At 45.0% G+C, this 526,610-nt stretch overlaps 44 protein-coding genes and 1 non-coding gene across 57 annotated transcripts; 26 read left to right on the top strand and 19 right to left on the bottom strand.

Annotated features, from left to right (window-relative positions):
• The first annotated feature begins 14,628 nt into the window (after positions 1 to 14,628).
• On the top strand, positions 14,629 to 17,711 carry LOC128304854 (potassium/sodium hyperpolarization-activated cyclic nucleotide-gated channel 1-like). Its single transcript, XM_053042094.1, has 10 exons — positions 14,629 to 14,767; positions 14,996 to 15,145; positions 15,252 to 15,385; positions 15,491 to 15,657; positions 15,736 to 16,069; positions 16,146 to 16,339; positions 16,421 to 16,570; positions 16,665 to 16,970; positions 17,032 to 17,080; positions 17,533 to 17,711. The coding sequence occupies exons 1-10, from the start codon at positions 14,652 to 14,654 to the stop codon at positions 17,709 to 17,711; spliced, it is 1,779 nt and encodes a 592-aa protein (XP_052898054.1). The 5' UTR covers positions 14,629 to 14,651.
• A 1,254-nt stretch (positions 17,712 to 18,965) lies between these two features.
• Positions 18,966 to 20,273, bottom strand: LOC128302260 (thioredoxin-like protein 1). The gene is made up of 3 exons (XM_053039042.1): positions 19,873 to 20,273; positions 19,692 to 19,802; positions 18,966 to 19,627 (listed from the first exon to the last, which is right to left on the bottom strand). Exons 1-3 carry the CDS (start codon positions 20,122 to 20,124, stop codon positions 19,130 to 19,132), a joined length of 861 nt encoding a protein of 286 aa, XP_052895002.1. The 5' UTR covers positions 20,125 to 20,273; the 3' UTR covers positions 18,966 to 19,129.
• A 148-nt stretch (positions 20,274 to 20,421) lies between these two features.
• Positions 20,422 to 21,462, top strand: LOC128302364 (non-structural maintenance of chromosomes element 1 homolog). The gene is made up of 3 exons (XM_053039175.1): positions 20,422 to 20,584; positions 20,646 to 21,133; positions 21,206 to 21,462. Exons 1-3 carry the CDS (start codon positions 20,479 to 20,481, stop codon positions 21,317 to 21,319), a joined length of 708 nt encoding a protein of 235 aa, XP_052895135.1. The 5' UTR covers positions 20,422 to 20,478; the 3' UTR covers positions 21,320 to 21,462.
• LOC128302363 (bifunctional coenzyme A synthase) lies at positions 21,326 to 23,164 on the bottom strand. The gene is made up of 2 exons (XM_053039174.1): positions 22,404 to 23,164; positions 21,326 to 22,323 (listed from the first exon to the last, which is right to left on the bottom strand). The coding sequence occupies exons 1-2, from the start codon at positions 23,124 to 23,126 to the stop codon at positions 21,481 to 21,483; spliced, it is 1,566 nt and encodes a 521-aa protein (XP_052895134.1). The 5' UTR covers positions 23,127 to 23,164; the 3' UTR covers positions 21,326 to 21,480.
• A 5,200-nt stretch (positions 23,165 to 28,364) lies between these two features.
• LOC128305977 (pupal cuticle protein Edg-78E-like) lies at positions 28,365 to 32,856 on the bottom strand. Its single transcript, XM_053043630.1, has 2 exons — positions 32,702 to 32,856; positions 28,365 to 29,810 (listed from the first exon to the last, which is right to left on the bottom strand). The coding sequence occupies exons 1-2, from the start codon at positions 32,711 to 32,713 to the stop codon at positions 29,412 to 29,414; spliced, it is 411 nt and encodes a 136-aa protein (XP_052899590.1). The 5' UTR covers positions 32,714 to 32,856; the 3' UTR covers positions 28,365 to 29,411.
• A 34,139-nt stretch (positions 32,857 to 66,995) lies between these two features.
• LOC128305085 (apyrase-like) lies at positions 66,996 to 68,686 on the top strand. The gene is made up of 2 exons (XM_053042375.1): positions 66,996 to 67,331; positions 67,403 to 68,686. Exons 1-2 carry the CDS (start codon positions 66,996 to 66,998, stop codon positions 68,684 to 68,686), a joined length of 1,620 nt encoding a protein of 539 aa, XP_052898335.1.
• Positions 68,687 to 74,341: 5,655 nt separating this feature from the next.
• LOC128305801 (cuticle protein CP14.6-like) lies at positions 74,342 to 75,908 on the bottom strand. The gene is made up of 2 exons (XM_053043412.1): positions 75,850 to 75,908; positions 74,342 to 75,114 (listed from the first exon to the last, which is right to left on the bottom strand). The coding sequence occupies exons 1-2, from the start codon at positions 75,859 to 75,861 to the stop codon at positions 74,713 to 74,715; spliced, it is 414 nt and encodes a 137-aa protein (XP_052899372.1). The 5' UTR covers positions 75,862 to 75,908; the 3' UTR covers positions 74,342 to 74,712.
• Positions 75,909 to 90,051: 14,143 nt separating this feature from the next.
• Positions 90,052 to 91,248, bottom strand: LOC128302159 (endocuticle structural glycoprotein SgAbd-8-like). Its single transcript, XM_053038910.1, has 2 exons — positions 91,237 to 91,248; positions 90,052 to 90,414 (listed from the first exon to the last, which is right to left on the bottom strand). The coding sequence occupies exons 1-2, from the start codon at positions 91,246 to 91,248 to the stop codon at positions 90,052 to 90,054; spliced, it is 375 nt and encodes a 124-aa protein (XP_052894870.1).
• A 10,486-nt stretch (positions 91,249 to 101,734) lies between these two features.
• LOC128303706 (cuticle protein CP14.6-like) lies at positions 101,735 to 102,175 on the bottom strand. The gene has a single exon (XM_053040754.1). The coding sequence runs from the start codon at positions 102,173 to 102,175 to the stop codon at positions 101,735 to 101,737; it is 441 nt and encodes a 146-aa protein (XP_052896714.1).
• Positions 102,176 to 104,964: 2,789 nt separating this feature from the next.
• LOC128302252 (cuticle protein CP14.6-like) lies at positions 104,965 to 105,405 on the top strand. Its single transcript, XM_053039034.1, has one exon. The coding sequence runs from the start codon at positions 104,965 to 104,967 to the stop codon at positions 105,403 to 105,405; it is 441 nt and encodes a 146-aa protein (XP_052894994.1).
• A 598-nt stretch (positions 105,406 to 106,003) lies between these two features.
• On the top strand, positions 106,004 to 106,075 carry Trnap-cgg (transfer RNA proline (anticodon CGG)). The gene has a single exon. It is a non-coding gene; the product is annotated as a tRNA-Pro (tRNA).
• A 270-nt stretch (positions 106,076 to 106,345) lies between these two features.
• LOC128304220 (cuticle protein AMP1A-like) lies at positions 106,346 to 107,378 on the bottom strand. The gene is made up of 2 exons (XM_053041381.1): positions 107,364 to 107,378; positions 106,346 to 106,777 (listed from the first exon to the last, which is right to left on the bottom strand). The coding sequence occupies exons 1-2, from the start codon at positions 107,376 to 107,378 to the stop codon at positions 106,346 to 106,348; spliced, it is 447 nt and encodes a 148-aa protein (XP_052897341.1).
• A 27,282-nt stretch (positions 107,379 to 134,660) lies between these two features.
• On the top strand, positions 134,661 to 179,809 carry LOC128304115 (agrin). The gene is made up of 6 exons (XM_053041250.1): positions 134,661 to 134,721; positions 177,311 to 177,746; positions 178,452 to 178,542; positions 178,616 to 178,938; positions 179,011 to 179,202; positions 179,263 to 179,809. Exons 1-6 carry the CDS (start codon positions 134,661 to 134,663, stop codon positions 179,807 to 179,809), a joined length of 1,650 nt encoding a protein of 549 aa, XP_052897210.1.
• Positions 179,810 to 181,946: 2,137 nt separating this feature from the next.
• Positions 181,947 to 254,801, top strand: LOC128302285 (E3 ubiquitin-protein ligase CBL). 3 transcript variants are annotated; one of them, XM_053039075.1, is made up of 9 exons: positions 181,947 to 182,044; positions 183,624 to 185,652; positions 243,673 to 243,819; positions 243,899 to 244,042; positions 244,186 to 244,302; positions 244,397 to 244,521; positions 244,598 to 244,719; positions 244,944 to 245,084; positions 251,269 to 254,801. In XM_053039075.1, the coding sequence occupies exons 2-9, from the start codon at positions 185,108 to 185,110 to the stop codon at positions 253,639 to 253,641; spliced, it is 3,714 nt and encodes a 1,237-aa protein (XP_052895035.1). In that variant the 5' UTR covers positions 181,947 to 182,044; positions 183,624 to 185,107; the 3' UTR covers positions 253,642 to 254,801. The 3 variants fall into 3 exon arrangements, with proteins under 3 accessions (XP_052895035.1, XP_052895034.1, XP_052895036.1); XM_053039074.1 differs by having other exon boundaries at positions 181,977 to 182,325; XM_053039076.1 differs by lacking the exon at positions 251,269 to 254,801 and adding an exon at positions 245,257 to 247,388 and having other exon boundaries at positions 181,977 to 182,325.
• A 5,126-nt stretch (positions 254,802 to 259,927) lies between these two features.
• On the top strand, positions 259,928 to 261,117 carry LOC128305565 (farnesol dehydrogenase-like). The gene is made up of 2 exons (XM_053043074.1): positions 259,928 to 260,567; positions 260,644 to 261,117. The coding sequence occupies exons 1-2, from the start codon at positions 260,004 to 260,006 to the stop codon at positions 260,815 to 260,817; spliced, it is 738 nt and encodes a 245-aa protein (XP_052899034.1). The 5' UTR covers positions 259,928 to 260,003; the 3' UTR covers positions 260,818 to 261,117.
• On the top strand, positions 261,110 to 262,412 carry LOC128305566 (ADP-ribosylation factor-like protein 2). Its single transcript, XM_053043075.1, has 2 exons — positions 261,110 to 261,236; positions 261,316 to 262,412. Exons 1-2 carry the CDS (start codon positions 261,172 to 261,174, stop codon positions 261,803 to 261,805), a joined length of 555 nt encoding a protein of 184 aa, XP_052899035.1. The 5' UTR covers positions 261,110 to 261,171; the 3' UTR covers positions 261,806 to 262,412.
• Positions 261,875 to 262,267, bottom strand: LOC128305568 (uncharacterized). Its single transcript, XM_053043076.1, has 2 exons — positions 262,051 to 262,267; positions 261,875 to 261,974 (listed from the first exon to the last, which is right to left on the bottom strand). The coding sequence occupies exons 1-2, from the start codon at positions 262,212 to 262,214 to the stop codon at positions 261,875 to 261,877; spliced, it is 264 nt and encodes an 87-aa protein (XP_052899036.1). The 5' UTR covers positions 262,215 to 262,267.
• Positions 262,336 to 267,090, bottom strand: LOC128305564 (uncharacterized). Its single transcript, XM_053043073.1, has 4 exons — positions 266,798 to 267,090; positions 266,569 to 266,721; positions 266,065 to 266,492; positions 262,336 to 265,974 (listed from the first exon to the last, which is right to left on the bottom strand). Exons 1-4 carry the CDS (start codon positions 266,966 to 266,968, stop codon positions 262,800 to 262,802), a joined length of 3,927 nt encoding a protein of 1,308 aa, XP_052899033.1. The 5' UTR covers positions 266,969 to 267,090; the 3' UTR covers positions 262,336 to 262,799.
• Positions 267,091 to 269,499: 2,409 nt separating this feature from the next.
• On the bottom strand, positions 269,500 to 270,823 carry LOC128303967 (ubiquitin-like domain-containing CTD phosphatase 1). The gene is made up of 4 exons (XM_053041076.1): positions 270,598 to 270,823; positions 270,471 to 270,538; positions 270,141 to 270,393; positions 269,500 to 270,073 (listed from the first exon to the last, which is right to left on the bottom strand). Exons 1-4 carry the CDS (start codon positions 270,758 to 270,760, stop codon positions 269,586 to 269,588), a joined length of 972 nt encoding a protein of 323 aa, XP_052897036.1. The 5' UTR covers positions 270,761 to 270,823; the 3' UTR covers positions 269,500 to 269,585.
• A 103-nt stretch (positions 270,824 to 270,926) lies between these two features.
• LOC128304347 (E3 ubiquitin-protein ligase FANCL) lies at positions 270,927 to 272,218 on the top strand. 2 transcript variants are annotated; one of them, XM_053041526.1, is made up of 3 exons: positions 270,927 to 271,029; positions 271,087 to 272,004; positions 272,079 to 272,218. In XM_053041526.1, the coding sequence occupies exons 1-3, from the start codon at positions 270,955 to 270,957 to the stop codon at positions 272,193 to 272,195; spliced, it is 1,110 nt and encodes a 369-aa protein (XP_052897486.1). In that variant the 5' UTR covers positions 270,927 to 270,954; the 3' UTR covers positions 272,196 to 272,218. The 2 variants fall into 2 exon arrangements, with proteins under 2 accessions (XP_052897486.1, XP_052897485.1); XM_053041525.1 differs by having other exon boundaries at positions 271,087 to 272,218.
• Positions 272,219 to 272,382: 164 nt separating this feature from the next.
• On the top strand, positions 272,383 to 274,249 carry LOC128303723 (uncharacterized protein CG4449). Its single transcript, XM_053040776.1, has 6 exons — positions 272,383 to 272,453; positions 272,519 to 272,821; positions 272,889 to 272,969; positions 273,042 to 273,286; positions 273,409 to 273,706; positions 273,770 to 274,249. Exons 1-6 carry the CDS (start codon positions 272,414 to 272,416, stop codon positions 274,066 to 274,068), a joined length of 1,266 nt encoding a protein of 421 aa, XP_052896736.1. The 5' UTR covers positions 272,383 to 272,413; the 3' UTR covers positions 274,069 to 274,249.
• Positions 274,250 to 278,538: 4,289 nt separating this feature from the next.
• On the top strand, positions 278,539 to 283,281 carry LOC128303304 (chaoptin-like). Its single transcript, XM_053040218.1, is given in 6 exon segments — positions 278,539 to 278,568; positions 278,571 to 278,592; positions 278,595 to 278,733; positions 279,002 to 279,146; positions 279,263 to 280,066; positions 280,147 to 283,281. Coding segments are annotated over 6 exon segments (4,275 nt in total).
• A 770-nt stretch (positions 283,282 to 284,051) lies between these two features.
• LOC128302247 (uncharacterized) lies at positions 284,052 to 284,827 on the bottom strand. The gene is made up of 2 exons (XM_053039027.1): positions 284,566 to 284,827; positions 284,052 to 284,494 (listed from the first exon to the last, which is right to left on the bottom strand). The coding sequence occupies exons 1-2, from the start codon at positions 284,825 to 284,827 to the stop codon at positions 284,103 to 284,105; spliced, it is 654 nt and encodes a 217-aa protein (XP_052894987.1). The 3' UTR covers positions 284,052 to 284,102.
• Positions 284,828 to 284,901: 74 nt separating this feature from the next.
• Positions 284,902 to 286,420, bottom strand: LOC128302246 (histone-lysine N-methyltransferase PRDM16-like). 2 transcript variants are annotated; one of them, XM_053039025.1, is made up of 2 exons: positions 286,290 to 286,420; positions 284,902 to 286,193 (listed from the first exon to the last, which is right to left on the bottom strand). In XM_053039025.1, exon 2 carries the CDS (start codon positions 286,174 to 286,176, stop codon positions 284,902 to 284,904), a length of 1,275 nt encoding a protein of 424 aa, XP_052894985.1. In that variant the 5' UTR covers positions 286,177 to 286,193; positions 286,290 to 286,420. The 2 variants fall into 2 exon arrangements, with proteins under 2 accessions (XP_052894985.1, XP_052894986.1); XM_053039026.1 differs by having other exon boundaries at positions 286,294 to 286,418.
• A 3,639-nt stretch (positions 286,421 to 290,059) lies between these two features.
• On the top strand, positions 290,060 to 301,673 carry LOC128301421 (uncharacterized). Of its 2 annotated transcripts, none has more exons than XM_053037884.1 (15): positions 290,060 to 290,236; positions 291,770 to 293,073; positions 293,159 to 293,315; positions 293,479 to 293,705; positions 297,115 to 297,231; positions 297,302 to 297,439; positions 297,588 to 297,722; positions 297,803 to 297,864; positions 297,934 to 298,061; positions 298,143 to 298,262; positions 298,422 to 298,567; positions 298,656 to 298,970; positions 299,058 to 299,198; positions 299,293 to 299,493; positions 299,581 to 301,673. In XM_053037884.1, exons 2-15 carry the CDS (start codon positions 292,515 to 292,517, stop codon positions 299,682 to 299,684), a joined length of 2,550 nt encoding a protein of 849 aa, XP_052893844.1. In that variant the 5' UTR covers positions 290,060 to 290,236; positions 291,770 to 292,514; the 3' UTR covers positions 299,685 to 301,673. The 2 variants fall into 2 exon arrangements, with proteins under 2 accessions (XP_052893844.1, XP_052893845.1); XM_053037885.1 differs by having other exon boundaries at positions 290,061 to 290,236; positions 293,479 to 293,543.
• Positions 301,674 to 307,635: 5,962 nt separating this feature from the next.
• LOC128302355 (uncharacterized) lies at positions 307,636 to 331,706 on the top strand. 2 transcript variants are annotated; one of them, XM_053039164.1, is made up of 12 exons: positions 307,636 to 308,450; positions 317,330 to 317,437; positions 317,628 to 318,575; positions 318,658 to 318,703; positions 326,546 to 326,617; positions 326,692 to 326,843; positions 326,917 to 329,050; positions 329,137 to 329,323; positions 329,404 to 329,694; positions 329,767 to 330,033; positions 330,108 to 330,287; positions 330,372 to 331,706. In XM_053039164.1, the coding sequence occupies exons 1-12, from the start codon at positions 307,866 to 307,868 to the stop codon at positions 330,484 to 330,486; spliced, it is 5,085 nt and encodes a 1,694-aa protein (XP_052895124.1). In that variant the 5' UTR covers positions 307,636 to 307,865; the 3' UTR covers positions 330,487 to 331,706. The 2 variants fall into 2 exon arrangements, with proteins under 2 accessions (XP_052895124.1, XP_052895123.1); XM_053039163.1 differs by having other exon boundaries at positions 329,128 to 329,323.
• Positions 312,884 to 315,118, bottom strand: LOC128302357 (uncharacterized). The gene is made up of 2 exons (XM_053039166.1): positions 314,847 to 315,118; positions 312,884 to 313,628 (listed from the first exon to the last, which is right to left on the bottom strand). Exons 1-2 carry the CDS (start codon positions 315,116 to 315,118, stop codon positions 312,884 to 312,886), a joined length of 1,017 nt encoding a protein of 338 aa, XP_052895126.1.
• Positions 323,817 to 325,740, top strand: LOC128302356 (uncharacterized). Its single transcript, XM_053039165.1, has 2 exons — positions 323,817 to 325,626; positions 325,688 to 325,740. The coding sequence occupies exons 1-2, from the start codon at positions 323,817 to 323,819 to the stop codon at positions 325,738 to 325,740; spliced, it is 1,863 nt and encodes a 620-aa protein (XP_052895125.1).
• A 2,878-nt stretch (positions 331,707 to 334,584) lies between the features above and the next one.
• On the bottom strand, positions 334,585 to 348,752 carry LOC128301574 (homeobox protein B-H2). Its single transcript, XM_053038128.1, has 4 exons — positions 347,981 to 348,752; positions 338,706 to 339,635; positions 338,146 to 338,633; positions 334,585 to 335,700 (listed from the first exon to the last, which is right to left on the bottom strand). Exons 2-4 carry the CDS (start codon positions 339,499 to 339,501, stop codon positions 335,182 to 335,184), a joined length of 1,803 nt encoding a protein of 600 aa, XP_052894088.1. The 5' UTR covers positions 339,502 to 339,635; positions 347,981 to 348,752; the 3' UTR covers positions 334,585 to 335,181.
• A 5,018-nt stretch (positions 348,753 to 353,770) lies between these two features.
• On the top strand, positions 353,771 to 355,720 carry LOC128303969 (guanine deaminase). The gene is made up of 5 exons (XM_053041078.1): positions 353,771 to 354,152; positions 354,231 to 354,479; positions 354,560 to 354,714; positions 354,778 to 355,427; positions 355,491 to 355,720. Exons 1-5 carry the CDS (start codon positions 354,057 to 354,059, stop codon positions 355,718 to 355,720), a joined length of 1,380 nt encoding a protein of 459 aa, XP_052897038.1. The 5' UTR covers positions 353,771 to 354,056.
• A 628-nt stretch (positions 355,721 to 356,348) lies between these two features.
• Positions 356,349 to 358,156, top strand: LOC128302982 (adenosine deaminase 2-like). The gene is made up of 5 exons (XM_053039833.1): positions 356,349 to 356,785; positions 356,855 to 357,337; positions 357,420 to 357,565; positions 357,625 to 357,982; positions 358,048 to 358,156. Exons 1-5 carry the CDS (start codon positions 356,349 to 356,351, stop codon positions 358,154 to 358,156), a joined length of 1,533 nt encoding a protein of 510 aa, XP_052895793.1.
• Positions 358,157 to 364,270: 6,114 nt separating this feature from the next.
• Positions 364,271 to 375,790, top strand: LOC128300918 (uncharacterized). Its single transcript, XM_053037167.1, has 5 exons — positions 364,271 to 364,580; positions 364,766 to 367,517; positions 368,100 to 368,445; positions 368,522 to 369,193; positions 370,771 to 375,790. Exons 1-5 carry the CDS (start codon positions 364,549 to 364,551, stop codon positions 375,663 to 375,665), a joined length of 8,697 nt encoding a protein of 2,898 aa, XP_052893127.1. The 5' UTR covers positions 364,271 to 364,548; the 3' UTR covers positions 375,666 to 375,790.
• Positions 375,791 to 376,129: 339 nt separating this feature from the next.
• LOC128302981 (uncharacterized) lies at positions 376,130 to 381,844 on the top strand. Its single transcript, XM_053039832.1, has 8 exons — positions 376,130 to 376,134; positions 376,331 to 376,718; positions 378,000 to 378,308; positions 378,387 to 378,623; positions 378,709 to 380,184; positions 380,257 to 380,544; positions 380,617 to 380,728; positions 381,650 to 381,844. The coding sequence occupies exons 1-8, from the start codon at positions 376,130 to 376,132 to the stop codon at positions 381,688 to 381,690; spliced, it is 2,856 nt and encodes a 951-aa protein (XP_052895792.1). The 3' UTR covers positions 381,691 to 381,844.
• Positions 381,845 to 390,438: 8,594 nt separating this feature from the next.
• Positions 390,439 to 394,587, bottom strand: LOC128301377 (uncharacterized). The gene is made up of 6 exons (XM_053037822.1): positions 394,268 to 394,587; positions 394,037 to 394,155; positions 392,939 to 393,928; positions 392,703 to 392,840; positions 391,070 to 392,365; positions 390,439 to 390,856 (listed from the first exon to the last, which is right to left on the bottom strand). The coding sequence occupies exons 1-5, from the start codon at positions 394,353 to 394,355 to the stop codon at positions 391,133 to 391,135; spliced, it is 2,568 nt and encodes an 855-aa protein (XP_052893782.1). The 5' UTR covers positions 394,356 to 394,587; the 3' UTR covers positions 390,439 to 390,856; positions 391,070 to 391,132.
• Positions 394,588 to 400,027: 5,440 nt separating this feature from the next.
• On the top strand, positions 400,028 to 423,314 carry LOC128305515 (uncharacterized). Its single transcript, XM_053042996.1, has 12 exons — positions 400,028 to 400,419; positions 404,038 to 404,207; positions 404,690 to 406,350; positions 406,468 to 407,031; positions 407,823 to 408,452; positions 408,573 to 408,699; positions 409,156 to 417,264; positions 419,754 to 420,226; positions 420,314 to 420,568; positions 420,655 to 420,962; positions 421,031 to 421,239; positions 421,403 to 423,314. Exons 1-12 carry the CDS (start codon positions 400,028 to 400,030, stop codon positions 421,549 to 421,551), a joined length of 13,047 nt encoding a protein of 4,348 aa, XP_052898956.1. The 3' UTR covers positions 421,552 to 423,314.
• A 6,353-nt stretch (positions 423,315 to 429,667) lies between these two features.
• Positions 429,668 to 431,672, top strand: LOC128301314 (growth/differentiation factor 11-like). Its single transcript, XM_053037721.1, has one exon. It carries the CDS (start codon positions 430,240 to 430,242, stop codon positions 430,594 to 430,596), a length of 357 nt encoding a protein of 118 aa, XP_052893681.1. The 5' UTR covers positions 429,668 to 430,239; the 3' UTR covers positions 430,597 to 431,672.
• A 35-nt stretch (positions 431,673 to 431,707) lies between these two features.
• On the bottom strand, positions 431,708 to 439,499 carry LOC128301619 (zinc finger FYVE domain-containing protein 26 homolog). Its single transcript, XM_053038193.1, has 5 exons — positions 439,440 to 439,499; positions 433,395 to 439,340; positions 433,051 to 433,245; positions 432,694 to 432,815; positions 431,708 to 432,604 (listed from the first exon to the last, which is right to left on the bottom strand). The coding sequence occupies exons 1-5, from the start codon at positions 439,497 to 439,499 to the stop codon at positions 432,157 to 432,159; spliced, it is 6,771 nt and encodes a 2,256-aa protein (XP_052894153.1). The 3' UTR covers positions 431,708 to 432,156.
• Positions 439,500 to 440,428: 929 nt separating this feature from the next.
• LOC128305983 (la-related protein 1) lies at positions 440,429 to 451,876 on the top strand. 2 transcript variants are annotated; one of them, XM_053043638.1, is made up of 8 exons: positions 440,429 to 440,585; positions 442,014 to 443,360; positions 443,465 to 443,714; positions 443,899 to 443,993; positions 444,094 to 445,409; positions 445,551 to 447,964; positions 448,034 to 448,409; positions 449,548 to 451,876. In XM_053043638.1, the coding sequence occupies exons 2-8, from the start codon at positions 442,416 to 442,418 to the stop codon at positions 449,963 to 449,965; spliced, it is 5,814 nt and encodes a 1,937-aa protein (XP_052899598.1). In that variant the 5' UTR covers positions 440,429 to 440,585; positions 442,014 to 442,415; the 3' UTR covers positions 449,966 to 451,876. The 2 variants fall into 2 exon arrangements, with proteins under 2 accessions (XP_052899598.1, XP_052899599.1); XM_053043639.1 differs by lacking the exon at positions 440,429 to 440,585 and adding an exon at positions 440,917 to 441,002.
• Positions 451,877 to 452,968: 1,092 nt separating this feature from the next.
• LOC128303227 (nucleolysin TIAR) lies at positions 452,969 to 478,103 on the bottom strand. Of its 3 annotated transcripts, none has more exons than XM_053040106.1 (9): positions 478,065 to 478,103; positions 475,030 to 475,874; positions 473,304 to 473,391; positions 470,785 to 470,860; positions 470,209 to 470,311; positions 464,566 to 464,758; positions 464,183 to 464,506; positions 463,955 to 464,102; positions 452,969 to 462,371 (listed from the first exon to the last, which is right to left on the bottom strand). In XM_053040106.1, the coding sequence occupies exons 2-9, from the start codon at positions 475,277 to 475,279 to the stop codon at positions 462,330 to 462,332; spliced, it is 1,224 nt and encodes a 407-aa protein (XP_052896066.1). In that variant the 5' UTR covers positions 475,280 to 475,874; positions 478,065 to 478,103; the 3' UTR covers positions 452,969 to 462,329. The 3 variants fall into 3 exon arrangements, with proteins under 3 accessions (XP_052896066.1, XP_052896065.1, XP_052896067.1); XM_053040105.1 differs by having other exon boundaries at positions 478,009 to 478,072; XM_053040107.1 differs by lacking the exon at positions 478,065 to 478,103 and adding an exon at positions 475,978 to 476,370.
• A 7,175-nt stretch (positions 478,104 to 485,278) lies between these two features.
• LOC128305470 (tubulin beta chain-like) lies at positions 485,279 to 489,247 on the top strand. 2 transcript variants are annotated; one of them, XM_053042931.1, is made up of 6 exons: positions 485,279 to 485,608; positions 486,973 to 487,207; positions 487,291 to 487,520; positions 488,108 to 488,275; positions 488,438 to 488,702; positions 488,767 to 489,247. In XM_053042931.1, exons 1-6 carry the CDS (start codon positions 485,552 to 485,554, stop codon positions 489,159 to 489,161), a joined length of 1,350 nt encoding a protein of 449 aa, XP_052898891.1. In that variant the 5' UTR covers positions 485,279 to 485,551; the 3' UTR covers positions 489,162 to 489,247. The 2 variants fall into 2 exon arrangements, with proteins under 2 accessions (XP_052898891.1, XP_052898890.1); XM_053042930.1 differs by lacking the exon at positions 488,108 to 488,275 and adding an exon at positions 487,807 to 487,974.
• Positions 489,248 to 490,604: 1,357 nt separating this feature from the next.
• Positions 490,605 to 494,615, bottom strand: LOC128301704 (TATA element modulatory factor). The gene is made up of 3 exons (XM_053038297.1): positions 494,163 to 494,615; positions 491,194 to 494,099; positions 490,605 to 491,108 (listed from the first exon to the last, which is right to left on the bottom strand). The coding sequence occupies exons 1-3, from the start codon at positions 494,416 to 494,418 to the stop codon at positions 490,860 to 490,862; spliced, it is 3,411 nt and encodes a 1,136-aa protein (XP_052894257.1). The 5' UTR covers positions 494,419 to 494,615; the 3' UTR covers positions 490,605 to 490,859.
• Positions 494,616 to 497,424: 2,809 nt separating this feature from the next.
• LOC128300820 (GTP-binding protein 2) lies at positions 497,425 to 500,248 on the top strand. Of its 3 annotated transcripts, none has more exons than XM_053037021.1 (3): positions 497,425 to 497,480; positions 498,230 to 499,746; positions 499,820 to 500,248. In XM_053037021.1, the coding sequence occupies exons 2-3, from the start codon at positions 498,238 to 498,240 to the stop codon at positions 500,105 to 500,107; spliced, it is 1,797 nt and encodes a 598-aa protein (XP_052892981.1). In that variant the 5' UTR covers positions 497,425 to 497,480; positions 498,230 to 498,237; the 3' UTR covers positions 500,108 to 500,248. The 3 variants fall into 3 exon arrangements, with proteins under 3 accessions (XP_052892981.1, XP_052892980.1, XP_052892979.1); XM_053037020.1 differs by lacking the exon at positions 497,425 to 497,480 and adding an exon at positions 497,882 to 498,000; XM_053037019.1 differs by lacking the exon at positions 497,425 to 497,480 and adding an exon at positions 497,911 to 497,944.
• On the bottom strand, positions 500,207 to 501,600 carry LOC128300821 (evolutionarily conserved signaling intermediate in Toll pathway, mitochondrial). Its single transcript, XM_053037023.1, has 2 exons — positions 500,718 to 501,600; positions 500,207 to 500,649 (listed from the first exon to the last, which is right to left on the bottom strand). Exons 1-2 carry the CDS (start codon positions 501,598 to 501,600, stop codon positions 500,351 to 500,353), a joined length of 1,182 nt encoding a protein of 393 aa, XP_052892983.1. The 3' UTR covers positions 500,207 to 500,350.
• Positions 501,601 to 501,835: 235 nt separating this feature from the next.
• LOC128304279 (RNA-binding region-containing protein 3) lies at positions 501,836 to 503,054 on the top strand. The gene has a single exon (XM_053041440.1). It carries the CDS (start codon positions 501,836 to 501,838, stop codon positions 503,033 to 503,035), a length of 1,200 nt encoding a protein of 399 aa, XP_052897400.1. The 3' UTR covers positions 503,036 to 503,054.
• A 330-nt stretch (positions 503,055 to 503,384) lies between these two features.
• LOC128304073 (S-phase kinase-associated protein 2-like) lies at positions 503,385 to 504,979 on the top strand. Its single transcript, XM_053041204.1, has 4 exons — positions 503,385 to 503,719; positions 503,786 to 504,412; positions 504,484 to 504,643; positions 504,702 to 504,979. Exons 1-4 carry the CDS (start codon positions 503,524 to 503,526, stop codon positions 504,886 to 504,888), a joined length of 1,170 nt encoding a protein of 389 aa, XP_052897164.1. The 5' UTR covers positions 503,385 to 503,523; the 3' UTR covers positions 504,889 to 504,979.
• The last annotated feature ends 21,631 nt before the right edge of the window (positions 504,980 to 526,610 follow it).

The following is a 526,610-nucleotide window of genomic DNA, read 5'->3' as shown; positions in this document are numbered from 1 at the left end:
TGCTTGTGCTATGGCGTTGAAGCTAAAAAGGGCAAGGATTTTCTGATTTTTTGTTGCTGTTGTTGTGGAAATCGGTTTGAATCAGTTGCTGAAAATCGTTGCTTAATGAAGCTTCTATTTTCTGGTGAATTGAATTATGCGGACAGAACGATGGACTATGCTGATGACTCTTTTAGTGTTGAGCGATTGACTGTAACGGCAACAACACACAATACTGTGGAATTAAATCTGCTTCTTATGTAAGTTTTCCGAACCAGATTTTATAAGAAATAATCTAAAAATTCATGCAAAATAAAAATCTTCTTTAAATATCGAGGAACACAGTAAACCTTTCAAAGCAATGTAATCATTTTCTAACCCTGAATTGAAGTTTTTTGTAAGGACAAACCCTTTATATAGCCTGCTAAGATAATAAATAGCATCACAAATATGATATTTTAGAGACAATTTAAATAATTCCAATACCTGAAGGCTTTCTAAATGGAGAACCACATAAAAAATAAAAGCTTGCCCAGATGATGCGTCAGCCATACTTAATTTCTGCTGGTCTTGCTTCAAAAACCCCACCATCTTCTTTAAAACCAACATTCATTTCGAGAAAACAAGAGGATAAATGTCTAACCGACCTTCGTATGCATTTGGTTTTATATTTTGCTGCCTCCGGCATTCTTTCCCCGATGCTAAGAAACCGCACAAAAGTAGACGGCAGCAGACAAAAAAATAATATTGGTGGAAAACAAAAAAAAGCGCTAACAGCCAAACGGCAGATGGACATGGGCCGAGGGTTCTAACTAGGAAGACTAGAGGATGATACGCACCGCATAAAACAAACTTATGACAATTTCCATTCTCTGGGGAGCGGGAAAAAAAACAGAAGCGACGGTGTGGGAAATTGTTGCTAGCGTTAGCATTGGCCCGGGTAGTCATAAAAATATCTCTAATGAACGTGGACAAACAATAACAACCGAGGTTCGGCAAACTGCGCACAACACGGTTCACCGATCGGTGTGCGAGGGTTGAAAAATTATGCCTCAGAACGTGCAGTGAACAACATGGAAAAGCGCTTTGGGTAGCCTCCGGTGGACAGGTTGGCCGTAATGTTTTTGAGGCGATGTATTTTTTTTCCGCGTCAGTTTCCATTCCAGACGTGGTCCGGACCGGTTTGGGGGTGATTTAGGGAGGAGTGTTTGTCCTTGCTATCCCGAAGGCCAGTTTTGGACCGTTTCTATTGCCTTTTTGTGATTTTTCATGTTTCCTTCTCGATGGTCCAATTATCAGGAGGAAGGAAACATGCAACACGGTAATGCGGAAAGCGGTCGGTCGGATGAGAGAATTTGTTTTCCCATTGACCCAATGGGGCCCCCATTCCCGGCCTTCTGAATGGGTGGGACAAATTCTTCTCGGCTTCCAAAACTATTTCAGTGGGCGTAATGCAGACAGAATTGAATTCATCTGTTTTTTTTAGTAATAAAAGATAGTTAAACTGCAAAAATCTAATAACAAATGACAAATAAATGATAAAAGTTATCATAAAGATACAAAACAAAAAAGAAATACAGGAAAGCCTAAATTGCAGGATAATTTATTTGCAACTTTTTTTTAAGAAGTGTATTTTTCTAATATATTCTCTATTTAACACTAGTTTCAAGCGTTTAATTTATATTTATTTATGTTTGTTTTCTTGTAGCGTCGGGTAATTTTAGGTGAAACTTGTACTTTATTGAATAAATATAAACATTAAAATAGATAAGTGCAACAGAAACAATCAGAAATATTGATTGAAACTCCTAACATAAACCATTATTACGCTTTAGGCGATAGATTGTGTTACTCTTGATTAGCACGGCCATTTGCAATCGACAACAAAAAACGTTTATTTTCAATTCACCGTGTAATTGATGCAAAATGCTCTCTATCACAAAAAGGATAAATAATTTTCCCATTTTTTCTCTCACCAATCAGATGTTTTTTTTGTTGTTGTTGCAAATGAATATTCATGCCCAACTCCGCCAGTTCATTTGCTAACGAGCGATATAAACACACCCATTTAGTGCTGCTGCTTTGCCGAGCTCAGAACAAAACATCTTAAAGAGTATTTCTTGCAATGAGCCAAACAAAAATGCTGTTCGAGACAAGATTTCTTACAAATGTATCCTTCACCTTCTGCTCTCCAACTTCCTACCACAGTATAACGCCACGAACGCGCGAAGAGGGAACTGCCTCCACGCTTTTCACTTTGTTTGCCGGTTTGAGGAAAACATGAATGCATAATTAATATGCTGCTTAGCACAAATACGCCAGCGCGAGGTCTATTCGAGCATGAGTAAAAATATGACCGCTGTATGTACGAATCGATGCACAACAAATGTGATAAAACGGACGGAAAAGTCACAGTACAGGGTTTGGGCTTGTGGAGGTGGAATGTCTGTGTGGGAGGGGGAAAACAATACACAACTACCATCGGTCCCGTGTATGCCATCAGCAAACATCTCCATGCCGAGTTCGAGTTCAACTTGTCCGCACTGTTCCTTATCACAACGTTCTACCAAAAGGTAAACAACGATACGAAGATAGCTTTGGTGTGTAAAGAATAAAGAAGCCAAGCAAAAACACACACACAAGAAACACTTCACTTTGTCACAAAGCCCCAGACCAGAAGGTCCAATTTTTTGTCTTGTTTCGACCTTATCCCTGAGATGCTGTGTGTGCAGAATTTGCGCCCGAATGCGTCGCCCTGCTGCGGGACCGAAACCGTCGGCGGCAAATATGGCCGAGGTCACGATAAGACAGGGCTGGGTAAACATGACGGCCCAGAAGTATTTGCAAACAGGCCTCGGTTTCGGCCAAGAGTTGGCTGGAATAATACGACGCGGGTAATTAAAACGTTTAGCCAAAGATTAGATAACTGTTCGGTACGCGTGATGATGATGCCGTTTAAAGCGCAAGTTCGTACTACCCACTGCAAGCTATTGTTGTCGGCGTTTTGTACAAGTTTTCGATCGTCCCTCTACTCCAGAATCGCCTACAGGTAGCTCGCCCACTATCGTTTCTCCCGAGGGGGCGCTAAGACTACGGCTTAATTTCTTGATCACTTTTCAACTTCAAGATTCGGCTGGTAAAGTTACATCGGGTTTTTCCACGAAAGCAACAGGTGGTGGAGCACGAGCAAACTCATCCAAAATTCGTGCTTGCTTAGAATTTTCGCAAAATCCAAAGTGATCCGAGGCAAAGATGGATGGTTCGAGGTACTTTACGGATACCGTACATGAATACCAAATACACCGGGACACGTTGACGTAGTGTTCGTTTCTGTCTTTCCTTTTCATGACAACTAAGCATGACGCACAGTGACAATGTAACGTAATGCAAAGATCGGCACGTTGTGCTGTATGTCGGATTTCCTAGAAAGTCTGATTTTTGAAGTGATTTATTGCACTGGGAGTCGTTAACAGTTGATTCATCGAACACGCTCTGCTCCAATTGATCGAGTGATGTAAATTAACATTTCCTTCAGCAATTGAGACGATGTCAGCTGGTAACAGAAACCCAACAGATAGCTTCGCTTCCAACTTATAACAATGGATATTATTACTTTTTGCTTTCCGTTATGTCTGTTTTACTTTAAACAATTCTCCAACATGCCGAATGCACCTTCAAGTCTTCACCAAGAAAAGTTCAAACAAAACGAAACAGCACGTTACTAAACCCGATTGGGCTACGGTTTTGTAAAGGCACAAATTAATTATGTTACAACCGGTGCCCATCCTGTGCCAACACGCCCCACGGCGTCCCCCGGCGCCCGAAGGAATTTCCTTCGCCCGGCGACCGAGTCCGAGAAATGGTTGCGAGATTTCCCACTTGCACAACATGGCTTTGCGGCATCCGGTGGGATAAGAGCGTACAAAAGGTTCGAAACCAAATGCTTGTCACTCGGAGGGATTCAAAATTTCGGCGCCTTCGGTTTGGCTTCACACAACCTGGTGACCTTTCTGTGATGTGCGGTACGAACCGTTTTAGGTGACAAGCGTGCGCCGGTTTGTAGTGCCCGGTACCGTATTTGGTAGCTTAAAATTAATTGCAATTTTTGGAGCTATCAACAGCCCTGAAACTGTGCACAAAAAGAAAAACATGCAGCACATTGATGTTGGTTAATTAAGCTATCCGATTATGGTGACATTTACGCCGAATTCCCGGCACCCTTTTCTAGGGAAGTGAGACCGGGGAAAGACTTCTCAGATACATTCAATTTCACCAGAAAAGAAACGGGCGTTTGTGCGTATTATTTTTAATTGTTTAAGTTTCGATCGATGTATTATAAACGTACTGACGTTTTAACGTAAACTTTAAATAATAATATACATACTTAAATAAGAGTAATTAAAAAAAATAATCAAAAGTTTGTATTTCTATCCAATTAAGTTGCTTTTGTCATTTGACTTGTATGACCTTGAGTGTTTTGTTGTGCGAATAGCATACTTTTCGGGGTATAAACACAGTATAACCTTCTTGACACCTTAGCCTAGAACGCCTTTGACATCTCTTTATTCCTATTGGGCAACGATGGGAACATTGTGGACTAGGTACAGTTGGTATGATGAGAATCACTAATGAGTGAATAGAGATGAAAAGCTCTAGTGTGTTTCATCAATCTTGCAATGGGAAGATTACCTATTAAATTCCCTTTTAGTGTGTAGGAGAAACATCAGGTGAATAATACCCGTCGTTAGAATATTCCATGAGCAGAATTACTTTATAGACGAAAGTGTCCGAAAGCTATCAATGATCCTAAAATCATATTGGACAAGAAACTAGCAAAAACCCATCCTGGTTCGTTTGAAATATCAAAATGCCTGGGTGATATTCCGAGCATTTCATCTGTTATGCCGTTTGGTTTGTCAGCACGTACTTTAAAGATGCTCTAGCAGCAGCAGAAATTGATAGTGCGAAAGCAAAATAGAGAAGTAAAGATATTTTAAAGACTCCTTCTCTCTCTCTCTCTCTCTCTCTCTCTCTCTCTCTCTCTCTCTCTCTCTCTCTCTCTCTCTCTTTGTACACATTTTCAAGATGTTTCATGAAACAATTTCAATACATTCAATGCATTGGGGTAATTTGGTGATCGAGACTTTAATGTGAAAATATGCCAGGAGTTCATCCTTCCCCGAACTGCTCAGAACAGTTTGGTAAACAACCATCCTGTTTTCCTCGTCTTTGAAACGTGATTGCCATCATACAGAACGCGAAACAACAAAAAAAAAACACAACAAAACCGCCACACTTTCCATGGCGCTGGCACGGATTTGCACCCCGACGTAAAGTCCATCGACTTTGAGCATCTATCAACAGGCGCTGTAAATTCCCGCCCCGGGGTGCATTAAATGTTGGCCCGCGCGGTCAAAGGAAAGATTGAGTGCGCGCTGGATGAAAGTGCAGGCCAAGGCCAATCGAGTAGCGGGTAACTATGGCCACGTTGTTTACGAGTTACGATGGGCGTCGGTCGCTGCAATTATTGCAACATGTCGGAACCGTTTGTGCCTGTCGGGTCGGACGTGATCGAGATGCACATTGGCGTCAGTATGTGTGCGTGTGTGTGTATGTTCATATTTGTTTACGTGTTGTTCGATTGCGACCGATTTTCCGAAAAGTGATCCTGGAGTGTGCGTTTGTGTATTGTGTGCGATGGCGAGTGGTTGAGCAAATGATGAGTGGCACTAGGAACGTCGAAAGTGGCGAGGGATTCTTGTTTTTGCCACTCAAGCATGGATGCGCCAAAAGGGGCAGAGAGGGTCGAAGATGGTACGTTTATTTACAGTATAGATTTATTACAAATGTCCCAGCGAGGTTGATGGCTGATGGGTCGTAGAATGTGTCACGGCAATTAACCGACACAGCGCTGCATTGATTGAAACGCTCCATCGATCATAATCATATCCTGCCAGGGGACGAGCTCATTCAATCAAACATTGATCATTTCTCTCGGCCCACGCTATCGTGCACTTGGGTACGATTGCAATTTTACCCAGTTTGACGTTGTGGGATAAAAATTTGCAACATTTCCACGCAACCACTTCAAGGCTTAATGGGGAGCATTAATTTTACAGCGCCTCACCTCGACCCACATTGTATTGACGCAGCCATCCGTACGGTGACGCATCCATTTACGCCGGTTAACGTTCGAAAAGATGGCAATGTACGGAGCTAAATACCTACGCAAACTCATAAATGGCGAACCATAAAGCTATTGTCAACAAGGTGAATCCATATATAATACATTGGGAAATAAAACTAAAAGCTTTCATAATGCAGTGTGAAAGTGTGGAATGAATTTTTCAGTATGGAAAAGATAGCTATAATTAGCATGCTTCAAGTACATCATTACTCTGGATTTAAACAATGTATCGTTGTACGGTTTTATTAGATATTTCTATGTAAAATAGATATATATGTACATGATATATTTAATTCAGAGGTTAATTAAAACGTATCATTAGTTAGTGATATTGATAATACTTCGTAATTGCGTACAAAAATTTGCATATTTCCAAAATATGGAATAGTTTTACAATAGAATTCCAGAATTCAAACACTCAATATTGTGTGCATCATCAAATAATTATTACTCCAAATAATTATTAGTGATATAACAATTATAATTGTAAAGTAATCGCATTATTAATATTAAGAGACAATATATTATGTTCATGGACAGGTATACCGTTTAGATAAAAAAGGAAGCAACAAATAAAAAGAAATTAGAGTACCTAAATTAATATACAAAAAAGACACTTCCAGGCGAAACTTTCTAATTGGACCCTCATTTACAGTCAAGTTATCGTTTTAGCACAAATAAAAATGCTTGTTTACTCGTAATTTTTTTTTCTAAACAAACAGGAGCATAAATTATGCTATATATATATATACAGCCAAAAACAAAAACACAAAATCATCCCCCCGCATGTTGTCAAGTTGTTTGACCTAAACAAACACTAACGGACACACCCAATTTCGTAACATCTTTCGCAGAGTATGTTCCCGGCGGCCGGTATCAACTTCAGGCCATAATTGGTGCCTTCGTAGCGTCACACCAGAATGGTCAATATTTACGATACGGTTGTGTGAAGAGGGAAAAATTTGGTGGGTGGGAACCATCGACGCCAAGGTATTCAGGTGATGCTAATTTTAGCAAAACTTTGATCCGGGTATCTATGGTAATTTATTCAAGTTTCTTGGCATGGCTGACATCTTAAGAAAATGTCCATTGCATAACAAAAGGTAGCAAAAAAGTTTCAAAATAATGTTAATCAAAGTTGTTGGTATACTTTTGATGGAATCTTCTCCCCTGTTTGCTAGAAACTTTCTTCCGATTCATGCATATCATTGCTTCTGCACGTATCAAACACGATAGTGGCTAAACTACTGACAATCTGAAGGGTTTCATATTTCCCCGCAAAACTCCCTTTACCAAAGGAAGTAAAAGTAAATGGCGCCTGTCAGCTGGAAAGGAAAAGAGATACACAAGTCACAGGGCAACTTTGCCCCAACTGCGCTATCACGGCAAGACACTTCATTGGAGAACGGAGTGGGTAAACTCTTACTTTCTCCGGTGTGCAAGTTAACCTGCACTTTTCTCGTGTTTTATTTACGTCAGCGCGAAACATAGGAAGTTGGGAAATAGACCGAACTGTGCTGGATGCAGGTCGGTTCGAGAGGTTCCCCCTGGTGACATAATTGAGCATCGTTCGAAGGCATCCCCTATTAGGTACACACCGTTTGCTTTGTGCACGAGGAATCACCTCGCTAAACTAAGCGTGAAAATCGATAGTAAACCTTCAACGATGTTCGATGGTTGCTTTTGTTCGGAAACTTCCGACATGTGTGGCACGATGTCACACGGTACCGGTGCAGAACTTTCGCGAAAACGGTGGCTTCAAGTCTCGAGCTAGAAATGTGCGCTTTTCGTCATATTGTCGCACACTTCAGGACAGTCCATCGAGAAATGTTTCATACAATTTCTCTGCGAATGTGCGTCATTTGTGATGCTATGTCGCGGGAATGGTTGGCACTTTGCATCGCCTCTGTGATGACTGTTCTCATCCCCATGATTGACGACTTTTAACCTTCCTACCCACTCGCCTTCGAACTGATGGCAAAAAAAACGATGATAAATGAGCTCGCGTGGTTAAACTTCGTCCCACTGTTTGCCTTACATGCGCCCTCTTGGTTGTCTACCACCCTACCAACAAACGGTGGGAAAATTGGCCCATTCACCCTTGAAGGAACAACTCCTTTCCTTGAAGACGAAAAGAAAAAGGGGGGAAAACACACACACACACAGCGCGCTACGCGTTTGGTGTGACATTTACGAGACGTTTTGATTAATTTGCGAAATTAGGAAGCCGTTTTATCGGCAACGCGGAAGACAATCAGGCATATGACCGCAACAGCAGCAAACAAAACCAAAAAAGAAATACCGTTAAATGAATCATGAAGTGATGTTCCATGTCACACGATCAATTTACGATCGGTTCGTTTTATGTTTGTTTGTTTTTTTGTTACCGCAAGCAGGGAAGGTATGCCATAAAGTTGCAAACGAGCCATAATGATGGGTCCGTTTATGGAGTTTTTATTAGCTTAATGACGCGCGTAAGCAGAAGGTGACGTTCGGCGATGGTTGCGAAACATTTGTTGCTTTCTTTTTGGGGGCGGAAATGAGAAAAGCGTATGTGTACGGGGAAGCTTCATCTGAACAGCACGCCAAACAACATGCAGCATAGGCTTTGCCATGATAGCTTTATCACACCACCAATATTCCTCTTCTCCAAGGTTTGAGAGCATTTACAAACACGGCTGTGTTCTCTCTCTCTCTCCCGGCGGGACTGCACGTGAGCTGACTTGTGTCGAAAATCCAATCAAAATATCTTCCAAACACCCCCGCATTCAGCATGGTTGCTTCTTCATATTTGATCACTATCAGTGTGTGTGTGTGAGTGTGGGGGCTTTTTTTCAATCCGCTTACCTCGCAAAACGTCGAAACTGATGCTGCGGACGATAGATAGCGATCTGTTTGTGTATCGGGCCGACGACGAGCCAACATGCACCGGATGGGTTACGTGATTTTGGGGTGTACATCGGGATAGTGCGAAGTAGCGATGTACGAAAAACGGTACGGTTCGTTGTTTGGAGAACGTGTTTAAGCGCATGTTATAAGCGGAAAGGTGACACCGAAACGACGCGGTGCCGTCAATGTTTCGCTTGTTTTTTTTTTTTTTTGTTGCTGTTGATATGTAAAATGGATCGTTTTGATGTTAGGTTTAAACTGACGGAAAATATTTGCTATCTATTCAACAGCCTTCTTTTTTTCTGGCCCGTATTTGTACATGTGAAGTGCTACATGATGATTTGATCCCCGTTTCCAATAGTTTAAGTAAGTTGCATCTGAGGAGGCCGCGCTCGTTCGGTTCAGCATACACACACCGCTCGTTGCTGTTGTTGTTTTGCTGCCTTCTATCTTCCCTCTTTCCCGATTCCAGCTCAGCACACAATCATTCCGTAATCGAAACCTGACAGCGCTCCATATCAACATTGCCATCGCAGCACAGTTTACAGTTTTTGTAGCACAACACAAACGCCGTACGATCGGCATGATTACTGTCCACAGTGGCGCATTGTTGTGTGTGTTTAGTTAATCTTATCTAAAGTTTCGCAAAATGTTATATGCTTCCCGCAAGTATGATGAGACGATTGCGTTCAACTATTTCTTACTTTCAAATTTTTTCACTACTTTTCCCAAGCATCCCCCAACTGGCAGCGGCTATTCAAACAGCAATGTAAATGGTCCGTACGCAACCGTTCGCAGCGCACGTACGCAGCCACCTCACAGATAAACAAACCGAAATCAACTTCATCCGCCACCAGCGCCATTATCGTTACACAACGCGTGGCGTTGCTGATCAGCTGGCGTGGATCACCACGCGATGTCAACTGGCGTAACGCCCACGCCAAATTAGCAACGAAGGGAAGATCATCACAACCGCGGTAGAACACACAGACAACCGAATGCACAAACCACACACGCGGGTCGCAGGTTTTCGTTGTTTGCAGTCCGGCACTGGATGGTATCGGAAAAAAGTGAAACCCATGTACGGTACAGATCAAGATCAAGGACGCCGCGCCGTCGAGTGTTGTTCGTGGCGGTTTCGACACTTGCACAGCACGCGCCACACGCGCACTCCAGCCGTCACTGACATCGACGGTAGATGTACGGAAGGCTGTAAGGCCTCCGTTTTGCCCAGTAGTAGCATCCGGAGGGCTGATAACACAGATCGGCTCTCGTCCCGCTCTCGGTTGCGCTGCAGCTTATGCTCAGCATCCAACCCCGTACGGGATGGACGACTCTCAAGGCTAACAATCGTCATCTGCGTTTCTCACGGTGTGAAACGATCTGTACCAGAAGCAGGTGTTGGTCGAGAATAGAGAGAAAAGTTGGATGCAGATAAGAAGCATCATCATTGGGGTTTTGAGGATAGTTCCGTACCGAGCAAGGGCGAGGGCTAGCAGGGATCTGGGCGGCATGGTATGAATTACTATCATAATGTTTCATCTAGCTACCAAACGATGAGTGCGATGATACCATATTCAGCTGATAACAATCGACAGAGTGGGTGGCTGCTGGTGTTTCGTGCTGGGAAAGATCAACATTTAACACCCACCCGTTCAACGTTCTAGGGTGTACGTTGGGTATAAAATGAATTCAATCATTGACCATTTTGTGTGTTTGTGTGTCGGTTTCGGTTTTGCGCAACGTCGGTTAAGAAATTTTCCAATGCAGTATCTATTGCTTCCATCAACCGTTAACGACAATGGCGCCCGGGCTTTCGGGCTCGTCTGCTCGTCTACCAACCTGATGGTGCTTGATGATTATGATCTTACCGGCATGATGGTTGATATTAGCCGTGGGAGTTCCAACCAACCCCCAGAAGAAATGAGTGGTATATAATAAACGGTATGGCCAGTGTTTCTCCAATAAAATAAGTTAAAATATATATTTTTTTTTAATGAATATGTTACAAATGTTTTTATATGAATACTTTAATGAAAATATTTTTCTTCACTTTTTGTTATTTTTATCATTACGGAACCGTGCCGAACAGATGTATTATGTTTTGAGTTATATTTTAAACACCTGGGCTATTTTGTCAACCGTTGTCTACGAACAAGCCAACTTCAACTGCAAGCCTTGTTTCGAGCATCATAATATCCTGTTGGCGTGGCATCACATTTATCAATCTCTTCTACAACATTCACAAATTTCATTCACTTATTGTAGCTTTTTCTTACCGGCACAAAAGCCTCAAGATGCTAGGCATTTCTGACATTCTTTGACTTAATTTTCTGTATCTGGATAGTTAATCCTGCGTACGAGGGATTGGTCCTGATAGGATTTTGTCCCGGTCCTGCCGTTTGAAGATCGACGCTGCAACCAACTACACTATCGAGCCACCCTACTTCAGCTTCAGGATGACTTTAATGAACTCTATTAGGTTGAGCTAGTCCTAGTGACCTAATCAGTTCTGACGTACAGTTCAATGTTTCGGATGGAATTTTAGGCCAGCTAGCACTAAATCAGTAGGACTACCCGTATTCGACCATAATGTCTCAATTCCCTACAAATAATTCCCGTGAAAAGTGCAGAAACACTGACCCTGAGCATCCTCCCTCACTTTTGATGACGATACTGAACTAAATGAAATATATGTGATGGTCTACCGATAGACTCCTTGGCATAATAAAACATAAGCTTATTTTTAAAACTCCTCGCTCGCTCCCGTCATCCTCCCATCATGCATCAACCAGCATGCGCTACCGTCCCGAAAAGCACACACACACTTACCAGTGCTGAAGTCCCTTGCCATGGTAAGCTAGACTTTATGGTTCGACCACTTCAGAGGCTTCACAGGCCTGTCCAATGACGATGCGTGGGTAATGCGGTTCTCCCGTGCACTACAAGCCAACTACGGGATGGATTTTCCATCGCCCGGCCATCGACGTGTCTCGCCCGCACCCGGCACACTCTACCACCACTGGTAATACGCTCCAAACGCACTCACCTTTACATGGAAACGGAAATGAGACTCGGTTGATTCGGTCGGTTTCAACAGACACAACAAACGGGGGTTTGTGCCATCGTTTTTGCCGACGCACCGATGATCGGGCAACCGGATCGGGTGCGCGCGGTGTTAATGGCATCTCGTCGGCGATACGGTACTGTGGCCGAAAAGGCAAGGTTAGAGCGTATATTCGAGGGGAAAATTGTTTTTCCACCGTGCTAATAGATTGATGCTGGCTGTGCAACGGGTGAACGAGCTTCGGTGAACTTGCCGAAACGATAATGATTCCGATGTTTTTGCAACTGTTGAACTTTGCTGGGGTACAATGCTGGCTCTGTGTTTTTTGTTTCGTGCTGCTTAAAAATACAACTTAGACGGAACAATAATTCTAGTTCCCGTAACGGCTCGCAAAAGAATTTAAATAATTGAAATTAAATTAATAATTCTAATTGAATTAAATTATGCAACAGTACACGAATCAAATATTCGAGCAAAGTTATTGAAACATGTTTGCAAAAAATGTAAAATACTTCCTCGAGTATTGTTAGCAATTGGGTTAAATTTTGAGTTCTTTTTTGAATATTGGTTCACTACTTCATTTAAAATTCGCTTCGTAAGCCGAGCATCTTCTATTTACTGTTGGAAAATGTCTCCCAAAAAAAAAAATCACTCACTACAGATATACATTGCAATATTGCCAACAGATGGCACAATTCCGCATCAACATAAAACATGAAAACAACCACAGCCATTCCATCAACACATATCCATCTTTTGCCGTGTACACTTCGCCGCTTGTCGGCTTTATAAATATTGGAAAACGCTTACATAAAGGTAAAATCTTCTCATGGGCCTTCTTTTCGACGCGTCACCCGTTATGAAACCACCCCCCAGCGAGTTCGGTACCGTCCCGGCAAAGACCCAACGTCTTCCAAACGGTGGCTGCGCGAAAAGACGCAGGCACAGAGTTGCTTTCAACCCAGTTTCATTAAAATTTCACCACGCCATAAAAGAAGCGTAACGCGAGGCAATGTATCCTCGGGCACATCGAGCGTTTCTCGGTCCCCGTAAACCGAAAGGCAGGAAATTCGCTGCTTTAAAAGTGAGTACGACCCCTTTCGACTGTTCATTTCCTGCCACTTTGCACGAGACTTGGCTGTGCAAAACCTGTGCCGTAGGTGCAAACACCAAAGGATCAAAGGATCGTTGATATGCTTGCAAAAATTGGCTAATGAAAATCACAACCTCCAGAGGCTAATTAACCTCGCCCGAGGATTTTGGGGCACGGTGCAGCGCAGCGGGAGTGGTTTTCTTCGGTTTGGTTTAATTTTTCCTTGCTGCCGGTTTTGGAGTTCCTATGGGGAAAAGCTGCTCCAACGGTGGGTAGAAGTCAGTGCAGGTGTAGCATCGTAGCCGTGGCCTTCCGAGAAAACCGATTGCGATTCCAATCTCTTCACTTTCTGTTGCTGGAAGTTTTGAAGCCTAATTGAATTAGGGTCGTGATTCGGGCTCAACTCTCAAGATGGTGTTAACGATACAGGTGTAATCGCGGTCACGAGCATGCGTTAAGGAATGGCAAAAGTTTTCCATGAATTAATCGATTTAACACTGACTACAGTGACATACAATATGTAGCAAGTACAATATAGCATTAGAAGCTGTTTGGTAGCTTCTTATTCTTTATTGGTACAACAACCTGAAGAAGTCTAGGCCATTTCCGGGTTTGGTTGACTTTATTTACCCGAATGATAGTCAGTGCTGCGTACGGAGGTTTGGACCTATTCATGTATTCTAATTCTTGAACGGGATTTTCGACCTCAAGATTTTCATATTTTTACATCTGTTTGAAAATTATCCTACCGTTAGATGCTAGAATAGAAACTATGATTGTTTTCACTTCCGTAATATTCGCCAACTATTGCCATTGCGCCACTCGTGCTGTGGTATTGTTTTCTCTCATCGATTGTACCATGAAAATGTCCTGCCTGCGTCTTTCGGAACTTTATTGTGGTGGAGTATTGGGTTTAGTATTGCGATTGTCACTACGACACAGCCAGCATTGCCATAGAAGATGAATAAAATCATATCGTAATCATTGGAACTCTTCCTTCTATTTGATATTAGAACCTCAAGGTTCTTGGAACTCCATTCCTATTCTTGATTATTACTGGATTGTAGGACCAGCTTATAGACCTAATTTCTTCGAAAAACTGGAGCGAAATACGTTCAAATCCATGAGAAACTGTCCAAATACTTTATGGTTGTCCTTAGCGCATACAAACGATATAGATTACTCGCCAGCTTCACTAAACTCCCAGAAGTAGGCTTTGGAAAAAAAATACTTCCATCTCAACTTGCTTGCATTGGGGTTTTAGTTTAAAAGCCCTGTCGTTTTTAATAGACTCAATGCCTCATGGGAGTGGTTTTTTTTCCTGATTGGAGGCGTTGAATTTTAAATAAGCAAAACCTGGAGCCCCACCCATTACCAGCGGACAGCGGTTTCATCAGAAAGAGTCAAACCCACGCACCCGAAACACCCGAAAAGAAATGATGACCGGTGGTCGGGAAAAAAATAATCAAAATTTTCCATCCCACAACTGTGCAGTGCGCCATGATGTCGACCTGATGAAGCTGCTAATGCCCGCCGACTCCTTCCCACGCAGGTAAGCGTCAACGTAGAGAGAACACTGTTTTTGCTTCGCGTTAATGGCATCTGTCCGGGGGGGTGGGAATAATAGAACGAAGTTTTCACCCATGGTATGTTAAAACCCGGTTACAATGCACATGTCGCGACAAAGAATTCCCCACACGAGAGCACGGTCCAGCAACAGCAACATAATTTGCCGCCTGCTGCATCTTTACAGTACCTTTTCGTTTCTTTTTTTTTGCAGAATCGCACGATGGTGGCGCCGCATTTGCCTGATCGATCACCACAGCCCTGTAACGAGATTCGTTTTTCGCAGCGATACGGCGATAAAGCGCGAAATGTCACGTCAGCTCACGTACTTCCCGGGCACAATACATCCGCTAAGCTATTTCCGGTGAGTCCGTGTGTTTGCCGACCAAGCGGCTGCTAATTAACTGACACGAACGATGATGCGCCTCATCGTCCGTATATTCTCATGCCAAACACGCTCACGTTTGCAGGTTCGTCTGGGAGTGCCTGATGATAGTTACGTTCGCGACCGCTTTCCAGCTGATCCCGTACGATGTAACATTTCTGTACCGGATAGGTGATTACTATCCCTTCACGGCCTTTCACGTGGTGCTTTTAGGCACGGGTATGTTCTGAAATTTCTTTTTGCTCATACCGTCAGCATTAAGCGCCAAGCCGTGCTGTGTCCAACGCGACCGTGTTTACTCATCCCGGATGTGTCGTTTGGTAGATTTCATTTGCCTGCTTGATGTGGTAATGTCCATGTACACCGGCACATACCAGCGGAGAAACCAACAGGTCGATCTCAACCTGAAACGGGTCCGGACGCAATATCTGCGCATGTGGTTCTGGATCGACGTCATCAGCTCTGCACCGGATCCACTGTTGACCAAACTCGTACGTCTCGACATGCTTTAAATCATATCTTTCTGCCATGCTTGCGATAACGAATTTCCTGCGCTGTTTTTGTCACAGATTCCTCCATCGACACTCGAAAACTCGTTGGTTTACTGTCTGCACAGGCTGGACTATCATCCCGGCTGCCTGTGGGATCTTTGGAGCTTGGCGTCGGTGATTAAAATCTTCCGCTTTCGAACGTTTTTACGCTACATTCGCAGCCTTTGTCAGCGGTTCGGGTTGCGGCGCAACGTCATCAAGTTCATCGCCATTCTCGCCACGGTACTGTTCGTGTTCCACTGGAGCACCTGTCTGATGTTTATGGTTTTGCGGCTAGTGCAGGGAACCGATCCGACGCTGGTAGACGAACGTTCCTGGTCCCGGAAGATACCGTTTTGGAATCAAACGTCTTGTAAGGAACGTTTCGTTGCGTTCGTCACGTGATCGTCCAATAGTCTTACCGCTTCTTCATGTTTTTTTTCTGCCAGTTGTTCGCTACATGGAATGCTCCTATCGGACGCTGTACACCGTGACGCACATCACGCATGACTTCAACGAATCCATGACCTACGACGATATGGTGATGTCCCTTATCTACACCATCAGTGGCTACATACTGAAGATTTACCTACTGGCCGAGTTGCTTATTTTTATACGCATTCTGTTCTCCAGCAAAAGCAAAGTAAGAGCTCCCGGGGACACTTCGCGTTGACCGGCTTTGGTTCGTTGTTTATGCTATGCAAATTCGTGCTTTTGATTCCAGTACCACGGGTATCGCTACGAGCTGAGCAACTACATGCGCCACGAACAATTGCCGGCCGCACTGCAAAGCCAAATCTTGAGCTACTACGACTTTCGCCATCCGAAGATTTACAGCCGCTGGACACTGATCCGGTCGGTGCTTGGGGAGCAGGTGAGGTTACGCTTTTGGGTGTGCGAGAATGTTTACCGGCGCTTGTGAACAGTGCGTCATCACATGCTTTCTCCGGATTGGTTCTCACCGACAGCTTTACGGTGAAATGCGGATGGAAATTCTTGGACCGCTGCTCCGGGCCTGCCCGTTGTTTCGTGCCACATTCACCGACCAACAGTTGACAGCGCTGGCACTCGGCATGGACTTTCAGCTATTCATGAAGAATGATATTATTGCCCGGTGGAAGGGTGCCGGGACCGGCGATGAGAGTCGCTGGAATATGGTGTTTATAGTGACGGGCACGGTGGCCATATACACGAGCGGTTGGAAGGAAGTGTTGCATCTGGAGAATGGGGAACATTTCGGTGAATTTCAGCTGCTCTTTGATGCAGACACGGTGGTAAGTTGGAATTCGTTGCGGTGATGTTAACGCAGCTTGTAAGCCTATTTATCACCAACAGAAATTTCCCAACCTGGTCGCTGTGGAAAACACGGAGCTGTATACGTTGTGTAAGTAGCGTTACTATTTTTCTTGTGGTAAATTCCATTGAGACAATTTCCAAGAATTGTTTCCTTTTTTTTAAAAAAAAGGATGCTATAAGCATCGTGCATGACAAGCTGATGCCACTTCTTTTCCCTACATTTCCGTCGGAAAAACATGCACCTGATTGCATTTTCCAATGTGGCAGTAGTTTATTAACCTTTAAGCCCGTATCCGGCAAACATACCAACTGCAAAACAGACGCTACGCTTCACCTTTCGTACGCATCCGCATGCCAAACGAATTTCCTGTTTGGTGGCAAAATCCAATTCCATGCACATCGGCACTAAGCGCCACACCACCTGGGAAATAAAACATGCTTTCCTCGCCTGGGGCGGGGTGTACGACTCGGCAATGGCAATTGCAATTGAAATACTTTTCGTGTCAGTCCACGCTCACGCCCAAGTGTTCCTTCAAACAGCTCGGGAATGGCTTGATCGATTCCTGCAACCGTACCCGACCGTGCGCCAGAATCTGCTCGACCTAGCGAACGCACATCTCCGTCAGATGGGAGAGATGCAGCGTGGGACCGTGCTAGACACGCTGGACAATGTCGAGACGGTACGAATGCAGCGCAGCCGGCCGCACGGTACCGAGTGAGTGGGACCCGTGTGGCAAACTTCACCCGCCGAGACAAATAAAACCCAAACGAAGTTGGAAGCTTTCCTGGCTAGAGGACAATCAATCATTTCCGGAACTGAACCGAGGTCGCATTAGCAGGTCGGTGTTATACTATTTTCGCTCGCTAACACTATTTCTCTATTTGAATCTATGCTGCTGTGTGGCTAGAATTTTACCATCTCTGCCGGTATTGTATTCTTTTCCTTTCCTTCTGTTGTTTCATTTCCCCTTATTTTGCCGGTTTATTAATATTAAATGGCAATCCTATTTGGTTGCCGGTAGCGCTCCAGCTGAAGCAGGAAAAGCCTTTCAAACGGTGGCGCGAATCGTGCACGAATTTAATTAAACATTTTACTTTGAACGCGTGCGAAGTCGTCGGAGACTAATAAATCAGTTAACACAGGTTGGGTTGAATTATGTTTCAAGCGGCCGGCGCGAAGATGAGAATCATTCTTAGCAGCACACAAACCCGGAAAATTGCCTAGTGGTGATAGCGAACGAGCATTAAACCGTGATGTGAATGCAAGGAACAAGGCAGAAACCAAGTAAAGTGGTGATGGTTGTTAATTGAAAGCTTGGCGCTTGCTGTACGGTTTCGATTTCGTGTGCGTTGCCGCTCAACGAAGGCTTCTAAGTGTGCACGAAATGAAATTACGCGTGCTTGATGTGAAACGTAATGCACACAATGGATTGAATAAAAACCAGCGATAAGGCCAATAAGGAAATCGAACGGTTTCAATAGACACATGAGCCGCGGCATGGGTGTTAAATTTGAGTTCATGTAATAGGTTCCAATTTAACGAAATCCTTTTTAAGGCTGAAACAACATTTTCACTACTGTGCCTTTGGAAATGGTTTCGTTGGGTCGTTGGAATTGTGTGGAATCGTATCAGATAGGACGAAAACCCTTCCCTCATTCAGTAATGATTGACAATAGGGGTCGTTTTCAGGTCCTCGTTTTATTCTCTTTGTCATCTCTACTGAAATGTTCATACTCGGTTAGTCAGGATAATTAATTCTCATGCTCCTGACAGCAGTGAGATAATAGTCGAGTAAAACAATTGCCCTTTGACCGATAATCATCCGGAAAGATGAGGGGTATTTACGATTTGGGGAGAGAATATACTTTATATTCTGCATATGGATATTAACCCTTAACAACGGCCAAATACCGGATGTTACAAATCAAAAATGATCAATTCACTAAAAGAGTAATAAGTATGTGTTATTTTTTTATTAAATCATATTTCGATTCACGAGAAAAAGAATTGCAAACAGGTCAATCGTCTTTGCTTACCGACGATCGATATCATCATAACACTCGCGTACTTCGGGGCAGGAATTGTTGCATCTCCGAAACCGATCATACACACACAACCGCGGTTTGCTACAGCGGCTCAGTGACTTTCGCCCTTCTTTCCGGCCACCCGCTGAAAATCGTCCATCTTCGTCGTCGCTATCGGTTGCCCGATGAAGGCCAGATGGTCAATGATTGTCGTCTCTCCACCGGACTGATTGTCCTTTACGAACAGCTGAATGTTCTGCACGTTCTGGAACTTGACAAACCGCAGCTTGATTGGATTTCCCGTTTCCAGATCCTTCGGGTCGACCTCCAGATCCTGCACCGATACGTACGAGTCGGCCATATCGAAGTCGAGCGTGCGCGGCTGATTAATGAACAGCTTGATGTTCTTAGGCCCGTGTGTCGGAGGTGCTTTGATTTTCAACGAGTGCAACTTTATCACCTGGTTAAAGGTAATCGAAATGATGAGCTGCTCATCACAGTCGGATGCTAAATGGCCTCCGGTTGCGGTGAGCGCATTCGTCCACGGATGGTCATCCGCTTCGTTTAAGCACTCGCACTGATTCTTCTGGATAAAGGTGTTGAGATCAAGCTGCAAGGTAAATGGAACACGATGATAAAGTGAAGTGGGTTCGTTTCTATAGTGCGTTACCTACCATTCCCTGACCATAGTCTTCTCCGGATTCATCTGCACTAGCCGCATAATGTTTCTGTATCTTTGCTTCCAGCCCATTTATGTCTGCTCCCTGTAGTCGATCGATTTTGGTCTGCAATGAGGAAAAGATTTGCGCATTAGTTCATATCTGCTGGATGGTCCGCTTAGCTATGATGCTTTACCCTGGCACGGTAGAAGATGAAAGTTGGCATCGCGGAAACCCCCTGAGTCGCTGCCGTATCGGAACATTTGTCTACGTCTACCTTAAGGAACACAGCTTTCGGATATTTGCCCGGCAGTTGCTCAAACAGTGGAGCAATATTGCGGCACGGACCGCACCAGGTCGCTGTGAAATCGACAACGACAAGCTTACCACCAGCGGCCGATAATTCCGCTTGGAAATGTCCCTCGTCGTTAATGGACTTTACTGCCATGCTGTGGCAAATGCACGGGAACACCCGGAATTAGTCGGAGTAAAGTAAAGTGCGGAGGATTTCCACCAAATCTTGATCGGAATTGCTGAACGCCCGGCGAAGTGATTTTTTCGGCAACAAAGCGCGACGACGATGACGATGATTTTTTGATATTTTGCTACCTTTTGCTTTGACAGATTCCGTGGTGTGCCGATTGACAGTTGTTGCTGGCATTTGGAAATACTGTCAGTTGCTGCCAGATGATGCCAGACACTGTCAGTCGTTTGTTGTTTTCTGCAGTATTCAAAAGAGCGGCAAAACAGTGTTGTGTTGTTTCGCAACAAAGTGATAATAGGACACGGTCAAATCTTCGCTATGGTATATACTAATGTGCACCGAGCATTTCTGCAAGCATGCTCCAACCACGGGACAGTAAGCAAGCAAAATGCACTCGACATTCTCATTGGCATCTACGCCCGATGTAAGTACCGGCTCGTGTAGGGTCTGCGGAACGCTTCTAATGAAGGTTTGTTTTCTTTTAGACGGCAACGATGATACTATTCCAAATGAAACGGACGTCGTCGATGTGGTGGCTAAAATAAACGAACATATCCATCAATTTGATCAGAAGATTGTTTACACACACTTCGAGCTACTCGATAGTGATTTTTACGTGTTTGTCAACCTGCAAGAATCACCGATCGATCTGCATCAGAATGTGTACACTGCACCGGAACTCCATTTCTTTCGTGTAGTGCTACGTGAACTAACGTTGAGCGAAGACCACACGCTGACCATGATAAACTGTCTCAATCTTACCAATGACACCGAGAGTGAGACGATAAAACCCCTTCCAAAGACACGGGCAGAACAGTTGCTGAACGAATGGGAAGAATCGGGTTACTTTCTAGTGCTGAATGATAAGTTCCACTTTGGACCGAAGTCGGTCGTAGAGTTTGAAAAGTATCTCAGCAAAAATTACGCCGATATTATAACACGCTGCTGTCTTTGTAATGTCACTATATTCTATGTAAGTTGTGGGAGCATTTGTGGTCTTTACGTTAAAATTTCTGTAATAAATGTTGTTCTTTTCCTATTACAGGGTGTTCGTTGTGCTTCCTGCCCGCAGATTCTGCACAAAGATTGTTTGAAAAAGTATCTTCGTCGGCTTACGAACTGTCCCGCGTGCAAAGAATTGTGGAGTGTGCCAATATAGTGGTTATTCACTAAACTTTGATTTATTTCCCCCATATCCTTAACTCCCTTAAACGAGTAACATATAAGTTTTACCACTTTTATATAAAATGTAAGGTAGCAACCAAGGCGCTCGTGTGTACTGCAAATATACAATTTACAGCAATATTATTTCGTGTGTATTTAAAGCTTCAGTTTTAGGTCCTGCGTAACGATAGCCCACGCTTTCTCCGCTTGTTGCTGCGAATATTCGTAACTCCATAAGGTACAGAACACAATGTCCGAATTTTGCACCATCTCTTCATTACTCGTCGGCTGCATGTCTACGCGCCGTATTGCATCCTGTTCCTCGAGCTGATTACGTTCCATCAATCTTCGAATGGCTTCTTCTCGCGGAACGATACACGACCACATTTCGTGACAGTTGTTCTGCCATCCGGCACGGAGCATTACTGCTGCCTCCATCACAATTACCTCCTTTCCGTGTTGCTCGTGAAGTGTACGGATTTTCTCATTCGCTCGTTTCGCAATCGCCTTCCACATAATCTCATTCAACTGGTCGAGCTTGCTCTGGTCGGCAAACACAATTGCGCCAAGTGCCTTTCGATTTATTGTACCATCCGGGTGCAGAATTTCTTGACCAAATGTTGTCACCACCTGTTGGTAGCATTCTTCGCCCGGTTCGTACAGTTCATGGCCAATTTTATCACAGTCAATAATTCCTGCGCCGAAGGCTTGAAAGCGTTCAAGCATTTTGCTTTTCCCAGCAGCGATTCCACCAATCATACCGATGATGTAAGGTTTCGCCGGGATATGTGTCGGTGCGGGTTTTCGGGGTCGTAAACGCGTTCCAAGCAGATCCATCCGCTGGTTACTAGAACTGATTTTATCTTCTTTGTCTTCGATTGTGCTTTCATCGTCCAGTAGTTCGATCGTGTACACTTCTAGCTGATTCAATCCGTTGGTTTCGCGCAGTTCATTCACTTTTGCACCACCACGAGCCGTTTCGGTACTGACCACAATTAACTAAAAGAAATGAAAATTGTTTAATGAAATTCAAACCCTTTTTTCTTCTCGCAGCAGATTGAAAAGCAATATGGACTTACATCCAAGTTTGGGTCGGTAGCGGTGGGCCCAAAGGGATCCAAAATGGGGACGACTTCATAGCTTAGAAATGGGTCGATGTCTTCCAAAAATTCCTTTACATACTTTATCCGTTGTGCGGCCGGCAGTATAAGTTCATGCAGCTTTTTGCTCTTTATCATAGCACCGTCTGTTACCCCGACGACGACTCGTTCCGTGGCCAGCAGAACCGATTGCGTGAGCAGCACCTTATGACCGGCGTGAATCCGATCGAACGTACCGCCCAACACCACATTGCGATACGTTTGCAAGGAATTATCCAACCCGGGTGGTAGTGATAGCTGCTCCGCACTTAGCGTATCCAGTTCAACTACCTTCACGCCCGGATACCGTTCGGCAAGTCGTTTTTCACATCCGGAACTAGACGAACTTAATGCGTAGTCGTAGAACAGATAATCTACCGCTGCGGGTCGCGTTCGTTTAGTAAATGATTCGAAGCTGGCACCGCTTGATCGCAGCGATCCAGTCACAATGCGAAGGTCTACCTCGGAACCAAGCCAAGTGACGGAAGATTGGTACACGCTAGCCACAAATCGACCAAACGCCAGGGGACAACTTACGTTGGCGGCCACTTGCGGATGAAACTGCAGGTACAGTGTGCTCAACGCGTAAGGACGTGTAGCGGATAGTGTTTTGGCAATGTTGGCCAAATGGACTGCCGTCAGTAAACCGGTTCTGGAGGGCATATTTACCCGTTGGCCTGTTGGAAGTATTGCGATGTCGACCGATGGATTTCTTTATCAATTTTCGCAAAGATAAGACTAATTTGCCAAAAAAACAAATCGGTAATTTTGGTGCTTTGTTGTGGCAAGTGTCGATGACAGATGTAGTACTAGCGCAGTGCTTCCATCTTTGGTCGCCTGGAAGACAGTTGAAGAGTGCAAAATTTGAAATTTAAATTGATACTTTTAGTTTTTTTATTCGATATCGATACATTTAAACACTGTGGAGGAGGCCCAGGGCGGAATTTTGAAAGGGGGCCTATAATTTTGCTACGGCATTATCGGTGTTAGGGAGGTGTACTTCAAACATGATTCAACAACACCAGCAAAGTCTCGGAAAGAAAGCTCCCTTACGTGCACCCCAGAGTTCTGTTGCGTAGCCCTGTAAACGGGCCGTTCAGCTAGTCTATTTATATTCTGTATATGTAATCGTTTGTATGCGCTATGCAGAACCATAACGCCACTAGTTGGATCACATTTTCTACGATTTACGTACATTTACGATTCCTGATCAGTCCAACGCGATCGCTTCTACGATTTTTCGCCCGAGGTACAGTTTCCAATCAGTTTAATTCTTCAGTAACAATCAGCGAAATTTCGTAGAACCCTTTTTCTTTTCATGTTGATGTTTGAGACCATTAACAACACAATTGTTTTCAGATTTCCGATACCAGGAGAGCATGTTTTTCCAGAGGTGACACCTGCAGTGAGGAATAAATTTGCCCATCACTATTGCATTGCATACTATCAAACTCGTGAGAGCGATCGCTAGTGTAAGGAAGATGGATGAAACGGAAAGCATCCTTAATTTCGCTCAAACTTTCTATTAGCTGGTACGGAATTCCATACAAACCAGCTAATTTCAGATTGCCGATACAAGGAAACCATCCACGGAAGAGGTAGCACCTTGTACAGCAATTTTGCTCGAAAACCGCCGAAAGGTATGCAATGTTTAAACACTAACTTTCCCGTTGGTCGTGAAACATTTCTTCGAAAACCGCCGAAAGGTATGCAATTTTTAAACACTAACTTTCCCGTTGGTCGTGAAAAATTTCTTCGAAAACTACCAGTTTTCGAATTGATTGTACCAGGAGAGCATGCACGGAAGAGGTAGCACCTGGTAATTTTGTCCGCCGTAAGGTATGCAATGTTTAAACACTAACTTTCTATACAAACCAGCTGTTTTCAGATTTCCGATACCAGGAGAGCATGTTTTTCAAGAGGTAACACCTGGTACCAGCAGAGCAAGAAGGCGCCCAACAATTCATGAAAAGTTTCATGAAATTATTTCATGAAATATTTCATGAAACTTTTCATGAAAATTTCATGAAAATTTCATGAAAATTTCATGAAATATTTCATGAAATATTTCGTGAAATATTTCATGAAATATTTCATAAAACATTTCATGAATGAAATTTCTATGAATGAAATTTTTATGAATGAAATTTTTAAGAATGAAATTTTTATGAATGAAAATTTTATGAATGAAATTTTCATGAATGAAATTTTATGAATGAAATTTTCATGAATGAAATTTTTATGAATGAAATTTTTATGAATGAAATTTTTACGAATGAAATTTTTATGAATGAAATTTTCATGAATGAAATTTTCATGAATGAAATTTTCATGAATGAAATTTTCATGAATGAAATTTTTATGAATGAAATTTTTACGAATGAAATTTTTATGAATGAAATTTTTATGAATGAAATTTTTATGAATGAAATTTTTATGAATGAAATTTTTATGAATGAAACTTTTATGAATGAAATTTTCATGAATGAAATTTTTATGAATGAAATTTTTATGAATGGAAATTTTATGAATGAATTTTTTATGAATGAAATTTTTATGAATGAAATTTTTATGAATGAAATTTTTTTGAATGAAATTTTCATGAATGAAATTTTTATGAATGAAATTTTCATGAATGAAAATTTAATGAATGAAATTTTTATGAATGAAATTTTTACGAATGAGATTTTCATGATTGAAATTTTTATGAATGAAATTTTTATGAATGAAATTTTTTTGAATGAAATTTTTATGAATGAAATTTTCATGAATGAAAATTTAATGAATGAAATTTTTATGAATGAAATTTTTACGAATGAGATTTTCATGATTGAAATTTTTATGAATGAAATTTTCATTCATGAAAATTTCATTCATGAAATGTTTCATGAAATATTTCATGAAATTTTCATGAAATTTTCATGAAATTTTCATGAAATGTTTCATGAAAGGTTTCATGAAATATTTCATGAAATAATTTCATGAAACTTTTCATGAATTGTTGGGCGCCATCTTGCTCTGCTGGTACCAGGTGTTACCTCTTGAAAAACATGCTCTCCTGGTATCGGAAATCTGAAAACAGCTGGTTTGTATGGAAAGTTAGTGTTTAAACATTGCATACCTTTAGGCGGACAAAATTACCAGGTGCTACCTCTTCCGTGCATGCTCTCCTGGTACAATACATTCGAAAAATGGTAGTTTTCGAAGAAATTTTTCACGACCAACGGGAAAGTTAGTGTTTAAAAATTGCATACCTTTCGGCGGTTTTCGAAGAAATGTTTCACGACCAACGGGAAAGTTAGTGTTTAAACATTGCATAAGTTTCGGCGGTTTTTGAGCAAAATTGCTGCAAAATTTTACTCGACCAACGGGAAAGTTAGTGTTTAAATATTGCATACCTTTCGGCGGTTTTCGAGCAAAATTGCTGTACAAGGTGCTACCTCTTCCGTGGATGGTTTCCTTGTATCGGCAATCTGAAAATAGCTGGTTTTGTATGGAATTTCATACCAGAAGACGGAAAGTTTGAGCGAGATGAAGGATGCTCTCCGTTTCATCCATCTTCCTTAAACTGGTGAACGCTCTCACGGGTTTGATAGTACGCAATGCAATAGTGATGGTCAAATTTATTCCACACTGCAGGTTATTTCACCTGCAGCGCAAATTTATTCCACCTCTCGAAAAACATGCTCTCCTGGTATCGGAAATCTGAAAACAATTGTGTGCGCGGCAACGCTATAGTGGATTTCACAGTTGACCAGCTGATTTAATCATTGGACAAATTTGTCAGCATTTTGGCAACTCTCGTGGCCCTACACTTAATGGATCAAAGAATGCTATAAAACATGATCAATTGTTGAAAAAGTTCAGTAAGTAGGAGCTCACCACAGAAATCAACCGTTAATTTTTGTTCATCGCCTAAAACATCTACATGAGCGGAACAGGTTGCTAAGAAATTTTTCTGATTGTTACCGTAAAGTAAACCGATTGAAAACTGTACCTTGGGCGAAAAAATCATAGAAGGCGTTGGACTAATCAGGAATCATAAATTGTACGTAAAGAAAATGTGATCCAAGTAATGGCGTTATGGTTTTCCTTAGCTCATACAAACGTTTATATATAGACTAGCTTAACGGCCCGGTTTCAGGGCTACGCAATAGAACTCTGAGTAAGGGGAACTTTGTTTTCGATATTTTGCTGATGTTTGTTTGATCATGGAGGTAGTCTTTCAAAACAAAAACTTGACCTAGCATTCTTTGTTTTCAAATGATAAAAGCTATGCAAATCTAACCAACTGTGCATAACACAAATTATTATTTTTTTATTTTTTTTTATTTAATTTATATTATGACGGCAATGCCGTATTTTCAACACCGCTTGTGTTGAGCGATAATAACAAGTGTCACAAGGCATTTCCTCCTTGCGATTTACCTTATCCCGGGCATACTCGGTTTATAACACAAATTATTATTACATATATAAAATTTGCGTTGTTTGTTTAATGGGATACACAATGTTAAACAATCCACTAAATAAAAAATAAACAAAAAAAAATCGAAATTCACAACTTAGTAACTCGCTCATTCTGTATTGCAAAATGTATGATGGGTGACTACCCCTCACAATGCATCAGAGAATGAGCGATCTCCCGCCAGGATATGCAATATGCGGCATATTCACGTGGAGTATTTTGATTGAATGATTATTTCTCTGCATTCGGCATCTTCTCCATCTGGGGATCATCCTCATTGATGACGGCACCACTATCTGTGTTTGTCCCCGTGCTCGATGGTCTCGGCTGTCTTCCTCGGCGACGTATCTTAAACATACCATGAGTCCAACCGGTTTCACCCCGTGGAAACAGGATCGGGTACTGAAGTGGACGCATCATCTGGTTGGTCTCATACACTGGCCTTAAGGATCCTGTAGCACGATGTTGCAGCACAATCTCCCGTGTATATTCCGTGCTACCGGCGATGTAGTCACAAACACACATGACCCATTTCACCTGCAGTCGGTGTGTTGTTCCGGAACTGGTCAATATCTGGTATACGTGAAAGGAGGCAAAGGCGCAGTTCATCGCGAACAGACATGAGTTCATACGTATGACTGATTAGGGGCAGCCCAGCGGCGGATCAAACGGCAATAGGCCCCGTTTTACTGCGCTTTTCGCCTTGTCTCATTTCAAGTCCCCTCAATGTCCCCCTTCCCTTCTGCATCGTTTTAAAAATTAGAGGCCCCAACTATATTTCCGCCCTGGGCCTCCAAGGGGATTGATCCTCCACTGGGTAGTTAATTTCGTTGTTGATAGGTACCACTGTTCATCAATCTATGGTCAGCCCAGTATTAAGTCTGGACCGCGTCCTGTCAACCAAAAACTTCAACAGGCACCAGTATTGCTATAACTACTTCAAACGGATGCAACATCAGTTGCATCGCTTCTTGTCATGAATGCAATGAAGATGACTAATGCATCTTACACATAAAACTCTTCTTTATAGCTTACCCTCCCAAGGCCCCTCTGAACTACTGCTGAATAAACGATCGTCTGTACTACAAGCATCGTACAGGTTATGTCATCACGATACTATCTTTCGCGAACTGTGATCGCTTTACCAGCTGAATTTCCCTTTCGTTTGATTTTCTTCCTTGATCTGTTGGTTTGATCTTTGCTCCATTCCGTCTTTTCTTCCCATGTTGCAAAGCACTAATCAAACGACCGCAAACGTACGGCAGACACGTCGGTAACATGCAAAATTCTCCCCATCTTGGCCATCCAATCCCATCTTCATTTCGCATTCCCGTTTTTTTTCGTTCCATTTTCTTTCACTCTTTCGGTTCGGCGATTCGCTTTTTCAATGATGCTGCCTGGCAAGATACCGCAAAGACAGAGTTTGATCATTGCGCTCACGTCTCGTGGCTGGACGGTACGATTATATTTCTCGCTGGTTTGTTTCCTCCCTCGCTTGGGGTGGGTTTCACTATGCTTGGCATTGGCTGCGGGATGCGTTTAACGCATCGCTTTCATGGTTTTGCTAGAGATGCCGCTTCTACTGTGGTGCCTCAGACGAACAGACGACCTCTAACCTTAGGCGGGGTGTGTTGGGCAACACACAATGATCACGATCGTCAGATCTGTGGCATTTGCAGCGGACAGCACGTCCAGTGTTGTGCACTACATTATGGACACATTGAATTGACTTTCTTCGCTCGCCCAATATTACACTCAACGGAAGATGATAAATTTTATCGCAAAAATAAAGTTTTAGAAACAGAAAAATCAGATCCAACAGGAAGAGAAAAATAGTACAGCAAAAGTTTAGCAAAAAGCGCAAAAAAGGTAATGAAACACTGCACATTCGATTGTTTGTTTTTTACAGACGTTTGTAAATGAACTAGTCAAAATTATGTACAAAAGTGTTACAGCTTCGCAGTAAGTAGTGATGTAAGAGAATTATAAAGGGATGCCGTGGTTCTGCTCCCTTACGTCTGATGGTTCGTTTGTGGCTTTCCCTTCCGGTTGGATGTTGCCTTTCCCTTTCGTTGCTGCTTTAGTTTGTGTAATGTGTTTGTGTGTGTGTGTGTGTAGGGTGGGTATTTCTTGGAGTGTGTTCCCTATGCCCCCGTTCTCACCTCGTTTTCGCTTTCCACTCGCAACTCTTTCTGCTGCTGGTAAGCTGCTGATCTTGACCGCTTGGTCGTGTGCTTCTGTTCTAGTGTTGCTGCATGAGTATGTGCACAGGTCACAGCGAAAACGCCTTCACAAAATCTCGTTCTATTGCTAATCCGCACGCGTTAGTGCGTTCCTCCACACACCCTATCCTCTCTCTCTATCCCTCTCTCGCTCTATTACTGTTTACTTGTCCGCTTTATCTCCTTGTCCCTCGAACTATCTCTCCGCTTCCCGATGACTGATGAAGAATAGTGTCTCTTCCGCGCTATTTGTCCACCTTACTGGATGGCCTGCAGTCTGGCAATTTCAGCCTCCAGAGCCTGAATGTTGAAGTTCGGATCATCCTTCGGCGGGTTGGCACGGATGAACTCGAGCGTCTTCAGGACATGGGCCGGCACTGGGCTTTCGCGGGGCAGATGATCACCGCGCGGTTGGAATCCGTTCTCGTCCGCGACGTACGTCAGCTGGATGGGCGTACCGTCACGGTCCGTCCACGAGGCCGAACCCTGCGCCGACTGGCCACCGACACCTTCCTCCTGCGCACGGATACCATTGCTCGTCTCGTAGTTCCAGGAGTACGAACCGTCCGGGTTGACGGCACTGTCGGAGCTCAGGATCTGTGCATCGGCGTCCGGATTCTGTGCGACAGCAACGGCGGCTAGCGCAGCAATAACAAACTGCAAACGAACAACACGACATGTTATGAATGACACGCTGGTAAAAGATGTGCAGCACACCCTGAACAAAATCACGCGTTGCCTTAACCCGCTTCTTCGATGCACGGGGGTGCGGGTTTTGGATGATCGTTTGTTTGCTTGATAGCACACCTTCATTGGCGAGATTAGCGTGGCAAGCCCTAGACGAACAGAACACACCCCATCCTTGACGAGCTCGAGCTTCACCGTCGTGGAAAACATGCACACGGCTATCGTGCGAGAAGCGTCCGATCGAGGATCTTCCTTCCTGTTTCGCGAAGATAACGTTCCAAGGACGTCACGATGGACGTGACATCTTCCATCGCTAATGAGACGATGTATCGATGTTAGGTGAACATTTTTCCACCTGACGCGAGATGATAAATCATCCCACAATGCAATAGAGTGGACGTCGTTAGGTAAACCTCCTGTCCCAGCCGCAACTCCTCCAGCGACAACCAGACGGGCATGCATCAATTGCGGTATCATTACCATCATACATAACACGGTGGCCATCGGTTTGATAGCGGATAATTGAAGTCGATTACTAACTCACCACCGTACACTAAGAAGCGGATGGTGGATCATCATTAGTGTCGACATTTCATTGACAACTGCTTATCATCGTTGTGCGATGAAACAGGTGCGTTTACGATGCTTCAATGGTGAGTCGACCACAATCGATCTTAGTATTTTCGATTTTTTCCTATCTCCCGCTCCCCACATTCTAACGTTTCCCAGACCTCCGGCGGTGTCAATCTACTTGATCGGTGTTGTTTTATTTTATGTCGAGGTTCGTGCCGTTTATCTCGAGTCAACTGGTTGAATGAGCTTGAATTCATGGCGATGTAAATTTACGAACCAGACAGTATAAAAATAGCATCCCCCATGGCACAAGTTCACGGAGTTTAAGGTCTTCTTGAAACAAACGAGCTTAATTTAAGAAACGGATAGCAATCAAAATTGAACATCGCTGCAAAACAAAACACACAGAAATACAAAAATAAACTGACCAGTTATTGCCGTACGGTGGCGCAAGATGTCCACGTCTTGGGCGATGTGTGCGGGTAGGATGTCGTGTTCATTCATTTAACGCGATAAAGCGAATGAATCGCGTGCTGACGGTGGGTTGCATTTCGGCAATACAGCGCGGTCAACTGGTGGCTGAGCCACCGCACCGTATGGGAAGATTGGTGGCACAGTTTCTACCGCTAGCAAAGGGTGGCAAACAAAGGGGAAATGGGAAAACCTTCTTCTAAACCTCTTCTAAACGCACACATAACTTCTGGTTTTGGCTCTCATCGTACCTCAATTGTCTGGGAACGTTCCCTTCCTATTGGTGGATTTCAGAGGCCAACTTGAATGCCTCTTTTGTGATTCCCTTTCCCCCCCTGTCACCCGTTCCCCGTTTGCCATTTGCCCCACCCCCGGACCAACATCTCACTGAAGAGAGATGCAATTGCACTACTTTTTCTCCCACGCTGTTTCGGTGTTTTCTTGACGCCTGTCACTTAATTGAGCGACCGAAGGTGCACAACCGCTAATGCACGTTTTGTTTGCTTTTATGTAAGCAAGGTACTTCGCTACACGCAGGGAACGCTACAAGGGGAAACCTCGGTAATCGTTTTGCTTCCGCGCCAGGTTGTGTGGAGCCGGGGCGCCATTGCACAAGAGATAATGTCTGGCGTCTGGTTCAAGGTGAGGTGACTTACGGGTGATACTGCGCCGGATAGTGCAAATACAATGTAGCACATCTGCCGAAACGCCCAGGGTTTTGTTTTTTGCAGGGTGTGGCACACGCGATATGGAAGTGCGAGTGCGAAAGATTAATTCGTTAATTGAGGATGGTATGCAGCATTACACCGGACATTATCATGCTGCATATGATCGCTATGATTATTCAAATTTTCGATCAAGCTGATCATGCATATGGTACTATCTTGATTTTATATTATTTCTACGTGATTCAGACGAGAGGTGGCTAAATTTTCATTTGATTAAAGTTAATACATAAAGTCCAAATATCTTAAAAAGGCAAGCGCTTTTAATATGCTTTATACATCGTGCTTAGTATATCACACACAGGTGCTAGATCCATTGATTCATAACATAATATAAGGATTGTCTTTAAATTTCATTGCAATTAAATTCAATTAACCGATCAATAATTATTTAATTAATTAAATTAACTAATGAAGATTAAATTGAAATATATTTTATGTAATACTTGCACAGCTTATCTTTTCACTTTACATTTGATTAAATGTGTTTTTTTTTATTTTCGTTAATATTTTGTTTCAAAATAACATCACCATGGCAAAGACATTGATACCGAAGTCCTTTATAGTTAATGCGCTTCTTTTATATTGGGAAATTGAAATTATAATCTCATTTCAAGTAGAATTCAAGGTTAACAGAAATTTTAAATTGCATCAAAATGAGCTATAAATATCAAACCGTTAATTTAATTTAGTAGAACATCCCCAATAAAGCTGTCTGCTCAATAAATATTTCCTTGCAATTGCACTACAACTTGCTACGATGTTACTTGTAATGGTTCTGACTAGAATGAATATACTAATCAGTATCAATAATAATCTTGTCGTAACGAACCCAACATCAGCTTGCAGCACATATTATTCAACCGAAAGGATCCACTGTATAGCACCAATGAACAAAAAACACTTGATATCTAGCGTAACGAGCATTGCAAGAACACACGAAAGTCTTAATGTCCAATTCACTGCAAATTCACCAAAAAAAAAAAAAACCATTCGTTCCCTGTGCGTTTCCTGCGTACCGGCTAATCCAAACCAATCCTCATTTGCAACCCCCTCAATCATCGAACTCAAGGGATCGTAACGGAAACTCACCACTCGGAACATGTTGCTTATTGTTTTGTGTGGGTGTGTGGGTGTGAGTGCGTATAATTGGGTGTGTCCTGGAGACAAATGCACAAAAATGAACTGCACGATAAGCTGACCAACTGCTATTTCTTTTCAAAAACAACCACCGTGGGCAGAGCGAACGTCTGTGTGACTGATCATCAGGTTCAAATTTGCCGCGTTTTTATATGCCGCCGTGGAAGAAAGCCGTGGCAAAAGAACCCATCGGCTTGCGGGGCGGGTAAGAATGAGCGGAACGGAGCAGCAAGATGTGTGTTAGTACGTGCACGATCGGTAAGAAGCGCGAGCTCGTGCAAAAAAAAAAGACGGTAAACGGTACCGACTACTGCCAACGGGTGCTACTGCCGAACCAACCCCGGCTGGAGGGAGAAGGAACCAAACCTTACCACATCATGGGATGGGGTTTTGGTTGTCTACGGTTACCGTTGGCATGGTGTTGGAATGGTGGTGGAAAGAAGAGCGCACTGTTGGAAACGCGCTGGAGGATGGACATTGGATGGAAGGGAGCGAAGGTTGTGTCTCATCGTCGTCGTGATCGGCGGTTGCTCGAATGGTACGGGCAACAAGGGAAGGGAAGACGACCACAACGGTATCGGAGGAAGGGGGAGGGAGACCCAAGTCGTCATCCTCGTCATGACATCCCGATAGGAAGGGACAGAATATGTATGGGATTTAAGAAGAGAAGGAGGATTGTACTGCGGGCACCCATCGTGTGTGTCTGTGCGTGTTGTGTGGGCAACACAGGAGAAGTAACGATCGCAAATTGAATCCGCCACCGAAACCGTGGTCGAGTGTAAAACATGCGAAACCCTTCGAAAAAGGGTGGCTGCTTGAGGTGGTGTCTTCTTGGCGGTAGAGTCAAATCTGCCCACCAGCACACTGCGGTTCGGATGGGTCCGCAGCGGGAGTGGGATAAAAAAAAGGTACATGTTGTAAATAAATGTGTACACGCGAAGCAATCGAACCATCTAGCCGCGTCTAGTAGCGTTAGCCATTGAAGCTTCCTCTCTGAAGAAGTGAGGAGCGAGTGAGGTGGGATGGTGGGGTAAAAAAGTGCATCCAGCAGTAGGAGGCCGGGTACAAAGGAAGGACAGCAGTGAGTGCACATAAGCGTAAATGTTTGGGGTTTTGTGGCTCCCGGGGCCGGGGCACACATTTAGTTACAGGCGTTAACATCTCGACCTTTTTGGCACGGTTCAGTTGTTTCATTAAGCAAGGATGCGGACGGCACAAGAGTGGTGTGTGCAGGATGATGATGGTGCATGATCGTGGTGTGGAAGCTGCGCAATCATGCGCCCGGTGAATGGGAAAGAGAGACGGTGGCGATTAGATTTCCCACTCGGGTTTAGCGGCAAAGTATTATGGGCTTTTTGTGTGTGTGTGTGTGGATGTACGCTGTTACACTCTTTGTTAGTTTGAATTCGTTTCAAAACCACCCCGGGTGGATGTATTAATCTTATAAGAGAGGTGGACGTCTGTCTGCTGCTTCTTCGGCAGGGAAAATTGGGGAATTTTAATGATTTGACCCTCTCTCGCTTCGGATGGCAGTGGCCGGGGGTGGTTAAATTGGTGCACCGAGTATGATCGATTGTACACTCACACATCCACATGCGGACACTTACACAATTCACTGTGGTAAATGATGAATGAAAACGATATAATGCTGGTAGTCAAATTGTGAAGAGGTTCGTCGCTTGTTATTGCATAGTTCGCTCGTTGATGTCTTTTGTATGGTTCACCGCCGTTTGAGTGTATTTTGTGTCTACTGGTGCTGTACAAGCGGTTTTAATCGGAAAACAAAACGAAGAAGCAGATTCCGCTGTTGGGAAGTCCCTTAAAAACGAATCCGAACCGGGATTTAATTATTATTTTTTTGTTTCATGTTTTGTGGGAAGACGGTTACTGTTTCGGTCGCATCTGGTATTGTTGCATGTGTTGCAAGCGGGTTGCGGTACGAGGCAACGTCGTCTCTCGTTACCCGTAACGCAACCGGACCATTTACAAATCGGTCATTTGGACCCGCAACACCCAAGCGATCAGCTGCACCGAAGCATGCATCCGAGTGAGGTGACCTAAAAATGTGACCCCGCGTTCAATAAAGAGGACAGTACGAGCGGGACAAGGGTTAGCGAAAGTGAGTAGGGAGCTTGAAATTATGGCACGGCATCTGTCTTAACGATGTCCTGGGGCTGGTTTCGTCCTCGAAAAAATCTCTACATCGTCGCTCGGTGCCGAACATCACCTGTGTATACACAGCGGCAGCAGCGCGGGACTCATCTTTAGTAGGCCTTGAGGTTTTTGGGGTTGTTTTATATTTTCGGGCCATCCCATAAGCTCTGACGCGTGTTAAAAGAGGAAAGAAAGCGAAAGAAAGAGAGGGAGAGAGAGAGAGAGAAATGAAGAATAAAAAAAGAGAGGGTAATGGAGTATATTTTTGGCAAAAGGACGCATCCAAAATGTCAAAGCACTTCTTCGGCAAGGTTCGCGGTCGGGCGTTCCGTTTCAGTCGGAGGTCAGCGCGGTTCGGGCACAATTAATCGATAGCTCTTTTTTTGCATATTTGCGTACGTGATCAACCTTACATGAGCATCGATTTGCGATACTTAATCATCGAGTGTGGAATTTATGGTTGGAAAAACTCTCACCCGAGCGGAGCTCACGCCCCAAGGTTTAGAGGGATGACGATGTAATGTCACATAAATCTTCGTATCACTAGCCAATAACAACGTTATTAATGCCGAAAAACATGCGGGCCATGTATAATAATAAAGCGTGCTGCACAATGCTCGTATGGACCCGATCCTGTTACATACGGTTCACTGAAACGGAAGCACAATCGGAGGCTTAACTGGACCAAGCTACTAGCGTTCGATCGTAGTAATAAATCAAGCTCACATTTGACCTCTTGCGTAATGGGAGGCATTCAAGAGAGATTCTGTTCCTGTTTTGCTGTTTTAATGGTGTACTCTAGAAGCGATCGGCATAAATCTATGCCTTCCGACCATGGACCATGTGTTTGTGTGTGCGTCGAAGAAAGAGAGTAAAAGGTCTCCCCAAAAGCACGCCAAATTTCGGGCTTGAGTCGGTTCCCTTCTTTCGCTTGCGTTCATGGCACTTCCCAACGGAACTGGTAATTCATTCATCAACCGGTGCCGGACAATGGGATCGATGTTAACCTTTCGGATTCGGACAAAACAGTATTATTCAATCGAGTTACGTTCCCTTCCGGATGGAACTGTATGACGCTCGTGGGGGCGATCTTGGTAAAAAGGAGGTTGCAAATTTGGTGCCGTCACAAACTATAGTAAATCATTGAAAAATTAACCCTTATCATATCGAAATAAAATCAATAAAGTCACATAGAAAAACACCGAAACAAAACGCCATGCAGACAAAAGGAAAGTCTGAACACTAATTTGCAACATACTTTATTGGCACAGTTCGCTTGAACTTTCGGTCGCACGTTTTCGGTGGACCTTTTCCTTTCCATTTACTTATCTCGGTCGATATTGAACCACTCAAGGTGCACGGTCGCAATAAATTTTTGGCTATTTACGATTTAATTTCAAGACATTTTATTTTATTTGCTGGTTAATTTAAGCTCCTGGTGATTCACATTGAATTGCGCGACATAAAGGTTAAGTTCGAAAAACATGAAGTGTTACTATATTTCAAAAACAGGATACAATTGATGGTCCGTACTTACCATCTGTTCCTAATCGAATTATCTGCAATAGCTTGGCACTCAACAGGCGTTTGTATGTTGATATTCAACTAACCTTGCAATTCTTATCCCAGCGAGCGGTCTATTAATATTTTCGTTACAATCACCTCTTCAGCAACACATTGGGACGCTTATAAGGTACGAAAGGTCAGGACTGATATTTGCACAAAATAATTACTAATATCTTCGCCATTCGCCTCACTGTTGCGATCTCTTCCGCGACTCGGATTGACACAAGCCGTACGTGGACGAGGTGTTGAAAATGGAGCTCATCTGTAGATCACGCGGTAGATAATTTCGATAGCCTCAGGCACCTTGACAGCCGTGTGGCGCCTACACGTGTTGGCAAGACACTGGAAAAGTCGAACTTGCACGGATGGTGTGTTGCTTTAATAACATTTAAATTTACAGCTTGAAATGTGAGGGATAAGAAGTCATACCGTCGCCGTAAGTAAACGAATCTCATCAATAATTCTAATGCCTGCCTGACTTTAAAGTGATGTGCATCGGTTGAGCTGGTAATTTACTCCATCACATTAACCTCTCTAATGGGTTGTAAGCGGCTGCTAAACTGGTATTTGATGTTTCCAGTGTAGATGAGTTTTTTTTTCTCATTAATTAATAGTTCGATTTTCAGACTGGTACGGAAGCACCAGAAACGGCAGTCGATAGACTCGCAAATGAACACCTGCAATTCAAATATTTACTCCACGCAGGTTAATTTTAACTAATTGACACCGCAATAAGTAGCGGCAGCACGTGTTAATTTTGGCACCTGACATTTCGGTTTTTTTGTGTTGCTTCTTCAAACACAACTTAAAACAACGATAGCCACTTCACTGGTAACGACTCGGGATGAGAGGTAAACATTGAACATAGTGTTTAACCTTTTTTTTCTCGCTGACATTCACAAGAGTTTGAAAAAAAAAACGGCAAACGGTAACTTCTGAAGTGTTTCTTCGAAAGGTAGCAGAATAATGTAGATGTCAATCTTTCTATTGACCATTTCTAGGTCAGTTCGACGTGTGCTAGGTCAAAGGTGCTCAATGTAATGGACGGTGAGAAATAGATTTTATATTTAATTACTTTACCAACCACCTTCTCGCATCATTGACATTCGCGCATAATCATTCGGGTGGATTTTTTTGTTTATGGAATCGTCCATCTCCCGCTGGTTCCACCGCAGCAATACACTGGGCTATGATCCTCAATCATTCAGCATCATACAAACCGATCGCATGGATCATAACACTTTCAATTTGAAGTTGATTTGAAACCGACCATAAAGCAGCCATTAACGCTGTTATGATGATGTGGGATTGGGTGGATTTGCATCCTTGCCGGGGGCACTTTGAAAAGGCGAGATTGCACTTTTTCGCTTCCACTAGGTTGGTTGCTGGTGGTCGGGGGTTGTTTGTTTGTGTTTGAAAGTTTTAACCAATCGATTGTGCTGATCTAGTTCGATCGATAAGGTAGACTTGGGTGATGAATTTGGAAAATGATCTTTTACAATCGTAAGGGGCTGTACATTGTACGAAAAAGTGAGCAACGCGATTGTGCAATAGAAACTCTTCTGTGTATTATCACCGTTCGAAAGATTTAAACGAAACCATTAAGCGACGAACCTGCTTTTTTCGACATTTTTACATTCTCTTTAGGCGTGCGTTAGTCTATGGGCGCGTGTACACCCGAATTGACCGAATGTGTGCGAATGTTGCCAATAAACCATCAATGGTGCAATGTTTCCACAACTCGGCTCTTCAAGGTATGATAATAATAGCAACAAAAAAAAGAAAGGAAAGCCAGTAATGTTTCATCCATTCCGTCGCCCATGACACGGTGCGGCGGAATCGGTGATGGTATTACATTTATCATCATCAGTAGTCGGGTTTGTTGTGTGTTGAGGTGAACCGGCTTTGCAATATTCCCGTTCAAAGTGGATGTGTGTGTGTGTTAAAATTAAATTTCCGATAAAACTCAAATATTGTTTGATTATTAGTATTATCGTTACCTTCATCCGGTGGCGTTAGTGGACGGCAAGAAACGAAAAGATAAGGGGAAATGGGGAAGATCTTCAAACCGGCTACGATCGTCATACTGAACAAGCCCGCCCAGCGTAACGCTCATTCGCACATCGTAAAGATCAATATTTGCATAAGATGCATTTTTAATTCTCGACCCATCAAATCTCCATTAAGCAAGCACGTTGTGACAGTGTTTCACAGCCGGCTGGGAAGGTAACAGAATTGTGCTGTAGTTAGACATTACTGCTCAGTTAAATGGCGCATCCAACAAGGGACGAACATGTTAGAGCAGAACTGCATTCATTTCATCTCCCGGCGCAACAGTAGCGATTTTTTTTTTGACAAACCAATGCTGTACATTCCATCATTTAGGACGCAATTTATAACCTTGATTGGTATGCTGAACATTCTTGTACGACCGCGGTCAACCCTCCCAAAAGTACCCCGAAGCACAACCAAAATTCACACGTCAAAACAAACCCACCCACAAGATCAAATATCACGGCGAGAGTACCCGCGTGCGCACACGAATAATGCACCGTTCGCGTCACCGTTTATTGTTTCACGACGCGCTTTCTAGTCGGTGGTTTCGCGCGGACCAGCAATGGACGAACGAGGGAACCCGAAAGGCACCGAAAAATAAATGCATTTTTGGCTGCCAGCACAGCAACAAAAAATGAAGCAAAATTTTCTCACAGCTCCAAAACCGTGATCGGTAGCCATTGTCACCTGTGGGAGGCGTTAGCATAGGGGTGATTCTTTTCTTTGCCACGGAAAATGGCTTGCCGTGGACGTTGTGTACTAAATGTATGTGCGCTGACAACAACAAACGATCAGCACAGGGTTCGGGCAGCGGGTTTGAACGGGACTGGGGGAGTTGGTGAATTTTTGGTGTGACTATGCTCGGGCTGGATGGAATAGCAGAATTTGACAAATCGCACATGTACCGTAAACAGTTGTTCATTTTTTTCGCTCTCTCGGTCTCGTTTATTCATGACCGTGAAGTCTTGACGCAAACAGGGCGATAATGACACGCTGTTTGGAATGATTTGTTTCGCAGCGTAAAGATATGAGAACTGAAGGTGATGGTACGCGCAGTATCTGATGCAGTTGTGTCGACAGCTTGCGGGTTGGAACAAATGGTCCAAATTATAAATGTGGCATTTTAATTTAAACATTCAGATAAAGTCCAAAACGGACAGACCTTAATGTGTTGCTTTTTAGATAAGGGTTCAGTGAAGATGAACTGCTAATAATCTAATAATTTGTCTGTGTATTTCATGATAATAAATTTGTTTTCGTTTGTTGCTTTGTTTGTGTCATTATGGGGGTGTCATTATTAATGTTAATTAAAACACCAGGGTAGATCATTACAAATTGCAACAACTTCTTAAATAAAATGTTTAGTAATAGTTTTTTGATATTAATCAATAATTAATACATAATAGCTGTAGGTGTTATAAAAACAATTTCTTGCTTGTTAATTCTTGTTTCAAATTAACAAAATCAATAAACATTTCATGAAAAAAAATTGAAGATTTTTCCCAACTTATTTGTCTGTCATTTTGGACTTCAATCAAGCATATGTTTCCCTACAGAGCAATCAAAAAACGAAGCAGTCTCTTGCAAAACTGTATTACAAAATGTGTAAAGCTCGTAAAACAACACAAAAGAAGCACATAGCTGAGACAATGTCCGTTAAATGCAGACGGTAAAACTATTAGCAATTTGGTTACAGCTTAATCGTTGGTGTTGCTAGTTTTTCTTATTTCTAATTTTCGCTCGATTGACTTGCGCAAAAGGGAAAATCATTCAACCACTTTTGCCGCAATCACCATAAACTGACCATCGCCATTCTGATGACGATTGAATCGGGGCATATCAGCGGCGGATCAAACGGTAGGCGAAGTAGGCGGTCGCCTAGGGCCTCGCCGTGTTGGGGGCCACAAAAAAATTGTACCGATTGTGCGATTTTTGGAAATTTAACAGCAGAGTTAAATTATAGTCTTTATAGCACAAAATCTAATTAAAAAGGTAGAAATTTGATCGAAAATATCCTTAGATTTTATATTTCCTTGAGTAGATAATTTTTTTTTATTTGATTAGCTATATCGGCCCGGTTACACGGCTACGCAAGAGAAGTATGCAGTGTATTCAAACTCCTTCTTCTTTATCGGCACGACATCCTCAGGATGTTTAAGCCTACCATTTCTATTTTTGTACTTTATTTACCCGTAGGATAGTCAGTGCTGCGTACGGAGGTTTGGTGGTCCAAATGAATTTTTTCCATGGTCCTGTCTTGTACAGACCGACTGCGCTACCAATACACCATCTGGCCGCCTACTGACTATAAAATTGTGCCTGAGGAGCACATAGTGTGTTTCATACTGATGTAAATGTGCAAGTGTAAATGTGACTAAATGGTCGCAAGTGTCTTCACAATGAGCGAAGAGATCGGCCCAGAAATTCTTGGATTTCTTGACGCACGGACAACCGACCTAAAATTGGAGCATCAAATTTAATACGCGAGATTTAATCGAAAGCATCCTTCATCTCGCTCAAATTTTTTTTTCTAACAAACCCAGCTGTTTTCCGATTTCCGATACCAGGAAAGCATCCACGGAAGAGGTAGCACCTTGTACAGCAATTTTGGCCGAAAAACGTCGAAAGGTATGCAATTTTTAAACACTAACTTTCCCGTTGGTCGAGTAAAATTTTGCAGCAATTTTGCTCGAAAACCGCCGAAACTTATGCAATGTTCAAACACTAACTTTCCCGTTGGTCGTGAAAAATTTCTTCGAAAACTACCAGATTTTGAATGTATGGTACCAGGAGAGCATCTACGGAAGAGGTAGCTCCTGGTACTGCGCCGTAAGGTATGCAATGCTTATACACTAACTTTGCCACCAATTTTCCGCCGTACGGTATGCAATGGTTATACACTAACTTTGCAACCAAATTTCCGCCGTAAGGTATGCAATGTTTATACACTAACTTTTCATACAAACCAGCTGTTTTCAGATTTCCGATACCAGGAGAGCATGTTGTTCAAGAGGTAACATCTTCCATCCCCCTCCCCCCTTCTCCACCAAGATGGCGGACAAGATGGCGGCCAAGATGGCGGCCAAGATGGCGGACAAGATGGCGGCCAAGATGGCGGCCAAGATGGCGGCCAAGATGGCGGCCAAGATGGCGGACAAGATGGCGGCCAAGATGGCGGCCAAGATGGCCGACAAGATGGCGGCCAAGATGGCGGACAAGATGGCGGACAAGATGGCGAACAAGATGGCGGCCAAGATGGCGGCCAAGATGGCGGACAAGATGGCGGCCAAGATGGCGGCCAAGATGGCGGACAAGATGGCGGACAAGATGGCGGACAAGATGGCGGACAAGATGGCGGCCAAGATGGCGGCCAAGATGGCGGACACAAGATGGCGGACAAGATGGCGGACAAGATGGCGGCCAAGATGGCGGACAAGATGGCGGCCAAGATGGCGGACAAGATGGCGGACACAAGATGGCGGCCAAGATGGCGGCCAAGATGGCGGACAAGATGGCGAACAAGATGGTGGACAAGATGGCGGACAAAATGGCGGGCAAGATGGCAGACAAGATGGCGGACAAAATGGCGGCCAAAATGGCGGGCAAGATGGCGGACAAGATGGCGGCCAAGATGGCGGCCAAGATGGCGGCCAAGATGGCGGACACAAGATGGCGGCCAAGATGGTGGCCAAGATGGCGGACAAAATGGCGGACAAGATGGCGGACACAAGATGGCGGACAAGATGGCGGGCAAGATGGCGGACAAGATGGCGGCCAAGATGGCGGACACAAGATGGCGGCCAAGATGGCGGCCAAGATGGCGGACAAGATGGCGGCCAAGATGGCGGACAAGATGGCGGCCAAGATGGTGGCCAAGATGGCGGACAAGATGCTGGACAAGATGGCGGACAAGATGGCGGACACAAGATGGCGGACAAGATGGCAGCCAAGATGGCGGCCAAGATGGCGGCCAAGATGGCGGACAAAATGGCGGACAAGATGGCGGACAAGATGGCGGACAAGATGGCGGCCAAGATGGCGGACAACATGGCGGCCAAGATGGCGGACAAGATGGCGGACACAAGATGGCGGCCAAGATGGCGGACACAAGATGGCGGCCAAGATGGCGGACACAAGATGGCGGCCAAGATGGCGGACAAGATGGCGGCCAAGATGGCGGACAAGATGGCGGCCAAGATGGTGGCCAAGATGGCGGACAAGATGCTGGACAAGATGGCGGCCAAGATGGCGGACACAAGATGGCGGCCAAGATGGCGGCCAAGATGGCGGACAAGATGGCGGCCAAGATGGCGGACAAGATGGCGGCCAAGATGGTGGCCAAGATGGCGGACAAGATGCTGGACAAGATGGCGGACAAGATGGCGGACACAAGATGGCGGGCAAGATGGCGGACAAGATGGCGGCCAAGATGGCGGCCAAGATGGCGGACAAAATGGCGGACAAGATGGCGGACACAAGATGGCGGACAAGATGGCGGGCAAGATGGCGGACAAAATGGTGGCCAAGATGGCGGACAAGATGCTGGACAAGATGGCGGACAAGATGGCGGACACAAGATGGCGGACAAGATGGCAGCCAAGATGGCGGCCAAGATGGCGGACAAAATGGCGGACAAGATGGCGGACACAAGATGGCGGCCAAAATGGCGGGCAAGATGGCGGACAAGATGGTGGCCAAGATGGCGGCCAAGATGGCGGACAAAATGGCGGACAAGATGGCGGACACAAGATGGCGGACAAGATGGCGGGCAAGATGGCGGACAAGATGGCGGCCAAGATGGCGGACAAGATGGCGGACACAAGATGGCGGCCAAGATGGCGGACAAGATGGCGGCCAAGATGGCGGCCAAGATGGCGGACACAAGATGGCGGCCAAGATGGTGGCCAAGATGGCGGCCAAGATGGCGGACAAGATGGCGGACAAGATGGCGGCCAAGATGGCGGACAAGATGGCGGCTAAGATGGCGGACAAGATGGCGGCCAAGATGGCGGACAAGATGGCGGACAAGATGGCGGACAAGATGGCGGACACAAGATGGCGGACAAGATGGCGAACAAGATGGCGGCCAAGATGGCGGACAAGATGGCGGCCAAGATGGCGGACAAGATGGCGGACAAGATGGCGGACACAAGATGGCGGACAAGATGGCGGACACAAGATGGCGGCCAAGATGGCGGACAAGATGGCGAACAAGATGGCGGCCAAGATGGCGGACAAGATGGCGGAAAAGATGGCGGACAAGATGGCGGCCAAGATGGCGGACAAAATGGCGGACAAGATGGCGGCCAAGATGGCGGACAAAATGGCGGACAAGATGGCGGCCAAGATGGCGGACACAAGATGGCGGACACAAGATGGCGGACAAGATGGCGGACAAGATGGCGAACAAGATGGCGGACAAGATGGCGGACACAAGATGGCGGACAAGATGGCGGACACAAGATGGCGGCCAAGATGGCGGCCAAGATGGTGGACAAGATGGCGGACACAAGATGGCGGACACAAGATGGCGGACAAGATGGCGGACACAAGATGGCGGACAAGATGGCGAACACAAGATGGCGGCCAAGATGGCGAACAAGATGGCGGCCAAGTTGGCGGACAAGATGGCAATCAAGATGGCGGCCAAGATGACGGCCAAGATGGCGGACACGAGATGGCGGACAACATGGCGGACACAAGATGGCGGACACAAGATGGCGGCCAAGATGGCGGCCAAGATGGTGGGCAAGATGGCGGACAAGATGGCGGACAAGATGGCGGACAACATGGCGAACAACATGGCGGACAAGATGGCGGCCAAGATGGCGGACAAGATGGCGGACAAGATGGCGGCCAAGATGGCGGCCAAGATGGCGGACAAGATGGCGGGCAAGATGGCGGCCAAGATGGCGGCCAAGATGGCGGCCAAGATGGCGGACAAGATGGCGGCCAAGATGGCGGACAACATGGCGGACACAAGATGGCGGCCAAGATGGCGGACAAGATGGCGGCCAAGATGGCGGACAAGATGGCGGCCAAGATGGCGGACAACATGGCGGACACAAGATGGCGGACAAGATGGCGGACAAGATGGCGGCCAAGATGGCGGACAAGATGGCGGCCAAGATGGCGGACAAGATGGCGGACAACATGGCGGACACAAGATGGCGGCCAAGATGGCGGACAAGATGGCGGACAAGATGGCGGACAAGATGGCGGACAAGATGGCGGACACAAGATGGTGGAAAAGATGGCGGACACAAGATGGCGGACAAGATGGCGGCCAAGATGGCGGACAAGATGGCGGACACAAGATGGCGGACAAGATGGCGGCCAAGATGGCGGACAAGATGGCGGGCAAGATGGCGGCCAAGATGGCGGCCAAGATGGCGGACAACATGGCGGACACAAGATGGCGGCCAAGATGGCGGACAAGATGGCTGCCACGATGGCGGACAAGATGGCGGCCAAGATGGCGGACAAAATGGCGGGCAAGATGGCAGACAAGATGGCGGACAAGATGGCGGCCAAAATGGCGGGCAAGATGGCGGACAAGATGGCGGACAAGATGGCGGCCAAGATGGCGGACACAAGATGGCGGAAAAGATGGTGGCCAAGATGGCGGACAAAATGGCGGACAAGATGGCGGACACAAGATGGCGGACAAGATGGCGGCCAAGATGGCGGACAAGATGGCGGCCAAGATGGCGGCCAAGATGGCGGACAAGATGGCGGAAAAGATGGCGGACAAGATGGCGGCCAAGATGGCGGACAAAATGGCGGACAAGATGGCGGCCAAGATGGCGGACAAAATGGCGGACAAGATGGCGGCCAAGATGGCGGACACAAGATGGCGGACACAAGATGGCGGACAAGATGGCGGACAAGATGGCGGACAAGATGGCGGACAAGATGGCGGACACAAGATGGCGGACAAGATGGCGGACACAAGATGGCGGCCAAGATGGCGGCCAAGATGGTGGACAAGATGGCGGACACAAGATGGCGGACACAAGATGGCGGACAAGATGGCGAACACAAGATGGCGGCCAAGATGGCGGACAAGATGGCGGCCAAGTTGGCGGACAACATGGCAACCAAGATGGCGGCCAAGATGACGGCCAAGATGGCGGACACGAGATGGCGGACAACATGGCGGACACAAGATGGCGGACACAAGATGGCGGCCAAGATGGCGGCCAAGATGGTGGGCAAGATGGCGGACAAGATGGCGGACAAGATGGCGGACAACATGGCGAACAACATGGCGGACAAGATGGCGGCCAAGATGGCGGACAAGATGGCGGACAAGATGGCGGCCAAGATGGCGGACAAGATGGCGGACAAGCTGGCGGACAAGATGGCGGACACAAGATGGCGGACAAGATGGCGGCCAAGATGGCGGACAAAATGGCGGACAAGATGGCGGACACAAGATGGCGGGCAAGATGGCGGACAAGATGGCGGCCAAGATGGCGGCCAAGATGGCGGACAAAATGGCGGACAAGATGGCGGACACAAGATGGCGGACAAGATGGTGGACAAGATGGCGGACAAGATGGCGGACACAAGATGGCGGACAAGATGGCGGCCAAGATGGCGGCCAAGATGGCGGACAAGATGGCGGCCAAGATGGCGGACAACATGGCGGACAAGATGGCGGACAAGATAGCGGACACAAGATGGCGGACAAGATGGCGGCCAAGATGGCGGACAAGATGGCGGGCAAGATGGCAGCCAAGATGGCGGCCAAGATGGCGGACAACATGGCGGACACAAGATGGCGGCCAAGATGGCGGCCAAGATGGCGGACAAGATGGCGGCCAAGATGGCGGACAACATGGCGGACAAGATGGCGGACAAGATGGCGGACACAAGATGGCGGACAAGATGGCGGCCAAGATGGCGGACAAGATGGCGGGCAAGATGGCGGCCAAGATGGCGGCCAAGATGGCGGACAACATGGCGGACACAAGATGGCGGCCAAGATGGCGGACAAGATGGCTGCCACGATGGCGGACAAGATGGCGGCCAAGATGGCGGACAAAATGGCGGGCAAGATGGCAGACAAGATGGCGGACAAGATGGTGGCCAAAATGGCGAGCAAGATGGCGGACAAGATGGCGGCCAATATGGCGGCCAAGATGGCGGACACAAGATGGCGGCCAAGATGGTGGCCAAGATGGCGGACAAGATGGCGGACAAGATGGCGGACACAAGATGGCGGACAAGATGGCGGCCAAGATGGCGGACAACATGGCGGCCAAGATGGCGGACAAGATGGCGGCCAAGATGGCGGACAAGATGGCGGACACAAGTTGGCGGCCAAGATGGCGGCCAAGATGGCGGACAAGATGGCGGACACAAGATGGCACACAAGATGGCGGACAAGATGGCGGACAAGATGGCGGACAAGATGGCGGACACAAGATGGCGGCCAAGATAGCGGACAAGATGGCGGCCAAGATGGCGGCCAAGATGGCGGACAACATGGCGGACACAAGATGGCGGACACAAGATGGCGGACAAGATGGCGGACAAGATGGCGGCCAAGATGGCGGCCAAGATGGCGGACAAGATGGCGAACAAGATGGCGGACAAGATGGCGGACAAGATGGCGGACACACTATAGTTCGATCAAGATGGCGGCCAAGATGGCGGCCAAGATGGCGAACAAGATGGCGGACAAGATGGCGGACACAAGATGGCGGACAACATGGCGGACACAAGATGGCGGACAAGATGGCGACCAAGATGGCGGACAACATGGTGGACACAAGATGGCGGACAAGATGGCGGACAAGATGGCGGCCAAGATGGTGGACAAGATGCGGATAAGATGGCGGACATAAGATGGCGGACAAGATGGCGGCCAAGATGGCGGACAAGATGGCGGCCAAGATGGCGGACACAAGATGGCGGCCAAGATGGCGGACAAGATGGCAGACAAGATGGTGGGTGTTGACCCGTGGGAGATGGGTGGTGATCCGTGGGAGGTGGTTGGTAACCCGTGGGAGGTGGGTGGTGACCCGTGGAAGGTGGATGGAGACCCGTGGGAGGTATGAGGTGACTCGTGGGAGGTGTGAGGTGACCCGTGGGACGTGGGTGGTGACCCGTGGAAGGTTGGAGGTGACCCGTAGGAGGTGTGAGGTAACCCGTGGGAGGTGGGTGGTGACCCGTGGGAGGTGGGTGTAGTCCCGTGGGAGGTGGGTGGTGTCCCGTGGGAGGTGGGTGGAGACCCGTGGGAGGTGGATGGTGACTCTTGGGAGGTGGGTGGTGACCTGTGGGAGGTGGGTGGTGACCTGTGGGAGGTGGGTGGAGACCCGTGGAAGTTGAGTGGTGACCCCTGGGAAGTGGGTGATGACTCGTGGGAGGTGGGTGGTGACACGTGCGAGGTTAGAGGTGACACGTGGGAGGTGACACGTGGGAGGTGGGTGGTGGCCCTTCGGAGGTGAGAGGTGACACGTGGGAGGTGGTAGGTGACACGTGGGAGGAGGTGACAGCTAATTGATGGCTAATTTGCATTAAATTGCATAAGAAATTCGGCTGGTACCAGGTGTCACCTCTTGAAAAACATGCTCTCCTGGTGTCAGAAATTGAAAAACAGCTGGTTTTGTATGGAATTTCGTATGGAATTGCATACGAAGTTGCGCGCCATCTACCGTCATCTTGCAGCCATCTTGCTCGGTTGGTATTAGGTGTCACCTCTTGAAAAACTTGCTCTCTTGGTATCGGAAATCTGAAAACAGCTGGTTTTGTATGGAATTTCGTATAGTTTGGATGATGGATAGTTTGAGCGAGAGAGATGAGAATTAGTTCCCATTTCATCCATCTCACTGGCATTGGCGATCTAACGTGTTTGATAGTATGCAATAGCAATTGTGATGGGCACATTTGTCCCAAGCTGCAGATTTCGCCTCTTGAAAAACATGCTCTCCTGGTATCGGAAATCTGAAAACAATTGTGTGCGCGGCTATGGTATAGTGGTTTTCACAGTTGACCAGTTGATTTGGTCATTGGACAAATTTGTCAGCATTTTGTCAACTCTCGTGGCCCTGCATCTAATGGATCAAAGAATGCTGGTGCGTGAGTGTTTTTTAAAGTTAAGTTAAGATCGAAGAAGTGTAACTGAGTGTTGCATGGCGAATTTTCCGGTAGCACAGCGAGCGACCCAGTTCGATGGCAAAGTGTTCCTTGGATGCTGTTGTTGTAAATTCCACCACGTGAAGCTTCCCAAAGTTGGCGCACGTATGATTGTAGCTCCATTTAGAAGATTACAGATACAGTGGTAACTGGAGTTGGTGGTGATATAGCCGGTTCCGATATTGTATTCGAAGATGGTGATGGCCCTGGCGGACCATTTGAAGAAGATGATCAGGGGCGGCCCAGCGGCGGATCAAACGGTAGGCGGGTGAGGCCCCTTCGTACTGCGCTTTTCGCCTTGTCTCATTTCAAGTCCCCTCAATGTCCTCTTTCCCTCCTGCATCGTTTTTAAAATTAGAGGCCCCAACTATAATTCCGCCCTGGGCCTCCAAAGGGATTGATCCTCCACTGGGGCATATACAGTTTCCTGGGTTGATGTGCAAACCCTCGATGTGAGGGATGAAGATGATGAAACGATGGGATGAATGTAAAATGAAGGAAGTAAACATGTTACCTACGTTGAAAGATGTATTTTTGGTGCAATTTTATTATAATACTCATAAAATACTTGCCCGTACAGCCATCGGAATTTGAACTCCCTAAACAAAGTACCGTGCGATAATATCTTTGACACTTTAAGCAACCGTAGCGACAGCAATCCAAGCTGCTGAAGATCGACGATAAAACGTGTGGGTGGAAACAAACCTTCACCCTTTCTGGGCGTCCTACGTGTGATCGTAGCGGGAGCGGGAAATGCAACGACGGTACCACTGCCAGACGACCTTACCAATTATGCTGTGTTCGAATTCTCGTCGCTAGCAGACAGTCGAACCTTAATGGCGTCTAGCACTCCACGTTCGATCAAGTCTATCTTTGCCGAGGCAACAGTAAGCAACAAGACGAAAAAGAGCAGTGCTCTTTTCACTCCCTGGCACGCTCACTGCCGCATCTTCCATAGCCAACCCTTCCAAAAACTACCGTTGCATTGCAAAGATCAAAGTGTCTTGCAAATCATTAATAAAAAAGCCCCCCCTCACTGTTTTTTTGCTATGCAGACGATAGGAGGAATACTTTTGTTACGATGCACTCCGACGTAAGGCCGATGGAAATGTTGTTGTTACCCGTCGTCATAAACACATGTAGTGCCGTTGAAGTAAAAATAATCGACAAAAAATTGGAACGCGTTGGTGTTATGCGCAGAGTGTTTGCTTAGGAGAGGCTAAATGTCTTTTGGCGATGTGCGCCACCGTTTGCGCTCGTTAAGTCATTGGAAATTATATTGCAAAAAAACATGCTAAGACGTGCTGAGTTGGGAGGGTTTTAATCGATCGGTGAACAAAATTGGCAGCTTTATGTGGTGTTGTTTCTAAATAAGCTTTTGATTGACACTGCAAAAGTATGTTATTTAAAAAGTGGGGAATAAAATCAAGTGATTGAATAAAATTTCCACTCAAGTGAAATAAATTAGTGTTAGTGTTTAAACTTTGCATACCTTTCGGCGATTTTCGTGCAAAACTGCTGTACTAGGTGCTACCTCTTCCGTGGATGCTCTCCTGGTACTATACGTTCGGAAATCCTGGTGCAATTTCGTTTATACTTTAAAGTCACAGAGTCGATATTCTTCTTTGTATTTAATTTATCTATATAAACGCGTTTGTATGCGCTAAGGAAAACCACAACACCGCTACTTGGATCACTTTTTCTATTTTTTCATATAACTCCAACGTCTTTTACGGTTTGTTCAACAAAGGTACAGTTTTCTCTAAGTTTATACCGGTTCTATCGGTATCAGCCGGTAACAATCGACGAAGTTTCGTAGAAACCTGTTTCGTTCAAGTTGATGTTTTAGACGTTGAACAAAAAACCGTTGATTTCTGGGGTGAGCTTTTACTTATTGAACTTCTACAATTTACCATGCTTTATAGCATTCTTCGATTCATGGACATGAATTTGTATCGTTTGCTAGATTTCAAGTAGCAAATTTGTTATTTTATTTATTAAATTATATTTTTAATTATTTAAAACATCGATTTCACGGTGACGATCTCATTAAATCGTATGGATTTTAGAACAGTTTCAATCTAACAACGTTGCAAATGTGACCGAGATTACAACAATGTAGTTTGAACAGTATTCTACACGGGGATATCATAAAGTATTTGGATAGTTTCTCATTGATTTGAATGTATGCCGCTCCAGCATTCCGAAGATACGCTGGACCTCTAGCATCAACTTTAGACATATTCTTGACATTTCGACACAAAAAAATTTGGACGAATCAGGATATCTGATTTTTTTTTACCAAATTTTCCTAAACATGGACATGGACTAATATTTCCTTCTTTGGATTTTTCATTTATATTCCTTCAACTTCTTTTCATGAATTAAGCACTACCTTCTATGTGCGGAAAGTTCTCAACTCTTAAATTACCTTCATAGTTAAAACCACTCTCGCCTTGGCCTTGGCTTAACGAGCTACTAGTTCATGATTTAATGACTTATGCTTCAGTTAACCAATTAGCTGAATAGTCAGTCTTTGCTACCAAAAGACGATATGGAATGAAGGCTTTTATTTTTCTTACCAACTATTTATATCAATTAACTTAATTAAGATTTCTTCAGTTGGCTTAACCCCCTTATTATGCATCGGATTCATCTGAAGAATTAGGATATGAAAGTTTTAAAGACATGGGAGAAGTTGAGAGACATTGCCAATAATTATATCATGTGGTTTTACTTAGGGCTCCAGACATATCATAACACTTGTATGACAACTTTAACAACTAAATCTCACTACGGGGAACAAACACTGTTCGGATGGTATTCATGCTAAAATTACACGAAAACATTTAAACCCCTTAAAGCATGATATTGATAGTCGTGCAGTTTATCGATCCGTCTTCGATCGGCAAACATCGTTCGTTAACTATACGACTACCCGATCAATCATTTTAACCACCACACAGCACGAGGAACCATATCGGTCGTGTTGGTGGCCCATAAAAAGTAATTATCTCACCACGGGGAAACATTTGCTTTTCCGCCGATTAAAACCCCGCCGTATGTTGTACTATTATGGTTTGAAACAAAAACAACATAAATTATGGGACGAGCGGAAACATTATAAATCGATACAGAAACAAAATTGAAGGTAATCGCACCGTAACGCAGCAGGCCGTCAAAGTCGGCAAGGTCACGCAAAGGGAGGCCACCCAACCACCAACCGCGACATCGCTGGTGACTAAATTGCGCACACTCAAACACACCAACATTTGATGCGCCATGGTACCGGATCTGTGGGATTGTGAGACAAATAAGATTGTAAGAAAAAAAGCAACAAATACTTAACTTTTTTCGAAGAATTAATCTGCAACAACATCCCATCCAACAGTCCCATCCTCGTACGGTGATGGCCTCGGGCAATTGGGGGATTTTTTCCCTTCGTTGTACGTAAGACACCGAAAGCGATCGGCGGGTCCGCATCCGTTCTTGAGCCGTATTGCCTATTTTGATTGCGTGCGATGCTGGATTATGCTTGGCTGTCATCATGATGGCACGATTAATCGATCACGCTAGTGGGGTGGAATGGGGATGGGGTCCCCCTGTAGGCAGGGAGGGACGATGCTACACCCGGCAGATGTTCGCTGGACCTGTTCGGATGCGGTGTGTGTTACCCGTCCGTTACTCACTTTCCCCGACTGCGTGGTGGTTTTGGTGACCCTACAATTAATCCAAGGTGACTGTGGACGAGTCATCCATGTCGTTGGTCTGGTAAACCTTCTGGAACGCTTCAAGGATACGTGAAGGAAGGAAACCACCAACGACGATACTCGATCGATCGGCAATTTTTCTTCAATAATTAGCTTAACATCGTGTCGCATCACTGCAATTTAAATAGCAGGAAGAATCTCTCAAACTGTTGTGTTTTAATTTACTTTATACGATTTCTTAGTAATTGCCCATCGTAGTTCATTCTTTCGCGATCGGACACGATGTTTACGAGCATTGTACGTAGCAGCGATGTGACCCACCAGCAGGGGGTCAGATGATGGTTATTTTGGCATCAATATTATGTCTAGGACACACCTTGCACCAAACCAAAAGCGACGTCCATACCGACGTCAGCGGTGTCCTTGGGGAAGTTTTGCATCGCGACAGGGACCACAGTGCAAGGTGAGATCGTGGCGAGTTTTGGCAAGGAAAAGTCGTTTGAATAGACAAAACAAGAACCACTTTGACTACGCTTCTAGCTAACCGATTACCGATCGGTGAAACATTCCCAACAGGGAGCCGTCGTTAATAAAGGCAATGAAAAGGTTAGCAAATGGTGGATAAGTGTAGCGATGATATAAAGCATAACTGGCGCACGAAGATCGTGACGTTTCTTTGAGTGATTTGGGACACCAGGCAAGCAAACTAATTTAAATTCAACGAAGAAAAAAGGAAGTTGACTTTTAAATGAAATTTTTATTTGCTTAGAGAATTCAATTTGTAGCACGTAAGTCGTAAAGTCTACTGTAAAGGCTACTGATCACTTCGGTTCATCGAAAACAATTAAAACTGTTGATAAATTGCTCTTTTCACAATTTATTAGCAGCATGATGGAAGCTTTTATTGCGCTTCGGAATGAATGAATACCTCCCCTTAAGATATTTGTATAGCTGCAGATAATTAAATCATTGTGCAAATTTGAGAATTTCGCATAACGCAGTGCTGCGATTAATGCAATTTAATGCTATTATTTTCCACTTACCTCTATCTGATGCATTCTGCATATTCATCGCCGCCCGCAAACATTTGCATTCTTATCGTTCACTTTTAATCTCACGCCAGCCCCAGTATTTCGCTAACGCATTCTGAAGCAGTTCACACGATCCCCCTTCGGTGAACACTGAACGAAAGCAACGTTACTTTCATTTTTGCATACCGTACACGACGATTGCATCGACAGACAGATCCCGGCATTCCACATCTGGGTGAGAGGCGCTTCTTCGGCGCTTCAAAGCGACTGCCAAAGAGGATCAATCATAATTCATCTTACTTATTGAGCGTATTGATTGCCCATCACCATCGAAACCGTTCCTGTGGTGGAGTGGGCTATACCCCCGGTGGTTTGGTATTCTTCGGCACAGTTCTTCGGGTGGCGTAGGGCGAGGTGGGCCGAGACAGTGTGATTACGTGCCGAAACAGGGCCGTGCAACGCATGACAAATGTTGTCCGGTGGGAAAATTATCGATGATCGATTGCATTCAGCTGTGTGCGTGGTGAATGCGGTTAGGATGATTGATCGTGTATACGCACGAAAAGTAACAAAATATCATTTTCTTTCGAGTGTACACGACGGTTTTAATTGAATTTGGAAGCATTCAAATTGATCTTCTTTGAGGTTCTTTTACATTGATTTGTTGATCCGAAGAATGAAGTTGTTAATAAACTTTAATTTGATGCATAAAAGGTGTACTGGTAATAATTTTGTACATAAAGCGATCAGAAGAAGTTCTTTATGATCGATGATCTATTAAGAATATCTTGAAAGCTCTTGAACGTGTCACCGAAATAGCCTTCTCGTGTTGCTTTTTGATTGCCAACGATCGACAAAAGATCAGATGATCATGACATTCGTAATTAACTCCCATCACTGCCATTAAGATGCCTTTGATGTGTTCCTCTGGTTTATTTATAATTTATTAAGTTCACATGTCAATGTGGATGCCGCTTCCCACTGATTGGTTTAGTTATCGAGCGAAGAGATCCTCCAAGCTTGTGGTCACGATTGTCAGCATAAACCCAGGCAGATGCGTACGAAACGGCCAACTGCTTCACTGCCGTTCTTCCAACCAATCGTCCATCTAATTCGATTTAGCAAATGATGATCCGGTATAATTTATGCACACCCGGGTGCCGGGCCAACCCGGAATGAACATTCCGTCGAAGTCATCTGTCGGTCAGCTGCGTGTCGGCATGCCGGCACCTCTAGTCTCTGGAAAGGGTTTAGCGATGAACTTGAGCACACCTTTCGGCACGGCTAGCACGGCGCTCGGTACTAATTACGCTTGCGGTGGCCAGCGGTTTGGTGACCAAGTGGCACAGCCGCGAAGAAAATAAAAACCCTTCACTAAGCCGCCTCGACACTGTCGGTAGCGGTAGCTGCCGGAATGCAGGACTGCAGTCGCCGTACCGGATGCGCACAGCCTTGACCTTTCCTGTTGACCAACACCATTAGCTCGGGTGTATGTGCGCGAACAAACGCGCTTTTAGCTAATCGAACCATCAAAGGGTGACGATAAATAAGCATTGAGCGGTGTTACGGTGGAGCATTCGATTATGTTGTGCCTTTAATTATTTGTTTTATTTTTTTATGTGAAGCTCCGAAAAAAAAAATAAATGTCTGCTATGATTAAAAACATTACTAAAGTCACCTTAAATGAAGTTGTAAACAAGTGATCGACGTTAATTTACAACCATCATCCACTGTCATCCTAAGAACGTTCGTCAAATAAATTATTCCCCCCCCGCTGGAGCAAGGGTCTCAATTACCATTATGCAAAAATTATGCACTGAGCACATCGCTCGCGTTCCACACGAAGATCCTTTATCCGGATAAGAATCATCGGAAGCCATTTCCATCCATCCAATCCGATCCCGTCCGCTCGGCAAATGTACCCACACTGAATGAAACAATCAAATGAAGCGCATTGCATCGTACACATTCCACCGCACAGTTCGCACCGTTCCGGTGAATGGAGACGCGTGGTATTTAATGAAGTTGACATTTAGCACCCGGCGGGCAAACTGTGCCATACGCGGCCCTGCCTAACCGTATCCGCACTGCCACCGCTACGGTGCCACCTTTAATCGCTGCTGCTCGATGCAGATGGAACATCGCCGCACGACCTCCGGACTGGAGCATCGTTGCAGTTCTTGCTTTGAAATATGATTCACCGGCATTGCATCGGTTGCATTTGCTACGAAATTCCAGTTCGTGTTCGTGTAGTGTGTGTTGTTTCGCACACACATAAATTCGACGTCTGTAATGGCAAGCACTGTGAATCCTGCAACGCTGTAATGGATGGGAGCGTTCTTGTTTTAGAACACATTGAAGTTTGCATGTTGACAAATGTCGTGTCTAATGTAGAATCTCGTAAATTTACCTTGTACTCGGAATGAAATTAAATTAATCTAATTTTTAGAATAACAAAGACATAATTCTAGGGTGAGAATATAGTATGTCTCCTTCGAGATAAGAAGGTTTCTATAAGTGAATTTTAACCATGGAATCTCGACAATATTTTAGATAATATCAACATAACGCTTAAATTGAAAAGTTAAAAGTATCTTCATCAATTGCCGAAATAAATTTAAGTACAACTTAAATAAGTACAATATCTGCAGGAGATACGGACGTACTCTTACATAAATACTAAAGAAGTTTCACAACAACCGATGTAACCGCACAGAAATGAGGTCTAAGTCCTGCTATTTCTGGCTTTCTTTGACACTGATTTGCCCATAGTTGAATAGTGTGTTCTGCGTACGATTCGTACGGATTCGTCCAAATGGGATTTTGGACCCGTCCTGTCGTGCGAAGACCGGCGCCGCCACCAATACACCACAGAACCATTCCATCGTAATTAGTAACGACTCTAAATAAATAATGCAAGTAGTGACCTTTCGAGCATTGAAGTCATTTGATCGTCCATCTTCAGTCAATCTGTTGCTCAAAACATTATCCCTTAGGTACACCATTCCATTGCCTCACGGTGTCCGATTTATGTTCAATACCCCACACTTATGGGCTTAAGTGCTTGATCATGACAAGAGGAACAATAAAAAAAACTGTCATATTGATATGTGTCGCTTGTAATAATAACAAAAAACAACGTCTCCCCATCAATACGGTGCCCATCTTCAACCGATCACGCGAGAACATCACCAGTAGGTTGATGTATGCAACCTAGAAATGGCACTCGTAAAGAAAAAAACGATTCAAACCAAACGTACCGACCACCACGGGTAATGCGGCACGATAAAAATCCATTCCAACCTGTCGCCAATAAACCATGCATTGGCGGTGAAGAATTCGAACCGAAACGTTGCATCTTCATTCGGCCGCACGGTACGATATGGACACTTCATCCGGAATGGGCCATGTTATGTGCGGGAACACATGCACGGCAACATTGTTTCCAGGGTCCGGGTGTCCGGTTTATGAATTTTTCATGAGCACTGCTTAGAAGCCGACGCTCGTTCGCGATGCTGCGGTGCGGTGTGGAGTGGTCTACTACTCCGCAAAACAGGGTGATCAGCGGAACAGCGAAACGATCGAGCAAATTCTTCAATTCCGAATAGGGCTGCGATGTTTGAAAATGGCAAGGTCGCGGTTACATCGTCGATCGAAGATTCCGGCAGTGGGATCACCACAAGCGGAGCGCTGTTCGGTGGTGAAACGATCGCAAAGATCAATGGTGTGATGTGACCGATCGGCACGCTCATCTGCGGCGGGGTCCACCACCCATCCCGGCGGTATTGAAAGGGCGATTTCGTTTGACTTTCTGCTTCTGTTCCGGGCGGGTGGCACGTGAATCAGCTACCCCGTATTAAAAGTTCCGGTGCCGAACCCAGGCAATGTACGAAGATCACACGCTTTTTTTTTGTTTTTGGTAGAACTTCCTCGGTTCCAAACTGGTCACGAAAACGTCATCGCCTTAAAATCCGTCCATGCTTCACACATAGGCATGCCACACGTAAATAGATTTACCTTGACATCTTCAATGATTTTTTTTTGTAAAGTCCTCGCACCTGTCGGAAGATTTCGATGCTCCGGAAATGCGATGCCACCATGATTTGTCGGTCACAGAAGGTGTTTGTGGAGCTTCTAGGCCAGCGTGCGGTAGGAAGGTTTCCTTCGTTGGTGGGCTAACCCAACTTACCGGCCTCAATTGTACGATAATGTCACTCGATCTTGGCAGGATCGAGTAGGTACTTCGAAACCGTGTTCGGTTTCCAATTTCCAGCGTCAGTCATCGTGATCTGCACCGAGGAGGTTGACTGGCTGCTATTTTTTGGGGTCATCGTGTCGTGTGCCGGATCGGTTTCGCTACTCACGGTAGCCCATTGATTCCATGGAGATGTAACGCGCACATCATCGCTATTTCATTGCGCACTACCAGTTTTGCAGTCCGGTACAGCCGACTGATGCAAAAGATGGAGTTCTGGGTAAAGCGAGGACCCGCAGGAAGTCCACCTTCACCCGCAACCTCGGGTGATATTTAACGCCCGTACGTCATCGATCTGCTAGACACACTGAGCTGATAATTGAAGAACATAGCACGAAAAGATCATAGCGCTAAAGAACTCCTCCAAGCGGGATCTTGTCTAAGGGTGGTGTTGTTCTTGCGATTTCACTTTATGAAGCTCCTCAGAACCAAACGAAGAGTGGCCTCGGAACTAATTTACTTGTAATTTCTACGCTCCACACCTCCGGACAGATCGTTGACAAGCGCTGAAATGTTCGGTTTACGGTTTCTTCATGCAACAGTCCGTTCACAGTTACAGAGCACTGAAAGCATTAGCTTTTTCCCTTGTTCGTAAATGTCAGTGACGTGACCGGTCCATTCAGCACCGACCGATGGGAATCGTACCGGAGCTCTTGGTATTGATCATTTTCCCATTAGAGACCAGCACGAGCCTCGGTGATGGCGCCTTACAGGACATTGAAGGCATTCATGGAACCTTTTTTTACTAGCTTTTTGCCAACACCGTCTAGGAATGGTGATTCTTCCAACATTCCAATACCGTCGGTACGGCCCGTGTACTGGAACGCTTTGTTCTCTGGGTGGCCTTGTGTGATTTATTGTGCTCAGCTGCTCGGCAGGCGAAATATGACACCAGGAAGATGGGATGGAAGATTTGTCAGGCTCCATTTGCGGCAAACTCAATGACCTTTTCGGGGCGTTACTTCGGGTGGCCGAAGATTTGAATCCGAGTTCATTAGTCGGTGAGCATACCCCCGTCAAATATACGGTGGGTAAATTGTTCAAGGTCATACGGGTAGGATGCTTGCTGTTTGGGTGTTGTCTTTAATGAATCGTAGAGTTGAGCAATGGTTGCCTATTATGCCTATTTATATATGTATCGATACTTTGACAGGCTATTTTTATGCTTAGTTCTCAGCGGCGTATCAAACGGTAGGTGGAATAGGCAGTCGCCTAGGGCCTCGCCGTGTTGGGGGCCCCAAAAAATTTGTGCCGATTGTGTGATTTTTGGGAATTTAACAGCAGAGTTGTTTTATGGCAACAAATAATTAAAAAAGTAAAAAAATCATCAAAAATATCTTCCTAGGTTATAAAAATATTTGTTTCTATGTAAAAAATTAAATGCAAAGAAAAATATCGACTTTGTGACTTTGAAGTATAAATGGAATTGCACCAGGACCAGGAGAAAAATTTCTTGGAAAACTACCAGTTTTCGAATGTATAGTACCGGGAGAGCATCCACGGAAGAGGTAGCACCTAGTACAGCAATTTGGTGCGAAAACCACCGCAAAATCGCATCGAAAGCTACCAGTTTAGTACCAGGAGAGCATCCACGGAAGAGGTAGCTCCTAGTAAAGCAATTTTGCGCGAAAACCACCGCAAAATCGCTTCGAAAGCTACCAGTTTAGTGCCAAGAGAGCATCCACGGAAGAGGTAGCACCTAGTACAGCAATTTTGCGCGAAAACCACCGTAAAATCGCTTCGAAAGCTACCAGTTTAGTACCAAGAGAGCATCCACGGAAGAGGTAGCACCCAGTACAGCAATTTTGGTCGAAAACCGCCGAAAGGTATGCAATTTTTAAACATTAACTTTTGCAATTTTGCGCGAAAACCACCTTAAAATCGCTTCGAAAGCTACCAGTTTAGTACCAAGAGAGCATCCACGGAAGAGGTAGCACCCAGTACAGCAATTTTGGTCGAAAACCGCCGAAAGGTATGCAATTTTTAAACATTAACTTTCCCGTTGGTCGTGAAAAATTTCTTCGAAAACTACCATTTTTTGAATGTATTGTGCCAGGAGAGCATCCACGGAAGAGGTAGCGCCTGGTAATTTTGCCCGCCGAAAGGTATGCAATGTTAAAACACTAACTTTCCATACAAAACCAGCTGTTTTCAGATTTCCGATACCAAGAGAGCAAGTTTTTCAAGAGGTGACATCTTCTTTCCCCCCTCTCCCCCCTTCTCCCTTCATCGCTCACTTCCCGGCGCTTCCCGATAGTTGCAAATCCCAAGTGCAAGTAAGATGGATGAAATAGTAAGTATCTATCATCTCGCTCGCTCAAACTTTCCACCGACTGGTACGAAATTCCATTCAAACCCAGCTGTTTTCAGATTTCCGATATCAGGAGAGCATGTTTTTAAGAGGTGACACCTAATACCAACCGAGCAAGATGGCGGCAAGATGACGGTAGATGGCGCTCAACTTCGTATGCAATTCCATACGAAATTCCATACAATCCGAACAAACCAATTTCTGACACCAGGAGAGCATGTTTTTCACGAGGTGACACCTGGTACCAGCCGAACTTCTTATGCAATTTAATGCAAATTAGCCGTCAATTAGCTGTCACCTCCCCCCACGTGTCACCTCCCTCCTCCCACGTGTCACCTCATACCTCCCACGAGACATCACCCACCTCCCACGGGTCACCTCTAACCTCCTACGAGTCACCACCCACCTCCCACGGGTCACCACCCACCTCCCACGGGTCACCACCCATCTCCCACGGGTCACCACCCACCTCCCACGAATCTCCACCCACCCTCACGGGTCACCACCCACCTCCCAAGGGTCGCCACACACCTCCCATGGGTCACCATCCACCTCCCACGGGTCACCACCCACCACCCAAGGGTCAGCACCTCCCCAATTGTCCACCATCTTGTCCGCCATCTTGTCCGCCATCTTGTCCGCCATCTTGTCCACCATCTTGTCCGCCATCTTGTCCGCCATCTTGTCCGCCATCTTGTCTGCCATCTTGTCCGCCATCTTGGCCGCCATCTTGTCCGCCATCTTGGCCGCCATCTTGTCCGCCATCTTGTCCGCAATCTTGTCCGCCATCTTGTCCGCCATCTTGTCCGCCATCTTGGCCGCCATCTTGTCCGCCATCTTGTCCACCATCTTGTCCACCATCTTGTCCGCCATCTTGTCCGCCATCTTGTCCGCCATCTTGTCCGCCATTTTGGCCGCCATCTTGTCCGCCATTTTGTCCGCCATTTTGTCTGCCATCTTGGTCCGCCATCTTGTCCGCCATCTTGTCCGCCATTTTGTCTGCTCTTGTCCGCCATGTTGTCCGCCATCTTGTGTCCGCCATCTTGTCCGCCATCTTGTGTCCGCCATCTTGTCCGCCATCTTGTCCAGCATCTTGTGTCCGCCATCTTGTCCGCCATCTTGTCCGCCATCTAGTCCGCCAATTTGGCCGCCATCTTGTCCGCCATTTTGTCTGCCATCTTGTCCGCCATCTTGTCCGCCATCTTGTCCGCCAATTTGGCCGCCATCTTGTCCGCCATCTTGTCCGCCATTTTGGCCGCCATCTTGTCCGCCATCTTGTGTCCGCCATCTTGTCCGCCATCTTGTCCGCCATTTTGTGTCCGCCATCTTGTGTCCGCCATCTTGTCCGCCATCTTGTGTCCGCCATCTTGTCCGCCATCTTGTCCGCCATCTTGTCCGCCAATTTGGCCGCCATCTTGTCCGCCATTTTGTCTGCCATCTTGTCCGCCATCTTGTCCGCCATCTTGTCCGCCATCTTGTCCGCCATTTTGGCCGCCATCTTGTCCGCCATTTTGTCTGCCATCTTGTCCGCCATCTTGTCCGCCATCTTGTCCGCCATTTTGTCCGCCATCTTGTGTGCCCCATCTTGTCCACCATCTTGTCCGCCATCTTGGCCGCCATCTTGTCCGCCATCTTGTCCGCCATCTTGTCCGCCATCTTGTGTCCGCCATCTTGGTCCGCCATCTTGTCCGCCATCTTGTCCGCCATTTTGTCCGCCATCTTGTGTCCGCCATCTTGTCTGCCATCTTGGCCGCCATCTAGTCCGCCATCTTTTCCGCCATCTTTTCCGCCATCTTGGCCGCCATCTTGTCCGCCATCTTGTCCGCCATTTTGGCCGCCATCTTGTCCGCCATTTTGTCTGCCATCTTGTCCGCCATCTTGGTCCGCCATCTTGTCCGCCATTTTGTCCGCCATCTTGTGTCCGCCATCTTGTCCGCCATCTTGTGTCCGCCATCTTGTCCGCCATCTTGTCCGCCATTTTGGCCGCCATGTTGTCCGCCATCTTGTGTCCGCCATCTTGTCCGCCATCTTGTCCGCCATTTTGGCCGCCATTTTGTCCGCCATCTTGTCCGCCATCTTGTGTCCGCCATCTTGTCCGCCATCTTGTCCGCCATCTTGTCCGCCATCTTGTCCGCCATCTTGTCCGCCATTTTGTCTGCCATCTTGTCCGCCATCTTGTCCGCCATCTTGTGTCCGCCATCTTGTCCGCCATCTTGTCCGCCATCTTGTCCGCCATCTTGTCCGCCATCTTGTCCGCCAATTTGGCCGCCATCTTGTCCGCCATTTTGTCTGCCATCTTGTCCGCCATCTTGTCCGCCATCTTGTCCGCCATCTTGTCCGCCATCTTGTCCGCCATTTTGGCCGCCATCTTGTCCGCCATTTTGTCTGCCATCTTGTCCGCCATCTTGGTCCGCCATCTTGTCCGCCATTTTGTCCGCCATCTTGTCCGCCATTTTGTCCGCCATCTTGTCCGCCATCTTGTGTCCGCCATCTTGTCCGCCATCTTGTCCGCCATCTTGTCCGCCATCTTGTCCGCCATCTTGTCCGCCATTTTGTCTGCCATCTTGTCCGCCATGTTGTCCGCCATCTTGTCCGCCATCTTGTCCGCCATCTTGTCCGCCATCTTGTCCGCCATTTTGGCCGCCATCTTGTCCGCCATTTTGTCTGCCATCTTGTCCGCCATCTTGGTCCGCCATCTTGTCCGCCATTTTGTCCGCCATCTTGTCCGCCATCTTGTCCGCCATCTTGTCCGCCATCTTGGCCGCCATCTTGTCCGCCATTTTGTCTGCCATCTTGTCCGCCATCTTGTCCGTCATCTTGTGTCCGCCATCTTGTGTCCGCCATCTTGTCCGCCATCTTGTGTCCGCCATCTTGTCCGCCATTTTGGCCGCCATCTTGTCCGCCATTTTGTCTGCCATCTTGTCCGCCATCTTGTCCGCCATTTTGGCCGCCATTTTGTCCGCCATCTTGTGTCCGCCATCTTGTCCGCCATCTTGTGTCCGCCATCTTGTCCGCCATCTTGGTCCGCCATCTTGTCCGCCATTTTGTCCGCCATCTTGTGTCCGCCATCTTGTCCGCCATCTTGTGTCCGCCATGTTGTCCGCCATCTTGTTCGCCATCTTGGCCGCCATCTCTTCCGCCATTTTGGCCGCCATTTTGTCCGCCATCTTGTCCGCCATTTTGTCTGCCATCTTGTGTCCGCCATCTTGTCCGCCATCTTGTCCGCCATCTTGTCCGCCATTTTGGCCGCCATCTTGTCCGCCATTTTGTCTGCCATCTTGTCCGCCATCTTGGTCCGCCATCTTGTCCGCCATCTTGTCCGCCATCTTGTCCGCCATCTTGTCCGCCATCTTGTGTCCGCCATCTTGTCCGCCATCTTGTCCGCCATCTTGTCCGCCATGTTGTCTGCCATCTTGTGTCCGCCATCTTGTCCGCCATCTTGGCCGCCATCTTGTCCGCCATCTTGTCCGCCATCTTGTCCGCCATCTTGTGTCCGCCATCTTGGCCGCCATCTTGTGTCCGCCATCTTGTCCGCCATCTTGTACGCCATTTTGTCCGCCATCTTGTGTGCGCCATCTTGTCCACCATCTTGTCCGCCATCTTGGCCGCCATCTTGTCCGCCATCTTGTCCGCCATCTTGTCCGCCATCTTGTGTCCGCCATCTTGGTCCGCCATCTTGTCCGCCATCTTGTCCGCCATTTTGTCCGCCATCTTGTGTCCGCCATCTTGTCCGCCATTTTGTGTCCGCCATCTTGTCCGCCATCTTGTGCGCCATCTTGGCCGCAATCTTGTCCGCCATCTTGTCCGCCATCTTGTCCGCCATCTTGTCCGCCATCTTGGCCGCCATGTTGACCGCCATCTTGTCCGCCATCTTGGCCGCCATCTTGTCCGCCATCTTGGAGGGGGAAGGGGTGGAGGGGGATGGAAGAGGTCACCTCTTGAAAAACGTGCTCTCCTGGTATCGGAAATCTGAAAACAGCTGGTTTGTATGAAAAGTTAGTGTATAAACATTGCATACCTTACGGCGGAAATTTGGTTGCACATTGGGGTATACACATTGCATACCTTACGGCGCAGTACCAGGAGCTACCTCTTCCGTGGATGCTCTCCTGGTACTATACATTCAAAAACTGGTAGTTTTCGAAGAAATTTTTCACGACCAACGGGAAAGTTAGTGTTTAAAAATTGCATACCTTTCGGCGGTTTTCGAAGAAATGTTTCACGACCAACGGGAAAGTTAGTGTTTAAACATTGCATACCTTTCGGCGGTTTTCCAGCAAAATTGCTGTACAAGGTGCTACCTCTTCCGTGGATGGTTTCCTTGTATCGGCAATCTGAAATTAGCTGGTTTTGTATGGAATTCCGTACCAGGTAATAGAAAGTTTGAGCGAAATCAAAGATGCTTTCCGTTTCATCCATCTTCCTTACACTAGCGATCGCTTTCACGTGTTTGATAGTATGCAATGCAATAGTGATGGGCAAATTTATTCCTCACTGCAGGTGTCACCTCTGGAAAAACATGCTCTCCTGGTATCGGAAATCTGAAAACAATTGTGTTGTTAATGGTCTCAAACATCAACATGAAAAGAAAAAGGGTTCTACGAAATTTCGCTGATTGTTACTGAAGAAGTAAACTGAATTGGAAACTGTACCTTGGGCGAAAAATTGTAAAATGCGACTCAGGATGCGTAAATGTACGTAAATCGTAAAAAATGTGCTCCAAGTAGTGGCGTTATGGTTCTCCTTAGCGCATACAAACGTTTATATATAGACTAGCTTACTAGGCCCGTTTACAGGGCTACGCAACAGAACTCTGAGGTGTACGCAAGGGAGCTTTCTTTGCGAGATTTTGCTGGTGTTGTTAAATCATGTTTGAAGTACACCTCCCTAACATCGATAATGCCGTAGCAAAATTATAGGCCTATCTTTAAAAATTCCGCCCTGGGCCTCCAAGGGGATTGATCCTCCACTGTTAGTTCTTGTCTGCAATCACAGACAATCCTTTCGATGAGCTCATGTATATTAATTATGCATATTTATTTAGTGTGTCGCTAACAGCATTTTTAATAGTGGTTGTCATTTTGTAAATTTCTGCAAACTAGATGCTATAAGATTTCACTGGAATATACACATGGACTTAAGCATATTGATTAAATTTTCCCGTTGAATCATTTTTGCTAAGTAATATATTCATGAATAATATATATATTCATTATCTATCTGCATGAAGAACTTTTGCTTAGCACTATAACTTCAATTGCGCTAAATCACTGTTAGCTAAACATGCCCCACTTTAAACAACGCACCGCATTGATGCCTCATTTACGTGTCATTTACAGCCGCAGTTTTACAGCGAACCATAAATGTTGTGATATTTTTCACGTCTAATATGCCCACCTCGTAACCGCACAACAGAAGCTCTTTAATTTACCGATGCTCTTTAACTATCTGGGTACATGCGACATTTGCGGCCGGCGCCATCATACTCCACGCCATGCTTGGTGTTGCTAGCAAGCGTTCCGCCGACCGAAAGCCCACCGGGTGTAAGGAACCATAAATCGATGGCACCGTGTCCCGGGTGTATGTGGTATGCAAAATTCAACACCGGTTGCCATCGGGGGCAAGCCAGTCCACCCGGACCTCGGATGGGTTTGCAAAGATGGATGACTCGGATCGCTCGGACAATTTGACACCGCGCATCGCAAAAAACGGTAGCCACCAACTGTCGACCATCGGTTGAAATGCATCAGAGTGAAGATGTTTGGGAGGGATTCTGGTGGGCTACACTACCAACCGGTGCCTTGGGCTGCGAGGGCCATTATGTAATGGCCGTTTGCGCTATTGCTCCGTGGGGATTTTATTCCACCCCAAGGCAGATACATCAGAACGTTCAACTCTGAACTTTGCAACCTACCGGCTGCATTTGTTTCCTAGACCAGAGTGGTGTAAAGTCACCAACCGTTATCGAGCTAGGTTTAATTGCCCAATAGATGACACCATCAATGGATCATGTTTGGTGGTCGGATAAGTACAGCCATCACCAAAAGCAAATCCGACTCGTAAAAGCTTAATCCATGTGCGATTCTCGTCGATGTAGTACTAGCTTGCCTTGATAGCATTGAACGCTGTGGTCAAAGGTTGGAGTCGTTATCGGAAAAGAAGGGTGAGCATAGTGCAGGATGAGAGAAGATTCCCACCCACCATGCGTTCTCTGGCGATGCGTTACGAAAACCGGTTCAAACTGGGTTTCATTAAAGTCATCGTCTTATGCGTATCCACCTCCACTGTGTCAGTGCACGACACCATTAAACGGCCCGACAAGTGGTGATTCGACAACATTGCTTTCAATTCTTCGTAGCCCTTCGTAGCAAGGTCGGCAACTTACTTCCAGAGGAAGAACCCATGCGACGAATCGTCACCGTGACATCTGACATCCATAATCCTCCGGCCAATGTGTTGCAATGCTTGGCCCATTAATGAGCGTACTGAAGGCAGGGAACTGATGCGACATGAAAAACAGAGCGTAAATCAATAACTTCGATAAGATTCGGATCACCAGTTTATTGGTGGTTTACGGTGGTTAAACGTTAACTACAGCTCCTGACGTTGTTTCTCATTCAATGACGGCGGAAATTGTTTGCAATGAGACCACCGCTAAACGGTTTACAACGTCGACTCCCTGGGTAGCGATAACAAAGTAGGAAAACGTAACATTGTTATCAAACTCATTCATGCACTGATTACACGGTTGCATGCCACAATCATCTTCAGGTCACGTTTTCGACATAGCGTCGAGCTAGATTGGGGAACATGTTCCCGATACCGATATGACACGACATAATTCCTTTGGTTGTTGGATAATCGAACTAATCTCACGTGGAAGAACTTCCAAAACTCGTCTTATCGTCCGGCGTTCTTATCAGAGTTATTGTTATGAAATTGGATAGAAATGAAGCATAACGTATAAAAACCGCTTGGCCCGACCTTCCAGTTCGTGTGGTAACATTGTCAGGCAATCATGGCGCCAATCAACGTGCTCTTGGTGGTGGCGTTGGCTTTGGTGAGTTTCGCTGGTGCACAGCAGGACGAACTGTTCCCGCTGTCCGTTGTCCACTTCAACGATCTGCACGCGCGGTACAACCAGGTCAACTTGGAAGGATTCACCTGTATCGGGGAGGACCGCTGCCAGGGTGGCTACGCTCGGCAGGTGAGCGCCGTCCGTCAGATACAAGCGGGAGCGGAGAACTCGCTGTATCTTAATGCCGGCGGTAATTTCAAGGGTACGCTATGGTACACCGTACACCGATGGGAGGTCGTTGCCGCTATGTTGAACGTGTTGCCAGCCGATGCGATGGTAAGATTTCCCCGCGAGGTATTCTCTGGTCGGCAAAAACATCAACTAACCACACCCGAACTCACTTCCAGACGCTGGGTCGGTTCGACTTCTTCCACGAGTTGGAAGGCCTCAATCCTTTTCTGGCCGCATCGGAGACACCGGTGGTGCTGACCAATGTAGACAACTCTGGGGAGCCGTCCTTTGTTAACTTTGAGCGCTCGGTCGTGGTTGAGCGTTCGGGTCGTCGTATCGGTATTCTCGGTGTTATCCGCCCCGATGTCGCCGCCGTTGGTCGTCCGGGAAATCTAACGTTCACCGATCCCGTTGAGGCGGTGCGCGAAGAATCGGCCCGACTCGCCGAGGATGGTGTGGATATTGTTGTAGTCGTTTCGTACTACGGACTCAACAACGACCGGAGAATGGCACGGAACTGTGGCCCGCACGTTGATCTGATTGTGGGTGGATCCTCCAATTCGGTGCTTTTTAACGGCGACGATGCAGACTTCCCGCTGGAGGTGGAGGGAGAATATCCGACGGTTGAGCTGCAATCCGATGGACGACGAGTGCTGGTGGTGCAGGCTGGCTCGTACGGCCGATTGGTAGGCAATCTGACAGTCTTCTTCAACGAGGAGGGTGAGATTGAGCAGTGGGAAGGCAATCCGGTGTTTTTGGACTCAAGCATGCCCGAAGATCCGGAAGTGATGGCCGCACTGCTACCGTACCGGGAAGAGGTAGAAGCGCTGGGAAATCGTACCGTCGCCGTTGCTGAGGTCGATATGTCCCGACAGGACTGTGTCACTGGCGAATGTGTGCTCGGTTCGCTGATCAGCGACTCCATGGTGAGGGCATTCTTCCCGGTCTACAACGGCATTGCGCTGCAAAACCGTGGCGGTATTCGCGGTGACCTGCAGGCCGGTACAGTCACCTACAAGCAGCTGTTCGAGGTGCTACCGTTTGAGAATCAGCTATTTTCGTTGCTGCTGCGCGGTGACCATCTGATGACGGTGCTAGAGGAGAGCGTACGCAGTGCGACGGTGACCAACGGCACGGTGCAGGCTTGGGATCTTCTGCAGGTGTCGGGCTTGAGAGCGACATTCCGCATCACCAACCCACCCGGAAGACGGTTGGTCTCGCTGGAGGTGCTGTGCCAGCAGTGTACGGGAGCGGTGTATGAACCGATCAACCCATTCCGGGAGTACCGTGTGGCACTTACCAGCTACTTGGCTGAGGGTGGTGATCGTTTGGACATCATTGCCCGTGAGGGTATGGATCTCGAAGAAGGACCGGTTGACTTGGACGCTTTCCAAGAGCATGTAGAGCGACTGTCACCACTCAGAGATGCCGAAGCAGGACGCATTCGTTTTGTGTTCTAATGCTGAACATTTTTAGCACACCGGATAGAACTAGTTATAGGTATTGAGCTTATGTAATGTAGTTGTGTCAAAGAGTAGGAAAATTTATCTTAAAAATATACTGAAAACTTGAAGGTTGTGTGCTAGTCAATTGAAGATGTGAAAAACTAGGCTTTATCGAGCGATATGAACTTCAATTATATCGCCGCATTGTAGTGTGATGATTATCACCCATTTTCTACATGTTTTAAGGTGACCGTTTTACAAGTTTTTCACAAAAACACAACAAGCATAAATGAATTCCACGTATTTTAGCTGTGTTTAAAATTCGAAAACAAGCGAAACAGGCTTATGATCGCTAGTTTCCATCGTACACAAAATTTCGTAATTAATGCTTTGATAAACATCGTTATCATTTTATAGACCTTACGTCTAAAGACGAATATTTAGGTCATCGGCTAATCTTTATTTAAGCCCAGAACCTAAAGATAATCGAGTTAGTGGTCCACTATGATCTCACAACACAAACGATATCGAAGTGACGCAAAGGATGAATTGCTTCATATTCTCGAGATAGTACTTCAAATTGTCCGGTTTTCCTTATCGGGTTGTGAACTATTCTGAGGATTAATCTGAGAAGAAAAGAAAGAGAAAATGCAACCCAGCGAAAACAACATTTCATAACGATAGTCCAAACAACCAGACTACTTACATAAGCCACCTCGTATAAGATCTTTATTCTACACCTCTTTCAAACCTCCTATTGGCGAGATTGATGAGAAAGAAGGTGAGAATAAAATCTCGCGTCCCTCCAGACAGACGGCTAGCCATTTATTTTCCGACACCATCACTACCGACACTTACCAAATCAAACCGGGCATGCAAATGATGTCTTAGCTCCCCGTAAGAGGGGTTGTGATGGTGATTTACCAACGCTATGTGAACCATTCGTTTCTGCATGCATGCTGTCACTTTCCGGCTGGACGAATGGATCATCCAAATCTGTCGCCTTCGGGATTAGTCGGCCAGGTCAAAGACGGTCTCAGACGTAATCTTGGCGCGTTGATCGTGCACGGGCCATTTCTTTTGCTCGTATGTCACACCGGTTGACACTGCATGCCACCCTCCGTTTGTGTCATTCTTTTGCTGTGAACCATCGGAACAGAGTGTGCTGGAGCATGGATTCCTGGAAGTGGGAGCCTGTGTACGTGGGGATATTTTGCGTACCGAAGTGAGCAGCTAATCTAAAGATGATTACGGTTGTGTGCCGCTGGCTGTTTTTGTAGCGAATTTATAATGGTGACAAGTATGAGCGGGAAACCACAAAGCTAAGCTGCTGTGGTAGGTGTCAGATCGGGTCAACCAAAGAATGGGTTGTGGAATTTCCATGAATATGGCCATCAGAAACGGCCGATCCTTCCATAATGTATTTCAGTTGAATGGCTTGTCAGTTATTTTTTATTGCAGCCGGAAATCACGAGCATTTTTATCTGACATTAAATATAACCTGGCCAGAGTTGCTCATGGTGTGGGTTTCAATTAGACTACAAATAAATTCCTTAGGTTTACCAATTCGCTGGCTTCTTCATTGATTTTAATGGTAAAAGTAACTAAAATATGAGCCGGATAATTTATTTAAGCTTACTCTCCACAGTTGACGATTAACTTTTATCACCATTTTCAATTTTGGTGTTAATGTAACATTACCCCCAGACAAAAGCCGTAGTTTATGAAGCAGTAACTTATCACTTATCGGAAAAATATGATCGATTACGGCGTGCTACAATCGTGCCATGCGTTTGTGCGTGATGCAACATAGCATCATGCTGGAGCGATTATTTCGTCACGAATCGATCGATACGAGCCGGCAGTGATATTTTATTATTAATCATTCTCCTGTGCCTTCTTCACAATATTGGTTAACCATGGTTTTGGGCTACAGCTCCCCCTGCCTTCAATGGCTTGATTTCGAATACGATCTCACCCAAACAAGAACCGTTTTGCACGATACTTTATACCGCACCGCCCAGGGGGTTTCGATGCAATCATCGCCCGTGAAGTCGTTCCAGCTGTCCGTGTGCATACATTTTCGCTGCTATTACTTTGCATCTTGCAGCGATGCAATTTTTCGGGCGCATACTCACCCAAGCCGCACTGGATAAACCCAGAATGGGGCGATGTGATTATGGACCGCAGTGGACGAACAATCATTAGCCACGGTGCGCCGAAGGCGATCAGTTCGTTTCGATTACGATTTATTTCACGCCGGCTTAACTGATTCGCTGTTGTTTTCTTTTTGTTCGGCGGCTTTTTTTTCCACTGCAAAACCGTGTTTCAGGTGTGGTCAAACGCCTCTGCTCATGTGCTTTATGACTAAATCACCTAAATGCCCCGATCGTCACACTGCCCATGCAGCCCATGTTCCGTTTTCCCCGCCGAGAAGCAGCGTGGTTGGTATTTATTGGCACATATTTCACGGCACGAAGTACCATCTTGACCTCTCCGTGGTGCGGTGAATGGGCCGGAGAATGGGTGGGCTGCGGAACGATTGGCAGAAGGACGACCATCGGGTCAATGGGGACTCCTTAAGAAACGAGGGTATGTGTAGAATATGCCCCGGTCCAGGGCGTGTCACGATCGCTCTCACTCTTGTTTTTCATCTATCTTTGTTACGTCTTCTTCGTACGCGCTGGACAGCAACAGCATGCCATGATTGATTACGTTTATGTGCTTTATTTGCATCATTTCGATTGTGTTTCAATTGTTTGGGGATTTCATCCACAACATTTATGAAAAGTGAACATTAGCCGCTTGGGAGAATGAACATAACCAAAAAAGCAAAACTAATGACAAATTGATAAATAAAATGTAGAAACTGGCCAAACAAATGATACAGCTATCAATATATCACAATATTGAATCATAAAATACCAAGAGGAAATATTATGTAACCGATTTTAGGAGTAGTATTAAATAACTTTAGCTAAATACAACTATATTAAGCTTGTAGCTATATAAAACAGGATTACTAGATTAGAAGGAATAAACCCGAAATCTTTTGGGACATTTAGGAAAAAAATGATCATAGGAAAAAGCTAACCCTTGTAATATGGTGGGATTGAAAAGAAATTATTTATTATGAGCCTTGAGTTTATTATGACTTGATCATTATGAGTTCATACTAGATTTGTTTCAGAACAATTTTGTGTAGTCATCACTTCCAATCTAAACTTTCTTTTAAACACAATAACTACTTATGGAAAAGTTGATAAACCTACTAATTATTAAAGAACAAATCTTTAATGTGCATCAAATGTTGGTACAACTCAAGCGTCCAAAATAGTAGTATACACTCATTTTGAAGAATGTATAAATACTTGAACAAATACGTTTTCAATACGAGGTAATGTTGATTTATTCAATTTAATAAATTGTAAGGATTTTTTCAGGACCTAGCTTAAAGAAGAATCGTTATAAAACTGTGATTATTATCATATTTTCGCTCATCTCTCAAAGCACACATCATTCCACTGACATTGAACTCGCAGTGAAGCATCATTTTTCTTCCTTCAAAAGGCGTATCGAAACTTTCTGCATTTGGAGTGTGTAAGCCGCACGATAGTGAAGAGATTAGCTGCACGGATCCAAAGCACAAAACGCCTATGATGCAATGCAGCGTTTATGGAAATTCCATCCCGCCCGCGTGTGGCTGCATTGGTTTCACCGATAACCTCTCTATTTTTATCGCCATCGATTGCCAATGTCATCACGGGTGGTGATCAGCTCGATCGAAACGGGTGTACTGCACCGATGGACGCTTTCGAACCATCAATCATCATCCGATCCGGGTGCCCAGGTAATGTGGCACCATCGCTGAGGTCGAACGGTCTGGTTTTGACCCATGCGCAGCTTCGTGGCTTGAAATTGCTCGTGTTATTGAAGCTGGAAGGCGTTGTTTTTACATGTGCGAGCTTGCAAAGGGGGGGGAACATATGGTTGCCTAATTTAATAAAGTCACATCACACCACGCAACAAGTGATATCAAGTTCCAATGCGGGAGGTTATGGAAATAGCTCAATGTTAAATTGAAAGAAGCACAGTAAAACAAGAAACATCGCATCCCAAATAGTCTCGTCGATTGTAAATCCACACCCAATCACGTGAAATATAAACATGCGTGTCTCACTCAGCACTCCGCTACACGTCTCCGGCTACCAAATTTGGAGCGATCCATTTCAGCAGCGACGATCGATGTGCATCTGCACGCCCCAAAACTTGTCTCCCTGATCCGGCAATCTGATCTACGTTCACCGGGTAACTCTGCAAGTCAACCTCATTTCCACGCTTCCAAACTACAGCGCCCCGTGGGGTTCAAAGTTGAAGAGGATCACATAAATTTGGTCCCAAAGAAGAGTGCTGCAGACGATCCGCCAACAGAAGAAAGGATTGTTGTATAATATCACATCATCGCATAGTGGTTCATGTTAATATGCATCTCTGGACAAATAGTCTCTGGACGTTAAAAATTGAATAAAAGATCTCTGAAGTTATAAGAGTGACCTTTTCCTCGAAGATATTTTTTCTGCTCTTACGAAAAGCTTAATTTTTCATTCATTCTTATCGAACAACGACATGTTTGTTAATCACACAATTTCCAAACGCCATACTGTCCGGCACTTCCTCAACAAGATCGCGCGGATGTTTGTATGAATGATAGTGAAAGCTATCGTCTCCATACGACCACATGCGGACCAAATCCCACTACTCTCTTCCAAGCTAAAGATGAGCTGATCTTGTGCTGTGTTGTGGATCTCTCCCAGAGTCCCAAAGCCTTGGGTGGTTCGTCTCGGTTGCGTCACTGCCGGTGAAAGATGCACCGAAACCCTGACCTTGATTGTTGAGGCCGGTGAAGCTGCGTGGAATGAAATCGCGTGTGGAGAAAACGAAACATCGCATTCACCCAGCAGAAGAAAGAGATCTTCAGCTCTGGTTGTGGTTTACGGCATCTTTTTTTCTTCCTTCTTGTTCACATTTTCATGCAAGTGCATGCACTGCAATGGTTAGTTACTTCAACGCAACTTAAGTGAAGGCCCAACAAACGCACGAGAACGCGTTCCAATGCTCACTGGCCGGGTGGCATAAAGACCATCCCCATACGGGCTAAAAATAATCCTCTCACGCTGTAACATCTCCGTGATGCTATTTTAGCTAGTTTGCTGACCTTTAGCCGATGGGAGATGCTTTAAAATTAGTGTCTGCTATGGTTGTAGCTTGGCACGGTTGCGTTTAGCACACGAAAGCCACATCTTTAAACGATCGTTTAGCATTTCTCGGCTTTGCTGCTAGGGTGCCATTAATCGAATCAACTCAAAGACGGATGTCTGACCGCTCGTTGTTGTAGGATTGTAAGAGCCTTATGACGGTTAAGAGGGTTGAGGCTCAAACGGCTTTAGCTAGCGCTAGCACACATGCAACCGAAACCTTGAGCCGGAAGGTTTTACGAGCACCATCTTCCATGATTGTTTTACTCTGCACAACGCAAAGGAAGGTTTATGAGTCATCACGTGGGGTGGATCATTTAATTCGAATTCTAACCCACTTCCACGAAAACCTTGTCACGTTTGCGTCAAACGAAAATAAAAAAAATACGTTTGGATAATTACAATTTTTGTTGGTTGTTTTATTTACAAACTATCAACGGGCTATTTACATACAATAGTGTTAAAGGAATTTTGCAGAAGAAAGTAGAAGTACACTGGAGGAAAGATTATGGTGCCGGTAGAAAAGTGATGCTGGAGTGTTGGAGGGTAAGGGAAGAAGATTCGCTGAGATGGCAGTGAAAGTGTTGCCCATGAAGTAGATCTTTGTAGTAGTTGGCTTGATCCGGCGGTCTGTTAACCTCCTAACGTCAACCGTCCACCCGGATGCACTTTGTGGAGTATGTGTCAGGTGATGTAAAGTGTTCGAACGTCCGAAAGATGGCAATGTCACCCGGAACCGTTCGTTGACTGACTGCTGGAATGCTCCGCTACGCTCCGACGATACGCTTACTTCTTGCCGCTCAGTCGGGCAATGGCAGCGTTCAGTGCGTCCATGCTGAAGTTCGGGTCATCACGCGGCGGGTTGGCACGGATCTGCTCGAGCGTCTTGAGGACATGATCCGGAGCGGGTCCGTCCACGGGCAGATGGGCACCCTGCGGCTGGAATCCGTTCTCATCGGCAACGTACGTCACCTGGTACTGAGCACCATCGTCACCGGTGTACGAGTAGCTGCCCTGAGCCGACTGTCCACCGACACCGCTTTCCTGGGCCTGGATACCGTTGCTCGTCTCGTAGCGATAGTTGTACGAGCCGTCCGGGTTTACGACCGAGTCGGACACGAGCACCTGAGCCTGAGCGTCCTGTGGGTTTTGGGCGGCTGCGACGGCAACCAGCGCGGCGATGACGAACTGCGTAAAATGAGCAGAAACAAAAAATATCCCAAGTCAGACATATTACGATGCGAACCGCAAGCAAAATAAAAATCCGAAGAAGCTGCCCGACGGTGTTGAGTAATGGTCCCGAATCGAAAGTGACAGTAATGCTAATTAATCGGATGAGACAACATTTGCTAACCAAACACGAAAACAAAGGGAACGGTAAGCTTGTCTTGAGCAAATGCGTACTCAATCATCACTCGAAGCAGGTGGAATTCAAAAGAAAAGATGAAAAAGCGTAGGAAAGTCCTGCTGTAAATGTTTAAATCAGTTTTTGCGGTAGACGCTCCGATAAAAAGAACAAAACGTCAACGGTTTATGTAGCACTGCTTCAAAACACACAAAAATTTCATTGACATGTCACCGAAAATAACCAATAACCAGGAAAATCACAGTACAACTAACCACCTGCACTAACAGTGTTCGGTTTCGTATGCAAACCCCTAAGTTTTAAAATATCTCCCAATAAATATTCCACACAACTAGCGCCATCTGTGAGCAAAACGGCAATCTGTCACCAATTTCGGTGCACCTGCTTGCCTCACGAAATCACACTATCCCACTTAGCACACTTTAATCAAGCGTGAGATTACTGTTAGCAATCATCCGTCCGCTGGCGGACGGACACCACTGTCACTTGTCGCTTGTTCGATTCTGGAATTACACTGAGGCAACGGCGCTTGCACGTCACGTTTCCGCGGCACTCACCAGCTTATACATGTTGACGAGGAGCGTTGGAGGTTTGCTGGCGTGTGTGCCTTGATAAAAGCTAATGCGAGAACTGATATCAATTATCGTCCGGAGCGGCGCTTATATAGCGGTCGGATGACAAAAACCCGAACCCCAGCGGTAAAGCCCACAGCGGCGGGATGGCAGCTTCACCTGATCTCGCCGTTTCGCTGCTCTCCGGTACCTGTGGAAGGGAGACCCCATCGGTTTGCGATGGTTCCAGTACGCTTTGCTGACATCTTCACCGCAACCTTTCGATGGTGGCGTTGAGTGTATGCGCCACACTGTGCGTGCCATCCTCTCACTTGCGTGATCTATCATCCCTCCCGCGCCAAGATCGGGTCTCGGGCGTACGAATTGCGTTTCCAGCGGACTCCCACCGCTCCGGTTGGCGAATAACTTACCGACAAATGTCGCAGCGTTCCGTCGCCTGGTAAGTCAGCAGTTGCCTGCAGCTCTTTCGCAGCAAACGCATTCCGTACGTATTAGACGCTTACCGGAGGATGCTTCGTCTTCTTCTTTCCATATGGAGTACGCATGTCCGTGACGCATCCCGGCGGGTATCTTCTCGGACGCGCTGCATCTGGGTATACGAATCTTGATGAACCAATTGTAACGATCCCCACCGCATGACGCACTCTTGCACACGCAGTTTACACCCTTTCTCTATCTTGCCAGCCAGTTTTTTTGTGCGTGTCCCCTTTCAACAACTAAGCCACCCATACCGAGGGACATGCCGGGCAATATCATCTTCGGCGTACGGAGTGCCGGCGCGAGGAAACCGAATGCCGAATGTTAAGTGGCAGCTGTTACCCTTCAACACCTCTCACTCATTACGGGCGAGTGTGAAGAATCTGCACCATACCAAACAGAGTTCTCTTTTTTTCTTTCGTCTTTGTAGCTCAACCTATACCCTCTCCAATTCTAATGGCAGGTGTTTTGCTGGCTGATGGAAGGATTATTTTCGGACGTCGGTGATGATGATGATGTTTAATGAGGATGTTTTCAAAAATTGGTCACAGTTTCCCCCAATATATGCATCCTCCCCTAAAACTCCCCGCCGGGGTATATTGATCCCCTCCGCCCGAACGATCGTCGAACATCGTAATGCGTACCGGACTGTACCGGAATGCCCTTTTACTTTCACGAATTCGGTGAGCACGGTGTTTCACGTTGATCGCGGTGGCTTTTTTCTGCTTGGCCGTGTTGCAGAAGATCAAGATCAATGTCAGACCCGGTAATAGGGACGAGATCTCGTGCCACCAGCAGTGACCCGCAAGGTAAGTGGACTCAATTTGCCGTCAGATGATTGAGTCGGTTTGGATGGTTTGAGGAAATCGCACCGTTCAGCAATTAACCAATAGTTCAAACCGATCATTTAGGAACTTACAGGTGGAAAACGAACACCGTTGCTAAGAATAGTTACAATTTCAGTCAATTAAAGCCTTCTTCCGATTTGTTTGTCAACTCCATCAGGATAGCTAAAAACAATTTGTTTATTACAGTATCATAAGTATACACACAGCTGTTTTGAATGAACTCTATTGTAGAGAAGCAATTTTGTTACAAAATAAATTATTAAACGTTCTCCACAACTTGATTCCGCCCAACAGATAATGGCGGAATGGAATATGATGAGGAAAAAAAGGTACCATCTATGAATAATAATTTCCAAAGCAATATAAAACTCATTCGAACCTACCATTCGTTTAGGCTTCTGCGCAGATAAGATCGAATCATTTGCAAGTCGATTGCAAATGACTAATATAAGGGGGTGAGGAAAAAAAAACAACAGCAATAAAAAACCGCGCCACTTGATCAATCAATCGAACGATCGAAAAGCAATAATTCGTTCACGCAAGCTCACACCTTGTCGCTTCATAAACATCAACGCAAATCATCGGAAAACCGGTACAGAAACGGAACCACAATGCCCGTCCATGGGTGGAGACGAGGCTAAATGAAGCGTCAGATTTCCGACCCGGTCCACCCGGCTGATCGGTCGCTTTAATGGTGCTGGGAGAAAATAGGGGAAGAAGCACCGACGACACTGCTAACAAACCACTGCACCACAAAACCACATGTCCTCGTACGGGGGCAAGCAATTCAATCCTGGTAGCGCTTTGAACCCCCGATAGGTTTCCTACTTCTGTGCGGTAGCGCTAGGAATGCGTGCGCTAGTGCGCGTCCCAGCGCACCTGGTTGCGTGTCCCAAACGAAACCGTCTCGTCTCGGAAAACCATCAAACCTTCCAAGGGCGACGGGTGATAAAAATCTCGAAAAAACCGACTCCAAATCCAACCGTCCGGAATGGTAACCGGTGTCTCTATCGTACATCGTGTGAGTATGATATTTATAAAAGTTTGTGTCTAGGATGTGATGTTGTTTTTTTGTTTGGTCAGGATTGATATTTTTAGCTTCTTCGAGCTATAATTGATGCGTCTGTTTTTCGTGTTATTTTTCATAATTCATCATTCGAATCAACAAAAGTCACCGAATGTTTGGTAGAACCTTTTCAACGACATTTCTCTTCGCAATGTTTTCGGCGATATGCGAAAGAATTTCTGTTAAAGTTAGGAACAGAAAAACAATCTCTCCAACACACTTCAAAACAGTCCACGCTGTAATGCGTTGAAGGTCAACACGTGAAGCTGATCGATGCCACAAACTAGACAAAATAGCCATCCGAGATGGAACACCGAATCGTCGGGCTGTCATGTAAAAATAGACGGTTCGCTTCGGTGTAACAGCTGTGCAACGGCAAAGTCATCCGAACCATCAAAACCGATGTCCTCCATTTCTGTACCCTACCTTTGTACACTACTGCCTTCAGCCGCCTGTTTATCATAATTTTCGAATAAATTTTAATATTACTTCACACTCATCTCACAACCGTGCATCTTTCTTACCGCCAACCCGTTACCCGTGTGGCCTCCGTGTGCGGATGGGTTTTGGGGTTGGATTTTTGAGCGAGAAGAGAAGAAGAAAAAAACACAGTGACAACCATTTGTTGCACGCAGAAACGATTTCCTTACGGCCCGATGCCAATGCGTTGGGCAAATATTTGACGCAGGCACCCTGCGTAGCAGCAGAACTAGCAACAGTGACTCCGTTGTTCGGGAGAGTGTTCACAGTTGCATAAGAGTGTTGATTTCTTTTTTCTAGATGCATGAAAAAGACAAGATCTAAGTACATGTTTATCCAATCTTGGGCAGATTGCCTGGTGGGTGGAGTTCCTTTCGTGTTGGGTGTTTGAAACGATATGGGGGAGCATCTCATTCATAAATTCTTCATAGGAATGGTTATTAAAGTTGGGCTTGACGAGAGATCTGCATATTACGAGGTGCATTTTTCAGATGACAAATTTAATTATTTTAGTTAAAATTATTCATTGAATTCAATAAAATCTAACTGTTAGCTTAACTGAATTTTGAATTAAAAATAACGTAAATTTTTGTGTGAGTTCTTAAATACTTAAATATTCCACTCAATGATCAAAACTAACATTCAACATAAAATTGGATATGATGGACTTACTTACAACAACCACAATTTCAACATGCCCCTCCGCAAAAACAGGTTGCTATCCACAACAATGGTGCTAATTAAATATGATTCTAATCAAATTTGGCAAAAACACAAAAAAGTACGATGCTACAAGACCTTGATATTAGCGCCGAAAATGGCAAATGAAGTAGCAGGTAGCTGAACAAAAAAACTCATTCCAGCAGATAAAATCCGCTAGTGTCGTTTGTCCGGTGAGTGTCGCCTCAAAATATTCCCCATCTCAATCAGCGTATTAGAGAGCCGATTTTAAGATGATTTATCACGTTCCAGCATCGTTCGGGTGTAATTAGCAAGCGTCGTGTTGCTTACCATCAGCACGGTGAGAAGAGCAGACGAACGCCAATTCAAAAGCGTGCTAATTCGAATAAAACACACCTTGCTGCACTGTGAACAGATGGACCCGAAAGAAAACAACATTAAACTGCTTAATGTCAACGCCGTTGAACGTTGCAAAAAAAATGGCTCGAAGCATAATTTCATCATGCATTTTCCAGGGCGAGGAAAACACGCACCCGCACGGTGGTTTGTGTAAAATGCAGATTTAAAATTTCATCACAATGCGGCTTAATTTCAAGTGCTTTCCTTTAAAAAAAACTGCTGCAAATAAAACATCGCAATCCACCCATCAAAAGAGCTCAATGCCAGAAGGGAACGAACAATTCAAAGCAAAAACGTAAGCGACGAACCCTTCCCGAAGATGATGATGTGACCGTGGTTGAACCGTGAACTGTGTTTGCAACACCCGTGCACTGACCCACTTTAGTTTTAGGGTCGGGAACATCGGACATGTTCCGAACGCTGCAAATAAACATCTTCCCAAAATTAAAACAACCACGTAAACATAGCTCTCTGGTCGAGCCAGTTTCCATCGCAACGGAATGCTTAATAAGACGGCTGGCAGTCGCTAACGTGCCCCAAAAAAGTAGCTCACTGTCATTCGTAATTATTGTCAATTATCATCACTCGAAAATTGGCTTTAAACTCTTCGGTAACCGGTGGCGGTGAAAAGATGATTTAAATTGATAATGAAAAGCGATTAAGTTATCAGAACTCCCTTTCCTACTTGTGGCAGTGCCGCGATGGTGGTGATGATGGCACCATGATGATGTGCACCTCGGCGGTTCTCGTGGCGAAAGCCGATCATCCCGATCACTGTTTGGTTGCAATCATCATAAAAATAATCAGCATACGGGCTGTCAGCCGTGATGGTCAGTGTGCTGATCGGTGAATCAGACGCTGAATAACAAACTCCACTTGCTGCACGCATCGACCGGGTAAGCTCACAACGAGTGCAAGTGAACGAGCCACCGAGGGAGTGGTGGAATCGAGCAAAATAAAATAAAACACAGTACCGGCATGCATGAAGACGCATCGAACGCTTCGAAAATTGGCTACTGGTCAAGAGGTCAATGCAATCATGCAACGACAACGCCAACCAAAGTGTGGAGGGGGGGAGAGACACTACCAAATGTGGAGTCGAGCCGGGGCAAGAAGAGCAGGATAATTGATGGATTTTTACTCGTTTTCGGGGGTCTTCTCTCTGCTTATGTTTTTCTTTTTCGTTGGCCTCCGTTTCCTTTCGGGTCATCGGGGCGGCAAAATGGTATGGGACTATCTTCGTCACCAAAAAGGTCACCAGCGGGCCCGGAGCAGAGAAGATATCGACGAAATCGATCGCTATGGATGGCTCTAGAGCGAGCCGTGGGTTCAACCCCGGTCGCGTGAAGCGTTTTGACATTTTCACTTGCAAGAAATCTGCGTGCACATTATTATAGCTGTTATGCGTTTGGTTGTCCAACGCTTGATTGTATTGCCGTGCCATCTTTGGCATTGGGTGGAGATCTTTCCGAATTTGCTAATCCGTCGTGAAGGATAACGTTTGTATGGAAATCCTTAGTGAGTTATCTCGTTAACGGGGTCGTACTCAATTCGAATAGTATGTAGATGAGCTAATAATAACTGACAGAGCAGTATAAAGGCTTAAAATTAACTAGAAGTATAGATCTTTTTTGTATAATCTATTGTAAGTCGCAGATAATCAAAGACGGGACTCAGAAGAGCGCATTTGGTTTACTCAGGAGATTAAATAGTTTTATAAGGAAATCTCTTAAAGGAAGGATTGTTATACTTCGTTTTGTATTATTCAAAGGTTCTTCTAAGTTAAGTTAACAATATTCTCTCGCAGGGCGCAATCATTTAAATTCTTTTCATTGCAGTATCTTCTTATAACAACCACACATCTGACGGACTAAAAATGGCTAAGACTAGGCAAGGTGTGTCGAAATCGGGATCCGACAAGAATTGGTGGTTAATAAATAATAGATAACAAATGAATGCCATTTATGGGATCCAGAAATACTCCTTCTTTTGCATTAAACAGCCAAGCCAACGCAGAGATCTTATGGTCTCATCTGTCGTATACATTTTGTTCAGTACCGCAATCACTTAGCGAGTTCGACCTGCTGGGAATTTCCCTGAATCACTTGCGATCGAGCACCGACTCTGTGCATCAGTGTGGCACCTATCACACCCCATCAGGGGTTGTTGTCGACCTAAAAATATCACTCTGGGCAAGATCTTTCGATGTCATTCTATAAACAAGACAAGCTCATGGCCTCAACAGCTTGGTTACTTAGTCATTGTGGCTAAAGTTTAAGAATTATTCGTTGGAAGTCCAGGAAGCTGCCTACCGCCAGTCGAAGAAACTGATACTTAAAAGAATGTCAGCACATCGTTGGATGTATGGAACATTTAAAGGAATGTTTATAGTTCGCATTAAAGACATTGAAATGTACATTCTTAATCGAAGTAGGCTTGCAATAACCAACAAGATACTGGGTGAAGAAAAAAACTTCCCTCATTGGGCTTATATTACCCTTTTCCAATCTATATGGCACCACCAATTAACAAAGCACCGCCTAATGATTACTAATTTGTACATTCCACCTTCTTCACGCGCGCTCAAGTGCACCGATGACGTACGGTGCCGTAACATGGATATAGGGTGGTGACTTCTCACCTTACACCGTTTCACTTCGGACACTTTCGTCAATTCCAGCGCGTCTCGGTAATCGTTTGACATTTGCACTGGACACTGCAGCACAGCGCATCGCAACGCATCGTACACGGTACAACCGATTCGTTACGAGCATTTAGCCCCTTCTTGCATCAACCATAAACCTACTCCCCCCCTTCACACGCACCGGCCATATGCCGGCTGGACTGTCATCCGTGCCGGTCGGATCTTCTGCCTGCCGGTGGCCTTGGGTCGAAAATTGACATTTAAATACCTCCTGGCCGACGGGGTCGCGGTGGGCAGACACGGTGCGTCCATCGGTTTGCGCTGGAAATGGAATGGAACATGCATGAATGTCACATTTTGACGAATGTCCCACATCAACCCACCGGAGATATGTTTTCCATCTTTTTCTTTTTTGTTAGCCCCAAGAAGCTACTAGTCAATTGTTTCGGTATCCCACTAATTTCGGTCGGTGTCACTAAGCAGCAGGATATTTGTTGGAAAGCGGCAGTGGGAAAACATGGCATCTAACACGATCACTCATTTGGCTACCGAAAACCCCATCCCTGCAAAAGGAGGTTGCACGAGTTGATTTACCGGAGGCCAATGACACGCTGTTTGACACGCGGGTAGGTTGTAAAATCGGCGCCCTGTCTATCGTTGCCGGTTGGAAAACGAACTTTCGTAGCCGGACGAACCCGAACCCAGACGTGTCCCATTTTTTAGTGCCTTTTTGGGGGCTGAAGGTGGAAAACCCAACCCCGGCGTGCCTCAACAATACCGCTAGCTCGTTGTCAGTTTCAGGGTCGGTACAGGAAATGTGTGCGCTGGCAGCGTACGTTTTGTGATCCATAACGGACAGTCGAGTAGCCGGGGGTGCTGGGGATGCTTCATGAAATGTCTCGTTATGAAATGATGTTGCGTCAAAAAAATACTTCACCTCTCCCGGTCACCATCCCACCTGCCCCTCACACCCACTGAGAGCATTAATCATTTCGTTTGACCTTTTCGGCTACCGGCAGCATCAAATGGTTGCTTTCTGGTGCGTCCGATTGATGTTCGGCTGGCTTGTATTTGCCTCGCTTACCCGAAAATGGGATGTATTAATTTATGCTTAATTGAGCGCCCACACGCACACTTTATCTTTTTCCCCCCAGGTCGGGCTGTTCGAGCCGAACCTCGCAATGAGAAGGTGCAAATGAGAAAATTGACAACGTGTAATCTGCTAATCGGTCGAAGGGGTACCCGTTCCGGTGCGGTGGTGGACGGTAGCGTAATTAAATATTTACTCTTTCCATACACGGGCATACTTGCATCGGTGAGCATTAACATCGTTGAACGGTCAGTATCGATAATTACGAGATGGAATTAGGCAATTGAATGTATCTCATTTTGGGGGTGATTTTTATGGCAATGCAGATCATCAGTAAAATACACTTTATTAGAAGGAGGCATTTGATTATTTTTTTTCAATCCTTGCCTATAAAATTCATTTGAATAAGTTACATTTTCTAAAATATATTACATATTTTTAAAAGTATAATGGACTTGAACAAAACAGAAATAATTCTGGCCAGATAGAGTAGCCAGAACAAGAGTTGGCCATCAAAACATTGGTGATGATTCAATATAAAGGATGTATTGGACTACCTGTGCTATTTAATACGTCGGATGGAATTATTTACATAGAGGATAACTCGATTCGAAGACATCTGCTTTTAAATCTCGGATAGACGATACTTGCTTTTTGCTGGAAAATTTCTAGATGTAACCCTCTTATATTGGCTCTTTGGGCTCTGGTGATCAATATTCTTTCAAGTGGAGTGATAATAACCATCTCTTGATCGTAATTCCACCTAAAACTGGATGTTTGTTTCAAGCTAACCTAAATAACTTTTTCCACTGTTCAGCAAGATCTGCATGTGGGGCTTTTAAACGCCTCGATTGTGGCGGTATTTTTACACAAACACACACATCGATCGTTCCAATGGCCTTCACCCAAACGAACCGTCTACCACGCCGGGAGAGTCAAACATTTCAACCAAGGGTTCAACCCAAGGGGTCAAATTAGTCCAACGCATTACCGATCGATGTTTCTGACACAGTTGACACCGGACGCGCCAAACGAGTGTCCCCCAAATCATCGGCCAACCACATTGATGTATATGCTGCGATACCGGGCCATTCCGGCCGCCAAGCGGGAGGTTCGTCGCTTGTGGAAATTTTACAGCAAATTACAGCCGTCTTCATGGCGCGGCACCATATTGTGCACATGCTGGCCGCAAATGATACGCCGGCGTGAAGATGCACGAGTCGCTTTCCTTCCTTCGGACCGGTTCGGTACCCGTCCTCAGCCTTTCTCCCACCGTGGAATCGCTTCATCTATTTGCTGAAGGCCATTCGTGTACGATAAATGGTTAAATCAAACGATGCCACTTGAACCGGTGTAGCTGCTCATGTCCCCGGAGCACCGCTTGTCACATCAATACAATGTATTTGCTCATTAGCATGCCATTTCTGAGCCTTTTTTCTTCGGCTATAATGTATATCGGAATCGAAACGGAACTACCGGTGATAGGCGGTAGCATCACTCGTAGAATTGGTTAAATTAGTTGATCATTTCATCGAATAGTTTTGAACGTATTTATGACAAACCACTTGATTGGTCAGAAGAGTTTAATAGCTCCTGAAGATTAATATTGTTAAAACATTCGGATGGTTTTTGTCTGCTGACATACTTTCAATTCTTCATTCACTGTACGATCAAGAAAACATCTTGAATAAATGAATATGTCTCATCTTCCTCCGACGATGATCGTATACGGAGTTTTGGATTGAAATCAAAAGTTACTCACTTTCTTCCCTTCGTCCAGCGGTGCAGAAGACGTCATCGTTTCATCATACACCTTCTTAATAACGGATCGCGTGTACCGTGTTTCCACCCAACCCAATCCATTGCGTGGTCGTCGCTTGATGTGCAATCGATAGATGCAACCAGCTCGCATCCTCTTTCGCTGGTCAGATTATTGTGGGACATTTAATATCTTGCCGTTTAAGACCGCCGAACAATTTACACGCGAATGCCGTGTGGTGCGATCGAAGCGCCGATCACCGGCAAGGGAAGATCCACCCGTCATCGTTCCGCACGATGACCTGGTTCAACTTCAGCACCCCCTCTGCCTGGTGTTCTGTTCCCTCCGCCTTCACACGGCACGGCATTTTCTTTCGCGCCCCAGCTTACGCGCTTTTCGCAATCTTCCCGGCGACCGGCCGAGGCCGTTGGTCCACCCTTGTTGTGGTTTCCTTTTTTTTCGTTACTTACGAAAAGTAGTATCTTCATCAGCATCTTCGGCGCCCTACGTAAACGTGGACAAGGGAAACCCGAAACCAAACTGCGCTGCAGATCGAATGAGATCGTATGGATCGAATGGACCATAAGGCATTGAATGAGAATAAATGTGGGTAAAAACTGTGTCTTTGTCGTTGAACAAACATTTGATGCTGAGTAATAATCGGATTATTTTAAACTGTAAAAAATAAGCAAAAGACATTATTTAAAGTTCAGTAATAATGATTTTTAATAAACCTCTTCCGAAAAATGAATCCACTTTTTAATAATGTGGTTAAAAATATATAGTAAAATTATTTCAATGAATACTTTAACTACTACTCTAACAATTAAGACCTCTCAACAACTGGCGTACCAGTTTTATTACAACAATTTTCATCAGTTTAATTTTGACTTTCTTTCGTTAAACGGCTCTTACATAAACGCCTGTGTGGTATGCAATTCGCATAGCACTTCGAGTAAACGCCTGTGTGGTATGCAATTCACCTAGCACATCGAAAATGAGGCAGGGATGGGCAATCACAGTATGATTGCGCTTGATCGCTAATAGCTAAAGCTAATATTAAAACAATTATAATAGATTTAAATTATTTAGTTGATTAATAACAAAAAGCGAATAAATCATATCTTAAACTTAGCAGCCTTTTAATTCTAGGACAAACACCGATGATTTACATAGTTTTAAATATTTGTTTGTAGATAAGTTTCGGTATAAATCATTAAACTTCTACCTCAATTATTGATTATTCAATTTTTTTATTAGTAGAACACCTTCAAGAGGTACAAGGCATGTCATTTCTGGCATTCTATTTGTTAATTTACCCGTATTTGAATAGTCAACTCGTGCGTATGGGTATTGTGGTCCGGATGGGATTTTTGTCCGTTCCGTTCGTGTGTAGAGCAGCAGCATCATGCCTCTGGACTGCTCCTAGTTTAGAAAGGTGTATATCTTGTTCGTAACAAATACAGTGTGATATTGTACACACATTTTTAGTTCATGCTTCTCATAGCACATTTAAAGATCTCTGTACTAAATTTAAATAACCGGTTGCAAATTTACACACTTAAATGATCCAAACTCAGTGGTGCTTCATATTTAAGATAAAAAATTAGTTCATCTGTTTATTTTATTTGCAACAATTTCTTATTAAAGTTTGAATTTAAACAATAATTTTGCGATGATTTTTGCTACTTTAAATCTGATTTAAGAAACCTTGAAAATAAAACTTTCAAAATTCCAGCAGAGCTTAAAGCTCTCGGTCATAGCAAAGCTTAGACGTGGCTCACAATAACGCAATGTTTCTATTCCTCTTTATTTTCGTGTCTTGACAGCATAATGTACAGCATCTTCGCCTCATGTCTTCTGAGTCTCATAAAATTTAGCCTGCAACGCAGAAAAAACAATCGCATTGATTGTTATTGTTGGACCGACCATCCCGTAGATTTAAATTTCTCAAAGTATATTTCAATCAGTAACCAAAGCTACTAATTTACAAATTATATTCACTGTCTGATTCCCAGCTTCTCAACGTTAGTGTTAGCCACAACAACATTTGTGCATTTCATGCAAATGTGGCTCATGGTGATGTATTTTAACACCATATGCTAATAACAAATACAGACAAAAACTTTCATGTAAATGATGAGCTACACGGTAGCAGTTTATTATTTTTTTTTCTTGGGCGGATCAGCTCAGCTCAAAGCGGTTTAATTCCCAGGCTAAATAACCCCGCAAAACCACTGGCGTTTTGGGGATATACGTGTGAATGTGTTTTTAAGCTCCAAAATTCACCTGTTCAAACTTTCCCTAAATGTGACATCTTCCAGAGGACAACATGATAAGCTCAATCACTTAGCAATGGCCAGAGGGCAAAATTCGCAACATCGCATCGACTTGTGGAGCAATCTTCTTTATTTATTTATTTTTTCATTGGTTCGAACCACGCGACTTTGACAAATTGCAAAGGTAACATATTCTAACCGCTCTCTCTGTTTTCTCTCTTTCATCCTCCACTCCTGGAAGATAGTTTACTGCCGTAGCGGCTAAAATTGATCTGGTTGCTTTTGATTTTGTATCGATTTATTCAAATCAGCCATTTAACAGTTTCCGGACGATGGATAAAAAGGTTCCCCACTGCATCAAGTGAATCCTGGTCGTTGTGAGAACCTTGCAAAGGTCACCATTCTGGATATTTGATGACTCGTGTATTTTTTGGGCAATATTCCGAGTAACGATAGTGAAATGTTTAAACCTGCCATGGGAAGATAAATTTCGCATCTTATGTTGAAAGGTCCAAAATATCAAATTTATCCGGACCATTCCATTTAAATTTCTTCTTCCAAATGAGATCAGCAGCAGATGACTCTTCGGAATTGTAGCGAAGAGACGCTCATCATTATGAGTTAGGGTTTGGCTTAACCTGCTCCAGCGATGGACTTGTGGAAAATGATTGTAATTTTTAAATTCCGAGTGCAAAAGGAATAAAAAACTAGAGTAAAAACAACACCACACACTACTTATATCGTTCAATTAAGTTGACGAACGAACAATAGAGGATGGCTTTAAAACCATTTTTAACTTAACACAATATATTTTTTCCCTAAATTACATTTCCATTTTGTGCAAATATTAAGTTTTCCAAAGTTGAAGGTTAGGGATATATACTTTCAAATCAATTAATGTGATATTTAAATTTAAGATTATCAATAAATTTTCATGAGGCTAAAAAGATTAACAACAGCTACTGGTTTCGAAAAACCATTATTTCTAAATAATTGTCTTATATGCATTCCCCATTCGCTATTCCTTTTTGTTTCCTTTTCAAATAAGCGCCTTCATTAGCAAGATGACGTTTCTGCCGACCACATCACAAACCGGCACACAGGCGCGACGGTCATAAAACAAGACTTTTTTTTGCGGCACTATCTTTATTTCTTTGTCTAAAACTATCAAACAACGTGAAACGTTAACGAAAAAATAAAACAAAATTGACATTGATTCGCTACTACTATCATTCAATTAATCTTACTGATAGTGTAATAACATTAGTCCCTTTCTTGGTGGCTGTCACCTGAGTGATACCTTACCATGCCTTAATTAGCTGTGTAATTAATGGCTTCCAGCTCCTAATCTGCTGCAACACTTTTCGCTTGTGGTACAATTTAATTGCTAACAACAACTGGATTGCGAACAGGATCACAAATACGTTGATACAGATGTACACAAAAAAAGGTGTTTATCTGCATAATTAAATAAGCCTCCCTAACCAAAACAGCTCAACCTTGGTTATGAATGGCAATGAGATAATAGAAAACGTGTTTGCAGTGCCTTGGGCGTTGTTTCTTCGGCGTGTGTTATGCGAAAGATTTGTTCTCTGCTGTTTGTTAATCCAACCACGTGCCTTTTAAACGGAAAGACTTCAACGATCAATCAAGCGGGAAACGCCATCCAATACAGTCAACCTCAGATGGTCCATTTTAACATCCTCTACCGGATGTTCTAAAACTCACTCCCAGATGTGCGCATGCTATTCTTCACACACACACACCCACAACACCTTTAAATGGTGTGATTTATTTTTATGTTGCACCCAACAGCTCCTCACCGTCACATCGGTATCAAATTTCACGTTTAGTTTCGGTAAACGATCACCAGCCTTGTACCGAGCTGTGCGGACTGCTCATCAATGGTTCCATCGAATCGTCACATCAATCGGTGTCACGCGGTGTTTTGATGGTGGTACTTAGATTTAAGCGATAAAATATGCTACCAAATTGACGCCTCGCTGAGGATGCTCTAAGCGCAGTGTTCCCTGGAGTGGCAAAGCTTCCTTTACGGCAGCACTCCTACTGTTTTGTGTTGCTAATTGGCCCACCAACGATGATTCTGAATTTAGAAAAAGGATAACATACATTCTCCACGACTGTGGAGAAGTTATGATTATGGATTGTTGGTATTATTTAAAGCTAAACTCTGACAGTTTCAATAATGCAGCCCATTTGCAGTATCCTATCAGTAGTATCTAAATAAGTTCTTTCGTTTTTAAACCATTTAGTACCACAAACGTACAATTAAAGATTTTATATTTCTTTTATACAAGTGTGCATCGAGTATTGTCGGGTTTTATCACTAATGGCCAGTTTAATGTGATGATGATGGCAACCGGCAAGGCCGCCAAGTCTGTGGCTTGTAAGGTGATTCTATCTCTCAAGCAACGCTTCCTTGAACATCCTTGCATGCTGCACTCTACTTTCCACCATTTTGGCTCGCCTGTTTGGCCTCGATGTACCGTAGCGCCCGCAGGATATACTCCGGAATGGGTGGTGGCGTCGGCAGATGGACACCCTGCGGATGGAATCCGTTCTCGTCGGCGGTGTAGGTCAGCACGATCGGTACACCATCGTCACCGACCCACGAGGCAGACCCCTGCACCGACTGTCCCCCGATGCCGCTCTCCTCCGCCTGAATGCCGTTGCTGGTGGAGTATTTGTACGAGTAGGCACCGTCCGGTTCGAGGCGAGACTCGTGCGTCAGAATGTTGGCCGACGCATCATCGGCGGCGGGTGCAGCCAACGCGACGGCAGCAGCCAGGGCGAGCAGGGAAAACACCTGGGAAACGGAGCAACGGAGCGTAAGCAGTGCGTGCATAAATGAGCATAACCATTAAAGTGACGATTTTAATGAGCTGACGAAGGGAACACGCATTAAAAGATTAGTTTGAGAGTGTCACTGGAAACAGTAACCGATTTACACCCAACAGAAGGTGTTGACTGAGGCGAGATACATTGCGGACAGTTAAAGTACTTTCGATGTACTTGAAAGATTAGTTGCTGACATTGCGACCACTCCTACGGTAATGAAATATTCCATGTGAACCTAATAAAATTGCTCAGTCTTTTACCGGATTACAAGTGAACGAATGATGTTGTGAGTGGTGTGATTTGGTTACAGGCTAATTTAATCTTATTGCTGCGAAGTTTATCAATAAATACTTGATCTTAATTTTAAAAGTAATTAAATTTTTAATAGAAAACTTAATTTAAAAAAAATGCATATAACTTCTTGACCGTGCTTTACAAATAGCTTCTTGTACTTTGATTTATACTTTACTTCATCTTATAGCCTTTTTGAACATTTTTATATAATAATAAAATCAGTATCTTTTACAAAAAATATAGAAGTTTCATAATACAAAATATTTTATCCACAAAAGTTAGTAAAAGTTTTTCCACAAAACTTGTACAAGGTGCAAATGTACAAAAGTTTGTATCCTCTTTTTTGTTGTAACACTGTTTCACATATCCTTCAGGAAATTCTTTTTAAGTCCATAACAGTTGTTGAAGTATCTCAACTTTCCTACCGATCACTACTACAATACAGTTTATCACTTCGAACATTATTTACAAAAACCATTTTCCATTTCAAACTCACCACTTTGAACATTTTTGTATTGATTTGGTTTATCACTGTAAGATTTTTAAATTACACAAACGCACGCACCGCACAGTTACACTGTTTGGAATTTGAATTTGGATGATTTTGCGCTTGATGCACCGAAGACGACGACGACACTGGCTGACTGACTGGACCGAATCGTCCAACAGCTTTATATATTTGCGGGATGGCTAGCATGAGCTTAGAAGATTGCCCAAAACCGCTGCCCAATCCTAATCGTCTCGCAAAGCTTACGAACACGGCCCATAATGGATCATCAGCGCCACCAATACAGATCCCCATGATTCGGGTAGAACCCCCAGACACGAGTCACCCTGTGTTTCTTCTGCTTATTTTTGGGGGGAAAAGACACGAGTATCGATACCAAATTTCGGGAGGCCTTCAATGGGGTAGGGGCACAGCCCGTTGATAGTGAGAGTACACGGAAGACGTACGCACGCTCGCATCGCATCGGCAGTGTGACAGAAGAAGGAGAATAGGATGCTGACCACGGACGCGCATCAGGCGACGAACCGCATGAATGAGCTTCTTCGGGTAACGTTCATTCACAAGACAGTATTGGGGGGTTTTTCCTCTATTTTTTCTGCTGTATTTCTAAGTAAATCTAGAGTTCATCCACTTTAGGGTGGAGTGGATTCGGGTTGCCGTTTTCCCACCCTTGAAATTGTTTATCGTGCTGCTACTGATCATCTTCAGCATTACTGCTAGGAGCAGCTTCGGTTAACACGTACAATTTATTTGCTGGCGAGCGTATTTAAGATTGGGTGTAGTTTATGAACCCACTTAAATTTAGGGGTTAGTAAATGGTGTTAATGTACGACATAGTCAGGCCGTTTCAATGACAAAAAAGCATAATTAAATTGGCCATCCTAAGTAAAAATCATACATCACCATAGAGATGCAAATAAAGCTGGAACCACCGCGTCACTGGAAATTGCGTAACGGACAATCATTAAAATTCTTAATAAAAAGTGAGGATTTTACATTGTATTTATATGTTTCTCAGTAGGGATTCTTCAAGAAACCTTTGCTGGAAAATTTACTGAAGCGCTTCCTAGTTTACCATAAGTACTATCCAGATTTGGACAGCTTTAAATTGATTTTTGTAATGATATGCTGTAACAGAGTAAATAGTCTTCGAACTTTTAGGATTAGTCCTGATAAGCTTTGAGCCCGCACCATGAGAGGTAAGGTCAAATGATTTGGCAAGGAGACTAGGGGACCGTCCCAATAACCGACTAATCCATTCCTCTCACAGATTACCACAACATCGAATACCCCCAAGCGGGTGAGCTTAACGCGATGACGCAATCCTTTCAATCTGACCATCAGTTCCAACCTTTGACGTAGGAGTTGAACAGATAATTCTTTCACCAGTGCAGAAAATCCAACCACCCTCGAACATATCATAATCATAAAAGGTGCCTCAATTAGCGGTCCTACGCACACCGATCCCGTTCCATAATAATTCGCTTGGATAATGTGCAGCATTTGTCATTCGATTATAACAGCAGCAGAATCGGTCTCGTGACCGATGCTGGGAAAACAAAAAAACCTGGTGGGCCGTTTGCCGCACACACGAGCCGCATCGCTTTTCCTTTCGAATCAATCAAAAACCTTCTCCGAAACCTGTTCGCATGTGATTTGGGTGCGATGCGACTGCACACCTCCAATGCCTGAAGGTCAGCCGAACGCCAAAACATGGCTCCTAAAGGCAACACGGCGGGAAAACACAATACCACCACCGAAGGCGTTGTGGGGCAGCCATTTTTATTGGATTTCTCATCGTAAATTTTCTTTTATCTCTTCGCTGACTGCACGGGATGACGATTGACATTGGCGGTTTATTGGAGGTTGTGCCTTGCGTTCTGTCTCCTTCTTTCCCGCTGCGCAAACCATTAGCATTTGGAGTCGAATTTCACACACCACCAGATATTACGGGCCAGTGGAAATGTGTGCTCCGCCAAGGGAGCAAAACAGTTCGCGACCGGGTTGAGAAACAATGAATGGTTGAAAAATTACTTCCTGGTGATTTCATTAAAGTGCAATTCGGGAAGTGTTTTGCCGCTCGATCGTGGACGGCGGTCGCAAAGGAAGGTCTTAATTAAACAGTAGGCGGTTGATCGACGCTCTGACCTTATCGGGGTCATTTATTTAGAAGATTACCCCTGTTCCTTGCGCTGGATCGAGGGACTTTTTAGACAATCTTTACACCAATTTAACATTCCCTCCTACCTCTACTTCCTAAACAAACATATTTGCATGTTTACTATCATAGGAATTGCTTCTAATATGTTCTTCCATTCACCTACCTATACACCAACGCCCCAAGAACACGGGGAACATGTTTCAATGACCGGCACGGCATGGTAAAATCTAAATTTGTAAACAATGAATACCACTCGAACGGAATTGCTCTCTCAACATCGCCTTACGGTAGCCGACAAACCTAAATTCACACAATAAATTCTCACTTATGACAGGCGGCACGACTGGAAAAAGGGCGATTCGGAATAGAAAAACAGACCAAGTTTAAGTGCCGTGTTAATTAGTCTTAAAATTCGGCAACATCTTCGGCGCTGGGAAATGATGCAGAAACGAAGTAAAACCTAATCCAATAAGCTAATAATTGCTTTGTTATTGTTTCGCCGATTGCTGTCACTGCAGAAGCAGTAAACGCAAGGAGTATCAAATGATTTACGATAATTGTTATAAAATCACTCTTGAGCTCATAAAATCAATGTGATGAAGTTGTTACTATTCTTTAAACATTTAATGTGGGTGTAATATCTTATTTCCGGTGTTTTTTTTAATTTCATCTTGATTTCCATACGCAAGCTGTTAGGTTACATATGAAATGGTGCATCGTTCACCGAGAAAGTAATTATCTGTGTAGATATCTAGCTACTATGAGGTGCTTCAACAGTCCATTCATAAGCAGAACTATAAAATAAGATATTGAAATGGCGCTCGATTACGGAAATAAATATCATCATCTACTACGCACTGCTCATCGTCTCCAAAGGATCGTCGAGCGATCTCCATCTTAGGCAATATTCAAATCTTCTCGCCTTCGAACTGCGAACTTTTACGAGCGCCCGTACTACCCATAAAACCATAAGCAAAAGATTGCAAAAATGAAACGGTGAGCATGCGCCAACGCTGAAAAACACCCATCCCTCTGTTCGCCGCACCGATCCATCGCAGAACGATCGATACCAATTAGCCTTGAACTTTGCCACGGTTTCGATATCGAGCAGTTTCGATAGCAGTAGCAGTGCGATCGCGGTTCGTATTCTTGCCTGTCGTCGTTTGCCCAAAAGTTCCCAAATCTTCCTTTTTCAACAGGGCTGATGAACCCACCGGTAAAAACTGGCGTGATAATAAATGGCGGCACTGATTGGCAAATGGAATTGCCAAATCGAAGGATTCGCAACCGCAACGTGGGGTAGTGATAGGTATGGCCTTTCGGGCTTGGAAAGCGTTCCACTTGTCGGGCGAACGGTTCCCGCTCATTAACCTAAATTGCTCACCCTAACATCGAGCCGGTCGATCACTCGGCGCTGTGAAGTGAAGGTGATGGACGATACTGGCAACGTTCTTTGATCCTTTGCGATGGTTCTAAACGATGCCACGCTCAGAACGAACGATGCCTGCCTTAAACGTACGATGGGGTACAATTAATTAAAGTCTCTTAATGATAGACAATCAACAATTTAGCGACAAATGTTCTTCAATAAATAGCCAGTTGCTTGAAGGCAATGTTCATAAGTTTTCTCAAATGTTCAAGAAGTATTTAATTACTAAACAGGACAAAACAAATATCGAGATTATATTTCAACATACTAGACATTAGTAACACTTAGACATAGAACCTGATTTGGATTCCTTGTAGCAGATCTGACTTCTGACTAGTAAGGAATTCAAAGTTTGTATCATCCTTGTAAGACAGATCGAGTTAGTTCCAGGTTTGATCGTACTTGACTTTGGGTTTGACAGTACTTGTCTAACAAATTTTATATCTTCATCTACTCGCGAAACGAAAGGTGAGATTAGGTGGTGAGATTATGATGTGTTCCTCTATAGCAGAAACATAAGCCTCCATAATTCGCTTTAATATATCCAGTCTACCCACGAAACCGCGTGTGCCAAACTCAACCCGCCCACTGCCAAATCTTCGATCCAGTGACCTCATAAAAAATATTAAACTCGTCCTTGTTCATCACCCCTTTTTGAGCTGTTAAATAACTCCGAAAACATAAGCATGCCCAATATACATTTTCATGTTCATCCTATCAAACATACTTAAAACATTTAAAATACAGTCATCCCCACATTATCGACGTTGTGGCTGTGGTCAGGACTGTGACTCGTGGACGTGGACTGATGTTTATTCACCAAAAAATCCGAAATCACTCTATTCGCTCGCTCGGATTATGATTTACGGCCCAGTTTGGGATCGGTTCGATTTTATGTTGCATTCATTTTATACGGATTGCTAACAATCAAAGTGCTCGGTTCACGATCGTACATGGGCCGTTAGATCGTTAAATGCGCATTAGGTTTTTCTGGGGTGTTTTCAGCAAATCAGCAGTTTGCGTAACCAATACGTTAGTATTAAAAGATAAGACGCAGAAAAGTGTTGTTCAAGCACATTAGTGCAATTGTTGGAAATATTTTGTAAAAAGAGCACCATCAACCTAAACACCTTTACCCTGTGTGTCGTTTAAGGAACGAAAAGCCCGGACGACAAAAACGTATTTACTGACGTACGCCCAAGATTAACATTAACATCCGAATCAATCGGTTCCAGCCCGGTTCCTGCCCACCTGCCAACTGTCAACCCCGCCGGATCGGATCGATTTGCTCTGGCATATTATTTTATGGGGACAACCTAATCGAATTAGGTGTGACATAAAAACTGAGATACGACAGACATAAAGATCGTTGTTTGGATATTGGTCGATTAAAAGCTCAGCTGATGATAATGATTCACTTGGGCAAAGGCGCATGCACGAGTGCGCGCGCGCGCGTGTGTGTGTTTGGACGCGCGAAGAGCGAAATCAATAGAGCGCGTTTGTATCGGACGATGGGGAAGAAATGGTGGCAAGGGACGCATTACACTGTGGGAAATGTTAGCCCAACAAACTTTTATTGCCACGAGAAAACGTTAAATATTGCAGTGACATCATTCCGCGGCCGAAGGTATATTGCTTACGCATGGCGTGTCTCCATCGGTGCTTGCCTTCTGGTGTTTCCCGTGATTTGTGTACCGGGTATTCGTGTGTAGGAGTGCAAATGATTAAGACGAAACGAGACTATTGCTAAATATTGTTGTAAAAGAAATGTAACGTGTTGAGTTTAAAATTGACCGTTTAATGCAACGTTTTGGAATTGTTTGTTGATTTTAAATTAGTAGTTTAATGGTTGCCCTTTCACATCGTAAAAATCGACCTAGAAGTTTTTCCGTTTTGCTTTACTTCCGACTCCCCCCGGGGGGATTTAAAAAAATCTATTTCCCCACCTGTATGGCAGGATTTCCTTTCCGACTTAAGTGGTCCCCATTCAACCCTCACCGGGTGACAACGATCTTTAGCGTTCATTCTTCTGCGCAGGGTTTAACGATCAGCTTTTCTGAGGGTGAAAACTCAAACGACCCTGCTGCTAGGTCGGTCGTAAAATTTTTGCATCTTATGGGCCCCTGTTACGTTGACTGGACGTTTCGTTTAAATAGTTTTTTTTATTGCATTAATTGAAATTAAAATATTATGTAATCTCTCGTACGGTCTTAAATATCAAACTGTCGCTGTTTTATAAACTAAATTAGTATTAGACGCTGTAAAGGAAAGTACAGTAAAGTATTTCAAATAGAGATACTAAACCAGTATCTTCAATAGCTTCAATGTGTGCATATGAACTGACCGTTTTATGGACGTCTAAAACGATAAGGATAAATATTTTATCAATTTGTAGTCTTTTTACCTTATCTAAAATTTGTCGTTTTGGATATCTTTAACTAGGAGTTGCATTCAGAAGTCCGAACGATTTTAATAAACCTTCTTTATCCACATTGAGCTTCCTATACTAAGGATATACTAGAGGTGATCCTGAAATGTTGAACCCCTCATTAACCCTATATCTTTAAAGTTGCTAAAACTCGATATGACTCATTATTACACAAAAAGGTTCTTTAAAATGAACCATTAATCAACATTCTGGCTACTTTTTCATTCAAATCGGCCGGTCAAGCGTAAACTGCAACGAAACCGTATCCTTTGACCTATCGAGGAGCATCAAGACCCCTTTCTGTCACAATCAACGCACCACAGCTGTCTATTCTCGCCTGCCCACCATCAAAAGCCACACCGCAAGCTTTTGGGCCGTTATGGGATCATCCTCAACGCACAACAACCCTGACGACACTCCTGATTTATGCTCCCTGATGGGTTTGAAACAAAACGTTTGTTTAACGTTTCGTTTACCCCCAACAAAAAAAAATCCACACAACACACTGCCGTTTCGACAGATGGGTTCCCGAAACCGACGAATCCCCTCGGTAATCCGAGACGGCGCATTTGAATAAATGCGTCGCAAATTAGCAGCTCGTCATTAAAGCATCGACTTTATAGGCTCATTATTTTATTGAAAGTGGTACCGGGGCGCGCGCGTGTGTGGGGCTCATTTTCACGCTTCCCAAGCATCGGCAAAGCTGCGGTTGTGGATCCACTTTCAGTCCCACCGAATGAGTTATCGGACGATTGTGTGATCGGAGGCTCATATTTTATATTTCTCACAATGGGTTTTGTGTAGCTGTTGGATAGATTTATTTTATGGCAGCTATCTAATCACAGTGGCATAAAGGGATCACAAGCCCTCGCTTAGGGACGCCTCACGCCCCACGCCACCGAACGCGTTTGAACTCATTAAGCCTTAATCGCTCGTAAATAGAGTGACATTTTGCACAAGGACATCATGCCGATATCGAGTTTCATATTCTAGGAGGTGAAATTATGTGATCGTTTATTTTTAATATTTGAATAAAAACCAGCAACAACGAATGTTGAAAGGCATGCATTCCACCAATTTCACGCTTGCCTTTTTTGCGGAGTCCAATTTCTTATCTGCTAAACACAATCTCTATCAGGTAGCGGTTGATAATCGGAATGTCAAGCGACACTAATTGCATCTGATTAACCAACCACTGAAGTTGTCCATTATATCGATGAACTTATTCAAACACACTTTTGGGGAAGCCAAAAAGCATACTACGAACTAACGAATCTTGACGACGAATCGAGATCATCCTCGTCGCGGACCTTGAACTTCTACAACATCCGGCACGCAGCGCTCGGCGATCGACGCTGATCGACGTGGACCGATCAAATATTGGATCGTACCAGGGACGACTTGCTCTGGCTCGTAAACGAGAGGATGTGCGGAATAAAAGCCACATCCCACGAGAGCGTCTCGGTAGATCCGGAACCTAAAGGCAATTGACACTTTATTAAATTAAATTCTTTCCAGCAGAAAATGTTAACGTCAAAGATCAACCCGGTTTTCCACTTGCGAGTTGCGGAGTTACGGACCAATGCGTCATGCATTGCAAAACCAGATTATCCAGCTGCGAGTCGAAACCTTTACCGTCCTGAACATCCGCATACACTGAGTGCTCGATGGCGACCGAAAACCAAACACAAATCAACAACAAACGATTTGCACCCTGTCCGCCCTGGCTGGGCACCATTTATAAAGCGTATATCTTTATGATCCAATTAAGTTGTCGCAGCCGCAGACTGTCGCTCGCGAGGCTGTGTCTTCCTCGATGACGTTCGACCTTGCCTGTGTCGGTGCAAATTTTATTTCCCAAAAATTTGTGTCCAATTATGAATGGAGAGCAGCCGCGCGGGGTTGCAGTGGGACGCTGTTGGGCAGGTGGGCTGTTGCAGTTTTGCATTGCATAGATGTTGCTCGGTTTCACAGCTGTATCGCTCTGCCTATCTAATTTATATCGCTCGCTCATTGTCAAAACAGACCGATCAGCATTGCCATTCCTTTCACCGGATTCTTCTTGACGAACCGATTCGCATAAATCATCTCCTTCTGCGGTGACATTTGCTTTTCCGCGTTCAAGTTGAGACCAAACCAACCCGTCTTCCTCGATTTGTGAGCGGCTCCTTCAATCACAATCAAGCCAAAATGCATTGAGCGATGCATCGATCATGACGCCACCGGATCAGCAGGTGGCAATCTGACTGGCATCGTTTCGTTCGCGTTGTTCCGTGGCGTAAAAGTGCTTCTTTTTCGGTTCAATGTGTCAATATTGGCACAAGGCGAATCTTATTACTTCATCGAAAGCATCGCGGTGGGGTAACTTTTAATTATTCATAAGAACCGAACCGAACTGAGCAAACATGTCCTCGTACGGCAGTAATAGAATTATGCTCCCCGGGATGGGTCGGTGCAAAACAAATGCTAAATTTAGACTAATATTGGTACGCGGGGTTTTTTTTTATCGGTGCCTCTTTGTTTTCTGGGTGATTGTTTACATACGGTCGTGCCCATAAAAGCACAATGGGAGCGAAATGGAATCAATGATTAAAGATATGGTAGCACATTTTGTTTGCTGCGGGGTGAGTTGGCAATTTTCCATTGGAGGTTCTTAGGGCCATGTTTGCTTACGTAGGGTAGCTATTTCGGTTATACATTACTCAAGACCATTTATGCCATAAATTAGACACTGCTGGGAGTGAAGTTCAACTGAGTTTGGGTAATTGAAGAAAATAGGTTTACATATTCTAAACTCCAATTATATTATTGCTTGGCTTTAAGCCGACGAACGGCCAATTTGAATTGCCTATAAATCCTACGTGTTTAGAATAACAGTTAATGTTTCGGAAGTTTTCGGAAACCTAGTGAACCGGGTTAACGTTTGGGAAACCGTGTGAAGAATTCTAAAGTGTATTTACTTAATATCGAAAAATAGTTAGTTTATTAATAGAAAAATAGAAAGTTTATTAAATATTCACTTATTAACTTAAATATCCAATAATAGTTACTGTTTTAATATATTTAAAATTACAAGCTTAATTAATGATATTATTTATACAGTAAATAACTGTAAACATAAAATAATAAAGCAATAAATAAGTGATTTTAGTCCAACTTCTTGAGATACGAAACATTTGTGGCGACTGTTGATACACCCCTCGGCGCTATTCACGTTGGAAGTATTGCGCATTGCATATCTTTAGGCGTTTTTACTACAATTCATTCTGCAAACCAAAGCGGGGTTACTGGGTTGTTCACCTTGAGTTCAGTGGTAAAGTGTTGCAAAATTAAGCATGATGCAATATGATACTTTTTTGATAAGTTAAAATACTTCATTTACTATTTTTCTTACATGTTCGGTTTTAGCCTGAAAAGAAAAAACTCAATAACCACCAAGTATGAGCGAAAATACACACACGTGTACCGCGCACTGTTAATCTTAATTAACTCCAACATGATCGTTTGATAAAATCTACTTCCTGCTGTGCAAAAGCACCAAAAGAATGACAGTCAAACAGCAAACAGCCTGCACCAGCAACGGACTTCCAATAATTTTCGTCCTCATTCCTACGTAACCTCCATCCCGACGAACCTGAAGCGGAGCACGCACTAACAAGCGATGTCACATAAGACAAAGAAATATCGCTACTTTCTTCCCTATTATCATTCCTTACTGTCACAGTCACGACAGACAGAACTGTGGACGGTAAACGAACCGAACACATTCTTTTCCCCTGTGCGTAACTTCAGGGAAAGACATCAGTAGGGCCGAAGAAAAAAAAAGGTGTCTCAAAAATCACACTCAACGGGTGGCCAACATAAGCGCCGTATGTGTTTCACTTAATTAAGGCAATCAATTATCAAATGGCTGCTGTCGGTAGAATGCACCTCGTTGGTTCTACAGAATGCGTTTTATGTAGGTCAGTGAAAGAGAGTTATGTCATTGATGCACGAGCTGCAGTCGAGAACTTTTAATTCGTTTTTCATTTTCTTTAACCGCTTTAAGTAGAATTCCTTGTTCTTTTTTCTCTCTCTTCAATGAGTCGACTGATTTGGCAAAAAAAACTTGAACCAAAAGTTGGTTACTGGGTCAACAGAGAATTTGATCACGTTCAGACTGCCTGCAGAAATGATAGAATTTAAAAATTATTTTGGGACGATAAACTTTTAAATTAAAATGTTCACAAAACAATACACAAATAATATTTGATATCGGTTTTATTTCAATTCCAATCGGATAACAAACAAATTCAACAACGAAATTCAATTTTTCTACTTAATGCTACTGCGTGGTGAATGGGCGAAATGGTAAAGTGATCGATGATTGATGTATGTCCTGGTGCACAGGACGATCGATGAGACGAGCGTTGGCTAGTGATGTTCATCCTGCAAAGGTACGATCCCGTTCCGATACGCACCGGTTCGCTCAGTGCTGTCGCAGCCGAGCGATGGTGGCATCGAGCGCCTCCAGACTGAAGTCCTTCTGGTCCTTGGGCGGGTTGGCACGGATCTGCTCGAGCGTCTTGAACACGTGCTCGGGCGTCGGTGGCGGCGTCGGCAGATGGGAGCCCTGCGGCTGGAATCCGTTCTCGTCGGCCACATACACAACGCGGTACAGCACACCGTCGGGTCCGGTGTAGGAGAAGGCACCATTGGCACTGTGTGCTCCGAGGCCTTCCTCATGGGCAGCGATGCCGTTGCTCGTCTCGTAGCTATAGCTGTAGTGACCGTCATCCTTCAGCACATTCTCGTACGCTACAATCTGGGCGTGAGCGTCCGGGTTTTGATGCTGCGAGTAGGCCCGATCGAGCGGTCCGGCCACAACGGTGGCCACGAGCAGGGCGGCGGCGAACACGAAACGGAACATGGTAGACTTGCAAGAAGGCTGGATCGTTTTGGAATGATACAGTTTGACTGCAGTGTTTGAGTTTATATACCTCCGTACTCGCACATACCAGCAATGTCCCCCAAACATGTATCCCAAACACTACAAATCCTTACTGATTATTACGTCAGCTGGAGGTTTCGTCTTAAAACCAACGCTCCAAAGGATTGACGAGGTCAGTTTTGGTCGTGGACCAATTGGAGTGGTCGGAGCAGAGCTTCCTTTCCAAATTTGTTTACCCTCACGAATGTACGCATACATGCGCACATATAGATTAATCAGGTTTTCGATTGACTAGCCGGGGAGTTGCCTAGCAACAGATACTAGGCTAATGAGCAGTTGGTGTCCGCTTCATTCCTGGTGTGTAAAGAAGGGTTATGAGGGATCGTTATGATAAGATAGAGTGCCGATGAAATCGTAATATAAGAAGGATAAAAAGCATTCCATTCCATATGAAACGTTACGAGACACTTAAAACTCATTTGTGCACGCTTTTCTCTTACTCTATTTCTCGCTCTCTCTTACTACCTCAGTTTCGTAACTGTCCGTGTATTTCCATTCTTGTTCCCATTAATAGTACATGGACCGGCAAAAATGTGTATCCACTACAATCGGCCGTTGTCCAAAAAAGTGAATCAGTTTTTTTTGTTGGCGTGAACCTGCCGGTCTGTTTGCAATAGAAAGACTTTACCGCCAGCGCAAGCGACGAACCCTTGTCGCATGTTCGGGCGTGTCTCGGTGGAAAGGACCCGCATACCTACAACCGGGTCAATGTCAATGGTTTGTGATTTTTGGATCTTTTTCTTTTCCTTTTTTTGTGGTTCGTAATTATGTCTTCGTACACCGGTCGACCAAAGTGTAGGACGGTTCCGTGCATAAAAGTGACCGCCCTCTCCAACGCGGTCCTGCTTGGCGCGGTAACAGACCAAGCCCAGTCGGTCAACTCCTGTTCGGCCGAACTCTTGTGTGCCGAAATCAGTTCAATCAGCGCGAAGGATTGCCAATTTTTGCCAACCCATATGGACCCGCATGCCGGACGGTGGTTGACCTCAGGGGTGACGGCTCTTGAAGGCTGCGGTGCCTAGCGTCGGACATGTGTTTCGCGGCGATTAGTTGAGCTAAGTTGTCACAATCGTGGGGATTAAAGGAGCGCACCGGATCAGCCGTGGAAGGTCATGCATGTTGCTGCCGGCTTGTGTGTGATATATCTGCCGACACTTTTGGGAGCTGACCATACGTTTTAGGGGGTTTGCATGGCGCGCTGCTCTAATTGACAGTATTTGTAGATGGTATGCTAAAGCGAAGCACATGGCTTGTGCGATGATTTGTTATTCAGTCGGACACAAATGTTGTTCGTTTGGTACGGACCGAAACTGAGGTGTGGCTTATGCTTAAACTAGGTTTAAAGAGACCAAACCAGACTGATCGACAAACGTAGAAAGCAGATCTAATTATAAAGGTGTAAATCTAATTTAAGAAAAGCTTTTATTCAATTTTTACAATGGAAGAATTGAAAGAGTTCATTTTCTGCCAAGTAGGTAAGGAAATGGTTTATTAATGTTAATATTTTCAATTGAACTAAAGAAAAAAATTGTATTAATTTGTAATTGTATTTGTAAAATGTTTGGAGTATTTTAAAATTTTTCTCATAAAATAAGTGATAGAAAGGACTTTTGTGTTCAACCATTTAGATATCTGTATCTTGTCAGAAATATCTAAGCCATGTGCAAAATTTTCGAGTTAAGTACATTTTATACACTATTTTTTAATACTTAGTTATGAAAATACGGCGAAAGCCGTCATCATGGAAATATAAATAAATAAATAAATAATACTAAGTACAGAAGTCTTTTAATGTAGATGAAATAGCTATTGCATAATTTAAACCACTGCACTGCACTGCCAATCGTGTTGAACATAATCCATCCCTTAAAGCTGACATCACAATCATGACAAACCAACAGGGGAAATTCTTATCCATCATGCTCGATGACCTGTCTCCCTAATGCCGGTAATAGGGTTTTATCCTTTCTTGGCACGGACATGATGGCCGTATCCAACTGCGTTCGTTTGTTAGCCATAACCAGGCACCTTTCCTGTCCGTGGCATTCCATCGATATTTTACTCGCCCAACCTCCGCATCTCGCAGTGAAACAGTGTCAGTTGAAGCTTGAGTCAGCTCATTAATTTATTATGCACCTGTTATGAGCGGCGATCATCCGACTTCGACGTGCACCGAACGCGACCAGGGCGTCCTGGTGTCCCGTGCGGAATGAAGAGAAATGACTTTACCCTTCACTGGCGTAATCCCCTAATCGATCGAGACGGATTTTCGTGCGTCGGTTGGCGTGTGCTTGTAACCCAAAAATGCAACAAAACCGGTCAGGTCAATAATGACTAGCAGCAACACGTTACGCAGACATGCGTTAATGAAAATTTAATCAATCACCTACTCACGGTGTGGTGCGATTGCGTGCTGTTGCCACCCAAATGTACCCCCACGAGAAAATTGGTTACACTTGACCTTGGCCCTGGGTGGACACTGCGTTGGATTGAATGTGTTTTGGAGCTGCAGATCCGTTCGCCCATAACCCCGGCGTGTCGGCGTAAACGGGGCTGAACCCGACCGACTTGGGGCGTGTCGTGTGTGCACGATGCAAATTTTTGGAAGTCGGTATAAATTAGGGAACTGGATCAGTTGTCAGCATCAGTTGCAGCCAATCAACCGCCGTCGTCAATTCATTAGCGTAGCACCACAATCCTTGTTTAACATGTTCCGTTTCGTGTTCGCCGCCGCCCTGCTCGTGGCCACCGTTATGGCCGGACCGCTCGATCGGGCCTACTCGCAGCACCAAAACCCGGACGCTCACGCCCAGATTGTAGCGTACGAGAATGTGCTGAAGGATGACGGTCACTACAGCTATAGCTACGAGACGAGCAACGGCATCGCTGCCCATGAGGAAGGGCTCGGAGCGCACAGTGCCAATGGTGCCTTCTCCTACACCGGACCCGACGGTGTGCTGTACCGCGTTGTGTATGTGGCCGACGAGAACGGATTCCAGCCGCAGGGCTCCCATCTGCCGACGCCGCCACCGACGCCCGAGCACGTGTTCAAGACGCTCGAGCAGATCCGTGCCAACCCGCCCAAGGACCAGAAGGACTTCAGTCTGGAGGCGCTCGATGCCACCATTGCTCGGCTGCGACAGCACTGAGTGAACCGGTGCGTATCGGAACGGGATCGTACCTTTGCAGGATGGAAATCACTAGCCAACGCTCGTCTCATCGAACGTCCTGTGCAGCAGGACATACATCAATCATCGATCACTTTACCATTTCGCCCATTCACCACGCAGTAGCATTAAGTAGAAAAATTGAATTTCGTTGTTGAATTTGTTTGTTATCCGATTGGAATTGAAATAAAACCGGTGTCAAATATTATTGGTGGGGCTTTCGTGAACTACGCTCTGCTGCGTTTCCTTCCCAAATATATCCCACATCGGCGATCGAAGCGAACAATGCTCTCACAACACCAAAGAAACAGGTGAAAGTGATTCCCCACTCAATTGGTGATCTGTTCCACCATATTTTGTTCCTTCAACACTCTAGGCAAGATGAAGCAATCTCCTACTGAGAGCTATCAGCCTTCATGAGATGTGAGATAATAAGTAAAACGTAAGCCCGAAAGCTCTCGCATTGATTGTTTCGTGAGAGATTTCGGCTCTCGTCTATTGTGTATGGAGCCAACAATAGTTGGGCTCTGTTGCGTTAAAAACTTCGATTTATAACAACTTTACTTTCCATCGTTCGTGTGGCTCGTTGGTCTAGGGGTATGATTCTCGCTTCGGGTGCGAGAGGTCCCGGGTTCAATTCCCGGACGAGCCCGAATGTTGTTCCCAGATTTTTACAATTTTTAATGCGACTCTTTCATGCATGATTTCTTGTGTTTCTTTCAAAAGTATAATAATGTAAAAACCCTTTGTTTTATAGCTTTTTCCAGCAAATGGCGAGGCTTTAATATTTTACATTGTTTTACAACACGTTCGTACGATATGGCGTACGCTACCTTTATCTAGCGCTGTACACTTTCATCACACTAACCTATCGGAGGTACCCATAGGGGTTTCCCCGGAAAATTACCGCGACCGCATCCCCTTAACCAAGGGTGGCGCGCAGTCGGTTCAGGGTAGCATCGAGCGACTCAAGGTCGGCACCCTCTGGCGGGTTGGCACGCATATCCTCCAGCATCTTGATAACGTGATCGGGTGCTGGCGGTTCCGTTGGCAGATGAGCGCCCTGCGGCTGGAATCCGTTCTCGTCGGCAACGTACACGATCTCGTACCGCTGGCCGTCCGGTGCCGTGAAGGCGAAGTTTCCGTTCGCGTTCGTACCATCGTTGCTTGCCTGGGACGCACTGATACCATTGCTCGTCTCGTAGTTGTACGTGTACGAACCGTCCGCATTGATCACCGTGTCCTGTGCTAGGGTTTCTGCACCGGCTTCATCACCGCCGCCGCCGCCACCACTGCGGGACTGGGAACGCTGTGGGAGAGCCACGACCAGCGAGACTACCAGTGATGCAACAATCTGGAATTCGTAAAATGGTAATCAATTATTTTACGTGAAACTTTAGAGTTATAATATAATAACTTCTTTAAATACTAAAGGTAGTCAGTGAATTAGTATCCACGTAAATCATATTCTTCAGAGGTCTAACGTGTGCTATTCTACAAGACCAACTCATATACCAGTTCATGTAGGCCATCGTTGCTCTTGGTACACGAAGATCAGAACAACAAGCTCTTTTACTATGAAAGCACTATTTCGTTCGACACTATTTAACCAGCTCTTTCAGCTGCCTATACATTCGCCTTAATCACAGCACTAGCACGCTCCTCCGCCGATTACTGCGGTCAGCTTTTGCGAGGAAGTTAGTCGCATTTTCCTTAGCGAATGGAGCGGCAGCAGTGACGAGAAAAAATGCGAATTACTTCATCACAAAATCAGTACCCTCCGATCTCCTGGAACGTGAACTGATCGTGCTTCAAAACTGGAACCAGGCGTTAGAACTACTACTACTTGCCGCAACTCCATTTATGCACTATGCGTTTACTACCTCTTTTGCACAGGATAGAACATCACTTTAGTACTACAACCATCCAAAGGAACTCACCAATTTTCGGAACATTTTGCTTTGTTTACTTGAACACCAATGACGGGTTTGCCGTTTACGCCGAAACAACTACGTTCTTTAACACCGGCTCCGGGCAGTTCGAGATGTATGCTGTGCTGAGAGGGTCTCCAAACCAACTGATACGATAACGGTACGATTTGATGCGCTTTATATAATCAGAAAACGTTTTGTTCCCGCACGCCACGATCACGATCGCTTTGGTGGGCTTTCGTCCTCTAAACGGACGATCTGTTGCAAGGATTTCGCTTGCAAAATTCAACCCTGTCGCTATCCTGCTTCTGCCAGCGTGCCAGCTAGTTTCTTCGCCTTCCATCCTAGAAGTGAAGATGGCACGAGTGGTTAGATGTTGTGGTATGATCTGTCACCAGGTTGTTTTTTTCTGCTTTGTTTTGGGTGTTTCGGTACAGTATTGTAACCTGTCTGCATAAAATTATTACCCAAAAGCTACATTTCATCGCCACCACAGCATCAGCACCTTCAGCTGACTAGATTTCGTCTATCTCTCCAAGGTTTTGCAAGCTCCCATTACTAGATAACGTGAAGAAGCATCGTCGCCTCTCGTTGGTCTTCTACCGAAAACCCTCCCCGGCGTTCGCCACCGTTCCATTAGCTTGGAGTAGTTGTATACGGTTGTCATTCAGCGGCACCAAGGTGGGCTGATTTAAATATCGTCTCGGCGCATCTTCTCGAATCGTTCGCATCGATGAATGATTTCTTCGCCAGAAGATATCGCTCGGGTTCGTCCAGTTGTGGCATTTCGGTGTGACTCCGAAGCAGGTTGCATGTTCATTTTTCATAGCCTCCAAGTTATTCGCACATCGAATAGCACACCTGTTAACCCTGACCAGCAGATCTAGGCCCACGAGGAACTTATGTTTGCACCGGTCTGTCTGGCGAACCAGTAATGGTTGTGGCTTCGAAAAAAAATCTCACACCGTTAACGATGCCTTTGAATTGCGATTTTGATTGAGCAAAATTAGAAATGCATCTGTTGATAAAATAGAATAAATAACCACCAGATAGCCAAAGGTGGACAAGAACATCAGTCATGAAGCAATCTTTGGGGGGTTGTGATGAAAAATAAAAAAATAAATTCAACAAACCATGCACACCAAAGGCATGCAAAAAAAAACCCCAGAGAATTCATAAAAGTAATTAAGAGATAATTTTTTACCAATTTAATGCATATTTGTTTTTTGGTTACCGCAAGTTTTGCATATTAACATTTCGTTAGTGAAGCTCAATTTGTGGACAGTAAATGACGACAAATTGGAATATTTAAATTTGGAAAATGGTGATGATAGAAATTGCTTTTGATCGCTACATGCTTCTCAATCACCACTGACAAGGGCTACTGAGATGCTTAGAGTTCTAAGAAATTATTTGACCAACCCAAAGTTCAAACGAATATTAACTGCCATCACGGAATAAAAACAAAATTGCTCCTTTTCGAAAAAAATTACAAAAGAAACAGAAATGTTTTATGTCGATGTGAATATTTCACCTGTTTCCTTGATTATTAACAAAATGTCATAACAATCGTCTAACGAATTGATGCTTTATGCTGTTTCCATGCAAGGATACTATACATAACTATAAAACAAATTTGCCTAACATATCAACTTCCTGATTCGCAATGATAAAACCATAAAATTGTCGTCCAGCAGTGCGGACTTTGCGAACCATTATCGAAACGGACACTCCTTCCCGTCTGATCGATGGATGTGAATAATTATGTAAATCCAAACCAGATTGTGTGCCAAATGTATTTGTATGAATGTATTTTGAGAATGAAACGTCTGTAGACTATTCGTTTCCTACATTAAAGCTCGCATCGAATGCTTAGTTTCGTTCGTTGGACAGCTTAAGGTAAGGGAAGCGTGTTGGTTAAATCTCGAACTTATCATAATTTACACTCGGTGGAACTCACCATTGGAAAGCCTGTTAGAGGGCGCGTTATCAAGCAAATTGTGGTATAACCAGATCGGGTAGCATTTCCTTGCCGCATTCGGTGAAACCTAACCTCGACGTTACAGCCGACTCATTGTCAAGCGTCACACAAATAGACCAGTTTAATGGAAAAGTTTGTAAACGATACGGCCAGTGTGCAAGGGCCGCCAAGCCCGGAAAACGTGGTTGGAGATTATTATAAATTATTCAGATAAATAAACATGACGTTTCATATATCTTGTTTCGCAGTTCACGGACGTAAAGCGACGTTCGACGGTGCCTTTTTTTTTTGCACGCCAACAAAACAAACCTACCATGAGCCGGCACGGCACCGCGGGAACTGCGGGAAAATCGGTCACTGTTACGATGGATGCACCCGATAAACGAAGGATGATAAATTTTACTCGATTTGAACCAACTGATAAGGTTAAACACTTTTTACTGCTTCGAAATGGTATCGATTCCTTTTCCCCGACAGCCGGTAACTGTGTCGCGACATTTTGATAAAGGTTTTCACTGTCTGTTTGGAGTAGACGACATACATACGGTAACTTTTCTGTGGTAAACATCAAATTTGTGGTAAGCAAATTGCACTTCTTCGATAAAGGCACGGGTGTGCTGCTTCACTTTAGCATTCCAAGCCCTCGTTCTACCTCGTTACGGGTCAGTTGCAATTTCCAACGACAACGACGCATTGATTTATCGCAACTTTCACCTCACTGCACGCGACATTCGGTGCAGAAGGAAGCAGAAGTAATCGGTCGCGACACCTGGGGTGTGCAGGGGTCAACATGAAGACCGCAGCATTACATTGAACTCGCTTACAACCATCTGGCCGGTCGCCCTGCCGTACGGCCGAATGGTTGACGGTTTACGCCTGCATACGAATTCCAGCTGTAAGCAGATGCATTCCTGCTGCACTTTTGCACCAGGGTTCGCCCCCGCTTCCATTCGGGTCATATGTTATTTATGTGTCTCTCCATTCGCATTGATGTTGTTACATAGTAAGGATACATAGAATTTTATTGTAAACTTATATCAGTGACTTAACAGTAACTTGTTCGTTTAACATGATGTTTTTCTATTATTTTGTTAATTATTATTGAATTATTTATTTCTACACCATAAAAGTTAACAGATATTTTTCATTCCAAAGCACGGCTGTTTATTAAAAATAAATAAAATGAAAATAAAATGAATAATAATAGCCTGATACTTTGCAGAATATGGTATAAGAATATCAAATAAGGATGAAGTATATCCTGTTTTATATTTTTTAATGATCTGTCAAGGGTTTCAAAAGCCTGTTGGTATGCAATATCGATTCAGGAGTGTTCTAAAATTAGATTCATTTCAGTTTTGAGTTTAGATATCTTGAAGAGTTGTATCTAGAACTTGAAACCGATTTTCTCTTGAATAATATCTTTTATTTTTAAGAACGGAGAATACGATGGTAATTTATTTTTTTATTTTTGGAAGAGCGGCCGGGCCGCTATCTTATAAGCTGTCTATATCTATATCCTAATATGTTGTAAGCAATTCTTATTTTCTAACATTTTTCAACTATACATCTTATAGCTATGTGGATGAGGAACATTTCCTTCCCTCATCCAAAGGATGCACCGGGTTAGCTTGGTAATGAGTGTGTACATACACACATGTCCTGTATGTATGCCATGACGATGTATACGTGCAGGTCTTTTAAAGCCCTCCAGATGGACAGAAGGGTCGTGATAGATACTAATTGACCTGGGGTGTAAGCGTTAATAACTCTACCAGAAAAGTTTGGAATAACGTATTGCAAGACGACAGCACTTGATCATGAGGGTTCCAGCGGCCTCATGCAGCTGGTAAATAGCTTGAAGTAACTGTAGCACGTTCTCTAATCAAAACGGGATGTCGTCCATACTTGAAGTCCCAGATTGGTGATAAGTTGTTCAAATTGTGTATATTGCGTAATTGTGTAATTGTGTGCGTAACGCTGACCGCTGACGTCTTACAATGGCCTAGTTTGATCTTTGTCAATAATAGGATTTGTCCCATATGTGGCAGGTGTTGTTCTATTGATCTTCACACCGGAGATGTAACTGCCAAAGTATCGTCGTGTCAACAATGATAAAAATAATTGTTTAAAGAAATAGCAACAAAGGTTGTTCAACGGTTGGAAAACTTCACACCAAAACAGCTCACAATCCTTCAATAGCTTAATGGCCGATCTCTTGAACAAATATTTTGTTATCGCTGTTTATATGAAAACGAAAGCTTTCAAAAGATCACGAAAGTGTTTTTTTTTTGCACCAAAAACATAAATCAAACAAATTAATCTAAAATGCCACCATAACAAGATCAAATTCACTTTTCGCTAAATCACTTTGCTCATGCTCTGTAATCATGCCCTTTACAGTTCGTTTTTGTGGGTGGTTAGCAAAGATAATTTGCACACAATCAGGTGAAGAAAAACGTAATCGCACCCGCAAAGCCTGAAACAATAAAGCATGGCCGGAGAAGGAAACGTTAACGTTGCGGGTTCGTTAAAAGCATTTGCTTTTTTCGGTCAAGGTCAATTTTTGGGCTGACTGTGTCGTCGGGTCGGTTGTGAAACGTTAGACACACGGGAGAAGGTGGCGACCGTACGACGATCGGCATGACCATATACTGTTCGATATCAGCTTCGCTTTTTATTACTCGCGTGCTATCGTTCAGGAGGGGGGAGCGATAGATATGCAAAATTATGCACAAACCTTTTGCGTTCGGTGCGAAGAAAGGGTCATGCCGGTTTGCGTGGCAGAGAGAACAATTTTTTGGCAAGCTGGTTCATCCCCCACGGGCACATCTTGGCGTTAGTTTATTTTTTTCGCGAATTGACTTGCCATCACTCTAGTTTCGGCAGTGCCGTGGGCACCCGGCTGGAGGCTGTCTTCACATCTGCCCAAACAGCCCCAACAGCGCGAACGTGAACGGTGCTTTGTGAAAGTTTTTCACTCCACTTTTCGGTGGATTAGTGCCTCCGTTTATTTGACGTTCTGTTCGTTCACTCATATGCGCCGCCCACCCTTAGCGTCCATTGTACCGGCGGTCATACGCAGTCCGATCACCTCCATTTTTTTTAAATTGATTACTATTCCCCCTAAACGCCCCACCAATTGTAACCGTGCATCGGGCAGCGGCGAACGTGTCGAACTCGTTCAATTTTCGAACCGATTTGAGGCTCGATCGGGTGCTGGGCAAAACTTTTCACTTTCGCTTGCCAGGTATCGGCTTGTTGGGTGTCCTATTCAGCGGTGCGAACAGTTGAAGATCGAATAGGCGAAAGCCTTTCAGGTGTGCACGTATGTACGTGTGTATGCGCTCGTTCGATTTCAATCCTGCGTCATTCGTCATCCACCCGCAGGCTGATGGACATGGGCCGAGACGTCCCTGTTCGCAAATGCCGCCTTGAAGGAGTAGATCTTTCACCGGCAAACTCGACGACTTAATCAATTCGTTACGTGCCCGCTGGGATTGGTGAGGAAGGAAACACCGTGGACTATAGGTTGGTCGAACTTATTTATTTTAAATTTCAAGTAAAATTAATTTCGAGAACAACGAAGACTGTGTAGAAATATTGTTTATAAAATACATAACACATATTATAATTATATCCTCAAAAAAACTTTAATCATCAAGAAGTATGTTCAACTGTATATGACTACTGCTATGCACAAATGTATCATAGTGAGCCTCAACTCGATCGTCTTCACGATCGAAATGGGATGATCAGCCAAATCCGGGAGCTGGTAATAGATTACTTAGCCGCTGGGGGTCACTTTTTACGCTGCTTCAAGCTTTAAGGGCACAAAAAATTGCAACGCATCCGTGGGTCGGGCATGAAGCTTTCGAAGATATTTTTATCTTACACCGGTGAGCTCACGTTAAGCAATTTTCAAACACAATAACTAAACTACTATAACATTATTATTAAGGTGAAAATAGAGAAGAATAGAAAAAAATGAAAAAGAGAAGTTTAATAATTTATATTGCAAAGCATTTGTGCTTTTCTATCATTCACCCCTCCGCATTAGTAAGATTACTAATGAAATTTTGCCTGAAAGTATGCAATCCATAAGCAAAAGGCCACTTTTAATTGCATTCTGCATTAAAAACCAATATATTTTTATTTACGTATTCTATTCTAAGCACTGACGAATGATACAAACAAAATAAAAAGATAAATTAAATAAGAAAATAAATAAATGTATGTTTGCATTGACGTCCTTCAGGGTAGTAACACTAGGTACATATTATTTATTACCGCTGATATTAAACGCAATCTACATAAATCGCGTTGGTATAGCGCATTAAGTCACGATAGAAATGTTCGCGTGCATCAGAAAGGCTCATTGCTCTTAGCACCCATGCTTACATTTTGCTGTCTCCCAGCTTCCTACGCACATGAGACAACACTGCACATTTGGTCGTTTATCTAGCCTTCAGTACGATTTTTTTTTTCTTTTTGCAACGAGCTTATGCCGTGGTTAATACACACGCGGGTAAGGCTAGCAAAACGCCAAACGTTCCAAGCGATTCGAAACGAACGGGACCCTCATGTCGCCCAGGGGCGTCATGTTCCAGTTGCTTCCAGCTGTGGAACCAAGGGCTAACCACGCTATCACGCCCCGTCCGTCTAACATCGGCAAAGCGGCTAGCGGTCGTCTTGGTCAAGTTCTTCACGATTGCCTTCTTCAACTGGACGCCCCAACCCTTCCGGTTCGCCCCGTACCCGATCCCAATACGCAAACCGAACGAATTTCGCTTTCGGATTTTATGAACTTTCAAGTTCAAGTAAAAGTGTTTAGTCGCTGTCACTTTTGCTACCCGCATGTTTATGGAACTGGTTTCACGTTTTAGCAGGAGTGGGAAAGAACGCTATGAAATAGTGGCGCATACGCCAGATGTCGTAAAGTGACCGCCACATGCCCTAGCCACCACCCACCGTGCAGCGACATGCAACCGCACTGCACGCACGTTTATGACCGGCCCGGACACTTTTCAACCCGCGCAAAGCATTAGAGCGTTTCTTGGACAACTTGAGCCCCCCTACCAACTATTTGGCACACAGAAACGAATGTGAGAGAGTGAGAAATTGGTGTTTTTTTAAATGAAACGCATAAAATCAACTAATAGAAGTGTATGGTGTGAGCTAATAAATTAAAACTGAATTAAGAGGGAACGACACCGGCAAACCAACCGCTGGGTGCTGCCCGTAAGGGTGCTAAGATGAAGATAATACCAAAGCTCCATAGTGGTGGTGCATTTGGTAGGGTTTTCGTCAGTAGTCTCATCTCTTTTCTAGCCCTCGAAAAGACATTATGCAGCATACGCATTAGGCATTCGATTCCCGAAGGTGGGAATACTGGCAGACATCGATCAATTTCTCTCCACATGCTCCGATGGAACCCTTGGGTGACTGCGTCGCTAGGCAATTCCAAGGATTTCCATCTAAGGTAAGGTTCGCTCTTACCACTGCAACAAGTTTGCTTTTTCTTTGCATCTTTCTTCCTGCATTAGATAGCATTGCCGGGATGATGCATCGATGCATCTCACATGGAGCACTAGGCACCAAGCCACTGCTACTTCGATCGTGGCGAAACTGGAATTGCACATTTATGTATGAGATGGTAAAAAGATTCCAGCGTGGTAATTGAATCGAGCGCCCTTTAAGCGCTACGGGGCCCAACTAGCGTGCTGGCTGTACTCGCAGCTAAACAGGAACTTCTCGTCACCTTTTGTGGGATATTCAAGATCCACCGAGGTGCACTTTATTACACGCGAGTTTGTCGATCTAATGACGATCCATTAGTAAATTAATCAGTGTTAATTTAAGGGAACCGTTATGGAAACGATGATAAAAAGGAAATGGAATGTATGTGGAATATTTTAAAGCTTTCAGCATGTTTAGGCCTGTGTGTCTGGTCAAGTTATTCATCATCAGTGTTTTTGTTTTTAGATCAGATTATATTTTACCATGTGGTGCTTTTGATTGATTATTTTTAATATTTATTAATAACTTTTTCCTTAAATAGTCGACCTTAGTTACAACTGGCTATCAAACTCGCCTAACCAATCGCTGCTGCGATCTTTTCTAACACATGGAAATGCAAAGGGAATTATGAAGCAATTATTCCGAAACATAATTATTTTTCACGCGCATTTAGGAGGAAAAATCAATTCCCCTCTAAGCTCCTATCGTGATCATGTTAACACCATGTTACTTTGTCACACTTGCACAGCATTTCCATGCGGAGTATTTTCACGCTTTAATAGCTCAATCACTGCGCACTTTTTACCGGTCGACATTGTGCACTGCGATGCGCACAACCACCAATGTCTTGTTTACTGGTCGTCGCAATCCCGCCAAACCATTATCATAAACGATCAATTGACTGCCAGCTTTTTCATCCAACCCCCATCCGGTGCCGGGGTGTTTGATAGGCAACCGACCGTACAGACCGATCCTTGCGGCAGCAAAACAGTTTGTCCAAAGTGTCACTGGATTCGTTTCAAACGGTTGCCTCTCCTTCATCTTCGACACATCGTTCGATGCAAACAGCCTCTAATTTGCAGCCACTTAGCCTGTGCGCCACACCAACTCCCTGTCAAGTGGCAAAAGCCTTCCTGCGGGTTAAAGCAAGGAAACCACCCATCGCACCAGGACACACCCATCGATCCCCAAGCCGTGCGGTCCCGTTTTTTTGTGTTTGTTGTTGCGTGAAGTAGCGCAAACACGGTAGCATTTCCATTTTGAAGCTTTGTTTCACACAACCAGGCACCATGCCTGCAGGAAAATCATACCCTTTAGCACACCTTCCGAAGCCCGTGGTGGCTTCTGCCTGGTTCACTGGCTACTGGTTTTCCCCACCCCAAGGGACGGTAATGTATGCAAATTAGGGTGGTGCTTTACGGCGTGCACTGACGGCGTGCGCTTGCTGATGCGCAATGGTAACCGTTTTTCCGCCGCTACGGTCGGTTTTAATTACACGGAAGACTTTCCGCGTAAGGAGCCTGATGAGCTTGGAACGGGGAAATTTAAATAAAATCACACACACGCACACAAGTACAGTAGGGTTAACATGCGCTCTAGTTACCATCAAAGTTGAGATGGGTAAAAGAGGGTGGCCTTCTTTAATCGACACCATTAAGGGGAATGACAGTAGCAATAAAGTAAATGATCTTCAGGAACTTGCTTTTAAGCAAACACCCTAAGTGATTAAAAAAAAAGCAAGTGCGCAAGATAAAAAATAATCCTCAATTAATACAGAAAAATTCCAATTTAAATAAATAAACATATTGAATCAACCTGTTATGGTATTATTTTGAAAATTTCAGTATAAGAACGTTTGATTACAAAGGAATCTTTTGTGACATAGATTTAGCAATCAACACTACTTTAAGTTGATTTTCGATATTCGAAGCTATTTAATTTCGATACAATTTTTTATTTGTTTGGCATTAAAAAAATTGTCTAAGTCAAAATAAGTCTAAAAAATAGCTTTCTGTGACTTGAATCACCCAGAGTCGAAAATCATGTCTGTGTATTCTTTAATTCGAACATTTCAGATATGATTTCCAATTTTAACTCAAGCTGGGCCAAAGCAACAAAGAAAGAAAACAAATAATGATTAAAAATCATCTAATATTAAAGCAGTTTTAATTAATCGCACAATTTTATCAAGCAATTTTCAATCATAAAGGCATACTTTAAATATATGTTCAACGACATCTCATTTTGTCGTTTTTATCTTAGTTTTTTTTTATTCCAATTAATGTTGTTTGCTAAACATCTCTTCAGCTCCAACAACCATAATCACGAAAGCATTAAGATCATCAACTTAGGCGCAAATAATAATTCGAAGCGCATTCGAAAGTAACTACCTGCGCAAATCGCTCCGAACCACGCATGCTGACCTCATTCCGGTACCGCATACTATTTCCGCAAACAAAACTACAAACGTTCGGTTGAAATCCATGGCTGGGCATAGTTTTGCTTTTATTTTCGTCTCCTGAACGGTAACAGGGAAAACAAAAACCTGCAACAAGCAACAAAAACCTACATTTCTAACAACAATTCGTTGGTCCGTTTCAGAAATACACGCACGGATCGGCTCCGCGAAAGAATGCAAACGCTCCACAAATCGATCGCGTGACTTTCGTTCCGGTCGATCAAACAAACAAAACACCAGAAATACACAAAACCGCAATCACACGACCAATCGTAACCCTACTCACTCAAGATAAGATACGGATAGGAAGTGTACAGGTAAGTGCGGCATACGGGAACTAGCCAAAAAAAAAAACTCTCCCTGCACCCTCCCCCCGTGCACAACCACAGCGCAGGATGAAACTAAATATGCTGGTGGGTTGTAAAAATGATAATCATATGTTCCTTTCTTTGTTTTTGTATGTTACGGTGCGAGCCCTGATTTTAATGTCGATCTCCAAGAAAACCGCACGAACCCAAAGCTCCTAACCACGCGCAGGGTTGCAAAACATCAACATAAACCCCACCTATCCTGTCGTTGGTTCCAGCCTTCGCACGGCCAACCCGCACGAAAAAAAATCCCAACCGACCGACATGTCCCGCCAGGCGGAACGGAACGGAAGCGATAGAAGAAGTCCCACATCATCATCATTCGCCCGGGTGGTCAGATCGTACGGCTAACATCATCCGCCTCGTCATGACAAGTCTGATGATGGTTTTTATGCAAATAGTCACCGCAAGTGAAAGAGAAAGTAGCCGCGCGTAGTAGACCATATCCTTTCGAATATTTCGTTTGGCCAGCATTTAGTTAGACCCTTTTGGTGGATGGTATTTAGGCATGTTTTTTGTTTGAGGGAAGGTTAACACAGGAAGGTCTTCTGAGTTGAAATATTGGAAACCAAAATCAATGTCGAAGGATAAACGTTCTCTATACTTCATTGCATTTTTACTAGAGTTGGTGCAAAGGTGCAACACCTTTGAATATTGCCTAGATTTACAAACAAAATAAATAGCTTTAAGAACGGTAAGAACTGTCAAGATCTAGTCTTAAATATATGTTTTTAAACTCATAAGAACGGTAAGGTAGCACATCTTAAATTTGGTTTGGAATAGAATAATATGTTATTAGTTTCTATTTAATACGACCAAATGTGAACATAAGCTAGGAAGGCAATCTAAATTCATAAATACTTTACCTTCTCTTATAACGACAGGCCAATAGATTTTTAATAGACCTTCACTCCGATCCTTCGAAAAATGATTTAATTCGAAGTACAGTGGAGCACAGATTATCCGGGTGCCTTTTAACCGAGTGTCTGATTATCCGTGCAGTTCAAAAATGACAGTTCCAAATGAAATTTGGCATATTCCCACAACACCGTTGATATATCAAAAAATGAGTTCAAATTCTTAAAGAAAACATCTACAATTTATTTTGCAACAATAGAACACACAAATTATTCTGTTAAAATGCTCTACCTATGACACATTATACGCTAATTTTAACAAACATAGAATTTGTGCCTATTATCCGTGCTATCCGATTATCCGGCAACAGTCGAATCTCCATGAGCAAGGATAATTAGCACTCCACTGTACTAACAGCAGTTTTAGTACATTCAGTAATAGTCATTGTACTAAAATTGCCATTAGTGCTTCAAAGTGAATCCTGTTGAGTATGAAGATTTACTATCAATGTTTTAGCCTCTCGTTATAACAGAGGCCAACTCAGTCAGGATTTACTTCACGGTACAGTCCCTATTTAAAAGATGCTTGTCGTATATTAACGTTAAAATATATGTAAACATATGTGAAGGTTTCATTGTTCTTCTTATTTTGCATTTCCATACACAACGCAACGGAAGCATACCGAGCCGAAATGCGTCCAAAATAAGATCTTAATTATGAATACAAAATAAATGCCTACCAAACATGGGAACAATGCCCATAATTCCTTCCACCAATCGGCACCAATATAAAACAGAGGACAGCATAATCAAACTCCTTGACAGTTTCCTTTCCGCTTATTTTGGCATTTCAAAAACCAATCCACTCCAATCGATTCCGCTTCCGGAAATCGTTATCATATCAGCAACCTAACTCTTCCTTCCTTACAGCCTCAACGCGACCGGAAACGGAAAGCGAAATTGGTCTACACTTTCTCTCCCTGTCACTGAATGGGCACGAGTTGTTGGATTCTGTGCGCCACCCCGAAATTGATCATTCGATATCGATAGGAAAAAGACCGAAATCCCTTCTTGGCGACGACCGAACAGCTCCAGTGCTGTGACCTTCCCTCGGCTCGCATAACTTTATCTAACCGGTTCGTCCAACAAAACCCACCCCTAAGACTGACCGTTTGGACGACACTGCTAAACAGTGTGGTTTTCGCTTTGTTTTATTGGTTCGGATCGTCTGAATTTCATGGTCACACACAACAACGTTGGAGGGAGGTTTGGAGTTTCACTCTCCACACGGCTGAGGAGGGAAGGTCTCCAACGTCTTAACGAAACGTGCACATACACACCAAAGCGTTGCGGTTTGAGTGCGTAGTTCGAGTAAGAACGAATCGTTCACACGGTGGAGGTGAACTTAATTCGTATGTGAGGGTGAACTCAGCGTAAGTTGCTGTTTTCTCACTACCACTCCACTGTTGTTCAGTGTGTTCTTTGCAACCAACAACATCCGATCGTATCACGGTGTGTCGGTGAGCGATCGTGCAAAGTCGAATGTCAGTGAAGAAACCTACGTGAAAAACGACGAACCTGAAACTAGTGAGCTGTTTGTGGCAATATTCAGGGTGTTTCTTGTTGTTGTGGCGTGCCAGTAGTGCTTCATAAAGATTTGTCAGTTGTGGGATTGTCACGGAACGCATCCACATGGGTTACCGCCGGCGTCACAGAAGTCGCAGCCGGGATGGAAGTCCGGAGCGCTCAAGGCCAACGGACCCAAGCACGCTACAGCAGTACAACGCTACTGCGGGCGAAGGTGATGAAACATCCGGCCATCGTACGTCATCGTCACGTCATCATCACAGGAGCCAGCGCAACCACCATCACTCGGAACGGCCACGAAGGCGTCGGGAGCGGCCCGAGTGGCTCAAAATGATTCTACGTGCGCAACGACAGTTCGTCTGGGCGATACTGATGACGGTGGGACTTTGTCTAAAGCGTGGTGCCCAGTTAGTGAGTGATATGCTGCTGGGGGCTCCGACAGCTGCACCGATAGAAAATCGTCCACAACCGGAACCAAGTGGAGGTGACCGTTCTAGCTATTCAGGAGGACCATCAAACTCTACGGCGGTGGCAACCAGAGGACGTTCAGAGCTGGAAAGATCTTCATCACTAGACGAAGAATTGCCGCTGCGTAACAGGAGAGCAATCGTACCTCCGGAGGATCTGGACTGATCAGTGTATCGCTTTAAGAAATAGTAACCATACTGATAGGTGACGGAATTAAAGACTCGTTTTCCAAAAAACTCGAAGCATACTCGAATAGCATACTGTTAAAAACGGAACAGAAATAGCTGAAATAAAGTGCTTCAAAAGCATCATGTCTGAAACAAGCATCTGCTTGCGCTACATATACTCCAATAAAGTCTTATTCTTTAAGACCTTCTTTAGTTATGAAGTTTTTATGGAATTTTTTGTTTAAAGAAATATATTTAAGTGTTAAATAATTAATTGTTCAAAAAAATATCATATTCCTACAATGCGTCATTTGGGTGTCTGCGATTTTCGTGTCCTCTTTTGTACTAAAATCGTTTCAGCAAAGGTGACAGGTGTTAATAATGCCATATCTTAATTCGAAGCTCCACGTCTAGAGTTGCTCACAGTTGTGCCTTCGAACCATTAACCTTGAAGTTCCGGCAATGGCAAACGGCAACGTGTAGCGGCGTATTCGGAATGAGGTTTTGGAAAGTCAGATCCGATTGAATGATGAAACAAATTCGTTTTCTTAGGTTGTTTATTGTTTCTACATGTACGTGGAGGTTGCTTATCAGGACAACTCAACCCAACGTATACAATGTATAAACCTTGAGGAAAAAACCTTACTTTAAAACTTTATAACTCATTTAAAGCAAAACTAATGCACTTTCTCTGCTCCAAACATGCAAGTTCGCGTCAGTTACACTTGACAAATATGTCTTAATAAGTGCGCACGGAAACGGGCGTCCTGGCAGCTGTCTCACACCACAACTGGACCGGTATACGAATAACAAAGTTATCACTAAACCATGTCTCAAACACGGACGAGCGCATACACCGCAGGAAAAAACAACACTCGCAGAAGAAATGCAACCGTACGGCTAAGGCTGACGCTCGCACCTAGGTGAATTCAATAATTAACTCTCAACGATTGGTCGCTTGATTTATGCGCGTTATTTATTCCATGTTGCGTGAGACGAACGGAACCGTCGGTATGTGTGTGAATCGCTTCTGGCATGCCTCTTCGGGTGCACATTTACGCCATCTTCGGTGGAGTGATGCTTCGTTTCTGGGCGCATATTTTGCAATCAATCTTGTCACCGAGAGACTCCTGCCCATGGATTAAACATCCAGTGGTATGGTCTAGATCTCTCCATGATGGGAAGATAACATGAATGACTGGTGAAGAAAGTGAAAGTGGTGGAAATGAATTCTTTCACGGTGCGTTTGTGGAATTTTGCAGTTAATATGTAATCCTTTAGTCATGTTCATCACCTAATCGAGAAGTAATATTTACATTTTGTCATGTTATATTCATTTCATATAGATCAACTTGATTCAGTTAAAATACAATCGTTCACTTTAACTTAACTAACACGGGTTTCCAAATGGATTATTCCAACAAGTGACTACTCAACTTCATGTACTATGGATTATTGTGGACTTATTCTTCTATTCGAATTTTTAATTAACGAAAACACCACTAAGGTAGAAATCTTATTCTGATTATACCCGAAAGAACAATTGGCCCATCGTAGCGTTTCCGACACAAAGCACTCTCCAACTTCGACCAACTTGCTGCTCTTCGTAAAGTACTTAAAGATTAATTGAAAATGAAAAAAAATACGATCACTTGCAGTGCCTTACAGGACTACTCCCGAAATGAACGCAACCGATAAAATGCCACCAAATGCTGTACTTATCTTACGGTTGCTTGCCGCTTATTGCCATGAATGCAGAGCAATGCGTATACTACTGTGGTTTAATTATCCAAAAAACGCGTTATTCGGCAACCTTTTACGCAGTCAAATAGGTTCCGTAGGTGTGAATATCTTCAATCTCTGCATCTAGCACACAAAAGAAGCAATAAACTGTTCCCGTTTGATTCACTTCCTCATCGATTGTTAGACGAACGATCCATTATACCCCAAACATCTCGAGACGCTCGCTTAAAACGGTCATTTTTAAAGTGTCATTACCATACAATACTATCATCAACCCAGCGAACAAAACCAGCAAATTCATGAGCAATACAAGCCGACCGACAGGGGGAAAACCGGCCTCCAGCGGTGTTAGGTGTGTGGTGGAAAAAAATGGGTCAACGGGTTGGGTGCTGTGCAGCGAACCGATGCATCCCGAACGTTGCAAACAGTTCAACGAACGGTCTCCACTCTCACTCTCGATTCTGTCACCACTCCACGTGAACCCGGGTTGCACCCGGGGCCAAGCATTCGTTAAGGTGTTGAAAACACAAACATTAGATGCACTACAGGGAGGGTGGTACCAATGGCCAATCGGAACCGTAGCACCGAACCGTCGTGGCACGATTTTTCATTAACCCAACAGAGCGGGAAAAGGCTAAAAATCACATAAAAAACGATTAAACCGATGCCAACTTCCCCACCCCTGCATCTGTGGACTGTGACTGCTTTGAAGCTTCCAGGCACCCTGGCAGTGGAGAAGTTTTGTGTTTGCAGGAGAGAAATTTCAATTTGTCCCCAACAATCCCATTTGCACCTCGGGATGGCAAAATGGCCATAGAGGTAAAATATAGCCACAAGTGGCTTACAAATAAAATTGAACATCGCCGTACATTGGCTGAGAAAATGAACCACCGGGAGGGTACAGTGTTGGTTAAAATAATAGACAATTTGTATAATTTTGATGCATTTTTATAATTTCTGTGATAATTACAATAAGACAATAATAATTGTATCTACTTTATTGAAATCATTAGTCACAACTAATATAGGTAAAAAGTAAAAAAAAAATACAGTTTTATTTAGTAAAGAAAAATGACAATATTATGCCTTCGATATACAATAATTTGTATTTTGATGGTTAAAAATATGCAGCCATTTTAAGATGAAATTAATCGATGCAATGCGACAACATCCGCGAAGTGAGATTTTAATTATTAAAATTCATCGTATGTGATATGTCGGATACATCTTAAGGGGTCTATCTAGTTTAGATAAGAAAAATTAGTATTCAGAGCTTTCACAAATTTACTACACTAACTGATTTATTAAATGTAAGTCATCGTGTTCGTCTTAACCTAAAGCAAATCCAATTTCTAAAATCATTGAACAAACTCTTGTCACCTTTGATGAGTCTAATACAACATTGAGATTCTTCTAATTATGACCAAACATTTGCCCAACACTGTGCCCGAAAGGTTAACGCATCCAGCGAATGTCACACGTCGTGCAAGCGGCCAGCATCTTCAAACTTCGTTATTTATTTTTCCACTGTAGGTTTCCCTTTTTACTGTCTCGATTTCCCTTTCAATGGGCACTGCACTTCCTTTCAATGTCGCCGCGGAGGATGATTGGGAAAAGTGTGACCCACGGGATGTGTTTTCACCTATCGCACATACGCGTTCATAATCGCTTCCTACCCGTCTAATCCCGACCCGTCGGACACACTTTTTAACGCGATTCAAACAAGCAATTAAGCGTACGATAGCCGATCGTTGCACGAACCGCCCCAAACACACCGTTGGGAATCGTTGCACGCGCGACAGCAGTGGAAAGGCCACAAAACATTCATTGAGCGTTCGTGCCGCACCAAACGACACCAACGCGTTGACGAGAACAAGCGGCCACCGGAGTGATGGGCAATCGGGACAGGGAAGCCCTTTCCGAGGCAACAACCATTGATTGCATTAGATAAACAATGCCGTAACCTCCGTCGCGCTACTTGCCCTTTCTCCGGTGGCACTCGAAACACGTGAAGGAAGTCACGAATTAGACGTCGATGAGGACGCCGGTCAGCCACCGGATAAAAGTAAGCAGGCTTTCTTCGTTGCCAGTGGTTCGGGCTGACATTCGGGTGCGTTTAATGACAAGCACTATTCTACATCTTTCTATTTTCTTTAGCATAAAACAAATGAAGTATTGTTGTGCATAAAACAAAGAATTTATTTGATTAAAAGTTAAGTTTTATTTATTCGGTTTATGAGTACGACGGAAAAGTTTTACAACGTGCAAAGTGACATGCAATTGCACCGCTATTAGCGTTTACTCAACGGCACTATAAATAAATAAATGACTTTGCTATACCCAGCAGAGTGGGATGTGTGCTATAAAAATCATATAAAGCGATACTGCGTAGATCAACGATCGGAACCACAGAGAAATGGAATAAAAATGATTGTGAAAATTATATTAAAGATCCATGTGATTACCGTATTTTTTAAGTACAATCTTCTATCATGGTTTTTATCATCGCCTATGGTTAAACCTCGATTTAATTCACCCATGAACGAACGTTTCCGTTCGAAGGTTCGTCGATGCTCAATAAGGGTCTTCTCTGTTCACCTTTACCAAGAGTTCCAGGATGGAATCATATTGACCTATGAAGCGAGAAAAAAAGGAAAAGCACACTAGGCGCTCTTGAACTCACCCACATTGCACCCAAAAGCCCATCCACCAGCACAACAAGCGCGTGCTAAAGTGAAAGTGAAACGCGAACCCATCCGAAATGGCGTGCGAAGGGACTGCCTTTTGGCGAGACACACGTACACGCTCTGTTCAGCGCTTCCTTCGTGTCCAAAAAAGTGAGTCTGATCGGAACGAGCCGACTCGGTTGTAATGAGAGGTCTCACCGAATGGCTGGCGGGTGCATCGGAAGAAAATTGCTTTGGAAAGGTGCGCATCACTGCGTTCGTCTATTCTTCCCATTGGACATTGTGGTGCGGTGAAAAGATGCCATCCGTAATAGCCAATCGTTCGACGACTGATCATTTCGGGACTAACCTTTCGGTGACTTGGGTGACCATTTTTCGAACGATGCACACGGCAACGGAGGTGTTTTTGATGTGGTGCTTGTACCAATAATTATTATCCCATCCTCTCAGCTTCCCTTCAATGCGTTTTTTTAATAAATAAAAAATTAACAGGAAGTACCCACTAATTTTACATCCATAACTTCGGCAAAACAAACGCTTTTCCGTCTCCTGGAACGAAGAGGAAATGAAAATGAAATTACTCACAAAAGCACAGCAATCAACGTTTGAAAGTATAATATCATGTTGGGCATTCAAATGTTAGCGATAATTATTCGTTTTTATTAAAACACTACCGGAAACCAACATACTTTATTGTTATTACTTAGTTAAATTAGCTTGTGGTTTAAACTTAACCAAGTGTGTCGAACTTTTTGTAAAATTTCGCACAGTTTTAGAGATATTTGCTCAGAAAAAGATGGTAAAGACGAAAATTAAGATAATTTAATAAATTTTATAAACAAAAACATCAAAATAGTATCGAATTCAAATACATCTTTAATGAGGTAAAACAACATTTAATTTGTATTTATAATTACAACCGTTTATGATCATAGAGCATGAAGCTCAAATACAAATCCATAGTTTTGTTGTTTTGATAGTGATTTCGCAATGTTCGCCTTTTAACAAATTATTTTTGAGTAATTTACACCGAATATCTCTTTCACAGCTTTCTTCTGAAGCATATATGTTTTTGTATGGACATTCTAGAATGTTTACTTAAAATATTCCTTTGTTGAAAGATACTACCTACCGAAAAGTTTATTTCTTTGTGATGATTTGTAATTACTTTTTAATGAAATATATGTGATCTTGTTCTGGGACATTGGGAAATGTTAGTTATTCCTTAGCATTATTTGCTCGCTCTTTTCTTCCACTGTCAAAGAGCCAGATCAAACTACTATGATTCCCCTACAAGGGACTTTTATTTCTTTCGCAAATTGTAAAAAATTTAATTAAATTTTTAATTTTTTTTCCTATCGTCCTGAGAAGTTCGACACATTTGCTCTTAGGACGCCTTTTCACTTTGAAATAACGATACAATAATAAAATGAAAACACAATAATATTACTAACAGCATCATCACCCCATTCCTACCATATCTTCAAACCTTAACCAACAGTGATTTAATGTGGTTCATCGGGCTTACATCCTGACCAAAAAGATATTAACCTTTTTTACAAACTAATTTATTCGCCATCAGTTGCAAAACTTTAAGTAGATAAAACAAGAAGAAATCAGGGCTCCAGCACACATTATCATTAAAATTAAGATATAGATGCGAAGAAAAGCCGCTCGCTGAACGAACGAAACCCCCCTAATAGCAGACCAGTTGAATTTGCATACAAATATCACCCGCCAGTTATGACGAGGGTCAATTCATTTCGGGGAATATCAAATTTACAATCGCATCCTTATTTTTCCTGGCCGGGATTAAAGCTATCCTACAGCTGAAATGCTTCCCGCAACCATCGTTATCGAAAGCTTTCGCACGATCGTACGAGAGCTTCCGGCCGTTTGGCCGATTGGCGCTCAGCTTTGGAGTAGTCGAAAACAAGGATGAATGACGATTTTGGCCCAAAATTGACGAGATTGTGAGGAAAGCTGCAGTTCGATCGGTCGCTCAATTAATTCACTTATCGCCCGGTTAATCTTAATTGACGTTTCGACACCTTACCGCGCTCGATTAATCTTCCGTCTTCCGTATAATGGCTCCGTCCCGAGCTTTCTTCTGGCCGGTTTATTTTATATCCACCGATGAATAAAACTATTCCTCTTGGTTTTAGCTATTATTCCTGGTTGGCGGTGCAGTGAAAATAAATCGATTTTTTAATAGCTTCTGCTGCAGGGGATGCTTCATTTTAGTTTGCGTTTTATTGATATTTGCCCCTTTATAGGCTTGTTTCCCATTGCCGAAACAACAGACGAAAGCGAATTATAGAAACACGGTAAATGGTAGCAAGTAAAACAAAACATAGACGGCTATCTCCACATTCACACACACACACACACACACACCCTAACAGTCATTTTTAACAAGCCATCAACAACGAAACGTAACCGCTCGTAATAGGTGAAATTGGGAAATTTATGATAAGCTGAACTACCATCACCATCCCCGTATCGGTCGCTATCCTATGAGTTAGATTAGGACAGGTTTTGAATGGAGTTCCTGTATTAATTTCGAATAATGATAAACGAGGCCGTAGTGCTGAAGATGGAAAGCCGAAACGACTCCACGTGAGGTAGATCTTAAAAGCCACATGTAAACCGTTTGAATGGAAATTGAAAGTTATAAGCAATAAATTGTTCGTAATTGTTTTTATTTTATATAACAACAGTAAGGTATCATTCAGATTGATTTAAACAAGTATGATTTATGGGATGCCATTTATTTGTTTATTTTATTTAATTGATTAATTCTATCTTAGAGTGTTTATTTGAAGCCCAATGTATCTTACTTTATTTAATTATTACCCAAAAACTTAATTACATTACATCTTGTTATTTTTTGCGATATTAGTAAGATTATAAAAAAATGTTTTACAAATCGACTAATGGCGTATAATCGATTACTATTTTCACTCCATTTGTAGTACAACATTTAATCCCGTGTTGGTTATTTCTTATCGAAATCGGCTCACTTAAAATTCCGAGACATTTGTAGGCTTCAATATTCGATAATTGGCGCTCTTGCATTTCCTCTTAAATAACAATAACTAAAATTTCACCGGAAGGTGTAAAATTTAGTGAATAAAGATAATTTGCCACATTCATAGTAACAATCGAAAAATAATGTTGCTTGCCTAGTGTGGCAAACATCTTGCTCGATCTCTTCTCCATCTTGCGCGAAAACAATTAAACGCATACAGCCAAAATACAATCTCACCGATTGGCTGTTACTGGCGCAGATTGTTCTCATGCTGTTTCGATTATCAGCAGTTTTATGATTAACTTTCAACTTCGTTTCGTGCCCGGATGCCACCGGTCGGTTATCAAGATCACGAGCAATGTGCGCTGTCATTTTCATTTCCGTGTAAACAAAAAACGGGCAACACACGTTGACATCTGTGGTATGCCGCGGAAAGACTAATTTTCCCCCTTCCCGAAGAAGAAACCGCATGCATGGGGCCGTTGTTTTGGCATCGAGAGCACAGAGTGCACTTTAGTTTGGCTGCAGTATCCGTCAACGAAATTAATACCCTCCCTGAACTAGGTCACGCAAAGACATACTGAAGGAAAGTGCAAAATAAAGACCAACATGCACTTCGTAGAATCGATCCGGGCGTTCTGATTGTACGTCCCCGAAGCGAACTCGTCAGATTGAAGTTAACTGTGCGTAGCGAAGAAAGTGTTTGCCAAGCGAATGTGCAGTGAAATGTTTGGAGTTCGCTTCCTGTCGCCCCGAACAGAGGAGTTAATTGTTATTAAGCTCGTTAATTGAAAAGTTACAGATTGAATTAATTAATTGAAATTTATATCAATCTTTCATTTGCATCATCATGTACGCTTTACTTTCACTCGACGAAGCAGAGTGGCACGTTCCTCCAGTACACATGCGGAACACATACAACGGATTTCAAACGTTCAGTTATTTAAAAATAGTATCGAGATGGCATAACTTCGGAAATTATACTTGTATGTCACAGTATAAGTTGTTCAAAAAATTACAGACAATAAATAAAAAATCGTTAAAATAAATTTCTTTTCGGTCCCTTCAAGAACTCCGAACCAACATCGCGGTATATCGTTTCCACAGCTGTCCGGTAAACCACATCACCCATATGCTACTTCCAAGGAAAGTGAAACTTTGCACACCCTTCTACTCTCCCGGAGGAAAAATCTCCCGTTCCCACATATCGTCAATGCCCTTTCCGCTCGTACCAGTTCCCATTTCCCATTCTGCCTTCGGTACCCATGCGAAGATCAGCTGTCGAACGAATCAACGGACGGGACTCGGGCGTTGAACCCGTAGCTGCGAAAGGCGTTCAATAAATAGCCAACCAACCCGCGCCGGAACCTTTCCCAAACGGCTAATCAAAGCGAAATCGTTGAGCCGCATGCAATCGGTAGTTAACCATTAGGGCGCACTTTTTTTCGCTTGACACGCACTAGAACTTTCGATGTCGTGTGGTCAAATACCAGGAAATCATGTCGCCCATCGGGCGACAGGCAACATGTTTGTCGTTTTAACCCTTGCATTGACGAAAGATTTACGAAGTGATCTGTTATTAACTCTCATAACTTTATTTATTTTTATGTGGATAATTATACTACAATGTTGCTTCAAGACAAATACAAATAATTGAGAATTGATTATTCTATAGTTAATAAAACTTCAAATTTCAGTAATAATAATTTGAATTATCGAAAGATTAGACTCGCAAATGGCTGAAATTTTAAAAATATAGAATGTGATAGTTAAGTATTACAAAAATATATTGAATAATACATAAATTAGTTAACAGCTCGCGATTTAATTAAAAACAATGATTATGAAAATGTGAGATCAAACTCCAATTAACCAGAAGACATATGACTCCAATTAAAATGTTATAAGAATCATTCCCATGGTGATATTAATGTGGAGTGGCGATGTAATGTGCTTCCAGGTCACTGTGCGATGTTTTATATGTACAACCCTTAAAGGGTTTACTGAAAGACGATTAAAGCAATCGTTGACCATTGAAACCCCGTCTACTTTGGCGTTCTTCACCCTGAACGACACAGGAATTGGCAACTTTACTAGCAGTACTTCCTTCTTGTTAACTTCTCTTCTTTCCCAGCTCTGCGAGCTGACCTCGTGCACGCACCAAACTACGATTTAAATTATTGCAGTTTCGTTCGTTTAGAAACGCAATTAGTTGCTACTCCACTGTCCCCATGCGCAACGGCTCACTCACGAACAGCGCCACGCACGCCTCATAATCTTCCCAACCCGGGAATAGGGAATTATCAAATGCTGATCATCATCCATTCGATCGTTACGCTCAGCATAATGCCCGGTGCGGTGCGCCTTGTAACCCGGCATAATATGACAGGAGGGAAAGTTGTCCGCCGCCACCGTACTGGGCCGTAGTTGTTTTTCTTTTTCGTCTGTTTACTTTCGTCCATTTGTGCCGCTGCTGTTCGTTTGTTTGTCTGTTTGTTTTTCGTTAGATTTTCCTATCGCCGCAGAACATGGAAACCGGAATTAATGAAAGAAACCAGCCGGTTCGTCGTCGTGTATCCCGAGCCCGGGCTGGGTGCGATCGCGATGGCCTGGATCTATTGCAAGCTCGGGCCCGTTTCCTCCCCCCGTGAGCTGCCCAAATGCGCCCCAAACATGGGAGACGGATTCATAAATCATCACCGGCACAAAAGGAGATCCAGCGCGGAGGAAATTTAAGCTATCGCAGTTGTGTCGAGAGCGACCCAAAAGGTGGATGGCGTGTTTTAAGCCTTGAACTACTGCCTGCTTATATATCGGCGCACATCTTTCGGCTAACGGTGCACTGTCACGCTCGTCGGCGGGCATCCGCTTCCGTCCGGGGGAACCCCGAAGGATGAAGGTTACTGCAGTTGTCATTTGAGGCTTCGGAGTTTTCGTACTCTTTTATGCTGAAAATGGGATCTTGAAGCGGGAGTGCAATTTTTCTAGCTGCTGTCGATTGGAAGTGCAAGATAAATGGTAAGAAAATATGCACCGATGAAAAATTGCTTGCTTATCAGAACAATCTTTACGCTTTATCGAATTCTATAAGTACGACCTATTGTTACTAATGAATGCCGTTTGATTCATCATTGTTGACGAACAATTAATCTCTACACAGCAATGAGAAGGTACAAAAATCAACTTAAAATTTAACTATTTTTAATATCTCTTCTCGATTATGCACGCTTGAATGTACTTAGAATAAATTAAATTTAAATAAAATAATATGATAAAAATAACATAATTTTAATAAACTACGCAACGAAATTAAATTACTACAAAAAGAATTAAATTAAATTAAATTAAATCCCGATGTAATGCTTATGTATTGCTACACATGGATGGTTCACAGTAAATATTTTTTATAGTTTAGTGATAGAATTAATCCCTGTTTTGTTTGTGAATGATTCTTTATTCTTTCTTTTCTGATTGATATCTATATTTGTGTAGTCTATTTGATTATTTATAAATTCTTATATTACTTATACTACTTATACGTTACTTATATTAATATTCATTTACTTACTTATTTATCGTATTCTTTTGTGTTGTATATTTTTATTTACTTTATACATTATGACACATTTTTCAAGGTTTAAAATTATAGTGAATTAAATCAATGTTAAGTTAACAGTTTAAAAACATCCTGAATAAAATACGATTACTAGAATCGCTATAATGACTGTACACTGAGCGTAGAACAAAAAAAAACATTAAAAATATGTTTTCCCTAGGTAGGACAAACTAAACCAACTCGTTTTCTCGGTTATTCTTTTGTTATCCGTGTCTAGACCTAAACATTTATTCACGAAAGGCAATTTGGTTCTATTGGTTGGAAAGTACATCTATTTTGTCCAATATTGCAACGCTCTCGTTCCAGTGTGCGAAAACAAATCGCACGCGGCAAACACCCACCCCCGGTCGAACGCGGCGAGCAGAGAAAACACTTTCCGGCAAAAGCTAACAACCGGCCCCAGAGTGCGTTGCATTCTGCAATCTCGGCTGCATTCGGTGCCACTGTAACCCGCTGTGTCCCGCGCTGGGAATGCACTTTCTCCCACGTTCGTTTGGCCATTCGCTCCCGCAATCAGCAAAATCTCATCTCAGCTCTCCCATTTCTCCACCTTTCTTCGGCGAAGGATTTTTCGTGCTGGCGTTTTTCCGCTCCGCTCGCACACAACTCGCTCGCTTTCGGGGGGGTGCAAATTTCCATCCACGATTCGCTTCATCCGCTGGGATGCAGCATCACGATCGTTCGGTTTTCCCAACGCATTTCGGCTCCAGGTTGCTCTCAATCGAAGATCGCGAGCGTGTGCTGTGCTACGGGAGAAAATGTGCATCCCAACATGGACCGGCATTACACGCTCTGCGAAGGGGAGCATCGGAGATGACTCGATTCGGGATGAGAACGTAAGAGAGCGACCGAAGGAGAATGGAGAGCCATGTTGAGAGAGAGAGAGCGCGCAAACATCCCCCACCGTCGAAAGAGGCTGCAAAGGCTGGGAGGATGCTCACAGAAATCCCCATTGCACCCGCTCCAATGAGGGGAGCAGAAAGCAGAAAAGCAAACAAAAGCCAAACTCACAATCCGATGCGCGCCCTCCTCTCACCCTGGGGGAGGGGGTGGAAGTGTAAGGGTTGGGGTGGTTCCCTACCGGTGGCCGATTGCGCTCGCGGTCGCTGCCCGTTCGCGGTCTCGGGCTTTCTCTATAAATTCCGTAAGCCTTGGCATTGAAAATTCATTCTCGATTTATTTCTCCTTGGACTTGGACCAGTTTCTTCAACTCACCCCGAATCCGGTGGCGTTCGGACGTGGTGTGTGTCTGCCTGCCGACAGCTTGTGCTTACCCTTCGACACTAGTGCTTTGACGGCGCGCGAGTGCAAAGCCCGCTGCTGGTGTTGCCTGCCCGAGTGCATGTATGTGAAAGGTGCGTGCGTGGTGTTTGAAAGTGGTGAAATGAAGTTCGTGCGTGAATTTTGCTTCACCTGACCGATCAGCATTGTTTATTGTTTACCGGACGAGTGCACGTATAGGAGTGTTTGTTAGGAAGTGAATTGGTCGTGTGCACATGACACTGACATTCAAATCTAGTGACTGTGTGAATTACAAGCAACGGCGACAAAACGATATTTACTGCTTTAAGACAATTTCACTAAATCATTCTTCTTCGTCAAATGATCGATACTCACAGCGAAAGACAATTTATTGCATGACTTAATTCGAATTGTGACTGGGCTTCGACTAACCATCGATTAACACAGTGTCAAACAGTTAGAAAAGAAACTTTAACTACCCTCAAGAATATTATTTTCCTTTCTCTAATTTCTTTGCTAACAAACAGTCACACGTTGCTCCCCATCGTTCCTATCGCCCAAATATCAATTGTGAAGTGAATGGACTGTTTCTTGCTGGCCCGCTCGCGATCGCTCGTAGGTGTCACCCGACAAAGCGTCTCGAAACTCAATTAAAGTACAAAAAAAAAATAACGAACTCCGATTCCGTCCAACTCTGCGCTGCGTACGATCGTGTCCCGGTAACAGATTCTTGCACTTTATTTGGCAAACACACCGTATGCGTAATCATCGCCAAAAGCGGGCACAAAACCGCGTCCGTCAGGAGGGAGAAAAAAAAACAACCAGATGGATTAATTAAGTTGCACCGGAAGCGGAGTCGGTAATGGCATTTAAAAGTAACGAAAAGTAAAAACATTTAGCTGAATGCAGCGAAGAAAACAGTCTTGCCCGTGCGTGGAGTGCAGCGAAGGAAATTGTCGTGTCGCTTTAATCAGCGAGAATTTGTCATCCGCCCATGCTGACGGGTGTTGTCGAGTCGCTTCAGATCGCGAGTTCTGATGTATTGCTGTGATTTATTTTCTGGCGCAAACAGGCTTGCGATACGTTTCCTAATTATTGAGTGTGTTTTATGCAATCATGTTAATAATGGAGACCTTTTCGTTTAACTTAAATTTTTACAATATTTATATTAAATGTCAATTTCAAACAAACATTTGAAGAAATGGTAGTATTTTTGTAAAATAATTAAAACCTTCAAGCCAGAAGATGTGTAGATTATTAGAATTTAAATTTCCCCCAGCATAACGCATAAAATATGTTTCAATTCCCTTTTTGTACACGGTTTCAGCGGATTGATGTGACACACACCAACAACAAACTCCAAACTAAACTAAAGACAAAACGGAAACTCCCATCGTGTGCAACGTGTGCATCCCGCGAGTGAAACAGACCGCGTATCGCGTTATAAAACCAACCTTTAATAACAAAAAAAAACGAACGGAAAAACACAAGTACGAAACAGTGCAGTAAAGTGAAACAGTGCAACATTCTTGCAGCCGCTGACATTTCGGAACGGTACTTTTGTGAACTAATCGGGCAACCATGTGGAAACTGGTGACGCTGTTGGCGGTGCTGTTCGCATTCGAGGCCAGTTTTGCAAAAGGTACGTATTTGTGGGAGTTTTTCGTTTGTATGTTGCGCTACGGGCAGAGCATTAATGGAAAAAACAAATCCGAATATTTTTGATTTGAGAACTCCGGTGTTTGAGTTTGCCATTTTCCGCCCGTTGCATGCTCCCCGCATACACGCCACGCCACAATCCCAGAATGCACGACGACTAGATTGTGTTTCATTAAATTATTACTTGGGATAAAGGACACGTGTCCACTTCGGGTACTTCATCGGCCGAATGCACCCTTTTTTAATTGAGGTCATCGACGGGGTTTGTCAGTAATTAAAAACTTCGACCATCACAAATTTACCCCTCCAGACTAGACTTGATAAGCGAGACCAACGAACAAACAAAACAAAAAATACCAACCAGCAAGAAAGAACACACCAACCAACTCCACTTCAACAGTCTACGTCAGTTTCGGCTCAAGGGGTTTTTGGTGTGGTGATTTTGCAATCGTTTCACATTCCGTAAAACACTTCTCTGGCCTTCGTGGATGTTTGGGTTCGGTTTGGGAAGAACACCGGTACCTGCACCGGTGCAAAATGCCGGCTTCCGGGACCGGGACCGGATTCGTCGTTCTTGCCACGGCGACTCTCAGCACCACCGCTGCTTGGGAACGGATCCGGCTGACGAATGTTTCTCGAAGGTCCTGCGTCTCGATCGTGTTTTCGGGGGTTTGCTTGCGCTTCTTTTCTTTTTTGGTTCATTTTGATTGGGGTTTTCAGTGTATTTCTCCGTTTGCCGGTCTTTATTATTCGCCTAGGGTTCAGGCAACAGGCAAACACTGATTTTACCCATCAGCTATAAATCCGCTGACAATCGTTTAATCTTCAAAATTTCTAATCAACAAAACCGTAATCATATAAGCAAAATAAAAAAAAAACTTGAGTAAAATATCATTTATTACTTTATCAAATAAAGAGAATTATCATACAAGTTTAATTAATGTTATTAGGGTTTTAGAAAAATGAGGTTTAAACGTTTATATTTCGTTTTAATTCTGCAATTTTTAATTAAGTAAATATTCCAATCTTTTGATGTGAAAAAACCGAAGTCAAAAGAAACAATAAACAGTTTAATTTTTCATAATCCGACTTTAATTCAATATTTTTGTAATAGAAGTTCATTCTTCGCTTCAAATTATTTCAAATCATGTTGCAAATTTTTGCTACAGTTTTTTGTCTTATCAGTCAATCCCAATTTGAGCATCCATCCGAATGGAGCATGCCAAAGAGAAGAAAAAACCGATAAAGACACAAAACTGCCGCGAGTATGCTATGCAAAAGAAACCATCATAACGCGTAAACGACCGGATGAACCTAAACCGCCCCACTAAACAACCGTTCCCTCCCACCTCCCTGCCTTTCGTCCAGCTGCACCTTGGCAGAAGAAAAATCAGGAGAAAGCACCAGTCAGGATTTGTGTTTTTCTCCCGGTGTCTGTGTTGTTGTAGCTGCCGCTTCGTTTTATTCATTCCATTCCTTTTTTAACGGTTGCACATACGGATGAATTTCACTTTCCATTTCACGGTTCCCTTGGCGAGAACGCGCCAACTGCTCGACGTTATGCTTCCAGTCCGGATGGTTTCGTATCCGGCGGCGCACCAATCTACCACAACGGGCCGTTTCGTCCGTTTTCCACCCACCCGAGCGCACACTACCCCGCAGCGATCCTCGTCTACCGGCCGGATGCTGCATAAACATCGTGCATGTATTTCGCTTTCCTGCCCACTATGCTACCGCCCGGCCCCCTTGGTCTCACCTTGGTGTCTGACCTTTCGATGGGGCGCTTTAATGTGGGCAGCATAAGCACATATTTACTTTAACGCTCATTTCCCACCAGACGGCGGTTGCCTGATTGGTGGCAGTGAAAGAAAACACAAAAGCTCATTTTTCCAAAACCTCCATCCTGCTAGCAAAAGGGTTCTGGTGGGATCGGATGAGGATCGGTGGGACTCCACAACTTGTTGACCTTTGGGCCACCATCCTCTCGGGGGGGTCGGGGATGGGTTGAAGTTGATTCGGGATTCGGTCAACCGCCGTACCGACCTGCCCGGACACATCAAATAAAAGTTAATCGTTCTCCGTGCGCCGACATTGAGCGATAATAAAGACGAACGCAGAAAAACCGCCGTTGTCCTTGAAAGCTTCATGGATTGCTCGCGAACGGGAAATTGAAAGGATGCGACGATTCATAAAACGGCTAGATCAGCACTGCAAATAAAGGGAAAGTAATATTGCTGCTTGCGAATGGGTATCGTACCTCGTTAGCAATATGAAACCAAAATTGATTCATTATTTCCCCACAGGGGTTTAAACAGTCAAAGCATTCTTTTATGCAATCTTTGTGATTGGAATAATATCATCTTCATAAAAGCATAACGATACTAGCATTGTTTGACTAGGGATCAAGCTTCATAGACCATGCCAAGAGATGAAATCATCATAACGGGCCACAATGAAGGTTGCAACATTCCATAAACTTGTTTAATCTCATCAATTTCGTCATTTTTTGTTAAAAATAAAAGTTTTTAAGACGATGTATACGCGCAGAATATCGAAAACATGGTGATATCCATTTTAAGATAAATTCTAGTGTTATATTCATTTGAGAAAGCTTATTCATATGAATTTTATTCGAGCAATCATTCATGTCGAGAATCGACTCCCTAAAGATTCATTATTCGTCAGAGTAGTGATTGATCACGAGGTCTTGTAGAATTCTTTAAGGTTTGAGAATATTTCATTTCAATTATTGGGAACTCTTGACACTTACTGCTTGAATATAACAAAATAAAAAGAATTTTTCGTATTTGATAACTGTATATCTCTATTTAGGTTTATATCTATTATATTTAATGGTCTTAAACAAATATGGAAGTATTTTTATATTATAATTATAACTTGTTGTACAATTATTTAACATACTACAAAAATACTTCAAGAATAATTTACAAGCAAAACAAAGTACTGTTAAACTATTGTCTAACACTGTACAAGGGAACTTTAATTCTTGTAAATTTAAAGAGAAGCTAAGAACGGGCATTAGAATTTGCAATGGTTAGCTACAGTTACTTTTGGATTAGATTTCTTTTCTCTTCCAGGGGTACAAATTTGCTATGATACCGTTGGTATCTTCATCACTGTTGCAATCGTTGCATGCAAAAATAGAGCAATTTTCTCCCGTGCCGCGTTTCTTTCGTGCAAAGGCCCGCGGCCTGAAGACTGCCCGCAGATTATTTCTGTTTTTCTCCACCACTTGAAGTTCGCCTTCAAATCAATTTCCTTTCCAGTTGGTACGGTGAAGAGTTTAGGGTAACACTCGAACCGGCACGCGCGCTTTGATTTGATTCCGCGATACGAGTGGAGCAAAACAAAACCTCCGAAAGTACAGTCACAGCCGAATATTTGACCATTTGCTGGTGATCTTCAACCTGACATGACTCGTTGGAACGTTAATCAAGCTCGATTATCGCGTAACGAACTCGTGTCTAGGAAGGAAAATATCTTTCTCATTCGAACCCCTTTTTTTCTCAAGCCGGCACTCAACACCCGTCGGAAAGATCTTCGTGAGCGGTAAGAAAATAGAATTGGAAAATACTTAGACCAACAGCAAAAAAATAAGGCGAACACATCCAAATGGATATCAATTAACCATTTTTCGTTCTCCACGTAACAGACTACCCGGCATTATCCCGTCGTTTCACTCCCAACCTTCTATTTTTTTTTTGGTGGGCGATCACTCGAACATTTCCAGCCTCCAAACCAACAAAACCGACAAACGTCGATTAATGACGTTTCGAAAAGCGATAACGATGGCGTAGGAGATGGAAGCGAGGATTTGCCAAACGGAGCGGAAGAACACCGTCCCGGGTCGACCGTTTCGGTATGTTGAGAGTGGGGAAGAATCGGAACAGTTCTACATCTTGCAGCTGATACAAAGGCAACAACCACCGGATGGTAACCTCATGTCCATGTTGGTGCTCAAGGTCCCTGAACCCTTCGGTTGCGCGTCTGGTACACAACTGCAACTGGTTGTATCCGCAGAGCCAAAACCGGGTGTGGTTAGTGCACTGGCAGCTGTTTGCCGTCGAGGATGGCAGTATTACTGTCGCTTATTTACCGCAACTTTTGCGCTTCTGGGCGCGTTTTAATGTTCGCGTATCACGTGGCGTGAAAGATTTATAAGAAATGCTGCAGATGGATTTATTGTAAGGCGGGTTAAAGCGTGATTTGCATCGGAGAGACATCTTGCGGGAGCGAATTTAGAGTTCTTGATTTAGAGAAGGGTTCAAATAAGCTGGACGTGGGATAATGATCTATTTCTTAAAGGCTCTTCAAGTTTGATCCCAACGTTCAGTTCCAGGCTATAAACTAGCGACTTACATTATGTAAGACCATCCTTTTTCCAAAACGAACCTCTCTCAACACATTCCTATGCTTAGATCGACGGGCAAAAAAAAAGGACGCGATAAAAAGCAAATACATCATGATCCCACGAAAGTTCAATTTTAGCCAACGTCATCTGAGAGGATGATCCCGAGAAGCGCTGATGAAGATGTACCGTCCCACAAGTTTAATAATTCAATTAAATCAAATCATCCTGACAGAGTGACCACAAAAAGGCACACTGCGCTGTCTCACGGAACGGATAGCCAGTCGGCCCTGGAACTTAGCGCCAACCGGTTCACTTAGCTCCATATAGGTTCCCGGGCTCTTCCCTCCAGCTGCTGGTACATCCAACATGATTTTCGCATGTTCAAGCGATCGTATTTACTTTATCCCCTGCCCGCTTCCCACACCTGCCCGCTTCCCACCGTTCCTTTCCATTTCATCGGTGCCGGTGCCTGGCATTCTTCACAACCATTCTTTGTGAACGGCTGTGTGCAAACGATGCTTCACGCATACGACGATGATTTACGACCGATCGCCGATCGTTGCCTGTGCAGTTGCAAAGCCAACAAAAAATCGAACATAAACGCGAGGTGCAAAATCGAAACAGGAGTAAACTTCTACTTCTGGTCTAGCTTCTTCCAGCATCTTGCTGCAACTGGACTGGAATGAGAACCAAGCGAACAAAAAAAAACAGATCACCCAAGATATCAACTATTCCGTTTGATCTTATTGTTGACTCCGTTGTGATCTTCTCGTCGCATTTTTCTTCGCTTTTTCGGAACAATATCTATTCCACTCCGGGTCTGTTCGTGTGTATTCTATTTTCCACTCCCAACTGCAAGCCGTAAATTTACGCGCTCGTTAACTTTTATTACGAGCTGTTAGGACATGTGTTGTGCTGGCCGGGGAAAACTGATGGAAGAAAGACCATCGGTCGGAAGAGTTGGCGTTGAGCTCGTAGTCAACCGCGCTGGGTAACGATTAGCACACTACAGTTGCGGAGGTGTGATCGAATTCGATACAATATTTTACACTAATTGTAATGTCATGTACGGACACCAGTGAGGGATGGCTTTTGATATAGTGGGATGGAAGGTGAATATGTATTTCAATATTTTATTTCCTTGTTGAAACTTTTTTATCCTTATCCCTTTTGTGCAATTCTGTTTGATTTATTGGGTCTAAGACTAATACTTTATTGGTGTGTGTTTTATTATTGCTTCTTTGTTATTTTTATAAATTTATCTTGTAGCCTACAGTGACTTCCAATAGTTTATGATTAGTTTATAAATATTTCTTTAACACGGGAAAACATTCCATAAAAGAATTTTTACTCAATAAGCACGCAATCACACAATAAGCACGCGAAAGAAAAAAGTTCATTTACCATATTTAATATCTTCATTTGAAATATAATCTACTGCGGTAGTAAATCTTCATCCTCCGACGTTCGTGTACGAAGCAAATATAAGAAAAACGCCAGCAAACGATTAAAACAAGATCAATATCGCGGCAAATCACGAGACAACCGGAAAATGTCTAGAACGGCGCACGCTGGGAGTTCTGTCTCCACCAAACGCTCCCCGTCCCTGCATCGCGCGTCGTTCCGCAGTGTTAGAAGAGCATTGCCGGGCAGTGTTCAGTTATCGCTTTTGTTTGTTTTAATGCTAGCCCGTTGGCCCGAACCCGTCCAAACGTCGGAGCAGTAGCGGCTGCCAGCGGGCATCCACAGCCACGGTACAATGACACGCCCCGAACGGTGACAAACCTCCACCCGTGGAACACTGAATCGCGTAGGAATCCGGTAGAACCGCTTGTCCAACGGCGAACCCGGTGCGCACAACCCAGTAGAAATTAGCTGGGGAGCGACAAGAAGTGCAAAAAAACCAACAGCAACGACAAAAAATACTCGCAACTACCCGCGAGATAAGATGACATGATAAGCAACGATTGGTTGGCGGTTGATTCGTTCGTTTGCTTTATGTTATTCCCTGCGAGCCCCGCTTTCCCGTGGCGCTTGGCACGGAACTTGGGAAGATTCGTCGGAGCGATATAATTACAAGCCCGATCTGATGACGAGAAGATTCGCAACCGTGTAGATCTTGCCCACCGTGTCATAGTTTGACGGCCGGCTGCCGGGTGGTTGTAGGCGACCAGTAGCAAACTGGCTGCCATCTAGAGGTTTTGTAACTCATGCTACCCTTTGGGGTGAGATTAGTTTTTGCGGTTAGCAACAGCTCCATTGGACTCAACTAAAAGTCTTAATAAAGTCACGAAAATTCTTTACCAAGCCTTACAAAATTCTACAAAACTTTTAGATTTGTTTCCCTAATAATTTACACACTAAAGCGAACTGGCAATGAAATGCGTTACAACCCTGTTCTTCCGTCCCTCTTGCCCCGTCCTTCCACCTCACCGAACCATCTTTGACAGACTATGAGTCCATAAAAAACGGGCTAAAGCCTCAATCCACTCATGCACGGCAGCCCGACATCCGCAAACGACGGGAAAGTTTCCTCTTAACCCGATTTTTGGTGTGGAAAAGGTACGAAACACTACCGATCTTCAACCCGCTCGGAAACAATGCTTACGCCGTTCCAACCATCCCTTAGCCCACACCCCGGATCGTCCACCCTAGACGACGAACCTTCTCACGCCCCAAGTATCTTACGCCGAAAGTGTCGAATTATTTGAATATTCATCAAGCCGCCACTTTAACCACCACGCTCGGAATCCGTTTGACCGGTTGGTGAGGTGAGGTGTTATGTGATGTTACCTCCACGCCTCCAAAAAACAACCAAAGCGCGTGCGCTTCTGGTCGACAACCAACGGCCGGCTAGCACGTGTGCCAGATACAACGATGCGGCGTTGATGGTTTCGCGCCGTTGACTTATCGGCAACTAAACAAACGGTCCGGTTTGTTGTGCGAAAAAGCTCTACGTCAAGAATGTTGACCGTGGTTTACTGGTGCATGTAAGCCGTGCGGTCACGACTACATGCCACACAGGAAGGAAGCAGGGAGGAAAGTAACAATCCGGGACAGCTGAATTTTTGGCGGAAGGTTGTGCGAAGAAAGTTGTAGTAAAATCGCCCTCCTCTTCCTGCTGGGGATGAGTTTCAGCAACAAATACAGCCTTATGTGGTTGTTGTTTTTTGTTCCTTGTTTTTACTTATTTGGCCAACCCTCTTGAAGAACGGCATAGGTCCAGGTGCACTAGTGCGAAAGTAAACCGAGTCACGAGGTGATGAATGTTTGTTTTGCGAGCGAAAAAAAAATGACGCTGTTATTAACGTTTATTGCATGTTTAGCTTATGTCTTACTTATGAGATGTTGTCCATTAAAGTAACGATGTTTAATATGTAGCAAAATTTGTCTATTCAATGTTTAAAGTTTTAAACTCTTAAATTAATCATTTAAATATTTTTTTGTTTAAAACTTAAAAATATAAAATGAGAAGAAAAATATGTAAAGTCTAAAATAATGATTACAATATATTAAACTGTAAGACAAATATTAACCAAAGCTTGAAAAATCCTTACTACAAAAAAGTTTTTCAAACATTGTTAGAACAGGTTAAACAGGTTAGAACATTATTACAAAATCTTCGAACGCAAAGAAAACACTAAACAGTCGAAGATATAACTACAAACTACTTAATTTGACGTTTCTTGATTATATTTTCCATAATATAAAGTAAGTAAAACCCTTTGAGGTTGATGTACTTAGAAGAAAAATGGCGTGAGAGCCATTTTTAGATATTATACTTATACGAGGTGACACATGGATGTGTTAAATTAGAATTCATGAACAAATATTTTGCTTTAGTAAAGTTTAAGATAATAAAGGTCAATAAAAATGTGGCATTATTCTTGCCATAAAAGTTGTTCTTAGATAGTTTTCAAATATTACCAACATAGACCCAGGTTGAGCACAAATTGATCTGGCCCACCGGGACACACTCAGACACACAGTGTAATTTGAAGTGAAACATAACACTAAATTACTTCCATCCCTTAACTGTTATCGCTTTTTCTGTCACAATCAACGCACGGACCATAAAATCCTTTTGTGCGAGCCCACTGTGTAATCGTCGTATCTAATCCATAGCTTACACGCCTCTTAGAGCGTCCGTATCGGCGTCCTTATTACTGTTTTTCCCCGGCACACCATCCATGACCCTAATGGGCACGATGCACAAAACGCGATGTAATGCGTTAGCGAGACGAAATTAACAAACAAAAAACGCGAACGGCTACAAACCGGTCCGATTTGTGTGGCGGGCTGATTTCAACGTTCGCGAATGTGAAAATCGTTTTTCCTTTTTTTTTTGCGCGCGCAAAAACGGAACAAACAAAAAACTTGCCACTGCACCCAATCATGGTGGAACCGATTTTGCACTGCTCATCCACGGATCGAGCTTGTATTACACAATCGGTGGGGTGTATTACAACGGTTACAACAGCGGCTTACCGGAAGCGTGAAAGTAATTTCACAAACGAACCAACAAACCCGATTAAGGCCAGCCGGTGGGTACGAAAATAAAAAAACCGCCCCCCGAACCAATTTGGGAAAACTGCATTGACGGTTGAAGCTGTTTTTTTATTTGCAAAGCAACGAAAAACAGGGCCAAATCCCAAGGATCGTTCTAGCGATGGTGTGCACACGATTGCATACCTTCAAGGCGCATCGTGAAGGATTATCCTTTCATTTGGGCGAATGTGATATGGAAATAGGTCGATTTGCGAGATGATAATTTGGAAACATGCTTGAGAGGACCCCAGGGCGAACAGTAAATTGGGTAAAGCGGAACCTCTAATCAACTGTGCAAACAAACAAACAAAAGTGTGCAAACAGTTCGGAAAGTACCCGTGCCCGGATATTAGTGGACACACTGTGGAAGATTTTGTACGCTACTTAGCTGTTTTTTGAAGACGAATGAAAGCGAAGCATCTGTCTGCCTGATTTGCAAAGATTGTTCATTATTTTTCCATTGAGTCCATCGATAGAATAAACAAAAACATGGGACAACAACAAACCGGCTGTTTCTACCCTCCGATCGTAACGTTTTTTTTTTCTTGTGCATTGCAAAGACACAACTGAGAGTGTCTATTTGTGCTACCGATTAGTTATGCTTCGGATGAAACACTTGTCCCTCAATTAGCAGTACCATTTCCACCATTTCCACTGGAAGAAAACAATCAACGGCATCGCCAATAAAGAGACCTACCGCGACGAACAGTAAACCACCACCATCAGTCGGAGAAATGCCTGTTTTCCTCCGTACGTAAACAGCACCACACACAAAAAGGTGTCAAATGTTTGGTTCTGCTGCTGGTTTTCCGTGTCAAACCGTGTTGGTCGCACGGCTGCGAATACCAGATCGGTGGTCGGCGGTGTGGTGCGGTTGAGAAGGTGTCCAACATAAACCGGATCGAAAAATGGTGGGAAAACTCCACCCAACTCCACGCGGTGATTTATGTAGGTTTTCCGTTGTTTTTTTGTTTGTGTTTTGTGTTTTTCTTTTGCCATTTTCTCGCTCGGTGGTTCAGTTCCGGTGGCAGATCAAGCGGGTTGGATAGTAACGCTTGCTGCGTTGAAGATTGGCCAGCAAAGAAGCGAACGAAACACTGTCGGATGGAAAATGTTTGTTTGCAAGGAAAAAGCTGACGAGAAGGTGAAAACAAACAAAGAAAACTTTAAGCTCAGCTGCTCGGGGCTACACTTGCCATAAGTAAAAAAAACAAGGTGCAGAAGAGAAGACACGATCGGAACACAAGCAAACACGCTGCAGTTGTGTTATCAGCACGGCTGTCTTATGTTAATGAGACGCTCGATAGGCACCGATAAGAGCTGTATAATGATACGCTTTCAAGCCTCGCAGATACCACAGCGATAGTTGTGACCAACTTTTATTTCCTCAGCTACCATCGCTGTAGCACAGAGGAAAGATCGAAACCAATCCATTAATTGCACTGTATTAAGACATTTCATTAAGATGGATGTGATTTGCCTGCCAGCGTTACTTATTGCCATCAAAATGACACACATTTGTGATCACAGTTTACCTTAGTGAGGTGTAATTTATATTACACATGCATGGTGCATCATCATCCCATACTGATTGTAGAGCCTTCCTATCATCTTCACAAGAGCTTTTAGCTCCAGAAAAGTAGAACGAGGGAGGAAGGAAACGGATCGATCTTTACAGCATGCTTTTCCCCGTCAAACGTTTTTGGTGAATCTCAATCAGCACCGCTACAGCGCCTGTTGTTATGCAATCGAGGGACAACACGATCGCTTGTTGTGCATTCTGAGCGCCAAACGGTTTTCGCCTTTCCGGTGCAATCACGTACCGATTACCGATTACCGATTCTTCATCCACTATTAGCTGACGAATGAGGCTAGCAATCATCAACGATCAACAGCCCCAATCATTGCTACCTATTAGAAACACTTTTCCCCATTTACGGAACACAATGAACGGGCGCTAACATCATACCTGCCGGTGACCGATAAATCAATAAAACATTTTAATACCACTGATTTTGCGGAACATCGCATGGAGTTGTTTTTTTTTTCAGGGGTGGAAGAGATCACACTAGCTAAAGTAGGACAGTAAGTTTGATATTTCTCCTATTCGCTCTATAAGGGAGATTCCTCCCCGTCAACAGCAAATGGAAAGAGATCTGATATAGAACGTGCTAATCCATCTTATTGCCCGGTCAGCACTAAAGGGCAACACATGGCTACTTGGATTTCACACCGCTCGCACAGGCTGATATCGAATCAATCGATCACGTCGGCATGGCAACTTCAAACTGCGCCGTAACCACTTAGCAAAAAGAATGAAAGAAATATAATTGCAGTCCCATTGCTGTCCAGATTGGCCCCACAATGCAATCCACCCGGGTGTGTGAAATGCATCTATCACTCTCTCTTTCTCTGTCCCCGTCTTCAGCCTATGCCATAAAGCTGCTCCTATCTCTTTTCAAACCGTATTGCTCGTTTATGCTATCGTTATCATCTTTTAAACGCCGCAACGCACTTTTCTATCCGTTTTAACGTATTTTTATCCAATTTTTTTCTTCTTTCAGGTGAGCATATTCGAGCACTCGTGTGAATTGCGGTACCTTCAAGACTCGGTAAAGCTGGGAAGCTGAGTAGTGGAGGGTATTGGGAATGGTAATAAAATTTCCAACGGAAAATGACTCGTCGGCTTTCCACTGGGCGATGAGCTTCAATAGCGAGCATTAGTAAGTGTGAGAACCACCAGAACATGCGAATGCGGGTTAGTGGTTTGATACCATTCTTAAGGTTTATTATTATAGTCGAGGAAAATTTATTTCCTTAAAATACAGTACAGGTGAATGACCTTGACCTATATTTTATATTAAAGTGATTATATCAGACAATGTCATATTGCTTATTAAATATTTTGGAATTCTTTCAACTATATTTATGTTCAATACCATTTTCTCCTTTCAACTTTTCAACAACTTTATCTGGAATTATCTAAATTGCTCTAGAATTTTAAGATTCCCAAAAGCTCACATTCTACATCGAATGATAACTTCGTTCAAAACTTACTGAAAAATACTTCCAAAGCGACAAAGACTCGCAGTATTTCCTGCATATTGTGCAACACTTCCATTTCCCCACAAGGAACAATATTATTCATGGTTAAGCAACGATTTAACAAAAAAAAAATCTCATAACACAACCCATTTAAAAATCTCGTAAGGTAACGAATGTATCTGACATCGACCGCTCGGTACCACGCATAAAGCGCGCGAGGTGAAGATGACAGATTTAATCTAGCCCCAAACAACGGCCAAGACATCGTCGTTAACATCGAGAGCATTACCGTCCGTTCGCTTCCACTTCCTACCATTTGTGTGCCCCGCGCTTCCACCGCTATCCGTGCGCGGAAACATAATGCACAATGGAGCACTACAAAATGTACTCGATCTCGGCAACAAACGGACGACAAATATGTTGTTAAACTACCCATTCCCATTGCTCTCCCATTGCTCGCCCTCCTCCCTCCAAAAAAAAACCCCATCTTCGATGTCATCAGTACATTCAGCAATAGTGTAACATCTTAAACGGACACTGCCTCGAAAGCACATCCAGCGCAGAGCGCAGCGTGCACACCGTGCCTTTTGTGGTTCGATTCGGCACTAGAAGGCGATGAAGAAGCGCAAGAGCAAACAGTACACAACCTCTCCACGGCACTGCGGGGCAAGAATAAATGTCACGGTTGAGGTTATGTACTTCGGTGTCACCAACGGTCACCACACCGTTCCCGGAAAGTGGATCCGGTGCCGGGAGAAATTCTTCCACCGGCAACAGGCAAACGGCACCGGTGCACGCGGGATGTTCGAACTCGGTTGAACCGGGTGGAGCATAGAAAAATGCAAGAACTCGCTCGCGATGCATACATGCACCGCATGCACGTACGAGAGGCGCTCAACCACCGTAACCAGAACATGAAGTTATTTCACCATGCCGAGTCGGTAAAGTGACAAATGAATGTCGGCAATTTCTTTCCCTTTGCGCGCGCCTCCACCACCACTTACATCAGCGAACGACGTCCCCATTTTAAAGTCGCCTTACCCCAACGCCGGGATGCACTTTTATGTTGATGAAACACGTCGCGCCATCTGTCGGTGACAGGAATGTTGCGCAGGGATTGATACCGGACACACGAACGAGTCATAAAAACGAAGCGTAACAATTGTGTGGTTATTCGCTTACCACTGGCACAGACAGAGTTGAAATGTCGCGATACGGTGATCCGGTGGGACGTGCAGCAACGTCAACATGTGCTATATTTCTTCATACCTGCAAGTCTTATTGGCCCCACGGGGTATCTGGAAGTTCTTCGGTTGTCTTGTTTAGCCTTCGGAGACCGATATAGAGACATGAATTAAACGTACAAGAACTTCTTCAAATGTGCCGATTAGCTTCATAGTCCAATGCCCTAAGCTCTCTCACTACCCGCCAAACCCACCAGAAGCTGGTCGATGCCGCATTAATACCGGTCGACTTTCGACACGATTCGTGTGTCGGCTTTTCAGCGTACGATCGCGCGGTACTCCTTAATCCATTGCCGTCTTAGCTCTTGTGGCCGGCCCAATTTAATACAGCCGGATTTTGTATTCCTGCAACAATGGCACTCGTCCGCTCGTCTCGCAAATACTTTGCGCTCGGGGGCGCGTTGACGAACCGCTACATAAAAGAGGTCACATCATAACGTCACACGGTTAGTTGCGCCGTGCCAGCAGGGATTAGCTGGATTGGTACGGACCAGTGGACATACTGTCGGCACGTCGCCACATGGAAATGCTCTCTATTTTTAATTGCCCCGTATCCACCTTCGTAATGAAGCCGTCAAGGCGGTGGCCACACAAACACGCCAGGACAGGATACGTATCGTAACGGACCAGGCCTAGACGACGTTAAGCTGGACCGGTATTGATGGCCGCAGTGTGTCGGTTAATTTGTCAATGCTCGTCAATGGTGCGGGGCGGTTGGGAAATCTTGGCAAGCGGCACATTAGTAGACATACGGATGCGTTAATTCTTGTTGAGTAGTATTAATCAAGATGGCTGACCAGCTGCGTTAGCTTGATCGATTCACATTTGTGTTAGCAAACCGCAACTGTTATGGAAAAGACTATAAATGAATGGTGTTTTTGTTAGTATATGCATATTGTTTTAAACAAGTTACCGAATGTTACTAAAATCTTACCAAAACATCAATTATACCATTATCCTGGTCATGGCACCAACACTTTTGATCATACTTATGTGTAGCGCTTTGTAATGCTACATGATCGCAATCTATTGGGGATTTGAAATAAAGAAAATATTTCTCACAATTTCGTGTCTGGCAATTTGCATCTTACACTTACAATTTCGAATCTCTGAAAAATAGATGAATACTCTAAAGTATTGTTAATTTCATTTCCTCCTTATTCAATTGCTGTCATTTTTATTTTAATTAATTTACTTCATCATCAGCAATTATTGCTGTGCCTTGAATTTTTTAATTTATTTCCTTTAAACCTCTCTTTTTTCTTTACTATGCTGTCTTTCAGAGTAACTAATGCATGAGTTTAGCTATATGTCCGCTCTGATTATGATTTATCACCTTCTGTCTAGCTGTCTCATAAAACAAGCTCTATTAACAAGATGCCTTTTCCTTCTCGATCTACCAACAAAACCTTTTCCCGGCTTCCATCACAAAGTGACAGTTCTGCCAGCTTTTACAGTTTTGTCTAATTGTTTTCCCGCGAAACAGTTAAGCGTCCCTACCATACCCAGCTCACACACCTTGCATCACATTCACTTAAAACCGTCCGAAGTCGCTGCCGATCAAACGGCCGGCGGGTAGAGCAACAGCAAACACAAAAAAAATCGCACACATCCAACCTAACAGTAATCACAGCGGCAAAACGGTTATCTGGTAGCGGGCAGAAAGGATAAATCATCACCCATCGACCGATACATGTTGCTCCGGTGTGCCGGCAGTACCGGAGAAGCGACGCTTGGGCGAAGGAGGAAACGGAGCGAAAGTCAATTTATTTAATGATCCACAGCGGCCCGAACCCACCACAGAACGTCACTCATCGAGCCTTTCCGGCTGCGTGTTCGATACTTTTCAATTTGCGTTCTGCTGCGCTTCCCAGCCACCAGAAGGTGGCGAAGAAATGGCAAACACCGTGAAAGTAAAATTGTTTTCCCGGGATTCGCCCATCCGTGGTCCGTTAGATCGGTCTTCGCAAAGAACCGCACCATGGTTGGTGTGCTCTTCGATTGTTCCTGTGGGCGTTTGGGTGGCGTAGCAGGTGAGAAACGTTCTAAAATATGGCCAACAGCAACCGTAAGCTAGCTTAGACCCTTTACGACAATCCGCCACGGACATTGTTAATCAGGGCAATTATTATTTGTCGACTTTTCATGTGCGCTTTCCTTCGGACGCTCAGAGCAGCGAGAAAACTGGAGAAAGAAAAAGCGATGGGAACATACACCTGACCCCAGGGCAGGGTGAATACCTTCTTGAAATTCTCGAGTTATTTTGCGGAAGGGAAAAAAAACTACAAATTTCCACGCTCCAAAACTGATTCCTGTAGCGGGAGTGCCGATGAATTCTAACGTACCTTTAAGAGCCGGTGATGAATAGTCTGGCATTTCCCGTTCCGGCTAAAATTCGCAACCATTTGGGCGAGGATCGTCGATCAGTATACAGCTCGCGGATCCATTACGAAGATCACCATCAATGATAGGACGGTGATGGTGGTCTATTTGCAACATGATTCAACCACTCGTCGTTAAGTTGCCGCAAAGTCCTCTCGGGCATGCCGAATCTAAAAATAGTCCACCAGCACCTTAAAAATGCCTCCGAAGGCCGGGCCATCACCTTCCAAAGCCTATCATCACCTTATTTCCCTAACAACCGTTGCTCGGAACGTTGGGGCGAAACGCGAACGCGCGAGCTGCTTGTTAGCCATCGAAGACCACCGATTCCGCGCACCAATTAATCATTAGACTAATTCCGAGTCTGTGTTGCAAATTTTCACCCCTTCCTGTCGGTTGCGCTTCTACCTGGTGGGCTTTCCTGTGCGTTTCTACACCCAACCAACTGGCAGATGACTGGAGGTAATTCGATCAGGCAAAATCAGCCGCAATTGTTTCTGCTGGGAAAGCTTCGCCAAGGTTGGGAATGGTTCGTAGAGAAAATCTAGCGGCTTTTTCAAGCGCAGGCAAAGTTTCACCGGTGCGGTGCAGTTCGGTAGCCGACACCTGATCATTGATCAACTCGCTTGCTTTCCTCAACAACTGCCCGAGTGCACTTGAGTTTACTTTACCGAACGTGACTCCGATGCAAGCGAAGACAACACGTGCAGATGTTAGTTGATTAATAGAGTCCTTTCAAGTAATCCGACTTCCGTGGTCCAATTTATCTTCTGGACGAGTTGAGACGATAGAGGGACTATCTGCCACCATTCAACCATTCCTTCTCGGTGAATGGGCTCCAATGATGCACCGATGAGTGGGCTGCAACGATCAGAAAGGATGGAATCGGTATGTTTCTATCACGCAGCGATTCCTCATTAGCTCCAATTCAAACCCTGTAATTGGGTTAGGCAAGCACACTAAAGACCAATTGGACGAGTCGCCTGCTGCGTTCCCAGAAATGGATCACTCGTATCGATCTTCTAGGTTACCTAGTGTTAGTGATTATAAAGCCAAACCCTTGAGCTTGATCCTTTCTCCCGATCGTGATTTTTTGCCAATCGATTTCATACGGCCGTGGTCAAGCATGCCATTGGGTCGGCATCGAATGACCTACTAGCAATCGCTTCCATTCAGAGCATCGAAAGAAGAGCCTTTTTATTAAAACGTTAGCCTTATTAAAAATGGCAAGATTAAAGATCCCGTCCCCCAACACATAGTATGCGCATCTAAGACGAACCAAGCTACCAGATCGATGACGTTTTGCCCGCACTTCATCGTCTCTGAAGAACTGAGTTTTCCATTCCCCACCGCCATAAAACAGTCTTGCCGATCTTCCCGATCGTTACTGCACGAATGATTTAAGTACATTTTTCTCTGTTTCGTTGCGTTTTCCATCGGCTAGGAGGCGCTTAAGCATTTCAGCATTTCCATCACCTCAACAGGAAACGAAAGCACGATCGTAAGCGTGTGGTGTACTCACATCCAGCCGGTTAGTTCGCGTTCGAAATAACAAGATAATTGGAAACACGTGTTTACGCGCGAGGAAACTACATTGCAAAAACATTCTTGCGGCTACGAGAATAGAAATTAAGCAGAAAAAATATCGACCAATCATTTACAACACTACAAACCAGCCGAAACGACGGGTAAAAGCATAAAAGCGAACCGGTACACTATATTTACCCACCCAACAAATCGTTTCCATTTTGGAAGCTTCTGCTCGGTTTAAGCCCGGACTTTTGCCTTTTCTTGCTTTCCTTACGCAAACACTCGCAGTAAACGATTCGCTACAAACAATCACTCATGGGGTTTTTTTACATTGTTCAATAAAAATAGATCGTACCGATTGAACTTTTTTCACGTTCTTTTGCTATTGCTTTTGCGCCTTATGATATTGATCATTACCGACACTTCCGATTCTCGTCAATTCTGACGTAGTGGTTTTGAGTGGTGTACCTATTGATTAAGGGTGAAAAGCTAATGCTTGTTCATTAAAACAAGGCTTATATTACACAGGCAACGTAGAGAGCCCAAGGAGATCATTTGATTTTTTCCCTAAAAGAGCTAAAGCTTTGCTGATAGTAATCGCTATTTTATAAAATAAGTTCACTAATGATTATGAAATAGGTTATTTTATTATTTGCAATACATATTCTCTAAAATATTCTCTAAATTTATTGCAAAATTTATATGCATAACGCTTTGTAAATCTGTTTCCAACCTTGATACAATTTTAACTAGCGATTTCAATCAAAAGACTTCAACGGTCAAGCAACGAACCTTTTCTTTATTTTGTTTTCATTACAAAACGGAACACCACCACCATCTTCCAGCGAAATAAATATCGCTCGTAATCACCCCATGCGCGTCTCGCATTAACAATCGGTACCACCATGGTACCATGGTGTTAATACACACACCATTTAAATCATCCGTCGAGCGCGCATAATGCGCGTGCTGGCGGCATCACCAAAAGAATAATCAAACACCACCACGGCACGGCACCAAAGGTCGCTGCAAACGCTCGATAAGCTACGCGAGATGGGGAAGGAAAAACCACCGCAACAAACAACCCACGGTAAGACGGTAGGTTATGTGTGGTTCATCAGCTCACAGCGACCCGGATCTGACCCAATTTCGAACCCGATCCTCCAGTGCGTCCCATTCGGTTCGTACCGTGTCCAAGAACGTTTCGGCCGGTTTCGACGATGGGAAAATTTATTTAATCAGTGTATTCCAATTTTCCTTCGCCATGGTTTGCCACCGCCGGGTGTAATGGGTGCGTTCAGGTTCGGTTCGTGGGTTGCATTGATTGATTTGTGCGATTATAACTCGATTAGCCTACAAACAAAAACAGAAACCAACAGCAACGAAACAACAACAAAAACACACAACACAAATCCCCCGAACACACTCTGTTGCCGTGTGCGCGGCGGAGTAATCCCGTCGGGTCAGCAGGTGCATCGGAGGAAGCAAACGAATCAATTTTTATCGAGTTCTGGAACGAGGCATCTAGGGTGTTATTAAATTTCACCTGATGTCAGAAAATTGAATGATCGCAAAAGACTTCAATCAAGCTGCTTGGCGGTGTCATCCGTGGTAAATGGCAGTATCATTCAGACCTGCCTCATTTCCGAGGACACCTTTGGCATCAGATAATTATGTCCTTTGCGCATGGGTGGGGTTGCATTTTTCAGGTCAATCGATGAGTAACTACAACTGCTGCCCTTATAAAGGAACTTGGCCCGAGACGAGTTGGCTGTTTTGCTGACATCTCTTTTACCAGAAGCACCGGGAAGCAGCTGGGTTCAGTAACCTTTGCTGTACCATGCAAAGCATTCTAATTCAGCGAGGGAGAACCTCGAATAAAACCCATCCAAGGTGCAAATGATACGGCTCGTGAATTTGTACAACTACTCCTCCAATGAGCAAAATTATCATAAAAATCTCGTAACAACGATGCAGATAGATACACAAAACGCTTAACACCATTTAGGGTTAACAAATGGCCGAAAGCAGAATTATCAACACCCTACGGTGACTTCCACGGTCTACAATGCCACGCGAACCATTTGTACTTCACGACAAACGATTCCCCTCACTCTTCGGTGCTCCCACTTGAACTCCCCGCCCGATTCCGCTTTCATAATTGCATCCCTGCAAGGTTTCTAGCCGCGACTCCAATCACGGAACTCGTTCTTATCCTGCCTAAGTGGCTAGGAACAGGAACGCACCGCGGGCACAAATGACAACGAGATGCGAAACGTTAATTAACCTCAACGCAGAGGAAGAAAACGGCTCGGGAAGGTAAACCAATCAGTACAGCAAATCATAAAAATGATATCCAGCTAGAGAGATTTCCCCTTCGTGTGGAACTCCGACGCAAAGGAGCCTTCGGAGAGTCATCATACGAAGAGTTGGCAATGCTGCGTACCTACACGGCACTAGAATAGTCTTCTTTTAGAACAACGGTTGTAATTAAAACCGATGTTAAACTGATCTTTGAGCAAACGTATGCTTACAGAGTTGTTGAGGATTGTGGTTCGATCTGATGTCTTGTTTTACGCCGTCGTTCTGTGCACGTATGTACGTGTGTAATGTACTATTATTACACATCTACATCTCCTGTTGGGGAAGCTTCATCTTAATGTTTCTACTGCTCTTACTGCAGGTGAGTGTCACAAATCGGTTCTTCCTGCTACATTTTTTGTTTTGATCCCTTCTAAACTACAGTGTGACCCATCTTGGGGTTAAGTTTAGCTGTTCATCGTGATCATTTCGAGCGAATCGGAAGTGAGATGTGAGATGAGAATTAGGTTTTTAATCCATCCAATCATCATTCAAGAGGTATGTTCCTTAGTCGACTTCTAGACAGAAATATCCAGACCACACATAATAATAAAATGATCATGCTGTTCCAATGTAATGCAACTAGAGGGAATTGAGCAACATTCCTAAAGCGCATGATTGTTTATTTCTGTTTCCTATATTCTCTGCTTTCCAACATAATTACTAATCTATACTAAAACGTTATAAATTCAGTTCTACATTCTCCTGTTTCGCATACTCATTATTACTCCACATTCCTTAACTTCACTTTCACTACAAACAATTTCAATCATTGACTCCCTGTTGCTGTTGCCCAAACCGCACATAAAACAGGGTCGTCACCCGATAAGATCCCGCTTGAAAGAGCGATGCTAAAACACGGAAACCACAAAATGGTACAGTACTGCCACCTTTCCGGTTAATCGTTTCGATTTCAGCGTGCCACATAATTTGGGAGAAGTTTAATTAATTTCGCTCACGTGCCATTCGGTCGTTTGGCGGGTTAGGGAAAAAAAGGAATGCGCCATGCAGTTGCCATGGCTGAATTGATACGCTCCTCCATATACATATATGTGTGGTGCAATACCACAGTGAAGGAATGCGTTTAATGTTTCGAACCGCCACCGCACGCTTTGAGTGAGCGGGTGTACGTGTGTGTTACTGGAAAGGGGTTGTGAAAAGTGTGGCCAGGAAAAGCGATATAAACAGAAGCTTTACTGTCAGCATCTCCGACCACCAACCACACCCACCGGGTGGTGTGAAAATGAGATTGATTTCCCGCTCGGCACCGCACCCACTTTTCCGCCCGCACTCCCTCTACCGTCCACCTTTCATTTGGAGCACTTTTCCTCGTGTGTTCCGTATGGAGGAATTGGTATGTGGCAGCGCATAATAGAGAGCAGCTATTTTTTTCTTGCTGTACTTTGCAGAAGATTTTGTCTTTCTTTTTTGGTGCTATTACTACACAGAGAAATTCCGCACCATACCGATGGAAGATTTGTTTCCGCCTTTTTGTTTTTTGCTTCCAACCAACCTGGTTCCGGTGCTTACAAACGAATGAAGTTAAAGGTTCCGTCTGGGTGCTCATTGGAACCCTCACTGCAAAACTGATATGTACAGATGTGGGCCCATTGCACTCTATTATCCGGTGCAGGAACTTAGCCGAACGAAGAACTGCATACTTTCCGTCCGTACTTTGGCAATTTAAAGTTGGTTGAAAACAATTAAAAGTTTACCACCATGGGCCATGGGGTGGATGTTTATGGTGCCGTTTGTCTTTGGCTAGGCAATTTGGCACACAATTGGGAAGACGCTAAGATTGATTTTATATTGCTGCATCTCGGCGGTTTGTAAGAATGTTTCTATTGTGTGTTTCGGTGGAGACTTACATGTGGTCAATTATTTGCTTCAATACTTCTGGCTTTCTTCTGCTTCAATACGTGTAGAGCAATTAGAGCTGATTTCTTTGCTGAAAAAAACACAAAACCAAATTTAGGATGAGACTTTTTTTGTTATTCTATGTGTAACCTTCAGTTATATTTGAATTGTGTCTACATTTTCAAGAATTTATACACCGTAAGTGTAGCATTAAGTAATATAACTTAATGAAATATATTTACAAAAAACACACAAGACAGAGCAATTCCTTTGATGCGAGAGCCTCGTGGCATCTTAATTATTATATCTTTTACGACCAATATTTACCATGCGCTTATTAGTGATGGTTAAACAACTTATATGGCTCATAAATAACCACGAAAGAGCGCAAATTGACTGAACAACAATTAAAAGTTTTAATTTCTTTTAAACTATTCCTGCTCAGCAACGGATGACCCGGAATGCATAATAGATTTTCCCGTTGATTTGGAGTCACATTTCTTTCTATCGGCCTACTACGTCAGCTCTTTCTTTCCTTCGCTCTCCACCGCCAACGAGCAATCAGTTGTAAATACAACACAAACAACAACAATCCCAACAAAATCATGCCCCACTGATGAAGATGGCTCGTTTTTTTTTTTTGCAAGATTACCTCGTATTATAGGCAAACGCAAGGACGGACATTTTCAATTATGTCGTTTGCTCAACGCACCACCCTAACGGACTCCCAATCGTCCATCCTGACCGCTGGTACCGTGGGTTCGCCGACCAGCACGAGTAATCGTTCTTTGATGACTTTCATCGCACGCACATCAACTCGAACGAACGCTACTCACTTTACCGTCCGATCCCGAAAGCAGTGTACAACTGTATATTCCGCTCGCGCGCTTCTTCAGTGGGCTGCAGTGGGTGCAGTGTACGGTCGGGGGTGTGTACACCCCCTGCTCGGAAAACATAATCGATCCACCGACCTCGAGCGCTTCCGTAAACGATCCTTATAATGTTGCCCATAATTGCGCACCAAAAACCGGCCGAATGTAACCGAATTCATTCTCGAAAACGTTCTAGCACCGTTTTTGAGTTTTCCACACCGGCAGGGAGGGTCTTGGTGGGCGGGAAGTGACCAATTTCGTTGGAAAAGGAAAGCACTGATTTCTTGAGGAAACAAAACACTCGTCAGAAAGGCACGACATAATCGTGCGATGAACAAACAGCCCAAAAGGAAAACCCACCATGGCAGGGGATGAATCTACCCAATAGAGGGGAGGTTAGGAAAAGCGGCGTAAGAATGGGAGTTTGAAGGAAACCTTTTAACCCATAAAACTGTTGCGCCAGTCCGGGGCTAGTGGGGCCCGATTTCGAATAGCGTTCGCTACGTTCGCATGTGTTTCGAGCTAGAGATGGTCGGTGTCAGCAGCATCCGCAGCATGCACACCCAACATCGCCAGAATGCTTCACGATCAATTATAACTGTAAAAGCGAGATTATTCGGCTCAAGTGAGAATCGAACGAACGATTGTCCCGCGGAAGAGCAGAAGTCTCGCCGGACGGGCGGGAGGAAAAAGAAGCAACGCAAAAGCTCAAGACCGGCTGCGCTTTGGCCATGGTGACATGGGCTGCGAAATTCTGGAATGGCTCCATATGCAACCGCGACGTTTGTGAATGTCTTCTATTTTAATTCCCATTCCCGTCACCGTTGGAAGCAACATCAACATTCTCGAGAGTTTTGTTTCTGTTATTTGCTTTCGCGTTCCTAACGCCTGCTGATGTGGAAGCAGCTCCTGGGTTTTGCTGATCTTTTCCAATCTAGGTGTGACACAGGGTGCTGATGGGCTTTTCACATTGTTTTAAGATAAAAAAATGAGCTAAAGATAATTTTATTATATAAAAATATTTCTTACAGGGTTTTCATACGTAACAGATTATGGTTACGGAATAATAACTTCTAAAATGCAAACAGTAGTTGCCAAAAAATATAATTGATTTATGATATATGGAAGAGTTTAACTTAAAAAAAATTATCAACATTAGTTCTGAATAAACAAACCTTAACCTGAACTTTTAACAAATTTAAGAACCAACTCAATTTAGTGGGGTGATAACCTGTGTGAATGGAGTGGAAAGATTATTTCGTCACCGACTGTGTTCCTATTCGATGCCTATCTAAACAATGATGCTGCTACGCGCTCTATTCTAGACACGATCGATCTTTTAATAGTTCTGAGCATCCAAAGAATATTTCGGCCAAGAACCACGGGAATGAATGGAACGCCAGAAACAATTAAGCAACGATATCGCTTGACACATCTCACATCAGCTTCGGGCGGAGTTCGAGCACCTTGCGCCATCGGGTACGGAATCACCTCAGTCGATCACCTCGCGCTCGGAGCAGAATGAGAATTCAGAATGATGTGGGGAAAGAGCGTGCCCAATAGATAACACCGTAGCCCCGAGGGGGAAATTATCATAAATTTTTAATTTTCCATTCTACACCATCCCATCCCATCCCACCCGACCGTCCGACGGTCCGACGATCGATCAAGTTCATCAGCGCTTAAAGTGCGGATGGTTTCCCAACCAGACCATCATTTTAACCCGCTAGCACGGTGAGTTCTGGCTTTTGTGACGAGCGTCTTCGCATTGCCCGCCTATAATTAATTGATCTTCTTCAACCAATCCATACAAATGGATTGATGCATACGATTGTCCTACCTGATCCATTCGTGCGGCAGAAAAGCCTCACTAAGATCGCATTAGATCACCACCAACGTTCAGCCATTCAGCGAGGGATGAAAAGAATGAACAACACACCACAAAAAAAACCGAACAGCCTATCGATAATAATAGGTCGTGCTATAAAACAGTCCCGTCGCAAACGGGACGAACCTGAAGCCTTTCGCTCACGGAAACAGTATTAATGTCGTATCGATAACGTCAGGCCCGGGCATCGGGCCGAAACGATGCCCAACGGATCCATTTTTCGGGGGGTGTTTCGGGTTCATTAATTAGCATGACGCGAGACAAAAACTGGAGCACACCCACACAACGTCGCGCATTCTTTGCACCTCATCACGTATGTATGCTCGATTAGCGCGATGACAGCTTGGGCTAGCCGCTGTCGACGCGGGAAAAAGGCCGCCTCCTAGCGCGGTCCATGTTTGGCATTTTCCCATCCGCCCCATCCACGGTGGTGCATGACGGCCACAAAACCGCATACCGCGCCCTACTGCAACGGGAACAGGAACGGGATTTTGGTTGCAGCAGCCAGAATGCATTTCAATCTCGCTTTTATTTTCTTTTTGTTTTGTTTTTTTTTTTTTGTTTCGAGGATTCGATAGCCCATCCATACAAGGGTGCTGATTTTGTGTTAATGGAAATACGCACGGTGTTTCGGGGATTTAAGCGATAAAAACGGAAAGCAGCGGCAGCGCACCGGCGCACCGGTTTTACTGATAGATGAAGGAAACAGCTACGTTCTAAAAGGTTTTTTTTTTTATAAATCGTTTGCTGGAAAACGATGTACCACCAATCCAGTTCACGGGGGTATTAAGATTGTATGGAATCAGCTGTTTTTTCACCGTTCACCTGTCAATGGGAAACTTTCGGCATGAAACAAATGCTGCCAAACGAGAGCGTTACGGTGGAATATATATGATATGAACATCCGAAAAAGATAAAAGAATAATAAACACTTCATAGAAATAAATAACAAATATATTTGTTATTTAAAAAAATACAAAATCACATTGGTTAATGATATTTTTGAAAAAAATTTGAACCATTTTAATATTAACCAACATTATGTAAAAAACTCTCACAGTACTTCTCTTTTCCGTTCCTTTAAATTATACGAGTCTTGTACTAGATTTTCATTTTTTTTTCAAGCAAACGGATTATTTTAAGGTTACATAATTTTACATAAAACAAACCTACTCGAATAATTTCATTAAAACACTAAATATTAACTTTCGCATCAAACTAAACTCAAAATTTCCTCAAGAAATGATGAATCCTACGAGCATTGTCTAGATTCAGAATATCGTTTACGTGATATTATCTTTCGACTTTGAACTCAACAAAGCCAGAGAACCATGCTGAATCCATGGCGTATCTTCTACACCAAGATCATTTGATGCGATGGATTGAAACCAAACCGATACGATTCGCTCTACGCAGACATTCTAAATTAATTATCACTATCCATTCCACTGCACTGCACTGTACCGGCCGCTGCCTCGATGACAAACGCATGACTGGGCTGTTTGGTCCGGCCGACGCCGGAAGTGCCGGATGCGTCGGCTACACACACCCCCATCCAAACCGCCCGACGTAACAAATCGTTTGCTATCAAAAGTTTCACCCAATAAACTTTCGCCCGGTCGGGAAAACTGGGAAAAGGGAAATTGACGCCTCAACGCCTCATTCGACGTGATACAAATCGGTGTGCTGGAGTAGGAGAAATGAATAGGAACAACGATGGTAGAAGGAGAGATAGAGAGAAAGCAATGAGACGCCAACCGGATGAGCTTTGGCGGTATGTTGCACGACGTTTCCACCACATCCATCCATCCATAGGTGTACTTTTGAGATGCACCGCTGGCCTAATTTATGGCACAGCTTGCAATTAAACCTCAGCAAGAGATAAATCTTTGGACGGTGAAACATTTATAACCTCGAACCAAACAAATGTCCGACCGGCCCGACGGTATCAACGCCCATCAAGGGCTACTTCGATTGTGGGAACAGTGTGGAGCTTTTGACGCAATAGTATCTGTGCTAGTACCATTTCACAACTAAAGGGTTAATATGAAGTTCAAAATGCTCTCCCAAAAACCCAATCTCCTAAAATATTCTGACATCTTAGAACTTTCTTTAGACATACACACAACTTCGACGCATCCATGGATCCCCTTAGCAAGAACTTTTTCCTCCAAGTTTGGTGCATTGACGTAATAAAGCACAACAAGAAACATCATTAGAGCTATGCTGCAACAGTAATCTCGCTAGATGTACTCACCATCCTCAAAACAAAAAAGCACGCCCATTCACCAAGAGGCCAGCAAGAACAAATAACTGTTACTGGTCGGATAATTTGTCGAAAGGTATTGGGAGATCCCTTCAAACATTGCCTCCAGCCGGGCGTTTTGTTTGCCCGAGGGTGATGCGATGTGTTGCGATTTAGATATATTGCATGGTCCAGCAGATCCCGTTGGAAGCCAGCGTCTCCATCTACGTTTTTTCTTTCTTTGCTTTATCTCTCCCCCCCCAATGGCTCTTCACTTTGGCCGAAGACACCGTTTCTAACTGTCATCGTTGGTGGTATGCTGATGCTGTATCCAGGTTTGCTTGCCCATATTCCAGGAATTGGGTGAAAAACATTGGAATTCAATCTCATCAGTCAATAAATCGTTAGTTACGCGGACGCTACCTCGTGGCTACAGGGTAGTGTGTGTGGTTTTTTTCGTCTGTTTGCATTATGTGTCTATCGTGCGTCCTCAAGTGAACGAAAAAAAAAGTAACAGTAGCAAGCCGCATGAAGTGTACGAACAGTTCTTTCCATAGCAATCTTTATCGCCATCGTTAGACACCTTCATTAGCAAAACAACCGAAGGCGATCTTAAGCTCAGCTGGCCGTTCTGAAGATGAAGATGATACTACAGCAACACCAACAAAAAAAAAGAGTTCCACACAGTAGCCAGCACGCCTGGCATCATTTATGCTAATAACATCCCCATCCAACCCCCTCCGACGCCTCCCTGTTTGTTGGGTTGCGTGTTGGCCCCGGCTAACGCTTTTCTTCGTTTGATTGGAAAAGCTACCTTCGACTAGTGCGTCTTGACCGTAAGAAGCGGAAGATAATAGAAGGTTCTACTGGAAGATAATTTAATGACATTTCTTTCCAACGGAACAGAGCCGATAATAGATAAAGGTACAACAGATTTCCCTTCAAAACAGCAAACAAAATGCGGGATTATTTTTATTTTTATAACAAATCGCAACTTCAATCTTTTCCCTTAATAGCTAAAGAAATCACCTTCACTAACAGACAAACACATACACAATACACAATCAGCCGGAAGTGTGTTCTGTTTTCTGTTTTTCACAACGCAACAATGATTCTTCGCCGATGGCACCGTTCGTGGTACGTTCCAATCGTTCCCAACCTGCCAGCTCTAAACATCATTCCCAAGCGTTCTCAATTTTTTGCACCTGCGAGACCATGGCCTCATCGCACAATCAAGCTGTTCCCGGTACTCCGATTTCCGGTGCGCCAAGTCGCGTTTGAAGCCACCCTTTGTTGGGCCTCCATTCTGATCCAATGCCCGATATAGCTCAGCCGGGATGGCTCCAGTGTGGAAAAGCCGATGCAGCTGTCGCGCAGGTAACTTCCGGAGTCGCCGGGTATCAACCGGAACCTGCACAATATCATTGTTTTTGCGCACCGTTGTACTCGACGGTGGCGTAGTAGTCGTCGTGAAAGATGACTCTTGAGCAGATGCTGTCGTTAGTGGAGTGTTTGATAGTTTTTGTATCTTTCTATAGATACGTGTGTACACATCGTCTTTGTTGGTCCATCGGCGAACTCCACCACGATTTTTCGACTTATCAAATTCGTTTGTCATTGACTTAGTGGTGGACGCATCAGACGGTGTCGTATGGGAAACACAGGAGCAATTCTTTTTATCGCAGTACAGATAACAATTGCAGTTCTTTAGCGGTATTAATGGTGGCAGGAAGTGAGCAGTTGTACACTCAGGAGAAATAGGAGGAGATGACGATGTACTAGACATCGAAACTGTAGATGTCTCTGTTGTAGATGAGGTGGTTGAGTCGGTTGGTGACATCGTCATTGCTGTTGTAGAAGTAGTCATCTCCGTAGTGGTAGATATCTCCGTTGTAGATGAGGTAGTTGAGTCGGTCTGTGTCATCGTCATTTCTGTTGTAGAAGTAGTCATCTCCGTAGTGGAGTCAGTCTGTGACATCGTTACTGGTGCTGAAGAAGTAGGCATCTCCGTAGTGGACTCCGTAGGCATCTCCGAGGTAGTCTTCTTATCCTTATAGCCAGTGGTCGTCTTTTTACGTCCTTTTCTCCTTCGTTTGGAAGGTTCGGTGGTACTTTCGGTGGTACTTTCGGTGGTACTTTCGGTGGGACTTTCGGTGGAAGTCGTCGTTGAGGTTTCTGTGATGCTTACGGTAGTACTTTTCGGGGGTTTCTTGGTGGGATTCTTGGTGGGCTTCTTGGTGGGTTTCTTAGTGGGTTTCTTGGTGGAACTTGGTGGCGAAGTGGTCGTACTCTCGGTAGTACTTTCAGTAGTCGTTGTAGCTTCAGTGCTAGTGGTCGCCGTTGTGGTCGATGTCACATCCTCTCGGCAATCAAACACTTCATGCGAAATACTCGTATATTCATCATCGTACTCACTATCACGCTTCTCCTCTTCGCTTTCCTCATCATCTCGATAGTAATTGCTGTCAAGCTCATTGGCGCTATCGGTCTCCCCCACCGTATCCCGATCCTCACCACACTCATAGAAGTCACACAAATAGCTCGGCTCACAGGCACAATCTCGCTCGCATATTCTGTGCATTAGATCCTGCGGTAACTGCGCATCGCCTGGATGGTGCCACTGATCCACCTGTGGAGCAGCTTCCGTCCATCCAACGGCACTCACACCGCACAGCACTACCGACACCAACAGTCGCACCGTCACACGCCTCATCGCTACATTCCCGTACAACATTCCGGCGGAACTAATGCGATCCGGCCTGCTGACGTGCTGTTTTTACGGAAAAGCAAACCCTGCCACCTGTCCGCCACCGGACAGATGTTTACACACCCTGCCCGCGTTGCATTCACCTTGTTCAACACCGTTCCGGCAGGCAACTGTAAACAAAACGAGCGCACTACTATGCGGACATGTCGCTGCGGGTGCCGCTGTTGACAAAACGACTTCCACACAAAGGTCAACGCATTCCCTAGCGTCAAAACATCGTTTACGTACAATGGCCAAACATCACGCGGGTTCGCAACATAAAACGATCGCACCCATAAATCGGTACCACCGAACCGGGTTGGTGTCATAAATAGCAACGAGGGTAAAAATCGACATCCTCCTATTAACGGTGGATTAGCGCGTTTCCATTCCGTTCCGTTCGCCAAACGACGATATCATAATGTTTCCGATATGATCATCTGTTTATTGCACTGATACATCATACAGCGTTGTCTAGCCGGCACAGTTTTCTCACTTAATATCTTCTTTCCGCGAAACCATTTTCATTCATTCAAGCTTCTTTTTTATTTCGCTTTCGCACAAAAAGCAACTCGGCCAGACAATGGTCACCCTTTTTCGCAACCCACCTTACTGCCGTTTTGTAGCAGTAGGATTTTTTATTACTGTTATTATTATTTGTTTTGTTGTACAAATTCTTCACACATTATGGAGCGATTTATTAATTCTCTTTCTTTTTTTTCTATATCTTCCTCACTGTCGCAGGTTGGTACTACGTTCCGGTCATTCGCTTTCCATCCTGCCGACTTTATGGCTTGCGATTCGCGGGAACAGAAATTGATTTAGTGTCTCATCATGGATTTTGCCCCGAAATAAAAAAAAAGAAACATTGACAGATTGATCGTGTACAGGTGAGAAACATAACAGATGCGGATCCCACCGTCTAGCGAACCATGCACCCTGTTCGCTATTTAGTGGCTGGAATGGTTGGCTTTTTGGGAAGAAATCGAAAGGAAGAGATAGTGCGCTAGACATGTTGCCTTCATCCAACCCACCCCGAAACACCCGCGATAGGGGATGAAAATGGATTCATCAACCGAACCGTGGGTTTGTGGTTTGTTCATGGGGAGGCACTAATGTTTCGGAGAAGCTGAGCTGTTGTCGATGATAATTAATCATTTTATCACCCACCCCTCCCCCCCTCTTTATGCGGCTCATTGAACCCGCGCCCCATCATCGGGCTGGGTGATTTATTTCATCAAGACAAATGGTTTAATACTAGCGACTGTTTGTTTACAGATCTATTGAGAGACTTTTTGCAAACTCGCAGAATGCCCAACTGTTGTCGTGTGCGGTTTGATGAGATACACTTTGTGCTGATGAGGTTTGCCTACTCATCATACAATGGTGGCGCGGTTGCGCGAGCTTTCTAGGGAAATACTCCCCAGGGTGGTACTCTCACCCAACGGTGCCACAGTTAAAGTCACCGTGCTGATTGTAGTTAATAAACAACGTCGCTAATTATTACAAATTACTCGCGCCTTCCGACTACGTTGTGCTGGACGGCCCGGCCGAAAAACATCGCAAGGTTAATCGTGTCCATCTTCCATGTTGTCGTTACGACATTAACAAACGTGACTTCTGCGGTGCAGGCAGGGTGCATCCAGCTGGGATGTAACGGGATGATCAACAAACCCCTGCCGAAAGCAGGCGCATAACAGTGTCAACATCAGGCTGGGGGAAGGGGATCTGTTTAAGTTACAGGCAGAACTTCGCTGGTGTTATCAAATTCTTTCTGCAGAGTTTTGATAATATGTCACCCAAGCCTTATGTTTTTTTTAAATCTTTTGTTTATGTTGATATCGCAATCGTAACAAGCAAGATGTTAAGGAAAATGTATCCCTGAAGCTAACAAATAATTGAACGAAATTACTTTTAATATTTACACAAATTAATTTAAATTAATATTAAAACTAATAAAGAACACTTCACTAAATTAATACTAACAAAGAACACTTCACTGACCAACACGCAAAAAGGAGCAAACAAAACAATAGAGGACGAAACATTAGCAAGGAGAGTAAGACGAAGAAAGACGAAAAAGAAAGGAAGAAAGAAAGAAAAGGAGTAGTCAAAGAGGTCAGAATAGACATCGAAATGATGAAGGTTAAAAAGGAGGAGATCTTTCATGCCATGGCGCCTGCGACAATTTTAGCTTCTATTGTCGAAAATTGATAATATTACAATAATCGAATATCTAGTTCAAAATAATTATCCATTTTTGGCATGAAAGTTTTAAATTTAAAACTGTTTAATTTCTGTTTCGCGCGCATGTAAATGACGTCGTGTACCATCAAACAGGGCCGGGCTCAAAGCATTTCCTCACCAACCATTAATTGTAACCCATAATTACTAGGCACCGATGTTTAATGGAACATATTTAACCGTTTTTCAATTTTCACCTGATCAACATAAATACATTGCATCGGTACGGTAAAGAGGAAAAGCGCAACAACATCCTTTACCGGCGCGGTAACGGTTTACGGACCTTACCGCGAACAGGCACTTCAAAGCCAAAATGTGCGCAAGTAGTACAACAACAAAAAATTGCAAACATTTTTCACCAACATTTTACAGTTTTTTTTTTACTTTTGTTTTTGCTTTTCTGCTACGTTTGGGCGATATTTCTCGATCAGAATAAATATTGCCGCAGTTAAATTATATAGACTTGGTCCCATTATTCGGTCACGGGGTAATGAATTTTTTACTCCGGCCACACGGTCCGCCGAAGTGGTTCCCATTATTTTCACCTCTGGCTCGCTACTAGCAAAACGAAAAAGAAACCAAGCCACAGTTTGCTGCAAAAGACAGAATGTGGCGATTTGGGTACCATTGACGAGCATAAGTGTGCCCATTGCGCATTCCTTTTCTCTACTGTGGTCACAATAAATCGCACCCAGACCGGTGGTAATGACCATTTCAACGTACGGCGTGTCCACTCGTTCCATCCATCCAACCGGTTCGCTCACCACCACCCCGAGAGTCACATGCTCCACCTTGGACGTACCGGAGCGAGCAATTATTTACATACGAAATTGATTTTCACTGTCGGTAACGGGTGACATCGAAGTTATTGAATAAAACAATAAGCCGCCGGGCAAATCGTTCGGTGCGTCAGCTTCAGCAGATACGCGCGAAACTGCAAAACTGTATCAAAGTGCAATAAAAAGGCGATTTAAAATGCAACACCACGAGTCCCCGCACACCAACGCTGGCCGTGCCGAAGCGATAGTGAACCCGGCCAGAATTCAATGAAGAAGATGATGATTTATTACCAGACAATCTGTCTTGTCTTTTTGTGTGTTTTTTTTTGTTCGATCGTTCATTGGTGTGATGCCGCGATCGGTGCTCGGTGCATGAAAAGAACGGGAAACAGGATAGCAGCCGTTGACCATTAAAAAAACGCATAACAGGACATTGCGTTTGATTCTTGTTGTTCTGATTTTCCCCTTTTTCAACGGTCGAACAGTGGACGCAGCATAAACCCACAATCAAGCGGGTCACTGCCACCGGTGATCGATGCAACCGATATCGATTATGATTTATTTCGTACATGAATGAACTTACTCGCCGGTTGTCGAACGGTTGCGCTGTTTGCTGCTCGCACGATCAACGGCAAACAGCGGGAATGGAACAGTTGAGTAATGTTTTATTGGTTAGCAATTTGGGGTTAATTTTATTGCAACCTTAAAAGGGCTGGGTAAATTTATGACAGCTGCACTGCATTTTAAGTGATAATGCGAAACAAATGAACGAATGGTTACGGTGAAGAATTTGGCAATTAAATATATTGCTTCGAAGACAGTTACTGCGTTGGATTACTCTTGTTTCAATTTAACTTTAATTAAACATTGTAACATAAATTTATAAAAAAATGCTTGAATTCTTTCAGTTTCCTCACTATAGGACTGTTTGGTTTTTGAAATTGATTATTTTTACTTTAATTGTTTTTTTTTTAATTTTTGCATTTTACTTATAAAAAATAATAGAATTCATAATGGAATAAGAAATAAGTAAACATACATCAAAGTTGAATTAATTGAAATGTTTCAAGGAAGGAACTGGCACAATGAAAAAACAATATTAATAACTGCTTTGTAACAGTATTTTAAACAAAAAATAAAACCATAGTAACATAGAAAATCAGAAAAAATAAAAAAAAAACTATTGAAAATTAAGTATTAGATAATAAAAAACACATAAATAATATTATAACGGTGTGATTTATACCATTGGAACTATTCTACTTTTAACAAAACAGGAGAATGCAATCTGAAAAAATGAATATATTGCACATTGGCAAAAAAGAATTGTCGGAAAGAACTGCGGTAACAATTCAATTTAACTTGAATCACGGCATCTCATCTCATTATGAAGCATATTTGTATACCTTTGCAGCCGTAACCGAAACTTTTCATAATTTGAATAAATCGCTCCAGACAGATCTTATCAGATCTTGGCACATTTATTTCCCAACCACGACAAATTAAAGACGCTTTCTTTCGTCCATTGCCCAGTTCGTTTGAGTGTGTATTTTTTTTTTCTTACTTGCTTCCGCCTCAGATGCTCTGTATCGTTTTTCATTCACTTCACCGGTGGATGTACACACACGCACACGAGTTCTCGAATGAGCGCCCTTTTCCGCTAATCTTTCGCCAATACCAAAACAGAACCCCAAGCCCCCAATAAAAAGAAGGCACTGTTTCTGACCGAAAAATCCAACAAGCACCCGGCGCGTATCGAATTACCACGCAAGCCACTAAGATTTTACACGCTGTGATCCCGCTGTCATTGCGCAACCGGTACGCACGCAAACGATCGCACATTCTCGATCATTATCAACCAGAACGCAGGGAGAGGAGGGGTTATAGCAGACACGCCGAGCAGGACGGACAACACCAATGTACTGTTACGTGTGATCGCGTGAAGGACCGCGACAAAAGGCGGAAGGGCGAAACCACTCCAATGAGGGAGGGTTAGCTTAGTGAACTCTCGTCTTGCCAGGCGCACATTTTCGATACTTCCTCTACGCAGTGGTGCCCTTTCCATTTTCTAGCTTCCTTCGGTAGGAAACCGACACCTTGCTCGGTCTGCTCGGGGTTCAAGCTTCATTAGCAGCTAAATCAATTAGCTAATTTGGTTTTGCCGGGACCAAGAAAGAAGGCGGGTGCCCTCTCAGAATTCTCGCGAGGAAAATTAAAGGGATGATGAAGATGGGGAGAGAGAGAGAGAGGGTGAAATGAAACACCCGCAGGGAGATCCCTGACGTGACGCCATGTTCGAGCAGGGCAGGAAGGCTTCACGTTCCGTCGGTCTGCGTTTGCGAGTTCCGCTAGACGGGGCGAATTCCGCGAGTCACTTCAATTGCACGACGGTGTGATGGCAAGAAAGAACAGGAAAGAGAGGGAAGAGTGTAAAGGGTGAAGTAGAATCTCCACACCGCCTGATGGCGACCACAGCCAGTGCCACAGTTATGTAAATTGATCATCTCCACTCCGTACGCCGATTGCCGAACATGGGCGCTTCCCTTCTTCCTGTTTGCATCACGTGACAGGGAGAAACAAAGCACAGGAAAAGGGCAGTGTTGGGTCGGTTCGGGGACCATTGGCACTGAGCTTCCCATGAGGCCATGCCTCCACCGAATCTTTCGAATTTCAACGACTTCCGAAGAAGATGTGCAGCGGCGGAGCTAATGTGCGGTAATGAAGAAGGACAAAAAAGCGGCGGATGGCGGCTGTAAGGGATGACCCACGGCAACAAGATAAATTATCGCACATCGCACAAATTACATAACCGCATAACCGTTTCGGGATACGGTCGCGTTCTCGCGATCGCTATAAAAAAAAACGATCAGGTGCGGGCTAAACCATGGACGGTGCCTTCCATATGCCAACATCAGTTATTCGCTGTTCCACTCGAAGCCGCAGGGTTATCCCACAGTGTCCCCACTTTATGCTGCTTTTACATATTCTTTTCCTATCAAACATCCTTATCTTTGTTTCATTTTTTTGCTGCAGAATTAAGCAATTCGTTTTTGTACGTTTCTCTTCATTATGTAGGGTTTACGCTAGAGTGTGAATGGAGGAACCATCGTGATGGCTGAGCCGAGCTGTGGAATCATTTTTATTTCGGACTTCGGGCCGATTTTTCATTTTCTTTCAATTTTGCAACCATCTAATTGAGGTTAACGACCAGCGTACATTGCAACAGCAGCATGAAAATGAAATTTACCTTCCGTGGTTTCTCTACTTCAGTGTTGTTTCCTGTTTTTCCCCTTTTTATGCTTTTAATTGTTGTTCAAGTATGTTTTTTTTGTGTTAAATTAGAGTAATTTCTGCTTTGTTGTATATTTGTTTGTTTTGTTTGCTCGTTTTCTAAATAATTTTCTTCTTCTTATTCTTATATGGACTTTTATAAAAATTGTAAAACTTGTTTTTATATTGAATATGTTTTAATTTCTCTTTCTGCAGTTAACTGCAAAAGAATAATAAAAAACGCCAACGTTAAACCTTAATCACACAGGCTAAAGATACCACAGACATCGTCCAAATGTGCACCTTGATAAAGGAGAACATATGATCGTTTCGGTTCCATTTAATCAGCTCTTGATTTCGACACAGTATTCCTTTTAGTTTCCACTTTGTAATGCGCCCTTTTCCATCCCAAACCGTAAGGGTCAAGCCGAGCCATTTTATTTAGTTTTGTTATCCATTCCCATTCCGGTTCGCCGGTAGAAGCATATCAAATTTTGACTCACAGTTTAATTTTGACTAATTTCCGGTACAGATTGCCCGACGGCTGTAGCAATCATGTAACCGTTCCCAAGCGTTGCTGTTTCTTATTCTACTGCTGTTCTTCCCGAGGTTTTCTTCCAAATGCAACCTTTCATTGCAATATAATTGAACGTTGCATTTATCTCTGCAAATGAACTGTTAAATCATAATCCTGTTAAATTGTTACCATTAAATGTTCAATTTCTTTTAAGGCTTTTTCGGGGAAAGGGACTGGGTGAATTTTTTGTAACGGACACAGTGAGTGGTTTTATGGTTAATTAAAATGATATTAGAGTGTAGTGTAGAAAGGCACAATTTATCTTAGTGTAATACAAATTGACCATCTGCCAATTTAAGACGATAAAATATTCCACTTTGATTATACAGTTCTTTATGATGTCAAAGCACATAACAATTGTATAACACAGTTTCCAATTTTTATGTATCTAATTTCACTAAACCTTAAGTTTTACATTATTGTTGACTGATAAAAAGTACGTTTTATTCTTAACTTCTTTCAATTTTCATGTTCTATTTTTTGTTTCTTTTCGTCATTGCAGTTAACTGATTTGCTTTTCGTGAATTGTTCATTTTACCTTATTTGTTTCTGATTAAGCCGATCGGTATGCCATTTTACTGATTATATTTATGTGTTCTCCTTTTTTTCTAAATCTTTAGATATTTTTTATAATTGTATCTCTTAACGTATATTTTTTCATTAAACTAAATTATGTTTTCAAATTTCGATGATCTTTATGGTTTTTTTACAACATCTTTATGCTTTTTTTATCAATTATCGAAACATATACATACAATTACGCTTACAATGTTAGCTTTGTTTGGTATTTAAAAGCACAGCACGCTAAACGATATAACACTGACCTATATCGAATCGCTTTCAGGAGTTAGTTTCCAAACGTACGTTGCATTAAGCTCGTTAGCTTACCTTTACCATTAACACCTGCAGTTAACCGCACTCATTGCGCACTTTCACATTACCCAGTGACATTTTACTTGACCTCAAGATTTATGTGCATCATGTGCAGCGGGAATGTTGGCGGGTGAATGCTAAGAAGAAAGCTGCCGGCGCCGGTGTTAATTGAACATGTCCATAAAATATGCTTCCATCACTCACTCTTGACGACCGTTTAAACACCAGACAAAAGCCACTGCAACGGCCAGGATCGCAACGGTGCTCTTTAAACGAGTTTCTGATATTGGAGGCTAACTTTCGATAGCAATTTCTTACAACTGCTTGCAGTTTATAATTAAACTGCCATTTGAAACGCGTAGAGAAATGAAGAAAAGAACCGACAACGAGCACACCAGTTTTCCCTCGGTTCATTACCAATGGCTTTTCGGCACTTTTCTACAAATTCCAGATATTCATCACTCCACAATCAAGCATGGATAGCTCTTGATTGAAAACCTTCCACTCGTTCCTCTGGCAAAAGAAGATCACTTTCAATATGTTTACCAGACAACGAGACTGATCACGATCACGAAATGGTCAAACATAAACATGCACACGCACACAAAATCTGTGCGCCAAAAACGACAATCGCTCAACGCCACAAAGCTCATTCCACGTGTTTCCGTTCCGGTCTTTCGCGAAACGTGGCACACAAGCGGCCGCCCCGGTCGCCGGTCAAATTGCGGGCGAGGAAATGATTTTTCAGCATCCGCTTACCATACCGTAACCCGCGGCACGTCGCGAGGTCATTAATCTGTTGTGCAGTTGCGGATTGTTGTTTTTCGTCTGCTTGTGCGTGCACCTTCTGCGCTGGTAGCCAGCAACAAGCCATCCCATTAGCGTACCCCGTTAGATACGCATTTCCTCCGCAAGTGGCCATCCGGATGGGGGGTCATCACCTACTCGAAACCTAAACTGCCCATCATCATCGCATAAGTTGCCGCTTTGACCTCCACTTTTCTTTCCTTCGGGTTGTGAGAGCTTCGCTCAATGGTCGAGAAGACACCATGATCCTCTTCATGATCCTCCGCATCCAGAAGTCTGGACCCCCGGTTTTGGAGGTTAGGTCGGATCGGTTACGGCCATATGCAGCTCATCGCGAAAAAGGTTCACTTTCTCTTCTAGCGTTTTCTAAAAGGTTTCTTTCGGTGTAGGTCTCCGATGTACCTGGGGCGTTTGGGGGACATGATTTATGCATCCGAACGAAAGCAATCTCGCGATTACTGTCACCTTTTCGCGAAGAGCATCAAGCTAGATAACAGATGCAGTGAAACAGCCAAATCGTTTAACAAGAAGAGCCCGCTGGTGGATGGTTCAGAGAAGTAAACAATCTTAAGTTTCTCGAAAGCTCTTAGTGGTGGGTTAGGCTTTTTATAGGAGCCTTCACAGATATATGAATTCAAAGACCCGCTGTGCTAGGTTGTCTTGTGATATTTACATGACATGCTCAGCTCACGAGATCTACAGGAACATCTAGATGAATCCCTCTTGAACTTCAACTAAACTAACTAAAAGGTACTTTATCTTACAGTGCAAATAAATAGATGCAAATAAATAACAACATGATGGGTTGAATGACAGATACTCGACAACAAAATAGCTACCTCAAGAAGATTTTAATCAATTCCAATAAGATATAAGTGTACCGTTACATGACTCTTGTTTGCAGATTGCCGACATGCTCCACTGGAGGTTAGAGGTGTCAAACGCTTTGCGTTAAGTAAGCAGAGCACGTGCGTCAGAGGTGCGTCGGATCCATCCATAAATCATACGGCAGTTAAGAGGGATGAACTCCCTAAACGTCACGCTTCTCTTACCGTGCAGTTTTTTATTCTCTAAAAGGCCTTTTAAAACGTTCCTTTGCATTCAAGCTTAGAAACACTCTCCATTCGCTTCTTGATGCTACCTTCTTAGGCATCCATTCGTTGGGCGGCTGTAGCTGAAGTTTAGTCACGATCGAAACGTCCGGCAAGATGTGATTTGCATTCGATCCCGGTCGATGGCCTACCAATCCTGGTCGTACGGACGGCACACGTTCGGTGGTCATTTGTCAGCTCCCCAACATTCATTCGCTTCCCGTACGATGCTCCCGGTGGCAAATTGTTGCGGTGTGAAAATTTACCTTAAAAAGCCGCCAGATACTTTTCATCCCGAGTTATAACGCAACATATAACCGACCGCAAAGCGTAGACGCGCTTGCGCTCGAGCTAGTTGCCCGGTTCCGCAACCGGAACCCTATTTACCCATGGTAGGAGAATGAAAAAAAACACTCGCACCGAAGAGCCTCAATCGAAAGTCACACTCGGCGCAAAAAAAAGAGTGGTGGGCAGCGGTTTCTATTCAAACATCGGGATCGCCTATTTACGGACACCTTATTGCCTTCCTGTTTGCCATGTTGGGAAAGCATCTTCAGCGGTGTGACGCCCCGAAGCACACTTCAAACACGTGACATTCGCCCGGGTTGGGCAAATGGAGACGTTTACGCGAGTCGGCTGCAGAGATGCTTTCAGGAAGGCTCTCTGCATCACTAATGGCAACATGGTAGCGACGGCAACAATGTTGTATGCTAATGAGCATAGTCCAGGTCCAGGTTCAAAAGATATGTAGCGCCTCAGGTCGAACGGTAACCGTGTGGCGCTGTGGACTTAATTTATCACAGCTTCGCGCAGTCAAGATCGATGGTATTTGTGGGTTTCTTAATGAGATACGTTCAGCATCTATTCTCAGTGCTAAAGATGATACACTGTTCGGCACTTTCACTCGTCTTTCTTAAGGCATTATTAATTGATGCTCTTAAGAAAGGATTCCAAAGTTTCATAACAAAATAAGAGTTAATTGAAGATTGATCCAGCTTCAGAGAAACTTTCTCATAAATAGAAAATTCTGAAGGCGAGGCATTCGATTGTTCTTTAAACCGAAAGAACTAGAATTTTTCTTCTTCTTTATCGGCACAACAACCTCAAGAGGTCTAGGTCAAAGAATTGAATGTAGAGGGTAGAGTTACTACTCTTCCACCTTCTTCATCATTTACCACCTCGTAGAAACCTGGTCTGTAGTTGTGTACGAAGATCTCTGAGCTACTGATCTTAGATTTGCCCTCGTTAGTTCACTGGACCTCTTGAATGGTAGTAACGTAGACAGTAATGAAGCAATGATTTTATTATTGCTGCCTGCAATTTCTCAGAACACACACACCTTCGAAATAGTAATTCTTATCCACCATTGACCCACTGCCCATCCGAGAAACGAAACTTCCGCAACAAAGACAACCCTTAATCTTCTTCGCCCGCCGAGGTTCTATTGCAAACTGGAGCACGAACTCACAAAACAAGCTGCAAAAGAAATGGCTTCCCCCGTAGCTACTTAAAGCGGCCCACACCAGGGTGTATGCACACCGGCAGTTAAAGTATGTGGGTATGTTTAATACCTATCACGCTTCCACTGCAATAACCCAGCCCCAAGTCATACCGCCACGCGGACCCACAAAGACGGATGCAGTTTGCCCGTGCCAGAGTGCAGCTAATAATAACAATAAATGATGTGTGCCCTTTTCACGGACCCCACCTGAAGGCGATAGAAACGCGGCAAACCATTTTGCGACGTGCTCCATATTCCCGGGGCAAACGATCGGGCAATGTGTCCGCGGTGAAATGGGTCAACCTTTCGTCGGTTGATTGGTTACCGCCGTGATTGGGGGCGCTACACACCAACGCCCTTCGAAGCTTTTGTCTTCCGTGTCTTTGCGCCCTGCCGAAGGGCTGCTGTGATGCTCCTCGCAGGGAAGGGTAAAGCGGCTGGCGCTGCTGGGCCGTTCGTTGCTTGCCGGTAAGGTAGGTGCAATTTTGCGGTTTCTTTTCTCTTCACTCCCACCTGAAGATTACTGTCCCATTCTGCCGGTACAACAAAAAAGGGACTGATTTATAAGTATCGCTACGGTAGGAGGGGAATGGCTCCTTTGGTGAAGACTTCTCATGTTGCGGGTGCCTTAAGTATTTTTTTTTGTTTTCATTTTGTTTCGTACTTCGTTCGAGCTCCATGTAATCAATCGAGAACGTCGATGTTCCGGTACGTCCTCTGCCCGCGTTTGGAGATGTCGGCACTGCGGAGTATTATGTGGTGGGACGCGCAAACAATAATGATCGCGTTTCGCACGCGATCGCAATCGACGCCTCGAATGGGATCACTGGTGCAATGGGCCTGTTCACACCGCATTTCAATCCGCTCCGGGCGCTTCTCCGCGAACCGCGCAACCGGTGGGTGTAGCTGTGCATGTCACGAGGGCACGAGTCTCCCTGGTGGAATGCATCCCTACGGTAGGGAGGGAAGCCTACGCAGTCTCATTATATCGAGAGCTGCCCGTCTGCCCAAGCTATTCGCCAGAATCGCATCACTCCCCGAACAATAATCTGCATATTTCGAACCGATTTCAAGAAACGCGATGCCTTAGCTCGCTTGGCTATCCCACACGCAGACCTGCTGGTGATAAGATCATTTTCTCGAAAGCTCACAAACTCGTTCGACTGGGAGGGGTGTGCATGTGATTGGATGCGGAACGAAAACAATCGAAATAAATGACGGCTTCGAAGCGATTCCCTCGTTTATGTTCCGTACCCGCAATTATATCATTACCCGTGGGTAATTCTTGCCAACTGCAGCGGAAGAACTCACTCGCATTGGTTGGCGAATCGGCAAAACAAGACCGGAAGACACCCCCTCGGGGAGAGGTGTTGCTGTCCAACGTAGAGGTGCTTGCACGAGTCTCGTCCATTAGCATACGAAAGTAGGCTAAGCCAGTACCGGTGGCGCTCTGTCGTTCAGGAGCGTCAGGAGATCAATGTTTTATTCTGAAGATTAAAATAACAAAAGAAATCCCTAACTGTGCTCAGCGATCATTTGGCACAACGAAAACGCAATGATGTAAATTATGACACCTTCATTAGGATTACGTGTTCATTAGTATCGGTGACCTAAATCTCAACTCAAAGAGTAAATAACTTATTTATACATCCAGAAACAATATTTTAATGATACTCTTGGTGAGATTTGCTGAGATTTTCGAGTTCTTCGTGAGATTTGCTGCCCAGCGTATTTAATACACTTCGTGACATTCTTATTTATTGGATATCTTGAAATTTTATATGTAAATCAAAGCAAACCACTGAGCGTAGCAAACGTGCAGGAGATCTTCAATTTGCGATCGGTATTTTAGTATTCATTTCATCCCTTATCAATTCTAACTAAGATAAGTTGATCATATTTAAGATGGGATACATTTCATACACATCTTTACACCCCAATCTTGCTTTATCATCGCTCAAAGCAGCATTCAATATCAATTTTTACGGCATCGTTTTGCATGACAGATTCACTTGATACCTGGATCAGTTCGCGATCGCGCGATATACACCTTGCGCATACATTCTTGCATTCCTCGAACAGCGCTTGGCAAAAAGCATCAAACACACCCTCCCAACACACCTTGACAAGCGACATCAAGGAAGATACATTTCGGTATGCAGATCTGCACCGTAATCTCTTTTAATGTGCAATCCGGGGCACCAAAATGGACCGCTTGAGAAGCGCTGACTGGCAGAAGAATGTTACCGAACTGAATGCTCTGCCCTCGGCCACCGTAATCGACCACCTTCAATAACTGTGTTCACCCCTTTTCGGGCGTTTTTTTCCACCCCCCACCAGAATCCATCCCTTCGCTGATCGATACAGACACACACGGTGCGGATGGTGCCACCAGCAGACAAAGCAAAGCCGTTTCGACCCACTGCCCACGGTCCTGCCCGGTACAGAGCTCCCCGCAGGAACCCGTCTGCGGTAGCGACGGTCTGATCTACGCCAATCTGTGCGAGATGAAGAAGAAAACGTGTACGAAGGCGGCACCGAATGCGGTCACCGAGGACAAGGCCGGCTGCGAACGGTCGAAGGGATCGCCGTGCAATCATCGCTGCCCGACCGAGAAGGATCTCGTGTGTGGAACGGATGGCCGAACCTATCTGAACCGGTGCATGCTGCGTGTGCAGGCCTGCCGTGTTGGGACGGCGGCCGTCTCGCTAGCCCACGTTGGTCCGTGCGCGAACGGAAGCGTTATACGTGAATCTTGCCCGGTTGATTGCAACAGGTAAGTGACATACGAGCTAAGACTTTTACGAATAAGATTGTGTTAGCTTGTGTTGGTAATATCCAAAGATACATTAATATTGTTCAGAATTGCAGCTTTCGTAGAGCTTAGGTATTATTATTTAGTTTGAAGAGACCTTGGAAAATTAACTATTCGAAGACAAAAATCGACAAAACCGTCTACAATCTGTAGTTCTTAAAAATGTACAGTCATTTCCCAAGTTACGCAACACTCGAGTTATGCGAATTCTAGATACGCGAACCTCTAACAGTTCATGTAATTTTCTATACAGAATTAAATTTTTATCAATCAAACATCAAATTTTTCTAGAAACACATTACATTTTAATGTAATAAGCATAAGCTTTCTTAAAAAATTACTCTAATTGTCGAATAAAATGTAAAAATCTCATACCGGATACCCCCTAGATACTAAATGTAAACGATTTGTAATATGATAAAAGGGAATTCGAGTTACGCGAATTTCTCTGGCACGCACAATTCGCGCAACTCGGGAAAAGAATGTACCCTCAAAATAAGAGATTGTGCACTTTCAGGCTTTCTGAATCAAAAGCCTAGTCCAAAGAGAATTATATCTAATGTTATTATACATCATTTTATAAAATTAGTAAAATAAAATATTTATTTAGAAAATCATATGCATAATTAAAGTTCTGTTCTTTTCATCTTTTCGTCAACCTAACAGTGCCCCTCAGGATGGTCCTGTTTGCGCATCGGACGGTAACGTGTACAACTCCACCTGTCAGATGAAGCTGATCACCTGCGGACAGGGTGTGGTATGTCTGCGATAAGTGATATCTCGTATCTTTTTGCATTGTTTCAAACCAAATTATCCTTTTCTCGTTGCAGGTCCGAACTAGCCGTAAACACTGCCAAAGCACACGGAATTGTCGTGAATCGTGCTGGCGTGTAGCACGCCCGACCTGTGGTTCCGATGGTCGCCTATACGCTAGTGCCTGTAAGATGCGTGCGTCCAACTGTGGCAAGCACGTGTTCGAGGTACCGATCTCGTACTGCATGTCACAGGAACGTGCGGGCGGTAGTTCGCACAGTGCCAGCAACAAGATCGAAGACTGTCCGACCGAATGTCCCAAGGATGCGCAACAGATGATCTGTGGCAGCGATGGCAACATATACACCTCAATGTGCGAACTGAAGATGCTTAACTGCGGGTAAATTTTGGGGTAGCTGTTGGTTATTCCGCAGGTCTGTAAAACTTAAAATGTTTCGCATCCTTTCCTCAGGCAGAAGAAAAAGATTCAAGCACTTACGCTAGACCGTTGCAAGCAGAAGATGAACCGATGCAAATCGTTGCCCGCCTGCAAACAGCACTCCAAGAATGGGGCTTCCTTCTTCGGCGACCAAAAGGACATGCTGTGCGGTACAGATTCGAAAACGTACAACAATGAGTGCGAGTTGGCCCGAGCAACCTGTCTGTAAGTTGACGACTATATGAGGTCTTGCAATTCCACATACTTACACTCTTTTCTCATCAGGCGTGGAGTGCAGTTGGCTCACATTGGACCATGCACACAGCTGAAATCGAAGGTGGATGTGACTGACTGCAGCAGCTGTACGTACGATGAGGAACAGAATGGTCCACTTTGCGGCTCGGACGGCAATACCTACAAGTCACGGTGCGAGATGAAGCAGAAGACATGCGGTCTGCGGGTAGTGCCAGTGTCACTGAAGAACTGTGCCACCACGGCGCTGTGTGAGGCCAACTGCGAACAGCAACCGACCAACTACGTGTGCGGCTCCGACAACAAGCTGTACCCGAACGAGTGCCACATGCGACGGGAAAACTGTGGGCGCCATATGTTCCTGGTGCCGATGAAGCGTTGTCTGGCCGCGTTCACCTTCAAGGGTTGCTCCAAGATCTGTCCACAGGAGTTTGAACCCGTTTGCGGTACGGATGGCAAGACGTACTCCAACGAGTGTTTCCTAAGCATCGAAAACTGCCGATCGCGATCAATGGTACAGAAAAAGCACGTCGGGCCATGTGGACGACCAGAGGAACCCTCGCACAACTATCTCTACTAAGGAGGGGCAAAAAAACCACCTGTTAGGTCAACCGTTTTCCACTCTATCCTTTCTGCCACTGCCAACGATCGTCATATTTTTTTCTGAAGAATTCCTTCCATGTGAAGAAACTCTTGACCATGCTGCTTCTTTACTTCACAGCATTAGTTTGTAAGGATATGCCCTACGTAGAACTAGAGTAACGAAAGGACTCCATCCCAACCTCCAATCCCGTTTTCCTCCTCCCAACATGTAGCATGTAATTTGTAGTTAAGTTAACTTAAATCGGAACGAAAACACATTACAAACAAAACGACACACGTGTAACAATCGCGCTGGCAGAGGAGATCGAATGGGATGGAGGGGGAGGGTCTTTTAGTGTGTCGCATCCCTACCGATGAAACAAGACTAAGCCACGACAAGCCTTTTGGGCAAATAGAGTTGCCACCATTTTTGTACAACTTTTACATTCGAAGCCCACCTCAAAGCCACATGCGAAAGCCGCGACTCTCGAGTATCCACACACATTTGACTGGACAACCTTTTCTATGAATCCCCGTATGGTATGGGATGTGGCGACATAACACTCACATGTAATGACCTCCCCCCCCCCGAATACAACGTCACCAGCAAACAGAATCTGCTCCCACATCCTTGCGTACGGTCACGTGATTTTAATGAAGGATTAATTTAACGCAAGAAAAAGTATTCGTTTGTATAATTTATTTAACAAAATAAGTACACCGGATGGAACTAATGGAACTAGTAGCCACTTTAGTAGCGCTCGCGTGGGCGCTAATTTATTACTCCAACCACTGCAGTGTGGCAAACATATCGGCAAACCGGGCCAGCACGGCCAAAAAGAATACACTAGTGAGGTTAGCAGTGGCATGCACGTCAAGTCAGCGCCCATATTAAGCGGATGCAGCGGAAGCGGTAATGGCGCTTCATTGGAAGGACAATTTCGACAAAGGGTGTTTTGTTTTTTGCCAATAAAGAGAAATGAAGATTGGAAACCTAATCAACTGTATCGAGTTTTATTTCATCTGAGATATTCATTATTCCGACATGCATAGAACTGTGCATCGCAATTAAAAGCATGATAACTCTAGGGAAGTTACTAAATTGCCTCTGTAGTAGCTAATTCTCAACACCTTGGAGTCTTAAAACCTGGTGCAGAGTAGAAGCATATGTCACCGTATATTCTCCAACAGCCCCAACCGCTAGGGCGGATGGTGGCGCTTGATAAAACAGGAGATCGGACCCTAACTATAGGAACGTAGGCGGGGGGGGGGGGACAACTAGACGTTAAATTTAACATTCACGAGGCCATCCAGAGGAACGTGGGGGTTTGAACTAAAGACCGGTCTCAAGTATTTGATAGACTTCTGTAAGCGATACGGCCAACCGAAGCGGATGCAACATAGTAATGTTACAAATGTGACTTTAAGCGTCTAGATTTATTGACTTTCTCCGTATTCATTTCACTCAGATTGGTGTTTTCGATGGTTCAATTTAGGGGTTTCAATTATACGCCTCCGTTGACTCTTGCTTCAACCGCATTCGTGCTTTAAATTTGAAATACGGAAATCATCTACCCTACACCTCGCGATTTTGACAGCTGTCGCAGGGTAAAGAAACGTCAATATCCGAACCAAATAATTCCCAAAGAGCAACGATCAATCTGGTGTAATTTATGAGTTAAATATCAGGCTGGTAAATTATTTCCCTTCATGTATGCTCCTAATAAAGTGTATAAAACACTATGGAATGTGTTTTTGTTATTAAATTGTCATGCATCGTATAACTGATAATTGATGTCTCATTTCATTCCTTTCGAATAAAAAGCGTGCTAAATATTGCACAATTTTTTATTCATAATTACACCAAGACGATCAAATGGCAAAACAATTCTTTTAATAACAATCAAACTTCGGAAATTGGGTAAAATGTGTATATTTTCTGTTCCATAAATGTTAACGCTCAGCCTAACAAACATTCCCTATCAGTGAACCACCCTGTGCAGCGTGTTGATGTATTCATTTGTGCTGAGAAAACCGCCGAGCGAGAGAGAAAGAGAGAGCGTGAATCCGTACGGTTGGGCAGTGAGCACGAGCGATGCGATGTAGAAAGCTGAACAGTTCATTCGTAGGAAACCATCATCGCGTGCGGTTGTCATCGTCGCGTTTCGATTCTCCGACTGTTTTTAGTGAAATGGTTTCAGAATAATAGAAAACCATTGTAAAAATAAGACGGGTCAGTTCGAAAAACCCTTCACAACAACAATCTGCATGAAGGGCAAGTGGTTTAATGCTGAAAACTTGTGTATCTCCCAACCCTCGACACAACGCTAGTGGCGTGGATGGATGTGTGGCCTGTGTGTGTGTTTGTTTGAGGTTGTGTTGTGAATTTCCCAGGGACGGAGAATAGGACCGAAAAATGCGTATCCGTGCGTGTCACAGTATTTCTATCATCCCCTCCCGTGGGTTGCAGAAGGAATAATTAATGTAAAATTCAACCCGCAGTGTGTATATCAGGTGAGAACTACGAGATGATGTCCCCTGAACTGGTTGTCATATCGAGCGAACAACAGTTATCTTTTCATTCCGCGTTAAAAGAGGCTGTGCCTTTTTCACACGCACACACTCCCCGTGGAAGTAATATCAGTGAGCGTAGCAAGGGTATTTTTTTCTACCGTGTGCACATGCAACTTCGTAATCGATGCACTTTTTTGGTGGCTGTCAAAAAGTGCAATCTCCACCGCCGTAACACAGCCAACTGAGCTACGTGAGATGGGCAAAAAGACATCTTGTGTGTACGACCTCGTCGCGTTCCGTCGAGGAAAATCAGCTGAATGACTTCAAGTAGGATTCGCATCGTTTAGTGCGTGTAATTTGTTGTATTTTATGCATTAACGCCAACTTGTGAATTGGGGACACATTTTGTGAATTCCTTGTATTCGAAACACTCCATGAAAGGTGAACTTTGTATAAGCAAAGAGAAGGAGTGTGGCTAAATGTTGGTGTAAATGTGTGTGCATCCCGTTTCGCTAATCTTACACGCACACATTCTCGTGTGCGCGCGAGTTACCACTCACACATTTACATTGTGCGTCGTTTCACTGCTTATTTGGATACACGAAACGGTTCCACTGCCGGTGGGAGTGCGCTTGTGTGTGTGTGTGGGTGCGATTGCTTTGGATGAGATTTTTTTTGCTGCTCGCTCTACAAACTGTCAGTGGCTGAAGTGAGAAAGGAATGGTCACACAAAACGGGAGTGAGAGCGCAGCGCACTGGAAATCGCTTCTTCGGGTTCATCTTCTTTTTCCTGTTTTGTTTGTTTCTTCCTGGTTCATTCTGGCTGCTGGTAAAAGTGGATTTGTTGTTTTTCTTCTGAGCCGCATCCGTCCCCACTTGTCTCTCACATTCGCTCTTTCCCTCTCTCTCTCTTTCTCTTGCTTTCCCAATTTAGCCGTCACCCGAAAGGGCCCTCTGCAAGATTGCATCGTACCGCCATGCGGCTTGAAGATTTGTTTATAAACTTTTCTATCTTTTCCCTGTGTGATGTTGGAAGGTGCGTGGAAGTAAAGAAAATACATCATTGCAGCGAGAATGCACCGTTGAATCGAAAGGATCAACAAACCTTGTCGTTTAGAAGCTTGTTTGTTGGTGGGAAAGGGGGTTAGAGTTATTTTTTTAACATTTTAAAATAATAAAATCGCACAAAAGATTGAACTGAAAACATGCATGTGAAAATAGTTGTTTATTTTGATAACTTTTCTGGAAACATCAATTTCTGCTACAAATAATTTATTCTTCCGTTTCCTTACTTTTAGCATCCGGATATAGCGAATTGCATAGCAACCGCATAACGGTGACGGAGCAGGCCATATCGTTCCCAAATCACGATGCAATTGTATCCTTTACTCTGGTAGAGAAGCCATTTTCCATCCCGCAAACATTGGAGCAAGGGCCCAGAAAAGACAGTCGATCATTGATTTTCTTGCTGCATCGCGACCGAGAGGCTGTAGGCCTCGTAAAGAGACCAGAAAAGAAAGGGCAAGAATCAGGCCCCAGCCAACGTTCGCGAGTGAACGGAAAGCAAAGCTGGCTGGACGCTGGTGGGGAGCAGCCCAAGAAGAAAGGAAGTGAAGAAAAAAACCTCTGCGGGAGAGGATCGAAAGGGCAGCGCAAGGCACTGTAAGAAGGAAGCGAAAGGAAACCTCGAAAGAAAGCCACACAACCAGCAAAACGACGTCCAAAACGTCGTCGAGATCAAAGAAAGCCATCTCCTCCAGTGCGCGCGCGAGTGTGTGTTTTTGTCTATGCGTGTGAATCTCTGTGTGTATGTGTGTCTGCTGTTGGTGGCTGCAGTAAAGCCTGCTGTTCCCATTTGTTGTGTTTTTTCCCTTCTTCAAAACCGGTGTCTCTGCGAAAAGGGCACACTCGAAGCGAAAGCCACCACCACATCGGCTCGAAAAGTGGTTAAAGAGGAAAAAAGCGCGAAAAAGTGTGGTGGAAGGGGAGGCGTGCACATATGCATCGTGCGTGTCCAAAAGTGTCGTTTGCTGTGAAAATGTGTGCTTGAGAAAAAAAGTCGAGAAGAAAAATTGTATGAAACGTCCTTAGTAAAGTGTGAAAATTGCATTGCTATCTGAGCAAGCCAGTGTGCAAAAAAGTGGTGTTGGAAAAACGCGGCTTGCGAGTGTGCGTGTGTGTCTTATGTTTTACAAATTTTGCTTTCCGTTTCCCAAACCACGATCATGTAGAGTGCCGCAAAGAGGAAAAGCGAAAATTAAGTATCCAGAAATTCATTCCTTTTTGTTGTGCCCGTGTATGTTTATGTTTGTAGTGTAGTTGGTACGCCGCCTGCAAGCGTGTTGGTGTGTGAGAATTTTCCACGCAATGTGGCGATCGTTTTATTTTTATTTCTCTGTCCGACCGTCGTTCGGCAGAAAGCAACCGTAAAGCATTCGGTTTTGCGGTTTATTTGACGTGCACAGAAAATCTACCCATCAAATCTAGCGTAAAAGCAAAGCCCTCGAACCTGAAGAGAGAACGTGACGAGGAATCGAATTGCCTGCCGGACGACTGCCGGGAGGAGGGACGTTCTACGATCAAGCGATCCGTTCGCCGTCCTTCAAACGTTCCCTCTGTCCGCGAGCGCGACCGGGAGTAGACGATCGGACGGGTCCTTTATTTGCGACAGAAAAAAGTGGTGGCCCAGTGAGAAACTTCCACATACACCACTTCCTCCCGCACCAAACAACACTCTTTCGGCACAGCGGTGGATCGGTGGTGCTGTTGCGCAGCCCGCAAGATGGCGGCCACTAACCGGGCGCGGCCGCAGCCCCGCGCCAACATATCCTTCTTCTCGAAGATCCAGGGCAAGATTAGCGATGCGTGCGCACAGCAGAAATTTCTCACCGACAAGAAAACGCTGGAAAAAACGTGGAAGCTGATGGACAAGGTGGTGAAGCTGTGCCAGCAGTCGAAGATGAACCTTAAGAACAGCCCGCCATTCATACTGGACATCCTGCCGGACACGTACCAGCGGCTGCATCTGATCTACTCCAAGTATGAGGATCAGATGCATCTGTTGCACTCGAACGAGCACTACAACATCTTCATCAACAATTTGATGCGCAAGTGCAAACAGGCGATCAAACTGTTTAAGGAGGGCAAGGAGAAGATGTTCGACGAGAATTCCCACTACAGGCGGAACCTGACCAAGCTGAGTTTGGTCTTTTCGCACATGCTGTCCGAGCTGAAGGCCATCTTCCCGAATGGGTTGTTCGCAGGCGATCAGTTCCGCATCACCAAGGCGGATGCGGCCGAGTTTTGGAAGACACGTTTCGGCAACAGGTAGGTGTTGGAAATTCCTTCAAGGAAAACTTTAATATCATAATGGTTAACTGATGAATAGACTTCTGTACGATAGCAATCATGAAAATCATCTGCATTTCAGTGTTCAGGAAATCTTTCAATCAAAATGAGGACTATTTTCAATATTTCTTAGATATACAACCAAAGCTCGCGTACTCATCTCTGTTCACAAAATTTGCTCAATCGCAATTCTTTGCTAAATTGAGGATTTTGTACCCAATTTCATTATCTACATTTTTTCAAAAGGAAACGTCTTGAAAAATATACCGGACGATTTATAATGATCACCTTTTAATTATATCTTTACATTCAAGCTATTCTGAGGAAGTCATACAAATGGTTGTGAAAGTGGAACTAGACCTACATAGCATAAAGTGGGTTTGAAGTGAAATATCCTTTACTTGGAACAAATTCTTCAGTTTTACAAACTGCATACGTTATAGAACTTCTATAAAACATGACAACTACTTTCAAATCAAATTTTTGGCTTTTAATATATTCAGGCTGCTCATTGACTAATAACCTAAAAGTAGCCTAATGTTCTACATTAATATTTATCTCACTGTAGAGCATAATAGATTAAGATCAATATTCTGAAAACACTAATGGTAGGCTAAACTTCAAAAATATGTTAATGTAGCAGTGCTCAGTATTAATGTTTAGATTCGATTTTGATGGATCTCTCTGCGCCGGTGATGTTATGCAGTGGTTCTCACGCTGTATTTCTCAATTCGCAGAACCACTTCAGTGTGCTCTTGTGCGGTAACCGGCACATTTTAAGTGCTCAATCCCATTTCCATCCGTATTCCTTGACTGCCAAACGCCCCAGGTTTTTTACTGATGCGAAACGTTTCCTCAGAATTGTTCGGTTTCCGTTGATGGCCATCCGACCATCCAGCCGCTTCGCTTCTTCGGTCGATTTGCAAACCGAAGGGCACGTTTGATGTTTTGCCCGCTGCTTTACTACATTGCAACAATCGGGCAAAGACCCCCAAAAACTGCTGACACACCGGAAGCTGACAGTGTCATCTGTCGTCTGCGTGTTCCACACTTACTGCGACTGCGACCGAAAGCCTTTCCTCCCATTCATCATCGTGCTAATTTTGGGCTGTCAGTTTCAATCAAACAGTGCGAACAGTCCGCGCGAGACACAGGGCGAGTGAGAGCAACCTGCATCGTTTAATTTTCCTGTCATGGTTTTCTTTTTTGTTTAGGTTTTGCCTTTTCTCCGTTGATTGGTGAATTTTGAATAGAAAGCAAATGGTTAAAATCAAATGACCGAACCTCCGGACGGTTGGTGTACAGTGGAACGGTTCGGCCCTCCTTCCCAGTGCTGCGGGTTCAAACGTGCGCGGGTTTGAAAGGTATTTACGCCCCATCGCTAAGGGACAGTCATGATGGTCATCACCTTCGTGGGAGGGTTTCGAAGTTCCTCCACGGAGTAGTCATGGGACGGCGCGGTATGGCCCCCATTATCAAACCCGAAATAGAACTGTTCATGATGGTGTTACGTGGGCTTTTCAGTTAGTTTGGACATGAAGCGAACATATCTTGCAGAACGCCTACAGTGGACGGACAGATTGATAACGTTGCTCCCACGAAGGCGAACTAGTGGATGGAAAGTCTTTAAGCAATTATCAGCAGGTGTTTATTCGCTGGATTTCGTTTTCCCTTGTAAGTTATGACCTGTTAATGTAGGACTTTAACCGAACGTTTCCTTTGATACGAATCTTTCTGTAATATGTTAAGATATTGCATCGACTTTCTATCGGTGGAGAGCACAAAAAGCGTGTGATTGTAAGTATCTACGCGCCGCCTCCATCATGGCAAAGGTTAACGAGCAGAAAATCGATTATTCTCTGGACACCTTCATGTTCATCAATGCCCTCCACGCTGTGCGGGAGCCTAAACGCGTTCCCAAACAACTTCAATTGCTTTCAACTAGCTTTAAACGATACAAGATTAATCGTAAAAGTCTGCCCAAGCCTTCATCCACTGTTTCAGATGCAGTACAGGGTGTACCTTTTTTTTCATCATATTTGACCTGACCCCGAACCCACCTCCGCCACATCTTGCCGCAGAGGCTGCTGGTGAACGATACTCGAAAATTGTATACTTCACACCTCTCGAGCGCACACACGTTAAAGTTCACTTCTGCTGCTCTGGGCCCGTCCGATCCGTGTGGCGTAACCCCGTACAGGCGTATGCACCCGCTCGAAAGAGGCCCGCGCCATCCAAACCCGCCGCGGCCGTACCCCTTAAGCGTTTCCAATTAATTACACATCCATCACTTTGAGCTCTTGCGCCATCGGGTTTCCGCCGACGAAATGCTGCACTCTTTGCACATCAACACGCTCCTTTCGATTTTTTCGCTTCTTTTCGTCAATACTGTACGATCTCCGGTGCGAGACCTGCCACAACAACACCACCGACGCCGCAAAAGAGTAGCAAAACGGTGCCGCTGCCAAAGGCAAAGACACAATCGGCTTATTTCATTAAATGCGGTTGGTTTTGGATAGAAGAGCGGCAAACAGTTGGTTGCAATTGGTTAATGTTTAGTTTGGAAAAGAAATTTCCCAATCGGCACACATTTGGCAGCTAATAGAAACAGTTTCATCTGTTTGCTTCGTAATTTGGAGAGCTTTTTTTTGTTTGCCGTGTGTTGTTTGTTATCCAAACATTATTAAGCTTTAATTGTTCATTAATTTTTCTTCGTGCTTTGACGCGGCTCTCTTGCTACACATATCGAAATCGACCGAGCAAATGCAAGATGCTCCATTCCCACAGTAATTGGAATATCCATCATCATCCAGGAATATACATGGAAGTGGAAAACGTTGAGAGATATGGACTGTCTTAACGGTCTTCTGGCATCTAGATCACCTGTCGATGCAGTTCGCGAACTGAATGTAGCTGCCATAAAATGCAAATTTGCTGAAATATCGATTCAAAGCATAATTTCTAGCTGTTTATGTGGCAAGTGATACAGGATATTGTTGAGTGAGGTTATTGTTGAGAATTTTCAAAAATTTGGAATTCTAATTTTATTACGATCGGATGTCTTGTACGATATCATAAAGATGGTAATATAGTCTGCAGTCTTGTTTTTAGTTTTCTACTTGTTTGTGACACACTGTGGCAAATATTGACAATTTGTATGAATTTAGTTAGTTGTTTGTGTTTAAGTATGTCTCTGTAAATTTTAAAACCTTATCCTGGGTATCGGTGTGGAGTTAAATACATATTTAGTTAGAAAAATTTCTAAAAATATTATATATATAATAAAATTTATTTTATTTTGACCTACAAAGCATGTATTTCTGTGCGTAGTAGAAACTCCACATGATTTCAACTTCAAATTAGTTTAATTCATTTTAAATAATAATAAAATTATAGTTTATTTAAGCAGATGGATAGTTATTCAATCAATATTCTCCATCATTCCCCAACACAGTATGCCCTAATATTTAGCTGAATGTTAGCCTAGAAGAGCATTTATGGAATAAAATAACTGAAAAACGTTTTACATTCGAAGCAGGTGAAGCACACGCCGCCATAGATCGGTCGCCTTCCTTTACCAAGGTTATACCGCGCAGTAGTAGTAGTAGTAGTAGCAGTAGTGGCTGACTTCGAACGCAACCGCAAAATTCGATCAAAGCAAACCCCCCTCTTTTGCGATGGCAGCCCCATCACACACAGCGTAAAACGGGAAAGAAGCAGCTTTTTGCCAACGATGGATCGCAGTTTGCATTTACAAACGCCAAAGTGGGCAAAATGGGTTGGCTGGCTGCAAAAGGTGTTGCATTTGACACACACACACACACACACAGACACGCCAAAAACGAGGGTCCTCATCGAGCCGTGAACGGGATGTTCGAAAAAAAAAAGATAGCACCGGTGAGAGCCAAGAAAAATGTGATGGTAAAACATGCACATAAAACTTTAATATTCGCCCCCGTCAGCAACATGACAGTGCAAGGTGGCGAACGGTGTGAGGTTGAACTGTTGAACGTCACCGTTGCGCGGCGATCACTTGCGCGTTCTGGTGTATGAGGAAGAAACAGAACGATCACCACTTGTTTGTCGCTGAGTTTGTTTGTTGACGACGCTTTATGTTTTGCGTCGTACCGATACTTACAGTAGATATTTATTTTTCTTTTAATTTCCCCGCCATAGTGTTTTTTATGAATCATCATCGTGAAAATGCGTTGTTAACTTTGGGACAGATTGCTTTCGGTTGACGCTTCAAAAGACTAATGAAATGCATAATATTTTAACCCAAAGGTGCCGTTCTTGTCACTTGCGGCGCATTTTATCCTCCACAATGTTGCCCGGCGCGGCTTTCAAGTGTGTGCACAGTTGTGCCACCAAAAGGGGGAAATGCAGATACGATCACCATTACCATCCGGTTGCCGATTCTAACCACGAAAAAAAAATTAAATAAAAACGATCGAGCTAATTACAATTCTGCAACCGCACCCGGGTGCAAATCGCACTCTTTCTTCACCGTTGTAGTGCGGCGACCACTGCCAAATATGCGGACACATGGCCACCGGATCCGTGCCATTTCGTTTCGTGGTGGCTTCCTGCCCCTCTCAGCAGGATATGTCCCACATGCATGTAGTTAATGTTTTATTGCAAATTTATGTTTTGCCATGCCTTTTTCTTTTTTGGTTGTTGTTGCATTTCTTCTCTCCATTTCCGTCGCTGGTTCCGGTGGCTTGTCCCGGTTTTTTTGGGCTATCTTTCGCGCCCTTCAGCGTGCTTTCGATTCAATCGCATGGAAAAAGGGCAGCCGGACGAATGGCAAACGGGGAATGGACAGCTGTTTTAATTTCTGTTGCTTATGCTTTCGGCCGTACGGGACCCGGTATCTTCGCCGGTATCTTAAAAAGAGTTGTTCGCCGGGTGTGCATATTCCGGTGGGCATAGTTTTCAACACCTTAACTTGACTGAACTTTGCACTATTTAATTTTCAGTTTAGGATAACTCAATTTTTCTAGAAATATGTACGTGTTTTCCACTGTTTTAAGGAAATTATTAAGGTTTGTTTTATGGTTGGATTTCAAATGTTGGAATTCACTGGATAAAATTGATATTTAATTTGCGAATCTGGATTAACTGAATAACTGAACGTTATTTACCGCATTCCTGGATGATTTTGTTTCTACTCGCCATGGGTTTTGCAGTTTGTATGATCCAAATCACCCATGGAACTGTCAATTCCGTCAATCCGGTGCGGTACAGATAATCCGACATCCGAATAGGTCCGATTATACTTATACTTATTTACAATTTCTTCCCGTCTTTATTTTTCAAAAATATATCACTATAAACAAAAAGGTAAATATAGGAATTGCATCGAAATGACCTATAATCGAATTCACAAATTAAGAAATGAATTATTATTATATTTATAATGCCATTTGGCAAATCATACCTGTACCTAGACACATTACAAATATACTACAGGTCAAAAGTTAAAATACAGGTATTATAAAAACAACATGAATGGATCATGCAAGAATTGTCAAAAAAGATGTCTTAAACATTTTAAGAGTAATCGTCTTCTGGGAATCAACTCAAAATCCTAGCGTGTTAAAAAGCCTATCATTTGCGAAAATATGTGAAGTCGCCTGTTATTGTAGGCATACGATAAATGGATGGCCTAATTGAAAAATTGTAATTTATGACCAATATAAAATGGTAATACTTCAGAGTGTGAGTCATCAGATGTACGGCCCATCTTTTTTGAGGTTTTATTAGGCTTTGTTATAAAACTAAACAAAATGCCACCTCCCTCCCCTTTACGACTGCTACTGACAGTCTCTGTGACAGTGATGTTAGGAAACAAAAAGAGAGACAAGATTAATCTCCAATTCATTAATCCGAAAATTCGATCCTTCCTGTTCCTCTGCTATTTTCAAAAAGGCTCGATTGATTTTCCCCGACACAAATTATCATATATTTTTTTGTTGATCACAATTCTTCCCGTTCACCCGGAACTCTGTTCGCTACCGAACAACGCACAACGGCACAAAAGCGACCTAGCCGCATGACATAATAATGATTAATGAACATTGACGTACAATTTATTTGCCTTTTTGCATGTCCGGTCATACGCAAAACGGATCTTCCAGTTTGTGTTATTAAATTTAGCGAAACTTTTGTATGTGTGTGTGCAACAACAATGAAAAAACGTCAACCCCAATTCGCTAATTTTGCAATATTTTGTGTGACGTTTTCGGGATAAATGTTTTGCCATTTGGTGATGACGGTTTAAAATAAATCCCCCCATTCCCGCTTTTCCATACACGCACACATGCGAGACGAGTATGTCTTCCTTTTTTATGTTTTCTCCTTCTGATTTGGCCACAGCGGAAGCTAATTTTGTTCTCAATTCATTTTCGGATAGAAATAAATAGCTGCTGCTGAACGGCTGGTGAACATTATTATACCGATCCGTTCTTTTCGTGACTTTCTCAGTAATTTGAAATGCATTTTATTTGCCCTCTTGGTTTTTTTTTTGGTTCAGCTCACATTTTTCTCGTTCGGTTTACACTGGTATTACCGGTACCCCCAGCATTATTCGTGCGCTGCGGGACGCGCCTTGCTTTGCATGCGGAGATGTGCCTTTTTTCTTACTTGAAGCATAAAAAATTTCTTTTCCATCTTACATTGTTGGTGTTGTTGTTGGTGCGCCCGTCCACTGATGCATAACGATCGGTGCGAGCGCGCTCGATCATTGATTATGGTTCGATTCCCAGTTCCTCTGTTCCGCGTTACGAGGCGGGCGGCCAGATCAGAAAAGTTTAGAATTAATTTGATTTTCATCCGCTGCGAGATCCGGATGCTGCTGGTGGGTGCCCACCACCGGGGCCACCTTCGACGATGGGAAGATGGAACCGAAAACCGGTATCGGTAGAGGATCTTTACATATTTTTTTTTCTTCCTATTTGCTCGGGTGGCTTTCTTTTTTCTCTGCTGCTTCTATTTAAGGGCCATTGCTTGACCATTTTGTTTCTTTTGCGCAAGCAATGGTTTGTCTTTGCTACTACACTTTCCCTCCACATGGGATTTTTTTTTTTTTGGTAGAAAAATCGTCAATTTTGAAGGTCTTAAGCGACAGAGTGTCGGTCCTTTAAAGCTTTAGTGGAGCTTATTATATCCACACGGGAAACTTTATCCTAGGGGTTGCATCCCCCATCTGAACATGCTGTAGAGGCTCTAAACTCTCTACTGTCTCCGTACGAGGGCATTTCGTTGGGCCGTGCCGAGTCCGAGCTGTAGAAGCAAAAATGAAATCAAAATTAGATTACCATCATCCTTCGATTTTGCCACACTTCCACACCGATTCCTCCTTGTTTTTTTTTTCCTGGACATTGTGGGCAAAGAAAAAACAACTGTCCATCGGAAACTGGTCGGAAAAGTTTATCGAAATAAGCTGTCAAATTTCATTACATTCGCAGTGTTTTACTTTATTTTCATTTCTTCCTACCAATCAACCGTTTGTACCGAGAGGTGAGTCCCTTGTACGACTAGCTAGAATCTAATTCAAACCGATTTTGATATTACTATTTGTCACACACTCACCTAGCTCACACTGTGAAGCGTGCGGTAAAGTTGGACCAAACTTTCGAGTGGTAATGGTATTACTATGTCTTACAATCAAATTACCCTCTTTACGTCTTTTGCTACTGTTGGTTTATGTTTTGCTTGCCCTTCGCAAAGGGCCACCCGTCGGGGAAACTATACCTTATTCCCTTCCACGCATACACACCCAGTTGCTGATGTTTGTTTCCAAACGTCGTCATATCCGGCGGATGCAATCACGGTAAACAAACATTGCCACCCTTTTTCTGTAAACTGTTAACAAAACGGCCCTTTTAGCCCTCGGTGCTGCTGATAACGGAGGCCGCCACCTTCCCTTAGGCATCCGACGTTATTAGATGTTGATGCCTTTTTTTTCCTAAACTAAACTTTCCTACGGTAGAGTAAAGGAAAACATTATGAGGAAATGATCCCAACGATGACCTCTTCCTCCCCCCCCCTGCGTTTCAAGGGAAACAAAACACGGAAAAAGATTGAACACGTTATGAACAGCAATGTGTACGATTCCAATCTTTTCTCCTTCTTGCACTCAATCACAATGTGCACGCTTTTTTAGAGGCCAAAAAAAGGGGCGAGAAACGAGGAGACTAAAGAGGAAAAAATTGCAGATGACTGCAGAATCCAATCTCGGCTCAAAAAACGTCCCCGGGACCCGGGTTGGGGGAAAGATTTTCCGAACATGTTTGACAACATTCCAAACGTTGCGAATTCGAACCGGGATTTCATCATTTACTGTCTGCAATTCGACAACCGAGGTGCTGGACGATGTTATCCACCAAACGAGATTCGGTTTGCTGAACACCGATATTACTGAACTAGCAGAAAAATGTAATGACACTTTTGCTCTGCTAACGAGGCTCCCCGGCGAGAACCATATCGCACACTGTACGCGTTGAGTTCCGAGGGAAGATCTGTGCGAGACTCGGTGAGCGAAGAATAGCTGCGTTCGGAAATCTTGTTCCTATCTATTGATTTTTATGATTCACTTGAAGCAAAATCCAGCTTATCCGGCACAGAAAAAAAAGGTGTATAAAGATCCAGCCGACGAAGACGGTTTTTTTTTGTCAGACCCTCAACATAATCGTAGGTTAATCGATCTCTGCAAATTGTCAACGACGTATTGTGTGAGAGCGTGTTTTTTCATGTATCTTTTCTCATATTTTTTGCTGAAGTTGAACATTTTCCTGAAAGTCCCCTGAGTTTTTCCCTGCAATGCCTCTGTATCACTGGGTGATGAATATGTTTCTTTGTCATCATATATTCTGCATTAATGATTTCAGCGCTTAATTCTGTAGATTATTTTCAGACAAATGACTATTGATTATTCATGCGAGTGTAACGCGACAACAATTTGAAGCACGCTACGAATTTGTTTTTGCATCTCAAACGGTGATACTTCTCCTCATGTATGTGCGAGAGAGGGGATGGGGATTGTACTTTCCTCCTTTATTGAAGTGCTGTGACACCAGCAACAACAGAAGCATATGCGCGTTACGCACAAGGCCGTCCAATGCAAAACGTCTCGTCCTTGTCATGTGTTTTGTCGTAATGGACAAAAAAACACGTGGAAAGAAAAATGATATTACAAGCAATTTTTTATCCTCACTCCGAAAATACACATCCTGCAGTGTCTCCCATTTTGCTTTCGCAAGGAAAAAAAAACGTCCCCTCAGCCTCGGGATGGTGTAAATGATATTGTCACTTGAACGATTTCGATGCCTGTCGGGGCTAAGGACATTAGGTTTTATCTTTTTTTGTGCTCCTTTTGATCTCATTCATATGCTCCACAAAGAAAAGCAGCACCTCCAAATGGGAAGGAGCTCACAGGAGGTCACAGCAAAGATGGAACAGATTGTCATAAATTATAAATAAATTGATTTGCGCAGATCTCAGCAAAGGAAAACTCTCGGCGAGCCGTTTTTCTACATCGCTATCGAAAGGTGTTCGAAGGAGGGTGGAGCAGGTATAGGACGCACGCAGGACAAATTGAACAAAAAAGCATAAAGGCATCAGATGTTCACATTCAGCATAAAATCTCTGGTGTTGTTATCATCTTCTTGTGAATATATTTTAAGAATGCACGCAGTTTTTAACATTAAACTCTCGAAAAAATGGTTCAATTTCTCACGGAATCGCTGAGTTTTGAATTCTTATTAACACAGTACTTCACTTTATTCATAAAAAATAGAACAAAGTTACAGTTGCTGTTGATATTTTTATCTTTGTTGGCATAAAAATTCTTTCCTTCTTGTATTTACTTGATGTTGTGCAAATTAAGATATCCTCCGAACTTGACATGGGCGCCTTTTTTAATTATTATTATTTTTAATTTTAATAATCTTTTAATAATTTAATTTTTATTATTTTAATTTTTTGTTCGAACGAGACCGGATCCGAATGAGTTTTTATCAGCAACTTCAAGCATTTCTCCCATAGATTGTTTCATCTTTTGATCCTCTATGAATGGAATCAGTTATTGCATCTAATAACGAACTGGAAAACATTTTCTTCTTGGCTCAACTGCCAAACGACTCAACTAAAGTGTTATCTATTTTTCTAATTATACCTACCATTCATTCCGCTCCGGAACGCCAACATCTCCAACGGGAAAGTTTTATCTTACCCAAAATATTTTCAAACGATAAAACGACATGCAGAAACGGGCCCAATAGTTGCTGCCCCCGTGTGACGGCACGGCACGTGTGACGGAAACCGGAAAGCGGAGGTCTCCTATTTCGTTGCGTTCGCTTGACAGGTTTCCTAGCCGGTGGCACTTAAACGGTCGCGAGTTCAAGTGCCTCCGGTGGTGCCGAGAAGCCCGGGTCCAGCTCGGTTTTTGTTGTTTCGAACAAATGGGAAAATAAAATTTCACCTCTACCCGGCCGATGGCAAAAGGTTATTTCCCGGGGACATTTCCACGGGTAGCTGAGCGTCCAGGTAGGAACTTTCCACGAAAATCGCACCAACATTAGCACACACCCAGCATCGGGGTGCGCTTAATCTAATAAGCCATCAAACCATCGAATTGTTCCCGTGTACTACTACTCGCTGTCCCCACACACAAATGGGGTTTTCTTCGAGCGCGCGCGCGCGCCCACCTGTACACACGGAGTTGCGTGTAAAAACAGCGGCATGGAAATGTGGTTTGTAACCGCTCTCTGGTACAAGTTTACCATCCGGACGCGGTGCAGGGAAAAACAATACCCATAACGAAAGTGTTATTGCTCTGTCTCGCATCGGTGATAGTAGTAAAACTACAGGCAACAATAATAATCCGAGCGTTGTTGTGAGAAACGGCAAGGAAGCGACGGTCGGAAATACGAGAGCTTTTCACCGACCGCGCCGAAGGCAAGGGACACTTAAAGGGATGTTTCGGTACGGTTTGGCTTCATCTCTTAAGTTGTGTCACGGTAAGACGATGTTTTCGACTTGGGAGGTCGTCGGGTTACGTGCCAGCAACGTTCTAGAGTTTCGGTTGGTTTGTTGAAGCTTTTCCTCTGGCATTGTTTTATTATAGTTGTATGAGTGAAAGCCCGTTTTTTTCTAAAGATAGTTTCTTTAAATCTGAACTAATTTTTTTTTTAGTAATTTTCTATAAAATAGGTAAAAAAACTCAATAAACCGTTGAGAAAATTTAAATTTTCTTTTAGTAATTCAGTGTATTTCGGATAACAATTTTATCTCATTTTTTATTTTTTAAATCTAAATTTAATATTTTTATATAATTACATATAAAAAGATATGAAATCTTCCTGTAATAATGTTTAAATGGACTTGCGAGCCGTTGGTTTATTGCATAAAGCAGAGCCCCTAATACTGACCCAATGAATCGAACAGCACCGAAAGTGTGTTAGATAATTAAATTAATGCTATTAATTATATTTCTCTGCCCTTTCTGCGGTGTATTTCTTGCCACACTCACTGCTTTCCGCGCTCTTAAATAATACGCACGCACCAATATCTGAAATAAGCACCCACCCTCGGCTAAGCCTGCGTAGCTTTGAAAAATAGAAGAAAAGAAAAAGATAACAAACCGACTCAGGCTCGAAAACAAAATTAAAGTCAAGTGTAACAACAATCGCTGAGAGCGCATAACGGCCCGGCGTAGGAAAAAATAGATGAAGTGAATGAAACACACACACACACACACACACACATACATGCGTGACTCTTCGCAAACCATTTGCGCAAACAATATTACGCACGCATGAGGTGTTATTTGTTGTTTTAAGTGTGTTTTTTTTTCTACGTCATGCGCATCATACTTTGCGCACATGTGTGCATAATATCATGTGCAACACCTTTAGCATGAGGTGCAAAAAATGTTAAGGGAGCACGTAAATAACCTAATGAATGGAGAGTAGAAACAAAAAGTTGTGTTTATGTTGTTGTTTCTATTTGGTAAATAAGCGACAACAACCAAACACGGACAGGCTCGTATTCGTATTGTTCCATTGTTACGATGTTATTGAAAGCTGCTCACGGATAAATGACCGTTTTAGCTGCAAGTAACTGCATGTTTGCGGTACAACTGTCCGAAAGGTAAAAACAAAATCTCAATCTAATTTTACCTATTGTGTTCCCCGGAATGGTGAATGTGGAAGCAAATTCCAAAACCTCACCGTTCTACGGCAAACACAACATTTTCTAAATGAAGTAATTTATGTTTTACTGCTGCCGGTAAGTGTGCGATGTAAAAGCGATTTCATTTTAATAGCGCCTTTAATTTAATAAAGGGACTGAGAGACTGGCAAGCGGGGCGACGACTGTGAATTTTCTCACCATCTATTCGAGTTTCGAGCATCAGCATGGTGAGTTTCAGAGGGTTTCCCGAGGGAAGCAGCAGCTCTTGGCGAGTTAAAGGTAGAGTTGTTTGTAGTACAAATTGGACCATTTCTCCAGCAGTTCGTCTGGAGATGAAGGGGTTGGGCCATGGTAAAAATAAGCAATACATATGATAAGCGGAACCCTCTCACCTGTCATCGGCGCCATTCTCACGGATTTATGGACGGTTCTAGGAAGGCCTTAAAGGCGTTCTTCCATCCGCAACGAGCGGCGTTAGATATGTTAAGCCGGTTCGCTAGGCTCAAAAGTTGACCGTCATAAATTCTGAGCTTACTCGTTACGCCATTTCCTCGGTGCTGGTATGTCCGTTTAGATCTCACGCTCTCTGCAGTAAGGAGCTTTAACCATACATTACCCTTAGTTTATGTGTTTCGGAGCTATAAGGATGAACAGTTAAGACCGAATCTGTCATGAATTGACCAGATATTGAGTAGTGAATTACAATCAGGATATATCGTCATGAAGGAATTCTTGTCATCTTCCACATTTAAGGACATCGTGATGTATGAACTATCTTCGACGAATTCTTGAAGAAAATGGTCTCGAAGATATCATACGAAACTTCATCATTGTGAAGAATATAAATGGTCTTTGGACAATAATATCCAGAAGCGCAAGTGCTTAAATGGATAGATTAAATTGATTCACTCCTCCATCGTCAGAGCTTGTAGCTTCTTAAAAATCGTACATTCTTCCCTCGGTTGCTTTTTTTTCATTTGAAGCGAATCATGCCAGATCGGCTATATTTACATCTGACAAATGAGAGATGATGACGCTGTGGCACTTGGACGAACGCGCGCAACAGAAATAAACATGGTCTCGTCGTTGTCGTGTTTGTGACGCGATCGTGATATGGCTAGCCGGACGTGGACCAAATCAAACCAAAATAAAAAAAAAATCCTCCCTTAAAAAAACTGGGTCGATCAGTAGAATGAAGAGGGAGGGATGCGCAGTAGGGTAGGGGAAGGAGCCGCCAGGGCCGGAAGTGGATGCCATAAAAATGAGAAAACCATAAATTTGGAATGTCCATCCGCGTACGCGAGAGAGCGTGTGTAGAATCGCTGTGCGTGCGTTGATTTTCTAGAGCTTCTTGCCCGGGATGGAAGCGAAGTTGCATTGATTAAAAGTCTTCGCGTAGCAGCGGAAAAAATGCTAGAAGAAATTATTAATCGTACCACTTAATTGGGCCCACTCCAGGGGTGTGTGCGAGGTTGGAAAGCCAGCAGCCAGGGGTACGGTGACGACGCTCCATCTCCGCGGCCGTGTAGTATGTCGAACGGTTGTGAATGAATGGAGGCCCCCATGAATGGCCGTGTGTGTATTTGTGCGCAATATATAGTAGATAGATCAGCCGACCGATGGTCTATAGATAGACTGCGACAGATGACGAATAGTACTGCTGCTCGAAGCGCAGCAGCAAGACGGCGATATTCACGAACCATTTCCAGCCGATGGTGGCGCCTCGTACCAATCGAACCGTGCGGGCGCCGTATGTAAATTGAAAAAAACGAAACGCATAACAAATCTGTCAACCAGAGAAGAAACACGAAGTGGCAGTTTTAATGTGACGAGTACGCAATCTTGCTGCCCTTGCTCTGCGTGCCTAATTCGTGCTTCTCTGGAGTGATCTCATAATGGTAAAGCGTTGGGCGCCCGTCGTCACTTTCGAAATTAGGAATGTTTTCATAAACACTCACAACGCGTTAACCATTAAATGAACCTCATTGTTCGCAGTATGGGGAGAGAATGTTTAAGGCAACACCACAACCACCACCCCCCTGTGAACGTGATCAATTATGCTTGATAAATTTATTACTTCATTTCCAGCACATTCCCGTACCCGGGGTTTACGATCATCCAATATGCTTTAAATAATATTTACAACAAAAAAAAAGAACGAATCCCTCACTGCACGAACAGCGCCCGGCACCAACGCCATAAAAGTACGCGAACACCGTCGTCAACCGGTGTCGCCGGACTAATCGTCATTGAAAAGTTCGTAATTGTGTTCGCGGCCTCGCTTGATGCTGATTGAAATGGAGTCGATTACGGCTTGCAGATTAGTGTGCGGGTCCGTGTCAAGGTTGTGCACCGGAGGTGGACGACAAATCGATGCCGGAACCTGGCTGCGAGATGGCGCTGGGGGAGTGGGGGAGGAGGGTCGAGCCGGGGCGTCTTTAAATTGGAATTTATCTTCAGTGCGTCGAAGTTTTTGACGGCGTGTGTCCTTCTCGGCGACGCTGAAGGTAGACCAGCGTACGTGAAGCGTGGAGCGTTCCAGCCGCGCGCGCGAAGTCTGTCTCTGGAGACGGGAACCATCACCAAGGTTCCATTTGCTTAACATCGGAAAACATGACATCGTTGCCGACCCCCACCTACGCCACCGCCTCCTCACCCCAACAAGTTCCCGATTGCTGGCCCCACAGCTGCTGCCGTTCCGTTAGTCCGAGCTTCCGGCTTCGGTGCTGATGGGTTGTGTGTGTGTGTGTCTGTGGTTCATGATTAAGCAGATGTTAATCCCTTCGCTAAGTTTCCCTTTGCTGCTACGGATGTAAAGTTCATCTTTGCGATGTACACACGCCTACGGAAGCAAATCACTACACGAATGAAGACAAAAGATGTTCTTTCTTACTCTCTCTCTCTCTCCCGCATAGCTCCGCTATTTGGACGAGTCCCTCGAACGAACTACCGGAGATGGGTTTAGGAAAAGTTTTTCGGCACGTACTAGCTAAAGATCCCATAATTTGAAGCGAGCAATGAAGAAACGTCTCATAATCGTGCACACACGCACCGTAGCTCCCTACCGGGGGGAGGCTTGACGGACGCTGTGCTGGATTAGAGCGAACGTGTTTCTGACGCCATATGCTCGCCGGAAGACCATTAGAACAAATTTCACATTTAATTTTGTTCTGGCCCCAGAGTCGGTTGTGTAATGCCGGCTGAGTTTGGTACAAAAAAAAACACGTTACAAAATGAACTGTGTGGTTTGGTAGAGATCAAAACATTCACACAATTATGTGGAGCTTATGGTGTTGCAAGGCGTGTGATGTCCAGATCCGATCAGTTCTTTGCCGACAAGTAATGGTAATGGTAATGAATCTAGAGCGAAGTGCCTAATGAGTTTTTTTAGAGTGATAGTCATTCGTATGTGACGATGAAGATTCAACTCCTTCGGCGACTCTCCAGCGATTCAATAATCTTAAACTTCTTGCTGAGCTCCAAAGATTCATGTATCTTTAACAACGCATTAATTGGAGCGGCCCGGTGGCATGATGGTAGCGGAGCCGGTCTTCACACGAACGGACCGGACCAAATCCCATCCGTACCAATCCCCCGTAGCAAGGACTGACTATCTGGCTACGTGGTAAAATAAGTCGATACGGCCAGGCCGTTCTAACCAAAAAAAAAAAAAAAACAACGCATTAATCTCACAAATTCTTGAATGTCTAAACAAGCATCAATCTTATTTCTTTATATAGAAAAATAAACCCATTTATTACTACAATTATTTTTAATTACTCTCATTAGAATGAGAGTGTGGATTTATTTTTACCACGTAGCCGAATAGTCAATCCTTGCTACGGGGGTTTGGTCCGTATGGGATTTTTCTCGGTCCTGTCGTGTGAAGACCGGCACCGCTATCAATACACCACCGGACCGTGCCGATTTCGATACATTTAGATGCATTTTTATGTAATTCTAAACGTTAAACACATTAGGATCTCTTGTTCTGGAGCGTAGTGGTCGAATATCTTCCGTTGAAATTCAGGAAAGCTAGACAGATCTTTAGCCTACTACTGCAGGGGACTCCAAACTGCGTCCCTCGAGAGCCTCCATCCTCTGTGTAAATCACCCGCAAGTTAATGTGGAAATTGCTCTCAACTACGCTATACAGATACCCCTATATTAGAGTAGAGTTAGTAGAATTAGAGTGAGAGTTAGTATATCTGGATGACTGTCTATACCAAAAAGAGTGCTAGTGGATTGACGAACCTGTTTTTAAAATACCGGGAGTTAAAAGTCAACAAATTTCAACCTTTTCTTAAGTCTGTTGAATGAATTCTACTTTATCTACTTTAATATCGCTAAGATAATTCTGTCCTTTTCAAACCTATGTGGTACGAGATGAGTTGATTTATCATCATCAATTTCTAAATAAATGTATCACTCTATCGGTGTTGACATTTTGATTTGTTGCGGGCATATCTAGATCTGTTCATTACTTTGTAAGCATTATTTCCGCATATTAACATACACTCATCGATATCATGCCACGTGTATTCAACCAACACTTCGAGGAAAATACGTGGTATGTGATGATTCCATCATTTGTACATCACTTTTTCGCAACGTACGCGTGTACGCTGAATCATCAACGCATTATTTTTTTTTTTATATCCGGACCTAGCTGACTATTCTTCGTGCCGTCACTTGCCTTATTAGCTTACTCACCTTGAAGTAGTCCATTTTTGGATTCGCCTAACGCATAGGGGAACAAAACGGTAACCTTCTGTGCAACGCCTTATATCCGCCTTTTGCATGACTACAGGAATTTGTGTGGGGAAGTGACATGCCTACAGGAAGCTTCACTCAAACTAACAAGAACAGCAGCAACAGCAGCAAAACGCAACACCGCAATGCGTCGTCGTGTCATCGGAAAAATTTGCACGCGCTCTCCAATAAAGCAAGGGCGAAGCGGATCGCCAGTCTGTGCCGCTAAAGCTTTTTTAAATCTGTTTTCTAATGCGGCCTTAACGCTACTTTGCACATACACGAGCCCCACGTGCCGCGAGAAAAGAACATGCTGAATACTTTCGTTGTGGCTGGGTGTGCCATTTGCAAAACAAAAAAAATTAAAATCCTAGCTTCAACTGTACGCGGTGCGTTTGTTTCCCACAGGATTTGGCGAGTGAGCACACAAATCATTAGATTCCACTGCCCCTCGGCGGAGCATGGCTGAGCGCGTGTTTGTACGTTCGCTTAAGTTAATTAAACTTGAATTCCACCCAACGGGGTCAGATGCGTTTGTTCGCTGCGATGTGTAGACAAGCCTAGTGCATGATTAGTGTCAATTAGCTCAACGACCCGTGCTACAACCTATTCAACACCTCAACAAAACGCATCATCATGGGATCATGGGCGTTTAGGCGGGCACACTGGATTTGCACGAAAGATGGGAGAAGTAGAAATTGTAACAGTTTAAAATGAAAAATTCTGGGCTTATGACACTGTGAAGGAATATCTAATTCTATGTATTTATTTACATGTTCCAAATGCGGTAAATAGTTACACTTCATTAGGTACAAATCGGTACAGTTGGATATCGATCCTCGAACTTCAATCTGTTACATATGTCTCTCATGTCATAGGGGAGACCTAAGATCACCCCTATTCTTTTGCAATCTCAAAGAAGACTGCTTAAAGCTGATTGTTTGGTATCATTCACCAGACATAACCAGGTCAAGTATTGTTTTTTTTTTGTATCGTTATGCGTTTGAGACTCTTGGTTTCTCGAGAAAAAAAACCAATTCTTTGGGCGATAGTTAGCTTTGATAACGTTAATTTTATTTTTATTATTTAGTTTTACAGAAGTTTGGAGCAAAAGTGGCTACATTCGCCTCTTTACGTTTACAATCGTCTTCCTTATTTGTGATTACAATTTGTTGCTTTTTATCGCTAAGCTTATTTTTTCCTCTCCTGTTTTTACGTGTGTGTGCGTGTTCTTTAAGTTGATAAGATTTATTTTATGAGTTTTGTATTTTCTAAAAAGTTTATCTATTCTGATTCTGCTTTTCTATCGTGTGCCAATATATTGTCGATGTTATCGTCGATTTTATATTTCTGTTTTGCATTTGTGTGCCCTATATAATCGACATGTATGTGAATTCTTCTATAGACGCATGTTGTTGAGTCTTCTTTAGGCAGGATATGTCTCTTGGTCTGGTTTGTATGGCCTATCCGCAGTCTAGAGACTGGCATTTGGTCTTTGTTGTTTCGATTGTCGATGTTTGGTCCTTTTCCGAGGTTTTTATATAACGTAAGAAGGTGTCCTTTTCCTTCCACAGATAATGCTCTGATAGATTGTCATCTGATGGACTTTCCCATATTTTGATAGCGAGTTCAATTAATCAGTCGAATATTGACACCTTTAGCCACACAGTTGAGTCATTGTAAATATTTGCTGATGGCCATTGTAAATAATTCAAATTGTAATTGTTATTTTATCAGTGTAATTTAGGATTAAGATTGACGTTTGTAGCATCTCGCAGGAGGTCTACGTCAATCTATTGCGATAAAATGTTTGTTGTGTGTTAGTTTACTAAACGTTCTGCCATTACTCACCCTATGTTTGACTAAATCGTACGAATGTTTCTTCATCTACTCTATCTCTGTTCTACAACAATGACGCATTCGACAATTAAGTTGTAGTTGCGTCTCTACGTTGATCCACGGGTAACCTTTGATCCTCCACCAGGGAAGAAGCAAAAAAAAAATACATCCACTGTAGATTTCTCAAATTTCTTGGCACGTTTCTGTACGTTTTCATTTTGTCCCATTTTGTCCACAAACACTGTTGCTGTTTGGCGCGTAAACCACGAACCAACATTTAGAGCGAGGGTAAAGAAGCAACAACAACCAACAACAAAATCTGCCCAGAGTGACGCAAACCGGAGGTTGTAATTTCGCCGACCGCAGATCAAATCCCGCGTGGGTCGCGTTTCGGAACCACCGTCCCTTTCCGTTGCCCGCTACCGTGGTGTAGTGACAACCACAAGTAGAAGAGAGGGCAGAAAAAAAAAGCAAAAACGGCAACGGATAATGTTCTATTTTCATGACCAATGATGAGTGTAGGTCCCTCGGTTTTGTGACGGCTGTTACTACTGCTGCTGTGCAGGTACTTCGGGACCGGATCTATCTCGCGCTCTCTGCTTCCAATCTCACCCCCGGTCCCTGAAAGAACCCCGTCACATTGCGATGACGACCGTTTTATAATACATTGTGTCAGGTTGTTGGTGGTCAATCGCCCAAATAGGACGCGGCCGCTCAAAGACGCTCGTTACACACACGGTGTCTTGTGTGCGCAAAACCTTTTCCCAGCAGCTAAGTCAACCAGAACAGCTGTTTCGTAGCGAGCAACACAACAAGCGGATGCTTCCGGTTTTTAGCATCGCCTGCTGCCCAGTCACCGTTCTGCTATTTCTGTTCATAGTTACCACTTTATCGTTCGCTTCCGCTTGCCGTGTATTCGCGTTATTTGATACGCGGTGCAAAGACGTAAACGCGCGTATGGGCCCGGTTTTTTTTGCGCACGTGCACTTTTTGACGCCTTTGCGGCGTCATTTAAAATGCAGAGCAGTGCCAGTGGCCAGTGGTGATCCAACGCGAAAGTGGAGGCACGGCGTTTCGTTCATCTTTTGCTGACCGCCCCCTACCCTCCGAGGCGAGGCACATATAAACAGAGATAATGTAAACCATTCACTGTGCGAAATTCATTCATGCGCTACTGTCGAGGCTGATGAAGATGATGATGATGCGGTGAATAGTAACCTCATCTATCACCGCTGGAAGACATTTACATGCATACTCCACATACTGTGCTGCCTTACGGACGAGATGGAATCGATTAATCGATTGCCTGCAATTTACGACCACAACGGGTAAAAGGGCGGCGCTGTGTTGATTGAACGAGTTGGCTATTAATGGTAGGAAAAATAATGTTTTATGTGATAGCGTATGTGTTAGTCTGAAGTCTGCGGCTTAGCTCTTATATTATTTGTGCTAAAGTTTTCGTAAGAAATATTTTATGTTTAAAAGCTTCAATCGATCGTTTTATTGTTACATTAAACAAACAAACACATCTCAAAGACAGCGAAAACAATCTCCTCCAGCTTCGAATAACCTTCAACAGACCCAATTTTCCCAATCGTGTATCAGATAAATGAACAATTTACAATCGGTTATCTAAAACGCTTATGGCATTTGCGAAACCGTAACCATTTATGCGAGATAACAGAAACGGTGTTCTGCTTGTCAAACATCGTCGTGCCCGGTTCGCATTCACAGCGCCGGTTTAAAAAGCTCTGGAACGAAAGCGTGGAAACGGCGGTGTTTTGTGCCCCGTAGACGAAACACATCAACCAAATCGGCAATGGTTGTAATTTGATCAACTTCATTTCGAACCATCGGCCAACTTTTTTTGCACCATGGTTGCGTTTGCTAGATGTAGAATCCTGCCAGCATTGGGTGTGACCACAGAGCAGCCAGTGCTGTACTTGTAACATTCCCGCGAGGAAAGAAGGCCAGCAAAATATATAACATGTTTTATATAACATTTTTCTTTGTTTGTGCTTATAATGATGGGATTAGTTGTAGTCTTATTGCATGAGTTTCAATACATAATCTAAAGAGCTTATATTTGGTTACCCAAATAGTCACTAAACTAGATGTATATATTAGTGTTGTGCTTGACGAATTTTTTGCTAAGAGGCATTCATATGAATCTTTAACGAGGAGTCATTCAAATCATGAATAATTTCTCAAAAGATTCATGAATCCTCGCGAATAACTTTGATATAGCTTAGAATAGATTTAGCCTTGAAATTGATTGTTGTAATATCACTGGGTATTTGAGTTTAATTTATTCTATTTTTAATAGATTTAATTATTTAGTACCCTATTATTTTAATTTTTGAAACTATCCTAATATTTATAGTTTCTAAAAAGCACTAATATCTTGACATTACTCTAAGGGCAACGTAAACTTACGGTCTCTAGAATAAAATTCAACCCGATTGGGACTAAGCAATCGAGCTTTAAGAATGCTAGCAGTGTTAATAATAACTTCATCTCTATAAAACTTCTTATTTTACTGAATCTATAAGGATTCATAAATCTTCGGAATAGAGATTCAGATTCATTCATTTAGTTCAAAGATTCATTCAGATTCATAAATTTGAATTACAAAACACTAGTTTATTTCATTTTGAGACTTGTGAGAAGATATCTTATATAATTATTAATTAAATTTGAGTATAAATTACTTTGATTAATATTTCATGCATTTCCTGTGAATAGACTTTTTTTTAATGTTATAAAATAAATATTTAGAATAGCGTTTCATGCGCGTTCCTCACCACACGATTTGGACACGATGAAAACTTTAATGCATCTCCAGAAGCAGACACAACTTCGGTGCAGACATGGTTTTATGAGGCGTAGACTTATTTCGGTCATTCTGCAGACTAGAGGTTGTGCTAGAGTTGCTGCTAGTCGTTTGCATTTATTTATATGCTTCCCGTAGCCGTAACAGACAACCGTTTTGTGGCTCCGTTTCGTCATCGTTACAGCCACACCACCACCCCCCGATACGCTCCATAGCTATGCTCCGATCGCTGTTAGGTGGTCATGGTGTTCGTTACGGTGTTTAATTTTCTATTTCTTATACCCGTAAGCAGAGTACAACAACTGTGCGGAAGATGGGGGTGGGTGATACATGGAGGAGGCGCAATGCTGTGTGCATTAGAGTCGAATTGAAGTCGAGAGATCTTTGAAGTTCGTGCGGGTAAGATCATCGTGCTTGAGACGTTCCACGCCACGATGATCCACCAGGGCGCCAATGGTTGAAGCGGATGCGGACTTCACGTCTGGTTCGGGTGGACCTCTGGCACCAAACAATATTGAACTGCTTTGTTCGTATTATTTTCTAAGCATTTTCTTTTTTGTGGGTTGTGTGTGCAAAATGCAACACTCGTCTAAACACGTACCAGTTGGGAGAAGTTGTTTGTCTGTTTGCCCTTTCGAAGTGTGATGCTGATCGATTTGGAATTAAATCTAAGCAAAACGGCTAACAGCTGCACATTTTACAACTGCCCCAAGTCAACAGACACCTTTCACAAACTTTTTTTTTTATTTTCCCATGTCCGCCTCGTTCCCATCCGGGTTATGAAGAACGTATCAGAAAGCTGTCATCTTAAACGAGTTGAATATTAAGAAAAGATTATTATGAAGGTATTGCAAGCGGACAAACGAGGATTGGCAGTTTAATATGGATATAAACCTTTGAGGACTCTGTCGCTTCGGTCTTAATAATCGTTCGTGGTTATGAGCCCGATGCAGTATGCTGATTGGTTTAACTTGATAAAATACTTCTTAAAATACTATTACGCATCATCGGATGCCTTCAACTTAATCTTCATGGAGCAATAGACGCAACTTAATTTTAAGATCTCGTTTGAACTACGCTTCAATATCTCCGAATAAGTTTGGTTAATTTCTCACATTACATGCTCTACAAGTGAAGTAATCCCTCGACAATCTCTCCATGTTTTTACAAAACGTTAAGTTTTTTAAATACACTATCAAAACTTTATTTTACGCATCTAGATCAGCTGTTCCATAATGTTAGTGATACTCCTGCACGTTCCCACTCCCACATCATTTGCGAGCTTTTCGTCCTAATGGCAGCATATAATTAAAAGTTTCATGATGGGTGCTTCCAGCAACATCATTTCCTACACAGGAAGTTTGCTAGTGAAATGCGGTGGATTATCCACCTGTCTTAACCCCCGCTACAGAATACAGTAAATCCGTGGACATTTTACACACTGAAGGCTCAAACTCGACATTTAAAGCAGGAGGACCCCCTTGTCGACAGTGTCGCTTGCACGACCGAACGAAGGCACTCTCGAGGGCTATGGAAACCAAATCCAGCCCATAGCTCTGTTCATTATTACTTCTTTGCATGGGGAGAAAACCGCGCAACACTAAAACGACGCGCTATGTTCTCAGCATCATGTTCTCTCTCTGTGTGTGTGTTTGGCAAAAGGGCGAAGGAGGTTTTCCATGGAAAATCGATCGCAGTGACGCCTTAGCATTTAGCTGTAACCCCGAACGGTATCCCGACATCATGCAAAATGCAGTGATCCCACGATGAAGAGAAGCAGCTGGGGTCGATACGAGGCCGCTCCAAGTTCAAGGTGTTTTTGTGCCTGCATATGACGAAGGCTGCTGCTATAAAACCACCCCCTACCCGTTTCGTTGGCGCTGTGGCGCTGAGGAGATGGGGAAATCAATTTAACTTTCAAGCAAACATAAACCACCGGCCTGAAAGTGTTGAAAGTGCTGTGTAGTGTGGTTGGGTACTGCTCTGGAGGTTCTCGGAGATTTGCCTGATTGACGGAAATAGAGTCCATCCGTTCAGCGGATGGGTTTGGTGTTGTGTAACTTTTGCATAGAATTCGCAGTCTGGGAGTTCATTGAGAATTGTTTTTACCATTAATGAAGCAGCCGTATTTCATCGAAATACTAATCATTAACACCTCATTGAGGCTCGTCTGCTGTAGAAAATCCGTCCATCAAAGATAAATATACATGAAATATGGTCGTTAATTACGATTCACGTTTTATGTCTATGTTGTGGTGTGAAAAATTCTGTCAAAAAAAAAGAAAGCAATAAAAAGGAGTGAAAGGAAGCATTTAGTAAAACTCCAGATAATTTTCTATTCCTGTTCTTGCTTTAAGTTTACAATAGTTTATAGTTTTAGTAATCATAGAAGACAGACTTTTGAATAAATAAATGTTAAATAATATCGTAATATATTTAGGATATTAAAGAACTATTAAATTCGTTTATATTTGAATAAGTTGTTCTTGGTTATCATTGCGTAATGAAGCCTGATACAACAAACAAGATTTATTCCTTCATTAAATTGAATGGTTCGGCTCTATATTACATCGCTTTTGACATGAAACGTAAAGCACGCTGCTAAATTCACCCGCCCAAGTTACGAAAGTGATTGGCTGCATAATGGGATCCTTACCGACACAGGACCCAAAGTAATTTTACTTGCTCTCTCTCTCCCCGCTAAGGTTTTTCGTGTTTGTTTCTGAGCGCGTGCAATTTAGAAGAAACTTTATCAATTGTCCAACCCGAAATATTGGTGCCGGTTGGAGTTACCCTAACAAAGCAGGGGGGAACGTTCAATCATCGACGATTGCGTTGTAAATTGTTTTCTTTTCTTCTCACTTAAAGTAAATTGCTTCCTTTGTTGCATATTCCCGCCTGTTGTCCGCCTGTTGGTCGGGAAGGAAAGGACCCGAAAAAAAAGCAGCACATTTTCTCCTAATAATGGACATAGTTCGTAGTTAGCGCCACCATTTCTGGCAGGTGTGTATCCTTTTTTTATTTGCTCCATAGCACGCAAGATTTGGAAGAATGTCGATGAGAGAATTTTTTGGTAAAGTCGTTGAAAACCATCAACTTGCATCACCCTTCGCGAAGGTTTAATTGAATATGGGACATATCGCAATAAACCCACGAAATAATGTTGTTTGCAGTATTTTGGTAAATTGAAAATTCTAAGAACATTTTATAGCAAACTTCTTGTTCCCATTACTGCCCACACACTGAACGAACTTCGCTTTAGATCGCTGAGTAGCATTCATTCCACGCACAAGTGTCTTTCAATCTAGCACATTGCAGATACACACCCCATGCGGTGTGTCCTTTCTTCGATTTCGGTGCCACAAATCGATTATCGAACGGTTCCCGAACCGGCAACCGGCGAAACTGACGAATGTGAAACCCTTTTTTTTTCAAAATGCGACCGACCGGTGAACGAACCTGACGGCCAATCTACTTATCCTGTCATGACACATTTCGTATCGTTCCATTTGGGTAGCTGTCCTTTTTCTCGTGCTGTCCTGTGTGTGAGTATAAGGCAAATTGATGTCGGACATTTCCACCACATTCACATTGAGCGCGCTTAAAAAGGTGTAATACAAAGCGAAGTTTGCCTGTTGTGGGAGTTTTGATAAAGTTTTCCTAACTCAATTAAGCACCTACGGTGGATCGATTTTAGCGTTGGCGGGCAAACTTATCGGAAACAGGCCGTTCCATGGTGGACGTTTATACGAAACAGGCTTGTCATGTTTTTGGGGCGAAGATTAAGGTGAAGTAACAGCGTACAAACGGCTTAATGCATGTTGAGCCCTGTGGTACAAATGTTCGCGCACATTTTGCCACATTAGAGCAATCCCATCGAATGCATTGTGAGGTTCCAAGGCGTCCTCAAACCTGAATCGATAATTTCCGGATTGAGATACCGGTGCTGATGCTTGATCGGCATTAATCTGATCATCAATCTCAATCACACCCTGCCTATCTGTTACGCACTTCATCTGTCTGCGCGTATTAATGATGGGAAAATGTCTTCCCTCGTCTAATGTTTATTAAAAACTTTCTGCATCTTTCCTTGGGGAATTGCTGAGCTGGAGGAAATGGCAACAATAATTCGATGAGTTTTCTCCTTTTCCATAAATCAGTCGTACTTGAATGAAAAGAACTCATCCTTTAAACGCGTCGCATCCTTCTGGGTGTATCCTCACGGCAGTGTCCTTATGCTTGTCGTTGCCTAGAAAACGGCTCGTTTCGCTCGATGGTGCGGCGGGATTGCCTGTCGTCGTCTTGTAAACGCGTAGGTGGCACTTTTGCCTAATGTGCTGTGTGTTGGCGAAAGAAGACGGAGGAAGACAACTATGATGAATGAGATAAACCTTCTGGTGCCGGCTTCGGCGTAGCCCTTTGATGTAGGATGTTTCTCGGCAACACACGCAACAACGACGGTACTGGAAGCTGTGATAAACTGATTACAACAAGTAAATTAACCGTTTACAGAAGTTTTTTTTACGTTGGAGATTTGATAAATTTTCTAGCAGATTATGCACCATTTTTATGGCATCTAGCAGAACAGGCCTTCCTGATGGTCCTTACCAAACCGTTCAGCTTTCAAGCCCCGCAAACATCAAAACGCATACAAAAAGTTGGGTCGAACCTTCATTAACTTCCTTGAGGTAAATTAGGGTCATAACTTGTTTTAAGGACTAGTCCACTAAGGTCAATCAGTAACAAAATGAAGTATATCATCTTCTTTTCTTATAAAATATATTCTCCCAAATGGGATTACTGTCTTGAAATTATATGTTACTAAATACATCCTACATTCTGTCATTTTTTTTGGTTCGATAATAGTTCGATAACTTCAGTAATCTCTCCCATAAATTTTCTGTAGTCGTAACATTGATAAACATTGTGCGATAAAATGGTGTTCCCCAGCGTTTGGGTTCATTGAACCACCCACAAAAGAAAGAATGTTTCATGTGGTGGACTATTTAATTAGAAGAATGCCTTTTCTCCTTCAAGTCTGACAGGTTTTTCTTTTCGTATGCCTCACACACACACACACCTCAAGGTGCGTGGTATATCGTTTCGGTTTGGAGGAAAAAATGGGGCAAGAAAGAAATATCCTTCAACCGACGTCATTTGTGCGTGTCGGAACACTTACCACTTGCCCACAATCCGCCCGGACACGGATGGACATGGCCAATTAATGAGGTACTCCTGTCAGTCTCGGACGATATCGATCTTCGCTGTGTGTTCCCTACTTAGCGATTCTAATGGTGTCGGTAATGCCATGCTAACAGAGAGCGATAGGCAAGTGTGCTTTGCTGACACACAACCGGGACACAGCCGTGGCTGTGTGCCGTGAAGGATGTTGCTGGTACCCAACCAGCAATTGGACTCCTCCCATCCATTTTTTATTCGGATCTCTCGTTCTGGCCTACATGCGACGCGAGATAAAAAATCGAACACACACGTGATACACACGCAAAATCACGGTACGCGATCCACGCCCTCCATCGCGCGTATACGGATATCGCAACGCACCAACACATTCAAAGCAACCGACCGACAACGCGTGTGTCGACAGGTACCTGTGTACTGTGCTCGCGTCTGCCGACTTAGAGTAAAATTTTGTCCTTGCAGCTTACGCGCCTATGTACGCATAGGCGAACACATTCAAAGCGACCGACCGATAACGCGTGTGTCGACAAGTACCTGTGTACTGTGCTCGCGTCTGCCGACCTAGAGTAAAATTTTGTCCTTGCAGCTTACGCGCCTATGTACGCATAGGCGAACACATTCAAAGCGACCGACCGATAACGCGTGTGTCGACAGGTACCTGTGTACTGTGCTCGCGTCTGCCGACCTAGAGTAAAATTTTGTCCTTGCAGCTTACGCGCCTTGCAGCTCAGCATATGCGGCTCGAAGCCCACATATTCAACCTCTCATTTAAAGCGTCCAACTGACTGGCGTGTGTGGATTTCTGCATTTAATCGTACTTAAATTATTATTTATTTCTAAACCATCGGTTGTAAAGTATTGGCAACACTTAAACTAAACAATTGGAACACTTTTTCCTAGGATATTTGAAGGACAAGCGCACAAATTCAATGATCAAAACTAGGTATAGTTTGATACATTCGAAGACATTGCTTTGTGGCGATCGGTAACACACGGGAGTATTTAACAATAGCAGGAAAAGTTTAAGTGTTAGATACATACATTGTTCTACAAAGTGGTTAAGAATAAGAAATGTAGTTTTTCTATACATATTAGTGGTGATTTTTCCACAATTTTTACATATTTTTAAGAATAAATAGAAAAGTAGCAGAGATAGATAAAAATGATGTTCTACAAAAATGTAAAGAATAAAATAATACATCTTTCTATGGTGTTTGAAAAGTTCTAAAACTTATACCAAAAATTTTTTTCATTATTTTTCAATGCAAAAATTATTTCAAAATGCCTAAAATTTTATGTTTTATTTAAAAACAGCCAATCGCCAAGCCATTTGAATGTTTTTCAAAATTTTCAATGACAAAAATCCTTCCCGTTAGGCTTTGTTTATAAACCGTTAGCAACGCACGTGAGCCAAGCTACTCGCGCGACCCTGAAGGATGTACCTATTGCTGCTGCTCGACCGACTTAATCCAATATTCTCTTTCATTACAGCACTATCGCCACGCAAATATATGGGGAAAAAGAGTATCATTCTCTGATAACGGCTCTCACGAGAGAGCCAGAGAGTGGTGCTAGGTCCCCCACCCCCCTTTTTTTTGCATAGAATCATATTTTTGCTACGAGCCGGCGTAGGTCCACACGCTGCAAAAGCCGCCGGGCGACTGAAGCGGGCGTGGTTACGCGCCGCTTTATATACCATGCGGTGAGAGTGTGTGCGTGAAGGTTGAAGTTCGTCTTCCTGTCGGTTGTCTACTCGAAAGAAACTTGACTCAAAATTTGACTATGAGAACAAAAGAAACTCGACCAAGAGACTCCGCCTTTGCATGACTGGGTAGCGCCCCCATCTAACTTTGCCATTCGCATACATCTCCCTTCCTTTGTTATTCGCAAAATAGCACAAGAAGCCGCCTGGTCCGGGGTAATTGGGTTATTGGCTGGTTTCGAACCGAGCGAAAACCACCCCCCATCCATTCATCCATGGTTAAACCACCAATCCAACTTTAGCGCCCCTGTGTGTGTGTGTGGTTGGTGCTAAGAACTCAGGGGACGTTTTGTGTGGAACGTTGTTCTCGGAAAAGCCAATAGGTCGTAATCAAATTTACTGCCTAAATGATGGGTTGTAGGTTTCACATGGTTTGTAATTTTGGCAAGCATGGGGCACCGAGTTGCGTGAATCGCTAAATCAGGCACGGGTCGCAAATTTTGACGCAAGAACCCTTCATAAACAATAGCAGTAGAAGATGAAAATCGGGTGTAGGTACCCTTTTTTTGTAGGACGATGACGGTACGGTCTCGCAAGAGCCTGATATAAGGGAGGGTTTTAGGATTATGGGCAGAATTGTGAGGGTTTTTGTTTAAGAGAACCTTCATAGTACGGGAATTGAGGACATGTGTGAGAGACAATTAGCGTCATTAAATCATATCTTACGTGATGTTGTCTTTTCGATATTGTTTTTAGGAGGAAGCATTTACTAGCTTATGTATTTTCATTCTGTGTAGGATTTCATCTCTCCCCCACAAAAAAAAAACGAAAACACTTCGTTCCACTTGTTTATCTGAACTTGAGGTTTGTAATTGTTTCTATTACAGATGGGAGGGTTTATGCAGCTGTTCCCTATTACTGCCGGCTGACATGCTATCACGGCACAAGTTCAATTTTACCACCGGCCATCATCAATCCCAATCACAAAACCAATAATCGGTAATACATTGCAACCGTTCGCTTGGGAAATGTGTTCGTTTCTTGTGTGTCCTTCCGTGCCGGATCAGGCTGGGCCACCCTCCGAATGGTCCGTGCCGGTAGCACAGCATACACAGCATTCCGATTCAATATTTCCCATCATTTATCCTTGCCAGCTAAAGCATTGGGTGGAAAATTTGAACATTACTCACAGCCCGGACATGGCAGATGCAGTAAAGAATGTAAAGAAAATCAATTGTTTTATGAGTCCTATTGGATGGCAATTGTTTTTTTTAAAGAAACCATAATAAGATTATAAAATTTGACCTTCAGGCAATAGCATCGCTTTTATGTCATTCTTGATTGGTTCTGCTTACGGCATGTCGATTGAAATGTCAGTGAAGTTTACAAGTTACACAAGCTTTACAAAACACCAGAGTGGTCTACCTTTGCACTGTGGTATTTATTTTGCGCTGAAGTACTTTCATGAATGTTATACGAAGTCGTAAAATAACAAGCGGGTGCTGAATTAAACCTTGAACCTACGTACCACTACTGCTCCAATGCTTCGGGATGCAGTTCGGTGGTGAGCTTTTTCAGCTGACAGAATATTTAACATGATTCTCGGCTATAAGTCTTTCGGGCGTGAAATCAAAGCAAACAAACCCACCCCAAAACACCCACCCGGCCCGGTTTGTCCCGGGGCGTGTGGGGGACCGATGGTGTTTTGGTACGATCCTCCGCTCCCCATCCGTACGTAGGACGCACTATATGAACATTATTTTTCGAGAAACTCCACGAATGACTGAAGTTTGTTTGCTGCTCATGTTGATGAAAGTTTTCGTGTATCGGTGTGTGTGTGTGTAAAGCAAATTCCACACACACAAGATATTGGATGGGAATCATATCGTCCATCCTGCAACTCTGGTAGGACCTGCGGAATGGTGTCCTGTGGGAGATAGCAAAGGATTTTGGAAATTAAAGTATGTTGTAGGTTTATGTCCCTGGGTGCCTCACATTGCATTGAATTGTTAAGTGAGATGGTTGTTTACAATAATTCCCATTTGCTACATTTAGTATCCTCTCAAGCTACTATATATTATCACATACCTTAAAGATATTATATACTAACTATTACTTTTTATTTTTTCTATCGTTTTAGGTAAGAATAAGTCCCCAACAAGTGTGTACCAGACAGAATGGATGGAGCAGCCCCTCGCCAGACAGCAGCAACCAACGTTTCTGTTGCCTTTGCAGCTTAAATTAGAATGCGATTGCGTTACCCTCTAAGGAGCAGTAACGTTACATCCGCACACTCTCCGAAGTGCCGTAAATCCATATTTAATGGCGATAAATTTCCATTCGATCGTGCTACTGTTCGGCACAGCCCGGCCACGAACGGAGATGGCAAATTAATTTGGCCATACTAGCATCAATTTCCACCAGGATCGGAAAAGCGTTTGGTTTTTTTTTTGTTCCAGTGTTGTTGCTCTGTGTATTCTTGTTTTAAAAAGCGTTCTCGTGTTACCGTATACTACGGTATCGAGTGTTTATTATGGGAGATATATTTCAAAACGATTTAATACATACCTCCGGTGGTTTGGGAGCGCAGCAAATTAAAATAAACGGAAACCGTTCATTCAATGTGGTGGCCGGAAATTTGGAAAATCGGTAAAGGAGATTGATATTATTAATCTTCTAATATCCGGCAGTGAATATATATATTTTATTTCCACTTTTGTATTACTGGATTCGAGAGTTGTAATGTGAGGTGTTAGTCCACATTGCGATAATGTTGGTCTAAATGAAATGTACTCTAACAACTTTAGTATGTCAGTTCCAATCAATCAACTTGCCAAACAATTTCATTTGATAGGAGCATGTTCTAAAAGGGGCAGTATTTTAGACAAAATAATCAGTTTATAATGCAAATGTTTGCATCATAACATAATTAATAGCATTTATGCTACGAAAGAGTATGAAAATCGTGAATATACCGTAATGTTGCGGTAGTATCAATACCGTAGCTTTAATAACACGTTAGACAATTGCAACATCAACCTGTATCATTGTGTTAAATAAGACCCAACTTTAGTATCATCTGAGAATGTTGCGATTTAGCTGTCTCTCATTGCGATAATGATGCAAAACTTCGGGAAAACAATTTCAAAAATACTATAAACATATTATATATTAGACATCGTTATCCTATCGCCAAATAAGGAAAGACAGCTTTGACTCTGTTTGTTGTTTCCTTTTTTACTTTTAAGATAACAACATGCTGTTACCCAAGTTCATAATGGCAAGATTTATGAACGCACCTACGAGCTCCTTTTTTTATCGCCACCGGAACCGATTACTCTAACAAGGGCAAACAATCTTGTTCAGCCCATCATTCCGAAACTGATGATGATCGGTTGCTAATCCAATTTCAGCTCTTTCCAGCTATGTATGATTGCTTATTTTTCAACAATTTGATTCCCTGTTTTCGTTGGCGATGAAAAATTGCACTCACTCGTGATTAAATTGCTCACTTTTCTTTCTCACTTTTGGGCCCAAGCCTCCCGATGATGGTGTGCGAAACTTATTTTCGCGAAACCCCGTACGAAACGTGTACGTATCCTGACTTTGGTGATGGGTTTTTTTTTATTTGTTTTTAGTTTTATTATTTTCCTGTTACATGGTTTGCTGCTGCAACTCTCATGCATGTAACGCAAGTGGTGTTTATCCATCTAATGAGATTAGACACGCCATTTTCTGGGCCCGCCAGTCTGCCCAACGTCGTCCCAGTGGCCCGTTTTGCCAATCGCAAACTCTTGTTCCAACAATTCGCGTGAGATGCGGCTGTGTGAATTATGGATGGTATAAAGATGGATGGATGCTTGTTTTGAGGGCACCACACGCCCGGGTGTGTGGTGTTCCGGAGTGTAGAAACAGGATCCTAGGATGAGATGAGAAAGCAGCAGTACGTTTTGTTTGGGATGTAACCCCGGAAGAAAGTGGCTAATTCCATGTAATATAACTCCTTCCAGCCGGTCCCGGTGGTGACGGTAGGTGGACTTCGGTAGAAAAATATATGCTATAAATCACTCTCCATACAACGGTCGCACCGACCGTCAGGGTTCGCTTTTCCCAACCCCCCCTGTGTTGCCGTCAAAACATCCCAAAAAACCCCGAACGTTGGTAAAAAGGACCACGCAGCAAACGGGATGAATGTTTTTGCTGGGGCTGGTTCATAGTGGGATCCAACGCGTAACATTCTATGGATGATACGTAGGTGGCAAAAGGTTGCTTCATCCCACGCCATCCATCTTTTCATCGTTTTTTTTTGTTATACAGCCATCCTGGCCTTATCATCTCCCTTTGCAACACTCTGCATCTCACCCTATCCTCCCGGGTTCAAGCGACACCGGTAACGACCTTCGATAATGGGAAATTTATTGACGATGGCTCCTTACTGCCAGTGTCGAGGCTGACAACGGGTCCTTTAAGGATTATTATGAATGGCGAGGCGATGGGTTTGGTGTGAGGCGTTTGCGGAGAAGAAGTGGTAGATTTTGGTGTGGTGAGATGGCTTGGTGATGGCAAAAATTGCGTCGCAAAATAAGAAATAGCCCATCTTGGGGGCTGCCCGGTTGTCTTTGTGATGGAGCAATCATAAGCACAAGAACACAATGTCCCGTAAGGAAAATCCATCGTGGCACATATTTTGCGCACAATTTCATCTCATTTTCCTGCTGATGAGAATGTTTGATTGCATTTTGTTTCTGTTTTTTTCTTAACTTTCGTTGCTATTGAGATATGAAGTACACACACACGGACACACAAATGGTTACAAATCCACGCCTTTTTTCTCACGACTAAACCGCCATCAGGAAGCGTTTTACTGCGCAGTAGAGCGACTTCCTCGCGTAGAAAAAGCCCCATAAACAGTAGTTTCTACGGGAGACACTTCCAGGATAAGCTTCACCCGGTGCGGCCACGTGCAAGCGCATATCCTCAAGTGAACACTGATTGCATTTTCCCTGCGCCCGGCTTGGCAAAATAGAAGCAGATGCAATTTGACGAAGTTCACTTGATATGGTCCGTGCCCGGTGTCGGGTTTCGAGTGCACCATGGGCAAACCGCGTTTTGATCCATTAGATTCCGTTTCCGTTCGTTACATAATCCAACGCTGGTGCGAACAAAGTGGCAAACACAAGTCCCTTCCGTACGGCCGGCACCGAAAGTGTGTCCCAGGCGGAAAGACACGAGTCGCGGTTCAAGGCTGAATGCAACTCTTTGAAAATTGGAATAAACCCAGCGAATAAAAAAGAGAAGCAACCATCGCAAATGTCCTTTTTTCATATCCCTAGCGGAACGGCCTTATGGATGGTCTGTTCACGCTTATTCTGGCCCATGGTTAAAGTGGGACAGCATTCATTAGTATTCACTTTGCATAGCAATTTGTCTGCAACTGTTCACTTTCACCCCGTCCTGGTGCCATTCACCAGCGAGGAATCGAATACAGGTTTTCAGACATACTCTCACGAGGATATGCTTCACGCGGCGTGTGACCTCGTTGACACATTTTCGTCCCCACCCGTAACGGCGCGTCGGTGAGGTACAGAAGTGCACGCGTAGGAAGGTACGCGCATAAAGGTGCACGACTGCAACGTAGAAAATGTAGGTTGAGGAGCAGTGAAAAGCGAGCCTCATTTTCCAACGACTGCATTCAAACCTTCCTCGGTGGGAAAAGAATTCTGTTCTGCGGGAGCGAATGTGGTTGCTTTATAAAGTTGAGCTTTTATTTGTGACATAATTAAACACCCGATTCCCCGAGCTGTACTCGATTGCTACACATATGTATTATATGTTCCATTCTACGCAAGAATAGAAAACAAGAGATCAATTCAACTGCTAAACATACCATAAGTAAGGAAGCTTAGGCTTTTTGCCTGTATCTATCAAATAATACAGGTACCGGGCTGTATTATTCTGAACAGTATCGTTCAAGGACATTGCATTTTGACATAAAGAATGGGACAGAAGGGATCATTTTTGCGCAACTTTAAGTTAGGAAAAATCGATTAAAGATTTGAATTTTAACCTAAAGTTCAATTCATTTGATACAATATATAAATATGATAATTAAATTATAATATTTTTAAACAACAACAGTTAGCTAAGAGTATGATTCCAGTCAATATTTGTTGCCTTTCCTTTGAATCAGTTCGCTATTGTCGATGATCTCGGTCTGCCTTAAATTCTGCGATGGTTAACTTCTTCAAAGCATTCTGAACATGAACAGCTATGGCAATATCATAAATTTTATAGAATGCCTTTTAAACGTTATTGTAGGTTGTGTTCATACAATTTGTTGGACATTAATAATATGAATATAACATCTATTCTGATCTTGGCGCGATCCGGTCTATTGGTAGCGGCGCAAGTCCTCGCAGGACTTCAAAATCAAGAAGAAAGAAAAAAACCCTTCCGGACCAAACCCCCTCGTAGCAAGGACTGACTATTCGGCCACGTAATAAAAATAAGTAGTCGATACGATCGATCTGGCCGTTCTATCGAAACAAAAAAAAATCTATTCTGATCAGAGGTATTATTCGAAAATGTCGATCATTGTTCAGAATGTGGATTATTGTTCAAAGTTGATCAAATTCGTCTTTCTGAAATAGTCACACTTGACTTTAAGGTTTATTTTTCCACACTTGTTTGATTAGTGTTTTAGTTATGGATTATCTCCATGAAGAAGACCTGTACAGTAATACATGCTGTATGTCTACTTGTTCGTTGTACTCTGATTCACTCTGGTTAACACTGAATTGAAAAAGGCTAGTCGAGCAGAAAACGCACCACAACCTTCAAGAAACAAACTTTTACATCAATATAGCTAAACTACACCAAAAGCGCCTTGCCTGCCAAGACGAACTTGCCAGTAATTGTATTATATATGTGCCGAACCTTCGCTGTAGAAATTAACGCCCAAGCCCCGTTGCCATCGACAGAGGCTTCTGTATGTTTGCGCCTGCGTGTGCAAATTAATCAACGTTAAATTAGGCAAAGAAAAAGGAATGCCCCTCTTTTTGCGCGCGAACACTTAACACCTTCCTCCCATGGGAGTGGAGATGGGCAAACAACGCCTCATCTCATTAGCGCCAACCGGGACACTACCCGTTATGTGGAGCGGTAGTCGCGGTAGTTCTAGAACAGCGCGTGCACGTTTCGATGTGTTTGGCACGCGGAACCACGCTGTTGGGTAGCGATGGAAAAGGATACTTTTCGTGTGAACTGTATTGCAAGAAACAATCATGCATAAAGGATGAAAATGGTGAGAAACATTATATTATCCTAGTCACGGCACCATAAAATGTTCGAAACGATAGAAATGGATTTTTAATTCGATTATTCGTTTTTTTTCAACTGTGACCAACTTTGTGGCCATATTGAAAACTTTGAGCACAGTTTAATGCAATTGTAAGTGTTTTTCCACTCAATCTTTTACGTCTTAGCATCTCAAAATGCATCTTTTCGCTAAACTGTTAACGATCCCTCATCTTGTTCAGCGCTGAAACATGTCAAAGTTGGTTACGGAATGAATTTGAAACAGCACAAAAAGTTTGGCATTAAATTTTAATCGTCTAGCTTTTAACTTTCGGCAAACATTCAGCAAGATTTTATATTTCCAAATTGTTCGCACATTTTCCGCACGACAGCAAACGACGGTTACGTGACGGTGAAATGTTTCCGAACGACACCCAATTGTTACACCCGCGACCACAGCGACCCTTTGTCACTGACGGCGGGTAATACATAACCTCAATTAATCTCCCGTGTCTCGGTTACACTACGCCCTGGTACGGTTTTTTTGTTTTTTGTTGTTTCCAGCAGAACTGACACCGGAACGGAGCGTTGAAATCAGACCATAAATTGGAGCACCAGACGCCCGGTGCAGACGCGAGACAAAGCGATTCAATTGCATTTTCTTCCGTTGCCTCTGCTGCATCACGGTATGGAGGCGAATGGTCTTTTAGCTGTCGTCGGAATGATGATCGGCGACCATCTTGCAATCGACCCCTCCTGGGTGGGGGTGTAATGGCTAGCTGTAATTCACAGGCTTTCTTTCACACCGTCTCCGAATCAACTCTCCTTACCTGTGCGCGTACCACGTCGTGAATACTAGCTGAGCAGGATCTTTTTATTCCACGAACATCTTCTTGATTCGGTTCAAGACATTCCCGGTTTTTTGTTGCCTATTTGGAAGAGCAAAAAAATACACCACCCAGCTCCCCCGGTCCCCGGTGAATGAATTTCGTGTGCTAGTTCGTTCGGGGAACGTCTGTTAAGGCGTTTTATTTGCTTCGTATGTGGAATGTGTGTTTCCCACCCATACACCAGATAACACTTGTACGTACACATCATAAATATGCTTCAACCAACTGTCTTTTACCCGAATACACACGCACACAGGACAATACCCCAATCCTACATGTGTTTCTTATCGCTTTCCATGGCAGAAGCGAATGTGAAAAATCTCCCGGGACAAACATACCACCAGAAGAAAGACACTTTTTTTTTCTGCAACAGCAGATGGTGAAATCTGTGCGAATTGCACCAATAAACCCGAACGTCTCTCTCCCCTGCAACGCTCTCGCACACCACCGTCACCGTCTGCACCATTGAATGAAAATGCTTTCCACGGGTTGTTGCTGTGGGTTTCGGTTTGTGTGCTGAATTGGTTGAAGTCCGCACACTTTAATGCTTTTTGCTGTACTTTCCATCCACAGTGCAGACATAATCCTGCCAGTGTGTTGTTGCCCGTACTTCATTGCATTGAATCGGGAATCGGATTTAAAATATCAGTTTCCATTGCCTCGCCGCACAGCACAGCAGTAGCTGTTGGACCGTTCAATCGAGCATGGATTCTAAAACCGCACCATCGTGACCGCGTGCTTCAATGGTGGAGGAAAATAGGAGTGAAAATTGTGTTCCATTGCATAATCGTCAGCTTAAAGATGACGTTCCGTTGGTTAGTTTCTTCTTTTCTCTATAACAATTTCTGATGTGTTTTAGCACTATCGTTTGACGTCCAGACGTCCTTTAGGTTGATTTATTCGCACTGCAATCGTTCACAAACGCATCAGCTTGATAGAGTTGCGATTTATGAACATATCACTGAGTTCCATTTCACTGTTCTGGTTTTTCTTTTTCTACGCTTTATTGCTATTTGCTGCCCTGGATCACCAATATGTGATGTACGAGTTCTTCATCATCGTTGATGGATCGTTGGATTGCAATCGATCAGATCTCTGTTCGAATGCGGAATTTCCCGAGAGCTTCGGATGCAATCGGGACGGACGATGGAAAGCATAACTCTTCGCTCCATTTTGAAGCGGATGATTGATGTTTCTGTGTCACCGTGTTATGACATTACAAACTACTACGAAGTTTTAAAAAAAATGCATCTTACATAAGAATGCTTTAAACGATTTTATCATCCATGTGCTGCAACTTTAACATTAATCACGGATAATTATTATTCATTATACTTTTAACAAATTAAAGTCGCTCTTCTCATCAGTAAACACGGTCTTGGAGCCATTCCTGCCAAACACGATCGACTTTCCAGTAACTTCAAAGACACCAAAATGTTTATTCTCGGTGTTTTGCAAACGAGATATGCCTCTAAGTAACTCGCCCCTTTATCAATTCTTTGGTTAAAATACAGCTTCGAATAAAGTACAGTTCCACCAACTTTCTGCCCAAGTCCACCAGAGCAATATATCACTTTTAGCAAGATAAACAACTATTTTGCTCCGCCAAGTGAGTTACGCTAAAGGAGCAACGCCATTCCGGGAGCTTCCCGCGTGCGCCTTGCTTCAGCTTTCGTTTGGAGCTCTAGCCGTGGCGAATGCTGCGCTGTTTGATAACGGAACAAGGGAGATGATGGTGAGAACTTGTTCTTTGCGACTTTCTCGTTTGGTTGCTGGTAAGGCGGAGTAGAAGCTATTGCCATGCTGCCTGAAACACTGGCTCATGTAACCGAGCGACTTCCGGTACTACGATGGGGTTAGCAACGATGCCCTATTGCTGGCTGTGACCGAATCCATGGTGTTTTTATAACGTAGAGACAGATGTAGCGATTGTTGGACAGCGATGTGACGATTTTTTGTTAAGGAAACTGGCCATTGCCAGTCAGTTTGTCATAAAATTAGTGCGATTGTGCGCCAAAATGGAATGATTAGAGATAGATTCTATTCGGGCATGTTTTTTACATTACGTGATCGAGAAGCATCCTCAGAAATTAGTCAAGCATGGCTTAATTTCTGTTCGCCTAGCTAAAGATTTTTTTTTGCGCTGGTAAAATTAATCACATTCAGCAATTTTTCAGCGTTATAATCGCCACCAGAGGCAATCGACAGTTGAGACGTTTTGGATTTTAAGTGTATGCCTAAGAAACTACTTACGCACGACATGAGGCTACAGAGTTAGAGGAAACTCCACTTCAATATTTTCTATAAACCGTGAGAAATCTAATCCTTTTCATTCTCCCTTAATTGCCTCCGTGTAATCAAATGTTCTGATTAATCTTTATGCCCCTGTTAACGTGGCTATTCAATTGCTGTGAAAGGCGTTTATGCCTCATTATGCTAAAGTAGGCAAACATTTAGGAAATTCATTCGGCAACCATTTGGCCCGTCCCTGTAAACTCATCCAATCACAGCTGCCACCAAGCAGAGGCTTCTGGCACGGTCAAAAGACGTTCGTGGCAGTACACGCGAAGTGCATTTAGCTTCGAACTAACGCGCAGCAGCGTCTTAAGAATCCGGCAAGTTCCGGTCATCGTACTTGAGGGAAATTACCACAAATGTGGCCTCCTTGTTGTGGGGCTGTGCGAGGTACCGGGAGTCTCGCGGGATTTGTGTCGTTAGTTAGCTGACGTGGACGTCTTTTGCTAACATTCTAAGAAATGCCGGGCTGTAATTGGAAACCGCACCGCATGTGCCGGAACCGCCCCAACCGACTAATCCTTCAAGGAAAATCGGTGCCACCACGGGGGAAAACGGACCACAACTAACTTCAGACATACTTCTGAAGGTACCGTACACCCGGTGACCTCCTCCTGTAGACGATGGCGCAAATGTGTGCCGGAGGTTAGTTGAGGGTCGTTTGGCAAACTCGGCTCGCAAGGAAGCAAGTCTTCCGGTAATGTGTTTTATGCTTTATTTCAAAATAGCCTCAATTGAGCCTTTCCCTTCACCTTTCCCCTATTTCTATCACGGTTTTGCTCAAACACGGTGGCACAATCCTTTCCCCTTCACATTACGTTAGCTCCATTCTACAAAACACAAGTTTTGCAAGTTGCTCCTTTTTATTCTCAGTCTAGCGGGAGTGGGATTTTGTTCGGTGGAGGGGTTTTTGCCGATTCCCCGTCGGGAACTCCATGATATCCTGCTCCCGTACATGATCGACACCGTCGGCTCCTGTTGGCTGGGACTTTGTGGCAAGTCTGCGGTCGACGTAATGTGCTGCAGTTTGTGTTCGTTCGTGCGACAACGCGACGACTCTCAAGTGCACGAGAAACAATTTCAATGCCCTTCGATAGTGAATGAGACTGTTAAGCGGAGGAAAACGAACAGGGTTTTGGTGAAAGATTGTCCGTGCTGTTTTACGATGGAAAAACACATTTTATTCAAGTTTGTGGAAATAAAGCAGCACATAATCACATTTTTTTTGTATTCGGAAGAGACAGCCAGGCCATACTGCTTCGTCTTAATGAAGGTGGAACACAAGAAAACTTCAAGGTCCTAACCGTAAAAGAGTTATTAAGCAAGTATAAGTTAAGGAATGTGATGTTTGTCATATTTGTCATTTTTAAGATGTAGTGAGTTCAAAACGCCTGAATGTATGCCGTGTTCTTTGAAGCGATCATTGAATTTTTTTTTCTATATAATGCATACAGCCAGAGTTAACTTAAGTGTTAGGAATGCTTAAAAACTACATATTTCTTCAAAATGTCAACGCTAACCCTCTGAAATCAAGCGCATTTTATATTTTTAATATAATTTAGCAATGATTTGCCTCCCTCATAGCTCAACAGATTAATTTATAAATAGCACATCTAGCATGGAGTTCCGAAACAAAGCAACAAAATCTCGATGTTCATGCTATCGGTTTCCTGTTTCCGTTGACATTAGCAAACATAGTGCGGGCTTCTCAGCTCCTCGCTCTTATCACGTTCCGACCCCTCCCTGCAAAACCCAGCACCGACACGACCCTCCCATCGGGTGCGCAATGCGTAGTGAAAGTAAACTGTCCTGTTTGTTCCATTTTTCCCCGCGGAGAAGAGCTGATACAGTCACCCTTAATCAACAGAAACCACTGGTCAGCGTGTCGCAAAGTAAACCGCAACTATAGACAGGGCCGAGTTTTTTTTTGTTTTGTTCAACCCCAAAATTGTGTGTCAGCCTGTGTGGTGGAGCAATGTAGGTAGGGGCTGTGCTTACATTAACATATGATATACCCGCCCGGTGATGGGAAAACGCACCACCCCGTCGGTCGTTTGATTCGGAAGGACGCCGTACCGTTCCGGGTGGAGGAGGAAACGGTGCCATACGGTGGGGCCACGGTAGATAGCGTGCACGACAACACACTACTGCTGCACTCGGTAGTCACATATGGCCGTGAGCACGGAACGTTATCTAGGTCCCGTTCGAAACTATTATTGCAACATACAGCCACACCACACACCCATCGTCGTCAACCCGGGTGGTGATAGCGCGGTGACAGTGTTTGCTTCTCACTGCATGCTGCTGCTGATGCTAACATGGAAACAGCAGCAACTTCAGCAACCCAAAAAAAAAAGAAAAGAAACATTACCACACAAAGCCCAGTTGAACGAACTTGGGGCGAGTTTTCCCAACGCACCAGAAACTCACACGCAATGCACTTGAGTGCGCGTGTAGGTGCAATGTGTGCCGAAGAGCCGATAGGGGGTGGAGCATGGGTGCATTTTCTCCACCCCGTGCTTTTACACTTCAAACCCCGCACCGTCCGGTACTGAAAGGGTCGCCGAATACAAACATTATCAGCTGGTGGCTACGTTCAACCGGGCCCGGCTGTATCGACAAACGTAACGCAAGGACTAACAGTTTTCGCTGGTCCGCCTAACCCTTACCGTAACACACGGGGTATGTTCTCTTTTCCCAGCGCTCTCCTGGGGTGCTCTCCATTTGCTGTGTGTGTCGGTGAATAAAGGGCATTCTTCCGACAAGCTGTACGTGTTATGATGAAATGTGATAAGAATTGTTGTTTTGTTTTTCCTACCAATTACATCCACTGTTGGTGGAAAATTACCTCCTATTTAGTGTGCTGGGAAAACAAGAGTTACACGCACAATAAATGCAGGAGCTCGTGTCTGTTTGAATGTGCCGCTGTCGTGTGTTCAAATAGTTTCGAGTGCAGTAATTGAGTCAGCAATGTCCGTTGCTAGTCGACAATGTCTAATCGATGAGCACCTTGATCATCTGGAGGCTCCTCTTGTGACTTCCTTATTGCTCTTGTATGTAAATACTTTCCTTCCTATAGACCTTGTTGAATATTATTCAACGGTCGAATCGAATGCGATAGCTGATTTCGACCTTTTGGCTGTAGAGGGAGCCACACCGATCGAGCTGAGCACGCCCGAACTAAGAGGATCAACGACCAGGAGCCAAATCGGAGCCAATCGATTTGGCAAATAAAGTGTGCTAAAATAAGTCCTGTTCGTGTGGTTTATTATATTTGTGCATTAGTGTTTTGAGTATTTGAAAGATCGCTGTTGCTTGTCGCAACAGACCTCATTTTATTTTATTGTCGGAAGACATTTTGAAGACTGGATCAATCACAATGTAGAAGTGTGCAGGGCACGGGATTCTATTGAAACACTGTTGAGTACGTGAAGTGTTTTGAAGAGTTCTGTTGCTGAAATAAAACGGAATTTAAAATATTTAACTAACATGAATGTTCCGTACCTAAAAATCTAACTAAAAGACTAAAAGATCTAATTAACAAAAGTTAACACCACTGCTCAAGACCTTAATTAAATTTTTAGCTAACAATTTTCTATGCATAGAGTAACAATATATATCATAGCGACTTACAATCAATAATCACCTGGCTGAGAGCTTTTTTTAGGGGTTTTATTAAACAACAAAAAGACATTGCAAAAGTATCAGGAAGCGTAGGAAGTTTTGCAATTACTTTTCGCCAATCTTCACAATACGAAACTTATCCGGGAAGGGTTTTGAGCGTTTTTATTGATCGCCCGAGGGTTAGCCTCCATTACTCCATTTTGTACAATTTTTTTTTTGTAAGCTTTTTAACACCCTGTGGGATGAACCTGTCCATCAAGCGAGCGGTAATAAATCAACGTACTGCAAAATTGCGAGGCATCTCTGTGTGTTTGTGTATCAAAAAAACGCGCAGAGTCTTCCTTTTTTTTCTTATCTGCCCTTGCAAGTAAGGGTTGAATTTGTATTATATTCGGTGCTAACTTTTCCAACTTTGCCGAGTTGAGTTTCCCACATATTTTACACAGTTTTTACTATTACTGCAACAGTTGAAGGGGCAGAATGAGGGGAAAATATCATACTTTTTTTAAGTCATGCTTGATGCTACTGGTACACGTGCTTGGACTTATGAAAAAAGTATAGCCAAGTTGGGAGTTGGAATTTTTTGTTTCGCGCTTACAAACTTTCGCATAATGTTTGCTAATGAGCTGAAAATCGATATTATTTCCTGCAGGGCGCGGTACACTAGCGCGATGCCGAAAGGAATAAATCTTCTGGTGTTTGCATGACCCCGTCACCAACCAAACTGGAAACTGACCCAAAGTGAAACTTTAGCCGATAATAATCCTTTCCACAATCTTGCTTTTCAACAGGAGGCGATAAGTTGCGAGTGAAAAATGTGACAAAATTCACACTGAAAGTTTATCTGGTAGCCAACCTCGTCATCCGGAACTTAGTAGCCGAGAGTTACTTAAGGGAAAAGGTTGAACAGCTTGAGAGTTCATTTTAATTTCTGAATATTTAAGTATTAAAAGAACTAATTCATCCCATCGCGCCATCAATCTGTCCATGTTTTATGATCAGCTGCTCCATTGCATTGCCTTGTGATTTCGTTTACGCGTTTGATAAACATAATCATAAAACGCTGGCGAGTTGTTTAGTTCGCTCTTTCTAGCCCGTACCGCCTTATCGGGCTTGCCTTATCGGTATGGGCGCGCACAAACAACTTATGTTTACGATCCGTCGTCCGGCTTAATGGGCGGCCGGTAAACTACACCTTTTAATTCGCGCTATTCCCCTCATCGTTATGAGCGCACATCTATCTTCCTTCCAGGCCCGTTTGTTCCGCTCCCGCGACGTACCGTAGGCCTTTAGCTTGGCTAATATTAGCAGCATAATTGATGGCGCGATAAACTTTCGCTTTCACCAGGTTTTTGTTTTGTTTTTGCTTCGGCCGGCTGTTGTGGGACAGGTGGATTGTCATTCCCATCGTTTGGAAAGATGGTCGTAGGCTTTTCGGGGAGGGTGTATGTTCTTCCCATTTATGTACATCCGTCCGTTGATCGAATTCGTCATCCATCCCATACGGTGGCCGGTTACGGTTTGTGTTTGATGTTCACCTTCGGAAGCAACGATCCACAGCAAAGCGAATCATCAGCGAGCTATCAGCGCCCGGGAACACCGGAAGACGTGAGACGGATTATTAAAGTTTCATTTGCCCATCGTGGTGTATTTATATGCACGATCAATGGTCCGTCATATTTTTCTTTCCCACTTTTTTTCCACACAGCCACCGACCCTGAATGTGATGTGATCGGGTTAGAAAAAAAAGGGAAAAGATACAGTCCAAGGACAAGCGCTCGGTGAGCAACATAACCTTCCCCAGCATCATCATCCGTCGACCGTCGACATAAACATAAACATCGAAAATCGAACGTTTACCTTTCGACAGAGTTTCGCTCTCCATCATCAATAAAGCTTATATTTTTATCATTCGATAGAAACGCGTTTCGGAGTCTGTCCAATTTTGTGTTTTTCCCCCATCCTGTGCTCCATTCGCACCTGGCTCACACGTTTCGGTTTACGCTGAATCGAAATACGACCGCACCGAATTCCAAATGCCTGGAAACCCGGAATTGGTTAAGCGTAATAGCGGTTCTGGGTCAAGAAGCATTTGTCGGAATTGATTGAAGAACAGCGTGGCTCGCAATGTAGTGGCAGGTCAATGCGTACACACCAACAAAAAAAACACATTGATCCATAATATTATGGAAATGATAATCTTTGCTGACCCAACCGCTGATCCTCTCTGGGACGCCTGGTTTTTTAAGGGCAAAAAACACAAGGACACCGACGACCAAACAATTATTTTGCGGTTCAAGTGCAAACATAACCCCATTCTTCAATTTCCTGTTTTTTGGACGGAATGGACCTCGTTTTTTTTTTGTGGATATTGTATGGGAAGTATTTCTTCATCGTCAAATAAAAGACTAAGAGCTAAGTAGATGGTGCTGATCTAAAGGAATGGTCTGCTGAGAACATGTTATTCCGGCACTTGATGTAAATGTATTTTTGTTTTGTTTTTAACTAAATTAAAACGTTCCAGATTCCAATCATGAAGGTTTATTTTTATTTCCCTTATTCCTTTTGCTGCAAGCTAAATTAATTATGTCAATCGTGCTGAAGGGTTCAGACGCTCATAATACGGCGCTGTCTGTCGTGTGAAAAGCAGGGAAAGAAAATCCCTCCCCGACCGACCAATGGATCATTTCGATTGTACCGTATTGAAATAAACAGAACAAACCCGAGAACCGGTTCCTGCCACTGCCATTAATGCTTTTATCAGCCAATTCGTGTTGGACATCTCGTCGAATACTGGTGGAAAGGTTCACAAAAATGGAAAATCAAACCCTTCAACTTGACGGGGGAAGGAAAAATAATAAAACAAAAACAAACTCCATGGCCCACATTTTAAAATGCTCGCGAAATCCTTTTTGCTGCTGTTGCTATGTTTTATGCTTTTCCCGGGTTCCCCCACCGGGTCCACCAAATGTCACGTGCAAAATCACAAAACCCAACGCTGATGATCCTACCCAAAACGGTGACAACTATAAAACAAGCCGTTCCTCCAAACAAACGAATAACTGATTTAATCAAGTCGCGATTGAGAGGAAACGGGACAAATAAAAGGAACTGGAATCTAGGTGAATATAGTACGGTGGGGAAGAAAAAAAACAATCCTCTCGTACACGCTGATGTCAGCACACTTTCGCACAGGAACACAGCATGGACCAGTGCGTTCAAGATGGGCGACAGATACGGATGGGTAGTAGCGGTGAGCCGTGACGGCGTGTCTTGCAAAGATTAAGACCATAAACGAAGGGAAGTTGCAAAGAAGTTGTGGAGGAAAAAAAATACGACATCTCTTACGTGAAATGTGAAATGAATAATTTTTTTTTCTTCTTAATACAACAGTGATGCAAAAAAGTAATGCCAACATCTCAAATCGGAAATGTTGTCTAGTGCAGGATTTTTTGCTTGTTACTACTGTCTTTTCCTTCGGGTTCACCCTGTACCGAGAAAGTGAAAGTGTGTGAAGAAACTGCACAGACAAAAAATAAATAAACTTCCTGTCTCCTCGACGCGATTCCCTGATTAAGAAGCCCCCGGAGACAACCGACGGCATCGTGCTTTTGCGTTAGAAGTCGTTGTTCAATTTGTTTGTTCCTTCGCCAACTCAGTTCGTCTCGTCTCATTCAATTCCGGAACTTGGAGACAAGACCACCCGGCATCACAATTGGCACCAAAATATTCTTCTTTTTTTGTCCATTTTCTGACTCACCTTGGACGCGGGTACCAGTTCGGTGCTGTCCGCTATCGCTTCCATCAGTATCATGCGCTTGATGCAGAATTGCTGAAAAACCAATCCTCTCGAGCAGTGTTTCCCGCGAGAGAGGGCCCGCTGTGCAATCAAGTCCACACAAAACAATGACAATAAATATAAATCTCGCTACGATCATTACCATATCGTTATTGAGGTGTTTCGTCCGAGAGGAGGGAGTGCGAGCATGGACGTGAATATGTCACACGATGTCATGTTTTATGCATCTGTAAGCTGTTCACTGGCGAGGCACACTGCTAAAGGGATTGATAGCTGGCTAATTAGCAGTTTAAGTTTTCTCAGCAGATGACTTTAAATTGTACAATTAAAGGTCGTTAATCGGAATGTCAGCTGGGAAGTTAAAATCCTCCAACCCGAGATGTAAACGTGATATGGTACATTACCTTTCCACAGAACGTACGCAATAAAATTTAATTCAATATTGCATCATTGTTTAGCGTAAACTTAGCCTTTTAGCACTTGCTGTCTGTGTGCCACCTAGCAAAGAAGGAAACAACTGTCCAGAAATCATACATCCAATTGCTGGAAGTTAGACATTCATTGTCATCCACTTCCTCGAACTCTAATGAATTGCTCCATTTGCTTGAGGCAAAAAATGGGTGTCTGCTTGCTAAGTGTGATGCTGCATCGTCCACGATCACCACCAGCACCAGCATCGAGTCGCCCAGTGCATCTAAACTTCTCCTTTCTTTTTCGCCCAGTCTGTGCTGTGCATTGTACAGTCACTACACTCTTCCTGCTACTTCCGGTGCACATCGCCCCACCCACCCCTCTGCCGGTTTTGGCCTAAATGAAGCGGAAGCCCACATGAGATGAGAGTGTTTCACGGCCAGGCCCTTTCCGCTCCTCCGCAGCTCAAAATGCCCCGGTGCATTTGCTGCACCCAGCGACGCGTTAGCAACCCAACCCCCTGTTTTGGTGGTGTGTATGTGTATTTCTAATGTGCACACAGACAGACACACGCAGTCGGGAAGTGTTCTTCCGGTCAGCGATTGGGTCCGGTTGATGCACTGACACTGACACTGGTTCGGTGCGCAGGGCTGGTGGTACTTGCGCCCGTAGCCCGTTGAAAGAAAGCATGTTACCACCCCCCCGTCTGTTGTCTCGCATCACACATCGAAAGGGAGAGTGGTGTTTGGTAAGCGATTTTTTTTGTTTCGCTGTTGTTTGAGGTTAGGTTAGGTAGCCAGTTGTGTGGACGGCGCTCGTGACAAATATGCGGAGTGGACCATTGGTATAAAACAAAGTTTGTTTGATCATTGAGTTGTACTGAGACTGGGATCAATGGTATCATTTTATCAAGTGGTTCTACTCTAAGGTTTAGTTTTTGGCATCAATAAAAAGTGGTTAATTGTGATATGATCCAACTTAACATTTTATAAATTTAATATTTTATTTTTTCGTTGATTACTTACAGCACTCTTAACTCTGTTGATAATGATTAAGAAGCGTTGAATATTTTTAGAAAGAATGAAAAAGGATTCTACTGATGCTAGAATGGTTTATTGGAATCTTACAAAATGAGATATCCTGTGGCCATTCTAATGACGAAAAATAATATCTGATATCGGTAAAAATCGTTCTATTAATTTCAGCTAACAATTTTTTTGTTCGTGCCTCAGAATTAGCTCAGGTAATAGTCAAAGATTGATAAGCTATTGCTTATCAAGATTATGTTGTACATTTGCTAGTTGAGCACATGAATTAGCAAGATATTGAACAAAAAGGTTTTATTTGGAGTTTGATTAGAGCGTATTAGCCGAATGGCCGATAAGCCAATATCTTCCGAAATCACATCACTCATCATATACCGATTTGGTCCAGTATCGTAATTTGTGTTCGATTGAACAATTATTGTTCCGCTTTTGTTACCGCTGACACAGCTCGTCGATCATGGTCCACCGCCTGCCGTACAGGGGGGTAATCGGTGCGTAAAATCGCCAACGCAATGCAGCAATTCGGTTCGACTGATTGGCGTTCAAATCAATTACTGTGGCGGCTCTCCCCCTATAATTAACTGCGGACGGACGCGAAATCATAATCCACCGTGACCATAATAGACGTATTACTTCACCATACGATACGGCCATCGATCATATCGGTCCCGATAAGTGTGCTTAATATAGCAACGGGATGGTATATTTCGACACGTGCTGTTTCGAAACAGGTCCGATCACACCCGGAACTTCTGTCATGATGATGTTGTACTACGCACAATAAAAAAAGAAAAAACAAAGGAAGGAAACAATCAGCGCCCTATCGAACTTCAAAGCGTACAGTTGTTTGGAAGTTCAAAAGCAAATATTTTTGAAGAACGGATGTTGTTTCTGCGCACCAGAACCACACTCAGACAGAGAGATACTACCCCCAAAATGCTGCTCGACAATGTCAAGTGGCCACTTGTCTATGCTCACACTTGCCCAAGTTTGGCCGGTAGTCGCGAGCGTAGAATTGGAGATTCCGTGTGACTTGACACAATAACCGGAAATGGCGTAAATGGGGGGGATCGTGAGGGTTCGAATCGTACTGGTAGTGGTGACCGAACTGGTGGAGCAGTGGAAATTCCACGAGCGATTGGACGACACTAACACACACGGTCGGGGATTCTATACGCAAACGGAGAGCGCGACAGATGACCTTCCGTATTTAACTCTGTGAATTTGATGTGACCCGTTTAGAAGATCCGCTTCATGCTACATCGTCTTTGCAATATTCAAACCGGTATGGATTCGTTGAACCGTTGGGCTTTTGGATTCGCTAATATCCTCGGCGAACCTTGAAGATTACCGGATTCACTTGGGCAACGGTCTCAAAACTGGAACTCGCGCGCGTTTGCGGACACATTAGTTAGAACTCGTCGTCGAGTTATCGGATCTATTCTCTCCAATATCCCATCGTAACCACTCCACAAAACCCCAGTGCATACAACTTGTCATTGCATGAACGAAACTACTTCAAAGCAATTCATCCGGCACTCGAGACATGAAATTTGATACATATTTTTGGAACCTTTTTGCTACGGCTCTACGAATAACCCTTTAACGGGTCGAGCATATTCTTTTTTTTTTTTTGGTCACCCGGGTCAGAATACCCGTGTATGTCTCCAAACTCCAAGCTCTTCTTCGTTCCTTTTTTTCCCATAAAAGAGTAGACATGAATGAATCACCACGAGGGATGTACCCTTCTGGCGCAGAAGAACCACTTCAAGGCCTAAACCCGGAAAATGCGGGCCCGGAACCATTGATGGCTCGGCTAAAATTATGCGAATATGTTTACCCTGGTCTCGTGATGTGGATCCAACAAATGGTTTTGCTGAGGTTTGGCAAAAAAAAAACCTTTGTCGTCTTCCTCGTTGCACCGTTGGTGGTGCGTATGTTTGTACAGGGTATGCCAATATGAAGTGTTCGTCCCCGATCGACTGGGGCAAGCCCACCATTAATCATATCATCGCTTTCCTTTAACCGGCAGCACACTTCAAATGCATCCGAGCACTCGCGCAAACATCGGTTGACATCCATCGGTGGTCCATCGCACTTGAACAGCATTCAACGACCTAACGAGTCAGCAGACACATACAGCGCGACTCACGCGCCAGTGCCAGTGTCGAAGAACTTAGCGCGCGCTTGTGTTTGTGCTGTGGCTATCAAAACGAGAAAAGGGTTTCTGTTTGATTTTGTTGTCCTTTCCACCCATGGCTGGGCGATGATGTGGAATATTTGATGGGAATTACTTTGCTTTGTTTCCCCCCCCCCCCCCCCCCCACCCAGTTATCCTGCCCTGTTGGAGTTTCGTTTCCTTTGTTCAATCCATCCCGAAATGCTGTTAGGTGGGCAAAGGGAAAAACGTTGTGACTGTTTGTGGTTCGGTTTCGATTTTTTTTTGTCGCCATCGAATCACTTCTTAACGATGCTGCGCTGTATGATGTGTCCTCGCAGGATATGGCCATGGTGATGGATCACTGCAGTTATAGCTTTCCCTCCTGTGTGCCATCATCAAACCACGCAGATTGATATCTGGTTCCGGTTCCCCCCGGTTGCGAAGGCGAAGGATACGCTGACGCATCCAGTTCTGCGGAGATTAATTTCTACTGCTGGTTTATTTGCGCCATTTCTTTTTTTTCCTCTTGCATGACCTTGTCTGTAATTTTACACTGGTCTTTTGAGGCATCAGTGTTACACGAGTGGAGTTGGAGGTTTTTTTTAGACTGAAATCTTCATCTTTATAAAAAAATAGCTTCCGCTCTGTAGGGGATGAGACCAAGATTTTTTACGATTATGATAGACTATAAACTTTATCATTGCCCCTTGCGGCGACTCTTGAAGACAGATTGAAGTTATGAGCGATTGTTTCGTTCTAGACGGCCTGACGTTCATCTCGCTTTACTGTGGGCATTTATTATAACTCGAATCGGACAAGCAACAAGTAATACAGTATCAATCAAACTTCAACACTCAAGCGCAACACATGGCCAATATGGCACTGATTCGACCAATATTTTATCATTCTATCGATATTTTGTTCGGGAATCCTTTGGCAATTATGAATTTACTCATCTTGCAACGTAATTCGGCCTCGAAAAGAGTAACATAGTTTGTTGATGATACAAAAACTGGCTACAAAGCTTTAGAAATTGTTTTACTTTATAAAAGAAGAATTTATAAATATCCGTGGAATTAGACAAATTAAATGGAAGATTGGATGTATTTCCTTCCATTGACTGTAGACGCTAGAGTTTTCCAGAGCACTAAAACACAAGCAAGATGTTGTATGCATATTTCAGTACAATCAGGTGTTGACGAACTTGTACTTAAATTTTTTCAAGAAAAATACGTTTCTTGGTTAACAATTTTTTTCAAAAAAGTAACAAATATTACAATTAAACACTTAAATTCGATTGTAACTTCTTTCACATTGCCCCATTGACATCAGATCACTGACAGATTGTAAATTTCAAAGTACCAATTAAAGCTCTCAACACTTTACAATGCTCCGTACTCTCACTCCTGTTGAACACACACTGTATTGTACGGTAACCTACCCCAACTGGCTGACACCGCACGGATAAGAGTGTGCTGGTTTAGGCAACCACAATATGAGGTTTGCTTTTGAGCAAGAGTGGTGTTTGCTTGTGTGTTTCCAATCCACTAGAACTTCATCCTTTCTCTAGCCCCCCCTTCTACCAAATGACACGTGCTTGGTAGTGGTCCGAAACTAAACTTCCCCATACAACCCCCGGAGGGTTTCATTTGGCAGGGCTGTGCTTTTACCATGCCGGCGTTGGCGGTAAGCGAAGACTTAGCAAACCGCCCTGCCCTGAACTTGTATCAGCCGCGTACAGGTGCATGCCCAGAATCGCCTACACACCTGCCTGTGCCGGGTGGTTCTCCTGCATACGTTCTGGGGAACTTTTCATCCCAACCTTGAAGCTGTGTGCTGCCATATAGTTTGGCGTTTGTTGCATGGGATTTTTGTTGCGGGCGTCATTTCCAGGACGTCTAGCATTTCGCGGAAAACCTGTCCGGATGTCTTGCTGTGTGCGTAATGGAATGAACGCATATTCAACTGTTCAATAAACAGCACACGTGTGTGCGCCAGTATTATGTGCTGTTAGGATTTCTGCTTTTCGGAAACGAAGCAGTGTATCTCCATCCCTGACGAACTGGCGCGGAAGTTTCAATTGTTTGTACAGAATGTTCCCCTCAAGTCCCCCCCCCCCTGCCTATACGACAGGCAGCGAAAATCGTTTTCCAGCATCGACCACAGGGGTGATCGGCTTTGGGTGTGCGACTGTGACGCTGATCCGCTCCTGGGTGATGGAGACGTCCGGATGCAGCTTACAGCAATTCGCTGTACAAAGTGAGTGTGTAATGCCTTTGCCAACTTTGCCCACCGGAGCTACAAAATGACCCAAGTGCAACGTTGTCACTTTGTTGCACCAATACGCGACGGTATCTTGCCGTCAGGCGTGGTGGCATCTCGAAGAATCAACGAATTCTCGTACAAAGTTAAATTGCCATGCTTGTCAGTTCTTCTTAGAGGCGTGTGGTTGACGCGTCCCGAGCGTGGAGGATGGCTTGGTTAAGTTGTTACGCCCGGCGGTACTCGTCAGTGCTGTAAACACAACACAACTTTTACACCCATCCGGTGCGTTCTTTTGCTGCGTGTCGTTAAATCGAACGCTCTTCGTCTTAAGATGCACTTCACACAGGCGAGCGCGCGCGCACGTCAACACCACAGCTGCTGTGCGACGGGCAAAAGTGGTTCCTCCGTCGTCTGATATCGCCTTTATTCGGTGCCATAAATCTGGCTCTTACGTCCTTCTGCTACAGAGTTGTGTTCAGAGCGAAGCGCATGCATCTTGAAAAAAAAACATATTCTGCGAACAGTTCGAAGACTCGTCGTAACTTCCCCAAGAAGCCAACTCGACACCACAGGCCTGATGCGAGTGAAAGGACTTACAACAACAAAAAAAACCACCAGGACGTCTTCCGGAAGGGAATAAAATGACAAATCAGTAGCTTTTTTCCCTTTGCTGTTGTTCCCATTTTTTCCCATTTTTACTTAGTTTGTTAACAAACTTAAAACATCTTCACCCCTTTCCGTGGTCGCTTCACGGAAGTAATGTGCATTTAATGTGCAGCTACTTCTCGTGCCCTTGGTTTGGGATTTGGTTGCACCAGAAGCTGTTGGAAAAGTGCATCAAGCTGTCACCAGCTGACGCGTCGAACGTCGTCATACACTTTGTTATCCACTTGCCAACACCGTCGTCGGTCGTGTGTTGCCGGGCGTGTACGATAAGCGTGTCCAGCTTTGCTTCAGCAACGTACTTAAATGGTGTGCCGGGTGCATAAAGTAAACGGTTTCGTAATGATATTTTATTATGTGTGATACGTTATTCTATTTACGAGTACGTAGCCGAGGTTGCATGTGAGTAACGCCATTGTATAAGGAAGTTTTACGTTATTTTATTCATTTTTCTCAATCAAAGAAGAATAATCCATCCCGAAGGTCACAGTTTATGTTGTCCGTTATGGAATTATCTCGTTCTCATCGCCTCCAACATCAAACCCTTTTCTTTCGCTCACAATACCCAAAGTTGCTATCCAAAAGTGAAGACATAATTTCATCCAGATAAGAATCGAACGCAACCGAGTTCTAGATGTTGGAAAATTTTTGGACGAGACTACGGAGAGATACGTACAGTGCGGTAAATTAACAACTCACATGGTTATAGGACCCACCCCGCCGAGAGTAGGGTGCCGTGTCGGTTCCTTGTGTGGCCTTCTTCGTTTTTCCTTTCATTTCGCATCCACCTTCGTTAAGGGCCGAAAATCATTCCAGTCCTCTCACAGAGGGTGCAGTGTTGCTTGTTGTTGAATGCGTTTGATCATTATCTTCTGGTCAGATTTCATTAATTTAATATATCAAACCTCTGAATATTGGGGGAAAGGATGGTCCTCTTCCTTCTCCATCCTTTAGACCTCTTTTTTCCATTCTATCGGGTTCCTTGGTATGATTGACCTTCTGAGCTAGCTAGACCAACTCTCCTACTCTCTCGCTTTTTTTGTCTTCGTGTACGTTTTTTTCTATTCCATCTATTACTACATATCCATTAAAATCTAGCCACAGTGTTGTTACATTCCGGGATTTGTTTGTGCATCCAATGGGCGCTTGTGACTCCACAAGAACACATCCGCGTGTGACGAAGCTCAACCTACATTAATTGATTTATGCACTTCATTCAATGCATCTGTGTTGGAGAGCACAGATGGGGGTGTAATTTAATGAAAGTAAACCTGTTTTTTTTTCGTGTCCGCTATCACTCCCCACTTACAACCCCCTTTCACACCGACAACCATCGCAATGCAAAGGCTTAGGCAGTCGTCCTTTCGTCGGAATCCCGATGCGGCAAACGTACGGTGACGGTCGCCCTTAGCACTAGCGATGGTATTATATGCTTTACCTCGTGGATGCCTGTTAAAACCTGAAGGATGTGTCACAAACGTGCCGAGTGGGTGCCAGAGTGTGTTAAAATAAAAAGCAAAATCTCTCCGCACGCAGTGAGAAAGTCAGGAAACACCAACAACGACTAGGATGGAGGGGTTGTTTTTCCCTTTCCTTCATCATTTTTTTTTTACTACCATTCCACGTGTGGCGGAAAATCCTTTTTTTTTGCGCCTAACGCAGAGTGAAAAACGTTGCCCGAAGCACGTAGGAGCAAAAAACAAAAAATAAATGGCACGGCAAAGGCACATCCATTAAAAGCTGGCAAGTAAATTAAAAGTGATTGCTTTTTGCCTGCCACCCCCTTTCGTATGGAGTCAACGCCCTCTCCCCCCCGAACCCGTTTACGCACCCCTCCGGACCTCCAACTCCACAAGCACCACAGGGTGGGAAAAGGGCAGTGGAGTGGAGCAAAGGTAAAAGTGTGGAAAAATTTAGAAAAGAAGTAAATCTTACTGTCGTGCTGGCGCGCAGCAGTACCACCGACTGTAAGGACCTCGTCCCATTTTGCCACTTGTTTGGCCACCGGTATTACATGCTGCTGCTGCTGCTGTTGCTTTGAGTTTTTCTGTTGCTCCTTTTATGACGAAAGTTTACCTTTTTGCCAATTGCTCCAATAGCCGAGTACACGGCACGACAACGGTGGAAGATACCATTTTTTTTTGTTTGCTCTGTGAAAATGTGGTGAAGGATTTGTAGGCTCTTTTCTCAAAACACAAACCAACAATGCTAAAGCATCTCGAGCAGATAGCATTCCGGGAATCGCTTTCCGTTCCTTGTTTTTGTTTGTCAGGGAAAATGCTTTTTTGCCCATGTTGCCTCACCACGATGATGGCACCTACGATTCGTCACAGGAAAATCGAAAAGCGGCCCTGATTTGCCCACGCTGGACAACGGTGCGCTGCAAGAAAAAAAAACAGAAGGAAGGAAGGAAGGCAGATGTATCTTGTGGCCGTGGGTTTTTGCACTCCCTGTGGGGGTGTTCGCTTTGATTTTCCTTTCTTCCTGCAACGCCCCGTTTGTGACCCTGAGCAGTAAATGGGAACACAGGATGTGGGCGCAAAATTGCAAACAAATGATGGAATCGTAACAACACACCTGTGTGTCGACCGAGCCCTGCTACAGTCGAGGATTGAAGTTGCTTCGTTTGTGTGGGGTTTGTGCCCGATCATTTGTTAGGGGTTGGTTAGCGAAAAGGATACGACACTTCTTTACAATCGCGTTTGTTCTAATTTATAGAAATTAAAACATAATTTTACACTAATAAAGTAGGTTTAAAATAACGACACTCTTTCTTAAAATCGATTCTGTCACGATGAGGTACACATTTCGAATCTGTCTGTCTATTACTTTCGTTTAGAAATGTTGTCCACCACATAAACGATAGCGTAGTGATGGCTAGAACTCTTAGTTCACGAGAGTCATGTTAATCCAACTACGTGAAGTTCTAGGGTCGACTCGAGATCAACTTTTGTTACAGTTTTGTATCATGAAGTCGAGCATTTGGAACGTAATTGGATAATATTTGAGCATTCCTGCTTAGTCAATGCATTTTGGAGGAGCCCAGAGTTCCTAGAACTTTTGTAGATCGCAAAAGCAGCCTGATGTACTTGAAGTACCCTGGAGTGGCGTAATGATGGTGAAGAGTTCTTAGTTCACCAGAGTCAAGTTAATCCAACTCCGGGCAACTCCAGAGTCGACTCCAATCCGGCTCCGACTTTGAATTCCTAACTGTATGATGGAATCGTTCATTCGTGAAGCAATCAGATAATATATGAGTAATCCTGTAATCTGGAGGAGGAATGCTGAGTTAAACTCTGGAGCTTTTCGGAGCAAACAGAGTTCTCCGGAGCATTTCGGAGTGCTCTGGCCCAGCACTCCGAAGTAATAGAAGTACTCCTGAATATTCTCAGCAATCCGAAGCAGTACGGAGTAATTGAAGTAGTCTCGAGCATTTCGAATTGCGATTGCATTCAATGTTGGAATTTCTTTGGCATTCTGCACTCACACACACCCACATTATCCTTGAATACTTTCGATGCAAAAGTCATCATTAAAATGCAGGAAAAAGGCTCGTTCCGTCGGGATGTGTCGATGGTTCCCTTATCCAGTTAAAACGGTCTATGTCTAGCAATGTTCAATGCATAGCACGGTGTTCCGTTTTACTCCCTGTGTGGCAAACCAATGCATATCTCTTCATTCGCGTGCATCGAACGTACTGAACGCAAAGAATGGAATGGCACTGAGCCGCCACGTGAAGACAACGGGGAACTTCCTACCATATAATGTTTCAGACGCAGTTTGAGTAATTCGACATCGACGATGTGCCACCACTGTTCAGCTTGCGTGAGATGGCGCAACAATTCGTTCCTACCATCAACAACACAACCGGCCGACCATATGTTCTGTGTGTGTGTGTTGGTGTGCATGAAGGGATGAGTTTTTAATGATGAGAATTTCCTGCACCCCGCAAGTTTCCTTTTTATCAAAACCATTCCGAACTGCAGACGGTGGAAAAGCATCATTAAACCTTAAGTGTTAGTGTAAAGGCACGATGGGGTAGTACGGACAGGGGCAACGAAACTAGAAAAGGTGGCCGCGTTAGAGGAATGCAGGAAGGTGCTGCTTCTTCAAGGTGAAATAAAATGAATCTTAAGACGACGCCGGTGGATGTCTCTCGCGGGGCCCGCTCAAGCAGCATCCTCACTGTCCTGCCTCGGCGCTAATGAAGTGGAATGAAATGGAAGCAAATGGTTCAAATTCAGTCCCGCTTCTCGCAATCCCGTCCCAGTCCGTCGGCCCCGGCACACGGTAGCACTGGCTAGAAATAAAATCGTACAGCAGCGTAATGAGGAATTGATTCGTTTGTGTGTTACTTTCCCATTCGGTGCTGGGCAGGATATTTTCTTCGCTTTTTCGTTGTTTCGGTTTCTTCCACGGTCCGCCTTTGGGCACGAGTGATTTGTAATTATTCATGACGCACTGTCTAATTACTTTACGGGTTCCTCCCACTCGGTGGCTCGCGAACTACGGGTCCGGGCTACGAATTAATCATCAGTTCAAGAGGCTTCTACATTAAGCGGAGCCGTTGATTCCGGGCCGAACATCGCCAGACGCGGCACACGGGTAAATGTTTGCGATGCTGCTACCGTTCGCTCGTTGCGACATGAAAGGCATTTTAATAGCAGCGAAAACGATAAGAAGTGCACTTGAAACCTTCATTATCATAAAGCAAAATCATTTTAAACGTAATTTAAGTCGAGCAAAGTGTTATCAATCAAACGAAACCGGAAGAGTAACTCAACGCACGGAAAAGCACGCTCTAAAGCAGGCCAAGCTGGAAAAAAGGCTAACTGGCAAAAAAGAGTTGTAAAAGAGATAAGATAAAAGAGTTGGTAATAGAGTTAAGCTTTTGTTTTATAATAATGGCTAATGAACTATTAATAGCTTCCAATATATCAAGCTTTTTATATGCAACTATTTCTATTTCGTACATTGTTAAACAACTGCTAACATTCATCTTTTTCCGATTGTTTTTCTTCCTTCTCAGCACGCTCGTACCGTGGAAGCTGTTCCGGTTCGAGCTATCCTTAGTGCATCCGATCTCCTCCGGGCTGGAAGCGATGGCGCTTAAAACCACCATAGACTTAACGTGCAATGATTATATATCAAATTTTGAATTTGATGTGTTTACAAGGTAAAGTCACGGCCGTAAATCGAGCCAAAGGAAGCAAAAATAAAACAGATAATAACCTTCTTCCCCTTGCTTGTTTCAGGCTGTTTCAACCCTGGAATACGTTGCTGAGAAATTGGCAAATCCTTGCTGTGACCCATCCGGGCTACGTAGCTTTCCTAACCTACGACGAAGTCAAAGCACGCTTACAAAAGTATATCACTAAGGCTGGTAGTTATGTTTTCAGGTGAGAACCGCCCCGTAAAGAGATGCAATAAGCTTGTTAGTAGGTGGCTGCTCCGGAATGGAGATTACTTTGCCCGGTGTAATAAGCGAAGGCGAATGGAAGATTATTAATGTTTTAATTCTACGTTTTTCGATCAACACCAGATTATCCTGCACACGGTTAGGGCAGTGGGCGATAGGGTACGTGACGCAAGAGGGTGAAATACTGCAGACGATTCCGCAGAATAAGTCATTATGTCAAGCTTTACTAGATGGCCATAGGTAAGTGCATGGTGAGCTATGGACCAGCATTTTGTTACTTTTATTTTTAAAACGTTTCCTTGTTTGCTTTTTCCATGCTCTTCGGACACCGCAGGGAAGGATTCTATCTGTACCCCGATGGCAAACCGAACAATCCAGACCTTTCGTTCGCCGTGCAGAGTCCGCTCGAAGACCATATCACCGTGACGCAGGAACAGTATGAACTGTACTGTGAAATGGGTACGTTTGCTGCTTGCACTCTCATGCTGATTGAACCGTTTGACCTTTCTAATATGACCGTACCATTGCTCTACAGGAAGCACCTTCCAACTGTGCAAAATCTGTGCGGAAAATGATAAGGACATTCGCATCGAACCGTGTGGCCATCTGCTTTGCACACCCTGCTTAACGGCCTGGCAGGTGGACTCGGAGGGACAGGTACGTACCTGGGGCTTCGGATGACCTTCATCGGTACCGGGGAACGGCCAGTGAAGCGTCACGCTGTGTGATGATGGCACCAGTCACTATTAAAGCCGCCACCTGGTGATCTGGTCATATCCATCCAAGCACCACATCCAGCAAGCAAACAAATGCCCCCTTCGGGGGAGAGTTGTGCAGCGTCCCAAACTAATGTCACCCTTCTCGCTTCGTTACCGTTTCAGGGTTGTCCGTTCTGTCGGGCGGAAATCAAGGGCACGGAACAGATCGTGGTCGACGCGTTCGATCCAAAGCGACAGCACACTCGCAATTCGGCGAATGGACGCCAGCAGCTACAGAACGACGATCACGATGACGATACGGAGGTACTGTGAGCCACCCCACCCAACCACTCCCAACCACTCTCTGCTACCGTTTCTGTGTGTTGTTGTGTGTGTTGTGTATGTGTGTTATATATCCCTATGCGCCCGTTCGCGTTCGCTCGTTCCTGCCAGCGCACTCTCTCTGTCTCTCTCCCTTTCCTGCTCGTGTTTTCAGCCCGGAAGCGACCCCCAGGAGTTGATAGTCGCGGGGTCATCATCAAAACCATCATAAACTATTCACGCACCACCCACCCAAACTGCCATCGCTTGTCTCGTGATCTTTTGCATCCTTGTAGCGTTTATACTTCCTAGTTCAGTACTGTTTATGTTCATCCTTACAGGGGGGGGAGCACCATTGCAATTTCTCAACCCCCTTCATGACCCGCGTGTGGGTCGATTTATGCTGCTGTCGTAGAATTATAGCTCTAGCACCGTGCTAGATTGCCTGGATTTAAATTCTATAGTTGTTCATTCATTATCAACTCCATAACTACCCCTGATCCCGCGCATATACAATTTTGCACGTTTAGTTACGCACGCGCTTCATACCGAATAACGAGATGCAATTAAATTCTTCATCAACATTGGATGTAGATATATATATACGACCAAGCATACGTCAGAATATATGACAAGCTCACCCAATCCAATCCCAACTTCAACCATTCATTTCCTATCGCAAGTGCAAATGTTTCGCTGCCAACGGTTGTCGGGGCACGAAAATCGATTAAAACACAACATTACACGTGCACCGTGCAGCAATTTTTGCTTCGAGGGGGGTCGTGTTGTGTGATTAGAGTTGGGAATAATTCCAATTGTTGCACTACATTTAGTGTGTTTCCGTTTAGCCAAATTTGTTCAATCGTAGATAGTTAAGTATGCGATGAAATTGTTTTGCGTGTCAATCGGATGATACCGTTCTACTTTATTTGTTTTTTTTTGCTATATGTTGTGTAATTTTTTTGTTTTTGCAGTAAAGTCAATGAAACAGGAATTTGTTCTGTTACTATCGATGTAGAATAATATATTGATTGATATTCCAGACGGTTTCATTATAGGGCATCGCAAAAAAAAACTAAGACACACAATTATAATTTTCTAAAAAAAACTGAACATATTCATAATTATTCCCCTGTCATGATACTTCGTTCGCTAGAGGATATTTACCAAGCTAGTATGTTCAGCCTTCATTAGCAACATTCATGTTTGTATTAAATGCTGAAACTTCCACATCGTACACAATGGGCAATAGTTGCTTGCTATAAATAGTTAACGTAAATGTATAAAAAGAATGTCGAATAAGCAACAGATAATACTCTTCTCCGCGTACCCATGAATGTATGACGTCAAAACGCTATACCGCTGCTAGACAGAGGCTTCCGAAAGTATCGTAGAAACAAAAGAAAGCAAATCAAAAGGAATGAATTTTGAGCTTGGAGAAAGGATTGTACATACATTTAGAGCATTAACTGATTAGTAATCGAGAAAAGCCGCGGAACTGCAGCACGAAAAATGGAAACAAGTATGAAGTAAACCTTGTGATGATTAGCGCGAATAGATTAATTATACAATGTGGCCTTAAAATTAGTTATTAAACTCTTTAGGGTATCGTATCACACAGACAAACATTCGGATAGGGTAGTGATATAGACGCTTGGATGCGCTGTAGCAATTTAAGGTAGATAGATGTATGGTTTTCAAAACAAATTTTCTACACTGAGATGAGAGATGCCATTTATTTGCTTTTGGAATGTGCACATAATCAATCGGAGCTTTTGGAGGTTTTTCTACGAACTGTAAAATTGGAGAGTCGTTTGTTGTAACTTTTCTGTATTACTACCCGGAATGTGGTTTCTTCAACACACACGTCCTTTGGTCTCGACTAATGTATGTACAAACCTTACGAAAAGTGTTCCCTAAAAATGTGTCCAGTATGTCAGTCTGCTTAGGGATTAAGATATTTATTAAAAAACAAACAGAAAAAAACCTACTTACCTTACCCCAATCGAGCTATTTTCTGTAGCTTTTTGTCGCAATTAATTAACCGGTCAGCAAGCAGTAGTAAGAGAGCTTCTGTTATTGTTCACACCTATTTGCGGCTCTAAGAAGCATTCATTCATGGATCCTTTTTTTTTGTTTAAACATAAAACAACAGACAGCAAAAAATAGACACACAAACATATCGGTTAAGGAAATCGTGCAAAACATTTGTTACAAGAGTACCGAATAATGTTGATACGAACATTATTTTAGCACATGCAACAAGCATGTTAGTTAGTTTAAATTTTTCGATCAATAAGCGTAATTATTGATAAAATAAAACGAAGCATAAGAACAAACAATCGCAATGCGAGTGAACGTCCAATCGTTACACTGTATCTTCTATCACCCCCGATCGGTTGTGCATTAATCTGTTTGCGTTATTGGACTGTTGTTTTTTTTATTCGTTCCGAGTTTATTTATCACCTCACCACCGCCCTACGTATCACAGAGCGCATACTCACCTACCATCACCGCTAAGGCACCTGGCATTCCCATCATAACAGCGCACCACCAATGTTTCGCCCATTTATCGTAAATTTGGAATGAAATTTGATATGTTTTACAAAGGTATATTTCCGCATGCTGGTAGATCGTTGTGTGTTCTGTCGTTTCTTGTATGTGTTTTATTCGTCCATCGGTTATGTTTGGCTGTGATCTATTTGAGAATAAAACGGGGGTCCCATTCCGTTACCGTTACGAAAGTTACGTGTGAGTACTGTGCGTGTAGGCAAATGGTTTAATGTTTACTCGGGTGATTCGTTTGAATACTGTTAGGGAAAACATGCCATTCGATTAGGTTCGTCCTCCACATACAGCTGAGTTGTGTGTACAGATGAATCGCTGTTAGAAACAGTAACGGATTTAATTTATTTATATTGACATTTTCTCTTGAATATGCTGTATATACAAAGCATTATTTTTTGCAGTACGCCGGTCAGATAAAAAAGAAGAATGTGTTAAAAAAGGAAACAAAACACTATAAATTGCTTCAAAACCCGAAAAAAAATAACAAAACTATGTTGAAAAACACAAAACGCAATGGGTCATGCGTTGCACACGGTGCGTTGCAGAGTGAAACCGAACGTGTCATAAATCATGCATAACTTCCAGGCGCACAACGAATAATGCCGCTCTCGATGCGTGTCGCGCATTAAAAGCAGAGTCACAGATTGTTTAGGGTATTTCGCTGTTTTGTTTCCCTTCTTTTGGTACAAGTTTAAAAAAAGGCAATAAAATATTCAAAAAGTTCCATATCATACAATACTCCTATAGGAGGTATAGTGACTCTACTAGAACCGCTAGAACAAACACTAACTACGACAGGGGATAAAAAGTATAAAAATAAATAATATTAAAAGAGAAACCAGCTCCCTCAAATAATGTAGACGAAGTGAATAATTCAGACTCAAGACCCTGTTCCGGGTTTGAAATCTTCACCCAACACTTTGTCCCTCTTGCTTGGAACGGAAACAGTGGCACATTTAAATAAACTCACAGTGACAGTTTGTGATCCCTTTTCCCAATCCCAGGCAGCCTTTGTGGAAATTCACGATGGGTCTGCGTCTGAGAGACAGTTGTGATCCTTCTTTTTGTCTTTTTGTCCCTAAACCAGAACGACCTTGACGAGTTGTGCTGAAAATGAAAACGTCAATCGTTAAATTAAATCGTGTGATTATTGCAAGCGGAAGCCTAGAAGGATTTGAAATTGTGATAGGAAAGGATAAAATAGAATCTACTTCATCATGGTACCAAACGATCGGTCTGAAATCACCACATGCTCTGTGGGAGGAGGTCAGTGTATAAAGGGACGTGTCCTGAGTTCGAGGAGCTGCTTAATCAAACCCTTAAACAAGTAGAACCAAAGCTATTACCCTCCGGCCGTTTGTGGTACGTTTGAGATAACCTCTTCTTCCGCACTACAAAATTTCATCCTTTTTTTCCCCGGATAAAAGCTCAACCCCTCGGATTGATAGAAATGTTCGTTTAATGAAGGAAGCAACCAGAAACCCGGTCAGGGAGAAAAATCGTGCGTCATTAATCTCGCTACTCTTGAGGTTTCTTTTTTTTGTTTAAAAAGGTATTTCTATCGGGGTTTTTGCTATCACCGGGCACAGGTTTTCCGCCACTGGAACTGGAAAATGGAAAATTGATTCGTGAAATAAGTCATCGCTTTAGCCATCCCGATGCGAACACTCCCCCCATGGCAGTATGGTTCATGTTTCATGGGTGTGGTGTCCACGACCACACAGAGTGGAATATGGAAATACGATATGATTGAAAAATGGAACTTTTTTTCGGTTGGTTTCCTCATTCCGTGGTATTTTTTTTTGTTTCCCATACGAGCAACATTTTCACGGAATTTTCCATCAATCCGTACCAATGGTGTGTTTGCATACCATCGGCACACCGAGTATTTATTAATGTTTAAAATTAAACTTTTCCACCCCGGGCTCCTTCCCTGCTCCACAACCTGTCGGTGGCTGCGTCGTCGGTATGGCAATTAATATTGCATCCATTTGCAATAAGAAATCAGGATTAGCCTACAAAACCAGTCACCTGTCAAGAATGCACATATTGCATTGAGCGCCATTGAGCTGGAATCATTCGTACAAAGTTTTTAATTGTTAATATACGCACTCGATGTGTTTAACAGTTAGCAGCTTTGCTTATTGCTTTATAAAAGATCGCTACTGCTTGGGATACTGTCTCAATTTTCTCAATACATACACTGCCTGTAATTTTTGCTTATTTCCTTTATGCTTATTTCGTGACATTTTATAAAGAATCGTCAAGAAATGCATTAAAACTTTGGCTTCATCTTGTCTTTGGAGTTTCATCTTAGATCTTTGGACTTTAGAGATCCTTTGATCTTTAAACATCCACCAATTATTGGAGATTGACTAATCTTTAGACATTCAAAATCGTTGGAGAGTTTTTTTTTATAAAATGTTAAATTTATTAAATTTAAATTTATTAATTTTAGTCTTTAGTGAATCATGGATCTGTAGAAACTCACAAAAGATTGTTGGATCAGAAAAGATCCACTAAACATTGAAAATTTATTAATCTTTAGATATTAAAAATCGTTTGAGATTCACTAAACTATGGATATTTAGTTATATCTTTAGAAATCCATGAACATAATCTTTGAGTATTCATGAATTTTCAGGCATCTACTAATGGACATTTTGATTGAGATGTGATTGTTTCAACATTGACTCCAAGTTCGAATCACTCTTCAATCCAATTCATGGAAAAAATCCCTCAAATCCTCTTGATAATAGAAAATACGTTTCAGTTGTGATTTTGTTGTCATAGACCGCAAATTAAATCCAAATTAAAAAAAAAAAACAATTACATGAACGCTGGAGTAAACCCGTAGTGAATGCATGTCGCGAATTAAGTAGTATACTGCTGATAAATTATATTAAGTGTTTTCATGCAAAACAAAAACTCTTTTGGCACTATACCTTTACCTATTAGTTGATTAATCAAGCAACACCGTAAAAAAAGTATATTAAGACATGTAAATTAACAACCATAACAGAGCATGCGTTCCTTCTTCTTAACCGGCCCTACAACCTCAAGAGGTCTAGACTTGCCTTTTTTGGCATTCCTTTAACCTGCTTTACCCGTCGGTCCTCGGATTGGTGAAGACCGGCGCTGCCGGGCCACCCATAGAATTTTTAGTACATTTTAAAATCAGTATCTTAGTAAAAATGCATGCAATTTGGTTCAGTTCTCTAGTTTGCTCATTCTGTAATATCACTTCACTCCTCTCACCCTGTCTGTCACGCTTTCCTTTCTTTGTGGTAAATGTTTCGATCGATTGGCTCGATCACATGGTAATATACTAAATAAAATTTCCTTCTCTGGTTCTCGTTTCTCTCTCTCTTTCTTTCTCTCTCTCTCTCCTCTCTTTTCTGTATTACACTTCCATTTCCTTAATTTAATCCCCCTTACCTTTGATATGATGCGTGCGTGTGATCGTGTACCTTCCACAACTCCCACCGTGGATGACGGGAATGCGATGCGTATTTGTGTGTATGTGTGTCTGTGTGTTTGCGTATGTGTGTGTGTGTGTGTGCGTGTGTGAAAACCTCTTGTATTATTTACTGGCGCACGGATTGATCACGACGAGCAGGACGATTTCAATATTGCCACCTCATCCCTGCACGCGCTGAGCAACAGCATGACGCTGGCACGCAACAACAACGACAAGCAAAGTCCGCACTCATCGCCCCGTCTGCCCCGACGCCAGCAGCAGCAGCAGCAACAGCAACAACAGCAACCGCCATCTTCGTGTCAACCGATCACGCAGGCACCGTCGGCACCGGTGCTATCCGGTAGTGACATCTATGCCGGAGGCCCCTCATCGATGCTGCTCGTGGGGATGTCAACGCAGGCACAGCACGCCACCGGCCACAGTGGGAATATGGTTGCGAACGCACCAACGGGAACTGCCGTCGGTACCTGCAACTCCTGTCCCGGGCCTCACGCATCCACCAACACGTCACCATCCTCGTCGTCGTCCGCATCGTCCACGACCACTTCCTCTTCCTCGCCCTCCTCCTCATCCTCCACCTCCTCCACTTCATCCTCGTCATCAACCACGTCCTCCTCCTCCTCGTCCTCGTCATCTTCAACCGCCTGTCCCGGCAACACCGGGATGTCATCGGCACCAGTCGCAACCTCGCACCCTGCCCTTAGCTCGCCGGCGGCCATTGCTGCGGCGGCGGCAGCATCGGCACCTCCGCTAGCGGCGGCCACCGTATCGCACACGGTCAACGGCAACCTGGCGACACACACCAACATTTCGCTTAGCAGCTGCGGCACCAACAGTCCCAACACCCACAACAACCTGGTGAAGTGTAACAAATCTTCCTCCTCTTCCCTTCTACCGCAGGGTGGCGGAGTTGCTGGTGGTGCCGCCTCCTGTACCGGGTCTCACCAGCAACACCAGCCCGCAAACCGATTGAGCGCCCCGGTAAGCAGTGCGGTCGGATCCGGTAACTCTCCGAGCAGCTATCTCATCCTGAAGGCACTCAACAAAGCCCTCTCGAGTGAAACGACTGCCAGCTGCCAGGGTGGATCGATGGAGTCGATCTACCAGCACGGATATCGACAATGTACGACGACCCCACCACCACTACCACCCCGCAAGTCCTCACCGGGCATACTAGCCGGGAGTGCCGGTGGACCTTCCGACGTTCGACTTCAAAAGTCGTCCGCCTGTAGCAACCGTGTGATCTCCGGCCCATCTTCGCAACACCTGCAGCCAAGCGCGGCTCGACCTACGGGGCAGATTAATGGTGCTTCGAGTATGGGCAACTTGGCGAACCACACGTCCGGTGGGCTGCATCTCAGTCGCAGTTCGGAGAATCTCCCATCGTTGGCAACCTGCCAGCAGCAACCACCGCCACCACCCGTTCCCAAACATCAGAATATCGTTGTGACGGCACAGGAGCAACACCACACGGCGACTTGTCCCTGTTCCAGCTCACAGCAGCAACAATCTGCACCGGTGACGTTAACCGACCCATTCGCCGCCGGTGATGGCAGCACGGATAAGGTGATCGTTGGTCCAGCGGAAACAATCGTCGGTATTATCGACACGAGACCGCCCGAGGCGCGTCATCCGATCATACTGAAGGTGGACGAAAAGTCGGACCAGAGTCTGATCCTTACCGCCGCCCTAACGCCCAACAACGTGTACCAGTTCAAGCCGACGAGTGCGTCGGTCAGCACCAACAATCTGAACGGGATCGTCACGGTACAAACGGCACTTAGTGAGCAAGTTACCAGCAGTCAGTCAGCGGGAGAGTCAGCTACTCAGCCAACGGTCTGCACAACCTCGTCGGTCCAGTACAAACCAGCTCCGGCTCAACCGCAACCAACACCCCAGCGACAGCCACAGCCCCAACCACGAACACAGTTCACGCAACCACAACAACCTACGGCAGCATCCGGAGCACCGGCGACGACTCCCTCGAACAATCATCAGCGACATCAGTCGCTACCGGCCAACAGTGCAGCCGTCGGTGCGAAGATCCTTCCGCATCCACCCTCCAAATCGATCACCTCCTCACAGTTGGCGGCATCCGCAGGTGTTGGTCGATCTGCCATCGGCTCCTCCAGCAGCAGTAGCAGTGCCGGTGGCCATCCGCTGGTGTACGAAAACGTCAACCTAGCAGCCGGCGGTGTACTGAAAGAGTGTTCCAGTAATCGGCACGGGATGTCGGCCAGTGGTAGCAACACCACCACCAGCAGTAACAACAACCATCTGGCGAATTTCAGCGGCGGTGCAGGAGGAGGGCCATCGCTCAGTTCGGCCCTCAACAACAACAACAACCCGAACGTACCGTACGAGAATATCAACCTGGAGTACATCGCACGGCTAATGCAGGAAGGTTACTCGAAGGAGAACGTCATCACGGCGCTCGGTATCTCGCGCAACAACATCGAGATGGCGTGCGACATACTGCACGAGTTTGTCAGCAAAAGTGGTGGTGGTTGAGCGGGAAGATAAGCCGGAGCAGAGCAACCATGCAACAATGCAAATTAGTTAGGCGATTAGGATTTTGTAATGGACAGGACGATGCTATTTGCGAAGATGGACACGATCGATTAGGCTAGAATTCCTTGTACATATGTATGATTGTGAACTGTACATTTAAGCGCGTGTGTGTTGTGTTAGGATTTTCAATTGCCGCTGAAATGAACGCGATCTGAAGCTAGTTTTTGTAAGTATGCGGAGCGTGTATTATTCTTTCATCAAATGGAAGCTTTATTTTAGTTCCTTATCGAGCGCGTTGAGGTTTACATTTAACGATTAGATAGACACGAGGTATTGTTTTCTTTTTAGATCTGTAAACTGTCGCTCTCTATTTCTGTTTCTGTTTTATTTGTATTAAGTATTTGCTATCTTCTGGTGCAAGGAGATATTTGCATACGAGACGACACGAGAGTCGCACCTCTGGTGTGCGTTTGCGTGAACATTCCTGACTGTGACACATACGTATATAGTGGAACGGTGCTTTACTACAACAAATGCGCACAAATCCGGACAGGGGACATTCAGGATGAATTGAATAGCAACAGGAATCAGATCTACATAGTATAGTAGCACTTAACCGAGGCAGCCAGTAAAGCGCTGACCATTTTGTGGCCATTACTCGCTCGTTTATCTCACAACAAACTGGTAAGGAGTTACATGAGCAGAAGAACCAGTAGTAAACATGTTTTTTGCAACAGCAACAAGAAAACTTTAGATAACTTTCAATGTACAGCACACGCGTTGTAAAGCTAATGTAATTACCCCCGTTTGCAAAGTTTGGCTGTGGTTTTCGCATGTTTTATCATACCTTTTGGAAGGGGGGGGGCGCAATGAAACTATTGTAAGGAAAAAGTGTAATTTTATCGTTTGGACAAATGAAAATCTAACTTGCTAATGCGAATAGGATACGAATCATCATGCTTAGTTGTTCTGTAGACATCTTGCAGCGCTCGTGTAACCTCGCGGCTTTACGATACTAGGGGCGGCGTTCGTGCCAAAAGTGTAACGTTAGGTGGCATTATGTGCACTGTGTTTCTTTCCATCTGTTTAAAAGAAAAAGTTACAAGGGAAGCCAAGAATTGATAGGTGACGCATAGTAAAAAGGTTTACTAATCATTCGTTTGTCGTCGTTACACACCCCCACTCGAAAAGGACACACCATAACGACCATAACGACCTGCGCGAAGTGTCACACTTGCTAATCGACTAATTGTACAAACAGCAGTCACATAGAGCAGATGTATTACGATGCGAAGTTCCATAAATTGTGTTGCAAAGTAAACGAAACACGATAAAGAATCTGAATGTATATAATAATTGGTTTTGGTTGGGTCGATTTGATCGGGTCCAGTACAACAAGCTTTACGTTGATATTACTACAGACGTTCTAATTTATGCTTTACAATACGACATTCATCCGACGTCTCACAGAAACTTGTACGTAAAATTTTCTTTCTTTACAATAATAGACGAGAGTGAAAGAGATTACAAACAGCAGAAAAAGTCACGATTTGCGTAGGTGTGTGTGTGTGTTTGTGTGTGTAGCCGGCACAAAGCATTTAAAAGCGTAACCGAATGAATTGAACGATTTTATTACATTTTTAAAACACTCGGTAATCCTTGCGGCAAAACATTTGCCCCACACGAAACCCCTCTGTCGACTGGTTTGGTGGGAAGCTTTAAGCAATAGCCATTACTGCATTAACGAATCGCTTACCGGTGCAACACGTTCGAAGCGTTTGTGTCATCTTCATCCACTAATCTAGGCAGTTACCCGCTTGTTTCCTATCCTGCTAACCACTAATACTCATCACTAGACTCCGGATCCGGAGAGATCCCCCTTCCCTCCTCCTTTTTCACCTTCTCCGCTCCTTTCATACCTTGTAGCGATTTTAGCACAATGAAATATAACGTAAAGATAAACTAAGTGTATCACTGTACATAAAGTAGCATAATAGAATGAAAGCAAGCATAGGATGGAAATGAAGGAAAGGGGGGGGTTACATATTTAACAGAAAGGAAACGAACCCCTACACATAAACGAAACCCCTAAAGGCAATGGATCGTATGTGATCGTGGTATGGAAAAGAAAAGGAAACACATTAAACGTAGAAGGAAACATAATGCAATCAACAAAGTGAAAAATGAAAGGAAAAAATTTGTTTATAGTTTCGTAAATTGATACACGGATAAGGAAACTAAACTTATAAATAATATACGACTAGAGAGCGAAAGAAAGAGAGGGAGATAGAAAAACCAAACCATGAAAGGTAATATAAAAAACACACACACAAATCGCTGAAAGCATTTTTAAAGCAGACGCGATTAATTACGAAACGAATGAAATCGAACTAGGCAAACCAGAGGGGGATGAAGGGGGTAGTGGAGACAAAAAAGAAAAGAAAACATGCATATATTTTTTATATACATTCTTCGAGCTATAAGGGATAAAATAATGCAAAGAATTTCGAACAAAACCTGGCAAAAACACTAGCGAGCATCAGGCGCATATACGAAAACAACAAACAAACAAAACAAAAAAACATAAAGACAGTTCAATAAGCAAACCAACCACCAAACATTTGATCGTTTCCGTGTTTTTTCCATGCTGTACGCCACGTCACAAGGAAGGAGTGGTTGCGTATGTGAGGATCGGTGTGTGTGCGTGTGTGTAAGAATGGCCCGATAAGGATACTAAGTATAAGTTCAAAGGATACTAAGTATAAGTTCACACGAACCAAAAGCATTGTTGGGGTTCGCTCGTACAAGACGCGCCCCCGCTGGCCAATTAACCTAATTACAGGATCGTAATAATGGAGCACAATGTTACAAACAAACTTTAGCACACTATTTGGACGGGTTATTACAACAACCACGAACCACAGCAGTTGGCACACATGCACACACATATTTAAAAGTAAACCTCGCTCGCAAGTACTCACACACACCCACATCGGAATTTAAGATGTTTGCCAAAAAAAACCTACTCCAGTTACATTGCCAGAGGAAGAGCAGCGTGAAAGAATGTAGCTACACGAACAAATAGCAACGGTTGGAACTCCCTCTTCTCACTGCAGTCAGCACCGGGGTACATGTGGTTCAAACTCTGTGAATAATGATAGGCTGAGGAGATAGATCAGATAGATCGTAGCGTGGTAAGAGCGTGGCGAGGAAGCCGCCTTGCAATCGCCAGTACACACACGGGTGAGTGAGCGATGGGCGCGTAGTGGAAGGAACTGGAACAAATATATGTATATGTATCTCAAACCAGAGCATATAAGAAACTTAAATTAACGTTTGTCCTTTTACTTCTTTTCTATGCGAATGCTATGAGCGTGAGTATATTGCGAAATGAGCAGTGGAGCATCAATCCCCTTGGAGGCCCAGGGCGGAATTATAAATGGAGCCTCTAATTTTAAAAACGTTGAATGTGGGGGGCATTGAGGCCCTTGCAATGAGGCAAAGCTAAAGGCGCAGTAAGAAGGGGCATTACAAACATTTTTTGGGGCCTCCAACACGGCGTAGCCCTAGGCGACCATCTACTCCATCTACCGTTTGATCCGCCGTTGATCCCTTTTCTCAACTAAACCACGAATCCGAAAATCAAACTATTAAATAATCTTTTAATAAACACACAAAAACACTGTCCCCAAAATACTTCATATAAACACGTAAGTACGTAAAAGCGTTTACAAGAAAGCATCGCCACCAGCAGATGCTGATCGCGCCTCATAATTACATGCGTTTTAATGGTGAGTATATAGTTTGCAGAAATATAGTGACGAGCTGAGCTATGCCAGCGCCCGAAGGCCTTGGACACCGCACAGCGTACGACGATACGGATAAAGAGCAGTACAATAGATATTAATATCACATATCACATATATCAGCAGAGTGACTCGCGGTACTGTTTGCCTCCCACATTCCCACATTCCCACATGGTTATTCTTCTTCTTGATGACAATCTTTGTTGGGGGACAACAGAGAGCAAAATGGAAAGAATTAGTCACCGTCAGTGTTTAGTGTCCAGCTTACAACAGCTAGAGGAGCACACGATCATCTCAGTCGTCATTGCATGTTATTCGTTAGCGCTTTTCCTTTCGTCGAAGTCTCTCCGCGTATGCGATCGGAGCCACCAAAAAGCGTCCGGTTTTGTGATTTCTGACACCAAGAGAGCATCCATGAAAGGAGATAACATCAATCTGATCCGCACAAGGATCCGCCATGTTTGTACATGGTTGCTCACGTTATCAGTCACTGTGATGCTATTGATCAATTAAAGATCTTCTACGATTGGCTATTAGTTGCACATACTATCAAACAAGGGCCCTCTCTGGAGAGCAATCGTTAGAGTAAATAGCTCAGCTACTGTGGAGAGAATCCTCCGTCTCGTTTCATCCATCCATTTCTTACAGTGCGTATCATAACTGAACAGCAGGTAAGTTTTTTAATTATTAGGAGTAGGACACATAGAGTGCCACTATTTCCGAAGACATTATTCATTGCTTATTGTTCAATTATTTCGCAATAATTATATCTCTTGTCGCCGTGGAATGTCCGGGGGTTTGAAAGGATTCCATATATAAATATATTCCATAAATATTCCACATTGTTATTTCCATAAAAATAAACTTGTGTACCGTTATGGTACGCACTGTGCTGTTTGGACGAACGGAAAGAGATGAAAGATCAGTGGACGGATCAAGCGCTATGATCAGTAGAGGGAAGGGTACAGCTAAATGAAATGCTACCACGTGGTACGGAAATTTGTGCTATCTCTTCGTTGATCATGCTCTCTTGGTGTCGGAAACCAAAAATTCCATCGTTTCTGAGCGTTTTTGACGGACGCGATCGGCGCAAAATACGAAAGAGATGCAGGATCCGTTTTGCCTTTTCCCCCTTCATTCTAATGCGTTTGATAGGAATGTGAAAGGAATGTTCTTTTATAAACCTTAATTCTCACATTCCGGTCACCAAAGAAAATGAATTTATGGGTATATATGGGTATGTGCCTTGCCTTGTTATCATTTACAACTATGAAAGTAATTATTTACTATATGTTTTATACGTAAACATGGTTTGTTGCAATGTGTATCTGCAGATTTGTAGCCGAGTTCGCTGACCCAGTCCCATGCCTTTCCATCCTTCTTAAGCGACCATAGTTGCTGCATGAATAGTTTAACGACGATTATCGTTGGACCCAGCAAGCCGTGAGGGTCGAAAATGTTGGCTATATATAACAAAACTATCCGCTTGGTATCACAAGTTACAAAATGGGCCGATTCCGGGGCATTTTGTCCCAACTTCAAAATTCGCCAGGGGCCTCTTGTGATACCCTTCGGTGCCCCCTCTAGCAAAGGAGACTGGGCCTATGTATACAACTACTACACACATTTTTTGGGGTCCCCAACACGGCGAGGCCCTAGGCGACCGCCTACCGTTTGGTCCGCTGCTGATTGTTTTAACGTTGTCCTGTCAGTCTTCAACTTCAATCATTGCTCGTACAAAGCAGAAGGGCCTATTATCCGTGGAAATCGCTTGCGCAACCGATCATACCGGCAGCGAACGTTACGGCCAGCATTCCACTGCATTTCTCGTTGAACGTGTCGTTACAATCACTGAAAACTCTACGATCAACTGTCTCTGACTTGTTTGATCCGGGTCCATCGGCAATCGCTGTTATTTGCCTATCTTGGGTACCTGGTAAAATGTGATAAGATAGCCAACGCTACCAACTAATCATCCACTTTACCCCTGTGTGGTTTGCTTCCTACGTCGAAAGCATGAGTAGACATTTTGCTGTGAATGAAACGACGCTTATTGAGCCGAACCGTTAATAAACTCAGCCACCAAGTGTGCGCCAAGCGCCGCCTTGTAAGTGGAGTTTGTTAGTCAACAAGGGTTGGGTGCTTTGCAGTTTTGTGTACCTAGCGCAGTGGTGCTACGCAAGAAATGAGTATCCGATGCTCCAGAAACAACTTTGTGTAAAAGGTAATATAACTTTGTTAAAGCTAATTACTCAACTAACTAATTTAAAAAAAAGTTTGGTGAAAAATCGACCAAGATCCTTCAAACGGTTGATCACGCGCAGGTTAAGAAGCTCTGATTGCTTATTAAAGTGTTGTGGATTCTCGCCAAACAGTTGATTTGCCTCTGCTCATACAGCGCATCTATTCTGCAAGTCATTCTAGCTCGCAATCTCGACATTCTAGTCAAAAAGGGTTTCACCGAACGGTGGACCATTCAGTCCTATCCCATCAGTTATTGTCATTCCCACTGGGAGATAAATTTGATCGAACTCTCGAACGACGAACGTACACGCAATGGATCGTTGGCGCAACAAAGTGGCCGTTGTAACCGGTGCTAGCTCGGGTATTGGGGCAGCGATCGCAAAAGATCTGGCCAAAGCCGGCATGATCACCATCGGATTGGCCCGACGCGTTGAGCGGGTGGAGCAGCTGAAGCAGGACCTGCCGAAGGAAGCGGCCGCACGGTTACACGCGATCAAGTGTGACGTTTCGCTGGAAGCTGACATCGTGAAGACGTTCCAGCGCATTCGGGACACGCACGGTGGCGTGGACGTGCTGGTGAACAATGCCGGTATCGTGCGGTCCAACAATCTGCTCGACGTTGGCACCACCGCCGATGTGCGGGCCGTGCTGGACACGAACGTGACTGGGCTGGTGCTGTGCAGCCAGTGGGCTTACAAGTCCATGGTCGATCGGCAGGTCGACGGTCATATCGTGCACATCAGCAGCGTGGCCGGACACATTGTTCCCAACTTCCCCAAGATCAACATCTATCCCGGTACGAAGCACGCGGTACGGGCCATCACGGAAACGATGCGCCAGGAATTGAGAGCGGCCGGAACGAAAATTAAAGTCACGGTAAGAAGGATGCATGGCGAATAAGGATGTAAGAACAATCTTTTAAATGATCATTATTCTCTTACTGTTTCCGCAGAGTATCAGCCCCGGTGGAGTGAAAACAGAAATTCTCGATCCGTCCTTCGTTCCCGAAGATATGCCAATGCTTGAAGCGGAAGACATCTCGGCAGCCGTACTATACGTGATCGGTACACCACCAAATGTGCAGGTGCACGAAATCATCATCAAACCGATCGGGGAAGCATTCTAGGCAGCACGTGGAGTGTTTATCGTTTTGGTGCAAACTCTATTCGGGCATGACACTAAAATTGATACAAAGACCGCTTAATTGATAGGGATGGCTTTATATTAAATACACACGCACTACGCGCTCCATAATTCAAACTTCAATGAGAGACACACGTGTCCTGCTGGATCCTTTTCTCCAACAATCCAACGTGGTGTGTAAACGAGACTTAATGTTCGAAAATATGTTGACGATTCAAACTGTTTATTGGGAGCTGTCACTAACAGTGCGTGTCAAATAAAACCACCACGTAAACAAACCCCATTTCATTGCTCCTGTTGTGCTGTGGTGCTGTGCAGCTGTGGAAAAACACGCAAGATGGGATTTTTAACGATTCTTAAGAAGATGAAACAGAAAGAAAAGGAAATGCGAATATTGTTGCTGTAAGTACTGGGCATGAAATTATCATAAAACCGAACATCCACAACGATAACGACGTGGTTGCTTTTTTTATTTCCACAGCGGCCTCGACAATGCCGGAAAAACCACCATCCTGAAACGGTTCAATGGTGAACCGATTGACCAGATATCGCCCACGCTAGGATTTAATATTAAAACACTGCACTACAACGACTATGTGCTGAACATGTGGGACGTAGGTGGGCAAAAATCGTTGCGATCGTACTGGCGTAATTATTTCGAGTGCACCGATGGACTCATCTGGGTCGTGGACAGTACCGACCGGATGCGTATGGAATCGTGCCGCGAGGAACTTACGCTACTGCTGCAGGAAGAGCGACTCGCCGGTGCCACACTGCTTGTGCTAGCCAACAAACAAGATCTGCCCGGAGCACTGACGGCGAACGAGATCAAGGAGATACTGCAGCTGGACAAAATCGAAACACACCACTGGTCGATACAGAGCGTAAGCGCCGTGACGGGTGGCAAACTGGTGGAAGCCATCGATTGGCTAGTGGAAGATATATCGAAACGGATTTTTACGCTGGACTAGTTGCTCGTTGCTAAACGCCGTTAATTGATTAGCATCCACGGCATTGTAATGTTTATTCGCTGTGAAAACTTAATCGCGCGTGGCGCTATTCCAGATTCGATTCTTTGTTTTAGCGTTCATCTTATCGCTGGCACTCAGTGGTGTTAAGTGGGCTGCATCGACGATGTTTCTGTGCGTGATAAAACAAATTAAAATTGGCTAGTGGCATTAGCAATACGTGAGCATTCAGTACATTCGGGACTTACTTGAAATCGTCGTAGTTTTTCGAGGTTAATACCGCCCGCAACTTGGCATCGTTCCGCACGGCATACAGCACATCTTCCCGAATTTGTTCCAAACAGCGTACCTCTAGTGCGATTATATCGTCACGAGTAATTGTACCATAACCAGCTGCGGAGATGGCAAACATTCTTCGCGTTTAAACAAATGAGCGAAAATAACACGAAAACCGTTGCCCATGGCAACGACACCATTGCATAGCAGGGTTACTGCACTTTAGTAATCAATCAACTGACACACAAATGCAAGGATCTTTGTCATATGTATTTATATATCTTCATATGTTCTTACAAGCGAAATATACCGCACTATCGATGGTAATTATAAGTCTAGTTCTTTACATTTAATTCTCATACAAGTAATCTTACCATATACTCATCTTACTACTACTTAAACGTAACCTTTTAGATAGTTCCAATTTCGCTATTGTTTTTGTCATTATCTCAAACTTCTCTTCGAGCAAGAAATTTGAGTTTCCAAGAATTAAGGTTTAACCTCATAAAAAAATAAGATTCGACAAAAGAATTCAAAACTGCGACCGTGCGCAGTGGAATTTTGCTATTGCTGGAACGTTACTTGCGAAGCAGTTGTGTGCTAATTGTAATGTGCAATCAAAGAAAGTGAATGATTCTAACGCTTCTTGTACTTCACGCGCCATGTTAATTGATAAAACTCGATGCTATCCATCATCAGCAGAGCTATACAAACGGGGAGATTATTGTTTTGCGACTAAACCTTCATCATTGCTAGCAATGGCACCAAACTCTTTCTGAGTGCCTGGCTGAACTTCCTCTCGTGAACTTTCATCACAGAGTAGTTCTTGTTGTCGTTCCGAGCATGTTGCAGGATTTACGTTAACATCCTCTCCGTCTGTTTCAGCAGTTGTATCTATAGTACCTGTAGGTTCGGCTACAACTGTGTCATGATTGTTGGGCTGTAGTTGTTCGTGTTCCGCAATTGTTGCAGTCGCGGAAATTTCTTCTCGCTCATTTTCTTCATTGTGAGGTGTTTTTTGTTTTTCCTTTTCTTTTTCTTCTTCTGCTTCTTCTTCTTTTTCGATATCATCATCATCATCATCATCATGTTCATCTACTTTACATCTTCCATCATCCTGACAAGAATCAACTGTTTCTACGCGATCTTTCACATCCGACCCGCTAGATGTTTCGGCATCTTTCGTTACTTGCCGTGGGATCAAATCATCCGAATCGTCGCGTTCTGGAACACCTTCTGGTATGGCATTAACATCACTGTTATGGGCGTCGCCAGCTGACAGTTGTTGCTCATTGTATGGATCCTCACTGTGGAAATTCTGTTCTTCAGGAATCGTAGTTACGGAAGATATCTTCAACTCACTGACAGTTTCTTGTGGTGGTACAAGATCTTTCGGGATCGTAGTTACAGATGATATCTTCAACTCACTGACAGTTTCTTGTAGCGGTACAAGATCTTTCGGGATCGTAGTAACGGATGTTATCTTCAACTCATTGACATTTGCTTGTGGCGGTACAAGATCTTCCGGAATCGTAGTAACGGACGATGTCTTCAAATCATTGACATTTTCTTGTGGCGGTACAAGATCTTCCGGAATCGTAGTAACGGACGATGTCCTCAGCTCACCATCGTTTTCTTGTGGCAGCGGTACAATATCTTCCGGCACTGTAGTTACGGATTTGATCTTCAGCTCAGCAACATTTTTTTGCGGGAATGCTACGGCTACTGGCTTCGAAACAGACGGTTCGCTCATGGGAGGGGAATCCGTATGCCTTAGATTTTCTGTGCTGTCATTTCTGATCATCTCTACCGTAGTCTCCTTTTGCTGTTGTTCTACTACAGGTGTTGGTTCCGCCGCAACATTATCGTCAGAAGTTAACGATAAATGTTCTACCGGATCGATCGATTTGACCTGCGATATTACTGGCAAACCGAACCGTTCCGATTGTTCAGCCAAAGAATCGGTACTGTCCTTCGAGGTCGAATCCTGCTCTGAAACGGTTGACACACTTTCCTTTTGTTTTAGCAAGGCAAACGGATTTATCATTACGCTGGATTTGTTAACCGTTACACCCGACTGACTGTCGGCCGATTTTTTGCCCGCAGCAATCCGTACACCAGAAAGACTCAGTGGATTGAGTGATTTCTTGTAGGAATCATTGCTGGACGCTTGCCTTGGGTTGTGCGATGCGGGATAATCGTCGAGACGTTCTCGCTTGATGCGCTTTCCATCGAATGTTATCACATCTTCAGCAGGACTACCCGGGCTGTTGCCTTCTTGCGGTTCTTGTTTAATTCGTACCGTCGTCGTATCGATAAAAGTGGCCTCAGCTGGATAATCTTGCTCCGGATCCGTCACGCTTTCCTGCGACTGTTCATTCTCCGCTTCCATCGGTTCCTGTTTAATGGACACATTCAATCCAGATGTCGATGTCGATGACCCAGATGTGCACATGTAACGCTTCACCGGTGGTGATTTGCTGTTTCGCTGAGTAGTCGTTTTTGCCGCTTTCTTAGTATTGCCAGCTCCACGAGATTGACCATTGTCGGTTTGCTCCTCGGTACATTCTTCGGGCGTTGATATAGGATCGGTTGTAGCGGGTTCTTCACCTACCACGGATGCATTAAGCAATCCTTTTTCCTTTTTTATCTTAATTCGCAACGCTTGGTAAGATGAAAATGATGCTTCGCTGTGTTTGTCCACCACAGAGCATTGCACAATTGGGGACGTTGCAACTGTTTCCTCCATTGGTTCTTGCTTCACGGCAACAAACATTGAAGCATCTTCGTATCCTTCAAAATCTGACTCATCTCCATCGTTCGAAGCCATTAGTTCTTGTTTAATCTGAAGCTCCACCGGTTGCGCCGATTCGTCATTCGGTCGCATCACATCATTCCAGTTGGAAGTAAAATTTGTCCCGGAACCGATCGGTTGGTATTGTTCCACACTTATTATCTCAACGTCGCTATCACTATCCCCACCATCATCATTGTGATGTGCAAAACTATCTGCCGCATTATCATAATCGTCCACATCTTGTTCCGATTCGGCATCTTCTACTTCCCGATGGTCTTCATTCGTCGGAATCGTTTCATTCAAACCATTTTCCAAAACGGCATTATTTGCAACCAACGTGGCCAACATGCCGGAATCCTCGTGTAATTCCTGCTTAACATTGGCCTTTGACAATACAACCATCGGTGGGTTCTCAGAAGCATTACCGGCCCCGGATGAAGACAATCGATCGCGCTTCTTTTTCTTTTTGCGCACCTTCGAAATGGTAGCGATGGCTTCATTCACCGACGAGAGCATACTACTGATCGTGTTTAGATCCGTATTTCCATCCACCGATTCGCCCGAACGTAACAGTGTCGCAATTTTGTTCGTCTCCTCTATCAACGAAGTTCGTTTCTGATTATCCTCCGCTTCAGTGCCAGAAAATATGCCCCCGGTCGAATTGTGACCGTCCGGTATGGAGTTGGACTCGGATTTTAGATCGGGCAGATCGAACAGTGGTGGTAGTGGCAAATCTATTGTTTCGTTCTTCATGCTTGCACGTGATGGACGTCCTCTTCGTCTTACTTCCGTACCACCGCTGCTCGGTTGTCCGTTAACCGACGCAGCATCCGGTTCATCCTTCGGAACGATAATGGGGTCCAAAAGCGGGAGCGTGCCGTTGCAGTACAGTATGAAGTGTCGCATGAGCAGATTTTTCTTAAGAAAATTTCTTCCACACTTCGGACAGCTGGACCGAGCGCGTATGAAGCATCCATGCCACTCGTACAAGTTACGCGTTTTGAAAGTTTTCTGACATAATCGGCACTGCATATCGGGCACGAGGGCAACTTCATACGATACCTGTGACATTCTTATACAAGCGTTCAGCGACACATGCCTTAAAAGGAAGGAATTGAAAGTAATTAGCAAATTAAACTCTAAAAACCCCTACCAAGCCAACACCATGCCGTATACCGGTGATACTAACTTGTTCAGTGTATTGATGTAAGCAAACTTCTTGCCACATCTGAAACAACCAAAGGCCGTCCGTGTCAGCTTGTGCCAAAGGTTGTGATCCTTGTACTCCGTCGCTGTATCAAAATATTCCATGCAAGACCCACAGCCGAACTTGTGCACTAACGGTGTATGCTTCACAACGCGATGACGCTCCAGTTCGGAGCTCTGGATGAACGATTCATTACAGTACTCGCACGGGAAATCGTACTTTGAGCGTTTTTCACTAGGTTCGTCTAACGCTGGTTTAACATCAGCCTCTTCACTATTACCCGGCGCATCATCAGCTTCTAGTTGTTTCTTTCGATTCCTTGTTTTTGGCCCACGTTTTACTTTCGGTTTTTCATCAACATCTTCATCATCCAGCGTAATTACAGCGCTGTCTACTGGTTCAGCTTTCGGCTAAAATCGAACATGAGTTATGGTTACCCTATTCGTCTCCGACACTCACAATTCTTATGGGTCGCGTACTTACCACTAACGATGTAGCAGGCTGTACCATGGGCAGATGGAGAATTTTGCGTATCTCAAGATCTGTGGTTTCGCACATCATACGGTACTCGTAGAAATCATTCATCTTATCGACACACAGCGAACAAATTAGTTGCGGCATTTTATCCGTCAATGTCACCTGTACCAGTGGTATGAGATGCACCGCAATTATGATACCGCGTAAGTGCCTGATGTTAAGGACGATTCGCACTTACCTTTATTCCTATACATAGCTCAATCTTTTTTGCCAGTGGTGGCTCATCGGATGCAATGATATCTTCTGCACCAAGTATTGGAATCTTGTCTGGATTATCCACTCCGCATAGGCGACAGGTTTTGGATATTTGCTCGCACAGTAAGCTGATCGAAAACCGTGCCCGATCCATCTTCGTCTAGCACACTTTCCAAGCGCCCCTCGCGATCACATCAAATCACAACTTTTATGTTTCAATTACCGTCGTTTTGGCTCTGTAAACAAAACAAAATAATAAACTGTTTTTGCTGTGCCATCAGAATTCTTCCCTAGCGATGGAGCGCTTGATATTTACTGTTTTCGAAAATGTGCTGAAAAGCTGTAATGTAACTGTCAAACAGTCGAACAAGATAAGGCAGTCTGCACACTAGCCGACTCAACACCGATCACGATTTTCTCGCAGAAAAGGTAAAAAAACAATTGAAACGCAGTTTTGCACTATTGCAGTATTAACTAAAATTTTATCAAATTCATTTGACATTACGGCAAAAAAAGACTTGCTAAATTTTTTCCAAAAACTCGTGTCTAGATTAGTCGTCTTCTAGACACGAGTTTTTGGAAATAAATATTTCACAAGATACCAAATAGAAGAGTTTTCTGACAAGTTACAAAACTTGCCAATCAGATCGATCACATTCTCCAAATACAAGAAAAATGTTTAGATTGATACAAGATAAAAGTCGTTTTTCGATAAAGCGCCATTTTGGGTTTCATTCTGACAATTCGGGAATATGCTCGTGGCGAATGCATGTCGCGAACACGCACAAGCATATACTGGTTTGTATGCTTTTTTTGTTTTATGCTTTTTAATATTTACTCATCCACCTAATTAAGTTCGTGCTTCATCTTTATTTAGTCGAAAAACACAGCAAACAATTAACTTTCCTACGATTTATATTGAAACGATACAGGAGTAACAAGATTCTCAACAAGGCTCTTCCCAGCTAACAAATTCGCAAAGGAAAATTTATATGCCGGAAGAATGAGAACGAAGTTTTTTTTTCTCTGATTTTGTAGATATACGAGTGTGGCCGGACACACGAAAGGATCGATACTAAATCCCATCCGGACCATCCCTTCGTACGCTGGACTATAGGACTGATACATGTACATGTAAGTGACGGAAGGTCTAAAATTGTAGGCCACGATAACCGGGACGTGGTGCGATAGAAAAGAAAGTCGATTGATCTACAACAATCTATCTAAGTACGTCTCCACATGGGCCGCGGCCGCCGCGGTACCGCTAAGAACACAAGAAGCTTAGTGTACTTTAAAAACATTGGAGAACATTGAAAAGAGCAAATTCTCCCATCGCTTTTGCTCAAGGTCAAACGCCGAATATGTTCTTACATAAGCGTCAGCCAAATTAACCACAAAAAATATAACTTCTAAACCACTTTTGCTTTGTATATTGCTTAAATTCGCTTCTCCAATCAACAAAGTAACAAACACCCATATATTTAGTACCCAACTAGACAAATCAGTTTGATCTCTCGCTCTCCCTTACTTACAACCAAATCTGTCAAAGCGAGGAAGCATGCTGATTTAGCTAGTAGGCTACCTTCAAGATCAACGCACCTTCGAACATACAATTGATTCGAGTCTTGTTCGAAGTCGAATTATTGCAATTTGTGTTAATCGGTTAGGGGCAAAAATCATTGCTTTGTTTGCACTACGGGATTTTAATTGGCAATTTTTGGTTAGTTGGGTCTTCGAATGCTATAGATTTTTTTCACAATATATTCCATTTTATGTGAATTTTACATATTCTTAAAACAAATGAGTATATATTACAGGTTCAAAACAATAAGCACTCAAATTTTGTATGATAAAGCTCGGCTTAAAGCACAACACCATGATGAACTGGTGCAAAAAACCAACAGTATAGCAACAACGAAGAATTGTGCCTCTGCAAACACATTTCCTTTCCTCAAATCATAATACTGGTGTAATTTACGTACATTAGTACCAGATTTTTTTTCCATTTCCTACCCCATACTTATGACTGATTATCATCCAGAGCTTATATACGCAGCAAAAAATCACCACAAGCACTCGAGCAAACGGTACTTTGGTTCACTGAAAACATAGGTTTTTACATTATGCACACGATACTCACGATTTTCCCGGTCAGCAACTTCACAAAACATTCGTCATCTGAGAAACGTAAATAAGAACTGATACGTACATTGAATACAGCGTACGGTCACACTTGTCAAAATTTTCACTACAATTTGCTGGCTGCCTGCTGGTTGGGTAAAGGTTTGCGATTGCCACGATTCCTTTTCACATGCGGTAAAGTTCGCTCAATCTTTGATTTTGCATGGGATACAGCGTGTTTTGGGTATGATTTGCACTAATTTTAACTTCATCAAGTGTAATCTTAATTCACCAAAACGTATTAGCAAATGGACCGAAACCAACTTTGCTTGGGTCTGCAGACACCAAGCAAAATATAGCCGGTTTGACAAGGTTACATCAAACTTGGTAAAACTTATTTTGTCCGAAATGACCGAGCCTTGTAAATGTCGAACAAACGTGTTTTTCGAACATCATGTGAGGTTTGTGTCTTGGGAATCGGCTGATACATTTCCATCCCATGGGTTTACAAAGTGAAAAAACGTTTCTTTTTGCGATAATTAGAAAACGATTCAACATCACACATGTATCCCGCAGCATTCTTAATGTTTATTGCAAAACGAAAATAGAAATACAATGAGGCCGTTGGCGTCAACCTTTTTTTTTGCGCACTAATGAGATCGTTTCTTGGACAGATAATCTTCCCATCTTCGATGGTTGAGTGTATCAAAATCGTCACAGTGTTCGGCAATCGCTTTCAAATATTTCGCCAGCTTCAGCAGTTCCTTATCCTTGTGCCGATTCAAATGCGCCTCCGAGAATGGTTTGATGCGCAAACCCGACTTAGGATTCATCAGAAAGTTGCGCCGCAAATCATCGAACATGATTGTATTCTTGGACGAATACTGGTTGTACTTGCCCCAGATAACTCCGAGCGGTTTTACCTCAATAACGCCACGTAAAGGGCATAGCACCGTTATCATTGCCGCATCATCCAGCATAAACACCAACTTATAATCCCTCGTATCATCTGTTACTCCGAGCAACTTCATTTTTTCCACAATCCATCTCATCGACGTTGCAGACCATATTGCGATGTCGTAGTACTGATAAGCTGACGACAAGAACTCGTGCAGATACGGTCTCATCAATTCCGCTCCTGCGTGTAAAAAACGTGTAAAAATAGTTCATGTTAGTGCTCCCAGTATGAAGGTTTCTTTACGAACCATTCTCAGCGGCCGATCGATGATCAAATATAGTGTAATCAATGTCCAACACTAGCAGCCGTTTGCCTTCGCGAGGTGGATTCAATTCTTTGATGGTGTAATCCTTAATTCGTTTGTTGATTTTGGCCAAATAAACGTCCTTGTTTTCGAACGGAACGTTGTCTTCCTCCTCGTTGTCCAGATCGTTCACAACGCTCCCTACGTCATCGGGTCGCGAAGAGGCCTCCTGGATGTCGGATTCTAGCGAACCAACCTGTTACGATGGCGAAACGATCGTGTAAATTCAATCTTCCAAACCCTTCAGTGGACACGACAAAAATATCTGCTTACCATCATTACTTTGAAATTGGCCTTCAGTTCCAAAGCTCCCAACACCATATCATCCGTAACCGGCTTTCCTGAAAGCATGATAGTTTCAGCATAATACACCATACGACTTGCATTAATTACAACGTACCTTTATGCTTCAAGTTCAGCAGCTTCTGCCGTTCGGGCCTGACCTGTGTCTTTTTGCATATTTCGTGTCTCAAGACGGCAACCGTGTCGTGCTCGGTAAGATCCTCGATAGGGAATTCCTTACCGCTCCATTTGATGATTAGCGATACTTCCTTCGAATCCATTTCACTGATGAGAATTATGTTTTTCGCTGCAATGTTTTTTACTTCTCCAGTATGCGTCGTACACCGTTTGTGGCAACTTTGACAACTCAGCCCAGAAGTCAGCAAGCTTCGGTTGATGCAAAATGTCAATACACATGTAAACAACCGGCAAATCGCGGTACATGCGTAAACAGCGATCGACGTTCAGAAGAAAAATGAACGAATTTCTGCAAAATTTTCCATTTTTAGTGCAACTAGAGCCGTACCACTTTGTCGGACTTTACAAGAAGGTAATGTAGCGCTCGAAATACGATTCTCAAAATGTTTATTCTGGATTCGGTTTTCAGGTGTACAAAATACAGCTATACCTTCCAAACTATCCTACAACAAGCGGTCAACAGGTAACAGTATTTCGCGGAAACCATCCGATTGTGTTGCCACCGGACCATTCACCCATCTTGCAAGTCGATAAATATGTGCACAATCTCTTAGCCGCGCTGGATTCCACCAATGCTCTACCCAATGGGACAACATCTGCCTCATTCGAAGATACCACTGTATTGACCAATCTTGCACTGGAATTGTTGGCTATTCAGCATCAAAATGGGTGTAAAGTAGCTTTCGACAAACCCCTGATGCATGTAGAGTTTTCAGAGTTCGAAAGTAGAGGCAAACACTGGCTATCTCTTCATCGCGTCGGAGGGGAACTCTTCAAAGTTGCCCAACACACTCTTCCAGAGCTTGCTGTGTGCGAAATCTTCAAAAGACAGACAACATTGCAAAGACACTTGCAGGTGTTCCTGGACACACTCGAGCAGCTAGAAGAGTTTTACAATAATCTCAGTACAATCGACGAACTGTGCTACGTTATCCTGCCTGCAACGATAGACACCAAGACCACGTATAGAATCTTTAAATACGATCGGAAAGCGTTTCTGAAGATATCCCTCCATCCGCTACAACCAGCAGCAGTGGATATTGCATTTTTCGGACCAACGAAACAAGTGGCAAAGCTGAGAGAAATATACGATGAAAAGCAGGACGATTGGAATCCCGAATGTAACGTGTATACCAACCTGGTGCGCATATTTAACATCATCGCCTTCCCAATGCGTCCTTCAGGCGATCAGTCTATAAGTTTGCAGAACAGTGAGGAAAACTGTGGAATATGCATGAATTATCACGATGCAGAAGAGAGGGTACCGATAATTTCGTGCGATAACGAACAATGCCATCTTATATTTCATATTCACTGCCTGAAGAAGGTAGGATACCGTTGTAGAAGCTTGCATTCAACAATTGTGATCGGTATATACGTTCTTCATTGTTTCATTTGCAGTGGTTTTCTACTCAGCGTGAAAGTAAGAAAATTTTCACCATATCTATAGGCAACTGTCCGTACTGCACACACAAAATATCGTCCAGCTTTGACGAGATACTAGAAATGCTGAAATGAAGGGGATAAATAAAGATGTTGCATTTTCATATCTGTTTTAACCGTCGGAACAGTATGCCGACTATTGGACTATCTTAATGTTTCAATAACGTCTAATTTAAAATAAGAACAAACCGTCTTTTTGACAGCTGCCTTCAACATCAAACGACGAGTTGTCAACGGAAATAATACAAACTTCGCATTTCATTCAAGTAAACAAGCTTGACCGGTCGCACACAATGTCCGATATTTTTGAGAATTTGGACAGCTTTTTAGATAGTGAGCAATTCTGGGTTTTCAGCGTGAAATGTTTAACTAGCTAACGAACGCCTTTATCTTTGTAGATTACGACGAAAACAACATATCATCAAACAGCATCCTGTTCAATGCAGAACGCGACAGCAATGCAAACGATTCGTTGGGTAACGATTATTCTAGGGGGCTAAGCACCAGCTCTGCTGGGAAGAATAACAATAAAATCGTAAAAGATAGAAGTCGCGGCAGAAAGTCTCAAACCAATAGAGACAAAAGTGCCCGAACCTCTACAGCTACCTCAGCTACGACTAGCAATGTCCCGGTTTCTTCTACTCCAGCGCCAGCGCCTTCCGTTTTTGATTTGACAGCTATGACGCTACTTAGCGCAGCAGGCAAGTAGTGTGTGGCAATCGGTTGTTTCAAACGCTTACAAACCCCATTTCCTTTATATCTTTCCAGAGGATATGCAATTACTCCTTCGCTTATTCGATTCTATCTTCAACTCTAAAAATCCGCTCGTGAAGGAATTGGTGAAGGACAGTACGTAGAATAGTCAGCTAATACGCACTAAGAAAATGTTGCGTTCACTTTTCCTTTTAACATATTTTACAGGAGAGGCAATGCTGACGAAACGAAGCTTCACTACGCTAAACAATAGCTACAACAAGAAACCTCCCGTCACAGCGAGCGAGCTGTTGAAGGTGAAGCAAAAAATAGATGCAGTAAGAACTAAATTAACGCAACTAGACCAAAGGATAAAAAATGTGCTACAGCCTGTGTCTTTAGATCAGCCCTCGCCGGGCTCACGACGGACAAGGAATAGCACACGCCGGAACCAAGCGAGTGCGCCGGTTGTGGTAAGTTATCCCACCGATTGCTGTAAATGCTTTAAATGTTGTACATATTATACGGTGCTTAATTATCCTCCTCTGTAAGTGTCGACAAATTTAACCATAACCCAATTTGGCATTTTTTGCAGATAACGTTAGACTCGGATGACGACAGTATGCCAGAGTTCGTAGGGCAGGTAAACAATCCCAGCAAAGCAAATAATTCATTTGAGACGGAAAACTATGTAATGCGCATCAAAGTACGATGGGGCATGGGCATCGAGATGTTCGAGCATCGAAGGTTTCAAAAGTTTGCCGACATGTTCGCGCAGCTGGCTGCGAAGGAGTCCGCCGATAGTTCGTGCATTTTCCTGAACCTGGAAGATCGCATTGTGTACCCGAACGATACGCCGGATTCCATCAATTACAAACCAAATCAATTCATTTGTAGGTATTCAGAAGAACGCCACACATAAAAGAATCAATCCCATTACATTGTTATCATTACAGCTGGCCGCATTTTGAAGAGTAAAGCACCGGGTCTTCCCACCGCATCGGCTTTGACAACCAGTAACAATAGCACCATCTCGCTAAAGATACAGATGGAAACACGAAAGCAACCGCTACGCATACAGATAGACAAGCAGCAAACCATGTCAGTATTGGTGATCAAATGTGCGGAAGAACTAAAATGTAAACCGAAAGACATTAAATTGTACTTTGACGGTGAGCTTATCGATAACAGTTCCAAACCAGAGGATCTGGACCTTGAGGGAGACGAAATACTCGACATTCGTTTTACTAAGTGATGAAATTACTGTCGAAGCGTGTTTTAGTTCAACGTTATCGTTCCGTTTAAACTCTGTGTCCGAATGTATAGAATAGTTAAATTTTTAAAACTTGGTAGTAGTAACCTCAGAAGTAGAACCGAGAACAGCAAGTAATAACCTTTGTTGATCTTCGATGATGTATTCAAATTCCATTCGCAGTTAAACAAATTTTTAATAAATGACACCAAGTAACGTATTATTGATTTAAAATCCTCACAAAAAACTCCGTAACCGTTTCGGTAATACACAAAAGCAACGCCGTCCTTAGATCTGTTTGCACCAATACAATGAAAAAGTCGGTCTGTGTGTGTGCATGTGTGTTTGGGTTACCGGATTGCGTGGGCTCGAACCCTTGCGATGATCGCGGCGGTATATCTTAAGAGAGCCGTTCACTTCGAGAGCGATCTGGCGGGCTCGACTTGTCCGCCAAGATATTGCTCCCCCCAAATCGTGTTCCGGCGTAGGGCTCTCGCATCCCGACCAGCCACACCATTCGCTCAGTTCGCATCTTGCTGTAAGTGTGAATGGATCGACGACCAGCCAGTCGGTGATCGTGCGGCGAGAGTTTACAGATCGTCTAACGCGGCCACCTGTGAGCGTATTACGGCCACCATCTTACGGTAATCGGGATCTGCGTGCGTGTGCGCAAACCAGTGACCAGTGTGTGCAACAACCTGCCCAGCGCTGCCAGCCAACCAAACTGATCGCCGATTCGCGCGGTTGCCCGCCATCTAACGGGTTCTGGTGTTGAGGAATTCTTCGGCTGCTCTAGTAGAAATAAAAGAAAACACTTTAGTGTGCAGACAGAATTCAGCCTCCGGGTGTGTAACAGTGCGCGGGTGCCGTTTGGACGAATTCCGAAGAATTCCCGTCCGGACACTCGGTGCTTCGTACAAAGGAAGTCAAAAGATCTGTGTAGCTGTCTGTGTGGGTGTGTGTTTATTTCAAATGTAAGATTTGATTAATTTAAGTGCCACTATTATACAACATAATAATATAAGCATAACATGATATAGACTGTGCGTAATATTAGTGATGCTAGTGCCAACTGCCATACAAGTGTGTTTTTCTTACTGAATGAAGTACACAGAAATACCCAGGAAAATTGTTTGTGTGTGAAAAGAAAGCAGTGTCACGCACAATAGAAGACGTTTTCCATGTTGTGTGAGATGGTGCCGTGTGTAAGGCTAGAGCGAGAGATGATCGTGCGTCCCTACGGAACACATCAGCATCATCATCGTTCGTCATTCGCCACACTATTGATCTTGCATTCCAATCGGAATCCATGCCGAGATACGGCATCCCATCATCATCATCGCAGTCGTCGTCATCATCATCATCTAGCCCACGGATCCATCCATCCATCCATTCATCCCTTCCGTCGAAAGTCCCCTTCGTTATCGAATTCTTCGTATAACCAGTTTACCACTTTCGAATTTTTCATGCATAGCATACCCACGGAACAACACCTCCCCTTTGGCTATACAGAAACGCCTCCGAGGGGGTGAAAAAAACGAACCGAGACGGGCCACCCTTGCCGCTCGGAAAGCCCAACCCCTTGCTCCGGAGAGTGTTTGGTGCGTCTCTCGGTGTGTACCGTGTTTTTCGCTCCTTATTTTCATTTAATTTTGAGGTCAACACCAACACACACAGCCGGTCCCGCAAAGGGATTCCGCTGCGAGGGCTGCTCTTTCTCCTGTCCGCTCGATCCGCACGATCATCGTCTGCGGGCCCGCATGATCATCGTCGCCGAAAGAGAGAAAAGATGGCTTTTTCTTCTCTATTTTCTTACCTTTCTTTTACCGTTTTTTTTTGCGCGCGCTCATGTGTGTGTGTGTGACGAGGGAAGTAAAGAAAGAAGCTGTGAATGAGATGCTGCCCGAAACAGGTGATGCGGGTGCGTGCGGCAACTTGGGCTCTCTCTCTCTCCTTCGCTCGCTCTCGCGCACGTTCCAGGCGATTTAGGGTAGAAAGACTTCAACGAGCGGACAGACGAGAAACCCCTGCTTGTTGTAGATGCTTGTGTAACGCTTTATTGAACTATTCAAGACTATTTGTTTCGTCCGTCAACCCCTCTACTTATGCTTTCTTTCACCTCACGAGCATCTTCACGATCCTTGCGCAGGTCATCCTACCGAAAGGGGCGTTTATCATACGCAATCGCAATCTGCTAAACAAAATTTTGCTTTTTTTACTTGCGCCTCGATCAACGAATATAACAGTACGATGTGACAATGGCGTAACAATTTTGTCCATTTGCTCTGTTTGGTTTGAATAATCTTACGACCGGTGCGCAACGAACGCGTCAACGTCAACATAATTAGACCCCTGTGTGAGGTTTCACCCTACTCTGCCGATGTATCCACCACCACTGGTGATCGTGTCACGATCGTCCAAGCTCGCACTTATATATGTTTATATATATATATGTAGAAAAAAAACTACTCTCTGTTCACTTTTTTTCCAAACGCATGGCCCAACACGCGAGCGTTAATTCTTTGCTGCTACGTACGAATTATCAGAGCGCGTGATCGATGGAAAATTTGCCTTTACGCTGCCGCCCTACGGTGAAAATCGATTTATTTCCTTTTTGATTTCTCCACTGTCGGCCATGCTAAGCGTTTTCGCGCACAGTTTTTCTCGCCCTGTCTCACCAAGATTGTTGTCTCGATCGACAAGGCATGTTGCCTCGCCATCGCACACACACACACACCGCGGTGCTGTGCGGCATAAGGCCAAGTTCTTCAGAACACAAACAGCATCTAACGAAATTGCAGTCGCGTCCGAATGTGGTCGGCCTTGAAATCGGCTTGACTGTTGCCACATTTCCATACCCCAAGTGTGGATACACAATCGATACGCTAAAAATATGCTAATCAAGGCTGCCTAAACCATTGGGACATTTTGTTTGCTGTTTTATCGGGGCGCAGGTTTGTTTGTCCAATGCGCGAGGAGCCCCAAAGAGTGAATGGTCGGGTGTTGGATACACGCAATTTCCCTTACCGCCTTATGGTATTTAATCGGCATTGTAAAGGTGATGTGACAATTTTGAAATGTCTTCGTTTACTCCATGTGTATAATTGGAAAAACGTATTGCTAATACGGTAGAATCGATGTATGTTTAGCATATTACGTATATGAATTCACATATTATCTTTCAGCATTAGCAGTACGATCACTTCATTTCATTATAACTTATAGTTTCAGCAATTTTTGAGCAATGTTTGAGCAATTTTTGAGGTTTATCGAGTACTTAAGTAATTAACTTTGAATGAGAAGTTTTAATTTCAAGTAGACGTTTCGTCATATTAATATATTTAGGAAAATATGGAAAAATCTATTATAATGGAATAAAAAAAAGTAAGATTAATCCATTACATCCCGGGGGTACGAAACCTTAATACAAAAGGGTATGAAACTTTAAGAAATTCCTTCTAGGAAAGGTCCAAAACAGGGAGGGACATTATTTTAATTTGGCCATCCTCGAAATATCTGAGGAACAAAAACCGAACTAAATAAAAAAGGAATTTAAAATTCTCTCTTTTTCTCAATTAAAATTGTATGCAAACATGTATTCTTACCGTTACCTTCCATCATTTTATCACCAATATCAGCAATAGGACATCTAAGAGAATTCAAGTTTTTGCCATTTAGGATGACCATTTGTTTAACTCGAACACAAAACAAAAAAACAACAAAAATTAACCTAAACAACCAAAACAAGAAATGTTTCTAGTAGTGCTTTTACTTGATGAATCTTTTGAGAAGAGCCATTCATACGAATCTTTAATGAGGAGTCACTCCAATCAGTAATCGACTCTCAAAAGATCCATAAATCCTCCGTGCAGTGATGGATTACTTGCATCTCGAAGATCCAAAGCAGAGTGAGGTTCAGATTCATTCAGTTCAGAATGCGACTCAGATCCAACCAACACTAGTTCCTAATATTATAGTCATTCTTAACTTGCCATCTGATACCTAGTTAATAACAAGTGTGGAGTACTTGGAGTGTGGAGTTTAATGAGTAAAACTTTTTGTTTTAAACTGTATTTTATTATAAGAAATTTCCTACCCTCGGAGTCATAATGGGGGGGTGATCATGAATGAAATGATGAATGATCATGAATATCAAATATCGAAATAAAATTCTCTCATTCGCTGTCTACATTCCAAGTACATCACGATCATTGCACACACGTGCGGCAACGTTTTTCACTATTCAAAATCCCATTTAATACCCCATTAATTAAGTCCTATTCGCTTCACCGATTCACTGCTATTGCAGTACATTAAACAGCTAAAACGCCACCGACAAGCTACCGATCAACGAATGGTGTCGATTTATTGCCCAGAGGTTGGGGTTGTTTTTAACCAATTCATTTTCCTTTTAAATTAGTAATTTACACTTTCGTGCGTTATATTTCTACTCTCTTTGTTAATAATAAAACAATGCCTTTCTCCCGCACCAAACATAAAAAAAAATAGGCGTGTGTGACAGGCGGCAAATACCACCCCAAATATGACGCCAATAATTACCAACAATTTGCCCAGGCTTTTGGTGCTGTTCGCGTGTGCCCTAGCTTCCGTTTCGTGTGCGTGGCGCCCGTGCACCGATCTGGACGCGCTGCTTAAAATACCGTGCCGGTAAGTGTTTGTTGGTAAATTGCCCATCCCCTGTCCGTCCGCACCACCCACCAAAAAGCCACCCTCACCCGGTCCATTAGGCCGTGGTAGTGCGGTCCGCTTTTTGGCCTACAAATTTCACACCCGATCCGTTTCGCCAGACCGAATTGTGGGCAATTTTCGGTCCATTCGGATCGATACTTTTTTTCACGGCCAAACTTATTGATCGTGGTGGGCTGTTTTTTTTCTCTCTCTCTCTTTATCTTTCCTTTCTCCACCGATGGCGTAGATGCAACATTGAGACCGCTGGGAACAACAGCCAGTACGTTTTCGTGAACGTGAACTGCGATCGGACGACGCTAACAGCCCCGTTTCCGAGCGGCATTCCGATCATCTCATTTTCGCAACGCAACAGCGGCCATCAAGCATTGCCGGTAAGTGTGCAAGAGCACGTGCATCTTTCTATTTGCTCAAAGCAAACACAGCAATTGTGTTTGGGGCACCATGCGTTAAGCAGTATTTAGCAAACATTTTCGACTGTATTCTACAGGATCTGGCAATTCTTAATGCGCCCGTAAGGAAACTGGACTTCTCCAACAATGCGCTGCGATCGTTCGGCACGAAAGCGCTGTTCGGCAGTGTTGCCGAATATCTCACCGAACTGCGGCTGGCAAACAACCTGCTCGGCGACAGTCTGAATCCCATATTCTCCACCGAAGTTCTCCAGACACTGCAAGCGCTCAAGGTACTCGACCTGTCGGGCAATCAAATAATCGCACTGGAGGAAAGCATCTTCGATGGCAATCGACGGCTGGTGGAACTCTACCTAGACCAAAACAAGATCACCACGATCCCGGTGGCGGCTTTAAAGGGCCTGACCAGCCTAAAGTTGCTGTCGCTGCGCAGCAATCGTATCGATTCGCTTGAACCGGACGCATTCAACTTTGCCAACAAGCTGGAACGCTTGGATCTGCGCAATAATCGTGTTCGCAGCCTGAAATCGAAAGCCTTCGCTAATCTCGGCAGCATGAAGGAGGTGTTGCTGGCGGGCAATCAGCTGAGCCACATCGATGAGCGTGCCTTGGCGGGGATGGATATATTGCAGAAGCTGGACCTTTCCGACAACCTCCTGGCGGAGTTCCCGTCGGAAGCGCTTGGGTCCGTAGTGTCGCTGAAGGTACTGAACGTGTCGCTCAACAATATCGCCAAACTGGAATCGAACCATCTCGCGCAGATGAAAAATCTTCAAATTCTAGACATCAGCCGGAACACGATCGCCACCATCTTGCCGGGAACATTCCGCGAGCAGCTGCTCCTCAAGTACCTGGACCTGAGCCTTAATTCGCTTCGTACGGTAAGTGGCATGAGTTGTGATCCCCGCATTATGTCAGGTGAATGTTCTGTTCTTGATATACCGGGTTTTCTTCATCACAGATCGAAGACGATGCATTCGAAGGATTGGACAACCTGCAAACGCTCATTCTGCGCGACAACAACATACTCTTCATCCCGGGCAGTGCTCTCGGTCGGTTGCCAAAGTTGTCGAACCTGTACCTTGACTTTAACCGCGTTGCCGCATTATCTTCGAGCATACTGAAGTCGATACAGCCGGAAAATATTCGCTACCTGTCGCTGTCCCGCAACGTGATCCGGGAACTCCCGGGTGATAGTTTTGCCGCCTTCCGGAAGCTTATCTATCTGGACATCTCCGGCAACAGTCTGGGGGTGATCGGTGAGGATACGTTCAAAGGGCTCGAGGGTACGCTGATGGAGATCAAACTATCGTTCAACCGGATTGCATCGCTCCGGAAGATCGTGCTGCCGAAGTTGCGCCGGTTGGACTTAAGCTCGAACAGTATCGACGACCTTGCGATTGATTCGTTCCACAGCTTAAACAATCTGCTTTATCTGAACATGAGCGGCAACGAACACATCGGACAGGTTACGCGCACTATGATCTACCCCTTGACCAAGCTGCAGGTGATCGACATTAGTCACTGTGGGCTGAAGATGGTACAGGCCGACCTGTTCCACAACAACACCGATCTGCGCATTGCGCTGCTCAATCACAACCAGCTGAAGGTGATCGAGGAGGGCACGTTCCTAAATCTGAACAATCTGTTCGATTTATCGCTTGCCGACAATGGGTTGGAGCAGTTGCGTCCACGCTCGTTCGTCAATACGGTTAATCTGCGTTCGCTCAACCTTCGACAGAACGCGTTGCAAGAGCTGCGAGCTGATATGTTTACGACGGAGACCGCCCTGGAGGTGCTCGATGTGTCGCACAACATGCTAAAGAGTTTCACCTCCAACACGCTAAAGATACATCCGCGGCTGAGAAAGATTCTGCTCGCAAACAACCGGCTGGAGGTGTTCCCGCCTGAGCTGATTGCCGGTTTGGACCATCTGGAAGTGATCGATCTTTCAGGCAACCGGCTATCCACCATACAGCAACTTGACTTTGGGCGCTTGGCGAACCTGCGAGAGCTCTACCTGCGTTCGAACGTGATTGACTCCGTGCAGGATATGGCGTTCCACAACTCTTCGCAGCTTCAAATCCTCGATCTGGCCGCAAACCGCCTGGATCGCTTGTCTGAACGTTCGTTCGAAGGTACGCTGCGTCTGGAGCTGCTCGATCTCAGTGATAACAAGCTGAGCAGCCTGCCGGAGCAGGTACTAGCGAAGAGCCGCGTACAACAGCTCGAGCGTGTTTCGCTTGCCGGTAACAAGCTGGCCAGCATCCCGGTTGCGGCCTTCGGCGATCAGCACGACACACTGCAGACGCTCGATCTGAGTCACAACATGATCCGTGAGGTACCGCGCGCTGGCCATATGCTGATGATCAACACCAAACATTTCGACTTTTCCTACAATCCGCTCACACCGGAAGCGATCGCTACCGTGCTTGGTCAGCCGAAAACGGTACGTTCGCTCAATCTAGCCGGCACGGGTGTACGGGAGCTTCCGGTTCTGGAGACACCCTATCTTCGCAGCCTCAACCTGTCCTACAACAACATCTCCGCAGTAAGTCCGAAAGCATTCGAAAAGGTAACGCTGCTGGAGCGGTTAGATCTGTCCCACAACGCAATCGTCGATGCGGATGGTTTGCGCGATATCTGGTCAAAGTTGGGTCTGCTCGGGTATCTCGATCTGTCGAGCAACCCGATCCGCACGATCACCGCAACCACGTTTGAGAGGCTGGACGGTCTGACCGAGCTCTACATTCGGGAGCTTCCTGAGCTGGCACGGCTCGAGAAGAACGCATTCAAGCCGTTGAAGGATCTCGCCGTCCTGGAAGCATATCAGTACGCGAAGCTGGGCTACATCGATGTGCAGGGCATTGTGCAGGAGTTGCCGGCATTGGCCGCGGTCGACATTGAGGCAAAGGATGCGAACCTCGAGTCGGACCAGCTGCAAGTATTGCACCATCCCAAACTCCACACGTTGGGTCTGCATGGATACGCGCTCCAGAGTCTCTCGTCCGGTGCGTTCGCTGGTCTGCGCAACAAGTATCTCACTGTGCGACTCCACAACACCTCGCTGACGGCATTGCCACCGGCACTACTGCTACCATTACCCCGGTCGGCGCACATCGACTTCAGTATTGCCGGGTCGAAGGTCAGCACACTGACGCAACCCTTCTTAAGCTCGCTGGATGATCGGAAAAACAGCATCCAGATCGAGGGACTTGCAACGAACCCGGTGCGGTGCGACTGTCAGGCCCGTGCCTTCCGTCGCTGGATTCTGGCCACGAAGGTGAACGATGTACGGTGCGCTAGTCCGGCGCCCGTAGCGGGCAAACTGCTTACCGAGGTTGGTGATATCGAGCTGGTGTGTGACAATCGTAGCAAGGCGCCCACCAACCCCACACAACCGATGTTATCCAGTATCGGGACCGTCCTTAGCACCGGTACACGCACAACGCCAACGATCAGCTTCTACAACTACACGTCGGAGGTGCAGATGACGAAGTCTGCAGCCACCACCGAGCACGACATCATCTGGAGCATGCCGCCCGTATCCTCATCTTCGACGACCACCCGCTCCAAGGGTTCCAAGTCTAAGATTGCGTCAGCGGCGATGCCACCGTTGAAGAAGATGCCTTCGGCAAATGACGACACACTCATAATCGGCATCGTTGGCGGTGTGGTGGTGTTCATCTTTCTTCTCATCATTTGTATCTGCATCTGTCGGTTGAAGATGAACAACGACAGTTACCATCACCATCATCCCCGCGGTGGTCATCCGATGCCGATGGGCATGCCCGGTACGCTGCAGGTGAATTACACGGGCAAAAAGGGCCAACCGGCGGCCATGTATCCGACACTGGCACCGCCGTACGCGCAGAGCTATGCCACGCTGCCGTACAAACCGAATGGTTCACCGACCCAGGCCCGACCAAGCTATTCAACCATCGGCCGAATACCGTACCAGTATCAGAACCATTCGCTTATGTCCAGCCAGGCGGCGTTACACCATCAGCAGCAGCAGTCGTCCGGTCCTGGGACGCTCACGCACTCGTCCCACAATCCGTACATCGTGTACCAGGACGATAAGGTGTATCGATGAGACGGCTCTGGAAGATTGAACTTCATCCCGTTGCCCAAGATGGAGGAAGGATCAGCGGAGATTTCCACTGTCGTGGAAGTCCCAACACTCACCCGATCGGCTCTACCAATGAGTTCGAAAACTGTGCGCATGTGTATCTGTGTGTCTGTGTGAAAGTGTATGTATCATGTACTTGCATGTGTGTGTATGCGCGTATGTGTGTGATTTTAATCATTAATGCAATTATTATTGTTCATGTTTTGCCTTACTGGGCCGCCGCCACTACTGGGCGCCTTTTTAGGAGATAGAGAACTTTCCCGTTTTCCACACCAATTCTTCCTGTAGAGAACGATTCTTCAATCTTGCTCACAACTTTCATCCTCTCTTCGTTTGTTCGCCTTTAACGGCAGAACCGGTTTCGGTTTGTGCCGTTTGCCTATTCTAGGGGACCACCAGTAAAGAATGCTCAATATAATTTTACTCTCTAGTGAACGTATTTAATGAACATTTTTCACCTCTTGGTGCTGCCAATCGAGTAGGGTAACAGTGATCGATCTGGCCTGTTAGATAGTGAGAAGATTACAGTGAAATGGCGGGCTTTGTAAGTAAATCTGCATAATAAATAAATAGAACTAATGACAACAGGTTGCAGCAATATTGCTATGTTTCGAACATGAAAGGAAATCATGATTGAGAATTGAATTGTTAAAGTTGATGTCTTGTTAACTGTGCTAGCCTTGTTGTTGATTTCTTTCGTTATCCGACCGAGATCCGATCGTATGGCTGTTGGTATCTAAACGATTTAAATTACTTTTTGTATATATTTACCCAAAAGTTCCACTTTAAGTGTTTGTCTTATTTGTCCGCTCGTAGATCGCAACACAGTTGATGTTTTCACTTCCGATGGTGAACTGATCCGCCAGTTGCCAATCGCGACAAAACCACTCACCGGGCGCTAAAGGTAAAGGATTGGTATGTACACCCTTTTCACTGCCCGGACCAATTAGTAGTACGAAGCGACCGTGGAACTCCTTAACATACTGTTCGAACGCTGTACCGTTGTTGAAATAGCAGAACAAAAGAGCATCTACGCGTTCGTCGTGCCATTTAGACGTTACTTCCTTTACCGAACTGTCCGTTCCGTTGACGAAGACTAGTGGAATGTATCGAACGGGGGCGTACTTAGAGTTCCACCATTCCTCATCGATCTCAACACCGACAACACTGATGGTGCCTGGAAAAGAACAGTACAGTAATATTAATTTTCAAAATTGGTATTAGCGCATGTTTATAACCATTACTTACCATGCGCGCAACTGATGATCCACTCCAGCAAACCGGTACCACAACCTACACTAGCAATCTGTTGTATACCGTAACGATTTAGCGTGTCACTGAACCGTTCCACGTCCTGCTCGAGAGGCCAGGCCCACAAATAGTTCGACCGCTGAGCTGGTGAAAGATCTTGCCCTAGTTCCAGAATCTTTCGCCACTTTTTTGTTTTCATAAAACTTGCGATGTACTGCTGATCTTCCGCATCCGCATCTGTTGACTTCCGATCGAGCATGATACCGGGGGATTTTGCACCTTTTTCTTTTCTTCCGAACACAGCTCTAGTCGGTGTATTTCAACCTGCACACACTACACAATCGAACGGTCTGTCTGCGCCTTGCTACTGGTAATAAAGTACTGCGAGGTACGTTTACGCCAGTGAACTTCACAGAAATTATTAATAGATCCTAGGCCGCTGCCGCTGTTATTGGTAGTACCGTTGTCTTCACCAACACCATCTCTGTCGACCGTGTTTTCAACTGGTTTATGCCAACTGGCGAGTTGAACCGATGGGACGCGATCGTTTCTAAGCTTGCCGCTATCATCAGGCTTGATGTTAGTTTGACCTACTTCCGTCATTCGACTGTTGGCACTGGTGTTGTAGCTACTGCTATTTTGCGTAGTGGCAGGTTTTAAGATTTTGCGGTAGAGTTCTAGATTGTCTATACGAGCATTAAAGGAGGCTTTTGGTGTTTCCTGCCTAGCTGTGGGTATAGCACTGCCTTGGTTCGGATCATGGCCCGGGGAGCTACTGTTCACGAACGTACAATCACCATCCGACGACAGTATCGCGATGGGCGTTTTGGGCGTTCCAATCACCTGTATCACGCTAACCCGATTTGTCGGTATGGACGGTACCGGTTTAGTGCTCTTGAGTGCTTGCTGTTTGATCGCTTTCATCTCACCATTATTGATGTTACCGTTCGCATGTACGATAACTTTGAGATCACCTTCGGGATGGAAGCTTTTCGCATGCCGCACTATATTGTCCCTGCGCGTACTCGTCACACCACAGATCGAACATTTGAAGCCTTTCAATCGCGAGTGGGTTTTCAGGTGCCGCTCAAGGTTGCGTGCATCGATGAACTCTTTACTACAAGACTGGCATTGATAACGCTTCACGCGATGGCTCAACATATGGTGCTTTAGCGCATTTGTGCGCACAAACGTTTTGCCACATTCGTCGCACGAAAACGAACGACTACCGTCATGTACTACGAGATGTTTGGTAAGGTTACCCTTCAGGGTAAACTTCAGCGGACACAATTCGCATGCGAACTTCTCCTTTGGCGTATGCTTTGATTCTTTGTGTGTCTGCAAATGTGCCGCACTGTCGAAGCTGGCCCTACATCGGGTGCAATGGAAACGACCCGGTGCACTGTGCACCTTGTGGTGCAGCTCCAAATCACGCTTGTGTACATAGGTTTTATTGCAACGAGTACATGCATACCGGGTAGTACGGTGTACTTCATCGTGGAACTGTTTGTGAGACTTGGAATAGACGGTTTTGCAACAAGTTTCGCATTCGTAGCTAACACGCTTCGAGCATTGATTTGAGGATTTTGTTTTATCATTATCTTCCATTGACTGGGACACGTTACCTGCGGAGGTAAAATGATGGAAAGTGTTAACAGCTTGGAACATGCTCAGGAAAGGGTGATTTCGTTGATCATATATCAACGACCTTCGTTCGTTACCTACTGTTGTACAAAACACTATTCAAAAACTCGACACCTTTTCCATTTATCTGCTTCAAAATGTTCAGCTACAAAAACTACATCAAGTTATTTTAAATCATATTTACACGAATACAATAAACATTACTGCCACAAAACACAATAACACCAAATAATTCTAAACTAAGGCCCAATTCACAAAGCCGTGTCATAAACGTCAAACAACGGAGAGCGGAAAACCAAGATAAATATACAAAAGGTGACCCAATTGACAACTGGTCTAAAATAAACGCTATAATTGAAGAAAAAAATGCTCAACTCTGCTTGAGCCATACTTGAATCGCTCGAAACTGAATGTGTATGCGTGACCAACGACTTTTCGAAGCGTGAAATGTGGTTGTGTGTGTAATCGTCCGTGTAGCGACACGGCAACCATGATGACGATTCATCTTTGTTTACATTTTCTATCGGCGTACTGTCACAATTTCATAATTCGTCTGAGTTTGGTCGGGTGTTTGGAATTCTACCAGCAAAAAAAACGAATCAAATCTATCGAAATGTCTTCGCTGCCGTTGAAGAGAAGCCGCGTTGAAGAGAATCGGGCCAACAAGAAGCTGACGGAGATATTTTCTGAGCACCATCGCGAAGAAAGTCTGGATGCGGAAGTTCCGGGAATGAGCCGGATGGTGCCTCAACATAGCGGTAAGTTTTTGCTTAACTATTTAGCTAGAGTGGACACTTGGATTGTGTGGTGTAATAATAATGGTGTGTGAAATTCAGTGCAGTGACGAAATAGTGATAGAATTCTCCTTCTTTGTATTCGTATGTGTTGTGAAATTACACCCGGAGGTCCCCAGGTTCCGGTCAGCCGGTGATTGAGCAGGAAGACAAGCTGTCGATGGTGCTGCAGCGATTCTGGATGGTTATATGAAGATGTTATACGATTATGTATTACGATTATGTTATATGAAGAAGATATATTTGATGATGTTTGATGCTGGTTCTGGATTGGATGGATTTTTAACTACAGGTGTTAGTTGATAAATTTTGTTTAGTTTTTGCGGGTTTTGGATAACCTTTTTTCTTTTTTATTTCAGAATTATGAGCTGCCGGTGGTGATGTTGTTTGCTGCGGAAATCTATTCGCAGTTAATCGGACTGGAATGATGCTGGATTGTGCTGTTCTGGAAGTTGCTGGCTTGGAGATTTTAGCTGAAGTTTCCATCAAAGCTGTAAAGATAAATGTTAGTTAATACGGTATCTTAGTTATCATAAACAATAGATTAAATTTACCATTATTTTTTACAGGAATGAAGGCTGACGGTTCTGCAGTAGCTTTGGTACTGACGATACTGGCGGACAGGATTTAATCGTCAACTGTGCCAACCTAGCCGCCAACGCAAGAAGCGAACAATCCGGTGCCTGAGATACCGATTCCCGGGACATTTTTCCTACAAGCGAAAGAGAGTAGGTTAAAAATCACTTTCATGTTGTTAATTCACCATAATTTTACATACCTTTATGTTTTCCTTTCAGCAAAATGCTCGAACAAAATGGATACGATGATATCCCAACGAATAACAACTGGTTTTAGTAATAAAATGTAAAATATCACAAAGCGGTTTTTTTTGTTTATTTTACGATTTGTATTTGCGCTGTCAATGCGCCTTTGGCTTTTGACAGCTTGGATGACAATGGTAGCGCTAGAAGAACTGCATGAAAGCAAGCGTCGAACTGGTATAAACGTGCCTTAAACGTCTGCGATTTAAGGCACGTTTAAGGCGCCACTTTAAGGCACCGAACGCTCGAAAAACGCCTCAATTCTGCTATAAAATGTCAGTTGGGGACCCAATTGACAACTGGTCTAAAATAAACGCTATAATTGAAGAAAAAAATGCTCAACTCTGCTTGAGCCATACTTGAATCGCTCGAAACTGAATGTGTATGCGTGACCAACGACTTTTCGAAGCGTGAAATGTGGTTGTGTGTGTAATCGTCCGTGTAGCGACACGGCAACCATGATGACGATTCATCTTTGTTTACATTTTCTATCGGCGTACTGTCACAATTTCATAATTCGTCTGAGTTTGGTCGGGTGTTTGGAATTCTACCAGCAAAAAAAACGAATCAAATCTATCGAAATGTCTTCGCTGCCGTTGAAGAGAAGCCGCGTTGAAGAGAATCGGGCCAACAAGAAGCTGACGGAGATATTTTCTGAGCACCATCGCGAAGAAAGTCTGGATGCGGAAGTTCCGGGAATGAGCCGGATGGTGCCTCAACATAGCGGTAAGTTTTTGCTTAACTATTTAGCTAGAGTGGACACTTGGATTGTGTGGTGTAATAATAATGGTGTGTGAAATTCAGTGCAGTGACGAAATAGTGATAGAATTCTCCTTCTTTGTATTCGTATGTGTTGTGAAATTACACCCGGAGGTCCCCAGGTTCCGGTCAGCCGGTGATTGAGCAGGAAGACAAGCTGTCGATGGTGCTGCAGCGATTCTGGATGGTTATATGAAGATGTTATACGATTATGTATTACGATTATGTTATATGAAGAAGATATATTTGATGATGTTTGATGCTGGTTCTGGATTGGATGGATTTTTAACTACAGGTGTTAGTTGATAAATTTTGTTTAGTTTTTGCGGGTTTTGGATAACCTTTTTTCTTTTTTATTTCAGAATTATGAGCTGCCGGTGGTGATGTTGTTTGCTGCGGAAATCTATTCGCAGTTAATCGGACTGGAATGATGCTGGATTGTGCTGTTCTGGAAGTTGCTGGCTTGGAGATTTTAGCTGAAGTTTCCATCAAAGCTGTAAAGATAAATGTTAGTTAATACGGTATCTTAGTTATCATAAACAATAGATTAAATTTACCATTATTTTTTACAGGAATGAAGGCTGACGGTTCTGCAGTAGCTTTGGTACTGACGATACTGGCGGACAGGATTTAATCGTCAACTGTGCCAACCTAGCCGCCAACGCAAGAAGCGAACAATCCGGTGCCTGAGATACCGATTCCCGGGACATTTTTCCTACAAGCGAAAGAGAGTAGGTTAAAAATCACTTTCATGTTGTTAATTCACCATAATTTTACATACCTTTATGTTTTCCTTTCAGCAAAATGCTCGAACAAAATGGATACGATGATATCCCAACGAATAACAACTGGTTTTAGTAATAAAATGTAAAATATCACAAAGCGGTTTTTTTTGTTTATTTTACGATTTGTATTTGCGCTGTCAATGCGCCTTTGGCTTTTGACAGCTTGGATGACAATGGTAGCGCTAGAAGAACTGCATGAAAGCAAGCGTCGAACTGGTATAAACGTGCCTTAAACGTCTGCGATTTAAGGCACGTTTAAGGCGCCACTTTAAGGCACCGAACGCTCGAAAAACGCCTCAATTCTGCTATAAAATGTCAGTTGGGGACGGTGTGCTCAAACTCAAATCGATTTGTCACGAAGAATGAATTCTAGGAAATGGATATTCGACGGAAACAAAGCTCGTTAGAGGGTGCCAATCATGTGAATACTTTTGTACGATAAGCGTTTTTATTTTATCAACGTTGAGCGCATGTGCATACGCGAGTTCCGAACGATCTCTTTTTAGCCTCCATCTGTTTCACTCGCACTCAACATACTATAGGAAAACAAACGACCAGATTGAACTATGGGACTTCTAAGCCTTGGTCAAAATAAAATACATAATGACAGCTCCCGTGCAATTGAAAATTAATGATTTTCATGCCAGTGATAAAACGAGGGTGTGTGAAACAGACAAACGGGATCGTCTGATTATTTCAGTGATTGGAATTCAACTTTTGTATCACATCACCAAAAGTAAGCAACGCTCGATGTGATCAAGAACGGCAACTTTTCTCTATGGTTTAGCCCTAGCGTACAGAGTTCGCGTCTGCGTCACACAGTTTCGGTGCGTGTGTAGTTCGGCTGTGCTGTGCTGGGTGACAGGTAATGCACCGATAGTTTGTAGACTCTCCACCGTACACCATATCGTGAGGTGCTGACGAAGGAAGTGATAATTTCAGCTAAAACAAAGTACAGTTACCATATTGTGTGCCCCGCAGAGGAATTTCCTCCCAAATAGCCCTCTAATGAGTTTCTACGTTGTGGATATGAGATTGGTGCAGCCGTTCCGTAGTTGGAAAAGTGTGTGAACAGTGAAATTGGAACATCAGGTGAATGTTTAATGATGTAGCGCCATGCCAGGAAAATTGGAAGGAATGATACAAAGTTAAATGTTTGCAAGTGCAAAACCCATAGCTTGCAAGTGCTTGTAAAGTGAGAAAAAGGGAAATTTCAGGGCAGAGTACCATTTTCGCAACCAGCGCCGAGTGTGTGTGGAAAAATCAATACTAATATAAAAATTAACAATGGCGGCAGGGATCCAATACTAGCAGGGATCGTGTGAGAGCGAGCGGATCGGTGCGAACGGTACCACACGCGTATGCGAGAACGGGACACTGGCTAAAAGGTGAGCGAATGGTGAGCAACAACTCTCCCAAATGAGATGCCAATCGGTGTGAAAATTGAGAGCGCAGCAACAGCGAACTCACGACGGTGTAGAAGAAGCAGTGGTTGAAGTTCTAACCGAATAATTTGCGCATCTTTGATCGAAAACGGTTTGGGTTGTTTTATCATTATCATTATGATAGAAATGTAGGTTCGCTACTAGTTGAAGGTTGCTTTTTTTATCCGTCAAACATACCAACATAGATCAGCTTGAAGAAATAGTGTGGTCGAGTGATAAGTGAAATATGCAGAGATGAATAATATAAACCGTATCGGGGCGTCAACAAATTGGATGGATGATGTGGACAGGGTAATAAAGGCCTTCGGCAGGCAAGTGTCAATTTTCATTGTAGTGAAAAGATGTCGATAAAGCAAATTGTGGACGGTCTCCACGGATAAGACTTGAATTCGATTAGTGTTTCGTGTATAACTAGATCACGCAAAGACGGACTGTTTGCGGTTGTTTTGCAGTGGTAAATTTACAAACCCCAAGCACAGTGCTATTGTCAAAGGGTCCCTTGAAAAGAACAAATTGTCACACAAAGGCGAAAGCATCAAGTGTGCATCAAATAAACCGTCGTTAAACAGAACTTTTGGAATGATCTTTGAATTGCGTCAGTTGCATGTATTCATTCGTTCCCTTCCTTCTTACCACAGAAATCATTGTCCTAACCGAATTTTGCATTTAGGAAAACCGGAACAAATCAATGGCCGATCAGAGGATTTCATTTCTTCCTTTTATCAAGTGCAACCAAAATGATGAGAATGAGAGAACATTCGTGTACAGTTTTGTGAACGAAGCTGTTGTAAAATGTGTAACCGTTCTCCGCAGCCGCGTGTGTCCTTTGATTAAAATGAGTGGCAAATGCATCCGCGTATCTCGCAGAAACCATTGTAGAATCTTCACCGTTATCAAATATTCCTCTCTTGCTAATTTCAATTTTCCCGTATCTCTTTTCGTACATAATATAGCGCTTCCCGTTGCAGTGTAGACCTGGTGATGGCAGTGAAGGGAATGTATAAAATGCACCCCAATTATTATCATCCCTCAAAGACGAACGCCACCACCGCAACCAACATACGATAAAGCAAAAAAAGAAGGTTCAAACACGCATCGTAGCCGCACAAAAGATACATTCGAGCAAGAAAAACCTGCCGTACACGAACGAAAGAGAGAACGGCCGATTTTCGTACCTCGGGAAAGCGAAAGAGCAAAGCCGTGAGCATAAAAGCGGGTGCAATCATCGATACAACATCACATCACACCACTACACCAAACTGTGCAAGAATCGAGAGTGTGCGAGAGCGCAGCATTAAAGCAAAGGAAAAACGGTCCTTCTTGTGTCGTCCTTGTAGCAGCAAATACCACCAACGGGGAAGGAAAAAAATAACAAAAGGCCTTCACTAGGAGCTAGCAGCAGAGCAAGAGTGTGTGTGTGTGTGTCCGTTTTTGGGGAAAAAAAGATTGATGGTGCAAAAATATCTTTTTGCCAGCAAAACGGCAACTGCAGCAACAATCAGCAGATTATTCCCGTTGCCAAATCGGTTCCCGACGAACCTCAACCGAACCGCATTGCCTTCGTTCTGTCGAACGTCGGTGATCGTCCTGCCTACCTACTGCTCCTGGTAGGTGGGAGGTTGTGTGCGGGGAGTGGGTCGATAGTGGGAGAAAACGTATCTGTGCGCACAGTGCTCCAGAAAACTCACTCACCCAAAAATGCACAGCATGATCCAGAAACACAGAAAAGGATCGCGACGTAAACCTATCAGCGGCTGCAACTATCACCCTGTCGGATGTGTACGGGATTCGCTCAACGGCATACTTGATTGTGATTATTTCAACATTCCTGCTACGATTGCTGCTTCAGCTTCGACCGATGCAAATTCGCAACCTAGCACTAGTAAACCCAGCACCACGATATCATCCTTCACACCTACGCGTCAGCGGCGAAGAAGACGGCGAAGGTTGGTGGTCACTCCTCCGGCTGTCACCGCCGTCTACGATGATGAGGTCGAAATACGTCACCGCAGCCGAAGAAGGGCAGAAGAAACACCGGAAGAAAATGGCTGCTGTAATGGTATCTTTCCCACCATCGCCCCCAACAACACCACCCCCCTTATACCGTCGGTTCCAGAAGGATATCATCAGCAGTCAACACTAGTGTCTGTGCCCTCGCACCACAGAACCCGAACGAAACTACTGTATAGAAGTATTGTGCAAATATGTTTGGCCTTGTTCTTGATCTTAGGATGCTGTGATGCAGCTAAACAGGAAGGTAAGATTATACTGGCGTGTGCAGATGATTCTCGGGCACTCGTACAATTTGACTAATTAATTCTTCTCTTTCGTCTCTAAAATAGTTTTACAAAGTGGAACGGGGTGTGCATTTCCCAAACGATGGGAAGGTCAATGGTTTCAATCCGGTGTACAACAGCCAATTACAATAGAAGGATCCACATTAAGTACTAGGGGCCGATGCATTGCTAGTGAAGGCGATAAATTTTTATTAGTTAATGGGTAAGCATAGCAGCACAAATGGAATAATTTGCTTGAAATTATAAAACTAACGTCTACATATATTTTCTTCTTTCCTTTCTATTTTTCTTCACTACCAATGCAATAAATTGGTAAATTGTTGATGCTACCCACAATATGGAAAACGATTCTCGAACCCGTGCAGCAAAGGATGTCACCGGTGCGTTGTAATTTATCAGAAGCACATAAACATACTCCAGTATAAAGAAAGTGAGTGTGAAGATTTTTATACAGGCCAGTTGAATCCAGCTGCAATGCCTATTCATAGCGTTTTAAAAAGTGATCGGGGCTTAGCTCATCCCAACATGAACGGGCATTCAAGAATATCGTCATCGGATCCATATATGCGATCCAATGAAGATAGCGACAATTGTAAGCAACAGAAACAAACTACTATTTTATCTTTTTTATAAGTGATATATTCCTATATTTTTAATGTGTTTTTCCGTTTTTCATTTTTCATTCGCCTCAATTTATTTCTTCGTTAGAATCGCAAGACAGTTTGCTCTCAAAAACGATACTCTACTAACCTAGTATGAACTAAACTTAATGCTACCACAATTAACTCTACTACTACTAATACTACTACTACTGCTACCGCCTCCACTAATCATGACTGTTTACTCTATACCACCCCACCGAATTGTCCCCGATTATTGTTTTTATCCACCACTCCGGACATTGTTCATTCAAAGCCCTTCGCTATGTTTCGCTATACCTCTCTCTTTCTCTATCTCTCTCTCTCTCTCTCTACATTACTTTTTACTTTTGTTAAACAGAAGACTCTGATCGGTTTTGCAGAAACTGCACCTGAGCTAGAATTTCTATGTTGTTATCATAACGAAATGTAATGAAGGTTTCGGTTTTTTAAAGCCCACTTGTTATCCATGGTTTTGTGAAAGCATTTTTGTTTCACCTGAGGTGCATCCGTACAGGCAACGTGTAACGTAAACCATCAACATGCGAAAAACATCTTAAACATCCACACTTTTACCATTAAATTATGGTTATTAAGTGACTTGTGATTGATACTTTTTCGTTTTCTGCAGTTGCAAACTTCAGATTATTTGTTCCCACTGATGTTTGTACAAATGAGTGTCTAAAATAAGAATTACCCAAAAAAGAAACAAAACACACACGAATAGGCATTATATGCTTTATTTGACTTCATTGCTTTCTATTTTAGTTCACCATAGATTTCGTTCATTTCTTACTCAAGTTAATATTGGTTAGACCATGATAAGGAGTGGCCTTGAACCTCAGAATTGCACTATGCAGAATTTTAGGTGAAAACATATTAATTTAATTGGTTCGTTTTGAAAGTATTTCAGACACATCCTCAATACATTTTGTTGACCTAGCGTACAGTATAGCCTATTTCATGGAACAAATTAAAACAAGATAACTAGCGCAATGCGTTTTGTAGTGATTTTATTAAAAATGGCATTTTAGTAGACTGTAAAGGACATTACATAGAAAATTCACAACTGCTCGCTGGCCACATTCGTGATTTGTTTCGTTTATTATCCGTTTTGTTTCCATTCTCCTTTATTTATCACCATTTATTTTATCATTAATCAGTTAGCTCCATCTCTCGATACCATCTTGCCTACACAAAGTCAGCCAATGATCGCGATTATGTTTAATTTGGTTGCGTGAATCACCACTCTCATTACACACCATTTTGACAGTTATTGTTATGATTTTATGGTTTTGTGTAACGTTTCACAATATCTTCTGAGCATATTTGGTTCGATTGCAAATTATACCTTGTGTTATCTTTATACAATTTTTATTGTTTTATTTTTGCAGCAAACTTTTTGTGTGCTTTCTGTAACTGAAAACAAACAAAAACTTTTCCCTTTTGAAATAAAAAATTAAAAATAATGTAATCACGATTATAAAAGATTATAATGCGGACAAATATGGATGCTCAAAAACTTTAGCTTAACCATAAAGATTGATCCAATTTAAAATTATTTACCTAATTCAGTATAATAAAACTGCTACAACCAGTGACTTTGTTACCTTATTACAGTCGATTGCAGAGCAGGTCGCATTAAGCTGATCGTATAGTAATTACACGATTAAGAACGATTTTGCAACAAAATTATTTGAACGTAACAGACTGAATGTTGGGATGGGTTTGCCCGATGTAATTATTCCCCCCTTTTTAGTTAACAAATAACTTGTGTTTTTTCGTTCTGTTCCGTTTTCATTCGAATGTTGCGCTTGTTTCAATTTACCTAATGTTGATTAAATGATTGAAAGTGAACAGTTTCAGAAAGAATTGTGTGAAGCTAGAATTAATCATATTTACGCTGGATAATGCAAGAACGCACTAAACGGAAAATGGGTTACTTGTGAGCCACAGTTGGCCAGCAATAGTTGCAATGATCGATTTTCCAATTAGCTGCCACCCACCCCGCTGCAAAGTGTGAGATGTGACTTCCCGTCCCTGTTGCTTTCGACTACATCCTTTCTTCCTTTATTGTTCCACATCCACCCAACCCTAGGGCATAAGGAGAAAAGAATTTTTGTTTGTTTTCCATTTTATTGCCGGCACTGCCGTCCAGTCGGCAAGTTGTTGTTGGATTCACTTTACAGTACAGTACATAAAATTTAGAAACGAAACATAGACTGTCATAACATATAACAATCACGTTTTCTTATTAGTCAAGATGCTTCCTCACACATAATACGAACGTAGCGAATTTACCGTTTTTGCACAAGTGTTGTGTAAGGTACACTGGGACCTTCGAGCATAGTTGAAGGTTTGGGCGCTGCGCCAATGATAGATTGAGGCCTTAACCATTAAGAAACCATTATTGAGTCATTATTGAATCATGAGTGTTGTCAGTTATTCAAAATGCTCACGAAGGTAGCATGCGCGTGAAACCCCCTTCTATAGAGCTTGTATTAATCACCTCCAAAACCGTATGCATTATCGCCATGCATTGCATCACAATCTAATACGTGTTGATATTGATTCGCATCACGTTTAGACAATGGAATTTCACAGATAAACGCATCAAAACTGCCTTACTTACAAAACATTCGATAGTGGACGATTTTCAAAACCTAATTCTTTTCTTTTACGCACTTAATTACTTCGTTAATTCGTCTTCTGTCATAGGGCTGTTTTATGAACACTTCACAGTGTAGCTTTTTTTTACTAACGTGTACCATTTGTTTCATTAATGTATGTAGGAATTCAAAGAATGACTAAAACGAAGTACGTTCACTGATATGTACCTTTTAAGAGTACAATAATTGCATGATACGGCACACTGACGCAATTATTTGGCGAATGTGAAACACTTTTGTGAAGTATAGACTATTGTTATTCATCGTTCGATCACGAGTCTTCGCTAGTAAATTTTGTTTTAGTCATTCTATCGCGTGGTTATGGCAAGGAGTTAGAAAATTCTAAAACATTTATAGAAATACTTAACCTCACCTTGTGAACGTTTTACTACTGACAACAATGAATATGCAATAACAGCATTACAATACCAGTGCAAGAATTTCTAATTCCTTTCAAATGTAACCGTAGTTGTTTGTGATGTGATGTGTGCATATTTTCATTTATTGTTTGGCTTATGTTTTTTTTTTTGTTTTTAGTTTTCTTTGTTTTAGTTATGTGTTCCTCTCCCTCCTATTTGTAAAATGTTGTGCGAAAGTATACGTTTTTCTTTAATAAATATACTCATTTCTTTTTGTCTCTGTTCTCTTTAAACCTCCCCACCAAATATTGGCCAACATTAAACTTTACTTTCAGGCATGGGATGTAAGGGTCGCGAAACATTGCATTACCTTTGCGAACAAATCCCGGGTGATGCTCTATTGTACAGTATGTTTAAAATAAATCCAGAGCCAATTAAATGTCCACTGTCAGGTAAGAATGCTGCTTGACTGATGTTAAAAATTAAAATTTAACTAGAAATGTTTCTTCTGCTCGCTTGAAGGATCCTATACGTTCACCTATAACCGGGGTCATGGTGAATGTAGGAGTCCAGTCTCGAATATGGAAATGTGTACAGAAGACAGTAGACTACTGCTAAGTTTTCAGGCATGCCCTGATGTACCTGGGACAGAAAGCACGGGTAAGAATGAAGATCATTTAAACGCTTACAACAAAATTTACTATATGCCTTTTTCAGTTTGTTCTGTGTACAAAAATGATTGCAACAGCTGAAACTAGCTTTAATTCACTAGTCAATTTCTCACGTGTGATGTATTTATTGTTTACAGTTGAGGAACTGACATGCTTAGCATGGTGGAAGGATGGCAATTCACGCTATTTGGTGGGTCTGGTTTCACATCATCATGCCACATCGAACGAAGAAAGATTTAGATGCTTCGTATACGAGAAGCTGAGTGGCTCGGGTAAGCCCAATTGAGGGATTTACTCTATATTAGTATATCACAACGTTTTACACCTGATAACTTTTCCTCGTTACGTTTAGATGCAGAATACAAACTAGCACAGTCCGGTGATGCTACGTGTAACGGACTGGAAAGTGCTGAGGTATGTTGGTGAAGATGTAAAGGAATGTTTAAAACATGGTTATAATGTACATTCCTCCGTGCTCTGTAGGTTGGTTCCCGGATCATGACACTCAAGAAAGCTCCTCTAATGGATCGTTGCGACTTTCCCGTCTGGTTTAAAGGTCCTCGGTTCTGGCATGCATTGATGGGCAGTGCACATTACGTATTCGATGCTAGGTAAGTTCTTACTGATAGAGATAATGTCGGAAGTATTCAATACAAAATCAAATGATTGTAAATAATTCTGCCCTCTCTCAGTGATGGTTCGTTGCACATCAAGAAACCAAATGGCCATACGGTAGCTCGTTCTCTTTGCGAGCAAATCAACAAGCAAACTTCCTCGGAAATGATGGTCGTTGTGCATCATACAATGGGATGGTGAGTAAAAGAAATTGATACATTTGAATAGTCTGCTATAGTTATTTATGACGGAAATGATTGATTTATCTCACTTGAACTATTGTTGTATGCATTATTAGTTTCACAACAATTGTTGATTATCCTAACTGTGATCGTTGCCTTGTTTTAACTTTCCAGCAAATCTGGGTTTATGTGTGTCATGTTCTACAGAAGAGATACTCACGTAGCCGAGCTACAAATGGGAACACCGACAGCTAGGCTTGAAGATGCATGTACGACTGAAAACTTTGACGTGCATCGAACACCGTTCGTTACTTTGCTTGGTGAATATCACACACGGAACACGGCAGCTTGCAAGACGAACGGCGGATGTAATAATTAATCCTTCCTTCATTCTTCTTCCTCGTCCAGCAAATAACTCTGAAACGCAGCTATGTCCATTAGAGGGTCAGTATATGATGAAAGGTTTCCTTATGCCTACGTCGTCTATTTCACGGCATAAACGCAACCACAACAACAAAGCTCGCTCGCATCGACACTGGGACGTGGTCGGATACCGCAACCAGGAGAGTGCCATCAGTGGTAGCACCACCGGAACGGCAGGCGGTATTGTAGGCGGCTACATGGGATTGGAAGCGAAGCGAAGGTCCTTCCTTCCACGATCTCGGCGGACAGTGGTCGAATCGAGAAATGATACGTACACCGCGTTACATGTCGATGGTGAAGGTAAGCATCATTTTGCAATGAGTGGATGATTTTTTTTTTCTTCTTGAAGTTGAACTGGGTTTTATTGACTTTTCTTTTGTTATACAGCCAATGCTTCCGGAAGATTGCGTCGGGAAACAGCGGGAGGATGTAACATTAATCACAATACCAACCGGCAGCTGTTGGTTGGATGTAACGAGAATAGCATAATTGAAGTCAAACCAAAATGTAAAACCGATGACGAGGAATGTAAGTAATTCAAATTACAAAGTTAACACTATACGATCGAATGATATAGATAAATTTCCATTAAAAAATCCTTTGTTTTCTCCTTCATTGCCAGTATTCACGTGTCATGGGCATTGGCAGGAAAATCAAACAACGTACATTATTGCAAAGCACTCATTTTCTCAGCATGGTGTATGTATCAGTTATGTGCCAATGGAAGGCAATCACGTACAACTGTTCGTCGGGGACACCTGTCACCGTGCCAACATGCAGTCAGGCCAACACAGATCAATGCCAGCCAATATTACCAGCTACGGTAAGTGAATTGTGCTAGCAACCAAACAGCAAACCTTTTCTTGTATCAAAAGGTATAATCGTTTTTGTTTTCCTTTTTCGCTTTTAGGTAAATGTGGTGAGGTGAGCAGTTCGTTTAAACTTCGCCCGAACCACATTCGGCTTTATTCCTTCGTCCTAGCGGTGCTGCTAATGAGAAGCGTTCTGAGATGATCAGTGGCAACCGAAACTGAGGATTAAATGTATTGAACTCGTGTACTTCTGTCGGTGCATTGTAAGTGATCGCATTTGTTTTGTGTACGTGTTGATGTGTGCGTACCGAAGAGCACTAAATTGCATGTTAGTCAACTACGACCGAAGGTAGCATTGTGGGAGAAACGGTTGTCCTGCAAATGATAACTGACCATAAGCGAAAAGACTCGTCTGTTGAGACCGTGTAAAACATTGGAAAATGGGATGTGTGCATGGCATAGAGGAAAAGACGCAGTGGGAAATCGGTACATCGACAAAATGTACAAAGCTGAGATATGAGAGTGAATGCTAAATTGTTTTTATATTATTATTTATTAAATTATGTTTTACGTTGCGTTTTTTATCTCTACTTGTTGTGATACGATAAAAAGGTAACAAAACCCGACCACTTGCCTGGACGGTAAACCACACAGGACAGAATGATAGTAATAGAGAAAAGAAAATGTGTTATAACTTTACTTGCCAGCCTTGTCCCCCGAACTCCAAATGCTAAGAAGGAGACGATGAAGTGGTCGCTTGAGTGATCGATTGATCGACGCTGCATTTATTCGCTTGGAAAGGCATAAACACAACCTTTTCGGGCGTTAATAGCTCCGCACTACGCGACTTTTGTTCTTTTCCCTCCAATTATTTATGGCATTATTGCACGTGATTGTAAAGCTTTGTAAAACTAGCAACGTATGATGGTATTTGTGCCCCCGAGTTCTTCTTGCTGTGCAGGGAAGGTAGCAACCAAATGGCTAATCTTCTCAATCCTTTGGAAAGGAAGAGCTGTTAGTGTGCGAAATGGTTGCAGATGGATGGACTACAACAGAGCACACCCACAACCTGGCTGCACCTTGCATTCGCTACCACATACCGAGATGGAGATGCATAAAACCATGTGGGTGAAGTGGATTAAAGGCTAAAATAAATTAAAACAAAACAAAAACCTACTGCACATATAAATACAAGTAACAACCAACGAAAACTAAACCAGTGGGAAATAAGTCCGAAGTCAGATAGAATGTGGAAAAAGAAGAGACAGCTTGAAAGGTGTAGCATAATAATGATGATGGGTGAGCATTTTCGCAGCGGGCGAAGAAGTGAAGTACAGAAGGAAGCACACCGCCAATACGCGCAGCATACTGGGGGAGAAGAAGAGGAAGAAGAAAACACTTTCACCCGCTACACTAATGCATAATAATAATCATTCGTTTTTGAATTATGTATCCAAGGTTTCCTATTAAAAGTGATTGTACAATGGTAATGACAAAAGTTGAAAATGCAGAAGCAGAAAAAACACACACACTATGCACCGAACGAATTGTGCAAAACAAAAAAAAAACTCTAGAAAATATGGAAAAAGGATGTGGGTTAAGCGCAAATTTCCAAGACGGATAGTAAAAACAGAGATGAAACGAGTAAAAGTAAAACAGCATATATTATATATATATATACAAACACACACCTATATATATATATATATAAAATTAGGGAAGGGCATGTGGGATTAATGGGGCAAAATGGAATCTGATAGCCGAATAATGCTGTAAAACGTGCGCGCGGGAAAACCAGAAGGGATTGGGGATACAAAGGAAAAAGAAATACTATGCACGAAACGAAACTGGTGATGTTGCAAACGAATGGGGCTCTCTTTGGTAAAAGTGTTTTGTTTTTATTTTTAATGCGTACCAGTAATGCAGGATGAAAAATGGCTACCATTTGGAGGGGAACAGAGAGAGAAACACTGACACAAAAGTACTCTAGGCTTTTTAAATTAAATTATCATACAACCAACAAATTACTACGATCTGATATTTTTTGTGTAAGTACTCGAATCGTGACCGAATAAACAAGCGGAAATCGAAGGAAAAAGGTGGGAAAAGAACGATGAAACTGGCGAAAAGGAAGATGAAAGTTGGAACAGCGAGCAAGCCATGGAGGAGAGAAAAATAAACCAACTAAAATAATGGATAAACGATTTGATACTGCATTATGCTTTTTTACACACATTCGAAAATATTTCATTTAAACGGTTCCCTACAATCTCTTCAACAAGTATGCTTTCCCCAAACGTTCGCGACTGAAAATGGCACAACAAAAAATATTTATTTACAATGACCACACAACGAATAACGAAGGATGGGGAGTGAAAGGATTCACGTGGAAATTAGGATGGTATTCAAAGGAGAAGACCGTTGTTCCTGGCGAAGCGGAAGGTAAGCCTCATGTATCTCAGGTCCCTGCCAGCCAAAACATCTCGTACCGGTGTATCTGGGATTCCACCGATGTCCAAGACTGCCCTCTTCAAGGAGGGTCTGGCGGTTTCGAATTCCACGCAGTGCCATAGAAGATGGTCCACATCATGGAATCCGACCCCACAGCCACACACTTTTGACTCCAGACCAGATTGATACGCTGTCGATGTGCATCCAATGCGAAATGATTCGACATGAGTCGGGACATCATCCGAATGAATGCACGATCTACAGGGAGCCTACCGAATTAATTTACACAAATTCTGACCTTCGATCATAACCTTTCCGGAGAAATAAAATTGTTTTTCTTTATGTTTCTGTTCAAACAATGTGTCTAAATTCATTCCGTAACAGTTTGAGAAAATGTTTTGAAGAACGTATGGTAAGTAACCTTGTTTCCAGCGGCGGATGAAACGGTAACCGGAATAGGCGGTCGCCAAGGGCCTCGCCGTGTTTTGGGCCCCAAAAAATTATGTAGTAGTTAGAGGTGTATATATAGGCTAGAGGGGGCCCCGAAGGGTACCACAAGAGGCCCCTGGCGAATTTTTTCCACGAATTTTCTCGCATAATGGCATTAATCACGTCTGCCTGTCGGTGCCACATTCCTATCAAACGCATTAGAGTGTGGGGGAAAAGGCAAAACGGATCCTGCATCTCTTTCGAATTTTGCGCCGATCGCGTCCGTCGAAAACGCTCAGAAACGATGGAATTTTTGGTTTCTGACACCAAGAGAGCATGATCAACGAAGAGATAGCACAAATTTCCGTACCACGTGGTAGCATTTCATTTAGCTGTACCCTTCCCTCTACTGATCATAGCGCTTGATCCGTCAACTGATCTTTCATCTCTTTCCGTCTGTCCAAACAGTACAGTGCGTACCATAACTGTGCACAAGTTTATTTTCATGGAAATAACAATGTGGAATATTTATGGAATATATTTATATATGGAATCCTTCTAAACCCCTGGACATTCTACGACGACAAGAGATATAATTATTGCAAAATAATTGAACAATAAGCAATGAATAATGTCTTCGGAAATAGTGGCACTCTATGTTTCCTACTCCTATTAATAAAAAAAACTTACCTGCTGTTCAGTTAGGATACGCACTGTAGGAACTGGATGGATGAAACGAGACGGAGGATTCTCGCCACAGTACCTGAGCTATTTACTCTATCGATCGCTCCCCGGAGAGGGCCCTTGTTTGATAGTATGTGTAACTAATAGCCAATCGTAGAAGATCTTTAATTGATCAATAGCATCACAGTGACTGATAACGTGAGCAAGCGTCATGTACAAACATGGCGGATCCTTGTGCGGATCAGATTGATGTTATCTCCTTTCGTGGATGCTCTCTTGGTGTCAGAAATCACAAAACCGGTCGCTTTTGGCGAGTACGATCGCGTACGCGGAGAGACTTCGACGAAAGGAAAAGCGCTTAAAAACAAAATGCAATGACGACTGAGATGACCGTGTGCGCCTCTAGCTGTTGTAAGCTGGACAATAAACTAACTAACGGTGATTAATTCTTTCCATTTTGCTCTCTGTTGTCCCCCAACAAAGATTGTCATCAAGAAGAAGAATAACCATGTGGGAATGTGGGAATGTGGGAGGCAAACAGTACCGCGAGTCACTCTGCTGATATATGTGATATGTGATATTAATATCTATTGTACTGTTCTTTATCCGTATCGTCGTATGCTGAGCGGTGTCCACGTCCTTCGGGCACCGGCACAGCTCAGCTCGTCGGTATATTCATGTAAACTATATACTCAGTACAAAACCGCATGCAATTATGGCGACGCTTTTCTTCTAAACGCTTTTACGTACATACGTGTTTATATGAAGTATTTTGTGGACAGTGTTTTTGTGTGTTTATTAAAAGTTTATTTAATAGCTTGATTTTCGGATTCGTGGTTGAGTTGAGAAAAGAGATCAACGGCGGATCAAACGGTAGACGGTGTAGATGGTCGGCTAGGGCCACGCCGTGTTGGAGACCTCAAAAAATGTTTGTAATGCCCCTGCTTACTGCGAATTTAGCTTTGCCTCATTTCAAGGGCCTGAATGCCCCCCAATTCATCATTTTTAAAATTAGAGGCCCCATTTATAATTCCGCCCTGAGCCTCCAAGGGGATTGATCCTTTATTGGGAGAGACCGAGAAAAGGAATCGACCGAGTTCATCCGCCCCCCACATGCTGTGCCATCGAGACAGGAAAAGTTGCTGTGAGGTTCGTAAGAACTTTTGGTAGGAGATGGATAAGTCGTAAAAACGCCTTCTCTGACGTCTGTTTTGGCCAGCGAATCTGCTTTCTCATTGCCGGGAATTCCACAATGAGAAGGGACCCAGATTAGCGATATTCTGAACGTCTTGTTAAACATAGAGCCGAGCAATTCAACAATTTTAACTACAAAATAGTCTTGGCTCTTAACTGCCCTTGGAGTTTTCAGTGCTTCAATAGCACTAAGGCTATCTGTAAATATGAAGTACTGATCCGGGGGACTCGCTGCTATTAACAATAGTGCGAAAAAAATTGCGGTAAGCTCAGCTGTGAACACGGAACATGGCTACCTCAATTTGAAGAATGCTTCGGTGTTCTCGCTAAAAATGTCGAAGCCATTGTCCTCCTCAGAGGATGACCCATCAGTGTAATACTGGTTGATTTGGTCGATATGGCCGTACTTATTCACAAAAATGCCCGGTAAGCGCTAAACAGTCATTAGTACCCTTAACTTTACGGAAATCAAACTGGGGATGTCTTTCTATAGCCAAGTTTCACACAGGGCGATCACATCGTAATTGTGCTCGCCTACTAGTGCTTTAAAAGAGTCTAATTTTCCCAATAAACTTCTACAGTTCCATTGTATGATGGTAGCCATTGGAAGACTAATCGTCCAGGCGGACCATCATACTTAGGCGCGGCCATTGCGCCAGTCACTGTTTAATCATCCCCTTCAGGTAAGGAAGGAATCAGAGATCTAAATGTATAAAATTTAAATTAATCTTCGGAACATAGCTTGACATTCAGTTCAGACATATTTTTTAGATTCGTCGAACACTAAACGAAATGCACCTGGATATTCGAGGATCAGCTACAGTTGGTGCAACTGTATTATGTCTACACCAGTTTCCACACAACCACGCACACACCTACAGAGAGAAACAACTGAGATCGATCAGTGTTTCCGAATTCTTTTCTCTCGCACGGACGAGCACGCACACACTCTCGGATGCGGTCGCACCCCAGACAGTTGTGTGCGTGCAGTGTGGTGCGCATTGTGGAGCTTGTGTCATTTGCCGTACCGTTCCCTTCTCGCTCGCACTTTCGTATCCCGTGTCGGATTCATAAACCGATAGATCATAAACAAGTTTATACGCTGCATCTCTTTCGCTCCGACAGTGCGCACGCGGTTCCCTCTCTCCCTCTCTCGTTCTCTCTTTTGATCTGAGGGAAGCGCGAGCGACTCTCGGGCGCAACGTAACTGGATTTCGTCAGCGGACCAAACATTTACTACTTAGCGTTCGTTCGTGGTGCGTACCAGACGGACAGGGAGCGTTCTGCTGCGGGATAAAAAACGCAACCCCAAGGTGCTCGCTGGTGTGCGTTGTGTGTACATTTGGTGTGGCCGCCAGCAGCGTATAGTGCATCAACCGTTGTCATCATCATCATCATCCGTCGGGATACCGTATGTGTGCTTGGCACGGATGTTTTCTCTTTTGGTAGCTGGTTTCTTCCGCGGCCCGAATAGATCGCCTTCTAAACGGCGGACACTAAAATACGCGCACAGCGGAAATAACGCACAAGTGTGTTGATTGCAAAGCAAGGCGGTGTCATCTTCGCTGGAAGTGCAGCGGTGTTTGTGTGTTTGTACGTGGCTTTCCATATGCCCATAGTGTTGTCCCGTCCGCAGCACTCGCTACGGAGGTGCGCTGGCTCCCATTCCGTTATACGTGCGCGTGGCTGACTGTGTGTGTGCCGAGCGTTGGGTACGTGCGTGTGTTGCATGCAGGTGTGTGCGTGCGTGTTGTTGGGTTGGGTTAATTTATGAATGAAAGTAAATATGATGTGTACCTCCGAGTAAGGAAAGACGGCTCCCCATGATTTGAATGCAGTTGAATTGCAGCAACTTCCGCCGGAATCAACCGACTAGCGGCCTCTGCCTCTATGCCTGTGCCACAAAACAAACGGCGATCGCTTCCGTGATCGTCTGTCAAGCTGCTGGAGAATGATCAGCCACCCCGAAAACAGGGGGGTTCCCTTTCGCAAAAGTCCTTCAAAAAGCGTGTGTTTGTGTGCTTCCTCGTTCGCGGTACACTAACCAGTAGGTTCTTCCACATTCCGTCCATTGACTTGCACGACAGACCCTTAACGCCGTTGCCTACCATGTGCCGAGGGTGATGTGTGCACGGGAAGGAATCACAGAAGAAAATAGGGTTCGAATGGCAAGCAGGCCGTGTCGCCAGCAGCGCAGTAATTATTGCTCGCCAATGAACTGCCGTTGCTGCCTGTCATCTCATTCACATCAGCCACAGGAGGCCTTGAGATTTTAGTGACCCTTGTTGCTTTATTGCATCTCGGCAGTACGCACAGAAGGGTTTAGATCAGTTCAACAGCTTTAACAGGCGGCTGTAAAGCAAGTAGTGAATGTACAAGGGGGGGATTTGTTGTTGATGATGGCTATGTGCTCATTCTTTCCATTAGACGACACCCCAAAGTACCCCGGTCTAACTTTACAATGCTGGAAATAAGTATAGTGTCGATTAAATCATTCCTATTGAGGTATTTAGTATTAAACTCTTAACAGTAAGAACCTAATGAAAGCTTAAATATCTTTTATCTCTTTAACATTTTTGATTTTGTATATGAGATACTTTATATTTGCTTTGCTGTGAGATACTTTATACTTATCAGCTCCAAAATTATGACTTTGTAATGAATGCCAAATCCAGTAACACTTTACACGGTGTTGTGAAGAAATGTTCATTAAAATAACCGCCCTAACCTTATTTCCATCACTGTACGCGTAGTGTAGCTTAGCAGACACATTTTTCTCGGTGCGTCAAAAACGCTATTGTGTCGTAGTTGTATCTGGACGCGTGAAACGCACCGCACCGCGTCCATTCTTAACCTCCGATCCACCTTATCGCGTCCTAGATCGATCGTTCCGTCTCTTTCGCGTTGCCTTTTGCACTTGTCGTTTCGCATCTCGCGGATCGCTGCGTGTCATAGGATGTCGCTGTGTTGTTGCGCTCATCCTCCCCTATTTTCTACCCCCTGGACCGTAGTAATCACCCAAGATCATCTGTGTGTGTGTGTGTGACTTGTATAGCTTTCAACATTATTGTCGAATGACGTCACTTTCGTATGCGGGTAGATGCGTGCGCGAACGCGAAACCCCCGCGAGTGCGGAGAAGGAATGAAATTAATAAATACATACGCGTACGCGCCGCGTTCGGCTCGTATCCGTGTGTGTATCTCCTCCTCTACTACTACTACCACGCATAGAGTCGAGTGCAGCAATAATCAGCAGATGGAATAAAAACGATAGAAATGCGCACTGGAGCGCAACACAGTGAGGTGAGCGTGTGATGTGTTGTTGATGCCGTTCGTTTGCTTTAAGGGCACGTTCACGTGTATGTGTGCGCGGGTGACAGCAAAAAAAAAAGAAAAGGGTGACAGCGATCGCGGGAGCTGTCAACGGCGTTATTCATCATCCAAGTGTGCCTGGTGTTGGCAGTGCCTGAAGTGGTGTGGTGATGCGTGTCAATCCGTGCGTGCAGATGTCCATGGTTCGATCCCAACGCGCACCGACCGTGGTCGTCCCCTGGTGGGTGCTCTAGTGTTTGATAGGGTTTGGCATTCAAGAAATTTCGGGGTGGAAATATGTGGCCTTCAGTAAATGATCGGAAAGTGTATTATGACGTCTATGAGCAGCGATTCCCGCAGCCTCGGCAGTAGCAGCACCAACGGGGGCGATGTTGCAAACAACAATCACCTACCAAAGGATGCGCCTGCGGCGGATATCATCGTGTGTAGGACTAAGATGCGGGATCGTACCGCGGTAGGAAATGGGCATGCGGCAGGCCGTACGGTGCGTTGTGCCAGCGATGATCAACGGTGCGAAGCCGGTGAGGCAATCGATTCGCCGCACTGTCGGCAAACGTCCGAAGCCATGTGTCGGTTAGAAGTGCACCGAACTGCCAATCCTAGATCCCGGAAGGAGTCATCCATTCCGAGCGGTATGATGAGCAACGCTCATTCATCTGCGGCAGTGACTCCATCGACGATCGGCAGCTGCGACCATCCTGCACGATCGGTCGAATCAGCAGTGGGTGCAGCTGGTACCTCTTCGAGCTCGTCGCCTGCCAGCCGGAATGCTACTCTTGACATGACAGATTCTGGTTCGCCCTGTGCTATGGCGGTCAGTTCGACGGTGGTGGAAGATCCTTACGCCGAACTGGAAAGGATACTGGAAAAGGTGCAAGTAAGTTTGACAGACAACAAAAATATCTTACCATGTTCTTGCTCCTTTGCTTCAACGTTTGGTCGAATGTTCAAATTCTGTGTCTAAAACACTCTTAAAGTCATCGGCACATTCCATAAAGCCTATTATTCATATTCATATTCATTAACATTTCACGTTTCATTAAAAAATTAATATTAATTTGATAAGTCTTTGTAATAAGACCTTAAATATGCATAAAATTACTTGGCTTGGATGGTTTTGACCAGTTTGGCTGGTCTGATCTAAAAAACTAATATGATCTTCAATCCACCTAGAGCTTGCTGAATCTAATTCGATCTATAATAGAGTCTTTAACCGTACGTCATGCCATTTTAGCGTGTTTTAGAGGCGTATCAATGTTTAATGAGGAGTAATTCAAATCAGAAATCGACTATCAAAAGATTCATGAGAGCAGTGGCAGATCATGTCCCTTGGAGACCCAATGCGGAATGGCAGTTTCGGCCCAGTTTTGCCATCTGATGACCGGAAGTTATTAGTTCTCCAGTCCGCCTAGAGAGCTCAGATTCATTCATTCAATTCAAATATTTGTTCAGCTTCAGCTGATGCATCCAACACTAGTTTAGATTGTTGTTAAACAGATACGGGGCCAAAAAATCATTGCATTACTTCATCCCAAGTGATTCATGCAACTTGATCGAGTCTTGAATCTTTAAACCTAACAGGTGGGCTGATAATTGTTTGGCCTATGACAGTAAAACACTTTTTTTTGGCCAAATTATTTTTTTGTATTCAACATACGTCCCTTCAAGGGCGATACACCAATTATAGCGGTCTTTAAATTTTTCGATACCCTTTTTGTAGTAGTATTTGTCCTTTGCCTCAAAAAAGGCCTCAGTTTCGGCGAACACCTCTTTATCCGACGAAAATTTCTTCTCAGAGGACATCTTTTTGGGATCTAAGAATAGGAATTAGTCACTGAGAGCCAGATTTATGAAATACGGTGGGTGTCGAAGCAATTCGTAGCCTAATTCATGAATTTTTGCCATTGTTTTCACTGGTTTGTGGCACGGTGCGTTTTCTTGACGAAACAAAACTTTTTTTTATTCAAATGCGGTCGTTTTTTGGCGATTTCGTCCTTCAATCGCTCCAAAAATTTGATGTAATAGTCGCTGTTAATGGTATTTTCTTTCTCAAGATAGATTATTAAGATTATTCCTCGCAAATCCCAAAAAAATTGACGCCATAACCTTGCCAGCTGATTGTTGCGTTTTCCCCCGCTTTGGAGCAAGTTCATCGCGTCCAGTCCACTCGGATGACTGTCTATTGGACTTTGGAGTGAAGTGGAGAAGCCAAGACTCATCCATGGTAACATACTGACGCAAAAACTCGGATTTATTTCGCTTAAACAGCTCCAAACTCTGCTCCAAATCATCAAATCGTTGTTGTTTTTGTTCAAATGTGAGCTCGCGCGGCAGCAATTTTGCACAGAGCTTTCTCATATCCAATTACTCGTGAACGATATGTCCAACACGTTCCTTAGACATCTTTAGGGTGTCAGCTTTCTCGATCAGCTTCACATTATGGGTGTTCTTAATAATTTTGTGATTTTTTTTAATGTTTTCTTCTGTAACCACCTCTTTTGGGCTTCCACTATGTTCACCGTCCTTAGCGCTCATTTTACCACTTTTAAATTTAGCATACCAATATCTGATGGTTGATTTTGGTAGAGCAGAGTCCGAAGACTCTTCATCAAGCCAATTTTTGGCTTTAACTATATGTTTCCCCTTCAAAAACTAATATTTTATCATCACGCGAAATTCCTTCTTTTCCATGATTTTTTCAAAACACAAAAGTTGCGTCATACAAAATGCTCTAGCTCCTTAGGTTGTGGCCCGAGTGCTGTCAAATTTGGACAGAATTCGTTTGAAGGTTGGTACAAACGAAATATGATATGGATAAAAATCTTCTAGCGCGATAAATGTGTTAGGCCAAACAATTATCAGCCCACCTGTTATTATGATTTATTTGATCGTTCCGAATTTTCCGATCGTTCGGTCAAAAGATTCATTCTATTATCTCAATTCTAGAGTTCTAGTTGGAGAGTTAGTCCGATAGGGCATTCCGCCACTGTGTAATTGAAACCATATGGTTCTATCTTAGTGATCTTAGTGGATAGCACAACGTACAACAGAACATTTGCAATGTTGCACAAAACTATCCCTACCGGAAATCCTACAAATGTCTACCAGACGTTTCGGCTAAATTGCGCTTCTAAGTTAACACAGAGATCGACACTAATGACGTAAGACGCTACGGAATCCAGCAGACAGTTGAAAATAATCTGTATGTATTTAATGTCTACGAAAGGAATAAATTACCGACCGTTTCAAGCTCAAGCAGCGCTGTTCAATTCGTTCCATAAATATTTTTGCATCACATCAAGCGATAAGCGTTTGTGTTCTGCTGCGATCAGACGATCAGCAGCGTGCCGATTGGGAGTTGCCATTCCATTTCGATGGTGTTTATTTTGATGAATTACGCGTGTGTGTACGGTAATGACTTATACGTTTGCGTTTGTTGGACAATTTTGCAAAACCATTTCCCACCGCAGCTGCACGGTCGGTCTTCCGTGGGTTTTGTGTCACAGTATGATCGTTGTGTTTCCTTTCAAATACTGTTGCTTTTAGCATTCGGAATAATTTTCGGTAGAGCCTGACTGTGTCAATTGTGAAGGTAAATATTTGATGTCACTCCAAAACAGCAGTTGTGGTTAACTTCTGGCTGCTAAAACATTGTGCTTCACTCCCGGCCCCAGGATTGCCCGGGATGCCAAACAGTTTAGTTAGTCGCTGTTTAATCTACTGTCTGCTGATAATTGGTCCCATTTTTGGCAGCAATACATATGGCAAATATCTGCATTTGCTCTTAATCAGCGCTATCTGCGGTTTGGCTGCGTGCGGTGAAGTCGCCTTATCTTAAAGTGCCTTATACACCACACTCTTCTGACTGGCCCATATTGCTAGGCATTCTCAACCCATGCGCAACCGGGAACGTTCGCCATTACTTGAGCTCTGTGCAGTTACAATATTGCTACCTTATTAACACGCTTGTAAGTGCGAGAATGCAATAATCACTTTTTAATCGCTCGTCGTTCGCAGCGCTTCTCTGTTATCGATGAAGTGTTGGCACGGTGTCGCAAACCGTGTGTGGATAGTAAGAACTGCGGTGGGACCTTCGGTGAATCATGCCACGTAGGGTGTAAATTGCTGTTGGCATGGGAAAAAAAACGAAGGAATTACAGCAGTAACCACGCACGGTTGTTGGTCGATGGGTCATCCGCATTGTAGGACCGGATAATGTTGTTCAAAAATGTGGAACTTGAGTCATCGGGAGATCGGAACTTCTTAGAATTTTAATAGGTATATTATGTACTTTACTATTTACACACGTAATGCGCCTTTTATCGATGAACAAACTGTTGCAAGCATATAGATCAAGCTTTCATCTTAATTTTGTCCAATACGTAGAACGTAGAACGTAGAACATTATTCTAGTCCATCATCTGATATCAGTAGATTTTATTCATTAAAACTGAACAACTGGAAATTTATCAATTGTAGTGTTGGAAAAAATAAGATTTGGAATGAATTTGTCAACTAAATGAATGAGTTAGAACGTTTATTCCAAAGATGTTGAGGAAAGATTCCATAGAAATTGAGAATGGAACTATTTTAACTTATTAATAAACGTATTTTGATCATGTTTTCTTTTGTTTTTTTTTTGTCAAAGCTTATTTGGAAGATTTAAACAACATAAATAAACTTAAATAATAAACATAAACGTATCAAGGACCGTAAAAATCGCTCACAATCACCGATCGTTTTGAAGACGTCAATTTTTGGCAACTCTGCCACTTGGGCACTGTAAAGGCAGTAAGATTTAAACACAACAGTCGTCACATTTTGTAGCAAGTGTTTACGATAATGAATAATGCTGTTAGTGTAATGTGCATTTATTTCCGAAAAGAAAACATTACTCTTAATGTTAGCATAACCGTCCGTGATTGATGGGACATTACTGTGTTATCTTATTCTCTTTCTCTTTCCCTCTGTCTCCCAATTCCTTCTTTTCTTTCATTTTTGATGCGTTCGTAACGCGATTTATTCGTTTCTTTTTGTTAACAAATTGTTCTTAGATTGTTTGTTTGCGTTTTTTTTTGTATTTTTGTTTTGTTCTCTTTGCATTTGCTATATGATGTCACCAGTTTTAGTGAGCAAAGGTTTGGCTTATAAATACGTGATAAAAAAAAGTACTACGATGTGCTGAATATCGTACTGAAAAATTCATGGAAAATATGCGCTAGAACACTATAGGAGAATCCACTGGTGCTGTCTGGCGGGTCAGGAGAAGTTTGAATCCGTCTAGCCGATGTCACTGGTTCACGGCTGTTCTTAGCTTACGGGTTGCTCTAGCGAAAGAAGCAGATCCTGATTCCATAGCAATGCATCCAGATCGTTCGGTTGGCCGGAAAACTCCGGCATCATTTCGCCCGACAAAGCTTCCTGCATAGTTTCGCCCTGCTGTTCCCCGGCAAGCGTATTGCCCGGACCGATCATCAACTCCTCCGTCAATGGCAGCAGTCTTTTGCCGCGCGACGAAAAGAACGTATCCTTGTGCTCGTTGGCAAGGTTTTCCAGCAAATTTCGCCGCAATCGACTCGCCAGTGGCTGCTGAAGCTGCTGTACGTTCGGTATGGTGTAGCTGCTCAGCTTGCCATCGAACGGCGAACCGGCACGGGCGGGTACCACCGATCTGCCGTTCGGGAAGTCGTATGTCAGCCAGTACTGCTTTTTGCCCCGGTTCGGAAAGAAGTACTCGTCCGGTGAACCACCCAGCAGCACATCGAACGTGCCCTTCTTGATCAGTTCGCCCGTGGGCGTGGGTGCCTTTTTGCCTCGATTCGGCACGAAGTAGTCACCCTTCTCCAGCATCTGCTCAATGGTGATCTGTCGCTTTTCGGTCGGTATTTCGAAGCCACCAAATCGGCGACCACGCGCCGGCATAAAGACAAGCGGCGAGGGAAGGCTTCGAATTTTGGGCTCCATCCGACGGCGTCTTATTTGGGTGGTGGCCTTGGTACTGGTGCTGTGGGATTCGTCACTGGTCGAAGTTGGACGTGTAAGCGGAATTGTTTCTCTGCACGATGTAAAAGCGAGAAAAATGTATTATTGGACGAATATCTTGTATGTTTACATAATTATAACCCCTAAAAGCAATTCGATCAACTGCTTGGTATACTTATGTGACTACTTAATTCTTCAGTAGACTAGTCTGAAGATCCTGAGCCTCGACATTTGGTTTAGTACACCGTTGGTGTAGTATTTCGAACATTATCCGAGAGATTCTCTCATCTTGATTCTTGATCTTGGTTGATTAATCTGGCTGCGTGATCGTAAACTAAATCTTCATTGTAAGATTATGTTTTCATTTTTTACAATAAAAAGTCATGTTAGTAATGGTGACACATTCTAGAGTTAGTTCCAGATCAATTCTTTAGAACAAGCACCTTGCAATTAAAATCCTCTTAAAGATTATTGATTGGTTTGTGCTGGAAGATTGTCAAATTCTCCGTGGAGTAAATCACCAAACAATAGCTCTTAAATACGAATGGAAAGCTTCTAGAAATCTCGTGGTTGCCCAAAACACTGTGGAACACTCCTGAAGATCCGGCATTGACTTCCGCGTTGATTACGGTGTCGACTCCGGATATGGCTCCGAAATATTCCGATGTTAACCCTGAAGTAAACACTGAAGTCGTGTCCAGTTGTAAAGCGGTGGTTACTCCGGAGTATTCCGGGCTCATATTCGTAGTGGATTCCGGAGTAATCCGTAGCCAAATCTTGAGTGGATTCTGGCATAATTCGTAGTTAAATCTGGAGAGTTAAATCTCGTTCGTTGTTGATAAAATTCGTAGTTAAATCTCCGAAGAAATCCAGAATTGACTCCGGAGAATCAGTTTTTTTGTCTTTCGAGTAAGAATTAATTCATGAATCCACTGCGTAGTAGTTCTCATCACTAGTTAGTACTGGTTCTTTTACAGACAATTGAATTATTCCACTTCAATTCACGAGCCTCAATCTACTGCTAAATCTATTTGGGTAGTTTAGTAACGAAATAATAATAAAATTTGTTGCTCACATGTACAAAAACTTATCAGTTGGTGCGTTTTTGTTTGCGTTGTTAGCCACAAGATAGTAATTGAAATTAAGCTCACAATATGACAACTCATCCCTGATAAAGTCTCATTTGAACGCCGTATCGCTTCGATTAAGTCATCGGTATTGTTTCGTACAAGCAAGCAAAACAACGACTTGGACCGCTTCACTGCACAGACAGACAGACAGATGCTCTTACCTCGTTTTTCGATGTCGTTCATTTTCGATCGCATTCGGTTCGGGCGTGAGCGGTGTAGTCATGCCTGCCAGTCCGTGTAACGTGTCCGGTGCATCGACCGGGGACGCAAATGTTCCCGGATGCACCGGATGATGATGCACCGCGACATACTTTCGCGAACCTGCACCGGTCTCACTGTGGGAGGCAGATTCACGCGCCACCACCGACAGGGACAGTACGCCGCAACAAACTGCCATTACGCCCACAGAGATCCGCGGCCGTTTCGGTGCCATAGTGCAGGGGAGGCCACTTTAGTTTGCCCAAAATGGTTGCCGGATTTAGCGTTTGCTTTGCTGGTGTCGGATGCTTTGTTTTTGCACGCCTGCCAACGATCTACACGATCCAAAGTGACACTCTTTTGCACGCGTTTAATGACGCTGAATGTAGTCCTGTCTGTACGTGTACAATATTTACACCGTCCTGCACGAGTCGTTGCTTTTGAAGAAAATCTAGCTTTGGAGCTGATTGTCCACCAAACTACCGACTAGCTGCATCTTTCCCGTTGCACTGACGATCGTGTTAGACAACGGGGCGACTTAAATAGTTTTTTCCATCCTTCCTCTACAGTGACACTGCTTGGTTGGGCACAGCAAGGTGGGTGACGGCAACATAAACAAGGACAAAAACAAAATCGTGATCCCATTAAGAAAATATCACCTTAGACCGAAAGCAAACGAGATGTTAAGGAATAAGGACATTTCGGAATGTCTTGATGTTTCTATCCTGAGAGTTCCTACGCAAAAGTCGGGACCCATATTGAGCCACCCAACCAGTACGGTCAAGACAACGGCACGGTTACCCATGGGGTGTAATCTGTTTTGTCATATTAAATTGTCTTGGGAAGCTCTACGTTGTCGTGCAGTGTGTGGTGCGAGCTCCGATTATTTGCTTATTTGCCAATGTCCTTATCGTGTTGCCTTGTGCTTTTTTGTTGCAGCAGTCGTTCAAAGTCACACAGAGTGGGAATTGAATTGTACATCGGCATTGTTACGACGGTGGGGACTATACGGTTCGAGATTAATCATGTTTTGATTCGCCCGCTTGTGATTAGAGCGTACCTAATTCTGTCCCATTGCTAATCGGAATCGTTTCGGATTTTTCTGGGCTTGGGTTGTACCCTCGCAAACCATAACCCATAGCTTTCTTCTTTACCAAGCCGATTGATAGAGTTCCAACTAAGAAAAAAATTTCAAGGCAAGAAAAATTGGAAAATACCCATCCAAGGTCTACTGAAGTTGGGGACAAAAGGAAAAGAATGAATAGGAATATTACTTACGAAATTTTCTATCAACTGCATGGTGCAGTATGTCTATCTTGCAGATCCACAAATCGGTAAAGGTTTATGTGTAATTTTCAATCAACACCAATTAGGAAAAGTACATAACGGACTTACATATACTGAACTGAAGAGAATTAGCATATTCGAGTCGGACATTATTCTTAGAGTTCATTTTTACGAATCATGATTCTCTGTAGTGTTGAGTTAAACTAATTCAGAATCATGAATCTGAATTGGTCTCTATTTTAAAAATTCAGCTTTGACAGTCCTGGCAAATTCATGAATCATACTTGATTTATGACTTTCAAGGAACTTGTCTATCAGGTCTTTCCTTCACCGCCGGCTATCTGTTACAAAAAAATGGGTCAAACCAAGGGGCTGTATCAGTCACTGTTTTTAGAATTCATAACGTTTTTGGCGATTCGACTTCTGCTTTGAACGAATTCTCACATGAATTGATATGAATGACGCTTCTAAATAGATTCATTAGGCACAACATTAGTTCTGTTAATTGATAAATATTTTGAGACACATCCTTTGGAACGACTCCTTGCAGATTCTTTACAGATGCATAAACTGTTGGAGTTTCATAAACCGTTTACCCTATTCCCCATAATTCTGATAAATTCTTTTGAAAGTTTACTAGCAGCTTGCCAAATAAACTGATGATTCATACGAAAATTTTGTACTTAATTGCTTCAAAACTTTGAAGTTTTCCTCTAGGCCTTCTTCTACTTCACGGTATAACTCCAAAAGATCTCAAACACTTCTGGAAATGCTAGCATTTGTATTGCATTTAACGGTTATTTAATCTGGTTACGATCCAATGGTCCATATGGGATTGCTGTACCAGACCTGTCGTGTGAAGAAACTATCGGGCGAAGAAAAATTATTGCAAAGAAGAATCGTGAAGAATTAGAACCCCGAAACGCACAAACCCTTAAACCAATGGCCCAACCTACGAACAGTATTTTTCGCTTCCTCTCATTAAACTATCAACAGTCTGACATTATCGCTTTAAGCAAACATGATTTCATTTTTACAGCTTCTAAACACATTCCCCAGCATCGTTAGAGGCGGCCACTGAATGAGCTCCCTTGTTCTTTTTTTTCTCATTTTTATTTACATTTTCTCTGTTTCTCTGTTTTCCTTTCCTGTCTTTTAGGCGGAAATATCGGAAATGTTTGAACAAACGATGCAGAAGGAAAATGTAACCACCGTTGTGACCGGCAGCGGGACAGGAAGCGACAAAAAGCGGAAAAACGACTTGAAGGTAAGCGAATGATTGGCCATTTCCGGTGTGTTTGTTGTGCGCGGCATCGCGGCTTTAACCTCATCGCTTTTTTTGTGGCGAAGAAAGCAAAACTCCGTCCGAGAAACTTAAAGCAATCGTTTCCCGTCTGTCCGGTGGGCGAAGGTTCGATCGCGAATTAATACAAATGCTGTGTTGTTTTCTATTGTAGGCTAATCATGACGAGAGGTGTGAATATGGAAGCTCAGCGAAGACCGATCCACATCTACAAAAACATCACCAACAGCAGCAGAACGCTAGTCATCACGTGAAGTATGCAACCATACCGCACGCAACTGTTACCCAGCAGAGAAGTGCCGATCACGGTGCGCTTGCAGCGAATTTTGGACGCAACAATCCACCGGCAACGATCGACAGTAACGCGAAACGCACCCGTAATGCGTACGATCATAGGTACCGATCGCATGATCGAATGGAGATGGTTAGCTCAACCACGGTACCGTCGACGTCGGCGACACTACCCAAGCCCAGTACACGATCGCAGTCGGCGGGTGAAACCATGTCCTCGAGCGGATACAGCAGCTACGGTCGGTACACGGAACGGTCCGACAGTTTGTCCGATGACATGAGCCTGCTGGACGTCGCTGCACCTTCCTGTGACGAAAGTCATGAAGGTGCGGGAGACGATACGACTTCGGACGAGCGGGAAACCATCGTCAGCGGTGGCGTTCGTAAGCGTCATCAACAAAAGAAATCTTCGGTGCTATCGGGTGCCACCACAACGACGGTACCAGCGGGTAATGGTGGCCATTATTACAATAACATCGAGCAACAGCTGCTCGCGAACGATCGGGGGCTTAAAACGAGCACAAACAGTTTACCGTCGGTGGCAGCGTCCGGCGGGCATCGGAATATGGCGTCACATCTAAAGTTTAAATCGCACCAGAGTACGATCGATGCGAAACGGAAACAGTTTTTCCTCACGCTCGATCAGGAACCGTTTCAACCGCTCAAATCTAATATGGCCGATTTACCATCCCCGAGCAGCACCTCGTTGCACAGTGGACATAACCATTTGATTGCCGAAGAGCTCGGCTCCAAATCGAGTTCTGCTCCGGTGTTGCTCAAGGATGAAGAGAATGTACTCACGGTGGCAAGGGTAAGTGGATTTTTGTATATGTATTTGTGGAAATTGTTGATTTAGTGACTAATTCGGTATTTTCATTTGCGGTTAATTTCAGGCAAATCTACGCTATTCCAGGTCACAAAGTGATCGACACTTGGCGGGTAAGTAGCTCAGATTAAGGGATTATTTAAGAATTAAAGAGATTTTAAAGAGTAGTAAGTAAGTTTCATTTATAACTATCTTTTAATTTTTTATTCAGAAAGTACCAAAAACTATCACCCTATAATAAGAGTAACTAACTCTAAGTAGTTACTTAAGTAACTAACTAATTAAAGTTACTAAGTAAGAGTACCTATCTCCCTATAACGACGTAGTTCAAAGTAAACATAAATCTAAAAGGAGTAAAAAATCATTTTTAAGAACATTCACCACTTTTTATAGCAATTCTTCATACGATTCCTCGCACTTTCGCGCTAGTGACTGTTGAGCAATCAGTGCTGATAACCTTCCGTTTGCGATAATAATGCTTCGTGCTACGGTTGCAAGGGTTCCCGAAGCACCTATCCGGGGCACACAAGAGCGATGCGTGTTGTCTCGCCACTGTTGTCCCGTGGGACTTTAACGCTTCACCGCAAAACGCGAACAAGAATAATTAAAATACGAACAAGTGCGCATATAAATGCCAAACCTCGAACCATGTTTGACAGCGATGTGCGCTGTAAATTAAAAAAGCGCACCTTAAACGAGATTGCTACATTTGATGTTTAATTAACGCTTGGTTTTTCATTTTAGCATATTGGTTTTGGGCTATGCACATGCTATGGGCGCTTCAGCTGTTAAAGAGCAACACTTCGGTCTTAACGTTCTACCTGCGGACAAGCAAACAAACCATCAGCAATCCAATCGATGCTGCACAGTTTCCAGTTTTCCGGAAATTAATTGTGGCTCAGAATGACTGGCTGGCTGGCTGGCTGGCAGCATCGTCATGCTCAGATCAGTTCGATTTGATAGCTTCATGTTACGGTGTTGCACTAGCCAGCAGGATAGCATTTCCTGTTGGGAACATAATTAGAAAATGGAAACCTCTCTGCTCTGCACTCTGCTGCTACCGATGTGTGAGCAATCGATACAGTTCTTTGGTTTGGGATTTGGACATTATACTGTGAAGCGCAGTTGAACAGTTCATTTCAATTTCATTCATATTATCACCGTACATTCAACAGTGTTACGGCGTGCCATTGATTGGTTCCAGCATCTTCTGCTTGTTTTGCGTATTAAACATTGACCGTTTGGGAAGCGCAACACACAGCCTACTATAGAGTAGCCCATTTTAACGAGCTTTTTGTTTTCGAAGTTGTTTTTTTTTCAAAAAAAGGAGGTTAAAGGTTGGATGACATTAAAAACTCGAGTGCGTAGCTCGCGCAGATTGCGTTTTGCGTTTGTGCTGGCCTGAATTGGTGTGGCTTGTGTGTTGTTTTATGTACAAGCATACGGGCGGGAGGAGATAGTCTTGCGACGCGCGTACATAACGCACAATCAGAACAAAAAGAGTCCCAGCACCTCATCAGGTTTCAACGCCCTTCGGCGTTTCCTTCCCTCCCCCATTGTGCAGAGCATGTTCACGAAGACAACGGTGAGCATAAGCTAGACACACGTTGAGAGTACGCGAGAAGCGATGGTATAGCAGTATCCTGTATCTTGTGCGGTTGCGAGAATTTGAGCATGATGGAAAACGTTCTCTTGAATTTCCCAAACATCCTGCCCATCCTGCCGTGCCACGAGGAGATGCCAAAAGGCAATAGGCAATGGCATACTCACACAGTTTTCCTTGCATCCCTTTTGCCGATGCCAGTTCAGCTTGTGGCAGGTGCGATATCCTCGCTCATCGCTCATTGTTAGTTGGTCAGTCCTGCTGGTGGCTAGTGTTTTGTAGTGGCCGGAATTTAATTATTATTTCTTGCTTCGCTTGCATTAGCTTGTGCTGCTTGTACTTCTGTGGCTAGTTGCTTTGCTTTACGCTTTAGTTGCTTTACGGAAACGCGAGTGTCAGTTTGCCCAAATTCCCAACGAATGAAGGCACAATTCTTAGCGCTATTCTTTTGTTTCCTGCTTCAAACAATTTGCTAGTGACATGTGTATTCAGTGTTAAATAGTTTTGCGAAATGTTCAAAGTTTGTCGTCGCGAAAATCATTTAAACATATATTGGCGCTTGCAATCCGTTTAGCGTTGATTTTCGCACGTAAAAAGGTGCTTGTTTCTGCGGTTAGTCCCGGCACTTGTAGCCCACAATCTCCACAAAGCTGTAAGCGCACCCATCGCACAGTGAACGTGCACCTATAAGCACCGTGTGCTGCTCCCCCACGACAACAACCGTCACCAAACAAAGGGAGTAGCATCGGCCGACGAAACGACCAAACAATGCACCGCAGGATGTCCAGCATTCGGGAGTACAAGTTTTTTCGCAGCTTTTCCGCCAAGATCGAGAACTGGCACATTCGCAAAGCGGAATCGCTGTGGAAGAAGATGCGGGAAAGGAAAATCGCAGGTAAAATCCCGTTTCCCCAAAGGCGGGATCAGACCCCGAGTGTTGCTGAAATGGGTGGAAGAATGAAGGAACCGGGAGCATTGTGTGTTGGCTAGGGAAATTGGTTTGGCGCGCGTGGGTGGCACAATCCTTCCCGTGGTCCTTGGTGGTTCTTGCTTGCGACAAAAGACACCGGGGAGCGAAGAATATCTGCGGTGTGTGGGTTCCGAAACCTGGCTAGAACAAAACGAAACGGAAGACAACAAAAAATCATCTGTTGCTCGTCATTGAGAGAGAGCACCGGATGCCGTACGATGCATGCTGCCGCTACCTGATGTGTGGCTCCGTGTATATATACCTTGGTTGGTGAGATGCGATGGTGAGGCTGTGAGGAGTGAGCAGAACATTGTGCAGCTTCCATCCGTTTACTTCCACCGCACGACGGATGCGAACCATAAGCGAACGAGATAAAGCAGCAAGTGGAATTGAATATCAGTTAATTAGAGTGAGGGAGAATGTAACCAACGAGAGAAAGAGATAAAAAATCACAGCATACACACACAATCACAATTCCGTACAATATGTACGCCAGAGGTTGGAGCGTATGCACAGAAGGGTGAGCTTTAGCATGGATGGGAGGACATTGTGTGTTTCCTCCTCCTGTGCGCCAGTGGCTATTTTTAACTCGTCCTTCGTCCTTGTATATTGATAAATTGATTGATGAATAGGTATGCAAAATTACTGAAAAAGGGCAAAAAAAAAACACCCGTCGTCACACACAGGCTCACACATTCCGTGCTTATAACGGGCCTTCAATGCTGATGGTGGCAAAATGGGGCCATTTGGATGCGCGTTGTAGCTGTGTCGTCTGGTGGATGCTGTTCAGTTGGATGTTCCGCCTGTGGCCTAAGCCATCGAGATGGATGAAGTGGAGAGATGAGCGATGAGCGGGAGGACCATTGGTTAGGCAGGAAGGATGGGGTTTAAATATTGACGATCGGTATTCACTAGACGCGAGGAAAAGCTTCCCCCCCCCCCCCCCCCCCTTCTCTCCACTGCATACTTCCGCTTATGTGTGCAAGAGAGTTAAAAGGGATCGTATCCCTCTGTTGTGCTCTGCACACAGCAAAAGCATAAAGAGGAAAAAAACAAACAATTTTAAAAAAACAATACAAAATGAACAACCCCTTTTTTCCGCAGTAACACACCGGTGCTCACGGTAGACATGTTTTACAGGCAGTATCTTTTTGCATTCGATACACGGACGTCAATGCGGACAACCACAGCCAAACGCAGGGTCTCGTGATCGGCTAGAGGGCTCTGTTATCTAGCGTTTTGGGTGCCCGATATTAGATAGCTTTGCTAGATAAGTTCATTGAATTTAGGCAACGTTCATCGATGGCGCTATGGTTGAAGAGCGCCAATCGGACGAGCCAGCTTGCCAATTGAATGTGCAATGAAATTGAAATGATTTCATTTAGTTGATTGCTATTGAGGGTGTCACATCAAACCATCAATTTCATCATGGTGCCGGAATGATTGTGGGCACTTCTTTTTTTTTTGGGAATGCTTCTTTAATCTAGTTCTGTGCAGGGGAGAACCGTTTGGATGGGATTTGATACCGAGCATGTCATGTAGTTCCCTTTGGAAATGGTTTCAAATTCCATTTTTAAGCTATAAAACCATAGTTCGTCATTTTTCTACAATCATTCGAACGAAAAATAGTCCTCTGCATTGCTATATCGCTAAATAATCAATATTTGAAGGACCATTCAATGAGAAGTGACCATTGAATAGTTTGTGGAGTCTCCTTTCCTGAGATATTTCTGTTTGGGAAGCTTTTATTCCATGTTGGCCAATAGGGAATGAAACTCGTCTCAAACTGTTTAATTGTTGTATTTTGGAGATACACCATCATACTATTATTATTATTATTCATGAATCTGAATCTCTATTTCAAAGAGGTCCCTCTAGGGAGTTCTCTGGCCGAACTGGAGATGCAATATTCCCCGGTCAACTACCGCATCCGTTTTAGATCTCCAAGGAATCCGCTGCAGCTCTTTGGAATCATGAATCTTTTGAGAGTCGTTTCCTCATTTGAATGACTCCTCCTCTGAAAAAAAAAATCATTAAGCACAACGCCTAAACATACAATTAAATTGTATCACAATTACTATTTTATTCTGAAAAGATCAATTAATATAGGCCCTTCTGTTGTACTAGGCTTCTATTGGGTTGTACGACTGTGTATATTAAACAAACCGCACGAAACCTGTTCCATAAACCTATCAACTCACTGTTGCTTAGTACTGTAAGATATTGTTGATCACCTCACCTGGGGATACCTGCTGGATATTGACGACTTTGCGGCCTTTCTTATCAATTTTTTTCTGGGCGAGGAACAAAAAGAAAACAACACCGTCACGTTGTTAGATGTTCGGTATATTTTAATTCAAAAGCACAGTTTCGGTACACCCGTCCTGTCGTTCGTGACTGCTTAATTCAAGCCCTCGTCTCTTCGGAAGAACCCGTGGTTAGCTGATGTCACCTGGTGTTGTTCTCGCCACAAGTGCCATTTGCTGTTGCACGTTCAGTGTCGCACCAACGTACTGGGCAAGAAGTGGTACCATAGCGTGATAGAAGGGTCCCGTGACCTACCGCAAATCCCGTTGAGGTCCATTGGCAGACGATAGTGTGTTTGGGCGTTGGGTAGAGTGTGTGTTCCCTGGTAGCTGTATCCGAAAGCACGATGGAGGAAGAACATTACGCATCGAAAAAGTATCCAATTGCAGCGAAAACACGCAAATCGAAGCTCAATTTCCTTGCCGGTGTTTTTAGACACTATGAGAAAAAGCAAAAGGATGCCACGGTCCCCAAGGAACCACGCATTAACCTGTCGGTACCGGGTACACCGGTTTGTTCCCGCTATCTTTCGCGGAGACGTTCGGGCCAACTGGCAGAGCCAAGTGATGAGAATGATATCGATTCGAGCAAGAATGATCCGGTAGTGAACGAGCTCATCGTTAGCAGTATTGTGCTGGATAAGTTCCTGAAGGATATGCATACACTGTCGATGGATAAGGAAAATTCAGGACCTGCTTCGGAGAAGAAGCCCAACCCGGGCAACAACCATGCAACGACCGAGGAGTTCTTCGCCAAGTCGGACGAACGGAAGGCCTACCATCGCACATTTTCCGAAGCTGTGGGCACCGTCGGAGACACACCGGTAATCGAGAAAAACCCGGTGGTGAAGAAATATTTCGAGCAGTCTGCCAGTCAGCAAACATATCGGCGAGACTTTTCCGAAGCGTACGGCGAGCTGGTCGAGCCGGATCCGATCGTTCCGGATGATAAGAAATCGAAACCGAAGAAGAAGGCAAAGAAGACCAGCTCAAAGATAGCAAAGTCCGGTGATACGCGCCCACCGAAGCTCATCAGCGACTCCTCGGACGATGAGCGGTCGGAGGAGGATAGAGGCGCTTTCTTGCAGGAATTGGAACTGTTGAAGGAATCCAAAAAAAGCCTCGAGGATAAGTTACACGCCTACCAGACGAAAACAGCGACGGCTGGGGCGCAGGAAGTGTCGGTTGCGAAACCCAATCAAACCCAACAGTTCTTTGAAGAGTCGGAACAAGCCAGAACGTACCAGCGGACGTTCTCGCAGGCGGTGCAAACATTACCCACTGCAGCGGATGTGCGCGATCCGGCGTTGCTGCAGTACTTCAACGAATCCGCCTCACGGCAAACATACAAAAGAGAGTTTTCCGAAGCGTACAACGAGTACGAACCGGGTCCGGTGACGCCGCCCAACGTCAAACTAACAGTTCCAGGCACACCGATCAGCTCGAGGCATTTGCGCAAATTAAAACCGGACGTCGACACAGTCCGTCCGTCCACCACCGAACAACTACAACAACACTCTGCGGCTGAAAAATCCTCCATCGCCCTGGCCGAGCAGTTGGAGGCGTTCAACCGAGAGCTGGAGGACCTGCGGCAAACCAAACCATCGGTTGCTGTACCACCTTCGAAGAAAACCCTTCCGGTCGCGCCCGATTTCTGCGTAGACAGCTACCTCAACACGTCGAGCCAGAAGCAAACGTACAGCCGGTCCTTCTCCGAGGCGGCCCAACCGTTTGCCCAGTCGGATGTGAAAAGTCCGGCCGTGCGTTCGTTCTTTGAAGACTCATCGCGCAAGGGCACGCTGCGGCGGGATTTCTCCGAAGCATATCAAGAGGTGGAGGTGTTAGCCGCTTCCGCACGCGAAGCTGATGTAACCGTGAAAAAACAGCCAACCGATGCATCATATGACCGGGATCAAGATAACAGCTCCATTTCACGCCCCACCGCCGTTGATGGTAACCCGCCCCAGAGTTCCCCAGCGGGCGCCAGCGTCATTTCCATCCCGGGCACACCGATTAGCACGAAGAAATTGGCCGCGTTCCGGCGTAGCAACAGTGTGGAACCGGCGTGCAAGACAAAGGAAGTAACGGCTACGGTAGCGGCCCCCGAGGGAGCGATTCCGGCGATGGCTAGAGTTCCGCTGACGCCGCAGCTTGATGGTAGGAAAAAATTTAGCACAGAAAAATATTTTGCCACGAAATTCTTCAAACGGGCGCGTAGTTTCAGTGCCAAACCTGCCGACCACGGTGATGACGACAATCCAGGAAGCCTAATGCAACGATCCACAGCTGTTGTAGCGACGGGTAATGCGAAGGACGAAACGGTTGCTGAGAGCGAGACGAAACAGATGAAGGGTGAAGCTGAATCGGTAGAGCTGGACTGAGAGGTCTGGGAGAAGGTTGGCACCCCGGACAGGATTAATGGACGAACACACAAACGGCATTGTAGATAAGCATATTGATGAACCAACTGATGGGTAGTTTAGTCTATAGTGCACAAGTATTACAATAAACGAATGAACACGATCGTTGTTGGGTTAGTTTTTGAGCTTTTCTTTTTAGCAGCTGTATATTAAGCGGCTGTTTGATTGAAATTATAAATGTATTATGTTTACACCTTTTGTTGATAAAATCACCAACAAAGTATTAATTATTCTTAAGTTATGTGTGCTCTCGACTTTTGCAACAAATCGTTTGGATTTGTAGTAACTTTGTTAGATTTGTTTGATTTGTTGTTTTATTTGCTACTTCTTTCGTCACAACTTTCATATTATATTTGTTAAACAAATCTTTGTTTATAATAATTTAAAAATTTCATTCTTTTCGTTTCTTTGGTGCTAAATAATAAATAATTAAATCTAAAAATAAAAATAACATATTGTAAAATGAGTTAGTTTGGTCTAAATATGAATATGAAATATGTAATTACATAAATTACTTTTGTTATAATTGTGTAGATAATGAAAACAGCTTAGAACTGTATCAAAGCAAAGAAAATCAAAAATAACTCACCGAAAATAGTAAATCATTTTTATTCTAATTTAACACGTGTTTATTCTTTTTTATCCTATTTTTACAGAAATCGAAGCAATTGAAGCATGCCGATGGTTGCGTGCCGCCGGATTCCCACAGTACGCCCAAATGTACGAAGGTACGCACTCCTTTACACCGTCTTCCCGTTCACTGTTTATGATGTTAACCTTCGATGTTTTTACTCGTTTGCAGATCACCAGTTTCCCATCGTCGTGGAGGATGTAGCGAAAGATCATCCATTCCTGGAACCGGACCCTCTACAGTCGCTGTTTCGGCGACTCCACACACTCAACCGTTGCGCAAACATGCATCTCGATGCTCACCAGCATACACCAAAACCTTCGGTAAGACCCGTTCGGTGAACCCGACTCCCACCGACGTGGATTGGTCTCACACATAGCTTTGCTTTCATTGTAGCACCGGGATGACTCGGACGACGATAGCTGCGCGCTGAGTGAGGCGTGGACATTCCAACACAATAGCCGCCGCTGGTCCCGGGTGGATGATGCGATCGGTTTGGTCAGTGTGATAAACAACAAGCAGCAGCAGCGCAACGCGCAGAAGGACGGTGCCCACACCAAGGGGACCGGTAGCGATTCGGCTGGACACGGTTCGCATCAGCAGCGGCGACACAACAACACCACGCTGCTCCGTGCGGAAGATCACGAAAAGCTGTGGCTCGAAACGGGTGGTAAAATTACGATCGGCGTACCGTCCGATACGGATTCGCAGGATGACTGCGGTACGGACGGGCGGAGCGGCGTACACCTAAGGCGTACCGGTAGCGAACGGTTGAAGGATGGTGCTAAGGCAATACTGCGCCGCGTAGAATCGATCAAATCAAGGCGCAGGAAAAAACAGAACCGTGACGGTCTGGTCATACTAGCGCCACCGGCGGGACACTCGAGCGCACACCTTTCCCCACACCATCGCCCGTCCGGGGACGGCAGTGATGGGTATGGTGGGTCCGGATTCGATATCATGTCTTATTCCAACCCTACCTCACCGCGACCGTCGGCCGAACTGCTCGCATTTGACGATGCGCTCGATGCGGCGGGCAATCGTAAGAAGGATCTGTTTGTGAACGATCTGCTCGGACGCCGGAATCTGCTGCTATCGCCCAACGTAACCGCACCGGCAACGGCCTGGTCACCGTTGCACGGTGGTGAAGGCAAACGTTTCACCGACCGTTCATCCCCAGGCGGCACACTACCGTTTCGGCAGCAGGTACAACTTCAGCAGGAGTCACGATCCGGCGATGATTCATCGTCGATATGCAGCGAAGACAGTGGAGGTGGCCCGGCGACTGACTTTAGCACCGCCAACCGGTCGGAAAAATCAACCACACGCAAGTATCCACGGGCCAAGAAAGCGCTGCGCAGCAAAGTAATATCGAGCACTGTGGCGGATGATCAGTCCGGTGGTGGTGCGCTTTCCGATTCCGAATGTCACGCCAAACAGCGCCGTTCCAAAATTAAGGTAGAACTCGATTGTGATCTATCCGGTGCGAACGATGCTGTTTCTACGACAACAGCGGACGTTAAGGGTAGCGCCGGCGGGCGAACCGGTGGAAATACATTGGCCGCACCGGATGTGAATGCTTCCCCCTCGAAACTGCACCGCGGAGGTTCACTGAACCTTGGCAAAGCTTCCAAACGTTACCGGGACGCGTTTAGCAATCGTTCGGTGCGACACAGCGCGAAAGCGACCGACGAGAGCGGCGAAGGTGTTGTGCGCTCCACGAGCAAAAGATCGACCGTGGCCCGTTGGCACAGCTTCCAGCAGCCGAAGGTATCGCCGATCGATCTGCAGCAAACCGATCAGCTGGCCATCGGGTCGAAAGATGATCGAAAACAGCCGATCTTACAGCGTGGTACCACTATCGCGCAGCTGGTCAGCAGCACCACCCACAGCAATGCAGCAATGACAATCACCTCTACCACCTCCATTACCACTACCACCACCACCACCACCATACCGGGGAAAGCCCACAAAGCGGGCAGTCTTACCGTGGACGGTAGCCAAAGTACGGCGGGAACGATCACGGACCCGTCCGGTGCGGGATTGCGCATGTCAGAGATGTCTTGCGGACAGTTGCTGGTGGTGCGCAAGCTTGGACTGGCCAACCTGACCGGCTACATGGAGCGATACTGTCCGACGCACCGGTCCGGATGGAACTGGGATCTGCCAAAGTTTATCAAGCGCATCAAAACGCCCGACTACAAAGATCGCAAAGTGTTCGGGATGCCGCTGGTGTTGAATTTGCAAAAGTACGGCAGCACGGTACCGTACACGATACGGTTAGCGTTCGCGTGGCTCGAAAAGAACGCGCTCGATCAGGTCGGTTTGTTCCGCAAGCCGGGCGTAAAGTCACGCATCGCCAAGCTGAAATCGGTGATCGAGGCGAGCAATGATGTCGGTTGGCGAAGCGAAATGTTCGACGAGTATCACGCGTACGATGTCGCGGATCTGGTGAAGCAATACTTTCGCGAGCTGCCCGATCCACTGCTGACGGCCAAACTGTCCGAGACGTTTATCGCTATATTCCAGTGTGAGTATCAAGCAATCCGTTTGTGCCTCAAGCGGGGAAACGCTTGATGTTTGACGCTTTGTTCCTTATTTTTGTAGATCTTCCAGCGGAGGTGCGTGCGGAAGCGGTGCAATCGGCTATTCTGCTGCTGCCGGATGAACATCGGGAAGTGCTGCATCTGCTGTTAACATTCCTCGAAAAGGTAGTGCAAAACTCGAGCCTAAATCAAATGACCGCAAACAATCTGGCCGTCTGTTTTGCACCCTCGCTGTTCTATCTGCTGTCCGGGAATAGGTATGTGGTATGGGAGCTGTATTGGTTGTTTATTTGTTAAAACTGGAATTTGATGGCATGTCACATTGCTCCCCTTGCAGATACACGGCAGCATCACCAAGAAGAAAGAAAACTGGCACCGGATCCGGCCAACCCGACGAGAAGGAACTGTTCGAAGCGAAAGCATCGCACGAATGTTTGGCGTACATGATCGAACGCTTTCAGAGCCTCTGGACGATCAGCAGCGATCAGATGCGCCGTTGCAACTTCAACTACATGGACGAATCGAAACCGGTGCCATTGTCGTCCCTCGGTACGGAAATGCACGTCCAGAACTGGCGCGGCTATCTGTCCGAGTCGATCAGCGAGTGTCTACGGGAGGGTCGAGAACGGTAAAGCTATCCGTGATTTGATGCACTGGATGTGTAGTAACAATTACTATTGATCCTCTTGCCTTCCCTTAGACCGCGTGGTTGGGTGTCACTAAGCTCGACCGATCCATCGGTGACCGCATACTTCAAAAAGGTGGGCGATGGTCATCCGCTGCGTCTGTGGAAGTGTGTCACGGAGGTGGAAGCACCACCGATGGAGGTGATACAGCACATCGTGAAGGAGCGACCGCTGTGGGATGCGTATCTGTTGAAGTGGCGCACAATCGAACAGCTCGACCAGGACACGGATGTGTTCCAGTATGCATGCGGCCAACCCGTCACCGAGTATTGTGTTGTGCGGTAAGTTGTGCGTGTATAGCTGATGAGTTGGAAATATGTAAACGATTGTGCTTCTTTTGTTCTGCTGTACACAGGCAATGGAAAAATGATCTGTCCCGTGGTGCCTGTGTGATAGTGGAGGTGTCGATTTCGCACGAGAATGCCACATCGCTACTGGGCGGCGTGAATGGCGTGGTGCTTGCCTCGCGCTATCTAATCGAACCGTGTGGCAGTGGGAAGTGCAAACTGATGCATCTATCGCGCGTCGATATGAAGTAAGTAGCTGTCGCAATCGGTTCCTTCGCACACGACGTATGTGACTAATCCATTTTTCTCTTCTTTTTCGTTTGATGCTGTAGAGGCCGCACACCCGACTGGTACAACAAAAACTATGGACACATTTGTCAGCAATATCTGTCTAAGATCAAAAAATTCTTTGAACACTGCACCGAGGGACCTGAAACTAAAGTATAATAGCATCATCACATTGGTTGAAGTTCGAGAAGCTGTCGAATCCAACAGATATTACACAAACACACCGTTTAGTCGGGGAACGATTACCCTTATAAAAGTAAAACAAAATCAGCAGCAACCAAGGAGAAAGTAATCTCACACGGCAAAGATTGGAAGGAAAATTGGAGTTCGTTTCTATTTACTCTAAACTTCCTCTACTTCGCCGACGCAGACAAGCCGTATAGAGTGTTTGATGTCAAGGATGCCGGCAAAGCAAGAAAAAAAACGCGATAATAGTTTATATCTACAAGCAGAACCAGTTGTTTTCCATGAAACATTCCAGAATTTCATTACCAAGTGCCTAATGATAAAAAATGCAAACAATGCAGAAAGAGAAACACACGCAAACAAAAGTAAGATTTAAGGCATCGTCTAGCAAGAAAGATAGGCCAAGAACAAGCAAACGTTGCCACAGAATCATTAAAGGAGGAAACCAATTGTTATAGTTGCACATGTTCAGGGGCGGACATCATGCCAATAGTATGTTTCCTTGTCTTTCCGTTCCCCTACACTCCGTTACAAATCTTCATATATAAGGTGCAGTATATACATATATACTTATAGCAGTAAAACGGATATTAAAGGAAGAACGGAAGAAGGATCAAAGATATATCATTATATATCACACACACACACACATACACCCGCACACTCGTACACAAACTAAAACTAGTCCAAACACACACAAAACTTAACCAATATTGTAGCAAAGCCTGTTTTTGTTTTATAAAAGATAGAATGCGTTTTTTTTTTGTAATAATTAATTGTCTTTTTGTACATTTGCACAATCCATAATCACACACACACTCACACACACATATACACATCCTACAACAGCTAAAATGATGATGATACAGGTGTATAGTTGTGTTGAGCATCCAGTAAGGTTTTTTGTTTTATTTTTTGTTATCTTCTCTAAGTAGTGTTTAGGTTATTGATTTGTAAATAGTATTTTTTTACTAGATTGTTAAGCTGTTTTTTGTGTGACAGAGAGCATAGTAAATGTATGTGGTATGTGTATGTGAAATATTATATATAGAAGACGAAAAAGAAGAAGGAACAAGGAACAAGAGTCACTCACAAATGCACACCTATTTACCGTGCGGCTGATGAATTACAACAGATAATGAAAACAATATATTATAATAAAGACCAAGAAAAGGAAAAGACAACAAACAAGAGATTCGGGCGTCTGACTGTCGGTGTCACATTCTTTTCAAACGCATTAGAGTGTTTTATCATCTGTATTGATAAAGCGGTTAATTTTGTAGCCAAGGTTTTCGACCCTCTCGGCTTGCTGAGTCCAACGATATTCGTCGCTAAACTATTCATGCAGCAACTACGGTCGCTTAAGAAGGATGGAAAGGCATGAGACTGGGATAGCGAACTCCCATCGCACTTACAGCATGAATGGTTAAGGTTTCACTCTTCACTAGAATCTCTTCGTGATTTACGCATTCCGCGCTCCACTTCACAACACTAGGCTACAAATCTGCAGATGCATCAAGAGTGGCGTATGGTGCTTGCTGCTACATTCGAGCTGAAAGCATGAAAGGAGTTACGGTTCACTTGCTTACAGCAACTGAAAGCGAGAGCCAAGTATTGCAATGGTCGATCATCCCTAATAAAAACCAACTGTTGATCATTAAACAAGACAACATGCATCCTACCTTGTGGGCAATGGAGCGTATTATTTCACACATTATATCACAACACTAGGCTACAAATCTGCAGATACACATTTTTGCTAATGCATCATAAGTGGCGTATGGTGTTTGCTGTTACATTCGGGCTGAAAGCATGAAAGGAGTCATGGTTGGTGATCGTCAAACAAGACAACATGCATCCTACCTTGTGGGCAATGGGGCGTATTATTTCGGCACATCCTGGCAAGCACAGCATCCGGTAAACACGTCTTACGCGCAGCAAACCGGTTACCCAATCCAAATGCTCAAATGCTCAGTAATTTGGATAAGAAGATTGGCACTGGCACTGAATAGCATGCAACAACAAATCATGTTCACGTTTATTTACCTTCATAGTTGGAAATAAACAAAAAATAACAAATAAACAAATAATAGTAAATAACAAGACAAGGTACATACCCAAATATACCCAAAAATTCAATTTCTTTGGTGACCGGAATGTGAGAATTAAGGTTTATAAAAGAACATTCCTTTCACATTCCTATCAAACGCATTAGAATGAAGGGGGAAAAGGCAAAACGGATCCTGCATCTCTTTCGTATTTTGCGCCGATCGCGTCCGTCGAAAACGCTCAGAAACGGTGAAATTTTTGGTTTCTGACACCAAGAGAGCATGATCAACGAAGAGATAGCACAAATTTCCGTACCACGTGGTATCATTTCATTTAGCTGTACCCTTCCCTCTACTGATCATAGCGCTTGATCCGTCAACTGATCTTTCATCTCTTTCCGTCCGTCCAAACAGTACAGTGCGTACCATAACGGTGCACAAGTTTATTTTTATGGAAATAACAATGTGGAATATTTATGGAATATATTTATAAATGGAATCCTTCTAAACCTCCGGACATTCCTTGACGACAAGAGATATAATTATTGCGAAATAATTGAACAATAAGCAATGAATAATGTCTTCGGAAATAGTGGCACTCTATGTTTCCTACTCCTATTAATAAAAAAACTTACCTGCTGTTCAGTTATGATACGCACTGTAAGAAATAGATGGATAAAACGAGACGGAGGATTCTCGCCACAGTAGCTGAGCTATTTACTCTATCGATCGCTCTCCGGAGAGGGCCCTTGTTTGATAGTATGTGCAACTAATAGCCAATCGTAGAAGATCTTTAATTGATCAATAGCATCACAGTGACTGATAACGTGAGCAAGCGTCATGTACAAGAATGGCGGATCCTTGTGCGGATCAGATTGATGTTATCTCCTTTCATGGATGCTCTCTTGGTGTCAGAAATCACAAAACCGGTCACTTTTTGGTGGCTCCGATCGCATACGCGGAGAGACTTCGACGAAAGGAAAAGCGCTTACAAATAATATGCAATGACGACTGAGATGACCGTGTGCGCCTCTAGCTCTTGTAAGCTGGACAATAAACTAACTAACGGTGATTAATTCTTTCCATTTTGCTCTCTGTTGTCCCCCAACAAATATTGTCATCAAGAAGAAGAATAACCATGTGGGAATTCGCTACACTACCTTCACAAAACAGCAAAAATCATCCACTTACGCTGGCGACGCTTTCTTCTAAACGCTTTTACGTACATACGTGTTTATATGAAGTATTTTGTGTTTTTGTGTGTTTATTAAAAGTTTATTTAATAGTTTGATTTTCGGATTTGTGGTTGAGTTGAGAAAAGGGATCAACGGCGGATCAAACGGTAGACGGAGTAGGTGGTCGCCTAGGGCCACGCCGTGTTGGAGGCCCCAAAAAATGTGTGTAGTAGTAAAAGGTGTATACATAGTCCCCCTCTCCAAAGATGATGATTCAAAATGAGTTCAGGAACCCCTTATTACTGCGCCTTTAGCTTTGCCTCATTTCAAGGGCCTCAATGCCCCCCAATTCATCGTTTTTTTTTAATTAGAGGCCCTATTTTAGTAAGGTTTTTTGTTTTATTTTTTGTTATCTTCTCTAAGTAGTGTTTAGGTTATTGATTTGTAAATACACCGATCACTCCAACCAATTCCACATCGTGGGACCAAACAGACAAGGAATCAAATGTTTCGGATTCGGCCAAGGGGAGAAGGGCGACCAGTTTCTTATATATCTGTGGTCCATCTTTCTTACACTACCACGCGGTCGTATGGAAAGATGGAAACAAACGCAATTAAGAAAGGAAATGATTATAAACAACAAAACCCAGGTCAGTCAGCAAAGATCGTTAATGTTTAGCAGTAAAACGATGGGATGAAGTGTAATATTACAAAAAAAAAACACAGTTGGTGCATTGCAATGAAACAAAAAAGTGCGAAACCCCTTCGGCCGTGTGACCATTTCCAGGTGTGTGTAATAAAAAACAAAAGGGTTGATTTTTTGTTTTCTTTTAATTCACAATCACACATTAATTCAATCGACGCTTTAAAAGTCATCTTGTTACTTTATTTCCATACTGGTTTTTGCTACCGCGAGCTTAGCATAAACGTTCGTGTGTGTTTGGATTTTTTCCATATTAATTTATATCCTTCATAATGCAATCTGTGTTTCTGCCAGTTATCCTTTAGCTTCTAACTACCCTGAATTTCACTAAACGCTTGCCATTAATTCGCAAAGCAAGCGCAACACACGCGTACACTACCCGTCCTACCTATGCATCTTCCCGATCATCTCACGGTAAAACATTTGGCAGAGTGTGTGAGTAGACACCTTCCCCTCCAAGAAATGGCACAGTATTTTAAAGACTAATATCATTCGCAAATAATGGGACTGGACCGATGAATGATGCATAGAACGCGGATCGTCGGCGATAAGGTGTATTCATTGTGGACGTGTTATTGCAAAACACCTGGAATTGTTCGCCATATACTTGGTACGGTAAAGAACCTTTTCTTTCGCTCGGTGTAACATTTTACCCGACAATAAATACACTCGAAACACACACCGCACGCACGTTCAACCATGAGCAGTTCGCGTTCCTTTACAATTTACCACGCTTCGGACGTCATGCGGATTGCGCCATCTGTGGGTGGGTGTGCTCAACCGGAGTGCTATTGCTTCGACTGCTGCTGTTGCTGCGACGCTCGATGCTACCAGCCGCCACCGCTAGATGGCGCTCGAGCTGTTTGCTTGCACCGCGCCTTTGCTGTTCGCTTCCGGCGGAGCCCTTTTTTACAGCGGTACCGCCGGCGGTTTTTGGGTACGGGCGTGATTTTATTGACGGTGGCGGCGGTGCTGGGTGCTGCTGTTGCTGCAATTCCTGCAAACTTTCCAGCTCGCTTATCCACGGCGATTTGGTTGGCTGTTCCGTGGCGGTTGGTTTGGAACCAACGTTCGCGATCCGTCCACCGCCGGCTTTGGCAACATCCTTTGGCGTATGTGACGTATGGGTGGAGGTGGAGGAGATGACGGTGGCAGTTGTTGGTACGTCCCCAGCGCCGGTGGTAGCACCACCCACTCCTCCTCCACCCGCACTATCCTGCTTTTTCCACTTGGTACGACGGTTTTGAAACCATATTTTAACCTGCAACGAAACAAATTAGTCTCTCATCAATAAAGTACCGGGTGGGGCGTGATGAAACAAAAAAAAACACAGGAAGCGCGTGACGCTAAATAATCACCATGGCGACCCACAGGATCAACACATTCAAGCCCCCACTCCCCTTTTACCGCGACATAAGCTGTGGAGTAAATCTTCCTTTTCCGCCTTCTACAGCGCACTATACGAAGCGATTAATTATCTCATATTTCGTTCGGGTTGTTGATGCTTCATCCAAACGAGCAATTCCTCACGCACAAACGTATGACAAACATCCAAACATCTAATGGCCGGCCGTCCGAGAAGGTTGTGGATGGTGCGGACCGGGGCAGATTTTGAGAAAATATTGTTGTCAAAATCATTTGAATGACACAAATGAGCCTCTCACGCGACGATGATCGTGTGTAGGGTGTAAGCGTGTGTGAGTGTGTATGTGTGCGCGACGTTCGGTCACAAAACGGTTGGTGGTACAGCGACACTACTTCTTTAAGTGGAGCCGGATGATGGATTGTACTAAAAATAACACATTACACTCAAATTTTCTTTTTATAACTGTCGCGTTTTTATGATTGTTGGAGCCGTTAAAACCATCACGCGGCGAAACATCATCGCCTGCTCCCGAACGTTGATAAAGCGACACACACACACACACTTTGGAGGGAGTCCATCAAATTTAGCCGGGGGAACGAAGGGCAGCGGAGTGTGTGTTTGGGGAGGTGGAATAGAAAATAAACATTTCATTTTTAATTTTATATCCTGTACGTTCCCGTAATATGTCTTCGTCAGCTGGGGACGCCATTCGGCGCACGAGGACGTAAACGATGGTGAGATGGTTCATAGTGTGTGTGTATAGGTGTGATCTTCGTGCGCGGTAGCTTAAGCACTTCTTCGACTGTATGTATATATTTATATATGCAGTCCATCAAACACAGTAGCCCATGATATTCTACGACTGACAGCGACGATAATGACAATCGTGTTACCGTCCACTCACTCAACGACCAGCAGCAGCAGCAGCATCAGTCGGATCAAACCGCCTTTTTTCCACACAAACCCACCCATCACCAAGGCAACCGGATGCCGAAGGGGACGCATGGTACTTCCCAATCGCTACAGAACGGATACGGCGCAAGATGCGCCAGACAAATGGTGTGTGTCTCGGTAACGGTTGAACACGCATGAAGCTAAATCATGCCCGAGCGGCGGGGACCATTTTCCCGCACCAGCACGCGAACGATCATAAATGCGTTCCCCGGCAGTGTCTCGTTTCATGTTTGCCGACCCTTGCGACGCCGACTACTGTGTAGCGCACGATGCGGATCAGGCGTTAACGGTGATCCACCGACGCGATGTGTCCCGTAACCTCTCAACACACACACACCCGAAAAACAACCCTTCGGAACGCCACGCTCTGCCATCGGGGCAGAAGAAGTTGTCAATCAGTTTTACGAGGCGGAATAGAATAAATAAAACAAATTAAGCCACCGAACGTTCGCAGCGTCAGACCAGCGATATTAACTAATGAGCGAAGCGGAGGATTAACGCAACCTCAAAGGACAAAACCCCACAAGAGACGGAAATATCTTACAGCGCTTTACGCTTGGTCGGAGCTGTGTTTTTGAGTAAATCCTTACTCACCACCACCAGGGGTTAGGGAAAGTTGTGTTTATTTGTTGAAATTACTGCTACTTAATGGACTCTCGATACGAGGGGGATGGATCTTCGCGGTATGTTTATTCACAATGCTCCGAATTAGTTGATTGCTTTACGATTTTGCGAATACGTATTGAATTGGTTTGGTGCAATTAATGTCTAAACTAATGCTGGATGAATCGGAATCACATCGAACTGAATGAATGAATCTGAATCTCTATCCCAAAGATTCATCAATCCTCTAAGAATCATGAATCATCCTAGACAAATGACTTCCAAGGAGCTTGACCAAGATGCTACTGCGGACACTGCCCCCCCACTGGTCATCGGTTCCCAAACTACCATTTTGCAGCGTTTCCAACGAGTTTGATCTGCTTTGAGAATTCATCCAGTTCCATCCAAAGACTTAAGAAAATCCTGAGGGTATATGTCCATAATGTAAGATATGCCCTCAGAAGTTCAGATCAAGGGTATATTGGACTACACCTCAAACATTGCATTAGGAGCATTTTTATCGTATTTATGCATTTAGGATTGAGTCGAATCTTTTATTAGTTATTTAAATGATTTAATGATACTATAATACCGAAAAATCCTCCAAAATCAAAGTTGAAAATTCTCAAACTTCTGAAGAATTCGCATCAATTAGGGGACACAAAATGGCTCGTAATAAGGAGTTAATAATGGTTACTTGACAGTAGGCGATGACAGTACGTTTTAACAACTTCCTTCCAAAAGTGAAGTAAACAAAATTGCCCATCCGGCATCCCAACAAACCTGTGTTTCCGTGACGTTCAACAGCTTCGCCATCTCCGTCCGTTCGTTGGACGACAAATACTTCTTAACCTCGAACTGTTTCTCCAGCTCGAATATCTGACGTCCCGTGAACGTGGTGCGTGCCTTTTTCTTGCGTCTGTGGTGACTAGCGATACTGGCCGGTTCCTCTTCGCCCATTCCCGCCCCCGTTCCACCGCCGTTCGTGGGTCCACTTGAACCAACCGCCGGTTTGGGTAGTGAGAACAGTGTCGACATGGTCAGCGTGGCCGAGGCAACAGTATCACTGACCGCGCTAAAGTGACCGTCGGCTGTGGAGGAGTCATCGTTCGACATGCAGATATCTGAGTCGGCATCGCTCGAGTGCGCTAACGTTGGCGGGGGTGCAACACTTCGCGGACGTTGCTGGTGTGTGGCGGCAGAAAGTGTCGCCGATGTGTGTCGCTGATGATAATGTACCGAGGAGGACCGTGTTGACTCTTGGGTGGAATCTGCAAATAAATGAACCAAATGGAGTTGTACAATCGGATGTCACCGGTAGGACTTTCGCACAGCAACATTACCTTCCTCGGATGTAATTTTACGCTCGTGTAAACGATCCAACGACCGGCGGCCCACACTAGGCGTTTTCCTACCCACAGCCATCGTTACGTCCGTCGATCCAAGAGCTGCCACATTGAACTCAACCGTGGGTTTTGATATGCACAGATTAAGCGGTTCATCGTTTGGGCTCATCGGTCGCGATCGATCGACGTTGATCCCCTTGCCCTCTATCTCCCCTTCGCTGTCCTCGTCCCGATCCACCGTTATGTCCTCATCCTCTACCACCTGCCGCTTCTCCACATCAGTCGGACGGTAGTAAAACGAGGAAACGTCATGACCGCCAGCTTCATCCTTCGTTGACGCCTCTTCATAAACCCTACCGTAAGGTGTTGAGGTGTGATTATCCTGCAGAACAGCGCCATCATGCGGACTACTCTCGGCAGTACACTTCCCACGGCCAGTTCCTTTCCATCCGAGAATGTCCATTATAGAGTGCGGTGTCGGTGGTTGTTTCGGTGGGTTAGCGTACACGTGCGGATGCCACTGGGTCTGTTTGGTCGCGTCGCCGCTCGGTGCACTGTCGCGGATGAAAGAGGCACCGTCGGTGGCATCGTGGTCGGCAGCATTATCGATGTGTGCACCATTTGTTACCGCGATCTTATCCGATCGTACCACCGGCGGGTGGATGTGATTGTTTGACTCGTTGTTGGTCGGTTGCTGATCCTCCTTCCCACCGTGGTTCGGTGAGTGCTGATCGTCCGGTACGTTGCTGTGGTAGAGATTCTTCACCTCCAGAACCTCTTCCGCCTGGGTCATTTTTGTACTGCGTATACTGCAGGCGTTATCAATGTTAAGCTCGTTATACGTTCAAATCACATTAATTATTTCTGTTGTCCTTTTGATTTATCATCGGTTTTGATACCGATTCCGTTGTGTGTTAGTTCCACTTTCTGTAAAATAAAGAGAAATACATAAATTAACTGCTATTAATAACCTTGATAGTAAATTTACAACCCCAACACAACGATACACGCTAATTTAACGCAACAAAGTCTTAGTTTACATCAGTAGATGCAACCCTATAGCCGGTGACTTCAACGTTATCTCAAGATAGAAACCAAGTTAACAAAAACAGGAAATTCAACGAAAAGAATAAAATAACAAACTGATATACCAGAAAATGTAATATTTTTCGTTGCTAAAAAATGAAATAACGTTTAGTTAACGTTTTATTATAAATAGTTTGTTTACTTTTGGCGTGTTGTCTGTTTGCATTAAATTAGTTTCATCTCGATTAATTACTAACTCCATCCGTCATTTTACAAACCTGAACTCCAATATGTTGAAGGGAAAGCAAATTTCTACAAATTAACACAACAACAAATCATCTTAAAATGATATTATGCTACCTATAACGAGATGAACTCTGTGTGCCGTCTGTAAAGCAACCCTCAGACCTGTGCAGACCCCCTGTCCACCGAAAGCCGGGGTGATGAAATCTGAAATGTTTCTATTTATACCCACTTGATGTCACTATAAATATGACAAGAAAGTCAAATACATGGTGTAAAATTATTCCATCTGCTTCAACTCTTCCCATTCGGCTTAGTAAATTTAATGCGCCGGCCAAAAAATGTTTTTCTCACTTTATTACCCATCAACGCCTCACGGTGTTATTACGATTCATTAGGGACATTATGCAACCGCAAGGCCGCTCTGGTTCGGGTGGGATGTGAGGACGGAGGGTTTAGTATGCTTAAAACTGTTATTAATTAATAGTTGTTCATAAAACATTAGCAGCACCCTGATGAACTGTAAAACTGCCAACTAAAATGTTTAATATGGTCTTTTGACGTGATATTTTTAATAATTTCTTAGTTTGGTCTTAATTACTTCCTCTTGGGGTAGCGACCTGAAAGTACTAAGTCATTTCTAGGCTGACTAGACTTGTTATACCATACCGGATGAGAGTTTGGACCGGTCCTGTCGTGTAAAGTCCGGAGCAGCTACTAATGATCTGTCTGGCTGATCAGCAGAAATAAAAAAATGGATTAATTCGTGGATAGTGTCGACACAAGAAGGCTTCTTTCTTGGCTGGGTATTCGAAAAGTACCCCAAAAACAAGCTCAAGTTTGTAGCTAATGATAGAGTTACAACAGTGCATTCAACTTGTAGCTTGGCTTCTGAACCAGATTGTCCTAGTTAGTTCGCTTCCTAGTCCTAGTTAGTGACAATTTGGAGTAGTAACAATTTGGAGTAGTAAACAATTTGGTAACATTTTGGTAGCTATTCATCTCATTCAAAGTACTAAAATTCCACAAAAAAGTATGGAAACACATGTGAAAAATTTCCCTAAATCTTTCCCTTTTATAACAATATAATTTATCGTAAGATTGAAAAATCGAAACAGAAAGATCGCAGTGATTCTATAATTCTGATAAACACTTTAAATATAACGCAAGTAAATAATTGTGTAAAAATTTAATTATAATATTAAAAATAACTTTAAAATTACTCAATCATTCCCATAATTATTTTAACGCACAATCGCTCCCATAATTATTACTTAATTGAACCATTTACAATCAACTACCAGAGGGAAATTCACGACACATAGGTGGCCTTTTAGGTGGCCAATAATTTATGTTTAGTTTAGCGCACAACGATTCAAACCGTAAACCACTGCCGTGAAGTATTCATTGACACGCCAAATTGACAATTGTCCACAAACACACGGCGGCTAATAAAGTTGTGTTCGACGAACATATCGTTGGCTCTCGCTTGATGTTTCTTCCCCCCCATTGTGCTGCTTCATCCACTCTAACCACCCAAAATCGAAAGCCACCACCACCCGCTTAATGGGGTGATCTTTGAGCTACCCCAACACGGATCAATAATTTCGTCCGGATTTCCAGTTTCTCTCCGCACAGCCGGCACACAGCAAACGCCCTCCAGTGTGTCCCAGGTTTATCAAAACAAAACAAACTCCATTTTGCAAATTCCAGCAAAATGTTCTACCAAGAGCGACCCCGGTCTCGTTTGCTGGCATGCTTCAACGGAACTCAACATTCCTTCGCTTCCAAAGTTCTTCCCCATCTTCCCCTCACATGATCCTGCCGCTAGAATCGGGCTCAAGTTGAGGGCTAATGCACAACCCCCGGGGGGCGCTTATCGTTCGAACGCAAAATTTATTCAATTATTAATAAACAGAAATGGAGCAGACCGCTCCGGAGCGGGCAATGTTTCTAGCCGGAGACGAGTAAAGCTTGTGGCAGGACGAACGATGCACACACGAACACACGATGATATTCATCATTCTGCGGCCATATCCAGCTTCCTGCTCACCCCTCATAAAGCCATCGTCCATTCGATCCGAGATCGAAATTATTGGTGTGTTGCCGGTCTGCCTGCCTGCCTATTACGTGCCGAGTGTGTATGTGCCTGGTCAGTGTTAAATTTGCAACAGCAGATTGTTCGCATATCGATTTAATTGTCTTATGTATCTTTTATTCATACTCATATCTGTCACAATGTCTCACCACTTTCTCCACACACCGTGTGCATGTCACCATCATTGATTATCATCATCGTCATCACCATCGTTACCGGAAGAGTCGGAAGAGCCGGAATCACGGTGCTCCCGCACGTGCACGTGCCGTTCCCAAACTTCATCATCATAATCGTCAATAACAATTTCATTAAGCAGTACTCGTCCCCTATCCACTGCTGCCATCCTCTCAAACTCGGTTCGCTCAACACTGTGGACACCCAAGTGGACTGGGTGGTGATGCACTCACTCCCAACCTTTCTTGTCGTGTTTCAAAACAGTTTAAGCATGCCCCTTCGAGATGCTTTACTTCCCATTTACTTTCAAGAATGTCAGAAACAAAATGTCCTTCTTCGGCGGGAGACTCAGCAGCATGCGGTAGGGTCGATTCTTGTTCCCTTTCCCGAGCCGCAGTAGAATATAACGAGAAATCATTCCAATCTAGTTGCGCTGCGTGCGAGTGTTTGTGTGAACGAGGGGTCAGATAGATGTGCCTCATCTTCACCACCCATCATCATCATCATCATCATCATCATCAACAACATCAATTTTCTTCGAACATTTGAAACGTACGGTTTCGATTGCGTTTTTGAAATGTCAGTATGTGCGCGTCCGCTTTGCATGCTGTTTGCCCGAATGCTTCTCCCGGGCTTGATGAGACGAACCATCAACCACCCCTTCAACCCCTACCCATCCCTTCACCCTCTACATCATGAGAGGACGAGGTGGTGGAGGCGGGGGGGATGCATCACAGGAGGCAAAATTATTCGAATGATTCGTTCGGAATGATATATACGTATATACGGTGTGTAAACGCTCTCTTTCTTTCTCTCTCTCTCTCTCTTTCGCTCACTCACTCACCCACACACGTGCACGAGCAGCTGGGGGTGTGTGCGTGCGTGTTTGCTACGAAATGAGTCAATTACCATTTAACATCGGCGCACCCTATGATGTTAATTGATGGCTTGTGAAGTATCTTTCTTTCCCTTCCTCACCTTCTTCTCCTTTTCCGCGTCTTCCAACCGCCCCTCGCACTCACCCTTCCCAGTGAGTGAACCCCAAAACAACAGGACAATATCCGGAAGCAGCATCGTTTATCGTTTCGTACGAGGGATGGTTCTCGTGGTTTGGTGAGACTGTTTTTTTCCACTAGCTGCGAACAGTGCATGGGGTGGATGTGCAGGTGCGGAAGGATGCTGCGCTCGCGTGCATGGCTGTACCACAATCTACGGCACACACAAGGGCTCAGTAAATACAGTCACCTATACAGTGGCAGTAAGGGACAAGTGCGCGCACACACGCTCTGCCTGTTGGTGAGGCAGAGACGCCACAGCAAGCAGCACAGACGAAATGATAAGTTTGTGTCCGCTTCGTTGTAAAGCGAACTAAATCGGGTTTGCCGGTATTATGAACGAAGACATTTTAAGTGTTATGTCATATTTTTATTTGGACTTAACTTACGCATGGATTTACGAAGATCAGCAACGAAACCGGCTGCATTTGTATCCTACCATGCACCATTTCAGCTGGAGATGCTTTGATTACTTCTGAATAAATTGTACGTAAACCAACAACGATCACAGGAAGATTTCATTCCAATGAACAGGATTATGGCATAAGTGCCACGATTCCGAAAGGCACAAGAAAACACAAGCGACTCTAACCCGGTCGAACCTACTGAACTTGTTTTGAACTTGATTCAGTTCTTACACCTGCCGGAATCATTATATCTTCTGAATCTACTTAGACCCAACCTCATCTCGCTGCAATCACAGATCAGCTGAACCATCTCCTACACACGTGACGAAGTCGAAATCGATTCTGATAGTTTCCACTAGTTTATATTGTCCATGGTTCCACGCTAATGAGAAGATCAACATCAATAGACTTTTCAGACGAATATAGCCAATAAACGCAGAATTTCAATTGGAGCGAATGAATTTAATACACTTCTTAAATACAAACAAGCGGCCAAACGAAATTAGTCCAAGTAGCAATGCCTTCATAAGCTAAAAATCATAAAAAGGATTATCTGATTGCGATTCTGTTCACTTTGTGCACTCATCTCAGTATTTACACCTTTGAAAATGCAGCAACATAACAACATCAAACAACCGTCAAAGGAAACAATGTTGAAACATACAACATCACCAATATTGAATTCACCACAAAACGGAACTTATCAATCCGTTCCGCACCTTTATAAACGATGCGCCAGAAAGCCGGAACGAAGGGAGGCAATAATATTTCGATGATAAATCATAGCAGCAAATAAGTTCACCATTAATAGGCTGCTGCGATCGGTGTTCATCACTAGCAAGACCGTGCGAGAGAGGAAGAGATACAGAGTGAGAGCGCAGAATGAAAGCGAGAAATAAATAGCTGAAGAGTGTGAGTGTGGAGGGAAAGAGAGACTGAGAGAGCGAGACGGAGAGAATGATGTACAAAATCCGAAAGCCAATGATGGGCGCCAACCGACGGGGAAACCGATCGGCGGTACGTTAAAACGTTAAATGTGCAATAACGACCATTTGGCTAATTGTTTTAGCAAGCATAATACATTCACTGCGCGGCACTGGAGTTAATTAGCGACATGACGCCGGGTACCGCCGGCTGGCAGGGCAGGGCAGAATGGGAGAACAAACAATCTACCTTACCTCTCACTCTCTGCCGCACACTACTTTGCTGCTGCTTCAATCCAGCGTGCGGATCTCTCGTGGATACATTCCAAATTCGTAAGCCGCCTGCGGACGTGTGTGCGTTTTACTGCGCTAAGCTTGCGTTCACCACATGTGTATCGCGGCATTTGGAAGATGGTTATGGTGGAGCAAGAGTGGGGGGAGGCGCCGATTTATGCCAATAAAATAAGTCAAGCCCCATCGTCACTAGGCGAGCCATACCGCACCATATTGATTGTTTGGTGGATTGTTTACTAATGGGTTTGGACACGTTCCAAAAACTGTTATACTCTTTTCCCGGTGATAATTGTTCGTCTGATGATGGAAAAAGGGAGGGGGGAGGGGTGGTTTTGACCTGATTAAATCCCGCGAATTAGTAGTTTTTTTTGTCGTTCGCTTTGGAGCTGGCGTTTTAAAATTATCACCTTTAATATCCATCACGGATACACGTGACGCAACAATTAAGAATATTTCCTACCAAATCCATCTCACGGATTGACACAAACTACCGAAAACACCTCTTTTATGTGCACAGCAAACATTAAACTATTTGTCGCAAACGCTGGCTGCACATCATTACGGCCGCAAAACCCAACAACATTCCACTCAACTGCACTTTACGGCGCAGCACGTCGGCAGCGGCATACGTTTCGCATCAATTTATCAATCCACGTTGTGACGTCGCTGCGCTCATCGCGGAATGCTATTAAAGTGCGCGCGGCAGGTTCCCTCCGTTTCTGGCCCGTCCTTCGTCTTCCATACGGCACCCGGACTGGGCACAAAAGGACGAAATAATTGAGTAATGCTCACACAACAGCGCGGCCCTACATCTTTTTCTCAATCCCTTCCATCCCCTTCATCCTGTACTATGCACATGCACATGCAATTACATTCGCATTACGCTCGTTCGCATAACACCCTCTCCTTCCCCTGTTTTTCTCCTTCTGCATTGCTAGTGAGGGTGACCTGTAAGCATTAAGAAGGGCACAATGAAACCGTTCTCTTCTCGGGCATAAGTGGTTTCTCTTCAACTCCACCATCACCCCGTCCATCAACCCCTGCGACAGGGGTCGTCAAACACTGTTCCATATCCCGGAACAGCATCCCTCTGTTTTTCCCATCAGCAACGGTCTCTTTTTCACGGTTGTCTATGTGGTTGTCGTCTCTCCGTGCTGTTCCTGCAGCGCATATTTATTTGTGTGCCGTTTTTCGATCTATCAAAGCAACACGAGGGAGAGAGCGAGCGAAAAAGAGAGAGCACACACACACAGCAGTCGCGGATCTTCATCGTTCATCGTTGGTAAAATTGTAGATTTATCATTTAAGTGGTGTCTTGTTTTGCTCTCGCACCACCAGAGTTCGTCGAATAAACTCCCGTCCGACCCCCCCCCCCCCCCCCCCCCCCCTTCCCCCGGCCCATTAAAAGATGTATGCGCCCTCACCATCCCATTGCTGACGAAGGTTGGCATGGCTACCTTACTGCCGCCGCTGATGGTTTTGGGTGAATAAGTGTCTCGTTTTTCGATTGCGGTATAGTTTTGTTTTTCTTTTCGCCTAGATGTACGTTGCATATGTGTATTTTTGCATCCATGAACTCTTTTTCCAACCCAGTCTCATCTATACATGTTCCTCCATCATATTCGCTCATTCGCCCCGTTAATTGTAGATTTTGCAGGGTTTCCCAGTAGAGTACCAGTGCTATACAAATCAAGTCCCAGCTTCGTTCGTCGCCATATTCTATAAGGACCCATAAATTCTTGAGGAGTCATCTTTTACGAATCGATACATGATTTGAGTGACTCCTCGTAGAAGATTCATGTTGGTTGCTATTTTTAAAGAGCCTTTGAGCAGCATTTGCATCTTTCCGAAGATTCATATTGCTGAATCCCTTAAAAAATCATAAAGTACAACATCCACTGCGGAAACCCTGTAGTAGTCAATTGCATTCGCTCGTGTGTAGCAGTCTATTTAACTGTAATTAACATTTGCCTTCGCATCATGACTTTTTCGCATCAACATTCAATTTTCTGTGACGGGTTTTTAAAATGCATGTTTCGCATCCGTTTGTCTTGTTTTCTCTCTCTTTCTCGTTCGTACTGTCACAGTTCCATTTCGTTCTGTTCGGTGGCAATCTGTGCGATGCCAGCACTGAATGACGACGGACCGGTGGATGCACTTGCTGTGCCGGATGATGCTTGCAGACGGTTCGAAACCGACACTTACAGCGACACCGACAACACAGCACGCAGATTGCATTTGATGCAATTTGCCAACTCGACTGCTACTCTCCCACATTGCCACACCGTACACTGTGAGCTAAGGACGACGGTTTAGTTGCAGTGCGCGGACGCTGGCAGCATCTTTCTGTTCCCCAACCATCCACACCATACGCTGGTCATGTGCCGGGGTCGTTTGATTAGGGCAATGTTGAATTCTACCAGCATATGCGACCGCAGCGAACGATTTTCCAACCAAGTGCATATGCGTCAGTAACGTCATCATCATCCACCATGCATCCAACGTCTTTTGAATGGTTTGTCATTTATTTTATTAGCCACCGTCGACACTGTGCCGCAAGTTGACCGCGCAGGAAATCGTTTGAACATGTGGTAAAAGACATTGAGCGCACATTTCCACATGCTGTACTTGGGGAGTCGGTAATCCTTATAAATATCCGAACGTGGGATCACGCTTTTCGGAACTATTAGTGTGTGATCTTTTCTTCAATCCCTCCACGACAGTGATCTTTTAAGTAAAACACCAACGACACGCACTGAATATGTCAATTCGCACTTGAGATAAACGTCATAAACTTGGTGCGCACTCGACTAGTTCGACACGTTTTCTCTCTTTTTCTCTCTTTTAAAAGCTGGTTCAATTTTAATAGCCCATCACACACGACAATTAAAATATGGCACCTGATCAATCCGAAATCCTGACGTGACGTGTGGGGGCAGGTAGCGATAAGCAGGACGAGAGGGCGTGCGAAAATAAAACACTCGAGTTGTGTGAAATGTGATGAAAATAACTTCACTTGCGAATAGTAAAGCCCTTCATCAGATGCACTTACCCGTCGCCGTGTGTATGTGAAGAAACGTTTAATATTTTAACGACCGAAACCGCTAACTGCCATCTTTCATATCACCACGTATTTCACACACGCGCGTATACACTGATGATGTTATATTGATGATTTACTTTTGTTGGCTGCTGATGCTTATTAAGTCACTCAGATTGACATTTTTTTCTGGATCGCTTCTTCTTTGCTTTCGGCTTCACCGGTAGCACTACACTGCGCCCATGCGTTAGCCACTTGTGAGCAATAAAACTTCTTCGCCGTGTTGTTGCCTAGAATGTTGCGCGTTTTTTTTGTTGTAAAAAGAATAAATAATTGTAAGCAATAATCTATAGTGCACACTTAAATGCCTTGACGGTACCGGTCCCAAGTGCGAAGCGAAAGCGACGGGAAGAAGACGGGAAGGATGATATTGGTACAGCAGCCACTTGAAAAAATCAACACACCATCCACACTGATTCAAATTGCTCAATAACTGTCACTCGCAGCAGGCGCGCACGAGGGAGGGATTCAATCGTGTTGGTTGACTCGAACCCGAAAACTGTGGATTGCTACGATTGCCCGTCCGCTTCCAACTGCACACCGGGACGGGCCAAGGGTAAATTGGTTCATTCATCTTCCGCACACACTTTTCTTCCAGGAAAACAGCGAACCACGCGCGATGCGCCGGTGTATAGTCATCGTTACAAAGAGCCAGTGCACACGCGAGAAGTCCAGAGAGCGGGTAACTATTTCGCAGCCGTGTAACGACACCGCGATAAAAAACGCAACCCCGCGTGAGGAGGGTTTTTTTTCGGCCAGAGGAATTATTATTCAATTTACGCCACACGTACCGCCGCAACTGGAGTGAACGAAACGGAATCCGTTTACCGTTTAGCAAGCACACACACGCACACACACACACATACCGAACGCGGCCTCTCTCTCTCTTTCTCTCTTGTTGAGCGTTGCGTTTGGCAGCGTCTTACACTGCGTCGTAGCAGCTAACGGGGGTTGGTGTTGCTGTCGTTATTCCTAGAATAAACTCGGCCACCTTCCACGGGCTGTCCGCTTAACACTCCTCCGCTTAAAGTGTTAATGTCCCATTCGGTGCGATTAGTTTGGGAACCAAGCAATACACGCTGAGGTATAAGTGGGCTTTCTTGAATGTGAACATACTTCCTGCCAGGGGTGGTTTTCTTCCATTCCCACACACGTCAAGGATTTTGTCGTGTAGGTTATGGATGAAGAAATGTGGCCAGATCTAATTTGAGGAAATGTGGAACACGGTTTCGACACGAAATGCTGAAGGAGAAAGCAGATTCCTTGAAGAGTTCTGGAAGCACCTTCTCCATTAGTGTTACTTTACAGCTTACGAATCACCTTCATGAATCGGAATGAATCTGGATCTCTTGTCCAAAGATTCATGAACACTCTAACAATCATGGATCATCAATGAAATTTGTCTAATCGCTGCAAATCAAACGCTTCAAATGTTGGAGTTCGGTTTCGAAACGCTACGTAGAAATGGCAGATAATGACCCGAAACGAACAAGTTCGACGTGCACATGCATCATGCAAATAGTGGTGTGTTTCATTGTAAGATAGCACTCAGTAACGGATGCCTTCGTCGATCGACATGGACTGAAATCCACCAATCCAGGCAATTCCATAACCGCTTCGATAGGAACTGAAAAAGCGGAACCCTTATTTTACACGACACATTAACACCCAACAGTAGAACTTGCCATTCCGGCTAGGACCCGCTTGCGCGTCAGCTTCTTCGGTCGCGTCCACCTTTAGGTATTTAGCCACTTGTTTGTAAAAAGCACCGGTACAGCGTTCGCGGCTCAAATCACTCATGATGATAAAATAAAAATGTTTGAACACTTTCGATGTAATCACTCGAGTTGGTGGCTTGTGTAATGTTTTGTATTCGTTTTTTTTTTATTCCTTGAAGAATTCTGGAAGCACCTTCTCCAGTAGTGTCACTTTACAGCTTACGATTCACCTTCATGAATCGAAATGAATCTGGATCTCTTGTCCAAAGATTCATGAATCCTCTAACTATCATGGATCATCAAAGATAAATGACCTCCGAGGAGCATGATCTACCACTGAGGATTCGTGAATCTCTTATTAGTCCCTCCCAGATTTGATCGACTCGTAATAAGAATGACTCTTCCCAAAAGATTCATTACGCACAACACTATTCTCTACCTTAAGAAAACCAATGGCCTTGAAAAAGTAAAGGTTTTACACGACAACGATCGACAAACAATAAATCACATTAACAACACGTTTCTATGGCATCTTACATCCAACGCAGTACGCGGTGACTTTTGAAACAATTGTGCTGAACAACAGCAAAACGATGAACGAATTAGACGAGCGAAAATGTAGCACAACGAGCCCACATTAATTACACCGCGTAATTATTGCCGAACAGAAGTTCAGGAGAAATTCAAACAAAGCAACAACTGACAACGAAATGGTTTGTCGCTGTCGACACGAGCGCGCACGGGTAATGCGACCACAGACTGCTGCTTCTCACTAAATGGAGCAGATAAATACTGAAGTGCCGCGTAAAAGAACCCGAAAACCAGACCCCCGGGAACTCGGGATTCAATCCATCACGAAACGCAAAACCAAACGGATTTCAATAATTAGGATGACAAAAGGAAAATATGAGATGAAGCGGATGATGCTGATGATGACAAACGCGTCGCGCTGCTTTCTCGCTTTCACGAACGAACGGAGTGAGAAGGTTCTCGGGTTGGTTTCGGTATGTTGGTGGGTTTAAGGTGGCGGGGGGAGAGCGCAGAAAGGAAAGGGAAGGAGGGAGGGGGAGAGCGAGGGATGTGGAGGAAGCTGGAGCGGTTACTTCATTATTGCTACCCACGTTGCCAAGTCAAAAAGATGTGAGCGAGGGTGAGAGATGAGGGGCAGAGTGGCAAGCAGACGAGAACCTCTTGGAAAAACGCTTAAACGGTGCCCTTAATTGAAACAAACAGTGACACAAGCGCGAAACGATCCAGAACACCGCCCGAGCGGGACAGAGATGAACGACACGATGGCAATAATAACAAGCGGAGTTACTAATAGCAGTAGCAGCAGCAGCAGCAGCAACACGCCATCAAACAACGGCAGCAAACAGTAAAGCGCGCCTCGTAACCGACACCCGAAAAAAACGAACCTTTTTGTTTCCTTCTTTTGCTGCTGCTGCTGCGGCCGTTCTCGCCTCCCTGCTTAGCTTATTTTTCCTGCTGCGGCGGAAGCCCACCACTGCCCACTACGTTCTGGGAAAATTCAACCCGAAATGTGCACAAACCGAACGCCGAACACACTGCGAGGTCCGACCAACCGAATAGCCGCTGCAAAACGCTTGCACCCGCACTGCTCCGTGTCAATTTATCGACTATTAACACACAAAAACTCCGAATGTCAATTTACAACTGAAACCATTTGTCTGATTTGTGAAACAAACACATCAGGAAAGCAGTAAAAGATAATCGACTCCCCGCGCGCACTAATGGAGCATAGAATTACATTCATATTCATCGCACACAACACCATCATCATTCCCGTATATTATTACTGCTGCGCCACCCCGCCGCATCTGCTGTGGCCTGCCGTCTCCTTCCCACCAACGCTTGTTCGGCTCGGTCGTGTATTTCACGTCACAGACACTCGGCCGGCAGTCGTTGCGAGAGAGCAAGAGAAAGAGAGAGAAAGCAGACTGTGGTTGTGTGAGTAGTTGCCGGTGCGAGAGTGTGTACGGGATGATTGGCGAGATGAGCGAGAACCACAGCGCGCGCGAGAGCAGGTTGGTTGTGCAAGTGGGAGCAGGATGGCACGAACGGTAGCTGTAGCACACAAGCAAACACAACCCGTGCCTGCATGTGGCAGTGGTAGTAGTTAGTGCTTTATTGCGCTTGTTAAACGATACGATACGTTGGTACGCGGGCGCGGGGAATGGTTGCACAAGTGGGGCCGATGGGAGGGAAATTGGAAAAACGATTCTGATTTGAATGTCCCTACTCATATGTATATAATTTTCGCTTTATTCTCTTCTACCTTCTCTCTTTGTCCGCCCGTCCTGCACCAACACCATGCTGTGACCGTTTAAAAAGAAGGATGTGTGCGAGTACCGGTTGGGTTGGCTGGCAGCGGAGGGGAAGAACGATACAAGTGTATCATCTTCGTTATCTTCGGAGCGGTGAGTGCGAGTAAGTGCGCCCTCGTGCCTATCGCATCGAAATCGTACGCACCGCTGCAACATGTGAAACACGGCGGCACAGCATCCGTAACACATCGCAAGTGGGCAGGAAAAGTAATGCGTCGCCTTCGTTTAAGTTGCTCGTTCGACGCTTTAATTCGCACTTGTCCGCAGGTCGCTCTATCTCTCCCGCTTCGCGAGAAAGCATGAGAACAACAGTCCGTGCAATTGATTGATGTACTGCGAACGTTTTATTAGCTGCGACGATGAGAAACGATATTAGATCAACTTACCGGTTGGACAATTGGTGCTGCCACGGTACTTGACCACACTGAAGAGAGGCTTCGCATTCATTCTGTCTCTCTCTCTCTCTCATAGGCATCGTTAATCGATTGGACATATTTAGTCTATTGGATTCATTTATCTAAGCATTCACAGGGAATTAGCATGATTTATTGTTTATGCATTTATTGTACAAAATGTTGTAGATAATTCAAACAAGCGACGAGAACGAGAACGACACATTCAAATTATGCACGTTTAATAAGAAATTCAGGATCAAAATCCGCCCTCGAAAGAGCCGTACACCGAACTAACAATTCGGAAATAGGTTATTTGAGTCACTGTTTCGAACCAGTCATTAGAAGATCCCAGAACCGAAGAAGCCATACACCTTTATTAAGACTAGGTGCGTTGTTAAGGTTGATTGCCGCCTGGGAACACCACACTAATTTTCATGTTCATTGTTCACACAATTGTTTTCAGATTTCCGATACCAGGAGAGCATGTTGTGTAAGGAAGATCGATGAAATGAGAAGCATCCTTCATCTCGCTCAAACTTTCCGTCGGCTGGTACGAAATTCCATACAAACCAGCTGTTTTTAGCTTGTCGATACCAGAAGAGCATGTTTTTCAAGAGGTGACAGCTAGTTTGCTTGCAAGTTTGTTGCATGTAAGTTTGCATACAAGTTTATTGCATGCAAGTTTGTTGTATGCAGTGTTGCTCAACATTGCATACGAAGTTGCGCGCCATCTTGCTTTGCTGGTACTAGGTGTCACCTCTTGAAAAACATGCTCTCCTGATATCGACAAGCTGAAAACAGCTGGTTTGTATGGAATTTCGTACCAGCCGACGGAAAGTTTGAGCGAGATGAAGGATGCTTTCCGTTTCATCGATCTTCCTTACACTAGCGATCGCTCTCTCTCTCTCTCTCTCTCTCTCTCTCTCTCTCTCTCTCTCTCTCTCTCTCTCTCTCTCGTGGCCCTGCACCTATTGAACATTGTTGTTTTAAACGGTTAAACTGCATTGGATTGTGCGTTAGTTTTGTTGCATTGTTTGGTATATTGAGATTGGTTTGGCATGTTTTTTTTTAATTTAAAACTCTCATATTAATTATTTGTTAACTTGCGTAAAAATCTGGATAATGTTTCCCCTTGGGGACGTCTGAACGTCGCTTAACATTACGGTTGCGATGTTTATTCGATGTGTTGCGCTCATCTGTCAGTGCTTTGTTTATGTTCGATGCACACTGTCAGTGGAGTCAACCCTTGTTTGAGCAAACAAAAATTTCGCACATCTTCTACCCGAATATCGCGTGTATTTCATGTAGATAAACATCCCTGTGTAGTTTTTAATCCAACAACTGAATTACTTTAATTAAAACGTACAAATTATGGCATATTGGCAAAACTTTCCCAACTTTAAACGAGTTTGTAAGGTTTCGGTCGTCAACATCAGGGTTAAAAAACCGGTGTTATCAAGAGGGAAAAAAAGTAAACAACTGTTTAATCAGCGTATAAAACAAGTCGTTTCCGGCAATTTGGTATGAACAGTGCATCTGAACGGTAGTATTAACACGTAGCGCAAACACCATGAAGCAGGTTTTTGTTGGTCAGATTGTTCACTCCAAATCGCTGGATGAGCTAGAGATTTTGGAAGATGGATTCGTAGCTGTAAACGATGGCAAGGTAAGTTAACTGCTGTGAGACATTTAGCACACTTTCCATAAAGTTAAATGGTTTGTTCAATTAATCCGCCTATTGTAGATAGAAGCCGTTGGCAAACACTCTCAGCTAGATGCTCTACCAGCATCTCGGTACGAACGAGTAGTGTTATCTCCGTCGCAGTTCCTTCTTCCTGGACTGATTGATTGTCACATCCACGCACCGCAAGTACCTAACATTGGCCTGGGATTAGATAAGCCTCTGCTAGAGTGGCTGGAATCGTACACTTTCCCATTGGAAGCGAACTACCGTGATGCCGAATTTGCTTCCCGGGTGTACAAGTATGTGGTGGTAAGATATCGCAACCTGAACGCAGTTTAAGGTTCTTGTGCCAGAAGAAGTATTTCAATATAAACCGATCCCATACACAGAATACTACCATCAATCATGGTACGACAACAGCATGCTATTTTGCTTCCATTTTTACGGAAACGAACAAGATACTGGTTGATGAGATGTTACGCCAAGGGCAGCGTGGCTTTGTGGGGAAAGTGTCATCGAATAGAATGTGTCCGGATTTCTACGTGTAAGTGCACCGCTGGTTTGCTGTCGATCAAACGAAATGGTATTAATTTTACGTTCATTACAGCGAGTGCAATACGGAAACTTCCGTAAAGGACAACGTAGATTTCATACGCTATGTAATGGAGCGCAAAAGCGATCTGGTGAGCCCCATAGTAACGCCTAGATTTGCAATAACCTGCGACGAGGAGTTACTGCGTGAACTTGGCAGCTTGGCGAAACAGTATCGCCTCAACATCCAAACGCATGTGTCAGAAAATCTGGGTGAAATTGCAACGGTAAAGCAACAATTTCCAACTGCTCCACACTATGCCGGTGTGTACGACGAAGTTGGTCTACTAACGGATAGGACAGTTCTAGCTCACGGTGTCCATCTGGAGGACGCAGAGTTGAGCGTCCTCTCCGCACGTGGCACATCCATAGCACACTGTCCGAGCTCGAACACAAACCTCGGGTCCGGATTTTGCGATGTACGGCGTTTGTTGCACGCTCGCGTTAAAGTTGGCCTCGGTACGGACGTATCCGGTGGCAGCGAAATGAGCATACTGGCCGCAATGCGCGCCGCACTGGGTGTATCGCAGCATCTAAACTTTATGAAAACGCAGCACGTGAAAGGAACGGGAAAAGTTGAGCCCTGTTTGGGCGGAAAGGAAGACAAATACGTTCCACTAACATACAAGCAGGCGCTCTTTTTGGCCACTCTGGGTGGAGCTCAAGGTAAGAAGTGATTGACTATTATTTACATTGCACAATTTACTCATAAACACTCGTTCCTTTCAGCTTTGGCACTCGACAAACAGGTGGGAAATTTCGAGCAAGGTAAACAGTTTGATGCTCTGCTGATCGATACGGACCCTCAGCCGATCGGAGGCTATAAACTACCGGAAAGCCTAACGAAAGATAAAACCAAATCGCAATTATTGCTGGAACTTGTCCAAAAGTTCGTCTACGTTGGTGATGATAGAAATATTGTGCGTGTGTTTGTTGCGGGAAAACAAATTAAAGCATGAAAGCATATCGTGCTTCTTCAATAAAATGAATGAGTAAACTCATTCAAATGTCTAACATTAGAACCGTGGTACTGATTACAAAGCAAGTGAGGTTTTTGATTGTTTACTCGTTATCTGCTGTACGTTCAAAGGTTATCACTGTTAGAAGAGATTGAATATTTTTGTGATGCTGTATTCGATGTATTACTTATGTAACGATCGTATACCATCGTGGCTTATCGTATAGGTGCTACTAGAAAATTCTTTTATTGTCTATTGTTAAGGATAATCTTTCAAAGTGCTCACTAGGCACTTGTTTCAACGTGTCAAGGATCAATTTCAATTTATACATAAATTTGCTTACATCTGATTATTTATAGAAAAAAAAACACATTTATCCTTTTTTAGGGTGAAACATTAGTACGACATTCAATCATGCATGTTTCTTTAATGAATGCACTGTACAATTGGCATATGCGGCCAGTAGAAAATATGGCGCTCATCAATAATTTAGCGCTGGTCTCTATTTGTCTGGCACAAAAATGCCAATCACCTCGTTATACAGCTTATTTATTACAGTTCGGTCACCCAAAGTGGGCGAGTTGATATAAATCGTTGGGCACTGGGATTGTTAATGGCCATTGCTGTGATGTACGTTGGCTTAGTAACTACATGTGTTGTGCTGTGCACTACCGGATGTCAGGGAATGGTTCTATCCAGGACGAAAGCGTACGAAGAACTTCGTGTTGCCATTTTGGACGCCGAAGCTGGCTACGGGTTGGGTGGCAAGGTTTTTCTCAACTCGGACGAATTGCGCGCTGATGTGAAGCTGAGAGCGATGAAAAGGGACGAACTGCAACCGTCAGATCGGGGTCAACCGGTACCGGCAGAAATGCATTTCTTTGACGCAAAACCTTTCATCGAAAACAGCGCCATGTTTGGTGCGTTAAAGCGGATGCCCAAAGGTGCTATACTGCATCTTCACAGCACGGCCGCAGTTTCGTCTAGGTGGGTTATTAGCAACTTAACATATCGCCACGAAGCAAAGCTATGTAATATAGAAGATCGGTACTATTTCACTGTGAGGTAGGTACATAGAGGCTCCATTTAACGTTTAACAACAATTATGCCCATTGTCCCGCACGTTACGCACAGGACGGCTATCAACTGTCCCGCGAATCGAACTCGTTTCATCAGCGATATGAGAAAGGAACGCCACCAGGACATAGCTGCGTTTGACGCATGGCTGGAAAAGTTGATCAATATGAAGCTGAAATCCTCGCGACACGGGCACGCTACCATCGATGAGCTGTGGATGGAGTTTGAGAGCTGTTTCGACGCGATGAAGGGCTTTCTGCAGTACAAACCCTTCTTTGAAGCCTACCATCGGCAGCTGCTAAAGGAATTTCACGACGACAATGTGTACTACCTTGAGCTGCGTACGTCGCTGTTTAAACTGTACGATGCGGATGGCAAGGAATACGGTGCACCGGAGGTGGCGTACATTCTGCACCGGCTGGTGGAGGATTTTCGTCGCCAAAACCCAACATTTCACGGTGTGAAGTTAATACTGTCCAAGCACAAGAACATGACCGATGCAGAGCTCGAGAGTGCGCTAAAGCTGTACGAGAGCTTAAGGTTTGTAGTTAGCTGACAAATACTCCGAGGACTAAATGGTTTAAGGACCAAAATGTCGACATGTACTCTCGTGTATTTGTAGCATCACTTTTCCTGGTTTTGTGATTGGTTTCGATTTAGTTGGACAGGAAGATGTGAATCGATCTTTGCGAAGCTTTGCCTCATTACTGCTGCAGCCACCAATAACATCGGGGCCACCGAATTATTTTTTCCATGCCGGAGAAATAGGTAAATTTGCTTTGGAATTCATTGCTTTAACAAAATTCTGATCATTCCCAATCTTGCAGTTGGATATTTCTCCGAAGCCGATGAGAACGTCATCGATGCCGTGCTGCTCGATACTAAACGCATCGGTCATGGTTATGCGCTGATGAAACATCCCATCCTTTGGCACGCTGTACGACGAAAGCAGCTCGTGCTTGAAGTTTGTCCGATCTCCAACCAGGTGCTGGGACTGGTGCGTGATCTACGCAACCATCCGGCCAGCTTTTACGTGGCGCAAAACATACCCATCGTTATCACGAGTGATGATCCCGGATTTTGGGATGCGGTTGGCGTCACGTTTGACTACTATTATGCCTTTCTGGCCATTGCACCGCAAGCAGGACTCGGCTTCCTGAAGCAGCTCGTGTGGGATTCTATCAGGTATTTGTATGTGTGTTTTTTGCTAATTTTAAGGTACCGCTAACTGATCATATTTCCACGTGCAGATATAGTGCGCTTAGTGACGAAGAGCGTCAAAATATAACAAGAACTATGGAGAAGCAATGGGCTTTATTTGTGCAAGAAATGGCAAAGGATAAAGTTGGGGGGAACTAAAGTCAGCTTAACTTCTATAACAAAACTGTGAAACATGTTTGCATTTGAAGATTAAATAAAAATGAAATGAAATTCAACTCATACATGATCTATTAGATAAGGACTAAAGACAACGGGCTATACCACGATCTCACTGTCGTGCAGCGGTACTAGACTTCTTATACCAATGACACCAGACGACCCAGCCCGTAAAGTCCTTTTATGAGAGGCGACAGTGACAGAGGACCCGGCACCCGTAGGACCTATTTACTAAAGGATTCTTGAATCACTCAAATGGAGATCCTGATTCAATCGTTCAGTTCAAAGATTTATTCATATTCATTAATCTGCATCTGCATCTGATAAACTAAACACTAGCTATTATCTTTTACCCTTACTAGATCTTGCGCAAAACGAAGTTCTAACCTTTCAAAACGAAAAGGCCAGAAAGAGTCCAGATAAGGCTCCGAATATGCTTCTCCGAAAACTCTGCAAAATTGAAAACCCTGTAAAAAGTCCAAAAATAGAATTCTACTGATACCACGAAAAAAAAACAAAATTAAATTTAATCACATTGTTATCCTCATTATCCTTTAAAACGATCAAGTCAATAATTAAAATAAAACATGTTTACTTGCTGTATGTCCAGCTACGTTTGCAGTATGAAGCCAGTGTGCAACAAAAGCAATATGTAGCCGTCTCTTTTCTGCACTTTAAACACGATCGGTAAAGACACCTGCCGTGTGTGTGCGTGAGCGGCTTCCAACACACAGTGTGCCAGCCAAACGCACCCCTAGTGATCGTTGCTATTGTTGTTGTTGTTGTTGTTGTTGTTGATGCTGTTGCCGCTGGAAACGAAGGAAATGAGCGAAAGAAAAGCGGGAGAAACATGAAACTAAAAAGGAAAACATAGAAAACACACCGTACACACTGGATGTGGCGGCACAACATACACGGGCGCGCGCGCGTTGTGCTTTTAACCCTTCGAGTATAATATGTGGCTAATGCTCCCGGAGAAACGGCGATGATGATGACGACGACGACATGTATGATGGTGCCTGGAGGATAGACAGAGGGGTTGTATTGCGGGACACCCTCGTCAACCCTCGGCGTGCAGGGCAACGCGCTCCCGTCTGTGCTACGGATTTGTGTGCGTTGAAGGAGAGAGACCGAAAGAGAGGGTGAGGGAGTGAAAGAGAGAGAGCGTGAATGGATGAAAGAGTGGGTGCGAAAGGTGGCTGTGCGGGACAAACACACACACTTGCGCACGGAGTTTGTTGGGATCGGCTCTTGCAAGCGTTTTGTGCCACTCGCTGTCGCACACCACCGTCACACTGCTCCGATCTGGATGTGGTGCTGTGTAGTGATATTACCTGTTTGGAGCGGAAGGCAAGTGTGTGACACGTTTATAAAAATTTTCCCGAGAAAGTGGCCGTTGCGCGCACACAGCTCCAACCGAGCCTGCATTGTACAGCCGACGACCGTCCGCGTAACTACACGCAAAATCACGCGCGCTGCTCCGGTGGTTCCTTTGGGGGAGGTTTTTTGCCAGCATATTTCAGGGTATTTCTTGCGGTGCTCTGTAGCTTGGTTGGTGCCTTGCTGGGTAGTGTCACGGGGCAGCAACATAAAGGTGAGAATCGAAAACGGGTTGTGCGTTCCGGAACAAAAAAAAAAGGAATATGGCGCTTGATTGATGTGTACGCGGTTGCTGTGTAGTTAATCGAAGCAAGCGACCCAACCTGCTGATCGTTCCTTCGGAGGTGAGAAAGTGAGTCGATCCAACAGTGCAATCATAGGAGGTGTTCGTTTTCAAAGGTGTCTACGATTTGTCTGCTTTTGCACGCTTTTCCCTCCAAGTGTGCGCTCGAAAGGAGTGGCCCACAAGTGGTTTCATTTTTTTTTGGGAAATATTAAGTGGCTTTGCAAGCGAGTGTGAAAATATCCCTCTCGTGTGTGTGTGTCGAAAATGCTCGGTGGCATTGCGTATCCGGGATCTGCACGGAATACGAAATGATGTGCCGTGGCGGTGTAATGCGTTGATGCGTGTCCGTGTCCCGTGGTGCTTTCACGATCTCGCCCAGAGAGGAAGATCTTTCCCGTTTTCGGTGTGGTTGTCAACGTTCGCTGACTTTCCTTTGACTTCGATCGGTTAAGGGGTTCCAGGTTGGTGGCGCAGGTAGCAAAAGGAAGTAACCCGAACCAGCCCTGCCCGAGCATAGCCAGCGTAAAGAGCCACAGCGGCAGAGACACACACACACACACACACACACGCACAGAGCGCGTCATCCAAAGGAAAGGAATGTTGACTTAATGCTGTCGCATCAGGTAAGCCATGCAGGGTAGAGCGAGAGCTTTGCGTTAAAAGGTCGAGCGAGATCGAAAGGGATCGTCGATCGTACCTTGGCGGAGGGGTTCGGAAGAAAGATATGGCCGCGTAAAAGAAAGGCATAGAAGAGAACGGCAGCTTCGTAGCGGGAAAACCACTACCACCACCACCATCACAGTGATCGTCATAGCAACCACTGTATGTTGTTAGGGCGAACCAGCGCGGCGGTTAGGGCGAAGGGCGAACGGTGCTGAGGGGAAAAAGGTGATCGTTTCGGTGATCTCGCGGCTCGAAGGAACCTGTTGTTGGATGGAAACACGGAGGGTACAACGGTACAGCATAAAAATTGTAGCCTGTTTTGCATACATTCGCAAAAAGAGCGAGCTCCCCGGAGGGAAAAGGGTTGAAAAAGAGGAAGGAAAATTGTGCAAATGACCAGTCTCTCGCTCTCGATCCCCGTTTGTTGTTCCCCGTTGTAAGTGAGCTGCTGCTAAGAAGTTGCACAAATGGGGGGGGCTAGTTTATGAGGGAACCGAGGAGCCTTTTATGTTTGTACATGGATGTGTGTGAGTATGTGTCACGGCTAAAGTAACGGCGCGCGCGGTTTTGTAGAGAGAATTATGTTTTTTTTTATTTCTCCCCCCCTTCAGTGAGATGGATTTGTCCCTTTTATTGTGTTGTGTACCTTTTTTAATTCATGGTCACAGGTTTATGTTTTGTGTTTTCTTCCCTTAATGTGTGTATGGTACAGCGGTGTTTGTTGTTTCTTTCCAAGGTGTGCAGGTGCAAGGTGTGTGACATTGATGCGTTTATGCATGCGCAAAAAACTGCTGTCTAGAATTAATCTCCTTCACATAAACTCACACACCAATGTTTACACCGCACCCTTCAAGAAAGCTATGCGAAGGAATGTCAAGGCGGTGGGGGTAAATGCACCTCGGGTGTAGTGGGTGCAGAACAAGAAAGGAAAGTCATAGTGGGTACAGGGTGTACCTCACCACATTTGCATCATTAAGTATGCGTATATACTTATTATGTGATGAGAGTGATGTCAGTTTTTACTAGATGCTTAGAGGGGAAGATGCTTCAAAGATATTTTGGAACCGTATGTATATAAGGACTAACGAAAGTACCCTGCTTTATAGGGAATCCTGTAAAGTAATTGGGAATTGAATGATTCTTCGCAACAGATTAATTTGAGAACAACACTACACTTGAGTTAATGTGAAATTGCTCAGTATGTTTACGTGCAGGCTGTTGCAAAAGGAGCAAAGATATATAGGAGATCTACGAGCTGTACGATGATTGTGTATCTTACATCGAATTAGACTCACAATTACGACAATTAGAAAAATGGTAGTTTGGTATCCAATGAACAGGGAGGGTCTGTGTTCCATAGCGATAAACTCCATACAGATCATTCATGTTGAATAATTCATGAGTCTTTGAGTATTCGTGTATTTCTGACATAGAGATTCAAATGCATTCATTCGGAGTTCTTTTATACCGTCCACATGCACGGAGAATGCGTGCTAGCTTCAAATTAAGTCCACCTGAATATTGGAGATATTGGATTGGCATACCGTTAGTGGTTTAGAGGACATCTGTAGCCCCGAAATCTCTACCACCAGCCCATTTGGCAATTTGGTCTAACAATTTGGCCAACAACTAATGGCAAATTTGGTCCAAAACTGATGTCGGAACGATTTAATCGATGCTCCCTGCATTTGAATTTAAAATCTCGTATGATGTCGATGTTCAACGAATGCCAGATCATGACTCTGGACCAGCTACGAAATTCCCTTGCCAGGTCGTCAAAAGCTCGTGAAGAAGAACATAAACATAGTTTTCAATAACACAATTCTAATAATAAAAATGTATCTAATATTGTTTTTAAACCATAGTTTGAAATTGTATTTGAACGTATGCAAACACCCTGTACGCATGTAAAACGCAACCGTCTACCAACAAAAAAAAACCAACCAAAAGTCAAATGTTTTAAGTCTCTCCAAAAGTCGTTTGCTGTATCTCACCCCATCGTTGTGACGATAATGGCCGTGTTTTGTGTACGTGATCAATCTGCTATGGGGTTTCTTTCTGCTTCTCATGCTTAAACGTTTCGCGTATGCGTAATGCGATTGGTATGTCGGTGCATATTTGTTCTTCCCAAGCAGCTGTGACTGGTGGGGATGAAAGAATCGCGAAAAAACGTCAAGGGACAGCGGTGCACGACTCTATCCCCCTCTCTACCATCTTATATTAGTCGAAGTGGAATGTATTATTGATGATTTCCTTTCTCACCAACACGTTCGCACTTTTTATTATAAATAAACGTTGTTCGTCGTTGGTTTTTTTTTTAAATATTTGCGAAATGTCAAAACGGACGATTGAATCCGGGGAACTGCCGCCGTGGTGCCTTGGCGTACCGCGCATTCGTTCCTGCTTCATTAATGATGCAAATTAGGGCCGGACATCGATGTTCGGTGTGACAGAAAAGGATGGAGAGCAACATGCTCCGAAAACTGCTGAAAACACTGACTCGATTCGGAGCAAACATTGACAAGGACGCACAAAGTTGGCTGTGGCGTGCAGGTGTAAACCTCTCTCGCCATTTGCTTAGAAACGCTCTCGGTTTATGTAGTCTCTCTCACCGAAACGCACACAGGCACGGCGGAATAAAAATCTCATTGAAGGGAGGTATCGTTGGTGTGTTGATGATGATGGACTGGAAAGGACCTCTTCGCACAGTTCCTCAGTTCGTCGGTGGCAGGTTTTCGCAATCGTAGTGTGTTGGATAAACTTTTAACAGAGCGATTTGTGCGGTGGAATGTGTGAAATGTGTGCATAATTTGCATTTACCAACAGCACCCGCAATAGAATTGAAGAACCGTAGATGTTTTGATGTTTTTTCTTACCTAATACAAACCGATAGAGAGACAACAATCTGTAAGCGGTGGCGTTCTGTGTCGGAAAAGTGGAAAATAAACCTCATCAGGGGAGCGACCGTTCAACTGTCCGCATTTCCCGGACGCGTCTTCATTTGTTTATCCGTAGTAACTTCATTCATCCGTTGCTCAAAGAAGACATTGAACGATTAAAAAGGGGTACGGTTGGCGTTGGGGAGCTGAAGCGTTGTGGAGAAAAAGTGAGGTCAATGCGTGCGTGGTAGTATTTCCTCCCTATCTTCCGCGTTCTGCGTTTGGTGCCGTCCGGAACCAAATGCTCCGTCACATTTCGGCTGTGGTAAAATCTTCATAATTAGTATCGATTACGGTGCAGTGAAAGGTAGGCGCTGGAAATTGTCGAGCCGGGGAGGGGTGCGTGCGTAGTGGCGTAGCGACGCTTGGAAACATGTCTACTACGAGAATGTTTCGCAGTAAACCACCCTTCGCGACATTAGTACACTTGTGTGAGTGCGTGTATGCGTGTGTGTGTTGATGCGCATCATTCGGGTCACGTTTTTCGTACATACTGCGCCCGTCAGCTTCCTCCTCCCTTCATCTCCGCTGCCGTAATCTCATCATCCGGCGCAAAATACGGGAAAAGTGTTAAAAATGGGTCACGAAATTAGTCGCCAGCGTGTGACGGGTCGGTCGCGAAACATACGCAGAGCGGCGGAATCATTACGCACTGTAATATGCTGCTTAAAGGTTTAAAATACAAATCTCATGGTGGCTCTCCATTCCGCGTGCCGTGCAGTTTTGCAAAGAAAATATAAAATTTGTGCGTTTTGGTAACGTTTTTTTTTCGCATCCAAACCTACTCCAAGTCCAGGCGGATGCATTTAGTACACACGCTGGACCTAACCCTGGATACGACGCTGATCAATGTTTGATGATGATGGGAGCGCTATAACGAGCGTGTGCGAGTAATTTGTGGAGAAATTGTGAGAGCAACGATGGGCAGTAAATTCGACGGCGTAGCGTAAACAGAAATACGCGCTTGACAAGGCAATTTTGTTGGTAAACCACTGCCAGAGAGAAAAAAAAACGGGCTACTATGATCTGCCAGGCGAATTAGATTTATGTGTATGTGCGTGTGTGCGTGAAGAAATAAGTAGAAAAAGGAAGGAAAAAATTAAATCATGTTTAGCTGTCTTTGGCAATTATGGGATTGGTAAGCTTGTACTAAATGTGCTTATTCAATGTGTTAATCGCTTAGTTTGGTTTTACGATCATTATTTGCTCACATACCGCGTGTGCACACGTGTCGCTTTAGTAATTTTGTATCTATCAGCAATCACCACCAAATCAAACTCTGCTAACACCTTTCCTTTCGTTCTCTTCTCATCCCGAATCCAGGATTGATCCACCCACGTTTACGACGATGGAGAGCAAAAAGCTGCAGCAGCTGCAACAGGCCAACTCCCATCTGGCACCGATGCCACAAATGAAACCACCGCAAGGTGGTGGTTTTCAGCATCCACCACCGGGCGGGTACGATTACGGTGCGACCGCCGCTGGCCCAGGCCGATCGACCATGTATCCACCGAATGCCACCCAGTACCAGGGCTACGGACAGCACGGTCAGCATCCTGCGTCGCTACGATCACCCTACTCGACCGGCAGCCCAAAGTCTTCGCTCAGCACGAACAGTGGCGCCCTCTACGGTGCGACCGACGTGGGAGAGATGTCGTCCACTAGCGGTGGACCCTCCTATCACATACCTCCTGGACAGCAAGGATTACTGCACCCACACCAGCAGCAGTACCGCAGCAATACGCTCGGACCCGGTGGTGGCGGTTACGGGTATGATCATCAGCAGCAGCTCTATCGCGTGAGCTCACCATCGAGTGGCAGTGGTGGTGGGGCTAGCGGTGAACGGGAACGCTTGTACCAAACAGCGCCCTTGGTGCGGTCCGGCGTACCTGGTACACCACACTCCGTCACGAGTGCGATGAGTTCGAATGCTCCAATGTCGAAGCTGGAGCTACAGTTCCAACAACTGCAGCGTGAAAAAATTCAGCAACAGATTAAAACTGCCACCGAAGCCATAGCACATCAGCAGCAAACATTTGCCTTACGGCAACAGCTAAATCCACCCGTTCCAAACTATCACTTGAAGCAAAACCTGCTGCAGAACCTGTCCCAGCATCATCAGCAGCAAATTCAGCAGCAGCAGCAGCAACAGCAACAACAGCCACAGCCTCAAAATCAGCTGCAAGTGCATAAACATCCACAATATCCTGCGCAGCAACAGCAGCAGAAACAGTTAGCTCAGCAGCATCAACAACAGCAGAAGCAACAACATCAACAGCAGCATAAACAACAACAACAGCAGCAGCAGCAGCAGATGCAACATGCTATGAAGCAGCAGCAACAACAGCAGCAGCAGGCACGGTATGCATCGGGTGGATCGGCGAATCGTAACGCACCACCATCAAGTCTGAATCTGCTAAATCACTGTCAACCGGCAGCTAGCGAAACGGATAAAATAATGCGATCGCACGTGCCATCGTACCATGGAACAGTCGATACGACGGGAGGAGCTGTTATTGGTCTATACGGCGAGGAAGACTCGCTCTACCAACAAAAGGGTGGCTACCCGCAGGGAATAACTTCACCTGGAGCGAATAGCGAAATCATTATTCAGCAAAACATTCCCGGCCAGGTTGTGAATCAGGCTTGTCAAACGCAAATCAGCTCGATGGTGTTAGCTGGCAACAGTGGTGTTGTCCAACAGCCGCCACAGGTGAAATCATCGCCATCAGACACACTCTCAAGCCCATCGCATGATTCCAGCGAGCGGCGACGCGGCGGAAGCGGACAACAGCACACACTGAAATCTCCCGTCACCAAGCGGCCAGCCAATGCGCCAGTTGCGTTGTCCGGCTGGCTGTACAAACAGGGTTCGGATGGGCTGAAAGTGTGGCGACGACGGTGGTTTGTGCTGTCGGAGTACGTGCTGTACTATTACAAAGGTCAGGAGGAGGAAAAACTGCTGGGAACTGTGCTGCTACCATCGTACAAGGTGTCTGCCTGCTTTCCGGAGGATAAGATCTACCGTAAGTTTGCGTTCAAATGTGAACATGCGAACATGCGCACGTTTGTGTTTGCGGCAGAGAACGGTGAATCCATGAGCCAGTGGGTCCGTGCGCTGACATTGGCGACGATGATGATACAGCATGTCGGTACCGAGCAGGAGGGAAATTCTAACCAGCACCAGTACGGCACTAAGGGCAGTGGTGCTGGCAGCAGTGAACTCTTGTCCAGTGACTCGAGCGGTACCGGTGGCCCACAGTCCCAGGGCTCGAACGATACTATGAAATTGATACAGCAGGCGAGCGGCAATGGTAGCAGTAGCAGTAGTGGTGCCGGTGCATCTGGGCTTAATGACAGTATGTCTTTACCGCAGCCACTGTACGCGAATGCTCCACCAAAGCCAAGGCGCGTTAATGATGCAGGCTATTCTTCGCCCAGCCCCGAACATACGATGCTGCACGAACGCTACGACCAAATGGTGCAACATCAGCAGATGCTGTTCCCAGGGGTAGCCTCCGGGGCACAGGTTAGTGGAAGTGGGTTGGTACTAGGCAACAACCGAACACCGGCGGCATTAACAGCTCAGGCAATCTACGGTGATCCGAAACGGATCGAGCGAGACCTGTACATTCAGAAGCTTATAGAGCAGCAGCAACAGCAGCAGCAATTGAATGCCGCCAAACAGCAGCAGCAGCAACAGCAGCAAAATCTTGGAATACAGTCATCTCCCCTGCATGGTCAGGTACTGCGTAGCACACCCGGTGCTGGAACGAATCCATTTCTCTACCCCAGTAATGATCGCCGGACGCCGGATACATACGGACCACCGAATGCAGCGATCGATCCCAAGCATATGTCTGATTATGAGGACATCTATAATTTAACCATGCTGTCGAAATCGCTACCATCAAACGCTGCTGGACCAATGGAGGGGATGGCCGGAGAGGGAGGTGTTACGGTGCCGGGTGGGACAAGTTACAAACGACCATCCAGTCCGCTGCGCTACGAAAGCAATGGCGCATTCCCGCCGTATATGGGAAATTCGGCATTGTACAATGCCGGTCAATTTGAGGTAAGTGTTGAACAGAATAACCGTTTATAATTGGAATTAGATTTGGATCATGTCGTCCCATGTGTCTAATAGGCGGCAAAATGAATGGAGCGAGCGTGTGACCCATTTGTAGACCGCTTCGGTAGTTTAGATGTGATTGTAGATGGTGGCATTATTTGCAATTGTATGCTGGAATTTTAGTTTAAATTGGACATTTATACACGTATACATCAATTACGACGGGTTGTAGTATGATCAATGCTAATTTCGTCTAGAAAACGAAACAACAGTTGTTTAGAGCAAAAATTGAGCATTTAAATCTTTTGATGTAAATTTTATAGCATGCTAACTTGGCTTTTATAGCAAGGCGGTTTAGCAGTGCTATACAGGCAGTACCCAAGATACGCTATAACCGCGAGGAACCGCGTATCTCGGAGACTGTCTGTACTACTATTTTATACTTGACGAGCCCGTTGACTTAATTTTTTTATGTTTAAAATGATCAAAAGGTTGCAAAGTGGGCAAAGATTTGATGTAGTCAGTGTTGTCTTAATGTCGCTTACAGTGCACTAAGTATTACAACTCTTTACTTTATTCTTTCAGCATCAACTAACAGCAGGTACTGCACCGTTACCACAGCATGTTCAGATGCGAGCACGACCTATTCCACCGAACATTCCACGACCGCACTCGGCCGACTTTTTGGACTATGAGGCAAGGCATCCCTTGAACCAAACTGTCTGCGGGGGTAACGACGAACCCAGCCCTGTACATCGTACACCGCGGCCAAAATCTAGCCTGGATATTAATCGCACACCTGACCACTATTATTATTCTGAGGCCAGCTACGCGGAGAAGATGCGCCTGCAAAGCGCATCGTATTTGCAACGGACCAACAATTCGGCCAATGGTGCATCGCGCAAACAACAACGATCCGATGAACTACAAGGTATGATGAAACGAAACTAGCTTGGGTTGTGAAGATTCGGCATCCGTTTGTTTAATTAAATGTTCTTCTTCCGTAGGATTGTTCTCTAGCGGCACGATGCCCCGAGAAGGATTGTACCGAAGTGGTAGCGGCAAGTTGATCCAGTCGCAGCAACAGCAACAGCTGGAAGATTACCCGATAGGCTCGCAAAGTATGCCACGACCATCAGCTACGGATCGTGCAGCGACAGGCACTCGTCCCACAGTGAGCAGCCTTAAAAAACAGGGCAGTGGTACGTCCCAGCAACAGCAACAAGAGCAATTCGCACGTTCGGCGAGCGCACGATTACCGCGCAAGGAGGAAGATTCTTCCCTGCGGGACGGTGAACGTAAACGGGAAGAATCGATGAAGCGACTGCTTGAGTGGAAGCAGCGAATGTTGCAATCACCGCTGACAAAGAAAATTGCTAGCCAACATTCGGCCACAATGGCATCGGCCGAATCGCTTAATCCCGGCTCAAGCACAAACGTTGCCGGTGATCGACGGCATGAGGATATCTATGGCATGAAGTCGGAGGATTCGCTGCTGCGCGGTGATTACTATTCATCGACATACGAGCGACAATCAATTGGTGATTTGACGACGATCGGATCGGCGGTAGCCGCTAGAAAACATGGTGGCAGTGTGGCCAACATTGCCCAAACGTCGGCGTACGGTAGTGAGATGAAACTGAACGGAGACTACAACAGTTACTCGTCGGATGATGAAGGTAAGTGGACAGCGTCCATGGCGAACTTGATAACGATGATTCTAAGAACTGACTCGTGTAATGGTCTAACAATGCCCAGCTTCCAGAAGCGCACTAGTTTTTCTCCCTTTTGGTCACTGTTTCTCTCTTTCTTTTACTCTGTATGTCGTCTGTATTTTTGAGCTTATTAAGCCTTTTTACAGTAATCAACCTCTCATATGTGAAGCTTATTCGATCGTATCCTTCCAAATATATCTTCATTTAGCTTCCGTTCGGATACAGCTTTCTTTTCTGGGTTCCTGTTATTATATTTACAATTCCCCTTGTGCATGTTTTGTCGTTGGTAGGTTCAGTATTGCATTAGAATAAATTAGAAATCTTTGAATTAAAAACATAATACGATACATTGAAGATTTAACATCAGTTGAAGGCTTCTCTGATCGTATTGTTCAGTTGATTGAGTTTAGTTAAACATTTATGTACCAAGAGCGAATTCTTCTACCACTATCTTTCCTTTTCTTACCCTTGCTTACTTTACAAATTTCCGGATTTGCTTAGAAAACTGTAATGTAGCACACCGTTATCTGTTCGTTGTGCTATGAACGTTCAATTTTTGTATCCCTTTTATTTAGACCATGTAAAAAAAGAACGTTGGCTTTCCATTTGCGTTACATTTCTCCTTCACCCTGCCAATGGGAGGGAAAAACACAATACGTGCGTTGTATCATTTCATGCTCAAAGATGTTGTTGTACTGTACATTATGTAACTTATGGTTGGTGTAATATATATTCATCTTTTTTTTCCGCGAGACCTTCCTGCCTGCAACGTAAAATACGTAAAAACCTATGGTACACTCGAAAGGTATGGAAATATGATGAAAAGTGTTGTCTCTTTATTTTCTAGCAAAAGCCCCTCAAATATTGATCTCATGCCAGTGTGTATAGTTGTGTCAGAAATTTAGCTTCCGTTGTTCTTTTTTTTCCCCCATTCCAAAATTATTGCCGCCACCGACAAATGTCTACAGTCTGAAAAGCAAATCCTGAATCCCTAGGTACGGTGAATGAAACCATTTAGTTTTGAAACTCTATGTGATAGCTGATTGTTTCTACTACTGTAATTTAGTACTAATATTATACCTTACCCCTTTACAACGACCACTAGTTCTAATACTAGCCATTATTTCCCTGTTCTCTAAGTACGTGCAATGTTTCTGCCGTCCCTGGCTAATACTTCGTAACCAACACGAAACATTGAGGTTAGCTCCGTACCGTCCTGTCCTCTATTAAGTATGCGACATATATCTCTTAATGTTAACCACGGTTTTGGTGAATATTCTTTCGAGGGGCTTTTCTTTCTATCCGGTCACATCTAAACCAACCACATATCGGTTTCCGAACACCCTGTCTGTCGCCCAGTATTGTAGCGGTAATGCATTGGGTCCTTCTGAAACACCGGTCCGGCTTATGGCAGTGCCAAGAGAGTAAAATCCCAAGATATGTGTGTTACTAAAACCCCGACTAAAGAGACAACAATCTGACAACACTTATCTCATACCATACATTTCTTGTTGTATGTGTGTTTTCATGTATTATATTAGATGGAAGAAAATTTACGCCGGCAGGAAGGTCATCCCCACTCGTTAGTACCGTTGCCACGAAAGAGGTAGCAGAAGCACCACCACCATCACACAATTTAACACAACACAACCACAGCCACCAATTTTCTGATTTCGCCGCTGGCACTGGCAGCACTGATAATACGATGCACGCATTAACGCAATCTTTTTACGCCGACACGACCGGCAGTGGCGGTGATGGTAATGACAGGATTATCAAGCCAGTCGCTAGTGCGGGCATGGACAGACACTGTAGCATGGAACAGGAGCAGGATAGCAAGTCGACAGCACTAGCGCTGATTGTGCAGCAGGACGAGGAAGAGGATGGGTTGTATGAGGATAGTTTAGTGAATCACGCAAGTGCTAGCGCAAGCCCAAATTTGAGTGTAGATGCGAATGTATATGAGAATAGTTTTATCAAGGCGCCAAACGAACGGAAGAATTCGGAAAGCGATGCGGAAAAGGGTCATGAAACAGATGGTAGGAATCGGCGCGTACCAAAGGATGCCATTGACTGTGGGCAAGTTGAGCATCTTGTGAATAGCAAGGCCCATGTCAATGACCGTTTGCGTAGCGATAGAAATAGCGGTAGGATAAACGGTGATGGGAATCGTAACAACTCATCGTTTGATGTTAAACCTTTGCTAACAACGGGACTGGTTGCACCTAAACAACAACAGGCGTATGTTCCAGTTTACAAGCACAGCCTATCGTCATTGAGTGTCACAGCGTTGCATTCTCCCTCGTCGAATGTGTTAAGCGCAATCGGCAAAGAGTCACCCAAAGAAGCAGCAAGCAACAAGCTGCGAGAGTCGTCGAATGATCAGGAAGTGATTGGAAGTAATCACGATTCTGGAACAGATTTCCAGCTCGACGAAAAGAGCGCAGATGATGGTGAAGATATCTTCGAATATACCGACGAGGATCTAGATGAAGCGTTGCAACATGCTGAGGAACAGCAGGACATTAACGCAAGCAAAGAACAGGCTGCCACGACTGACGGGGCTTTGGTGGAGCTGCCGAACTACGGTATGTCGATAGACGACGAGCTTTCAATGCAGATAATGGAAGGACACTACATGCCGATGACACCGAGAAAGAACTTGATCAGCTCAGCCAGCAGCTGTACGACGCTTTCGCTATTGAACCGCCACAATAGTATTAATCAACCGGGACAACTGATGTCATCTGCATCATCGACCGGGAAGTTGAGACCGTGCGAAAGTTTAACCGCAATGGACATACTGGATTCGATACAAAAAAGCAACGAAATGCAAATGTGCAACGCTTACGACGAAAGTACCTACATTGAGATGACTAAGGGAGCACTTGGCAAGAGTGTGTTCGCGACAGCGGACGAGCTAAGGGGAACGACGTACGAGATGATAATGGTTCCAGATGCGTCCCGTTCTCTTTCCAGAGCTGCCGGAATGGGGGATGAGTTAGGCATGAACCGAACCCCGGCAGATTCCGAACCATTATACATGGAGTTGTCGCAATTGCATAGCAACATTAGTACGCTCACCAAAAAGGATCCAAATCATGGTCTAATTGATAGAAGCACCAAACGGGATGAAAAACTTGATGCGAAAGCGGGTGATGGTGAGTATCAGAAGAAGCCGCAAAACACGGCAAGCGCGGCCGAACTTGCGGGAGAAAAAACAAGCACGATGGTGCGCATGAAAAATGCGGTGACTGGCGGAACTATGACCAAGAAAAAGAAGAAGGATAAAAACTGGCCAGATATAGTGATGCAATCGAGCAAAACCGACGACAGTGACAGCGAATCGGACGCGGCAGATAAAGTAAACGATGATTGCAAGCGTATCAAAAAGAAAACCAGTGCCAAAGAGAAGCCGCTGTCTGCGATTAATTCGGAGCTGCAAAGTAAAAACATGGCCCGTACGCGGTTTAGCCTTTCCGATACCTTCCGACCAGCGTCGTATTATTTGGGAGCAAGCGGGAGTAACACCCAGTTCGGTCACGGTAATAATGGCGGGGAAAGTTCGTTCGATATTTTGCTGGACAGCTCGGACAGTGACATTGTATCGCCGCCTCCGATACCGATCACTTCACTGCCTCTCGACGAACCCGACGGTGGTAGCTGCGGCGATGAAGCGCGAATGCTATTGAGCTCTGTGGACATAGCGAGGTACGGCGAACGGGAGAAATTTCGCTCAAGCGAAGCGATCGATCTGATCAAGAGTCATCACGCGCAGGAGAAAAGGCAATCGGTTCAAAGTTTAGTTACCGGCACATCCAGCGGTGGTCAATCGTTGGCCGGCTCGATGAACCTATCGTACGGTATGCGTCGTGAAAGTGGTAGCATCTCGTCAAATCGTTCCAGCCTTCGCAGCAGCTCCCAAGGACTGTTTGGTGCTGGCAACACTGGTGCAGTTGGTAAGCCAACGCGCGATTCACTTAGCGGTCATGAGCGTGGCTACGATGGTGTGTCCCATGCGTCGTCAGAATACGAACTACTTGTGCGGGACGCATGCGCCAATTCGGTCCGATTGGGATCGGCGATGGGCGCACGGCGGGATGATTCGTCCGCCCGGAGTTCGATCACACTTTCCGAGACGAGTGGTTCCATCGAGTGGAGGAGTCGTTCATGCATGGATGTGTCGATAAGAAATAAAAGACGCCCCATATCGGGAAGTTCGATCAATTGCCCCATTGAGTTGGCGCTGGATGGTCTTGAGGTCACGGCCGAGATTGTCGGTGGCGAGTTAGACAGCAGTCGGAGTAATCACTTTTTGAGTAATGTAAATATTGAAGGCGGAACGGCAGGTATGGGGGAAGGTAACACAGAAGACTTGAACAGCAATTCGTCCAATTTTTCTCAAAATGGTCATGACAATAGTATCTACTACGAGAACGTGGATGTTACTGGATCGAATGTTGCCGAGTTGACATCGCGTAATCTAGCCGTGCCGATACTGAGTCCCCTGAGGGAGAAAAACCTTTCCCTACACGATGCACGCTGCCAGTCTGAGTATCTTAGCACCGTCCTCGAAGGACACAGTCTTGATGTGGAAAATGCTTCGCTCCTGTCGGCGATGGATCCGGACCAGCAAAGCTCGTGCACTATTCGCTATGATTACGATCGTTCGAATCAGTGCAACAGGACGATCACGCCAATCGACGGTGGCTCACAGTCAGTGGCGACCGATGCGATACACAGTCGTAACAACAGTACGCTTTCGTCGGAGGGTGCACCCTACTACTATTCCGATCTGCAGGCGGCTCGATCACGCGACGAGGATAGATTTCAGCACCAGCGGCAGCTGAGCAATGATCGGTGTGGCGCCAGCAATGGAAGTTCCCACACTTCGCCTTCCGCGCTCTACGCAGCTGGAGACACGCTAAACAATCAACGTGATCCGGGAGGCTTGCGTAAACATACGACTGGCAGCATATTCCACATTCACAATCCACTGAACACGCTCAAGACGGCCAATTTGTTGCTGCATGCGTCCGCCAGCGAGAAGCATGCGGAGATCGATCGCAAAAACCTTTATGAGTCGGATCGGATTGGGCAGAAGGAGGTTAACAAAACGATTGCTGCATCCTTAGCGGCTGGTGTAGGTAAGGTTGTTGGCATGCCTGCAGGTAGATCATCCTCTTCCTTATCGGTAAATGCGTACAAAGACGGTAGCGCTACGATCAGCCGCCTGTCAACGGGGTCGTTCTGTAGCTCGGCCCTCCAGCATCAAGAGAGCAGCACATACGGCACACAATCGAGAGCAAGTGGTGATCCTATGCCAGGGTGTAGTAATAGCAGCAGGGATGGATTTCACCAGCTGCTCGATACTTCTGGTGGCAATATTTCGTCCGGTGATCAACTCTGGGAGGAAGACACGCTGTGGCGCGATAATCTACGGCGAGTGTCCCACATACACGCGAAATCAATGGACAATCTTGACCACCTGGGTACGATCCGGTCGCCTTCGGCAGCGTTGTTAGCTAAAACGATCAACCAGCAGCAGCAGCAAGAACAGCGCGAAACGCACGAGAGATACCGCGATGGACAACCGGCGGACACGAGTAGCGAAGAGTTAGGCAACAAACCAATTGTCAAAATAAATCGTAAGGATGTGACCTACGTCAATGAGCATCTAACGAATCTTCCTGTATCGAAGACGGCGGTATTCGGTGAACAACTGAAAAAAGCCACTGTGGCTACCGCGATGCTAAACTCTCCAAGCAATGCACAATCCACCCGGACAGGAGGAAATACGCTGGTCAGCGAAGCCAGTGCCGGGGGTGATGGTGATGACAATGACGTATATGTGCAGCTCGCCAGTAACGTATCCTCGTCGGGTACGGTGGTGCGTGGTGATGGTCGTTGGTCCTCATCGAGCGGACGGGAGTCGGATGCGGTGTACGAGGTGCTGCGCGATGAAATAAATCGATACGACATCAATCGGGAAACAATTCGACAATGGGATCTCATGTCCAGTGGGCTTGTTAATAGCAGCACGACCACATCCAGCAAAGCGAACGGAAGCAACCTTGACACGGGAAGAAAATCGCATGCCAGCAACTGTGCAACCATCATCCCTGGCAAGACAAACGCTGGCACGGACGCTGTCATGGATAATGGAGCCTCCTACCACGTGGAAGCACATTCATTTTCCAAACCCGCAACTAGATCAATACTAACAACGGCCTCTTTATCTGAGACCGGTGATAACACAAACGATGCAATGTCTGTGAGTAGTGTGAATAGTAGCAAATATAACATTCCAGACAGTGAACGAAACGTGGAACCGTTGAGGGATAAGTATAACTTTGATAGTAACAAACATATAAACATTCGGAAACATGAGAGAAGAGAAACTGGTCTAGATGATAGTAGAACAACAAAAAAATGAAGATAAAATTGTGAATAATCATAGAGGTTAGCGTGAGCAGCAGCGACAAGACTGGGAAACACAAATGTAAATATAATTGATAGCGCTAACATTCCATAATCGAAAACGGAGAAGAATGAAGTAATTATTTCCAGGATGAAGCACGAAGCGCTTTACATAAAGTATGTTTCACGGTCGTTTTGGAAAGTCGTCGTTTATTACACCATGTACAGCAACAGAGAGACGTCTCGGTTCATAATAGCAAAACAGTTTAAAATGAAACAGGTTTGGCACGGAAGATATTCAGTATAACACGTTTTAAAAAGTATTACATAGGCTGTTATCAGTGTATAATTTGTGACCAACATCGAAAATACTGTAAATATAACCAAACTACCAACCAGCGAATGAAGAAAGCAAACGTTAAATCGTGTGTAAAAAAATGTTCATTGTTTGCATTTTGTACAGGGCGGGTGTGGAGTAGCATGAGGTATGATAAAACATTAATGTACTGTGTCTGATGCAAGGACAGTAAACTTGTACAGCAGAAAAGAAAAAGAAAAATCCCCCCAAATCGTTAAACTTTCGCGTGTTTATTATTTGCTTTCAGCATCGATATCGGTGAGAAATGTTTTCAACCTTCCCAAGGTAGCGCTAACGGTCAAACCGGACCCCTCCGACCCTAGCTATCTGCAGTCGAAGGGAGGCGTCACACCGGGCAGCTACTACGACGGCATGATGTTGGCCGGTGCGGCCGATTATTATGGCGGCGAGAAGTACATACGGCCCGACATTAGCTTCGAATCGACACACGATCTGTACACGCAGGCCCAGCTGCAACGTGCACAGGAACTGAACCTACAGCAGCACTATCAGCTGCAAAACATCGATCGCAGCTTGGCAACGATGCAGGACCAGCAACCGCAGGATGCTTCCCCCCAATCGCCCATGATCGGCAGGGGTGGCATGGAGACGAAGTGGGCCTCGACGCCAACGGCTGGTGGTAATGATACGGCGGGATACTTGAATGGGCGCATGAAGAACGAAGGCTCCAGCGAGCGGTTGGACACGAAGGTAAGACACTGCATGATGTAACGGTGGCGTGGTGAAAGGATGCACAGATAGTGCAAGTTAATACGACCAATGTGTTCACAGCATGATCATCGATCGAACTTTATCGTATTAGCAATTCTTAAGCAAACCCTCTAAGAGTGTGTACTAAACAGTTCATGTGCTACATTTTAATTCTGAGATGTTCCAGTTGATCTGTGGAACGCTGTTGTCCTTTTGAAGAATCCAAAACTAGCTTTTGAAGAAGAAGGGCTAGCTTGTCTACTCTTCAACCTAGCGCTAGAGAGGACCACGGCGCACGATTGTGAACAGTTCAAATGACTCGCTTTTAACTAAAGAGTTCCTGTGGTACATTTTAAATCTGAGATCTTTCAGTTGATGTGGGGAATTCTCATGTCGTATTGAAGAATCCCTCTGCGGAGGTACTTGAATTTTGAATCAGAATTCCGCTATGAAGCGTCGTTACTCGAGAATCGTTGTTGAAACTCCTCAAAACTTTTGTTCCTGCTGTCATTACACTTTCGGCCACGAATAGAATAAAACCCCGGGACATATGGCCCAATTACCTAACTCGAATACAATGAGGTATTGAAGCGTAAGTCCAATATAGTGGATTAGTAATGCATGTCCCAGGAAAACAGAATTCCTATACTATACCCCCGAAGGGCCTCACAGGTGGAAGGAAAATAAGTCGAAGCCCCAACAGACAGTGAATCCATACAAACGATATAATGAGACATTGTTCGTGCCTTCATACTTTCATACAGCCTTTGGATGTATCTGCCGGGGACTTGCTAAATCGAACGCACGAAGAGTTGATTCTTCTGCTAATTCAGCTGAGACGTCAAAATAGTCAAACGGCCCGATCCATTGAACAATGCTGCACAAACATTCACGAATTACAGGTTTTTGTCTTTATGTTTCTATAATTTTTCTTTCGTTGTTATTAACATTCGGCAGGGTGTTGGGTTTGAAGCTAATTTTGCACTACTTTTAAAATAATTTTGCACAAAATGACACAAAATACTAACATTGTTTGCAAAATATGCAATTTATGTCTAATATCTATGTTAACTTTGAGTTTAAAAACATTTCAATATGAACCAAAAATGTTCAAGGAATATTATTTTATGGATTGTTGATGTTTGGTACTGAACTGTACCGGTGATGGGACATAAGGAAATTTCTGTTGACTAAAAGATATTGCTTTTTTAAAACGGGGAGAATTTTAACACTCTCTACTGTTTGTTTGAAGTGAAAGTAATTTTGAACCGTACATTTTAGAATCTGATCCGAACGGCCGAAGGAAACCGTAAAGCGGACAGTTTGGCTAGATTGGATGCACTCAAGCAACAGTTGACCGAGCTGGAAAAACAATACGAAAAGGAAAAACCGTTGATCAATTTGGTCGACAATATGGTTAAGCTGGGCAGCTTATACCGTGGCCCGATCGGTGGTAAGAAGCAGCTACAGTCACCCGAGTCTGCCACACTGGATCGATTGGAGTTCAACCAAAGGATGCAAGAGCGACGTTTGTTGCAGGAAGAGCAGCGTCAATGGGACCGAACCAGCCCGAACCACGTGGAATTACAGGTACTGTGTAACGAGTTGGTACGGGCGGAGATAGGAAAATTAAACATAAAATTAACAAATTCTTCTTTATGCTTGCAGTCGAAAGTGCAACAGCTGTACCAGATCGATAAACTGATGCAGGAAGAGTCGGGCACCCTGCAGGCATTGCAAAGGGATAAAGAAAATTTGGAAAAAGCCCTTGCTATGTTGAAAACAAAGGTTTTAAATCGCGAAAGTGGAAACATGCCGATGGCCATGGATACAGCCAGACAGCAGCAGCATACGCTGGAACGCGAATTAACACGTGTGCATCAGTTGCTGGCAGCGAACTCAAAGGTATGATAAAAAATTGTGCAATTCTTGTAAGTTCAAAAATCCCAAGCTTCAAAAACTAATTGGTTCATTTTTGTGCCGTCGTCAGAAACTGGAGAAAACGGTATCCACAAACGCACGATTGGAACAGGAACTGCTGGTCTTGCGCCAAAAGCTTCAAGCGACCCGTGAACATCGTTCAATGCAATCCGTGTTTGATTCAGCGTCCGCGATCGATCACCAGTACATGCCCGGCTCGGTAACTGCTGTGCTGGAATCCGAATTGAAGCGAGCCAAGCTGTTGGTAGGCGATATGCAACGTCAGCGCCAGGAGCTTGGACAAGCCGTACGTCAGCTAACGTCGTACAGCGCTGCCGATACCAATGGCTCTCAAATGTTGGACCACCTTCACGCCGATGAGCAACATTTGCAGTTACCGCCGGAACAGCGAGAGCAACAATCGATGGGATCAAAGCACAAGCGAAGTTACTCATCCTCCTGGGTAGAGACGGATCTGGATTCTATGGCCGGGAAAGAGTCATCAGCACCCACCAACAGCCATCGGGCACTATCCTCTTCGTCATCGAGCGTTCTGACGATAGACGATGAGATGCAGAACCTATTCCTTCCCAGCAGCCGCAGCAAAGACCCAATGGAAGGGATGGAATCGATGGATGAACTGTACGCAGCTGGATCTGCGTACGGCTATGGTGCCGGTACGATGAATGCTGCCGACAAGCAGGAAATTAAAACAGTTCGCATCGTAAAACGCGAATCCGAGCGTCGGACGCGAGACAAGGAGAAGAACGATCGTAATCTTGCGCTGAGCCTGGACCAGGTGCTCGAGGAGGAGGCACAACTGATGGAAGATTACCAGCGCTCCAAATCGTTACCAAGAGGATACGAAACGCATGAGTTGTTTGTGCAGAGCCACGAGGCCCTCGGTGGTGAGGGGGTAATGGGCGGCGCAGCAACCACGATGGATGGAAGCAGGTTGATGAACGATTACTATAGCAGCGTGGTGGCATCGGCGAACGGGAACAGTTATCCCGTGTCGTTGATCGATCGTCAGGCCGATCTTTACACCGGTCACTTTGAGACAGGGTTGCAGTCGAAGTACATCACCAATGAGATGAATAGCGGCGGAGGTGTTGGTAGATCGTCGGGATTGAGCAATTCGTATCAGGCCAATTCCTATCTCACTAGCGGAAATGCAGGAATTTCGGCAAGTGCTTTAGGAGGCTTGAAACGAAAAACGGAATCCATCCAAAGTCTCACTAATACCGATGCGGAGCTAGATCCGGTGTTTCAGAGCGAGGCCGCAAAGCAAATTATTAACGAGATGGCGACTGGAACGAACATGGCTGTGGGTGAGAATAGTGGCGATTCGTCGGGCAGTGGAGAAACGAAACCTCCCGCAAGCAAAGATGAGCAGCAGTATCAGCAGCAGCAACGCCAGCAGGCACAGCAAAATCGCCAGCGCCGAGCCGTCCCGAAGGAGAAACGTCGGCATCATACAGCTCCGCATCACGTGAACGCAAAATCGATCGAACTGATGCACAGCGAAAACGATATGAATAAAAATGTACGTATGCTTGCCAGGCGAGGGAAATTCTGAAAAAAAAACTAACTCTTTTCTAAACAATACCACTTACAGAACGTTAACTGGAGAGCGCGTGACGATGTTGATCTTGAGGTGACGATACGGCCACGTTCTAACGCACCGGATGTGGTGCGATCGGCGCTTGGACCACGGGAAAAAATTTCCGAACACACCATCGACAAATTGCTGGCCGCGCCGAGTAAGATTCTCATCCCCGAACGCTACGTTCCGGAACAGACGCCCGAACTGTCACCGGAGGAGAAACGACGTCGGCAGGAAAAGGTGGAAGCAATTAAGAAAATGCTCTCAGACACTCCGATTGGAGGTGGTGCCGGTAGTAATGTAAGTTGTATACAGTTCGCAATATGTGTCCCATGACGCAACGCTATGAAGCTTTTGTGTTTTTTTTATCAGGAAACCGGACCTAATCCTGTTCCGAACGCGGAAAAGAAGCAACGTGAACATCTGATTCAACTCAATCAAATTCTCGCCCAGCAAGTGATGCAAATGAGCAAGATTGTGGCAGGTAAGAATGTTTATAGTGGTCATTAACTTGATTTGATAATTAATATGCTTCACTAGTCACAAATATTGTTCAAAGTTTTAATCTATTTTTTATATCGAAAGTTTGATGTTGTGTTTGTTACTGTATTGTTAGGTTTTGAATTTGTGTCACAATCGCAACGCACCGTTCTATTTGTTTATTTTTTGTTATATATTTGTACAAGCACTGTTGAAGCACTTGATCTTTATGTGTCAGCTTATGGGGTATTTGCCATTTGCCCTTTTTCATGCAATCATTTTTGTGAGGTTTTTTTCATATGTTCCAAATCATTTAATTAGCACTACGGCCTGGCCGTCCCTTCAGAATAGAATAAAAACGTTAGATTAATAGTAAACTACTCCATTGTAATTATATTTGTGTTATTTATGTTATTATTTGTAACATTAATTAGTTCCATTCATAAGCTTTATGCTGCGATTATTAAAGAAGCGATCGGATCTTATTTGCCATAAATCATAAATAAGAATTTAATCTAAATAATCGTTATTGTAACACACTAAGACTAGTAAATTCATACAATCAGGCATCAGAAAAATCGTTCTGTGTACCGAATAGAAAACAGAACCAAAAAATGTTAAAACATCTGATTCAAAGCTTTTAAAACCCGTTTATATTCTTTGTTGTTTGTGATAAATATCCAGCCTTATATATACTTGTTTTGCAACGTATGCAATTGAGCACTTTTATATGCAGCTCCATGTTATACATTATCTTATCATTTCATATATCCATGTTCTTTTAAACATTCTTTTTTGATTTGTTCTGCCAAAATAAACAAATATATTTTTTATTTATTAAATTTCGTTTGAATTATTATATTTTTATATCATTTTTTATATGTATAATTTATACGTTTATTTTGTTTCATTTTCTTCATATCAGGCAACCCAAACCATCATTCAGCCACTAATGCACAAAAGTAGTTAGGATGGGCTTGCCTTTGCATGTGCGTTGAATGATGCAGCAGTAGCGTGTTGCGTGTGAATGTGTGTCTGCATTTAAGAGCTTGAAACACCTCTATATACAGATTGATGTGCACGTATACATTACCGTGTGTGTGTGCATCACCGAAGCTCTTGTGCTAAATGTTTTAAAAAAAACGCGTCAAAAACCTCCACTGCATCCCCATCTTTCACCAAACATGTGCTATGAAACACTGCTTTTCTATCTGTCGCTACTCATAACAAACTTGACGAAACACTTTTAATTCATTTCCTGCCACAAATACGCATCATTTGCGTTTCTGTGTGTTTTGCAACACAAAACCCTTAACACCATCACCAATATTACGCAGAGGATAAACCGGCGAGCTACGGCATAAACGACATGCGGAAAGGTTTGTATAGCCAACAATTTGCAATTTAAATGAACGAAAAAAGGGAAAGCAGGTTGAAGACAAGTTAAAAAAATTAAAACACATTCCTTCGAACAGGTTTCTTCAAAACAAATATGCAAAACGACAATTAAAATCGGTCCTTAGCTTGTGTTCGATAGGTTTAGTTTTGTTTACAGTCGAATTAAAAAAAAAACAACGCAATATAAAACGAAACCAGCTACAAATTCACTCATCTATTACACAACTGTGCTTTACACGATCATATCATTCACATGGTTCCGTAATTGTACCGTTTGGTACCGATTTGTGCAAACAATAATAATCGTTTGAAAAAAAAACAAAGCAACAAAAAAATAAAAATGCATGTCGTTTGTTACAGTTGTTAATTAAGAAAGTGAATGTTTGGCCAATAATGCATATTTTGCGTGCATGCAGTTCCTACTATGTCCCATAAGTTTACTTGCATTTGCTCAAAATTATTTCTGCCTTTTCTATATCGTACTCTGTTATTCCTTCCATATGTGCCCGGACCAAAACAAAAAACAAAACCAACTGCAGAGAACTCATCGGCCGTACTTCCGTCGAAGATAAAGCGGAAATGCAATGCTCCGTTCGGTGCTAACCAATCGGCGGGCAAAACGAACGACGACAAAGATCACTACGAATCGGATTTGGAAGACTACGATACGGATTCGCCGGCCGAGCCGCTGCCGTTGTATCAGCAGCGTGAAAACTACTTTACCTAAAACTGCAAAGATGCTTTTTACCAGTGTGTTTGAGTTCCGTCCGTGTCTTATCGCGTCATTAGGGGGGTAGGGTGAAGATATGCGACACTGAGAGGGAGGCAGTTGGTAGGAGCAATACATATGAAGGAATAATTATGATAATTGAAAACGGAAGAAACAAACACGGTTATAAAATCCCAAACAAAAAGTTATAAAACAATTGAAGTCGAAATGCTGAATGTCGAGAATTGATAGTAGCGGTTCTTCCAAACATCGTCATCATCCTCATCATCGTGCATTTGCATCGTTCGTGCTGCTATTGGCAATGAAAACTAGATTGGTTTAGATAGGAGAAACAAATGGATCCGTGCTATGCAATCAATACGCAACTGCCAATGGTTTTGGGGTTTTTATTATAAAAACTGTCCGCATCACATTTGACCCTTGACGCAATCTAACGCACCCAGCAAAGTTTTGTTCCTTATTAAGCACGTTGGCAACAAGGTGCTTAACTGACATCCTACGAACCAACCTTCCTGAAGTAGGAGATTTTGCAATAATAAGAGCGTACAGTATACACGCATCAACATCAACGGTCCCAGTGCATTACCCTTAAGTAAACTTCTTCCGCAAACGTATTCGATACGCCATTATGGATGAGTATCAGTTTTGCGACAAGCAGGGGAGTCACCTATTTCTACACAAGTATTACTAGAATGGAAAAAAACGAATAGATTAGGCAGCAACTATTAGCACCATTCACAGGTTTCCTATCCAAAACAAGAGAAAACAAAGACTTCTGGTTAGTGAATAGCAAAAAAAAATAACAAAACAAAACGACTAAGGTTCTAGTTTCGGAATTTGAGATGTGAATATCGTCGGAACATATATTCTGCACCTTTTTATCTTTTGTTTTGAGGATAATCGTTGAAGACTTTAAAATGTTTTTGACAAACAATTCCATCTCACTTGCTCCATTTGCTAAAGACCAAAAGAAAATAAATTCCCCTCAAAATTAAGCAAAAACTCTTCCGCAAGTTAAGAAATATGGACTAACTCATGCAATGTCTTAAATTTCTCACTCAATGCAGATTTGTGAAGGACGTTCTAGGACGCCCTGCTATCCGTGGTACAAACAAAGTAGCAAACAAAAGCTTTACGTGTAATACAGATACAGCCTATCGTTTGTTTTGAACAGAAAAAAATTTAAGGAACTCAACCACATATACCTAAAGTTGATATAAATAATTATGGCAAGTCTTTGGCACGTTGACTACAAATTACTGCGTAATGCTATCGTAACCAACACAACATAACTATGCTGTAGCGTTTTACAAAGTTCATTTTAAATCATGACGATGTCGCCAACGAATTGAAACGCAAAAGCGTGTTGAGATGTTTTGAGAGTACAGTATTGATCGTACAATTCCTTACCATATGTAAACAGGGTTTGGCGCGAAAAATAGTTAATGCCGTTACGAATTATACCTGTAGTGGACGAATCTATACCCTTAAAGTGTTGTACATATTTTAAATAGAGAATACTCGAGGCAGAGACAGCTGCATAAAGCAACATACCTTGTATCCTGAATCGTAAACAACACACAGAGCTTTTATGGATAGTTTGCAGCGGCACGGAACGGCTCATACTCTTAGCATTAGAAGGCACTAACCCTTGTATGCACATCATACGTTTAATGGCATCATTTAGCAGCACCACACCATATCAATACACGTGATCGAATCGAATTTTCTGATCTCCCAAGCCATTCGTTGCACATTCATATCATTGCGTCATCATGCGACGAAATCATCGATTAGCAGCGCGGGGTATTTTTTGGGATGCATAAATTGCCCTCGCACACTAGAATTGCTCAAACAATTAGATAAAAGGAGGTGTGGACATTGGGTAAAACGGTCATACATGCGCGGTCAATTAAGCGGTAGCACACACTGGCAGATTGAGATCCGCTTTGAAGCATACATAGACTCTATAAATCACAAACCTCTAGACTAGAGGTGCAAGGATCGTACAGCATGTCTCGAGCATCACATCTGTCCAAGATTCAATTCCTAATACGTCAAAAAAAACCGGTATAAAGGCGAGAGCCTTGTCACAATTGTGGTGCAAAGAAGTAGATTAACGGAAGCTCTAATACACACAAAACCACACGCAAGATTAGAAAAACACATATATTATTATCTGCGAAAGCTCTACGAAAAAAAAAAACAAGAATAGTACAGTATAATATCCTGATAGTAACCCAATGTTTCATTCCATAGTAAGACCATAGTAAAAACATATTACACACAATAATGCTCACGCGAGAATAAGAAATGGACACACGACGGTATATGGCAATGATGAAATTAGGAAAAAATCGTACCCACATTCTATCGCACTAACTAAGAAATCGCTGCAATATGAAACCAACATTTATCAATTATTTGCTCAGTCAATTCCCCGGCAAATCAAACCCGAAATGGAACGATTTGCTTGAAGACAAACGAAAACAGGAAACAGAAAAAAGACACGAAAATTACCAGTATTCAATTACGAATTAACAATTAAACCTACGATTACAATGCCTTCCAACGATATATAGTTTCGGAGCATTGCGGGGCATCGTGACATTTGATTCGTTCATAAGAAATTCGTTATTTGTATGTATAAGAATGTACTTTTTTTTTAATTATAAAACGCATCACCTATCGAAGGACACAAGAGTAAGGTGTTGCGTTACGGTTTAGTGAATTCTTTATTCTAAACAACAACAAACATAAAAAGAAACACCAATCAATAACCTCTCTCTTATTCGGATAATTACTGTTGCTGCCATAAGAGTAAACTGTAAATTGTTATCTACTTGTATTAGGTGGTTTGTTTTTTAAATTGTTTTAATACGTCAATTTCATTATACGAAAAAAAAAAAATCCTCTCCCGCAGCAAAAAAAAGGAATTAGAATTAATAATCTGTTATTAAAAAAGTACTATAATTAATCGAGACAAAGCTTTTTTTAAATACAATTCGCCATATAAAAACTAAAGCTAACTGTTGGCGAGCAAGCTTCAGACAAAATTGGTTTTGCTATTTGATTATTGGTTATTGAACGCTTAATTTATTGTATCTGCCATCTGTTTAAGGAAAACAAAAAATTAGGTCGTCCGTTTTTTTTTTGTATCGGAAAAATACACGTTTAAGTTGAACGAATCATTATCTAAAAGATAAGCTATGTTGTCGGTTCCTGGTGGCCGACCAATCGAAGCGTTCCTTTTACACGCGATTTTGCCATATTAGGATGTGTGTTGGAATGAGCAGTTTTTTTCGCCCCATTTTTACCAGCTCTCACACGCAAACCAATCCCCCAACCATGAATAATGGAATCCGTCTTCAATTTACCTCAAACAGCAAAGGAAAAGCGTGAATATATAGGCGTGAAAGGTGGATAGGGCGCGTAAGAAATCGAAGTACAATTAGACTCCCCTCGGTTGGCCGCTTAACCCTTGTGTTAAGCTCAGCATGTTTAGAGAGAATAAATTACAGGAAATATTTTAGTACGATTAGTTCGTTGTTTTAATCCTTCCATTTTTGTTGATGTTAAAGTTGCGGAAACAAAGCTCGAAATCCCGTTTAAAAAGCTAGCAAATACTCTATATTAGCGGGTTGACAAATGGCAAATCAGAATCAGCAAGCGTATATTATACATGTATATCAACAAAACGAGTAGCGATTGCATCATCATTATAGCATCATGCTAAATTCGACATGAACTATACAACTATAAACCACAAAACATTAAAACCGCATTACCAGTAGCGAATGAATTTCATGTAGGGGTGGTAGTAACAGAGCTCCACTTACACGCTATCGCACTATAGTGAGCTTCTTTCAAATGCCATTGTGTTTCTACATTTTCTACCCCACACGAACGAGTACAGTAAATTCGGGACAACAAAAAATCAATTATGCTGAACAATAAGAACAACAACAACAACTACAAATATACGAAACGATGTTGAACACAAAACACAACACGAGACATAAATAACACGTAAGCATATTAGTCCGTAAGATGTTAAATTATTCTTATCATGAAATACCAATACATATAAGCCCGGCTATCATTGTTGAAGAGATGAGCAAACTGTACAATAAACCCCCCCATCTACGCAATAGATATACAAACCCCCCTCCTATATCCCCATTGTAGTAAAACGCAACCGAACGTATTGTAACGGAAAGTAAACAGAATAAAGTGCAAATAAATAAAAATAAAATCAGCGAAGTGTACTTCTCATTGTGATCACGACAGCTTTTGTTTCGATTTGACCTGGATCTGTGTTTTTTGTCTTTAGTTCTGTATACTAATCCCACCCTCGTTTGATACGCAGTGCCATTGTTCTCGTAAGTGGCAGTTTGTAATTGTTGTTTACTGCTCACAATGGAGCTCTTCATATTCCGACACACATTGAGATGATTTATCAATCAGGAGGATCAATCCCCTTGGAGGCCCAGGGCGGAATTATAAATGGGGTCTCTAATTTTCGAAACGATGAATTTGGGGGGCATTGCGGCCCTTGAAATGAGGAAAAGCTAAAGGCGCAGTAAGAAGGGGCATTACAAACATTTTTTTGGGCCTCCAACACGGCGTGGCCCTAGGCGACCACCTACTCCGTCTACCGTTTGATCCGCCGTTGATCCCTTTTCTCAACTCAACCACGAATCCGAAGATGAATCTATTAAATAAACTTTTAATAAACACACAAAAACACTGTCCACAAAATACTTCATATAAACACGTAAGTACGTAAAAGCGTTATTCTTCTTCTTGATGACAATCTTTGTTGGGGGACAACAGAGAGCAAAATGGAAAGAATTAATCACCGTTAGTGTTTATTGTCCAGCTTACAAGAGCTAGAGGCGCACACGATCATCTCAGTCGTCATTGCATATTATTTTTAAGCGCTTTTCCTTTCGTCGAAGTCTCTCCGCGTATGCGATCGGTAACCGCCGGCCACCAAAAAGCGACCGGTTTTGTGATTTCTGACACCAAGAGAGCATCCACGAAAGGAGATAACATCAATCTGATCCGCACAAGGATCCGCCATGTTTGTAAATGACGCTTGCTCACGTTATCAGTCACTGTGATGCTATTGATCGATTAAAGATCTTCTACGATTGGCTATTAGCTACACATACTATCAAACAAGGGCCCTCTCCGGGGAGCGATCGATAGAGTAAATAGCTCAGCTACTGTGGCGAGAATCCTCCGTCTCGTTTTATCCATCCATTTCTTACAGTGCGTATCATAACTGAACAGCAGGTAAGTTTTTTAATTATTTGGAGTAGGAAACATAGAGTGCCACTATTTCCGAAGACATTATTCATTGCTTATTGTTCAATTATTTCGAAATAATTATATCTCTTGTCGTCGTGGAGTGTCCGGGGGTTTAGAAGGATTCCATATATAAATATATTCCATAAATATTCCACATTGTTATTTCCATAAAAATAAACTTGTGCACAGTTATGGTACGCACTGTGCTGTTTGGACGGACGGAAAGAGATGAAAGATCAGTTGACGGATCAAGCGCTATGATCACTAGAGGGAAGGGTACAGCCGTATGAAATGATACCACGTGGTACGGAAATTTGTGCTATCTCTTCGTTGATCATGCTCTCTTGGTGTCAGAAACCAAAAATTTCACCGTTTCTGAGCGTTTTCGACGGACGCGATCGGCGCAAAATACGAAAGAGATGCAGGATCCGTTTTGCCTTTTCCCCCTTCATTCTAATGCGTTTGATAGGAATGTGAAAGGAATATTTTTTTAAAAACCTTAATTCTCACATTCCGGTCACCAAAGAAATTGAATTTATGGGTATATAAGGGTATGTGCCTTGCCTTGTTATCACTTACAACTATGAAAGTAATTATTTACTATATGTTTTATACGTAAACATGGTTTGTTGCTGCATGCTATTCAGTGCCAGTGCCAATTTTCTTATCTAAATTGCTGAGCACATTTGGATTGGGTAACATTACCAACCGCTTTGCTGCGCGTACGACGTGTTTATATTGTTTAATCACATTGCTGTGATTTATGTTGTGGTGCATCAACCACTTCCGAATTTACCTTTTATTTTTTAGTATTGAAAGCTATTTTATCAGTAAAATTAATATGGTTTTAGTTATAATTTAATGCACACACCTTTGAAAATGAATTTATTTAACTCGGAGTTCGATGAATTGACTAACACACTTATCATTGTTACCGATTATTTTAAATTTCTTCATGTGAAAATTTCTCACGTGTGGCGATAGCAACTTCAGGGTGGCAAATGGGTAGTTTCTTCATGCGTGTTGTGAGCAATCAAGACGAGGGAACGATAAACCCCCGTTTGACTTTTAGCAATCCCCCCCTTATGGGAAAATAGAGATTCCACTATCGCAAAAGTCAAAGTTACTATGGTAAGTGGGTGGAAGGGCAGATCATAATGAAGATCATTGATCGACTAGATGGTTTTAGAGTAAGATCAACCGCCACCGTAAACAGACCAACAGTGCACAGTATCACGAAAACAGTACAACCTCTGTGGATATGTCACTGCAAACTAGATTGGCGTTCGTGCACTGCACATTACTACTGCTGCTGTTGATCGGGCTTGCCATTTCGGAAACGGATGCATCACCGTTAAAACTACGCAGACAAAAACTGGTAAGTGTGGAACAAAGCATTTTACGTTTTGCTGCAGACAAACTACTACCGCTTAATCGAAATCCGATGCTGCATTCACAGAAGTTTGGACGCATGGTCACACGCACGCTCAACAACGCAATGTACGGATTTTTCGATATTTTTGCTGGCTAGTGTCCCTGAAACAGTAGTAAACAACTGGGTGGAAGTGAAGATTACGGAAAAATGTTGGAATGAATAACTGCTATTATTAATTGCTAAGCATTAATTGTTAGTTGTTCAGAAATAAAGCTTGACGCACGTTCCCGGTCTCTATTCTGTGCGCATATCACAATCAGAATGAAGGAATCATACAAATAGCGACAATAATACTATTTACCATTAATGCGCACAAGTTTAGAAACATTTTCTGCGTTCTTATGAGCTTTAGCAGAATTAAAATTGTTCATAAAGCCAGCTGCTTGTGTGTTAAAACCATCGAACAAATTCGTCCAATTTGTAATGTTGCAACAGACCGACCATATTAGTTAAATAAAAATGATATGAAAATGTCCTTTTTTGGGATTCAAGTTAAACTAGACTGCGTCAAATTAGATCTGGAAAATGTCACATTAATCTAGATTTTGTTTAAAAAGCAAGATGATTCTGTTCAGAGCTCTGCCCTTTGACAAACTGAAGTTTTCAGTGTGCTATTAGAGAAAGCATTAAAATGAATCGATTTAAATTCACAATAATTACTAAGAGTGGAAAAATTTGCAGATCTACTACCTCGTTAAAATCTAGTTTAATTTGAAAGGAATCCAAAAACTAGAGCCGGTTTTGCCCCATAGGACCAATTACACCATATGATAATGCGTTCTCAGTGTTTCCTATTGAAGTGATGGACGCTACACGCACGATGCGGAATACGGAGTACAGACTATTTAAATATGAAAATATCATTTTTATTATCATGTTACGCAAAGTTTCACACTTACATTTACCATTTAATGTTATGCTACGTGTGTATTTGTTCCGGTAGAGTACTTAGCAGTCGAATAAAGAATGGGGACATCAAAATTAAACTAAACACAGATCGCGCGGCCATCGCGGCAGTGAACAAAAAAACCGACAGCAGCCCATAATGCATAATGACTTGTAAAAGGAGACTTGGGCGGGAGTTTGTAACGGATACGATACAATTGTGTATTGTGATGCTCGTTCATATTGCGAATGTCGAAGAGAAGAATGCCGCAAACATTGATTAGTGGGAACGTTTAAGCACGATGGTGATATAGTCCCGGCGGGGGACTGTTCTTCCGGGCAACGTTTCCAACATTTTGTCGAAGAAACTGTCACAAAGAGAGAAGAGGGTTGAAGATCGAGATAAGTTTAAATGTTCTTCACTCGTAGCCTTTCCAATAAATTGTGTCTGCCCGGTATCACTAACTAACTCGTGGACAGTTTAATAACTGCTGTTTTAAAGTAAAACGATTCTGCTACTATCTCTCAATAGTCCCTCGTAATTAAATTAAATACAAATAAATCGTAAAGCAGCGACTTACCATACTTTTCCCTAATTTTTAAGCACCACTGTATCGTTCGATCATCCGTCCATTCGGCATCCATTAATCACTCTCGATACCACATTCGGCCACCTTCGAAACACTGCTATGCCCGTTGGCGGTAGAATCACACGAGCTCAACACGTGTGTGGGAGTGTCGTTCTGAACAGCGCCAGACGATAGCAGCTGGCGTGTGCTGGAACTGGACGAGTAACTATCGCTCGAACTGCGCGTCGATGTTTGCGAGTTGCCACTGATCGGACTGTCCGGCAGCGAACCCTGCGAGAACTCTTCCTTCAGCACCGACAGTGCAGCAGGTGGTGCCGAAACTATGGTCGACCCCGGTGCTGCTGTTACCGTACCCACCAGCAACTTTCGCCCCGTGTCAATTTCGGCCAACTTCGGCAGTTCATCATCATCATCGATCGATTTTAGTGGGCTCGTTGCCGGAGGATCTTCGGGCGTATAGTAATCCTCCGAGTCATCCGTTACGATAGATATAATAGCACCGCCCGCACCGACTCCTCCGCCGATACCGGTGCCCCTTGTTCCACCGACCAGAGCCACTTCCGTGCTCCCATCTCCTCCAATATCATCACTCCCAATAATGGCGCCCTTCAGCAGCTCCGTTATCACAGCGGAGGGTGAGCTTTTCTCGTTCACTTCCACACCGACCGGTCCGGTTCCGCCAATCAGCAGCTTCTTCATTGCACTGTCCCCGTGTGTGGAAAGTTTTTTACCAGCATCGTAGCTGTCCGATTTCCGTAGCAAAGGTGACAGCTTCTCCGCCTCACTATCGTCATCGTTTTCCGCTAGCTCGGTCAGTTTGGCATCTGCCATCTTCCCACCGGTGATACCGACAGCAATCGGTGTCGGTTTTTCGTGCACCAGATGGAAACCAATCGACCGATCGGATGGTGATTTTGTTTTCCCTAAAATCAAACAGCTGTTCCCATTGCTAGCGTTGCCACCACTATTTCCGGTACGGTGGAGACTACCTTTTTCACGCGGGTTTTTATCCTTGCTTACCGGGGCACGCTGCATCAGGGGTGAATGTTTGGAGAGCAGCTCCTTCTTGGTGCAAACGGTAGCTGGATTTGCTATGCCACCAGCGATCGATCCACCCGTGCCAGCTTCGGCAATGGCGTTCGTTTCATCCGAAGCTAATAAATGCATCCTTATGTCAGACGATGACTTTTCCGAAACTATACTTCCATTAGCGAGCTCACCATTGCTACTATGGTCCGTACCAGACTTGGTCATTTTGTTGCGGAATGCGTACCCATTCTCGGTATTCTGTAAAAGCACAAAAGGAATAAATGTGAGTGTTTTTGTTTGTAATCTATTTCACTGTCCGATAGAAAACAGAAATCAATAAATTCAATAAGTTTGCGTTCAAATGCTTAGTGTCATTCAGAATAAGACTCAGAAAGCTTGAGGTGTTCGACGTCATATAAAGATATGCTTAATACGCATATATTAAAGATGAACTTGAAAACAATATTACCAACATTGCTACTTGAACTAGCAAACCTTCTAATAAATAAAAAAAAAACAAAAACTTCCAAAAACTACCATTTAAAATTAACTAAATATTATTAAATCGTTCTGGCATCATATAGAACCCACGTACCCGATTATTCTCGCTGCCATTTTCTGTTCCAGCGGTTGAATCGTTACTACCGTTTATCGCTTTCACAGAAACTGTAGGCCCGTTCAGTGCTTCAATCAGTGATATGGTCTTGTAACCGGCAGGAATGTTATCAGCGCTCTGTGGAAGAGAGGCAAAACACAAAACAAATAACAGTCGAATTATCTACCGCCGACACACTGAATCCGTCCTTGCACGGAAGCAGTGCAGATACTCACATCGGCAGAATTCTGAGCCGTCGGTGCACTTCCGCCACACGCTGGACCACCGCCACCACCGTCCTTCTGTACGGCCCGTATTTGCAACAGCGCACGGAACGGAGCCCTACAGATCGGGCAATTGTTAGCCTGGTAGCGCAGCGAGTCCGCACACGAGTTGCACAGGCACAGATGCCGGCAGGGCAGTATGAGTGTATCGCGTGTATCGCACATGCAGATGACACATTCGCTTCCATTATCTTCCGTCTCCTCGTCCGTGACCGATTTGTTCGCGAGCTTATTCTCGATGCCGTAGATCTCCTGCAGCAAATAGTACAATCCATCGACGAAAATCTTTTGCTTCAGTGCCCGCAGCGCATACGTTCCGTCGGAATGGTGATCGATGACACAGATCGTCGCATGCGACTGGCGGCTACCGTTCCCATCGGCAATATCTCCACCGGTGCCAGCGGTGGAAGAGATGGTAGTGTTGGCTCCGTTGGTCGTATTGTTGCCGACGTTATTCAGGGTTGCGGTGGTGCTGTTACCCTCGCCGACCACACAATGAATGACGACCGGAAACGTTTCCTTTTCGGGACTGTACGATAGATCGTCCTCCGCGTACATTGCCGGGTAGATGATGTGATGGGGTGCAGAAAACAGTTGGTTCACACCGCGCTGAAAGTGAAAAGTTTCCGACGTCATGGAGGAATCGCGCGAGATGTAATTCAGTCCACCCGGTCCGATGTCCTCGATGCAAAAATAGTAGATGGTAATCTGGCAAGCGGAGTCAGCATCGAAGATGAATTCAATGTTGTAACCGTTGGTGATGCTACCGTTGTTCGTTGGATTAGTCTTTCCGGTTCCATCGGTGCCAGCCGTACATCCAATCGGTTTGACACTGTTACCACCGTCAAGTACTTTCACGAACCGAACCGATTCTTTGCGGATGTTTACAAGACTCTTTAATGTTTTCGTTGGTTCCGTAGCTTGTGGCGGTGGGTAGGGAAACTGTAATGTATGTGTGTGTAAGAGAGTGAGTGTAAAAAAATATTTAGCTCAACGATGACAAAGCAACGATAAGATGCAATTGTGCAGTGCGCGTGCGAAACAACTTACGGGTGTAGGTTTGGATCCTAAAAAGTTCAAATCCGCATTCTCACCAAACAGATACGCTTCTGGTTGCGGTGTATCGAACCTTTCGCCGCCCATTATGAAATGCGTTCCAAAGTAGTTGCCTGTAGAAGAAAGGCAACAGCAAAAATAGGCGAACCAGAACCAGCACGATCTGGGGTGCAAATCTCCATAACTGGAGCAAGAGGGCCACAGCTATAGCGCTGCACAACTTACCCGACCGCGGTGGATACTTGTACAGATGGTTGAGGCTCACATCGGTCTCCTCGACGGTGGCATTTTGTCTGCTAGCAAACAGCCCCATTTTAATGCTTGCAAAAGGAGAACTGTGAGGGCACTATTGTCGTCACACGTACAACCCGACCACCAACCCAGCAGCAAAGCAGGTTTGGTTTGTTTTGGTTTTAGAAAGTATTCCACATGCTTACTGCGTTAACACATTCCTGCCAACAGGCAGTAGGAAAAAAGCACCAATTATCGACCTACGGAACTACGAACACGCACAATCGACGACGGAAAACGGGGCAGTTGGTTAAACGTTTGTTACAGCAATTTTACCAGAAAACGGGACAGTTGGTGAATTTTCTTTCTTCAGCTGAGTAAAAAACATCAACGGTAGGGTTGGACCAACGAAACAAGTTGACGTTTGGGTGCAGTAATTGGAAAAGGCCTTTTTGACAGGAGGTGGAATAATTTGAAATGAGAAATAGCCAATACGGTTATATCACATTGGGGACTGTACGAACTAAAACAATGTAGAGATGTTTGACTATATGCGCCTCTTTTAGTTACTTAATTGAAAGACTGAAACGTTAACGCTTTGTTTATTTTAACACGCATATAACCGTTATGAAGGGAGTCCTGTCTGTTCGGAAATTCGAACCCAGACGAACGTGATGGGGTCGATCTTTTTGGGGACTCCTTTTCTCTCTCAACAAAATACTTGCATGACACTCTACTCAAGCTCTAATTTTCTTCGGGGCCCTAAGTGACCCTACATCGCCAGCTATTGGTTCAGCCAGGTTCTTCAGGTAAGCTTGGTGCTGCTCTCAGAAGAATCCACTTCTGCAAAAGACGTTGCAGCCGTGTAGTCAAGTGGATCGTTAATACACTCGAAAGATTATTATTAAGCTTCAGAATTTAGACATGTACAATCATTTACTGAATTACACATATAATACACGAAAGATAGATGCGCGTAAGTCGAAATCCATTTATAATAACGTTTATATTTATTATTCATTGATCGATTTCTGTTTTTACTTTACGAATTACATTCCTATTTAATATTAATACGTTTATTTCGACAGTTAGAGTAAAATATTAGCCAAAGCAGCTTGTACTAAAATAGGAAAATATAACGTGTTATTGGAAAAATTTAAAATTGGAAAATAAAAAATTGATTTCAACATACAAAATTCCACGAACTGTCCAAATCTTGAGATTCGCGTATCTCGAATTCATGTAATTTGAGTGTCACGTCACTCCATTTCCCGAGTTGTAGCTGTAATTAAAATATAAAATCTTTTTTCTAAACGATCAACACCCCCACTTGAGTAACCCTGCATTTTAGCAATGCCACACGAATTCAACGGAGTTTCAACTGAGCAACTATACTCTTTCTGGAAAATAAATTCAAAAACACCAAAACATTGCGTTCCACTATTTTCCACAAACCACCCGCTTAAAGATGTAACACTTCCGGTTTACGAACGGGGGCAAAGTACCGTCCCCGCATGGGATCCTTTCGCTATCCTGTTGCGCGTGGAAAGTGGCACGAGCTTTTCACCCGTTGCAAGGATATTTCGGAAATCTCCAAAGCGCTTTCGTTTCGTTCGAGCGGATGAAAAAGAGTGTGTGTGTGTGTGTGTGTTTGTGTTACCATCCCGAACATTACCGATGGGAGGCCTCGCACAGAGCTGCACGACGACGAGGACGACTCCCCTGCCTGGAAGCGGAGAACCTCGAACCAACGAATCACCCGCACTGGTGCGCCTCCACCGTACGCATGTACACACCGGAGAGCCGTGGTTTTTAATGGTGGGGATAGGGAAGAATGAAATATTCAACTGGTCGCTCGATGTGCCATGGTGTTGGTGAGTCCTGCACGGCCAGGGCACAGGCTGCGTGCACTGTGGTGGCTACGTTTTGCAAAGTTCGGAAGCACTTTTTTGTTAGTTGGTTGGTTGGTTGGTTGATTTATTCAAGGCGAGCGCGGCTGAAGTGATTTATATGAAGCGTTTTGTGTAGAGGAGTTGTGCGGTTTTTGTGTTGCGTTCTGTTTGTGCTCGGCTAGTCGCTAGTAGTTAAATTAGGCCCGTCATGTGAAGCAGCTAGTGTTTTTTTGTGTATATTACTCACACCCGCACTCCATCGCCCTGTCGTCGTCGTCGTCATTCCGTCGCTGTTGTCCGTCGTTAATTGTAGCCTCGTCCGAGTTAGCACGGGAAAGTACGATTTTAATTGTATCATCCCCAGCACCCAACTGCTGCTTACCCAAAAAGCCCTCTCACCTGTTTGCAGGCCCAACCATTGATTCGATTGTGTGTGCCCAACAGCACCTACGTGCATTTGTATTTGTGTGAGTGTAAGTGTGTGTGTGTGCATGTATATGTGTGTGTGCGTATACGTTTGGCCAGAAGAATTGGCCGCGGGTTTTGTCGGTGGGTTCGGTGTCGCGTGCGAATCCTTTCGCTTTGCTCAATTTCAACCAACGGCCAGCCGCCAATCCCAGCAGAATAATCAATCATACAACGCCTGGGTATAGTGCGTATACACACGACAATAAGCGAACCGGGGGGGAGCAACAAATAGGTAGCCAAAAACACAACCACAATTTACCACCCAACACTAGCAACAAAAATCGAAATCCCATCTCATCAGCGCTGGGAAAGTTGGAGGCTAACCCTGTTTCCTTCATGCCTGTGTGTGGTTCTATTGCTCTTGACAAAACAGCAAGCGTAAAATAAAAAAAGGGAGCAGCAAATAAGATCCCAATTTTCGGTTTTGCAAGCTTAATCGTGTTTCTGTGTGTGTGCGTGTAAGTGTGTGTGCGCGGTCCGGAATTTGGTGCTTACGTGCGTGAAAACGTTCATTTCCCCCACACACGGCGTGTGTGTGCACAACCTTTGCTCGCAATGGATTAAGCGGGGTTTGGGGTGAAGGATCAGCGGCGTACAGTGGAATTCGTTGGAGGGACATACTTTTCAAACACCGGGCCGCTAATTAACACCCAAACGTGCAGCATTCCCAGCATTGCGGCAGTTCCGCCGGGCAGCGTTCAAAAGAGAAAAAAGCGGCTTGAGAAAAGGTATATAGCGATAAAGTGTTGAAAAATTCCATAAATTCTACCATTCCCGAGTAACCGTAGCCGAGTTTGTGGCCGCTAGAGATATTCCGCTTATGCGACGCCTGGTCTAAACAAGGAATAAACGCTGTCACGTGTGCTGAAGCATGCTTGTTATTTGCCGCAGACAACCTACTCTCTGCACACATTACAGAGGCATCTTTAAAATGAAGGAATTAATTCATCTCAGTAGCACTGTAGTAGAGCTACAGTATCGGACAAAACAAGTGCAACTGGTGCGACAGCATGGAAAGAAAAGAAAAGATTGTAGCAAGCGAAAACATGGGTAAAAGAGAATTAAGATCCACGGTTTAGGAAAATTAGTAAGAAAAAAGTTTTCAAAGTAATTCTGAAAACTTTTCGTCTTCTTTTATTTCTTTATCGGCTCAACAGCCAGATGGGGATTGGTCCTAATGGGATTTTGGTCCGGTCCGTTCGTGTGAAGACTGGCGCCGATGCCATCATGCCACCGGGCCGCCAAAAAACTTTTCTTTACTGCCGTCCAAATACTAAAAACTACTTTTTGATAACAAGAGCAACTAATAAGAAAAATAAGTTTATTATTAATTTTCTACTCCTTAAGCTTTTTTTTACAACTTTCATGTAGCGCCGTCGCATCCCATCTGGACCAATCCCCCGTACTAAGGACTGATTATCCCCAGCTACTGGTAAATTAAGTCAAAGAAAACCAAAAATATGCAGGCCCTAGACCTCTTGAGGTTGTTGTGCTATGAAAGAAGACGACGGTTAAGGAAACCTCTCTGGTTGTTGATGATTGAGGACGGTATATACTGTACCTTCACTATACTTGGCCTGTATCATGCCGGCAGACAGATTTTTGGTCAACAAACCTTGATGCATCAGGCGCCATTTATGCTACAGCTCGTTCGGATAGATTAATAATGTGAAATAGCTTTAAAAACGAGGAAAACATTATAGAAATGGTTGGTTCAGCAGTGAATCGTTCTTCATACTCGTTTCTCGAAACATCTGATAATGATTTTTTAACATTAAAATCCTTGGTTCTTTAAGTAAATATGAAATAAATTGTTAAAATTATAGAAGGGGTTTCTCGCTCTTGCGTACGAGTTGCACTTGTTTTGTCCGATACTGTACAGGCGAGTCCTCACTAGTCAACCTGTGGGTAGGCTTGGGTACCAACAGCAAGGTGCAATCAAACAAGCAACAAGTTAAAGCCCCGAGGGAAGACACTGTTGCTGTCACACAGCCCGGGCAGCAGGAGTCCGGAAAGAAATGCCGCAGTACCCCATTTCTCAATGTTTTAGAAAACAAAAAACCCACCCTCTGCTGTGACGGGCGGATAGTACGGGCTGGATCTTCGTAGGCTGTTGTTGTGGGCGAGTGTTTGAAACATTTCAAAGCCTGCCTTTTGACGTTTCATGTTGAAATGATTGATTCGCTTTTAAGTAGATTTTCGTAGTAACCGCAACCCGTACATCGACCGTCCTTTTTCACGTGCCGAGAAGAATTAAAACCGATTGCATAAGAGCTCTAACGCTAACCATTAACCGGATGGCGTTCGCTGTTGCGAGGTGGTCGTTAACAGCGCTCGTCAATTAATGTTACAACACTTACGAGAATCAAGTCGTTGGGAGGTTCTTTCGGTGGCCGGTGGCCATACCACCGCACGTCCGCCTTACCGTAGGTCGTAACATTTATTGAATCCTGGCCGCTCCAGTTTTCTCTCCTCTCTACGTCTGCCTTCAGTTCAGTATATTTCTCTTGTAGCACTCATGTTGCGAACAGGACACTAGAAACATCCCGGACGAACTGGACGAAACATGGGACGGGGGCCATATTTTGGAGGGCTTTTATTAGTTTGGCGTGCTGCAAACTAACGAGATGAAAGATATCACCCAAAATAATCAATATCACCCGGGTGCGTGTGTGTGTGTGAGCGCCTTTTTTGTATTACTGCGTACGGACGGCGCGGTTTTAGTGTCCGCAAACAGGGTTACCACCGGGTTACATCTGGTGGACCGTACAGCGTTGCGGTGAGATGGGATTGCCGTTGGGACGAATGTGAAAATGTGTTACATAAAAGCATGTAGCATGTAAAAAGGAAACAGACCGCGCGCACTACCCGCCCGGTCGCAAACATTGGCGTGCGCCCAACATCTTGAGCGCGACGGTTCGGCATCTCTGCTAATGAAAGAAGGAAATTGACCGCTTCCTACTCCGTAACGGAGCTCGTAAGAATGCGGTGGAAGGAGAACGGATTCTCGGCTGTTCAGATGATATACGCTACAGCTATCATTGACGTATTTTCCCCGTACTTTATTGTCCGTCAGGCAACACGTATCGATGTAACCGGGGGTTGCGTTTTGCCCTTTTGCAACTTGCGTACAATTTAATTATGCGTTAGTGACCGGCCCAGACACCTGCACAAACACGCTGTTTGAAGCGTATGGTTAGAAACGCAACAGAGAAAGAAACAAATGAACAAACATTTACACAAATATGTATGGCAAACCTCCGTCCAAACCCCCAAACTGCTCACTTTCACCCCAACAGCTCTCGGTGGACAGTACATCACCTCATCTGATCATTCGCTTTTTCCACAGCCGACAAACACACCGCGGAAGACACGTCAAGGGTGCGGCGGCACGATGGCTAGCGGACGGGCAAGATTGCCTCCAACACCCGGGTCGGTTGCTTCTTCCGTGTCGACGGCTTCCTGTGCACGTCCCACACTAACCGAGCTGCACACCAACAACAACCTGTATCACTCCACCGCCGTCGTACAGGGAGATGGAGCCGCACCGGCCGTGGTGGAGTACCAGCAGCAGCATCCGATGCATCATCCTTCCCATCCATCCCAGCAGCCGCATCTGGGCGGGGTGGCCGGTGGTGCGTCCCACCATCACCATCCGCTACACCACCAGGAAGGTGGCATGGCCGCGACGGGCGCTACTACCTCACAAATGCACCCGGACGGTGCGCTGCTAGGACATGGCGTGACGCAATCACTGCGCAAACCGTTCGATGCCCCCCGGCACATGTAAGTTTCCCGTAGAACTTGGTTGTATTTTTATCAACAGGCTGCGTCTGCTTCCTACCATGTTTGGGAGCTTTACGATTGGACGAACGCGATTGTCGGGAGTTGTTTTTACGAAGGTTCCTACTGTAACTCTTCACGTGAGCGATTGCGCTATTAGTGTCTCACTGTGAAGTAAAATTTGTTTTTATTTTATTTCAATTGTAAGATGCTGGCATATTTTGCGAATTCTGTGTGTATTTTGGAGGTGCTCCAACGCATATCGAAAGCTCAACGTCTCAAAGTTCCAATATTTGATAAGATCTTCATATTAATATACTGAGATATAGCAGCAGTTACAGCTTTGAATTGTTTCGCATGTTTTTACCTGAAATTAAATATCCTAAACTTCACTAAACCTCTCAACTGACTATACTATACGCTCTTATAGTATATTAAAAATCAGGAGCTTCTTAATATAGTTTTTAGTACACTAACTTACAACCAGATTTATTATAAAAATTTACCTAAAATCACGAAAATGTTCGTGTTTTCTGAGTTCTCTAGAATTCTTTGAGCTTTTGAGTTCTGAAAATCGTGATCGTGAGTTCAAGTAGTTTTCAAGTTTTCCCTGGATATCAGTTGATAAAAATGGGCCCAACTATCATATTCAACATTAAAATGTGTTAAGAACAAAAAGATCATTCAAACGCACACACACACAAACACAAATGGGAACTAAAAATATCACAAAAAAAACACAACTTCCGTTTGGTGCTGTTTCAAGTCTCAAACGTTCATTTAGATGCGAACAGGTTCCCCATCACTGTGGGTAGAAATGATTACATTACACAATAATAACCAGATTGGTCCAGAACGGAACAGACTTGGCAAGCATGGAAGCTGAAGGGTTAAGCTAGGTGCTGACAATGGAGAGCGGGACGGAAGCTGCATTGAGTATGATTGATAGAGTTAGAGCACGGCTAAAAAAGGCATCATACATCAAGCAGAAAGACCTCATGGTTTAAAAGCGGTACAGAATATCCGCCCGCAGCAGCAGCAGTTGGAATACCGTCGTACGTACGACTCTTCTCACAATCCGGGCGAGCCGAAAGCCCTGCTGGTAAAACGGCGCTCCCAGTTAAAACACAACACACCATCCGGAATCTTAAAGATTGCTGGATGGGAGTTGAAGGGTTTCGATCGCTCTCCACGGAGCCCCCGTGTCGTATTATGGGACAGAGCTTACAAAAGATGCAATACTACACACGAGTAGGTAGGAAGGGGATGAAACACAACCAGATGGGGTGAAAAATCTGTTGCACCGCTTCCTAGAAGTTGCCCCCCTCCACACGCACACAAACAAGCACGAGCCATTGTATGAAGGAGGGAGATAAATGCGAAGAGTAAAAAAATACGTAGCACAAGTAGCGACCGACACACAAAGTACAATTAGCAACAGGCGCCTGTCAGATGAAGCAACACATGTCCATCGTGGTGTGCTGTGGTAGGCACTGTTGCTTTTGTTTCCCCACAAACACACACCTGTACGCGCGTCAAAACAAATGAAAACGCTCATCATCGTACGATAAATGCCCGCCCGATCCTGTTTCCCGGGATACATTTCCCTTTCTTCGGGGGTTGTGCTTTTCCGAAAAATTCCCCTCTTCTCGCTCTTTCGCGCTCTCTCTCTCTCGCTCTCGTCCCGTCGAACTCGCAGTCGTGAGACTGCGCTGCTCCATTCGCACCTGTCGTTCGCCGTGTGCGTGAGCAAAGGAGAGCAATAACGTCGGGTGAAGCTTTCTCTGCTCACGAAAGCTCCGGTGAGGCACGCTGTCAACACAACATTTCGGGACATCTGGGTTCGCTCTACTCGGCCGCAGTATAACAGCGTATACCACCCACACCCTCACGCAGCACATCGGAACCGCGTACACAGCAACCGTAGCTGGTGTGCGTGTGTGCAGGTGTTTGCGAGTGGTGCGTGCAAAGTGAGCTGTGGCTGGTGGTATAGATGTAAAGAACGCAAGCAACAGTTGAGCAAGAAAGACACGGTTTTTGTTGAATGGTCCCGGAGATCTTTGCAGCAGGGTCTTCCCCATTGAATCGAGTGACCATTGGTTGCCGTGGTTATTTTTTACTTTCGCTCCGCACCGGAGCAAGCGGAAGACAATCATTTTTGGTGGTAACAAGCTGAACGCGGAAGATTCTCAACGGTGCTGGGTTATTTAGTGTGGTCGCTGCTGGTGCAGGGATAAAGCAGGGGCTTTGAGTGTGTGGAATAAAGCGCGCAGGTGAGTTTGACCCGATGTGTGTTTAAAAATAGCTGAGCCTTCAGTGCACGGTCCAGCATCTCCTTGGAAGCGACCGGCCAGGGTAAAATTCTACCTAAAACCAAGGGGACAAAAACAATCATTTCTTACCGGAGCCACAGACATGTGTCGAATGATTAATTACGTTCTTTGCTTACGCATCGTCCCAGAAAAGGGGTAAAAGCCTCGGTCGCGTCGTGTATGTGTGTTCGTCTACGTCCTCCATTTCCCTTTCTTTCCACGATGCACACTTCCGATCGAAGCAAACAAATCCATCGAAAAGTGCACGCTGTACGGTGTTTCCGTTTGGCGACGAGTTATCGAAAGGGGCGTCAAACACACACAGATACACTTCCGCTGCAGTTTCACAACTCTGCCCCTTTTGTCATTGCCGTTGCCATGCCGATGCAGGATACCAATCAAATCGAACACAAGTGTCACTTGGTCGACCCGTTTTGTTTGGTGCGATGCGCACCGGATTAACCGTCAGCGTGTGTATCGGACCCACACGCACACAGGCGCGCGCTGTTACAAACATCCCTCAAGTGGGGGTTGGGGATGCCCATGCGTGTTCGCGTTGAGAGGGTGTATATCAAAGTTGTGCTGTTTTTTTTTTTGGCGAGTCGCGCAAGGGGTGGTGCGCGCACCACGCAGGGCGAATGGTCAGCTCATTTTTATGCATATGAGCCCGCATCAGCAGTAGCCGAACGGCAACGTCCCCAGACGACGACCAGTTCTTCGTGAACGTGTGTGGTGATTTTCTTTCAACCGTGCCAAGGTACTAATTGCACACATTCTTTCCTGCTGATTAGTATGATTTTGTTTCATTCGATTCGTTACGTCGATAAAACGGTTTGTTTCGAGCAATAGGCAGTCTCCAATGTCTCCAAAGTGGTACGCGAAAGTCCAAAAGGAACATTTCCGCAGCAAAGGAACACGCGCATTGTGGTAATGCGGTACCGCGCTCGGGTATATCCGCACTGGGAGTATTAATTTACGTGACTTATCATTCTTCAAATAGGTTAGGGCACTTTAATATCCACACCAGCCGTGCGCGCTGTACGTCAGGATGGCGGGTAAATGTGTGTATCTTCGAAGTAGGCATTGCGGTACACGCGGGTATTGTGTGGTTTTGTTTGTTTGTTTTTTCTCGCTACCCACCCATTTCACACCCTAAAATGGTTCTTCGCATTTCAGCTCATCAGGGGTTGGGCTGCAGGGAGGGTGTTTGGGAGTTGCTTTTCCGGGGTTGGCCATCTTTGGACGATGAAATAGTTCCATCTTAACCGTTGTTCTTATGCTGTTGCTTACTTCTCTTTTAACTTTGCAGACCCGAACGACCGAGCCAGCTGGCCGACGAAAGCGATTGGATGAGCGATTATGCGGATAGCAATCTGAAGCGTCGTAGCTCGATCTCGAAAGACTACCTACCGGCCGGAGCCGCGACGACGACGACGGACTGGCTGAAGAAGAGCATTCGTCGCTCGTGGACAATATCCAGTAAGTGAAGTCGCCCGGCGAAATCATCTATTCATCATCGCCGTCGTCATCATCATCATCATCATCACGGTCCAGCAGAGAAGGACCATTCGGGCACGATCAGCTAAAACTGCAATCTTTCATCTTAAAAACTTCATCGTAGCAAAAGGGGGGAAAGGATGCCGACCGGAAGAACAATCCGTTTCTTATTTGTAGCACCAGCGTAGCGTAGTTCTGTAGCCGTAGATTGTTTGTTTATACCTTCTTTTTTCATAGCCCTCATCTCATCATCTGCTTTCGCATTTAATGCGCCCAAAGAGAGAGAGAATGTATAGTGTAGTACCATTGAAACTTAGCTCATCTTCGGTAGTGACATACTGTTTTTTTGCTAAAAGGACTGAGCAACAATGCGAAAAAATGGAAAATTCGTAGCGCAGTCCTTGCAGGTATCGGACTGCGATTGTTGTACACACCCGCATTAATCATGGTTCGTTTGTTTGTAGATGCAGAAGATGATAACGGCTCCACGCGGGACCCAGACGTACAACCATACCCCAATCCGCACCTTCCCCGCAAGCAGTCGCAAAGCAGCTACCCGTCGCTGGTGAAACATCCCTACTTTAATCCCCTCTCGATGGCGGACGAAGACGAGTACGGGGAGGAGGAGGAGGAACGACATGGGGGTCTGGAGGTGGCCGGCGGTAATCACCGTCCGTCGGCTTTGCGACGTGCCATGCCACCGAGACAATCGACCCTGCCGAACCCGGAGGGTATATACTATGGCAGCAATAACAATCTGATGCCGCCGGTATCGGTATCACCTAAGCAGCAGCTTAGTCCAAGCCCGCAGTACAACACCAGCCCGTATCACACCGACAATGAGGCGGACAATGAGACCGGTTCGGATCATCGTTCACCCTTAGCGGCACGGTACAAAATACGCAGACAATCAACGCTACCCTGCAAACCGAACGAGATGCTAATTGACGGTGGTACGGGTGCTGGACCGGCGCTCGGAAGCGGTCCAAAAATTATGATGTCCTCATCGCCGAACAGCAGGACGAACCTGTACTCCAAATCGCCCGAACGCGATGGCATCGATACGGCGTCCAGCAAACATCAGCAGCAGCAGCAGCAGCGTTTTCCACCCTTTGTACGTCAGTCCACCTTTCCTTCGAACACGAACGACCCGTTCCTATTACAGATCCAATCCCATTCTTCACCTTCTTCTTCGTCCCTGTCAACGCAGCCTTTGCAGTCCCAGCAGCAGCAGCAGCAGCAGCAACAATCGGTTCTACCGACCGTAGGGCAGCAGCGACAACTGCCCACCTCACCGAATCGGTTAGTGTTTAACAAATCTCCCGACAGCGGTACCGAGTCGGGACCGGGGGCGAGTGAAAGCAGCGGCACTAGCCCGCACCAGGTCGGCAGTCGGGCGGGTGCACGCAATTACACAATGACCCGGCAGGCGACACTACCCAATCCTGAGCAGCACATGAAACTGCTTCCCACATCCCCTCCCAAAAAGCAACTGTCACCGCACAGCATCAAACGATCTCCCGACTTTGCACGCCAAAACACGCTTCCAGCCTCGCAGCAGCAGCCGCCGCCGCCGCCACAGCAGCAGGCGCAGCAGCCGGTTGCGGGGCCACAATCGGCACCCGTGATCATGTCCATGCCGTTGGCCGCCTCGTCCTGTTCCTCGCTCGTCGGTTCAGACGGCACGGGGACGGCACCGGCGGTCGCGATGAACTCACTGTCGGTGCACCAGCACGGACCCAAATTTATGCCCATCTCGCCGCGTCAGAAGGCATCCTTTCTTTTTCCCCAACCTGCCGCACCTACACCACGTCCCTTTCACTCACAGCAGCACTTCCCGACGCACTTGAACACCTCGCCCTCGGCATCGGCCGTCAGTAGCGGTGTGCCCGGTGCGGGTACGATACCCGGTATAGGTGTTAGCCATTCGTCATCGACCACCCTCTCGACGGCGGTCACGTCGAAGATGATCAAGGTACGGAGCCACAGCAACGAGGAGTACACCATGACACCGACCACCCGGGCCGGTCTGGGGATGGGCACGGTAAACGAAGGGCGCCGTATGCTACCAGAGATACCGACCGGTGGTGGCACCGGACCGGGTGGTAGCCGTTCCCCGAGACTGGTACGTCAAGAGCACGTCAGAGACGAGCTGCTAATCGGCGGCGTTAATAGCGTTGCTGGTCAGGGCCCGTGTACAGACAAACGAACCACCACCTCATCATCCTCATCTCCCAAACAGAAAACGTTTGCCGAAGCAAAACAAACGATGGCAGAGGACATGATGGGCTACGAGCTGTACGGCAGCGGTGGACAACACTCGACTGCGATCGGTTACGACGAGTTTTACGACGAGGATCAAGAGTTTTCGCTGGACCCAACTGAGACCGGTATACGATATCAGGATGGTGATCAGGATTCGCGAGGAAATGAACAGTTCAACGTACATCAGATACAGCCGCAGCAACAGCAACAACAAAGGCTACCATGCGTACCGAACGATTCCAGTCCGGATTCGGGTGGTGGAACACAACAGGGTGTTGGATATGGACTCGCAAACCGGAAGGATCGGTTGCGATCGCGTCGAAAATCACGCGATATATACGATCAGCAGGACGAGATGAGCGGCACCGGCATTGTCGATATGTCCGAGGGTGTCAGTGTCGTTGGCACTGTTGTAGCTACCACTGAACCAGTGAAGAGAAAACCGGAAACGATGCGCTCGATCTCGGAAGAAGCTCCCGCTGCAAAACCCCCGAAACCGGTCACCAGACGTTCACTGTCCCATCCAGAAAAGGATACGCAGGTTAGTAAAACTGTGTACCAGGCAGGGTTTGTTGTAGGACGAGTGAGCAAGTGTAGACTCTTTCCGGATGCTTATCAAGTTTTACTGGAATGTTTCGATCCCACTTTGTGGACCTTATTCAAAATGAAATTAAGTATGTCCAGAGTAGAATTGGGTTAAAAGAACTAAACCTGTACAGTTTGATGAGTTCTTTAAAGTGAACGAACGAACTCTATTCGTCAAAGTTACTGCAGTTCACGAATAGTCCTCAGGTTAAACTTTATATATAGACATGTCGGTAGAATTATGCTTTAAATGTAAATTATGTATTAAACGAGCAGTTAAGCTGGTAGAATGTCGCATGTTGAATGACTTGAACGCAGGTTGAACTTCCCGCAACGCAGGTTGAACGAAATGTAAAGTAGGTCGGCCTGGAACGGCAGGTTGAGTGAGTTATATGAACAAAATAAGGAAAGCGAGGTACATTTCTATTAGAGACAAAAGAACGAAAGATCTGTACCGTTCGTTCAGTTCTTCAGAAAGCTTTGCAAGTATGTAAGAGTTGTGAAATCTTTGCACAGAATCTATTCCTCACAATCTATCTTGCAAAAGTTCGTGAAAAGTGGTAATATTCCAACCCTAACTTCTACTTAAACTTGAAAATAATTTTAGAAACAGTCCATACTCAACCCATGAACACGAACTCAGTTCATTTCGACGCAACGTATCATTTTGTGATAACAAAATGATTGTCTTATCATTAATTAAATATTTATATGTTGCTAATATGTCTCGTTCTTTCTGTTTTCCAGGTGTATAGCTCGAAAAAGTTAGATACGACCAAAATACCTTCACCCAAACCGTTAACGGAGCTGCAAGATCGTCAGCATAAACCATCGACTGCGATCGGATCGTCACCATCGCCGCGCAGTAGAAAGAATATAAAATCATTCGACTGTGGCACAGTTAGTACGAAATCATCTAACCTGCAACCGGGCGGTTACGCGCAGTACCACACACCATCAGACGGTGGTGGAAGCGGAGGACCATCTTCGGTCTCACCGGGGATCGCGACCGAATCGAGCATCAGTAGCAATACGCGTACCAGCGGGTACGGTGGATCAGCTACAACGCTCGCTGGCAACATCCCCGGCGCATCCACCAGTACCGGTGGTGGAGCGATTGGAGGCTTTCAATCATTCGGCCAACGGAAGATATCGGCTTTTCAACAAATTCTCCAGCGCCAACGGTTGCAGAAACGTGACTCGAAGAGCCTTGACATTGTGGCCTCCAAGCTGATGGAGGAAAAGTATGGAAACCATGGACAAGATGTGGACGTATCGAAATCTTTGGACGACGGTATCTTCTCGGAAAGTGCCGGTCACCAATCGGACGATAATAGCAGCGATGAACATATCAATCTCACGTATAAACCATCATCGGTAAGCAAGTCATGTTTGCGTAATTGTTGTTTTAGCCGAGCGTATGAAGTAATGCACGTTGTCTTATTATCTTATTATCACCCCACCCCCATTATCCCCCATGTTCATCGTGCTACACAGAAGGATAACAAAACCACACTGGGCGAGGCGGAAATACAGAATGCTGTTGAGGCGGCGGCCGTGATCTTTAAGAAGGTGGTGCTGCAGCGCCGCGAGGAGAACAAATGCAAATCTTCAAATGCCAATCGTAAGTGTTGCAATGAGAGACATTACTTTACGCGTGTGGAATGCTTTGGCATCGATTCTGGGCGATATGCGTGGTGTTTGGTGTATTAACAAGCCGCTTGCAAGTGTGGTAATGTAGTGGGAAGTTGTTCCGTAGGTGGTTTATTTTTAAGAGAAGCAACTAAAGCATCGTAGGTGTACGCGACGCGTTTGCAAACCTGCCACTAACCTTTGTTTGTACCTTGAGACACTAACATATGTTTGGGTAGCTTTGTGCTTTGGCTCCGGTCCCGTACGTTGTCTAGTTTGGGAGGTTTTGGTGCACAATATTGCTAGGTTCTAGCGCCCCCGAGTTTATTTCTTTGGTTCTTACGCAAAATTTCTCTTTTGTTCAAATCATCAACGTTCCAAATCGTTCGTGTGGTGGACCCAATGGTTTGGTTCTTTCTGCATCCGCGATCGTGGGTGATTTCTGTAGATGAGTGTCATAGCAGTGCGGATGGATTGACGGACGAATCGGCCACCCTTGGAGGATATTCGTCGTCGGAAACGGAAGCAGCGGCAGGGCGGATGCAATCGTTCGGTCAGGGTCAAGTCCGCTCCAGAGTAATGCCATCGGATTACGAAGAGTACCGGCTGGTGTTTTTCAGTTCCGACTCGTCGAGCAAGGAGGAAGAATATGACAGCAGCTCTACCTCATCGTCGAGCGCGGTGCGGCACGCGAAGCGCCACCGTTACAGCACAACCGCCGCTTCGCTCGATGAGTGCGATTGGGATTACTTTGAGCCGGACATGATGCCGGGTGCGGATGAAACGAAGAGTGCCTTTTTCTACGAAATGCTTGCCATGGCAACGGCAACCGCGAAATGTGTTGGATCCGCTCACAGCCAGTGCAAAAACACAACCAGTGCGTCCAAGGTGAACAGTGCTAGTGCTGGCCGCAAGCTGGACAATCGTGCAGAACCATCGTTCTGTCACTGTGAGTGTTGCAACCGTCGACAGATGCAGTACGTACCGATACCGGTCCCGGTGCCCGTTCCCGTGCCAATAGCGGCCTTCCAAAGCTGGCTGTACGAACAGCAGCAGCAGCTGTTGCTCATGCACGGTACAGCCGATACGGCAGAAGGCACCGGTACGAACGCATCATCGGACTACGCACTGCGGTCGGATTTGGTGCAGCAACTGTGGAAAAAGTTTGCGGACAGTAGTGAAACAGGTGTACGGTGTGGTGCAACAGAAACGGAAACGACGGCGCCCGGTGGTAACAGGAAGGTTCCGAACCATCCGAAATGTGCGTGCCGGTTTGGTGGTAGTTCCTCACGCCGCGATTTGGGAGAAACCTGTGCAACATCCGAAAGCCACGACAGTAGCGATAACGAGCGCAACGCCACGAAAGTGCGCACGTGCAAACAGCTGAACGTACGGCAACGGAGTGGCGTGGATTCGGACCGTGCATTCGGTACCGTGCGCGGCAGTGGTGGTTCCAGTGGTTCTGAAGCGACAACCACTGCACCGAACGGCAGAGTGCATCATGTGCAAAAAGCTGCACCATCGGCTACAACGCCACCGCCGTACGGTGTAATGCGTCGCGCTAGTGTTGGTGATGGTGGTGTAAGTGATAGCCGCCGTTGTTCGTTGACTTCATCCGATCGTGACGAGGTCGGTTCGTCGTCTGCGGTCGCGCTAGCCACTGCACTACAACTGGCACAGCGCGGCACTGGTGTTGTACCACCACTACGCACAGGTGAGTTCCCGCTGGCCGTTCCGGTTACGACGAGCGCAGCCAACGATAGCGTTACAACGGCAGCAACGTTGGCGAAGCCCATTCAAGCGCAAGATATCGTCACTGGCGAGCAGACGAAGACGGCAAATGGTCGTGCACGCGAGATTACGCCGGACAGTAATGTACGTGCGAGTGTTGCGGCAACATCGCCATTGTTGGTTGCCACCGACCAGGCAGGGTTAGATACGGCGACGATGGACGGCCAGCGGTTGTTGTGCAGTGGCACCACCAACGACGACGGTACTGGTACAGCAGGATCGTCGCAAAATAACACCGATATCGATTTACGGGCATCAACGCAACAACCACAACAGCAACGACGCGAAGCTTCACCGAGCAGCGATATGGATGGTGATGTTAGCAGTGATAATAAGGGCTCCGATACCGATAACAAACCCGTGAACGACCACGGCATTACGTATCCGGCTAGTGGAACTGTGGTGAAAGCAATGGAGCCAAACCAGCAGCCTCCCGGGGGTGGGCAGCTGGCAGCATCTGGTTCCCAACAGGGTCCAGGTGGCAGTGGTGAATTGGGGAACAGTTCTAAAATTAGGCCGGACAGTGTAGACGAACAGGATGGCTACCTGCAGTACGAGCTGCTGTACCACCTGGCACAGACGGGTGGCCGATCGTCCCCGTCATCGTCGAGTGCATCGTCGAGTGATGCGGAAAATGCTGCCCCAGTCGATCAACAGCAACAGCAGCAGGGCCGAAAACCCAAGGTTGGAAAGTACTCGTTTCATTTGACCGGGAGCAGCGGTGGCAATAGCTCCTACAGTTCGTCCCACTCGTCCGCATCGTCGCTGCAGGAAAAGTGCAGTTCTGACTCGGATAGCGGTGGCGAGGTGGCAGACTATTTCGATCGTGATCGAGAACAGGACGATGATGATGATGATGATGATGGTTGTTGCTTCGATGGGGAGGATGACGATGACGATGAGGAGGGGGATGAAAGGTATCCCCACGGTGCGAGAAGCAACCGTAAGCGATTCAATGCTGTGATGGTGATCAATCCCGGATCTGGTAGCGATGGCGAAGGGCCAAGCGACAGTGACAGTAGCGACAATCAATCGATAAGAACCGAGGGAGAGCATAGCTGCTACGGTGAGGTAGCAGGTTTTCCCCCCATCGGTGGATACGGGGCCGAAGACGGTGGGGATGGTGCTGACGGTGGTGGTGGTGGTGGTGTGGTGCTAAAGCGAGTGAAAAACATATCCGATTGCGAGGAGACAGAAGGTGGCAGCGTACGGCGGCCCAGCCCGTTGGACGATAAATTGGTTCGGAATTGTGCGGAGGTGTCAATCGAACAGCAGATTCGAGTAGGCAGCAGTCGACCACCGTTGGATGTGCGGGTGCAGACGGATGTAACGGCGACGGTGGTAGATCACCAGCGCAATGTGCAATGCACGGCATCGACGGGGGGAAGCCGCAAAAGCAGCAGCCCACTGCCAAACGGCGAGCAAGCTTGTTGCGCGAATGTTGGTGAATCGAACGCATACCAGCAGCGGCCGCAGCTAGAAGAGAAAGGTACCGTTTCTTGCCTTGCACCCGAAGCGAGTGGCTGTGCGCTCGATGCAGACTGCCAGCAGCAGGCGCACCGTCTGCAGCGGTACGGCAGCAGCATAAAAGTGGAGGAGAAACCACAACACGACGACGGCGAACACCACCACCAGCAAGCCGTACTACTGCTGCCGTACGCAGGTAATAGCATTAACAGCCGCGATACAGGTGTGTATCGAGTGCGTACACCAACACCAGCAGAGGGCGCGAATGCGGCCACTTGCGTCAGTAACGCGACGGACGCATGTGTTAGTGGCGCCACGGCTACGCATACGGAATCGGTCGCTTTGGGCGACATAAGATCGCCCCATACGGTGGAGGCAGTGCCCAGCAGCAGTTCGGCAGCCACTATAGGTGGTAGCAGCAAGTACAAGAGCCTTGTTATGATCACGGATGACACTTCCGATACGAGGGACAGCAACAGCGAAAGCAAAAGCAACAGTGAACAACCAAACGAATCGTGCATTCTTCCTCCCAGTGAAGGTGGTGTTGTGTCGAACGAAGTTCAGGTAAACGTTGCAAGTTCCTCCCCCACAACAACCACGACTACGGGGTCGAAAACGGTACCCAGCGGTGTAGCCGATATTGTTTGCGTTTCGTCCGATCACGATCACGCTGAGATCACGGTCAGCAATATCCAGCGTTCTGCTGTGGCAAGTGATGATCATTATGCTGCAGCAGAAACACTTTGCTCATTACAAAGTCTGCCAGAATGTCTGCCAGGGCAGAGTCAATCGGGTAGTGCCAGTGGTGTAGGGCCGCACCATCACGAACACACGAGCAGCGCAACACCACCGACGGTTGTTGAGTTGGTGCGTAGTGATGCTGCTGCTGCTGCTGACGGTGATCGAAAGAGTTCAACGGAGGTGTACGAAAAAAACCCGCCATCGGACGGGGTTGGTGGAACGCTGACGGAACACGCTTGTAATTCGCAGTCGCCCTTGGTGCAGTGTGCAGCAGCACCCGTCATGGATGAGGAACGTTACCGTGGTGAGAACGTGCGAGTGAACAGTGGTGATCGTAGCGGTGATTGTGATGCTTTTGGCCAGCGAATGTCGATCGCTGCCCAGCTGGTTGGTGTGTCCGATGGTGGCAGTGCGGATGGGGTCGGTGAAACTCAGCCACAGCAGTGCGATCATGTTCCCAAAGGGGCCGGTGGCAATTCGGTGCAACGCGCGCGACTCGATTCAGCGGACGAGACGAATCAGGTGTACGGTAGCGAAATGGAACGTTACGTTGATGGTGCTGCTGATGGGGATGGTGACGGAGGTGTTAATGGTGATGGTGGTGGTATGCAAACCCGAAACGGTAACGTGACGGCAAATGAAAATGTTACGGTGTCGACCGGATCGAGCACACTGTCGGCGGTAATTTGTTTGGAGGATGGTCTGGCAGATGACGATTCGTGGGTGGAGGAAATCAGCCAGGACGAGGAAGAGTTCGCAACGACCACGGCGACCGATTCGGATTTGGATGATTCCAGCGAAGAAATGTCATTTTCCAACGATCGCGAGGAAGAACTTCGCGGTTACAATCGGACGGCGATCGACTTTACGCTCCACACGATCGTGGAGGAAAGCTGTGAGGATAGTGAAATAGAATCGCGCGGCTCGGATGTACTGGGACGCAGGCGGGGTCGCCGTGGCGGCCGGGGTGATCATGGGTCTGAAGGTGGTCACGATGGAGAAGATGAGCCACGGGACGGTGCCCATCGCCTGTCAGCGTCCGAGTTAGAGAAATATTTCTTCTACGGTCTCAGCGGAGAGGTCGGAACAAGCAGCAAAGTCGGTGGAGCGTTAGGTGAATCGGAAGGTTATGGCGGATCCGGATATGGAGGCGGCATGCATGACGGGGAGAGCGAACTGTCGGAAGAAAGCAGCTCGCTCTGTAGCGATGGGCATGATTCGCTCGGCAGTGGTACCGCTTCGGGCAGTGCTTCGGCGGCACGTTTGTCCGGTGCCTCCATGGAGAGCCACGATCGTGACCACGAGGACAATGGGACGGATTCGGTGGCGGATTTGGCTTCGTCGCGATTGGAAAAATATTTCCTCACGGGCTTCCTTGGATACAACAGTACCGATCGGGGGAGCGCTGCAGGTGGAAATGGCGGCGGTGGTGGTGGGAACGGATCGGACGGAAGTGGTGGTAGTGTGGGAAGCGACAGTGAGGGTCACGCGAGTCCGGAACAGCGTCGGAAGCGGCTTGTTCGGGCACGCGGAGCAACAAGATCCCACAGTTCGCTGGATAATTTGCTGTTGGCCGGAAAGGATGCGGAACATAATCACGAGTCGATCGGATCGAACGTTAGCCAGTCGGCAGGCTCATCGTACGATACGGCCGGTATGATCGGTGGAGGTTCTGGTTCAGGAGGTGGCCCCGTAGGAGGGGGCAGTGCCGATGTGGATCATTCCTCCGAAACGGACACCTGCGACGAATCGTCCGCGTTGCATTCGCACCAAGATCGATCAGAATCATCACCGTACGATACGATGGGAAAGCGAAAGAAGAAGTTTATGACCAAAAAAATGGATGTAGCACTAGCCCGTGCCGAGCAGCAACAACACCACGGCGTGATGGGTGACACTGGTCCCGGCGGGGTTTGCTCCGAGTCGGAAGACAGCCGAAATACGTCGTTGCATTCAACTCCACTCGTTGGGGCTAGTGGACGAGAGGCGGGTGTTTTGCATAGTGTGATCAGTCCTTCTCTCCATCCCGTAGGGATTGAGAATTCGCGTAAGCAAACCAGTCGAGATAGTGGATTTATTGGCAGTAATGATGATCTGCTAAAGGAGGATCAAACGGTGGCCTCCTCGTCGAAAGCAATTCCTTCCTCAACGGTGGAACCAATACTGGAAGAAAATAAGAACGATATGAAGGAGGGCGGTGACGCAGGGTTCTCGACAGAGGTACATCAGATCCCTTCCTACAACGCATCCCGTCTGCCTATTTCTCCCGGTTCCTCTAGCAGCATGCCAAAAAGCAGCACCCAAGGCACGAGCATGGTGAACTTGGTGCGAAAGGATAGTTTCAACAACTGGAGCTCGGACGAGGAAACAAACCTGATGATGTCCAAGATGCGACAGTTCTTCAAATCGCTTGTGGCCGCCTCGGCCAACACGAGAAAGTTACCGAACTCGAGCAGTTCGACGCCGGGCGTCAGTGGGTCGAACACACCGCAGCAGGGTGGCAGTACGCCGGTTGCACGCCCGAGAGGGATGCGAACGAAACCGCCCCAGCTGGTGTACTTCGAGAATGAGCTGACGCGTCTGATGAAAACGGTACCGGGCATCAGGGACGAGCAGGTGCGTGAAATTGTCGAGTACCTGAGCAGCGAGGACACGTGGTCGGACTCGTACGATTCTTCCGATTACACCAGCTCCGATCTGGAGGGCACTGCGGCGGCCGTTGCGGATGGCAATCCGTTTGGGCTGCAGGAAGAAATTTCGGCCAGCTGTAGACAGATCATCAACAAGTTCGATAGCAGCGTTAGGAAGGATGAGGAAGGTGATATCGGTGACGGCGGTTTGGTGGCTTTAGCCCTGTCAGAGAAGGAAGAATCACCGCTGGTGGCGCATCATCGCCATCATCATCCGCAGCAGCAACAGCAGTCACCTTATCATCAAACGCCCCTGAGCAAAGAGACGGCGTTCGTGTACCAACGGTTGGTAGCGTCTCTGTCGAAGGTCGTTTCGAACGAGTCACCAAGTAAGGAAACCAAGAAGGATCCACCGGTAGATGCGCAATCAAATGGTTCGGGAGTTGCCGTAACATCGAGTGCGAATAGTTCGTCGTCGCCACCACTGATAGCAAAGGTAATGCACCATATCGGTAGCCGCTTGGTGGCACTGATGCACGAGGTAAGCAGTGGGGAATCGCACGCAAGCGTATCTCCCAAGCAGCACCGTATAGGTGTCCACCGAAAATCGGGACAGTCGATGACCAGTAACGTTGGCGGTGGTGTTGGTATCGGTGCAGGCATCGGTAATACGTCGGTGGGCATTGGCAGTATGGCAGGACATCATCACCACCATCATCACCATCACCATCATCAGGTTATTTCCGCAACAACAACGGAGGACGACGAGGATAGCAGTACGTCGGAAAGCAATGATCGGCAGCTTCCACACCACTACCACCATCATAGAACGAGGATAGGAGTTGGTGGACCAACAGCACCCGGCACAACACCTGCAGGCGGACAACAGGAGGAAGAAGACGAGATAGGAACGATCGAGGGAGGGGCGTCTGTATCATCGTCTTCCTACGCTATGCTACTGCCTCGAAGTAAAAGTCATGATCTTTTGCTAAGCGATCAGCGCTCGCAAGGAAACTATCAATATCATTCCGGGACTGGCAGCGATATGGTGGGTGAGGAACGTGGAGAAGCCAGTGACTACGAGCGGTTTTCCTGGCGCGGAAGCTTCGAATCGGCTCTGCTTGCGAATGGAGACTCACGCACCAAGCTCTCCATGTTGGACAATTCTTCATCTTCCAAATCGATTTTGGTGGCAAAGCGTAGATCGGCTGGTGATCTTCTGTTTAACAATCAGAATTTAAGCCAGGAACAGCTGGATCGTGTGCGCAGCTGTGGCAGCATCGGCGGTGATAGGGAAGAGTTCGAATCGTCCAAGCTGTGGGAAGGGAAACAGCAGCAACCGCACCAGTATCAGCCGAATCAACCGTACCATGCGTTGCAGCAACCGCACCAACAGTTGCTACAACACCACCAACATTATGCGCCCAGCTCCACCGCAGGCAGTCGTCGCCGGTTATCCAGCGTTGCGGCTGACGAGGAGGATACCGATTCGGACGAAGGTGTAATGAAGGGCGGCGGCAATCGTTTGGTCTTAGCTTCGCGATCTACGCTTCCGCGTAGCTTGCAGAACACGATGACCAGCGGTACGACTAACTCACTGCCCCGGTTACCGACATCCAACCTGCAGACCATCATGCAATCGGTAGCATCATCGTCCTCCGCCTCATCCTCCTCGGGGACGTCCGGTTCGTTAGCGGTCAGTTCTTCGACGAAACCTTCGGCAGCAGCAGCAGTGGCAAGTGGGGGCATGGGCCAGAAATCGCAAAGTGTGTACCATTTCTTGCAGAATAATGTGAAAAGTGCGCGCTATCGTGCGCCGGGCTTCAATCGCCCACCCTCAGCACCCAAGCGGGCCATGTCGGCACCCGGCCTACAGCCACCGTATCCGCGACGCGAGCGGCGTAGTCGCTTGCAACAGTTGTCGAATGGTAAGTTAAGGGAGATACTTTTTGGGACAGGTGGCGGTAAAGAGTGATAGCAAACGTACGAATACTTTTTTTTTGCGGTTAGTGCTTAGATATGGTGCGCGTGCGAGTGCTTACCGTCCACGTGATACTGGCCAAAGAACGGCTTCAACAGTGCAAAAACATTTGATAATTTGTGTGTCACATAGTGTTGTTTTATTTTCTCTGGTGCTATGTTTCTTTCAGTAATATCTCACAAGCTCTCTTATATTATTAAACGTGAGCTTTCGACGAGCTAGTGCAGCATGATAACAGAGCAAGAATAATGTTTAAACAATGTTGTATGTATCGCAATTAATTGTGGTAAACCTTGTGGTAACTACCTTAAAGGAAGTTAGTTTTTTTTTATTTATAGTTTGTTATTTAATAATAGTGTTGTGCTTAATGATTCTTTTTTATGAATCTTTAGCGAAAAGCCATTCAAATAAGGAGTTGACTTTCAACAAAATCTTAAATTCTCAAAGATTCATCAGATTCACGATCACCTCAAAGAATCTTTGAATCTTTAAAATAGAGATTCAGATTCATTAATTTAGTTCAAAGCTTTATTCAGATGCATAAATTTGAATCAGATTGACTCATCACTACTGGTTACTCCGTTCTGCATCAGGAATCCGGATCGATCCTCCCTGTCCGAAGTAGGTGTACCTTGTGTGAAATATCTTCAGACATAAATAAGTGCCTCTACACAGCGGTCCTCAGTGCAATTCTCATCGAATCATGTTGAAGACCTAATAATCCATGTAATATTTCATCTAAAAATGTACCCAGAATTACGACGTGCGTGACTTGATATGACTTTTGAATTCTAAACTTTCCAAAAATATCAATTATGTGCTGAAGTTTGCTTATCAATGCAATTTTTGTATCATTTTCGGTCGATTAGCGCACTGGGTGTAACTCGTTAGGCAGTGTATTGGGTTATTAGGTCTTGGCCAATTAAGAGCAATTGACCCTTTGTGTCAATTACATTTGTGCTGTTGGGTGATATTCTTCGGAGCATCGTTCCCGGGTAGCAGTGTATAGGTGTGACATGCACTTGGGCACCGTTCTAACGTTTGCGGTAATTCTTATTGAATGTTCATCGTCGTTGATATACTTTCTTCATGTGTACGTCAATCAGTGACTGACTGACTGACTCTGGCAGTTGCTGGTGGAATGAAAAAGTTTGGTCCAAGCATCCAAGAAGGGGAGGGGAAGAATGTAAACGAATCTTGAGCAAGTCACGGTAGTAGAATCGTCAATTGGTAAGTGTAAGTCATCGACGACGTTCGCTTATTTGTTGGGAAGTCACCTGAGCGCCACACAGCGAATTCTGCTCAATCGTTCGGCGATGAACAATCGCGCATGGGATGAGATGTGAAAGTGATGTGCTTTGTTGAGGAGAACGCTTGTTACGGAAGCATGATCAGTGCCAATTTTCCCAACGGATCCTGGCAGGAACGATAATGGGCAAATCGAAATGGTGGAAAAAGAAAAAAAGAAACACTGTGAATAGTTATACACATTTTAAAACACAGGAGAAAGATGCCGTCAGTGCATCAAACGTCTCTAGCGCGAGCGTATCCAAGAGTGGCCTAGTGCAACAGAAACCCCCAGGGGAAATCACACCGGTGCATAGCAGTAACGTGCGAAGGGCAACTAAACGCACCAAAAAGAAGTGGAAGCTTCGCTTAAGTTGCTGTTGTGGCGGGAGGAAAGGTTCGAAAGCAAACGATTTCAATTCTACACCGACCGATCGAAGATGTGGCTGCAGTGTCCTGTCACGTTGGAGTGGTTTAGTATGCTGCTGTTCGTGGTTGCGCTGTTGTCGGTGTTGTAGCCGCTATCCGGCAGCTGCATGGAGTCGAAGGGCGAACGATGTCGATGAAGATGTCGATGCAGCGTTTGAAGCTTACAAGCTCCAACTTGGTACGGTTCTGGATAGTGCGAACGGTTCGAACAATGTCTCGGAGTATGATGCTTTATCACCGTCGCAGAAAAGTACCATACGGAAGTTGAACAAGAACGCTAGCTGGGGCTGGAACGATAGTTTTCGCTCGGTGTCGGATCGGTTTCTGGAATCCCTCGAGCTGGATGATGTTAGTAGTGGTGATAGTAGTCTACGGAAAAAGTTTGCTGTCTGCTGTCGGAAGCGCTTGACTTCGCCATTCCGCGACAGTAAAGCAATATTGGGAGAAATAGAATTAGGTTAGCTCTGCGCCTGCACAGTGTCATTTATGCGTTCTAGCTGTCTGGTGAATATTGGGCCGATAGATTAAAATTCGATAGGTTCACCGCCACCAGTAGAACTGTGGTTGGGTGTTGTGTTCGATTTCGATTGTTGCATGTGAAAATTACAAACGAACGCAATACAAACGAAAAAAAATTGAAGCTTAAAGCGAAGAATGTGAAATTTCATTCCATTCTATTATTCAGCCTTACTAATATCTCGGAATGTTTTTTTCTTTCAGAGGAGAGCAACAGTCCGGAATTGACTGGATCAACAAGCGCACTCGGTGGAGAAGATGATCCCCATGGAAGCAGCTCACGGGCGGCCCCGAGCGACACGTACGATCGGCAAACGGATGGCGCGCCTTCCAACGGTATGCAGCATAAGGGCGGCAGTATGGTTTCGTCGCCCGTCGGTTCGGCCGGCACAACCAGTGACAATTGGCCATCGCAGTCCGATGAAGATATCGATCGTTTGGTGGCACTGCATCAAAACCGTGCCAGCCTAAGCTCTCTAGGTGTGCGTTCGGACTCGATGGCGAGTGTTTACTCGGGCGCCGGCGAAGGTCGCTACGGTACTGTTACGGTTCGCGGACAGATCGAATTCGGTATGCAGTACAATTATAAGCAGGGCGCACTAGAGATACACGTGAAGCAGTGCAAAGATTTGGCGGCAGTCGATACGAAACGAAATCGGAGCGATCCGTACGTAAAGGTAATGGGTTTTACATGACGACGATTACAGTACGTTGCACGGTAGGGAACGCACGCAGCTCACCTGGCAAATGTTTCATCCTTACAGGTATATCTTTTACCGGACAAATCGAAGAGTGGCAAGCGAAAGACGAAGGTAAAGAAGCACACACTGAATCCGGTATTCGATGAGGTGCTTCGGTTTCACATGAGCTTAAACAACCTGCAAACACGCACGATCTGGATAACCGTTTGGCATTCCGATATGTTTGGAAGGAATGATTTTCTCGGCGAAGTCATGATGGGTCTGCAGGATAAGGTGTTTGACAATCCCCAACCTCAGTGGTACCAGCTTCAGGAGCGGGTAAGCGTTAGACATTGTAGCGTATTGTTGATGATAAATCACCTTTCCTTTGTTTGTTTTTGCCCCTTTACCATGCTGACGTCCAGAGCGAACCATTTGAAGATTTATCAGCGTATAAAGGCGATATTATTGTTGGTCTAAAGTATGTTTCGGCTGATGCAGATAGTGGTGGTATCATTGGTGGTGGCAGCGGTGTTATTGGCGGTAGCGGTGGATCATCGGGCAGTGGTTTCGGAACGCTTAACCTGAGGAAGTTCAGTACTCGCTCGCTGACATCCACCACATCGTCCACCTTTTCCGGACACAGTAAGGGCGCGTTGCACGTATTGGTAAAGGAAGCGAAACACTTGCAACCGATTAAGTCAAACGGTACCTGTGACGCTTTCTGCAAAAGGTATGCAATGGCATGGACGGCAAGCAGTAGATAATGCGTGTAACTAATACGACTTCTTATCTCATCAGTTATTTACTACCGGATAAGAATCGAAGCTCAAAACAAAAAACGCCTGTTATAAAACGAACCAACTCTCCGGTGTGGAATTACACGTTCGTGTACGAAGACGTCTCACTGGCAGAGTTGTCCGAACGAGCACTGGAGCTAACAATATGGGATCACGATCGACTGGCTAGTAACGAATTTTTGGGTGGTGTTCGTTTTTCGCTCGGAAACGGTAAGTTAGCGAAGCTGTGCGCGGAAGGTAAATTATTTCGTCCTTTTACTGTATGTTTTACTGTAACGAATGTATTGTTTTTCTTTTTTTTTCATTTAAATTTATGTGATATTTAATCCATCTATACGACGTGCCCAATCTTAATGCGGTTTCAATTATCCAGGCAAACACAATGGCAGGGCGGTCGAGTGGATGGATTCTACCGGCAAAGAGCTTTCGCTGTGGCAGAATATGATCAATAGACCCAACTTTTGGGTCGAAGGGGCCCTGGTTTTGCGGCCGTCCCTGGAAAATGCTAAATTTTCCACATAATTTTCAGAACCCCCCGTAGAAAGCCGAGGAATCTTATAGTAGAGCAGATTCCTTACCACACCTCCATAACACTTGTTCCCATTCCTCTCTTCATCCAACTAGTGCTAATTATTGTAACTTACAACACAAAACCCTAATAGGCAAAAAAGTAGACAATGAGCAAACCTAATAATAAGAAGGGGACGAACACTTTGTAAACGAGAGGCAAGTTGCTCATTAACAAACACTCAAACACACACACACACACACAAAACTAATTAAAACAAAAAGAAGGTGTAAGCGAATGAAATGTGGAAATAGAATTGTGATGTTGCTTTGCAATCAACCTATACAATATAAAAGGAAATATTGTGGTTTATAAGAAAAGTTTAATAGTTTAAGCGATTGTGTGAAGGATCTTTTTTCTGGCCCTATTGTGAGTTTGCTAACAAAACGGGAAACGGATCAACCACGGTGGAAAAGGATTAGTAGAAAAATCCATTAGTAGAACATGTTTGCAAAACAACCCCAACGTTGAAGCGGAATGAGTGAGAAACGATGAAGAGAAATAAAATCATTAGCGAAGTGCAAAAGGAACAGGGAAAATGTAGCGGAAGTAGTAGTAGTATCGTACATGATCTATCACCTCACGTTGTTAATGGAATGAATTTTTCTGTGTTCATCTTTACCATGTTCAATCATATCGAGGCGTGTGGTGGGCACACAGCGGGAGGTACGAGCAGTGTGTGCAAGCAGGGATACAAGTAAACGTGTTCGTTTTCCTATTCACCCCAAAACTAGCTACTTATCAACGTTACGCTCCAGATTAGACTTGCCAGACTGTGGAGCCCTCAAGCTCAACCAATGTTGCGTCTCGATACGATAAGTTCGTCCATCGTGTTATCAGCACTTGCAGTGAATAGTGAATGCACACCGTTAGCGAGCGGAAATTAGAGCAGGGAGAAGGAAAAGTTTGCCTTTTTGAAGGAAAATTAGCAAATTATCGGGCGATTGAATTGAACAGGCGCTGGGTAAGGATGGGTTAGTTTAATCACCAAGAAGCGGCACCATGTTTAGTAGTGAAAAGGGCAGGTAGATCGGGCATCGGGCGATCGGTAGAAACAGTGTTTCGCAGAGAGAAGTTTTTGGACATCGACAATTGATCTTGGACACATATCATATGCTCTCCACATCGTACATCGTATGCGTGATAAATTCCTTCCCTTCTACATACTTTGCCAAGCAATAGCAGTGGACGGCTTCGTTTATCGGGCGCGTATATGCGAGCAACAACCTTTTTCTTGTTATAGCCTTTTTCATACCATATTAACGCTGATTGTTATACAACTTGATTCCTCTTGAGTCTGAATCTGATGTGTATGTATATGCAAATATATGGTAGGTGTGTGTGTGTGTGAATTGTGAGGGCGCGCGCGTGCCGTAGTGTATAGTGCCACAAACCCACAGGGGCACAGACGTATAAATGCATGCACACAAACAAATTTAGCGACATATTTACAATTCTTACAACAAAGAAGAAAAAAAAACAAAAAACCAATCAAACGACTGACCATGTTTATATGATAATTATAATAATGATACGATTTATCACCATATTCGTTTATTCGTAATATGGCCGATATGAAAGTAAGAGTTGTACGAGCCTGAAACAAAATGTGTAGTCTTGTGAGTCGAACTTGATCAATTTATTGAACTGCTCTAAGAAAAGAAACAAACTAAAGAAACACGGTACGATCGAACGAACGAAGCGGCGAATGGCAAGCGGCTATTCGGTAGGATGTGGGAGAATGCTGGCATGCTGCTGGTAGCCGATGAGGGAGGGCGCTTGTGTAGAGGGTGAATTTGCATCGTGAAGCGATGGATACGATACAGCAGAACTAAAGTCACTTAGCCGAAGATGGATCATCTCGAAACAAACAGGTAGCCACGAGCGTTACGAGCGGTTTTGACTGGTGATTTGTGTGTGCATACGCATGCGTACGTATTATACACACGTATTTTGTAAAACGAACAATTGTAAACATAATTCTATTGATAAAAGATAATGATTATATTGTACACACCGACACACACACACACAACCACACATGGAAGCATGAAGGTAGGAGGAAGCATAACATGAATCACGCAAAAAATCTTATGAACTTCGCGATTAGAACGTACTACTCCCATATACATAAAAACAAAACTCTCACCAGACAGTTTGGTTGAGAATCCATTGATCTGCACACATACACACACACATACACAAACTCTCTGTGCACTTCCGCAATGTGCGCAATTGTGTGTAGGTAACTAGTAAGTTAATCTAGCCCGTAAAGACTATTAGCAGAATTCAACCGAAACGGTTTATATCGATTCTACATTTCACAATCATTCGGTTTTTGGTAGTGTTTGTTGTAGCGCAGTTGTGCAGGCCATACAATTGTTGTACACACCCTTGTTATAATGCCGTAACACAGGAGGCAATAGGATGAACGTAGAATGTAGCACACACACAGATCAGGGTTAGTTTCTTCGTGCCGGTTCCCAGGACGGTTCGATCGAACGATCGAGTGGTATACGAAACGGTATTTCGGTTGTACGTTCCGTTCCGGGTTCTTGCTATTGAAACAACTTGCCGTTGCAGTTGAAGTGCAATCAATTTAAACAAAAAAAAACAAGCAAATATTTATTAGTTTTGTTAAACAATCAACATTAATGTTGGTTGCTGCGTACCAACAAAAGTTGTCGTGCATTATGACTGAGCAAAAATGCATAACCTTTTGCAGATAGATGCTGTAGTAGAAACCTCCTCATCCTGTTCCTGCACTTTCATTTTCCTTTAGAAACGCATATCTTTCTTACAGTGCTTTGAATATTTTACAAAAAAAGAACATGTGTAGCGAAAGCTGAAAAAAAGCAAACGTAGTATTATACAAAACCATCCAATAATTATGAATACGTAACAAATAACATTTATAGCGTAAAGGGATATGAATTCAAGCGAAATGCGCAAGCTTATATACTCGCAATACTTACTATTGATTCCGTTCCGTTGTTCCGTTAGTTCTCGTAGATCGTAAAGCGATAGTGTCGTTAGATGTCCCCTCTGTGTGCCGAAAGCGCTGTATTTAGCTAGCTTGTGTGACAACAGCTTCTCTTGGTTTTTGCTAAATCCACTTGAAGCTTGAACATTGCTTGCGCTGCCAATAGCATCTTTGCTTATTATGCTCGGAAGGGAAGTATAAGTGCGAAATGTTAGTAATTTATTGTTGCGTACGCGCAAGCACACCGCTTACATCATCTAATCATCGCACACATCTAGATCAATCCGTGATCAATCACACCGCCTCCCGCTCCCGGTGTTGTAGGGCATTGATAAGCGCGGCATGTAATGCGATCGCGGGGGACCGTGAAGGACGTGGAAAAGGAGGCAAACGTTAATGGATAGTGCACCACAAACAATAACCCAAAACACCCTTAAACTAATAAGCTGTAGTACAATCATTCCATATTCTCATACATTACAACAACGCGGTTAAGTATGCGCGTCCAGGACGTGTGAGATTTGTTGGGGGCGACCCCCTGTGAATCAGTAACAGTAAGGAACAAACGGAAACAAGATCACACTTTGCCAAAGCGAGGGATTTCAAACTGTTCAACAGGCATGTCAGTGTGTGTGGTGCGCTTTGTGTAGGTGGGAGACGAGATTATTTCACTGTAGAAACATTTGTTACGCATATAGTAGCTATTAGTGCTGATTAGTGTTATCGGTTCGATTATAAGGGCAGCGATGTAAAAGCGATGTGTTCTCTCAAAGCAAAGCAATGCGTAATCCTTCTCGCAAAAGCAAAAAAGAAAACAAAAAAACGCACACACTCTCACAGGTGGTACCGTGGCAGTAGGAAGGAAGGTTATAGCAAACTACTGTACTAAACACACATTTAGTATCCCGGGTCAATTCCTATCGTTTGTGAGTGGCTTGCAACATTTTTCCATCCTTATGACTTATGACTTATGACGGCGTGACGCAAGGACAAGCTTACTGTCCAATTATGATCAAGTGTAGATAATAATTAGCCACCCCCCCGGGGGGAGCACATCGAGGGCTTAGCACACTAGGCAGAAACATTGAGCGGTGTATGTGGGACGGAGGTGGATCGGTGGGCGGCAAACAAAGGCAAAACACAACAATGGCGGAAAGTTTGTATCTTAAAGATACTATTATAAACAAACAAAAAACCACCATTCGTTCTATGGTAGTAGGATGCTTTTTTGTGCGCTTTTACACGGCACTTCTTTCATTTCTCGTTCTCGTTGTTGGTGTTCTATATTAGTAGTGATGGCGGTGGCCTAGCCTAGCCCGCGTTAATGCCGCGATCTTTTGCGACGTAGATTGTAGATTTGTAGTGTTTTTTGCAAGCTTTGAGGGAAAAAAGAGGGGGGACGAAATGCACGAAAGAAATCAGAAAAAAAACGGTAGAATTGTAGTGTCTCATCGGCTAAACTTGGCATAGGGCCCCTTTTCTTTGCGTTCAATCCGATTCATACCATCCCTCTTCCCCCCCTCCGCACATCAATTGGACTCTTATGATGATTGAGTAGGATAATGCGAACACCGTTTGACTCGAAACATTTTTGAACCAATGATCTTTATCACTAAAACGGGGGCACATCTTCAGAAGATCAGCTAAATAAGCGGCGAGACGTGTGTGAGATGATGATCGCGTCTGCCAGGATCGGTACGTTACATATTTCATACACTTAGTTTCCTTCAGCCTTTCTCAACCTCAATGAAAAGGAACAAATCATATTCGGATGCTCATTATATACACTTGAAACAAATATATATATATACACACATTAAATATATTTATAGCATGTATAAATGCATGATGATGATGATGATGATGGGTAGCAAATTATGAATTATATTCTAAGTAGCTGCCAAGACACGAGGATCAAAACAAGAAACAAGAAAAGAAAAAGACAGAACAGGAAGAGGGCATAGGAGAAGATGCGTCGAGAAGTTGTGTAGACACTGTTTTTTCCCCTTTGTTTTCGAGACGTTATTTAGCTTGAATACGTTTGGCATCGTGACCCCACGAGTTGGCTAATGGAGCCGTGCGGGGAACCATTTTTCCGGGAGGCTCAATAATATATGCGTACGTTAGGAAGAGGGAATAACGCAAGAAGAATTTAATAAATGCACACCGGCGGTGTAGATGAGAGAAAGCGATATGATGCTCCTCAGAGGAGTCAGCTTCTGCCAAGCGGCCAACGAAAATGGAAACAGACAGACAGACACACACAGACACACAAAAAGGACACGTTTGAATAATGGCAGAATTGATGCAATGCAAAACAAGTGCAATAGTATAAGCTCTTTCTTCCTTCTCGAAGTAGTTAATATCATCATTTTCCAAATCTTTACTTCCAAATTGTTGTGTTGCGCGGGTGTGTTGCAGTGACAAAACTTTACTAATAAAACAAAACAACAACAACAACAACCTAAAACAAATGTATTGCACTCTAGCATATAGCGGTATTTGTTTTTGTTTTTAATTGAAAGCTTTTCTTTGGTTCCTTTGGACTTCTTTTGGTTTTGTTGCAAATCAGGAGCGTTTTCACCATTCCCATTCAGGAGTGGGGAATGGCAGCTACGCGGTTCGCTGTGATACTTCACACGAGCTGAATGATCTGTTAACCAGTGCTTTCCTAATGTTTGAACGCCAATAGCTCCAATTATATCAACTGATGTCGATCAACTGGTACGCTAGTTCCAAGATGGTTCCATTCTGGGTCAGAGGCTGTATTTCATATGCACTTCTTATATTTGTAGGCATCATGTGAGGCAAAGCTAAAGGCGCAGTAAGAAGGGGGCCCCTGAACTCACTTTGAATCATCCCACGGGTAGTTCGCGGTCAAATTTCGCCAGGGGCCTCTTGTGGTATCCGTCGGGGCCCCCTGTAGCATAAGGAGACTGGGCCTATGTATACAACTACTACACACATTTTTTGGGGCCTGGTGACCACCTACTCCGTCTACCATTTGATCCGCCGTTGATCCCTTTTCTCAACTCAACTACGTATCCGAAGATCAAGCTATTAAATAAACTTTTAATAAACACTGTCCACAAAATACTTTATATAAACACGTAAGTACGTAAAAGCGTTTACAAGAAAGCGTCGCCACCAGTAGATGCTGATCGCGCCTCATAATTGCATGCGGTTTTATGCTGAGTATATAGTTTGCATGAATATACCGACGAGCTGAGCTGTGTCGGTGCCCGAAGGACGTGGACACCGCTTAGCATACGGCTAAAGAACAGTACAATAGATGTTATCATCACATATCACATATATCAGCAGATTGACTCGCGGTACTGTTTGTCTCCCGCATTTCCACATTCCCACATGGTTATTCTTCTTCTTGATGACAATTTTTGTTGGGGGACAACAGAGAGCAAAATGGAAAGAATTAATCACCGTTAGTGTTTATTGTCCAGCTTACAAGAGCTAGAGGCGCACACGGTCATCTCAGTCGTCATTGCATATTATTTTTAAGCGCTTTTCCTTTCGTCGAAGTCTCTCCGCGTATGCGATCGTACTCGCCAAAAGCGACCGGTTTTGTGATTTCTGACACCAAGAGAGCATCCATGAAAGGAGATAACATCAATCTGATCCGCACAAGGATCCGCCATGCTTGTACATGACGCTTGCTCACGTTATCAGTCACTGTGATGCTATTGATCAATTAAAGATCTTCTACGATTGGTTATTAGTTACACATACTATCAAACAAGGGCCCTCTCGGGAGAGCGATCGATAGAGTAAATAGCTCAGCTACTGTGTCGAGAATCCTCCGTCTCGTTTTATCCATCCATTTCTTACAGTGCGTATCATAACTGAACAGCAGGTAAGTTTTTTAATTAATAGGAGTAGGAAACATAGATTGCCACTATTTCCGAAGACATTATTCATTACTTATTGTTCAATTATTTCGCAATAATTATATCTCTTGTCGTCGTGGAGTGTCCGGGGGTTTAGAAGGATTCCATATATAAATATATTCCATAAATATTCCACATTGTTATTTCCATAAAAATAAACTTGTGCACAGTAATGGTACGCACTGTCCTGTTTGGACGGACGGAAAGAGATGAAAGATCAGTTGACGGATCAAGCGCTATGATCACTAGAGGGAAGGGTACAGCCGTATGAAATGCTACCACGTGGTACGGAAATTTGTGCTGCCTCTTCGTTGATCATGCTCTCTTGGTGTCGGAAACCAAAAATTCCATCGTTTCTGAGCGTTTTCGACGGACGCGATCGGCGCAAAATTCGAAAGAGATGCAGGATCCGTTTTGCCTTTTCCCCCATGCGTTTGATAGGAATGTGGCACCGACAGGCAGACGTGATTAATGCCATTATGCGAGAAAAAAAAGCTGTATTAAATGTATGGTGAGAAATGTTACTTCCACAACATCACAAGTAACAAAACTGGCCGATTCCGGGGCATTTTGTCCTGGTTTGTTTTTTGTGCTGGTCCTGTCGTATAAAGATCGGCGCTGTTATCAACCACCTGTATCGGAGGCTCCCGTCCTACCTTTGCATTGAAGTCGTCACACAGGTTAATTGTGATACTTTGCCGGGGACATTGCTTTAGCCGTGAACATTCATGAGATTGCTAGAGAGAGCTACCCATCGAACTGTTTATAAATTTAGAACCCAAACCGTTGAAAGTGTTGCCTCAAGTTGACGTGAATCTTACCCGTTTGTACCCCTTTAAGGCTACTCTAAGAAAGTAACGTTTGGGTTAAGTTTTAGTCAGACAAATGGGATGCCTCGTTCACGTTCACGAGCCGGGTTCTTCCGCGATTTCGGTTTCGTTCAACTCGTTCGTCGCTCAATTAACTTCAATTGACCTAACCAGTGTCAATTAAATTGGCGCCACTTGAATGGCAGCAGTGGCACAAACACACCAAACAGTGCGTTCTGCAAGCAGAGTTGCAGCAAACCAATACAACACTACAGCTTTGCCTTTGCTGATTGCGTTAAATTCCGTGGAAAATATGCGTAACCCGTATAAATGATCGGTCCCCGGAGACATGGCGTGCTTAATCGCCGGGTGTTGTCTTGACGAAGCGGATCTCTTACTCGGAGGAGGAAAGTTCTTCGCGGTTGTGTTTAACTGCTGCTGCAAGTGGAGCAATTTTGTGTTTTTCAAAATTAGTTTTACTAACGCTAGCATTTCTAGGTTATGTTTACGTGTTGTTTTTTTGTAGAGAAATTAAAATTTGGTGACTCTTGGTACATTTAGTGCTCATTTATGTGTCGCCATCTTAAAACTGGTAGCATCGTCAAAAGGATTTCGTATGTATGGTAATGTAATGATAAGGCCCTCCTAATGGAGTTCGTGACGGTAATTGTTTCTACTATATGTGACATATAATACACCCAATGTGTTCCTGTGTAACTCTCTTATATTCTAGCCACATTCCACCAAATTGCCCACCCAACTGCAAAGACCAACAATCAAAGCAAACATCGAAACTTCTCCGTTGCCATCCATGAGCATTGTTCTCTCTCTCTCTCTCTATTTTTTTTATTCACTACAAACCCTTCGAATTTTGCTAATTGTTTGCCCTGTTCTTTAACCATACCGCCATGCCTCACCACCATATAGACACCATACATCGAGATCATGTTTCGCGATGCACCGAAAAAGCGCATCAAGCGCAACCTGTCGCTGAACTGTGACGAGAATACGAACGAAACGCGCTGCTGCCGGTACCCGCTGAAGGTGGACTTTGAAAAGTTCGGCTGGGACTGGATCATCGCACCGAAGAGCTACGATGCGTGGTACTGTGCCGGTGAGTGCATGATCAGCTTCCTGCCGAAGTACGAGCACACGCACGTGATGCAGCTCAGCACGTCCGCCATACCGTGCTGTTCACCGAAAAAGATGAGCTCGATCCAGCTGCTGTATTTCGACATGAGCTTCAACGTGATCTACAGCACCATCCCGAACATGGTGGTGGAAAAGTGCAGCTGCTCCTGAGGATCGCGATCGTGAGCGGTTTCGGTAAGCGGGAGTTGTCGACGGGGGAGAAAGGATTTTCCAAACACTGGTAACACACACACACACACAAACACACAGCGCAAAGGCAAAGACACACGTTGGGTTGGGTTAACATCGAACACGAACGAAACAATAAACGCCAGGCGGTGTACCATCGGGTGTACCGATTGCGTATCATAGGTAAGGCAACGTTTTTTTTTTCGTTTTTAAACAATTTGATAGAACAGAGGTCGTTAAAACTGTTGACAATTCCACTGGTATCTGTTAGCGCGGGCATGGGCTGTTGTATTCCTTTCCTTTTGGTCTTTCAAAAGAGAGAAAAAAAAGAAATCTACTTCTACGAACGAGTCTGAAGATCGGTAACATTTTGGAGCTTAACTAAAAATTAGATCTAGTTCGCTTAGCCTGTAGTAGGTAGTCGTAGTAGGTAACGAATTGTACAAGGGCAAATATACATACATAGCACATACACTTTAGGCAGTTGAGGTTTCAAAATTCTTAAAGTCATTATCGAGCAAAAAAAAAAGGAAGGAAGGAAGGAAGGATTCGCTTTGAAAGGATTAGAGATTAATACAGGAAGACGACTTCTTGAGGCCAGAGACTAACAAGGAAACGAACGAACGAGGAAAAAAAAGGCACTAAGCTGTGTTTGGGGAATGGAGAAGGGTCGGTTCCCTTATCTGTTTGGCTGCAATTGAACGGTACCAAAACATAAAAACACAAAAACCGAACGGTATACGATGACGATACGAGCTTCAAACTGTTGTAATACGTAGCAAAAACAAAATCCAAAAATTTACAATAATAATACAATATGTGATAACTAGCAAGGGAACAATCAATACATAATGGTATGGTTTGGAATTTGGCGAAGCAAAACTGCGAAAGAATGGAAACATATGGTTCATGTATTGTTGTGCCTCACACAGAGCAAAATAGAAAGAGAGAGAGAGAGATGGTAAAACGCATTTCCGGTGATTGTTACAAATACCGTTAGATGATCGTACCTAAAATCGTACGATATAAACTTAATAAATAATCCCCACCCCCCCCTCTCCCCCATTTTTCACAACACTAATCGTTTTCCTACGCGTTTTCCGCAATGTTTGATTGTAGTTTTTGGTTTAATTTCACAACAATGTTGCTTTACAACAGTATAACTTAGCAACGCTGATGAGTTGATGAGGTTTGCTTTTTATGCAACGGTTGATAAGCTCATTTTACGCAAGTATGCTATACAAAACAGTAAGTATATTTCGATACAGTTTAATACTTGTCCCAAAAATATCACTGTTCTCTTCGATAGACGATCGTTTATCATCTGACATTTTGAATCACAAATTGTGTTTGATGTAAAATGATTGATCTCGATAAAAGGTGAACATTCGTAACTCACACAGTGGCGTGCGTCGATTACCCAAACTGTTGCTAAATACAACAGGGGAAGCCATTGTTATGCTAATGAGCTACAATGTTAGTTTGTTTTTATTATAGTCGTCTGCTACTATGTATTAAATATCACTTTTGTTTACTGTTGCATTATGACGCATTCTCCGGATGGTTTAGGCGGGCCTCACACAGCCGCTTCACATGCATCTGGCCGAGCAGTTCGGCCTGGCGCAATATTTTCCGTATGTCACCCGCGCGCTGATGCCGGTTCGCTAGCAAATAGGCCGCCTTCAGCTGACCGGACGCGATGTAACAATGTATGCGTACCGCGACGGCACTGGCACGGTTGATCAACGCTTCCAGTGCGACCTTCGTATGTACGCCCGTGCCATGCCGGCTGATCGCAACGTCCACCGCAACGCGCACAATCTCATCGCAGATCGTTGCTGCCGCCGGTTCGTTCGCACCCGTGCTGCCCTCGTTCCCGCCGATCACGTCCAGCAGTTTGCCGACGTCCTCAATTTTGCCATGGTTGATGAAATATTTTGCCGTCAGCGCGTACACACGCTGCACGTCGAGATTGTAGTCCTGGATGATTCTGTACGGGAAGGGGAAAGGAAAGAAAATTAATGCCAGAAGAAGAAAAAAAAAACACGAACATCCAGTGCAATCCAGTTTATCGCGTACCGATAGGAAAGACCAAAGGCTTCCTCCACATTTTGACCACAGACTAAGGTGAGAATGGCTAGCTGCAGCTTTTCATGGCTGGAACCAAACAGGGTCGGCAGTTGCGATGCTTCACGAAAAATCTGTAACAAAATACAAATAGAAACAGCATTACGCACAGCTCCGTTTAAATCAATACCCGCTACGTAAACATGACGCGCAAGCAAGCCCAAGATAATCCATCGTTCCATTAGAATCGTGGCATTCGAATGGTTGGTAACACAGTATTGAAGTAGTTTTGTTGAGACGCATTCGTGAGTGAATTAAAAATCGCAGAATACCGTTTCGCGGTTTTGTAGTCGAAAAGCTGGAACTAACCTTCGGCAGCAATGTGACCGTTTGGCGCCCTTTGGTTTCACATGTGGCCAAAAATTTGGTAACGTCGAGCTGCAGCAGTATCGTGTTGATGTGATTGTTCAGCTCCTTCGGGTCCAGCTTCATCAGCAGCGAGTGGTGCGTATCGATGGTGCTGTTAAGCCGCACCTCTTGCCAGTTGCATAGTTCCAACTCGTTCTGGAAAAAAAACCCCGTGAAAACAGTGTAGACATTAGTGTATTAGACTGTAGTGTATTAGACACGACAGGGTAGTGTTAAAGATTACTCCCAAATTGTGAAGGATTAGGGTAATCAGCTGGGCAAACAAAAGGCCCGCTCACACCTACCTGCAGATGCGAGACGCTCGTTTTAAGGTGATGTTCGGATGCGTGCAAATCGGCAAACGTTCGGCAGCCCATCGTGTAGAAGCGCACGCAGGTCATGCTCGCCCGTATCGGGTCCTTCAGCAGCAGCTGCAAGCTGTACAAGCTGTTCAGCATATCGTTCGTCTCGAGGTAGCGACACGCGTACCGTATGTGTTCGCGCCACTCGAGCAACGTATCGTCGATGTCGGACAACCGCTGCACGACCGTTTCCAGCCCGCCACGTTGCAGATAGGGCAGCAGCACCGCGTGCAGAAACACGTCCGGATCGACGCGCTGGGCCAGTATGTACCGCAGCGCGGCAACTTCCGTTTGCTGGTAGCGCATCAGGAACTGTACCACGGTTTGGTGCGATCCGTACGCCAGCAGGTAGTGCATGGATTCCTCAAACAGTCGGCTACACAAGAGCGACGCATTGTCGGTGCGTGCGAGCCGTTCCGCATTCGGGCCCGGCACGTCACCGTCGAACTCACCCTGACAGATGTGGCGCAGGTTCGCCAGCGTACCGAGAATGTTTAATGCCGGCTCGTGCGATCCACCGACACTGCCCACCGCCGCCTGTCTGGCCGCATTTACGCGCGCGATCACACGCTCCGAGGGCGTACCGAGCCGCGCCGTGTACGTTAGCGCGTACAGGATTTCGTTCAGCAGCGGTGGACATCTGGTCGGCCGCTTGACGATCGGCACTTTGCTGGCGCTACCGTTGATCGCCGGCGGCTGCTCGATCATGCGCAGCACCGCTTCGCTTTCCGCGTCGGTTGCCACGCGCGGTAAGCAGTGGGAGAACTTTTCCCTTGCCGTTTCGTAGCAACCCGCCCGCAGACAGGCCATTCCCCAGGCGGCCATTACACCGGTCAGCGAGAAACCGCACTTGAGCGACAATTCCAACGCTAGCGTCCACTTTTCGGCCTTTACGAGCGCATCGCGCAACTTGCGCAAACTGCCGTGGTTCGTCATCGAGGGTGTGTGCAGCAGCAGCGATTCACAGTTGTCGTGCACGATCGAGAGAATAATTTCCGCGTGTTCCTTCATCTTTTCCACCTCCGCGCCGCCACCGCGCACCTTCACGCCCAGCGTCAGGTTGAGCAGCATCCGTGCGACGAGGGCGTAATCGATCTCGGGATTCGGTACGCCCGGATGGAGCGGACGCAACAGCGCTTCCAGCTTGGCACAGTGGTACAGCAGAAAGCTGGCCATCTCTTCGTTCGCGGTGTGCAAATTGCAGATCGCCAAGCATTGGTTCGTTGACGGTGCGTACTCGTAGCTGTACTCATCGCGTATCACATTATCGTACCGCTCGTTGCCCGTCAGCTGCCATTCGTACTGACCGCCGGACTGGTCGGACATGCGGGACGACTGTGTACCACCCGGTAGCGCCGCCGTCCCCATCTCCGTCTGCGTGTCTTTCGGCTGTGCCGCGGCCCGGTTGCGCCAGCAATCGTCACACACCCGCACAGCCACGTCTTCGTAGTAGCTGGGCAGCTGTAGCTTTTTCTTCGAGCAGGCGTGGCACACGACACGGCCACACCGGCGGCAGTGATGCCGTCGGTTAAGCATCGAAAACGTCCTCCGGCAGCACATACAGTGGAGGGCCTCCTCGTCCTTTACCCAACGATCGCGCGTAGGTATTTCCTTCGGCGTCACAAACGGTCGATCGATTTCGCTGAGCGAATCGTAGCTCGATACACGGCTCACTGCCCCTAGCGCGGGGGCCGGTTCTTCGCGGTACGCTTCGGAGCAGGCAATGTCCGGGAACACCTTATACTCCAGCGCTTTGCCGGCGTACACGCGCAGCAAACAGTCGACACATTCGTGGCTGATGAAAAGTCCATCGTGGACGGGATAGTGGCGCAATCCCGCGGTGAGCGGTTGCTGATCCTCCGCACCACCCTGTACGGCATCGTGTAGATCACGGATGTACTCCCGGTGTTCGTAACAGTGCGTACACACATCTGCGACGAGCAGTCCTCTGATCGAGCGCATTACCGCGGCCAGTAGCTCCAGGCGCGAGTTCATCAGACACTGCTCGATGATCAGTAACGGCCGGCTGGCGAGGTTCCACAGCCCGTCGTACTCTTCGCGCGCCAAGTGTTCGAAAATTTTCAAAGACAGCTGATACTTCTGGTACAGCGGTTTCGTGGTGGTGTAGCGCTGCAAATATTCCAGCATGTAGCGAACGACGGCAACGCTCCGAATGTTGAGCATGATCGTTTCGTACAGCTTGGCAACCGCTTCGATCGGCATTGTCTCGATGATACGGAACAGCCACACTATCGGCACGTCCGTGTCTTGAGGATCTGTCGGGATCGTAGCTATGCTGGACGCGGCCGACACCTTATGCACCGCGTATATGAACATTTCCAACTCCGCTTCCGCATCGATCGGGTGCAGCTTAATCCAGTCGGCACACACCCGATACTCGCCCTGCTCGAGCAGCTGATGCAGGACGGTGCTCTTGTTTTCGGTGGAAAATGCTTGCGCCCTCCGCCAACCATCACCATCGCTGCTGGTGTCTGCACCATCGGCTGAAAGCTGAAGAATGGTACCGACCCTCAGGTACGTTCGCAGCTCGTTTGCCTTCTGTTGCAGCTGTTGACGTGTTGCCGGCAGTATGCCGGGCTGCTCCTCTGGTTCAAGGTTTTTGCGAATCGCTGCTAACAGATGCTCGGAAGCGCTTATCCATTCGTTGGCCACCGCAAATCGATCGACGTTCGCGAGTAACGCGAGTGCCTTCCGTTCCATTGATGCGTTCTCCATCTGCAGAATGACACATTCTACCGTGGTGAAGTATTTTCCTTTCTTTTGCTGCAACATACAGCACGGTCGGTTAGCTTCCAGCGGGAACAGTTCTATTTGAGAGGGAATTGGAGTGGAAGACCGAACATAGCTACATCCGTTTGCCAAATCTTTTCGATCACCACCGACCCGTATCAGTTCGCTGTAGCTACCGATAAGTGAGTGCGCGTTGTTGATCGGCTTGAAACAGTCTGCTTCAGCCGTACACAACTGGCACAAAAGTTCGCTTTTGCTTGCAATAAATTCCCACATGCCGTCTATGTTTTGATACGTGCCAGCCGCTTCAACTTTTGGTGCGAGAATCCTTTTTCCTAGCGTTTGGACAAGATTGATTCCCAGCATACTGCCGAGCGTGTCGAGGGCGGCAAATGAAGCGTGCTTTTCAGCCAATCGTTCCAACATCAGCCGCTGTACGTCTGTTCGCATGAGATCACTCACTTTGGTATGATCGCGATCACCGACGTCCTCCTTTCCGGTGGATAGCATCAGCGATTGTAGCAACTTTGTCAGATGATCCAAATACAGCTTCACTTTAGCCAACGAGCCCGAACCACTTTCCGTGAGCAGTGCCAAAGTTCGTTCCCGATTTTCCGCATCTTCCAGCTCGTCACACCGCTCAACCATGTTGTAGAACCGTGCCCGTCTCTTCAACACTATTCCATTTTCCACCGTGTCCAGCGGGCACACTTCGCGCGATAGCAGCTCACCAATGGTAAGCTTAAAGTCCGCCGTGTTTAATCTTGCCCGCGCCGTCTTGTGCGCGATCTGGAGCGTGTCCATGATGGTGCCGAAAAAGGAAACGTAATTACCAATCCACTGTGACGCCTCGCCACCATGGCCCGCAATGCTGGCGGACATCATACCCGCGCCCACGTTCGGCATGTGGTGGGAGTTTTTCAGCAAAAAGTTGTAAATAGCGAGATTCAGCTCGTAGTTGAACGGTAAGTTAAGGATGATGTCGACGACCTGGCTAAGCTGTAGATTTTTCCCGGTAAGAATACCGAGGAACGGGTACCGGGATACGAATCGATCCATCGGTGCCAGCACATCCTCGGTGCGGACTGGTTGGGACTTTAGAAATGTTTCGAGCGTGCTTAATATTTTTGAAATTTCGAACCCCATTGCCGTTTTGAGCCGTATATCGTCCAGCAGCACATCGCTATTGCTATCGCTCGATTGTGTTCCACCGAATGCCATTGCCATTTCTTGCTTCTGCTCGCTCTTTCGAATTAGCGTGGTCAAATCATTCTTGAGCGTTTGCATTTGCTCAATGCGTTCCACGAGTTTCCCGACGGGCTGCTCTTGCAGACTGTGCGTTTCGATAATTTGCTTCGCAAAGTTCATCTTGCTATTGGTAAGGCAAACGATGGCCAGCGTTTCGGGCGTTGCAAACAGCTTCGTGAAGTTTGTCTTGTTCAATGAAATGCTGCGCATGCTGCCTCCGGCAAGATCGCCTTCCGCTGCATTACGATTATACGCGATCGATTCGGTTTTCGTGTCGACCGACAAAGATCCTTGCCTCTGCAGATCCTTATTGCTGCCTCCCGAATTGCTCGATACGGTTGTTGCATGGGGTTGGCGAGTTTGTCGGCGAGAAGATTTATGCTTCGGTAACGTTCCGTAGTACCCATATCGATGCCGTTGCCCATTGGCAACATCAATGGCAGCGATCGATTCAACGCTACGGAACAACTTTCCACTGCCTGCCGAAGATGATTCACAGTAGTTTTCGGTAATGTGTGTCAGCGTTGTCGGTACCGGTGGCATATCGATAAGATGAAGCGGTCGGGCACATTTCGGGTCAAGTGGCATCCCTTCGGAAGATGCGACCTCCTGCTCGTCAAGCAGTGATAAGCGCCAGCACACATCGGCGACAAGATCAAAGAGCGTTTGAAAGCGTTGCTTCAGCGAATCGCTTGCCTCATGATAGGTGGCCGAATGTTTTCTAGCTATCATGATCGATTTCATGCTGGCCGTTAATGTTGCTAGCTGTGGCACACTGCACAGGAAATTCTTCCGCTCTGCCGTATTTGCTTCGATGGAAGTCAGTTCTCCACGCACAAACAGCATCGTAAAGATCGATTCCATCGTTTTCATGAACGTTTCCATGTCCATTTCTTTGAGAAGACACTTTAGCTGTGTGTCGAGATTGGTCGTTGCGATAAGCGCACTTTCCGGTGACGCAGCGGCCCTCTCTATTGCTTTGTAGAGCATAAATATTGACTGCATTTGCAACAACGCCATTACCTCAGAACCTTCCACTGCAAAAGCTTCACTGGTCAGGCCCATTATCTGTTCGTTTAATGTCCGATTCGTTCTTATCACAGCAGCTAGCTTTGCAAAATCGGCCTCATTTAGATCCACTTTGGCACGCAGCATCATACTCATCACAGTTGCATGTTGGGATAGGTCTTTCGGGGGCAATAGGGTTTCATCGAAATTTAGAACGTTGTGTATCAGATAGCAGCGCTGCATTTCCAGCAGATAGGCAGTAAGATACGATTGATCAATCGGCAATGGAGCGATCTGTTCCACAGCGGATGAAAACTTACCAACTCCACTGTTTGCCATCCACACCTGTTCAATAAACCGTATGTAGTTTGCGTGGTGCATATAGAACGGGTTCGCGTTACTTTCAAGCAATCCATTAAAAAAGTGCCGCTTTGCTTCGAATACATCACACGCTTGTTGCTGTTGCAGCGGTACCACCAACTCGGGAAGTAGGTGCACTATGAATTTGACACTTTTCCTTGAAAAAATCGCTAGCATCAACACCTCAAGATCCAACGTTTTTCGCTCCAACGCTTTCAGCACGCACAGTTTTAAGCTGTTTGTAGCTTTAACAGATATCAAACTATTGGCCAGAATGTTGTAACACTTGTTGCGATCGACTTGCTGATCTTGCTGCTCCAAAGCTTCCAACACGGCTGCCGTCGCAATCTCGTAGATAATGCTATTTTTGCTCGATATTTTCGACATAGCCAGCAGCTTTAGCAGCTGACATGTTGGGTACGGCGTTTGGATCATGTTTTTGCGCAAAAATTTGCGACATTGCTCGGAAAGCTCGGTGCCATCTTCGTGATCGTCCAGAGTTTTGTAGTACGCTATGATTTCCTGATAAAGACGTGAAAGCACAAAGTTCTGCTCGTCAGTATTCGTATGAATGAAAGCAATCGCATGTAAAATATAGCTATGTAAATGTGTTTCACATACCTTTGCTATTGAATCTTTCCTATCAACAAATAACTCCCAGTATTCATTAAAGTTTTCCATCTTGCTGAACTATTGCACACATAATTCTTCACATACAAAGTCACTCGCGTTCAATTGCTCGTGTGTGATTTGCCGGACTAGTTTGAGATCGCGATCGCAACGCCGTTCTTGACTTTCGGATCGAAAACAGCTGATATCACTATTGTTGAGACTGTGTTCTTCTTATTCTTCCTTTTGGAACATTAACTCAGCGATGAGCTTTCCTTCTTTGGAGAATTTAGAGTCATTTAGGACTATTATATTGCAGATCGTGTCGTGTTCACTAATTCCAGACCCTGTTCGTTTGTACTATTGCACACTTTAACGAACGTAGGAATAATTATTCACAGTTTTCATCTAAATGAAAGTTGTTCTTTCTCCCGCTGGTAATAATGTTTGTTTATATTTCCGTCACACGTCAAACAAAGTTGAGAGAGTGTGTGTGTGTATGTATATATCGGTCTGGTGAAAACTTGAATAAGATCTAAAGCACTTAACTAAAAAGAGCAGTTTTTAAAAATTAGCAAATCAGTATGAAATGAATTCTGAAGGTAATTTAGCCAAAATATCAGCTGAAGATCAGTTCGGATCGTTTAAAACATATTTTTTTCCAGGCACCATAAAGTAAAAATTGAATTAGTTTAAGTATTATCAGCGTTTTACCACAAAACCTATCGCTATTGCACGGCACAACAAATGTTTTCCATGGCCTTGAAAATTAGGCAAATTTATGTTCGACAATGGAAGGCTGGCGGAAGTTGTCGGACTTTCGCGGTGGTTGTCAAACCTTGGGAAAACCTTGCATCTCCGACACGGAGAAAACACACGCACTTCGGCCGCTATCACCAAACTTCAAACGAACCCCCGAACCGGGGCATGTAAATAGCCGCGTTCGGGTTCGCATTGACAGCTGACGTTAACCTTAAAAAAATCATTGGGATCTGCTCCGCACGAAAACGTGGTTTCGTGAAAGAAACAAAATATTTATCCGTGAATAAAATCGTGTTCGCTTTTGTACTGTTTCGCCGCGTGGCACGCAGTTTGACGATCGTTAGCGCAAAACTGCGACCGAACATGGAGTACATCGCGTTAGCCTAGCCCGGCTCGGTTAGTACGAAACGTTCGAAACGGGACGGGGACTTGCGGGTCCCGCAGAGACATCTATACCCCACATTGTGCGGTGTCTGCCAGGTCTAGAGGGATGGCACATGCGGTGCACCTTTTGGGGTAGTGCAACCACGGTACTGAATCGTAGCAAGGACATGGCTTGAGACACGCGTGTGTATGCGTGTATGTGTGTATGTGTGTGCAACTGTAAGGTGACGTTGGTGTATTTGAGAAGAGACCAAGGTGCAAACTGTAGTTCGGATCCCAGCTCAGCTACGAGCACATGATAGGAAGAAGTATCTTGCTGATAGAACCACCGCACTGCGACCAGCACGCTGGACAGCAAGTGTGCCGATAGGCGTATGCTCACGCGTGGCTGGCGGTGGTGTTCCGAACTTTGCATTCGGGGTGGCCCTGGTGTGTAGAAAACGTTTCATCGTATCGCATATTCCGGAACTACGCACACACACACGCACGTACGCGGATAAGCGGCGGCGCCGTGCCGGCAGAGAGAGGACGTCGTCGAAGTTTCGGAAAATTGAACGGGCGAGAAAAAAAACAGATCTGAGACCTGGTTGAAGCCCTCCCCCACCCAGTCATCCCTCACAAGGGTTGCGCGCTTAGTCTAGACGGTGGTCGCGAGACTGACTCTGTATGGTAGCATATATTATGTCATCAGGTTACACAGCCAATACAGGCAGTGTTCTCTCTGCCCTCGCTACACGTTGTTAAATATATATACCAATGCTGAGTTGGGCATTCCGTGCGGATATTGTACGTACGACGGTACAGTGTGTATTCCGAGTGTAGTGGCCAAACATCAAATAAGAGGTGGTCGTCGGAAGAACGTCCCATGCACACGTCGGCGTTGAAGCCATTTTTGATTTCATCAGTTTTCGACTCTCCGTTTTCCCCCGGTCGTACCGTAGGATGTATGTTGATTTGGTGCTCCCGAAATAAAGTAAAAAATGTGTGCTTTCGAATTTTGATATACGTGTGTATGGTGCTACTGCTGCTGCTGCTGCCACACGGTATTACACGAGGTAAATCGAGAACGTCACCCGTTCTCGCTCTGGCACACGTTTTCGCTCTCTCTTTCTCTCGCACCTGCTGAATCAACTCTGCCATCTCTTTCGGACATCAGTGGTAGCATTAGTTCCTCCATTCTTTCTCTCTCTCTCTCGGCCGCACGGTATCCTGCAGTGTGGGAAAAGGGCTCGCCATAATCAAGAACAGTTGTGCGAGGTGGTCGTGTTGGTGCGTGTAGGGAACGGTCCTTCTCCAACCAGCCTACCAAGTTCGTTGCATCCTTACGGTGTGGCCTGCAGTGGTCAGGGCCCGGCATCGCAAATCCGCAACGTGTTCAACGGAGTGTGGTGCGTATATGAAATGTAATTTAAACATTTTTTTTTGTTCGCTCTTCGACAGTGACGGCGAAGGAGAGCACGCAAAGGCGTCGACGTTGACCGGCGAGATCATTTTCTTTGTGAACATTTTGTTTTTAATATTTTGGTTGTGACTCGAGAGTGTGTGGTGTGCGAGTGCAAAGTGTTACTGAGGGCAGGAAGCTGAGCTTTGCGGGGGGCAAGATCTTACCAGTGCGGTTTGTTGTGGGGTTTTGGGATTGGAGCGCGTTCAGTGTAGTGCGTTTTAGTGTGTCATTGCTATATTTTTACCTGTTTATAAAGTACTTGTGCGTGAACGGTATCGGCCGGGAGCAACCGCAATTGAATATAAAACACCTATCAGCCGTCTCTTCTACTACGCTTGATCTGTCCGGAGCGCCATTACGCCGATTCCGGAACTCATCGTGTCGCAGTGTGCGAAAGAATGGCTTCTACACAGGTATCACATGGATCCAGTGTTAGCAGTAATACGGTGAACAATAACAATAACAACACCTCCAGCTCGTCTTACGCTAACGTGTTGTTGAATTTGAAGGAACAGGGCAAAGACTCATCGAACCAGACCGACAATAACAAGGAAAACATTGCCAGCGAGCGAGCAGCAAGTGGCACCCAGAACACCGGCAAAGGCAAATCTATAGTCGGTCCGACACCAGTGAGGGAAGCTATGATGCCTGGATCCGCGACATCATCCACCACCGCTACCAGTACTTCATCGATTGGCACTCCAGTCGCGTCCACGGTGGATGGCGGGGCAAAAGATGCGCTCAACAACGAGCTTGACGCAAAAAGAGCTTTCGAGGAAATGGAAGACGATGCCAACTTTGTCCCAGTCGTGTCGCATCACAAACGCGATCGAAAAGCTAAGGCTGCTGCTGCTGCTGCGGCCGCCGCCGCTGCTTCCGTAGCAAGCATACCGGGCGCTAGTTCGAAATCGGCCGGAGAAAAAGCATCAGGGACTGGAGCTGCAAGAGGGCCTGGCAGGCGCTCTGCGGCTCCAGGGACGCAAACGCACGGCAAGCAAACCAAGGTCACAAACGATCGTGGACCAGACGAGCGGGGCTCTTACAGGAAAGATTTCGGAAAGAGGAAATCAAGTGATCGGAGCCGTTCCCATGCCAACAGCACTGTCGCCGGTGAAACTGTGAAGGAAGAGAAGGCACATGATTCATCGCTGGAAGGTGGTGCTGGAAACGCCACCGGTGCTGGCGGTGGCGGATCTGCTAACAAACAGCAACAACAGCCGGTTGTAACCGGCGCTGGTGTAGCGTCCGGCACTCCGGGAACACCCTCGGACGAGGAAGATCGTGGTAAAGAAGATGGGAAGAAGTTTGTTGAGGCACCGCTTCCGAAGGTGAACGCATGGAAGGTAAGTTGCAGTTTTGCAAACCCCTCTCAAGGGATTGTAAATTCTCAACAATAAGTTCACATTTTAATGGATTACCGGTTTGTTTTGGTTTTTGTTCGCGCTAGGTCACTCCGTCCGTCGAACCGGCACCGATTCCACCGAATGAAACACGTGTGCAAAGCAAATCGAATGCTAACACCGTGCGTGGAGCATCAGCAGCAGCAACAGCAGCAGCAGCGCCTACCTCGATAGTTACAGCACCAACTGCCACCATGAGCACAACTAGCACGGCTACGGCTACTGAAAAACCGGAGCTTTTAAGTGGATCCAACGAAAAGCGCGTTGCACAGACCAAACAGCCAACCAAAGCCCAAGGTAAATATCTTCCTACAGCATGAGAACATGAAGACTGGTGGTGGTGACTTCTTTAATCGCCTATTTGACTATTGAAGTATGTAATGGAATGGCATATTTTACTTGGAGGCTTCTTAGTTATCATCTACGAAAGATTGTGAAAAAGTGTAATGGAAAAGTTGTTACTGTTGTTATCATCACACAGGAAATGGCAACAATAAAGCAACGTCCAATGATCCAAACGGTAGCAAATCGTCGGCACCGACCGGAAAGTCTGATAAAAAGCGCAACAACGCCAAGGTAGGTTATGTTATTGCATCAGCATTGAAGTTGGTCCATAACACCTCTAAAGATTGATAGGATTTTTTGATAACCAAAACCTTTTTTATCTATGCTACAGGCTGCTGACTTCACGGCGAACAGTGGCGATTGGCCGACATTGGGTGAGAAAAAGGCAACCAGTGCTGATGGGCCGAAAAAAGCCGGATCTAATGATGCGGCCGTAGAAAAACAAAACGCTGGCTCCAAGGTACCGGGTACAGTGACATCGACCGCTACCGGTGGGGTGCAGCAGAAACCGACCGACACCCCAAGTAATGCCGCTTCATCCCAATCGCCGAAAAAGCATCAGTCCTTAGATAACGCCTGTGTTGAAAGTGTTGCAAGCACTTCAAAGAACTCCTCGACGAACAGCAGCAACGTCGTTAAAGATAATACTACCAAAACTGTAGAACCGATCCCGTCTCGTTCCACTGCCAAGTCTCAGAATCAGCCCGGTTCGAAAGCATCGAGTGAAGCGGATTCAAATGGTAAGAAAGTAGCGGCCACCAGCGGTGGTGATATTGCCCAAGTGCAACCCGCATCGTCCAGTTCAGTCGCGAAGACACCAAACGATGTTGTTGCTGGTACTGCCACTGAGCTGGAGCAAGTGTCGGGCAGTTCACAAAGTCGGCCCCATAGTGGTGCCCGAGGAGCTGCAAATGAAACTGAAGCGAATGGAACGACTGCAACCACTACCACCAACAACAATAATAACAACAATACCCGTAAAGGACCGAAACCGAAATGGGTACCGTTAGAAATTGAGCTGCCAAAAACGAGGGAAAGACGGGCCCGTACTCCTAGGCACCGACGGTATGACGACTACGATGAAGGAAGTTGGCATCAGCAGGATTCCGCTGGCCAGCAGCAAACGCAATCGCAAAACACTCAGCAACAACAGCAACCGCAGCAGCAACCGCAACAACCGCAACAACCACAACAACAATCACAGCAACAGCCACAACATCAGCAACAACACCGGGGCAACGCTGTCTCGTCGGGTCGCATAAACAGAGGGCGAAGTTCTCGCGGCGGTGGCCCACCTGCCTATCGCGGTGGAAGAGGCAGCGGTCGCTTATCTACCGGGCGTGGTGGTATCAATTTCGGCTATCGGCGCGGAGGTGCTCCCATACGGCCCGGTGGAAGTAATCGCCATATCAATGATAGGAATGTTGCGGCATCGGCAGCAGGAGCTGGTGGTGTCGAAAATGGTGTTGGTGTGATGCCAACCGGAACCGGAGGGCAGGATTTCCAAGACTTTGCTGCGATGAACAGCAAAATCGGCAGTGACCAAGCAGCGTTCATCATGCCTTACCTGAGCACGTTTTATTACAACGGTGCACCACTGATAGGAATGGACCAGCTGAGCATTAAAGAGTGTATTAAGAAGCAAATGTAAGTAGAACTGTTCGTTGTTTGATACCCAACGGTAGCAATTTGTATGGTAGTACCTCTGTATGATGTTTCAACATTGCATTCATCAAATCATATTGCATTAATGTAACTCTTCATTTCTCTTTTTTCCATTCTACGTAGTGAATATTATTTCAGCGAGGAAAATTTAAATCGTGATTTTTACCTGCGGCGAAAAATGGACCCGGAAGGATTCCTTCCGGTGACATTAATTGCATCGTTTCATCGAGTACAAGCGCTTACCGACGATATTGATATGATAATCGAAGCAATCAAGGATTCCGACAAGCTAGAACTGATCGAAGACTATAAGGTACGCACGCAGGTTAATCCTACGATGTGGCCAATAGCGATGGGTAGCGATTCGATAGCGACATTTGTCAATGGTGCGATGAGTTTCCGTACTGCTTTGACCGAACAGCAGCAGCTGCAGGAGCAGCACCACACGGCGCAAACGAGAACGATATCGGGAGAGCAAAAGTCGTCCGAAGTAAAACCATCTGCGGAAGAACTGCAACAACAGTCAATCGCCGTTGCACCGACATCGGTTTCCGTCGCTGGCGATAGTGCCGATGTCGCTGCCGTGCCGCAACTGCAGGTGGCTTCGAAAATTCTTTCTAGTATTCCGCCACCTCCGTTACCTAGAAATATTCGCAATCCCGTGAGTAAAACAAGCAAAACGGTACCGCTATTGATCCCCTCGGTGAATGTGGCGCCAATGGTAAAACCTTGCTCCATTAAAGAAGTTGCACCGAAGGCGGCGAATGCGGCAGCTAGTGCACCACCCAACCCAGCACCGTCCACGGAAAGTGGGAAAGTTGCAGAGGAAAACTTAAATCCCGATGTGCCGGAGTTCATTCCAGGCGCACTAATAGGGGATAAATCGCAACGAAGTAAAGCAATTGAGAAAAAGCAACCAAACCCACCCGTCACCAGTGGTGGAAAGATGGGCACCGGCCCGACTGCCAGTGGTGACGAGGGTAAAGATGGTAACAATGTTGTTGCGGCCGACGATAAAGCCGTGGCAGCATCGCAATCCGAGGAGGAAAACAGTGAACAGCAGCAGCAACCAGAGGCCACGCTGTGGAAGGAGGTAAAGAGAAGATCTCGATCGAGTCAATCTCACACTCAGCAAGCATCGACTCAGCAGCAACCGCAAAATCAATCGGCACCGACAAAAAACAGTAGCGCTACCAGCAGTGTTAGTGGGCCATTGGCAAACGACATTGCTGGTAGCAAGAGGGCTGGATCGGTGGAACAGCTCATAAAACAATCTTCGCCGCAAGTTATGCCTCATGAAGGTAGCCCAGCGCAAAAGTTGAGTCAGGACAAAGCGAGCAGTGGCGCGCCAAACGCGTTATCATCGACAGTAGCGAGCGCGTCCGCCACGGAGGAACGCGAGGAGCTGGACTTTCAGTTTGACGAAGAGTTGGATATTCCCCGAAGCTGTGGTGGTCGTGTAAATCACTTCACCGACAATTGGTCTGAGGATGACGATGAGTCGGATTACGAGATACCCGATAATGAGATAAATAAGCTACTGATCGTAACGCAGGTTACCCATCGATTACCGAAGCACGATGGCTACGACCGTACGGGAGACTTTACGACCCGTACGAAAATCACACAGGACCTAGAGCGCATCATCAACGATGGGTTGTACAACTACGAGGAGGATTTGCTGACGAATAAAAGTGATGGTCGGCGCACTGGGGGATATCATAATTACCGCACGGTAAACCTTATTACACAGGAGGAATACGAAAAGCTAGTGACGAAGCCACCGAAGTTGGCAAACCAGGAAACACCGGCACCATCATTGACGGTGCCACCAAATGTGACCGTTGTATCTCCTCCTCCTCCGACGCCATCAACATCGGAGCTGCTGGACGAATCCGGCATGCTCGACGACCACTCGTTGCTGGATGTAAGTGGGCTTAATGTGAGTAGTGCTTCAACGGCAGCCGGCAACCGTCACAAGGCCCGATTCTATGCCGTGAATAAGGATGAATTTGTGGATCCGATTACACCACGCAAGCGTAAAACTCGCCATCTCACCAACCCGCCCGTAGAAAGTCACGTCGGTTGGGTGCTGGATGCGGTTGAGCATCGACCACGCACGACCAGCATTGGCAGCTCGGCCGGTACAAGCCCGACGGCTTCTAGCTACGGCTCACTGCCGCACAGTTTACCAGTCTTTCAGCATCCGTCCCATGCGCTGCTGAAGGAAAATGGCTTCACACAGCAGGTGTACCACAAGTACCACAGCCGATGCCTGAAAGAGCGCAAGCGAATGGGTCCCGGCCAGTCGCAGGAGATGAACACACTGTTCCGGTTCTGGTCGTTCTTTTTGCGTGAGAACTTCAACAAGAACATGTATAATGAGTTCCGGCAACTAGCCATTGAGGATGCGGCTGAAGGTTTCCGGTACGGACTAGAGTGTTTGTTTAGATTTTATTCGTACGGTTTGGAAAAGAAATTCCGAACCCAGCTGTACGAAGATTTCCAGCAGGAAACAGTATCAGACTACGAGAATGGTAAGGGCTTGGCTTGTGGTTTACTTGCTGTTTTGCGTGCTGTAAAATATACCTATTTTTCCTTCGCAGGTCAGTTATATGGACTGGAGAAATTTTGGGCCTTCCAGAAGTACTATAAGAACGCTTCCAAGCTCTCGATAAATCCTAAACTAAAGGAATATCTGGACAAGTTCAAATCGATCGAAGATTTCCGCGTGTTAGAACCGCAGATTAATGAAATGCTTGAAGGTGTTGGTAATTTGAAACCATGCCAAGCGAAACGTCGCCCGAGAAGTGTATCGGAAAGTGAGGGCGTCGCAGTGGTGGTCGGTTCAGCACCGGGGCCGTCTCACGCTGGTGGTGGTGGTCATCCGTACCAGGCCGGTGGAAGTCGTCGTGGTGGTGGCAGCAGCGGAGCGAGTACGTCGAGTCACAGTAATACAGGTCACTACGCGAGTCGAAATCGGTGAGTACCAGTACAGAATCATAACCTTCCAGTGTGCATGCGAATCAAATTAGAAAACCGATAACAAAACATACTTGCTTATCGGAACATTGTCGATTACGCAAGGGTTTACAAATCGATAATTTTGATATGAATTTTGACACGTTGTTGTAAATAAGTGAAGTTTCACTCTGGTATTGTTTTTTTATTGAGTGAGAACAGGTATTTGGTCACATCGACATGATATTAGATACTGCAATGTCTTACGACAGACGTACATCTGACACGTAAGCTAATTGTGGTATACTTCGGGGTTGGGGGGGTTGTAAAACACATTGTGATAGTTTTTACGACACGTCTCTTGTATTTCTTACAAGCAAGCTCGGCGTATGTGAGAACAGGGGTTTATGAAAGTTATATATAACTCCTGGTTTAATCGACATGTATTCTGAGATTTTTTTTTAACCCTGAAGACTCTCATCAGTGTCCAATCATTATGTAGTATGTATGTATTATGGGCAGATTATTGTTCCATACGTTGTTGCGTTCTATATATAATATTATAGAATGCAACAACGTTTGGGACGATAATCTGCCCAACTACATAATGATTGGACACTGGTGAGAACCGCCATCATGATTAATATTCAAAACATTTAACGACGGGATAAGTTGGAAAAAGTGTAAAAAATTTGTTCACAACGGAACAGAACGGAATAGTTCTTTTTCAACAGAAATCCATTTGGTTCGTTTCTTTTCGTTCCTTTTGATTTTGTTCGTTCGTTCCTAATCTTTCGTTTTTCATTCGTTTTTATTCCTCTTCTTTCCATTTCGGTATTTCGGCAACTTTGCTTACGAGCCGTAACGATAACTATTGTTTCTTAGATGAGCTGTTTTGTATTTGTTTTTATTACACAATTACTCGTTTATGTAGCTAAAAGGTGTAATACCATATAGGAAAGCTATGGAGGCGCCTGGTGTTTTGCGTCTTCGTACAAATGGATGTGCTATTTTTTTTTTTAATTCTTTTCGAATGATCGTCCATCATCCATTTTATGTTGAATATGTACTAGAACAGGGTGCAATTTAGTTAAACCATTGTCGTAAAGGATTGTTGTGTATTAATTGGTGAGATTTTTTGTTTTCACAAATATTCCAGATGCGATTCAACCGGAAATAAAACGGTGGAGGTGTCGAACAGGCTTCGCACCCGTGCCGGTTCCTTCGGTGATTCAGCGCAAGTCATGCGCCGCAGGAGTGGTTCGGCTGGCAATCGTGTAGTCCGTACGTTTAACAACCCAGGTAGCAGCCATCGTTCTCTTGCCTTTCTCACTCGTAGCTCGATGCAACCTTCCACGTCAAGTGGTGCAGGTGGTAGTAACAGTAACGTCAGTAAACATCAGCAGCAACAACCACAGTATGCTGCCGGTGCCAACAAAATGAAACCGTATAAATCAGTTCAAATCAATTACAACGCGAACAGTGGAAGTAGTGGTGGTGACAATACTGCAGGACCGTCGGCAGAATCCGCCAGCAGCAGTAACAGTAAATCTAATGACAGCAATATTCATAACTAAAGCTGGGCAGAGAATTTAATCGTGGATTACAATCGTAAGTCGATCAGGAAAGTCACGGTGTGTGAATGTGTCGGTATTCTCAACACATGTGCGAGGAGGATGGTTCTCGTGCACTATGCTCTAATGGGAACAGAATCGTACCACAATTAGAGGAAGTTGTTGCGATTTTGCTTTCTCATCCTTACTCTGCCACAAACCCGTTCGGTTTGTATGGGGAATTGTATGGGTTTTATTTCCTATTGTGTGCTTTTTCGAACTAATCTTCAAATTAGTTTGCAATGAGTTCAAACTAATTACGATTATTCTTGGTTACAGTGTTCCCAGCCTTTACACCATTTTGCGATTTAAATGGTCAATTGATTAATGTTCCTAAAAAAATCATAACAAACCGTAACGGGAGAAAGTGAATGAAGCAAAACGAAGGTTGCAAGCAAATGTGAGCAATGCGATATTCTGCCACGTAGCGAAAAAGCAACCACGACACGACACTACATAAGCATCTGCTCGAAGTCAGCACCTACGTGTAAAGTACTTTATATTCGCAGTGTAGCTTGCGTTCTGCGTCATAGTTGGTTTGTATGGACACGATGTAGTAAATCTTCGCAAAGTAGAAAACACCTAGCGGTCAGATTGACCCTACTGAGGTACGAAGCAGGGAAGATTCGAGCATCTGGGTGGCTATACAGAAGCTTGTATTATATTATGCATTACACTAGAGTAAATGCACTTTTCAATCAGTGTTTTGCACTAATCTAACCGTGCAAACCGGTGCAAAATGGGGGGCAGGGGCGCCTAAATCCGAACACTATTACCAGTTGAAGCGTATGGTAATCTGTACAGTTGGCCATCGTCCTTATTTGTTTATGGGTTTATGTATTTTCAAATGCGTGCTGCCTAGCACGCATGCATCGTGCGTATGAAAAAAGGGGAAAAATTAAGTAAAATTTCATAACGTAACTCTGTCTCACAAAGCGATTTTCCAGCAAAAGAAGCGGTTACATTGTTGTTCTACATTCTGTGGAACCGGCCACTTGCTTGCTGATCGATTTGTTTGAGGCAGTTGTCGGAAACGTCAGTAGAGCTGTGCGCGCTTAGATGTTTATGGGTCTTTAAACCGTGCATAATCCGCTTTATTAATTCGTGTAAGAATGAAATGTCGATTTCCGTACATAATGTTACTGGACGTGTAAAACTGTTTTTGTTGCCGAGAGTGAACTAACAGAGCCGTTACTAATGCAACTAGTGTGAAAATATGTCCTGTTTTCGTATCGGTTTATGATATGGTACATCGATTTTGCTATGTTTTTGTTTTTTTTTCTTCACCCCTTTTGGTTCACACCATTGTGCCCCATGCTTAACCCCACATATTTGATTGATCACTTGTGTTAAGCACTATTTGCGTACGATACGAATAGTTTTCTATTACTGATGTAATTGGTGTTCTTCTTTTCAAGCGGACCTATCTTTTTGATAAAAAAAAAAACGTTAAAAGTCCCTTTCCTTTAATTTACGTTTATTTCTTTTCTCTGTGGGATTATTGAATTTAATATTCGATGAACGAAGTTACTAGAAGTGTAAGTGGAATGACTAAGAGATACAAAATACACACACACATCTTCTTAGTACGTAGGCGCAAAGTAAAATAGGTAAAAAGAAAGAAAAAAAAACAAAAAAAAACTAAATAAAAGATGGAAAGCGAAATTAGCAAAAAAAAAAAAAATTGTCGAAAACTCGTTGCTAGCTACAAATAGATTCGGATTATGAACGGTAAAACAAAAAAAAACAATTGCTGAACCGCAATTCATTAAACTTATAAATATATATATATAAACCAATAATTGTAAATATTATACTTTATATCAGTCAGTTTACATAAAAAATAATTTGTAAGATGATTTTGAAACGTGTTTATTGTTACTACATTATTGCTTCAGCCACATTGATGACTAAGACTAAAAAATGGACACATTCAGTCGCTTATTCACGTAATGTTTGCGTTATGCGTTAATCTTTCCGAAGCGGTATTAGAGATTGCAAGCTATTCATCTTTTTCTGGTAAGAAGAACGAAACCAGTTTGTTCAAATAACTAAAACCTTATACGATCCCAGTTAGTAAAACAAACGTCCATTTGCAACGGCTCATATCCTTGTTCCTTCGCGATTAGCTCCTTAGCTCCTTAGCGATTAGCAGATGTTCCTTCATGATTAGGACAAGTATGGTTCTAGTTGCGACCTACGGTACCTACTTTGATACAACTCTGAACCGCACTCGTTGCATGCACCCGTGGGTCAGAATCAATTATGGCAGCTTGCACTTACCGGAATCGTTGCACCTGCTGCACACTTACGGATCCTACTCGAACCTACTCGGGTCGCTTACGCATTGATCCAACACGGTAGGTTTGCGTCGACCCGCACATCACTACTACAGACTTCTCCATTGAAATAATCGATCAATGGTTACTCGGAACAAAGTGCCTTCGAGAAATTCTGGAGCCAGTCCGACTACTTCGCATTATTCCACACTGCTTCGACTATTTCGGATGATTATTACGTGTTGCCGGAAGAAATCCAGTGTTAATACTGCTGCTATGTCTTGCTGTTCCGTTTTGCTGTGGGTTGCTAGTTTTTCTTCAGATGCATGCTAGAAAGTCAATCAAACCAAAAGAAATAACACCGCGAACATGTTTGCTTTGATAATCATCATGTTTTATTGATATTTTCGTGTCAATACAACTGTATTAATTTATGGTTGATTTGTTTTGTTGTTGATTTTAGTTTCCACTATTCTTGATTCAATTGTTTTTGCCTGCATTTTTTTTGTTTGTTTGTTTGTTTACCGTCCTTTTTTTCCCCATATAATTTGACTATTACTGGGTCGTCCCAAGTGTGTTTTCGTTTTTGTTGCTGTTGGGCCATGTTTCGCGCAATATGCATATATTTAGTTTCATTTTTAAAACAGCTTAGCACAATGTATTTGCCTTCCTTTCCACTTTCACACCATTCGTTAATAGGTTATTGCCAGCCGTCGGCGTCCGTTTCGTGTTTTTTTTTGTTTTGCTTCTTCAATATTCGTACTTGTAAAATAATAGTTTTTTGCAAACAGTTGTGTTTGGTATATATTTTTCACTCTCTTTTTTTGTTGTTGTTTTTTATGTGTTGTATGTAGTTTTGTTCATCTTGCAATCTGTTATTTGTTGCAATAATGCAGTTATATATATATGTATATATAGTTTGTGTGTGTGTGTTTGTGTGTCCTTGTGGGTGTGTTTGTCCTTAATTCTAGTAGTTTTAAATTGAACTGTACTTTTGCTTGTTGTTATAAACAATGGCACGACATCCCAAAAATGACATGCACATATTTGCATCACAATATTAGTGTGTACGTGTGTAGATGTCCTGCGTGTGTGTGTGTATGCGGCTGTCGTTTGTTTTTATCGTTGTTTAGAAAGGTTTGGTTGCATGTTGTGTAAATTAGTTAATGCAAACAGAATCGCTTAACCCTTGTGCAGCATTGTTCTAATATCGAACAAAACAACAATAAAACAAACAGCGCTACATGATGTCCTTTTTCTATGATTAACTGCCCTTTTCCCTGATCTAAAAATTGTCCTAAGGACAAGGAAACCACCGGGTGTTCCAAAAGAAAGAAACGACGCATCAGGTTTTGCGTTTGCGTGAACTATCTCGATTTGGGTTAAGAGTTTCGGGAGCATTTTGTTGTGTTTCTGCGTGTGCTTGTGTTTATGTGTGTGTTTTTTTTAATTATTTGAATTTATATTCGTGCGTCTACATCTATAATGTGCTAAACATGTGTTTTTTTTATGTGTTTTTGGTATGTTTTTATGTGAGTTGTGGTTGTGTATGCATGATTCAATGTCCCCTTCGATTTTATGAATATTCTTATGTTAGTTTCTTAGCTTTGTGTGTGGATCTGCGTGCCTTCCATTCTGGCTTGCGCACGTACCCCACAACCACCCTCTCACGCATCCGGAACATATATCGTTGATAGATGAATACACCTTATCCTTATCCGTTTGTTGCGGCCACGACGACGAGTACGAGTACTCTCGTTAGTGTGTGTCTGTGTTGTCTGCCTCCATTTTGCTTTTGACTCTCAACACTGGTCACTGGTTGTATGTGTGTGGTTTTTTGTTCGTGTCGTGTTCTACTCATTCACCTCATTGCTGAACGGTTTGCCGTTCTACTTGCTGGTTTGCTTTTTAATGTGTTTCAGCATGCAAATATGTATTTTACATACATTGTTTCATTGTGTCGTTTCATTTATAAATATAATATGTTGGATTTGTTTTGTTTTTTTGCTTTCCTTTAATTAATAGTTAATATTTTTTTAAATGGTTTTGTGTGTAGTTTTTTGTATGTTTCACTTGCGTACAAAACCAATACCGTCTGTATTACATTGTGCGTTTGTGTGTTTTATGTCTTGTTTTGTGTGGGTGTTTGTGTTTTTTTTCCTTACTTTAATACTTAATAAATCTTCGACATTGTTTTTTTTTCTTCAATAATTTCTCCATGCTTTCTTACTCCCTTCCATTACTCGAAACTACGACATTAGCTCGGTTTTGTTTCTCTCTTAATGCTGTTTCATATTCCTTCATTTGGCAGTCCGCCGTAAATTTCAATAGTACACACCGCTGTGTCCGCAAACAGGGCGGAACCAGCTGTACTACTGTGTGTAATTGTAACCAAAAACCAAACCGAAGAAAGGGAAGTGTGTAAAAGCTTGGCATACGATTTTCCCAATCCCCCTCCAACATTTTGTTTCACGTACGTGGACCTGCTTTTTTAAAGGGCGCATCAAGCGGCAAAGCTTTTGCCCTCCCAATAGGATCAATAATTTTCGCTACTGTAATTGCGCACTGTAGTTTTGTCGGATTTAAAGTCGATCACGTTGCGCGTGTGGCCATCAACCGAACCAAACTGCGCACCAAATTTTCAACCACGAACGCGCGCTACACAGCTTTACAAACTTGACTACTTATTTCTTCTTGCTTTTCGATAACGAGGTTTTACACCTTTACAGAAGGAACTACAGTGGTAGGCGAAATAAAGTAACCACCATTATTAAACTATTTTATTTATCCTCCTTTTAGTGTTTAGGACCTGCTCCAAACATTCGAGTATGATCTACATCAAGTTCCTCCTACGTTGTGGACTCACTCTCACTGTGGTTCGTCACAAACGTTCTCCAGGGCTTGAAATGTATTTTACGTAAAATCAGTATTGTTAATCCTGGCATGGAGGTCGCACAATACTTCCCTATTGTGATTAATGCGGGGGATTGGATCCAACCAGATTGGAAGTATGCTGAGGATCGCTAACCGTCCTGTTGGAATATGAACTTGACTGCAATAAAGGTGGGGGATGGGGTAAAACCTCCATAGTTTCTTACAGGATGTAAGAAATTTCTACTCTAACTTCATGACGCTTATAACCTCGCTTCACATAAATTCATTCCCATATGCATTTCCATATATAACGCAAACTCTTTTTCAATCAAACAACTTGATTCATTGACGTCCAGAAAACCGTTTTGCCATACTGCAACAGGCTTCTCAGCATTCTTTTCAGTAAGCTTTAGTCGTTTGGACCATTTTTGTATCACTGAACCTGTTTGTTAGAACCTGACCGGCTTTTGGATATCGTAAACCACTCTTCCTGTCGTTGAACAAGTTCCTAAAGTTCTCGATACAGACGTGTTCTACCTTAACTCATCCTGAGTGCGAGTTACATGATCCAAGCAAGTGTGAAAAATTTGAATAACCAAAAAAAACTGTTTGGTGGTAATACTATTTTGCCTATCACTGTAGTATCTGTTTCCCAATTCAATGAATTTTTCCTAATAACGAACTCAACAACAAAGTGCCAAAAACAACCAACGAGCCATTCAGCTGAGCAAATGTTGAACAAACAACCTAGATTGAGAAGGGGTGGTTTTTTTTCCTACCTTTACTTTAAAACGGATTTAATACATAGGTCCAAAGGAGTTTTTTTTTTGGTTTTATGCACAGAAAATGAAAAAAATCACAGTATTTCAGTTCCACGTGTTGTGTGCGTGTGTGTATGTGTGTGTGTGTGCTTGTCCTCCCGTACAGAGGTAGCATCGGAATCGTTAATAGTAATGCGGTAAATCACCCGAGCCTGGAGTGGTTTAGTAATGATAGAGTTGTTTTTCGCTTTTGTCGCATTGTTTCCTTGCGTTAGTAATACTAATAGTAGCTGTAGAAGTTTCTTACGGTAGAGTTAGTAGGTTCGCCGTTTATCAAACGCCTAGTTCTCATTAATTTGTATGTTGTGTATGTGTGTAAGTATGAGTGTGTCTGCCGCTTTGTAAGCCCCACCGTTCCAAGTCTTCTGCCGCCCTTCCGCTCTACTACTGGTAACACAGTTTTAGTTGTTTTTTTTTATTACTTTGTTCTTCTCATATTTGCGAAAAACTTTTTGTTTGTTTTAATATCGATTGCCCTTCTTCTGTTTTGCTTAGGTTTTTGCTGGTTAAAGGTTAAAGAGTTGTTGCTTTTTGTTGTTTGTTGGTTTAATATCATAGTAAATCAATTCATTTATCAATTTGACGACCGACCATTGACTCCTATTGCTATCTATTTGTTCTTGTTTGTTTTTTTTCTTCTTGTTTTTTTTGTTACGAAAAAAGTGTGTTGTTGCTGCTGCTCTCCTGTCCCCACCACTTTGGTACACATCTCAACGAGAGAGAGGAAGAGAGAGAACATTCTATTGGTTCGGTTCAAAACACTCAAATCATGCTACAATATGCACTAAAAATAGACTTTCTATCTTTAAAAGAACCTTCTTCTGCTGTAGTGTTCTTCTCTATATGACACCTCCAGTTTGTGCTAAATTTATTTTCGCTCACCGATTCTTGTTTTATTCTCCATTTTTTTTGTTTCCTTCCTCTCTTTCTTCACTAGTTAGTGTTAAGTTCCTGCTGACACAACTATACTGTACGCAAAAAATTGTATGCTACCATTGTTTTTTTTTGTTTTGTCTTGTTGCTTCTTTATCATTTAATTATAACCATCGCTTATGTCTCTTTGCTAAGTTATGCCCATATTCCCCTCAATTCGATAAATTCTTTCCTTTCTTATATCTCCACTCGCAGGCAAATGACACTCGTGTCGTTCCATCCATCACAACCCAAACTTGTTTTATGTGTTTTTTTTTTGTTATTTGCAATTCACTGTTTGCTCAATTGTGTACGTGTTTTTACCGTGCGCGAGCGGGTTCGACACCTTTGCTAATGTATAAGTATATGTGCACCGCGCCCAGTTGAGAGTGAGTTAGTGTGCGCGTCTAATACAGTTCCGAAAAGACGCTGCTAATAGGATTGTACTGCAACGAAAAAATGACGGACAAATGAAACGAAATGTGTTTGATTTGGAATCAATGCGTTTACCGATTTGTTTGATTTTTTCTTTCCACTCCCTTTTCCACTGTTGCGCACGATTGTAGTAATAGTAGTAGATATTTTGTAAGTTTTGTTGTAACGTGGTCAATTTATAACCTACTCGCTCCTGTTAGAGAGCTTGCTGCTCATTTAAAGATTCCAATACCTATCTAATATTCGCACTGGTAAACACGGTCCTATGTGGTTGTTTTGGAACAATTTGGAGCTTGGCTCACGCTCCAATTGTGTGTGTGTGTTTTTTCTTCTTAATTAAAAGCTATATAAATGGATGTTGTTTGTTGATTCGCTTTGATTTACTATTTCCCTTTCTTATTCTCTGTTTCCTTGTTGTTGCTTGTTTGGTTGTTAGATGCTGTGGCTTTAAAGGTGAAGATATATATTTTTAAATTGTTGTTCATTTGTCTTTTTTTTTCTTCTCTCTTTCTCTCTCTTCCTTTCACTGTTACATTCGCAATCGGTTTTAATGGTGCTTTATTCCAGTTTTTCCCTTTGCCAGTTGCTTTTGTTTGTTTTTTTTTTGTTACGTTGTGGATGTGTTTTAAAACGATCGCGCCCTTTTCACCCTCGTGTTGGATTGTATAGAAAGTGTGCGTAGTGCGTTTGTTGTTTTGTTTCTTTTAGAGGGATTAGTTAAGTACAATTCTTAAAGTTCACTAGATTTTAATGCTTAATGCTTCCCCGCTTCGAACTCGTTTCGTTTTTTTGGCTGAAGGTAGGTTTTCCAAACTATAGGCAATATATATGTTTATCTAAAACTCAAAACCATCCTCCAAAAAACGCCTGACGGACACGCGAACAGAAAATCCAATCAAATATCGTTTCAATAGTTTGTAAATAAAGTAACAAACACCCTTTCCTCCTACTGCTTCTTCTGCTTGTTCTGCTTGTTTCAGGGACTCGTGTATATATGTAAATATATTATTTTAATATACGAGATATGGGAATCTCCTCTAATGTGTCTTAGGGATCTCGTCCAATAGTAAGAAGACTTGTTTGCTTTGCATTACTATTTTCTTTGCCGCCGTTTTCGCGCTCAAATCGTCATCGCACCATCCAACCTAGTTTATCATCGTCACAATCGTGAAATGTGGTCACTACTGGTCACGTTTGTTTGTTTGTTTGTTCGTTTAATTGCTAGAGTAGAAATTGATTTTATTTTTGTTTACTTCACCATACCGGCGCACATACAAACAAATCAAATCTGTTTTTTCCCAACTCATATTCTAATCGCAACTGGTTACGCAGTTGGTCCAAAGCAACGCACTAACAACTGAAACACGGTTTACGTTACAAAGCATAAACTGGTTGCTTTCGAAACGAAATACATTAAAATGATGTGCATCTACAATGTACAGACATATTTACTTTTTACCGCCCTCATTAACCAGGGCGCACATGATCGATTTGACGGGGTTTTTCGTTTTCTCTTTCGTTCGTCTAGTTCATCGGGGAAGGGCACGAGAGAGAGAGATGGAGAGACAGAACAAGATGTCAGGCTTCCAGGTTTGCTCCATAGAATGGTAGAAATGGTGATCAATTGTATTCTCTCTCTCAACGACAACCCACATGATGAGTTGATCGTGATCCTTCTCGACTCCTGGCGCTGTTTTGCGATCTCTTATCGAAGCTTTCTTCCCATTTACCAACATTTCTTTTTTTAAACATTCGTTTGTTTGTTTTCTTCTTCGTTTATTAAATGCTTCACCGTTGGCATTAGCTGACGTTTATTTGAATAATTGCTTCAATGTTTTGCTTTATTTGCTCTTTGTTTGATTGGGTTCAGTTTTTGCTATCGAGTGTGTGTGTGTTATATTAGTTGTGGTTTTCTTTGATTTGATTGAGTTTCGGTTTAGTTCTTTTAATGTTTTGCTTAACTTTACGCTTTTTTTTTGTTTCTAGGTTTAAATCCCATTGTTATGTTTTTAAACACTATTCACTAACTCTTTACTTTATTTTATGAGTTTTGCAATTTACTTCGATTTAGTGTGTATGTGTGTGTGTTTTGTGTTTTTGTGGTTTGGGTACTTAAGAAAAAATGGAACAGTTCAAACGGCCTGTTTTTTTTTGCAATATACTTGTGTAACCTCTATATCTGTTCTGTTCGTGGTATAGATGTTTTTGTTGTTTTGCTTATATTTTGCGTTCCATCAAAACCATCCATATTTATCTATGTTGTTGTTTTCTTTTCTGTTGTAGTTCTCTAGTTCCCAATACGATTCAATATATTTTCCCCGTTCCGCTTGTTTTGTTTTTGCTGTTTATGTTGCAGTTGTTGTTTGGTAAATTGTTCACAGTTAATTAAATATCTCCTATCTATTTTGTGTATATGTATAAGTGTATGTTTAATTCTGGAGCTGCGTGAGACTCCTCTATATATAATATATATATAATTATATATATATTTATTTACCTTCATATATATATATATGTATTGTTTTGTTTAGTCGTCAATATAATTTATCATTCTGGTTTTTCTTTTCTTTTTTGAGTAAACATCATCTACCAGTTTTATGGATTCCGTTATCCATTGTTTCCTTTTTTTGTTGGTTTGCATCTGTGCGTGAATCAATGTGTTATGTTTATCTTGTTGTGTTACAGTTGTTTTTTTTTTTCATCACAATGGTTTCAAATGAATGTATTTTCTTCTTCTTCTTTTTCGTTTTGTTCTATGCAATTTTGATTGTATTGACACTGTTGTTTTCTTTTTCATTTATTTTAAAAATATTTGGTCTAAACAAATGTGTTTCCTTTTCCGCTTCCTTGCTTCATTTTTTCTTCATATAAAACATTGTATATTCGCAAAAATTGGTAAAATAATAAAAAATATATATAGCAGTTTTGGAATTTTTTTAATACCGTTCCCCGCATACCATTACCATTACGTTTTGTTTCACGGTAGTGTCCATCTGCGGCAATCGGAAATGGAACTACAGGTGTTGTCAATACAACAACAACCAAAAAACCAAATTGACACCTTGTCACGGTAAATAAGAGGGGGGATAAAAACGTAGGGAAAGTACTAAACGGTATGGCAAAAATATAGTTTTGTTTTTTTGTTTTTGAATGTATATGAAACGGTTTCGCAGTTACGGTACAACTGAGTATTGTAACGTCTCTATTGGCAGGTTAGCATCAGTAGTAGCAGTGTTCATACACGGTAAAGTTAAAGAATAGTTAATAAACATCTAAACAGTACGATTTATAAATAGAGGTTCTTAAAGGCAATCACAACACAATATTTTTACTACTTATTGCAGTTAAGTTGCGTGGGAAAATCCTCACAGAAAGTTAAAAATAATACAGCACAATAAATACACAATCAAATTTAACATCTATGTACTCTGAGCTCCAGTTTTAGACATTCCTGGGTTTTTTTGTGCTTTGAACTGCAATGGAAGTTCCTTTCCTTCTTGTTAGATTGAATTGATATTGTGCAACTGTCAGATAGATGGAGATGGAGGTTGCTTGTGAAATATCTTTTTCGCATATGCGCTTCCTTATTCCTCAGTCTTGCATAAACTTCCTGCGCCTGCACCGAGTGGATATCATTGCAGTGAGAAACTATTTTCTTCTCATATCGCGACAAAAAAGAAAGCTACATGTTTTCCTGAGCACTACAAATATCTTTAAAAAAAAGACAAGTCAATAAATTAATATCTACAACTGTAAAAGAAGAAGTAAACCGATTTACAACCTGCCTGAAACCGAAATCTACCAAAGTCATCGTTAGATCAAAACGTCAGCCGGGTTATCAGCAGCCCGTTTGCAATAATCTTCTTAGCTTCTGTTTTTTTTTTTCATCAATGGTCATGTCTTTACACCGGTCAGTTTAGCGTTTGTGTTGGACGAATCATTTTTGTTTTCACAACGTGCGTTGTTCTACTACACCCTGCCACGCTGCTCTGTACAGCAGGCGCGGTTCTCGCTCAATTTACTCTACTGCTTCATGTGTGCCTGCACGTTGCCTTCCCGGGGTGAACACCTGACGATCAAGAGACCGTTCCGTGGTGCCACACGCACACACGTGGTGGTGTAACTTCTGAATGCGAGCTATACGGAACGCTTATTTTGATCGGGTTTCCACTTTTTCACTCTTCACCGTTTGGGTTCTGTGTTGCACTTGCTGGCTGTAAAAATCAGTTTCGCCATGTAAATGCCATTTCACACCGCACTCGCCCCCTACACGTGTCGGGGGTGTGCAGAGAGGCGTACAGTGTTGTTCGGTTTTCCATTTAATGAGTACTATCTATCATGAAAAATATCAGGAGTAAAATTTTAGTGCCCTCGCTCTCTGCGTGTATGTGCCCCTCCGCGCCGTCATCCCTCCATTCACATGCCTCGTTATCGTTTCCTGCTAATGTGTTGTCCTGGCTTTGCGTGCCACAGTTATTATTGACATATGATTGGATTAAGTGATGACGCTGTCAGACCGGGCTACCGACCGGGTAGCCTGCAAATAACTCCACACCACAACATTTGCCTGTTCTTCAACTATTTCTGCACCATGCTTCGTCATAGTTATCAGTAGTTACTTGTTTTTTTTTTGGTTTCATTTTGTTTTGTTTTTTCTTTTTTTTTGCATTTTTTACTTGGTTTTGTTTTACTTTTTTCGTTTGTTTGTTGTTCTGGTCTCACGTCGTTTCCTTTTGCTAGTTCATCACAACCATGCGGTGAATGGCCGCACGCTTGTGCAGTAGTAGATGCATCGCGTTTTGTTTCTTTTGCTTGCTTTTTGTACCACCGAATCGTATTCGCGCTTCTGTCTGTCGGGTGTGTTACATAGTCAGATGAACAGGCTGATTTGAGTGTTTTTTTTTGGGGGGTAGGGTTTTCTTTTTCTCTCTCTTCAAAAATCTTCAAATACTCTGCACTCTAATTATGCTGTGAGACACAGCCGCACAGTGATGGCCATCAGGGAAGCTACACTAGAAGACTTGGCGCTAACCATTCGTCTTCAGCTAACTGAAATGTAGGTAGGAGGAAAAATGGAACATATTAAAACGGTTTCGATTGGTTTTGATGTGTCATTTTGGATGCAGTGGGTGTATTGTTCACGAACGAGGTATGTATTAATGGGTGTTGTTTCGATGGACAATCATGCGTTTTGCAGGCTGTAGTACACTGTATTCTTTTTCGTGCTTTTGGCACTAGAAACTCCCTGCATAATTCATTCAGTTCTGCTTTTTTGAGAAACCGATGCAGCTCCCACTAACAAATGCATTAAAAAATGAACAGAGTTTTGAGATTTTATATACGAATTCTCTGTTATCGTTTTACACTATGTTAGACAACAGCCAACCTACAGGCTTCCTACTTCTGTAAAAAAGCCAGGGAATAAAACGGCGAAGAATCACCCAGATTGATATTCATAGTCAGAAATGGATTTCTAACGATAGTGTATAGTGGCAGGTTTTCAAAGATGCTGAGATCTTCTTGACACTGCATGGCGGCATGGCTCTCTGATATATGCGTGTACAAGTACTCAACACTCCTCCACTAAGAAAATAAGCATTAACGACTCCAACATTATGTTCTCCAGGAAGATCCCTGTGTAATCAACGATCAGCGGAAACAAAAAAAATTCTATCACTTAGAATTTGCGATGATTTGGGATATGGTCACAAAGTTTATTCCTGTAATTCTTCACCAGCTCGCATGATGCAACAGAGTGTATTCGAACTATTCATTCATTTAAAGCGTTAATTACTTCACCGAAGAGCCATTAGAAGATTCATGAACTCAAAACCTCAAGGATCTTCGCCAATAATGTCCCAACAGGCCAAAGTGGAAAAACAATCAATCACCAAAGTCTCAAAAAGCTGAATTGTAGTCTAAAATTAATGTTTTGGGTGAGCTTGGCTTAGGTTCAGGCCAGGTGGCAAAATGCACTCCAGTAAAATGTTGAGAAATTCTCCTAAAAGTCTAGTTAAACGTCAGATCCGAGGAGACTCGACAGTATCCTATTACAATTATTAGTCTTACATCACGATTCGAAATCTATTCATTTGTTAATGCATACGTTATATCTATCGCAGAAAAGAGTTGTATGCAGGAATGACTGAACAAATTAATAACTCTTATGGTCACAATCAGCAGTTAGAATTTTATCATGATAACATAAGTTTCACGGAAAATTGGGAAAAACCGCATTGTAGAAAACAAAATGTAGTAACGTGTGATAACGTGTATACTGTGTGCGGTTTAACGCTGTGCGGCTGTGAGTTTGAACGAACATGTGTGAAAAGCAGTACTAAACGTTTCGAATGATTGTAGCAAACAGAAACGAACTATAACGAACGGAATACAAAGTACCCGGAACTGCGCACTGTGCAACTGCGATGCAACGAGTGTAAGGACGGCGTTAAGAGGCGAGAGTCGTAGTCGCGGGTGGATTCGCACGGAAAGCTTTCGAGACAGTTTTAGCGCAACGCTTGGTGCAACAAGCCCGGCTGCGGAAGGTACATTTAGGTGGAGATTGAGCGAGTGTGCTTGACCAGTGTGCGTCAGTGCTAGCAGTGGTGTGCTATATTTGTAGGTGTGCTCACCTGGAACTGTTGCATCGGGTACGCGACGACCCCGGCTGTTTGGGGCAATGCACCGCCAACGCTCTGGGCCGTAATTTGCTGGGCCGCAGTAGGTAGCTGCGCCTGCGCTGGTACAGCAGGCCAGGCACCGGGAATCTGCATACCCATGCTGCGAACGAAAAAAAAAACGAAGAATCGAAATGGGAATAATGTTACACACCGTCTCCGGGCACCGCAGCTCGCACTTACCCCATGTAACCCTGCTGATAGCCGGCAAATTGACCGTACGTGTAACCCTGCATGCCCTGCAGAAATTGGCCCTGTAGCGGTGTTGCTGCCGGTGCCGGTGTGGCCGGGTATGCCGGTGCCGGCGGATACCAGTAGCCGGCTACTTGCTGCCCATAGGCGGTATTAAACGGAAACCCGGTCTGGCTGAGGGCCTGGCTAGCCAACGAGGGTGCATTGTTCGGGTCGCCACTTTCCTTGCCCCACGAACACTTGACCGTCTGCGAGTTGATCTCGGAGTTGTGCACGGCAACAATCGCATGCGTGGCAGCCTCCTTGGTCGAGAATCTGTAAAGTGAACCGGTCAGCAGGACCTTCTACATACCTTCCGCGCACAGCTAACATACCTGACGAACGCGTAGCCTTTGTCCTTGAACACCCGTATTTCCTGTATGGTACCGAACGGGGAGAACGTTTTCTGCAAAATGTCTTCATTCAAACCGCCAGCCAAAGTGCCACCGATGCCACCACAGTAGACGGTGCAGTTGGTCGGGCTACTTTGATTGTACACTTCATCAAATGTCAGCGGCTTTGCGTTGACTGAAATGGCACACGTGGGTGGTTGGGGTATAAAGTTTGGAGCAACAAGGAAGCGGCAGGTGGTGGTGATGGGAAGGTCATCGGGTTGGTAGGCACGAGGTAGAAAAGACAATCGTTAACATCGACCGTAAGGTGGCGCACATTTCTGCGCTTGACAGTTGTGTATGTATGTGATAATTTGACATTAAAAGAAAAACCAAATGGAATTAAACTTGTGTGTGTGTGTGTGTGCGTTTTACATTCGAGCGCTCACATGGTTAAAAAAAAAAACAAACTAGAGAGAAAATAGTACTTTGGATTTGATTCGGAATAATGATTATAAAAAAATGCAAAATCCACACACAGCATCCCTTGCAGCCAATGCTAAGTAAAGTAGTGAAACGAATATTGTATATTTATATGATACAAACAACATACACAGCTCTAATATGCCCGACAAAAACCGAACAAAAACACAGATCGTCCGAAAGGAAGGACGTGATTTTTTTTTTAAACAAATATGTATATATATACTACGCTTTACTGAAGGCTGTGCGAGTAGTTGTGTCCGGACACGGATATGCGCGTAGGTCAGCAGCTGGAACGGTGGGACCGTGTCGTCGTCGTGTCGTCGGATCTAGTGATGTGCGGGTTGAGCCGCGGTTTCTCTCCACGTATCGAACTTGCTCTTGCGAACTGGAGTTACCTCATTCCCGCAAACAGCTGGGAACTGCTTGCGAACTTGTGTGGAACTTTCCAACGGGCACAATCATAATGGTTTTTTTGACAGTGGTACAGTGTTGGTAGTACAATTCTCTAACAAATGAATCAGAGTGAGTGAGTTGTAATAAAGAGTTAACTTTTGAGCAAACTCTTTATGGTGACCATCAACTCATGGGTGAATTAAACAAGCCTGAGCGGTGACAACTCGCTAAGGAAATTCGAATTACACTTAATATCACACCACCTAATTACACACCACTAATCTGAACCTAGTGGCATAGGATTCGCGTCCATGGATTGCGATTTGATGACAGTGGCACGTGATTCAATGATAATGGCAGCTAATTCAATCGTAGCTGAGTGCAATCCGAACGTAGCCGAATTTAGGTGTAACTCACTCCTTCATTCTGACTCAGTATGTACATCACTAGTTCGCGTGGGAAAGCTTCTCCCGATCCTCTTTATACGACGCACCAACTCAAGCTGCTGCCCAACGCACGATCCGTGTTCCCATTTATTCAACGCACTAAAAACGTATCGACAGCTAGTAGTAGTAAAAGTAGTAGTAGTAGTAGTAGTAGTAGTAGTAGTATTACTTTGCAGACAGCCACTACCCACACACACCCATTCCAAAGCTTAGTGGCAAAAACAAACGAGTAAGGATGAAAGTAAATGCTAGTAAAAAGACATCGAAAGCCATTCTACGGTTAGTAATTGCCGGGTACGCGCGGCACACGGCATCCATCATTCTTCGGTGGTATATATATAATTGTTATTGTTGTTTTTTGAGGTATTTTTTTTATTGTTGTTTCCTTTCTATATAGCATTTGACGCAAGGAGTGGTGTGTGCATGTGAGTTTGAATGTAAGTTGTTACAAAACCAATCAGCAAAAGTATATCGCACGAATATATTGAGGGACGTATTGGTAAAGTATGTTATATATATATATATATTGATATATTGATATATGCATATAATGAGGTTAATAATAATAAAAAAGGGTATAAAACTATACATATGAAGTATTATTAATAAAATTTCGAAGAAGTATAGTACTAATATTTAATAAGCTTGTAATGTTAGGGAGTTAAAGAAAAATGGTAGAAAAATACTGTTAGAAACTAGGTCAGCTAACGTTTCACCAAACACATTCAAATACTTTTGCTGTGTAATAATGGGGCATTTTTTTTTCTTCTTTTAAGCACTCAGCTTTGTTTCCGCGTGTCGAATTCTTGATCCACCTGATCCACATCCCACTGCTGGCAGTGCAGGGCAATTCTTTGTTTACTTTTATCTTTGCGCTTTTATCGTGGCTTCACAAGAAATTAAGATTCCCTCGGAAGTAGGTTGTGCGGTTCCGTGGTGGTCTATTTTCCTGAAGCATTTAGGTTAAACCGAATAGATGCCCTGTTTTTCCTATTCGCGGCACAGAGTTCTCGAGTGTCGACGAAGCAAGTTCTCTCTTTCTCTCTTTCTTTTTCTCACTCTCTCTCTATCTCTCTATCTCTCTGTTTGAATAGCTTTGATTTTGCAATATATTGTTGCTGAGTTTTGCTGTTTGCTTTCTTGCACTGCAGTTTCAACCAACTCGCTTTTAGTACACACCCCACACACAGTCAGCTGGGGTCAGCAGAGTTCTTGCGTCCAGTTGACCCACGTGGGTCTCTCTGACTAGCGTAGCAGTAAAAGTAAAGTGGGGGAAAAGGAGCAGATGTGCAAGCAAAGGTTAGGAAGATGCACACCTAGAACGCCGCTGGCACTGCGCGCACCAACTTAGCCGGACAGATCCGACGCAGTCACTTCGCCCTCCTCCCTTCGCCCCTCTTGCCCACCGGAAAAAGAAAGTGACCAGGGAGTGACGATCGTTTGCGTTAACAACCAAAACAGAAAAGCACAGTAAGCACTCTAAGTAGTACGACACACCGTATACAATGAAAAAGAATAACAATCCGTTCGAAACAATGCTACTACACAACACCGGTCACACAATGCGCACTGAGCAGTAGTGAATAGTAGTAACATTAGCATTAGCGGTAGCAGTGATAGTAAAATTGGTGTGTGGGAAGGGTTGGGAGCGTGGGGGGGAGGGAAAGAAACAAAAACAAACCAAAACAGTTAACAGAACGAGAAATGGTTTGGCCGGTTCTTAAGCTAGGCACGTGGAAAACTACAGCTTGTTGCACACCAGACGAGAAACAGTGACTTCCAAACGACGGACAAATGTTCGACGAACATTCCGGCCTGCAGACAGCACGGCCAAGCGGACGGACACAGCGGTACTAAACACGGCCCATCGTGTTACATATCAGTACGTAGATTTGCTTTTTTTTGTTTTGAACTGATTTTTGGACATTGATCATGCATGCGAATCGAATAAACAATCTACAGAGTACGTAATAGTTTGAAAAATTAAACAAAACCAAAACATAAAACAAAGTAAAAATATACAACACTCATATTTGTGGTTGATATATCGAACTAGGAGTAGGTAGTTGTTGACGAATAATTTGTAACAAAAATTGTATCGGAACAAAACAAAACAACCCAGAAGGAATATATATATATACGGAATGTTTTACAGCATTACAAGGCTATACACATCGCTCGAAGATCGCAAAAATGGGAAAACAATATGTACACAGGAGGGGCAAAATCTGCAAAATGAGATTCTACCCAGTACCAACTATTGACACTGCACTCTGTCTGATCTTGGAGGTTTTTTTTTTCGTGTCACAGTTTTGCGTGTTTTTGTTGTGGTGTACATGAAGAAAATGCGTGTTTTTGTTTATGTGCGTGCATGTAGACAGGTGTGTGTGTGTGTGTGTGTATGTGAAGTGTTTTTGTAAATAGCAATAGGGACAGAAGGATGAAGAATGAATAATGCTAATGAAGATAAAGTATAGAAAAATGCATAAACCTTTCACAAACAGTTACCAAACGAACTAACAAACTGAGGTAGTGACAGAGTCGTAAGAATATATGTATATATACAAACATGATAAAAGAAAAAAGAAAAGATACAGGAAGAAGTAAAAAAGAAACAAAGAGAAGAGAACGTAAAGGAGAAAAGTCGAATGAAAAGCAGAAAAATAGAGAAGAAAAAAAAACAAGTAAAAATACGTAAAAGGCAACATTCTTAAATGGGGCAAAACAGAAGAAAGAACACACACACACAAAAATTTAAATGAAACCAGAGTAAAAGAAAGGCGAATGAATGGTGAGGTGGGGCGATAGGTGGAATAGTAGAAAGTGAAAGAATGTGTGTGTGTGTGTGTATTAGAGTAGGAGTAGTAGCTGGTAGTAAAGTAAAAAAGATATCGATATTATGTAAAACTAAGAGGTTTGGAAAAGAATCGGGAAGAAATAGTAGTGGTAATTGTATATAGATTTTTTTTTAATTTTTATGCGGTACATGCACCGTGAACTTACATAAAGCATATGTTTCTGGCCGCACGCAGGTTAATAGGTCTACAGTTTTTTTTTTATTTGTGAATGTTTGTGTTGGGTTTCAATTCAAGCTTAAAGCTCTACTGCAATAGGCGTGGGTTATACAGATAAGTTGAAGAATTAGTTTCCGTTTTGTTTTGTTTTTTTTTTGTTTTTTTTTGTTTGGTAATAAAGGGTAAAAGGGTTATAATAGTCATTATTATCATCATCATCAGCATCATCATCATCATCGTGTGGTGTTATCATGGTGGTTGAAAAAAAAACAATGATTAAGGAAGGCCGGGACATTTCATCGTTCGCTTTCGTGGATTGTCGATCGAGTCGTGTGGCACGAATATGTGTCTCTGTCAGCCAAAGCACAGGGTTTTTACAAAGGGCTTCGTTTTTGTTCGTAGCTGCATCCACGCGCCAAAGAAGAGGGATAGCACATTCGCAATAGAACCCATTTCCCTGGGAGGGGGTGGAAAAAGAGATAGGATGGGAAGAGTTGTGGGGGAAGGGGTTCGTGGAAGAGTTAATCGAGTGAACTAAAAACCCGTATCCCGACAGTAAATTAAAACGCACACGAAACAAATGCAAATACCTTGCAAAAACTTCACGGCCCTAAACGAATGGAGACGATGATGGAGGCCCACAACATTGAGGAATGAAAAAAAAAACAAACCGAAGAAAGATAAAAACAAAATCGCATTTTAGGTTCCGTCAGAAGCGTAACCTTTTGTTACTATTTAACAAAACAAAAAATGCATCAATTTCGTTTGGTTTGGACGCCTATCGAGTGTGGCTTGATTGTTTGCCTTTTTGTCCCAAAACCCGTCTCCATGGGCGACTAGATCATTTTGTCAGCTTCCTAGATCCTAGGCATTGTTCTTTTTGAATCCCATTGCCCATTTCAATCTACATTGTTTAAACAGTATTTTTGACACCTTTTTTTTGTATCGAACCACAGAAAACCGTTGCGCGCGAAGTACAAACAAACAAACAAACAAACAAACAAACAAACATAATAAACCTATTTTCAACTGTTCTATTTGCCATCGCAAAAAGGCCAAACACCATTTAAAAAAAAACAAAAATTATATAAAAACTAGGCCAAAATAAATAGAACAAAACAAGAAATCATACTGTACGCTGAAGAGGCAAGATTACACACTCGCTTTCGCTCGCTTTCTCTCTCTCTCTCTGCGTTTGCTTTGTTTTGTTTCTTTTTTGTTTGGTTTGGTTGCTTACACACTAAGGATATAAAAAAAAACAAATGCAGTTCGAGGATGCAGTTCGTTCGTGCGTACGGGATACTTACTTTCGTTTTTGCTAGCCGGCGGTTTCCTAGTTGCCCAATTTGTTCGAATACTCCTCGAACCAAGCCATTGCCCATTCATAGCCGCAATTGCATTTTCCGCTTCCTAGAATTGGTTAGTGGTTGGTTTTGGGTTTTAACTGATACAGTATTCTCATGGATTTGCTTGGTATTGAATTGTTTGTTGTTTTTTTTCTTATCTGTTATCAATTGTTTTGTTCCTCTTCAGATTTTCCTTCTTATTCGTTTTTTTTTTATTTGGAATCCTTCGTTTAAGATTGATGCAATGTTTCTTGTTTATATAATGCATGGCAAAAGTGCTTTCATATATATTTAGAACGCTTATATACTGCTATATATAGTTCTAACTTTGTGATGTAATTATCTGCCTTTATGTGTGCCATTTTGTATATGCTTTTGTTTTCTATTCTCAATTCCAACATATTCCTCGATACTAGCTGCTTCCTTGTTTGACTGGCTGCCTTGTTTTGAGTGTTTTAGCTTTCTTTTGAATTTATCCCTCTTCTTTTTGTTTTTTTTTGTAAGTTTAGGTATTAAAAAGATTGGAACATTACTTACCGTTTTCTTTACGAACGAAACAAATCCGTATCCTTTCGATTTTAATGTTTGAGGATCCCTAACAACGCGACAATCACTATAAAAAAGGGGGGGTTGGGTGTGAGTTAATTATGCAAACACGAGAATAGATTGGAAGTTTTTGTTTTTGTTTTGTGGAGTTAATATAGGCGCAAGCAGTTGACGGCTTTAGGCGGTTCTCGCGCAAGTAATCGCGAGCCATTGTGTTATTTCGATTTGTTTGTTTTGTTTTTGCTGCTAAATTCTCCGTATTGTGTGCTAAAATAATGCCAAAATTCGATTCTGATGTGGTGCATACTTGGTTCGTCGAAAAGTACACGCACACACAGTGTTTAAGCTCACGCACACGGAGTTTAAGCCCACGTAAACTTAGCGTGTTTGCCAAACGCCATCAGCAACATCGTTTTTCTGAGGATGTTCTGAGAAATTTAATGAAACAAATGAGCAATCACAGCGAGAAAACGTGGTTTTATGGGTGTGGAGAGACAGAAACCTCCCCATCGTGGTGAAAAGTCTAACCCAAAATGGTATCAATGCAGCGAGGCAAAGGGTGAGGGTTGGTGGTGAATGGTGAAACAAAAACAAACCAACACCACCGTTTTGCATTGGGCATGGGCTCACCGGGCGAGCATGCGTTGTACGAGTGCGACAAACCACGCGTGATGACGGCGAACTATGGGGTCGACAGTACGTATGAGCTGCCCAGCTGCCCAGTACTGTGCCCAGAATTCCGAGCTTTTTATGGCAGCTCCATACATTTTGCAATTCACCGACGGTTAATAGGGGTGGACGGGGGAACTGGAACTTTATTGCATCTGGATTAGGATCAAAGGGTGGGGATAAACACTATCGAGCACAACTAGGCTGACCAAGAGCAACATAGAGCCTAAAAACGCGCTAACACAAACATTATTCGACATATTTAGAGTGTATGGGAATTAAAAACTAAAAACAGGAAAAGCTGGCTATTAGATATAAATACGTACAGTAGGAGATTGTAAGAAAAAAAATGCTGTTCATTGCACACACTATGGGGGAAGGTGGCATAAAATATTGGGTTCTAAGTATAAACTGCTGTCTATTATCGCATTGTAGCAGTTGTAGATCGGCGAAGAAAGGTGGCAAAAACGCACGAAAGGAGCGGAAAAATTAAACAAAAAAAAAACAAACAAAACCAAACAAAAACCACATCCAAACATATTTTACATCGAAAACTGAAGAACGAAACAACATACAGAGGTAGGAAAAGTACACTAGTACACGTTTTTAAAACGGCGCCATTAGACATAGGTTTTGTTAAAATATGGTAATATTTATATATATGTATATGTATATGTATAGATATATTCGCTAACACTGGGAAACAAAACACACCATACTTCTAGAAGCAGTGCTTATGAAAGTGGGGAGGGCGGGCCCGCTTGACAGCTGCACCCACCGAGCTTAGCCGGTTATAATTTGCCTAAAAGGTAAAAAAACCATCAAACAGCACGACGAATACAACGAGGAAGAAAGCTTTGGTAAATGTATGTATATATATATATATATATATATATATATGAATAAGTATACATACATATATACACAAATTGGATGCCGTAGATGTATATATATGTATATATATATATAAGTTGCATGTTGGTAGATTATTCATTACGTTGGTAGAAAAAAAAAACAATTAATACAATGAACAAAAACGCCTAAAGCCTACAGATTATTGATTTAATATAAGAATTATGTACGAAGCTAAAAACATGGATGAAGGTATCGTTGTAAGATTGAAAGTACGTGAAAAAATCCAAACGAAAAAACAGATTAATATCGAGAGAAAAAAAGAACACGTGTACATCTCCCGAATGGAGCAGAAAAAGAGAGAGTGGGTGAGATAAAATTCTAAATCAAACTCATATTTAAAGCAGAAAACAAGTACAACACGGTACATTATTATTGGCAAATGGTACGGTTTATGTCTAAAGCGTAGAAGAAGAAACCCCGAAACAAGTGAAAACGATACTTTTGTTTAAGTAAACAAACTTTCTTTACCTATAACAAAAAAAAAAAAAACAAACTAAACAAAACTCCTCCGAGAACACTCCCAGTTGGAGCCGTGTGCGCGGAGGGAACGTCAGCATCCTAATGAAGCTGTCCCAGGCTCCAAAGACTGCGAGTCCTCGTGCCCCCTGTCCAACCCGAGCGAGTCTTTTTGATGTGCCACGGAGGCCCGCTCGCAATTACGAACAAACAAATGAAACGAAACAACAAAACCAAGAAGTTTAAACTAATTGCTCACGCTTTTATGGAACGCGTTTGGAGCAGCGTTGGCGTAGAGATACGATTTGTGAGAGAGGAAGTAAAAAAGAAAAGACACCGCAAAAATGCCTAACCTAACATTCACGCTAAATGAGTAAGTAAAAGAAGTACGGGATTCAATTGCTCGTGCCATTGCCTTGAGTAAGTAGAAAGGATAATGGCCTTAGGTTGGCCTTTTCGCATATACTTACGATATGTCTCCGAACGGGGCGAACGCTTCCTTCAGTGTTTGCGTTTCAATTTCCGGGCTCAAATCACCCACGAATATGTGGTAATGCTCTGGAAAAGAAGGGGGAAAGGAGGGTTTTATCAAAAATTTGCTAGAATATATGCGTAAACTATCGTAAAATGTACGACTGGAGACACTTGTATTAGTAATTTGATTGTAACTGTTGGATGATACCCTTCACCTGTTGCAATTAAGCATTTATGCAACTATTAACGCTGCTCACAGAGAAAGGCACAATGGCCCAGTGGTATCGCAGCAGATTTCGCACACGACAGGGTGTGATCCAAAATCCCATCGTGGATAAATTTTTCCGAACTCCAGAAATGTTAATATCCAGCAATATTCGGGTGAGTAAAAAAGAGTCAAGGAGCTCAAAACACCTGTCGCGATGAAACAAATTGGAGACAACTATATAGAACCTTATATAATTTCAGTAGTCACATACGCCTCTAAGACATAGACGACTGACGGGAAGAACCCTCTTAGCCGCGCCTCGAGAGGAAGATGCTCAGAAGAGGACACTACAACGAGCTTACGTACAGAGCTCTCTACGAGCTTAAACGACGAACTTACTTTTGCCGTACAGTGGATTTTAGACATACCAGGCTTCCGTAAGCAGCTGTACATGTCATGAGAATAACACCAAGGGGAAGGCTCAGACCCCGTAAAGTCCTTTTAGATCGTCCACATGGACAAAGGAGGAGTGATAGGTCTAAAATAAAACGGAGTGATGACATTGATGTGTGTTCGCCAGAAAGGCTGGAATAATGGATTGGCAGACGGACGGGGCTCGAACGTGAGCGATTTAGCGGACTGCTGCAGGAAGCCAAGACCGCAAAGCGGTTATAGCGCTCTGGTCAGTAGTAAGCAAGGAAACTAGTCGGCAACAAGACTTTGACAATAACAGAGCCCCAAAGCACCATCTGAGGATGTAGTAGTACACCAAGAAGAGCTGTTGAAGAAGCAGCCAGAAGCCCATCATCATATCGTCATTGGGTTGCTGCAATTCTGCGTTAGACCTTTTTTTGCGGATGACAGCCGCTACCCAACCCGAGTGGGGAATCACACTGACCGATTGACACGCACATAAACCACATGATGAAGAGGAGTTCAGGCAGAAAAAATACCAATGGAAAGTGGCACACCACAACAACACCCCATTGGCAATAATAATGTGCCATGTGCCACTAACCAAGCCTCCTTGGGACACCCTCCCAGCGCGGAATGATCGGTCACACTCGAAAGGAAATGTTGGAGCACGACAAATGCGCCTCGTCGGTGTCCGGACGGCGCGACTCTGCACACGTCCACTGTTGCTGCTGCTGCTGGTTTGCTTGTACATAGGTTTATCGGTTGTAAATACTGCAATGCGTATCCCACACCACACGGAGAGAGAGCGAGCGCACCGGCAACAACCCCTCCCGATATGTGCGTTTGTCCGGGACCATAAATAAAATGTAAGTTTATTTACTGAATCATTAAACCGTGCGAACACCCCGGACCACCCTGTGGGAATGTCGCGTGTGTACGCACCCAATTGCCAATTGCTGCAAAGTATATCATATCCACCATCCCGGAATTCCGGAATAACTCCTAATCACATCCTTCCATACGGGGCTCGCATCGCAAACAGGACTAACAAAGAGTCATTCTGCTATAGATCTGGTAAGATCTGTCGTTTAGCTTACCTTGCTTTATTGCAGACAGCTGCTGAAGTTGCTGCTGGTGTTGTTGCTGCTGCTGTTGCGCCTGCTGCTGCTGCTGTTGCTGCTGTTGCGCCTGCAGCTGATGCTGAGGAGTGGTTTGCGTTTGCGTGTGTGCCGGATGGATTGCGAGCAGCTTCGCTTCCGGTGGCTTCTGGTGCGGCCCGACCGCCAGCTGCGGTGCACCGAGCGCCATCGTTGGTGCCGGCATCATCAGCGTCGACATGGCCAGCATGGTGGTGCCTGCAGGCTGCACGTATCTGTACCCCAGCACTGACAGTTCTTTGATTCACAGGATAAATTTGGCAAAAAGTGTCTGTGTGTGTGTCGCCCGTCTGTTCTGAGCTCCGAGCTGCTTCACGCTGCCTGTCACGCCGCCCGCTTCACTCTGTCGGCGTGTTGTGTCTGCTTTGTGCGCAGCGGCGTTTGACGGGGCTCTGCCTGTTACGGTCAACCGGTGTACGTCCGAGATATGCCCTGGAACTCGGGCCTTCTTTCCTCTGCGGTGTTCCTTCCCGTTCTCTGCCACTCTCTGACTTCCAACACTCGATTAAGTGTTCTCTTCTTCTTCTTTGCTTTGTAAAATGTCAATATAAAACAGCTACTATCGTCCTTTTACTTGCTATGCAATATGGTTGTGGTCCTCTGGGTTTATAGGTTCTCTCTTTCTCTCTCTCTCTCTCCCTCTCGATTTCACGCACGCACGCTTTTTAGCAGGATGTTTTCTGGTGATTGGTTGAGTTGGGGGTTATAACTTTGTTTCGTTTTTATTCGCCTGTTGTTGTTTGTTTAGCTGCGGCACCGCGTCGGCATCAATGATCAATTGGACACTGGAGAAAACGATTGAAAGGAACGGATTTTTCTCGTAATACCTCTTTTGTAATTGATGGATGAATGGGGTCGCGTGTGGTTCTGTGTGTGTTTTGTTATTACTTTAGCAACAGCAAGGTTTTTAGGCTCAGCAAATACAGTGTGCTTTTGTGTAAAGTGTATTGTACTACTAAATTGAAATAAAATCTGCACGAATAAGCAACCGCACCACTAGAACGCACTCGTTTTACCGGCCTCGAATAGTCACTAACACACTTGCAGCACCAACCTTGTCTAATCTAGCAACCAAATCTATGTCTCCTTTGTTCTCGTCCTTTTTTGTCCGATGACGGGATGCTGCAGGGGTACTGGGCAAATTTGACATTTAGCCCAAAATGTTTCAATGCGCAAGAAAATGGGGAGACATTTCTCCAACAACAACCATTCATACATACACATGGCACACACATACATACAAATGGCAAATGGAAAATACAGGCGCAAAGAGATTTTCCATAAAATTCATCATCTTTAAATGAAACGGTTTGCTTGAAAGATAATGAAAAAAAAAAAAAAATGGATAAAGACAACATGGAATACACAAAACCGAAAATAAAATGATGAAATGAATGAATTCTGCAATAAGAAAAACATGAACAAAAACGCGACACAAAAATGCACTCTATTATAATGAAAATACAAAAAAAAAACATAATGGTAGCAAACTGTTCTTTTGTCCTTTTTTGTAGTCATGTTGCTTTTCTTCTTTTTGTGCTTTTATCTTAAATGTCAATAAGTAGACAAAAAACTGTGCAAATGGCAATCGCGTGTCGCATATGTCTGCTGTATGCTTCACTCTTTCTCTCTCTTTCACACTCTCTGTCTCGCTGTCTCGCGGTACAGCAGCCTTGTACAAGTGTACTTGGTCAGTTATTCCTCCAGCCAACTCTTTCATTGTTTTCCACTTCATTTTAGTGAGTGGCTGTGTGTATGTGTGTGCGCCGGTGTGCTCTTCGTTAAGTCGCCAACGTTCCCACTGAAAATGCCATAATACACACACACGCGGTTGTCACGCTTGAAACGCGTGTCCTGCGAACCAAACCCCACTGTAGCCTGACCACATTGGCCATTCACGCGCGGTTCTACCTGTACACGTCCTTAGTAGTCCGATCCATTTTTTCTCTCTCCGCCTCCCGATTTGGCATACATCAGCATAAATTAAATTTCACAAAAAAGCTATCCTTTCCTTTGTTCCTTTCGAATACTTTTGGGCTCTACGTGTTTGTGAGTGTTCTTCCCTGTATTTTTTTTTGTGTCGTACTTCTCTTCGAGCGTTCCAGTTTTTTTTTGTTGTCCCTACGGGGGAATCGAAATAAAAGGGCCCAAAGGGAGGGGAGAAAGAGAGAGAAAAGAAGCGACTGGAGGGGGAGAGGGGTGTGTTCTGCGGCATTTTGGCGAGCCTCCCTTTTTTTCATCAATTAACAACACTAAGGCGAGCTAATAGCGGACACGGCCACACGGTACACAACGGGTCTCACTGTTATCAACACGTTCCGTACACCCGTGCCTTGCTGCTGTTGCTATTTTCGCTACTGTAGGAAAAATCACTAACACAACCCGTCACACATACACACGCACACCGTTGCTTGGGTGTATATGCACTGCCAAACTGCGGTATTCGTATCCTTGCGAATGGTGTACCGTTTTTCTTTTTTTTTCTCTCTCTTTTTTTGTGGTTCTTCTCTCAACCAATGTTCATTCATGTTCTATTTATTGGTTTTATGGAATTTTTATTAAGCCGTCCGTTCGTTACACACTTTGCAACTTGATTTTTATGTCCGTACACTGACGCTATGTGAGCACTAGTGTTGCCATGATGTGTGCGTATGTGTGTGCGTGCGTTGCTTTCATGCGAATAGTCGTGTATGTGTGTGTGTGTGTGTATGAGTGGAAAATTTATGTTTTCCCTTGTGTGTCTGTTTTTTTTTGCTCTCTCTCTCCGTTGCCCTGCGTGTGTGAAGTTATTTGCTGAACTATCCTAAAAACCCTGCATATAATGAAGGGTGCGAAATGAAACACACACACAACATAAATCACACACTCGTTCTGCGTTCTGCACTTTAAAAGAATATTGTACAAATTTTGAAAACGTACAGGAACTATACCATAATAGCCACAAAGCACAAGGGTCCTAACTAAATCGTACTAACCGTAAGGCGGACACAGCTCTAACTGATGGGCTCGTGCCAGGTTCAGGCAGACAAAAGGCACGACGACCGTTTTGCTGACGGTCGGTCGCATGCTGTCGGGCTCGGTCCCGCTTCCTTCGGCACCGATTCGTCTTTATGCCGTGCAAAAGTAGGGGGGTTGTGGAGAGGGAGGGGTGGGGTAGTATCTATGGGTGAGAAGAACAAAGATGCACGTCCCCGGGCCCATCGGATCGGCCCAGAACGGTCCGTACCACTGTGCCGCGCATGCTCCGACATTGGTCGTCCATCCCGCGAGGATACCCGAACACCCGTTAGTGCGACCCACGTCCCCCCATTCCACCCGTGTTTTTTTGTTCATGCCCTTCCCTTGCATACCTCCCCCCCCCCCTCCCCGCTCCGATTTCTCGCGCATCCCTCGCATCGCAGGACATGCACGCACCGTCCTTGCCAAAGTGCTCGGGGCATTTCATTCACAACTCTGCTGGTGTGTGTGCGCGCGCCGTGCTGTGTGGTATTGATTGTGTCTGTACTTCGGTAGCGCGAGCCAGGATGCCGGCCGTTCCAGCATTTCGGTGAATGTTTTCCCTCACCTACCCCCTCCCCTGCCCTTTAACCACCCTAACCACCCAAAACCGTGCTGGACAGGTAGGGAGGGGAAGTATGGAAGATTGAAAAACTCCCCTCTTCCTCTCCCCCTCCCCTTCTCACCATCGAATGAAATTCCATTGCCACAAATCTCACCCCCCCCCACCTTCCTTCACCCATTTAGAGGAAGAGAAAAAAAGGGCCATGCAACAACAACAACAACAAAACCCAACAACAAGGGATAGTCGGGAGGGAAAACTTTTCCCAAACAGCAAAGCGTGTACGCACACACAGACGCGCAGGAAACACACGCAACACGGACAACAATCCGCAACACGCGCGCCTTCGCGACAGGCGCGAGCGTTCGGACGGTAGACAAAGAACAAGCGCCACAAAACGGCAACCGTTCGGATGTTATTCATCGGCCCAACCGTGTTCATTCCGTGTGTGGCTGTGGCTGGGTGTGTGCGTGCGTTGCTCATATTGGCCGCTACACCTACCTTCTGCCCCATTTCGCACACACTGTGTGTCCGTGTGCCTCGGACCGTGTGGAGCATGCTTTCACCGCTGCCAGAGCTGGGGCTGGCACATCTTCCTTTCTTTGTGGGGATGGTTTTGTGAACCAAAAAGGGGGAAAAAAAAGAAAAACAGGACGTGTTTAGGGTAGGAAAATAGCCTCAAAATTCATAATGGTGTATCTAGAACGGGGAGGGTTGGGCCGGAATATCCGGTTCGGGGAGAGGGCCTTGTTTGGTTGAAAATTTTATAAATTATTCCTCTTCCATCATGCCGGAGGAGCCATCTGAAGCCACGTCCTGCGTGTATGTGTGTGTGTGTGTGTGTGAGTGTGTTGTGTTCCACCCTAGAAGATCTTCCACCATTCGCCATCCGGAGATGGTTTAAATTGCAGCAGGGAAATAAGCAGCAAAACACACAAAAAGCGACAGCGAACCACCGACACCAAACGGCTCACGGGTTTTCCAAACGCAAGGGGGGGGGGGAGGCAGAGGGTATACGCATATGTATGCTAAATCCCCCATTCCTCCACCATCCATTTGATGCTGCTGCAGCGGCACGGGAAATTGTTTGTAGTAACGGTTTTTTTCTTTGTATCCTGCTTCCAGTTTCGTTTTTGATTTGCTGTCTAAACAGACCCATGCCTTGCGGCCCGGTTGGTTGGGAGGTTTTCCGAGCAAAGCTTTCTCCCCATGCAGATGGAAAGGGGACATGATGATGGTGGGAAATAATCCTGCCATGTCCCTATATTCTAACTGTTCGAATCCTAAACATCAAATGGGATGGAGAAGGAGGCGGGGGGTATTTGCGGGGGGAGGGGGGAGGGGGAGGGAGAGGGCCTAAAATGTGGGGTGAAGGATGTGTTGCTCTGTTGCGCCAGCGCTAACACAGAATCCGGTCGACAGAATTTCCCAAACCGTCAGAACTGTGTGTGTGGTTCAAGCGCAGATGCTGTTGGGAAGGGAGGACGTCAGGAGCACATCATTCTTCCCTTGCTTTGTGGGGGGGCCCGCATAACACGATGCGTATGCTTTTGGTGTGTGTTTATATGTTTTCGTTTAATTTGATCTGTAGCCAACCGTGGCCAAACAACAACAACAGCAGCAACACTAGCAGCAGCAGCAGCAGGACCAATAGCGATGTGATAGAGTTGCTGCGCTTCCTTAGCCCCGTTCGTATGGTGGGACGGTGGAACGGCCTACCCGAACCCCGAGTCACGAAACCCACCCGGCATTTTCTCTCCCATTCCCCTCCCCCCCCCCCCCCCTCCATCGCCCTTTCACCTCCCCCCATCAGTACGATTGCATACTGGTGTTGGTGTGCGACCGCATCGTTTGCCGATTCCCTCCAGAAACGAGTCACCGTGGGGCAGGGTTGCAAACGGTACTGGGTGGTGTTCGCAGTGATGATGGTGTGGCCTAATTCTGGCCAGAATGCAGCAGTGCCAACCGGCAGCAAGCACCGTTTCAATGCAAAGAAAAAGTGACGCAGTTTTCGGCACTTTACTCTGCCCGGTTTAAAGTGACACCCCATAGCAAGCCATGGCAAACCGTTGCGAAGAGAAAACGGCAAGGATAACACACAGTGGTAGAGATGAAGGACATTTTAAAAGGGAGATGGGAGGGAAAGGGGGAAAATAAACCGGGAGCTTATAAGTATATATACGCCACCGAACCGTGCTTTTGAACGTGGTGCAAAACTAACAGCACCGAACAAAGGCGGAAGAGAGGGAGAGAGAGAGAGAGATAGTGAGGGTTAGAGAGAGAGAGAGAGAGAGCGTAAAAACTTTCGGGCCGTCGCCTGCCGGGTTTTGCTGCTGTAAAAACAAAAAATTATCTTCGACGTCTGTTTGCACGAGGACTATACCGGGAGCGAGGAGCTGAAGGAGAGGAGGGGAGAGGGTTTGGGTGAAAGGGTGAAAATTTCACCTCCCCCACCCCTTTAGCTTCTATTGTGGAAAAGTGCACACGATATATGCACCAAAATAAAAAAAAGCTAACAAGAAAATCGAAAAAAAGGAAAATGTGGGAAAACTCTCCCGAAACATTAAGCAACTCCGGGCGTCATTATAAACCATCCAACAAGCTATTTGAATTAAATTAATGTTTTCATGTACTGCGGCACTTTTTTGGCCCCACCCCCCCCTCCCCCTTTATCCAGGGCGGGCGGATGAGGAGGGGAGGTCGTTGCCGTCCCTGGTCATGGTCGTTTGCCGTCTTGGGTGTTCTGGTGCTGGCGTTTCTTTCCCATCGTAAGGCGTGTTTCATCTTGGCCGCTGCCGTATAATCGACCATGACCAGCCAACCCGGGATGTTGCTCTAGCAGCTGAAGCAACTTCTGTGCAACGAGTTCACCCACCTCCCCTATCCCCTCAATCCTCAACACTCCCCAACCGTGTTTGGCCCTGAGGCACCTCGCAGCAGCAGCAGCAGCGGGATCAGAACCAGCTCGTACAAGGCAATGAATTTATTATTTATATTTTAATTTCCAGCTAGGGCGTATCTATTTCGCAGTGATACCAGTCTCTATTGGCTTTTAAAACGTCTCTAGTTGGTTTTGTTGCTGTGCCGGTGAAGCAACAAGATATGCGCGAGGCGGGGGGTGGGGGATAGCCAAACCAAACCAAAAGCAACAAACAAAAAAAAGATGGACAACACAACAAGAACAACAGCTTTGCCCGGGTGGTGAAATAAAGCAAAATCGCTAGCGGGTTCGCTTTTCATCTTTCGCTGTGCGCTCTATGTACTATTGTTTTTTGGGAATTTCCTTTTCGTGGAGGAAGCGGGGGGTAGGGGGAGGAATAATGGGGGTCGGAAGAGTGGAAGCACACGCAATGCTGTGTTTTGCTGTGTTGAGTTTTACCCGGAGAATCCACCGGCACAGAACTGGCGGTGATTTGCTAGTGCTAGGGCAATTTGCTCTAATATATAATTAAAAGCAAGCTTCTAAGAGGTTGCTGTCCCCCTGTTTTTACCTACCTACATCCCCCCCCCCCACCACCACTCCTTTCCACCTTCCCGCAATAAGATGTACGTACAAACAACCGTCCGTTCCCCAATATTGGCCCACATCGAGCAAAGGGTGGGAATGGGGGAGATGGGGAGGGGGGAGGCCACCTGCGAGCAGCGGAGACCTCTCCTCCGATCTGCGAGCGAAGCAGCGAATGGATTCGATATACAAACACTCACTAATGTAATAGATATCACATACACACCCTTTTTTCGTCAATGCGAAACCACCCCCCCCCCCCCCCCCCCACCCCACACACCCCATTTACTGTGTTGTGTGCTTAAGCAACAAGTAAAACCACCAGCCTCAAGCTACCGGCCCGTACCCGCCTGTTGCCCATCCTTCTCCCACCGCACGTGGAGTTTGCCCACGTGGAGCTTGTGTGGGAAGACTTTAGCTATGGTACTCCTCGCCACGCGCCTCTATCTAATGGCGGAGCATTTTCCCTTTTCGATGTGCGCTTTTGTACCTTCCTAACTTTGTACCTTGAGGAGAGAAAAGGAAAGGATGGGGTCGGGGGTGGGAGAGGAGGCCTGTTCGAAAACCAAGAATATAATATGAATTTGATGTGCCCCGTACTCAAAACATCAACAAGAAAACCTAACCAACCTTGTGTGTGTGTGTGTGTGTGTGTATGTGTGTTTGTGTGTATGGGGAGCCCAAGACATCATTTCAAGTGCCCTATTTGTTCCTCCCTTCCCCCCCCCCCCTTCTTCCCTTAAAAAAGCTGTTCTTTTCCTGGTGGTGCGAGCAAACTGTGTGGCTTTCGAACGGTTGAGCGGATTCGAAATTGGTTGCGTACACGTACAACGCACACGCGTGTGCGCATGTGCCCGTGCGGATTTCTTTGTTTGATTGGTACACAACGACACAACAACAACAAAAAAAAAAAGCCAACAACACCACCCTGCATTGCACTGAGCTGTGCGTTTTATGGCGAAGCAAAATATGGAAGGTGACTTCAGTTAGTGGGAAGACATTCGTTTAGTGGGAAGAGAAGAAAAACAAAGGAAACACGCACATTTACCCGGTTTTATAAACCAAAACATACCAGCTTAACATACATCATCATACAAGTGTGCGCTAGCGACCGTACACAAATGGAGACGCCAACGTTGCATGGAGACGCCTAATACCTCGTAAGAAGGCGTTAATACTGCAGGGCGCTTGTTGAGCTGGTGCGAACGTTGCTTTCCACTTTCACGGTACAATGTTTATCATTTCGAAATCAGTCAGCCATCATCGGTCGATTCGTGGGTTTCACCCTTCAAAGGCAGGCAATCTTATGGGCAATTGGTTTAATGAACACTCCTCCACCGCTTTTCGTTTTTGTTGTTGACTCATTTCTGTATAGACGCTGATGGTTTTTAGCGTGAAATAATTATGTTCTAAAGAAACTGTCTTTTGTTCAATACGGAACTATGCTTATCGACTTTTTAAATAAACTTGCACTATCAAGTGACGAACCCTCCAAAGTCAAAGGACGTCAGACCTATTGACCTAGACCTATTGAGATTTTAGATCCAATAGAGAAGGAAAAGAATGAAGAGATGTTAGACCACAGATAACATGTTTGTCTGTTATAGCTCATTTCTGTTCGTCGAACAAAACAAACTTCAAGCACAGTGTTACCTTGCAACATACCAGCTTAGCTCGTTGTTGGCTAACAGTAAAATGGCAAATTGTTGACTCTCCACTAGTTGCCACAATGAAAAGCTCACGAAAACTTCTGAAAGTTCGGAGGATTTTCCACAATTTTTGCGGACCCCTTTACTGAGGCTTTAACCTTCCTTAGGATCGCTCATGAATACGAAGCCACAAACGGTTCTACGGATCCTTGTCATTTCATTGGCCAGAAGCTTCAGATATTCTTGGTGCTAGGGGCACCTTCAAGACTGGAGCTTCCACTTTTTGCTGGGTGCTTCTAGCGGTACCTTAGTTTGCGTAGTGGATGACCTGTAGAATCCACAATCCCTTTTTCAAAATGGAAATAAATGTTTTACATGTAACTTTATTTGTGCTCCACCGAAAGGTTTGACGTTTTTTTCAGCTTTTCCCAACAATTCGTTTCGCGTTTTAAATTCATGTTCATATCACAAAAAATAACTCTTGAACTTTCAATAACGGAGATTGCTTAGTTTTAGAATCTTGCACACAATAAATGTAATTCTTATGGACGTTCTAAATCACGTGTGCGGCATTTGCATTCGAATTCTACTGCGTTTCCATTTAATTGGAACTAAATCGTTGGAAACCTACATCTTAACGACTATTGGTTAATGGTTAATACACAGAAGATCATCGATCGAATCACTGTTGGAACGGCTCTCCCCGTTCGTACTCAGATCATCACTAATGTGCTAATGTGTGATAAAAAAGAGAAATCTTTGAAAGACAGCTCTTTTCAGCTCTTAAAAAACGTCCCATAAAGAAGAAAACTTCAAAATGCAATATCAACCCTAGTTAACACCCGTTAAATATTAATAAACACGAACATAAACCGATACCGATATACGACTCACAAGCGCTGCACCAACTGAACCTCATAACCGCTGTGTGAATGCGATAGAAAACCACCACCAATGACCGGAAATGAAACAATATTGTTTTGTTAAATGGGGAGATGCCGTAGCGCCATCTAGTTGCCGCTAGCGTAAGCAGAAAATGTTCACGCTGGGTTGTTAAAAATGACCAATTTTAACTATCGGTTACTCTTTTCGGTAGTTGGAATAATTTAGAAATACAATCAAATTTAAATATGCAATTCTTTTCTATTGCTTTCTGCTTCTCAGGACCACCACTAGGTCCACAATTCCGATTCGCGTTAGCTGTGTTGCGTCTGAGATAATGGAACACGTGCATACACAACCGAAAATAACATTATCATCCACCGGCTATTATCGGCCCACCGAACGCGCAGTGTCGTATTTGTGGTGGAATTAGTATTGCCGTAGCACAGCGTGCATGGCGCACTGCTGGTGGTGGTATTGGTTAACGGTCGCGCGGTATGTGTCGCGTGCGCACTGCCTAACCGTTTGGCGCTGCGTTTGGCCGTGTCGTTCGTGTTGCTGGCGTTCAGTAGCTTGCGAACCGCGAACCCGAGCGAGTGCCACGGCCGAAAACACAGCGCGTCCCACAAGCCAGGTGCCACTGTACTACGGTGTGGTGTGCTCTAGAAACCGTTTCCCCTCATCTCGCTCTACGTGCCCCCCCGTCCCGCGGGTCGTCTCTGTGCTTCGGGTTTCGCGACGGTCGGTAGAAAGTGCACGTTTTCAAAATTGGATTAACACACCCGCGCGCACAAGAAAACCGTCACCGTCTAACAGCGAGCTGGTGGTACCGTCCAGTACGCGGCGCATCTTCCGCATTTCACCATCATGAGGGAAATTGTGCATCTTCAGGCCGGCCAGTGCGGTAATCAGATCGGGTCCAAGGTACGGTAAAGGTAGCGATGAATTGGTCTCGCATCCACGTCCCCAACTCGGTTGCGCGAATGGAGTATCGTTTGACGTGACCCGTCGTACGTCAGTGTTTATCACATAGATGGTTATGTAAGGTGGTGGGTGATATCTTATCAATGAATCATGTTTTGATCGCAAGGGTGTTACATTGTGCCCGGTGCCGGACATCGAAAAACGAGCGACCGAACGCGACGTGGCAGCAGTGAAACGAAAACGGCTTTCGTACCTTTTTTTTCGAACATGATGCGTCCGCCCTTAATTCGAATGCCAGGGTGTACGCGAAACGTATTTCCGTTCTAAACACCTAGGCACCGGTATTTATAGAAAAACCGTCTGGCCGTGTTGTGTGTGCGCGCGGTTAAGTGTGGGAAAGAGCGCGCGAGAGTGAGAGAGAGAGAGAGAGAGAGAGAGAGAGAGAGAGAGAGAGAGAGAGAGAGAGAGTAAGAAAAAGCAGCGCTTAATAAGCGCGACGTTACCGACGATCTACACGACGCGCTTTTGCAGCGCTTTCTGCTTCCACTGCACAGTGCATCGTACTAGTGCAGTGCACTATTACTACTGAAGACAGTATGAGGTTTTGAAGTATTTAATTATAATTAAAAAATATGTTAATCAAACATAAATTATAAACAATGGATCATTTATTCAAAAATAATTGGTTTTGTTTGCAAAACAAAAGCGCGAGTGTATAAATGTGCCTTAAAAGCGCGTCGTGTAGATCGTCGGTAAGGTGCGATGTCTCCAAATGAAACCAAAGTACTTCATGTTACCCAAAACCGCGCCTGTGTTGTCTCGGTGGTCCATTCCAATTTTCTTTTATCCCTTTATATTGGTGCCACTTTGGGAGGGGCCATGGGGCAGAACGATTTGCATGTGAATGGGTGTGTGGTGACACGTGTGGAGACTCCAGTTCCAGAACCGCTCATGGCACACAGCAATGGCCAGCAATTAACTAAACGTTCGCTTTGGTGACTTGATGATCATCACTCGTGTTTCATTGCAACACCCATCAGCTGATGTCGCCATGAATGATCGTCGTTGTGCAATGTAATTGAAAGAGAGTTACAACAGTTTGGTTACAACAAAAAAAAAACGGGACAAGTAAAACACATTAAATCGGAGCACAAAACCCCTTCGATCGTGCGTAAAACAATTCTATCAGATCAGTGATCTTCGTTTGGCGCCATCTTGCTAACTACTGATAAGCATTGTAACCGATCACTAGCTCGTGCGTTATTTACAAATTAATTGCAAGGCCATATTTACATATTGTTGCGTAAACTCTCTCTCTCTCTTTCTCTTTTCCTTCCTTTTTTGCCTCTCGTTTCATGTTTCAGTTCTGGGAGATCATTTCCGATGAGCACGGTATCGATCCGACCGGCCACTATCATGGTGACACCGATTTGCAGCTCGAGCGTATCGACGTGTACTATACCGAGGTGAACGGCAACAAGTATGTGCCGCGTGCGGTACTGGTCGATCTCGAACCCGGCACGATGGATTCCGTCCGTCAGTCACCGTACGGTGCCCTATTCCGGCCGGATAACTTCGTTTACGCTCAGTCGGGTGCCGGTAAGGAATGCCGTTCCGCACGTATCATGTTCCATCGTTACCGAATTCCTACTGCTAACCTTCGCTTCCATGCCCATTTGCAGGCAACAACTGGGCCAAGGGTCACTATACCGAGGGTGCCGAGCTGGTGGACAACGTGCTGGACGTGATACGCAAGGAGACGGAAGCGTGCGATTGCCTGCAGGGTTTCCAGCTGGCCCATTCGCTTGGCGGTGGTACCGGTTCCGGTATGGGCACGCTGCTAATATCGAAAATTCGCGAAGAATATCCCGATCGCATCATGAACACATTCTCCGTCGTTCCATCGCCAAAGGTATGTTGCAGCGGCTAGGCGTTTCGAATGGGGTATGTAGACATTCGATCCGCCGCACGATCGATCATACGATCGGCTTTTGGATGAATAACTATCTTACCTAACGACCAATTCTTGAAGAATAATGAAGAAACTTGGAGAACGATCGTAAAACGATCACAAAACAAAGCGTTAGATCTCCGCAGCTTCTTGGGGGTGGATCGGATGCCCCAAGTGTTTCTGATTCTCTGTTTTCTTCTGTCTATACTCTCTGTCTATCCCGTATCGCGGTCATCATGCCACGTAGGTATCCGATACCGTGGTAGAGCCGTACAATGCAACGCTCTCCATACACCAGTTGGTGGAAAACACGGACGATACGTTCTGTATCGACAACGAAGCTTTGTACGATATCTGCTTCCGAACGCTTAAGCTATCCTCTCCCACCTATGGGGACCTCAATCACTTGGTATCCGTAAGTACTGCACAGTTTTTCTGATCACGTTCTTTTTCCCCCCTTTTCGTCCTTTTCTTTCCCACGCCCCGTCTGCCCTTAAACCCCCCCCTGTCCATCCCACCCTTCCACACTCTCTTGCACGTGTACGTAGGTGTCCGATGTAGTTTTGGAACCATACAACGCTACCTTATCGATGCACCAGCTCATCGAAGCATCCGATCAGACCAACTGTATAGATAACGAAGCGCTGTATGACATCTGCTTTAGAACGCTTAGGATCTTCAATCCTACCTATCCCGACTTAAACCATTTAATCTCTGTAAGTAACACATCTGGCACAGTAGGGTAAGACCTCCAGATTGCAGCCCGTTTCGATTTCGTCCTAACATTTCTCTCACTCACAATAAAAGTGGCATGACATGTCATCTCGTCTTAGCTAACTATTGACCTATTCCCATGGTTTTTTCGTAACAACGCGTAGGTTACGATGTCGGGTGTGACGACGTGCCTTCGGTTCCCCGGACAGCTTAATGCTGACCTGCGGAAGCTGGCGGTCAATATGGTACCATTCCCGCGTCTTCATTTCTTTATGCCCGGGTTCGCACCACTCACGGCTAAAGGATCGCAGCAGTACCGTGCCCTAACGGTGCCGGAACTGACTGCACAGTTGTTCGATGCGAAAAACATGATGACCGCTTGCGATCCTCGCCATGGTCGATATCTGACGTGTGCGGCCATCTTCCGAGGTACGACTATCTCGAGCAAAGTCGAAGATCAAACCAAACTCACGTGTTCATGACCCACTTGCAGGCACTATGTCCATGAAGGAGGTGGACCAGCAGATGCTGAACATCCAGAGCAAGTACAACAGCTACTTCGTGGAGTGGATACCGAACAACGTGAAGGTGGCCGTGTGCGATATTGCGCCGCGTGGCTTGAAAATGTCCGCCACCTTCATTGGCAACACCACGGCAATACAGGAGATCTTCAAGCGCATCTCGGAGCAGTTTACGGCCATGTTCAGACGGAAAGCGTTCCTGCACTGGTACACGGGCGAGGGTATGGACGAGATGGAATTTACCGAGGCGGAATCGAACATGAACGATCTGATCTCCGAATACCAACAGTATCAGGATGCGGAAGTGGAGGACTATGACGAGATGGAAGAAATCCCGGAAGAGGAACAACAGCAACAGCAGGAGTGATCGCCGTTGTTGTGTTTTAACCGTTCGTTTATTGTGTTCCTATTTCTATTAGTAGAGAGAGAGAGAGAGAGAGAGAGAGAGAGAGAGAGAGAAAAAAAAACAGTACACCAATGGACACCCACACCCGCCACGGATTGGGCGAGATAAGGTCCGGCCGGTCCCAATCAATTTTAAACAAACTTTAAACTTTCAACACACGTCATTTGTAATAGAGAAACCGTGTAAGATTTCTTTAAAGTGAAATTCCAATAAATTAGATAAGATTGTATCTTTTGACACAAAACAATATAAGGCAAAACCAAACATGTAGTGTACGATAAAAAAAAGAAGCACATAGAAAGAACAAAATGATACATCATCATAAGGAATTGAGTCCTGGTTTTACTAGTTGCTCTGCTGGGGTATTAGAAAGATAAGATAAAGCAACATTTTCCCTTTACAGTTAAAAAAAAGATTGAAATCCTAACATTTATGTTTCCTGACTGTGAAACGTCGCAGATTCCCCTTCATGCACTGGTGGCAGAACATTTAAAACTTTCTTATCAATGCGCCCATGTCTGTTGTACAGATACGGTTGAGTTTTATTATCTTACTATGGCGCCGAGCTCATATCAACTTTGGGCGGATCGAATATGAGTTGGAACGCATTGCGGGTCGTGTTTGAGTCATACTGACCATCTGCTGTAAAGTACAGTTTTACTCGCAGGGCTACTTTTGATCGATGTGTGTACCTATCCATTTCGGTTAAGTGACATGAGTGTTAACTAATTTCATGTCACCTCATGATCTAGTATCCTAATTGATTGATATTCTGTAGGATAGGGCTAGAATAAGGGACAACCGGTTATCTGTATTGTGTCGTTTACTGTTATGCCTTCCTTTAATTTTACCGTATCAATTAAGCTATCAAAGGGATGAGAGTTTCTATCATGATCGATAAATGTTGATAATGGATGTTCTTGGTTGGGACCTTTGGAACTCCATACCCCCAAGTTACCATTAGTGATGTGCACAATGATTCAACAAGAATGAAAGACTTAAATCGTACTAAAGAGTGAGTTAATTCAAACCTCCAAGAAGAATATTTATAACTCTTTGTCGATTTAACTAATTCACAATGAATCAAACCATTCAAAACTCACACAAGAGATTCAACTCAAAATTTAAATCGTAAATTGAAAGTGACGAATTAAATCCTGAGTCCTCATGATTTCAAGCATGAGTTAAAAGTCGCCGTGAGGAGTTAATGAATAAAATTAAAGTCTTAAATGTTTGATTGAAGTCTTAAATCATATTCATTTGAATCACTTCGATCTCTCTCGTCGCCATCTGTGGCTAGTGTATTGTGACTATTCGATCTACTGAGTTCAGTATCGATCCCTCATAAGTTCTAACAACAACAAAAGCAAAAACTCACAGTAAAACAACGAAGCTGTTGCTGGTCTAGTTTAATCTAATTTATTTATTTAGCCAACATCCGTCGCAATAGATTTCGGGAGATAATTTGCACATTAAGCTTCACGTTACCTGCGTACTAACCTCACGAATTGCATTCAAACAAACGGGATTGTTAAAAACTAATCGATTTTTAATCCACTATTAGATAAAACAGCCATAGACTAAGCCGGACACGGTCAAATAGGAGTAGTCATTTAAAAAAAAACAAAACAAAAGAAATAGAACCGCGCTAATAGTAGTTTAACGGCTATTCCCAGGTGATGACACTAGTGCAGGGTGCTGGTTCATAGAAGCAATAAGATCACGCTGCCGCTTAAGCAGATCGTCTATCTGTATTTTATACATTTCTTTCACATCGACCAAATCTAGCTGCAGCTCCTCCGTTTTTTCCACCGATTCACCGTACATCTGCAGCAATGCATCGTACCGATTCTGCAAATCTTTCAGTTCCTCCTCCAACCGAATGCTCCGCTCGAAACGTTCCCGAACCTGTGTGTGACCGTAAAGATTGGGGATTAAATTTCAATTCCACACACTTATCGCCCCCCCCCGGTTCCCTGATTTGAAGACTTACATTATCTAGCTCCATCGTGAGATTTGAAATTTCCGAACTAAGCACGTTACGTTCTTGTTGAAACCGTGACACCTCCCATTGCAGTTGATACACCTCACCATCTCGCTGTTTTAGCGTGGATTGTAACGTCTCGAGCAGGGATGTGTTGTTGAACATAATCGACGGATTATATCCGACATCGCCTATACTATCGGCGGGCGGTGCGTTCCTTTCAACCGACGTACCACCGAGGTTATCATCGGCCATATTCCATGGAATGCTGTTCAATGAGTCTGGTAGCGATAAATTGCCCATGCTAGGAGTGGGGGAACCATCCTCTGCATGTCTCGCGACAAATCCCACCTGTACCGAGGTATTAATATCGACCTGCAGCTTCACATCCCTCGATTCATTTAACGTTCCTGCCCCCTCGGATATAACTTTTTCAGTACTAGCTTTGTTTGATGACGATGCTGCTTGTTGAATATCAGCAGAATGTTCTTGCTTTTGCAAGCATTCCAGTGATGCAGCATGCCTTGCTTCATTTGCTGCCAAACATTTACGATACTCTTGTTCAAGTAATTCCGCTTCCAGGGTTTTCTGTTGCAAACTCGCTAACGCTTCCTCCGTTTGAATAAGAGTTTCTGTTAAACGCTCCTCGAGGCTCATAATGCGATCCTGCAGGGTGGCAATTATGTTCCGCTGTGACATCTCCTTTTCAGTGATCAGCTTAACGCGCTCTAAAGCTTCCGACAATTGCTGCGTGAAGGAAGCGTCCCGTTGCTCCCAGATCCGTTCTTTATGCCTTAAAGTGGACTGCAACGATTCTAGCTGCTTCATTAACGGTACCGTCAGCAGGGCGGATGCATTCTTTTCCTCTTCGGCACGCGTTTCCGACGCCTCTAGCCGGCGCAACAGTTCCACGTGTTCGTTCTTGGTGCGTATCAAGCGGTGCTCGTTTTCGCGCTCGGTACGGCGCAACTGTTCGCGCAACTCTTCCATTTGCTCTAGCAGCGTTTTATTAGTTCTTTGGAAGGATAGATACTCGGTTTCACAGTTTTGTAGCTTATTCAAGCTGTGCTGCAACTCTTGACAAAGGTCCACCTTTTCCGCAAGCTCCTTGCGGGCACATTCAAACGACTTGCGCAAACTTTCATACTTTTGGGTTTGATCGTCTAAATTCCCGGTGAGGATGGCACATTCACGCTCTAGTTTACGTTTTTCCGATGTCAGCTTGTGCACGGCATCTATCTGCGAGCGTTCCACTTCGTCCTTTGCGGACAGTGAGCGCTTCAGCCGTTCCGTCTCTTGCGTCAGTTCGTTTATTTCGTCACACTGTCTGCGTATCAATGCGTCACTTTCTTTTTCCTTTGCGCGCAATTTCTTGATAATGTTTGAATGTTGCAGTACTTGTTTCGACAGACTTTCGCCTTCCTTTTGCAGCTCATTAATCATAAAGTCCCGCTCGACCAGTGCTTTATCCATTTCGCTTTTGGCAACCTTTTCCTTCGCTTCCGCTCGGAGCGTTTCCAGTTTAGCCTTTAGATTTTCTTTCTCGCGAATCGATTGTTGAAATTTGCGCTCCAAGGCAGACAAGCGTTGCATATATCCATCGGGGTCGGATGCTCCATCGCGTTTCGCTTTACTTTCCAGCTGGGCCGTCAGCTGAAAGTTTTGTTCAGTTAGTTCTGCGTTTTGTCTTCCCAGTTCCACCAATCGATATTCGCGCTGCTCAAGCGTTTCTGAGACCTCTACTAGCCGTCGCATCAACCGTTCCGTTTCAGGCAAATTTCCCGAATCGTCACTATTCCCACTGTTCATGGAAATTTCCGATGGTTCGCGCGTGTGTCCACGCCGTTTCTTGATCAGAAGCATGTCAAAATTTTCACCCTTTCCATCGCTTATCTTCAGTGGGCTAGTGCGGTAGGCTCCACTATGGGTGCTGCTAGAATCTCCATTCGGACTGGAGATGATCTCTATATCAGACGAAGTAGTTGTTTCGATCTCATCGTCTCCCAAACTTTGAAATAAACTTTGATTACATCCTGGACCATCGGGCGATTCCAGTGCCGCATCTGAAAATTGCTCGGAATTTTGCACTGTCAAAGTAACTGTCGATGGTTGACTTTCGATATCGTTGCTTCCGGATCTAATTTCCTCAAAACTGTGTGCCATATCAGATATTTGAGTCTGCGAATCTAGACTCTCGTAACTTTGGTCCAAGCCATGTTCTGGTTTGGGTAATTGTTTTAAATGCATTTCATCTTCCGGTGAAGTATGGCGGTGGCCTTCTGTAGCGGGTTTTGCTTCCGAATTGCTGTTGGAAAGTGAACTTGGTGGCACGTAATCAGCATCGCTACATTTCTCACCTGCTTTAGATAGCGTCTTGCATTCAACACTAACGACGTTTACGGGAAGAGCATTGGAAATGGAAAACTGGTGCCTGGTACGTCCCGGCGCCACCGTAATAGGTAGTAAATTTGCATCGGCTTCCAGAACTGTGATCGTTTGTTCCGACAGTGTGTTGGAAATGGAATCGTCCTCAACGCTAACGTCATCCTCCTCTTTCTCACGTTGATTCGGTAATACATTGCACGGCTGATCCTGCTGTGCATGGTCGGTTATGCTTATCGATTCCGGAGTAGCAACTGGTGACATTCCGACGGAACCGATCACTTCAATCGATTCGGATTCTTCGTCTTCATGCATCGTAATACCACCGGACGATCGTCGACTAGGCGAGGTGAGGGCTGACCCAGAGTTAGTAACGGGCGTTAGCACTTCAATTGACTCTGAGCTATCTATTTCAGTTGTCGGTGAATTTAACATGTTTGCGTTCTTTGGATCTTCCAAGCTTCTACACTTCAAGCTGGATGGTGGTTTGGTAACGGTGCTGGAGTTGTGTATCGGTTGATCAAAGAACGAACCTGCAAACAAAGCACCCAGACATTAACAACATTGCTGTATTTAACACATATTTAATCCCTTACCATCGGTTGTTTCAACGGACGCACTTAGCGTGTTAGACATGTTTACTGCCAAAGAACTGGTAGATACATCGGACTGGGCAGAGCTGCTTCCTACCACTTCGTGATCACTATTTTCATCATCCGGAGCACTTGTATCATGAAGACTCGCATTGTCTTCTTCATCCTTGATATCGAGCGCTTTGTCAATTTGTTTCTGTGCCTCTTTTAGCGCATTTTTCGCCAAATTAGCAATGCCTGTCGTATCAAACCAGCTCATTTTTTCTCAGTTTGTATTTTAGCCGCACTTTTATTGTAAAACTTTGCCTAATGAGTGATTGCCACTGCGTAGAAAAAATGTAAATATTGCCACATAGCTTCGTAAGCTAATCACTGTTTAATTTTTAATTGGATTCTAAACACGGATTCTCCTTGCTCTAGAACACTGCCCTTCAATTCTAACTATTGAAACTTTTATAAAACACGTCTACCAAAAGCATTTTTGCACAGCAACCTCTTTAATTATTCCGTAATTGGTTCACAAATCTGGTGCAACTGCACGGACGATGAGCACACAAAACGTAAACAAAACATGACACAGATGTGCCAAAAAATCATCCCTATCAAGGTATATCGATTTTACCGATCTGGTAGTGCAGGGTTAACGAGTTCAAATGATACAGGACTGTTGAGCATTTTTTTAACAACATTGGAGAGGGTCATTGCGACAACCGAAATGATAACAACGTGGGGCCCTTTCGAGCAAACACATCATCCTACATGTAAATGACGCTTACAAGACTGTCTCGAATTGTAGACTTGCGGAACGCGACACATTTTATCTGAAGCTATCAAGCTGCTAAGGATTGTATTGAAGATCAATATATATGCATATGCGACCAGCGGCGGATCAAACGGTAGGCGGAGTAGGCGGTCGCCTAGGGCCTCGCCGTGTTGGGGGCCCCAAAAAATTTGTTCCGATTGTGCGATTTTTGAAAATTTTACAACAAAGTTAATTTATAGCAAAAAAATTAATTTACAAGGTAAAAAATTTATCAAAAATATCTTCCTTGGTTATATAAAACATTTGTTTCTATGTGATAAATTAAATGCAGAGAAGAATATCGACTTAGTGACTTTAAAGTTTAAACGAAATTGTACCAGGACCAGGACACTAATTTTCCCGTTGGTCGAGAAAAATTTCTTCGAAAACTACCTGTTTCCGAATTTAAAGTACCAGGAGAGCATGCACGGAAGAGGTAGCTCCTGGTACTGCGCCGTAAGGTATGCAATGTTTATACACTAACTTTGCAACCAACTTGCAACGCAATGCGCCGTAAGGTATGCAATGTTTATACACTAACCTTGCAACCAACTTGCAATGCAAGTTTGGTGCATGCAAGAAACTTGCAGCAAGATGGCGTCCAACTTCGTTCTTGCATGCAACAAACTTGCATGCAAACTTGCATGCAAGTTCTTGCAAGCAAATTCTTGCATGAAAACTTGCATGCAAGTTTGCATGCAAGTTTGCATGCAAGATTGCATGCAAGTTTGTATGCAAGTTTTGTATGCAAGAACTTGCATGCAAGTTTGTATGCAAGTTTGCATGCAAGTTTGTATGCAAGTTTGTATGCAAGAACTTGCATGCAAGTTTGTATGCAAGTTCTTGTATGCAAGTTCTTGCATGCAAGTTCTTGCATGCAAGTTTGCATGCAAGTTTTCATGCAAGAATTTGCTTGCAAGAACTTGCATGCAAGTTTGCATGCAAGTTTGTTGCATGCAAGTACGAAGTTGGACGCCATCTTGCTGCAAGTTTCTTGCATGCACCAAACTTGCATTGCAAGTTGGTTGCAAGGTTAGTGTATAAACATTGCATACCTTACGGCGCATTGCGTTGCAAGTTGGTTGCAAAGTTAGTGTATAAACATTGCATACCTTACGGCGCAGTACCAGGAGCTACCTCTTCCGTGCATGCTCTCCTGGTACTTTAAATTCGGAAACAGGTAGTTTTCGAAGAAATTTTTCACGAAAAGCGGGAAAGTTAGTGTTTAAACATTGCATACCTTTCGGCGGTTTTCAAGCAAAATTGCTGTACTATGTGCTACTTCTTCCGTGGATGCTCTCCTGGTATCGGCAATCTGAAAACAGCTGGTTTTGTATGGAATTTCATACCAGCTAATGGAAAGTTTGAGCGAGATGAAGGATGCTTTCCGTTTCATCCATCTTCCGTACACTAGCGATCGCTCTCACGGGTTTGGTAGTATGCAATAGCAATAGTGATGGGCAAATTTATTCCACACTGCAGGTGTCACCTCTTGAAAAGCATGCTTTCCTGATTTCGCAAATCTGAAAACAATTGTGTTGTTCATCGCCTAAATCTTCAACATGAGCGAAACAGGTTTCTTAGAAATTTCTCTGATTGTTTCCGTAAAGTAAACCTATTGAAAACTGTACCTTAGGCGAAAAATCGTAGCAGGCGCTGGACTAATCAGGAATCGTAAATGTACGTAAATCGTAGAAAATGTGAACCAAGTAGTGGCGTTATGGTTCTCCTTAGCGCATACAAACGTTTATATATGAAGACTAGCTTACTAGGCCCGTTTACAGGGCAACACGCAACTACGCAACAGAACTCTGAGATGTACGCAAGGGAGCTTTCTTTCCGAGACTTTGCTGGTGTTGTTAAATCATGTTTGAAGTACATCTCCCTAACACCGATAATGCCGTAGCAAAATTAAAGGCCCCGCTTTAAAAATTCCGCCCTGGGCCTCCAAGGGGATTGATCCTCCACTGTATGCGACGAAGATCTGCTAAGCTGCAGACTCTCACTGGGACTCAAAGGGACTGTCTGGGAAACAGAGTAACAATTGGTAGAGGAGAAGGAAAATGAACCAAGGACTGTTTGACTGACCAGATATCCGTGGGAGAACGTGGGCCAGAACTGGAAAAATACGATAATTGGGGCACGTAATGAGGATCATTAACGTCCTATAAACGACACAATGCGTTCGGGAGCACATTGGCTGAATGAAGTGGTGCTAAACCTTGCGGAGATATTGATATAGGGGATAGCAGAGGGTAACACTTCACCGGGTTCCAACCTGGCCACTTGAATGCAAAAGCCCTGCAGTACTGCATACACCTTGGTCTGTAACACCTATACACACCTTGCGCTCGTCTGCCGAAGTTTGACAGCAAATTGTCAGCAAGCGTGCAGTAGTGTTGGTGGTGGAAACGCGTATCGATATGTTGGTCAAAATATACCTCCTTCTCTACACACTTGGAAGAAAGAAATATCAAGTATAAAAATATCGCATACGTGTGGAGAGCACACAAAATAGGGTAGGTGAATTCAATACCCGAATTGTGCATATTTCTTCGAACGATTTGTACCATTCTAGCCGCAACTATTGGTTTCCGCGCAAAGGCATACTGCAGATGTACAATATTTGAAGGTGCATTGACTCTCGGGGTGGTGTTTCATTGTGTTGTTGATGTTTTAATTTCATCCCGTCTGTTTATCAACAAAGAAAATTTTCTATTTTGGTACGTTTGGTTTCTTCTTGGGCTTCTTGCTACACTTTCTGAAGAAACGGCGCCGTTGTGAAATAACGCCTTGCCTTGGGCTTAGAAGCGAACGCTCTGTGTTGTGTGTGCTTTTAGGCGGGGGAGCAAAACGCGTTTCTGTGAAGGCTTGGCCGTCGCAACCAAAAGTGAACGTGCCATCGTGCTTGTTGATAAATAATGATGATGAAATCGATCTGCAACGCTGATGCAAAGTGATTCAGTGCGTTGCAACAGTGAAAGCATATGCAGTGCAGCAGCTGAGGGTCTCTTATTCTTGCGCTGAAGGTCGTCCGAGGTGTTTTATCTCGCGTAACAATAAGTTTTATTTATGTGTTGCGCTTGTATTTCTCGTCCCGACTCCTTATGTGTGTTATTTTCCCTTACTAACCTAACCACGTTTGGTTCTCTTGTATTCTCATTGCGGTTTTGCCTATTCTTGGAACTGGCGGTGGCAAAAAAAAACGAATCATTTTGCGCTAACGACGACTCGCGATGGAACCACTACTACACATGCTCTCCAACAGTTCCCCAAATGGACTCTTCATTTTTTGACCTTTTCGGCCCGTCACCAACGTCATCGGGTTCGAGCAGCGACACGGACCTCCGGAACGGGAATGATGACGACAGTAACGAGCGGATCGACACCATCATATACAGCAGCAACGACTTGGAGCTGAAGGGCATCGACTTCAACCGTGGCTTCCTGCCGCCCGAGCCGCAGCTCGGCAACATTGAGTACAAACTAAAGCTGATCAATCCTTCGAAGCAACGGTTCGAACATCTGGTGACACAGATGAAATGGCGTTTGCGGGAAGGCAATGGTGAAGCGATCTACGAAATCGGTGTCTCCGATTCGGGCCATCTGCATGGACTGAATGACGAAGATATGACGGTGTCATTGCACACGCTCAATCAGATGGCCCGCAAGCTGGATGCATCGACGAGCATCCTGCGGCGGAAGAGTCTCGCCGACCAGCGGAGCGTCGTGGAGGTGTTGGTGCGCAAGATTCCCGACGATCAGCACAACATTGAGGTGCGGGTCGCCGTACTGGGTGGTGCCGATGCGGGCAAGTCCACCCTGCTAGGTGTGCTGACGCAGGGCGAGTTTGACAATGGACGCGGACTGGCCCGGTTAAACATGTTCCGACACATGCACGAAATACAGACGGGCCGCACGTCCTGCATATCACACGAAACGCTCGGCTTCGATGCGGAAGGCAGCGTGATTAACTACAAGTACAATGAGATGATGACGGCGGAAGAGATTAGCGACCGGTCGACGAAGCTAGTCACCTTCATGGATCTGGCTGGGCACCGACGCTATCTGAAAACGACCGTCCAGGCCCTGTCCGGATACTGTCCGCACCATGCTCTGATTGTGATAGCGGCAGGCAACATTAGCAATATGACGCGCGAGCATCTAGCGATCATCCACGCGCTGGACATCTCGTTCTCGATCATCGTCACGAAGATTGATCTCGCACCGCCCGAACCGATTCTGTTCGAGCTGAAGAATTTGCTCACCTCGATCGGCTATCGGAAGGTACCGTACTTAATTAGCAACCAGGACGATGTGCTGAACGCGAACGCGCACCAGAATGTGGAACAGATCGTGCCCATCTTTTGCGTGTCGAACGTGACCGGCGCAGGGTTGGATTTGCTCATCCAGTATCTGTACGTGCTGTCACCGGGCATCAGCAACGCGGAGAAGGAACGGCTCGAACAGCAACCGATCGAGTTTCAGATCGATGAGATATTTCGCGTGTCCGAGGTGGGAACCGTGGCCGGTGGATTACTCTGCAAGGGAGTACTCACCGAGAACAGTCAGGTGAAGGTGGGCCCACTGCAGGACGGATCGTTCTTTTCGGTCACCGTCCAAACGATTCATCGCAACAAAGCACCGTGCCGGGTGGTGCGCGCGGGGCAAAGTGCTTCACTGTCCTTTAGCACGATCGAACCGATGCCTGCGTTGCGCAGCGGAATGGTAATACTGCCCGACTATGAAAGCAACGATGTTGCTTGCGGGTGCTACTTCTTTCAGGTATTGAACGAGCGTCGTTGTTGCTGATAACAGCAAAGCTAATAGAACATTTGCTTCTTGCTTCCTCTCGCAGGCACAAGTGTCCGTGCTGTTTCACGCGACACGTATCTTCAAAGGATTTCAGACTACCGTACACATCGGTAGCATTCGACAGACCGCCATCATCGAGGGTATCATGGGTGCCGGAGACACCGGCATCGGTACAAACCAATCCGCCTCGGTACTGTTTCGGTTCGTGCGCCATCCGGAGTACGTGCGTCCCGGGATGCGAATCCTCTTCCGCGAAGGTACTAGCAAGGGTATTGGGAAGGTAACGCAGGTATTTCCGCTGAAGAAAACGCTCAACACCACCACCGGCTAGGGCTGTGCAACTGAACCTAATGCCCGACATGTAACGAACGTTACAATTGCATGAATGTGTATAAATTGACGTATGAATTAGCCTGTACCTAGCGTGACGATTTAAATGGAAATAAAATTTCTGTGATTTTACACATGGTTACCACTGGCTGGTTGTCTTCGGGGTTTAAATTAGCTTCTACCACCGTCAGGTGCTTTCAGTGGTTTACTTTGATTCTATAGGCAACGATTTGTATGTATACAGCTAGTGTTGTACAGTGTTGGAATCCCCGTCCCGAATGGTCACTTCAGTTGTGGGAGAAGTAAATTTGAACAGCACAGCAAGCGAGGATAGTGCTGCGTTGCCCTTCTCTTTCTCTAGCAACCGGATCCAAGACAGTAGCGAATCCTTTGTGGAAGATCCAGTACAACAGATTCCATAGATGATGCCGTCATCTTGTTCGTGAACTGACCGTCGACTAGTGCTCACTGCAGATCCTGTCCGATGGCCCTTGCGAAAACGCAAATCGAGTCCAATGTAGGGGTTGTGCAGATTGCTAACATCTGGATTAACAAAAGACATAATTAGTGAGTACAAACAAGCGTCAAATTCTGTGTGTCTTCTTCCGTACCATCTGGATCTTCCGTTTGTTTAATCGGTGCCAACGGTTTCGGAGCACTTTTAAGCACGAAATAGTTGATGCAACGATTTCGCAACCATATCACAAATGGACCCTCGATGTAGACCGGTTCCTGCTTGCTATGAGCCTCCAACAATTCCGACTGTTCGACACTCTGTCCACTAACGACCCACGTATGATCGAGTGCATTCTCGACCGCTTTCGTATCGAATACGTCAATTTTACTGCGCGGATCGATTGAACACATGCGCTCCACTGCTAACCGAGCCAGCTCCAATGTGTCGTCTGGGACCGGGTTAGGCAGTAGCCAAGGCGAGAGATTTTTAAACTTTGGCATCCAGTACATCATGCGCCAGTACTTTCGCACCGGATGGCCCTTCTTGCCAAATACGTTGATCAACATCGCTTCCATCTCGTAATCGGGCATCACACCATTGTCCTCCATCTGTTCCAGCAGATCTATGATACATTGCTGTTGGCGCGGATAGTGCATAAACTCTGCCTGAAATATGTTCGTCGGTATGAACTTGCCCTTCGGCATCACGTCGATCAGCGCCTTGTACACGGCGATATCCTTGTTCACGCCAAACTCTTCCATGTGACGCAAGGCAGCGTAAATGAACTCGACGTGATTTCGCCGATGGACGCTACGCTTTTCAAATATCTTCACCATCTCTATGTAAGTCTGTTTGTCCTTTTTGGCCGCCGATTCGAATAGATTCGTGCGGAGGATTAAGTTTTTCTTATCGTCCGGTTTACCATTGTCGGCCGGTCCTTCTTTTGATTGTGTGCCGCACTGTCGGATTGGGAAGCCTAGTCGTGCCGGATGCTTCAAGACGGCCGTCGTCAATCGTAGATGTCTCGTTAGAAACATATCTGCTAATTAGTAGAATATTTTAAATTCAACCCGGTCACGGAACGAACCGAAAATAGCCGCAAACTTGTATTGCGTGAATATGGCATAACATTTCGCTGTCAGAACAAATCAAGGTAAACAATGTGCGGTAATCGCGTTTGACAGTCAGCTGCTCCTGCGTCTTGTTGCTATTGATGTTACTAAATTGTTTACATTGCTTTCGACGCTTTTGCGTGATCAAAACGCGCCCACCATGTCGTCGATTGCGTTAAGAGTATTCAATTTTCCACCAATGTTTAACAGTGTCGATGTGCGGGAATTTTTACACCTCTTCGGATTGGAAACAGTTCGTTTTATCAAGCGGAGAAATGCTGACGGTGCGATTGTGAGTGTAGACAACGAGTCGGAAGCACGGCTAGTGATTGCGCGCTTACACCAGCTGCTGATCAAAACACACAGATTAAAAGTAGAGTATTCGAATGAAAACGAACCTGCCTCATTCGCCGGGAAAGAAGCTACAAAACATAAAACCGTTGGCATGCCTGAACAAAGGTGTTTTCCGCTCGGATTTGAAGGATTTCCACCGCCGCATCTTGCGTACCGATATCCCAAATCTTCGCCGGAAATACTGGAAAACATCACCAAAGAGCTAGCTTCGAACAGTGCGCTCTACTATCAAACGCTGCATTTGATGAACAAAATGAATCTGAAACCACCGTTTGAAAGTCGGCAGAAAGAGAATACAATCACACCGAACGCACCGGAAGAAAGTTCCCAATCGCATCCAGCTAGTTTGTCGGAAGAGGAATCGGAACTTGAATCGGATTCGGAAGTAAACAGTACTAGAAAGACAAATACATCCAATAACTTATTAAAGCGTACTATGAAGGTAGTCAACTATGAGCCTTCTTCAGTAGAGTTACAAACTACCCAAAAGCCACCGAAAAAGGCGAAACTTGAAATAAACATTTCTGGAGCGTTATTGACGGCATCACAACCAGCATCTCATGGGAACAATACTGTCCCAGGAACAACGGAAAACATACCATCCACACTGGAAGAGGCTCCCACACTATCGATAGAAGATATTTTATCCAATCGAATTCCCGACGAGCAACGAAACACATTGCACGTTTTCCAAAACTACTGTCCAGGAGAACCGACCAACAAGTTGTATATTAAGAATCTTGCCAAACAAGTTACGGAACTGGACCTTATAGCACTGTTCGGCGTATTCTTCCAAGCCAAATTGCTTAAAACAATCGACGTGAGGTTGATGAAGACGGGAAGAATGAAGGGCCAAGCATTTGTTACCTTTGTTCCTCTTGAGGAGGATGAAGATACGACTGGTAGCAGTAGATTTCGGCAATGTGTTGAGCGTGCACTGAGCACAGTTAACGGATACATTTTAAAAGACAAACCGGTGGTAGTTTCGTATGCTAAAGGTGTGTAAATAAGACTCGTTATCAGCAATAAAATAAAATCAGTGATAAAATAATGGAGTCCACTGATTTTTCTGTTTCTGATTTGTTGTCGCTTTGGTAATGTAATGGTTTTCCTCTCGCACTTGCAGGAGTTCATTTTATGATAATGTGACTCAATTTATCAAATAGGTTAGCTAATTAATCATCATCCGCATGCATAAAAAGAATAATGATGAAATACATTTCGACTTGTTTTTTCAAAATGTTAAACTTTCAAACGTTGCCTTTGAGTGTTCAGCATACTTTTGTTGTGACAACCTTGTGCTCGGTATTATCCAAGAAACGTCACAAAGCGCGGCAGTACGGTGTAAACAAACCAATCGCTGTGTATTTTCATCGAACGGAACACGAGTGTTGAGCACGGATCGTCGAAAATAAATTACCACCAGTTGGTTCTGTCCTGCTGCGGTTTGGTGTACTGCATTTAGAATATTTACCTTGTACCTACTACGTTAAAATGGATCCACCATTGAGTAAAGAAAGGCTCCCGCTAACAAACGTTTCCAACAATGTCCATCCACGATCATGTAAAGCCAGCAAAGAATGCGATGCCCCTACGGAAGAACTAAGGAAAACGATGGCCCACGGTAGCGAAGAAATTTTCTTCATGCACCGAATGGATCAACATAGAGGAACCGAACAAGTAGATGGCAGTGAGTACCGTACATCATCGTCGTTGGTAACAAGAGGAATAACATGTAACATACCTTTCTTTGCAGATCTTTTCAATCTACTATCAGACGAAGTTTTGCTGCAGATATTGAAATGGCTTCCGAAAAAGACACTGCTTGCTTGTGCCCTAGTGAATCGTCGGTTCAATCGCGTGACAAAGGACGAAACGCTTTGGTATAGGTTAGATCTCAGCAATCGAACGCTTCAGCACCATGGGCTGGTGGAGGTGCTTATTCGTGGTGTCGTTGTGCTGCGCTTTGCACACACACACATCGTTGACCCTATTCCGGACAACTGTCTGAACATTCCCCCCGGGTTAAAGGTGCAGTTTTTGGATCTCAGCATGTGCACTATCAGTAAACCAATACTGCGCACGCTGCTAGCGAATTGTCGGGCTCTGGTAAAGCTTAGCCTAGAGAACGTTCCCCTGGATGGCGGAATCTGTGCAGCAATAGCCGAAAATCGGCGGCTAGATACGTTGAATCTCACCATGTGCTCAGGCATTGATACGGGTGGAATGCACCTGATGGCAACGGCGCTAACGAAACTGCTCAATCTGAACGTAAGTTGGACGAACTTGAGCACCGAAGCAGTACAGGTACTGGTAGAAAATCTAACACCACAGATTATGCATCTTAACATAGCGGGATGCAGAAGTACATTGCATGATGAGGGTAAGTATGCGGTGCGTTAAAATGGGGGACGACGTCAGTATGCATCTTTAATTATTTTAATATTTTTCTAGCGGTGGCAGTTTTACTTAAACGCTGTCCAAGACTAGTCGCGTTGGATCTTTCCGATTGCACACTGCTAACGGATGGGTCAATAAAAACGCTATGCAGAGCACGAAAGATAGAGTACCTGTCGGTGTCGCGGTGTTACAATATTCCTTTACCGTCGTATTTGTAAGTAGATATGCCCGATCATTACATGCTTGATAGTAATCTATCTTTGGTATCGCAGGTATCTGTCGGAACTAGAAACGCTAAAGTATTTGGATGTATTTGGACTAGGTTCTGACCAAATGATCGAAGCACTGAGGCACTCGTTGAGTGACGTTGGAATCAATAAGTATTATCACAGTGCTGTTGCACGGCCTACGGTCGGCAGCAAAAGAACTTCGATCTGGGGTCTCAGAACGCGTGATTAACGTGGTTGGCCGCTGAATCTGTGTATTATGAAATCTTGCAAGCGTAAATGCAATAAACACATCTGATTTGCATCCAGCTAAAGTATTTTTTTCGGATAATAATGATGATCTCTGAAGCATGTGGATTAAAGTAGAGAATAATCACTCTTTTCAATGATTTGAATCAGAGTTGGTTTAAAGATTTGAAACCTTTACTCAGATTCATTAAAAAATATTACACCGCATTAACTGTACGTCTAGACACGATTAATATTGTGAATAATATTAATCTTTGATTAATCATTTTTGTCAAAAGATTAATCTCCCTGACAGCACTATTGCGCTCTACGCACGATCCTAACCCGAGTTTATAAACGCAATTTGTGTCAATATTGTGTCAGCTTGGGATAAATTTACATCTGTAACTTGGGACAAATTTGCCCATCACTATTGCTATTGCATACTATCACACACGTGAGATCGCCAATGCAAGTGAGATGGATGAAATGGGAAGTATCTCTCATCTCTCTCGCTCAAACTTTCCATCGACTGGTACGAAATTCCATACAAACCCAGCTGTCAGATTTCCGATACCAGGAGAGCATGTTTTTCAAGAGGTGACCTCAAGAGGCGCCATCTTGTCCGCCATCTTGGCCGCCATCTTGTCCGACATCTTGTGTCCGCCATCTTGTCCGCCATCTTGTCCGCCATCTTGTCCGCCATCTTGGCCGCCATCTTGGCCGCCATCTTGTTCGCCATCTTGGCCGCCATCTTGTGTCCGCCATCTTGTCCGCCATCTTGGCCACCATCTTGTGTCCGCCATCTTGTCCGCCATCTTTGCCGCCATATTGTCCGCCATCTTGTCCGCCATCTTGGCCGCCATCTTGGCCGCCATCTTGTCCGCCATCTTGGCCGCCATCTTGTGTCCGCCATCTTGTTCGCCATCTTGTGTCCGCCATCTTGTCCGCCATCTTGACCGCCATCTTGGCCGCCATCTTGTCCACCATCTTGGCCGCCATCTTGTGTCCGCCATCTTGTCCGCCATCTTGGCCACCATTTTGTCCGCCATCTTGGCCGCCATCTTGGCCGCCATCTTGTCCACCATCTTGGCCGCCATCTTGGCCGCCATCTTATCCGCCATCTTGTCCGCCATCTTGGCCGCCATCTTGTCCGCCATCTTGGCCGCCATCTTGTGTCCGCCATCTTAGCCGCCATCTTGACCGCCATCTTGGCCGCCATCTTGTCCGCCATCTTGTCCGCCATCTTGTCCGCCATCTTGGCCTCCATCTTGTCCGCCATCTTGGCCGCCATTTTGGCTGCCATCTTGTGTCCGCCATTTTGGCCGCCATCTTGACCGCCATCTTGTCCTCCATATTATCCGCCATCTTGTCAACCATCGTGGCCGCCATCTTGTGTCCGCCATCTTGGCCGCCATCTTGTGTCCGCCATCTTGTCCGCCATCTTGGCCGCCATCTTGACCGCCATCTTGTGGCCGCCATCTTGTCCGCCATCTTGTGTCCGCCATCTTGTCCGCCATCTTGGCCGCCATCTTGTCCGCCATCGTGGCCGCCATCTTGTGTCCGCCATCTTGGCCACATTCTTGGCCGCCATCTTGTCCGCCATCTTGGCCGCCATCTTGTGTCCGCCATCTTGGCCGCCATCTTGTGGCCGCCATCTTGTCCGCCATCTTGTCCGCCATCTTGGCCTACATCTTGTCCGCCATTTTGGCCGCCATTTGGTCCGCCATTTTGTCCGTCATCTTGTGTCCGCCATATTGGCCGCCATCTTGTCCGCCATCTTGTCCAACATCTTGTGTCCGCCATCTTGTGTCCGCCATTTTGTCCGCCATCTTGTCCGCCATCCTGTGTCCGCCATCTTGGCCGCCATCTTGTCCGCCATCTTGGCCGCCATCTTGTCCGCCATCTTGTGTCCGCCATCTTGTCCGCCATCTTGGCCGCCATCTTGTGTACGCCATCTTGTCCACCATCCTTGCCGCCATCTTGGCCGCCATCTTGGCCGCCATCTTGTTCGCCATCTTGTCCGCCATCTTGTGTCCGCCATCTTGTCCGCCATCTTGGCCGCCATCTTGGCCACCATCTTGTGTCCACCATCTTGTCCGCCATCTTGGCCGCCATCTTGTGTCCGCCATCTTATCCGCCATCTTGGCCGCCATCTTGTCCGCCATCTTGGCCGCCATCTTGCCGCCATCTTGGCCGCCATATTGTCCGCCATCTTGGCCGCCATCTTGGCTGCCATCTTGTCCGCCATCTTGCCCGCCATCTTGTGTCCGCCATCTTGGCCGCCATCTTGGCCGCCATCGTGGCCGCCATCTTGTGTCCGCCATCTTGGCCGCCATCTTGGCCGCCATCTTGTGTCCGCCATCTTGGCCGCCATTTTGTCCGCCATCTTGGCCGCCATCTTGTGTCCGCCATCTTGGCCGCCATCTTGTCCGCCATCTTGTCCGCCATCTTGGCCGCCATCTTGTCCGCCATTTTGTGTCCATCTTGTCCGCCATCTTGTGTCCGCCATCTTGGCTGCCATATTGGCCGCCATCTTGTTCGCCATCTTGTCCGCCATCTTGTGTCCGCCATCTTGTCCGCCATCTTGTCCGCCATCTTGTGTCCGCCATCTTGACCGCCATCTTGTGTCCGCCATCTTGTCCGCCATTTTGTCCGCCATATTGGCCGCCATCTTGTCCGCCATCTTGGCCGCCATCTTGGCCGCCATCTTGTGTCCGCCATCTTGGCCGCCATCTTGACCGCCATCTTGGCCGCCATCTTGTCCGCCATCTTGTCCGCCATCTTGTCCGCCATCTTGTCCGCCATCTTGGCCGCCATCTTGTCCGCCATCTTGTCCGCCATCTTGGCCGCCATCTTGACCGCCATCTTGGCCGCCATCTTGTGTCCGCCATCTTGGCCGCCATCTTGGCCACCATCTTGTGTCCACCATCTTGTCCGCCATCTTGGCCGCCATCTTGTGTCCGCCATCTTGTCCGCCATCTTGGCCGCCATCTTGTCCGCCATCTTGGCCGCCATCTTGCCGCCATCTTGGCCGCCATATTGTCCGCCATCTTGGCCGCCATCTTGGCTGCCATCTTGTCCGCCATCTTGCCCGCCATCTTGTGTCCGCCATCTTGGCCGCCATCTTGGCCGCCATCGTGGCCGCCATCTTGTGTCCGCCATCTTGGCCGCCATCTTGGCCGCCATCTTGTGTCCGCCATCTTGGCCGCCATTTTGTCCGCCATCTTGGCCGCCATCTTGTGTCCGCCATCTTGGCCGCCATCTTGTCCGCCATCTTGTCCGCCATCTTGGCCGCCATCTTGTCCGCCATTTTGTGTCCATCTTGTCCGCCATCTTGTGTCCGCCATCTTGGCTGCCATATTGGCCGCCATCTTGTCCGCCATCTTGTCCGCCATCTTGGCCGCCATCTTGTCCGCCATTTTGTGTCCATCTTGTCCGCCATCTTGTGTCCGCCATCTTGGCTGCCATATTGGCCGCCATCTTGTTCGCCATCTTGTCCGCCATCTTGTGTCCGCCATCTTGTCCGCCATCTTGTCCGCCATCTTGTGTCCGCCATCTTGACCGCCATCTTGTGTCCGCCATCTTGTCCGCCATTTTGTCCGCCATATTGGCCGCCATCTTGTCCGCCATCTTGGCCGCCATCTTGGCCGCCATCTTGTGTCCGCCATCTTGTCCGCCATCTTGGCCGCCATCTTGTCAGCCATCTTGTGTCCGCCATCTTGGCCGCCATCTTGTTCGCCATCTTGGCCTACATCTTGTCCGCCATCTTAGCCGCCATCTTGTCCGCCATCTTGTCCGCCATCTTGGCCGCCATCTTGTCCGCCATCTTGTGTCCGCCATCTTGGCCGCCATCTTGTGTCCGCCATCTTGGCCGCCATCTTGTCCGCCATCTTGTCCGCCATCTTGGCCGCCATCTTGTCCGCCATCTTGGCCACCATCTTGGCCGCCATCTTGTGTCCGCCATCTTGTCCGCCATCTTGGCCGCCATCTTGTCAGCCATCTTGTGTCCGCCATCTTGGCCGCCATCTTGTGTCCGCCATCTTGGCCGCCATCTTGTCCGCCATCTTGTCCGCCATCTTGGCCGCCATCTTGTCCGCCATCTTGGCCGCCATCTTGGCCGCCATCTTGTGTCCGCCATCTTGTCCGCCATCTTGGCCGCCATCTTGTCAGCCATCTTGTGTCCGCCATCTTGGCCGCCATCTTGTTCGCCATCTTGGCCGCCATCTTGGCCGCCATCTTGACCGCCATCTTAGCCGCCATCTTGTCCGCCATCTTGTCCGCCATCTTGGCCGCCATCTTGTCCGCCATCTTGTGTCCGCCATCTTGGCCGCCATCTTGTGTCCGCCATCTTGGCCGCCATCTTGTCCGCCATCTTGTCCGCCATCTTGGCCGCCATCTTGTCCGCCATCTTGGCCACCATCTTGGCCGCCATCTTGTGTCCGCCATCTTGTCCGCCATCTTGGCCGCCATCTTGTCAGCCATCTTGTGTCCGCCATCTTGGCCGCCATCTTGTGTCCGCCATCTTGGCCGCCATCTTGTCCGCCATCTTGTCCGCCATCTTGGCCGCCATCTTGTCCGCCATCTTGGCCGCCATCTTGGCCGCCATCTTGTGTCCGCCATCTTGTCCGCCATCTTGGCCGCCATCTTGTCAGCCATCTTGTGTCCGCCATCTTGGCCGCCATCTTGTTCGCCATCTTGGCCGCCATCTTGGCCGCCATCTTGTCCGCCATCTTGGCTGCCATCTTGTCCGCCATCTTGTCCGCCATCTTGTGTCCGCCATCTTGTCCGCCATCTTGGCCGCCATCTTGGCCGCCATCTTGTCCGCCATCTTGTCCACCGTCTTGTCCGCCATCTTGTCCGCCATCTTGTCCGCCATCTTGGCCGCCATCTCGTGTCCGCCATCTTGTCCGCCATATTGGCCGCCATCTTGTTCGCCATCTTGTCCGCCATCTTGTGTCCGCCATCTTGTCCGCCATCTTGTCCGCCATCTTGTGTCCGCCATCTTGACCGCCATCTTGTCCGCCATCTTGGCCGCCATCTTGTCAGCCATCTTGTGTCCGCCATCTTGGCCGCCATCTTGTTCGCCATCTTGGCCGCCATCTTGGCCGCCATCTTGTCCGCCATCTTGGCTGCCATCTTGTCCGCCATCTTGTCCGCCATCTTGTGTCCGCCATCTTGTCCGCCATCTTGGCCGCCATCTTGTGTCCGCCATCTTGGCCGCCATCTTGGCCGCCATCTTGTGTCCGCCATCTTGGCCGCCATTTTGTCCGCCATCTTGTCCGCCATCTTGTGTCCGCCATCTTGGCTGCCATCTTGGCCGCCATCTTGTTCGCCATCTTGTCCGCCATCTTGTGTCCGCCATCTTGTCCGCCATCTTGTCCGCCATCTTGTGTCCGCCATCTTGACCGCCATCTTGTGTCCGCCAGCTTGTCCGCCATTTTGTCCGCCATATTGGCCGCCATCTTGTCCGCCATCTTGGCCGCCATCTTGGCCGCCATCTTGTGTCCGCCATCTTGGCCGCCATCTTGACCGCCATCTTGGCCGCCATCTTGTCCGCCATCTTGTCCGCCATCTTGTCCGCCATCTTGTCCGCCATCTTGGCCGCCATCTTGTCCGCCATCTTGTCCGCCATCTTGGCCGCCATCTTGACCGCCATCTTGGCCGCCATCTTGTGTCCGCCATCTTGGCCGCCATCTTGTCCGCCATATTGGCCGCCATCTTGGCCGCCATCTTGACCGCCATCTTGACCGCCATCTTGGCCGCCATCTTGGCCGCCATCTTGTCCGCCATCTTGTCAACCATCGTGTCCGCCATCTTGTCCGCCATCTTGGCCGCCATCTTGACCGCCATCTTGGCCGCCATCTTGTGTCCGCCATCTTGTCCGCCATCTTGGCCACCATCTTGTCCGCCATCTTGTGTCCGCCATCTTGTGTCCGCCATCTTGGCCGCCATCTTGTGTCCGCCATCTTGTGTCCGCCATCTTGTGTCCGCCATCTTGTCCGCCATCTTGGCCGCCATCTTGTCCGCCATCTTGTGGCCGCCATCTTGTCCGCCATGTTGTCCACCATCTTGGCCGCCATCTTGTGTCCGCCATCTTGTGTCCGCCATCTTGTCCGCCATCTTGTCCGACATCTTGTGTACGCCATCTTGTCCGCCATCTTGTGTCCGCCATCTTGTGTCCACCATCTTGTCCGCCATCTTGTCCGACATCTTGTGTCCGCCATCTTGTCCGCCATCTTGTCCACCATATTGGCCGCCATCTTGGCCGCCATCTTGACCGCCATCTTAGCCGCCATCTTGTCCGCCATCTTGTCCGCCATCTTGGCCGCCATCTTGTCCGCCATCTTGTGTCCGCCATCTTGGCCGCCATCTTGTGTCCGCCATCTTGGCCGCCATCTTGTCCGCCATCTTGTCCGCCATCTTGGCCGCCATCTTGTCCGCCATCTTGGCCACCATCTTGGCCGCCATCTTGTGTCCGCCATCTTGTCCGCCATCTTGGCCGCCATCTTGTCAGCCATCTTGTGTCCGCCATCTTGGCCGCCATCTTGTGTCCGCCATCTTGGCCGCCATCTTATCCGCCATCTTGTCCGCCATCTTGGCCGCCATCTTGTCCGCCATCTTGGCCGCCATCTTGGCCGCCATCTTGTGTCCGCCATCTTGTCCGCCATCTTGGCCGCCATCTTGTCAGCCATCTTGTGTCCGCCATCTTGGCCGCCATCTTGTTCGCCATCTTGGCCGCCATCTTGGCCGCCATCTTGACCGCCATCTTAGCCGCCATCTTGTCCGCCATCTTGTCCGCCATCTTGGCCGCCATCTTGTCCGCCATCTTGTGTCCGCCATCTTGGCCGCCATCTTGTGTCCGCCATCTTGGCCGCCATCTTGTCCGCCATCTTGTCCGCCATCTTGGCCGCCATCTTGTCCGCCATCTTGGCCACCATCTTGGCCGCCATCTTGTGTCCGCCATCTTGTCCGCCATCGTGGCCGCCATCTTGTCAGCCATCTTGTGTCCGCCATCTTGGCCGCCATCTTGTGTCCGCCATCTTGGCCGCCATCTTGTCCGCCATCTTGTCCGCCATCTTGGCCGCCATCTTGTCCGCCATCTTGGCCGCCATCTTGGCCGCCATCTTGTGTCCGCCATCTTGTCCGCCATCTTGGCCGCCATCTTGTCAGCCATCTTGTGTCCGCCATCTTGGCCGCCATCTTGTTCGCCATCTTGGCCGCCATCTTGGCCGCCATCTTGTCCGCCATCTTGGCTGCCATCTTGTCCGCCATCTTGTCCGCCATCTTGTGTCCGCCATCTTGTCCGCCATCTTGGCCGCCATCTTGGCCGCCATCTTGTCCGCCATCTTGTCCACCGTCTTGTCCGCCATCTTGTCCGCCATCTTGTCCGCCATCTTGGCCGCCATCTCGTGTCCGCCATCTTGTCCGCCATCTTGGCCGCCATCTTGTCCGCCATCTTGTCCACCATCTTGTGTCCGCCATCTTGACCGCCATCTTGTGTCCGCCATCTTGACCGCCATCGTGTCCGCCATCTTGTCCGCCATATTGTCCGCCATCTTGTGTCCGCCATCTTGTGTCCGCCATCTTGGCCGCCATCTTGTGTCCGCCATCTTGTCCGCCATCTTGTCCGCCATCTTGTGTCCGCCATCTTGTGTCCGCCATCTTGTCCGCCATCTTGGCCGCCATCTTGTGTCCGCCATCTTGACCGCCATCTTGGCCGCCATCTTGGCCTCCATCTTGTGTCCGCCATCTTGTCCGCCATCTTGGCCGCCATTTTGTCCGCCATCTTATCCGCCATCTTGGCCGCCATCTTGTGTCCGCCATCTTGACCGCCATCTTGTCCGCCATATTGTCCGCCATCTTGTCCGCCATCTTGTCCGCCATCTTGTGTCCGCCATCTTGGCCGCCATTTTGTCCGCCATCATGTCCGCCATCTTGGCCGCCATCTTGTCCGCCATCTTGTGTCCGCCATCTTGTCCGCCATCTTGTCCGCCATCTTGTGTCCGCCATCTTGTGTCCGCCATCTTGTCCGCCATTTTGTCCGCCATCTTGGCCGCCATCTTGTCCGCCATCTTGTGTCCGCCATCTTGTCCGCCATCTTGTCCGCCATCTTGTCCGCCATCTTGTCCGCCATCTTGTCCGCCATCTTGGCCGCCATCTTGTGTCCGCCATCTTTGCCGCCATCTTGTGTCCGCCATCTTGGCCGCCATCTTGGCCGCCATCTTGTGTCCGCCATCTTGTCCGCCATCTTGGCCGCCATCTTGTCCGCCATCTTGTGTCCGCCATCTTGTGTCCGCCATCTTGGCCGCCATCTTGTCCGCCATCTTGGCCGCCATCTTGGCCGCCATCTTGTCCGCCATCTTGGCTGCCATCTTGTCCGCCATCTTGTCCGCCATCTTGGCCGCCATCTTGTCCGCCATCTTGTGTCCGCCATCTTGTGTCCGCCATCTTGGCCGCCATCTTGTCTGCCATCTTGGCCGCCATCTTGGCCGCCATCTTGGCCGCCATCTTGTCCGCCATCTTGTCCGCCATCTCGTGTCCGTCATCTTGTCCGCCATCTTGGCTGCCATCTTGTCCGCCATCTTGTCCGCCATCTTGGCCGCCATCTTGTCCGCCATCTTGTGTCCGCCATCTTGTGTCCGCCATCTTGGCCGCCATCTTGTCTGCCATCTTGGCCGCCATCTTGTCCGCCATCTTGTCCGCCATCTTGTCCGCCATCTTGTCCGCCATCTCGTGTCCGTCATCTTGTCCGCCATCTTGGCCGCCATCTTGTCCGCCATCTTGGCCGCCATCTTGTGTCCGCCATCTTGACCGCCATCTTGTGTCCGCCATCTTGTGTCCGCCATCTTGTCCGCCATCTTGGCCGCCATCTTGTGTCCGCCATCTTGACCGCCATCTTGGCCGCCATCTTGGCCTCCATCTTGTGTCCGCCATCTTGTCCGCCATCTTGGCCGCCATTTTGTCCGCCATCTTATCCGCCATCTTGTCCGCCATCTTGGCCGCCATCTTGACCGCCATCTTGTCCGCCATATTGTCCGCCATCTTGTGTCCGCCATCTTGTCCGCCATTTTGGCCGCCATCTTGTGTTCGCCATCTTGGCCGCCATTTTGTTTGCCATCTTGGCCGCCATCTTGTGTCCGCCATCTTGGCCGCCATCTTGTTCGCCATCTTGGCCGCCATCTTGTCCGCCATATTGGCCGCCATCTTGTCCGCCATCTTGGCCGCCATCTTGGCCGCCATCTTGTCCGCCATCTTGGCCGCCATCTTGTGTCCGCCATCTTGGCCGCCATCTTGACCGCCATCTTGGCCGCCATCTTGTCCGCCATCTTGGCCGCCATCCTGTCCGCCATCTTGGCCGCCATCTTGTCCGCCATCTTGGCCACCATCTTGTCCGCCATCTTGGCCGCCATCTTGTGTCCGCCATCTTGTCCGCCATCTTGGCCGCCATCTTGGCCGCCATCTTGTCCGCCATCTTGTGTCCGCCATCTTGTGTCCGCCATCTTGGCCGCCATCTTGCCGCCATCTTGGCCGCCATATTGTCCGCCATCTTGGCCGCCATCTTGGCTGCCATCTTGTGTCCACCATCTTGGCCGCCATCTTGCCCGCCATCTTGTGTCCGCCATCTTGGCCGCCATCTTGTGTCCGCCATCTTGGCCGCCATCTTGTCCGCCATCTTGTCCGCCATCTTGGCCGCCATCTTGTCCGCCATTTTGTGTCCATCTTGTCCGCCATCTTGTGTCCGCCATCTTGGCTGCCATATTGGCCGCCATCTTGGCCGCCATCTTGTCCGCCATCTTGTGTCCGCCATCTTGTCCGCCATCTTGTGTCCGCCATCTTGACCGCCATCTTGTGTCCGCCATCTTGTCCGCCATTTTGTCCGCCATATTGGCCGCCATCTTGTCCGCCATCTTGGCCGCCATCTTGTCCGCCATCTTGGCCGCCATCTTGTGTCCGCCATCTTGGCCGCCATCTTGACCGCCATCTTGGCCGCCATCTTGTCCGCCATCTTGTCCGCCATCTTGGCCGCCATCTTGTGTCCGCCATCTTGTCCGCCATCTTGTGTCCGCCATCTTGGCCGCTATCTTGGCCGCCATCTTGACCGCCATCTTGGCCGCCATCTTGTGTCCGCCATCTTGGCCGCCATCTTGTCCGCCATATTGGCCGCCATCTTGGCCGCCATCTTGACCGCCATCTTGACCGCCATCTTGGCCGCCATCTTGGCCGCCATCTTGTCCGCCATCTTGTCAACCATCGTGTCCGCCATCTTGTCCGCCATCTTGGCCGCCATCTTGACCGCCATCTTGGCCGCCATCTTGTGTCCGCCATCTTGTCCGCCATCTTGGCCACCATCTTGTCCGCCATCTTGTGTCCGCCATCTTGGCCGCCATCTTGTGTCCGCCATCTTGTGTCCGCCATCTTGTGTCCGCCATCTTGTCCGCCATCTTGGCCGCCATCTTGTCCGCCATCTTGTTCGCCATCTTGTCCGCCATGTTGTCCACCATCGTGGCCGCCATCTTATGTCCGCCATCTTGTGTCCGCCATCTTGTCCGCCATCTTGTCCGACATCTTGTGTACGCCATCTTGTCCGCCATCTTGTGTCCGCCATCTTGTGTCCACCATCTTGTCCACCATCTTGTCCGCCATCTTGTCCGCCATCTTGTCCGCCATCTTGTGTCCGCCATCTTGTCCGCCATCTTGTCCACCATATTGGCCGCCATCTTGGCCGCCATCTTGACCGCCATCTTAGCCGCCATCTTGTCCGCCATCTTGTCCGCCATCTTGGCCGCCATCTTGTCCGCCATCTTGTGTCCGCCATCTTGTCCGCCATCTTGGCCGCCATCTTGTGTCCGCCATCTTGGCCGCCATCTTGTCCGCCATCTTGTCCGCCATCTTGGCCGCCATCTTGTCCGCCATCTTGGCCACCATCTTGTCCGCCATCTTGGACGCCATCTTGTCCGCCATCTTGGCCGCCATCTTGGCCGCCATCTTGTGTCCGCCATCTTGGCCGCCATCTTGTGTCCGCCATCTTGTCCGCCATCTTGTCCGCCATCTTGGCCGCCATCTTGTCCGCCATCTTGTCCGCCATCTTGTCCGCCATCTTGGCCGCCATCTTGTCCGCCATCTTGGCCACCATCTTGTGTCCGCCATCTTGGCCGCCATTTTGTCCGCCATCTTGGCCGCCATCTTATCCGCCATCTTGGCCGCCATCTTGTGTCCGCCATCTTGACCGCCATCTTGTCCGCCATATTGTCCGCCATATTGTCCGCCATCTTGGCCGCCATCTTGTCCGCCATCTTGTCCACCATCTTGGCCGCCATCTTGTGTCCGCCATCTTGGCCGCCATCTTGACCGCCATCTTGGCCGCCATCTTGTCCGCCATCTTGTCCGCCATCTTGTCCGCCATCTTGTGTCCGCCATCTTGTCCGCCATCTTGGCCGCCATCTTGTGTCCGCCATCTTGGCCGCCATCTTGTCCGCCATCTTGTCCGCCATCTTGGCCGCCATCTTGTCCGCCATCTTGGCCACCATCTTGTCCGCCATCTTGGACGCCATCTTGTCCGCCATCTTGGCCGCCATCTTGGCCGCCATCTTGTGTCCGCCATCTTGGCCGCCATCTTGTGTCCGCCATCTTGTCCGCCATCTTGTCCGCCATCTTGGCCGCCATCTTGTCCGCCATCTTGGCCACCATCTTGTGTCCGCCATCTTGGCCGCCATTTTGTCCGCCATCTTGGCCGCCATCTTATCCGCCATCTTGGCCGCCATCTTGTGTCCGCCATCTTGACCGCCATCTTGTCCGCCATATTGTCCGCCATATTGTCCGCCATCTTGGCCGCCATCTTGTCCGCCATCTTGGCCGCCATCTTGTGTCCGCCATCTTGGCCGCCATCTTGACCGCCATCTTGGCCGCCATCTTGTCCGCCATCTTGGCCACCATCTTGTGTCCGCCATCTTGGCCGCCATTTTGTCCGCCATCTTGGCCGCCATCTTATCCGCCATCTTGGCCGCCATCTTGTGTCCGCCATCTTGGCCGCCATCTTGACCGCCATCTTGACCGCCATCTTGTCCGCCATCTTGTCCGCCATCTTGTCCGACATCTTGTGTACGCCATCTTGTCCGCCATCTTGTGTCCGCCATCTTGTGTCCACCATCTTGTCCACCATCTTGTCCGCCATCTTGTCCGCCATCTTGTCCGCCATCTTGTGTCCGCCATCTTGTCCGCCATCTTGTCCACCATATTGGCCGCCATCTTGGCCGCCATCTTGACCGCCATCTTAGCCGCCATCTTGTCCGCCATCTTGTCCGCCATCTTGGCCGCCATCTTGTCCGCCATCTTGTGTCCGCCATCTTGTCCGCCATCTTGGCCGCCATCTTGTGTCCGCCATCTTGGCCGCCATCTTGTCCGCCATCTTGTCCGCCATCTTGGCCGCCATCTTGTCCGCCATCTTGGCCACCATCTTGTCCGCCATCTTGGACGCCATCTTGTCCGCCATCTTGGCCGCCATCTTGGCCGCCATCTTGTGTCCGCCATCTTGGCCGCCATCTTGTGTCCGCCATCTTGTCCGCCATCTTGTCCGCCATCTTGGCCGCCATCTTGTCCGCCATCTTGCCGCCATCTTGGCCGCCATATTGTCCGCCATCTTGGCCGCCATCTTGGCTGCCATCTTGTGTCCGCCATCTTGTCCGCCATCTTGTCCGCCATCTTGTCCGCCATCTTGTCCGCCATCTTGTGTCCGCCATCTTGTGTCCGCCATCTTGTGTCCGCCATCTTGTCCGCCATTTTGTCCGCCATCTTGGCCGCCATCTTGTCCGCCATCTTGTGTCCGCCATCTTGTCCGCCATCTTGTCCGCCATCTTGTCCGCCATCTTGTCCGCCATCTTGGCCGCCATCTTGTGTCCGCCATCTTTGCCGCCATCTTGTGTCCGCCATCTTGGCCGCCATCTTGGCCGCCATCTTGTGTCCGCCATCTTGTCCGCCATCTTGGCCGCCATCTTGTCCGCCATCTTGTGTCCGCCATCTTGTGTCCGCCATCTTGTCCGCCATCTTGTCCGCCATCTTGGCCGCCATCTTGGCCGCCATCTTGTCCGCCACCTTGGCTGCCATCTTGTCCGCCATCTTGTCCGCCATCTTGGCCGCCATCTTGTCCGCCATCTTGTGTCCGCCATCTTGTGTCCGCCATCTTGGCCGCCATCTTGTCTGCCATCTTGGCCGCCATCTTGGCCGCCATCTTGGCCGCCATCTTGTCCGCCATCTTGTCCGCCATCTCGTGTCCGTCATCTTGTCCGCCATCTTGGCTGCCATCTTGTCCGCCATCTTGTCCGCCATCTTGGCCGCCATCTTGTCCGCCATCTTGTGTCCGCCATCTTGTGTCCGCCATCTTGGCCGCCATCTTGTCTGCCATCTTGGCCGCCATCTTGTCCGCCATCTTGTCCGCCATCTTGTCCGCCATCTTGTCCGCCATCTCGTGTCCGTCATCTTGTCCGCCATCTTGTCCGCCATCTTGTGTCCGCCATCTTGTGTCCGCCATCTTGTCCGCCATCTTGTCCGCCATCTTGGCCGCCATCTTGACCGCCATCTTGTCCGCCATATTGTCCGCCATATTGTCCGCCATCTTGGCCGCCATCTTGTCCGCCATCTTGTCCACCATCTTGGCCGCCATCTTGTGTCCGCCATCTTGTCCGCCATCTTGGCCGCCATTTTGTCCGCCATCATGTCCGCCATCTTGGCCGCCATCTTGTCCGCCATCTTGTGTCCGCCATCTTGTCCGCCATCTTGTCCGCCATCTTGTGTCCGCCATCTTGTCCGCCATTTTGTCCGCCATCTTGGCCGCCATCTTGTCCGCCATCTTGTGTCCGCCATCTTGTCCACCATCTTGTCCGCCATCATGTCCGCCATCTTGGCCGCCATCTTGTCCGCCATCTTGTGTCCGCCATCTTGTCCGCCATCTTGTCCGCCATCTTGTGTCCGCCATCTTGGCCGCCATCTTGTCCGCCATCTTGTGTCCGCCATCTTGGCCGCCATCTTGTGTCCGCCATCTTGGCCGCCATCTTGTCCGCCATCTTGTCCGCCATCTTGGCCGCCATCTTGTCCGCCATCTTGGCCACCATCTTGTCCGCCATCTTGGACGCCATCTTGTCCGCCATCTTGGCCGCCATCTTGTGTCCGCCATCTTGTCCGCCATCTTGGCCGCCATCTTGTCAGCCATCTTGTGTCCGCCATCTTGGCCGCCATCTTGTTCGCCATCTTGGCCGCCATCTTGTCCGTCATCTTGGCTGCTATCTTGTCCGCCATCTTGTCCGCCATCTTGTGTCCGCCATCTTGTCCGCCATCTTGGCCGCCATCTTGGCCGCCATCTTGTCCGCCATCTTGTCCACCGTCTTGTCCGCCATCTTGTCCGCCATCTTGGCCGCCATCTCGTGTCCGCCATCTTGTCCGCCATCTTGGCCGCCATCTTGTCCGCCATCTTGGCCACCATCTTGGCCGCCATCTTGTGTCCGCCATCTTGACCGCCATCTTGTGTCCGCCATCTTGACCGCCATCTTGTCCGCCATCTTGTCCGCCATATTGTCCGCCATCTTGTGTCCGCCATCTTGTCCGCCATCTTGGCCGCCATCTTGTGTCCGCCATCTTGTCCGCCATCTTGTCCGCCATCTTGTGTCCGCCATCTTGTGTCCGCCATCTTGTCCGCCATCTTGGCCGCCATCTTGTGTCCGCCATCTTGACCGCCATCTTGGCCGCCATCTTGGCCTCCATCTTGTGTCCGCCATCTTGTCCGCCATCTTGTCCGCCATCTTGGCCGCCATTTTGTCCGCCATCTTATCCGCCATCTTGGCCGCCATCTTGTGTCCGCCATCTTGACCGCCATCTTGTCCGCCATATTGTCCGCCATCTTGTCCGCCATCTTGGCCGCCATCTTGTCCGCCATCTTGTGTCCGCCATTTTGTCCGCCATCATGTCCGCCATCTTGGCCGCCATCTTGGCCGCCATCTTGTCCGCCATCTTGTGTCCGCCATCTTGTCCGCCATCTTGTCCGCCATCTTGTGTCCGCCATCTTGTGTCCGCCATCTTGTGTCCGCCATCTTGTCCGCCATTTTGTCCGCCATCTTGGCCGCCATCTTGTCCGCCATCTTGTGTCCGCCATCTTGTCCGCCATCTTGTCCGCCATCTTGTCCGCCATCTTGTCCGCCATCTTGTCCGCCATCTTGGCCGCCATCTTGTGTCCGCCATCTTTGCCGCCATCTTGTGTCCGCCATCTTGGCCGCCATCTTGGCCGCCATCTTGTGTCCGCCATCTTGTCCGCCATCTTGGCCGCCATCTTGTCCGCCATCTTGTGTCCGCCATCTTGTCCGCCATCTTGTCCGCCATCTTGGCCGCCATCTTGGCCGCCATCTTGTCCGCCATCTTGGCTGCCATCTTGTCCGCCATCTTGTCCGCCATCTTGGCCGCCATCTTGTCCGCCATCTTGTGTCCGCCATCTTGTGTCCGCCATCTTGGCCGCCATCTTGTCTGCCATCTTGGCCGCCATCTTGGCCGCCATCTTGGCCGCCATCTTGTCCGCCATCTTTTCCGCCATCTCGTGTCCGTCATCTTGTCCGCCATCTTGGCTGCCATCTTGTCCGCCATCTTGTCCGCCATCTTGGCCGCCATCTTGTCCGCCATCTTGTGTCCGCCATCTTGTGTCCGCCATCTTGGCCGCCATCTTGTCTGCCATCTTGGCCGCCATCTTGTCCGCCATCTTGTCCGCCATCTTGTCCGCCATCTTGTCCGCCATCTCGTGTCCGTCATCTTGTCCGCCATCTTGGCCGCCATCTTGTCCGCCATCTTGGCCGCCATCTTGTGTCCGCCATCTTGACCGCCATCTTGTGTCCGCCATCTTGTGTCCGCCATCTTGTCCGCCATCTTGGCCGCCATCTTGTGTCCGCCATCTTGACCGCCATCTTGGCCGCCATCTTGGCCTCCATCTTGTGTCCGCCATCTTGTCCGCCATCTTGGCCGCCATTTTGTCCGCCATCTTATCCGCCATCTTGTCCGCCATCTTGGCCGCCATCTTGACCGCCATCTTGTCCGCCATATTGTCCGCCATCTTGTGTCCGCCATCTTGTCCGCCATTTTGGCCGCCATCTTGTGTTCGCCATCTTGGCCGCCATTTTGTTTGCCATCTTGGCCGCCATCTTGTGTCCGCCATCTTGGCCGCCATCTTGTTCGCCATCTTGGCCGCCATCTTGTCCGCCATATTGGCCGCCATCTTGTCCGCCATCTTGGCCGCCATCTTGTCCGCCATCTTGTCCGCCATCTTGGCCGCCATCTTGTGTCCGCCATCTTGGCCGCCATCTTGACCGCCATCTTGGCCGCCATCTTGTCCGCCATCTTGGCCGCCATCCTGTCCGCCATCTTGGCCGCCATCTTGTCCGCCATCTTGGCCACCATCTTGTCCGCCATCTTGGCCGCCATCTTGTGTCCGCCATCTTGTCCGCCATCTTGGCCGCCATCTTGTCCGCCATCTTGTGTCCGCCATCTTGTGTCCGCCATCTTGGCCGCCATCTTGCCGCCATCTTGGCCGCCATATTGTCCGCCATCTTGGCCGCCATCTTGGCTGCCATCTTGTGTCCACCATCTTGGCCGCCATCTTGCCCGCCATCTTGTGTCCGCCATCTTGGCCGCCATCTTGGCCGCCATCGTGGCCGCCATCTTGTGTCCGCCATCTTGGCCGCCATCTTGTGTCCGCCATCTTGGCCGCCATTTTGTCCGCCATCTTGGCCGCCATCTTGTGTCCGCCATCTTGGCCGCCATCTTGTCCGCCATCTTGTCCGCCATCTTGGCCGCCATCTTGTCCGCCATTTTGTGTCCATCTTGTCCGCCATCTTGTGTCCGCCATCTTGGCTGCCATATTGGCCGCCATCTTGTCCGCCATCTTGTGTCCGCCATCTTGTCCGCCATCTTGTGTCCGCCATCTTGACCGCCATCTTGTGTCCGCCATCTTGTCCGCCATTTTGTCCGCCATATTGGCCGCCATCTTGTCCGCCATCTTGGCCGCCATCTTGTCCGCCATCTTGGCCGCCATCTTGTGTCCGCCATCTTGGCCGCCATCTTGACCGCCATCTTGGCCGCCATCTTGTCCGCCATCTTGTCCGCCATCTTGGCCGCCATCTTGTCCGCCATCTTGGCCGCCATCTTGTCCGCCATCTTGTCCGCCATCTTGGCCGCCATCTTGACCGCCATCTTGGCCGCCATCTTGTGTCCGCCATCTTGGCCGCCATCTTGTCCGCCATCTTGGCCGCCATCTTGGCCGCCATCTTGACCGCCATCTTGACCGCCATCTTGGCCGCCATCTTGTCCGCCATCTTGTCCGCCATCTTGTCAACCATCGTGTCCGCCATCTTGTCCGCCATCTTGTCCGCCATCTTGACCGCCATCTTGGCCGCCATCTTGTGTCCGCCATCTTGTCCGCCATCTTGGCCACCATCTTGTCCGCCATCTTGTGTCCGCCATCTTGGCCGCCATCTTGTGTCCGCCATCTTGTGTCCGCCATCTTGTGTCCGCCATCTTGTCCGCCATCTTGGCCGCCATCTTGTCCGCCATCTTGTTCGCCATCTTGTCCGCCATGTTGTCCACCATCGTGGCCGCCATCTTATGTCCGCCATCTTGTGTCCGCCATCTTGTCCGCCATCTTGTCCGACATCTTGTGTACGCCATCTTGTCCGCCATCTTGTGTCCGCCATCTTGTGTCCACCATCTTGTCCGCCACCTTGTCCGCCATCTTGTCCGCCATCTTGTGTCCGCCATCTTGTCCGCCATCTTGTCCACCATATTGGCCGCCATCTTGGCCGCCATCTTGACCGCCATCTTAGCCGCCATCTTGTCCGCCATCTTGTCCGCCATCTTGGCCGCCATCTTGTCCGCCATCTTGTGTCCGCCATCTTGTCCGCCATCTTGGCCGCCATCTTGTGTCCGCCATCTTGGCCGCCATCTTGGCCGCCATCTTGTCCGCCATCTTGGCCGCCATCTTGTCCGCCATCTTGGCCACCATCTTGTCCGCCATCTTGGACGCCATCTTGTCCGCCATCTTGGCCGCCATCTTGGCCGCCATCTTGTGTCCGCCATCTTGGCCGCCATCTTGTGTCCGCCATCTTGTCCGCCATCTTGTCCGCCATCTTGGCCGCCATCTTGTCCGCCATCTTGGCCACCATCTTGTGTCCGCCATCTTGGCCGCCATTTTGTCCGCCATCTTGGCCGCCATCTTATCCGCCATCTTGGCCGCCATCTTGTGTCCGCCATCTTGACCGCCATCTTGTCCGCCATATTGTCCGCCATATTGTCCGCCATCTTGGCCGCCATCTTGTCCGCCATCTTGTCCACCATCTTGGCCGCCATCTTGTGTCCGCCATCTTGTCCGCCATCTTGTCCGCCATCTTGGCCGCCATCTTGTCCGCCATCTTGTGTCCGCCATCTTGTCCGCCATCTTGGCCGCCATTTTGTCCGCCATCATGTCCGCCATCTTGGCCGCCATCTTGTCCGCCATCTTGTGTCCGCCATCTTGTCCGCCATCTTGTCCGCCATCTTGTGTCCGCCATCTTGTCCGCCATTTTGTCCGCCATCTTGGCCGCCATCTTGTCCGCCATCTTGTGTCCGCCATCTTGTCCACCATCTTGTCCGCCATCTTGTCCGCCATCTTGTGTCCGCCATCTTGTCCGCCATCTTGTCCGCCATCTTGGCCGCCATCTTGTGTCCGCCATCTTGGCCGCCATCTTGGTCGCCATCTTGTGTCTGCCATCTTGGCCGCCATCTTGTCCGCCATCTTGGCCGCCATCTTGGCCGCCATCTTGTCCGCCATCTTGGCCGCCATCTTGTGTCCGCCATCTTGTCCACCATCTTGGTCGCCATCTTGTGTCCGCCATCTTGGCCGCCATCTTGACCGCCATATTGTCCGCCATCTTGTGTCCGCCATCTTGTCCGCCATCTTGTGTCCGCCATCTTGTCCGCCATCTTGTCCGCCATCTTGGCCGCCATCTTGTGTCCGCCATCTTGACCGCCATCTTGTCCGCCATCTTGGCCACCATCTTGTGTCCGCCATCTTGGCCGCCATTTTGTCCGCCATCTTGGCCGCCATCTTATCCGCCATCTTGGCCGCCATCTTGTGTCCACCATCTTGACCGCCATCTTGTGTCCGCCATCATGTCCGCCATCTTGGCCGCCATCTTGTCCGCCATCTTGTGTCCACCATCTTGACCGCCATCTTGTCCGCCATATTGTCCGCCATCTTGTGTCCGCCATCTTGTCCGCCATCTTGTGTCCGCCATCTTGGCCGCCATCTTGGCCGCCATCTTGTGTCCGCCATCTTGACCGCCATCTTGTCCGCCATATTGTCCGCCATATTGTCCGCCATCTTGTGTCCGCCATCTTGTCCGCCATCTTGTGTCCGCCATCTTGTCCGCCATCTTGTCCGCCATCTTGGCCGCCATCTTGGCCGCCATCTTGTGTCCGCCATCTTGTCCGCCATCTTGTCCGCCATCTTGTCCGCCATCTTGTGTCCGCCATCTTGTCCGCCATCTTGTGTCCGCCATCTTGGCCGCCATCTTGGCCGCCATCTTGTCCGCCATCTTGACCGCCATCTTGTGTCCGCCATCTTGTCCGCCATCTTGTGTCCGCCATCTTGTGTCCACCATCTTGTCCGCCATCTTGTCCGCCATCTTGTCCGCCATCTTGTCCGCCATCTTGTCCACCATCTTGTCTGCCATCTTGTGTCCGCCATCTTGTCCGCCATCTTGTCCGCCATCTTGTGTCCGCCATCATGTCCGCCATCTTGGCCGCCATCTTGTCCGCCATCTTGTGTCCACCATCTTGTCCGCCATCTTGTCCGCCATCTTGTCCGCCATCTTATCCGCCATCTTTGCCGCCATCTTGTGTCCGCCATCTTGGCCGCCATCTTGTCCTCCATATTGTCCGCCATCTTGTCAACCATCGTGTCCGCCATCTTGTCCGCCATCTTGGCCGCCATCTTGTGTCCGCCATTTTGTCCGCCATCTTGGCCGCTTTCTTGGCCGCCATCTTGGCCGCCATCTTGTTCGCCATCTTGGCCGCCATCTTGTCCGCCATCTTGGCCGCCATCTTGTGTCCGCCATCTTGTCCGCCATCTTGTGTCCGCCATCTTGTCCGCCATCTTGTGTCCGCCATCTTGTTCGCCATCTTGTCCGCCATCTTGTCCGCCATCTTGGCCGCCATCTTGTGTCCGCCATCTTGACCGCCATCTTGTCCGCCATCTTGGCCACCATCTTGTGTCCGCCATCTTGGCCGCCATTTTGTCCGCCATCTTGGCCGCCATCTTATCCGCCATCTTGGCCGCCATCTTGTGTCCGCCATCTTGACCGCCATCTTGTCCGCCATATTGTCCGCCATATTGTCCGCCATCTTGTGTCCGCCATCTTGTCCGCCATCTTGTGTCCGCCATCTTGTCCGCCATCTTGTCCGCCATCTTGGCCGCCATCTTGGCCGCCATCTTGTGTCCGCCATCTTGTCCGCCATCTTGTCCGCCATCTTGTGTCCGCCATCTTGTCCGCCATCTTGTGTCCGCCATCTTGGCCGCCATCTTGGCCGCCATCTTGTCCGCCATCTTGACCGCCATCTTGTGTCCGCCATCTTGTCCGCCATCTTGTGTCCGCCATCTTGTGTCCACCATCTTGTCCGCCATCTTGTCCGCCATCTTGTCCGCCATCTTGTCCGCCATCTTGTGTCCGCCATCTTTGCCGCCATCTTGTGTCCGCCATCTTGGCCGCCATCTTGTCCGCCATCTTGTCCGCCATCTTGGCCGCCATCTTGGCCGCCATCTTGTCCGCCATCTTGGCCGCCATCTTGTGTCCGCCATCTTGGCCGCCATCTTGGCCGCCATCTTGGCCGCCATCTTGTCCGCCATCTTGGCCGCCATCTTGTGTCCGCCATCTTGTCCGCCATCTTGTCCGCCATCTTGGCCGCCATCTTTGCCGCCATCTTGTCCGCCATCTTGTCCACCGTCTTGTCCGCCATCTTGTCCGCCATCTTGGCCGCCATCTCGTGTCCGCCATCTTGTCCGCCATCTTGGCCGCCATCTTGTCCGCCATCTTGTCCACCATCTTGTCTGCCATCTTGTGTCCGCCATCTTGTCCGCCATCTTGTCCGCCATCTTGTGTCCGCCATCATGTCCGCCATCTTGGCCGCCATCTTGTCCGCCATCTTGTGTCCACCATCTTGGCCGCCATCTTGTCCGCCATCTTGTCCGCCATCTTATCCGCCATCTTTGCCGCCATCTTGTGTCCGCCATCTTGGCCGCCATCTTGGCCGCCATCTTGTCCTCCATATTGTCCGCCATCTTGTCAACCATCGTGTCCGCCATCTTGTCCGCCATCTTGGCCGCCATCTTGTGTCCGCCATCTTGTCCGCCATCTTGGCCGCTTTCTTGGCCGCCATCTTGGCCGCCATCTTGTTCGCCATCTTGGCCGCCATCTTGTCCGCCATCTTGGCCGCCATCTTGTGTCCGCCATCATGTCCGCCATCTTGGCCGCCATCTTGTCCGCCATCTTGTGTCCACCATCTTGTCCGCCATCTTGTCCGCCATCTTGTCCGCCATCTTATCCGCCATCTTTGCCGCCATCTTGTGTCCGCCATCTTGTCCGCCATCTTGGCCGCCATCTTGTCCACCATCTTGTCTGCCATCTTGTGTCCGCCATCTTGTCCGCCATCTTGTCCGCCATCTTG

This window comes from Anopheles moucheti, chromosome 3, assembly GCF_943734755.1.
Source record: "Anopheles moucheti chromosome 3, idAnoMoucSN_F20_07, whole genome shotgun sequence".
Lineage (NCBI taxonomy): Eukaryota > Metazoa > Arthropoda > Insecta > Diptera > Culicidae > Anopheles > Anopheles moucheti.
The sequence above is the reverse complement of the archived record's forward strand: the minus strand, read 5'-3'. Positions and strand labels throughout refer to the sequence as shown.

Coding starts and splice junctions, on each gene's coding strand:
- LOC128303227 (XM_053040106.1), bottom strand. CDS start 475,279: ATGCTGGCCATGTCGACGCTGATGATGCCGGCACCAACGATGGCGCTC. Junction 464,507..464,565: donor AAAGGCTACGCGTTCGTCAG/GTATGTTAGCTG, acceptor TTCACTTTACAG/ATTCTCGACCAAGGAGGCTG. Junction 464,103..464,182: donor TATCAGCAGGGTTACATGGG/GTAAGTGCGAGC, acceptor TTTCGTTCGCAG/CATGGGTATGCAGATTCCCG.
- LOC128301377 (XM_053037822.1), bottom strand. CDS start 394,355: ATGGGGCTGTTTGCTAGCAGACAAAATGCCACCGTCGAGGAGACCGAT. Junction 393,929..394,036: donor TAGGATCCAAACCTACACCC/GTAAGTTGTTTC, acceptor CATACATTACAG/TTTCCCTACCCACCGCCACA. Junction 392,366..392,702: donor ATGGCAGCGAGAATAATCGG/GTACGTGGGTTC, acceptor GTGCTTTTACAG/AATACCGAGAATGGGTACGC.
- LOC128302981 (XM_053039832.1), top strand. Junction 378,624..378,708: donor TGCTGGCAGCGAACTCAAAG/GTATGATAAAAA, acceptor TGCCGTCGTCAG/AAACTGGAGAAAACGGTATC. Junction 380,185..380,256: donor AAAACGATATGAATAAAAAT/GTACGTATGCTT, acceptor TACCACTTACAG/AACGTTAACTGGAGAGCGCG.
- LOC128304854 (XM_053042094.1), top strand. CDS start 14,652: ATGATGACCGGTGGTCGGGAAAAAAATAATCAAAATTTTCCATCCCAC. Junction 15,146..15,251: donor CATCCGCTAAGCTATTTCCG/GTGAGTCCGTGT, acceptor TCACGTTTGCAG/GTTCGTCTGGGAGTGCCTGA. Junction 15,386..15,490: donor CGTGGTGCTTTTAGGCACGG/GTATGTTCTGAA, acceptor GTCGTTTGGTAG/ATTTCATTTGCCTGCTTGAT.
- LOC128305564 (XM_053043073.1), bottom strand. CDS start 266,968: ATGGATCGGGCACGGTTTTCGATCAGCTTACTGTGCGAGCAAATATCC. Junction 266,722..266,797: donor AGCTATGTATAGGAATAAAG/GTAAGTGCGAAT, acceptor CCACTGGTACAG/GTGACATTGACGGATAAAAT. Junction 266,493..266,568: donor TACAGCCTGCTACATCGTTA/GTGGTAAGTACG, acceptor GTTCGATTTTAG/CCGAAAGCTGAACCAGTAGA.
- LOC128302357 (XM_053039166.1), bottom strand. CDS start 315,118: ATGGCACCGAAACGGCCGCGGATCTCTGTGGGCGTAATGGCAGTTTGT. Junction 313,629..314,846: donor GAACGACATCGAAAAACGAG/GTAAGAGCATCT, acceptor TACATCGTGCAG/AGAAACAATTCCGCTTACAC.
- LOC128305085 (XM_053042375.1), top strand. CDS start 66,996: ATGGCGCCAATCAACGTGCTCTTGGTGGTGGCGTTGGCTTTGGTGAGT. Junction 67,332..67,402: donor TGTTGCCAGCCGATGCGATG/GTAAGATTTCCC, acceptor ACTCACTTCCAG/ACGCTGGGTCGGTTCGACTT.
- LOC128305470 (XM_053042931.1), top strand. CDS start 485,552: ATGAGGGAAATTGTGCATCTTCAGGCCGGCCAGTGCGGTAATCAGATC. Junction 485,609..486,972: donor GTAATCAGATCGGGTCCAAG/GTACGGTAAAGG, acceptor TTCATGTTTCAG/TTCTGGGAGATCATTTCCGA. Junction 488,276..488,437: donor ACTTAAACCATTTAATCTCT/GTAAGTAACACA, acceptor AACAACGCGTAG/GTTACGATGTCGGGTGTGAC.
- LOC128305566 (XM_053043075.1), top strand. CDS start 261,172: ATGGGATTTTTAACGATTCTTAAGAAGATGAAACAGAAAGAAAAGGAA. Junction 261,237..261,315: donor GAAATGCGAATATTGTTGCT/GTAAGTACTGGG, acceptor TTATTTCCACAG/CGGCCTCGACAATGCCGGAA.
- LOC128303723 (XM_053040776.1), top strand. CDS start 272,414: ATGTCCGATATTTTTGAGAATTTGGACAGCTTTTTAGATA. Junction 272,454..272,518: donor TTTGGACAGCTTTTTAGATA/GTGAGCAATTCT, acceptor TTATCTTTGTAG/ATTACGACGAAAACAACATA. Junction 273,287..273,408: donor AAGCGAGTGCGCCGGTTGTG/GTAAGTTATCCC, acceptor CATTTTTTGCAG/ATAACGTTAGACTCGGATGA.
- LOC128305565 (XM_053043074.1), top strand. CDS start 260,004: ATGGATCGTTGGCGCAACAAAGTGGCCGTTGTAACCGGTGCTAGCTCG. Junction 260,568..260,643: donor GAACGAAAATTAAAGTCACG/GTAAGAAGGATG, acceptor CTGTTTCCGCAG/AGTATCAGCCCCGGTGGAGT.
- LOC128304347 (XM_053041525.1), top strand. CDS start 270,955: ATGAACGAATTTCTGCAAAATTTTCCATTTTTAGTGCAACTAGAGCCG. Junction 271,030..271,086: donor TTGTCGGACTTTACAAGAAG/GTAATGTAGCGC, acceptor TTCGGTTTTCAG/GTGTACAAAATACAGCTATA.
- LOC128303706 (XM_053040754.1), bottom strand. CDS start 102,175: ATGTTCCGTTTCGTGTTCGCCGCCGCCCTGCTCGTGGCCACCGTTGTG.
- LOC128301619 (XM_053038193.1), bottom strand. CDS start 439,499: ATGGAAAACTTTAATGAATACTGGGAGTTATTTGTTGATAGGAAAGAT. Junction 439,341..439,439: donor GGAAAGATTCAATAGCAAAG/GTATGTGAAACA, acceptor CGTCTTTATCAG/GAAATCATAGCGTACTACAA. Junction 432,605..432,693: donor GCCTTTGGTCTTTCCTATCG/GTACGCGATAAA, acceptor CTTCCCGTACAG/AATCATCCAGGACTACAATC.
- LOC128303969 (XM_053041078.1), top strand. CDS start 354,057: ATGAAGCAGGTTTTTGTTGGTCAGATTGTTCACTCCAAATCGCTGGAT. Junction 354,153..354,230: donor TAGCTGTAAACGATGGCAAG/GTAAGTTAACTG, acceptor CGCCTATTGTAG/ATAGAAGCCGTTGGCAAACA. Junction 354,480..354,559: donor GGGTGTACAAGTATGTGGTG/GTAAGATATCGC, acceptor TCCCATACACAG/AATACTACCATCAATCATGG.
- LOC128302356 (XM_053039165.1), top strand. CDS start 323,817: ATGGAGGAAGAACATTACGCATCGAAAAAGTATCCAATTGCAGCGAAA. Junction 325,627..325,687: donor GCTGACGCCGCAGCTTGATG/GTAGGAAAAAAT, acceptor ACGGGCGCGTAG/TTTCAGTGCCAAACCTGCCG.
- LOC128304115 (XM_053041250.1), top strand. CDS start 134,661: ATGTGGAAACTGGTGACGCTGTTGGCGGTGCTGTTCGCATTCGAGGCC. Junction 177,747..178,451: donor TGCCCGGTTGATTGCAACAG/GTAAGTGACATA, acceptor TCAACCTAACAG/TGCCCCTCAGGATGGTCCTG. Junction 178,939..179,010: donor CTGAAGATGCTTAACTGCGG/GTAAATTTTGGG, acceptor TCCTTTCCTCAG/GCAGAAGAAAAAGATTCAAG.
- LOC128302982 (XM_053039833.1), top strand. CDS start 356,349: ATGTACGTTGGCTTAGTAACTACATGTGTTGTGCTGTGCACTACCGGA. Junction 357,338..357,419: donor AAGCTGTACGAGAGCTTAAG/GTTTGTAGTTAG, acceptor GTGTATTTGTAG/CATCACTTTTCCTGGTTTTG. Junction 357,983..358,047: donor CTCGTGTGGGATTCTATCAG/GTATTTGTATGT, acceptor TTCCACGTGCAG/ATATAGTGCGCTTAGTGACG.
- LOC128305515 (XM_053042996.1), top strand. CDS start 400,028: ATGGCTAGCGGACGGGCAAGATTGCCTCCAACACCCGGGTCGGTTGCT. Junction 408,700..409,155: donor CAAATCTTCAAATGCCAATC/GTAAGTGTTGCA, acceptor TGATTTCTGTAG/ATGAGTGTCATAGCAGTGCG. Junction 420,569..420,654: donor GGTACCAGCTTCAGGAGCGG/GTAAGCGTTAGA, acceptor GCTGACGTCCAG/AGCGAACCATTTGAAGATTT.
- LOC128302363 (XM_053039174.1), bottom strand. CDS start 23,126: ATGCCCTCCAGAACCGGTTTACTGACGGCAGTCCATTTGGCCAACATT. Junction 22,324..22,403: donor CTACCGACCCAAACTTGGAT/GTAAGTCCATAT, acceptor CATTTCTTTTAG/TTAATTGTGGTCAGTACCGA.
- LOC128300821 (XM_053037023.1), bottom strand. CDS start 501,600: ATGTTTCTAACGAGACATCTACGATTGACGACGGCCGTCTTGAAGCAT. Junction 500,650..500,717: donor ACAAACGGAAGATCCAGATG/GTACGGAAGAAG, acceptor TTGTTAATCCAG/ATGTTAGCAATCTGCACAAC.
- LOC128301574 (XM_053038128.1), bottom strand. CDS start 339,501: ATGACCCAGGCGGAAGAGGTTCTGGAGGTGAAGAATCTCTACCACAGC. Junction 338,634..338,705: donor TAAAATTACATCCGAGGAAG/GTAATGTTGCTG, acceptor ATTTATTTGCAG/ATTCCACCCAAGAGTCAACA. Junction 335,701..338,145: donor TGAACGTCACGGAAACACAG/GTTTGTTGGGAT, acceptor GTTTCGTTGCAG/GTTAAAATATGGTTTCAAAA.
- LOC128304279 (XM_053041440.1), top strand. CDS start 501,836: ATGTCGTCGATTGCGTTAAGAGTATTCAATTTTCCACCAATGTTTAAC.
- LOC128301704 (XM_053038297.1), bottom strand. CDS start 494,418: ATGAGCTGGTTTGATACGACAGGCATTGCTAATTTGGCGAAAAATGCG. Junction 494,100..494,162: donor GTCCGTTGAAACAACCGATG/GTAAGGGATTAA, acceptor CTTTGTTTGCAG/GTTCGTTCTTTGATCAACCG. Junction 491,109..491,193: donor TCACGATGGAGCTAGATAAT/GTAAGTCTTCAA, acceptor GGTCACACACAG/GTTCGGGAACGTTTCGAGCG.
- LOC128301421 (XM_053037884.1), top strand. CDS start 292,515: ATGCACAGCATGATCCAGAAACACAGAAAAGGATCGCGACGTAAACCT. Junction 293,316..293,478: donor AAATTTTTATTAGTTAATGG/GTAAGCATAGCA, acceptor GAACCCGTGCAG/CAAAGGATGTCACCGGTGCG. Junction 298,568..298,655: donor ACCGTTCGTTACTTTGCTTG/GTGAATATCACA, acceptor TTCCTCGTCCAG/CAAATAACTCTGAAACGCAG.
- LOC128302260 (XM_053039042.1), bottom strand. CDS start 20,124: ATGGCAGTAAAGTCCATTAACGACGAGGGACATTTCCAAGCGGAATTA. Junction 19,803..19,872: donor TCATCTTCTACCGTGCCAGG/GTAAAGCATCAT, acceptor TCCTCATTGCAG/ACCAAAATCGATCGACTACA. Junction 19,628..19,691: donor AAGACTATGGTCAGGGAATG/GTAGGTAACGCA, acceptor TTTACCTTGCAG/CTTGATCTCAACACCTTTAT.
- LOC128305568 (XM_053043076.1), bottom strand. CDS start 262,214: ATGTTTGCCATCTCCGCAGCTGGTTATGGTACAATTACTCGTGACGAT. Junction 261,975..262,050: donor AAAAACTACGACGATTTCAA/GTAAGTCCCGAA, acceptor TATCACGCACAG/AAACATCGTCGATGCAGCCC.
- LOC128304073 (XM_053041204.1), top strand. CDS start 503,524: ATGGATCCACCATTGAGTAAAGAAAGGCTCCCGCTAACAAACGTTTCC. Junction 504,413..504,483: donor AAGTACATTGCATGATGAGG/GTAAGTATGCGG, acceptor ATATTTTTCTAG/CGGTGGCAGTTTTACTTAAA. Junction 504,644..504,701: donor ATTCCTTTACCGTCGTATTT/GTAAGTAGATAT, acceptor TTGGTATCGCAG/GTATCTGTCGGAACTAGAAA.
- LOC128302364 (XM_053039175.1), top strand. CDS start 20,479: ATGGTATATACTAATGTGCACCGAGCATTTCTGCAAGCATGCTCCAAC. Junction 20,585..20,645: donor CATTGGCATCTACGCCCGAT/GTAAGTACCGGC, acceptor GTTTTCTTTTAG/ACGGCAACGATGATACTATT. Junction 21,134..21,205: donor GTAATGTCACTATATTCTAT/GTAAGTTGTGGG, acceptor TTCCTATTACAG/GGTGTTCGTTGTGCTTCCTG.
- LOC128302246 (XM_053039025.1), bottom strand. CDS start 286,176: ATGGAAGATAATGATAAAACAAAATCCTCAAATCAATGCTCGAAGCGT.
- LOC128300820 (XM_053037019.1), top strand. CDS start 497,911: ATGCAAAGTGATTCAGTGCGTTGCAACAGTGAAA. Junction 497,945..498,229: donor AGTGCGTTGCAACAGTGAAA/GCATATGCAGTG, acceptor GCTCTCCAACAG/TTCCCCAAATGGACTCTTCA. Junction 499,747..499,819: donor GCGGGTGCTACTTCTTTCAG/GTATTGAACGAG, acceptor TTCCTCTCGCAG/GCACAAGTGTCCGTGCTGTT.
- LOC128301314 (XM_053037721.1), top strand. CDS start 430,240: ATGTTTCGCGATGCACCGAAAAAGCGCATCAAGCGCAACCTGTCGCTG.
- LOC128302247 (XM_053039027.1), bottom strand. CDS start 284,827: ATGCTCGATCGGAAGTCAACAGATGCGGATGCGGAAGATCAGCAGTAC. Junction 284,495..284,565: donor GATCATCAGTTGCGCGCATG/GTAAGTAATGGT, acceptor GTTCTTTTCCAG/GCACCATCAGTGTTGTCGGT.
- LOC128305983 (XM_053043638.1), top strand. CDS start 442,416: ATGGCTTCTACACAGGTATCACATGGATCCAGTGTTAGCAGTAATACG. Junction 443,361..443,464: donor CGAAGGTGAACGCATGGAAG/GTAAGTTGCAGT, acceptor TGTTCGCGCTAG/GTCACTCCGTCCGTCGAACC. Junction 443,715..443,898: donor ACAGCCAACCAAAGCCCAAG/GTAAATATCTTC, acceptor ATCATCACACAG/GAAATGGCAACAATAAAGCA.
- LOC128303967 (XM_053041076.1), bottom strand. CDS start 270,760: ATGGATTCGAAGGAAGTATCGCTAATCATCAAATGGAGCGGTAAGGAA. Junction 270,539..270,597: donor GCTGAACTTGAAGCATAAAG/GTACGTTGTAAT, acceptor TCATGCTTTCAG/GAAAGCCGGTTACGGATGAT. Junction 270,074..270,140: donor TCGATCGGCCGCTGAGAATG/GTTCGTAAAGAA, acceptor TTTTACACGCAG/GAGCGGAATTGATGAGACCG.
- LOC128300918 (XM_053037167.1), top strand. CDS start 364,549: ATGTTTAGCTGTCTTTGGCAATTATGGGATTG. Junction 368,446..368,521: donor ACGATCCGATGAACTACAAG/GTATGATGAAAC, acceptor CTTCTTCCGTAG/GATTGTTCTCTAGCGGCACG. Junction 369,194..370,770: donor TTACTCGTCGGATGATGAAG/GTAAGTGGACAG, acceptor GTATTATATTAG/ATGGAAGAAAATTTACGCCG.
- LOC128302252 (XM_053039034.1), top strand. CDS start 104,965: ATGTTCCGTTTCGTGTTCGCCGCCGCCCTGCTCGTGGCCACCGTTATG.
- LOC128302355 (XM_053039163.1), top strand. CDS start 307,866: ATGATCGGAAAGTGTATTATGACGTCTATGAGCAGCGATTCCCGCAGC. Junction 317,438..317,627: donor AGCGGAAAAACGACTTGAAG/GTAAGCGAATGA, acceptor TTTCTATTGTAG/GCTAATCATGACGAGAGGTG. Junction 329,324..329,403: donor TATCTGCTGTCCGGGAATAG/GTATGTGGTATG, acceptor CTCCCCTTGCAG/ATACACGGCAGCATCACCAA.
- LOC128302285 (XM_053039075.1), top strand. CDS start 185,108: ATGGCGGCCACTAACCGGGCGCGGCCGCAGCCCCGCGCCAACATATCC. Junction 243,820..243,898: donor GAATTTGATGTGTTTACAAG/GTAAAGTCACGG, acceptor TGCTTGTTTCAG/GCTGTTTCAACCCTGGAATA. Junction 244,043..244,185: donor GCTGGTAGTTATGTTTTCAG/GTGAGAACCGCC, acceptor GATCAACACCAG/ATTATCCTGCACACGGTTAG.